At 38.8% G+C, this 576,716-nt stretch overlaps 4 protein-coding genes, 1 long non-coding RNA gene and 2 pseudogenes across 9 annotated transcripts in view; 1 reads left to right on the forward strand and 6 right to left on the reverse strand.

Moving 5' to 3' along the window:
- The first annotated feature begins 75,840 nt into the window (after positions 1 to 75,840).
- On the forward strand, positions 75,841 to 326,081 carry Pde8b (phosphodiesterase 8B). 4 transcript variants are annotated; one of them, XM_047556861.1, is made up of 22 exons: positions 75,841 to 75,913; positions 234,977 to 235,036; positions 246,346 to 246,536; positions 249,759 to 249,818; positions 252,166 to 252,223; positions 258,072 to 258,160; positions 265,119 to 265,197; positions 268,914 to 269,054; positions 270,613 to 270,701; positions 272,743 to 272,803; positions 303,338 to 303,380; positions 304,717 to 304,794; positions 307,040 to 307,116; positions 308,436 to 308,600; positions 310,980 to 311,025; positions 311,431 to 311,566; positions 312,478 to 312,676; positions 317,209 to 317,426; positions 318,700 to 318,820; positions 321,252 to 321,419; positions 323,619 to 323,748; positions 324,322 to 326,081. In XM_047556861.1, exons 1-22 carry the CDS (start codon positions 75,878 to 75,880, stop codon positions 324,429 to 324,431), a joined length of 2,355 nt encoding a protein of 784 aa, XP_047412817.1. In that variant the 5' UTR covers positions 75,841 to 75,877; the 3' UTR covers positions 324,432 to 326,081. The 4 variants fall into 4 exon arrangements, with proteins under 4 accessions (XP_047412817.1, XP_047412816.1, XP_047412814.1 ...); XM_047556860.1 differs by lacking the exon at positions 75,841 to 75,913 and adding an exon at positions 116,459 to 117,165; XM_047556858.1 differs by lacking the exon at positions 75,841 to 75,913 and adding an exon at positions 116,623 to 117,165 and having other exon boundaries at positions 234,980 to 235,036.
- Positions 99,953 to 100,593, reverse strand: LOC124987578 (high mobility group protein B1-like; annotated as a pseudogene).
- On the reverse strand, positions 179,195 to 180,861 carry LOC124987579 (PRELI domain-containing protein 1, mitochondrial-like; annotated as a pseudogene).
- On the reverse strand, positions 271,793 to 274,579 carry LOC124987580 (uncharacterized). The gene is made up of 2 exons (XR_007109208.1): positions 274,298 to 274,579; positions 271,793 to 273,757 (listed from the first exon to the last, which is right to left on the reverse strand). It is a non-coding gene; the product is annotated as an uncharacterized LOC124987580 (long non-coding RNA).
- Positions 326,082 to 329,098: 3,017 nt separating the features above from the next.
- On the reverse strand, positions 329,099 to 374,037 carry Wdr41 (WD repeat domain 41). Of its 2 annotated transcripts, none has more exons than XM_047556863.1 (13): positions 373,714 to 374,037; positions 371,510 to 371,625; positions 358,682 to 358,730; positions 355,743 to 355,874; positions 353,075 to 353,137; positions 348,515 to 348,626; positions 346,463 to 346,525; positions 341,700 to 341,810; positions 336,998 to 337,182; positions 334,248 to 334,369; positions 333,034 to 333,122; positions 331,930 to 332,063; positions 329,099 to 329,365 (listed from the first exon to the last, which is right to left on the reverse strand). In XM_047556863.1, exons 1-13 carry the CDS (start codon positions 373,762 to 373,764, stop codon positions 329,213 to 329,215), a joined length of 1,380 nt encoding a protein of 459 aa, XP_047412819.1. In that variant the 5' UTR covers positions 373,765 to 374,037; the 3' UTR covers positions 329,099 to 329,212. The 2 variants fall into 2 exon arrangements, with proteins under 2 accessions (XP_047412819.1, XP_047412818.1); XM_047556862.1 differs by having other exon boundaries at positions 331,918 to 332,063.
- Positions 374,038 to 510,798: 136,761 nt separating this feature from the next.
- Positions 510,799 to 518,624, reverse strand: Otp (orthopedia homeobox). Its single transcript, XM_047554910.1, has 3 exons — positions 518,588 to 518,624; positions 516,916 to 517,325; positions 510,799 to 511,329 (listed from the first exon to the last, which is right to left on the reverse strand). The coding sequence occupies exons 1-3, from the start codon at positions 518,622 to 518,624 to the stop codon at positions 510,799 to 510,801; spliced, it is 978 nt and encodes a 325-aa protein (XP_047410866.1).
- Positions 518,625 to 559,846: 41,222 nt separating this feature from the next.
- The window catches only part of Tbca (tubulin folding cofactor A), an 80,882-nt gene continuing 64,012 nt past the window's right edge, over positions 559,847 to 576,716 (reverse strand). The window contains exons 3-4 of the mRNA XM_047555945.1: positions 562,433 to 562,519; positions 559,847 to 560,118 (exon numbers count right to left, since the gene is read on the reverse strand). Coding sequence (XP_047411901.1) covers positions 560,038 to 560,118; positions 562,433 to 562,519 — 168 coding nt within the window. The 3' untranslated portion in view covers positions 559,847 to 560,037. The remainder of the gene's footprint in view (positions 560,119 to 562,432; positions 562,520 to 576,716) is intronic.

Genomic DNA, 576,716 nt, shown 5'->3' on the forward strand with positions numbered 1-576,716 from the left:
CACCTCTTGTCCAAACTACAGTAGGTGTGAAATAGTGTTTAACTTGCATTTTCCTTACTGATGTTCTAAGGTTCTAACAAGTGCTTATTAATCATTCATATTCATCATCGTCCTTTATGGAGTGTCTTCAAATATTTTGGCTCTGTTTAATTGATTTCTCTCTTCATGGTTGAATTATGTTAGTATTTTACATATTCTACATATAAGTTATTTGTCAGATATATACATTGCAAATATTTTTCTGTGACTTTCTTTTAATTTTCCTAATAGTGTTTTTGGGTGAGCAAAAGATTAATTTTGTAAGAGACAAATTTATAAATTATGTCTTTACTAGTTTGTGGGTTTTACCAGGCATTTGCCTGTAATTCTGGGGACTTGGGAGGCTGAAGCAGAAGGGTTGCAAGTTTGAGACCCGCCTGGGCAAATTAGTGAGACCCTGTCTCAAAATAAAAGTGAAAAGAGCTGCGGATGTAGCTCAGTGGTAGAGTACCCTGGGGTTCAATGCTCAATACAGAAAAAAAGAGTGTGAGTTTTATGTCCTATGTATAAAATATTTGTCTATATCAAAGTTGCAAATACTTTCTTCTAAGACTTTAATAGTTTCACTTTTACATGTTGTCTGTTACCATTTTTAATTAATTATTGAATATGCTATAAGATAAGGGTCATACTTACATTTTTTTACATAGATAACCAATTGTACCAGGACCATTTACTGAAGTATCACTTCTCCCCATTGACATATCTTGACACCTTTTTCTTTTATTTTTTTCAGTTGTCAATGGACCTTAATTTTACTTATTTATATGCGGTGCTGAAAATTGAACCCAGTGCCTCACACATGCTAAGCAAGCACTCTTCCACCGAACCACACCCCAGCCCATTTGACACCTTCTTTGATAATTACCATATATACATACCCCCCCCCACACATATATATGTAAGCCAAAATGTATATACACACACATATACATACATATATATATACACACACATATTCACACACACACATTTCTGGACAGTCTCTATTTTATTAATCCTCTTGACTATCACTTTGAAGTTATCTCACATTATCTCTCTCTCTCTCTCTCTCTCTCTCTTTTGATTTGCAATCTCATCATCTTACCCAGGCTAGTCTCAAACTCACACTGTTTATATAAAACTGTAGTTTTATATAAAGTCTTAAAATTGTTATGGTTATATTAGTTTTTTTTCATTTTCTAATAAAGTTTAGAATCAACTTGTCAAGTTCTAAAAAAATCTGCTGGAATTTTGATTGGGATTGTGTTCCATCTTTGAATCAATTTAGGGAGAATTGCCAGCTTAACAATATTGAATCTTCAGATTCATGAACATGATATATGTCTCTATTTAGGTCTTATTTAATTTTTTAGCAATGTTTTATAGTTTTCAGTGTACAGGTCTTACAAAAATGTGTTAAATTTACCCCAAAGTATGTCATGTTTTTTATGGCATTTTAAACGGAATTGTACTTTGAATTTTATTTAATAAGTGTTCATTACTGGTATATAGTAATACAATTGAGTTTATATATTGACCTTGTATCTTATGACCTTTCTAAATTCAACTTATTTGTTCTGGTAGTTTTTTTTTTCTTTTTGTAGATTCCTTTGGATTTTCTAACACAATAGTGTTATCTGTGAAAAAGATTGTTTTATTATTTTCCTGTCCAATATCTATGCCTTTTCTTTCCTTTTCATACCATTTTTGCAATGGTTAGAACTTCCAGTGAAATATTGAGTAGAATTGACGAGAGCTGGTATCCATGCCTGTTCACCACCTGAAGGAGAAGTATTCCGTCTTTCACCATTAAATGTGATAATTACCTGTAGATTCTTCACAGATGTCATAAAATATAGTTTGCTTTTAAATATTACAGTACTCTGCCAATTTTAAACAAAGTCAATGATAAAATATCTTTGGTTGGTTTAAGTTCCAAACAATTGCTAAAGTTACTATTGAGTTTAGTTTATATATGTAAACTTCAAATGTATAAGCATCTATCGATTACTCTTTAGTAATTGCATTATATGCAGAAGTTAATTAAGAGAATTCCCAGTTATATAGTTGTCCTGTTTCCTCCCCCTCCCTGGTACTTCCCAAACTAACCCAGCTGCATTCTTTCTTTGGAGAAGAAATTTGTAAGAGATTGAAATCACTCCAGCTTGCTTCGGGTGCAGTTTGTGACTCCCTCCCCTGAAGTACCTATGTTCCTGCATTTATACTGTGGAGTCCAAATAAACAATTACAGCACAATGATTCCAAAGATGAAGGAACAGAGCTTCAATTCATCACTACATGACCAGGGAGTTTTGTGTTTATAATTCAAAACAGTAAAACTGTTAGTTGTAATATTTTTGTTTGGTAAGTGCAAATTTTCATTCTTACATGAAACATTTTACTGATTTGAATCATATCCTTAAAAGTTTACTCACTTTAATTGCTATCCTTGTTGTTATTTAATTGTAATATTATTCATTTCTATAGCAGACAAATATGTTGATCCAGGGTGTTTAAAATTAATGGACTGAAAATGATCACTCATTACTTTTACATGTTTATACTATAGTATCTTCATTTTTTAACTTTTTGTTTTATTAGCATACATATATGCACAACATTTAATAAAAGAAGGCTTTTATTGTCAGCATTTGTATGTGTGTGTGCTGGGGATTTAACCCAGAGGTACTCTACCATGGAGCTTTGCCCCTAGTCCTCCTTTTATTTTTCTTTTGAAACAGGGTCTTACTGGGTTGCAGAGGCTGGCCTTGAACTTGGAATCCTCCTGCCTCAGCCTCCAGAGTAGCTGGTATCAGAGATATGTGTCACTCCCAGGTTCAGTATTTCTTTCCTGGTCATTGTTATTATTCATCTTAGGTTCCATTATTGCAAGGATAATTTTAGCGTAGAGAAGGGGGAGGTGCTTCATGGGTCAACTTCTGGGTCAGGGGGTGGAGCCTATGCAAGACCAGCCTCTGCCTATGAGTCTAAGAGTGTACTTGCTTGTGATGGAACATTTTGGTGTTTTTTCTGAGGCAGGGACACAAGTAAGACAGATGTATTAATGATGAATAGCCATGAGACAATTTTGTAAACTTCTAGACTGAAGACCCTGGACTGAGAATCAAGACTTCCCTGTCACCATATCTTCTACTTTTCACTTCTTAGGGGTGAGTGAGGCAACCTCAGTGATTTGAGGTTCTGGTTCTGAGATTCAGTGAGTCTCTTACTGCAAGAGATATAAGAGGTTAGTATTACTGCTGTTGTCGTTTGTATTAATGAACCAAGGAAAGGCGCTGGAGCAGGAAGGACAGTAAGGCAGTTAAATATTTAAACATTGTTAAATGGCAAACTAATGAGTCTTGTCTTCAACTATTTTACTTGTGCTCAGCCCCATCACAGACTGTGATCTAACTTTTTTTCAGGTAGAGGGTAGACTCCACTGTTGTTAATCCATGATATGTTGGGCCTGGAGACTTCTCCTGGATGCTCAGCTCAAACCCACCTCTGTGTGAGCTGAGGTAGCAGAGACAGAGATCCATGCCTGATACTGTCCTGTTGCTGGCAGAGGCATGTTCCTTATCAGAGATCAGAGCTTGCCAAAGGTGTTCATGGATCACCTACTTCAGAATCACTTGGAGGACTTCCAGAACTACTGAAACAAATCTAAGGACTCAGGAATCTGCCCTCAGTCAAGTTTGCCAGTTGATGTAATGTATCCTGAAGTTTGAGCACCATGCGCATAGAAGGATGGCCAAGGCAGTGAGGATTTGAAAATGCTGATAAAATAGAAATGAATTACTAAGACATATTTTAGTGCCTTTGTTATCACAATGTCTTTAATTATTAGATGACTGATGCTTTGTCCTCTAAACATCCTTCTGCAAAATCAGAGGCTATTTTAAGTAAGCTATCAGATAAAAGATATATAACTGATATGACAAATTGTAAGGTGATATTCATTGCATGGACTCCATGGCCTGAATGAAAGCTTAGGGAAACTGTGGGTTGTTGTCTGAGCAGATTTGCATTGGGGGCTTGGCAACCGAAGCTAATTACATGGACTGCCAGGGAACAGTGGGTAATCTGCATCCCAGTTTCATGTTGGTTATGTCATAATTGCTACTTGTCACAGGACAGCAAGGCATCAGAAATGGATGCAAGTTGTGGCCTTCTAGAGAAATTCCAAAATGCTGCTCTGCACATGGGAGAATGGGTGCCAGTGTCAACCATGGATGGAGATTGACTCAGTAGTTTCAAGGGCTGCACAGTATTGTCTTTGTCTCATGGAGATAGCAGGAATGGCCTCTAGCTGATCCCTTTTACTGGACCATAATGCACTCAATTATTTCAGACAGCCATCACCTTCTCTGACCCTATCTCCCATTCAACTGATTTCCTTCGGTAGTTAGGTATCACACAGAGTTCCTGTAATTCCCTATGTCAAAACATTTACAAGATTCAACACCCATTCAAGACAAAAGTTCTTAGCAATCTTGGATTAGGAGGAACTCTCTTAACCTAATAAGGGGCATGTGAAAATTCTGCAGGTGGCATCATACTTAATGGTGCAAGACTGAGTGCTGTGATTGCTGCAATTGCTCATGCTCCACCACTGGTTGTAGGACTATCGATAGATGCCCCAGGGAATCTCCTGTGTTCCAGACATAGTCATCCCTGCACACATTACATACAGTAGCCTCAGCTGCTTATGATAATCAGAGTCAGTTACTCTTTTCAGTCTGGTAACATCTTTCTTTACTTGCCAGTCTGAAACCATGAGCGGCTCAATGTTTACTGATGGTAACCAGAGCCTTAATTTGTGTGGAAGCTCTGACATTTCCCCTAGTGAACATGTTGCTACCTCAAAGTAGGGCAATTAATTCAGCAGAATCTAAGGTTGTGGGAATGGGAAACAAATTGTTAAGTGGATCATGAGAAGTAATGGTGAGAGAGTTCAATTCTGTTTCTACCTCATGTTTCCTGGACTAATATTCTAGACATTGGGGTCATAGCACCATATGTCAGCTGTAGTTTTAGCACATATATACAACATTCTGCAGGGCAGTGTCAAAACCAACAGGATGCTGTTTCTGAGATGACAAGAAAAGGTCTTTTCAAGAATGTCTGCTTTCAGTCATGAGAGAGTAAGCCAGTCTTGAATTATATTTTAAATGTAAACAAGTAGAAAACTTAATGAAATGTAGGAAATAATTATTTTCAGACATTAGACAAGAGGCAAACAAGATGGTAACCCTGTGATGAGGAAAATGAAAGGAGCAAACATACCATGGCACCGTCTTTCTGCCTGTGGGGGGCTCCAAGGCAGTGATTCAGGGAGAGCAAATCATATAAAGTGTAGCAGTTCTCACCAAGTTAAATGGACAAAGATCATTGTTTGAGAAAACCAAGGTACCTATGATGTATAAGGCAGTGTATTTGAGAAGGAGAATTAACAAAAACAGAGCAGGAGGCACTTTTATAGCAATTCCCTTGAGTCTTGTCTGGACACCAAACTACTCAGGAATTAGGTGCATGCCTGTAACCCCAGAAACATGCAAGATAGAGGCAGGAGGATTGCAAGTTCAAGGCCAGCCTGGACAATTTAGTGAGAACCTGTCTCTAAATAAAAAAATAAAAAGGGCTGGGGATGTGGCTCAGTAGTAGAGTGTTCTGGGCTCAATCCACAGTATTCTCTAAAAAAATAAACAGACAAAAATAAAAGAAAATAAGATAAAGGAAAAAAAGAAAGAAAAAGAAATTAAAACTTTCTGAATTGAAATACAGAAAGACTGAGAAAACAGCATCAATGAGTGTAGAATAGTATTGAATCATCTGTGCATTTGATCTATCAGAAGAAAAGGAAAGAGAAGAAAAATGTCTTAAAGAGTAATAGAAATTTTCTAAATTCTTCATGTCTGTTAGGATGCTATGGTTTCCTAAAAAAGAGAAATAACTAGTTTTGGCAAGGATGTAGATAAGTTGGAAATGTTGTGCATTGCCAATGGGAATGTAAATTTGTGCAACTGCTATGGTAAACAATTTAATGTTTCTCAAAAAGTTAGACATAGAATTACCGTGTGATCCAGAAATTTCACCTCTAAGTATATAACCTAAAGAATTAAAGTAGGGACCCAAAATGGTGTTTGTACATCTATGCCCATAGAAGCATTTATTTGCAAAAGCCACAATGCAGAAACAACCCAATTGTCAAAACAGATGAATGGATGAACAAAATACGGTATACATGTGCAAGAGACTTATTCATTTTTTTAAAAAATGAAATTCCAAAACATGCTATAGCATAGATGAATGCTGAAAACATGCCAAGTGAAATAAACCAAACACTAAAGGAAAAATATTGTCTAAGGAAAGATATTGTATGATTTCACTAATGTGAATTTCATAAAGACAAAGTAAAATAAAGGTTGTGAGGAACTGGAGGAAGAGGAGAGTGGGGAGTTGCTACTTAATGGGCACAGAGTTTCAATTTGGGATGATGAAAAATCTCTGGAGGTGGAGGGTGCTGATGGCTGAATGACAGTTTGAACATACTTAATGATGTTGAACTGTAAGCTTAAAATGGATAAAATTTTATGCTCTTTTACTACAATAAAGTTCTTAAAAGTTAGTCACTGTTGTTCAAGAATAAATTGTGTATTATTTGCAAGTATAGGTTATTTGGTGATGATGTTAAAAATCAAAGTCCTTGATGGAGTTCAGTTCTGTAAAATGGCATCTGTGGGACTACTATAATCTTTTTTTTTTTTTAAAAATTAGTTGTATATGGACACAAAACCTTTGTTTTATTTATTTATTTTTTTATGTAATGCTAAGGGTTGAACCCAGTGCCTCACATGTGCTAGGCAAGTTCTCCACCACTGAACTACAATCCCAGCCCTCCTATAATCTTTTAAAAACATAAATGCTTATAGAAATTTAAATTACAATTGCCCCTATGAATTCCTGATGAATACTTTCTGAGATCTGTCATAAATGAATAATCAAAAGAAGAAAAAATAAAATTGACTCTGATATTTCCATGTCCTTGAGTTTCTGGCTCCTCCCTCAGTGCTTTGCTAGGCTCCAGCATCTGGACTTCATTTATTTCTGGCCATTGATTTGTTGAACCCTTAAGAAACTCTGCTTGGCAGTAGATTTTTCCAGGTACTCTTTCCATGACCTTGAGTATAAAGCAAGGAAAAGTGCCCCATGCCAGTAAATTCAATAATAACTCTGAAGGTTAATGGCCTAAACTCATTAATCAAAAGACACAGACTGGCAGATTGGATTAAAAAGAAATTCCCAACAATATTCTGTCTTCAAGAGACTCATCTCACAGAAAGACTAAAGGTGAAAGGATGGGGAAAAGCACACCACACACACAAACTCAGTAAAAAAGCAGGGGTCTCCATCCTCATACCAGATAAAGTAGACTTCAAGCCCAAGTTAGTCAGAAGGGATAAAGAAGGACATTTCATACTGCTGAAGGGAACCATAAACCAGCAAGACATAATGATTGTAAATATTTATGCTCTAAACAATGGTGCATCCATGTACATCAAACAAATCATTCTCAATTCTAGTGAAAAAATAGGTCACAACACAATAATACTGGGTGACTTTAACACACCACTCTCACCACTGGATAGATTCTCCAAACAAAAATGAACAAAGAAACTATAGAATTAAATGATACAATCAATGATTTAGATTTAACAGACATATGTAGAGTATTTCATCCATCATTGAGTGAATACACTTTCTTTTCAGCAGCTCTTGGATCCTTCTCTAAAATAGACCATATGCTATGCCATAAAGCAGTCATTAGTAAATACCAAAAAATAGATATACTACCTTGTATTCTATCAGATCATAATGGAATGCAATTAGAAATCAAAGATAAAATAAAAAACAAACTACTCCAATACCTGGAGACTAAATAATATGCTACTGAATGATGCAATGATGACAGAGGACATCAGGGAGGAAATAAAAAAATTCTTAGAGGTAAACAAGAACAACAATACAACATATCAAAATCTCTGGAAGCAGTACTCTGAAAGCAGTACTAAGAGGAAAGTTCATTGCATTGAACTCATTCATTAAAAGAATAAAAAGTCAACAATTAAATGACCTAACATTACATCTCAAAGTCCTAGGAAAAGAATAACAGATCAACACCAAAAGTAGTAGAAGACAGGAAATAATTAAAATCAGAGCTGAAATCAATGAAATTGAAACAAAAGAAACAATTCAAAAAATTGATAAAACAAAAAGTTGGTTCTTTGAAAAAGTAAACAAAATTGATAAGCCCTTAGCCACACTAACGAAGAGGAGAGAGAAAACTCAAATTATTAGAATTCATGATGAAAAAGGAAAGATCACAACAGGCACCATTGAAATATATCACATAATTAGAAGCTATTTTGAAAATCTATACTTCAACAAATCAGAAAATATCGAAGACATTGACAAATTTTTAGAGACATACAATCCTCCCAAACTGAATCAGGAGTACATACACAACTTAAACAGATGAATTTCAAGCACTGAAATAGAAGAAGCCATCAAAAGCCTACCAACTAAGAAAAGTCCAAGACCAGATGGATTCTTAGCTGAGTTCTACAAGACCTTTAAAGAAGAACTAATACCAATACTCCTCAAAGTATTCCATGAAATAGAAAATGAGGGAATCCTTCCAAACTCATTCTATGAAGCTAGTATCACTCTGATACCAAAACCAGTTTTTCTATTTCTATTCTGGTCCAACATCCTCAAGATCCACTCCTACAAGTCTATACAGATTCCTCCCTGTATGCATTAGCCAAGACCTTCAGTTTCTTCAATAAACTATTTCCTAATGGAGCAGGGGTGCATTTCCCCAACTACTTGAGCCAAAACCCAATTCTAATTTTCATTCTGGAGTCAGTGAGTAGAGATGGGAGAGGACCTTGAGAAAGACAAGCATCACTTTGGAGGGCAAGATTCAGGTGAGGCATTGTCAGGGTCTCTTGGTAGGATGAGGTCTACAAGGGGCAGAGGTACAATTCTGTTCTCATAGATGATTAAAATAAATCTAGTGACTGAATATTCTCAGACTTTTCTATCCTATGCCAGATCTTAAGCTTTTCCTACCAGGTCCCTATGTTTGGAATAGGAGATCTGTTGGGGATTTGCATTGTCTTTTATGACTGTCACCTGATAACTAAATCTTTGGTTTAACATTGAAGACAGTATTCCTTGCACCTGCATAAGATGAAGTTTCTTTCAACATTGCCCTGGAATCCTTCTAAGGGTCATACTATTCTTGAGTTGAAGTTGGCTAACCCGACTCTGTCATTTTCTCTTCTCAAGACTTCCAAAGTAGTTAACAAAAGTCAATGAATCCCCCATTTCTTACACTGTGATTCTCACTGCTTTCATATTGTACAAGTACCACAGCCACCATGTGACCCAGAGTTGCTTCTTCCGCCTGTAGCTCATCCCAATTTCTCCACAAGTAAGAGCTTTAATTGTGTTGCTACTGCATCTGCACTTACTACCAAAAGTGGGGTCCTTAGAAGCTGGGGATATAGCTCAGTTGGTAGAGTGCTTGCCTAGAATGCACAAGGCCCTGGGTTCAATCCTAGCGCCACACACACACACACACACACGGGGTCATTATTTTTGTCCCCCTGCAACATCCCAGGCAAAGGAAGCTCAGAAGTGGTAATTGCCCAGTACTGGTGGATTATCCATGTGTGACTGCCGCTTTCCACAGCATCACAGATATTGGTGTCAGAGAAATCCTGGAGTGAAACCTAATGTCCAGTGTCTGGACTGGACACTTTCAGGTTACACATATGTGAAGTTGGCCAATGCCCACATGAAACTGGTTCCTGTGGCTGGAGTGAATGTCTGGGCCAACAGCATGCGAAGTAGTACTCAAGATTCTGGTACCGTGGAGGCTCTGCCTGTAGTTGGGTGTTACATACAAAATATTGTCAGCTCATTGCTGAGCATTTACTTGAATACATGTAAATTGGACATCAATTCCTAGATGCATTTGACCAGAATGGCATCAAAGTCTACTTGCCTGAGCAATATCCCCTTTTACCTGAGTGATTCTGATACTGGATTTGATCTGAGTCTCAGGACCATGATCATAAATCCATGTCTCAGTGAACGAAAGGAGAAACCAAGCTACTGAGTTCCAGATTTAACATCCTTGGCCTTCATCAGACATTAACTTGATAGTGATTTTATTTACAGGGAGTTTTGAACAGCATAGTGTCACACTGTTTGAATAGTTTATTCCAGTTTTGTTATTAGATCTGAAATCTATTTTATAATCTATGATATCCTGATAAAAATTCACCAATATTTCTCCAACTAGTTTATTACTGGAAGTACCTTCAGATTTTTTTTAAAAACATCATATGTATGAGAAGGATCGATGTAATTATTAGGCTGTCATCATGAGTATTTACTAGTTTTAGAAAGTTATAATTACATCAGGATTTTTAAAGATTTTTTTTATGGAAAATTTCAAACATACACAAAGTTGAAAGAATAAAATAATAAATTCCTGTGCTCCTGTCAGCCAGTCCTTAGGTGTCCTTTTCCAAGACACCAAAGGAATCCAGAATTCTAGGCATACTTTGCAGGTAGCCAAGATGGTTGTTGTTGTAAGAGAAGAACATTTTTCTCACCATTCTTGTCACAGCTTGAAAGAGTGAGCGCATCACCCACCTCGTAAATGGATTTTTACCTCTCTGGTGGGTTTATTTGCTCAGGTTCCCTTTAACCAGAGGGGGTCAGGGTCAGGGCCAGGCATGAGGCAGGGTCTAACTGTGCCCACTGGAGGGAGCCGTGTCCTCCTGTTTCTCAGTAATTTGCTGTAAATCGGTGCTGATACTTGTCAGAGTTTTATTTAACTTTGTTCTTCTTCTCCTTCTGCCAGAATATCATTTGTTTTTCTTGGACTGTGGGATACGGTCCGTGACCTTCACACTGGCTTTGGCATTACCCACTATAGTATTTCACAGTAAATGAATTGGTATAACGTCACTGACCTTCTGCATTGTTTGACTTTTGCATTTCGATCAGCCCAGGTTGCTCACTGTTTTCCATCTTAGTTCATGGAAACCAGAAAAAAATTGTTTTGAAATTGATTTTTTTTTTAGTATGTTTTTCTAATGAAACTCCTCAATAGCCTCAATTGTGTTTTCCAAATCTCCTCCCATCTCTCTTCTGTTTTCATACTGAGACACAGTTGTTTTTCACAGTCTGGAGCACAGAAAAAGTGTGGACTGTATTCTATGGTGATCAGAACCCATACGAACCTCTGAGTTTTATTTTGGGCACTGCATTTGGAAGGATATATTGGCAAACTGAAGTGCACCCGGAGGAAAGCTAGCAGGTAGGTCTGAGCAATGTATGATGAACAATCCGACACCGAGAAAAGAAGGCTCAGGGGAGACAAAGTAGCTATCTGCAAAAGCTGTATTAAAATGTAACTGTGACCAGTGTGGGAAAGATAGCAAGAGACAAATTTCAGCTTCTGATGTAGGATTAGAAATACCTAATATTTAAACTGGATTGACTCATAAAAACGTGCATTCCCACCCTACGTGTCAGATAAATACCAGATAACATCTCTCATAAATACACTTCTAAAGTGTTTTTAGATAATATGGGTCCCCATAACAGCAAACCCATCTAGGGTGGTGTGGGGGCACCTTTCCTATATTAGTAATTTAATCCTCACAGCAAGCTTATAAGAGAGGCACTTCAGATTTTTAATCTAAAAACCTTAGGACCAGACATGTTTCAAAATCCTTAATTTTCTGGATTTTAAAAATTTGTATGGCACATGCATACATTACATTGGAAAACATTCCCACAGGACTGTATTCTATAATCAACTGTATTTATGTGGTAAATCATATGGATTTTTTACATAGATAGAATAAATACTCTGAAATGAGTTAGGATAGATTTTGTTGCTATTATTTTGAAGTAGTTTTTGTTTTTTGGATTCTCATTCCAGATAAGGGAATCTGGACTCGTGTCGTCGTCCCTCTTTTATACTTGAAGAAACCAAGGCACAGAGATTAAATAACTTGCTCAAAGTTGTACAACTGCCACACAGATCAAAGCCTGGCTCAAGCTGTGTCCTTAACTGCTCCTTGGAGTGTTGCCTCAGTACACTGGACTCCACTTCTGGAGTCGCTGGCCTGAACCTCGTTATGGGTGTCTTAGCGCTCTTTGAATCCCTGGCCTCTAACTTAAACTGGCTTTGGGCTGTTCCTAGACATCAGGCTGCAGTGAGAAATATCTGGAGAAAGGCGACCTCTTGGCCTGCCCCAACTTGCTTCTTGTGTCTCACAGGAGTCATTTTAGTCTAATGCTTTCCTACCACTCAGCAGAGGCAGCCAAAGAGAAACTGATGTGTCATTGTCATTTATCTAAGGTGACGTTTCCTTTTGATTCTTTTGTCACTATTTGTTCCCCAGAACATCACGTGACCCTGATAGTTCAGGCTTGCTCCTTTTTTTTTTTTTTATTGTAAACAAATGGGATACATGTTGTTTCTCTGTTTGTACATGGCGTAAAGGCATACCATTTGTGTAATCATAAATTTACATAGAGTAATGCTGTTTGATTCATTTTGTTATTTTTTCCCTTCCCCCCACCCCTCCCAACCCTCCCACCCTCTCCTCCCTCTATACAGTCCTTCCTTCCTCCATTCTTGCCCCCCTCCCTAACCCTAACTCTAACCCTAACACTAACCCCTCCCACCCCCCATTATGTGTCATCATCCACTTATTAGCGATATCATTCGACCTTTGGTTTTTTGAGATTGGCTTATCTCACTTAGCATGATATTCTTCAGTATCATCCATTTGCCTGCAAATGCCATAATTTTATCATTCTTTATGGTGGAGTAATATTCCATTGTATATATATACCACAGTTTCTTTATCCATTCATCAATTGAAGGATATCTAGGTTGGTTCCACAATATGGCTATTGTGAACTGAGCAGCTATGAACATTGATCTGGCTGTATCTCTGTAATATGCTGATTTTAAGTCCTTTGGGTATAGACCAAGGAGTGGGATAGCTGGGTCAAATGGTGGTTCCATTCCAAGTTTTCTAAGGAATCTCCACACTGCTTTCCAGAGTGGCTGCACTAATTTGCAGCCCCACCAGCAATGTATGAGTGTACCTTTCTCCCCACATCCTCGCCAACACCTGTTGTTGCTTGTATTCTTGATAATTGCCATTCTAATTGGGGTGAGATGGAATCTTAGGGTGGTTTTGATTTGCATTTCTCTTATTACTAGAGATGTTGAACATTTTTCCATATGTTTGTTGATTGCTTGTAGATCTTCTTCTGTGAAGTGTCTATTCATTTCCTTAGCCCATTTGTCAATTGGATTATTTGCATTCTTGGTGTAGAGTTTTTTGAGTTCTTTATAGATTCTGGAGATTAGCGCTCTATCTGAAGTATGATTGGCAAAGATTTTCTCCCACTCTGTAGGCTCTTTCTTTGCATTGCTGATAGTTTCCTTTGCTGAGAGAAAGCTTTTTAGTTTGAATCTATCCCAGTTATTGATTCTTGCTTTTATTTCTTGTGCTATGGGAGTCCTGTTGAGGAAGTCTGGTCCTAAGCCGACATGTTGAAGATCTGGACCTACTTTTTCTTCTATAAGATGCATGTTCTCTGGTCTGATTCCGAGATCCTTAATCCATTTTGAGTTTAGTTTCGTGCATGGTGAGAGATATGGGTTTAGTTTCATTCTGTTGCATATGGATTTCCAATTCTCCCAGCACCATTTGTTGAAGAGGCTATCTTTTCTCCATTGCATATTTTTGGCCCCTTTGTCTAGTATGAGAAAATTGTATTTATTTGGGTTTGTGTCCATGTCCTCTATTCTGTACCATTGATCCACCTTTCTATTTTGGTACCAATACCATGCCGTTTTTGTTACTATTGCTTTGTAGTAGAGTTGAAGATCTGGTATTGCGATACCCCCTGCTTCACTCTTTCTGCTAAGGATTGCTTTAGATATTCTGGGTTTTTTATTCTTCCAGATGAATTTCATGATTTCTTGCTCTATTTCTGTAAGGTACATCATTGGGATTTTAATTGTAATTGCATTGAATCTGTAGAGCACTTTTGGTAGTATGGCCATTTTGACAATATTAATTCTTCCTATCCAAGAACATGGGAGATCTTTCCATCTTCTGAGGTTTTCTTGAATTTCTTTCTTTAGTGTTCTGTAGTTCTCACTGTAGAGGTCTTTCACCTCTTTTGTTAGATTGATTCCCAAGTATTTTATTTTTTTCGATGCTATTGTGAATGGGGTAGTTTTCCTGATTTCTCTTTCTGAAGATTCATCACTTATGTATAAAAATGCCTTAGATTTATGTGCAGTGATCTTATATCCCGCTACTTTACTGAATTCACTTATGAGATCTAAAAGTTTTCTGGTGGAATTTTCTGGTTCCTCTAAGTATATAATCATATCATCAGCAAATAGGGATAGTTGGAGTTCTTCTTTTCCTATTCGTATCCCTTTAATTTCTTTGGTCTGTCTAATTGCTCTGGCTAGAGTTTCAAGGATGATATTGAATAGAAGTGGTGAAAGAGGGCATCCCTGCCTTGTTCCAGTTTTTAGAGGGAATGCTTTCAGTTTTTCACCATGTAGAATGATATTAGCCATGGGCTTAGCATAGATGGCCTTTACAATGTTAAGGAATGTTCCCACTATCCCTATTTTTTCTAGTGTTTTGAGCATGAAGGGGTGCTGTATTTTATCAAATGCTTTTTCTGCATCTATTGAAATAATCATGTGATTCTTGACTTTAAGTCTATTGATATGGTGAATTACATTTATTGATTTCCTGATGTTGAACCAACCTTGCATCCCTGGGATGAAACCCACTTGATCATGGTGCACTATCTTTTTAATATGTTTTTGTATGCGATTTGCTAAAATTTTGTTGAGAATTTTTGCGTCGATGTTCAGTAAGGATATTGGTCTGAAATTTTCTTTCCTCGATGTGTCTCTGTCTGTTTTATGTATCAGGGTGATATTGGCTTCATAGAACGAGTTTGGGAGGGTTCCCTCCTCTTCTATTCTATGGAATACTTTGAGAAGTATTGGAATGAGCTCTTCTTTAAAGGTTTTGTAGAACTCGGCTGAAAACCCATCTGGTCCTGGACTTTTCTTTGTTGGTAGGCTTTTGATGACTTCATCTATTTCATTACTTGAAATTGGTCTATTTAAATTGTGTGTGTGTCCTCCTCGTTCAGTTTAGGCAATTCATATGTCTCTAGAAACCTGTTGATGTCTTCGAAATTTTCTATTTTGTTGGAGTATAGATTTTCAAAATAGCTTCTAATTATGTTTTGTATTTCAGTCGTGTCTGTTGTGATATTTCCTTGTTCATTCCGAATTTTAGTAATTTGGGTTTTCTCTCATCTTCTCTTTGTTAGTGTGGCTAAAGGTTTATCAATTTTGTTTATTTTTTCGAAGAACCAACTATTTATTTTGTCAATTTTTTGTATTGTTTCTTTTGTTTCGATTTCGTTGATTTCAGCTCTGAGTTTAACTATTTCCTGTCTTCTACTACTTTTGGTCTTGGTCTGTTCTTCTTTTTCTAGGGCTTTGAGCTGTAGTGTTAGGTTGTTTATTTGTTGAGTTTTACTTCTTTTATTAAATGCGCTCCATGAAATAAATTTTCCTCTAAGTACTGCTTTCATAGTGTCCCAGAGATTTTGATATGATGTTTCTTTGTTCTCATTTACCTCTAAGAATTTTTTAATTTCCTTCCTAATATCTTCTGTTATCCATTCATCATATAATAGCATATTGTTTAATCTCCAGGTGTTGGAGTAGTTTCTGTTTTTTACTCTTTCATTTATTTCTAACTTCAATCCATTATGATCTGATAGAATACAAGGTAGTGTCTCTATCTTCTTGTATTTGCTGACATTAGCTTTGTGGCATAATATATGGTCTATTTTAGAGAAGGATCCATGTGCTGCTGAGAAGAAAGTGTATTCACTCTTGGTTGGATGGTATATTCTATAAATGTCTATTAAGTCTAAATTATTGATTGTGTTATTGAGATCTATGGTTTCTTTGTTCAATTTTTGTTTGGAAGATCTATCCAGTGGTGAGAGAGGCGTGTTAAAATCACCTAGTATTATTGTGTTATGGTCTATTTGGTTTCTAAAATTGAGAAGGATTTGTTTGACATACATGGATGAGCCACTGTTTGGGGCATAGATGTTTATGATTGTTATATCTTGCTGATTTATGCTTCCCTTAAGCAGTATGAAATGTCCTTCTTTATCCCTTCTGACTAACTTTGGCTTGAAGTCCACATTATCTGAAATGAGGATGGATACTCCAGCTTTTTTGCTGAGTCCATGTGCATGGTATGTTTTTCCCCATCCTTTCACCTTTAGTCTATGGGTATCTCTTTCTATGAGGTGAGTCTCTTGCAGGCAACATATTGTTGGATCTTTCTTTTTAATCCAATCTGCCAGTCTATGTCTTTTGATTGATGAATTCAGGCCATTAACATTCAGGGTTATTATTGAGATATGATTTGTATTCCCAGTCATTTGGTTCATTTTTAAAATTTTATTTATTTATTTATTTTTTTGACACAACTTGGTTCCTCCTTTATTTGACAGTTCCTTTAGGATAATTCCTCCCTTTGCTGATTTGCATCTTTGTGTTTTGTCTCTTCCTCATGGAATATTTTGCTGAGAATGTTCTGTAGTGCTGGCTTTCTTTTTGTAAATTCTTTTAGCTTTTGTTTATCATGGAATGATTTTATTTCATCATCAAATTTGAAGGTAAGTTTTGCTGGGTGTAAGATTCTTGGTTGGCATCCATTTTCTTTCAGAGCTTGAAAAATGTTGTTCCAGGCCCTTCTAGCTTTTAGGGTCTGGATTGAAAAATCTGCTGATATCCGTATTGGTTTCCCCCTGAATGTAATTTGGTTCTTTTCTCTCACAGCCTTGAAAATTCTGTCTTTATTTTGTATGTTAGGTATTTTCATTATAATGTCCCTTGGTGTGGGCCTGTTGTAATTTTGTGTATTTGGAGTCCTATAAGCCTCTTGAACTTGATTTTCCATTTCATTCTTCAGATTTGGGAAATTTTCTGATATTATTTCATTGAATAGATTGTTCATTCCTTTGGTTTGTTTCTCTAAGCTTTCCTCAATCCCAATAATTCTCAAATTTGGCCTTTTCATGATATCCCATAGTTCTTGGAGATTCTGTTCATGATTTCTTACCATCTTCTCTGTTTGTTCAACTTTGTTTTCAAGGTTAAATATTTTGTCTTCAATATCTGAGGTTCTGTCTTCCAGGTGTTCTATCCTATTGGTTGTGCTTTCTATGGAGTTCTTAATTTGGTTTATTGTTTCCTTCATTTCAAGGATTTCTCTTTGTTTTTTTTTCAATATCTCTAACTCTTTATTGAAATGATCTTTTGCTTCCTGTATTTGCTCTTTTAACTGTCGATTGGTGCTATCATTCAATGCCTGCATTTGCTCTTTCATCTCATCATTCAGTGCCTGCATTTGCTCTTTCATCTCATTGTTTGCTTCCCTGATCATTTTAATTATGTACATTCTGAACTCCCTTTCTGTCATTTCTTCTGCCATGCTGTCGTTGGATTTATTGATGTAACATCTAGATTTGTTTGGGGCATTTTCTTCCCTTGTTTTCTCATATTGTTCAGGAATCAGTGGGTCATTAAGATATTGCAGATTTCCTCTATTGACTTATAATGTCCCTGAGGATTGCTAGTATATCCCCTCTTATCCTTCAGTAGCCTGAAGTCTTGGAGGAAGTTGATAATGCGGTGCTCCACAAGGAAGCTGCCTCTCTAGGGATGGTGACCCTCAGGTGGGGTATATTCCCTGCTAGTGGGCAGAGGTGCCTCCACTTGTTGACCAATGGTCATCCAAAGGGGAACTAGGCTGCGGGCTGAGGCAAGGCCTGTTTGTGCCTGTGTCTCTGGTTTTTACCATCCTTGTGGGAAAACCTCACCCGGCAGGGAAGACTCACCCAGTGGGGAGGTCTCGCTGGTCAGTTCCCCTCCTAGAGGTTCCCCTCAATCTACAACTACCGCCTGGGCTGGGCTGTCTTCCTCTGCAACGTTCCCAGGGGCCCGGCCTACCTCCTGGGCCTGGGAGCCTCACCCTTCGCAGGCGAGTCTCCTTAGCTGCCTCTCCCAGAGAATCTGCCCGCAGTCCTGGAAACTTTGCTCCGCCCCTAGGCGTGTCTCTGTGCGGCTCTTCCAGCAAGAAGCCACCTAGCTCCTGGGACCCTGCTCTGCACCTAATCACCTGGCTATGCGGCCCCTCCTCTGAGCTGCCACCTGGAGCCCCGTACAATAGCTCCGAGACCCAGAGACCCACCACACACCTCCTCCTCCGGACAGCCGCCCGGTTTCCGACGCAGTCACTAGGAGTTCAAGCAACTCACTTCGCGTCTCCTCCTCCCGCCAACCGCCCGTAGCCCTAGGCAGTCACTCCAAGTCCAAGTGGCCCACCCTGTTCCTCCTCCTCCTCGGGGTAGCCCCCCGGGTGTTCAGGAGTGGTCGCTTTGAGTCCAAACAACTCACCACTCGCCTCCTCCTCTGGCAACCGCCTGTGGCTCTGATGCAGTCACTCCCAGACCAAGCGACCCGCTGTGCCTCTCCTCCTCCTCCGGGCAACCCCCCGGTGTTCAGAAGCGGTCGTTCTGAGTCCAAACAGCTCCCCACGCAGCTCCTCCTCAGGCAGCCGCCCGGAGCCCCAGTGGTTGCTCTGAGTCCAAGCGCTGTGCTGAGCCGCCTCCTCTACGATGATCCCAGTTGTCTGTGTTTACTGCTCCAGCGGGGGGAAGGGCGTCTCGCCGAGCAACTCTATTTCACAAAGTTCCCTGCATTCCGGGGCTACCGCCCCATCCGGGATGCCTCCCCAACGGGAGAGACTCACCCAGCGGCTTTGAGTTGGTCCCCAGTCTCTCACTATCTCCTCTTTTGAATCCTGCATCCTGGAGCAACATGAAATGCAGCCGCCCTCTAGGCCGCCATCTTGAAAAACCCCCTCAGGCTTGCTCCTTTCCACCCATGTTTTAAAACACATTTTTCCAGGAAAGGACATTTAACCCTTCTTCTGCCATCTAGGGATGGGCAAGATGGCAGACTCCGGCAAAGCCATTGAGCCTCTCCATCCATTTGTAAAACAGGATAGGTAATAATTACCCAGGTTTTGTGGAGGTTTCTTTTATTTTGAGGCACCCCCTTTAAACAAAAGAATATAAATGCATAAATATGAATCAGGTACAAATGTGCATTTGTTTAGAAATAATACCTGTGACTACCCAAGGAGAAGTGATGCCCATAACTACCAAGGAGGCAAAAAATTTGCTCTGATACCCTAGAAGTTGGAATGATCTTAACAAAAGGCCATTTTGGGTATAATTTACAAAAATATGTGAGTAAACATATGGCTAGGTCCCCATACTGGAGTTAGGAGTCCACTCAGCAAGGAGTCCTAAAGCTTAAGATTCATCAGCCTCACATGAGATGTGACAAGTAAATCACAAGAATAAATACATGCAAATCTGTTTCATAATCATTAACTACTGTTCAATATTAATAGTTTGGGGGGGTTTTGTTTGTTTTTTTGTTTTTGTGTTTTGTTGTTGTTTTGCTTTGTTCTTGGTCTCACTGTGTTGCCCAAGCTGGCCTCAAACTCCTGGGCTTGATGAAGCAGTCCTCCTTCTTCAGTATCCTGATTAGCTGGGACTATAAGCATGTGCCACTGTGCCCAGCTGGATAATTATTTTGATACCTAGAACGAAGCATAAATATTTATTTGATAAGTGATAAAACAGATGAAAATTTTCTCCCCAAGTTATTATTTAGATTTATGGTACAATCCTTACCCAAGCCTTAAAAATTTATCAGAGCACCATAATCCTATATTTTTTGCAAAAGAGTCAAATAACAACTCCATGTTCCAGTTTGCATATTTTCTAACTCCACTTTCCAGAGTTGATACATTTCTTCCATATTGCTAAATAATACGTATTATATCTATTTCTTTTTAAATTTTTTTTAAATTTACATGAACACAATACTTTGTTTTTATGTGGTGCTGAGGGTCAAACCCAGTGCCTCACATGTGGTAGGTAGGCACTCTACCACTGAGCCACAACCCCAGCCCATATTTCTTTCTTTGATTATCCGTTGACCTCAGATATTATCTAGTGACTTTCTATGATGGTAGATAAAGATTTCTCTGTCTTCTTCCCATTCTCTCAATTTTTAAAACCATCACAACATGAAATACTGATTATAGCCAAACAAAATAGTAGACTATGATTATATTTCCTTTAATAAATATCTTATCATTTTTTTTGAGTTAATAATTGTGCTTATTTTATATTTGTTTAGGTTTTCATTGTACCTATGCTTGAGTTTTCCCACTTCAGTTTTTTTAAAAAAATTTTAAATTTGTTCTTTTTAATTATACATGCCAGTAGAGTTTATTTTTACATATTTATACAAACCTGGAATATATCTTATTCTAATTAGGATCCCAGTCTTGTGGAAGTACAAAATATTGAAATTCACTGTGGTATATTCATATATGTACATAGGAAAGTTATATCAGATTCATTCTACTACCTTTCCTATCCCTATCCTCCCTTCTTTCCCTTTGTTCTTCTTTGTCTAATTCACTGGACTTCTATTCTCCTACCTCCCATCCCCACTTGTTGTGTGTTAGTATCCTCATGCAGAGAGACCATTTGACCTTTGGTATTTTGGGGATTGACTTTTTTCACTTAACATGATGGTCTCCAGATTCTTCCATTTACCAGCAAGTGTCATAAAGTCATTCTTCTTAACAGCTGAGTAATATTCCTTGTATATATATATAATATATATATTTATATCACATTTTCTTTATCCATTCATCTGTTGAAGGGCACCTAGGTTGGTTCCATAGCTTAGCTATTATGAAATGAGCTGCTATAAACATTGATGGGGCTGTGTCACTGTAGTATGCTGATTTTGGAATGTTCCACTTTCTACAAGAACATTTTATGTATTTTTTTTTCACACAATTAAACTCCTCACATTGCTGAGAACATGGAGTCCTCCTCCACCTCTGTGTTCAAGCTGGGCTTTAAGCTGTCTGGGCAACAATATGGACCTTCCATGTGCTAGCCTACTGAAAAATTTCTTCATCTCTCTCCTGTGTTGGATTTCCTAGTTCCTATCTTTTTCTTTCCTGGTGTGTTCTTTCTGTTCAAATGATCTTATTCTGCAGTAGCTTCTTGAGGAAAGGTATATGGGCAGTAAATTAACTGAGGCTCTGCATGTCTCAGCTGTCTTTATTCTAGTCTTACAACTGACTGATAGTTTGAACAGCCATGAAAGTCTAAGTATAAAACCACTTCACTTAGAATTTGGAAGGCTTTTAATGACCTCGAAGCTTCTGATATTGCTCATGAGAAGTTCTGCCATCTTGGTTCCTACTCCTTCGCATGCGATAACTTTTCCTCTTTGGAGGTGATCTAAAATTCCACAATAAAATGTGATAGATTAGATTATTGCTAAATATTATTTGCTCTCCTCCTTTCCCCTCCCACTTTTATTTACTCTTCTCCTTTTCCCTCCCACTTACGTGAGTGGGGTGACTTCCCTGCTTCTGATTCTAAGCTTGACCATGTGACTCACTTTGGCTAATGGGATATTAGCAGATATGCAGCAAGGAGAGTCTTAAAAAGCATTTGTGTGGCAGGGATTGTTTCTCTCTCTCTCTCTCTCTCTCTCTCTCTTCTGATCCCAGTCCTCATTCTTTATTTTGAGATAGGGTCTTGCTAAGGCTGAGTATCTCACTATGATACCAAGGTTGCCTTGAACTTACAATCCTCTTGCCTCAGCTTACTGAATTGCTGGGATTACAGGCATGGACCTCCATGCTTGGCTGGACTTATTCTCTTATGCTTGTGCCAAGAGAAACAGCAGAATACACTGATGGTTAGCCCCCTGGAACCAGGAGGAAGAGGAATAACACATGGAACCAAGCCAGTCAGTCCTGGCCAAACTCTACCTGAATCAGTGGAGCTGCCCAGGCTGGGCCCAGCCGAGATCTGCCAACACTCAACACACTCACAGATCAATGGTAAACATATTCTTGCTATTTTAATTCACTGAATTTTTGGATGTTTGCTGTGTAGCATTTTGGGGCAATAGCTTTTGCTATAAGACATTGGTATCTAATTGTGTGATGTAGACATAAGAAAAACAAAAAATAAATGGCTTTGGTTTAGAGACTGTCTAGTGTGCACAGGAAAACTGTGATAGGAGCTGGAAAGAAAATGGTTATCCATGTTATGTAGGGATGGAATTATTTTATAAAAGTGTCACTTTGGCAATTTGGAAGTTAGAATCTGATCTAAAAAAATCCTTGGATTTGTGCTGAGAGATCTCCAGGCAAAATGATGAAAATGTGAGCTAGCTGTTTCAGCTGCATATAATAGGTACTGTACTACCAGGGAGGATTCAGAAAAGAACCAGTGGCTTTCAAGTAAACGTAGATGGACTAGAGATAGCCCAGGAATTCTGGGACTTGCTGAGTTGGCAAATAAAATCTTTTCATCTACAACTTGCTACTTTGTGGTAAGTAAACCACACCGGGCTTCTCTCCCAAAAGGTTCTGCGGTCCATCCTCTCAGGATTAGATGCCTGTACTGGCTGTAGTTTGTCTCTCCTGCCCTGGGCTTCAGCAAGCGTCACTACCTGGTGTTCATGAATGCCTGATCTAGTCATGGAATCACACACAACATGATATCCACCAGGGGACCCAGTTCATGGCAAACTAAGGATGGCCGTAGACCCATGGCCATGGGATCCAGTGGTTGCTAATGCATAGCTGAAGCTCTGGCTTGAAGGCGATACTCTGCAAGGCTAGGGCGCTGCCCTCAGGAAGCCCTCTGTAACCCTCAGTACATCCCCTTTGCTCTGAACGAGACTTTATTGAAATCATGCTGGTGTCTGAAATTTTTCCTATTGCGGTCTCCCTTTCCTTGCTCCTTTCTTAGGTACCAGACCTGCATTATGATCTGAAGACCCTCTCCATCTGCCCCTGCTCTCTCAGGATCCTCTATCAACTTCTTTGTCCTCAGCAGAAAGACTACATGGGCTTGGGAACCAAGAGGTGGAAGCAAGAGCGACTCCACTTATCATTCCCAATGACCCCCTGGGGAACTTTGTGTTTCTTATCTCCATAACTGTGGGTTCTGCAGGGTTAGAGGTTGTGGTCCACAAATGAGGTACACTCCTCACAGGAGATTCAGTGAGGATTCTGGTGAACTATATCCTACGGCCGCCACCAGGGCATTTTGGATGCTTTATCCAAAGAACAGCCAGTGAAAAGAGGAGTCATAACTGTGACAGAGTTTATCAGCCTTGATCAACCGGGAGGTGGGGCTGCTTGCATAATGGGGGCGAAGAGGAATGTGTGTGGATTCTGAGTGACCCTCATGAGCATCTCTTTCCACACTCTCATCCTCCAACTCTGAAGGGACATGAGCAATAAATTCTTCCTGAAAAGCGTGTGATTATCAATGGCTAAGACTTTTCTGAATCGCTTGCACCACCAGGTAAGCCAGCAAGAGCTGCAGAGCTCAGAACTGAGAGGGAGGGGAATTTACGTTGGATAGTGCACGTGGGTGAAGATGACTCTCTCTTGTGACTTCAAGACAAACAGCAGCCCCGGGGTCTTTAGTTCCTCCCCTAACTTCCTTCTTCCAATTTTTTCCTCAAGAAGAGAGGACCACAGGAATCATGGAGACTTAGATCTTTGCAGGACAAGACTCCTTTGTGACAGTCATGGAGGCACACTACTTAGATGTGCCTTTAAGTTGACCTGCCATGGAGGGCATGGTTGACTGACAGCAGCAGCCTCCACCCGTTTGGATCCACTACCATGTGAAGAGAGGCTACATTCTCCTAGGCGGCAGAGTAAGGCGAGGGGTTAGAGCCAGGCTCTGCTACTTGATGTGGAGCTCCTCTAACAAACAACCTTCGCCTCAGAGACTTCATTCTGGCTGAGACTGTCTCCCAATCCTGCTGGTGCCTGAAGCTTTTCCTCTACTCTTTCCTTGCTCCTTTCACAGGTACCAGACCTGCACAGTGATCTGAAGGCTCTCCCCGTGCTCCTGCTCTCTATCCCTTTATCCTTCACGGGTATTTTCCCCTAAATCTCTTGTACATCTAAACCCATCTCCATCTCTTCTCAGAGGATCCAACACTATATGAAAGTACAACAGCACTGGGGGGCAATGACTCAGTGGTGTGACATCACTCCGAGTGGTTTTCATCCGTTGTGCTGCGCTCTTCAGGACTCCTTCAATAGGGGGACTAGAGACTCTCAGAGGAGATTTGGTTTCTTATTTGAAAATTTTTGTTAATTTCTCTTTCTGGATCTCCTCGGAGTTGGAGACTTGATCATGGGGGTCAAGTCTGCCATTTTTAAAAATCATTTCTTATTTCCATATCTTTGTCTTTTAGTTCTATTTTCTAGGAGACTTTCTCAACTTAATCATTCAACTGTTCTATTTTCTTCTTAAACTTTCTCATTTTCTTCTTAATTTTCAACAGCTCTTTCTTATTTTCTAGTTGTTTGTTTACTTTGGTATTTTGTTTTTATTTCATGAATATACTTTCTCTTCCTGTATATTTAAGGTTGTTCTTTCTTTCTTTCTGTCTTCCTCCCTCCCTCCCTCTTCTCTTCCCCTCCTTCCCTTTCCCTCCCTTCCTTCCCTTCCTTCTCTTCCTTCCCTTTCCCTCCCTTCCTTCCCTTCCTTCTCTTCCTTCCCTTTCCCTCCCTTCCTTTTCTTTCCTTTTCTCTTCTTTTCTCTTCTCTCTTTTCTACCAGGGATTGAACTCAGAGACACTGGACCACTGAGCCACATCCCCAGTGTTATTTTACATTTGATTTAGAGACAGGGTCTCACTGACTTGTTTAGTGCCTTGGCGTTGCTGAGGCTGGCTTCGAACTCATAATCCTCCTGCCTCAGCCTCCTGAGCCACTGGGATTACAGGCGTGGACCACCGCACCCAGCTAGATTTGTTTCTGAAGTGTTCTTTTATTCCCTACATTGTCTACACTTCCTCTAATAGCTTTTCTGTTTGTTGGGTTTTGATTTTGGTTTAACTTGGTTTTTGTTTCTGTCTTTTTTTGCTGAAATTTTTTTAATGGTTAATGTTTCTTGGCTATATGTTCTTATTGAAAAGTGAATTGTTAACTGACTAAATAGAAAATTTAAGGGCATGTTACCACCTTGGCTCCACTGCAGGTACACTGCAGTAAGCTGGCTTTTTCAGTGGGAGAAATGCGGATGTCAATGTCTATTGGACTTCTTCCAGGGATTTCTGAGTCTGGAGAGAAGAATCTTCCAATTTCCTTTTGAAGGGTGTAAGCCTAGCAGCTGGCATTTCTGCAGCTGAGACAAGGGGGGCATATTTCTTATTCAGTATCTTTACTCTGGAGTCTTATTCCCTCCATATATTAGAAACTTTCCAGTTAACTTTTCTAAAAAACATGTGTAGGGAAAGATTTTTATCACATTGGGGCATGGGTGAGAACCATTTTCTCATTAAATCAATTTTTGAACAAATCTCCCTGATATGGTTGAATGTTTCCCCACTTAAGTTAGAAGCTTGGTCCCCAGTGTGGTGATGTTAGCAGATGGTGGAACCTTTAACACATGGGGCCTTACAGGAAGTAATTGGATCATTGAGAGCTTTGCCCTTGAAAGAAATTCCTGGTTAGTTCTCTTCAGAGGGTTGTTATAAAAGGACATATCTGTCCCCTCTCCTAGCTTTGGCTCCTTGTCTCACCATTGAATCTCCCTCTCTTTCTCTCTCACACTTGTTTCCACCATGATGCCATCTACCAGGAGGCACTTGGCAGAGCCAGAACCATGCTGTTTGGACTTTCAGTCTTCAAAACTGTGAGCTAACTAGACCTCTTTTCTTTATATGGTATCCTGTCTCAGATAATGTGTTATAGTAATAGAAAACACCCCCAATGTTTATGTTCATCAGTTGCCTCATCATACCTAGTGCTCAAAACCTGAACATTTCTGGGGTAGTATAGGGAAAAATCAATTTGCTTCTTGGTGATTTCATTCTCTGCAGGCTCCTAAATTTCACCTTTGTCTACTCTGCTAAGGTCGGAATCCTCCAGTTAAGGCCAGAATCCCACAGTTACTTTCCGTCTTTACATTGTGATTTGAGAGAGATGGGTCTCCTGTTTCACCAGTGCTGCTTGTGAGTTTTTGTTTCTCATGTTATTTGTCGCTGGAAGAGAAAAGGAGAAGAATGGTCTTTTCTTCCTCATTTTAGATAGGAAGTCCTTCCAGGTTATTTTATGTTAAAATAGTAAATACCTAACTCATAACTAGTATGCACAGATGATTCCAGGAGAGCCTGGTCCAGGAGGGCTGGGGAAACCATCAGTGAGGGGTGTGCACAGGTGCAGCTAGTAGAATGTCAAGAGCAGAAAGCACGACTGAACTGGGAAAAAGCGTTTCCAAATGGTCTATTCCAAGAGGATGGGAACTGCAACCAGTGTGAGAGTGGATTCATTCAGATATGGAAGAGGGACCGGTATGAGGTGCTCTGCTGTCAATGGACGAGCCAAGGCAAAGGCAAGGTGAAAGCATCTTATTTAAATTTCTATCCAAGTTTCTCTAGTGGCCAAGCCAGTTCTGCCTGACGCCACCACCAGAGGCAAGATTGCTTCCTGGCTCTCACTGTCCTCACACAAAGGAGTAGCTGGTCAAATTCCAGTGTTCAGAAGTGGCCTTCTGTGTACCTGGGGAAAGGGCCTCTTTAATGAAATGCCCACGTACTGGGCCCCCCCATGTTGTGGGTCTTGTCTAGTTGGGGTATTTTCCACCTACAGGAGTAAAATAGACATGGTGGACGTGGGGCGAGATGGCTAGAGACTGGTCATTGTTAAAGCAAAAGGGGCAACTTCAAAGTCTGAGAAGGCTAGTGAGGACACCAAATCTACACCTGACAGAGCTAAGGTACAGACACTTGTGCCCACCTCAGAAGCCATTAAAAATAAGAATGTTTGCTCAATGGGCTGAAAAGCCCACTAGTGCTCTACCCATTCTTGTTTCCCAGGTTGATAGTAATTTCCAAATTTTCAAACCGAGTATCTGAAATTCTGAGACAATTATCTGAGGGCATTTGTGAAGACAAGGAAATTGAATACTTGAAATCAATATCATCCGTGGGAGTTTGGAGCCTGGGGTGTCATCTCCTTGGGTCCAACTCCTCCTAAAGCCACCTCAGTGGTTTGTAACCATGCTTCCTGCTCTGGCACAGCTTTAGGGTCTAAAATGGCTTAGGAGTTTCCTAGGGCAGGTGGCACTTTACCCCTTGCCCCTCAGGTTTTTTACCCCCTTATATAACTTGTTATTTTTAATAGAACAATTGTGCAAGGGTTATCTGCCTGAGAGTCCTTTCTAGAATGAGGTATTTCCAGAACAGAGGTGAATGGGCTGCTCTGATTTTAAAGTCTGCTGTGATTATTAACCAAACATCCTTATTTCCTATCAGTTTGTTTATCAACAACTCTATGTGAAGTTTACAGAAAGCAAATGGTTTTCTAGCTACCACTTATTGTCTGAGAAAAACTCATATTTTAGGAGAACTCATTTTCTCCTTTTTACTGATCCATATTTTCATTTTTTTCTTACCTGCTTTTATTTCGTTCAGTCCAGACTGATCTCTCCTACTTTCTTCATCCCCCTAATCGAATATACTGTGTAAAGATAAAGAAAATTCTGATTGAATCTTTTAAACATAACCATAATTCAAACAAGCAAAGAAGACGTCTTAGTTTTACAGTCCTGGCAGCACAAATTTTAACATCGACCAAAGTGATTTTTTTTTTTAAACGTAGATACTTGGAGCTGAATCTGGAGGGTGAAGTGGTCATAAGTAAAACTAATAATTAGTTACCCCAGGCATGTAAAAGCAGCAAAGAAATGTCAAGCCATTAATTAAAATGACTCCAATTTCCCTCTTGGAACCAAGTTGTTCCCAGATAGCCAACATCTGTCACAATCTGTGTAAAAGGGCAGAACATGCTACACAACAGGACATTTGAAATCCCAGCTGCAACACATTAAACATCAGAACACAGAGGCCTTCGGTCACTGTGAGGCTAACTTGCTGGAGCCATGATAGTTGCCAAGTGAAACAGAGAGTGCTCTCTGCAGGGAGCCCTCAGGGACTCCGGTTCCTTCTTTTCCCCCTTTGATTCTTAGTGGGCTGATGTGAGCGAGACCACTGTGCACTGACCACATCTGCCAGCTGGCCATAAACGTGTGAGTGAACCCACCAAGACAACGTTGCTGACCCGAAAAACTGTGGGCTAAAGAAATGGAGGCTATTTTAATCCATGAAATTCTGGGGTAGTTTGTTACATGGTATTAGATATCAATATTAGTATGTTTTACGATCTAAAAATTTGTCTTGTCGATTCTGAAAAGATTCTCAATTGTCATCACTTCAAATATAACTTCTTCCTCAACTTCAATTCATCCCTTCCATGACTCTGATTGGCTATCTGTTCTGTCACTTGCAAATCCTTTTTTCCCTCCATTTTTATCTCAGTGCTTCACTCTGAGTCATTTCTTTGTTTCCTTTTTTTGATTTGCCATGAAGTCCATCTATTTAGTTTTGAGTTTAAATGACTGTTTCATTTATGAAAAATACCCTTTGGCTCTTTTGGATATATATCTGTTGTTTTTGTTTGTTTGTTTGTTTAAATGGCATCTTGCATTGTTGCCTTTGGCTCTTTTGGATATATATCTGTTGTTTTTGTTTGTTTGTTTGTTTAAATGGCATCTTGCATTGTTGCTCCTGGGATCCGGCCATCCTTCTGCTTCAGCCTCCTGAGTAGCTGGGCCTACACGTGTCTACCATCATATGCTGCTGCCTTCTCTTTTTCCATGCTTTCCTATTTTAAAAAAAATATAAGTTTTTTTGAACTGTTTCAAAATACGTTTTGATTGATCTGTTTCTCTACCTCTTGAGGCATTAATTTTCCTGTTAATTTCATGATCTGACTCTTAAAGTGGTCTCCTGTCGTTTGGCATTTGGGATGTTCCCCTGGTGAAGATCTGTGTGTCCTGGGCTGTGAGATGTGCTTTCACTGTCTCCGGGTTTTCTTCAGCTGGGGTCCTACAGACATCGCCGGCCCTCAGCCAGTTTTAACATGTTTTCTCAGCTTAATATTTTAATCTTGCTGTGGGAATCAGAGCTCACGGCATATAGAGCATGGACTGGGTTTCAAGTTTTTGCTTGACATTTTCACATATACATATACCCTGAGAACAAAGGAGCTTGTCTGATCCTGTTTTGGCCTTAGGAGCTCAGATTTTGCGAAGTGCTCAATTCTGGTCGCCTTCCTTGCTTACATCAGAGACAACATCTTATTGGCTTACAAGGGTGTTAAAATTCCAGAAACCCTCAGGGCCCACAGCATCCAAATCTGGCAAAGGCTGGAGTGGCATTAACCCTTACTTATTGCTCTGGTATTCTCTCTCCTCAAGAGTGCCTTTGGTGTCTCTCTCTCTCTCTCTCTCTCTCTCTCTCTCTCTCTCGTTTTATATATAAACACACATACACACGTATACACATGCACTTGCAAAACTTTTTCCACTTAGCCTTTCTCTGTAAGAGTAGCCAAAGGGAATTCTTCTGTATCATCTTAGTTCACTATATTGCTGAAAATTCTCTCCTCTATGCTTTTGAGATGATGATGATGATGTGTGTGTTTGCGGGGTGATGGGGGAACTCTACCAGCGAGCTATGTTCCCAGACCTTTTTTTCTTTTCAGACTGTTGCCAACTCTGGTCTTGAACTTGTGATCCTTGTGTCTTAACCTCTTGAGTCTTTACAGTTGTGTACCACCATTCCCATCTTGAGATATAATTTTATAATAAAAGGTAAAAATCACGACAAAGGTAACATTTGAGAATCTAATATATACTTATTGTTAGAAAAATTGTTAGAAAGACAACAGTAAAGGGATGCTTCAACATGTTACACTGAGTCTTTACCAAATAAAGTGACAATTAACCACAATAAAGTTACCTGAAAAATACCAGAAACAAGGTAGTTTTAATACCTATATTTCAAATTTGTAACTGACATGCAGTGAATACACATTTTCTGATGCTTGCTTGACCCTAACAGTTCCCAGGGCTCAAACAGCCTTTGAACAGCCCTGGATGGAGTTGAATTGCCATGGCCTGCTGCCTGAGGCATCTGTCCCACCTGCTTCATGGGTTTCTAGGGTATCCAAGTCCATCTCAACCCTGGAGCCACTGAATCAACTCTGGCTATGCAGCATGCATAGGAGAGCTGATTTGTTATGTTGAAATTTAGAGAAGAGTCATATTTTTTAAAAAAATTTTGTTCCTTTTAGTTATATATGCCAGTAGAGAATATTTTGACAATATTTATACAATATTTATACAAACATGGAGTATATCTTATTCTAATTAGGATCCCAGTCTTGTGGTTGTACATGATGGTGAGATTCCCTGTGGTGTATTCATATATGGACATAGGAAATTTATGTCGAAATCATTCCACTGTCTTTCCTATTCCTTTCCCTTTTATTTTTCTTTGAGAAAGGGTTATATTTGATCTTGGATATTTTTATGCAGTTCATTGATCCTTGAAACAGCACTTTACATCTAACTCACTGAAGACCCATCTATACACCTACCTTGTTTTCTAGCCAGTGAATCCTATTGCCCATACCATGAAATTTGTTTTGAAATTCTTGTAATTACAATATTGTTATAATTATGAAATTTTGAAAATACCCGAATATCCCTCAAAGGGAGAATGGATAAAAATGTAATATATTCACATTATATTCTGAAATGAATGTTTACAATATTCCTTTATATTAGCATAGGAATTATTACAACAGCTATAAATGGATTGCATGTGTATGTAGTAATATATATAAAATAACTATATAACATCAACACATAATAATAAAAACAAAATTAATAGAATAAAATAATCATGTCACAAATACAGATTTAAAAATACACATGTATAATATATATTGTTAAAAGACACATATCTATGTATGTAAAATTATTACCGATGGACTGGTTGGTTGAGTTATATACTAAATTCATGATACACTTCACTTTTATCTGTTTTATTTAATTTCTTTTTACATATGAGTATGCTACAATACTTGAGGCAAATACGATAAACTGTCAATAAATGTCAATTAATCTTGCATCTAATGTTTTGCATTTCTCACTTTATTGAGGTATAATTGATATACAATAAATCACACATATTAAAATGTACAGTGTGATGAGTTTTGGCAAATGTATTGTGCTATTCAGTTTTCCTTTATTGTAACAAAATATCTGAGACGATCAACCTAAAAAGGGAATAGGATCTGGGTATCATGGCACATGCCTATAATCCTAGAGACTTGGGAGGTTGAGGGAAGAGAATCACTAAGTTTGAGACCAGTCTCAGCAACTTAGTGAGACCCTGTCTCAAAATGAAAAAATAAAAAGGACTGAGGATGTAGCTCAGTGGAGCTTTCCTCTGGGTCCATTCCCCAGTACTGCAAACAAATAACATAAAATAAAATATAAAAGACAAAAAAAAAAAAAAAAAAAAAAGAAACACAAAAGAGGACAGGTTTATTTTTCAGTTCATGGTCATTTGGCCCCATTCCTCTGGACCCATGGTGAAGCAGTATATCATGGCCGGAGTGGGTGGTGGAGCAAACTGTTCAACTTATGATAGCTGGGAAGTAAAAAGGGAGGAGGTGGAGGGGCCAGGGTCCAAACATCCCTTTAAAGATTCACCCTCATACGACTAGAAGAAACTAGAAGAATTTTCTTTTCTTTTCTTTCTTTCTTTTTTTTTTTTTTTTTTTTGCAGTGTTGGGTATTGAACCCAGGGCCTTGTGCTTGTGAAGCAAGCACTCTACCTACTGAGCTATATCCCCAGTCTTTAGGAGACTTTCAATGATGTCCCACTTCCTAATGGTTCCACTACCTCTTGGTAGCTCCATGGGCTGGGCACTAAGCCTTTAAGACATAGGCTTTTGGGGATCACTATTCAAACATCACTATTCATAAAAGCTTTACTACAATCAAGACAAAGGGCATGTCTGTCACCCCAATAGTACCCTCAGGTCCGTTGGTAAACCACTTCTCCCTCCTCCCTGACCTTGGAAACCACTAATCTGCTTTATATCACTATATATGAGTTTGCTTTCTAAAATTTTTATGTAAATGGAATTCTACAGTATGTACTCTTTGAAGGAGGAGGTGTCTGGTTGCTTTCATTCATCAATTTCTCAAAATAAAGACAATTTTTTAAAACTTGGGACTACTGAGAAGTAAACTGGAGCACATAATCTGTGATTCAGAAATGGAGGAAGGAAGGAATCTATGGAAAGCAGGTGCCATTTAAGATAGATTCTCAAGCAAACACATAAGCAATGTACTATAATGGTTTCCATTATGGTGGTTTGGATTCTGGGACAGAGGAACTAAGCCATATTGAAACGGGTACTGGAGTCTGTAGGGAAATCAGAGTGAGGCAGTACCTGGGAGACTTCGGGCATCTCTAGAATACAGGGAACTAGGATGCTGGTAAAAGGACCCAAAGGGCTAGAAATGAATGTGGGAAGACACCCAAGGTTAAACATTACCTATTTCATAATGTACCCCTTGGGCAGCCTCTGTTGAGAAACTTGCAGAAGAAATTCCCATTCCATTTTCCTGCATCTCTTATTCTCCCTATCCCAGAATTCTTATTTTCTAAATCCAATCTGATATCGTTATGGCTATGTGGATTAAATTGACTCTTATTGGCTGGGATGGGAACCCAACTACCAGATATAGCATTGTTTCTGTGGAAAAAAATGTGCCCAAATATAAAATACCTGATCTACAAAGAAAGTTTTGAAACATAACTTGTTATACTCCAGGGACTCCTTATATATATAAATCTTTGTAACAATGAGTTATGCTGTAGTGGAAATATTTTCACAGATATAACTCTTAATCCATAGCCAATATCAGTCATTAAAACATACTGTTCAGTCTTGGGGCCCATAAGTGGAAGATGTTATGGAAAGATTGGAAAGGAGCCAGGGGAGGCAAAGTAAATGATGAAAGGTTTTGAAAAATAGCCCTTCAGGGAGAAGTCTACATTAGCTCAGAGAAGAGAGGTGTGAGTGGATTGAATATTAGTCTTCAAACTACTGAGGGATGCTACATTATTGACATCAAGTCTTTTTTCTTTGAGTCCACGGAGGGCAATATTAGAGGAAATGAATTTCAACTACAGCAGAAGGGATTTAGGCTGGTCATCTGCTCCCAACACGAACATCAGAGACCCCTTCTCGAGTTCCCCAGCTTCCATCTCACCAGAGCAGGTCATTCCTGAGGGTTTTTTGAGCTCTCTGATCACGGATAGGCTACGTTCACACAGATCTGGAGACTGCTTGCAATCGTTTGCATATATTATGTGTACTTGGGAAACTAATGAGTTCTGCCCAAGAACAGAAAATGTTTCAGAGCTACAGAGAGGGTAAAATAAGGCAAGTGTGATGTTGCCTGAAATGGGAAAAATTCAGAAACATCTCAGCCTTCCGTCCATCATTTTACAAAGCTGCTCCCAAGAGCATGGGTACTGGCAGTTGAGGGTTTGGCCTGTGAGTGGTACCAGCTCCATCACACTCTGGGACAGTTGGGCTACATCTCAGGGGATCTTGGAAGTTAGTGTGACTTCAGGAGCTGTTGACAAATCAGAGGAGAGCAACCGGGATGGAGAGAAGAATCTGGAAACTAATTCAAATAAAGAACAGTTGAAGGAACTCTGTGTGTTGGCCTGGAGAAGACAGACACGCCTCAGGGGGGCAAGAAACTGGTTTCAAATATTTGAAGTGCTGTCAGGTGGAAGGCAAATTAAAACTGTGCTGTGCAGCTCCAGAGGGCAAATGTGGAGCCAGTGAGTTCAGGTGACAAGGACAGAGTGTCAGCTGAAAAGACGGGAGCACTTAATGATTATTAAAGATGTTCAAAGGCGATTGTGGTGCTAGTGACACAGGAGTATTTGTGTGCAGACACTAGATAAGTATCTCCTAGGAACAATGGAGGAAGAATTTCTGGGGTTTTGTTTGTTCGTTTTTGGTCTCATTAATCAAATGAAACTGTAGAGAGAGACACTAACAAACGTGCTTTTCACTTGGTGCTCAAGAAAGGTGAACTTTGTAGTCTTGACCACTAGAGGGACTCGGGACAGCCGCGTTCCAGTGCCACCATCTGCTTTCTTCAGTCACTTGACAACTCACACCAGTCCTGGCTTTTGTCTCCTTAACGCTGCAGCTTCTAATATCATCCTCATGAATCTTTCTGGAATGCTTACTCTTATTAAATTGATCCGTGTCTGAAGGCCCTCTATGTAGAGAGGGTCCATCATTGCTATTGGTAATGTTTAATGCTTGATTTATTAATTACATAAACAGAAATAAAGGGGTTTCTTCTAAAAATTAAAGAACTCCTTAAATATCTAAATAACAAAGTTACCAATTTTATAAACTTTTCCAAACATTTAAACAATTTTTAATGAACGAATTGAATTCTCATTATATACATATTCTTCTTAAAGCACAACTATATCTGAGTGTCTTAAATGCTTCAACTGTCCTAAAAACAGAAATACACAAATGAATCATCCCAGTGATACATATACAAAGTAAGTGATGAATTTGTTTATGCAGCTGAGCTTTCCCAGCAAAATATTGAAGGTGCCACCTGGTTTCTTCTTGGTGCTTATAGTAAAATGTGAGAGGAGGGAGATGAGGAAATCTTCCCTGTTAACCAAAGAGGAACCAGGACTTGGTGATTTTCACAATTCTCAATCTCTCCTGATGGCAAAAGATATCAAAATGAAGAAATTGCTTTTGAGCATGTGGCATAAGAGGTAAATCCTGGCCCCCCAAAAAGAGTCAAGCAGTGATTATAAAGGCTTTTGTTAAAACCTCAGGAAGGTCAAAGGATCAGGATAGTCTTCTGTCACACCTGGGACCTCTCCAGAGATGAAGGATGTAGCTCATAGAATCTCTCAAATAACAGGGCTTTAGGGAATCTTAATTGTCTTTTAACCATCTCATCAGGACCCCAGGTAGATTAGGGCCTATTAAAAACCAAACAAACAAACTGGGGATGCAGTTTTTGTGTAAAGGGGAGTTTATAGGGGAGCCACAAAGTATTTGAGAAAAATATTTCCGCAAAAACAGTGGCGACTTAAGATGAAAAGGACAGGAAGAGTCTAAAATGAAAGGAAGTTGATAGATCTCAAAATTCTACTGGCAGGAAGCAGGATGATAGAACCTCTCAGCTGCACACATGTGCTATCTTCATGAAAAAAGAAAATGACTCAGAGGATGGAACCAGCAGCTATGCGGAGTCATTCCCACTCCCTGAAATTGAAATAAGAGATTCTGGGTGGAGTTTTCAAGTTGGTAACTCCTTTTTACTTTCTATTGCCCACCCCTTTTTAAACGGGGATGTCTGTGTTATGGTTTGGATGTGAGGTGTACCCCAGAAGCTCAAGTGTGAGACAATGCAAGAAGGTTGAGAGCCTTAACCCAGTCAGTGAATTAATCCCCTGATAGGGATTAACTGAGTGGTAACTGAAGTGGTAGGGTGTGGCAGGAGGAGGTGGGAATCGGGGGCGAGGCTGTGGGTATATATTTGTATCTGGCAGGGGAGTGTCACTCTGCTTTCTGATCACCATGTGAACTGCTTCCCTCTGCCACATTCTTCTGCCAGGAAGTTCTGCCTCACCTCAAGCCCTGAGGAATGGAGCTGGCCTTCTATGGATTGAGACCTCTGAAACTGTGAGCCCCTAAATAAACTTTTTTCCCCCTAAAATTGTTCTTTTAGTCACAGTGGCAAAAATAGGTGACTAAAACAGTCTATTTTCTTATACCTGTTCCTCTCTTGTGTGTTAGGAGTCAGATAACTTGTTTTTAGTTTTGTAGATTGGACTACAGCGAAAGGGACTCATCTTATGACTGGACCAGATTTAGATGAAGAGATTTTGGATTTTGAGGAGATCTGTCACAGTATGAGGTTCTTGAGGACCTTGGGAGGGAGGAAATGTATTTTGTATGTGGGAGGGACAGAGATCATTGAGGGCCATAGGATGAGCTGTGGAGGACAGACTCTAGGGTGTCCCCAGGATCCCAGCTTCTGGTTTTACCCTTTGTGTTTTGTGATTGCCTCCTCTTGACTATGAGCAGGACCTGTGACTGGTTTTTAGCTGGTCCAATTTGGCAAAAGTGGTGGGACAAATGTGATTACGTGTGCATCACATTAATCCGTCTTTCTAGGAGGCTCTGTCCCTTGCTGGCTTGGAAGGAGCAGGTTGCCATGTCGTTAACTGTTATCTGATCAGGGCCATACGGCAAGACGCTTATGGAAGACTCCAACTGACAGCACGAAAATGAAGTCCTCAAACTGACGACCTGCAAGAAGCTGAATGCTCAAATCGCCACCTGAGCTTGGAAACAGGTGATCTCAGTGAAACATGACTAGAGTCCTAGGAGTGGTAAATGGATGTTTAACTTAAAAAAAAAATTGTTAAACTATTTCCCAATTTTACATTCCTATCGGCTGAGATCAGGAGGCAGGAATGGAAGATCACAGAAGGCAGGTATCCCTTGACTATGACCCAGAGCCTCATAAGGACGGATTAAAACCTGTGCTCATTTTGTTACCTTTGACCTTGTTACAGGGGTATTCCACAGAGGCTGTGGCCCCTCATTGTGGATCTAAATACATACACCTGGCAAAAAACGGAGCCAGAAAACTGAAGGCAAATCCAGGAAAGCAGAGCAATCGCAAGCCCAGGTGCTGCTTCACGCCAACAAGGTGAGTCAGCAGATCAGCAACAGTGTTCGACAACTCCAAAGTGACTCATGCAGGTGCCAAAACATAATACCCTATAAGCTTACATAGTCAAATGTTTTAAAACTATTGACATACTTGGTATGATTATCTCATACATCTAACTTTGAAATCACAAGTTAAATTTTAACTTTCGAAAGTTCACTGTGGCTACTATGTGAATTCTTGTTATTCTATGTTGTGGTTTCTCCATCCATCACCAAATGGAAATTTGGGTTGTTCCAATTCTTGACAATTATGAATAATGCTGCTATAAATATTCATGTACAAGTCTTAGGGTGAACATGTTTTTATTTCTCTTGGGTAGATTCCTAGAAGTGGAATCACTAGATTGTATGGTTACCAAATGTCCAACTTAACAAAAACTATTTAACTGTTTTCCAATTTTACATTCCTGTCAACCCAAACCTGCAATCCACTCATTTATTGATTTTCCCCCCTTCCCCTTTCCCTTATTTCTGTTTTCAAAAAAACTTCCCCCCAAATTATTTGCACTTAAGTTCTTGTCTCAGGGTCTACATTTCAGATAAACCCAAACTAAAGCGGTTCGTCAAGGCATTTCTTACAACAGGAAGACATCCTAGGAACAGCCACCAGGAGAGTGAGGGGGCTGGCAAATGAGAAAACAGATGTGGTACATACCTCATTCATTCATTCATTCATTCATTCATTCACTTGCCTTCTCTTTCTGCTGGCTGAAAGCAGAGAACCCAGCAGAGGAGTCTGGAAAGACCTAGGAGATGGCCCAGCCCCAGATGCAGGGTGCATTGATCCATGGACCTTGGGTAAAACACAGCACCTGTCGACCACACTGGACTGGGAAGTGAACAGTAATTGAACACACATTGTATTAAGCCAATGAGATGAGGGTTGATCTACAGCTGGCATTCTCTCAGGAAGCAGTGGTTGAATGTTCAACTGTCAAGGATGCTGTAAAAGTGATTCTTGGGAACCCAGAGCAGATGGCTTGTAAAAATAATAGCTGACATATTGAGTTATTATGGGTCAGGCATATATACACATCTTCTCATTTAAGTCTACAATATGCTTTATCATGCTCATTTTACACATGAGGAAAGCAAGGCACAGAAAGGTTAGATAACTTGCCCAAGGTCACACAGCAAGCAAAGGGGTTAGACCAGACTCCTTTCTCACCCCTTCCTGGCACCTCACTCTTAATCACTGTGCCTCACTGTCTCTAAAGCAGAAGTTATGGTTTGAACGTTTACAGACTGGGTTGGTTTTGTTCATGCACAGCTTTTTGTTTTGTTCTTTTAAAATTTTAGCCTGTGCTTAAAATTTAAAGATTGCACATAAAATTCCTGTTTTCCAGTTTCTTTTGAAAAGTTGAAAAATATGGCAAAAAAAAAAAAAAAAAAAAAAATCTGGGCTTGCAGACCATTATGGCAACACTAAGACTTGGGACCCTCAGGGCGAGCATTCCCATAGCCCTGTCTTTTAGGTTCTTGTCAGGCTTTGGAAGCTTTCCAACTTGTGAACCCTGAAAAGCTCCAGCTACAGCCAAGTGTCCCGCTAGAGCACAGTTCTGGACCTACCACAAGGACTCGATTAATATCTGTCCATAAATTTAAACAGAACCTGGATCTTCTTACTCTTCCTTTTCTCCCAATTCTCTTTTCTGTGACCAGGAACCACTGAATCTGAGTGCTTTAGGGGTAACACCCCAAATAAATTTTTCTTCTATTCCAAGCAGCCAGGACCCAGGTTACAGGTATCTACAAAGGCTGTGCCTGACCTGGGTTCCATTGGCATTTTTTATCAACTGAAAATATTTGCTTCCAATACATAAAGTGTTTGTTACCGAATAACCGTTCCCAGCCAGGTGCGCTGGTTCTTAGATTAGGTTGTACACAATAGATTCTTTGTAAGGTCCTCGTGGCAGGGAGTGGCCGTCCCCTGCCCCCAGCTTTGGAGACCTGCTGTAACAGTGCTCAAGATGAACAGAGTACATTTTTAATCTGTCTGGTTTAGAGGAGGCGCACACGGCTGAACTCACAGGTGGGTGGATAAGCCTGCGCGAGGAGCTTTCTCCAGCCTTGTTAGCAGAGCTCATTTGCAGGAGTGCAGGTCTGGGGCACAGCCAGGATGGCAGCCGTGACGCACGCAGTAAAGCCCAGAGGCTCCTCCTGATCTGCCAGAGCCGGGCCTGCTCCTCCCATAACCCGGCCCAGCCCCACCTGACCTAAGCCGGCACTGCTTGTGTCTGGAGGGCTGCTGTCTGTGCCAGGAATGGAGGGGATATGCCTGGCCTTCTAGAAGGGGTCTCCTGTTTGTACGTGGAGTGAAAAGAGCCGCTCCGCGGGCTTGCATTTCAGAGCCCCAGTTGGAGAGAAAAGTGAATTGCTTAAAGCTACAGTTCTCAAACTCGGTGATTGCCCCCAGGGAGCATTCGTAATACCTGGAGGGATTTCTGTAGGGAGTGAATTGAGAGGTGAGTTTGTGGAGTTACCTGCACTGCTGGGTAGAGACCAACATACTGATAACATCCGGCAGTGCAGAAGATAATTGGTGACAATTATCCAGCCCCTTGTCAGCAGTGCTGAGACTTAAGAGAAATTGGCTTAAAGAAAGACTTCCATTACTTTTTAAAACTTAAAAATTATGAGGGCTGGGGTGTAGCTGGGTGTTGGTGTACTTGCTGGTTCTGGTTTGTGCGCATGCTGGTTAGATCCCCAGCATGAGGGGTGAGGTGGGGGATATACACAATACGCACATACATATATATGTATACACATATATAAATTACCATTATTTCATAATCATAGAATAAAATAAGGGTGATTTAAATATAGATAAATATGCTGGAATCCCAAGTATTATCTATATTTATGGGTTGGGGTCTCTGCACATAGTAGTTCTCAATACCTATCTGTGCAATGAATGAATGACACGTGGTTAAAAAGTCCTTACTAAACTTGTTATAATGTGACCGTTTCCTTCCTGGGGGCAATCTACTCCTTTTGCGGGTAGCTGGGAGGAGGTTTTGGAAATTTATTTATTTACTTTTCTGCTTTGGGTTTTAGCACATGGAGCCCTGTCTCCAGCTGCACTTTGTTTAATAAAACGTTGTCAGCTTTATTAATACGCTCAGCCTCCCTCTTTTCTCAACCTTGTGCTATTGTTTGGGTGAATTGGACTTCATAAATTTCAATTCACCTGTGAAAAAACCAGACTTGACATTGGTATGGATTGCAGTCATAAAGCTGTTTTTCACCAAGGAAGAAATATTTCCTAATTGAAAAATGAAATTGTTGCTAAGTATGCCCCTTGAGTCAAACCCTCAAAGCCACGTGTTTCGCCGTGTTCGACCTGGGAGGTCAGGTGAAATCTTGACTCGTTTCCGGCACTTCTTGGCATCCACCCAAATTGCTGATGGCCGTGTAGACTCCTCTCCTCACAGAGACACAATCTATGTGTTCTTTGTGGCATTGTCACCACGTGAAATTCTGTATGGTTTTTGTTTTTGTTTCATTTAGTGCTGGAGATTGAACCCAGGGCCTTGAACACAGTAGGTCAGTGCTCCAGCGCGGAGCTGCAGGCCCCGCTAGAGAAGATAGTGCTGACATGCTTTATATCTCTTTCCTCCCCTAGATGAGTTTTCCAAGGGCAAGGGTGTTTTCACCTGTTCCTTACTGTGTCCTCAGTGCCCAGGATGATGGCTGGCACATGGAAGGCATTTACCAAGTATTTGTTGAATGAGGCCCAGGGACTGAATGACCACTTTTAAAAGGCCATACAGAGCCCCATTAGGAGAAATGGTTACATAACTAGTAACCAGATCCAGGTTCTTCAGTTGTGGTGATCTCCTCCACCTCCTCCCATACCTACACCTGGCAGGGGAGGGATGCTAGTCTTCTTCTATTTGTGCTGCAGGAATCGCCCATCAGACTTGGGGGAACTAGGATGTATTATGGCACCATCGCTTCCCAAGCTGGAGGGGCCACCTTAGGGGGTGATCCTGTGATGTGACACATAGGAAGACCAACCTGGTTTGCCTATGACATAAGAATTTCCTGGGATGCAGGACTTTCAGTCTGAAAAGTCAAACTGTGATGAATTGGTCACACTATGTGACAGTTTCGTGCTGTAAAAATCTATGATGCCCTACAGTGGATTCTTTCTCTGGAGAATTCTGTCAAGTTGTCAGGGAATCTTGGACTCATTGGTTCAGGGGAGAAAGAACTTAGTGATCAGTGAGTCTGAAAGCTGTAGTCTCATGTCTGCATGAGGAATGGGACAAGGGCAATTGGTACATATTTGCCCCTTGTGATAGCAGGTGACCTTTGCTGAATTTAAGGTGAATGTTGTCCTGTGGAAATGAGATCCCATGTAGCCAGAAGGGCTCATTTTCAAGAGAAGTCTGAAGTCTGTGTGTGTGTGTGTGTGTGTGACAAAGAGGGAGATCTACTGATTTTTGATATTGACAACTACTTTTTCAAAATGTAAACATTATACAGTGCAACAAAATGTCACTGCAGGCTAGTCTGGTTCAATGGCTGCTGATTGACAACTGCTGATAGTCTAACACTGTTCATAGAGGGAGACTGAAACACCAAGAACCGTGAGGGCAGAGCAGGGCTGAAGGATCCAGGCCTTTTGCCCACGCAGCTTTAATAAAAATACTAGTTTCTATAAAGACTAGTTAATATTTTTATGATGGAAGAACTTGTAAAAGAAAAAGCAGCTGAGCATCTATCGTGTTTCAAACCATTGCTTCCTAATTTCAACGTAATCACGTCCAATTTTCATAATACACCTTTGAGCAACTTTAGCTATGCCTCTTTTCTCAGGTGCAGATAATATATAATTTAGGAGGTCACGGTAAAGATTAAAGGAATTAATTCATATCAAGTGCTCACAACTACAAAGTAAGCAGGTGTTTGATATAGTCGTTGCCATCTTCATTGTGCATGTGAAGAAACTGATTTCTCAGAGGTTACCTAACATGTCCATGATTGCCCAGCAATAAATCGGAACCAAAAATTGAATACTGTTGTCTAAGTCTTTGCCTACTTGCTTTAGCGGTAGGCTGGTGTTTTAAATTCAAGATAAGAAAAACAAAAAAATTAAATTTTTATCAATGGCAACCATTGTTTAGACAATCAAAATCAGAAGTTAAGTTTGGTGGTATTTCCGTCTGCTGTAAACCCAGCATCATCTGGAAGGGAAAATGTTACACAGATAATAAAAATGGTGGACAATAAAAATAATTTCTGCTTGGGCATTCATTATGCAATTTGGGGGAGCAGATAATTTATCTTCCTAATTATGTTTTGCTTAAGCTGATTTTAAAATTGGCTTGTTTATCCTGAGCACACACTGATTAACAGCTGGGAGAGGTGGCCTAGAAGCACCTTGGGTTGTAGAAGCTGAAGATATTTTGAGATCTGAGGGAATTTCCATGGATAATTCTCATGTAGCTGTGGGAAGGTAGAAGGCTGATATACTGACGATACTCTGGGAATAATAACTATTGTGATTTGTTGTTGGGAGTATTTAAATATAAGCTTACAAGTTGCAGACTGGGAGAGGTGAATGAACCCCATGCTTCTTGTTTATTCTTAAGTGCTAAGCAGAGTTCAGACAGTCAAGGTGGATGGATTAAAAAACAAACAAACAAAAAAAAAAAACAGAGGAGCGCCAGCTGGAGGTGACCCCAACAGTTTCCTTTCAATTGCTATCCATAGACGATTAAATGTCTATTACTGTGAATTTTGCTGGTTGCTGAGGATACCAAGATGAATAAGGCCATTGTCTGCCTCTGTGGAACTCCACAATCTAGTAAGGAAAACAGATATTGCAGCCTAGTTGAATCACTTCTATAAAAAAAAGACAGGATCGCTGGGTGCAGTGGCACACACCTGTAACCCCAGTGGCTCGGGAGGCTGAGGCAGGAGGATCACAAGTTCAAAGCCAGCCTCAGCAATAGCGAGGTGCTAAGCAACTCAATGAGACCCTGTCTCTAAAGAAAATATAAAATAGGGCTGGGGATGTGGCTCAGTGGTCAAGTGCCCCGAGTTCAATCCCTGGTACCTGTCCCTCACCCCCAAAACAAAAAGGATCAGAGTGGAAAGAGTAGAGAAGAGAGGGATCTCTTTGTCTTAGGGAGGTGGGAAATGAGGCAGTTCCTCCCTCACTCCTCTGCTCCTTCAATTTCCAGGATGTGGGAATGTGGCTTTTCTCATGCCCGACTAACTCATACACAGGGCAAGCGGTGCCGAGTCAAGACCCAGACTCCAGGAGTTGGGTGGAAGCAAGCTTGTAAACTCGTTTATTGTGGGAACAACTATACATTTTATAGGTTTCTTGCCCAATCACAATGCACCATGGGGCATCAGACCACCAGGTTCCTAAACGGGTTCCCTTGGTAACACTGAGTCAATTTGGGGGAGTTGAGTACTTTCCTAGGTGGCCAGAGCAGAGCACTCCTCCCTGTGGGTTTTCCTGTCCAGTCTGAATATTCGAAGGTTTTCCTTACACACGAGAGGTTCACTGCTGCCAGCCAAGAACTAGGATTTCTCCCAACAGGGGAGGGGAGAAGTAGAGTGGGAGGGCTGGGGTCCCTGCAGGCTCGGGGTCAGCTGGCCCTTGGCTGTTTCAGCCTGGGGGACACTGGCAACAGACATGGGTCTGGGAAAGGGGAGTCGGGGCAGCTCTCCAGTTCCTCTGCAGTTGTCATCCTGAATACTAAGCAGCTGCCCTCCAGCTCAGCGGAGTGACCATGGCTCCTGGTCTCTGATAACTTTCTTTGATGGTCCCTCCAACTTCAGGAAGTTACCAGCTGCTCCACTGTCCCCTGGTTGGGGGCTCAGTTTTCCTAGCACCTATAAAACCAATGCCTGTGTTAAATTCATGCTATTTAGATAAAGAAAGAGGTTTCTGCATTTCTGAGTGGGCTCCACTGAATATCAGCAGAGCTGATATTTGAGTTGGTTCTTAATGAGAAGGTGTTTGCTAGGTAGATATCCTGGGAAGTTTGTGTCCTAAATATACTTTCAAGTATGAGACTTGGGAGTATGGGGTTCCAGCAGGGACAGACAACCCCATCAGTGGGGAGCCACCAGAAGACTTTCCAAAAGGAAACACGGTGTTCAGGTATTGGAGAAAACTCATGTAACCAGTTCTGCTCAGTGCAGATTGGTAAAGAAAAGAGCAGATGGGCATGTAGACTAGTAAAGAGACAGGCACGGTGATTCAGGGCAGAAGTCACTGAGCCTTAGACTGTGCATAACAGCTTGATGGCTAGGGAGGAGAGGACACACCCTAGCTATTATTGTCTTATTTCCAAGAAAAGTAATTTCTTATTTTCCTGGCACATAATAGGTGCTCAATTAATATCTGTTGAGTGCTTTAATAATATTTGAGTAACTTATTTGTGTTACAAAACCTTAGTTGTGCCCTTTCTTCCCCACATTGCTTCCCCTTAGCCAGAATTCTGGTTGGCCTGTCCTGTGGAGTTCATTGCACACTGTGTTCAGGTTTCTTCTTCCCCTTGCAGGTCAGCCTGGAATTTACACTCCTGGTACTTTGGTTTCCAGGTCCTTCTATTTACTTAATTTAGCTCCTTGATTAGAGCTATTCAACAAGCAGATATTTATAAATACTTTTATACTCAAGCACCTGCTAAACACATACCACACCTTTGTCTCAACCCTTCTAATGACTCAGTGAAATAGGTATCTTTCTTCATAAAGAAGACAGAGACTGAGGAACTTGTGGCAGGTCACACAGCTAATAAGTGGCAGTGCTGAAATTCATACTCAGGTACCTTACTCTAAAGACCAGTTTCTGAGCACTAGGATAGACTGCCTAACACTGTGCACTATATGTAGCTGGGAATATAAAGGGAATATTACTCAGCTTTAAAGAAGAATGAAATTATGGCATTCGTTGGTAAATGGATGGAATTGGAGAATATCATGCTAAGTGAAATAGGTCAATCCCCCCAAAATCAAAGGTTAAATGTTTTCTCTGATATGAAGATGCTAATTCACAATAAGGTGGGGTGTGGGGTACTAGGGAAGAATGGAATTACTTCAGGTTAGGTAGAGGGGAGTGAAGGGAGGGGAAGGGGTATGGGAGTAGGAAGGATAGTAGAGTGAAACAGACATTATTACCTCATGTTCATCTATGACCGCATGACCCATGTGATCCTACAATATGTACAATCAGAAAAATAAGATCATACTCCATTTATGTATGATTTATCAAAATGCATAAATGCATTCTACTGTCATGTGTAACTAATTAGAACAAATAAAAAAATTAAAAAAATAAAAAGTACAGAACTCTGGGGGGAAAAAATGTTAAAACAAACCCATTGGGGAAAAAGGTATGAATACACAAAGAGTAAACTTGATGCGAAAAATGTATGGTAATTCAAAGCAACAAAAGAAGAGCTGCCACAGACCAGAATGGCATTACTGCCCGTCTGAATGGTAGGAATAAGGAGAGAGGGAGATAGATCATCCCAGACTCAAGTAATCAAGGAGGCTCAAGGAAGGAGGTCAGATTTAACTTGTGGCTTTCCTGCTATTTAAGGAGACAGAATAAATTCCTTGGAAACAATGCAGAAGCAATTAGGAGGTCACTAGTGGACTGATGCAAATTGCAGTGGGAAGTTAAGAAGGCAGAAATCAGAATGAACTGGAGAAGAGCATCTGCCTGATTCCTGGGCTCTGGACTCCTGGGGATGGAGCCTGGATGAGTTCCTGAGTGGATTACCTTTGGCACCCCACTGAAGACCCATTTTGTATATGTACATTCCTATGTTGAAATAGACTTTTTCTGGGGCTCCATCTTTTCCTTTAAGGGTGGCCTCTCCCCACATCGCCTGGGATCATAGCAGGGAAGACTAATTCCACTGTAGCTAAGAAAAAGGCACCATCTCTCCCAGCCCAAAGGGTGACAAGTAACAAAAGAGACTTGAGTAATACAGGAAAATGTCGCCAAGGATTCCAAGAAGAAGTTGGAGAGGCTGGTGGTGAGGTAAGAGAATGCCTGTGCACACAGTAATATCTCTATCTTCTTAACACGGCCACCATTTTTTCTGCTTGGGGCACTCTCTTCCTGTTTACCAGCTGAAAGGGTGTTTAAATTGCCAGAGGTGATTTGAGGAGGGAAAACGGTCATGGCCTCACAGGCCTTGCTTTTTGACATTCTATTAAAGCAGAAAGACATTGTAAATAGGTTGACAATTTCTTTTCCAGAAGGATTAGACCAGCTTCCGTTTCCACTAAAGATCTGGAAGTATCTTTTTCTCCCTGGCTTCACCAAACCCAGTTATCTAAATTTAAAAAAAAAAATCAATTTGATAGATAAAAAGTTATATTGTTGTTATTCTGGTTCTTATTTTTTATTTCTAAAGAGTTAGAGTCATTTTCATATTTATTATCCATTTATATTTCTTTTGTGAATTATTCCTTTAGGTAATTTTGCAATTTTCTATTGGTGTGTATATCACTTTCTTGTTGACTTTTTAGTGTTCTTTGTATAATAAGGATCTCTCAAACTTATCTACCTTAGAGGTGGCAATTATTCTCAGCCTGTCATTTTCTTTGAATGTTTATTATGATTTTAAAAACTATAATTGCAGTATAATTTATATGCAGCAAAATACATACATTTCAAATGTACAATTCACTGAATTCTGATGTGTATATACCCAAGTGACTATGACCACAATAAAGATAGAACATTTCTGTCACACCAAAAAGTTTTCTTGGAGTTTCAAGATGGCGGATTAGAGGGCGGCTGCATTTCATGTTGCTCCAGGACGCAGGATTCAAAAGAGGAGATAGTGAGAGACTTGGGACCAACTCAAAGCCGCTGGGTGAGTCTCTCCCATTGGGGAGGCATCCCGGATGGGAACTTTGTGAAGTAGAGTTGTTCGGCGAGACGCCCCTCCCCCCACAGGAGCGGTAAACACGGACAACTGGGATCATCGTAGAGGAGGCGGCTCAGCACAGCACTTGGACTCGGAGCAACCACTGGGGCTCCGGGTGGCTGCCTGAGGAGGAGCTGCGTGGCGAGCTGTGTGGACGCAGAACCACCGCTTCTGAACACCGGGGGGTTGCCCGGAGGAAGAGGAGAAGCCCGGCGGGTCGCTTGGTCTAGGAGTGACTGCATCAGAGCCACAGGCGGTTGCCAGAGGAGGAGGCGGGCGAGTGGTGAGTTGATTGGACTAAAAGCGACCACTCCTGAACACCGGTGGCCCGCCTGGAGTAGGAGCGTGATGGGTCACTTGGTCTCGGAGCCACCGCTCCTGAACACCCGGGGGGCTACCCCGAGGAGGAGGAGGAGGAACAGGGCGGGTCACTTGGACTCGGAGTGACTGCCTAGGGCTACAGGCGGTTGGCGGGAGGAGGAGACGCGAAGTGAATTGCTTGGGCTCCTAGTGACTGCATCGGAAACCCGGCCGCTGTCCGGAGGAGGAGGGGTGTGGCGGGCCTCTGGGTCTCGGAGCTATTGTACGGGGCTCCAGGTGGCAGCTCAGAGGAGGGGTCGCATAGCCAGGCGATTAGGTGCAGAACAGGGTCCCAGGAGCTAGGTGGCTTCTTGCTGGAAGAGCCGCACAGAGACACGCCTAGGGGCGGAGCAAAGTTTCCAGGACTGCGGGCAGATTCTCTGGGAGAGGCAGCCTAAGGAGACTCGCCTGCAAAGGGTGAGGCTCCCAGGCCCAGGAGGTAGGTCCGGGCCCCTGGGAACGTTGCAGAGGAAGACAGCTCAGCCCAGGCGGTAGTTGTAGATTGAGGGGAACCTCTAGGAGGGGAACTGACCAGCGAGACCTCCCCACTGGGTGAGTCTTCCCTGCCGGGTGAGGTTTTCCCACAGGGACGGTAAAACCAGAGACACAGGCACAAACAGGACTTGCCTCAGCCCGCAGCCTAGTTCCCCATTGGATGACCATTGGTCAACAAGTGGAGGCACCTCTGCCACTAGCAGGGAATATACGCCACCTGAGGGTCACCACCCCTAAAGAGGCAGCTTCTTCGTGGAGCTCCGCATTATCAACTTCCTCCAAGACTTCAGGCTACTGAAGGATAAGAGGGGATATACTAGCAATCTTCAGGGACATTATAAGTCGATAGAGGAAATCTGCAATATCTTAATGACCCACCAATTCCTGAACAATATGAGAAAACAAGGGAAGAAAATGCCCCAAACAAATCTAGATGTTACATCAATAAAATCCAACGACAGCATGGCAGAAGAAATGACAGAAAGGGAGTTCAGAATGTACATAATTAAAATGATTAGGGAAGCAAACGATGAGATGAAAGAGCGAATGCACGCATTGAATGATGAGATGAAAGAGCAAATGCAGGCATTGAATGATGAGATGAAAGAGCAAATGCAGGCATTGAATGATAGCACCAATCGACAGTTAAAAGAGCAAATACAGGAAGCAAAAGATCATTTCAATAGAGAGTTAGAGATATTGAAAAAAAAACAAACAGAAATCCTTCAAATGAAGGAAACAATAAACCAAATTAAGAACTCCATAGAAAGCATAACCAATAGGATAGAACACCTGGAAGATAGAACTTCAGATATTGAAGACAAAATATTTAACCTCGAAAGCATAGTTGAACAAACAGAGAAGATGGTAAGAAATCATGAACAGAATCTGCAAGAACTATGGGATATCATGAAAAGGCCAAATTTGAGAATTATTGGGATTGAGGAAGGCTTAGAGAAACAAACCAAAGGAATGAATAATCTATTCAATGACATAGTATCAGAAAATTTCCCAAATCTGAAGAATGAAATGGAAAATCAAGTCCAAGAGGCTTATAGGACTCCAAATACACAAAATTACAACAGGCCCACACCAAGGCACATTATAATGAAAATACCTAACATACAAAATAAAGACAGAATTTTAAAGGCTGTGAGAGAAAAGAACCAAATTACATTCAGGGAGAAACCAATATGGATATCAGCAGATTATTCAATCCAGACCCTAAAAGGTAGAAGGGCCTGGAACAACATTTTTCAAGCTCTGAAAGAAAATGGATGCCAACCAAGAATCTTATACCCAGCAAAACTTACCTTCAAATTTGACGATGAAATAAAATCATTCCATGATAAACAAAAGCTAAAAGAATTTACAAAAAGAAAGCCAGCATTACAGAACATTCTCAGCAAAATATTTCATGAGGAAGAGATAAAAAACAAAGAAGCATATCAGCAAAGGGAGGAATTACCCTAAAGGAACTGTCAAATAAAGGAGGAACCAAGATGTGTCAAAAAATAAATAAATAAATAAATAAAATTTTAAAAATGAACCAAATGACCGGGAATACAAATCATATCTCAATAAAAACCCTGAATGTTAATGGCTTGAATTCATCGATCAAAAGACATAGACTGGCAGATTGGATTAAAAAGAAAGATCCAACATTATGTTGCCTGCAAGAGACTCACCTCATAGAAAGAGATACCCATAGACTAAAGGTGAAAGGATGGGGAAAAACATATCATGCACATGGACTCTGCAAAAAAGCTGGAGTATCTATCCTCATTTCAGATAATGTGGACTTCAAGCCAAAGTTAGTCAGAAGGGATAAAGAAGGACATTTCATACTGCTTAAGGGAAGCATAAATCAGCAAGATATAACAATCATAAACATCTATGCCCCAAACAGTGGCTCATCCATGTATGTTAAACAAATCCTTCTCAATTTTAGAAACCAAATAGACCATAACACAATAATACTAGGTGATTTTAACACGCCTCTCTCACCACTGGATAGATCTTCCAAACAAAAATTGAACAAAGAAACCATAGATCTCAATAACACAATCAATAATTTAGACTTAACAGACATTTATAGAATATACCATCCAACGAAGAGTGAATACACTTTCTTCTCAGCAGCACATGGATCCTTCTCTAAAATAGACCATATATTATGCCACAAAGCTAATGTCAGCAAATACAAGAAGATAGAGACACTACCTTGTATTCTATCAGATCATAATGGATTGAAGTTAGAAATAAATGAAAGAGTAAAAAACAGAAACTACTCCAACACCTGGAGATTAAACAATATGCTATTATATGATGAATGGATAACAGAAGATATTAGGAAGGAAATTAAAAAATTCTTAAAGGTAAATGAGAACAAAGAAACATCATATCAAAATCTCTGGGACACTATGAAAGCAGTACTTAGAGGAAAATTTATTTCATGGAGCGCATTTAATAAAAGAAGTAAAACTCAACAAATAAACGACCTAACACTACAGCTCAAAGCCCTAGAAAAAGAAGAACAGACCAAGACCAAAAGTAGTAGAAGACAGGAAATAGTTAAACTGAGAGCTGAAATCAACGAAATTGAAACGAAAGAAACAATACAAAAAATTGACAAAATAAATAGTTGGTTCTTCGAAAAAATAAACAAAATTGATAAACCTTTAGCCACACTAACAAAGAGAAGATGAGAGAAAACCCAAATTACTAAAATTCGGAATGAACAAGGAAATATCACAACAGACACGACTGAAATACAAAACATAATTAGAAGCTATTTTGAAAATCTATACTCCAACAAAATAGAAAATTTTGAAGACATCAACAGGTTTCTAGAGTCATATGAATTGCCTAAACTGAACGAGGAGGACATACACAATTTAAATAGACCAATTTCAAGTAATGAAATAGAAGAAGTCATCAATAGCCTACCAACAAAGAAAAGTCCAGGACCAGATGGGTTCTCAGCCGAGTTCTACAAAACCTTTAAAGAAGAGCTCATTCCAATACTTCTCAAAGTATTCCATAAAATAGAAGAGGAGGGAATCCTCCCAAACTCATTCTATGAAGCCAATATTACCCTGATACCTAAACCAGACAGAGACACATCGAGGAAAGAAAATTTCAGACCAATATCCTTAATGAACATCGATGCAAAAATTCTCAACAAAATTTTAGCAAATCGCATACAAAAACATATTAAAAAGATAGTGCACCATGATCAAGTGGGTTTCATCCCAGGGATGCAAGGTTGGTTCAACATCAGGAAATCAATAAATGTCATTCACCATATCAATAGACTTAAAGTCAAGAATCACATGATTATTTCAATAGATGCAGAAAAAGCATTTGATAAAATACAGCACCCCTTCATGCTCAAAACACTAGAAAAAATAGGGATCGTGGGAACATTCCTTAACATTGTAAAGGCCATCTATGCTAAGCCCATGGCTAATATCATTCTACATGGTGAAAAACTGAAAGCATTCCCCCTTAAAACTGGAACAAGGCAGGGATGCCCTCTTTCACCACTTCTATTCAATATTGTCCTTGAAACTCTAGCCAGAGCAATTAGACAGACCAAAGAAATTAAAGGGATACGAATAGGAAAAGAAGAACTCAAACTATCCCTATTTGCTGATGATATGATTGTATACTTAGAGGAACCAGGAAATTCCACCAGAAAACTTTTAGATCTCATAAGTGAATTCAGTAAAGTAGCAGGATATAAGATCAATGCACATAAATCTAAGGCATTTTTATACATAAGCAATTTATCTTCAGAAAGAGAAATCAGGAAAACTACCCCATTCACAATAGCTTCAAAAAAAATAAAATACTTGGGAATCAATCTCACAAAAGAGGTGAAAGACCTCTACAAGGAGAACTACAGAACACTAAAGAAAGAAATTCAAGAAAACCTTAGAAGATGGAAAGATCTCCCATGTTCTTGGATAGGAAGAATTAATATTGTCAAAATGGCCATACTACCAAAAGTGCTATACAGATTCAATGCAATTCCAATTAAAATCCCAATGATGTACCTTACAGAAATAGAGCAAGAAATTATGAAATTCATCTGGAAAAACAAGAAACCCAGAATAGCTAAAGCAATCCTTGGCAGAAAGAGTGAAGCAGGGGGTATCGCAATACCAGATCTTCAACTCTACTACAAAGCAATAGTAACAAAAACGGCATGGTATTGGTACCAAAATAGAAAGGTGGATCAATGGTACAGAATAGAGGACATGGACACAAACCCAAATAAATACAATTTTCTCATACTAGACAAAGGGGCCAAAAATATGCAATGGAGAAAAGATAGCCTCTTCAACAAATGGTGCTGGGAGAATTGGAAATCCATATGCAACAGAATGAAACTAAACCCATATCTCTCACCATGCACGAAACTAAACTCAAAATGGATTAAGGATCTCGGAATCAGACCAGAGACCGTGCATCTTATAGAAGAAAAAGTAGGTCCAGATCTTCAACATGTCGGCTTAGGACCAGACTTCCTCAACAGGACTCCCATAGCACAAGAAATAAAAGCAAGAATCAATAACTGGGATAGATTCAAACTAAAAAGCTTTCTCTCAGCAAAGGAAACTATCAGCAATGCAAAGAAAGAGCCTACAGAGTGGGAGAAAATCTTTGCCAATCATACTTCAGATAGAGCGCTAATCTCCAGAATCTATAAAGAACTCAAAAAACTCTACACCAAGAATGTAAATAATCCAACTGACAAATGGGCTAAGGAAATGAATAGACACTTCACAGAAGAAGATCTACAAGCAATCAACAAACATATGGAAAAATGTTCAACATCTCTAGTAATAAGAGAAATGCAAATCAAAACCACCCTAAGATTCCATCTCACCCCAATTAGAATGGCGATTATCAAGAATACAAGCAACAACAGGTGTTGGCGAGGATGTGGGAAGAAAGGTACACTCATACATTGCTGGTGGGGCTGCAAATTAGTGCAGCCACTCTGGAAAGCAGTGTTGAGATTCCTTAGAAAGCTTGGAATGGACCCACCATTTGACCCAGCTATCCCATTCTTTGGCCTATACCCAAAGGACTTAAAATCAGCATATTACAGAGATACAGCCACATCAATGTTCATAGCTGCTCAGTTCACAATAGCCAGATTGTGGAACCAACCTAGATGTCCTTCAATTGATGAATGGATAAAGAAACTGTGGTATATATATACAATGGAATATCACTCTGCCATAAAGAATGATAAAATTATGGCATTTGCAGGCAAATGAATGAAACTGGAGAATATCATGCTAAGTGAGATAAGCCAATCTCAAAAAACCAAAGGTCAAATGATATCGCTAATAAGTGGATGATGACACATAATGGGGGGTGGGAGGGGTTAGTGTTAGGGTTAGAGTTAGGGTTAGGGAGGGGGGCAAGAATGGAGGAAGGAAGGACTGTATAGAGGGAAAAGAGGGGTGGGAGGGGTGGGGGGGAAGGGGAAAAAATAACAATCAAACAACATTACCCTATGTAAATTTATGATTACACAAATGGTATGCCTTTACGCCATGTACAAACAGAGAAACAACATGTATCCCATTTGTTTACAATGATTAAAAAAAAAAGTTTTCTTGTGCCATTTTATATAGATCAGATTTCCAGATTGATGAGTTTGTTCCCATTCTAGAATTTTCTATTCATGGAATGACATAATATGTACTTTATTCACAAAGTGTAATGATTTTTAAGTTTATTTATGGCTGTAGTGTATATCAGTATTTTGCTCTTTTTTCTTGTTGTGTTGTATTCTATTATGTCACCTTGACACAATTTGCTTATCTATTTACCTGTTGGTGAACATAGTTTTTTTTTTTTTTTTCCAGTTTCAATCTATTATTGAATAAGGCTGATATGGACATTTGAGTACAGATCTTTTTGTGGATTTGTTTTCATTTCTCTTGAGCATATATCTGGAAGCAGAATTGCTAGATCATATAACATTTAACTTTATAAGACACAAGCAAACTCATTTTACACTCCCACCAAAGTTGATGAGAGTTTCAGTTGCTGCAAGTGTTTATCAACATTTAGTACAGTTAGTATTGTAGTCTGCTTAATTTAGCCATTCTAGTAGACATTTTGGGGTATCTTGTTGTTCACTTGTGCTTCCCTGATTATGAAGGCTGTAAACATTGTTTTATGTGCTCATAGGATATTTATATATCTTCTTTTGTTATTGTTTTAAATATTTTGTCATTCTTATTAGGTTGTCTTATTTTTGAGTTGCTAAGAGATTTTTCTCTGAGGGTAACATAATCACACATGTAACCAATTCTCGGGAGTATACCTCCAGAAACTGTCCTAGAACTAATAACTGAATTTAGCAAGGTTGTAGGATACAAGGCCAATATCCAAGAATCAACTGTATTTTTATATGTCAGCAACAAAAAATTGGAACCTGAAATTTAAAAAATTATGATTCATACTGTCATCAAAAACCTAAACTACTAGGGATAAATTTAAATAAAATATTTCAAAGCCTATATGTGTAAAAACTATAAAATACTGCTGAGAGAAATGAAAAGATTTGCTTTAGTGAAGGAGCATGCCATGTTTATATAGATTTGATCAACCCCCATCAAATCCCTTGGGCTGTTTTATAGAAATGGACAAGTTGCCTCTAAAATTTATATTGAAGCACCTAGAAATGTTGAACATTTTGTAACAAAGAACAAAGTAGGAGGACTTGTGCTGATTTCAAGACAGAAATAAAACCATGGTAATCAAATCAATGTGTTTATTAGTGAAAAAATAGGCCAATCAAACAGAAGAGTCCAGCAATAGGCCCATAAATACACGAACGGTGGATGTGTTAGAAAGATCACTTTAATGAGCGAAAGAATCTCTTCAACAAATGATCAGGGAACACCTGTTTATCTGTGTGAAAGAAAAATATTCCTCAACCTGTATTTCAGCCACTGCAAAGATTAAATTAAAAGGGGCCAGAGACTTAAACATAAAAGTTGGAACTTTAGGGGTCTGGGGAGATAGCTCAGTCGGTAGAGTGCTTGCCTTGTAAGCATCAAGGCTCTGGGTTCGATCCCCAGCACCCAAAAAAAAAAAAAAAAAAAAGTTGGAACTTTAAAATTCTGGCAGGAAACGTTAGAGAAATATCTCTGTGACATTGGGGGTAGGCAAAGTTTTCTTAGGACACAAAAATTACTAAACATAAAAAATGAAAATTAATAAGTTGAATATCATCATAATTTTTTGCTCTCAGTCATTAAGGGCTGGGGTTGTAGCTCAGCACTTGTCTAGCACATGTGAGGCACTGGACTGGGTTTGATCCTCAGCACTACAAAAAAATAAATAAAGGAATTGGTCCATCTACAACTAAAAATATTTTTAAAAAATTAATGAGATAAAAAGATGAGCAATGGTGTGGGAGAACATGCAAAATACATATATTCGACAAAGGTCTTATATTACAGATGTTTTTGGTATATAAAGGTTTAAAATTTGTGTAAATTCAAATTTATCAGTCTTTTTCTTTATGACTTATACCTTTGGTATTGTTCTTAGAAAGATTCTATTAATCTTGACTTTATAAAAATATTCATTTACAAATTTCTGACATTTTAAAAAATGTTAAAATTATAATCTAAAATTAAAACATCTAAAATTTTAATATTTCTGAATTAACTTTCAAAATGTTTCCAAACTGGGCTTGGGAGTGTAGCTATGTGGTAGAGTGCTTACCTAGCATATGCAAGACCCTGGATTTGATCCTTAGCACAGCAAAAAAACAAAAAACAAGCTAAAACAAAAGTGAGCAAATTATCCTAATACTATTTATTGACCTTCTGTCTGCCCTCCCAATTTAAAACTTCATGTTTATTAAATCTTAATTATTTATGGACTCTTGGGTCTGCTCTGGGTCTTTCATTCTGCTTTCCAGTCATGGAAACAGTTGAAGATTCTTCTTAGTATAGTTTTTTTGTACCCTGTGAATGTTGATGCTTTTTCTTTCTTTTTCTTTTCTTCCTCCCATTCTTTCTCCCAGCTTCTTCTTTCTACCTCCCTTCCTCCCTCCCTCTCTTTTCCCCAATATTATGTTGAATTCTAATTGTTCTCCATGCCAACTATCTTTTCCCCATAAATCATCTTGATGTTATGTTTGGGTTTAGTGAGAATATTCTTGATTTTAATACCTAAGCTGTATTTACATGGTGAGAGAATGCAGAAATGGGGGTGTTAAAGCAAATGGCGAGCTAGCCTGTCATTACCCAATAATTCCAATGTGTAGGGGGGAAATTTGTCACATTTTCCAATCATGGGGGTCTAATTTATAACTTGCCTTTCCCAGGATCCAGGTCTGTCAGTGACCCAAGGAATTATTAACTATTCAAAATAGTTCTTAGTGGTATTTGACTTATTTGCACAGAGAATTGGTTCATTATTTACTTTAACAAGACCTAAGTACTAAATAGATTTGACCTCAAATAAAGAAGACAGGTTAAAAGAGCATTAATTTTACTCATGGGAGAGGTACATTAAAATGATTTTCATTTTACTTTTCAAAGTAGCCATTTGCTATTGATTTTACCCATGAGGCAGGCATGTAAATAAACACCCAGAGAGAGAGCAAGCAGAGTACCTTTGGAACTCAATTTCAGGGTAGAAATGAGGGTCAGAAATAGAATTAAAAGGACCAGAGGGGAGCACAGCAATTTGGGATGAGAGAAGACAGGGAAAATGGCTTGCATAGCAATTCCTGCCCTCTTAAAATAGTCTCTCTCCACATTTCTTTGGTCTTTGGGGAGATTTTACTTCAATTTATTTAGAGATAGGATTCTTATATAGGGTGTTCACATGACTCGGTTGAAGTAATAGACAAGAACACTTTGTAGGGGTTGACATGCCTTATAAATTTAAGGAGGTATTCTCGTGCTTCTGAAAGTATAAGGAAGACTGGAAAAAAAAAAGTGGCTACTTACCGAAAATTGTTAATAGTGAGACTTTTAAAAAAAAATCTTCATTTCCCCCCTCAAATAACCACTATTAACAGTTTGGTACCAATTTTTCCAGTCATTGCTTATAAAACAAAATGGGCCACTTCCATGACAAGGATATGATAAGTAGTTTCTTTCCCCAGTTCAAGGACTGACTGAGCAGCTGTTTTACAAAAGTTGGCCACTCTCCTCCTCCCTATCACAGTCTCTGCCCAACTGGCCAGTAAATTAATGAGACTTAATGTCATCCGGTCTTTTATTCAGAAATTAATAAGCCAAAATCTCATAAAACTGTTTAGGAGTTTATGGTATGAGGAGTCACATTTTAAGAACTCCATGTTCTTTGCAAGTAGAGCTTCCTCACGATTTGTAGCTTTCCCCATGGATCAGTTAAATGTGGCCTTGTGATCCCATGACCTTGTTGTCTTCTTTGTATTCTGCTGTCATCTGTTAAGGACATTGAAGGCCAACCTCTAATCTTACTTTCTAGTAAATAAATGGTGCACATGGCCAGGACCAAGCTCTAAATAGCTTAGTGCTGTGAATCAGGTGCAAGAGAGTCCTGCAGGAGGAGGAGGAAGAGAATAGCATATGGGGTGACTTGGTTGGCTTCGGGATGAAATAACCAGCACAGCATGCTTCCTTGCTGTGGAAGGTAGTCACTGTGGAACCTAGTCCAGCTCTTTTGTAAGTGAGCCAAGTGGGCAGTGGTCAATTAGGCTGCTTCTGAATTTGGGGCCACTTTTGTTCATAATGGCATTAGCAATACACGTGTTGTGCCTATCTCATGGTGTTGTTATAAAAATTGTGCATAGGAATAAATGTGATATGGCTTTATAAAGCACAAAATGATGTGAATTCTTTTAGGGATGATACCCTTTGACCCATTCACTCTGAGGAAAATAAGAAAACCCAAATGTTTTGAAAACCATAGGTCGAAGCTGTAAGTTTACTTTTCCTGGCTCAGTCCTCCCAACTTGTTTAATTTGTGCCTGCCAAGACAATGTCTCGGGTGGAGAACTGAGAAGAATTACTCATCTCTCAACTCAGAACTAAATGGCGATAAGAAATAGTGTTAACAGTAACCCCACGGTCAGAGCACGCCATTTGCTCTCCTTCTTTCCTCTTACAATGCTCCCTCCACTACCCACCACCCCAACTTGCAGTGGTGTTGACAGGATTCTCTGGAAGCAGAGAATGGTGGTTATGAGAGTGGTGGTGGTCGGGGGAGTGACACGTCTCTGTGGCAGGGAAGGGACATAGCAGGAGCACTCGAGGGTGTCAGAAATTACCTAGGCAAAGTGACTTGAAGAAGGCACAGGCACAGCTTTCGGAAGTTCTTTTTTGTTTTTGGTACCGGGGATTGAACCCAGGGTGCTTAACCACTGAGCCACATCCCCAGTCCTTTTTAATATTTTATTTAGAGACAGAGTCTCCATGAGTTGCTTAGGGTCTGGCTAAGTTGCTGAAGCTGACTTTGAACTCATGATCCTCCCGCCTCAGTCTTCTGTACTGCTGGGATTACGGGTGTGCACCACTGTGCCCAGCCCAGGAAGTTCTGCATCTCTCTCTGCATATCGATGAACCTGGATATTGGCGGCTGTAGCTGACCACAAGCCTGATTCCTGAGCCCACGGAGGTCTTAACAGTGGTATGCTGACAAATACTTAACCAACTGGCTTGGTGGGAGAAGGTACAGTAAATAAGGTCCTGATTCATAGTGTGCACCAAATTCTTTGGTGTAAATGCTTCTGCCATGGCTGGGTAGTAGTTCCACCATGAAGATTCGATAGACATAAGTAACTTCAGATGCCATGGATAAGAGGAAGTATAATGAACTAATTAGGATATGACAAGGTTTAAGTATTGATTATTTTTGTTTGTAATATAATTTAATTGTATGTCTATATAATTTAATATCATTATATTTATTAATTTAATAAAGGCAATAATGACAACTATCTTACAGAATTCTTGAAATTTTGACAATCAGCTCCCATGAGCCAGAACAAACCAGTTCCAGCATGCCATTGGGTCCAAAGGAAAAGACAAAAATCTGAATGTGTGAGTATAATATCATATCCAACCTCTACAGAGAGTACAAGACTTCTGACTCCAGTTCATCCCTCCTCCTGGCAGAAGAGCCCTAATGGCGCTAATGACAAACAACAGGGCTTTTTTTTTTTTTGGTACTGAGGATTTAACCCAGGGGTGTTCTACCCCTGAGTGTGAGCTATGCCCCCAGGTATTTAAAATTTTTATTTTGAGACAAGGTCTCAAAGTTGCTGAGGCTGACCTCAAACTTGCAATTCTCCTGCCTCAGCCTCCGAGATATGGGGATTACTGGTATGTGCCACCACACCTGGCACAATAGGGCTTCTTTAATAAACTACTACAACAACAAAAACCTATAGCCTTCCCTCTGCTGTCATAAATTTTCCATCTGACCTTGTGGGTTCAACTATACCTGTTGGTGTCCTCTCTGCCATGTCCCGCGTGGAGGAGGAAAGAGTTAACTGCCATAGGAGGATGTTGGCGGTTTTTCTCTATCTATTACCCAAAAAACTTATCCACTCAATGAAAACCCAAGAGTCAATACTCTTTATGAGAGACGGGGTGTGACGGGTCGGGCCATCAGCTCTGGCCTCTTACACAACAACATGGAGTCGCCCAACTCTCCTTTATTTATCATATGCAGGTAAAGGGGGCAAGAACCGGGAGGAACTTCTTCTATGATGGGCAGCATAGGGTGGAGTTAGGGGAGCCATCCTCTTAGGGGGAAAATTCCAGAAGGAGACAGGGAACCACTCCCATGCGGTGCCACTTGCTTCCGGGCAGTTCCTAGAAGCCAGGCCTCTGCATCACATGGCTCAACCTAGTCTAATTCTGCTAAATAAGGATGGCTTCCCACACATATCCATCTATCAGAGAGTCAGCTTGGGGGCCAGGAAGGGGGAGTTATGAGATATAAGGAAGGTGGGAGCTTGGTCTGGACATGTAGCTCAGTGGTAGAGAATGTGCTTTGCATGCATGAGTCCCTGGGTTCAGTCCCCAGAACTGGGGGGGAAAATGATGCAAGATGGGACCTGAACAGAGTCAAACAAGATAGGACACTTCCAGAAAGTTCTGGAAGCTAACTATGGAATTTGAATGCCAGATGCACAAATTGGGAAGGAAGCACCAAAAATGATGGGGGGAACCAACTCCCTGCATTTCCTGATTCTGCCCTGGGCTGGTCCTGGCAGTTCTTGAAGCGCTATGTTCCCTTATGAGATTCTTTCAGTGAAGACAACAAGTATTCCTGTGGTCACACAAACACATCTTATAAAATAGGGCTCCCGGAATTCAGGTCTCAGAATTGTCCTCCATGCCATAATAGGACATAAAATGAGAAGGACCTGAGGTATAGGTCCTACTCGATCCTTCCCCGTGGGGTACCCACAGAAAGAAAATTGGCCTAGTGCCATTTCAGTCCATTATCAATCCAATCTACTTCTTCTTGAGTGGGAGCAGTGTGAGAAATGTAATTCTAAAAATAACACTGAAAGATGTGGCCTAGAATAATCACACCTATGTAAAAGCCAGGTTAAAGTTTTCAGGTGTGCATGCATAGGGTAGAATGAGAGAATGAATGATACCTGGTGTGTAATGGTAATTTTCTCTCCTATTTGTATATTTTCTTTTTAGGCAGGAGATGCACCTTGAGCAGGGAAAGTGATGGAAGGAGCCCATGCCGCTGAGGACCTATAGGGACCTATCAGGAGCCAGGTTACTGTGCATAGCACCTTTTATCGATTATCTCATACAATGCTTGCAAACTTCGGAGGCAGGCAGTTTTATCATAGAGGAAGGATGAGTAACAAACCCAAAGTCAAACAGCTAGGGAGAGATAGAACTCTGCTTTAAACTTACCTAGTAGACACCAAAAGCCACTGTCTTTTCCCTATGCTGTGCTGCTGTTAAGCATTTTCTTCATTAGACCAGAGATTGCCAGGGGAGTTGGGTCATTGCCATCTTGGCATAACCAGCACCAGAACAGTACATAGCACAGAGTAGAGTTCACAAACTTCCGCTGAATGTAGTGATCTCAAAGCAAAAAACTTAGCATTTGAATGTTTGACTGGCAGCATGTGAATTGGGAAGACTCTGGGACTCTCCTAGGTACAGTGAGTTGAAGTGATACTGTCCCAAGAGTCAAGACATAAAACTGGTTAATGGTAGACACTACTTCTGTTGCCTGTATTAATGGTTTGTTCATAAGTGTGGTACTGTTTGTTGGCATTCCTTGGAATAGTTTGAAATCAGATGACATTTGATGATAAAGATGTGTTGGATTTTATACCAGATCATGTATATTTTGACTTCTGAGCACAAGGATACTTGACATTATTTGAGAAAACCCAATACAAGAATAGCTAGATTTAAAAAGAACTTGCAGTTGATGTTTGCGCTACAAAGTTGCTTACCATGGGCTTCCTTCAGTTGGTCATATTCTAGAGTATGTTTAAAATATGATCCCAGGCTGATTTGAACACCACTTTCCAGCTGCACGCTGAAGTTGAGGGAGAAGCAGAGACCACCATGCACACCCAACCCTTCTGGAGCAAGGAGACCCTCAGGTCTCCCCTTCTCCTTTCTCTCCAGGAAGATAAATGTGTCCTCAATATATTCCTAGGAAGTCTGATGAAGGGGCAAGCTGGCTTCTTTTGCAAAAGGACATTTGAATGGAAGAACATAAACTGGGGAAAGCTGAGAAGATGAGTAGAAGAAATTGTGACATTTTTAGGAATGTTACCTCCAACCCAAGAAATACCCAGCTTAGGGATTGAGGCCTACCCCATGGGACTGTGAGAAAAACATGGTCCCCACTGACAGAGCCCCCACCTGTTTACGCTAACAGCTTCCACCACCCAGAAGGGTAAATTGAGCTGAATATTTGATGATGAGGAAGTTAAGTGGAATGTGAGAATCCTCACTGCTGACGTCAAGCTTGCCTTTCATTTTATTTATACCCATGACATTGTGACACAGGATCTTATTTTCCATTGTATTTTTTCCTCTGTTAGGAATCAAGTGATGACAAGTGAATTTGTGTCTGAGACTGGAAAAAAACTATTTTAAATTCAAAATCAGGGACCATACAGGAATCTGTGCCTGTCTCTTTCTTCCTACAGCCCCCTCTTCCCTTTAATGGCTAAACTAGCCATCCAGAAACCCAAGGGATCACACTTCTGCAGGGCATGGCTGCCTGAGAAGTCAGAGCTGCAAATATCCATTTGCCCACTCTTTACCCATGACAGGCTGTTCCTTCCTGGCATGGGTGCTGGTGATGGGCCAGAGCCAGTGAGGCCACACAACAGCTTTGGCACAGAGTCTCAGCTGCTGTCGGGGCATGCAGCAGGGCTCTGGTTCCTTAAGTGTGATTCCAGCTTCCTGACCCAGAACTGCCCATGCAAGGGCTGCCCAGCTGCCTAAACTCTGCTGGAGTCTGCTTCTGCCCCTTCAAGGTGATAGGACAAATAAAGGAGCAGAGGTGAATCTGGAAGGATTGCCTGGGACAATTAGTGGTCACCGGAGCAAAGACAAGTTATATCCCAAGTGTGGAAACAGCCTTTAGGGATATCCCATGGTGGAGAGAATGGCATATATGTCTAGTAAGTGGAGAGAGGGGTCTTATCCCAAATCCTTGTTCTATTGCTGAAAGAGGGGCCTTGGCCCTTACCAACAGCCTCCCTCTATTATTACCTAGGGCCTTGGACCCATAGACAACATCTCTAACATGGATTTCTCTTCCTGCCCTGAAATAAAAACTTCCCCTGGGTCCCCATGGACCTGCTGGTTCAGTGGGACCTCCTGTCACCAGCTTTGCAACCATGTTTTCAGCCTCTGACCCCAGAGAAATCAGACTTCCTTGTACTCAGTCCAGAAGATGTTTGTTATTCAAGATTCTGATGCAGAGATAAGGGAGGCCTCAGGCCTTCCCAGTTAGTAAACCAGCAGGGTCTGAGGATTTAAAGACACCAAGAAGCACAAAGACAGAGACACCCTGCCAGGGGACACAGGGTCAGCTCCTCTCACCTGAAATCCTTCAGGATATTAGAAATGAGTGTTGGTGAATTTTTACTACATTTACCTTGGTTGTTGTGTTTGGTTTTGTATTGCTTGTGTTTGTTTGGAAACAAAGGTTTCCAGGAGCACCGGCAAAATGGGATGTGTATTTTATTGAATCTGTTGTAGTTCATACACTTGACTCAGTGCTACCTCCTACTTCTCTGTCACTTTTCTCTGGAAATTGAGGTAAAATGGCATGGGATTGGCTGTTATCCAAAGGGAACACCTTTCAGGATGACTTGGTATCCTAGCTCTCGCTGGCCTGCAAGTTCAGGACTTGCTGGGAGGGGACTGTCTTCTTGCAAAATAGCTCAGTGCAGAGACTTTGGAATTCCATTGGCAATGGCCCACATTAGACCAAATTCTGAGTCCTGTCTGTTCCATCAACCTGTGTCAAATGTTTCCTCCAGACAGGACTACCATGAGCTTCCTACTAGGTGCTGGGGCAGAGATAGGGGCCAATAGAGAGGAGGTATGAAGGAGACTTGGACCATTCCCTAAGGCCAGAAGTATAGGAGTAGGACAAGTTTGCAGAGAATAGTGATGGTGGCAAAAAAGGCTGAGGGTGGACTCAGCAAGTAACTGAAAACTCTAGGTGGTATTCTGGGATTCTGGTGTCACCCAGCAATCCTTTCCCAAAGGCTCCTTGGAGGCCTATTCGTGACAAGTGCACAAAATTTATAGTCAGACAGTTCTGGAATCAAGTATGACAATGAGAATTTGTACTTCCGGCAAGATCTTGAAAAATGTTGAAGCCCCTAGTTTGGAGACCATAGGTGGAGGCTCATTGGACTAGAGGTCCAGGGTGATTAGCCAGGTGAAGAGAGTGTGGTGGTTTCAGGGAATGGAAAGGGGGTCGTATGTCTGTTTGGGTTCGGATGTGAGGTGTCCCCCAAAATTTCATGTGTGAGACAATACAAGGTTTAGAGGTGAAATGATTAGGTTATGAGAGCCTCGACCCAATCGGTAAATTAATGCCCTAATGGGATTAACTGTGTGGCAACTGAAGGTGGGTACAGTGTGGCTGGAGGAGCTGGATCCATGGGGGCATGGCTTTGGGGGATATATTTGTATTTGGCAAGTAGAGCCTCACTCTCTACTTCCTGATCATCATGTGAACCACTTCCCTCCACCACACTCCTGCCATGATGTTCAGCCTCACCTTGAGCCCTGAGAAATGGAGCCAGCTGTTCATGGACTGAGACCTCTGAAACCATGAGCCCCAAATAAACTTCTTCTTCACTAAAATTGTTCTTGTTTGGTCTTTTAGTCACAGCAGTGAAAAAGTTGAAGAAAACACAGTGGCCCTGTGGCTTTGCAGAACTGGACCCTGTCCCCATCCTGAAACTCACTGGAACAGAGCTATCTCCAGTTGTAGTGTGTTTAAGAATGTACTATTGACCCCGTGGAGATGTCCTGCTGCAACATGGGATAATACAACTGTATGATCCTGCAGTTTCTGTGAGGGCTTAAAGCGTTGTGGTACACACAGGGCTGAGCACAGGGTAAATTCTCAGTCCATTTAATTTTTTCTTCTCCTCCATTCTATGACTTGAAATTTGGCCCTATCTCATGTTACCTATTTTAGCTCTAAGAGAACATATTCCTACGTTGATGCTGAGGTGCAATTCTATACCTGGATCATAAAGAGTAGATGTGGAGGTAATTCATGATACCTAAACTGGGATCTGGTCAAGCAGGTGTCTATAGATAAGGAATTTGGATACCACTTCTTAAGAGCAGCTTGTGTGTATGTGTGTGTGTTTCCTCAATTACACCCAATTCATAAATGTCACAGGATTTAAACCAAAGAAAGTATGGGTTAGTTTTGGGAGCACAACTGACATTTGACCAATTCAATTACAACTACATTTATTGAGTGCTCTCTCTGTGCTGAGTGCTATGATAGGTTTTAGGGACATCGAGATGAAGAAGTCTGGCTCCCTACTCTTGAGGAGTACACAGTCTCACTGGGAGATGGACATATAAATTTCCACAGGGCAGTGGGATAAAAGCCACAACCAAAGTCCTGTACAAAGGGCAATAAAAACTTGGGAGAATAGTTCTGTCTGAGGAAGTCAGAGAAGGTCACAGATAACCAGTGATGTCAGCCAAGCCTGGAAAGGAAATTTCTAGAGAATTAACAGAACTGGAGGATAAATGAACAACTCTCCTTTAAGAAATTTTTCATTATTGTTTTAAGCTCTGACCTAAATCATTGTTATCAGCTTCTAGAAGATATGTGGCCACGTGGTATTGAGTTTGATTTAAAATATTACATAAACCATTATATATAGAAACACATATGGAAACAATCTGAAAATATTTCTCCTTAAATATAGTGCCATTTGCTTTTGTGAATTTTCTATTTCTGGATGAATGTGTGAAATATGGTTTGGTCTTCTGAAACTCAGAAGAAATTACATCACCATCCCAAGCAAAAATGATTTCAGTTGCTGATTTGTCCATTCATTTATTTTGTCAGTCAGTCAACAAACATTTAGTTAGAAATTTCAACTTGTGAAGTACTATAGTCAGTCAGTCAGGGACACAAAAACATAGAAGATACTATCCTGCCCTCAAGACCCTTCAAAGCCTTGGAGTGAGAAAAATACCTGACCACAAATAATTCTGACCCAAGTGGGTGGCAAGTGATGTGAAAGGGCAACCACAGTGATCCAAGGATCAAAAGGAAAATGATCTGTTATGGTTTGGTTGACCAAAGAAAGTTTGACCATTTATGGAGGAGAAGCTGTTTGCATTGGCTGTGCAGTGTGGGAAGGGACTGGATGTACAGAAACAAGAGTGGGGGTAGCTATCCTAGGCAGAGGGAGATCTGCAAACAACATAGGTGGAAAATTGAGACTGGTTGGAAATGGCACTTGGTTGTGTTTGGGAATGTGACTTGGTGAAAGAGCTGGCATAGGTAGATGCCAGCCTCACAGTAAAGTCTGAACATGATTCCCCCTGCTGTGACGACTTGGAATTCGAAATGCCAAGTATTTGTCACATGGTTCTTGTACATTTGTTTCACTTGGCATCTCAGGCTTGACCTTAGTCTTGGCAAAATTTTGTCTAAACTACCATGTGTTTTTTTCAAAAATATCACAATATAGTAGTAGTAAAATCACAATGTGGCTCCAAATAGTTCTAAAGGTCACAGATTGAAAGTAGAGCCTTTTCTTCAGGAATTTTTGTTTCCACATCTGGAGGTTGAAGGACAATGGTTTTGAAGCAGAGTCCACTCAGAAAAAGAATGAGTGCTTATTTACACAGATGTGGGCAGAGTAAAGGGATGGTGCAGTACCTGTGGGCTAGTGAGAGCCAGGAAGCTCTTCCTACCCCTGAGCAGATGGTAATGTGGCACAAGAAGAAGCAGATATTGGAACTGGAAGGGGGTCTGGGTTGTCATGGGGATACAACTACTTCCCATGCTCCCAGTCCTGTGCTGATGCTACCATTTGTCTGCACCTGGCTGGAAGTGAGAGGGTGGGGACCCATTGATAGACCCTACAGATCAGCTTCCTGGGGCACCGGGAGGGGAAAGGAAGGACAGCGAGCCAATTGGGAGGGACAATCAGATGTAGAATAAAAAAAAAATCCTAGCACAAGCTAGGTAGGCTAGCTCATACCTGTAGTCCCAGATGCTTAGAAGTCTGAGGCAGGAGGACTGCAAGTTCAAGGCCAGCCTCAGCAATTTAGTGAGACCCTGTCTGAAAACAAAAAAATAGAAAGGGCTGGGAATGTAGCTCAGGAACCCACTTCTCCCAAATTTCCCAGCAAAATCCTTTCTAGTATTAATGTTATTTTGAGGGAAAGAGGGATACCAGGGATTGAACTCAGGGGCAGTGGACCACTGAGCCACATCCCCAGCACTATTTTGTATTTTATTTAGAGACAGGGTCTCGCTGAGTTGCTTAGCACCTCGCTTTTGCTGAGACTGGCTTTTAACTCACAATTCTCCTGCCTCAGCCTCCTGAGCTATTGGGATTACAGGTGAGAACCACTGCGCCTGGTTCTAGTTTTAATGTTATTCAAAAGAACCCAAGATACAGTATGCCTTCATTTGATATATATATGTCCCAAATATCCATTTTGTTCTCAGGAATTTATATAAAATAATGAACACAGGGAACAAATTGGATAGATAGATGGTGAATGAGTATCTGACTGAGACATTTCACTAAGTAGTAGCTCAATCAAATGGTCAGGTTGGTGAACACAGGGACTGGGCCAAGTTGGTCATCGTTATATCCTCAGTGCCTAGTACTGTGCCTGGAGCTTAGTAGACCCTCAATAAACATTGCTCTGTACACTTGATTAATGAAGTACCAGGAGCACCCAGCAATATAAAATGTGCATTTGTAGTTTTAGGACAAGGGAACTCAAAATTAGGGTTGGGGCTAATGTTTTTGGACCCAGGAGAAGCAGATGGTGACAGTGTTTGCTTTTCTGCTTCTAGTAACTTTTGCTTTTTATTTTCTCACATATTTTATTGGTGCATTATAGTTGTATATAATGATGGGATTTATTGTTACTTATTTGTACATGCACACAATATAACAATATAATTTGGCTTCTAGTAACTTTTAGACCAAAAGCTTCTATTACCTCCTAGGGAAAAAAGGAACATTTGATGATGGGGGAAAGATAAAGAATTGTCCTTCTCCCAATCTTTTCTAGTCCTTTAAAAGAGTAACTTTATAACCCCTGCATCCTAACACGAATTAATTCATCCATTTATTCATTTAATAAAAACGTATTGAGCCAGGCATGACGGTGCATGCCTGTAGTCTCAGCAACTCGGGAAGCTGAGGCAGTAGGATCGTGAATTCAAAGCTAGCCTCAGCAGAATAGCGAGGCACTTAGCAATTTAGTGAGACCCTGACTCTAAATAAATTATAAAAAAAAAAGACTAGGGATATGGCTCAGTGGTTAAACACCCCTGGATTCAATCCCTGGTTCAAAAAAAAAAAAAAAAAAAAAAAGTATTGAGCACTTATTTTACGTCTGGGAATCCAAAATTAAGGCAGATATAACCTCAGCTCTCAAGGTGCATAGTCCAGTAGTAGGAGGAGATAGGACATTAGGAAATTGCAGTACTAGTGCTGGCTAGGAGAAATGCAGGCTGTGTGGTAGGCATAGAGGGACACTTAATACAGTTCGTGGTGTCAGAGCAGGTAAGGTGAATACTGAAGAACTTTCCAGTGTTTACCTCTTTCTGGCATCCATCTTACCCCTTCATCACCACAACCTACCCATCCCTCTACCATTTCACCCCATGAAATACTTCACTAAGTAAATGGCTTGTGATGCAAATTCCCTACTGAGGTAGCATTTTAATGTAGATGCATTTACACCAAAGTGCCATAAATCAACCAATGAATACGTGAAGAGATTGTTTCATCAGCTAATCGGCAAACATCTGAAGAGAATACAGTCCTTCTCCCTAGTTTTATTAGTCTGTTTTCCATTACTATAATGAAATACCTAAAACTGAGAACTTATAAGTAAAATGGGTTTATTTACCTTACTGTTTTGGAGGCTGAAAACCGTGCAGCATGGTCCTGGCTCTGGTGAAGGCCTCACAGTTGATGGCATCATGGTGGAAGCACGTATGCCTGGGAAAAATCACATGGTAAGATGGAAGCCAAAGAAGCTGGAGAATGGCCGACCCTCTCTCAAGAACTAATAGGGTTCTGTGAGAACTATATTAGTTCCTTTTTCCCCCCCTTTTTGCAGTGCTGGGGATTGACCCAAGGCCTTGTGCTTGCAAGGCAAACACTCTACCAACTGAGCTATATCCGCATACCTATATTAGTTCCTTCTGAGGTCAATATCCTTAATGACCTAACCAACTCCCTCTAAGCCCCGCTTCTTTGAGGTCCCACCCCCTCTCAACATCGACATACTGGGGACCCATGCTTCCAACAATGAACCCATTTTGGGGATATCTAAATCACAGTGTCAGTTCTTGGTAGAGAAGGGTACAAGAGGTCAGGAGGGTACAAAGTAGATATCTGGATTGGAAAGAGCAAAAAAGAGATACAGGAAGGGAGTCAGGGAACTCTGGAGACAAACCTCTCAAACTATAAATTTTGTTGGAGAATCAGTAATATTTACCTCCAATTCTTTAAAAACATAGAAAGTATGTGAGGAGGGTTGTTTGTGTTTATTTGTTGGTTTGATTTTTTTATTTCTAGCAACTGAAGGTAGGATACGAGTTCTCAGATTTGTTGTTACTGGCCTGTATAATCCATATTAACATTGGTTCATCTGATTTCTAATGGTGGCTGGCTAGTTTTAAAATATGGGTAATTTTGTTATAAAATTGCTTCTTTCTCAGAGGGTTTTTTTAAATGAGATATTTGTGTATTTGAGGATTATGGGTAGTAATGGCAGGAAAAAAAAATCTGGGGAAGAAGAGCAGAGAGGGAAAAATTAAAAAATACAGTGTAAGTCAAAATCCAAGGACCAAAAATTTCCCAGTTTGCATTTATTACCCTCTCTAAAAAGCCTATTGGTAGTTATGAAAATTTGGTGAAAATGCACTTAGTTAAGTTTGGGAAATGCAGATGTTTAAAAATCTGCTCCCCACCCACCCACATATACCTCAATTTTTAATGGAGTAAAAAGCCCCTTCTGGATCTAGAAAGTGTTGCTTAAGAGTGTGTGTGTGTGTGTGTGTGTGTGTGTGTGTGTGTGTGTGTGTGTTGTGTGTGTGTGGGGGGCAGGGGTACTTCATTTTCTATAAACATTATTTTGGTTAGGATTACACTCTCCACATTTGTAATCTTTAGGGCATTTAGCATTTTGGTGACATTTCTTTAGTATTAGCGTACTTAGTCCTTGACTAGGAAGAAGTTATCCTGGGGCCAACCACTGGCCTATGAGATGATTCTTGTACTTCCCTTCCCACTGCTCAAGTCTGACTTTTCCCATCCTTTTTTCTCTGTTCACCCTGGAAAGTTGGTAGCATTTTTGAGGCTGGTCCCTTAGGTCTCCTGCTCAGAGCTTCCACTCTGACCTATATATTGATGCTGCCTGCCTTTTTGGCTAACCCAAACATTTCCCTTCACCTGCAGACCTGTTTCCTCTTATCTACCAGACATCTTTCCTGGTGAAACGTGGGTACCTTGAGTCCAACATGCTCTGAACTTCTCTGAGTCAGTGCTTGGTCTTGCCCCACCTGACCTGGGAGGTACAGTATCACAGAGTCACCCACACATAGCCCATAGGTCCTATTCTACCCCTGCATTTCTTTCCTCTTCTTCCTTCCTTCTCCATGTCTTTTTCATGTAAAGTCTTCCAGGAGTTCCCCATTTTCTAGCTCTTCCCATCAGTGGAAAAGTCATTTAAATAGTTCTACTCTCTTTGTTCAGATTTGCCTCATCTCACAGTCCCAGTTCTTAGTGTCTGCTGACATCTCCACTGCTCACCTTTAAAAAGCTGGTAGCTCAGTGTGGTTTTTCACACTCTTCTTCTTTATGGAGACATGCCCCCCTGTAGGTCACCTCTAGAGTCCCACAGCTCCCAGTAGCATCTATACATGGATGACTCCCAAATTTATGGCTTCAATGCAGACTTTTCTACTGAGCTCCAGACACATAGATCCAACTGCCTCCTTAACACCTTCCCTTGCATGTCTAATAGGGCACACTTAACAAGGCCAACGAAGACCTCTTGGTTTCCTATCCCATCTTTTCCTGCTCCTTTCTGGTTCTTCTCCATCTCAGTGAATGGTACTTCTATCCACCCAAATGCTCAGGCCAAAAGTCTACAGTTATTTTCTTTCTTACCTCTCCTTATACTCCCTATATCCAGTTCATCACAAATCCTGTCAAATGACTGCACTCGAAACACATGCATCCCAAACCTGCCTGTTTCTGTCGATCTCCATTGCTTTCTCCCTAGTCACCACCATCTCTCACGTGGATTATAGCAACATCCTCCTACAATTCTTTCTACCAACCTCTATCCATGATCCCCTGCAATCGATTCTCCATACAGTGGCCAGAGTGCTCTTTTCAAAAAGCAAATCATATCATGTTTCTTTTCTGCTTAAAACCCTTCCAAGGCTGCCTGTTGCACTGTAGCCACAATGGCATTCTCTTACTTCCTTGAACTTGTAGAGCAGGTTCCTACATTACAGATCTTGCATTTACTCTTCCCTCCTCTGGGATCCTCTTCTTCCAGATCTTTGCATTCCCAGCCACTTTGGATAATGCATTTGCCAATTCAAAGATCCCTTCAAAGAGAAGGCTTCTCTGCCCTCCTAAACTACAGTGGCCTCCCTCTCAGTTTCTTTCTATTACAGCAATTTATTTTATTATCTTCAGATCAGGACACAATTACCTTTGTCTTTCTTCTTTTTCTGCAAATTGTCTTTGTTCCCTTTGCTAGAATATAAACATCACTATATTTGTAAGTAAAGAGTCATCTTGTTTACAATCTATCCTCAGTACCTACAGTGATTTCTGGCACACAGTAGTTGCTCAAAAATATTTGTTGAGAGCTGGAGATGTAGCTCAGTGGTAGAGTTTTTGCCTAGCACGTGCAAGGCCCTGGGATCAATTCCAACATCGTAAGAGAAGAAACTTTGCTGAGCAAATGAATGAATACATAATTGAACAAATTTGTCTTTGTGGGAAATACCTTTCTAACAAACATATACCACAGATGTAATATATACATATATATGTGTATACATACACATACACAGAGGAGGGTAGAGAGGGAGAAAGTTTTGTTAATTTTCCATCACTATGAAAAAATGTCAGATGATTAACTTATAAAGAGAAAATGTTTATTTTGGCTCACAGTTTGGGAGGTTCTATAAGTTCAATTGGTATTTTACTTTGGGCTTGTGGCAAGGCAGCACATTATGGCAGAGGACATCTACTCACCTCATGGCCAAGAAGCAAAGGAAAGAAAGAGAAAGAGGCCATGTACTTCTATCCTCAATGACCTAAGGACCTCTGACCGCACATCCTAAATCTTCCACCACCTCTCTAGTGCTGCACTGGGGATCAAGTCTTTAACACATGGAGCTTTGTGGGGACCTACAACATCTAAGTTAAAGTAATGGTGTAAGTATCAATGAAGAAAAAGAGGGATTGAAATGTGTGGCAGCTTCTTGACACTGTGGCCTCTCTTCAGGTACAAGTACAAGCACCATAAGTGCGCCTGCTGATAAGTAATGAGAGATATTTTAGTGATCATGCTGAACTAACTGGTATGCATTTAATCTTGGCAAATTTGCAACTCTAAGCCACAGAGCCAATGCTCATCTCTGGAACAACTTTCAATTTTTCTTTCCTTTTGACTTGAGCCATCCTGAGGGCAAGCATTCAGTTGGAAAAATGTCTGGTCTGGAATTCTATGGAAGTAATTTTTTGTTTTCTTTGAGTATCTTTGGTTGATTCTGTCTGAGATTTGAATATGATTAATACAAATTGGGTCTGGGATCCCAAATTTGCTCACAGATTTAGAGTGAGGGAGACCACAGATGAACCAGGTGGCTCCTCACAGTCTGTTCTTCTGTTACCGTTTGTGTAATTCTTTGGCTTGGGGGTAGGGATGGTGATGATGGGATGATGCTCTGCCAACTGGATGAAGGATGAATGAATTACAAGGGGAGAGTTTAATGTATGTGTTACTAGTGACTTTGTAATCGTGGAAGGTAAACTGTGGACTTAGTTTCTCCAGAAACTGTCAAACAACATTAGCACTCAACAGCGTGGGTCTTTCACACTGTGGCAAACATCAATTTATCAGCACCATCAACATTTTCAATCTCTGAGGAAGAATGGTCAATGACATGTTCAAAGGAACCTAAATGGTACATCCCATTTGATTTAACCTTCTTAATGGAACAAGAATTGTGTTGTCAATAGATAATTGTTGATCTTGTACCCTTGAGTGGTTTGGTTTCCGTTTGTTTTCTGTAAGGAAACCACTTTTTTTTTCCTTCCCAGTGTCTACTTGTTGAGTAATTGTAGACCTGAAACATGAGATGAAACTGCACATCTGGAATCACCAGAAAGCCAAGAAGTCAACAGTGTATTAGAAGTCACCTCACTCCTGTGCATATTCCAAACAGTAGATACACAGAGTCATTAGCAAAGCTACCCCAGCACTGCCTACTTCCATAAGTAAGCGGCAGGGGGAGGAAGGAGAATCTGATAAATGATCTCAGGAAGACTTCAGAGATACACAGTTACCACAAATACAAATATTTACAATATTTAGGTAAAGCAAGCTGAAACAATTAGGAAAAACAAAAGAAAAAGGAAAACACATAAAGGAAATTTCAAGGCCTGTCAAATATGAGAGGGGAAGATATTTCTGGGTATGAGCAGGGGAGAGGTAGATTCTCTGCTGCATCTCTGTTAAATCATGCCATGTTGGTTATTGCCTATGTACTTAGCTTGGTTCAGAGAGAGATGGCAGGGGTTGGGGCAGGCTTTGGTTCATTCCTAGTGTTAAGGGTGCAAAGGAAGGATGATAGACCAGTGATAACATCATTGAAGTGGTGACTGTTTGGTACAGAAAGCAAGAAAGGAGGAAGACCAGATGGCTGTGGTTTGACTTTGGAGTGGTTAGTAGTTTGAATCAGAAAGGAAGCTTTGACTATGAGCTATGGGTAGGACTCACATTTAGACACATCCAGTGTCTAATGGGAAGTGTGATAGCAGAGCTTCATTATGTAATTTTAGATCCCACAGTCCTATACCAGTTAGCCTGGGAACTCTGTATTCTTGGTTTCTTTTTTTCTTTTCCTTCTTTCTTCCCCTTGCTTCAGATCCCTTTCCTTCTCTCTCTTCCTTCTGTCCCTTCCCTTTCCTTCTTCTTTTCTATCCTTTGGCTTTGCGATTCTGCTTCTCCTTGTCTGTACAGGCCTAAAGCTATAAAGCTATAAGTATGAAATAATGATAGACATGCTGCTAATTTTAATGACCTTGGCCCTTCAACCTCCCCCCCCAACTGCTACCCGTTTCCATTTCTGGAAAGTAGAAGTGTGTTAGTTTTCTCTTGTTAGATGATAACACACACACACACACACACACACACACACACTTAGTGGTTTAAAACAACACATTTCTTATCAGTTTCTTTGGGCATGGCTTTTTGCATTCCATTTTAGAAGTTCTTTTGAAAGTTGCACTCAATGGGTCAGCTGGGACTGCAGCCTCATCCCAAGTCTGGGGCTAGGGAATGACTCACTTTCAGGCACTCTTGCTTGTTAGATTCAGCTCCATTCAGTTGGTTGATCTGAGGGCTCACTTTCTTATAGACTCTTGGCCATTTCCTGGCCATATGGGTCTTCCTACCATGACTGCTTGCTCTATCAAAGTGTGCAAGAGAAAGAGTCTCCTAGCAAATCTATATAACTTAATCCATGCTGGTTATCTATATTCCATTGCCATATTCCATTGGTAGGCAGCAAGTCACAGGTTCTACCCACATCCAAGGTTGACCCGGGGCATGAACACAGGAGGTGAGGACAGTTGGGGGCCGTCTTAGAATCTGTTCACACAAGAAGGAATGCTTTTGTGGAAAAATACCTTTGAATTTCCAGAAAAAGACCATAAAGTCTATATTAATCCTGCTGTCATGCATTATGGTAGTACTTTATAGATTATGGCTGACACCAAAATAATTTTTCCTCTGTCTCCATGTCCTTATGAACTAGGTTTTACTTCTAAAAATGACTTGCTTTGCTTTTCTGCCATTATAAATCTCTCCAGCTTCTCTGGATGAGAAAGTCAGCAGGAACAGATTGTTTGGTCTTGGTTTTGGCTGGACTGACTCAGCTCTGTGGGTAGATGAGAAAGGAAAAGCCCTTGTCAATTCTCTCTAGGTCTTTGTTAGAAATCCCTCCACCTTAGAGGAGCCACCTTATGGGCAGTCATGGGATAATCTGGACAAGCAAGATGCCAGGCCTATTTACAATTGAGGCATTTAATTAAGGACAATTTGTTACTTTTTGAAAGTGTCTGCTTAGACCTCTAATGATTCCAGCTCCCTAACAGATTGGTGGCGGGGGTGGGGTGGGGGAAGAGCCCTGGGAGGATAACTGCACCTTTGCTTTGGCTTGATCCTTGTGTGACTCATGTTTGCAAATTGCGTAATTAAGACTAGGGGATAATCGCCATACACATACAACACATACAACAGTATGTTCTTTACATATTTGTTTGCATGTACTTTGAGGAAGAGTGATCTTTATTTTATTTGCTATTTTATGTATATATATATGATCTATGCAATATGCATATATAAGATACATATGTATATGTATATATGTGTATGTATATATGTGTGTGTATATATACACATATATATCTCCATCCAATATCGCTCACTTTAAAAACTGCTTTAAACTCATGCACACAAATTTGAGCTGAGATGTGCAGGCAAACCTGTTTCAACGTTTTCTTGGGGGTAGAGGTCAATGAGGGGAGAGTGGAGAACCGTGGGCATAGTAAAGCGGACACTTGGAACACGAATCCCGAGTCTCAAGAAAGGTGCCAGGATCAGCAACTCCAGCGAGACTCCACTTCCTCCAGGGGACAGGGAGGAGTTGCCGGAGAAGAGCAGGTAGGGCATCGCTTAGTGGACTCAAAGTCGGGGCTCCACGTTCTGGGAGGGGCGCTAGGACCCAGGCACCCGCCGGCCTCGGGAGGTGTCTGGGGAGTGAAGGCGCGTAGAGACTCAGGCTTGCAGCCAGAGTCCCTCGGAAGGACCATTCCCTTCACTTGGGCACAAGGCCCAGGGTTCGGGTTGCGGGGCGCGCCTCGGTGCAGGGGCTGCGACACCAGGACCCGTACCTGCCGTACTCTAGCCACCGCTCACCGCAGGCATGGACCAGCAGCGCTGTCCGCCAAGAGCACGCCAGGTGAGCCCCCAGCATGGGGTCCAGGGTGGACCCTGACACCTGGGTACCTGGGAGCCGGAAGGAGCAGGGCTTAGGCACGCAGGGTGCGCACGCACCAACGCAGAGCGGTCCCTCCGTACCCGCCTGGCTTCAAACACCTCGCTGCTGGCCCCGCGCCCCGCGCCCCTGGTCTCTGCGTGTTCTGTGCCGGCTCTCTTTCCCCTTCCCAGGCGGGAAGCACTTGGAGAGTCTGGTGTACGGGACTGATTTATAATTCCCAGTAATAATAACCTCCTACAAACAGCCTCTGTTCCGATCAACCGGGCGCCTCACCGTGAGCACTGCGCTTCCCTGTCTTAGATCTACATCGGGCCGGCTCCACTGCCTCCTGTTACGTCCCTCGTTTCCAAAGCTCCCAATGCATGGTCTCAGAGCCCTGGCCCCTGCTATCCCCAAGTGTTTTCAATGGCTGCATAGCTACCTCCTTTCCTGGGAAGCGAAGCACTGTAACCCTAGCCTGGGCGCGGATGCGGGTGCTTGTGTGTGCACTCGCTCTGGCGGCTTGCGGTGCTCCAAACACCCGGATCCCAATCCGAGGACCCACTCGCGCCTTCGCCTTCGCACTCACTTCCCCAGAAGGCATTTGCTGGGCGGATAGAATGAGGCGCCACCTTCCGCCTCAACCCGGTTGGAAAGGGATGTGTGGAGGGGGAGGCAAGCAGAGGGGGCTTGAGAGAGAAGGAACATGCATGTAAAGAAAGGTCTCTACGTGGGGTCTCAGGAAAGTGCCTATGACTAAGGTCTGCGCTGGCACTGTGAATTTGAGGGCGTTCTACTAGGGGTGTCACCTGAAGTGCGTTTAGTTACCAGGGTCTTGTAAATTCGGTCCCTCCGGTGTTGGGGGAGGCGAGGCTTGCACCAGGCTTTACAAAGTCTTGGCTGGAGAGCTTTGTACTTCAACAGGCTGCTTGTCCCCTCAAGATTAGCATGCCCATCTATTCAGCTTCTGGCACAATCTTGACACTAGTTTACCGTCTCCAGGTTGCTAGCCCTAGAAAAATACCGCTGATGGGTGAACTGCGAATTGGTAACACCCTAAAACCACTGTAGTTGAGGGTTGGGTATGGGCCCCAGCAACCTTCACACAGCCGCCAGGTCAGGGGCTTGGGGGGTGTGCCTGATTAGGATTAAGGACTCAGCTGTCAGAACCTGAAGTTTAAATGTGCAGTGCTAACCTAGAAGAGAATCTTCCTCTAAACTGTGTGTTGGGAGACAATCAACAAAAACATTTGCACAAGGCTCCCGGGGTAGGTGAGGGCCAGAAAACCCGCCCTCTAGGATTTTATAATCGCTGGTTTCACATTGCCAGTTCTTGCCTGACTGCCCTTCCGACCTCGAATGAGCTATTTTAACTTTGCAGAGGCTCAGTTTTCCAAACTGAGAAAGGGACGCATGATCATTCACCAGCAGTGGGAATTGCTGGGGAATGGGAAGCAGGGAATGGGTTCCAGCCTTAGCTGTACCACCAACCAGCTGTGAAACCGTCAAGCCAAACAACTTGTTTTTTGATAACAGCTGTTTCAAGGACTCAAACGGAACCTTCAGTTGGGTGGTTCAGTGGACCTGGTAGGGATCTGCCAACTTTAGATAGTGAGCCTGCTAGTACCCACTAATGCTTTGCAGTCTTGCCACAGAATGTACTGAGTTCAAAAGAGCATTCATGGATTGAAGAGGTATGGATCAGGACTGTGGATGAATTGAATTTTAATTCCAATCTGTAGAGACATACAATTTTTTGAGGCTTTGTTTGTGGAAATAAGCCTGACTGGTTTAGTTAATTCTTAGAATGAACTGGGAAGGGTCTACTTAGAAAGTCCTGGTTGAGGTAGAGTTTGGTTGTATAACTCTGAAATTATGAGCTCTATTCCATGTATTTGTAAGACCCTATCCCTAATCACCCTCCTAAAGGCATGAGTAGAAAAGCCCCCAGTTGACCACTTACTAGAAGAGGGCCAGTGTGCTGCCTATCTCATGGAGACCCCTTAATTTATACCTGACCAACAATTTATTTACTGTGGAATGACTGGGTGAATTTTAACATATCAGAAAAGTAGTTTACCAGTTTGGTAATGAAACTATGAAATTGTCTTTAGAAGCTACCTTACACATTGGGATGCCTTATATTGCCAGAGCATTTTGGAATAAGCACTGCTTAAGAACAAAAAATAATGCAACTTTTTAATTTAGTTTCAGGAAGGAAAATAAGCAGGATGTTTTTTTTTTTAACTAGGTAAGTTTTTAAAAGATAAAAGTACACAAGTAAATACAACACAAGTCATAAGAACTCAGTGTAATGGTGAACGTTAAGTACTTACCATGTGCTAGGGATTGTACTATGCACTTTATGTACACAGTCTTGTGTAGTCCTATCAGTACCTTCTGAAAGAAGTACTATGACTGTTTCTTTCAATTTTACAGATGAGGGAACTGAAGCTTCTTGCTTGAGATCACACAGCTAGTAGGTGGTGGAGCTGGGCCAGCTAGCTGGGTTTATTACAAAGATCTGAGCAATATGAAAGAGGGAATAAGGAGGACAAAAATTAGTGATACTTTATTCACCTCAGTGCATTTAAATTAAAGAATCTTTTGTGAGAGGTAATTTCCTTTTTTTTTTAACTTATATTTCCTTGTTTTTATCAATATAACTTGGGTTTTTTTCTGGACAACACAGAGACTGACCTCTTTCTTTTTTAACTATATAGATTTCAGTGCAGAGGAATAAACCATGATTTACTAACCAATCCCCTGTGAATGGGCATTTGGATTATTTCCAAATGTTCACAATCATGTATATTGTGAGCATAGTGAATCTTTATATATGTACATATATATACTTCTACATATTTGTATATTTCTGTACACCTGTTCAGATATATCTGGTGGGTAGATTCCTAGGGATGGCATTGCTATGTGAAAAAGTGTAATTACTATTAGATACATAGTTTTTACTATGTACTGCCAACTTGTCTTTCAAAAAAAAAAAAAAAACAAAAACAGTTTTTTTGGTCTAGTTCATCTACTGACCTGTTTTTGGACTTTGGTAAATCCTTTAATCTAAAGTAGTCTCAGGTATATTATCTGTAAACCAGAGGTGACTTGTTGGTTGTCAAGATCTCTTCAAATTTAAGATTCTATTAACATGTTCAATTAGAGGTTGAAGAGAGAATTTTTTTCCTTTACCTTCCAAAACAACCTAATAGCACATGAACTCCAGGGTTTTTTCTGGTGCCATAACTTTTGTGAGGTAAAGCTTTAATAGTGCAAATATTTCTCACTCACATTTTATATCCAAAGCAGATTAGCAGAGTGCCTGCTCTGCACAGTCACTCAGGAAGCCAGGCTGACAGAAGTTCTGCTGTCTTTTAACTACACTATTTAGAACTTGTGATCTTGGTGGTCTTCTGGCAGGGGAGAGACAGAGGAAAGAATTAGTACCCGCTCTCAAATGCCACATCCCATGTTTCTTTTATTTACAGTCCTTTGTTAGAACTACTCATATGAACCTCATTGTGAAGAGCAAAGATAGGGAAATGTTTTCCTGGGTGAACAGGAAGAGGAAGTGGTAAATACATAGTCCCATTAGTGTTAGGGCTGTCATAACAAAGTACCAATGACTAGTGGTTTACATAATACAGATTTACTCCCTCATAGTTCTGGAGGCTAGAAGTTCAATATCAAGGTACCAGCAGGATTGGTTTCTTCTGAGGATCACTCTTCTTGACTTGTAGACAGTGATCTTCTCTCTGTGTCTTTACATGGTCTTCCCTCTGTGGTTTATGTCCTGCTCTTTTCTTATAAAGATAATATAATGCTTAATTCTTCTTTATGAACTCTATCTCCAAATATAATCACATTCTGAAGTTTAGAATTCAACACTAGAATTTTGGGGAACACAGTTCAGCCTATAATGCATTGTCACTGTCAGCCAGTACATACTGAGGTATGATCACAATTTTTATTGGAGGAGGCTGGTTAAGTTCAGGAAGTTGTACTATGGAATCATTTTCCTCTTTACATCACATTCATCTTCCTCAGACCCTGGTCCCGTATTTCCCAATGAAAGGTGTTATTTTCCCAATTTCTTTTGTGTTAATAAAGGAGCCCAAAATTACTATGACTTGCATTGGGTAACTTTTTTTTTTTTTTTTTATTTTTTTGCAGTGCTCGGGATTGAATCCAGGGCCTTGTGCTTGCAAGGCAAGCACTCTGCCAACTGAGCTACATCCCCAGTCCATCAAGTAACTTTTTATTGATGGCATTGACTAAGGAGGGTGACCATAAATGAGAGCGAGCCAACATCATGCTTAATAGCATGAACCTTAAAGCAGACTGCCTGTGCTCTAACCCCAGCTCTAGTACTTATCAGCAATGTTTCCTCATCTGTAAAATGGGGAGAATAATACTTTCTTTCAGGGTCATCGTTCTCATTAAATGAGATAATATATGTAAAGGGGTTAGCATATAGTAGGGAATCAAAAAATGGTTGACTACTATCATTTGCAAGTTCAGAAGCTCATGGAGCCCTTTAGTCCAGTGTGCTGTGTCCCAGACTGTGCGTGTGGGTCACAGATAGCCCAGAGGCCCTGCTACATGAGCTCCTCAGTGTTTCCATGGCATTCCCAGGAGGCATGTATTTCTCAGAATGAAAGCAATTACATTACCATTTTAATAGATAGCTTATACACATTAAAGTCATAGGTTCCAGTTAGAATTTAGACCCAAAAAAGAAAAAAGGAACACAAGAAAAATACTGGCTTGGGAGGCTGAGGCAGGAGGATGGCAAGTTCAAAAACCAGCCTCAGTGAAAAAAAGCGAGACGCTAAGCAACTCAGTGAGACCCTGTCTCCAAATAAAATACAAAATAGGGGCTGGGGAGATAGCTCAGTTGGTAGAGTGCTTGCCTTATAAGCACAAGGCCCTGGGTTCAATTCCCCAGCACTGCAAAAAAAAAAACAAAAAACAAAAAACAAAAAACAAAAAGAAAACAAAATAGGACTTGAGGAGTGACTCCAGTGGTCAGGTGCCCCTGAATTCCATCCCTGGTACCAAAAAAAAAAAAAAAAAAAAAAGGAAGGAAGGAAAGAAAGACTGTCTCTTTAAATATCTCTGAGGCAACTAGGGTTGGCAGTTACAGTGATTGGTAACAGCAAAATTATAGTTTTTCTGCCCTTTATCTCTCTTTCTTTAATGGCACTGGAATCACAATGTGTTTTATAGCCAAAAATATTGGAAAGTTAGGTATAGAACCTTCTCCCAATGGCCTACCTGGAAAAGCGATTTCAGACTTACCTTCTCATACCACCATATCCTTGTTCAAATATAAGGAGTTGGGGTGTTCTGTGCCTGAGGGGGATTATCTGTCTTGATTATTGTGAAACTGTTGATTCCTGGAGCTGATCTGGGACTGGGAGAGCTATGAATTGCCATGTGACCCTCGGCCTTCAGGACTGGAGCAATGTACTGTCCAGCAGGAACCAAAACAGTGACTTCTGGTTGGGGTGAACTGTGCACTTCATCCCTGGCAACTGTGTGCATCCCCCATGTGGGTGAAGTGAGGCCAAGACTCTGCAATTGTGGGTGGTTGCTGGGCCTTCCTTTGAGACTGCAGATTGTGCACACTGTTTCCTGACCTGGTTCCTGCTATAGAACTATGTTAATGCAGTGATAGAATAAAGCCCACTGTGCCTGGTGAATTGATTATCAGGCCACTTCTAGGGCTACTGTTGCTGGTCAAGCAGCATCTTCAAAATTGCTGTTAGCCAGGCAGTAGTTGTAATGGATTTGTCACTTTCTGTGAATATATGTACATAGTTTTAGCTTTTTGTGTTTTTAAATTTTCAGTCGAGGTGGGTACATTGTTGGTAATACATGAGTTGAGTTTAATTGCTGATTAAGATGATTTCAAAAGGTCACACTGTGATTCAGCATCGAAATGAAGTTATTGTTTACACAGGAGTCAAAGAAATAGAGCATAAGGTATAAATTTGATATTGATGAAGCAAATATTTGTCATTGGAGAAATGATGCATTTAAGTTTTGTTTTGTTTGTCTGTTTTGCAAAACAAAAGTCAGGTGATTTTTAAGAAAGAAAAGATACCCCCAAGTACTTGAGGCTAGATTTATGTTTTGTTACTGAGATGTGTGCAAAGGATTATCAAGTACTTGTTGATTAACTAAACTGATGGCAGGAGAAATTGCCTAATGCCTTGGTATAGAGGGAAAAAAATGAAACCAGTGAGACCAGCAGGACCAATTTTTATATCCTGTAGGACTGTCCCCAAGTCATAAAGTCATTGATTAATGAGCAGCATTTTTTCATTAGTAATACAAAACATGATGGTGTTTCATATAATCAGTGTTATCTTAGATGTGATAGAATCCAGTAGAGCCCAAAGACTGGAACCTAGAGCTCCTGTCCTCAGGCAGTCTACTTTTTTCTCCCTATACCAAGGTCCACATTCCCTAATGTGGTGTCATCTGACCCCAGTTTCTAGGTTGGTAGCATAGTCACTTGCATGACCCAGAGAGTGAGCACCTCTTAGGAGTGAAGCCACCTATTGTTTTAGTTTATTTGTGCTGCTTTAACAAAATGCCTGAGACTGAGTAACTTATAAACAATAGAAATGTATTTTCTCTTGGTTCTGTAGGTTGGAAAGTACAAGGACAAGGATCCAGCAGGTTTGGTTTCCCAGTGAAGGCTGCTGTCTGTTCCCAAGACAGTGCCTTATTGATGCAACCTCCAAAGGGAAGGAACACTGTGTCCTCTCAAGGTGGAAGGCACAGAAGGGTAGAAAGGAGAAAACCCCCGTATGTAAAGTCCTTTGATAGCCCATTAATCCGATCTTTAGGGTTGAGCCTCCCCAAAGGTGGTAGGGATTAGGGATTAAATTTTTAACATGTGTTTTGCATCAGGGATTAAGTTTTAAACACATCTGTGTTGGGGGACACATTTAGATCATAACATTTTGCCTCAGCTCCTCAAATTCCATGTCCTTCTCACATGTAAATGCATTCATTCCATTCTAATAGCCCCAAAGTCTAAACTCATTCCAGCACCAACTCAAATGTCTAAAGTCCAAAGTCTTATCTAAATCAGAAATGGGTGAGACTCAAAGCACAATTAATCCTAAGGCAAATTATTCTCCAGACATGAGCCTGTGAAATCAAACAAGTTATAGGATAGACATTTCCATTATGTCTTAGTCTGTTTTCTATTGCTGTAACTGAATAGCAAAAACTGGTAATTATAAAGAAATTTATTTCTTATCATTCTAAAAGTCTTGGTGGCAGTCCCACCCCTGGTTCTTCATTAATCATTTCCCTGGTGGGGACTCTCTGCAGCAGCTCTTATCCCACATTTCTACTCAGCATTGCCCTATAGGGACTGTCTTAATGCATCTTTGAAATCTAGGTGGAGGAAGCCATGATTCCATAACTCTTACGTTTTGCATGCCTGCAGAGTCAGCACTACATGGACATCATCGAGCTTTATTGCTTGTGCCTTCTAGAGTAGTGACCCTAGCTATACCTGGGCTTGAGTTATAGTCAGAGCAGCCAAGGAACATTGTGCTGAATGCACAGAGTAGCAACCTGAGGTGGTTCCTGGGCAGTGGCCTTTCCCCTGAAATTATTCTGCCTCTGGTCTCCTGTGATGGGATAAGTGGCTTTATAAAGTGAGGAAGAGAGACCTGAGTGGGCATGCTTGCTCTGTCTCATCATGTGATGCTCTCTGCAATGTTATGATGCAGCAAGAAATCCCCCCCGCCAGAAGCTGAGAAGGTGCCTGCACCATGCTCTTGGGCTTCCCAGCCTCCAGAACCATGAACTACAATAATAAAACTTGGCCATGTCCACATGGTGCTAACTCTGCAGGTGCACAGAAGTATAAAGCAACTATCTAACACACATGGTCTGCAAATATCTCCCATTGTAAATATCACTTCTTCTGAGGGAGATCAATGGAGAGCATTACTAAGGTTGGGACATAATGAGAAGTTAAGTAACCTAATAAATGTATTTACAGTCCATGTGTTTTTTACCACATACACGTGTTAGAAGGTCAGACTGTTACATAATAGGAAAACAAATGATTTCTCTATGTTTTTAGCATCTGTTTTCTACTTTCATTTAGAATTTTATAAAAGAAAATTCAAGACCAGCTTTGTTATATCATAATGGAATAAAAAGAGGAATATTAACTTGTTCAGGGAGCTGCACCAAAACGGTACAAGAGAGCTCTTAGTAACCTAAAAGTGCTTTATAAAGTTGAGGAGGAGTTCTGGGTCCTTTCCTGGCTGGTGATGAAGTGACATTAGGAAGACTGAGATTAATAACATTAATATAGGGTTTACTATGAGCCTCTTTGTCATATAGTCCATTGACCAGGGTTTCTGCTCAGAGAGTACCATTTTGTGACATTCATTTTCATGTGTTAAAGAGGAAAAATTTATTTTATTCCAGAATAGCACTTTGAGAGGGACAGTGGCCACTGAAGTATTTTTGCCATCTGTCTTTTATTGAACAGGATTTTCCATTTAAGGAAGGGCATTTTGGATTCTGTAATACGGCACGCACTCAGCGTTCTCAGTGCGCTGTTACTTGTGCTGTAGGAATAATTTCCTCAGGAAGACCACGGCTTACCCACTGATCTCCACAGCAACAAGAGATCCCACGGCTGCAAGGATTGTGCAACAGGAAAATTGGTAGGGAGGTGGAAGCTGGAGAAGATAGTGGAAGGAACAGAAGGGAATTCTGCCTGGAGGAAGGGCTGGGAAGTGTGTTCCACCCTTTTACATCACACACAGGGGACCATGGTGATATTGCCTGGGATATGGGAGTCCACGGGTAAGGATGCGTCTGCTCTAGGCCCTGCACAAGTGACCAGAGGACTGGAGAATCAATATCTTGTCACTTCTGTACCAGTTCACTCAGTGCATTTGTGAGAAAGCTCTATGGTAGAGCAAGAAAGGGGGAGGAGGGGGAAGAGGCCAGGGACAATCTGTCGTCTGCTCCTGCCTTCCTCAAATACACAGGTGGCCTCTTATATAGGTGCAGGTATAGCTGCCCTTCCTGGTTCTCCCCCAGCTCCTTTCCTCTGTCTTTAGAGGTTCTCACTCAGACTTCTGGAATCTTAACCGCCACCCCATTGTCCATGTGGCTTGAAATCTGGAGGGTGAAGGTAGTTATGAGCACAGAGGAGGACAAAGGCAACATGGGATAGTTGCTTCCTCACCCTGACTTCTCACTGGTAAAATAAGCAGGTTTCTACTACTCATGTGACAATCGTGGAGCTTCTAATGTGGACCTTTCCTCCCCTCTTGGATTTTCCCTTTTAGTGTGGAGAGAAAGTTGAGAAGGAAAGGAGGGGAAGAAGGAGAAAAAAAAATTATAGTAAGTGACAGGGAGAGAGAGAACATGGGAAAGATTGATCAGAACTGCCCGGATGGAGTAGGGAATGTTGGCTCTATTATAAAGATAGTCAGAAAAAGCTTCCTTGGTAAGGTAACATTTGAGATGAGGCCTGAAGGAATTGGGGAGTGAGCCATGTGGATATTTAGGGAAAAGCATTCCAAGTAGGAGGAAGCAGGTGCAAAGGCCCTAAAGGAGCCCGTCCTTGTGTTTGAGGCACAAGGAAGGAGGCCAGGGTAACAGGAGGGAGGAAGGGTAGTAAGAACTGAGGGTGGAGAGGTCATAGAGAGCCCACAAGGCCATGCTTGGGGCCTTGTGGTATACTGTAAAGACTGGGTCAGATGGGAAGAGATGGAGTCTGGCTGAAGTTATAGGAGATTCACCCAAGTTGCTTATGGAAACTAACCACAGGGGAGCAAGGTGAAGCTGGGAGCTGTGCTTGGAGGCTATCATCATAACCTGGATAAGAGATGATGATGGTTTAGACCAGGATGGAAGCAGTAGATGTGGTAGAAAGTGGTCAGATTCTAAATTGATTTTCTAAGTGGAGCTAACAAGATTTGCTGGCAGATGGAACATGGGGCAAGAGAAAGATCTAGAATGACAGAATCTCTCCAAGTCCCCTTCCAGCACTAGCATGGGATGATATTTGCTCCTCAGTGGGTTGGGCAGTCTTGCCACCTGTACTCTGTCCTTTGCCTATATCCTCATGAGTTCTTCATGAGTTATCTCAGATGGCATGGGTTGATACCAAGAGTGGCCATGGTCTGGCCTGGTTATTTTTTTTTTAATTTATTTTTATTGTAAACAAATGGGATACAAGTTGTTTCTGTTTGTACGTGGAGTAACAGCATACCATTTGCGTAATCATACATTCATACAAGGTAATGATGTTTGATTCATTCTGTTATTTTTTCTTACCCCCTACCCCTCCCACCCCTCTTTTCCCTCTATACAGTCCCTCCTTCCTCCATTCTTGCCCCCCTCCCACCCACCATTATGTGTCATCATCCGCTTATCAGTGAGATCATTCGTCCTTTGGATTTTTGAGATTGGCTTATCTCACTTAGCATGATATTCTCCAATTTCATCCATTTGCCTGCAAATGCCATAATTTTATTATTCTTTATAGTTGAGTAATATTCCATTGTATATTTATATACCACAGTTTCTTTATCCATTCATCAATTGAAGGACATCTAGGTTGGTTCCACGATCTGGCTACTGTGAATTGAGCAGCTATGAACATTGATGTGGCTGTATCTCTATAGTATGCTGATTTTAAGTCCTTTGGGTATAGGCCAAGGAGTGGGATAGCTGGGTCAAATGGTGGTTCCATTCCAAGTTTTCTAAGGAATCTCCACACTGCTTTCCAGAGTGGCTGCACTAATTTGCAACCCCACCAGCAATGTATGAGTGTACCTTTTTCCCCACATCCTCTCCAACACCTATTGTTGCTTGTATTCTTGATAATCGCCATTCTAATTGGGGTGAGATGGAATCTTATGTGGTTTTGATTTGCATTTCTCTTATTACTAAAGATGGTGAACATTTTTTCATGTTTGTTGATTGCTTGTATATCTTTTGTGAAGCATCTGTTCATATCCTTAGCCCATTTGTTGATTGGGTTATTTGTATTCTTCGTATAGAGTTTTTTGAGGTCTTTATATATTCTGGAACTTAGTGCTGTATCTGAAGTACGAGTGGCAAAGATACTCTCCCACTCTGTAGGCTCTCTCTTCACATTGCTGATAGTTTCCTTTGCTGAGAGAAAGCTATTTAGCTTGAATCTATCCCAGTTATTGATTCTTGCTTTTATTTCTTGTGCTATGGGAGTTCTGTTAAGGAAGTCTGATCCTAAGCCAACAAGTTGAAGATTTGGACCTACTTTTTCTTCTATAAGATGCAGGGTCTCTGGTCTGATTCCGAGGTACTTAATCCATTTTGAGTTTAGTTTCATGCATAGTGAGAGATAGGGGTTTAGTTTCATTCTGTTGCATATGGATTTCCAATTCTCCCAGCACCATTTGTTGAAGAGGCTATCTTTTCTCCATTGCATATTTTTGGCCCCTTTGTCTAGTATGAGAAAATTGTTTTTATTTGGGTTTGTGTCTGTGTCCTCTATTCTGTACCATTGATCTACCTTTCTATTTTGGTGCCAATACCATGCCGTTTTTGTTACTATTGCTTTGTAGTATACTTGAAGTTCTGGTATTGCAATACCCCCTGTTTCATTCTTCCTGCTAAGGATTGCTTTAGCTATTCTGGGTTTTATATTCTTCCAGATGAATTTCATGATTGCTTGCTCTATATCTGTAAGGTACGTCATTGGGATTTTAATTGGAATTGCATTGAATCTGTATAGCACTTTTGGTAGTATGGCCATTTTGACAATATTAATTCTTCCTATCCAAGAACATGGGAGATCTTTCCATTTTCTAAGGTCTTCCTCATTTTCTTTCTTCAATGTTTTGTCGTTTTCATTGTAGAAATCTTTTACCTCTTTGGTTAGATTGATTCCCAAGTAGTTTATTTTTTTTTGAGGCTATTGCAAATGGAGTTGTTTTCCTCATTTCCCTTTCAACTGTTTCGTCGCTTGTGTATAAAAATGCTTTAGATTTATGCCTGTTGATTTTTATAGCCTGCTATTTTGCTGAATTCATTGATGAGGTCTAGAAGTTTTCTGGAGGAGGTTTTTGGATCCTCTAAATATAGAATCATGTCATCAGCAAATAGTGACAGCTTAAGTTCCTCTTTTCCTATTTGTATCCCTTTAATTTCTTTAGTCTATCTAATTGCTCTGGTTAGAGTTTTGAGGACAATGTTGAATAGAAGTGGTGAAAGAGGACATCCCTGTCTTGTTCCCGATTTTAAAGGGAATGGTTTTAGTTTTTCTCCATTAAGAATGATGTTGGCCATGGGCTTAGCATAAATTGCCTTTACAATGTTCAGGTATGTTCCTACTGTCCCTATTTTTTCTAGTGTTTTGAGCATGAAGGGGTGTTGTATTTTGTTGAACGCTTTTTCTGTGTCAATTGAAATAACCATATGATTCTTATCCTTAAGTCTATTGACATGATGGATTACGTTTATTGATTTATGGATGTTAAACTATCCTTGCATTCCAGGGATGAACCCCACTTGATCGTGGTGCACGATTTTCTTAATATGTTTTTGGATACGGTTTGCCAATATTTTGTTAAGGATCTTTGCATCTATATTCATCAAGGATATTGGTCTAACATTTTCTTTCCTTGATGTGTCTTTTCCTGGTTTGGGTATGAGGGTGATATTAGCTTCATAGAATGAGTTTGGTAGGGTACCCTCCCTTTCTATTTCCTGGAATACTTTGAGAAGTATTGGAATGAGTTCTTCTTTGAAGGTCTTGTAGAACTTGGCTGAGAATCCATCTGGTCCTGGGCTTTTCTTGGATGGTAGATTTTTAATGGTTTCTTCTATTTCATTGCTTGATATTGATCTGTTTAAATTGTGTATGTCCTCCTGGTTCAGTTTGGGAGGAGCATATGTCTCTAGAAATTTGTCAATGTCCATTTTGTTGGAATACAGATTTTCAAAGTAGCTTCTCATTATGTTCTGCATCTCAGTGGTGTCTGTCGTGATATTTCCTTTCTCATCACAAATTTTAGTAATTTGAGTCTTCACTCTCCTTCTCTTTGTTAATGTGGCTAAAGGTTTGTCTATTTTGTTTACTTTTTCAAAGAACCAACTTTTTCTTTTGTCAATTTTTTGAATTGTTTCTTTTTCTTTTGTTTCAATTTCATTGATTTCAGCTCTGATTTTAATTATTTCCTGTCTTCTACTACTTTTGCTGTTATTCTGTTCTTCTTTTTCTAGGGCTTTGAGCTGTAATGTTAGGTCATTTAGCTGTTGACTTTTCATTCTTTTCTGGAATGCGCTCCATGCAATGAATTTTCCTCCTAGTACCGCTTTCATAGTGTCCCAGAGATTTTGATATGTTGCATCATTGTTCTCATTGACCTTTAAGAATTTTTTTAACTCCTCCTTGATGTTTTCTGTTATCCATTTTTCATTCAATAGCATATTATTTAGTCTCCAGGTGTTGGAGTAATTTCTGTTCTTTATTTTGTCATTGATTTCTATTCTCAGTCCATTATGATATGATAGAACACAAGGCAGTATCTCTATTTTTTTGCATTTCCTAAGGGCTGCTTTGTGGCATAACATATGATCTATTTTTGAGAAGGTTCCATGTGATGCTGAGAAGAAAGTGAATCCGCTAGTTGATGGATGGAATATTCTATATATGTCTATTAAGTCTAGGTTATTGATTGTGTTATTGAGTTCTATGGTTTCTTTGGTTGGTTTTTGTTTGGAAGATCTATCTAGTGGTGACAGTGGTGCATTAAAGTCACCCAGAATTGTTGTGTTGTGGTCTATGTGATTCCTGAAATTGAGAAGCATTTGTTTGATGTAGAGGGATGCACCATTGTTTGGGGCATAAATATTTACTGTCGTTATGTCTTCCTGATTTATGGTTCCCTGAAGTAGTATGAAATGTCCTTCTTTATCCCTTCTGACTAACTTTGGCTTGAAGTTCACTTTATCTGATATAAGGATGGAAACCCCCACTTTTTTACTGAGTCCATGTGCGTGGTAGGTTTTTTCCCAACCTTTCACCTTTAGTCTCTGGATGTCTTTTTCTATGAGATGAGTCTCTTGCAGGCAACATATTGTGGGGTCTTTTTTTTCAATCCATTCTGCCAGTCTGTGTCTTTTGATTGATGAGTTTAGGCCATTAACATTCAGGGTTATTATTGAGATATGATTTGTATTCCCAGTCATTTGGCTTATTTTTGGTTTTTAAGTTGGCTTGGTTTCTCCTTTGAGTGGTTTTTCTCTAAGGTAGTTCCTCCCTTTGCTGACCTCCATTGTTGTTTTTCATTTCCTCCTCATGGAATATTTTGTTGATAACATTCTGTAGCTCAGGCTTTCTATTTGTAAATTCTTTTAACTTTTGTTTATCATGGAAGGATTTTATTTCATCTTCAAATCTGAAGATTAGTTTTGCTGAGTATAGGATTCTTGGTTGGCAACCATGTTCTTTCAGAGCTTGAAATACGTTGTTTCAGGCCCTTCTAGCTTTTAGAGTCTGGGTTGAGAAGTTGGCTGCTATCCATGTTGGTCTCCCCTATATGTAATCTGATGCTTTTCTCTTGTGACCTTCAAAATCCTATCTTTATTTTGAATGTTAGGCATTTTCATTATAGTGTGCCTTGATGTGAATCTGTTGTGATTTTGTGCATTTGGTGTTCTGTAAGCCTCTTGTATTTGATTTTCCATTTCATTCTTCAGGTTTGGGAAATTTTCTGATATTATTTCATTGAATAGGTTGTTCATTCCTTTGGTTTGTATCTCTGTGCCTTCCTCAATCCCAATAATTCTTAAATTTGGTCTTTTCATGATGTCCCATAGTTCTTGGATATTCTGTTCATGATTTCTTACCATCTTCTCTGTTGGGCAACTTTATTTTCAAGATTAAATATTTATTAAATATTATTTAAAGATTAAATATTAAATATTCATTGTCTGAGGTTCTGTCTTCCAAGTGGTCTAGTCTTTTGGTGAGGCTTTCCATTGAGTTTTTTATTTGGTTTATTGTTTCCTTCATTCCAAGGATTTCCATTTGGTTTTTTTGAGAATCTCTCTCTTTGTTGAAATGATCTTTTATTTCCTGTACTTGCTCTTTCAGCTTATTGGTATTATCATTCATTGCCAGCATTTGCTCTCTTATCTCATCCTTTGCTTCGCGAATCATCTTAATCATGTATAATCTGAAGTCCTTTTCTGACATTTCTTCTAACATACTGTCATTGGATTCTATTAATATAGAATCTAGATTTGTTTGGATCATTTTCTTCCCTTGTTTTTTCATGTTGTTCATGTATCTTCCCCTCTAGCAGTGCAGATCTGGGGTACTGCAGATTTCCCCCTATAGGCTTATAGTGGCCCTATAGGTTTCCAAAACCCTTTCTTTAAGGGGAGATCAATATTAGCAGTGCCCAATTCAGACACTATGCAATCCTAGACCAAATAGCCCCTATGAGGACAATAACAAAATTGTCATAATAAACAGAATGAGGGCGTTTCAAGATGGCGGACTAGAGGGTGGCTGCATTTCATGTTGCTCCAGGACTCAGAATTCAAAAGAGGAGATAGTGAGAGACTTGGGACCAACTCAAAGCCGCTGGGTGAGTCTCTCCCATTGGGGAGGCGTCCTGGATGGTGTGGTAGTCCCGGAATGCAGGGAACTTTGTGAAGTAGAGTTGCCCAATGAGACACCCCTCCCCCCGCTGGAGCAGTGAACACAGACAACTGGGAGCATCGTAGAGGAGGCTGCTCAGCACAGCGCTTGGACTCGGAGCAACCACTGGGGCCCCGGGTGGCTGCCTAGAGGAGGAGCTGTGTGGCGAGCTGTTTGGACTCAGAGCGACCGCTCCTGAACACCGGGGCCTGCCCGGAGGAAGAGGAGGAGCGCGGCAGGTCGCTTGGTCTAGGAGGGACTGCATCAGAACTCCCAGTGGCTGCTCAGAGGAGGAGGTGAGTGGTGAGTTGTTTGGACTCAAAGTGACTGCTCCTGAACACCGGGGGACTGCCTGGAGGAGGAGCGCGGCCGGTCGCTTGGTCTCGGAGCGACCGCTCCTGAACACCCGGGGGGTTACCCAGAGGAGGAGGAGGAATGGGGTGGGTAACTTGGACTCAGAGTGACTGCCTAGGGCTACGGGCGGTTGGTGGGAGGAGGAGACGCGAAGTGAGTTGCTTGGACTCCTAGTGACTGCATTGGAACACCGGGTGGCTGTCTGGAGGAAGAGGCGTGTGGTGTGTTGCTGGGACTCGGAGCAACTGTACCGGGCTCCAGGTGGCTGCTCAGAGGAGGGGCCGCATAGCCAGGTGATTAGGTGCAGAGCAGGGTCCTAGGACCTAGGCGGCTTCTTGGTGGAAGAGCCGCACAGAGACACGCTTAGGGCGGAGTGAAGTTTCCAGGACTGCGGGCAGATTCTCTGAGGAGAGGCAGCCTAAGGAGACTCGCCTGCGAAGGGTGAGGCTCCCAGGCCCAGGAGGTAGGTTCGGGCCCCTGGGAATGTTGCAGAGGAAGGCAGCCCAGCCCAGGCGGTAGTTGTAGATTGAGGGGAACCTCTAGGAGGGGAACTGACCAGTGAGACCTCCCCACCGGGTAAGTCTTCCCTGCCGGGTGAGGTTTTCCCACAAGGATGGAAAAACCAGAGACACAGGCACAAACAGGCCTTGCCTCAGCCCGCAGCCTAGTTCCCCTTTGGATGACCATTGGTCAACAAGTGGAGGCACCTCTGCCCACTAGCAGGGAATATACCCCACCTGAGGGTCACCATCCCTAGAGAGGCAGCTTCCTTGTGGAGCACCGCATTATCAACTTCCTCCAAGACTTCAGGCTACTGAAGGATAAGAGGGGATATACTAGCAATCCTCAGGGACATTATAAGTCAATAGAGGAAATCTGCAATATCTTAATGACCCACTGATTCCTGAACAATATGAGAAAACAAGGGAAGAAAATGCCCTAAACAAATCTAGATGTTACATCAATAAATCCAACGACAGCATGGCAGAAGAAATGACAGAAAGGGAGTTCAGAATGTACATAATTAAAATGATCAGGGAAGCAAACAATGAGATGAAAGAGCAAATGCAGGCACTGAATGATGAGATGAAAGAGCAAATGCAGGCATTGAATGATAGCACCAATCGACAGTTAAAAGAGCAAATACAGGAAGCAAAAGATCATTTCAATAAAGAGTTAGAGATATTGAAAAAAAAACAAAGAGAAATCCTTGAAATGAAGGAAACAATAAACCAAATTAAGAACTCCATAGAAAGCACAACCAATAGGATAGAATACCTGGAAGACAGAACCTCAGATATTGAAGACAAAATATTTAACCTTGAAAACAAAGTTGAACAAACAGAGAAGATGGTAAGAAATCATGAACAGAATCTCCAAGAACTATGGGATATCATGAAAAGGCCAAATTTGAGAATTATTGGGATTGAGGAAAGCTTAGAGAAACAAACCAAAGGAATGAACAATCTATTCAATGAAATAATATCAGAAAATTTCCCAAATCTGAAGAACGAAATGGAAAATCAAGTCCAAGAGGCTTATAGGACTCCAAATACACAAAATTACAACAGGCCCACACCAAGGGACATTATAATGAAAATACCTAACATACAAAATGAAGACACAATTTTAAAGGCTGTGAGAGGAAAGAACCAAATTATATTCAGGAGGAAACCAATACGGATATCAGCAGATTTTTCAATCCAGACCCTAAAAGCTAGAAGGGCCTGGAACAACATTTTTCAAACTCTGAAAGAAAATGGATGCCAACCAAGAAGCTTATACCCAGCAAAACTTACCTTCAAATTTGACGATGAAATAAAATCATTCCATGATAAACAAAAGCTAAAAGAATTTACAAAAAGAAAGCCAAAATTACAGAACATTCTCAGCAAAATATTCCATGAGGAAGAGATAAAAAACAAAGAAGCAAATCAGCAAACGGAGGAATTCTCCTAAAGGAACTGTCAAATAAAGGAGGAACCAAGTTGTGTCAAAAAAAAAAATAAATAAATAAAATTTTAAAAATGAACCAAATGACTGGGAATACAAATCATATCTCAATAATAACCCTGAATGTTAATGGCCTGAATTCATCAATCAAAAGACATAGACTGGCAGATTGGATTAAAAAGAAAGATCCAACAATATGTTGCCTGCAAGAGACTCACCTCATAGAAAGAGATACCCATAGACTAAAGGTGAAAGGATGGGGAAAAACATACCATGCACATGGACTCTGCAAAAAAGCTGGAGTATCCATCCTCATTTCAGATAATGTGGACTTCAAGCCAAAGTTAGTCAGAAGGGATAAAAAAGGACATTTCATACTGCTTAAGGGAAGCAATAAATCAGCAAGATATAACAATCATAAACATCTATGCCCCAAACAGTGGCTCATCCATGTACATCAAACAAATCCTTCTCAGTTTTAGAAACCAAATAGACCGTAACACAATAATACTAGGTGATTTTAACATGCCTCTCTCACCACTGGACAGATCTTCCAAACAAAAATTGAACAAAGAAACCATAGATCTCAATAACACAATCAATAATTTAGACTTAACAGACATTTATAGAATATACCATCCAACGAAGAGTGAATACACTTTCTTCTCAGCAGCACATGGATCCTTCTCTAAAATAGACCATATGTTATGCCACAAAGCTAATGTTAACAAATACAAGAAGATAGAGACACTTCCTTGTATTCTATCAGATCATAATGGATTGAAGTTAGAAATAAATGAAAGAGTAAAAAACAGAAACTACTCCAACACCTGGAGATTAAACAATATGCTATTATATGATGAATGGATAACAGAAGATATTAGGAAGGACATTAAAAAATTCTTAGAGGTAAACAAGAACAAAGAAACATCATATCAAAATCTCTGGGACACTATGAAAGCAGTACTTAGAGGAAAATTTATTTCATGGAGCGCATTTAATGAAAGAAGTAAAACTCAACAAATAAACGACCTAACACTACAGCTCAAAGCCCTAGAAAAAGAAGAACAGACCAACACCAAAAGTAGTAGAAGACAGGAAATAGTTAAACTGAGAGCTGAAATCAACGAAATTGAAACAAAAGAAACAATACAAAAAATTGACAAAATAAATAGTTGGTTCTTCAAAAAAATAAACAAAATTGATAAACCTTTAGCCACACTAACAAAGAGAAGATGAGAGAAAACCCAAATCACTAAAATTCGGAATGAACAGGAAATATCACAACAGACACAATTGAAATACAAAACATAATTAGAAGCTATTTTGAAAATCTATACTCCAACAAAATAGAAAATTTCGAAGACATCAACAGGTTTCTAGAGACATATGAATTGCCTAAACTGAATGAGGAGGAAATACACAATTTAAATAGACCAATTTCAAGAAACGAATTAGAAGAAGTCATCAAAAGCCTACCAACAAAGAAAAGTCCAGGACGAGATGGGTTCTCAGCCGAATTCTACAAAACCTTTAAAGAAGAGCTCATCCCAATACTTCTCAAAGTATTCCATAAAATAGAAGAGGAGGGAACCCTCCCAAACTCATTCTATGAAGCCAATATTACCATGATACCTAAACCAGACAGAGACACATCGAGGAAAGAAAATTTCAGACCAATATCCTTAATGAACATCGACGCAAAAATTCTCAACAAAATTTTAGCAAATCGCATACAAAAACATATTAAAAAGATAGTGCACCATGATCAAGTGGGTTTCATCCCAGGGATGCAAGGTTGGTTCAACATCAGGAAATCAATAAATGTAATTCACCATATCAACAGACTTAAAGTCAAGAATCACATGATTATTTCAATAGATGCAGAAAAAGCATTTGATAAAATACAGCACCCCTTCATGCTCAAAACACTAGAAAAAATAGGGATAATGGGAACATTCCTTAACATTGTAAAGGCCATCTATGGTAAGCCCATGGCTAATATCATTCTAAATGGTGAAAAACTGAAAGCATTTCCCCTAAAAACTGGAACAAGGCAGGGATGCCCTCTTTCACCACTTCTATTCAATATCATCCTTGAAACTCTAGCCAGAGCAATTAGACAGACCAAAGAAATTAAAGGGATACGAATAGGAAAAGAAGAACTCAAACTATCCCTATTTGCTGATGATATGATTATATACTTAGAGGAACTAGGAAATTCCACCAGAAAACTTTTAGAACTCATAAGTGAATTCAGTAAAGTAGCGGGATATAAGATCAATGCACATAAATCTAAGGCATTTTTATACATAAGTGATGAATCTTCAGAAAGAGAAATTAGGAAAACTACCCCATTCACAATAGCTTCGAAAAAAATAAAATACTTGGGAATCAATCTCACAAAAGAGGTGAAAGACCTCTATAATGAGAACTACAGAACACTAAAGAAAGAAATTAAAGAAAACCTTAGAAGATGGAAAGATCTCCCATGTTCTTGGATAGGCAGAATTAATATTGTCAAAATGGCCATACTACCAAAATTCTATACAGATTCAATGCAATTTCAATTAAAATCCCAATGATGTACCTTACAGAAATAGAGCAAGCAATTATGAAATTCATCTGGAAGAATAAGAAACCCAGAATAGCTAAAGCAATCCTTAGCAGAAAGAGTGAAGCAGGGGGTATCGCAATACCAGATCTTCAACTCTACTACAAAGCAATAGTAACAAAAATGGCATGGTATTGATACCAAAATAGAAAGGTAGATCAATGGTACAGAATAGAAGACACGGACACAAACCCAAATAAAAACAATTTTCTCATACTAGACAAAGGGGCCAAAAATATGCAATGGAGAAAAGATAGCCTCTTCAACAAATGGTGCTGGGAGAATTGGAAATCCATATGCAACAGAATGAAACTAAACCCCTATCTCTCACTATGCATGAAACTAAACTCAAAATGGATTAAGTACCTCGGAATCAAACCAGAGACCTTGCATCTCATAGAAGAAAAAGTAGGTCCAGATCTTCAACATGTTGGCTTAGGACCAGACTTCCTCAACAGGACTCCCATAGCACAAGAAATAAAAGCAAGAATCAATAACTGGGATAGATTCAAACTAAAAAGCTTTCTCTCAGCAAAGGAAACTATCAGCAATGCGAAGAAAGAGCCTACAGAGTGGGAGAAAATCTTTGCCAATCATACTTCAGATAGAGCACTAATCTCCAGAATCTATAAAGAACTCAAAAAACTCTACACCAAGAATGCAAATAATCCAATTGACAAATGGGCTAAGGAAATGAATAGACACTTCACAGAAGAAGATCTACAAGCAATCAACAAACATATGGAAAAATGTTCAACATCTCTAGTAATAAGAGAAATGCAAATCAAAACCACCCTAAGATTCCATCTCACCCCAATTAGAATGGCGATTATCAAGAATACAAGCAACAACAGGTGTTGGCGAGGATGTGGGGAGAAAGGTACACTCTTACATTGCTGGTGGGGCTGCAAATTAGTGCAGCCACTCTGGAAAGCAGTGTGGAGACTCCTTAGAAAACTTGGAATGGAACTACCATTTGACCCAGCTATCCCACTCCTTGGCCTATACCCAAAGGACTTAAAATCAGCATATTACAGAGATACAGCCAGATCAATGTTCATAGCTGCTCAGTTCGCAATAGCCAGATTGTGGAACCAACCTAGATGCCCTTCAGTTGATGAATGGATAAAGAAAATGTGGTATAAATATACAATGGAATATTACTTAGCTATAAAGAATGATAAAATTATGGCATTTGCAGGCAAATGGATGAAATTGGAGAATATCATGCTAAGTGAGATAAGCCAATCTCAAAAAACCAAAGGTCGAATGATATCGCTAATAAGTGGATGATGACACATAATGGGGGGTGGGAGGGGTTAGTGTTAGGGTTAGAGTTAGGGTTAGGGAGGGGGGCAAGAATGGAGGAAGGAAGGACTGTATAGAGGGAAAAGGGGGGGGGAAGGAAAAAAATAACAGAATGAATCAAACAACATTACCCTATGTAAATTTATGATTACACAAATGGTATGCCTTTACGCCATGTACAAACAGAGAAACAACATGTATCCCTTTTGTTTACAATAAAAAAAATAAACAGAATGAGTTCATATATTATCTTCAGTAAAACAAACAGATTTGCAATAAGGTCTGCAGTTTCAAATGGAGGACAAAGAGGATGCAGAGGGATGTAGAATGTGGCTGTTAATGAGATAAGGAAAGAGTATACAGAAGTTCTAGATAATAGAAAGGGTGAGAGTGTAATCAAAATAAATTGGATGTTAGCATGAAAAAAAGGGAGAAAAAAACTCTGAGGGAACAGGTAAACAAAAGGAAAAGAGAGCAAGAAAAGTAAAGAAATAAAAACTTAATTTTTTTCAATAAGGAGAAAAAAGAAAATCTACAATATAACAGTCATATAGTAATGAAACCTCCCAGAGTTCAGTAGCCTGATGCATAAGAGGTACCTGACAATGAGCTTCAAGCCTCCAGCAGGCGTCTCAGGATGGGATTTGCCCCACCTAAAGATCGGAGCTATGGCTTCCAGGATTATCCAAGATGGCCACTCTGGCTTCAAAACGTGTTGGCAAATGGGGAGCTGCAGCTCAGGGTGTGGCCATGGTCAGCTGGAGGTCCTGGAGGCAGGATGCAGTTGGTCAGGCAGGGTTCCTGGAGGCGGGTGTGTCTGGTGTGGTTGTGGGATCCTGGAGGTCGGGTGCAATCAGTCATTCTGGGGTCCCAATGATAGGGTGCAGTCAGTTGGCCTGGGGGTCCTGGCGGCAGGGAGCAGTCGGTCGATGTGAGGGCCCCAGAGGCAGGGAGTGATTGGTCGGGCTGAGGGATCCTGGAGATGGGGCTCAGTCAGTTCGGCCAGGGGTCCTACGGGGCCTGGCTGTTGTCTCAAAATGGCGGCAGCCACGTGTAATCAAACCTGCAGGTACTGTAACAGTGAACTTGCAGGCAACAGCAGGCAGCTGGTGCTCCACTGGCGGTCGGCGATTGGTTTGCTGACTGTTGTCGGACGATTGGGAGGTGAACCTCATGCGTTGGGTGATGGATAGGAGTAAGGCAGGCGATAGATAGGCGAGAGGCAGGCAAATGGCGGATGATGGGCGCCTGACAGTGAGCAATCTGCACTCAAAAAATGTGTGGATATGCTGGCAGACTACAGGTGATCACAGCAGACAAATGTGGTAAACAGCAGGGGATCAACAAGCAGCAAAAACTGCCTTACCAAGAAACAGATATCCTCTGCTTGAAACCAGAGTTACGGAGCAACAAGGAGTGCAGCCTCCCTCTAGTCCACCATCTTGGATCCCATGGCCTGGTTCTTGAAGTCTGCTATTCCCTCCTAGGGAGAGCTAAGGCCAGGCTTTGCAACTACTCAACATGCCATGGTCAAAATAAAGGAGTGTCCATAAATGCCATAGTTTTTTGGCTGAAGAATATTATTCTTAGTAAATGAATCATAGCCAGCGAAAAGACGAGAATCAATGAAATCATTGGTTATTGGTTAGAAGCATTCAGAATGTTAATAAAAGAGCTGCAACTCTTTTTTTTTTTTTGCTATTACACAGTGGTATTCAGTTAACAGAACAATTATTTCATATAAGCTGCATCAGAGACAACTGAAGATGAAAAAGTACCATTTCCCCATATATAACTAATTTGTGCTGTGCACCAACAAGAACCTGCTTTAAATTTCCATGCCAATTTACAACCCCCATACTGTACCAGGCAAGGTTAGTGGCTATTGAAAATACCACCAGGACAGGGCTATCTAAAGACACATTCGGTAGTGTGTTAACTATACAAAAAAAGACACTGTACAGTTTAAAAACAAATCTTACACAGCCTTAAATTTCAATTTTTTTCTTTAAAAGGAGTGAGTTGTATACAGGGGGGTTAAATGCTTTATAGACAGGAGAAAAACTGCTCTAGAACCAACTTATTCATCATCATCATCATCATCATCTTTATCCTCTTCATTTTCCTCTTCCTCATCCTCTTCGTCTTCCTCATCTTCCTCCTCTTCCTTCTTTTTCTTGCTTTTTTTAGCTTTGACAACTCCCTTTTTTGCTGCATCAGGTTCCCTTTAGCTCAGTAGGCAACAATATCCTTTTCGTACTTTTCCTTCAGCTTAGCAGCTTTCTTTTCATAAGGCTGCTTGTCACCTGCCACAGTGTGATTCCACATCTCTCCCAGTTTCTTTGCAACGTCACCAATGGACAGGCCAGGATGTTCTCCTTTGATTTTTGGGCGATACTCAGAACAGAACAAGAAGAAGGCTGACGGAGGCCTCTTGGGTGCATTGGGATCCTTGAACTTCTTTTTTGTGTCCCCTTTAGGAGGGATATAGGTTTTCATTTCTCTTTCATAATGGGCCTTGTTCGCCTTTGCCACATCTTCAAATTTTCCTTTCTCTTCAGCAGACATGGTCTTCCACCTCTCTGGGCACTTCTTAGAAAACTCTGAGAAGGCGATCGAAGCATCTGGGTGCTGCTTCTTGTGCTCCTCCCGGCGAGTTTGCACAAAGAACGCACATGATGATATTTTGCCTCTCGGCTTCTTAGGATCTCCTTTGCCCATGTTTAGTTGTTCTTCCTCAGTGAGGCCCAGAGGCGCCCAGTGCGGGTCCCACTCTCACTTGCCCCGGTCCTGTCTCTATGGCGCTCAATGCACTGCAATGGCTGTTGACATTTTGTTTTTGATATATGGGATGAGAGAGAGAGAGGAGAACAACCCACATCTCTGGGGGTGGTTGGGGGAGAGAAGAGAGGGCAGGGGTGGGAGGGAGGAAGAGAGAGAGAGAGAGAGAGAGAGAGAGAGAGAGAGAGGAAGAAAGGAAAGAACAAACCAACCCACATCTCTAGTTTAGGGAACAGTGCCAAGTGAGGTTCAGTCAAAAGCCGAGAGGAAGCAATTGTTGGCGTGTGACACAGGTGCTCCTGTGATCTCCTTTAAAATTTTTTTCTTTTATTTTTTAGTTGTAGATGGACGCAATGCCTTTATTCTATTTATTTTTATGTGGTGCTGAGAATTGAACCCAGTGCCCACATGTGCTAGGCAGGCACTCTGCCACTGAGCCACAGCTCCAGCTCCTGTGATCTCCTTTTGACTTGGCCCTAGTGGGTCTGTCTGGAATCAATGGTTGCTTCTAGAAGCCTAAAAGTTGTATTCCCAGCACTGCTTTGGTGCTAAAACAGTTATGAGCTGTCTGATCTGTTGGCCAAGTCCTCCTGCAGAATTAAAACAACTTCTGGTCTCTAAAGACATACTTTGGAAAACATCATTTGACTAAAGATCAAAGAGTCACAGAAATGCTATGATGAGCAAGGAATGGTAAATCCATTGTTTTCTTATACTTGGAGCTTAGAGGTATTAGTCTTCTCAGGCGGCCATAACAAAATATCACATGCTGGATGGCCTAAACAACAGAAGATTCTTTCCTCTCCATTCTGAGTCTGGAAGATCAAGATGCTGTCAGGGTTGTTTCTGGTGAGTCCTATCTGCCTAACTTGTACATAGTTGCCTTCTCGTCGTGTCTTCACATGAATTTTCCCCTGGGCGTGCGTGGATAGGGAGCTTATGATGTCTCTTCCTCTTTGTATAAGGACACCAGTTGTATTCAATTATGGCCCAACTTTATCCTCATTTAACCTAATTACCTCCCTGAAGGCCCTGTCTCCAAGTATAGTCACACTGGGGGTTATGGCTCCAACCTAGGAATTTTGTGAGGCATGCTTCAGTGCAAAACATGAAGTAAATGCTGTAAGTTTAAAAAAATGTTATTGAGGTCTAATACATGTAAGATAAAATATATGCCTTTTAAAGTGTGCAGCTTGATGAGTTTTGACAAAATCATCATCACGTGACCTGCCCGTGCCATCACCACAATCTAGATCTAGGCCAGCTCCTTCAGCCTGCACATCTGCTTCTTCTAGTCCATTCCCAACACCTCCCACCAACCCCACTAGTAGCCACAATCTTTCTTCTATTCCTGTAGAGTTGTCTGTTATAGTTTAATGCCCATGAAATCATATACGTAGCTTTTTGTGTCTGTATTCTTTCATCCAGTATGAAGAATTTGAGATTCTTGTATGTTGTGTGTATTAGCAGTTTGTCACTCTTTTAGTGTTTCATTTTATGAATATACCACAACATATTTACTTATTCACCTGCCAATAAACATTTGGTTTGTTTCCAGTTTAGGACTACTATTTAAAAACTGCTATGAACATCAATAGACAAACTTTTTGACATGTGTTTTCATTGCTCTTTGGTAAAAAACTAGAAGTGAAATTATGGTTCTATGTAAGTGTACTGTATGTTTGATAAGGAACTGTTTAAGATTGTGTTTCAAAAGTGGTTGTATCCATGTACATAGCAACATGAGAATTCTAGTTGTTCTGTGTCCTTACTAAGGATGTTGTTATCAATCTTTTGCATTTTAGTCCCATTAATGGTTACATGGTGATATTTCATTGTGGTTTTATTTGCATTTCACTGCTGACTAATTGATACTGAATATTTTTTCATGTGTTTACTGGTCATTTTTCATTTCATGTATTGTGAAGTATTTGTTTCAAATATTTCATCCAGTCTTTAATTGGGTTGTCCACCAGCTTTTGGATTCATTGAGTTTGTCTATTATTTACCTGTTTTCTATTTATTAATATTGCCTTTGTTTATTTGAGATGTAATAGTTGTACATACTTATGGGATACAGTGTAATAATTCAGTACATGTATATAATGTGTAATGATCAAATCACAGTGGTTAGTTTTCCTTCTTAAATATTTGGTTTTTTTGTAGTTGTTTAACTTTTTTATTTTCTTTTTTTCCTCTGATTTCTGTTTGAATGGTTTTAATTAGCATGTCTTCTAATTCACCGATATTTTCTTCTACACTGTCTAATGTGCTTTTAGTTTCATTCAGTGACAGTTTCATTTCAGAACTTGTATTTTTCATTGTTAAAAATTCCATTTGGTTCCTTTTTGATCTTCCATTTCTCCTTTCACAATGCTTGTTTTCTTTCAATATTCGAACAATAATTATAATAGCTGTTCTAATGTTCTTGTCTGATAGTTCCAATATTTCTGTTTCTGTATACTGATTTATTTTGATTAATGGTCACCTTTTCCTGCTTCATGGTATATCTAGTAATTTTAACTATACACTAGACATTTTGAATCTTATATTGTTCAGTGTTTAGGTTTTGTCATCTTCCTTTAGTAATGTTTGGAGTTTGAGTAGAAAATTAAGTTAAGGGCTGAGGTTGTGGCTCAGTGGTAGAGTGCTTACTTAGCATGTGTGAGGCACTGGGATCGAAATCAGTACCACATACAAAAATAAATAAATAAAATAAAGTTTAAAAAAAGAAAATTGTTAATTTGGCTCAGTTTGATTTTTTCAAGTTTTAGTTTTTTAAAAAAAAAGCATGTTTGGGGTTTTTCTCTGTTATCTTATTGTTAAGGCAAGACCCAGCCAGGGTCTCTGCTGATTGCTCTGAGTGTTAACAGTGACTCTCCACACACACACATACACATGCATGCATGTCTGTGCACAGACAAGCACACACACACACACACACACACACAAACTATGGGTATGACAAACAAATTTGGAAGAATTGTACTCATTGTTTTAATTTGTCACTTCACAACTGTTTATTTTCCCATAGTGGTTCCTATGACATATTCTCCTTTTCCTACCCACCCACTCTAAATTGGGGTGATGTGACATTTTAAAGAATACTTAGGTTCTTAAATGGTTCTTCAACCTTTTCAGGGGAATATATATATATATATATACATATATATATGTATATATATATATACACACACACACACACACACACACACACACATACAATACATATTATATGTATATGTATATATGTGATGGTTTTTAGTAGCACTTTATAGTTATATATACTATTGGGCTTCATTTTGACATAATCATACATGCATAGGATATAATTTGCTCTGCTTCAGTTCCTAGTACTTCCCCCTTTCCTCCCCTCTTACCTTTCCCTGTTCTCCTTCCTCTACTGTACTGATTTTTCTTTTATTTATTTATAGTTTTAAAAAATTAGTGCTTTATAGATATGCATAAAGGTGAAATTCACTGTGGTATATTTGTATATGTATAGTGAATAATTTGGTCAATTCCATTCCTCTCTTTCCCCATCCCTTCCCTTAATCCCCTTTTTCTGCCCCACTGATCTCCCTTCTATTTTCATGGGATTCCTCCCACATTTCCTCCCTTAGTTTGGTCTAGCTTCCACATATGAGAGAAAAACATTCAACCCTTGACTTTCCAAGTCTGGTTTATTTCATTTAGCATGATATTCTCTAGTTCTACTCATTTACCAGAAATGCCATAATTCCATTCTTCTTTATGACTGAGTAAAAGTCCATTGTGCATGTATATCACCTTTTCTTTATCCATTCACCTGCTGATGAGCACTTGTTTGTTCCATAATTTGGCTATAGTAAATTGTGCTGCTGTAAACATTGATGTGTCTGTATCACTATTGTATACTGAATTTAGTTCTTTTGGATAAATATCCAGGAGTGGGATAGCTGGTAATTCCATTCCTAGTTTTTTGAGGAATTTCAATACTGCTTTCCAAAGTGTTGTACCAATTTGCAATTCCACCAATAATGTATGAGTGTACCTTTTCCCCCATATCCTTGCCAGCATTTAGTATTCTTGATGATTGCCATTCTAATGGAATGAGATGAAATCTCAGTGTAGTTTTGATTTGAATTTCCCTGATTGCTAGGGATATTTGAACATTTTTCAAATATTTGTTGATCATTTTTATTTCTTCTTTTGAGTAGCATCTATTTATTTTGCCCATTAATTGTTTTTTTTTTGTGTGTGTGTGTGTTAAGTTTTTTTGAGTTCTTTATATATTCTGGATTTAACATCTAGAGCAATTTCTAAGTTCCTCATAGAAGAAATTCTATGAATGGCCAATAGTCTTGTTTCCTACATTTCTCAAAACTGTAGGTTTTACTTTTAGATGCAACATCTCTAACTCATTATTATATGTTTTATAAAAACTTGTATATACAAAGAGAAACAGGATATAAAAAATGCAATTAATGTAAAAATTCATGCTATCTGAATTGTAGTGAGCCATGAGCTTCTTACAGAGTTTCCAGCAACTTGCTGCTTAAAACGTCTTACAAAGGTATAGACTTTGTGGCTTAGCTCCATCTCCAAATCAAGCTGGAAGATTTGATTTCTTATTTATTATGATATGAATCTTGAATGTCCCCCCAAAAGTTTATGTGCTGAAAACATTGGTCACAATGCAGCAAGGTCCAGAGGTGGTGCTTTTAGGCAATATTTGGATCTTGAGGGCTCTAACCTCTTGAGTGGGTTAATCTATTTGATGGATTAATAATTTGAATTGACTACCAGGTGGTAACTGTAGGTAAGTGGAGGAAGTAGGTCACTGGGGGCATGCCCTTGGGGACTTTATTTTGTCATTGGTTTCTCCTTCTCTCTCTGCTTTCTAGTTGCTGTGAGCTGACAGCTTTCCTCTATCACACCATTCTACCATGATGTTTCTGCCTTGGAGCTAGCTGTCCATGGATGGAAACTCTGAAACTATGGGATGAAATAAACTTTCCTTTTCTAAGTTGTTCTTGTCAGGTATTTTGGTCACAGTGATGCAAAGCTAACACATTAATTTAACAATGAAAGACGATTCTCATATACATGTCTCCCAACATGTTGCTGTCACTTCAAAAGTCTAAAAAGTTGGTTTCTTTTTCTTAAGCTGATGCTGGTGACTTAAGATCAGAAGGATCTGGTGAAGGATGTTATGAAGGATCTGAATCTTATCTTTCAGATTTCAGTGAAAAAGAAATGAATTTGGCATTAGCCATTTTTCTTCTTTAAAGGCCTATGTAAGATTTTTATAACCTATGAAAGTTTGATGACTCCATGCTCAGCAGAAAGAAATTACTTAACCAAGGCAGGTGGGAATTCAGGTTAAAGGTAAACAGAAAGGAGATATTGCAAAATTTTATATCTAAAGGGTAAAATCACAAGAGAAGCATGCATAAATAAAGCATGCAAAGTACAAGATTGTAACACAGGAAGTTATTCGCAGAATGATGTAATTATTACTATTATTCAATTTTGTCTGCTTTGTATACATATATTGTATTGAATTTACACTGTCTTTCCCCATTTGCCCCCTCATCCCCATCTCTGCTTTCTAGAACTTCATTATTCCCAAAGGATAGTGGACTTTTGTCTTCCCAGGTTCAAACCCTTATATTAAGAGAAAGAAAACCAAATACTCTAATGGAAATGTATATAGTTCTGTTGGTGTATATGTAAACCTATCCCTCCCCCACCCCAATCCTCTGTTTTCAGAAAGGACCAAGAGTATTAAAACATCTGTCCTTTGAAGTTCCTGGTTTGGGGAAGCAAATTCCTGAAATCCATCACCTTCCATTCCTTATAAATTGCCAGATAATAGTGATCTGTGGTGGTCCTTTGTGTAATGAAGCTTCAGGTATAAGTACATTTTATTTTATGTTTCAGAAAATAAAACATTGTAAGTGAGGGGTTGTGTTTGTTTGCATCATTGCTTTTGTTTTGTATTATCTTACTTTGTGTATAGCAGTGGTTTTCAAAATGCGATCCCTGGATGAGTGGCATTAGCATCACTTGGGAACAAGTTAGAAACTCAAATTCTCAGACCTTGCAGTTCTGTGTTTTGGATAACCCATGTTTGCTAAAATTTGTTAGCCATTGGTGTGGAGAACCTGGACTCCACGTGACTCAATCTATTTTCGTGCATGATATTATAAGCCCCGTAATATGAGGTATGAAGAAGTAATCACTTGTGCCCCCAGCTACTGTTGCCTTGGAGATGTTTAATGGAGTATCATGGGAAGTGCCACGCTGCAGAGCAAATGTCAAACTCCAAGAAGGAAGAGACATTCTGCCAGAAGGCTTCTAGAATACCTCCTTTCACAGTCCCAGCAGCCAAAGTGAGAAGATTAAAACACAAGATGCACAGAAGGTGCTAATGCTGGGCCCTCAGGCAAAGCTGCAGCCTGGAGGCACCTGGAGCTAGTGAGGAAGTCAAATCCCAGGGCTCAAAATCTTTTCTTGAGGCTGAAGCATCAAAGGCTGACATGAAGCAAGAAACCAACATCCATGTGTGGGCCTGACCATAGGGAAGCCCAAGAGAGTCTTGGCAAAGAGATAGTTTTCTTAGCCACGTGGGGAAAGGGTGGGCCATATGCTTGTTGGTGAGGAGGACCTGGAGGTTAACAAATTGATGTCTTTGTGATTCTTTCAACAAATGTTGAACATGTATTATTTCTGATTGTAAGTTCTAGAGACCCACCGGTGGACTCAAAAGCAATTCTTGGCCTCATGTCTCTAGTACTGTAGTCATGTCCAGGAGATAGTTAAGTGAACACTTTCTGAATTCTAGACTCAAGCTTCTGGACCCCAAAAGTGCAAATCCAGGGGAAGAATCTCTTTTATAGACAAGGATCATTTCTCCTGAAAGTACTCCCCATTCTCACACATTATCCTAACTATCGAAGGTGGGAATTTTGCAATCACTTTTGATATCACCAGCTTCCTGTCCCCTCACCAAATCAGGCATCAGATCCCAGGATTCATTCTTGGTAAGGTCTTTATAATTCCCTCCCCTTCCCCTCAATTTCCACACATTTCATCTCCTTGATATCCCCTAGGGGTTCCATAACAATATAACACAGACTGGGTGGTTAGACAATAGAAATTTATGTTCTCACAAATCCGTAGCCTGGAAATGCAAGATCAAAGTGCCAGCAGGGTAGGCAAGGCCTTCCTCCCAGGATTGAAGATAGTGCCATCTCTCTCTGAGTTCATGTGACCCTTTATCTGTGTGTACATGCAGCTCTGGTGTCTCTTCCTTTTCTTGTAAAGATAGAGTCCTATGGGACAAGGGCCCCACCTATATGATTTCATTTAACCTTAATTATCTCCTTCAAGGTAATTAATCCAAACATAGTCACTTTTAACATTAGGGTTCCAGAATACAGATTTTGATAGGACAAAATTCAGTCCTATTTCTGAATTATTTTTGGTTAATTTTTTTGTTTTTGTTGGTTTTTTGGTGTTGAAGATTGAACCTAGGGATGCTTTACTACTGAGCTATATGCCTAGCTCTTTTGATTTTTATTTCATAAAATAAAAATGTTTAATTTTTGTAAAATAAAAATGTTTTATTTTAGGGTCTCACCAAATTGCTGAGGCTGGCCTTGAATCTGCAATCCTACTGCCTTAGCCTCCCAAGAAGCTAGGATTACAGGTGCCATTTCTGGATGATGGTAGCTCCTTCTTGGTCCTCATTACTGACTTCCTTCACAGCCCTGGAGTGTGCAGCCAGATGCATCACAGTGAAATAGAACTTTCAAGTTACAGTCTTCTTAAAAACTAGAGTGATTCTCAGTTGACTAGTTCAGCCAAACTCCATAGTCTGACATTTGCTTCCCTGGTAACAGCATACCTTGTCAGCCAAAATAATGCTATTCTTACACACCACACAGTGTTTTGAATCATCTCCTTCATTGTTCTCCAAGCACACAGTCAGTGTTCCTACTTATAGGCTTTCCTGTGCATTATTCTCCCTGGCCTGTCCTCTCTTTTGCGTATTCCTTTCTGCCTTTCTTCCAGCAGCCACACGCTGTCTCTTCAGTGACATCTTCCAGATCACTTCCACCCACAGTGATCTTTCTTTCTGGGCTTGGATTTTCTATTTCAAAGCAAATGTTAACACACTTCTTTTGTGTGTGTGTCTGTGTTCCTGACCAGACTCTCTGAGGGTGAGTACTGAGTATTTTACTTCTTTGTATCCTTCCCGGTGCCTGGCACAGTGGTGGTACTCAGTGTTCTCATTGAATGGATGGCTGGATGGATAGGTGAAAAAGGAATGAATGAAAATTCTCTTTGAAAAAGTTTTCTGAGAATCTTAACCTGTCATCTCCTCTAAGAAAACTTTCATAACTCTGCCCTAGTCTCGGTCATATCAACATTTTTAAATCTCTCTATAACCTTCATGACTATCAGAGGATTTTGTTGTTTGTCCTTTCAATTCGCCAAAGTCGAAACTGGGATATTTCTGTCTTGTTCCCTGGTGCTTATTTAGTATCTGATACATGGTAGGCATTCAGTAAATATTTGATGAATGAATGAATGAATGAACTTAGCATCACATAGTATGATGTGACATTTTAGAATGAATGGTATGCCTAGCAAGGTGTGCATGAAGGCAGGGAAGGGCCTACTTAGAAATCTGGACTTCTAAAAATTAGGATGTGGCTCAGTGGTACTGTACTTATTTAACATGTGCAAGGCACTGAAAAAAATTTTGGTCCTCCTCAGCACTGAAAAAAAATTACCCCTGAGGCATTTAGGAAATCTCAAACTAATTTAGAAACAAATATGCCTCATGCCTTGTTTTATACATTGTATATATTTTTAAAAATTGGTGTGAATTTGTAATTTGTATCCTGACTAAGCATACCTAAAAAACTAGAAATGCTGTATAAGAGTATTAAAGGAGCCATGGAGTCTACTATTTAAAAGAAAGCCAACATTTAATCATTTGGCAAACAAAACTTTTTTTCCCCTAGACAATGGTTTGTATTCTAAATTGGATTTTCACATAGGAAGTTTCCTGAAGGGTAGCAAAAATACTACAGTGACTTGTACATATAGAAGTTTCAGGGTCTTCCATTTTTCAGTTTTATCATCCTTACTTCAGAAGTCACTGTCCAGTTGTCTGATCTGCTCACTGATTCTGGTTCCACTGAGGTTAGTTCTGCCTCTGTGTCTTTGCTCACATTGATTCCTTTGACTAAAAGGTTATCCTGGTTAAGGAGGATGACAAGCCTCCTTCTCCAGCAAGCCTTCATCCAAGTATCATAACTACCACAAAAGAATTGACAGTGCCACTCATTTTTGCTCTTGCACTTTGACATCCATGTATTATGTTCTGTTATTTTCTTGTAAGTTCATCTCCTTGATTTCTCTATAAGCTTCTTTCTAGTTGGACTGTAACTTGTGTTTGATTTGTATGTCCTTTCATGACTCATTTTGTGAAACGTACTTATAAAACTCTTGGAAATGAATGTTCCATCCCTTATAACCTGATTGTCTGGTCCAGGAGAATTCTGGTTGAGGAGCAAGGACCTTCTGGAGTCCCTCTTAGGGCCGATCCAGCCCCTGGTGTTCTTGTAAATGGGAAGAACAGATGGACCAGCACTGAGTGCATTCCATGTTTGATGATGTTGACCTAAGGGAATCAGATGTTGGCTGAATCTCTTCTTACATCTTCTCTATTTGCATTTTCTACATCTGCCAAGAGAAAATTGTCCTATGGGCCAAATCCTCCCCTTAATTTCATTTGGTCTTTGGCAGAAGAACCAAGAAGTGATGCGACTATATTTAAAAATACAACTTACTTTTACTCTCTTCAAAGAACTGCATCTATAAACTCACTTGGTTTGAATATTTTACCATGAAAATGGCTGTGTTTTTTTTCTAAGTCTTTCATTTTCTCTTTGCCTCTCTGTCTCTGTGAGTCTGATTCTGTATTTTCTTTGTGAATGTGTGCGCATTAATTTCTCTGTCTTCATCTATCTCTGATTCTCTACTTTCTACAATTTTTTCCATCTTCTACCTTGTTTAAGGGAAAACAGATCTCTGAAGTCCACAAAATAAACCATAATTAGCAAAAATATTTTAAGGAGAGAATCAGGAACCTTACACTCATTCATTTATGTTGTTTTTCTGCATATTATGTTCACTTTTGAACCTCAACAAACATATATGCATTTTCCATATTTGTAATCAATCTATATAAACTGTTATTTTAACCTAACATTATTTCATCCAAACATATTTAAGCAGTGATATTATGACATGTTAGTATAGTTTGTTAAGCCATTTCCTAAGTGATGTTTGAGTCATCTTTCTTCATTATTGTAAATAGTGTTGCTACCCACATTTCTACAAAATATTATTTTATTAGTAAAAGGAGTATTTTCAGGTCAAAGACATTAACTGACTTTAAAAACTAAAAACACAGAGCATAGAACTCTACTCAATTAAAAAATAGCCCCTTCAATTTTGTTTTATAATGGTTAAGAGATGAGAAAGACAAAAGGGAGAAAATCATTCATTCCTTCATTCAATAAATAAATGAGCACCTACCTTTTGGTAGGCAGGGTTCTAAAAGTATAGGATCCATCAGTAAATAAGAGGCCAAAAATTTCCTGCCCTGTAGAGTCTATATTCTAATGGGAGAAGATAGACAATAAAATAATAAAAAGTGAGCTAATTATATGGAAAGTTGGAAGATGATGAGTGCTACAAAACAAGAAAAATTGCTGGTTAATGGGAATCAGGAGCCATAGCAGGACAATGGAGGAATGTGGATTGTAATTTTAAATTGAGGTTGGGGATAGGCTGCTTTGAGTAGTGGACGTCTGAGCAGAGATTTAAAGAAAGTGAGAAAGCTAGTCTTGCAAGTATGGGTGTAACTGCATAACTGGCAGAGGGGACAACTCCTGGGGAATACTGAATCTCCTGGAGAAATAGCAGGGAGCAGAGCGAGAGCCCAGAAAGAGATTGGCAGATGCCCAATTGTATAGAGGCTCCTAGGCACTTATAAGGACTTTAACCTTTACTCTTATCCTCAAAGGAGACTGGAAAGGCCATGATGGATTCACTTTCTTCAAAAGGGCACCTGCTGCATCCAGTCCCTAACACCCAAATCCAAGTCTTTAGGACAGGACTAGGGAACTGTTGTATTTCTAACAATTTCCGCAGGGCAATTCTGATGTACTATTTGGTTTGAGACTGTTCTCTCAGTTAAAAAAAAAAGAAAAAGAAAAAAGAAAAAAGTCCACAGTTTTAACTTAAAAATAACTTGATAAAAAGACAAAAACTTTCATGGCATCCTGAATATTAGTGATTTAGAAACTTTGGTGATTATCTAGAAAATCTAGAGGTTAAGTGACTTGCCCAAGGTTATTCAGCTCTAAATGCAAAACCAGATTTCATATTCACCTTTCTAACTCAGAGTTCAATGCACCTTCTACCACACTGGTTTGCTTAATAAACGGTATCATTTCACTTATCAGCTGGTTAGATTCCCAATAAATTCCACCATTAGGAATATGGTCTGAACTCAGAAGCTTGGTAAGGTTGATTGGTTGCTTAAATGTTTGGTTAGTCAAAGATCAATCAGATAGCTGCTATTGTTTTAACCTTTGTGGTTAAAAATCACTAAAAATGTAGTAATCACATTTTCTGTTTCTTTAGAGGAATTTTGGAAGATTCTTACTATTTTAGAATTGGAATGGATCTTAATTGTTCAGTCTTGCAGTGCCTCTGGGTCATAATTTTGAAGTAAGCTCTTATTTAATATCATTATAAAACATAAAAGCCATTCAGCTGACCTTGGATATATCCAAGGTTTAGTTTTTAAAATACATTTCTGATTTGGTTTGCTTTCCTTTCTTCTGATTGGTTTCTTGGACATGTCACTTACTTTTTCCCACTTAATTAAATTTTTTTAAATATAATGTTGGGTTTCTTGGCCTTGTTCTGTAACTTGGGTCTAAATTTTATCTGCAGTGTCTGAGATTGTAGACTTTGCTGTCATTCTGGGAAGCACTGAAGTAGTTATGTGCGAATCAGTTCAGAAATCACTTATATGGGCAAGAACTCAGGACTCAGAACGAAGCTGGGGAAATGATTTTAGTGAAATCATTTCTCCTACACTTGCACAGTTGTGCAAGTTTCAGAGATCAGATCTGTTCTAGCAATGGGGGCAGGTTGCATATTCCCACTGAGAACACTTGGTGGAGATTAGAGAGATACATTATTTTTTCCTATCACTAAGCCAGAATTGGCAGTGGAAAGTGCCTGAGCTATTGCTGTTTTGGAAATGGGAGGAAAAATGTATATCTAGTGCATTTCTCCTTTTATCTTCTTTTCCTTCGGAGAACTTACATTCAGCAAAAGACACTGGTCCCAAAATGAAGTGTGCAATTAACCTACTGTTTTAGTCAGCTTATTTTGTTGCTGCAAAAAAAGACCTAAGAAGAACAATTTTGGAGGGGAAAAAGTTTATTAGGTGCTCATGGTTTCAGAGGCCTCAGTCCATCAGTGGTCAATGTCATTCTTTGGGGCCTGAGGTGAGGCAGAACATCATGGCACAAGTGTGTGATGGAGGGAAGCAGTTGGCAGTATGGCATCAGGAAGCGGGGAGAGAGAGAGAGAGACTCCCCTCACTACTGATAAAGCACATGCCCCAAGGGCATGCCCTAACAACCCACCTCCTCTATCCTACCCTACCTGCTTACAGTTATCACCTAGTTAATCCCAGTCAGTAGATTAACGCACTGATTAGGTTGAGGCTTTTATAACCCAATTGTTTCACCTCTAAACTTTCATTGTCTCACACATGAGCTTTTGGGGGACACCCAATATCAAAACCATAACACCCACTGAAGCAGCTCAGTCCTATTCACTATCTTGATGTTATTTGCTATCCCAAGGCTTAATTTTTTTTTTTTTTAACCTGCTGCAGATCAAACCCATGGCCTCATGTGTATGCTAGGCAAACACTCTACCACTGAGCTACATTCCCAGCCCTATTTATTTTATTTTATTTTATTTTATTTTTCGGTACTGGAGATTTAACCCAGGAGTGCTTTACCACTGAAGTACATCCCTCAGCCCTTTTTATTTTTTTGAAATTTTGAGACAGTTCTCACTAAGTTGCTTAGGGCCTTGCTGAATTGCAGAGTCTGGCCTTGAACTTGCGATCCTCCTGTCTTAGCCTCCTTAGTCACTGGGATTACAGGCCTGTGCCACCATGCTTGGCTCCTCCATTTATTTTTAAAGTGGTAAGTTCAACCTAAATTTGTTCCTGAATGACTTGAATATTCATGATTCAGCTCCTAATATTCTCTACCAAAAGATTGGTTATAAGTTCTATTTTATCTCAGTCTTGCCTTCAAAGACCTCAGTGAGTGACTTTTCTTTTTTCTGGGTTTTTTTCTTGAGTAATTCCTCAAGGAAACTCTGAAAATGTAGACATGTAGCATGAGAATTATAGCTCTAAATTTCAGTATGTTAAATCTGTCACCAGCAGCTCCATGAAGGCTAGTGACTGCAATGGGTGTATAGGAGACAATCACAGATGAATTTTAGGAATGATTAACTCCTGACTTTTAACATTACACTAGGGATTAGAATGGAGACCAGTGTTTTTATAATCTAACTCTTATGTTGTTTGCTCAGGTCCTAAATGGTCCCTTGGAAGTAGGACAGATGGTAGCTATCAGGCTTCGTTTTAAATGAGTGATTGTCCCATGTCTGTCTGGACCATTTAATGTGGTGTCCTTATAGGCATGGCCCCTAGGCAGCCAGCAAGGGAACCGTGGGGGAAGCTGAGATGCTGGGAAAGGAGGACTGCCTTACTCTTCCAGCTACTGGGAGTGCTGCCAGCAGAAAACCCTTGGCTCAGGTGCTGATTTGTAAGGGAAGTGCCTCAGTTGAAGAGAGCCAGCTTGCCCAAGGTCACTGAGGTGCTCTGCTCTTAACAACTGATCCATGATCCACGTGGGTGTGGGCCTATACAGGCCTATTCTCCCAGTCCAGGACACTCCAAATCATCAGCTTATTTTCAGAAGCCTCCCTGCAGGGATGCCTGAGGCTAGGTCCCTTCCTCTCTCTGCTTAAACTCTCCCCTCCCTCCTCTTGCTTTCTGTCCTTTCACAAAAGTTGATTTCAAGAGCACTTTCTAATAAACACTCTGCCTGCGAAATACCATCTCTGAATCTGCTTCTTGGGGAACCCAATCTGTGCAGCAATATTATGAACCATTTGCTTGTATATTAAAAAATGTAGCATAGACTTTTTCCGGATTAACTGGAAATGGACTTTTTCCTGTCATTAAAAGAAAAAGAAAAAAGAGCTGAATAAAGATGAGAAGCAAAACAGAATAAAGTTAGACTAACTTTTCCCCTTCCCTATCTGATTTTGAGACTGGAAGTAATATCTTGCTTTTTCTATGAAGGTTAGAAGTCACTTGAAGTCTTCAATGGGTCATCTCAAGAGTTGATGGTATGGGAAAAGAGAAAAATGAAGGAGACTATTTCTAATTGAATACTTATTATCTTGTGCTTTGCATCAAGACTTTGGGGTTTTGCTTTTGTCCTTATGAGCAACTCTAGGTGAAGTTCTTTCATAGACCATCTCGGTATCTCCCTTGCGTCATTGTAGCTGTGGCAGGAACTACTGAAGAAGCCCATGAGTAAGTAGGCAGTGGTGCCTGGCAGCTGTAACCCAGAATTCACATCAGGGAAAGAATGAACAGCAGCCTTGCTTCTAAAGGCATTCTCAGTGTCCTGCAATGAAGCTTAGTCTTCCCATGCATCATTAAGGGAGTGAAGGAAGGCATTTTTGACTGTTTAACCTAGGGTGTGACAAAGAACAGTTCACAACTGGAGGCCCCATGGGATAGAAGTCAGGGTGAAAATTTAGTGACATCCAGTGAAGAGGTCAAAACTCTGGGAGAGAAAGCCAAGAAGCATGCAGACAGCTTCCTTCTGCTCTTCCCTTGAATCTTCTGGGGAAATTTATATGTTGAAGGATTCATTCCTCTGCAGGGCCTCCCATCCCTTGGCATGAACTTCCAAATGATGAGTAGACAGGGAATGGGCTTCTAAAGGCTGGGCCACCGTCCAACTAAACCTTCAGAGTATGTGGGAAGGTGAGGTGCTGGTGGGGGTTTGAGCAAAAAAGGATTGTATTGTGGAAGTGTGAGGTCTCTTCTTAACCACCTGAGTGTGTTGAAAGGCAAGCAAATCCGTTGGGTGGGCCTGGGCTGTGGGGTCCCTATCATTTCCGGAGGGACATCCTGGTATTTTGCCCCGGAAAGTGTTAAAGAAGTGAGGACTTATTGAGGTTCTACCTAGGCTACCCAGCCTTTCAGGGCTTGGCCAGGGGTGTGTGCCTGCAGGGGACTAGGGACTGAGGCACTAGGGGGCGGCGTCGGGATGGGTGCAGAAGGGACAGGCATCTGGACAGCAGAGGAGGAGGGGAGGGCGCTGAGGCGTGGTGCCAGTTGCTGCGCCCTGGGGCCCGGGGCCGAGACGAGAGGCGGGCACGCTCTGCCCAGTCCGGGAGAGCTCGGGGAGAGGCGGGCGGGGCGGAGGGGCGCACTGGGGCCCGGGCGGCGGCGGGGGCACCTGAGGAGGGCGGAGGGAGGGAGCGAGAAGGGAGGGAGACGGACGCAGACTGAAAGTGTGAAAGACTGTGCAGGCAGGCGGGCGGGCAGGCGGGCAGGCGGGCGCCCTGGCCCGGGGCCGCAGGCGCGAGAGCCCGGCGAGGTCGAGCTGGGCGGCGGCGCGGGCCGAGCCGAGGGAGGAGGGGAAGGCGGAGGCGCGGGGAGCGTGTTTGGGGCGCCGCGGCGGGGAGGGTGGCGGCCGCCGGTGCGCGCGGGGCGCTGTGTGTGCACGCTCTCCCGCTCGGGGAGGAAGATGGCCCAGAAGGGAAAGTTGGGGTGACGCGCGCTGCTCCCGGAGGCTCGGCGGGGGGCACCGCGGCGAGCCCGACGGAGCGGCGGCCACACAAGCCCGGGGGCGCGCAGTCCAGGCGCCGCCGCCGCCGCCGCCGCGCCCGCCCCCTCACTGCAGGTGGCAGCGGGTGCGCTGGGTCCGGGCGGCCCTGGGCTCGGGCGGGCGCGCGGGGAGACCCGGCCGAGGGATGGGCTGCGCCCCTAGCATCCATGTCTCGCAGAGCGGCGTGATCTACTGCCGGGACTCGGACGAGTCCAACTCGCCCCGCCAGACCACCAGTGTGTCGCAGGGCCCCGCGGCGCCCCTGCACGGCCTCTTCGTCCAGACCGACGCCGCCGACGCCATCCCCCCGAGCCGTGCGTCGGGACCCCTGGGCGCTGTCCGCGTCCGCAGGGCCCGCGCGGAGCTGGGCAGCGGTAGCAGCGCGGGCTCCGCAACCCCGGCGGCGACCACCTGCAGGGGCCGGAGGCGTCATTGCTGCAGCAGCGCCGAGGCGGAGACCCAGACCAGCTACACCAGCGTCAAGGTAAATGCTAAGCGCTGGCACCTGGTGGGGGTCTGCCCGCCCCGTCCGGGCAGGGTTCTCACGGGCAAGGGTCTCCCGTGGAGTTGAGGGGTCGTGACGCGGCTGACTTGGGGAGAGTGTCACTAAGGAGTTTACTTTTCATTTGAGGGGGTGATGAGGGCCCAGGAAATGTGAACAGAAAAAGACCCCCGGAGGGATTCAGGAAGAGACCTAAGCTGATCTTGGGGACCAGATGGAGAAAGGAGCGCAGTGGGAAGCAGCTGGGGTGGCCTGTTTCTCAACGGGGGAGGGAGGGAGGCTGTGGCTCGGAGTATGCAGCAGCACGGTTGGGTGTCTATCATTGACAGCATTCAGGGCAAGTCCAGCTGAATGAAATCTGAGCTCCGAGCCGGATTTGCATGCCTTGTAGGTAACTGGTGCAGACCCAGTACCAGGATGCGATAGTGCCTCCTATTCAGATTTTTACCTGGGAAAGCCAGTCAGGCTGGCTGGAATCTCAGCACAGGGTTTCAGCGCAGGGATTTGTGAATGAAGAGAGTGTTTGTGTTTTCAGAGAGATATAGGAAGACGCCAGAGGAAGAGGAGCAGTTTGGAACCTGTTTGTAGAGTTCGCATTTCTCTGGGTTGGCGGTATTCTGGACGTGATTGAGAGAACCCAGCCATGAGTTTGGATTGCCAGCAGAGCTACAGTGAGGGGACTTGGTTTCCAGGGTAGTGCAGCTGAAGATGAAGATTTTGCACATACATTTGATCTTTGGGAAGAATAGAATTGTGAGGAAGTTGAAAAAACACTTTAATGATTAGTTAGTAGATATTTCTTAATATCAGATGCAAATGATTAATAGCGCACTCCTGTATGTTTTCAAACTACTGTTATATCCAAGAGTATTTTCATTGTGTCAATTTGGACATTGGGCCTTTTTCCTTACAGCAAACAATGACAGTGGCACAATGTACAGAGGAAAAAAAAATACATCTCTATGACCTTTTTTTTTTTTTTTTTTTTGTACGAGGGATTGAATACAGGGCTGCTTAAGCCCTGAGCTTCATCCCCAGCACACCACGACCTTTATGTTTAATTTTAGACAGGGTCTTTTTAAGTTACCTAAGGCTTGGCTAAGTTGCTGAGGTTGGCTTTGAACTTGCGATCCTCCTACCTCAGCCTCCTGAGTTACTGGGATTACAGGTGAGCACCATAGCACCCAGCCAAGTCTGTGACTCAAAGTTAGATAAACATAGCTTTACATGACCGGCAGATTACCAGGAACCATTCCATGATTCTTTGGCCAACACATAATTGTATATTTACTAGTAAAAACCTTGTTCAATAGTTGACCTGGTGTGAGGAGGCTCCTGGTCTTCATTGGATGAAGTCAGTCCACAGTAGAGGAGTGAAGAGAAGGGGTAGCGTGTGCTGACTTCAGTCTGAAAGACCAAAAGCTTCTTTTAATGAACTTAATCTTTTAAAAACAGCATTTGATATCACAACATAAAACTTAACTGATGTTTATTTGTAGGTGCAGTGTTTCTCTGGTGGTAATCATGATCACCATCAGACTAAAAATACCATTTATTGAGTACCTACTATATGCCAGGAATAACTTCTTATTGTTGTGTTAACAGTGTCATGTTGGCAGAGAATAATCAAAGACTAGCGACCTGTATTCATGACAGTATTATCTCTCAATTATATGTTTGTTACAGAGGCATATGCAATGCTGAACTCTATAACTTTTGTTGATCCCTGCCCCATTTCCTGAAACTCGTTCACATAAAGTGAGCTTTAGGAGTCATTTGAAGGGATTAAAATGTTATTTTTGGTGATAGCATTAAATTGGGATGTTACCAAGAAGGAAAATCCTTTTACGTTTTTGCTGGAAAGGGAATTTGAAGACCTGAGGCAGTAGTTCAGAATGGTGACAGCTCTTGAACTCTGTGGTACTTTTTTCTGGTTTCTCAAGAGAAATTGTGCATTTTTGCTTTCAAAGTAGCAAGGACCTCATTTTAGTGCCTGGCAACTCTGGCTACTCTGTTTGTTTAGTGAGAGAAGGAATAATGAATACACCCATCCTATGTGTTTTAATGTTTCCCTCAAGAAGCTACTTAAAGATCAAATGGAGTAAAAACTAGAGGAAAAATTAGTCCCAATAATTAGTAGCTAAAAGAAACTTATATAAATCTCATTGCTACTTGGCTTAAGTGTTGAAAGGCTTGACCTGGAAAGGAATGTAACTCATTTTGTTTCACCAACAAGATTGTCAAATAAGAACTTAATTCATTCCAACCCATTACTAAAAATGTTGGAAATGAAACTGCTACCTCAGTGATTCAACACTAATTTGCATTGTGTAGATCTCAGAAATTATATATTTGAAATTAAATTTGAGACCAGAGTTATTTATGCAAGTCATATAGCATTTTATCACATAATTGCCCTAAAATATTTAATAGTATTCTTTTAAGCCTGTGACTCAGTGTTGTATGTCTTTTTCAGTCTTAAAGTTCACATGTTCTGTACCCTTTTGTGGATGAGATAATTTTATAAAAAGTTTACTTCTTTTGCCTTAAGAATTTGAGATAGTTAAACAAAAAGAGTTGGAGATAGTTTTTCGAGTAGCTAGCCATGTTTGTCTTCACCCCTTTCTCAAATATTCAGGTAGAAAAATAAAATCTTTGCTCTTTGGTTCTATTTATAGTGGTGGTGGGTTTCAATAGTTTTTCCTCCCTCTTTGTACATCAATTATAAACAATATCCTCATTATCTACTTGGGCTCTGGTGTTCCCCAGAGTGCAAATTTGTGTGCTTGATCTCTTTTTCTTTTTCTAGCAATAATTCATTTCATTATGCTTTTAGAATGATAAAGCATTATGATGTCAAACATGATGTCAACAGGAACCTTCTTGAATACATAATTGGCAAAAAAAGATTATAAACATTAATAATTCATATGCAGCACAATGATATCGAATGGGTTTCCATTTCTGGTAAGAAGTTAGATTTGTCTCCCAATTGCTGTAAAACTGCAGCTTCCTAGCAATTTATCTCCCTCTTGCTTGCCTTTTTAAAAATAGTACTCCAACAGGAGAATCCTGCAGGATGCTCACTCCTGATATTGTGCCAGTTTTGTAATTCATGTTCGGAAATCCTTAGAGGAGATGGTTGAACCTCTCTCTGGGAGGAACCAGGGATTCTTACAAATCTTTTCTCATACCAGCTGTTGCTATTTGGGAGTATCCAGGACTAAGCAGCCAGTTGTAGTATAGTTTTCATTAATGATATCATCAATTTGCAGAAACTGCTGTAGAGGTTAAATGTTTTGTGGATGAGGCTTAAGAGGTTGTTAGTTTCCAAGTGACTGCTGATAGCCAGCATCTCCAACACCCTTTTTCCTCCATTCATTCTACTAATTTATTTATTGAGCCAGTATTTGTTCCAGACACTGTTGTAGTAGTAGGAATTCAGAAAATATCCATAAAATTTGGTAAGCAAAGCTAAGAGGAGGATAAAACTCCTGCAAAAGGGTGTGCCTAAACCAGCTATTAGTCACTTCTACAATATGTTCCATGGCATCCAAGAATCAATGAGGATAATCTCATGTCAAATCTGTTTAAAAGGAAAGTAAAATAAATATTTTTCTGATCTTATAGTAATATAATATCATTGAGATATTATTTGAGGGAATGGTGGAGATATTTTTTAAAAGTCATTTTTGTTTGTTTCGTAAGTCAGTATTCTCAAACTTCAATGTTCACCAGAATCATCTGGAGGGCTTGTTGAATAATACAGATTGCTCACCTCATTCCCAGAACTTCTGAGTTAGTAGGTCTCCGGTGGGGTCTGAGAATTTGAATTTCTAGTGAGTTTTCAGGAGATGCTAATGTTGCTGATCTGGGGCCACACTTTGAGAACCACTGCTTTTAAGTGAACTAAATGATTTTATTGACCAGATGAATTAGGTGGGACTGCCTATACCAGAGAGTATAGTGCCACACGGCCTATATTTGGGGCACTAATCATAGCCCTTCATCTTAGTTTGCTTTTTTTGTATGGGAAACCTGCCATCTCCATTCATGATGTCAAATTCTGAGCCCTCAAGTTTGTCTGAAAAGTCTGCAAGTGGGCAGAGCACTGGGACCATGTAGCCCATTTGGGTTTATGAGGGTCTGTTCTCCATCAAGTCCTCTTGGGTTTGCACAGGTCCTGATGCCTTGCTTTCCCTTCACAGTGCCTCTGCTCTGGAGGGGCCATGTCTACATGATGGGAATTGCAAGGCAAGGGAGGAGCCCAAGAAGGGGCTGGCTGTCTCATGCCTCAAGCCCATTTTCTGCTCTCAACTCTTGGAGTTCTTGATAGTCCTACTATCATCATTTTTCACTTTAAAATGGAGCAAAAAGTTTGGTTATCCCAAATGAGTTCTGCAAGTTGCTTTAGTGAAACCCCAATTTACCTTGCACATTTTATCATAGTTTCACCCCTGCTCCTGTCAGCACAGTAATTTAGAGCCAGCAATCACATTTTCTTAATTTTTCACTGCTTTCATTAATAGTTACATTAGTTTTTAAGGACAATCAAGTACCACTTTCTTTTGACACCATTAAAAAAGACCTCCAACCAGAAAGTAACTACATAGTGCAAGCTTCCAACTTTTTAGAGGTAAGATGGTTTTGTATTGAAATCCCACACTGGTGACCATCAGGCAGGGCTTGGGCTTCAGCAAGACTGAGAAAATGGGAAAGGGCAGGGTGGGTTCTAGGGCATCAGACTGGAGATGGTTTTAAGGTTAGGAATCCAAATAGGAAGGAGAATCCCATAGAATCAGTTAGGAAGATAACGTGCTGAGTTTGGAAAACCTTCAGAGTTGGAGAGGAGCAAATGAGAATTTTAGGGACAGGTGGGCAAGTAAAATCTAGAATTGATGGGTTCCCCAAAGGTGAGGTCTACTGAATCAGACTGACTTCAGATTGGGAAATAGAAGCTATTTGCTTTCCATTCTTTTGGGTGCTCTCTGTTGAGGATGAAGAACTCAAAGTCACAGGAGGCAGTAGTGACTAATCAGAGGGCTATAGATAAAACCTGCACCTGGATGAGGCAAGATCAACCAGTTATACCTTCCTTGTTCCCTGATCAGACAGTTTCTGGGAAGGAAACAGATTATAAGTGCAAATACGTTTTTTTGAAAACAGTCTCATGAAGGACTGTTTCAGATGTGTTGGCAGGATGAAGGAAGACCAACAAATGATGTTGCAGCACCCTTAAACTAGAAAAAGAGAGAGCTGTTACCATTCTAGAAGGTCAAGGGGAAGCAGTTGTTATAGGAACCCAAGAAACCAAGTCTGTAGGACAGGGAAGGCCCCAGAAGTTGTGATCTTAAGGAGGACCAGTAGTGTGTGGAGGGAGGGAGGTGGGTAGGGAGGGAATCAAGGGTGTAAATACCTTCATATCATTGTCCTCCCTTTCCTTCTTCCTATTTTTCCCTTTTTATATTGCCCTCCCTTTCATGGATCTTCTGCCTGTACCTTATTTTGGCCAAGCACATCTGAAAATCAGCCTGTTGATTTTGACTGAAAAGGGTCCTATTGATCAAGGTTTCTAGGGTACAGGGCAGGGTGGAGAGTGGGTCTGGAGGGGCAAATCCTGAGCATTTCCCATTGGTTCTCTGTGAAAAGTGTTAAGAGTTTTTCAACATCATTCGAGATACCTAGGTATAGAGGAACTCAAATTTTAGGATGGGCAGTGTTGATGATTGTCTAAAATAATGGCATTAAAATTTTTTGTTGCTTACATTTCTTGTTTAATGACTTAGGATATTAAAATATGTTCAGTGGTCTTTGTTGGAGATCTCTAAGTTGCTGTAGACATATCCTCCTCCTGAGTTTATATTCGCCCTGACTCTGCTGAGATGTGTATATAGCACTTTCTCTGTGCCTTGCCTGCGGCCCTTCTCTCCTGACTCAACTCAAAACCCAGTGGTTGATGTGGAGAGAGAAAGCACTATTCCTCATGAGGGGCTGGTTCATCAGTTTAATCCATTTGTTCCTCAATTTGTACTTTCCCACTGTGTACAACCTTCTCCCCACAAAGGCTAAAACAAAAAGGCAAAAAAAAAAAAAAGAATTTCACAATATGTTTATGAACTGATATTTCCAATAAAGTATATATTTTAGTACATATATGCTTAAATATATATTATTTAATATATATTTAAATTTATTATAATATATATTGTATTTATCATATATAAATATATTTATAAATATATAATACTTATATATTATATAATATTTAAAAATATTAAAATGTGCACTGAAATTTTTACTTATTTCTTTAGCAGGGGCTAGGGATTGAACCTAGGGTATCTATCCTGCATGATGGTTGAGCACTCTACCTCTGAGTTGTACCCACTGTTGCTGGAGTTTGTTTTTAGGTGGGGTTACCTTTATCTAATAATGAAAGTCTTGGTAGTTAATTGTGTTTTAATAGAGAACATTTACTGTTTAACAAGTTGTACCATAGATTAATTTAGAATTGGCTACTGACTCCTCCTCCCCCCTTTTCTCTCATCTCCCATTGGCAGATAAAACCAGCTTTTATTTAGAATTTCCTTCTTTACTCTATACCATTGACTTCTTTCACCTCCCCCTTTCCGCCTCCTTAGGCAAAATCCACAGAAAAACAGTTCCTGACATGGAGTTATCTTACTCTGACAGTTTGCTTTAAGAAGCTTGTGATTGCTGTAATAAAAACCAGGAAACTATTTTACTTTTGGATAATTCATCAATGAAAGAAAATAATATGTTGCAGTTATCTTTTGTTTCCAAGGTGATTCAAGTTTTCATGCATGGTTCATAGATTTTACAAGGTAAATAGGGTAGATATAATAACATTAGTTATTATTTAAGTCCTTGCTATTTGCTGAGCACTTTACATCAGTTCATCTAATCTACTTTATTTCACCTAATGTACAGAGAGCTACAAATTATTATTTTCATTTTAAAAATGAGTAAAATGAGACTGCAAGAGGTGGAATAAATTGCCCAAGGTGAGAGATGAAATTTGAATGCAAACTTATTTGAAGCCAATCCCAAGGTTCTTAATCACTGAGCTTTATGATCTCTTACCACATGACCCCTTCCTTAGGTGAGGTGTCTTCTGGAACCTGAGGACAGCTAGGCCCAAGGTTGACCTATGGCTGGTGCCAAATGCAGAGTTATTTGGAGCAAAGAGGTGATAGCAGGTAGAGGCAGGGAAGCAGGGTCCTTGGGAATGGGTTTTTTCCTCATACATTCCTGTGTCACCCCTCCTATGAGCTTAAACTGGAGTATTGTTTTGAGATTAGTGGAGAATGTCTGATGTCCTCAAAATTTGAGAAGTTTTGGTACAACATGCCCTTATTTTCACTGAACTCCATGCTTGGCACTTTGTAAGTGCTGTGCTGTACAAATAGTAGCTGCTAATACTCATGTGTTGCTATTATTACTATTTTGGTAATTAAAATGAGCTTTTGGCTAGTTAAATATTTTTGAAACAAGGTATTGGAAAATATATCCCACACTTTCAAGTAGATTGATTTAGGCTAACAAACTGGGCTTATTTAGAGACGTGTTATTTGGAAACTTTGAAAACCACCACCATGAACCAGGATTTGGTCTGCTTCAACTGGATTTCCAAAGGAGAAGCCCCAGTGGAGTTCTGCCAGTTGACAGCCTATGCTGTGGTTTGGTGGGCCTGCACAGGCAGAATTTAAAGGTCAGGGTCTTTGGTGTTATCTTGAGATGGTTCCTCGGGGAATTCTGTTGTAAACCTGTAACCTGGAGCCTAGGTTTGTGATTGTGCTTAAAATCATTTTGTATGGGTGCTGCCAGTTTTCATACTGCTGTATTTCAGGTGCTGTCAGATGTCGTATGTTGTTGGGAAAGTGACACACTGTAAATCTAAAGCCTGTTTTCTCAAATAGGAAAGTATAATGATTAGCTCCAGGGACCCAGTTGCCTCTGTGAGTCATGAACCTGAGAGAAGACCCTGAATTCTGGAAATTTTTATAGGAAGACACATGAGAGACTTTTAAGCAACCTATCATGCAGGGGAACATAAAAAAAAGGTGCATTTTTTTGACGTCAGAACTACAAATAACATTAAAGCTCTGGAACTGGAAGATGACAGAATTTAGGATGGATAGGACTTTTGTCTGCTCCAGGGTTCTTGCTGAGGGAGCTTCAAGCAAGAGCAGTGGCTGAATGGAGGACACAGTCCATTTATGAAGGTCAGCAATGGTCCAGCCATCTAGGCCTTGCCCACTGGTGGTCTCTGGGCCATGTGGGAAATGTTCTTTTTTAGTTTAAAAAACTGATAGTCTTGCCTGAGAAACTGGGTGACGGTGAAGTGACCAAAAGCCACCAATAATGTCTTGTACTGAACTTTAATTGGAACTAGGAGTCTCTCTTTCCTCAAAATCAAGAAAACATGATATTCAGAGAAAAACGATGACCAAGTAAAGACAGAATGAAGCAAAGTATCAACTTAGTCAGTGACGGTACCAATAAATTCATAAGCATTTGAAATGATATTAAGCGGGAAGGTAGCTCAGCTGGTAGAGTGCTTGCCTGGAAAGCACAAGACCCTGAGTTCGATCCCCAGTACCACAAAAAAAAAAAAAAAAAGGGACAAGATTTGAAATGATATTAAGCATGCAAACAAATAAGCAAAAACCTCCCTGTCACTTTAGAAGCATGCTAGGGATTCAACTCATTATTTTTAAAACTAGAAAGAACAGGAAAGGTATATACATTTAATCTGCTTTTCCCATAGAAACTGTTGGTGAGAAGAAGTTTCTCTTTCTAGAGCTAGTCCAGCTAATAAATTAAGACCAAATAACAGAACAAGAATATTACCATTTACAACTCATAATAACTAATGGTCATAAGCCATGATCACTGACAAGGGTTAGCATCATAGAAAAGACAACCACTGTTTCCTGATGTAAGAATACAATGTCATCTTAAATGTATTTTACCTAATAACAACTGACAAAGATGCATAGGAAAAGGGATACATGCATTATTGGTTGGACTGCAAATTAATGCAACCACTATAGAAATCAGTATGGAGATTCTTCAGAAGACCAGGAATGGGGCTGGGGCTATAGCTCAGTTGGTAGAGTGCTTGCGTTCAATCCTCAGCACCACAAAAAAACAAAAACAAAAACAAACAAAAACAAAAAAAAAACAAAACAACAACAACAACAAAAAAACTAGGAGTGGAACCACCCCATGATCCAAATATACCAGTCCTTGATATTTTACCCAAAAGAACTAAAGTCAGAATACTGTAGTGATACATGGATACTCATATTTATAGCAGTGCAATTCACAATAGCCAAGTTAGGGAAGCAACCTAGATTTCTATCACCAGATGAATGAATTTTTTAAAATGTGGTATATATACACAATGGAGTTTTACTCAGCCAAAATAAAGAATGAAATTATGTCATTTGGTGGCAAATTGATGGAACTAGAGACTATCAGGCTAAGTAAAATAAGCCATATTTGGAAAGTCAAGAGTCATATGTTTTCTTTCATATATGGAAGTTAGTAAAAAGGAATGAAAAGGCATCTGACAAAAACAGAAGGGAGACCAAGAGAGTAGAGGAAGGGAAGTGTGGTGAAGGAGGAGGGGAAGGAAAGGCAAGGGACTGGGGAATGAAATAGACCAAATTATGTTCTGTGCAGGTATGAGTCTATCACAATGAATTCCATTTTTATATGCACTAATAAAAAATACAATGTGTTTACCCCACCCTCACCCTCTGAAATTGCATATCATCTGACTAAATTTCTAAATCTAAGTGCTAGTTTCTGGCAAACACAGAAGGTGGGGAAGCATGTTAGATGTACTACAGGAATGCATCATGAAGACTGGGGGAAATCTACATAACACACAACTCAAATTTCTCAACAAATAAATTGCAAGTGGAAAAAAAGAAAGGGAAACTGATAAATTAAAAGACACTTAAGAGACATACCAAATAATTGTGATGAATGGACTTTATTTGAATACTAGTGAACATGAAGGAATAATTAACATAACAATTAGGGAAATGGGATCGATATTTAGTCATTACATTTTTTCGTATTTTTTGTGACTTTTTTTAAAAGAGTGGTTATAATTAAAATATACATAGTGAAATATTTTTGGGTGGAACAGAAAGTTAGTGCTTTAATGAAATTAGATGCACCCCTATTTGCCAGGAGGTAAAATAGCAGGATGGAAAGAGGACAGTAGGGCAGGTGAAACGCTGAATCCCTAGCTTGGGATCTTGATCATGATCAAGCTACTTGAGCCTCTGTGCTTCAACTTTTTCCCTAGAGTTGTGGGGTTAATAACACCACCTGAGCCCCTCACCTCCTCAGAACAGCAAGGATCACTTCCCGTAACTACTCCCTGATAACTACTCCCTGAAGGGACTGCCCAGGTTCTCCCTCACCTGCTTTATCACCCTCTCATTAAACCCACTTCTCCCAAGGGACACACACATGAAAGAAACCATTTCTTAATTCAATTTTATGTTTCTCTCACGGCAGTATTATTTCAACACTGTAAATACATCCCAGCAACATAATGGGTTAAATACTTTTTTGGATTAACCTAGAAACCTAAATGCCACATAGAGAATTGTTTCTATATGAAAATCCTTTCCTAACATCAACTGGGTGCCTTTAAACTTTTTGTATGTCATATAATCTGCATGTAAAAATGAGAGTTTCCTTTTACACTAATCCAAAGCATTTCCTGATTGATTTTCAGGGTTCAAAGTTCTCACTTTTGACACACAGAAGTTCTGGCCTTTGGTCACACCTTCTTCCTTCATGAAAAATCTCAACAAACAAGGGGAAGAGAAGAATATGTCTGTGGCTTTCTTCCCTAACACCCCCCTTAGGGAGGTCAGGCTAAATGAACCACACGCCCCTTCATTTCCTCCAGAGAAATGAAGGCTGTGGTCTGAGTTGGCTACTCTCAGTCCTAGTGGACCAGATCAATGCAGAGAAAGGCTTAGTATCATTTCAAATACTTGTTATATTAGTTGCCCATTTTAGACTGGGGGGAGCCGATTCAAGTTGGTGAAGCATTTTTTTTTAAGAAATAGTTCCAGCTAAGTTGATTAAGTTTTGTTATTTTTTTTTTTTTTTGGCAGTGCTGGAGATTGAACCCAGGACCTTGTGCTTCCAAAGCAAGCACTCTACCAACTGAGCTATATCTCCAGCCCTGTTATTATTCTTAATACCTTCTTCCGAGATCAGACGAGATCGGGCATGTTCAGGGTGGTATGGCCGTAGACTCTTAATACCTTCTTTGTAGTCAAGGACTCACTGATATCCTGGAACTGGAGGCACATCTTGGTGTCCACTTGGTCATCTTGAGTCATTCCAAGGCCCCAAACTCCACAGAACCTTTAAGAGAAGGCGTTTCACAAGACCTTTCTACAACTCCTTTCCTGAAATTGTTGTGGCTACCAAAGGGCAACCAGTGATGGTGGAAAGGTACTCAGTGAACCAGGCTTGAGTTCCAGCTTCATCCCATACAAATTTTGCAACCTTGGAGAATCTAAATAATTCCTTTTCATAGGTTGGTGATAATGCACTGCCAAAAGAATTGATACAAATGTGAAGGGGGACGGTTCCTGTAAACCTTATAGGTTCTTGTGTGTGTGTGTGTGTGTGTGTGTGTGTGTGCGCGTGCACATTCCCTGCTTTATATTAGACATTACTCTGGGTTTGGGGATAAGAAAATGAATCAGTTTGACCTTTCAGGAGTGTTCATCCTTTGTACTCGATGTTGCCATCTGTTGTAGGAAAGCAGCTGAGTGTTGGCAGGAGTTAGGGGTTAGGGTCTGAGTTCTTTGAGAGGAAGTACTACTACTGGGGAAAAATGAATGCTGAGCCTGAGGGGCAAGTCACCACGGAGCAGACAACTGTGTGATTACAGATACTTTCACATGTAGAGGCTGTAGGCAAAATTAAGGTCAGGCTTTTTAAGCCTGGAGCTTAAAGCTGCCAGATCAGATAGGATCCAAGAGAACTGATTAAGAATGAACTTGAAGTTTGGTGAAGTTGATGTCTGACCCTTGCGTGATGTGATTTGCAAGATGCCAGATATGGCTTGCCTTGGGTTGAAGTTCTAGAGCAGCACTGTCCACAGAAATGTAATGTGAACCACAGATAATTTTCTATTATTCACATTTTTTGGAAAGTAAAAAATAACAACAACAAAAAATCCAAAAAAACCAGGTAGAATTATTTTAATAAGTAATTGTTTAACCAATATATTAAGAGCATTATCATTTTAACATGTACTCAGTATAAAATATTTGATGAGATAGTGTGCATCCTTTTAAAAATTTTTTTGTAACTGCCTTTGAAATCTGGAACATGTGTCATAGTTACCGTATATGTCAATATAGACAAGCCACACTGTAAGTTCGTAGTGGCCACAAAAGTAACTACATAATGGAAAAGGGGGAAGAAGGTGAAAATTCACATCAAAGCTATAAATCAAGCAATTATAATTTGACATTGCAACTTGTCAAAAAATGTAGCATGGAAGTTTTGTTGATTATTTGTCTCTTGGTTTTGTTTTTCTCTGCCCTTCTTTGAATTATAATGGAGCTAGAAGTCTACAAACTGCATCTTCCAGACTCTGCTGCCAGATGGTCTCCTCTTAGATTTTGTAAGGAGGAGATACTGGCAGGAAATTGGAGTGTGGGAGAAAGGAAGAGGCAACAGCAGCGACTGCTGCCCCATGGCAGTGGTGGTGACTGAGGTGATCAGTGCCAGCCCCGCAGCTGGTCAGCCTGAGTATGGGCTGTGGGCTCCGGCCAGGGTGTTAGCAGCTTCTTATCTCTGAAGACTGCTCCACTTCTACTTCTGTCTTTTCTTTTGCTCTTTCATACTTTCCAACACCTTGATGAACAGTTCTCTGTGCCTATTTCTCCCTTAATATATGTGGAGTGGTTTCTGATGTTTTTAACACACTTGGGACCTGAAGTCAGAGAGAACTAGGCTATAATCTCATATGCACTACCCACTTAGTTCTGTGACTCAACTTGTCTAATTTTCACTTTCTTTCTCTGCTGAAGGTGGATAGTAAAAGCACCAAACTCATAGAGTTGCTATGAATATGATATAATTAATATATGTGCCATTGTTAGCTCTGAATAGAACTCTCAGTGTTGCTTGCTGTGGATAACAGTATACAATATACAAGCTTTGAAGGCTCATCATTTAACATTTTGTATTAGGGAAAAGTCCAAATATATACAGCAGTGGAGAGAAGATACAATAAAACTTCATGTACACACCACCCAGCTTCAACAGTTTCAAAATTAAGCCTACTCTTCATCTATACCACCTACTCTCCCCCCTATTCTGGGATTATTTTAAAGCAAATCTAAAACATCCTATTATTTCAGCTGTAAGTATTTCGGCATGTAACTCTAAAGGATGAGGTCTGTTTAAAAACACATAACCATAGTACACTTAGCATGCTTCCAGATTAAAATAATTTCTTAATATCAAATAACAAGACAGTGTTCACATTTTCCTGGTTACCTCATAAATGTTTTCATTAAAAATATTGTTGTTTGAATTATCTTGAGAATCATGTCTACCCATTGCAGTTAGTTGGTATGTTTCTTAAGCATCTTTTAAGCGGCAGCAACCCCCCTCCTTTTCCTCACAGTTTATTTGTTGAAGAAACAGGGTCATTTGTCCAGCAGAGTTTCCCACAGTCTGGATTTTGCTGATTACATTCCTGTGGTGTCATTTATCACGTTCTCCTGGCTCCGTATTCCCTGGATATTGGTAGTTAGACCTATAGATGATCAGATTCAAGTTTACTTATTTATTTTCTTTTTGGGAAGACTGCATTATAGGTAGTGTTGTGTACCTGTGTTAGGAGGCACAATGTCTGCCTGACTCCTTTTGTGATGTTCGTAGGCATTGCCAGTTGTTACCTAATTCCATTAAATCCTCTGGAGTTATGAAGCCCCTTGCTCAGTCTACAGTGCTTCTGGACTCATTCTATAAAGAGAACTTCCCCCTCATCAACTATTTGGTTATCCTTAAGTACAGTTCATGTGGAAAAGGCTGAGTAAATGCTTACTTCTTTCTTCTACCTTCCAGTTTCATAGCATTCTCCAAAGGTGACCAGTGCTGTCTTTAGTATTGTCATAAGCTTCTGTTTAGCTGGGCCTGGCAGTGCACACCTGTAATCCCAGTGGCTCTGGAGGTTGAGACAGGAGGATTGCAAGTTCAAGGCCAACCTTAGCAATTTAATGAGGCCCTAAGTAATTTAGTGAGACCCTGTCTCAAAATAAAAAAAATAAAATAAAAAGGAATGGGGATGTGGCTCAGTGGTTAAGTACCCCTGGGTTCAATCTCTGGTACCAAAAAACAAAAGTCCCCAAATAAAAAAAACAAACCTTCTCAGATTATACATATTAGATGTGTCTGAGTCCATTGCAGTTACTGGGTTATTGTTTGTACTGATGCTCAGTTGTCCTATCTTTGTCCACATTGGCTCCTGTGTCCCTTTCATTGTGCTCTGTTCATGTCCAGGAGAGTTTTTGCTTTTTGGCCTGATAAGATGTTCCAGGCCTATTGTGTTCGTTGCCTGCCCCTGATGACCAGTCGTTCCTCCCTGGAACCTACTTCTTTTTATTATAAAAGTGGGATTTAGAGGCATGGTCTGGGCAGTGAGGTGCTCATTGCTAATGAACTGGCCATTATTTCTGAACTTTTTAGGTAGACATAGCCAGGAAATAAATACTTTTTAAAGATAAAAATGTACCTTGAGTTTATACTTCTAACTCAAATTTCAGACTGTATAGAGGACACGGAAACAAACTCAAATAAATATAATTTTCTTATACTAGACAAAGGTGCCAAAAATATGCAATGGAGAAAAGATAGCCTCTTCAACAAATAGTGCTGGGAAAACTGGAAAACCATATGCAACAGAATGAAACTAAACCCCTATCTCTCACCATGCACAAAAATCAACTCAAAATGGATCAAGGACCTTGAAATCAGACCAGAGACCCTGCATCTTATAGAAGAAAAAGTAGGTCCAAATCTTCACCTTGTTGGCTTAGGATCAGACTTCCTTAACAGGACTCCCATAGCACAAGAAATAACAGCAAGAATCAACAACTGGGATAGATTCAAACTAAATAGCTTTCTCTCAGCAAAGGAAACTATCAGCAATGTGAAGAGAGAGCCTACAGAGTGGGAGAAAATCTTTGCCAATCATACTTCAGATAGAGCATTAATTTCCAGAATATATAAAGAACTCAAAAAACTCTACACCAAGAATGCAAATAATCCAATTGACAAATGGGCTAAGGAAATAAACAGACACTTCACAGAAGAAGATCTACAAGCAATCAACAGATATATGAAAAAATGTTCAACATCTCTAGTAATAAGAGAAATGCAAATCAAAACTACCCTAAGATTCCATCTCACCCCAATTAGAATGGCGATTATCAAGAACACAAGCAACTATGGGTGTTGGCGAGGATGTGGGGAAAAAGGTACACTCATACATTGCTGGTGGGGTTGCAAATTAGTGCAGCCACTCTGGAAAGCAGTGTGGAGATTCCTCAGAAAGCTTGGAATGGAACCAGCATTTGACCCAGCTATCCCACTCCTTGGCCTATACCCAAAGGACTTAAAATCAGCATACTATAGAGATACAGCCACATCAATGTTCATAGCTGCTCAATTCACAGTAGCCAGATCGTGGAACCAACCTAGATGTCCTTCAATTGATGAATGGATAAAGAAACTGTGGCATATATATATACAATGGAATATTACTCAGCCCTAAAGAATAATAAAATTATGGCATTTGCAGGCAAATGGATGAAATTGGAGAATATCATGCTAAGTGAGATAAGCCAATCTCAAAAATCCAAAAGGCGAATGATTTCACTGTTAAGTGGATGATGACACATAATGAGGGGTGGGAGGGGGGCAAGAATGGAGGAAGGAGGGACTGTATAGAGGGAAAAGAGGGGTGGTAGGGGTGGGGGGGAAGGAAAAATAACAGAATGAATCAAACATCATTACCCTATGTAAATGTATGATTACACAAATGGTATGCTGTTACTCCATGTACAAACAGAAACAACATGCATCCCATTCGCTTACAATAAAAATAAATTAAAAAATTTCAGACTGTAAGGTTTTTCTTTAAATTTCATCAGCATTACATTTCTTTTTTTTTTCTCTTCCCCATGAACACGAGTCCTGGTTCTTAACAGCATCATGATAATTCATCATTTGTTCTGTATTATAAAACAGACGTCTCAAAGTAAGAGTGATTAACACTACTTCATGAAAACAATTTAATTTTTTCTAGTCATTTTTGATGTTAGGTTATATCCCACTAGGGATGAACGGGCAAATTACTGTTTTTAAGTAATTTGAATCAGTTTCTTTTTGAGTAGCTCTTCTAACAGTGGAATAGTTATTACTTAATTCAAGACAGGTTAATTTGTTTCATTTTACTTTTGATTGGCTTTAAAGCTTAATTTTATGTTATAAAAATGTAAATTATTTACATGTTCCAAATATGTAACATATATTCAGAGATGTTCAGATGTTCAGAGATGTTTCTTACATTCTGTGCTTTCTGTCCTACAGGTAACTATATTTAAAATTTTTATACATTTCATACCATTGTTTGAAATATATACAGACATATGTTTTGATCCTCCATGTGTTAAATGCATGGTAGTGTACTAATTCACTGTTCTGCATTTTCCTTTTTTTCACTTAATATATTCTGGAGATCACTTCATTATAATTCATAAAAATGCTCTGGACTGGGTATGTGGTACATGCCTATAATCCCAGCAGCTTGGGAGACTGAGGCAGGAGGATCACAAGTTCCAGGCCAGCCTCAGCAATAAGTGAGGCCCTAAGCAACTTAGTAAGATCCTGTGTCAAAATACAGAATAAAAAGGGATAGAAATATGACTCAGTGTTTAAGTGCCCCTGGGTTCAATCTCTAGAATAAGAAAAAAAAAGATTCTGAATTTCTTTTATAGAAGCATTATACCATTGTATGGCTATACTATGGTTTATTCAACCAGTTCACTATTGATTGTTTAAGACTATTTCATATAATTGTAAAATAAATGTTTTTCAGAAAGGACATATTCACACATACTCACCTATCCAGAGCTCTTACTTCTGCCCGTCCCATAGATTCTTTCATGGGCCCTTTGGTTCTTTGGGAATTATAAAACAATAATACAGTTTTAGTCCAAGCTTAAGCTTACCATCTCTATGAGAGGGTTCTCTGTGAGTCAAACCTGTACTTGTCTGCTTTTCGCCTGGTTGTACTTTGGTTTTCATGGAGGTAGGAGGTCTCTGAGACAGATTTTCCAGAGCAGTTGTTCTTCAATAGCATGCATGTTGGACACTAATTCTCCTCCCTTATTGTGCAGCACGTGGACTGGGAAGAATAGTGACTGCCTGTTTCTCTGCACTTCTGCCTGCCCACTAACCTGAAACTTAGTTTACAGGGGCATGAGCTGTTAGCCCTCGTAGAATGCCACAGGGGCTCAGCATCACTATTTGAAAGGACTTTCTTGAGCATTCCTGAGAGCTTAGAGCACAACTGATAACCTTTCCTTGAGGTTAATTATCAAGACCCAAAGTCAGGCTCTTTCTTCCACCTTAGAAGTGGATTTATATTCTTGTGTGTGCTTGAAAAATCTGATTTTGTCTTTGTGATAGACTCACATTGCTGATCTATGATGACACTTTTCCCAAAGGGGTTTCTTTTCTTTTTAAATTTAATGACTACTTGCTTGCTTATTACTGATAGGAATGTTTCTTATTTGTCAGTATTATTTGTAAATATATCATTTTTCCCCTTTTACAGATGTATTAACCTTATCAGCCAGCAGTGCTCAAGGCAGTTTCTTGGCTCATGGCTGAGTGTATGAGTGAGGGAGATACTGTGAAAATTTGGGATGGAAGACAGGGAGAAGCAGAGACACCAATAAAAGAGAGAAGATGTGAATTATAGAGAAATTCAAGGTTACAGATGGGAACCGAGAGATGGAGAAAGTGCTTCAAAGAGTAGATGTGTGCATGTCGAATAGAGATACCCCTGGAGGTGGATTAGCATAGTTACATGTCACTAAAGATGGAACAGATCTCAAACTGTCTCAGTTTAGGAGGGGTAAACAAGTTTGGGGTCAAACATGCAGGAACTTTGGGGCAGACCAGTTCAATCCAGAAAACATGTATTTGAGGGTCTGAGCATCAAGCACCTGCATTAGACTTAGGAATACAAACATAAATAATTGCTTCTCTAGGAAAGTTTACATTCTAGTTTACCTTCTGCAAACAGGCTTTTATCTATTACTATAAACCTAAACCATGGACTTAGAGTTTAACACACACTTTTTTTTTTTTTTTAATTGGTTTCTGTAAAGCAGGAACTCAGCTCACATGGGTTCTCTACTTTGAATGTCTTACCAGGCTGCTGCAGTCAAGGTGTTGGCAAGGGCTGGGTCTTATCCAAAGGCTTGAGTGATGCAGATCTTCTCAGCTTCTTTAAATGGTTGCTGGTCCTTTGACAGATGGTAGACTGAGGGCTTCAGTTCCTTGCTGACTATTGACTGGAAGCCATCCTTTATTCCTTGCCACACTGGCCTACCTACATGACAACATGCTTTGTCAAAGCCAGAAAGAAACAGTCTGTCTTTAAGATGGGGGTCATAATCTTATGTAGCCCATTACAGATATGGAGTAGGGGACTCCACAAGGGCATGAATCCCAGGAGGTAAAATCACTCTGGTAGAGCCTGCTCACCATACAGGTGTTTACTACAGTTCTGTAATGTCTGAGAGAGATTAAGGAAGGAACATTCATCCCAGCCTGGCACAAAAATGGCTTCTCAAATACTACAGTGATAATATGTCTGAGTATAACCATAAGGACAAATAAAGATTAACTTTGTGCATAAATGCTTTTGGGGGGTGCAGGTGATGATGGGGGAGTCCCACGCGGAGGGTGCAACATGAGCAACATTGGGGAGGTGGAATAAGGTGGTCTGACTGAGGACCACCACCCACGTAGGTCAGTATAACTGTATGTGGAAGATATACAGGAAGTCAGAAAGGAAAGAAATTCAGGGCAAGGACCAGATTTTGGTGTTTTCTCCTTTGCCAGGCTAAAGAACAAGGACTTTATCAAGGGGATGCAGGGAGAATTGGGAGAATTTTAAGCAGGGGAGTGACAGAGTTGTGATTTCATTGGTGTAGAAGATTGATGTTAGCAACCTTTGTGATGATTCAGATGCCAGATGATGAGGACCTGGATTAAAGTAGTAGCAATAAGGAGGAAATAATTCCCTTTTATTTTTTAAGTTAGGAAGTTATGTGATGTTTGGACAAGGCAGAGAGGGTGATAGGATAACTTGGAAGGATGTCCAGGCTTTGGCTTAGTTTTGGCAGAACTCCTTGTTGGGGATCAGGGCAAAGGGAAGGGGACAATGAGAGGAAGGTGCAGAGGGGAGAGAGATATCTGTGTTTATCTAAGTTTATAAATTAAGTGACTGGCTACAGTAGAGTTTAACTCAAAATATTTTTTACAGCACTTATGTTCTCAATTTAATCAATGTAACTATGTCTATTTACTTTCTAGTTAAACCATATGCTCCACTGTTAGGAGGTAGAGTAAAATACTGAAATCACTTTTCTTTCAAGCAGTTTGATATAAGAAATTTGGTATCAGAATTTTAGTAAACTGAGACCAGACATGGGGAACCCATCTACCAGTTCTATCTAGTGCTTGGAATATTGCAATCTGGCAGTCGCATGCAGGTAATACTACAAAATGCCGTTACTAGATATAAAGTGTTACGTAACTGACTTTTTCTTGAACACTTTGAGATATAACTTGCAAAACATGAAATTCATCATTTTGAAATATATAATTCAGTGGTTTTTTTAGTGCAGATGCTCCTCAAATTAAGATGGTGTTGCATCCCTAATAAACCCTTTGAGAGTTGAAAATTTCACTAAGTAAAAAATGCATTTAATACGCCTGACCTATTAAACATCATAGCTTAGCCTTGCTTACCTTAAATGTACTCAGAATGCTTACGTTAGCCTACAGTGGATAAAATCATTTAACACAAAGTCTATTTTACAAAAACGTGTTGAATAGCTCATGTACACACACAGATGGACATTTTGCAGACATGATGGCATATAAAGACATAAAACACAGAAACCAGAAAACTCGGGCATCCTCATATGTCGCAGAGCATCAGTTGTTTCCTCTCGTGGTTGAGGATCACTGCCGCTGCCCAGCATTGTGAGACAGTATGGTACTGCATATCATTAGTCCAGGAAGCAAAGCTGAAAGTTCATTTTCTATTGAATGTGTACTTCTTCCACACAAGAACCACTGGCACTCACTAATTTACATTCTGTCTCTATAGCTTTGCTTATTCTGGAATTTCATAAAAATGAACTAATAAAACATGTAGTCTTTTGTGTCTGCCTTTTTTCACTTAGCATCTTTTTGAGGCTCATCGATGTTGAAGCATGTAATAGTACTGCATTCCTCTTTACTCTGAATAGTATTCCTTCCTGTGCATTTTATTTATCCATTTATCTATTGACAGACATTTGCATTGTTTCCACTTTTTTGCCTATTGTGAGAAATACTACTATGAACATTCTTGGGTGCCTACAAGGAGTGAAACTTCTGACTCATAAGATAACACTATGTTGAACTATTGGAGGAACCACCAAACTGCGCTCCAGAGCAGCTGCACAATTTTTTCTTCACACCAGCATGTATGAGATCTCTAGTTTTCTATGTTCTTGCCAACACTTGCTATTGCTTATCTTTTTTCTTATAACCATTCTAGTGGGTGTGCAGTGGTGTATCATGTGGTTTGATTTGCATTTCCCTGATGGCTAATTCAGGGTTGTTCTTAAGAATTAACAGGATACCATATGTGAAGTCTCAACATGATTTTGGGTCTCAGTTCTCTACTAGATTTGTGGGACCTCCAGAATAGCTGTATTAGTATTTCATGTCTGTTTTATTTACACTCCAACTTTTTAGCTCAGGAAGGCAGAGTACAGGTATAGCTCCGACACTTTAAAGTGCTCAAATTCCCCTCGAAACCCTCTCCCAGAGTTCTGGAATCACAGTCTCTGGGGCCTGCTAGTTTGTGTATTTTTAAAAGGCTAGAAGTTCAATGTGGATTTAAAGTAGAGAGTTGAGAATCCTTGCCTGGCTCCAGTCTGGGAGAAATAATTAGTGGACCCTTGAGAAAACACAAGAGACTTGGTTTAAGCATCACCTTTATTCGTTACCACAGGAGGTGCTGCTGAGCAAATGCATTTGACAGGAGCTGGGAGAACAGGTCATCATGTTTTTTTTTTTTTTTTTTTGTTTTTGTTTTTGTTTTTTGTTTTTTTTTTTTGGTAGGGAGTGGGGTGGGGTGGGGTGGGGGTAACCAGGGATTGGACTTGGGGCACTCGACCACTGAGCCATATCCCCAGCCCTATTTTGTATTTTATTTAGAAAGGGTCTCACTGAGTTTCTTAGTACCTTGCTTTTGCTGAAGCTGGTTTTGAACTTGTGGTCCTCCTGCCTCAGCCTCCGGAGCTGCTGGATTTACAGGCATGTGCATGGTGCCTGGTCACCACTGTTGTAAGTGTAGCAGCAAAAGTTTAAATTGGGTTCAAAGCTTAACATTAACACGAAATAATGGAAAGCACTACAGTTGAATGCACTGGTTGGGGCAGAGGGGGGTAACACAGATTTGTTGGTTCTTGATATTTCATTTGGTAATATAGAGGAAATGGTAACTTATGCGAAATTCATGTGTTGTTGTTTTGGAATGTGTTTTCTACATGTATGTTTAAAGGCAACTACAGCTGATGGTTTGGAAATTAGCAGTATAGCAAACAAAACTAAGAAGCCAGGCTATAGAGACCAAGTTTAAAAGGAATCAGGCAAAGTCTGTGGGAATGTCTTCTTTTCACATTTTGATTCTTCCTGCTTATTGCTTGGATTAAATGGTGTTGCATTTTTGATTGACACAGTACCTAAGTAAACACTGTTTATCCACAGGCTTTTCTCCCCTGGTTATAGTGGAAAGAATTGGATGTAGTCTTAAGAGGAGGGAATTTCAAATAAAATTCTTTGCTTTGTATGATAATAAGAGCAAGTAGGAATGATAATAATGGCAAACAATGTCAAAAGGGAACTTTGTGACAAAAGGTTTTGCTACATGTTAATTCGGAATTGATTGCAGTTGTCAAAGTTGCATCAGTCCCTGTCCCAGGGGAAACAATTTACCCTGATTGGTTCTAATCAGGACTTTAGTGTGTCATTCTGCATACAGAGTTGTGAACAGAGATGAAGCAAGACAAGAGATGCAAGCCCTCACGAGGTCTGGCATTGCTGGAAGAGGGGGCTCTGGCAGAAACTGTACTCTTGAAGGCACATGCTATTACCAAAACACAGAACTGATACAAGGAGTGGGAAGAAATGACTTGACCTCTCTCTCTTCTCCAGTGCCTTCCCAGTGCCTCCCTTTGGCTGTACCTAGTGTGAAACCAGTCTCAAGGGAGGCTGGTGCAGGCTGCAGAAACCAACCTCCCAGAGCACTGATCAGGGCAGGACAGTGAATGTGAATAGGCGTGGTAGTTTGCATTTGGAAGCTAACTTGCACAATAATTAACTACTTTACTATGATTTTTTTGTCATTAATTCTAGATCTATTCTATTTTTTGTTAGTTTTAGAATGTGTTATTCTGGAAAACTCCAAAAAATATTGTGAGATAGAAAATCATCTATTTATTATTTTTTAAAACCTTCTGCATTTCACCTTTATTTTCACAAAACTTCTTGTCTTTTATGTGACAAACTTTGTCATGAGATCTCTTAAACTTGTTTTGTACCTTTTTATTATTTTTCCTCCATGTTGCTGCATGTTCTTATACTGTGATAAATCTGAAACAGAACAGGCTGTCTTTCAGATTGGCAGAGGTGTTTTTATCTTCCACTTTTCTAGATTAATGTGTATTTGTGAATTATTCAAAGGTAGTTATTTGTCTTTGGTAATTAGTCAAAATGGAATTTAATGTCTTTTGTAGCTCATAGCTGAGGGAGAAGATGCAGTGTGTTAGAGACATCCGCATGACTGCATATATCACCTTATATAGCTGCATATATCTTCTTGCAGACAGAGCTGGGAATTATTTTGCTCCACACATGAATGAAATATACTAACTGGAAATGTTTGTGCTAACCAAGTGACCTGTTTTCTCTCTGTCATGTGTGTATTCTCTTAGGTCTGAATAAAGGGCTGAGATGAAGGTCTGTGTCTCTGGATGCCTATGGGGTTGCTAGGAAATGATTTCAAAGTGCTCTGTGGTGATGCAGCAGGTTGAACTTTTTTTTTTTTTGAAGCGTTGTCGTGGAAACCATGTGCATCATTGCCTTGTCTGACTAATTCATCTTTTAATGATAAAAAAATTGCAATCCAGGGTTAATGCATTTAAATAATAATAAATGTAATACAAACACCAATAACTTTAAAGAGAACACTTTTTAAGTAGAAATCTTTTGAAATGGAAGATTTCCCTGTGCTAATGGCAAGAATATTTTTTGTGAATGTCATGTTGGTAAGGGCTTGGCTGTGTGAGGTGACAGGAGCTAATCAGTTTGTTTTCCTTTTTGTCTTTGGAGGAGGAAAACCACATTTGCCTTGTGGCTTATTGCCATGGGGTTTTATTACTGGCCCCAACTCTTGAGCACATAAGTGAAGTGGGAGACAGCATGTTGGTCACTGTGAGGCTCAGTGAAATTGCCAGGGTTTTGTCCTTCAGTTGGTTTTACTTGTCCCTTACTCCCTCTGGCTATCTTCCCTGCTGGTGACATTGCCAGTTCTACCATCCATAAAGGTCTATGACATGGAAATGGTGCCCAGAACTTGTTCTCTCTGCTAAGCACCCCTTCACCACACTGCTGTGACTTCCTCGTGCTGGTTTTAAGGACCCTCAAGTAAGAGAAAACCTCTTTAGTGCATTGGGGACAAAACCTTCTAGTACTTCAGATGTTGATGGATGCTGCTTGTATCTTGATCAGTGGGTTACTGGAATAAACTTTCAAATGAAAGTACTTAATTGGTATAGGAGAACTGAACTGAAAGGAGATGTAACACTGTATTCAGCTATTCATTTGTTTCCATGGAAGTTAACTTCTAGGGTTTTATCCCTCATCCCCACCAGCTATGGATATTTGTTACAGTGGATTAAATCAACTCATTTGTTTGGACCTTCTCAAAATACCTTTTATTAATATACAATATTAATACTTTAATATTTAAAAATTTAATGAATATTTGTCTTTTGCATTTAAGGGGGAAAACTTTGACTCCAGGCATGAATCCTAAGATGGATAATGGAAGCAAATCAAATTAAATCAGTATGTCACTGAATGATATTGAGGCCCCAAATCTCTTATTAATTTTCTCATTTAGCATATATTTTCTCAGCAGCTGATTTGTGTCCTATTATGTACACCTGTTGTGTACAAAAGAATTGCCAGGAGCCAGGAGGTACCTACCTTTAAGGTACTGAAGGCAAAGGCCAGCCAGAACCTGAGGCCTGTCCAGAGCAGCTGCAGACTGGAAGGATGCCATCTGGCAGCCATATTGAGATCTCTGAACCGAGGTTTCTGTGTTCCTGTGACTTACTTCCTATAACTGACTGTTTCTCCAGTTCCAGAGTTTTGGCTGAAGCTCCCGATGACAATGTGGTGTAAAAGCCCAGTATTTCCATATGACCTTCCAGTATTGACCTTCTGTAGGAGTGTTATTTTTGTTGATGAAATGGTGCCCAGAACCTAGCACTGGAAAGACAGTGACTCTCGACTGTGACCCAATGTGTTTTCCTTCTGCTTTGATCTCTACTGCTTTCCATCCCCACATGGGCCTCAGGGTGAGAGTGAGAGGCCCTACTCCCCATATTCATAGTCTGGCCAGCTTATGTACCTAAGATTCTGTCTGTACTTTCAGACCACAGATGAGGCAAGACTGTGCTGTTCAAGAGGACTTCACTAAAGACCCAAAGATGGCAGACCAAGCTGAGTGAGCACTCAGCAATCAAATCGTTGGTCACTCTTCACTATAGGAAGATAATCCCCAGTCCACCAGATGCTCTAGTCTGGCTTTCCCTCCCCAGTGCCTTTCCATCAACTTTTGACCTTTATCATCTCTCTTTCAGAGTCTTCTCCAAGATTCTTAGACCCCTAAATCCAGACCAGTTGAGGCTGAGACTCTTCCAGGATAGATATCATCTTTGAGAACAAGAGTTTGAGAGCTTTGGGTCTGGAATTTCATCTCCTGATCTTTCTAGATGAATATTATTTAAGCTGTTTCCCTATTCTTGAAATGGGGGTAAGAGTAATGCCTATCTCTTGTAGAATTAGGATTAGATGAGAACATGTAACATGCAAAGCACTCAGAGAACTGCCTGACACTCAGTAAATGCTTGTCATCCTACTATTATTGGGAAGGCCTCCTTCTCCATTGGTCTTTCACTCCCATGAGGACTGTCTTTAGCTCTCCTGGCTGCAGCATTAAACTTCACCTGACAGAGTGTCTCCAGAGGTCTGTCATCTGTGATTTTTCTTATACGTGGGCTTCCCCAGGGCCCCTCTTGATCACAATAACTCATGTCCCTACCTTCCTTCCATTATTTACCTGTAGATTGTGTTTGTGTATGTGCTCTTGCATATGTGAACTCCCAAGTTGGGAAACATAGAAGTGGGGGCATAGGCTAAATATCGCGTTCCCTCTGCCCGCAGAGAGAGACACGACAAACGCCTGAAGCTTTGGAAGTTTATTGCGCACAGTCTTCCTTTCTTTCCCTCTTTTCTATCCCTTTCTCTCTTTTCTTTCTCTCGCTCTCTTTTCCTCTGCTTAATTCTCGCCTGCTCCGCTCGCTCCGCTTCTCCCGCTCGGCTCACGCCTGCTTCGGCCGCTCCGCTTCTCCCACTCGGCTCTCGCCCTTGCTCGCACTCTTCTTCCTCGCTTCTACTCCTACTCTCAGCTTTTTTTTCCTACTCCCCCACCCATCAAGCTTATATACACTTCAACCAATCAGGGGAGAGCACACGAGGTAAACACGCAGACAGCTGCAGGCATAGAATAGGTACACGAGGGGGGCATGCTCTAATCACATCATTAACTAGCCAATCATTGGAATTCGCTGGTTGTTCACTGTATAGCTGGCCGCTTTTGGCTCAGCGCCAGGCGCCATCTTGACCATGCCCAAGGCTGGGGGTCCCGGAAACCCCGACAGCTAAACATTTGTTACATCTTTTAATCTTTTAACATACCATTCAATGGATGAGAATTCAGAATAGGCTTTGCTGCTTATTTCATATTTATATTACATCACTTAGTCTTCCTTCATGAGAACAAGATTCTCTGGGCTATGCTGGTGCCTCTACCTGTAAGGGTGTAACTATTTTCCAGTTCAAGAACCAGAAGATGGCAGACAAGGCATTCATTCATTCAGTCATGCAGAAGGTATATGTTGAACGCCTACTGTGTCCTTGATTCAGGAGACACAAACAAGATGCTTGCTCTCATGGAGATTATGTTGCAATTCATTCACCATTTTCATTCATTCATTCAACACATCTTGAAATTTTGTATATTCTTCTTATGATCAATAAGGAGTACTTCTTTCATATCCTTTTCTTTCTTCACTTTCATTCACTTATTTGTTCAGCAAATAATGATTAGGGGCCAAATATGTGTCTGGCAATTTTTGAGACACTGGGTTACAACAGTGAAAAAAAGCAAAAGTTCCTGTGTTCTTGGACCATACATTCTAGTTGGATGAGACTATCAAAAATGTAAATAACTAAAATAAAAATATGATAGTTAATGATAAGCGTTATGAGGAAACCATTTCAGGGAAGGTGAAAAGAAGTGATCCCATATAGCTCACACATATTAAATTTCATTGATTTTTAAGGTGTACTTCATCAAAAAATATTTTTACAACTCTAAAATTAGGATGCACCTTAAAATTGATAGTATTTCTACTTTAATTGGCCGTATTTCTTTAAGTGTTAAATAAAATAATGGCGTGTCTTATAATGCATAGCATCTTAGATGTAATAAATATGGCAGCTCTTGCTATGTGCCAGGCACCACTCTTAGGAATTAAATTAATTCACTGAATTCTCACAACAAACTTCTCAAGATGGTACTTGCTAAGGTTTAAATATGTCCTCCAAAGTTCATGTGTTGGACACTTAATCCCCAATGCAACAGTGCTGGAATGTGGGGCCTAATGAGAGGTGATTAGGTCATGAAGATTTTGTCTTCATGAATGGATTAATGCTGTTATTGTAGGAGTAGGTGTTGGAAGAGTGAATTGTTGTAAAAGCAAGTTTGGTTCCCTTTTACTCTGCACTCATGTACTTCCTTACCATGTAATACTTTCTGCCATATTGTAACATAGCAAGAAGACCTTCACCAGATGCAGCTTCTTGATTGTGGATTTCCCAGTCTCCAGAATTATGCCAAATAAATTTATTTTAAATATCCAGTCTGTGGTATTCTGTTTAGCAGCAGAATGGAATGAAACAGTACTATTATTATCCTCCTTTAAAAGATAAAGAAATGGAAGTCTAGAGAGATCAAGTAATTTGCTCAAGGTCATACCACTAGGCAGTAGCAGAGATAGGATTAGAACCTAGACTGACTGGTCTCTTAACTGCTGTATTATATTGCCAGAGAGGATGTCAGAACAGGCTTTGCTGTAAAATGTTCTTTTCAGATGAGACTTGAAGTAGGTAAAGGAGGAAACCAAGTGACTACCTGCCCATGGCACATATTAATATAATATTCTTTCTTTATTTTGTTTAATGTTTACATGATATATCTTTTCCTATTCTTTTACTTTTAGCCAACTATAAATTTGAGGTGAGTTTCTTATAGACAGCATATAGTTGGGTCATGTGTTTTAAATCTATTTTAACAATTTTGGCTTTTTCATTGATTTTCTTAGGCCATTAACATTTAATATAGTTATATGCTTTAGGTCTGTAATTTTAAATTTGTTTCCTGTTTACTTCTTCTATTTGAATTTCTCCTTTTTTTCTGCTTTATTTGAGTTATTTGAGCATTTTTGCAATTCAATTTTAATTTATTGTGTTTTTGATTGTATCTCATTGTGTAATTGTTTCTAGTCATTGATGTAGGGAGATTTTGTGTGCATACACATACACATGTACACACACAATTTTCTTGGACATGATTAGCTGTACACTTTATTTTTACCACATTTTTTTTTCTTTCTTTCTTTTCTTTTTTTTTTTTTTTAGTGCTAGGGATTGAACCCAGGGCCTTGTGCTTGCAAGGCAAACACTCTACCAACTGAGCTATATCCCCAGCCCTTTTTCCACATTTTTATTGGTGCATTATAGTCATATGTAATGATGGGATTTGTTCTTACACAATATAACTTGGCTAATATCACTCCCTAACACTTCCTCCCTCTCTCCTCATCTCTCACTTTTGATTCCTTTCCTCTGCTGATCTCCCTTTGCTTTTCATGAGATCCCCCTGCAACTTTTCTTTTCCTTTTTTCTCTCTAGCTTCTGCATATTGACCTTCTCAGCTTGACTTATTTCACATAACATGATGGTCTCTAGTTGCATCTATTTTCTGGCAAATGACATAATTTCATTTTTCTTTATGGTTGAATAAAACTCCATTGACACACAATTTTTCTCAGACTGCTTGGAAATAATGTTCTACTTCAAGTGGTATGAAGAAATTTCCGTAGAGGTTCTTTTATAGTATGCTCTCTGTGTTATTGTTGTTTTATGTACTAGATCCACACATATGAAAAACTTCATTAGGCAATGTTATAAATGTTTCTTTTAGCTGTGCACAGTAGTACACGCCTGTAATCCCAGTGACTCAGGAGGATAGCATGTTCAAAGCCAGCTTCAGCAACTTAGTAAGGCCCTAAGTAACCAGTGAGACCCTGTCTCTAAATAAATACAAAAAAGGACTGGGGATCTATGGGTAAGCACCCCTGGGTTCAATCCCTGGTACCAAAAAAGAAAAAAAAAAAAAAAAAAAAAAGCCAAAAACCAAAAAACAAAACAACAACAACAATTTCTTTCAACTGTCAAGGTCAAACATGCTCTAAAAAAATTCAATAGGAGAATGGTCTGCTTTAGTTATTTAGATAGTTACAATTTCTGTTGTCCTTTCTTCATTCTTGATCTTTCAGTATTTCCTTCTAGTATTAATTCCCATCCATCTTAAGGGAATTATTTTAGAATTCTTTGAGAAAAGATCTTTGGACAACCAATTCCTTTAATTTTCCAATTTTTGAAGAATTTCTTTATTTCACTTTTTTTCCTTATGAATATTTTCACTAAATATAAAATCCTGAAATGACAGGGTTTTTTTCTTCCATACTTTGAAGATGTCACTTCATTTCCTTTTATTCTCTACAGGTTCTGATGAGAAATCTTCAGTTGTTCAAGTCATTTACTCTATATGTAAATATCTCTGGCTGCTTTAAAGAATTTTTAATTCTCTTTAGCTTTCTGTAGTTTGATGATAATGTTTTTGTACCTTTTTTTTTTTTTAATTTATCCTGTGTGGAGTTTGCTACTCTTGTTGAATATGTAGGTTTATAACTTTCACCACAATTGGAGTGCTTTCAGCCATTATTTATTCAAATATTTCCTTTATCCTCTTTTGGAATCCTTGTGACATGATCTTGGACATTTAAAAGTTTTCCATAGTCCTTAATGTTCTGTTCATTTTTTATTCAGTCTTTTCTCTCCATGGTTTAGAATGGAAAATTTTATTGATCCATCATCAATTTCATTCCCTTTTATCTCTATCCTAACTTTGAGCCTATCCTGTTAGTTTTTCCTTTTGATTATTCTTATAGTCTTAAAATTTACATTTGATTCTTCTTTACATATTCTGTTCTTTCACTTATTTCAAGTATTGTTCCTTACATATCAGACTATTTTATAATAATTGATTAAAAGTCTTTGTTGGATAATTCTGGCATCTTTGTCATCCTTATGTCATATCTACGTTAGTCAGGGTTCTACAGAGAAGGAGAACCAATAGGATATACATACTTAACAAGAGATTTATTATGGGAATTAGTTTATGCAAATATGGAGGCTGAGATTTTTGATCTGCCATTTAGAAAGTAGAGACTGAGAATTCTAAGTCTGCTGTGTATGAATTGGAATCCCAGTTCTAGTTCAAATCTGAAAGCAGTGGTGTAAGTCCTTGCCTGAATACAAGGCCCAAGAATGAGAAGCACTGATATCCAAGGACAGGAGAAGATGGATATCTCAACTCAAGAAGAGAGAGTAAATTTACCCTTCCAGGGCTATTTGTTCTAATCAGGCCCTCAATGAATTGGATGATGTCCCCCCACATTGGTGAGGATGGATCTTCTTTACTGTCTACCCATTTAAATGCTAATTTCTTCCAGAAACCTCCTCACAAATATACACAGGAAACATGTTTTACAAGCTATGTAGGCATCCCTTAGCTCAGTCAAGACGACATATAAAATTAACATCATAGCATTTGTTGTCTTTTCCCAGGTGAGTTGTAATTTCTTGGTTCTTATGTCCAGGAATTTTGGATTTCGTTATATTATGAGACTGTGTACCTTCATGAAGTCTAAGATGAATGTTGATATTGTTGTTTTAGTAGAGAATCAACCCACTTGAGTTTAGATTGGGATTTCCAATCAGCCTTCTGAATGTTGGGGTTTCATTAATAGTTCCTTTGTCCAATTCTTCATGGTGCTTTTTGCATTTGTCGAGTTTTTTTACAATTTAGCAGCCAGACTGTGACCTAGAAAGTGATCCATCTCATAATTTTGTTCTCAAAGTCTATAATGTGCTGTATAGCATGTTATCTCCATATGTGCAACCTGTATGTGATCCCAAGCACATGTAAACAACTTAAGGTTTTGCTTTTCCAAGCTCTTTCTTCTTCTCAATCCTGGTATTTTCTAGTTTCCTGGATCTCCCCTATTGGGTTCTCTGACCAACAATCTAGGACTTTTCTTTACCGTATTCTGCACACAGGACAGTGGCCACATTCAGGGTCAAGCAATGAGAGCACAGAGAGAGACCCAAAGAGTACCAGGAATTCACCCTTCCCTCTTGGGACCACAACTTCTCTAATCAGGAAGTTTACTTCTCTTCAACTTGTAGTCTCCCATGAGTTGTTGCTGCTGCCACCGCAGGATAGCATGAGAGCTGGGAAGAGAGAGATAGAGAAAGAAGAAAAGCAAATGGGGAGTCTCCTCCACCAATTGCTGGGGACGTCTTTCTTCATCAGACCTAAAGACATTTGGGAATTTACTTTGAGAACACTGACGATTTTCAGGCTGGACTGAATACAGACAGAATACCTCTGTGTGTGTGGCGGGGGTGGGCAGGTGGCAAACTCAACACTAGTTTGGTGATACTTTAAATTCTGGCTCTCTTCCCAATATACATGCTACTGTTTGCTTTTCAACATTCTCAAATAACTGTTCCATGCATTCTCTCCTGGTTTTATAATTGCTTCAGTTTGATGAGGCAGAGCAGAGTGTACTTCCTCCATCTTACCCAAAACTGGAACCTCTGGATGTTTCATCAAAAGCTCATTGGCATGTACCATACATGATTTTGTTATTGAGCAAGTTAAGGAAGGATTTGAACTACAGAAAGTTTTTCATTGCGTAGAAAGTGTTGGTGGTGAGCAAGGTGGCTGGCATCTTTTCCAGAGGCACTTTAGCATCAACAGCAGCTCTTTTTATAATGATAACTTTGGAACTTTAAAGCAAAGTTTGAAATGCAAGTTGGCCAGACACTTGTGGTTTCTTTAGCAAATTAAAGTAGGTTTGCCACTTCTCCAGAGAAATCATCCTAAGCTAATGTGAATTTTGCCTTAAAAGCACATTATCTCATGAGAGGGGCAGCAAAGGGGTCTGGGAGCTGGCCTGGACTCTCAACAGAGATGTGGACTCAGTCTTGGCCTTGTCACTTAGTAACGCAGTAACCTTGGTCAAGCTACTGAGCTTCTCTAACCTCTGTTCCTTCATGAGTAAAATGCAGACAATTTTCACCTGCTTAGAGGACAGGATTGCTGAAAGTCCATGAGGAAGTGCAGGCGGTACTCTTCACATGCTACTCAATAAACATGAGTGATTCTTACCGTGATTGTCTTGGTGTCAGAAGTAAAATGTGCCTCTGTATCCCCTCAGATTCCTTTTAATCTGTTGAAATACATAGTGTCTAATCACTCTTTCCCTCTCAATATTTCAGTTCATATTAAACATTAAGATTCTTTTCTAACACTCAAGAACAATATGCTTTGAACTGTGATATTCTTTTTTTAAAAAAAATATTTTTAGTTGTTGATAGACCTTTATTTCATTCATTTATTTATATGTGGTGCTAAGAATTGAACCCAGTGCCTCACACATGCTAGGCAAGCACTCTACCACTGAGCCACAACCCCAGCCCTGAACTATGATATTCTTTAATGAAATACTTGAACAGATATTTGATTACAATGCTGAGGTACTCTTAGTACTTACCAAAGAAAAACCATAATGTGTATTTGTTGAAGTCACAGTGAGCATGTCAACCAATCCCAGATGTTTTCTCTAAGAGCTGCCCCTTGAGAGATGCTCCACTGGAGAATACCTGGAAAAACTCTTTTCAGGCTGTCCCCTCTGTAAATGTAATTTCTGTTTGCAACTGTCCCACCGTTTTTCATCCTTCATTTTTATATTAAAAACACACCTCATTTTGTGTTTACTGAAATGAACTACAATCTGGTCACTTCTTAGGAAGTTTTGTAAACAACGCTTACTTACCAACATGCTGTTTGGTTGTAAGTACATATTATTTGAATGGCTTCTTGAATATTTTATCCCTCCACATTTGAAAATCTGTACTTGAAAGGCAAAATAATTTTATTTTGTGGAAATGCAAATCAGGTAGCTTCTTGGAGGTAAGAATTATGTATTTTTCTTTTAAAATTCCCTTTCAAAACCCCTATTGCATAAAATAGGTGTTGAATAATTGTGGGCTTGGTTAATTTAAATTTGAATGCTTTTGAATAATTAGTGTGGGTATAACATTTTATATTGAATATTTTTTGCTGGAAATATTTTAATAATTAGTCTCCTGTGATGGAGAAGATGGTGGCATAGGGTTATTTGCCCAGTGACAAGACATGAGTATACTAGACTATGTTGTGGGTTATACTTATTATCTTTCTACATGAGTAGAATCCCATCTGCAGGACCTCCTAGGAGCCCTGAGTTTTAATTAAAATTTAAATTGCTCTTCTGAAAAACTCTCAGTTGAATGACTAAGACAAAATAAAAAAAATGGTTTTATTTTAATTTCTGTCCTGTGCTATCACTGGAGAGCTTTGAAATGGAAGCATCACAGATAAAGTACTGATGAAGGAAGCAAAGCACTTAAACTTGGATGCGCTTGAAGAGAGTGGCATACAAGCGCTTCCTTGTATTCCCCGACTTGAGGACCCCCTACAAAACATTGTGTCCCAGGGGATAATGGGCCAGTAACAGTGATAAACAAACATGCTTTAAAAACCACCCAAGCAGAAGAGTATTCTGGAGAGACCAGCCTGGGTTATGACAAAGAAAGCTCTGAAGAGGACCGTGTTTTCAACCTCATCCTGGATCTTCAAAACCAAGTGGAGGAGCCATGTTTGTTAGGGAGATGCGAAAAATAAGAGATCTGACTATTTTCATTGAAAGTGTTGATTTTAATTTGAGAGAGCTTGGACATTATTTTCCATACTGAAGTGATCAGTAAAGGAGAGCAAAGATTGATGTTGTTAATTGTACAGAGAATTAGAGAAAAGAAAGGTAACCAGAGATCAGCAGCAAAAGTGCTAACCTGGTTAGCACAGTTATTAGCTAACCTGGTTCATTGCTATTGGCATGTTTTAAAGTGTGTTTCAAAGATCACTAGTCATGCAGGATATTAGACACATTCAAACAGAATAGTGCAAGTCCATAGTTGTGTGGAATTAAGCCATTTGTAAACCATTAAAAGGAACTAGATAATTTTGGGTGGAGGGTCCTGGGGATTGAACCTAGGAGTGTTTTACTGCTGAGCTACACCTTCAGACATTTTTGTTTTTTATTTTGAGACAGGGTCTCACTAAGTTGCTTAGGAACTCTTAAGTTGCTGAGGCTGACTTCAAACTTTGCTGTCTTCCTGCCTCAGCCTTCTGAGTTGCTGGGATTATAGTCATGGGCCACTGAGCTATGTTTAGAAACTAGGTAAATTTCTAATTTGGCAAAATAATAAGTATTATTTGGAGATCCAGTTTATCATGGTTAGATTTTATTAATGAGACTTCTGGTAAGATATCAACCACTTCTGTTAGAAGTTTTCTAATAAAATAGCAGTCAAATTAGTTTTTCTCATTAGATTTAGCATTCTGAACAAAGAATCAATTTTCCTTTTTTTTTTTTTTTTTTTGGTACCGGGGATTGAACTCAGGGCACTCAATCACTGAGCCACATCCCTAGTCCTTTTTAATATTTTATTTAGAGACAGGGTCTCCATGAGTTGCTTACTGCCTTGCTTTTGCTGAGGCTGGCTTTGAACTCATGATCCTCCTGCCTCAGCTTCCTGAGCCACTGGGATTACAGGTGCACCACTGTACCTGGCAATTTTACTTTTTAGTATCATCTACAACAACATGTTTCTTCTGTTTTTAAAAAGTGGTCTCAGGGCTGGGGAGATAGCTCAGTCGGTAGAGTGCTTGCCTTGCAAGCACAACGCCCTGGGTTCGATCCCCAGTACTGCAAAAAAAAAGATAAAAAGTGGTCTCTTTTGATTAATATTTGCAATAAAGTTGGTGAAAAAAGTTTATGGTGAACTTTGTAGTTACAATTCAATAGCTGGAGTCTAACTTTTTGGGGGGCCAATGGGGAGCTTCTCAGAAGATGCCTTCTGTGGTATAGCTGTAATAAAAAAATGCAATGACTTTGTGTAAAACCATCTATTCTACCAAAAAAGATACTCTGTATTTATAGTAAGCATTTTAGGAGTTATCATTACATCTTTATATTTTTAAAAGAACAGCTTTATTAATTTACATATCATGAAGCTCATCCATTTTAAGTGTTACAGTTTTATGAATTTTAGTCGATTTTTACAGGTTTGTAAAAATTCCCAAAAATCAGTTTTAGAAAATTTTCATCATTCCCAGAAGAACCCCAGTACCTAAATATAGTTGAGCCCCCTCCTGCCCCCAGACCTAAGCAGCCATTGATCTTCTTTCTGTTGATTTTACTTTTTCTGGAAATGTATAAGCGAAATCATACAATATATAAACTTTTTTGTCCAGTTTCTTTCACTTACTGTTTTCAAGGTTTGTGTTGTGGTATGCTAGAGTATTTTATTCCTTTTTATCACTGAGTAGTAGTCTATTATATGGATATACTATTTTTTATTTACCCATTCATTAGCTGATGGACATTTGGGCTCTTCCTAAATTTTAATATTATAAAGAATGTTGCTATGAACATTTGAATACAAGTTTTTGTGTGAAATAATGAAATGTTTTCATTATTTCTGTTAAGTAGATTAATATGAGTGCAGTCAGGATTGTATGGTAACTTGAATGGTGAAATTGTTTTCCAAAGTACTAATGACATGCTATAGTCCCACTGCCACCATTGCATCATTTTCTTTTTGATTACATGGTTAATATTTGGTCTGAATTTAAGAGCAGGAAGCAGAGTGTAGAGAAGGCCCTCTATCATTACCACTCCTGTGGTAGGATGAGTGCCAGGGAATTGGCTTGGACTACACAAGCAGAGGTGAGGAAAGGATTATGGGACATCCAAGCTTGAAGGCAGTAGTAGCAGATGCAGAGACTATTCGAATGGGAGTTAGAATGATTTAGACTGGTGGCAACTGTCCTGTGAAGTGGGACTCTGGAGCACAGTAGAACCCTGGATGTGAGCTCAGCTCCAGATTGGAAGATTGAAAACAGTAAGGGCTCTTTGCCTGGGGCTCATGGCAGGACTACAGCTCTGGACATCTAAATTTAGACAGAGACACAGGATCAGATACAGGAATGGGAGCAGGTCAGAGAGGAAGTTCAAAAGAGCTGTGCCTAGGAAACCACACTGGCCCCTGGCTGGCAGTGAAGAGCATAAAAGCAAACTTCTTACCACAAGTCCACTGATGTGAGTGGCCCAGCAGGCTTCAGCTATGCTGTAAGAAAGCAGGGACTGTGACTACTGGAAGAAAAAGTAGGCCCAAATCTTCACTGTGTCGACCTAGGACCTGACTTCCTTAACAAGACCCCTAAAACACAAGAGGTCAAATCAAGAGTCAATAAATGGGATGGACTCAAACTGAAAAGCTTCTTCTCGGCAAAAGAAACAATTGATAATATGAAGAGAGAGCCTACAGATTGGGAGAAAATCTTTACCACATGCACCTCAGATAAAGCATTAATCTCTATGATATATAAAGAACTCAAAAAGTGTAACACCAAAAATACAAATAACCCAATAAATGAATGGGCTAAGGAGCTGAACAGACACTTCATAGAAAATATACAATTGAGAAATAAATATATGAAAAAATGTTCAACATCTCTAGCAATTAGAGAACTGCAAATCAAAAGATTTTAAGTCACTCCAGTCAGAATGGCATTTATCAAGAATCCAAGCAACGATAAATGTTGGTGAGGATGTGGGGAAAAAGACACTCATACATTGCAGGTGGGAATGCAAATTGGTGCAACCATTATGGAAAGCAGTATGGAGATTCCTCAGAAAACTTGGAATGGAATCACCATTTGACCCAGCTATCCCACTCCTTGGTTTATATGCAAAGGACTTAAAATCAGCATACTACAGTGACACAGCCACATCAATGTTTATAGCAGCTCAATTCACAATAGCTAAACTATGGACCAACCTAGATGCCCTTCAACAGATGAATGGATAAAGAAAATGAGATATATATATATTATATATATATATATGTATGTATGTATGTATCATTTTCATCATATATATATATGATGGAATATTACTCAGCTTTAAAGAAGAAGGAAATTCTGGCATTTGCTGGTAAATGGATGGAGTTAGAGAATATCATGCTAAGTGAAATAAGTCAAACTCATAAATCAAAGGCTGAATAAATTTCTCTGATGTGGGGAAGCTAATTCACAATAAGGGGGGAGGGATAGGGAGGAATAGAGTTACTTTATATTAGGTAGAGGGGAGTGAAGGGAGAGGAAGGGGTATGGGGGAAGGAGTGATAGTAGAGTAAAACAGACATTATTATCTCATGTACATGTATGATTGCATGACCGATGTGAACCTGCAATATGTATAATCAGAAAAATGAGAGATTACATTCTATTTATATATGATCTATCAAAATGTATAAATGTATTCAACTGTCATGTACGACAAATTATAACAAATAAAATAATTTAAAAATAAATAAAGTAAGAAAGCAGGGACTTTGATATGACAGTGATCATAGCAACCAACATTTTATGGTACTCATTTCTTACTAAGTACTATTTAAAATGCTTTATGTGTATATTAATTTATCATTGCAACCCTGTTAGATAGATACTTTTGTCCCATTTGCTTATCAAGATCTTAAAGCATTAAAAAAAATAGTTGAACTGCCCAAGGTCACAAGACTACTTAGTGGCTAAGAGATAATTCTAACAGCCTGACTGGCTCCAGTGGTCATCCTCTTGACCACTGAGCTCCTTGCCCCTTCTTGTCACCCTTGGCACAGCTGCCTGCATCAAGTCTGCAACTTGTCAACCAGAATAAGTGGCTGGGAAGTCAAGGAGGGGCAAAACCCTAGTTGAAAGTTTAATGCAAAAGAAAAAAGTCATACAGACAGACTACAGATTCCAATGAGAGGACATGTAAGCATAGACAGAGAAAAAATACCATGTGTAAAACGAAGATGTGAAACATTCCTTAAATTGCTTAAAATAATAAAAAATTCTTCTCTCCACCTCTACAGCTACTCTTTGAGATGTGTCTAAGATAGGTCCAGTTGCAATGAACTATAATATTATTTTACAGACTTTACACAATTGTGTTCATTCCATTGATTTGAGTATGCTATCTTCTGTTCTTCAAATCAGCAAGATAATCTATATAATAATGAGGTTTAAAAATGAACAATATTTTAAATAAAATACCTTTTTGGTTTTTTTGGAATAACATAAAAAATTGTTTTGAAATCAAAGCATCAATACTTTGTAACTTTTCAGTGAGTTTATTTGCAAGAGATGAGATTTTCTTAGGAGACGTGGATTATATCATCATCAACAAGTATTTATTGAGCTAGTTTCCTGATCATAAAGAATACAAGTCCTAGTCCTGTAGGAACTTAGAGTTCAGAAGATCAAGTGAGATGATTACCCTGGGGCCTCCTATGCCTGTCTCATTTCCTCTTTCTCTTTGGTCTTCATTTCATGGGGGAGACTGTGCATGTGTGTGTGTGTGTGTGTGTGTGTGTGTGTGTGTGTGTGTGTGTTTACTGAGTGCCATGCATTTTGCTAGCATTTATCTGCATTATCTCATTTGATTTTCACAGCAGACCTATGAGATAGATATGCTATTCTTTTTATTTTACAGAAAAGGAAAGTTGTTTAGAGTTTAAGTAACTTATCCAAGGCCATTCTGTCCAGAATCTGTGTTCTTACCACTGTGAATTTTGGATCTTTCCTTCTCTCTACCATCACATTTTAGCTTTCCTTCTTAATTGATCATAATATTTAATGGGCTAATAGAAAGTGCTCATCAAACTTTGGTTGAAATTGTGGAGATTCTTGTTATGGCTGGGTGCAGATGGACTAGGAGCTTCCTGTTGGGACAGGGAGCAAAGGAGAGTGTGACTGCGTACCAGGTGCTGTACTTCCTGTCCTTAAGAATTAAGAACCCCAAGTTTAATTTGGGTTGTTGTTGCTTACTTTGCTGATATGTTCCTAGGTCATTGGATGGATTCGTCATGGCATGCTGCATCCACTTGTTAATCTACAAATGACTGTGTGTGTCAGTGGGGCCTGTGACATGGAGCCTCTCTCAGGAGGCAGGGACTCAGGACAGTTAGGTTGTTTACGGGGACTCCCAGCAATCTGAGGTCAGGGTAACAGAGGCAGAGCCTTGCTTACTTACCATCTATTGAAGGGATCAGCAAACTTTGATCCAAGGACCAAATTTGGCTCATTACCTATTTTTAAACAACTCATGACTTATGTGAAAGACTTCAGCAAAAGATTTTGTGACAGGTGAAAATTATATGAAATTCCAACTTCAATGAATATAAATAGTGTGTTTTGAAACACCACACCCATTTATTTGCTTATTTGCCTATGACAGCTTCCACACTATACTGGCAGAGTTGAGTAGCTGTGAAAATAGCCTGCAAAACCAAAAAATATTTATTATCTGCCCTTTACAGAGACTGTAGTCTATTGGAGCAGATTGGAGAGATGGAGTTTGCTAAGGAAAGTGCCTGAACTTTACAAGGAGAAGGAGGTAGTGAGCAGCACAGAGTTCTCTCTGAGTAAGAGCTCCTTAGACCCCAGACTTGATCTCAAATCCACCTGTGTGACTTTGGGCAAGTTACTTAATCTGTGTCTCAATTTCCAAATCTATAAAATGGGGATAATAATAGTTCCTAACTTGTAGGTTGTTATAAGGATTATAGGTATATACAAGTCATTCAAACAATGATTTTTTCAATGTAGAAGGAAGATGATTCTTGTTTATCTTCATGTCATGGTGAGCTATCTAGGCCAGGAACAGCAAGGCCATAATAGTCTTCCAAACTTAGTCTATCTGGACAGCACCCTGCTCTTAGAATTATGAGACCCCTGGTCTTCTGAGACCTTCCTGTCCCTAGCATAGGCCCTGGTGGCCTGTAATATTCTTTTTCCTCTTTCTCCTGGGTCAGAAGCTCCCTATCCACCCCTTTCCCGAGGCTCCTACTCTTCCAAGACTCCACTGAAGGAGGCCTGATGTGATACTAGTACTCTTGCGATGTGCTTTGTTCCTCAAGGCCCTGAGCTTCACCATAGTTATTGAAAGTTTATGGATTAAATAATGATGTCTAGAATTTTCATTTTCATGTGGGTCTCCCTTCATGTCATGTCAAGTCACGATGAATGCATCCTTGAACTTTAGCTCAGAGTGGAGATGGAGCCATGCTCTGTGATGACCCCATGACCTGCTAAGGCCTGGCCTTCCTGCAGATTCATCAGCCTCACCTATACAGACCTTGGGCCAAGTGGGTGCACACATCATTCTTCATCCTCATAAAACCTCTGTAGGCAAGAACTATACTCATCTTGTGGTTGGGGTGTGTTGCTGCAGTGCTTGGGATGGATGTCCCTTGTTGTTCTTCTTGTGCTGGACTAGCTCAGATGCGGGGTAAGCAGTGCGGAGTCAAGACCCAGACTTCGGGAGTTGGGTGGAAGCAAGCTTGTGGTGGGCAGCTTGCAAACTCGTTTATTGCGGGAACAGCTATACATTTTATAGGTTTCTTGCCCCATCACAATGTGCTATGGGGGATCAGACCACCAGGTTCCTATACAGGTTCCCTTGGTAACACTGAGTCAATTTGGGGCAGTTGTGTACTTTCCTAGGTGGCCGAAGCAGAATGCTCCTCCCTGCAAGTTTTCCTTACACACTTGAGACGTTCACTGCTGCCAGTCAAGGAGTAGGATTTCTCCCAACATTTCCCCCATTTTTATTAATGAGGACAAGGGATCCCTTCAGGAGGACATGATTGACCTGAACCCTTGTGATTCTTTTGTTGAAAATGGACCACAAACATTTAAGAACTGCAAGTGTTATAAGGAAGAGTATACAGGCTAATCCTAACATTATAGTAGGATTTAGCACATTAAGCAGGTTTTATTTAAAGGTAATAATATAGACTTCTCCCGGGAGGGAGAATAGGGCCATGATTGATGTTCTAAAGTCCCAAGAAGTGAGTGCACCCTACATCTTTTATAGGTTAAGATCTCTTTTGTTCTTCAGTTCTCTCCCACCTTATCTCTCTTTCCTGCCTATATGACCAGGCCTGGTTTTGCAGGTGAGATGCAAAAGTAAGAAGCAAATGGGCAGGGGGAGGGCCAAAGTGATTCAGTCAGGTAAGAGCCCAGGGAGCATTAATTAGCAGCTCCTTGTCTGCAGTCCTTGATAAGGGCAGGTAAATTGAATAGTCAATGGGCTCTAGAGATCCTTGACATTCCATTCTCCCAAGGGTAGTCTCCAACTTCCAAAGGCAGATGGCTCCATTTCCTCCATTTGACCAAATCCCCTATTTCTATACTAACTGACTGTCCCCAATTCTGACTTCATTCCCCACTTTTGCTTTAGGAACTCTACTCTTGTAAGGAAAGGGGGTGACGACCACTCTGGCTGCTTTGAGCTGGAAGCGGGCAGCGTGGGGCAAGCAGTTTGGAGTTCCCATTTAGAAATTGGGTCAATTGAGGGGTCCATGGTAGAAGTCTAGTTGGGGAAGAGCAGGTTGTAAAGTCATCTGGGGGGTGGGTGCTTCTATGAAAGAGAAACAAAAAGACATGAGTATTGAAATGAGATTAATACAAAATAAATATTGCACCATCTGGAACATGTCAATGAATATCATGAAGATGACAGAAGTTGCTGGGGATATAGCTCAGTTGGTAGAGTGCTTGCCTCGCAAGCACAAGGTCCTGGGTTCAATCCCCAGCACCACAAAAAAAAAAAAAAAAAAAAAAAAAGACAGAAGTCAATAATCTATCACCAGGTGGTGGAAGAACTGAGAAGTTTTTCCCATAGCAAGGCCTGACAAAGGCTGGAGAGGACAAGGCCTTTATTTGGGAACCTTAATATTGTCCAAGTTATCAGGAATGTAAACACAACATTTAACTCTTAGTGTCATTGATGTCCCCAGAAAATACAGCTAAGCTATTTAATGTCATCTGAGTTTTGTAAAATATCCTTTTATTGGTATGACTTGTGTTTAGTAGAGATCTCTATATTTCTGTTACTTAGGGCTATATAATCATACTAGCATAGATTTAAGCCTATCTGTGTAGCTTAGGAAGATCTGTAGACCTTAAACCGACTACAAATTTCTGACTCTGGCAGTTTCTCTTGATAGTTATTAGGCACATTTGCCTAAGAATCTCACTTTTGTAGCTTCCAATCTTTATTCTAGTGGGCTAACACAAGTGTATATTTTAACTTACATTTAACTATTGTTTCTTTTAAATGCCCAAGAATGACTATGTTTTGGTTTTAACTGTTTTGCTAGATGTTTAAGATCAAGCTGGTCAAATTGACTTGTTCCAGTCTTATTAAGAGTCAGCTGAGTTCCCACAGGGGTCACTTGTGGAGAACTTGAGAGCAGCTTCTTAGCTCCTTTAGTGCCATTTGCTAAGTAGGGTCTCCTTGATGAGATGGCTTCTCTTGGAAGCATCAGGGATGTCTCCCTTTTCCAATGACCCTCCTCTGCAGCAGGTGCACTGATTGGCTTTTCATCCTCCAGTGGTCTAATCAATCTCCCTGATCAGGAGATTATGTGACCCAGAGTTGCAAAGTTCCTTAGAGAAGTCCTCTTGTTCCCTGGATTCAGGCTGACTTTGAGGGTAAGAGCCAAATACTGGTTTTTCTTGGTCTCTGTATTTAATCTCAATCTCTAAATTTGATCTTAACCATCCAGCAAGCTAGTCTCACCAGTTATAAAGTAAGAGTACTGGGCTTTAAATTCAGTGTCTATAACTTTACAGTTATTTACCCTTTTCTTTAAGTGGAGTCTGTATTAGTACTGGAAGTTACCATTATATATTATCTGTTCTGTAGGAGATGGCTTATTATCACAAATTACCTAGGTTGTGTGTTCTTGAAGTACCTCTGAAAACTAACAGGTAACAGTTTTGCAAAATGAAATTAGCAAGAGTAAAAATATATTCAGCTTGTATAATAGCTATCTTGAATTTTGGCTGAGCATTTTGGTTCTACATTATATCCCCTGTTTGAGATCACAGCAACTTTACAACAAGAACCAATCTTTTGACCATAACTTTAAATAAGCTGAAGTTTGGCTTATTTGGGAGCCACTCTAACATGCAGTGAGGTGGGAGGCAGAGCCTTATCTGAGGTAAGGCTGGGCTCTTCATAACTCTTAAGTGTTCTAATTCTGGTGCTGATCATTGACTTCCTTAAATATCATTTTAAGTTTACATATTTTGTTTCCTGAGTCTATATGAACATTAGTTAGTTAACACAATTTAACATTATATCTAAAACACGAATCAAAGAAAGACTGAGAGAGCTTTTAACTTTCCTTTTGTGTGGCAAAGTGGCAAAATGTTTTTTATGTTTCACAATATTAACCTTTAAACAAACTAGATTCTCACTAATTTTTAGAAATACATTTCATTAAAAAATTTTTATCAGTGTAAAAAGTAACAAATTTTACATATAGCCTACTGATAATGGGTCCTGTAATAGAGCATTAAATGATAGAAACAAATCCCCAATAAAATTTACTCTTTATAAGTTTAAAATTACCATTACAGATAAGTTTAATTTGGAGAATAGCAGCTTGATAAATTTCCTGCTTTAAAGACTTGTATACCTGGAAGAAATGAACACATTTAATATGCAAGTAATGACCATTCCAATGACCTTGATACTTTTATATTAACCAAATTTAGTTTTTAAAGAAAACTTTAGACTCTGTAGCATAGTAAACGATACTCTAACAGTTGTTGTTTAACTATAATTGTATAAGCCCCAATTTTTAAGACTAATTGTTCTAAAGAATAAAACTTAACAGACATAATGTTAAGAGTAAATTTGTGCTTCTAAGAAATCCTTGTCATTTTAACATATAGATTAAACTTTGGTTTATCTCAATACATTAGTATTTGACCTTAGGAAAAACCTTAAGTAGTTTTAACTGATTGTCTCACATACATATACCAAATGAGTCACATGCAAACTTGTTGAAATTTACCCTTTACTTACACACAGACTTCCTTAGCACTTACTTAGACCCTCACGTTTACCACATAAGCATTTTCTTACCCAGAAACATTTTGTTCTTCACTAAATATATTTCCATATCTAGAACCTTTTATTTTCTCTTTGCTATCTGTTGACCCCTTGTTTGCATCCTGAAACAACTCATGAAATTTCTGAATTTGGATATATTACTCCATTTTAATAAGATCAAATATTTTGTCATTTATAGTACTCTAATTGAAACACAGTTGAAACTTTTGGAGCCCCTTGTATATAGAATTGTACCTGTTCGTACTTAACTCTTAGTTACTTTGTTTTTAGTTTAGTGATGACACAAAGCAATTTTAAATCCTTTTTATTCACCAATATGTGAAAACACCAATAACGTTTAAGAAAGTTACCCCATGAAATTTAAGGAGTTAAGAGTACTCAATGTTGTTTAATAATTAGCATTTTAACTTTGCAAAGTAATCAGATGTCTCTAACAAACACATTTGAGTAATCTTATATATGTTAAGTCTATTTATTTTACTGTAAAAACCAAGATATCAGACAAGTGTATTGAACAGTACCTGCCAACTCTTTTCCTGTTGAAGAAAAGTCCTAGAAACAATTGATATTAGACATTTTATAAACATCAACATTTTATTAGTTTGACCACCTAGGACTTGTAAGTTAATTTTAAAGACATTTTACTTTTATTAGTTTACCCAATTTAAATTGAACCTTTTTAAGTCATGTGAATTAAAAGTATTTGGATCCATTTTTTTTAAATTTTAATTTTATGAGTGCTTGTTATTCATGTCAGGTTTGTCATCAGGTACATACATAGAGAACATGACATTAGACAACACGATATACACATAATATAAAAGTGAAGGTCTTGTAGCTTTTATCTCCATTGCAATGTAATAGATGTTCAAAAATAACTCTAGAGTTGAATAAAAAAATTAGAACTGATCAAAAAAAGGCATGAGCACAAAAAAATACAGAATTTAAGGAAAAAACAAGAGTCCTGGAAAAAATAAATGGCCGTTAATTATTATAGTAAAGCACTGTACAATTTACTTTTGCTGGAGTTCAGGAAAGACTCTTTTTGCCTTTTGGGGGGGGGGGTGAGACTGGTCTCCCACTGGGCCCTCTGGCTTCCTCTATTTACATTTCAATGTAAGCCTTGACTGAGATCTGAAAGGAGCTGAGATAACAGGCTCTAGCAGAAACTTTATGCCTAGGGCATTTTAGTCATTTCTATCAGGACAGGTTTGAATGTCAAATAAAATTATGAGACCTTATTTTCCATTACTTTTGAGAATGAAGTTACTATGGTAAGCTCCTCACTGAGATATGCCATTGGCTATTGAGCTGCCCATGGCTGCCTACCCAGGATTTATTTTCCTCTCAGTGACAAACAGTTTAAATCTTGCTTCATAGGTAAGCTGAGGACAGGAGCTTGAAGTAAGGCCCCTTTTTGATATTCCTGGGGCAGAGGATATTGTCATATGGTGGTTATTTTCCTGCCCTAGTTTGTGGGTTCCTTGAGACAGTTGCAATCCTAATTATTGAACCTGTTGGCATAATTAAGCTTTATTCTTTGAGATCTTGTAATTCCTATCAGCTAAGAAGTTTAGGGACTCTCTAATGGCCTTGGGTATTTCTCCTTCATAGCCAAATCTTTGACTTGGTCAAAAAAAAATAAGGTTACCAATTTGCGATTGAGCTTGTGGGCTAACATAAGCATCACACCCTGTAAGCATGTCCAACGTTAAGGGGATATTTTATGCCAAATTATTACATGCTGTCCATTCTACTTCTTCCTTGTAGGAGGCTTTCCATTGAAAAATTGTGGGCAAGTTAAGCAGGTTTTAAGAACATTAAGCCCATCGAAGGGAGTTTGAAGATTAGCAGACCATTGGTTAAGTACTTCTTCAAAGTAAGGGGAGTCAGGACCAGAATCCTCTAATGCCTTCCTAAGGAGGGCTAGGTCTGGGAGTGGGTTGGGGACCCAAGGCCTTTCACCCCCATCAGGGCCAAAATTGATGGGGTATACTGCAGATAGATTCTTGGGAGATAAAGAAGACCCTTTTAAAGCTCCTGGCTTCACAGAGTTAACTCTGGAGGAAGTGGGCGATGGCAATTCATTCCAAGTGTATAGAGGGGGAGGAGTAGATGGCGGGAGGCCTTTGTTATTATTGGTTTCTTCCTCCTTGTCCTCACAAGTTATAATGCTTGAGGTGGAGGCTTGGAGGGTCATTTCCTTGTCAGTAAAGAACCCTCATCCAAATTTGGGGGGGTCCCAAATGTTTTCAGGGTTGATCCATGGGGCAGTGATTACCGATTTGTCCCCAAAACAGTTGAGATCTTTTGGTTTCACTTTAAGCCCACCCTTCGAGAGAATTGCCTTTGAGGTGGCGAGTCATGGTGCTCGCTGTGGGTGGGGGCAGATTTCCCATTATTTTGGAGTGGAGTTCCATGAAAGGGTGGTATTGAGTTGTGGATTGGAGTAAACGAATTTCTCAAGGACAAAGAGAAGGACTGTAAGGTAATCTGCAATGAGTATCCCTAAGCCTAAGATAGGGGACCAGCGGGAGGACACAGGGAGTTTATCTTCCAACATAAAAAGAGGTGTTTGGGATCCAATGTCTCATGCCTAGTAGGGGACTTCCGTGAGTTGTTAGGTCATGGCTGTATACCCACAAGGTGTCTCCGGTAGAAATCTCCACAGAGGGAGGTATGGTTCCAAATTCTGGGAGAATCAATCCCTTATGTAAATTCGCCGGGAGAACCAAAAGTGAAAGTAGAGCCACTGCCAAAAAAGGCACCCGATACAAGTGGCGGTGTGTGCCTGTTTTCGGGGATCAGGACAATCAAGGCGGACAGGTAAGAAAGGGGGAAGAGGAGTCCTGTGCTCACCCTCACAGGACCGTCAGCACACCAAATATAAAGAGGCCCTCACCAAATCATGGGGGACTCACCAATCCCAAGGTGCATGAGTAGTCGAGGCATGTTGGGCGCCAGATGTTGTTGTTCTTGTGCCGGACTAACTCAGACGCAGTGTAAGCGGTGCGGAGTCAAGACCCAGACTCCGGGAGTTGGGTGGAAGCAAGCTTGTGGTGGGCAGCTTGCAAACTCGTTTATTGCGGGAACAGCTATACATTTTATAGGTTTCTTGCCCCATCACAATGTACCATGGGGGATCAGACCACCAGGCTCCTATACAGGTTCCCTTGGTAACACTGAGTCAATTTGGGGGAGTTGTGTACTTTCCTAGGTGGCTGAAGCGGAACACTCCTCCCCACAAGACTTCCTTACACACTTGAGGCATTCACTGCTGCCAGCTAAGAACTAGGATTTCTCCCAACAGTCCCTGTGTAGATAGGGTTCATTGTGCCCTTTCCTCTCCCCAGGGTCAGTGTTCCATAGAGATGTGGTCTCCCTCTATAAAAGGGGAAGTCCTATCCCCAGTCAGATAATTTTGGGTCCTTCCTGCCCTTGGCTACCTCATTCCCTCATCCCTGGCCACATTTATTTCTCCAAAGCATCACATGAAGTGGTTGTTTGGTATATATACTTTTTGTTCTGGGATCCATGCAGGAAAGTCTGAGGTTAGAAGCAAGTAAACAGAAAAATCCAAGGTACTTAAACAACTTGGTGATGTTTGGATTTAATAGTACATCTTAGTCAGGCCTGCTCATTCCCCCATGGGACAGCTGAGAAAAAAGAGGTTCAGAGTCTCAAAGTTCCAGTCTGAAGCCTCACTCTGACTCTGAAACTACAGTGACAAGTGAAGGGCAGTGAGCATTAGCTAGACCCTCAAGGAGGGCAGGGATTATTGCCTGTTTCCCTCACTGTTGGATCTCAAGGACTCAGGGCAGTAACGAACTTATAGAAAGCACTCACCATACACTGGCTGAGGTCATTAAGCGTCTTCATGGTTCTGGGTGCAGAATAATTAGGAGCTTCCTGTTGGGACAGGGAGCAAAAGAGAGTAACTCTGCACTGGGTGGGACACTTTCTATCTTTAGGAATTAAAACCCCCCAAATTAATTAGTGTATGTTGTTGTTGCTTAATGGGCTTCAGTTTCTTCCCCATTCACTACATGGATCACTGACCTTCAGTGACAAAAAATTCCTCAGCTCAGGACACATCATCTTTACAGGAAAAGTTCCATATGCACCTTCAGTGAAGAAGCATGGGCCTTACCACACAGGAAGCACATTAGGTACCTTTCAGAATCCTGCTTGTCTGTGGGGAGAGGGAAAATCTACCCATGTGTTTTAGTCAGTTTTTTCACTGCTGTGACTAAATGATCTGACCAGTACAAATATAGAGGAGGAAAGGTTTTATTTGAGGGCTCACGGTTTCAGAGGTCTTAGTCCATAGAAGGCTGGCTCCATTCCTTGGGACTCGAGGTGAGGCAGAACATCGTGACAGAGGGAAGCAGCTTGTATTATCAGGAAGCAGAGAGAGAAAAAGAGAGAGAGAGAGAGAGAGAGAGAGAGAGAGAGACTGCACTCTCCAGATACAAAATATTTACCCCAAAGCCATGTCCCACTTCCAATCTCCTCCAGTCATACCCTACCACTTCAATTAATCTCATCAGGGATTAATTCATTAATTGGGCTAAGACTCTTACAACCCAATCATTTCTCCTCTGAACCTTCCTGCATTGTTTCACATGTGAGCTTTCCAAGGACACCTCACATCCAAACCATATCACCATGCCAAAGAATTTCTGGAAATTTACACATCAAATGCGATGTGTGCACTGAATTGTGTTCTTCTCCATTTATATGTTGAAGCCTTAACTCCTCATGTGTCCGTAGATTGGACATAGGGCCTTTAAGAGGTGATTGAGGTTAAGTGAGGTCACAGGATCAGAGACCTCATCCAATAGGATTAGTACCTTTATAAGAAGAAACACAAGAGCTTGCTTTCTCTCCACCATGTAGAAAATGACAAGAAGGCAGCCCTCTGCAAACCAGTCAGAGAGCTTTCACTAGGACCCAAGGCTACTGGACCTTGATCTTGGACTTTCCAGATTCAGAAGTGAGAGAAAATGAGTTTCTGTTGCTGAAGACATACAGTCTGATATTTTGTTATGATGCCCTAAGTGGACTAATACACATTTTCTCAATATGAATGGGTGTATATATCTAGGATCTGGCTGGAAAGTTCTTTAAATTTTCAACAACAGAAGTAGAATTCTTCAAATGATGTTTTTAGTAGTTAAAAACTTGTAAATCATAATAAGTAGCAGGCACATTGATCTATATTTTCACAACAGTAAAAGCTGTGTTTTAATTTTTTTTTGTTTGTTTGTTTAAAAAGGAGTACCACAAACATTGTCCACTTGGATTCCCATATTAGCATTGCAAGGTAAGGAAATTCAGGCTCAGAGAGGTTGAATGTGTTATCTAAGCCTCCACTGTTTTTAAGTGGCAAAGTCGAACCCTAGCCAGGTTTTTGTCTCTTGGACAACGCTATGTAGACTCTGGGATACAGTTCATATACTCTGATCTTTAAAGACAATATCTACCAGGTGTGGGGAGGGGGAGAGAGAGAGAGTTTTTTTTTTAAAGCTCAAAATAAAAGCACTGTAACTCAAGGAGAAATCAGGAAAATTAGAATGAAGGTTTTGTCTTTGTCCTTAATTTACCTGACAGCATTTTCTAAAGTAATGGATGTCTCAGAAATGTGTGGGATGCAATATGCCACATTTGCAACAATTACTAGGCAGGAGAAGAAGAATTGGGGAAGGCATCAGCAGCATCCAGGCTTATCAGCTGTCAAGGCCACTTGCTCCTGTTCGCCTGAAGCATGCCACTTTAGAAGCACTTCATTTTCCACTGATGAAAATTAGAGGGATTAAGTTTCTTGGACAAGCATTCCCACACAAAAGAAACCATTTGACTGAAGTGTCTGCAGGGTTAGATTTGATTCTTCAGAAATCAGACAGGCTTGTGAAAACAAAAACAATTACAAGTCAGTGCTGGGCCGTGTATGAAATGTGTGCTGAAGTCCTTCTGTTGGCAGGCTATCTGTACATGTGCCTGTTGCTCTGTTCCCATATGCTGTGGGTCTAATGATGTTTCCCTCCAAAACTTGTGTTGAAGTTCAATCGCCATGAAGAGGTTGGACTTTTCTAGGTGGCCAGGCCAAGAGGGCTCTACTTCGTGGGATTGTTGCCAGTATAAAGGGGCAAGTTTGACCCTTTTTCTCTGTTCCATGCCCTTCTGCCTTCTGCCATAAGATGATGGTGCACAAAGGCTCTTATCAGATACTGTCCCTTGATCTTGGACTTCTAAGTCTCTAGGACTATCAGAAGTATATCTCTGTTCTTCATAAATTACTCAGTCTCACCTGTGTAAACTCTACATCATATACAACCAGATGAATGAGAAGTTGTATTCCATTTTTGTGTGATGTGTCAAAAGGCATTCTTCTGTCATGTATAATTAATTAGAACAAATAAAAAATATATTAAAAAAAAGAATGGAGTAATAAAGATCCAAAAGATGTAAGATTTACCAAGGTCACATGGAGTCTCCAGAGAGTGCTAATAGTACACTGGTCCCCTGGGGCGGGGGAAATTACCCAGTATCAGGGATTCTGTTACAGCTGCACAAATTGGACTAAGGCACTACATTACTACTTTTCTCAATTACCTCAATTTTCAAAAGAAAAATAGCATAAGACTAGCATCTACAGGGAAAGACATGCACCTATGGATGGCTTCTATCTCATCTTACCTGGAGGAGGGATAGGAGGGTGTCATTTATTGTCTGCCTGTCCTGTATCAAACTCTGTGCTAGGCTTTTCAAACAGGTTTGTCGATTTTTATCTTCAAAGCAGTTCTATGAGGTAGATAGCATCATTCACATTTTACAAATTAGCAAATAGACTTGCTAACTAACTCAGGCAAGGATTTTCTCTTTTATGACTGAAAATCAAAGCAAGGTCCTATGATTCAGAGATCCTTGTTCTTAATCTTTGTGGGGCTCAGTTGCTACCTTTCCTTTTCTCTCTCTACCATGGTTCTAGGGAGAGGTGAGGCTTTCCTGCCTCTGAACTGGGCCAGAGCAGGTTAGTTTGAATTTCCTAGGAGGCAGACTAGGAAATAGAAATAGAAGTCCCCTCTCTGGACTTTGATACAAAATTGGTGAATTTCTTGTGTTTCTTGTTTGTTTGAGGAAGATACTTTGGTGACATCTTTTCCTGCCTATTTCCCCTTTTGAGAAAGAGTAGAAAGGAGTAGGTATATATTTATTAATTTGGAAAGGGCTAGGTAGAGTTACGTCATCTCTCCTCCTAGAAGAAGTAGCCTTTGCGGAGTGAAAATTTTGAATGGTAGGATACTGGTGCTTTGATAGAAAAGAAGAGTACTTCTGATTAACGTTTTCTATCGGTTTTCATGTTACCATCTTCAAAACATCAGAGATTGAACAGACAATTCTCTGTTTCAACCCTTCTGTGGAGATCCCTTTCTGCCAAGTCTAGTGCTTCCACTTATGACATCACATCCTATCTAGAGGAAAACATTGTATTGTTAGAGGGCAAGTGCTCATTTATGTGATAGAATTGTTTTTTCCCCCAAATAAACACAGCTCAAGGAGAAGCAGCAAGAAAATTAATCAGTGTTCAAGGAGCGGGAGCTGATCTTCTGGTTCACTGAGTTAATATGTTTTCAGGGCAATATCAGGTATTCCTCTGAGGGCAGTTTGTATTTTCATACATGAATATATTGACTCAAAGTAATTATGAAGAAAACAATGTTCTAAGTGTGTTGCAATCTTATTTTAAGCAAGTATAAAATTTGAAGAATAAATGATTGCAGAAATCAGGTAGTACTTGACATCCGTGTTCTTCACCTGCAGATAGGTGAACATAGAGAGGAAAATAGCTGACTGTGAGAGATGTTCGTTGTTGGTAATGATATATATATATATATTTTTTCTAGCAGCTTTCCTCCTTAATGTCTTCAGATTCTAAACTCCTGTCCAAAGTATCATTTTAAAATGATTAGCAAAAGGCATTCAAACATTTTTATCCCATTTCTTAGAAGAAACCCTCCAAGTATAAAAGAAAGAGAAATTGAAGATTTCTCCATATAAGTTTATTTTATTTGTTTGAAATTCTGTTGGCATGAACACAACTTAACAGTAAAGATAGTTCTTGGTTAGCCTTCTTTATTTGACATTATCTTCCAAAGATGGCCTAAAATACTGGTACAAAAGTTTTGCAGTGCAAATGTGGGATACTGGAAGTTTTCAGTTGTATATCCCTGATTCTTTATGTAAAATTGAATCCCAGCAAAGAGGAAACTCTTAGGTGATATCATGGGTTATAAATGTATTATAGAAAATGAAATGCTTTTCTATTATTAAATTGATATATACCCAGTTCCTAAGTGGATGGACTTCATATGAGTATAGATTGGACTATGGTAAAGTTTGAATATTCTGCTGGGTGTGATAGCACAGGCCTCAAATTCCAGTGACACTCAAGAGGCTAAAAGCAGTAGGATTGCAAGTTCAAGGCCAGCCTCAGCAACTTAGTGAGACTCTGTCTCAAAATAGAAAATAAAAAAGGTTTGGGGATGTAGCTCAGTGGTGAAGGACTCAGTACCAAAAAAGTTTGAATACTCTGAATTTTATGTTTTAGTTACAGTTCATATGAAGTATGCTTTCACTGCTCTTCATTAACATGGACTAAAGGGCCAAATTAAGTAAGGCATTCATGGGAAATCAGCAAGTAGGATGATCTTTATCATTATATTCTTACTTGAAAAATTTAACTGTGTTCCTTTCAGATCCATTTTTTTTAATCCATTGAGGGTCATAGCATCTGGTTGCTTAGCAACTGGATCACATATGATGAAACTTCTTGAAAGAACTTTAAGTGCAAATTTCTAAGAAAACTGAGAAATATCTTGGATATCATGAATCTCTTTAAAGGAGACTTGAATCGTGCCCAGGAAAGAACTGTAGTAACAAACTGTCCCAAAAGGAGATGGAAAAGATCTCAGAACTATTTGAATAAATGTTTTCTAATTTGGAGAATTTGATTATTTAAAAAATTCAGACAATTGCATAGAAGAATGGTAGGTTGACTCTATTAAGATTCTCATCTCCAATTTTTTTTTTTCTTTTTTGAGCTGCCTCTTTTCTGTAGTCACTGTTACACCAAGCCCCTAGCCAGGTGTGTAATAACACACTTTGTCCTGCTTTCTTACAAAGGGGCTGATCTTCTACTCTGTTTGATTTTTTTTCTTGTTTTGTTTATTGGTTTTTTTCCTATCAAATTTCCACTTCTTTTTTTTTTTTTTTTTATTGTGAACAAATGGGATACATGTTCTTTCTCTGTTTGTACATAGAGTAAAGGCATACCATTTGTGTAATCATACGTTTACATAGGGTGATGTTGGTTGATTCATTGTTATTTTTTCCCCTTCCCCCCACCCCTCCCATCCCTCTTTTCCCTCTATACAGTCCTTCCTTCCCCCATTCTTGCCCCCCTCCCTAACCCTCACTCTAACCCTAAAACTAACCCCTCCCACGCCCCATTATGTATCATCATCCACTTATCAGCGAGATCATTCTTCCTTTGGTTTTTTGAGATTGGCTTATCTCACTTAGCATGATATTCTCCAATTTCGTCCATTTGCTTGCAAATGCCATAATTTTATCATTCTTTATGGCTGAGTAATATTCCATTGTATATATATATGCCACAGTTTCTTTATCCATTCATCAACTGAAGGGCATCTAGGTTGGTTCCACAATCTGGCTATGGTGAATTGAGCAGCAATGAACATTGATGTGGCTGTATCTCTGTAGTATGCTGATTTTAAGTCCTTTGGGTATAGGCCAAGGAGTGGGATAGCTGGGTCAAATGGTAGTTCCATTCCAAGTTTTTTAAGGAATCTCCATACTGCCTTCCAGAGTGGTTGCACTAATTTGCAACCCCACCAGCAATGTATGAGTGTACCTTTTTCCCCACATCCTCGCCAACACCTGTTGTTGCTTGTGTTCTTGATAATCGCCATTCTGATTGGGGTGAGATGGAATCTTAGGGTGGTTTTGATTTGCATTTCTTTTATTACTAGAGATGTTGAACATTTTTCCATATGTTTGTTGATTGTTTGTAGGTCTTCTTCTGTGAAGTGTCTGTTCATTTCCTTAGACCATTTGTCAATTGGATTATTTGTAGTCTTGGTGTTGAGTTTTTTGAGTTCTTTATAGATTCTGGAGATTAGTGCTCTATCTGAAGTATGATTGGCAAAGATTTTCTCCCACTCTGTAGGCTCTTTCTTCACATTGCTGATAGTTTCCTTTGCTGAGAGAAAGCTTTTTAGTTTGAATCTATCCCAGTTGTTGATTCTTGCTTTTATTTCTTGTGCTATGGGAGTCCTGTTGAGAAAGTCTGGTCCTAAGCCGACATGTTGAAGATCTGGACCTACTTTTTCTTCTATAAGATGCAGGGTCTCTGGTCTGATTCCGAGGTCCTTAATCCATTTTGAGTTTAGTTTTGTGCACGGTGAGAGATATGGGTTTATTTTCATTTTGTTGCATATGGATTTCCAATTTTCCCAGCACCATTTATTGAAGAGGCTATCTTTGGCCCCTTTGTCTAGTATGAGGAAATTATATTTGTTTGGGTTTGTGTCCGTGTCCTCTATTCTGTACCATTGATCTACCTGTCTATTTTGGTACCAATACCATGCCGTTTTTGTTACTATTGCTTTGTAGTACAGTTGAAGTTCAGGTATTGCAATACCCCCTGCTTCATTTTTCCTGCGAAGGATTGCTTTAGCAATTCTGGGTTTCTTTTTCTTCCAGATGAATTTCATGATTGCTTGTTCTACTTCTGTAAGGTACATCGTTGGGATTTTAATTGGAATTGCATTGAATCTGTATAGCACTTTTGTAGTATGGCCATTTTGACAATATTAATTCTGCCTATCCAGGAACATGGGAGATCTTTCCATCTTCTAAGGTGTTCCTTAATTTCTTTCTTTAGTGTTCTGTAGTTCTCATTGTAGAGGTCTTTCACCTCTTTTGTGAGATTGATTCCCAAGTATTTTATTTTTTTCGAGGCTATTGTGAATGGAGTAGTTTTCCTAACTTCTCTTTCTGAAGATTCATCACTTATGTATAAAAATGCATTGGATTTATGAGCATTGATCTTGTATCCTGCTACTTTACTGAATTCACTTATGAGTTCTAAGAGTTTTCTGGTGGAATTTCCTGGTTCCTCTAAGTATATAATCATATCATCAGCAAATAGGGATAGTTTGAGTTCTTCTTTTCCAATTCGTATCCCTTTAATTTCTTTGGTCTGTCTAATTGCTCTGGCTAGAGTTTCAAGGACGATATTGAATAGGAGTGGTGAAAGAGGGCATCCCTGCCTTGTTCCAGATTTTAGGGGGAATGCTTTCAGTTTTTCACCATTAAGAATAATATTAGCCATGGGCTTAGCATAGATGGCCTTTACAATGTTAAGGAACGTTCCCACTATCCCTATTTTTTCTAGTGTTTTGAGCATGAAGGGGTGCTGTATTTTATCAAATGCTTTTTCTGCATCTATTGAAATAATCATGTGATTCTTGACTTTAAGTCTGTTGATATGGTGAATTACATTTATTGATTTCCTGATGTTGAACCAACCTTGCATCCCTGGGATGAAACCCACTTGATCATGGTGCACTATCTTTTTAATACATTTTTGTATGCGATTTGCTAAAATTTTGTTGAGAATTTTTGCGTCGATGTTCATTAAGGATATTGGTCTGAAATTTTCTTTCCTCGATGTGTCTCTGTCTGGTTTAGGTATCAGGGTGATATTGGCTTCGTAGAATGAGTTTGGGAGGGTTCCCTCCTCTTCTATTTCATGGAATACTTTGAAAAGTATTGGAATGAGCTCTTCTTTAAAGGTTTTGTAGAACTCGGCTGAGAAACCATCTGGTCCTGGACTTTTCTTTGTTGCTAGGCTTTTGATGACTTCTTCTATTTCATTACTTGAAATTGGTCTATTTAAATTGTGTATGTCCTCCTCGTTTAGTTTAGGCAATTCATAGGTCTCTAGAAACTTGTTGATATCTTTGAAATTTTCTATTTTGTTGGAATATAGATTTTCAAAATAGCTTCTAATTATGTTTTGTATTTCAGTCGTGTCTGTTGTGATATTTCCTTGTTCATTCCGAATTTTGGTGATTTGGGTTTTCTCTCGTCTTCTCTTTGTTAGTGTGGCTAAAGGTTTATCAATTTTGTTTATTTTTTCGAAGAACCAACTATTTATTTTGTCAATATTTTGTACTGTTTCTTTCGTTTCAATTTCGTTGATTTCAGCTCTGAGTTTAACTATTTCCTGTCTTCTACTACTTTTGGTGTTGGTCTGTTCTTCTTTTTCTAGGGCTTTGAGCTGTAGTGTTAGGTCATTTATTTTTTGAGTTTTACTTCTTTTATTAAATGCGCTCCATGAAATAAATCTTCCTCTAAGTACCGCTTTCATAGTGTCCCAGAGATTTTGATACGATGTTTCTTTGTTCTCGTTTACCTCTAAGAATTTTTTTATTTCCTTCCTAATATCTTCTGTTATCCATTCCTCATATAATAGCATATTGTTTAATCTCCAGGTGTTGGAGTAATTTCTGTTTTTTGCTCTTTCATTTATTTCTAGTTTCATTCCATTATGGTCTGATAAAATACAAGGAAGTGTCTCTATCTTCTTGTATTTGCTAACATTAGCTTTGTGGCATAATATATGGTCTATTTTAGAGAAGGATCCATGTGCTGCTGAGAAGAAAGTGTATTCACTCTTCGTTGGATGGTATATTCTATAAATGTCTGTTAAGTCTAAATTATTGATTGTGTTATTGAGATCTATGGTTTCTTTGTTCAATTTTTGTTTGGAAGATCTGTCCAGTGGTGAGAGAGGCGTGTTAAAATCACCTAGTATTATTGTATTGTGGTCTATTTGGTTTCTGAGATTGAGAAGGATTTGTTTGACATACATGGATGAGCCACTGTTTGGGGCATAGATATTTATGATTGTTATGTCTTGCTGATTTATGGTTCCCTTAAGCATTATGAAATGTCCTTCTTTATCCCTTCTGATTAACTTTGGCTTGAAGTCCACTTTATCTGAAGTGAGGATGGATACCCCAGCTTTTTTGCTGGGTCCATGTGCATGGTAAGTTTTTTCCCATCCTTTCACCTTTAGTCTATGGGTATCTCTTTCTAAGAGATGAGTCTCTTGCAGGCAACATATTGTTGGATCTTTTTTATCCAATCTGCCAGTCTATGTCTTTTGATTGATGAATTCAGGCCATTAATATTCAGGGTTATTATTGAGATATGATTTGTATTCCTGGTCATTTGACTCATTTTATTCATTTATTTGCTTATTTTTGACACAACTTGGTTCCTCTTTATTTGAGAGTTCCTTTAGGATATCTCCTCCCTTTGCTGATTTGCTTCTTTGTTTTTCATATCTTCTTCATGGAATATTTTGCTGAGAATGTTCTGTAATGCTGGCTTTCTTTTTGTATATTCTTTTAGCTTTTGTTTATCATGGAAGGATTTTATTTCGTCGTCAAATCTGAAGGTAAGTTTTGCTGGGTATAAGATTCTTGGTTGGCATCCATTTTCTTTTAGGGCTTGAAAAATGTTATTCCAGGCCCTTCTAGCTTTTAGGGTCTAGATTGAAAAATCTGCTGATATCCGTATTGGCTTCCCCCTGAATGTAATTTGGTTCTTTTCTCTCACAGCCTTTAAGATTTTGTCTTTATTTTGTATGTTAGGTATTTTCATTATAATGTGCCTTGGTGTGGGTCTGTTGTAATTTTGTGTATTTGGAGTCCTGTAAGCCTCTTGAACTTGATTTTCCATTTCGTTCTTCAGATTTGGGAAATTTTCTGAAATTATCTCATTGAATAGATTGTTCATTCCTTTGGTTTGTTTCTCTAAGCCTTCCTCAATCCCAATAATTCTCAAATTTGGCCTTTTCATGATATCCCATAGTTCTTGGAGATTCTGTTCATGATTTCTTACCATCTTCTCTGTTTGTTCGACTTTGTTTTCGAGGTTAAATATTTTGTCTTCAATATCTGAGGTTCTGTCTTCCAGGTGTTCTATCCTATTGGTTGTGCTTTCTATGGAGTTCTTAATTTGGTTTATTGTTTCCTTCATTTCAAGGATTTCTGTTTGGTTTTTTTTCAATATCTCTAACTCTTTATTGAAATGGTCTTTTGCTTCCTGTATTTGCTCTTTTAACTGTCTATTGGTGCGTTCATTCAATGCCTGCATTTGCTCTTTCATTTCATCGTTTGCTTCCCTTATCATGTTGATTATGTACATTCTGAACTCCCTTTCTGACATTTCTTCTGCCATGCTGTCATTGGATTTTATTGATATAACATCCAGATTTGTTTGAGGCATTTTCTTCCCTTGTTTTCTCATATTGTTCAGGTATCAGTGGACTGCAGAGATGTTGCAGATTTCCTCTATTGACTTATAATGTCCCTGAAGATTGCTAGTGTATCCCCTCTTATCCTTCAGTAGCCTGAAGTCTTAGAGGAAGTTGATACTTCGGTGTTCCCCTAGGTAGCTGCCTCTCTAGGGGTGGTGGTCTTCAGGTGGGGTATATTCCCTGCTAGAGGGCAGAGGTGCCTCTACTTGTTGACCAATGGTCATTCAAAGGGGAACTAGACTGCGGGCTGAGGCAATGCCTGTTTGGACCTGTGTCTCTGGTTTTACCGTCTTTGTGGGAAAACCTCACTCGGCGGGGAAGACCCACCCGGTGGGGAGGTCTCGCTAGTCAGTTCCCCTCCTAGAGGTTCTCCTCAGTCCACAACTACCGCCTGGGCAGGGCAGCCTTCCCAAGCAACGTTTCCAGGGGCCTGGACCTACCTCCTGGGCTTGGGAGCCCTGCCCTTTGCAGACGAGTCTCCTTAGGTGGCCCCTCCTCAGAGAAGCTGCCCAAAGTCCTGGAACCTTCGCTCCACCCCTCAGCTGGTCTCTGTGTAGCTCTCCTGGGCCTGGGAGCCTCACCCTTTGTAGACGAGTCTCCTTAGGTTGTCCCTTCTTAGAGAAGCTGCCCGAAGTCCTGGAAACTTCACTTCGCCCCTCAGGTTGTCTCTGTGTAGTTCATTCAAGAAAAGGTGCCTAGGTCCCTGGACCGGACCTTGCTATGCACCTAATCGCCTGGCTATGCGACCCGCCGTCTGACCAGTCACTTGGAGCCTCGTACATATGTTCCAAGCCCCAGTGACCCGTCGCTCGTCTCTTCCTCCAGACAGCCACCCGGTGCTCTGTGTGGGCGCTTGGAGACCAAGCCACTCACTGCGTACCTCCACCTCCTCTGGGCAGTCCTCCGTTGCTCAGGCGGTTGCTGGATCCAAACAACTCACCGCCTGGGCAGGGCAGCCTTTCGCAGGCAACGTTCTCTTTCTTTGGCAGCCACTCTTTCTCTGGCAGCCGCTGGAGCCCTGGCAGATCGCTTCAAAACCAAGCGGTGTGTCGCACAACCTCCTTTGCAAAGTTCCCCGCTTTCTGAGTTCACTGCTCCAGCGGGGGAGGTGTGTCTTGCTGCCTGGGCAGGGCAGCCTTCGCAGGCAACGTTCCCAGGGGCCCGGACCTCCCTCCTGGGCTTGTGAGCCTCACCCTTCGCAGACGAGTCTCCTTAGGTTAGAGAATCTGCCCGCGGTCCTGGAAACTTCAATCCGCCATTTTTCGCTCCGCTTCGCGTCCCTGTTTACCGCTCCGGCGGGGGAGGGGCGACCCGCCTAGTCACTCTACTTCACAAAGTTCTCTGCGTTCCGGGGCTACTGCCCCATCAGGGACGCCTCCCCTATGGGAGAAACTCACCCGGCGGCTTTGAGTTGGTCCCAAGTCACTATCTCCTCTTTTGAATCTTGAGTCCTGGAGCAACATGAAATGCAGCTGCCCTCTAGTCCGCCATCTTCAAATTTCCACTTCTGAAATACAGTTGATTAATAGTTGGAACATTGATTGTAATTTGAAATGAAAAGAATCATAATTGGAATAAATTTCTTTTGATTGTTTTATCAATTCTTCAACATTAACTGATTTCTTTTGTGCCGCTGTTTTCTGTTCTTGAAATGTCTTACATCTTTGTGAATGAACCAGCAGTAACAGATGATTCTGAGCCTGCTATATGTGTCTTAGTTTGTGTGTGCTTTTTGTGGGGTATTGGGAGGTGCAGCATTTGAAGTAAATGATACCTTTTGAGACGAAAGGGTGGGTTAAATAGTCGCTTGATTTAAATCTTTTGTTTCTAATGGAGCCTCAGTTTCTGTTGCTTGCTTTTTTTTTTTTTTTTACCATCAAGCATCTAGGGAATGTGACCCTCCAAACTGCTTCCCACCCACAAGTGTTTTGCCCTCTCAAGACTGCCCTCTTGGGTCCTGCAAATCTTCCAACACTTCATTTCCTCTGTGATCAAGGATCAGACTTATTCTCTGTATTTCCACACTCAAGGTGGAATGCTTACTGGGGTCACCTTCATCTATTCCACTACCAGGCTCTGCCATCTGACTCGCTTTCCTGGCAAGGTTTCTGCTGGTTTCAGGTGTTTATTTCCCTCCTTATGCATTAATTGAAGCTTGGAGTGTGCTCCATCTCCTGTTGTGCTGTGGGCGGGGCTGGCCTCATAGGCATGCCGCCAATGCAGTTGCACAGAGCCTCATTCCCAGAAGGGTCTCAAGCTTGGGGTTTAATGCTCTTCAGTCAGGGTCCTGAACTTCTTGATAATTTGATTTTAGAATATGTGTTTTTGAAGTGATGTCTGGTGGGACAATGAAGCATGTGCCAGGACCTTGAAGCCTTGGCTCCCGTAAGTCCTGCCTCCCCTTCCCCTGCAGCCTTTCATCTTAGCTCCCCTGGAGGAGTTCCCAGTCATTTGCCCCCAGCCTGGCCCAGCCATTACTGTGGTCCTCTGGCTGGAGTGGTGTCTGGTTGCACTGTGGATGGAGGTCCAAGTTCTGTCCTAGTCCTCTATGCTCACGAGGGCCTGGAAGCATGTAAGGGAAGGGTTGGGGGTCTCAGCTTGGCACTGACACTGCATTCAGCAGGTGGCTCAGTGCGGTCCTCTTGTCTACGACTGACCCAGGTACACAGCATGTCCTAGAAGTTACAGTTTCTTAGGGTGCTAGGCCCCTAGGAAGGAAAGATTGACTTCTCTGTCCCCAGCTGGGGTCCCTCATTTTAATTTTGGATTGGGTTCTGCCAATTTCATGGCAGGCCCTGGCTATAGAGTTATTGGGGAGTTCTGGGTTGTTTGTTCTCCTGGTTGATTTCCAAAGTTTTTGGAAAGATTCAAATATAGGTGGCTGTCATTATCTCATGGGAAGTTGGAAGTTCCTGATTTTCCTTTAATTTGCTTTATTGATTTTCTTCCCCTATTATAGAAGCAATTCATGCTTTTTGCAATAAAACAAATAACATATATGTGTGTGTGTGAGTGATCTTTCTCTCTTCCAAAGTGACCAGCGTTCACATTGTGTGTGTATGTGTGATCTTCCCAAACTGTTGTTCATGCTCATGTAACACACACAACATACATGCACACATACATACCTACATGTTTATATTTGCAATATACAAATACTCAAGCCATATGGAGTTATTAGGGATATGGCAAAAATTCTTATATTTTGACAACCTGAAAGTCTCTATTTCAAATCTTATGAATCCAATTCATTCTTTTGTTTTAAATATATCTTTTTAAAATATATATATATATATATATATATATTTATTTTTAGTTGTAGATGGACACTATCTTTGTTTTTTTTTTTTTTTTTTGAATTCAACAAATATTTATTGAGTGTCTATTATGTGCTAGATATTCTTCCAGGTATTTGGGACACATCAAAACAAAACAAAGAATCCTGCCCTCTTGGAGCTTACAGTCTATTGTTTATCAACACTTCACCTGCATACTGCTGGTGACCTTAAACAAGTCCCCACACCTTTGTACCACTTTGTGCCTGTCATCAGCTGCCCAATGGGAGAATAAACCAGCTGGGCTCAGACATGTGTCTGGTGTACTGCAGTGCTGAACAGGACACCTGCCCCCAACCCACCACCCAGACAGCAGAGAGGGCTAGAAGTTGATTTTTAATAATAAAGTACAATGAAAGAGGGGGCAGAGGGAGCCCACGGGTGTCTAGTGGGCTGTGGCAGTGGCAGGGGCCCAGGTTGGCTACACAAATTGCTGCTGCTGCTGCTGCTTTGTGGCAGCCTTGCTGGCAAGGTCCTTGGCCTTCTCTGTAGCTGCCAGTGCTGTCTCCTTTGCCTTCTCCTTGGCTTCCTTGGCTGTCTCAACAAGTGTTTTGGAAGGGGCCTCACCTGGACAGCTCTAGAGACACCAAATAAACTAGAGGAGACCCAGGCTTCCCGAGGGATTTCGGTCCAGCCACTGTTGTCAGAGTTCACACGGTAAACACATCGTTCCTCCACCACCATCAGCCGGGCGTGGTTGATGTTCCAGGTGAAGGTGGTCATGGTCTGATTTTGTGGGTCCACAACAGAGTCCTCCAGGATGTACACCGAGTGAGCAAAACGGTGGCAGGAAACAGTCGCTCTGCCCAGCGGGGCATCCTGTTGGTCTTGGTCAGGAGTCTCCGGGATAGGAGCTTCTGGTCAGGGGTCACCTCCCGGTGTACTATGTCTTCCGTTAAGACATGTTTGCTGCAGGTGTTAGTGATGCAGACCCTTAGAAAACTACCCCTGACAGACCATCTATCAGGGTTCCTGTTGGGAGCCTCTCTGCCTTATCTTCCTGCAATCCTGCAGAATGATCTGTACTGTAGTTCAGAACTAAGAGTACCTTGAACCTATCCCAGGGCAAATTCCAACTCCTACCTCCTCCCTGACCTGAATTCCTGGGCTTTCCAGCGGGGCTGGCTTCAGGTTTGGCAAATGCCCGGATTTCCAACCCCAAGCTCCCTCCCAATTACTGTGCTGCCGCCTCTTCCTTGTCTCAACACTCTGAGAAGAGAACCTTAGACTAGGGCTTCAAGTAAATCACCACCCAGGACCAGTCTTCTTCCAGGATCTTGCAGGCCTGGCCTGGCCGCTTCCCCGATAAGATCTCCGTACCCTAAAAACAGCCACGGTTCCGGGGATCCCTCACGTCAGACTCGAAGTAGTCTTTCTTGGTCCCATTACTGAGGGGCTGCCCACACTCTGATCTCCAAATAGCGAGGTGAGAAGGAGGTCTGCTTTTCCCTGGGCCACGTACCTATAGGGATTCGGGTACCGCTGCCAGAAGGCAGCGAACACTTGGTCCCAGGAACTTCGGAGCACGCTCTGGCCCAGGAAATACTTCACCATCGTCCCGGCCGGGGCGGGCTCAGCACCCGCGCAGCATCAGGGGTGCAGAGCCCGGGGGGCACGCGGAGGCCGGGCCGGGGCTCGGCGCACGCCCGCCAGGATCACAACTCAGTCACCACTGCGCCGCACCCAAGTCTGCTGCCGCCATGAGGGATTGTCAGTATCTTTGTTTTATTTATTTATTTTTATGTGGTGCTGAAGATCGAACCCAATGCCTCACACATACAAGTGGAGTGCTCTACCACTGAGCCACAACCCAATTCATTCTTTTTAGTAACAATATTCTCTATCCGTAGATTTGCCATCATTTATTTGCTAGTCTTGTATTGATGAATATTTAAGTTGTTTCCACTATTTAAATGCTATCAAAGGCAGCAAATAAGTCCCTATTATTTGTATACTTATATCTAGTAATTTTAGTTTGCAATACTGAATTCCTTAAAATCAAAGTTCAAGACTTAAGGGCATATTACTTTCTAAAAAGATTGGAGGGATTCACACTCCCACCAGTAGTGTATAAATGCCCATTTCCCCATATTGTTGTCAAGCCCTAGAAATTATCAGTCTTGTAAATTCTTACTTATATGAATGGTGGTCTTGATTTGCATTTTCCTAATTATTGTGAGGTCAAGTTCCTTGCCACATATTTATTAACATTTCCTTTTCTGTGAATTTCTTGTTCATCCATTTTATATATTTTGCTATCAGAACACTTGTATTTTTCTTACCAGTTCTAAAAGAATTTTATTTTTAAGAACTATTAACTTCTTTCATCTATGTGGCAAGAGTTTTTTCAATTACCATTTGTCATTTGACTTAATGGTGTCTTTGCCATAAAAATCACTAAAATTAAATGTCTGTTTCTTTTTATTTTGGTGGGTTTTTTTGTTTGTATTTTTTTTAGTATTTTGTTTTAGTTAGACGTGTACACAATACCTTTATTTTATTTTTATATGGTGCTGAGGATTGAACTGAGGGCCTCATGCATGCTAGTTGAGTGCTCTGCCACTGAACCACGACCCCAGCCTATTTCCGTGTTTCTTGACTTGCTAAAGAAATTCTGATGCTGAGGTTACAAAATAGTCTTCTAAATTTCTTATATATAGAACTTTTAAATACATATTAACTTTATTTTTGTATCTCACATACTTTAGTTTCTTTTCAAAAGGAAATTATTGTAGCCAATATCATTATAAAAAAAGTTCTTCCTTTCTGTAATTCATCCTATATTATGTTTCTTTTTATATACTTGGATATATTTCTGGATTTTTTATCCTGTTCTGCTAATAAATTTGTGCATTCCCCTGCCAATGGCATATTGTTTTAGTTCAGGGCTTCATTATTTTATGTGGTGGAACAAATATTGTCTCATTATTTTCTGTTTTGCAAAATCTTGGCAATTCTAAGGTACTCTTCCACATGAACTTTAAAATAGTTGCTTCCATTTCCTTCAAAAACTCTTTTGAGACTTGGATGGAATTTTATGTATTGAAGTCAAAATATTAGTGTAAGATATATGTATAATTTTCTTAATATTTATCAGTTTCCTTTCTATATTATACCTGTTGTTGCTATTATGGATGGAATTAATTTTCCTAAAGAGGAAAACTATTAGTTTTCGTTTGTTTATCTGTTTCTATCCATCTCATTAAAATTATTTTATTTAGGAGCTTTTAATGTTGATGCTGAGAAGTCTAACATGTACTAATTCTCTTTTCTAGGTAAACTTTTCTTAATGAAAATTTATAAAATTTTCTCTTTATTCTGGTAATCCATGTATTTTGGAAGAATATGTCTTGTTAAGCCTAAGGGTTTAAGTATTTCTGAAGAAAGTTTTCATTTATTATTTCTTCAATTATGTGTTCTCCATCTGTTCCTTTTTCTCCTTTAGGGTTAGTAATTTGGCAATTTTTTTGTCTCCTAGATCTAGTCTCATTTTTTTTCTCATGTATTTCAATAGATTTTTTATGTGATTTAGACCACGCATCTATAACTTCAGGCCCCTTGCCAAAGCCATCTTGATGTCTATTTCTGTAAATAAAATTGTATTGGAACATAGTCAGTCTCATTTGTATATGTGTTATCTGTTGTTGCTTTCATGTTACAGTGACAGAGTTGAGCAAGTTCCACAGGGACCGTATGACCACAGAGTAAAAGATATTTACTAACTGAACCTTTAAAGAAAAGGTTTGTTAGCCCCTCTTCCAGACAATATATTTTGTTCTTGGGAGTGAATACTTACTTTCAGTTAGGTTATTGAATTTAAAATATTTCCAATATCTTTTTAGTTCAGAAAATATATATATGTAATTTTGGGGTACCAGGGATTGAGCTCAGGGACACTTGACCATTAAACCACATCCCCAGCCCTATTTTGTATTTGATTTAGAGACAGGGTCTCACTGGGTTGCTTAGCACCTCACTTTTGCTGAGACTGACTTTGACCTCGCTATCCTCCTGCCTCAGCCTCCGAAGTACCTGCGCTTACAGGGGTGCGCCACTGTGTCTGGCCAGAAAATACTTTTTAATATTCTACTTACATCACTTTAGGGATTTGCATTCCTTTGTCCTTTAATGTTTCCTGTAGCCTCTTGATATCAGTGAGGCCTATCTGATTTCAGTTCTTTTTTTCTTAGAGATTAAGTCTCTTCTCGTAGACTGTAGGTTTTATTCACCAATCTCTATTTCGATGCCCTTAGCACCAATGCATTAAGGGTACAGTCTTTGCCACGGGTAGTCCCTGGTTAGAGAGGGAAGAAGGAAGGGAGGGAGATAGATAGATAGATAGATAGACAGACATATACATACATATATACATACATAGAGATATCTGTTTAATGATGATTGAGGAACATCCTTATTTTTCAACCTTACAAGTACAATGGGTGGGTAAATTAACCTATATGAATGTCCATCCATATAGGTGCACATCTTCTGCTTTTTTTGGGAAGACAGTTATTGGCCCTACATGTCATGTATCACAGATTGCAAAGGCAGGACCCACTCTGGCCTCTTAAGAACTCCAGGCCTAAAATGAAACAAAACAAAACACAGACCAACAAACAAAAACCTCCAGGCCTTATCTGACCCATGATTTCTAGGCCTCAACAAATTGTTTTCCAGATTTTAGAGTCATTTAGTGAGTTCAGAGATAGGGAATTGAGAAATCCTATTGTTTTTTTAACTTGGGTGCTTACTATTTTCTTTTGTCTATTTGACTCTGCTGGGAAGTAGTAGGTGATAGGGACATAGATAGTAATAGATGATAGGGGCTTGGCACACTTTGAGTGAGAAGTTTAGCAGTTCATAAAGGAATTCTATACTCCCATTAACAAATGGGAGTTTATTTTCTTTGTGTGTGTGTATGTGTGTACATGTGCATGCATACACATGCAAATATATACCCTCTTACACATGCATATATAGGCTCGATATTGATCATTAAATAAATACTACCACACAAATACTGCATATAGCAACACCAACACAGCCCAATCATGAAGAAGAAATAAACTCAAAAAGATGCATGCTCAAGGCCCCTGGTTTGATAATCCTCTATCCCATCTTCTAGAAATTCCATAAGAGTACCTACTGGCTAATGGATGTTTGTCATTGTTGTGGTTTACAGAGAAAATGCTAGTTTGGTTGATCTTCAAATCTTGCAGTTTTTAGAGGATTCTCTTTGAATCAAGGATTTTCAGATTTAGAAGGTGATTTGTATTTGTTGTTAATCACTGTTTAATACCTGTACTTCAGAGAGTGCTATTTAAATTCATGGGTGTTCTTTATCTCTTCCATTTTTATTTACAACTATTAGCTATTCATCATCACCTAATTATTATAGTGATAAAATTATTTTCATATCTTCAGAATAGCTTTTTCCCTAGAGGAATGTAAACTGTAGGTAATACATGAAAGCAAAGGTCGGTCATATTTTATGTACCACAAAAGGAGTACAACCCTGTGGGAGCTTTTCTAATGCATAATTTGGTTTACGTATGCCTTGACTAAGTGTAAGTGTGTGGGCAAATTCATTATGCATTCAACTTTTACTACTGCATCATTATTCTTATCATAATCTCATCTGATTCAGTTTTATTTCTAAAATTCCATAGTGGTTTCTCTGAGTCTAACACCAAAACAGTTTTTTACTCTTATTCTATTTCACCATACAGTAAATATTCTACTTTATTGGAAACAAGTAGTCTTTAGTACATGAAGAATATTCCCCTCCTTGTTTTAAGAACAAAGGCAGGTTACAGAGATTTTATGATAATCTTTCTGGTACTGGGGATTGAACCCAGGGGATCTCTACCCTTGAGCTTCATCCACAGCCCTTTTTATTTTTTCTTTTGAGACAGGGTCTCCCTAAGTTGCTTAGGGTCTGGCTAATTTGCTGGGGCTGACCTTGAACTGGTGACCCTTTTGCCTCAGAGTCCTAAGTTGTTGGGATTACAGGCATGCATGGCTGATCCTGGAAAGATTTTCTTTCTTTTCTTTTCTTTTACCTGCCTTCCTTTCTTCCTTCCTTCTTTTCATTAAAATTATTCACAATAGTGGGAAGATTTTCTTTAAAAAAATAAAATAACTAACTCGTATAAGTATATCCTGTGTTCTGTACAGATTTGTTCATTTTATACCTTTACCTCCTGTTCTGTGTTTGGACATCAGTATTGCTATTTAGAATGCTGCGAATGAGGTACAGTGAAGTTATTTCCTGTATACCAAACTTATAAGGCATGAGGAGCCAACTATTACTTTTTAGAAAAAAAGCTCAATCCAAAAAAGGACTGAAGAATATAGTTTTCTGAATAACCTTGATTTGATTGGAAATTTAGTTAACTGGAATGCTGCCTTTTTTCAGAATTTTAATTGGTATTTTTCTTGGCTCAGCTTTTCAATTGATTTAACAATAATTTATTGAAACCCCTTTAGGTTTAAGGCATTTATCCTGGTGACAGAGTAATAGCAGTGAATTGAATGATAGCATAGATAGATTGTGATAAGTTAAATTAGGCATTAAAAATTAGATATGCCTAATAACCTAACATAGAAGATAAAATGCATTAAGCATTTTAAAAACAGGTGATAACTCGAAAGAAGGCAGAAAAAGAAGGAAAAGGGAAATCAAGAACAGAAGAGACAAGTAGAAAACAGTGAACAAGATGATAGATTTATACCCAACCATTTCAATGATTACTTTAAATGTGAATGGTCTAAGTATCTCAATTAAAGGGCAAAGACTACCACATAGGATAAGAGAAAGGGCAAGAGCCAACTATATGCTCTCAAGACACTCATCTTAAATAAAAAGACACAAATAAGCTAAAAGTAAAAGCATAGAAAAAGGTATATCATGCTAACATGAATCAAAAGAAAGCTGAAATGGCTATATTAATATCAAATAGAATGTATTTCAGAATTAGGAATCTTGCCAGTGATAAATATTATAATTCTTCGTTAAAAAGAGTCAGTGAATCAAAAGGACATAACAATACTAAAAGATTATACATCTAATAATAATCCTTCAAAACATGTGAACTAAAAAATGTACAGAACTGAAAGAAGAAATAGATATATTTGCATTTAAAGTCAGAGACCTCAAAATCCTTTCCTTAAAAATAATTTGGGGAAGAATATTCTGGACAAAAGAAAAGGTGCAAAGATCCCAAGGTCAAAAAGAGTTTTAGTGTTAGAAGAACCCAAAGTAGTCAATGTGTTTGGAGCAGAGCAAGTTGATAGAGCTTTATCTGTGATATACCAGGAAGATAGGCAGGTTCTGGATTTTGTAAGACTTTATGTATACTTGTAAGGAGTTTTGAAAAAGCACAAAATAGGGTTGAAGAGCAAAAATGTTTGCTTCATAGCCTTTTCAACAAATGGTACTGGGAAAACTGGAAGTCCACATGCAGAAGAATGCAACGTGATCTCTGTCTCTCACCCTGCACGAAAGTCAACTCAAAGTAGACCAAAGACCTAGGAATTAGACTGGAAACTCTGCGACTGCTAGAAGAAAATGTTGGCCCAACACTCCAACATGTTGCCATAGGAACTGACTTCCTTTCTAAGAATTCTAAAGTGCAAGAAATAAAACCAGAAATCAATAAGTGGGATGGCATTATATTAAAAAGTTTCTGCATAGCAAATGAAACAATTAAGAATGTGAGGAGAGAACCTACAGAATGGGAGAAGATCTTTGCCACCTGCTCCTTAGATAAGGCATTAATATCCAGAATATATAAAGAACTCAAAAAACTTAACACCCAAAAAACCAAATAACCCAATTAATAAATGGGCAAAGGAACTGAACAGACATTTCTCAGAAGAAATACAAATGACCAGTAACTATATGAAAAAAATGTTCAACACCTCTAGAAATCAGAGAAATACAAATTAAAACTTGTTATTGGAGACAGGGTCCTGCTGAGATGATGCCTCCCATTGAACAGACATCAGAGACTGGGCTCGGAAGGCACAGATCTAATTTTACTTAGGATTGTACAAGGCATAGATAGGCACATTACTAATCAGGTTAAGATGCTTGTTGAAATAAATAATAAATAATAAATAAATAATAAATAATAAATAAATAAATAAATAATAAATAATAAATAAATAATAAATAATAATAATATTATTAAATAATTAAATAATAATATTATTTATTACCTATAGGTTGTTTCTGTTATTTATATTATCATATAAATGTAAACAAACCAAGTGTCCCTAAGTGATTCTGCCTAGCAACAAGTCTGAGACAAAGGATTGGGGGAAGGGCAAGCTCCAGCACACAGCATGAGGCGAGGCAGCGGGCAAGCTCGCCACAGCTTGCTGTGATGCTTGCTGAGCGAGGCTTCCCCTCAGCTTGTAGCTCAGCCTCAGTAACGGCAAAAAGCCTACAATCCATGGCGAGTCTTTACCATTTCCTCAGTTTCTCTGTCCAGACTGTTTAATTTATTTAAACCATGGTGTTAGTGACTGCTATCAGATAAGCTTGAGGAATGTTCTCTACACAAAACTACAGATTTCTTCTCCAGTCAGAATGACAGTTTTCAAGAATGTAAATAATAAGCGTTGGTGACAGTGTTGTTGGTGGGACTGCAAATTAATGCAACCATTCTGTAAATTCCTCAAAAAACTAGGAATGGAACCACCATATGATCTAGCTGTTCAACTCCTCAGTATATATCCAGAAGATCTAAAATCAGCTTACTATAGGGGTACAGGCATATCAATGTTATTGGCAATTTACAATGGCCAAGTTATGTAACCAACCTAGGTGCCCTTCAGCAGATGAATGGATAAAGAAAATGTGGTGTGTATGCACAATGGAGGATTACTCAGCCATAAGAAGAATGAAATTATGGCATTTGCTGGTAAATGGATGGAACTGGATACTATCATGCTAAGTGAAATAAGCCAGACTGAGAAAATCAAGGCTCAAATGTTTTCTCTTATATGTGGAAGCTGAGTCCAAAATAAGGGGGAGAGGAAAGGGGGATGGGAGGGAGAGAGGAAGAGGGAGGGAGGAAGAGGGAGCAAGAAAGGAAAGGGAATATGGGATGGATTTCATCAAAATAGAACCAAGATCAGTGGACTAGATGAAGGGAATTAAGGGGAAGGGAGAAGGGATGGGATAGTAGAAGAATAGTGGAATGAATCTAACCTAACTTTCCTATGTACATTTATGAATATACCACAGTGAATCTCACTGTCACTAAGTAAGTTACTAACAAACAAACAAACAAACAAACAAACAAACAAAAAACCTAGAAGTAAATAGCAGAAAGATCAGTAGAGTAAGTAGAATAGACAGAAGGGAATAGTGAAAGGAGCAGGGGAAGGGAGGAAGGCAAAGAACAGGGAAATACTGAGGACTGAATCAGAGGAAATTGTATCCCATGCCTTTTTAATGAGTCAAAATGAATCTCAATGATATGTATAACTAATAAGAACTAATAAAAAGAAAAAAAAAGTTAACTTCATGCTTAACTTTGGTTTAATATTATACATTAGGGGGCTTTTAGAATTTCTCCACAGCCTAAAAGTGAAAACAGTAGGTGACAAAAAGTCCCATACTTTGAAGAACAGCCTGAACCTGGCAGGATACCATCAAGAAACAGATTTTTTCTTTCCCACCACTTTTGCAACCTGCTCTGCTAAATCTTCCTTCTACATTTCTGGATTGTATCTCAGAGATACAATCTACAACTTTTGAATCTTATTTTTAGTTATGAAAAAGTTTAGTCTGATCTGAATCAACCCCACCCACCCACCATTATCCAAGACACTGCTTCCGCCCTTTTCAGCCCCGGGCTTGCTTTATCCTAGAGACCTGCAGAGCAGCTTGGCCCTTTGTCTCAGCTTTGCTTTCTCCTCCACAAATTTCTGCCCAGGATTTTGGTCTCTCAGGATCTTAGCAGGGTTAGTGAGAAGCAAAAGGGTGGAAATGGAATCCTTCTGAATCTTTTAACACTTTCTTCTTGTTAGTGAGTACCTTCTCTTGTGGAACATTTTGGTGATTCTTTGTGTATCTACTGACCCAAAACACACGCACGCACGCGCGCACACACACACACACATGCATGCATGCACATACACTTCTATTCCTTTACCAGGGGAATGTGCTCTCCAGCTGACCTCTTGTTTTATCCTTTTATCTTGGCTCCTGCTTTTAGGGGTACAACCCCAGCCTCTTTCTGCAAGTGTCACCTGCCACTATGGGTAGGCCTTTCTGGGTAGGGTTCCTTCAAAGTAGTTTCCGTCCTTTGAAGCCTTCTGCGTTGTCTGCCTGGTGTTCAGGGAGGGTTATGATTTGACTCTACCAAGCATTAGAATCGTGGGCTTCTCTCACTTCTCCCTCTCCCTCTCCCTTCAGGGGTAGTTCTAGGCAGCTGTTATTTATTAACCATGCCTTCAACTCTCTTAAGAACTCTTGTATACCTTCTTTAGTGGTAGCTTGGGGAGGTCTATTTATTTATATGAGGTATTGAGGATTGGACCCAGGGCCTCACACATGCCAGGCAAGTGCTCTAACACTGAGCCACAAGTCCAGCCCAAGGCCTATACATTTTTTGTTCCGCATCTCAACAAAGATTCTCTCCTGGAGGCAAGTACATCCTCTCTCTGAGGGAAATTCTCTTGCTGCTTCCCTTGAAGGGAAAAGGTTTTCACTTCTCCCTACTCTAAGAAGGAGGGGGAGCTCTGCAGCAGTCCCTACTGAGCCGGCAACTCTGTGCAAACCTTGCCATGTGTGCATGTTTTCTTTGGTACTGGGAATTGAACCCAGTGCCCTGGAGGTGAGATATGTGTCTGTGGTATGAATCCAAATTTCAGCCTTTAGCCATTTAATGTCCAGTTTTGTGTGGGAAAAAGTTTGAGTATAGAAACATAGCTATCATTCACACTTAATTGCTCTAATGCAATTTAGGAGACGACCTCATTTGGTTGCTCAAGATTTCTTTGAAAAACCCAATATGACAATAGAATTTAAGATCTTGCTCAATTAAAAGTATTTCTGAGAAATCAGCTCATCAGTTTACCATCTGATTTGAAAAGGAAGAGGACTTTTCCTATGAGGAGTATTTTTAAAAGTGACATTTAAAAATTAAGACTGGCACAGTGGCACACACCTTTAATCCCAGTGACTCAGGAGGCTGAGGCAGGAGGATTGCAAGTTCAAGGCCAGTCTGGGCAACTTAGGGAGACCCTATCTCAAAATAAAAGAAAGAAAAACGTGCTTGGGGTGGTAGAGTATAACTTGATTAAATCCCCAGGACCACAAAAAATAGATAAGTTTTTAGATAAAATAATTTTTTGTAATTGTATGTGGAAAGAATGCCTTTATATTATGTTTATTTTTATGCAGTGCTAAGATGGAGAACCCAGTGCCTCATACATGCTAGCTAAGTGCTCTGCCACTGAGCTACAGCCCCAGTCCTAGATAAAATAATTTTTATCTAAAAATTAGCCACCATTTATGTAAATGCTTCTGGCAAGTTTATATATAACATTACTATTTGATAAATGAGGAAAAATAAGTACTTTCATAGACATCAGTTTTATAGAAATTGAATATTAATTTCATAATAAAAAATAAATATATCCTCAGGCATTGTAGTGATGATTTTCACTGAAACTTACTTTTTTTTTTTTTTTTTTTTGCCGTGCTGGGGATCAAACCCAGGGACTTGTGCTTGCAACGCAAGCACTCTACTGACTGAGCTATCTCTCCAGCCCAGTACCTTGTTTCTTTATTAGAAAAGTGATTTAAAAACAAGTCATGACTGTTCTAATACTGAAGATGGAGAAACAAATTAGTACCTATTGATCAAGATCACCTTTCAGTTCTGTGGGATGTGGAAAGACTGTAGCATAAAATCTGTTTGAAAGCTATTTGTATTGTTGCTTTTAAATGTCCAGAAATAAAAATGCTAACCTTTAATAAGTTGGAAGAGTTCAGTGGCTTTAAAAATGTCAGAAGCAATCCTGTTGGAATTCTCCCACGGAGGTAATAAAACCAACCTGTCCAGTCCTCACTAAAGGGTCTCACAGAAGGTTGCATCGATATGTGATCATGAGGAATGTGTCCTTTGTGGGAGGGGAAAGACAACAGGAAGGAATAGTTCTAATCACTTAGGATATGTGTGAAGACCAAGCCCTTTTTTTTTTGTTTTATTTATTTGTTTATTTATTATTTATTTATTTGGCACTAGGGATTGAACTAGGTGTGCTTTACCACTGGGCTACATCCTCAGCCCTTATTACTTTTTATTTTGTGACAAGGTCTTGCCAGAGTGGCCCAGTCTGGCTTTGAACTTGGTAATATTTCTGCCTCAGCCTCCCTAGTAGCTGGGATTACAGGCATGTGCCACCCTACCCATCAAGCCCTTGCCTTTTGACAGTTGGAAGTGACAGAATTGCTAAATATTTCTCTTTAATGTAGATCAAGATGTAACATCAACCAAGATGAAATGGAGTCCTAATGGATAACTCTTGAAGATTGGCAAGACTTGGAAAAAAACTCACTTAGTTCTCTACATTTTGTTCTCAGTGCCATTTTGTTTCTAATTAATCATAGCTGCTAGCTATCAGTGCCCTCCCATCCCCATATCCAAGGAATCCAGTGGTTTCTCCACCCATTGCCATAAATATATGATTATAGAAGTAGAAAGTAACAGGGCTGACTATATATGCCCATTACACAAAAATTGATTTCTATACTTTATACTTACAACTTATTATCAAGTGTGTACATTGCATGTCTTATCCAGTATTTGTGCACAAAATAAGTTTAATTCTACACTATGGATACAATTTTTATTGCATATGTGAATTGATTGTACATTGTCTTTACTGCACATATTGTACCATGAAGCCCATAATGATAGGGCCTCCCATGGAGGCCTACTGGACTCAAGGGAGACTCTCGATTTCTCTCCTGGTGTCTTTATGAACCACATGACCTAAGAATCTACTTTGTTTAGCAGGGGGAGCCTGCCCCTTCCACTTAGGCATACTCTGCTGATTTCACAAGAGCGAGTACACATTGGTTTTTCACTTTCATTTCACCTATGTTATAATATCCTTTCTTCTTTTTTTGATATAATAGTAATTTTTAGTAATTTTAAAAGGCTCTTTTGGAACCCAAAATGAGCATGATTATCACTTCATATAAATAGGTCATGTTGACTCTAAGATATATATCTTGTAGATGGTGTTGTAAGCTTTTGCTGAAATAGAAAATGGAGGAGACAAAGTGGTTAGCGGATCCTACAGTAGCCACCAGGGAGAATATTTGAGCGATCAGCAGCAACTAGAAGAGTGCTACTGAAGACAAAGTGACAGTTTAGGGCTGGATCCTTTTTTGTTATTGAATAGGAAAGGCTCTGTTATTAATAAGTCAAGATCAATGTAAAATTCTGTTCCAATGCTGATCTTGCAGTAGTTTAAATAATATATCCTAATGTCTTGGTGTGCCTTCTTGGAACGTAGCTAAGTAAATAAAAGCCTTTGTTCTTGGATCATATATTTAAGTGAATAAAGGTTTTTACTGTTTAGTACTAAGAGCTATAAAGCTATGTTAGAACTTTTTTTATGATGTGCTATTATAGATTCTGGTAAGTGTTTTTTTTACAGGGAACAAATTTGATTTTTCTCCACTGAAAGACTAAATTACAGGAACTCATCATCCTGCTTCCCTCTGTGCCCATCAACATAGGGTGATTTAAAAATATGATTATTAGCTCATGTGATTTGATTTATTAAAGTTGAAGAGATTTCATCATATCATTTCTAAGGTTTTCATTTGGTCTGAGTACTTGGTATTTGCACAGTGTATTGTGGCCATATAACTAATTTACTGATGAAAATTATTATTGTTGCTATTTTTATAGAAACTTTTTATTGAGATTTAATTTGCCTATACAGTTATCCCATTTAAAGTGCACATGGTGATGGTATTTATTCTCAGTTGTTCGACTGTCCACCACAATCAATTTTAGAACATTTTTAATCTTTCTCAAAATAAACCCTGTTATGCATTAACAATCATTACCCATTTTCTCTTTATCTTCCAACCACAGGAAAACATAAATTTACTTTCTGTCTCTATAATTTGCTTATTCTGGACATTTCATGTAATTGGGTTCATACAGTATGTAGCCTTTTTATGTATGGCTTCTGCAGTTTAGCATGTTTTCATGGCTCCTTCCTCTTGTAGCATATATCAGTTCTTCATTCCTTCATATTGCTGAAGTACATTCCCTTGCGTGGATATACCACACTCTATTTGTTCATTCATTTGTTAATGAACATTTGGAATATTTTCACATTTTGACTATTACGAGAAATGTTGATATAAACATCCATGTATATGTTTATGTGGACATATGTTTTCATTTCTTTTGGGTGTATTTGTAGAAAGGAGTGGAATTTATGGGTCATATGACAATTTTGTGCTTGACCTTTTGACCTTTTGAGACACTGCTAGACTGTTTTGCACAGCAGCTATACCATTTTATATTCCCATCAATAGTATATGACAGTTCCATTACCTCCACATTTTTGCTAACACTTGTTATTGTTTGTCTTGATATTATATTATAAATTTGAGAATGAAAGTGAGCACTTATACCAGCTGTGAGCCAGGTCTGAACATTTTTGATTGCTCTGCAGTCTGAGCAATGATGCCTACTCAGAATAGCTAAAAGAGGGGCACGTAGGGAGAAGTTTGGGAGGAGTGGAGAAGAGTGCCAGGAACTAGTAGCAGTTGAATCTAGTCAACAAGGAGAACACTCTGTCCAGGTTTATCATAATATCTGGTGGGTAATTATTACTGTTTCCAAGGATCAAACATACATTTATTTTGAAAGGGATCAGGCCCTTTAAAATCATTTTTAGGGCTGAGGATTAGCTTAGTAGTGGAGCACTTGCCTAGCATGGTGAAGCACTGGGTTGGATTCCCAGTACTGCACAAGTTTAAAAAACAGGATCATTTTTGCATTGGTCAATTATATTTTTACTCTTAATAAGAAGATGCAGTAATAGATTGTCTATGCTCAATGGGTAAAATAACTTTACCCAGTGAACAATAGCCATTTCATCCAAAATTGGCTCCAGGGACAAATATGTAACAGATAATCCAGTCAGATCTTTAATTACTTTTACTGTTATTTGTTCCCGGGGACATCTTTTTGACACCAAAGTGCATCCTTGTTCTAGACTTCTCCTGACTGCTATACATGTCATTGGATTTCCAGGCTTTGCAAATATTTGTCATCTTATTTCTTTTTTATATTGTTAGTGATCAGCTGGTTTTGTCTTGGAAGATGTCTTGTGTGGAATTCTCCAGCCCTCTGCCCTATCAGTGGGGCAGTTGATTCATGGGCCTAGTGATAGTTCACAGTGCTCCTATGGAATGATTAGGTGATACCATAGGAACATTGTGAACATGAGCTGACCCAGAAACCAAAACATCATACATAATCAATGGTGCTGACACAATAAATACCTGTTGAACTTTAATACCCACAATGTATTTTCTCTAGATTAGCTGATCTAGTGTGTTGCCTTTTATCTACTGGTAAAAACTTATATCTAAATGATTCCCTTTTGCTAACAGAAAGCTTAGGATTATTATTATTTTTTGGTTCAACCAGAGTAACTAATTTATCAATATTTTGAATATAGAAAAGTCTGTGTTCCTTCCAGTGTTTTTAATCATATTTTAATTGTCCTAATCTTATGAAGTTTTTAAAAGCATTAGCCACCTTCAAATTTATTTTGAAATTTGGAGTTTAAATAATTTTTCTAAATTCCCACCCATAAAATATAACTGTTTTTTCTTGCCAGTATTGTAGGCCTCTTGAAAATCTCATGATTTGATTTAGTTAATTGGCTCTCTTAGGGGTGCCGCCCCTCTCTAGGCTGGACAGTATCTGGGGTTATCCTTTGTCAAGCTAGGGAAGCACAAAAATGTTCTTTGGATGTTCTTACAGAATTTAATTAGAAAAGGCAAAATGCTTGATAAAGAGACATTTATCTCAATATTAAGTCTCCTGCAGGAAAATGGCCTCAAGTCTAAATTGCAGGCTCTTCTGAGATCACCAAAGCTGTCCTTAACTAAGGTGTGTAGATGCAGAATGCTCTTACTATTGTCCACCTTTTAGGGGAACAGGTAGGAGTACTTCCCTGAGAACTGAAGAGGTAACTACCTTGGTTCTAAGGTCTTTCGAGACTTAGTTTAAATCGCCTGACTGTGCTGCTTAGGGAATGGGGCACTCAGCCTAAGCATGGTGGTTTGCCTTGGAGGGACCTAATGCCCTTGTGCACCCAGCTGTGTAGCAGCATTGTCCCCAAAGTAGAAGGGAAGTATAGTACAGTCGATCTTCTTTTTCTGTGCATTCTGTATTTGAGAATGTACCTATTTGCCAGAATCTATTTATAATTCTAACATCAATATCCTCAGCACTTGTGCAGTCATTTGTGGACATGTGCAGAGTGGTGAAAAATTTAGTCATCTGGTGTGAATGTTCCCAGATGAGGTTGAACAAGGGATGCTCTGCTTCTTGTTTCAGCTCTCGTACTGTATAAAGCATTTTTTTTTCCCCTTGGTACCAGAGATTGAACTCAGGGGCACTCAACCACTGAGCCACATCCTCAGCCCTATTTTGTATTTTATTTAGAGACAGGTCTCACTGAGACTGGCTTTGAACTCCTGATCCTCCTGTCTCAGCCTCCTGAGCGGCTGGGATTATAGGTGTGCACCACTGCATTTTCAAGTGTCTATTTAGTGCCATGTTTTTCAGCTTTTTTGTGCTTCTCATTGGTGATTTTACTATTTACAATGTGCCCCCCCCATGCAGGGCTGTCTATTGTTCCTGAATGCTGGTCACGAGTTAATAAATCAAAAATATGTATTCAATGACCTGTCTTTAAATGGAAACAAACATAAAACAAAGTTATGAATTGATTGGCTGAAGAAAATGTGACCAGAGGCTTGCAAGAACCTAAGCCTGTTTTCCCCCAGGTACCTTTAGTATAGGGTTAATCACTTAGCTGATTTGACATGTAAATACATGCTGATCTGTATGGAAATCTCATCAAGAATCTACTTGTTGTTTATGTTTCAGAAAACATCTTAATCTAATCTTGAACTAAACAAATTCCTCAGTCTATAGACAACTTGTTGGCTCAGTGAAGACACAGGTTGTTGCCTGAATTCTTTCATCTGACCTGATGACTTTATGGAATGTAACTGCCTTGATAATGAGAATCTTCTCTTTTCCTGCCTTTAGGAGTCTTCATGTTTGTGGGAAGCATGCCCGCCAGGATGAAGGGCATTTTGTTTGTTGGATCTGTTCTCTCTGGAGAATTTTCCTTGACAAGTTAAGAATATTATGTGGTGTTGAACTGAGCTTTGAAAAAATAGTCCAAGTTATCTCCATGATTTTTATTCTACACAACAAAATTTATGTGCTCATCATGAGTCTTTGAAAGTTGACAGTGGGATTTGATTCATTCTATATCTTTAAGCCCACCTGATGCATTATCCTGTATTCAGATTTACTTGCTGATCAATTGAGTGAGTGATTCATTCACTGTTTCCCACTTCCTGGAGGTTTAGCACCACTATTAAAAATAGCAGAAAAGCATTACACAGTGGGTTCAGTGGCAAGGTTTACCTTATTCCTGAGCTTGTGGCTCTCTCCCTGAGCCAGAAGAAGGCTGCTGTGAATGCCCACCCTCTCTGGTCACAGTAGCAGAGGCAGAGACAGGTGTCTCTTCTAGAGGCTGAAGCTCCAGGGTGCCACCCACTTTGAAGTCACTGCCTTCTGTTGCATCACTCAGTGACTGTTGATCCTAATCTGTGCTTGTTTCTCACAAGCCTCGTCAGTCATCATGTTGAGCCAATCCTCAGACAATGGGTAGTAATTAAGTCAACTTTCATAAGGCTTCTTATATTATGTGAAATGATTACACAGAGATCATTTACAAGAGCGGTCAGAAAGGCGAGTTCAGGTGAGGCTGGTGTCTTTATTGAGCCAATGAGTTGTCTATAGGATGATTGGGAAATTGTTTAGGTTGAGATTAAAATACAATTTCTTCTGAAACACACAACCAATTCCTTGAAGAGATTTCCTTATACAACAGTACATACTTTCATATTGAATTAGCTTAGTGATTATCTTTATTTCCTAGGTTTAAAAACCCCAGTGGAAGAGTGGTTGGTTCTTAGGAATGGGAGAGGTAGTTCAGGAAGGAAATAGCAACTACCAATGACCATATGATACCTTCATTAGCTTTTATGATTTCAGTGTCTCATTCCCTCCCATGTTACCTCTTAACCCTTAACTCTAACCTCTACTTTGTGTCCTTAGCACCAGAGCTACTGCCTCCTAAGAGACAGTGTAACATGATGGTGGCATTTGGATGAGGGACCCTGCAGCTTCTGAATCTTTTGACCCTCCTGCTCTGTGAGGCACCAAGGGAACATATATGCACAGAAGATAGTGAGTTTTCATGATGCTTGTGTTAGACTCGGCCCTGTATTCCAAATACAGAGGAGTCCTTTGGCAAGTGGAAGGGCCAACCAGACATAACTCTTCTCTGTCTTGCAAGAAGTGCTGGTGTGGTTCAGGCCCAGGCTTTCTCTAGAAACCTGGCCAGGCTCACCTTACCAGCCAAATGGGAGTTAAGAGGAATCCAGAGCTACATAGGAAACCAAATCTCCTGAAATCATACCCTTTCTAGAATAGATCATAGGCTTGCCCCTTACCATTTGCTCAGGAATCAAGCCAGCACTAGAGGGATAACTCTATTCATGGAATCCAGGAGGTGATGGCATTGTGGGGAGCATTGTCCAACTCCAGTAGAGGGGAGTCCATACTCCAAGGGAATGTGCTCTATGCATTTTAATGTCCAAGCCCTTCCTTTATCATGCTTCTTCCCAAGTCATTCTGGTGATGGGTCATCAATTTAAAAAATAAAGGAGAATGGCAATTCATAAGACCATAGGGTTTCCCTGTTCTAGGATCAGTGGTCAATGGTGAACTGTTGAGAGTGTAGTTTTTATAGATTGGTGGCAGTGGAATCCAGATGATAAAGGCTTAAGGCATTGGGGATAGGAGTTTTGAGGCAGCAGCCAAAGTATGTATATTTCATATTTCAGGTTGAACTGTGAGATAAGGAAGGTAGTACCTGAAGGTCACACAGAGAGTTTACTTCTTAGGATGTGAAAGGTAAACACTTTTGAAGGTAGGGAAGAGGATGTTGAAAATATAAGTAAATGGGGGAATAATTCAGAGGTCATGATCCAGGAACAGGCCAGAAGGAGAGTAATCAAGAACAGGTTTGGAAGAGGTGAAAGGAGAGACACCAAAGGGACTCTGGATGATATCTGTAAAGGTGTTCACTATGACCAATAGCAGCCACCATTTCCAGGTGCTAGATGGTTCTTATACATCTTTACCTGTTTTTCATAGCATATTCTATGGGTAAGAAAATTGGGACTTAAGGTAAGTTCTTCAGGTGAAAAATGGGGAGGAGGGATGGGGGTCCAGTCAATGTGACTGGCAGAGTCTGCTCTACTAAAGCTTTCAAGTCAAGGGTGGTTCATGGAAATGCAGCATGGGTACCACTTGGAGCTATTAGAAATGCAGACTCTTGCCTCTGTCCTCAGACTGACTGAATTAGACCTGCAATTTGATAAGATCCCCAGATGATATGTGCACATGTCCAAGGCTGAGAACCCTGGTGTAAATCTCTGCCCCTGCTAACTTCGAAGTTGAGGAAGTTGACCTGGTTCTTTGCTGAGTGTGAGGTCAGGGAGCAGGATGAGGGCAGAGACTGGAGGGCGAATTGGAACAACAGTCATAAGAATAGGATGGTTGTATAATGAGAAAGCTTCTAGAAGGTTATGATATCTGCTAATTCACTGGTTATGACTAAACTGGGTAATGTTTTCAGATAAGTTGATGTAATTGTACTTTCCAGTGTGAATATCCACATAACCTGAGTTTGTTCTATATTTTCCTGATTTTCTCAGCGATTTATTCTTGTCGGAGTGTCAAACCACTGTTGGTTGTTATATTACCAAGGGATTTTCAGTGCCTTAAACATGCCCTGCTATTTCACAGTCTGTCGGTGCTCTTTGTATATGCAATTCCTTCTCTTTTTTCTTTGATTTGACTTATTATTATTACTTGTTTTTTAGTTATATATGACAGTAGGGAGTATTTTGACATATACATACATGAAGTGCAACCCATTACAATTTTGATTCCATTCTTGTGGTTGAACATGATGTGGAGTTACACTGGTCATGTATTCATATATGTACAAAGGAAAGTAATGTCTCATTCATTCTACTATCCTTCCCATTCCCATCCTCCTCCCTTCCCTTCATTCCCCTTTGTCTAATCCAGTGAACTTCTATACTTCCCTTCCCTACCCTCCCTTGTTGTGGGTTAGCATCCACATATCAGAGAGAACATTTGGCCTTTGGTTTTTTGGGACTGGCTTATTTCACTTAGCATGATATTCTCCAGTTTCCATTTGCTGATAAATGTCATAATTTTGTTCTTTTTGGCTGAGTAATATTCCGTAGTATATACAATGGTACATTTTACCATATTTCCTTTATCCATTCATCTGTTAAAAGGTACCTAGGTTGGTTCTATAACTTGGCTATTGTGAATTGAGCTGCTCTAAACATTGGTGTGGCTGTGTCTCTGCAATGTGCTGATTTTAAGTCCTTTGAGTATAAGCCAAGGAGTGGGATAGCTGGGTCAAATGGTGGTTCCATTCCAAGTTTTCTAAAGAATCTCCATACTGCTTTTCATAGTGGTTGCACCAGTTTGCAGTCCCACCAACAAAGTATGAGTGAACCTTTCCCCACATCCTTGCCAACATGTATTGTTACTTGTATTCCTGATCATTGCCATTCTGACTGGAGTGAGATGGAATCCTGGCACCTGGCTCTGACCCACTGGCACAGACCAGCTCAACCCCCGATATGGCCAGGCCTCAACTTGACTTGACTTTTAAAACCTCCATTTGAGAGTTATCTTTTCTGGAAAGCCATCCTTGGCCACCCATAGCCCTGGTCTGGTTTGGGCCACTTGCTATTCTGTAAGACTATGGCTGGGACATGATCTTTGGAGAAATTGGTATGGTGCCTGGTACATAGTAACTGCTCAATAAACACTAGCTCCTATTGTTAGCCTAGGAGTAAAACCAAACAGAGCTGAAAGTTAGAAGAACACATGGTTAAGAGGGAGTAGCATAATATAAAAGGAGGAAAAAAGAAAAACCAAAGGTCTAGCAAAAGCCGCACTGAAATGGTTGACTAAGGGTTTTCTGTGTTGGAATGAGAAAGTGAGAAGATAAGATAGAGTCAGTAGAATGTTGGATTTTTTTAAATTTATTTTTTATTGTTTATTTTTGAGGTGTGAGATATGACATGATATTTTGATATACATATATGTGGAATGGTTTTGAATGGCTGTGTTTGCTACAAGATCAGTTGTAAAATGGGGTAGAAAGAGGCACTGATTTAAAAAAAAACTAGGTCTTCCAAATAATTCTACTTTTAAGAAAGCTTTGTACCAGATTGTAAGAGTTAGGACAAATTATGACACGGCAGTTTTGTTTTTAATTTGTAGATATATTTTTGTGCTGTTAAAGCCTTGTGATCAATATGCTACGTATCTCTTCCATTTATGTGTTTTGTGAAATCTGAAGCCTTACTTTATCATTTGCAGAGTTTTATAGCTTGATTCTTTGTGTCTTTCCTGTTAATTCCATCTGTAATCTAGTTCAAGTCATTTTCTTAAACAGGCATGTAATCACCTATTATGTTATTCTTCCTGTGGGAAAATATAATCAAGTTTAGTAATTTGATTTTTTAAAATTCATAAAGTATCTATTACCTGGAAAGCACTATGGAAAATGCTTTTGAGGGATGCAGTTATGAACCAGAAATTACCATTGTCTTCCAGGAAGCTGACAGCCTAGAAGGGGAGATATTGCAGATGGAGAAACTTAACCATGTAAGACATGCTGTAAGAGAGGCAGGATAGTGTGCTTGCTGAGGGAGAATAATCTGCTTTTGGCCATGAATGGGGCTAGGGGATAATGTTTTGGGGCAAAGCTCATGGTTCATTTCGACCTTGAGGTTGGGTTTGGGTTTGACAGGAATAGGACAAAAATATGTGGACAAAATAGTATATAATGGTGAACTTTGATTTTCATGAACACATTGTGATAAAAAAATAGAGAACTTCTAGATGATTCATATTTAAAATTTAAGTATGTTTCTTTCCACAAGAAGGAAAATCTACCATTTAATGAATACTGATGTTCAAGCACACACATGTGCTCGGGTGTGCGCACACACACACACATATATAGTATTAATTCTCACAAAATCCCTTTGAGGTAGAGAAGTGTTATTATACTCATTATACAGGTAAAGAAACTGAGCTTCAGAAAATCAGTCATTTCACTCAAGGTCTAGTACATGGCATGGTTGGGATCCGAACAGATATATCTGATTCCAAAACTCATGCTTTTTCCTACCACTTCTGCTGCCTTCCTGTGACAGTGACAATCACTCATGCATTCATTCCACAAACACTGAGTACTGGGGATGCGACCATGAACCATGTATGTTTCCCCAGTAACACGGCTCAGCTGTGCCGTGTTCCCTGCTGAATGTGTGTCACACATGGAGGTGCCACAGTTAGATTCAGTTCTTCTGGGATAAAGGTTTCCAATTAAGTGTCAATTAGAGGATTAATGGGCCTTATTGGTCTCATTCAATGACTTAATTGATTAGCCCATCAATACTTAGAAAAGGCACAGTGCTCACTGAGAAATCATAGATGGAAAAATAGAGATTATGTAGATGCCATAGTTGTAAAACCTATAGCTTAAATACTTTATTAAAATATCAGGAATTTAGAATTTTAGCAGATGTAGACCCGAGTGCCCAAGAGGGTGCTGTGTCTAGGCCATGCAGATTGTAAAAGTCCTTGTAAATGTGTCAGAGAGGGAGAGAGAGGGAGAAGGAGATGGAGAGAGATTGTGTTGACAACCAGATAAAATTTTATGGTAAGAAATTTTATCTACTTGTGTACTTAAAAAATATTTTTTTGACAAAAATCAGAAACAAAAAATAATGTAAAAATCAACCATGATATCACCATTTAAAAAATATATATATGTATGAAAGTACCTCCCCTCATAACCTTCTCTTCCAGCCCCACCCGGGAGGTAATCACTGTCAACAATGTGGAGTTTTTCTTTTTTGAATTTGTTATGTTGACAATTCCTGTTACTTAAGTTTGTACACAAAATCTCTATTTTCTTTTTTATAAGAAGAGGATATTTTTCTGCCATTTGCCCTTTCTAAATGTCTTTGGTCACATTAATTAATTTATCTTCGGTTCTTACAGTGCTACCGTGAGGGTGCAAGCAGTAGTGTTATCAGCCACTGTAGGTGAGGCTGTGAGTGTGGGTCTTCTGCTCAGTTCGGAACAACATTCTACAGTATGTGAAACCTGGGTGAAGAATAGAAATATCTGTGAGTCAACTAAAATACTACCAAAGATCCAGAGAAGTTATGGATTTGCTCTTAATTGCTTTAATTGCTGCACAGTTCTCCGGAGTCACTCAGTGAACTTGTAAGAATCCACCCACAGTTAAAGGCAGACTTGACAAGTTGTGAGAAATTGTTATGAGGATTACAATTCTTTGTATCCCAAGTGAAAAGAGCTTCTAAGATGTTTCTTAAAATGTTGAATTTCATTTAAATAACTCAACAAGGAAAAAAAATCTAACCACATGAAACTGGAAAGCTTCAAAGTAACTATTATTTTATCCTGTGAAAACACCAAAGGGTACTTAAAAATGATAGAACTTAGGATATAATATCTATAAATTATCCTATGAATGGAAGCAAGTAGCATGTATTTATTATCCTTTATGCTGGATTACTTACATAACAAGTAAAGTTCAAAATACGAGTGGAGTTCCTGTGTGATGAATTGCCCAAATTACTCTACTGATTGTCATTTGTCATGTTCAGCAATTATTTGTAAAGTTCTGAAGATTTTAGTAAAATTATCTGAAAGCCGTCTCTAGGCTATGGCATTTCTGTGTGCTTTACTTCACTTAGCCTGGAAAATGTGACCAGTCTCCGTTCTGTTCCTTAAAATAAGTCAAGTTTGTTCTTCCTTAGGACCTTTGTACCTGCTGTCCCTCTGCTTACTGCTTACACCAGACTAACTCCTCTTAGGACTTCAGGCCTCCATCTCAGAGAGCTTGCCAGGAACACCTTATCCAGAGCATCTTCTTCCTCTAATTACTGTCATTTTATCTGATTCATGGCACTTGCCATAATCTGTCATTATCTTATTTGTTTATTCCTCAAGGTAGGCCTCTACCTGGTCACACAATGAACTGTGGACTCCTTGATAAATACCCATCTAATGACTAAAGGGCTTCCCCAGTTGCTCTTTCCTCTCCCTCATTGCTTCATTTATCTGCTCAGCCTCAGCCATGTATTGAGCGTTTACTGTGGGTAAGTTACTGTGCAGGGCTTTGCTCAACAATAATGATCTCAGTGAGATTTTCAGATGATTAATGCTGAGCCCCTCAGATACTCAGACTTATTTGAAAGAAAATATTGGATATAAATACATAAATAAAGGGTATTTGGTAAAATATGAATACAAATCTTCCTTGATACATATGAACATCTCTCTTAAATAGAAATGCCCTGCCATAATATGGCCTGACCCTCATGGTAAAGGGGCCTCATGATATGGTTTTTCATTCACATTTTGATTTTTCTCTGTGCCCACAGAGATGCCATTTCTGCCATAATTCTGACCAGTTCTTCCAACAGTAGCTCCTCCCCTAGCTGTGGATTCAGAAGTCTGAGTCACTGACCTCCCAGGTCTAATGCACCGTATCGAGGGTGGAGGTTTTCACCTTGTCCTCTGCCATTCTGGGCTTCCTGCATGTGTGAGAACCTGAAGTTATCCAAATATGTTCCCGATTCTCCAAGGGGTGACAGAGTAGAAAACAGAAGGAGACTTTTTGAAAATTATACTTAATGAGTTTAATATTATGAATATATTTTATCTTGTCATGAAAGCACCAATGTATATTCCTTTCATAAAGTCACCATTTTAGAAAACAGCTATCATCAAGTTTGAATTGTCAGATGCAAAAATTTGAACCATCTTCTGCACAAAAAAATCTTTTCTTTGTTCTTTGTTTCTTCATATTATTTCTATGTTTCCATTTAATGTTCTTCAGAAGGTGTATTAGTCTGTTTTCTGGTACTGAAACAAAAGACCTGAGATTGGGTACTTTATAAAGAAATGTTTATTTAGCTCACAGTTTTGGAAACTGAAAGTCCAAGATTCAGTGTCCACATCTGTTTGCCCTCAGATGAGGCTCCCTCTTGGTGGCATCACATCGCAGTGGATGGCTTCATGGCAGGATGGCATGTGAGAGGGAAGGTTCGTGTGGTAAGATAGTAAGCCGGAGGCCAGGAAGAGGCCAGGTCTGCTCTTTTTCTAACAACCTCCTCTTTCTAAACTACTAACTCACTCCAGGAGACCAGCATTAATCCATTCCAAGACAATCATCTCCTATTAGACCCCCTTCTTAAAAGTCTACCACCCAGCAACATTGCCATCTTGGAAATAAGCTTCGAATTCGTGAACCTTTGAAAATTATACTTAATGAGTTTAATATTATGAATATATTTTATCTTGTCACTACAGCAGGAGACATCTTCCAATGGTGGCAATGTCAAACTGAAAAATTTTATATGTTTATTCAGTGGGGATTTCACATCTAGATTTGTTCTTGATGTGAAAAACAATGTTCTTTGCCTCATATTTAAAATTTAGATCTACTTTTAAGATAGATAGATAGATATATTGGGGGTACTGGGGATCAAACCAGGGGTGCTTTACAGCGCCACATCCCCAATGCTTTTTGTTCTTTAAGACTGCATCATGCTAAGTTGCTGAGGCTAACCTTGAATTTGTGCTCCTCCTGCCTCAGCCTCCTGAGTTTCTGGGATTAGGAGCATGTGCTGCTATACCATCAAGTAGCTATAGTTTTGAAAGCTGTGTCCTGTTTTTGATCCAGATTTTACTATCTTTTATATTTTGCATGCTATTTCTCTTTATTCTTTTTCTTCCATTTTACAGGAAATGGAAGACAGAGACGCTGAGTCTTATCAGTGCATTGCTTCTCGCACATCACAGTGTGCCATGTTTTCCACGCTGGTGAGACTTATTCCATTAACTGCTACAACTTTAGAAGAGTTTTGTATTTTAATCACCTTGAAAATACACTTCATAGTTTCTTAAATAGATTCTGTAGAACATTCAGCTGCCCTGATTGAGTGAAGGCCAGCCTTGTGAGCCTCCTGTCTTGTCTGAGGCTGGAAAGGGATGATTTGGAGGCTGCTGAGCTCATTAGAACTGTTTTCCTAGGCATCAGATGCTCTTACCTTTCTCTCAGTTGCTGCTTACCTGTCTCAGCTGCTATTTCCTGCAACCATCACTAGGTCTTTGCGGTTTTCTGATTATTCTTCATTGTAAACACTACTGGCTGAGGTAAGGCCCAAGTTTTCCTCTACTTTTTCTATAGACAAAAGTCCCACAGGCTCGGTATTCTTGGACCATTGTCTTGCACTCCATGCTCTGCTTAGGTTATGGTAGGTAGGAACCTGATCTCTGGCTAAAAGGAGAGGGGGATTTCTCATAAATTGTCGTAAATGTCTTAGCCCTTAATGATGGCCTTGCTCAGGACTGTTCATTGTGGTTTTTCAACTACTGTGTTCCCATGAGATGGATAACCTGAGCCAAGTGTCTCTGAAGAATTCTAAGAATCTACTCAAGGTCATAGCAAGATTCCATGTTAAATTTTTAAAGAGAGATAAGTTTTTCACATTTTCGAGTGGACAGTTTTGCATATTAATGCCAACACTGAAAACATGGTATGAAATCAACCTTCATCTTTTCTGTTTCTTTTCCTGATAAATGCTATTTTAATTTAAGTTGGTATCTCAAAAAATCCCCCAAAAATCCCCCAAGTTCTTTCAGGATATAAAATATACAGTGGGGAAGCTTTGTGGCTCATATTATTACTTATTATTACAGTGCTTGGCTTAGTACTTTAATTACTATAAATTTCTGAAATAAAATGAATACACACCACCTTGAGAAATCATTTTAGTTGCTATCTTAAACTGTTTGTTCTATCCATAATTATATTTTTATGACATATTTTGCTAAATACTGGTAATTATGTGGAGATATAATGAATGTGTATATAAGAAAAGGGAACTTAGATTCAATGGGGGCACCACCTAAAAAATAAACTTGGCTTAATTTCCAGATTTCCAATTCTTTAATGATTTATATTATAAACAGTCATATTGTTATTTCATTACAAAATACAGTATATGACTTGAACGGGAGTTATATTCTCAAGTCAGTTACTCTTACTTTGCGCTCTCTTGCCTTCACGTTGGTCTTGATGCTATGTTTTTTGGATCCCACCAGAGTCTGTGTTGCTACCCTAGTTCCCAGCTTCCCAGCTCTCATATGTGGTGGTGTTGTGAGCACTGGAAAGAGCTCCGCCTTTAGAGCCAGGGGCACTGGTTCCCTCACTCTTTAGCACTTTGATCCAGGAGCTCTCTCAAGCGTTTCTCAGGCAGTGCTTTCTTTAGTGATCGCAGAACACTCTGGTGCAGGTATTAGTATTCACAGTTTACAAATATGCAAACTGGGGCCAAGAGAGCTTAAATAACCCTAAGGTTATCCAGCTAGTTAGTGATAGAAATGGGATTTGAACACAGGTCTTAACTTCCAAAGCCTGCTCATTGCCCTGGGCCACCTCCATTGCTGTCTGAGCCAACTTTGGGATTTCTTTAAAGCAAGAGTGACAGTCTCTCCTGAGGCTCTCCAGAGGCACAAGTGAAAAAAGGATGCAGAACATCCTTGCACTATTACTGTACTCAAGCAATATGGGTAGTACAGCATGGATAGTGATTTTCTCTCCTCTGCACAAATTTTCCTCTTTCTGGATTGTAGGTAGCAATGTCTCCCACCTGAGCAGGCTTATCCTGCCGTCCCAGCTCTGGGTGGGGGTACACCAAGAAAGGGCAAGTAACTGCAATATGCCTAATTAAGCAGGACAATCATCATGAGGACAGGCATGCACTTGAGAGCTGTCCCTGTGTTCTTTATCAGCTGATAGATGGGATCATTCCCCAGGGTATGGGAGAGCAGGGGACCAGGTGTTAACCAGGACACTGAAGAGCTCATGGAGTTTTTGCCTCGTGTTGCCCTTGAGGCACTTCACCCTTTATATTTGAGGTGGTTGTATTTGAGCCCTCTTCTGGAAGGGTTGGCAGATCACCCTTGCGCTGTCACTGCTGTCTCCTCTCTGCTCACCTGCAGGTGTCGTCTCCATGATTGCCAAGAGTCTTTTGGTGGTAAAAGACCAGCATTATATGTGTATGTGTGTGTTTTAAATTTCTAACATATTCAGACTGATATTCATGAAATACGATGAATACAAGTTACTAAAAAATGACTGTTTTTCAAAAAGGCATATAAAATGTGAGCCATAATATTTTATTAGACAATTCAAGAGCAATACAATTACATTTCCAAAAATGTCATTTCAGTGCCACACTGCTGAAAGTTTCTAAGTGCTTATTCTCAATTGCTGTCCTAATCCTGCTGTTGGACAACAGTTCTCAGAGCAGCACCATACACAGAGTACTCTTTGAGAGCTGGCCAAGAGCCCACCCTGACTGAGGCAGTTTTAGATTATTAGTTCCTTTTGCCATATAAGGTAAAATTCACAGGTTCTAGCGTTTAGGACCTACATCTCTTTGGAGGACATTATTCAATCTACCAGTACAGGTTTGGGAATTCATGTCATTGTCATCTGTCCCACTGTAAATTTTGCTTCTGTTGTGCCATACCGCACCCACCCCCCACTAGACCAGTTGGGAGGTGGAAGTTTTTGTGAGGTGGTCTGATTTGACAGAGTCTGGGGGCTCAGGTGTGATAGCTAATGGCAATTTTCAGGTCTACCCGCAGTGGGCCTGGAGTTGCGCTTGCTGCTGTAAACTACTGTGCAGATATTTGCAGATCACAGTGTCTGCTGCAGTGCCAGTTCCCTGCTGCCTCCATGATAGTTCTCTCCTTGGAACATGGCCTCCATCCCAGCTCCCAGTTTCATTCTGGTTTCTCCTGGGTCTAGAACCCAGCCCTGTCCCTGGCTTGTGTGGCTGTAGCACTAAGAAGGTCTTTCCAGCATCTTGCCTTAGACTCTGCTGTTTGGATGCTTGATTGTTAGCCAGGATTCAAATCCAATGTATTAGTTGCTAATTGCTGCTGTAACAAACTACCACATATTTAGTGAATTAAAACAATAGAACTTAATTTTCTTATACTTTTAGAGACAAAAATTTGAGTTGAGTCTTACAGAGTAAAATCTAGGTGTTAGTAGAACTGGTCCTTCTAGAGGCTCAAGGGGAGAATTCCTTCTTGCCTCTTGTATCATCTAGTAGCTTCCAGCACACTTCATCTCCTGATCACATTACTCCAACCTCTACTTCCATTGTCATGTCATCTTTTCCCTTTCTGTTGTCAAATCTCCCTTTATTTCTTTCTCATTGTAATACTTCCCACCCTAACAATCTAAAATATGTTTTTCTTCTCAAGATCCTTAACTTAGTTACATCTGCAAAGTTCCTCTTGCCATGTAAGGTAAAATGCACAGGTTCCAGGGATTAGGCCCCAACTATCTCTGGAGGATATTATTCAGCTTACCAACACCACGTTTGGGAAATCATGTCATTGTCATCTGACTCACTGTAAGCTTTGCTTCAGCCACCCCCGCCCCCACATACACACGCAATACACTAGGCTAGCTAGTGGAGTCATTGTGGGGGAGTCATTGTGGGGTGGTCTGAGTTGTCAAGAATCAGGAGCATTGATGCGGCAGTTAATACTTTGTGAGTAATTTGCATTTCAGATGCTCTGCTAAGGACTTTATAGATTACCCCATTGAATACTCAAAACAACCCAGGTAGTGTGACTTCCAACAAGAGATGCTGAAGGTAAACCTTAAAGAAGTCAGATTTAATAGCCCAAAGTTCCATGAAAAATTAATGGGGGAGCTGCAAGCAATCGTGGGCTGTCTGACTTTAGAGCCAGAGTTGTTACGCTCTATACCAGAGGCAGACCCTGAGATTAGAGCAATAACGTCTTTCTAACTTCTTTCTCCCCAGGAACTGTCACATGGCAGGGCTAGGGCTTCAGCTTGGCCCTGTGGTCCCAGCTTCTTTCCCTTTCCTGCCAGCTTGCAGAATGTGCCTTCCCAAGATGGGTCCAGCAGGATGAGCTTTTTGACTCTCTACTATCAGGATGCACAGAGTTTTGGAGCCTAAGTGTGACATGTCATGAAACTTTCCTGGCAGGACATCAAACATTAGGGCATTCACACCCTGTTCTGCAAGGAGACCTTTCCTTCTTTCTGACTGCTTTGGTATCCTCTAGAGCCTTCTGTTTGCATTTAGAAGGCAATACTGGCAACAGATACAGGGTTACTGCTGGTATAGAAGCAGCTGGAGTTTTGGAAAAGGCTGTTAGACCATGAGTCATCCTCCTGACAGTGCATTCTAAGTCCTGGTGCATCAATGTCCAGCAGACTCAGGGAAGTTGAAAATCTAGAGCTCTCTGCCTGGTAGCCCCAGGTAGGAGCCATGTGTGGCTGGTAGAGCTGAGCTTCCTTGGAAGGCTTCCCAGATAATTCTGTCTTGAATACTCCTTGGTGGAACCATAAGATGCCAAGCAGAAGGACATGTAATGAGAATTAGCACTTAAATCCTACCTTGACCTTGAGTAGTGCTCCCTGAAGCTTCCTGTGCTGGGAGGTTCCTGGCTCAGAATCCTCCAGCCAGGCCTATAGCACCAGAAACATTCTCTCAGAGTGGGCATCTTATTAAATTCCGTGTAATTTAAATACATTTAAGTAACCAAAGTATGGATATATGATTGATGCGAGCACAATTTTTTTTGCATGTTTTAAGTTATGTAAATAAGCACTGAAGTGGTTTTCTTTTAGTAGACTATTTTTAAAAATTTATTTATTTTCATTCATTGTATACAAATGGGGTACAACTGTTGTTTCTCCAGTTGTACATGAAGCAGAGTTGCACCATTTGTGTAATCATACATGTACATAGGGCAACCGTGTCTGTCTCATTCTATTTTTACTTCCCCCACCCCCTCCCCACCACTCTTTTTCCTCTATATAATCCATCCTTCATCCATTCTTGCCTCCCTCCCACTCCCTGTTGTGTATCATTGTCCACTTATCAGAGAGATCATTAAACCTTTGTTTTTTTGGGATTGGCTTATCTCACTTAGCATGATATTCTCCAACTGCATCCATTTACCTGCAAATGCCATAATTTTATTCTTCTTTATGGCTGAGTGATATTCCATTGTGTATATACACCACATTAATATTGTCAAAATGACCATACTACCAAAAGTGCTGCACAAAATTCAATGCAATTCCAATTAAAATCCCAATGACATACCTCATAGACAAAGAGCAAGCAATCATGAACTTTATTTGGAAGAATAAGAGACCCAGAATAGCTAAAGCAATCCTTAGCAGGAAGAGTGAAGCAGGGGGTATCACAATACCAGACCTTCAACTATATTACAAAGCAATAGTAACAAAAACGGCATGGTATTGGCATCAAAATAGACAGGTGGATCAATGGTATAGAATAGAGGACACAGAGACAAACCCAAATAAATACAGTTTTCTCATACTAGACAAAGGTACCAAAAACATACAATGGAGAAAAGATAGCCTCTTCAACAAATGGTGCTGGGAAAACTGGAAATCCACATGCAGCAGAATGAAACTAAACCCCTATCTCTCACCCTGCACAAAACTCAACTCAAAATGGATCAAGGACCTCAGAATTAGAGCAGAGACCCTGCACCTAATAGAAGAAAAAGTAGGTCCAAATCTTCATCATGTCAGCATAGGACCAGACTTCCTTAATATGACTCCCAAAGCACAAGAAATAAAAGTAAGAATCAATAATTGGGATAGATTCAAACTAAAAAGCTTTTTCTCAGCAAAGGAAATAATCAACAATATGAAGAGAGAACCTACAGAGTGGAAGAAAATCTGCCACACACAGTTCAGATAGAGCACTAATTTCCAGAATCTATAAAGAACTCAAAAAACTCTACACCAAGAATACAAATAACCCGGGGCTGGGGAGATAGCTCAGTCGGTAGAGTGCTTGCCTTGTAAGCACAAGGCGCTGGGTTCGATCCCCAGCACCCAAAAAAAAAAAAAAAGAATACAAATAACCCAATCAATAAATGGGCTAAGGAAATGAGCAGACACTTCACAGATCTACATGCAATCAACAGATATATGAAAAAATGTTCACCATCTCTAGTAGTAAGAGAAATGCAAATCAAAACTACCCTAAGATTCCATCTCCCCTGAATTAGAATGGCTACTATCAAGAATACAAGCAACAATAGGTGTTGGCAAGGATGTGGTTGGGGGGGAGGTACACTCATACATTGCTGGTGGGGTTGCAAATTAGTGCAGCCACTCTGGAAGGCAGTGTGGAGCTTCCTTAGAAAACTTGGAATGGAACCACCATTTGACCTAGCTATCCCACTCCTTGGTTTACACTCCAAGGACTTAAAATCAGCATACTACAGTGACACAGTCCCATCAATGTTCATAGCTGCTCAATTCACAACTAGATTGTGGAACCAACCGAGATACCCTTTCAGGTATTAGACTACTTTTTAGAGCAGTTTTATTCATAGCAAAACTGCAGAAAGTACAGGGTTCCCATATACCCCCTGCCTCCACATACAGACTCACAACCTCCTCTGTTATCAACATCCCCAGCAGAGCAGCATATTTGTTATGATTGATGACCCTACACTGGCATATCATTATCACCTAAAATTCACAATCTACATTAAGGTTTGCTCTTACTGTAAGATATAATACATCCTGTGATTTTTGACAAATGTATGATGGCATATACCCACCATTACAGTACCATACAGAAGAGTTTTACTGCCCTAAGGATCATCTGTTCTTCACCTAGTCATCCCTCCCTTCCCCCTAATCCCTGGTGACCACTGATCCTTTTAACATCTCCATTCTTCTGCCTTTTTCAGAATGTCAGATAATTGGAATCTATATATGTAGCTTTTTTTCCATTGACTTCTCTCATTTAGTAATATACACTTAAGGTTCCTCTGTGTCTTTTCATGCCTTGATAACTCATTTTTTCTTAGCTCTGAATAATATTCCATTGTCTGGACATACCTAGCTTATCCATTTGCCTACTGAGGGACATCTTAGTTGCTTCCAAGTTTTGACAATTATAAATAAAAGCTATCATACGCATCTGTGTGCAGGTTTTTGTGTGGATATCAATTTTCAGCTCATTTGGGTAAATGTCAAGGAATGCAATTGATGGATCATGTAATAAGAATCTGTTTAGTTTTGTAAGGAACTGCCAAACTGTCTTCCAAAGTGACTGTATCATATATTGTATTTTCATGAGCAATATATGAGAGTTCCTGTTGTTCCACATCCTTGTCTGCATTTGATGTTGTCAGCATTGGGGACTTGCCATTCTTATAGATGTGTTGTTGTATCTCATCGTTGAAATTTGCATTTCCATCATGACATGATTTTGAGCATATTTTCATATGCTTACTTGCCATCTGTATATCTTCTTTGGTGAAGTATCTGTTCAGATCTTTTGCCTGTTTTAAAATCAGGTTGTTCATTTTCTAACTGTTGAGTTTTAAGAGTTTTAAAATGTTTTTTGGATAGTAATCCTTTCTCAACATGTATTTTGAAAATATCTTCTCCTAATCTGTGGCATGTCTTCTCGTTCCCTTTGACAATATTGTTTGCAAAGCAGAAGTTTTGAATTTGAAGTCAGCTGATCAATTTTTTTCTCTTGTATGTCAGGTTTTTGGAGTCATATGTAGAATGTCATCACCAAACCCAAGGTCACCTAGATGTCCCCTCTGTTCTTCTAAGAGTTTTATAGCTTGGGGTATTATATTTAGGTCTAGGTTTCTTTTATATTAATTTTTAGTTGAAGGACAATATTCTCACAGAAAAAAATAGAATATCATTAATAAATGATCTGATGAGTAAACACAAAAAGAAGGCGTTCATAACTTACTCAGGTAAGTTAGGAAGTAGATCCAGGACCGCAGAAGCCTCTTACACTCCTGATCATTACTCTCTCCCTTCCTATTCTGACTTGTAAAACTGTAGCACCACCTGTTTTTTAACCTTATGTAAATGAAATCACATAACATGTATCATTTTATGTTTGACCTCTTTTGCTTAATGTTACATTTCAGAGCTGGATCCATATTGTCAAGTGTTGCAGTGTTTAATGGTTTCATTGCTGTATAATATTCTGTTAAACCACAATTTATTTATTTATTTATTCTCATGTTAATGGATATTTGAAATGTCCATTTAGGACTTTTTAGAATAATGCAGTTTGAACATTCCTGTACACATCCTTTGATACACATGTAGGCATATTCCTGTTGAGTACTTACCTTAGAGTGAATAGGTAGCATTGTGTATTTCTAGTTTGTCCCAGTTTATGCCTAGTTTTCCAGAATAATAATGAATCTTCATTCTCAGAAATGTCTCTTCTGAGCCATTAAAAAATGTCTCAGAAAAATGGGCTGTGGTTGTAGCTCAGTGGTAGAGTGCTCGCCTAGCATGTGTGAGGCACTGGGTTCAATTCTCAGTACCACATATAAATAAATAAAGGTTCACTGACAACTAAAACAAAAAATTTTAAAAAGTCACAGAAAAAAATGACATCTAGACATTAACAAAATGTCTCTTGATAAATAGACATTTAATGTAGTCCAAGAAATCTTTCCCTACCCCATGGCATGAAGATACTATCCTATGTTATCTTTTAGAAGCAGTATTATTTTACTTTAATCATTTTTTTCATGGTAACTCAGATAAAATAACCTTTTATATGTACCATATCTGATGTTCTTTATTCTCTCCTCAGCAGTCATGTTTCCTTCTGATATCATTTCCTTAAACCTGAAATAATTATTTTAGTATTTCTTGTACTGCAGGTTAGTGGGCAATGAATTGTCTTAGCTTTACTTTGTTCAGAAATGTCTTAACTTTAACGTTGTTGATTCTCTGTCTTCTGGCTCCACATTTCCTCATAAAAATTCAGTGGTCCTTTGAATCATTGTCCCACCATGTATAATGTGTAGTTTTTCTTTGGCTGCTTTGTATCATTGATTTTTATCAGGTTAATTATAAGGTACCTGGATGTGGTTTTCTTCAAATCTATTTTGTTTGTAATTTGTTGATTTCTTAAATATGTAAACATATATCTTTCTGCCAGTTTAGATATTTTTCAGTCTGTGTCTTCCCAGATATTTTTCTCTCCCATTTTTTTTCTTCTTTTCAGCTATGGTAGGCCCTGGTGCGTTTGTGATTCTGCGGTTAGCCAGGGACTTGAGCAGAGCCTGTACACATAATTTAGATTTCTCCTTCTCTAGTTACCTTCTTGCTGGAATTCTTCCCTTGGTCTTGGGCAGCCCTGGTTGCCCCAGCCTCTGTCCTCCGAGGCAACATCAATGTTGAATTCTTTCTGGGTTTGATCATCCCATGCCCACTGTGACCATGTCCTCTCCTCATGGCAAAAGTGAAAAACTGGGGAACTCTAAGGGACTGGAGAGTAGCTCAGATAGTGTGGATACTTGCCTAGCATATGCAGGGACCTGGGTTTAATTCTCAGCTTTGAAAAAAAAACACAAAAACTTGTGGAACTGTTAGATTTTTCACTACTGTGACCCAAAGACCTGATAAAAACTGTTAGAGGAAAAGTTAATTTTGGGGCTTACAGTTTCAGAGGTCTCAGTTCATAGATATCCAATTCCATTGCTTTGGGCCTGAGTTGAGGCAGAACATTATGGTGGAGGAAAGTGGCATGGGATCAGACAGCAGAAAGCAGGACTCCAGTCACCATGGACAAAATACAAATCCCAAAGACATGCCCCCATCAACCCACCTCCTCCAGCCACACCCTACCAGCCAACAGTTAATCCCTGTCAGAGGATGATTGCCCTGATTAGGTTAAGGCTCTCATTACCCAATCATGTCAGCTCTAAGCTTTCTAGCCCTGTCTCACACATGAGCTATGGAGGACACCTCATATCTAAACCATAACAAGGACTTAACAGGTACTGAGTTTTTTCTCCAAGTTCACTTCCAAAGTCTGCTTGCTTTTGTTCACTCTCCAGATCCCTTAGGTTGTTGTTTTACATATTTTTCTAGAATTTGTCATTGCTACTGGAGACAGGGTTGGTGGCTTTGGAATTTACTATTTCTTACTGGAAGAGGAACCTAGTTCATTTATAGTAAATATAATTTGCAATATATTTGCATTTAATGCTGTTTTCCTACTGCTTGCTTTCTATTTTTCCTACCTGTTCTAGGTTTAATGTTTCTTTTCCTATTTTGGTTTCTATCAGTTTAAATATTTTATTCTATTTCTCCTTCTATTAGCTTGCTATAAACAGTTATACTGTTTATATGCTTTTTGTAATTAGTAAAAATTACAAAATTACTATTAATCTATTAGCCTAATGTTAATACCTCTACTCTTCCCCCAGACAATAAAGGGACTTTGAACACTTAAATTTCAGTTATTTCCCTCCTGATTTTATGTTCTGATTTTCATGCACTTTAATTCTATGTATTTTTAAATTCCAGAAGATATTATTATTGTTTTCTACATTCAATGTTCATTTGGATTTACTCACAAATTTGCCTTTTTCCAGGGACGTTCATGATATTTTCCATCTCTGAGCCTCCAGCTGAGATTATTTGCCTTCTGACTGAAGATCTCCCTTTAGTATTTTCTTTAATGCCAGTCTCCTAGTGATAAGTCTCAGTTTTTGTTTGTCTGGAAATTTTATCCTACTATTAGTTTCGAAGTATATTCTTATTAAGTATGGAGTTCCAGGTTGGAATGTATTTTATTTTCCTATTTCAGAGTGTTCTCATTGTGTTTTGCCTCCCATTATTTCTGTTAAGAAATAAGCTGTTAGTCTTGTTATTATTGCTCCTTTAAGCTACTTTTGTTTTTGTCTTTGGCTATTTTAAAATATTTTTTACTTGTATTTTGCTTTCAGGGGTTGTTCTATCATGCACTTGGGTGATATTTTCTTTTTATTCCTTCTTCTTAGGATTAATAGTGCTTCCTGGCTTTGTGACTTGATTTATTTCTTTAGCATTGGAATATTCTTAGTCGTTTTCTCTTCAGATGTTGTTTCTGTCCCATAGTCTCTTTGTACTCCTCCTGGGAGTGCATTTATATGTATGTGACCCTTTTCTGTGTCCCAGATGTCTCTGACACTCCTTAAGTTTGTCATCCTTTTGATTCTCTAGATCTTCCTTTTCTGACATATATTCCAGTCTCCCAGTTCTCTGTTTACTGTGCTGAATATCTTTATAAACCCAACTATTTAGTGACTAAATTTATTGTGTTTTTAAGTACTAAAATTTCCATTTAATTTTTAATAGTATTCTTAGGGGTTTTTTTTTGGGGGGGTTGAGGGTTACCGGGAATTGAACTCAGGGGCACTCAACCACTGAACCACATCCCCCACCCTGTTTTGCATTTGATTTAGAGACATGGTTTTACTGAGTTGCTTAGCACCTTGTTTTGCTGAGGCTGGCTTTGAATTCAGATCCTCCTGTGTCAGCCTCCCAAGTCATTGGGATTAAAGGTGTGTACCTGGCAGTATTCTTAGTTTTTTCCAAACATTTTATCTTCTCTTCTAATTATTTGAGCATGTTAACCACAGTTATTTTAAAGTCTACGTATGATAACTCCAGTATCTAAATCTTCTATGTTTCTATTTTTTTTTCTTTTGACTTTTGATCAATTATTTCCTCTTGTAATCCTAGGTATTTTTTGCTGACTGTTGAACATTAAATTAGAGCAGTTTTAGAAAAAAATTAAATGTTCAAGATGGCATATTTCCCTAGACAGATTTTACTTTTGCTTCTTGTTGGCAGCAAGGCAAGGAGTAGGTGATTAAATTCAACAAGTAAGATGATTTATAGAAGGGTTTCATCCATAAGAAGGATGGTCAGTTTCCCGGTCAGTCCTGTTCCTGGGTTACAGCCGTCTGGCGTCCCACTGGAAACCTTTCACGTTTCCCCGAGCCCAGAACACCAGTTTTGTCCTTCTGTATCTGTGAAGTGGATGAAAGCTCTGTTCGTCATCTCAACTGCTGCTTTCAGAATTGTCAGTGGCCTTGAAGACCATGGGCAGCCAAAACCACATTTTTTGTCAGGCCTGAAAATGTGCTATTTCATGCTTCTCTTTTTGGAAGGAAGGCATTTTGGTGGTGACCAGGAAAAAATGGTGGAACAGGGTGGAAGAACCACGGGGCCAGCAGCCCAAAGACCTCAGTGTTGTCCCAGCAGGATATCCCACTTGTGTGCTGCCTTGGACATACCATTTACCCTCTTAGGCATTATTGGACAACCTATAAAACAAAAGGTTGGACAAGATGACCCCTTGGAAGCCTTCCAGTTTTCAGAGTCTTGGAAGCCCTCCTTTACTATGAGGTTAGCATCTGAAGGACATTTTGAAATAATAAAAGTGAGGTCACAAAGCAACTCTTTTCTGTAATATCGGGGTATGAGTGGGTAAAGTTAGCTAATCTAGAAGTTAACATCTGTGTTTATAAATGAGCAAGTCAAATGTTCTAGGATTTTATTTTGCTGTGAACTAAAGAAAGAGCTTATGCTGTGATGACCCAGCTTATTAAAAGAGATAACGAATGTCAGGCACTTATTTCATTTCTGTCTCACTATGGGGCTCAGTAAGGATTTTCCAGAAGAATGAGTGAGAGATCATCATCATAATATCTATCATTTATTACCTGCCTGCTGTGCCAAGATACATCCATGAGTAATACAGATTCAACATCTGCCCTCTCCAAGGGGCAAGTATTATTATCCCTTAGCTACACATGGGAGAAAGGAATTCCAGTCTGGTCTTATATTAAAAACTTTTTACCAAATAGCTTTAGTTCTCCAGCAGCCTGCATTTTATGCCAAGGAGCAAAGTAATCTTCCATTTACCAAGGGCTTTTTCAGCTTTTTAATGATGTATTAAATCAAACACCCACTCATCAGATATCTGTGAGTGTTGGTTATAGCAGATGGATCTGGGCGTTGGGTGCTGATATGCATCCTGTCACAGCTGATCATTTATTGGTTCCCTGACTGTGGTGGATAGAGCTGGCATCTTTCTCCTAGGGTCCTCCTGTGCCCAACAGTTTATGGTTATGGTGACCAAATTATTGCATGATAAATATAATGGCAGATGTATAAACAGAGAAAAGGAGACAAAGATTGAAAGAGTCTCAGATACAGTTTAGGATTTTAGCTCTTTGTTACCATGGCCCAGAAGGGCATGTGGGTTGTGTGTGTGTTTGTCTGTATGTGTGTGTGAAGGTATCCAGAATCCCAGGGAGAACTTTCTTCTCCCCTAGGCAAGGTGTGAAAACACTGATTCACCTCAGACCCTCATCAGCATCAACGACCATCATTGTGAAATCTTTGGAATTTGTTGAGCAAAAAAGTGGAATCTAGTTGTTTTAATTTGCATTTTTGGATTGCCAGAGAGAGTGAGCATTGTTGCATAATTTTTACAGCCTGTCTGTGTGTTTGTTTTGTGAATTGCTTGTTCTTTTCTTGACCTATTTTTAATTGGGGTGCTTGCCTTTTTAATTAATGTCTTATTAGAGCCTTAAAAATTCTAAGAGGTTGTCAATGCCTTTCTCATATACATTACTAATATTTTTTCTTGATTTGTTTTGTATTTTAATATTTATTATGTTTTTAAATATTTTTATTAGTAAAAATCTAATAATCTTTTCTTTCATGGTTTATGTCTTTGATGTTATTTTTAGCAAAAGTCTTCAGGACCCTTGCATGATATAAGTATGTGTTTACATTTTTCAATATTGTTTTTGAGTTTTTTCCCTCTGAAATTTTAAATCTATCTGGAAGTAATTGGTATATTCCTGACACATGGAGTTGACTTCATATTTTTAAACATAGTTAACCAGTTATCACAATATTATTATTGAAGTATCCACTTCTTCCCCACCGATAGGAAATGACACTTATCATATACTGAAATCATATCTATAAATCTCTAGAGATTATATATACATACACATATTGGGTCAGATATAGGTTCTGTTATCTTTCATTGATATCTTTATCTGTTATCTTTCATTTATCTCTGGCAGAATCACATCGTTTTGATAATTGTATCTTTGCAGTACATTTTTACATCTGGCAGAGCAAAAGAATCATAATTCTTCTTTGTAGTTTTCTGGCATTTATTCTTCTACAAGGATTTCAGAATCATTTCAGAAGGTGAAAATGTTGTGCTGGAATGTGGATGGAATTACAGGACATTATGTTAAGTGAAGTAAGTCAGGCACAGAAAGATAAATACTACCTGTTCTCATATATGAACAATTAAAAAAAGTTGATGTTATAGAAATAGAGAATAGAATGGTGGTTCTGAGACTGGGAAGGATGTGAGGGAAGATGAGATGGACAGAGGATGGTTAGTAGGCACAGCGGTGCAGTTGGAGAAGAGGAATAATTTCCCACGTTCTATAGCACAGTAGGATGCTATGGTTGACAACAATTGCATATGCATTCAAAATAGCTAACAAAGAGGTTTTTGAGTCCTCCTAGGACAAAAAGGGATAGTGTTCACAGTGATGGATATAACAATTACCCTAATCTGATCGTAATGCATGGCGTTCATGTATTGAACTATCCCACTGTACCCTATAAATATGTACAATTATGTGTCGGTTAAAATTTAAAAAATAGAAAAATAATTGTTCCAGGATATTTATAGTACTTACTATGTAGATTAATTTAGGAGAGACTTGACATCTTTTCAGTATTGATTCCCCTCTCCCCCAGAAAGACAATGGATACTTTCCTTTACTTCCCCACTAATATACAGGCTATCTGGGGGGTGTTGTAGCAGGTGCAAGCACAGGAACTGGAGGCAGAGACTTTTGAGTTCAGTTCAAATCAAGTCATTAATCAACTTGTGCAGCAGTGAGCAAATGTTAATTTCCCCAGTGACTGCACCATAGAGGATGCTCAGTAAACATTTGTTGGGACTGGGGTTGTGGCTCAGTGGTAGAGTGCTTACCTAACATGTGAGAGGCACTGGGTTTGATTCTCAGCACCACATAAAAATAAAGGAATAAAATAAGGGTCCACCAATAACTAAAAAATTTTTTTTAAAATTTGTTAAATGTTTGAATGAAACAATTGTTTCTTAAGGTTTTGTTTTTGCTGTTGACACTAAGTGTAGTCTGCATCCTCAATTAACTAAAACTGGCATTGCCATAAACTTTCTGTGTATCTACTTTGGTGAGTTCATTTAGATCTTTTGCCTGTTTTTTTTTTTTTTTTTTTTCCCCTCTGGTTGTTTTCTTCATGTTGAGTTTTAAGGGTCCTTTGTATATTTTGTGTATAAGATATCCTTTATCAAATATGTTTTAAAAACATTCCCTACCCCATCTGTGGTTTGTCTTTTCATTCTTTTCACAGTGTCTTTTATTATAGAAGCAGTTTTTAATTTTAATAAAATCTTAACTAGCAATTTTTTTCTTATATGGATACTACTTTTATGGTATAATTTAAAAATCTTCTCATATCACCTCATAAAACAGAAATAATATAGATGAAGTGTACAATACACAAGCAATATCTTTTATAAAAATAATTTTCTGAGTATTACACACAGAAGTGTAAGCAACTAGGGCCAAACCACTGATAACAACAGGCAACTCTGCAGGAAAAAATGACTGAAAAATGATGACTTCCACTGACCCTGATGGGTGGGGACCCTAGACATTGCCCCTAACACTCATCCTAGGAAGTGAGCAGTCACCCTGGGAGTGGAGAGCTTGGTGTTGATTTGAGAGCAATAGTTGAGAGGGGAGGTGGCTTCACAGCCCAACAGACAGGTATGAAGGTGCATAAGAAAAATATGCCTACAAAACAGGAAAAAATGGCAACTTAATATCTCAGACTGATCTGGAGGGTTAAGAAAATGATTAAAAATTTTGAAAGAAAATTTTTGAAATAAAAATTAGAAAAACAGATTAGAGTGTAGAAAGATATGAAAGAATTGGTGACTGAGAAAAATAGAAATAAAAGCAAAAAAATCTAAGAAATTCAAATCCAACTGGAAATAATATAAAGATGAACATACTCTGCTGAAAGCACTGTAAGGGGAATAGAAATTGGAACAGAAGAAGAAACAAAATAAAAAAGACAAAAATATTTGAGAGAAAGCTAAAAATATGGAAGATAGGCAAGGGAAATCCACATAGTACACATAATGAACCATTATATATGTGATCACAAATGGAATAGCTACATACACATGTATATGTATGTAATATATGCTATATACATGTATATTATATAGAAGTTGCTGAAAACAAAACCAAATCACATTGTGTACTGACAAAATTGATCCAGAATGGACAATGCTAATACATATTCTAGTAAAATCATCTCACCATAAAGAAAATAAATCTTTTGGGGGTCAGGCCAAAAGACCAAGTCATTTATAAGGAAAAGAAAGTCGGACTGGCACTGGAGCTTGACAGCAGTGCTTTAAGCCAGAAGACAATGGAGAAACATGAAGATAATCTAGAAAAGAAAAACTTCTCTCTCTAGCCAAAGTGACCTTCAAGTATAAAATCCACCACAAGCCATTTGAACGTGCCAGACCTCAGGGATTGAGTTTCCTGTGAGTCCGTCTTGAGGAATCGTCTGTCAGCCTCTGTGACTGGCAACTTGGCATGGGGACTGCTGATTGGCACCTGAGGCATGGGGGCGCATGAGACCCCTGGCTTTCCTGGATTCCTGATCCAAAGACAGCTGTGAAAGTGGTCTCTTACCACTCAGTTGGAATGCCTTTTCTCCTCTGCTCAGCTCTTGGCCTTGCCTTCAGTCCTGTGGGTTGTGACTGTTTCATATCCTTCCTTTTGGGAAGCCACACACCAATTCAGCTGTAGTTTGTATGGCTGGTTCTCCACTCAGAGGATACATATTATCAGATCTCTTTCAAATATCAACAAAGGGAAGTGATTTGTCTTCATTGGATGCTTTCTGCTTTAAGCACAGAAAACCTCATTCGACCTTGTTGAATAAGAAGAAAGGGGCAATTTGTTGGCTCACATAACTGAAAAGTCCAGAGGTAGACATGGCTTCAAGGAAGGCTGGTAATTTGGGAGTGTTACAAAGGGTCTGGGTTTCTTTTCATTTCTCTATTGCATGGTGTTGCTTTCATTTTCAGCAGTTAGGATTGTGTGTGCACGCGCACGTGCACACACACACACACACACACACACACACACACATATATATGTATAAAATGGTTTTTTCCTAGCATCGTTGGTAGAATCCTGAGATAAACTTATATTGGACAACTGAAGTCACATGACAAGTCCTCACCCATGGCTGTAGCCAGGGAAGTGAAAAGCTTAACTGTGTTCACACATAATCATATGTCCTCTAAGAACCACTTAGATCCCAAATAGAAATCAGTGACCCCTAAAGAGAAAAGAAGGGATGGATATTGGAGACATTATCATTAAAAGAATTTTATAATGAATGTTGACTTTTATGAAAATGTTATCTTGCCATCTCCTAAGATGATTATATATTGACTTATTGATTGTGGTGCATTATATAAATAGATAACTCTAAGGAGACAAAACCTACCTATGTCCTGAGGAAATAACTGAGGTTCTGGAAGAATCAGCCTGATTTTCTTTTCTTCTCTTATTTTCCCTTCTTCCTGCTCTTACGTGGACTTCTCTCCTGTCCTTGGCCCTCTGATACTGTTATTCCCCAGAGCTGTCTGGGAAACAGAGCTCGGTCTGCTCTGAGTGATGGCAGGGTTTTACATGGCTCTCCTTATACTCCTGTCTCTCTCTGACCACCATACTCATTGCCTTGTGGGTGACCCAGAGGCATTTCAAACTCAGTGTGTCCAGCATGTTCAGCACTTAACTCATTATCCCCTGTAAGCCTAATTCACCTCCCGTATTATGATCATTTTTTTTGTACCAGGGATTGAATCTAGGGGCACTTATTCCCAGCTGTTTTTATTTTTTATTTTGAGACAGAGTCTCACTAGGTTTTAAGGGCCTCACTAAGTTGCTGAGGCTGACTTTCAACTCACGATCCTCCTGCCTCAGCCTCCGGGAGTATAGCCGTGTGCCTCTGCACCCAACTTACCTCCTGTATTCTTGATTACCCACCCAGTCACTGAAGCCAGAATCCATGAACTTCACTTTCTTTCTCCTCCTTTGCCCACACATGTCTCCGTTGATTTTATGAGCCCAATCTACCTCTAATTCATCTCCTTCTTCTGTTCCTCCACTATACCTAGTGTAAACACCCAACATCTCTTGTCTACCCTGGTGGTGGTTCTCAAACTTCAGCAAGTGTGACAGTCACCTGGAAGGCCAGTCAGGGAACACATTGAGCTTTATGTCCAGTTTCTGATTCGGTCCATCTGGGACTGAGAACGTCCACTTGTCTAAGTCCCCGGTGATGCTGACACTGTGGGTTCAGGACTACACTCAAGGAGCACTGGGTTGGGTCACTGCAGCAACTCCTTTCTGATCTCTGGTTTTCCAGTCTTGACTCTCTCAGTTTACCTACACTTTCACTAGAATTATCCAGCTAACCACTCATCCATCAGTGCTGCACCTTAGTCTACCTGGCAAAGTCCCAGATTCTTACTACAGTAACTTTTCATGACCTGCTTATTGTGTTGTAGAGAGATTGGGGGTGCAAGACCTGAGAGTGCATGGCTTGTGAGGTAGTCTCCTTTGATCAGGATCCTCACATGCTGGTTGGAGTGGGCCAGAATGCTCTCAGCCTTTTCCTGAGGGGCGTGAAGCCTCATTCCTGGATGCTGCAGAGCCTGGTCAGGGCACAGAACCCATAGTTGCTCCGATGAAAGCATGTTATTTCCTTGAGTACAGGAAGGTGAGAACCTGGGGCCTCTCAGAACAAGCAAGTGGTCAGGGATTCAGAGCAGGAACAGAGGGAGTCCCTGGCCCTCCAGCCCATTCTCCAGCCAACAGGTCAGTGAATCCAAGCATGACAGGCTATGAATTGGAACCATTTTTAAAAAAGAAATGTACTTTGGTTGGACATGGAATGGTCTTTTGAGACTTACTTAACCCTTTGCTGTGCTGGGGAAATTTTCTGCCCCCCGCCATGAACATGCTCATTCCATACCCCTTTCTACCTAAGTAGTTTCTAGGAGGAAGAGGGGTACTGCCATGGGAACCCTACCTCAGCTTAAGTGCCTATTTGTAAGCAGTCTGCTTCTGTCAATGCTGCTTGCCTGCCTGTTTCTCTACATCTTAAAAATAATGTAAGGAAGAAGTAACGTCAGGGTGTTGTCTTATGGGCCTTGGAGGTTCAAAGTGCAGTGAGGTCTGCTTTCCATGTGGGTTGGCTGAAGTGGGGGGACTACAGATGGGTCTGAGTCCTTGGGGACCTTCGCAGGAGAAGCCCTGCAGATCTGGGGGCATCTGTCATCTTTGCTAACCTTCTAAAAGTGTTGAGGTGTTAATCATGTAGTATTTTACTCAGAGTTTATATCTTTTGGATGTGAAAGGTACTTTTTATGAGCAACTACTTGAAATGATGACCATTTTTACCAAGTAAATAAAATGCCTTTCCAAAAAGTGGGCATTTGTATTTTGCATGTGACCTCACATGGGTTACTTTTAAATGGGATTTATTCTGGTGAGAGTACTTGAAGAAGCAACGGGAGACAGTGCCCAACGTACATTCATTACCCCTGAGGACCATGTGACCTGTGGGCTCGGTGCCTGGAGGTCAAGGTGCATCCCGGTGTAAGTGGCCCTGACGCACCAGTCAGGATAGCTAGTGTGACTGAATTCTTGGTGGGGTACCTGAAATGACCGGGAGTCCAGAGTTGCTTCAGGGTCATGGAAGACCTAGTGTGAAGTCCGAGTGGAGCCAAGCAAGGAAGACATTTCACTCTTGGTTCTCTGAGGCAGCTCTGCTTTATCAATGGTAAAATTGAGGGCAGAGGCAAAATGGGTAATTGAAATCCACAGGAAATCTCTAAAACTCATTTTTAGCAGATGGTTTGTTTCCTTGCCCATCCAATGTGTTTACCAGAACTGCTGACCGTGGAGCAAAATTGACTGATTTGAATATCATCCCTCCCTACTTTCTCCCTTCTTCCTTTATTGCTCAGGAGAAGAGGCATCAGCAGACTTAGGGTTGTTCAGATGAGGATCAGAAATGAAAGCTTGGGTTTTTCCACAGCCTGGGTAATTGCCTCCCAAGTAGTCGGAAGTAACTGTCTCGCTTATACTCTGTTATACAGTGCAATTGTACATGCTTGAAGTCATCGACAGTGTCTATTAGCAGTAGTGTCCCTGAGCAAAGGAAGGAACTTAGAGATGTCACATTTTTACCATTGCCTTTAAGTTCCTCTACTCCCCTGTCAGACCTTGGGTTTGATCTTTGGAATCTGGGAATTGTGCTTTGTTTAGACACTCAGTTGAGTGCACTTGGTGAAGTCGTTTTATTTATGAAAACTCAGGGCCTTGATCCTTGCACTGTGCGTGTGATGAAAACCTTTTGTTATAATCCTACATCAAAGTACAGTTGGGCTGGGGTTGTGGCTCAGTGGTAGAGCACTTGCCTAACGTGTGTGGTACTGGGTTTGATTCTCAGTATATAAATAAATTAATAAAATAAAGGTCTATCAACATCTAAAAGAATATTTTTTAAAAAAGTCCAGTTGGGTCTTTCTTCCCCCTCTGAAGGTAACGCTCTCTACGCCTTCCTTGTGTTGGCCTCCTTGGGTACTTGTCATTTCATGGGTGATAGTCTAGACCATTTTTTTCCTTTCCATTTTAATACATAATCGATATCAGGCTGTGTTATTTTTTCATGGCTGCAGATGACATGACTCTATTGTACAAATCATTTCTCTCTTTCTAATATTTATAGGGGAAGTGGCTTTTTCATTAGGCTGTGCCGGCCAAGTTTTCTGGGTTTGGACGTGATGACAGCTGCATGACTTCTGTGTTTATTTATTTTTTAAAATGACTGCTTCCGAGCTGCATGAGGATGGCCTTTTTTATCTTTTCTCACTGACATATTTTCCAGGCAGGGTGAGATCCAGCGTCCTCTCCTCCTCTCAGCCAGTCAGGCTCGCAGCGAGCAGCGACAGCAGCTGTTCTCCTCTCCTCCCACTCCTTCCTCCGCCCTCCCCTCTCCCTCTGGCTCCTTTTCCTCCTCCTCCTTCATACTGGGGTTCCACCCAGTGGCACTGTCCCACTGAGCTACATCCCCATCGCCCCACTAAATGGCCAAGGCTGCCCTTGGACTCGTGTGATCCTTCTGCCTCGGCCTCCCAACTAGCTGGGATTGCAGACCTGTGCCACCGTGCCCAGTTAGTGACAGCACTTCTTAAAAAAGATCAGCTCTGTTCACAGTTGTGACCGTGGAGAGGGGAGAGGGCCCGTGGGGCCCGTGTGAGCTGAGCTGCTGGAGGCCTGTCCCTGGGTCCCGTGAGTGCTGTGGCCCAGTGGGGGCTGAGGGTGGGGTCGTCTCCCTCTGCCCCAGCAGTGCAGCCTCGCGGATTCAGAGCCCATGTCTACAGGAGTGTGTGTTTGGTGGCAAATGCTGTGGACACTTACCTCCCCGCTCACTTCATCTCTTCCAAGATTGTTATTTCTCAGCCAGATTATTTAAATCTTATTTATAAGTCATTAAAGACACTCTTATGTATTTAAAGTCATTTTGTACATCATTCAGGGACCTTTCTGGAACAAACTGAGGCATGAGTGAAAACAGGGCTTAGAGCACGGTTTTCCCAGTGAGGCAGACCTGGGCCTCAGCCTCAGCCCCAGCCCCTTGGGAAAGTTGCTTACGCTCTCTGTGACTTTAACTCCTTCAGTATGAAAAGGGCCCACGAGTCCCTGTGAGATTGTGGTGACCCATCCATGAGACGATGTGAGTGGGGGACTCATCAATTGCCTCTCGTCTTATAGGGGCACAGAGCTGTCATCTTGAACAAGGTCTCTGGAGTCTTAGCTCAATTTTCTATGATTTTAATTTACCAAGTTCCAGAGGGACTCTATCTGTATTCTGAGGAATCTTAAGTATCTCATATTTCACCAAATAGAGGCTTCCCTGGAAAATAAAATAGTAAATGTAGAATACTTATATAGTTAGATACTGTTTAATTAATATTAAGCCCAAAATAAAAGACGAACTTTTCAATAAAATTTAATATATTTTGTTTATTTTACAATTCTTAAGATATAAAATCAGGGAGTATAATTTAATAAACACCTGAGTACTCACTACTCACTGCTCACTGATTAAAAAACCAAATCATTAACAATATAATTGAAGTGCCTGGTATTTCTGTCCCTGAATACATCCCCCTTTTCACTTGCAGGAACACCTCCCTCAACTGAGAACTTGTCAGTATTTCTTTGTACTGTTACCAAATAAATATTCCTACACTATATTTAGTATTGTTTTTAATATTTCAGAATATTTTATCTAAGTGGTATTTTAAGGTATGTGTTCTCCTAAAACTTATATTTTTGTTGTCATTTTTAACTCTGCATTTGTTTGAGAGATTTGTCCATTTTGAATGGGTAGCTCTAGTTGACTCATTTTCATAGCTGTATAGTATTCCACTTGTATGGCTCTTCCTTGGTATATTTACCTACTTTACATGATGAAAGATGTTAGTGGATTGTGAATTAGGCTATTTATAAACTTTGCTTTTACAAATAATGCTGATCCTTGTACTGCATCTTTATATTCAGAGAGAGAGCTGAATTATAGGATGTACTCTTCTTCACCTTTAGTAGAAATTTCTGAATATCTTCAAAGAGACTGAACCAGTTTATACACCCACCAGCAAGGTGTAAACATTCTTGCATATCTGCCTCCTTGCCCTTGCTAGATGGAGTTTGCTTTCTTTGCTATTTTTCTGATTAAAATGGTTGGGTGTAATATAGTATCCCATTGTAATTTGAAATTTTTATTTTTCCTGATTACTAATGAGGTTGAACTCCTCTTTCTACTTGTATTTCCTTTCTTGTGAATTTTTTAAAAAACTTTTTGTCCAACTTTCTTCTTGTTTGTTTTTTAAATTCCTATTTTAAATTTTCTTATTATACATTTTGGGATTTTCAATATTTTAGATTTCACCTCTCTGGATGTGGGATATATCTTTTTTTGTTATAATGGTCTTTGTTTTTATTTATGGTGAATAGAAGTTATAATTGTAAAGTCAAATTAATAAATCTCTTCTTTAACAGTTATATCTCTTAATAAGTAGATATTTATATATTTATGTGATTAAACATCATGCTGCCAAATTAAGGTATATTCAAAACTGCAGGCCATAAAACACCAAGTAGTTAGATATGTCACCTACTGTCAGTGTTTAGTGACTATTAGTAATCTTCTAACTATCTCTTCACAACAAAAATAGACTACAAATAAATTTTTATTGATTTTGATTATAATTAAGGGATATTATTTTGCATTGGTCTGTTCAAGAGAATAGCGGTTCAGAACCCCTGGTGCATCTGAGATTTTAAAAATGCTGATTCCTGGGTCCCCTCTTTGGAGATTCTTATTCTCTTGGTGTGGAGCTGAATCCAGACTTGGGGGTATTTTAACAGTTCCCCAGACGCAGGTAGAGAATGTCCAGCCAGAGGTGTAAGCAGCAGGAGGAGGGAAGATCCTGAGCCACCCAGTGACCTCTTGGACTCTGAAGGGCCCACGGTGTCAGAAATGCTGGGAGGTCCTGAGATCAGCCAGATCAAAGGCAGAGGAGGGCTGGAGGCTGGTGTGAGGGCAGAGGCAGCCAGTGGCCATGACACAGAGGACAGAAGGCAGTAGAGAGTTCTGGGGGTGCGAGGCACAGTTCTGGAGTGCTGGGATCGGGAACAGGGTTCTCAGCTTGGAGCAGAGATGCCCAGCCTCACAGTGGGGTCACCCAGATGCTGCAGGGCCTGGGCCTGTCTGACTGGCAGCCAGAGAGTGGATGTGGCCCATTCAGAAGGCAAAAGGCAAAAACAACCTTTGTTTGCCTACAGCTCAAAAGAATAAAGAACCAAGTTGGCCTGAGAATGGAGGATGGACAGGGGGCATCATGAGGTAATTAAGTGCTGTTCTAAAATCAGAACCAAAAGTGGATTCAGAGCATTTGAAAATGCACATTCCATGCCCACACGGTCCGGGTAATGAGTGAGCAGTGATTGGCACCGTGCATCCCTCTCTGGAAGCGGTCAGTTTGCCCTGAGCTGTGTGAACACTCGGTCCTGCAGACTGTGGGGAGGATGGGAATCCACGAGAGAAGGCGTTCTGAAGTGGGGAAGATTAGATGCGCGGCTGGGAAGGCAGAAGTGATGAAAATCCCAGCCCCACCCTGACACACACACGCGTGTGCACACACACTCACACCCCTTCCTTCTCGGTGCCGTGGCAGCTCTGCTAACAGACTGCCAGGGCGTGAGCAGAGATCGCCAGGTACTGGATCATCTCACAAGCACAATCATAACGCAGTCCAGCAAACCTTAATACAAAGGCGGGTGATGAAGTGTTGGAGTGTAATGGAAGAACAGTGACCGGGCTTAGGAAGAAGGAAGTCTCATTCCTGAAACTACTTAAAATCTGTGTGATCTCAAGGGGTGAACTCCAATTCCACGAGACGTTTACTGAGCACCTTTTAGAGGCGGGGGATAAAATGGTGAAAAAGACCATCTATGTTCTCAAGAAACTTGCAGGCATGCTAAGGAGCACAGTCAGTAAATGACTGATAAAATATGTGCTTTGAAGTGCAGAAGAAGAGTAGGAGTTACTCATTCTGGGGGCTGGGCGTGGCTCAGTGGTAGAGGCCTTGCCTAGCATGTGCGAGGTACTGGGTTCGATTCTCAGCACCACATATAAATAAATAAATAAAATAAAGATCTATCAATATCTGAAAAAAAAAAAAAAAGCTTAACACTTAAAAAAAAAAAAAGTTACTCATTCTGTCTGGATAAAGCTTGGCTTGAGCATCTTCGGATTGCAGAGGGCACCGGAGCAGACACTCAAAGGATGAGAAAGCTGCTGAGCCCCTAAGCTGGGCAAGGGTTTTCTAGGTCAGTCGCTTTCCCTTCTGAATTCTTAGCTGCCATCTGGTCTAAGGACAGCTCTAAAACTTGGTATCAAGTTACTCAACAAGATGCTCAGTGCTGAAACTGTCAAGAGTTGTGGCAATCACCTCTAGAGAATGTGGTGTCATAACCGGAGAATTAACCGACCCAAACGATACAGTGTCTCTCATATGCCTGTCCCACAGCAGCTGGCTGCATCTTGGAGTTCCCTCTCTGTTGAAGTGAAGCCAAGATGTGCTTTTTGTTCCTGTAATTCTTTTTCTTGATCATTGCAATATAATTTCCCACTTGTTTTTCATTGCTATTGTTCCTACTCAAAGGAGTTTTTTGTTTGTTTGTGCTAAATCTCTGTTCTTGTTTATTTGGAAAGCAGGCAAACCAAATGTTTTCTTTTCTCAAGTTAAAGATCTGATTCTGTGAGTCCTCTGCTCAAAAATGTACAATGCAATGATTGGTGCTTTCAGAATGAAGAGGGAGATGCACTCTAGTGACCCCTGAAGGTCTGACTCCACCCACTCAATCTCTTGATTACACTCTATACTCCAGCCTCCGTAGATACCTCTTTTCTTCCTCATGGACAACTTTACTTTTCTGCCTGTGTGACTTTGCTTAAACTGTCCTATAATGCCTAGAATTTCTTACCCCAACCCAGTCTCTCTTTCTTCCTATTCTTCACAACCTTTCTCCCTTCACGAAGTCTTGCTTGATCTCCCCACCTCCCAAAGCAGAATTACCTCCTCTCTCTCAACTTCAAAGACTGAGGGAGAATGTCTTGCAATTAGAATTCTATATCCAGCTAAACTATCAATCAAAAGTGGGCAACAGACATTTGCAGGTCAACCAAGACTGAAGGAGTTTGCCACTCAGACACTCTGAATGAAAAGATACATTCCCAATCCCACAGCCAAGGAATCTTTTTTTTCAACATAGCCAAGCTGTATTGCTAGACTGAAATTGGCTATGGCAAATGTATTTAAACCATGGAAATCAGCAAATGCTATAAAATAGGACTCTTTCCCCCACTGGAAAGGCAACTCATCTGAGCTGGGCACAGTGGTGTACACCTGTAAATCTCAGTGACTCAGGAGGTTGAGGCAGGAGGATCACTAGTTCAAAGCCAGCCTTAGTAACTTAGTGAGACCCTAAGCAACTCATAAAAAAAAGGAGCTGGAGATGTGGATTAAACAGGAGTGTTTAATCCCTGATACCAAAATAAGTAATTAGATAAATAAATAGAGAAAGCCCATTCATCTGAAGGGAAATTGGTGATCTTTCATATACACACTCATACACACACACTACAAATGGTGTACAGTATGGTTAAAACTACACTGTTTTCAACAGTCCTTCCTTATTAGGGAATCCCTGTGGTTGGAGTTGCTGGGAAGTGTGTCTCTGGCCCCATCCTCCCCTCTTCTCAAACAGTAGAACTTTGCTTCCTGTGACTTCACCCCCACATCTGTTTCAACATGGTTGCCTCCTGGAAGTAGAGCTAATATACTAATTGAGGATCTGTGCATCCTGAGTTGTTCAGAGTTCACTCTGAAGTTGAGAACGGTGGCGAGGCCACACGGGTGTCTGCACAATTGCTGAATGATAACTTGGTGAAATGTAGGCGGCAGAACTCCTCTTCAGAAACAGCAAACTGCTGTGTGCAAATCTACCTGCTGCAAGTTTCCTCTGCTGGCCACTGTCTGGGGCCATATCCACCAAGGACAGGTGCCAGGGTTCTTTTGGGACACAGAAGTCAAGGTCAGATGACCTGGAGCACAGCTCAAGAAGGAACAGACAAACCAAGAGACCAGAAAATAGGACCAGAGGAGCTGGTAAACTGGAATTGGTGGTAGTAACAACACTGGGAAAGGTTGCAGTGAAGTGGGACTGAGAGGAGACAGGCGGTGGACAGGTGGAGGTGGAGGTGGAGCAACGTGGGCTGGGAGAGGGCCCTGGCTCTGTGTTCCTTCCAGAAGGCTCACAGCTTGGCTTCCTGCTAGGTCGGATCAAAGGTTTAAATGGGCAGGGGACGGACTATGGGAGAAAATGGTAGGTCCTTTTTGTTTTTAGGTAGGAAAATGGTGTGTTCTAGGTAGAATGTCCCTTTTTAAAATTCTACACTCCCCTGTGGTGGCTTTGCCTGTCTCCTGCTAAGATCATACATGTGAAAGTGCCTCGCACAATGCCCAGGACAGAGGGGTGAAGGGAATGTTCATCATTACCAGACATTCTACTGGTGAGGTTGAAACTAGCTGCCTCCTGACACAGAGGAAAGTTAGCTGTATCACTGCTGCATGTGCAGAATTGTCACTTACAAAAATGTACAGGCAACACATCTGTTTGGGGTAAATTACCTTTATTTTTTGGATATTTTGGCTTTTTTGTAAATTACCTTTATTTTTAGTGCCCTTCTCCCCTCAGTCTCTTAGTCTTCCAAAGCAAGTGGTTTTTTATTTTATTCTGAATTTTTATTATTTTATCAATTTATTTTCTGTTCCTGGACAACCCGCTTAGCAGTCCACTTTTGCTGGAACAGCCACTAACAGGTGGCCTTGTTAGAGGGGGCTCCTGTGTACAATGGATGCCTTGAACTCTTCAGAGCTCACAGGGAGAGTGAGAAGATATCCCAGATGGTTACACTTATCTGAGCCAAATTAGTTTCACTTATTAATCATCATTTTTTTTTTTTTAGCGAAGTCCTGGCTGTTGAGCTGTGAGGGAGGGTATGTGTTTCCAATAGCATTGACCTTGGGAGTGGAGCTGGGTGGGACCCAGCAGCTCAGGGAGGCAGGAGACCCCAGGACATGCCTCTCAATGCAGTCATTTTGGGGGCCATGCATGAGGCTGCTTATGTCAGTGTGCACACCTTGCAAAATGCTGATTTGCTCAGGGAAAAGAAGTGTAAGAGAGGCACACACACAATTCAAGCATCTCGCTTTTACCTGAATACTGCAGAAAAATGCTGAAGGAACTCTGGCTCATAGGCTCAGGGACCGGAGTGCCTGACCCATAGTCAGGGAGGACACCTCTCCAGAGGAGAAGGAGGGGCAGTTTTGCCTGCTTGAGAACCACTGTAGAGGGCCAGCAGCCTCAGGTGAACTGTCATGAGAGTTCTTTTCAAGTTTCCTGCTGGCCAGTTTGGTGAGAAGCCAAAGCACTCCACCTCATTTCTTTACACATTGATGTCAGGGATATGGTGGGAGAATCCTGCCTACAGAGGAAAAGAATGTTGAAACTTTGGAGAGGATTCACAGCAAGAGTGACTGGAGTTAAACATGGGAAAAGAGGGAGCTAGGAAGAAGGGAAATTTTTAATCCTCTGAAATAGAATTTCTAGAAAGTTCTGCACTTCTTGTTTTGTTTTGTTTTGTTTTTTAATGGATAAGGCCTCATTTGGTTTCGGGTTGTTGCAATGGTCGTACGAATTCTGATGCTTGCTGACAGTGCTCCTTAGACTGACAAGGAGCCAATACACTGTGTTGCTTGCAGGATAAGCTTCCAAGTAGTGCCAAGTGACTGCGACCTTTAGAGAAAGACAAAATTCAATCCATGGAGGTGAGGCCAAGACCTTCAACCAAATAAGTCTAGAGAAAAGTAATTTTAGAAGTCCAAGTAATTAAAAATAAAGACAAATATCTGCTCTCTGCCTGCAACCAAAGAGGGTTAGGTGGTATAGACCAGTTACACCTGAGAGCCCAGGTTCACTGCAGGAGCAACAGGGCAGAGTTCAGCTCTTGTGGTCACAGTGTGCTGTTAATTCAACGAGATGAATAAGATGTTCATGGTAAATGTGGGTGAGAGCTGTTTATACCAAAACATGAAGATAAGAAAACTAAGACTCAAATATAGGAATAGCTTTTAAACCATAGATATACTTTAGCATCAAAGGTCAAGAGGAACTTTTATTCTCTTTTTCAAATTTTAACCATAACTATAATAATAGTTGTGCCTAGCATACATACTATGTGCTCAGTGAATAATTAGTGAACTGAATTGTTTTCTCCACAAAATAGTACATGTTTTGTGAAAATCCAGGCCCTAAAGGTGAAATTAACCCAAAGCTACCACTTAGTAGTGGTATATATTCTGTTCTAGAATCAGGATTATACTGTCCATGATATTCTGTAACCTCTCTGTAGGTCAATAAGTTAGATTCTTCCATTTAAAGTCTACAGAGTGGCATAATATGCTGTGTAGGGAAGGATTTGTTAACTTGCGTAGTTTAAGGCTTGACCCTTCTCATGCGCTCTCCTTTATTTAGCAGGTGTCTTCTGCGGAGGTACGCATTGGGCCCATGAGACTGACCCAGGACCCTATTCAGGTACGCCTCCATTCCTCAGCAGGAGCTTTATCATCAGGGTACATGGTTACCTGAAGGGGGGTTCAGACAGCTGTCCTTGCCCCACATACATCCACATACATACAGAGCGTATATATATGTGTGTTTGTAAATGTTTGCTTTAATAAATGTCATAATGGAGAAATCATTATTTTCTTTTTTAAATGTTTATTTATTTGTGGGGGAGGTACTGGGAATTGAACCCAGAATTGCTTTACCACTGATCTACTTCCAGCCCTTTTTCTTTTTCATTTTAAGACCAGGTCTCACTAAGTTGCTGAGGCTGACCTTGAACTTGAAATCCTCCTGCCTCAGCCTCCCTAGCAGCTGGGATACAAGCATGTGCCTCTGAGGTCAGCTCAGATTATTTTCTTGAAGACTTAAACATTGTCCCATATTGAGTATAAATATAATGAGTAAATTCCCCAGTGAAGAGTGAGGAAGAACAAGTTTTCTACCTAAAAACTGCTGCAGCCAGAATAGGAAGAAGCAGTGCGGTGGTGAAGGCAGACCTGGGGTGTGAGTCCTGGCGCTGCCTTTCACCAGCGGTGAGCTCACACGTGTTGTTTCACTCCTGTGGCCCAGTGCCCTTTCTGCAGAGTGGAGATGAAGATGCTTTTCTCATAGGGAGCTGCAAGTGAACCGAAATAGCCTGGAGTGCCTAGGATGTAGAAATGAGAGCTGTTATTGTTGCTTGGGAATAAAAGAGGACAAAAATCTTCCCTTTCAAGTCCATGTGACTTAAGCCAAGCAGCCTACTGGGCTCTGTGACAACACAGAGGAAACCAGGGTCCCAGGAGAGAAGGCTCAGCCACCCACAGGGCTGACCTGGCTCTATCAGTGTCTGAGAGAGTGTGTCTTCCTGTCAGTTTCCTATCCCCAAATGAGAAACATGTACAATGGAAATTTGTACCTGTTTAAATCATTTAAAAATCCTCATCAGCATGTAAATCAGCCTGTTAGTCCTAAGTAAATGAGCCTCCACCTTGTAACAGCTGTAGCTTGTTAGCACCTGGAAGCTTATCCTCTGCTTGGGATGCCTACAAGATGTAGACAAATCAGCCAACTTATAGATGACAGTGAAAACAAACTAAGGAAATGCACTATTTGAGTTAAAAGCAAATGGAAAAAGAAAATAATGCTTTATACATGCTTGGAAAAGGAAATGCAAATCTCGGGAAGGGGGAAAAAACCAAAAGGAAGAGTTTTTAGCTTGGGAAAATCTGTTGAAAACAAATTTAGGAGCACAGAGAGAGAGAGAGAAAAAAAAATAAACAGAAGCCACAACTATTTGTGTAGAATACAAACAAGTGGAAAATTCCAGTAGTTGTTCTGAGGACATGTACTTTGTACTCCAGTTTTGAATAAAGGCAATGTCAAATAAAGGAGCTGGTATCGGGGATTTATTCCCAAAGCAATTTCTGCAATACTTCTTGGAGGACTACTAAAGGCAGATCAATCTCAGTTATCTTCGTTTTGTTCTGTGCTGCCCTGGCATTGAATGCTCATGCTAAGGATGTTTCATTCTTTTAAAACTTTAATTTGTTTAAAGATATTTCAAATATCCATAAAGGTACGTGTCCATGCCCACTTCTATCACATATTGACGTTTGTTTCAGAGAGGTTCCCCACCTGCCCAGAAACAATGGATTGCAGATATTATTTAGCCCTTCATCTATTCCTGCCTTTCCTCTCTGAAAATAACCATTATACATATCTGGATACTCACTTTTCATATGTATATATCCGTTCATAATATTCACTCTTGTTTGGCATGTTTTAAAACTTTTTTTGAAAGGTGTTACATTCTAAGCATCATTCTGAAATTTGTTTTCCTCATTCAGTATCATTTGATGTCATATCTAAGAATTCATTGTCTTCTTCTAAATGCTTTATATTTTTAGTTTTTACATTTGACTTTATGATCCATTTAAAATTAATTTTTGTCTATAGTGTGAGGTAGGGATCCATCTTCATTTTCTTACATGGGATACCTAGTTGTCCCAGCAGCATTTGTTAAAAACACCCCTCTTTCTGCATTGAATTATCTTGGCACCTTTGTTAAAAATCAGCTTACCATAAATGTGAGGGTTTATTTCTATGTGCAAGATCATGTCATCATATCTTCCTTTCAAAATCTGGATGAATTTTTTTCTTACCTAAGACTAGTTTTAAAATAATGGTATGTTTAGTTTTTAAAGATACTTCCAAACCTTTTCCCAAAGTGGTTGTACCATTTTATATTCCTACAGTTAATATGAGACTTCTGGTTACTTCAGAGCCTTGGTAATGTTCAATGTTGTCGATTTTTAAAATTTAGTTACTTTAATGGATGAATAGTATTCTTATTGTGATTTAAATTTGCCTTTTTCCTTGACTGGTGATGAGCTCTTTTTCATTTGCTTATTGGCCATTCTTCTGTTCTTTGCAGTGTTTGGTCAAATCTTCTGTTCATTTTTTTTTTAAGTCTTTTTTTTTTTTAATGTCTGCTTTTGGAACTGGGGGTGGAACCCAGGGCTTTGTGAATGCAAGGCACATCCCAGTCCTCTGTGACTTTTTTTTTTTTTTTTTTTTTTTTTTTTTGTGGCAGGGATTGAACACAGAGGTTAAGTAACCACTGAGCCACATTCTCAGCTTGCTTTTTAGTTTTTTATTTTGAGACAGGGTCCCACTAAGTTTCTGAGGCTGGCCTCAAACTTGCAGTCCTCCTGCCCCAGCCTCTCCAGGCACTGGGATTGTGGAAGTGTGCCACCACACCTGGTTATACAGTGACTCTTTTATTAATTCTTATAACTCTGGCTTTTGCTGAGGAAGTTTTTTATTTTTATTTAATTTAATATTATATAATACATGCTAAGCAGTCAAATCTTACAACAAAGTCTCAAGCTGTACTGTATTTCTGTCCTTTCAAACATGATATAGTCATTTGCAGGATTTAAATATCCCTTGACAGCTCTACTCCCCCATAACTGAAAAACAGTTGTCTGCAATTTTGAGTTTATTATATTTGATATATTAAAACATTTAAAAATATTTTTTATTTATACTCAGTATTTGAAACATAATGATAAAATGAATACTGTGAGCCCACCACCCAAAGTAAGGGCTGAAATATAACCAGTGCTACTACATATCCCACCTGGTTCCTGTTGCATGAATTTGGCTTTAAATGACTGCAGACTCAAACAGTTAAGTGTCCCTCTTTGAGTGCGGGACAGGATAATTGAGACTCTTTGAAAAAAGGTAAGATGTTCAATTTAGGACCAAGGATGCCTCTGTCTTATTGAAACACAGTTTGACTCATTGATTCATCCAATAAGAATCTACTGAGTACCCACTATATGCAAGGCTGCATGCTAGGTACTACAGGAGGCAGAGGTGGCCTGATGCTCCCCCACCACATGCAGATGTCTGGAAAGGAGTTTTATTATTCATAACCCTTTAATATTGGGGGCTTTTTCAGCTAGTCACACATTGAGCTTCTGCTACTGAATTTGCAACTGTCTTAGAAAAATCAAGTTGTATCTTAGTGCTATCATTTTTGTTTTAGTTTTTTTCTCCTTGGAGAAAAAATATCTTATTTTGTTACTTCACTGGAATGCCAAAAATATTAATTAGCTACATCAGCCAAGAGCCCTCAGGGCTTGGGAGGAAATAGCTTGAAAGAATATTTCAGGATGTGGTTGCTTTTGAGGGTGCATTTCTGAGTTCACCAGGGGAAATTGGGACCTGGAACATGGGGCTGTGAATGCCCCACACAGCACTGGTAGGAGCGGGTAGGAGTGGAATGGATTGGAAGCACAGTGTGGTGCGATACAGCACATCTCTCCCGGGTGAGTGGATGTGAGTCACTGAGAAAGTCATATTTTCCAATCTTGGCATGAAAATAAAAAGTAAGGGAAATATTATGAGACAGTAAATTCATATCAACATGATACTGTCTGAAAATCTAGTGGTCTTTTCTTCATCAATGTCTGGAGCACGTTTATTTCCCCAGTGTGTTGAATTGATGCGTTTCTGCTTAGAGAGGCCCATCCTCACTCCCTCATGCTAGGCTTCCCAATGAAGCTGGGATCAGACCCCCTTGGCTGTGGTCGAAGTTTTTTCCTAGCAAGGCAGCACTGCCTTTTAAAACTTATTCTTCCATGTTGCATGGGCATGGATTTCTCTAGAACATTGTGTACAGGGGACTTTACACAAGGAGATCCCGTGCCTCACGGGGAGCTGACTACCACACATTAAGTGAAAAGAGTGATGCAGATGACTAGTGGAGATGTGCAACCAGGATGTTCCTTCCTGTCTGTCCTTACTACTGCCACCATGTTGGGCCTTCTACCTACTCTAACCAGTCTCACGGAACCACAGAGCTCTTAGAAATTTTGGTCCAATATTTTAGGATATTAAAAATAAAAGAGAAAGAGAGAGAGAGTAAGTTACTCAAATAGTGATTTCAAAACCTCTGTGGGCAGACAGCCTCCGTTCCCATCCTGCTACTGTGTGGCTATTGACAAGTCTCTTAACCATCCAAGCATTAGTTTCTGTTTGTAAGATCAGGACGGTGTCCACCTCCATGGAGTTACTAAAGTTTGTGAAGTGAGAGGATATTTCAAGTACTTTGAGTATAATACAAAAGTCTTATCAAGCTATAGTTCACATCAGTACCACTTCCTAGGAACATTTAAGGAAAATTTCCAGGACCATTTTATTTTCATTGATCTGTCCTCTCCTCTGAAGGAACTAGACAACTGTTTAATGTTATATTTCTATGGAAGCGACTTACATGATCTAGTCTAGAGGGTCCTTGTTATCAGGGTTTGGCTTAAGGCCAACCAGAGGATTCTGAAAATTGGATGTTTGGTAGAAGATACTGAGAATCCATTTGGAGGTAGGCAGACACAACCTAAGAAAGAACACTAGTAACAACTAACTCTTATACCATCTTCTTCAACTTAAGGAAAAGTTAGTTTTATTTTCATCTTTTGCTTTATTAGCCTTTACCCGAAAAAGATAATTTCATTCTAACTTAACTTATTGCTATCCTCAAAAAGATTTTTTTTCTGTTCTTTCTTGATAAAATTTATACAAAACATGGTTGTAAGGATTTCCAGAAGAGTAGGGGGACGTGGACTGGAGCTGGGAAAAGATTGCTGAAGGGGCGGGGAGATGTGGGCTCCAGCTCTGCTGCTGCTTTACTGGAGAGGTCGCTGTCCTCAGCTGTGGGATGGGGGTTGGACAGATCATACCCAGAATCTGCTCTGAATGCCTGTGAGCCGTGGCCTCTCCTGCTGTCATTGCCATCACCTGCAATCCCTATGCATTCCCTCTGCTCCACAGCCTCCCGTAGCAGACCCCTCCACCTCCTTCTCTCCCCAGGTCAGTCCTTATTTCATCATAAGCTTGGGGTGAAGATGAATTAAACTTTGTGGTGCCAAGAAAGGTTAGGCAATGTTCTTTTGGAGAAAGAGGGGTAGTTTGAGGTCTTTGGGGTTAAATTTGCAAAGCAGTGCAGGTAGCCTTCCCTTTACGTAGCTCTAAGGTGTGCAAAATGTGTTTCAGATTGCAGTTGCATTGGTGTTTTAACTGTGAATAATTGCATAAAGTACAAACAGCACTGCAAGCTCTTCAGTCTACTAATCGCTAGGTAAATCACAAATGCGCAGCATGACCAGTGACCATCCACATCAATATTTCAAAGTCTCTGAAATTAGTCCATGCCTATCTGTTATTCAGCTTATGCACAGACAGCGAAGGGTGTAGTTGTGTTTCCTTCTGTCTCACAGTGATAAACCCACATGACTTTATGAAAAAGTAAACCATTGAGAGAGGATATGAGCCAACACAGATGAAAGTACATCAAAGAAATGCAAAGTGATGATTCTGTAAGTGAAATTTGAATTTAATGTAAATGGAGTTAGAGGAGAAGCAGCTGACCATGGCAACGCTGATGGGACTACCTGGGAGAATCTGGACATGTAACCAGTAGAAGTTAGTGAATACAAGCTCATTGATGTAAATCAGAACAGTGTTTGTGACAAGAAGAATGAAGATGTCCCACAGGAAGTGAGGTGACAAAACACATCACATTCATTAAAGGAACTCTGAGGGTATCACATGACACTAGAAGCACAGAGGATAAAATATTGGAAGCCGATCCAAACTTAGAAGAATGACAGTTCATCAAACCTTAGGGAAGATGCTTATTAGTTCCTATAATAATTTATATGACTAGGAGGTGACAAGCATTATTCAAACTACTCTTGATAATTTTTTAAAGGAAATAAAACATTTCAAATCTCAGTGCTTTAAATCACAACATACTGAATAAATATACATTTTACATTTTAAAAATTTCCCTATACATTTGTGATCCAGGCATTGAAGAAAAGACCACTTGATTTTCAGACAGTAAAATTTACCTATACATTTGTAATCATTAATCTACGCTTGTAGCTTAATGATGTTTTGACAAAATCTTCAAAGGTCATCACAGAACAATCATGTATTTTTACCTTTGTTTATTAAGATCATGCTGCATTCAGGTCATTTTTATGAGGTCATTTTTCTCCCATGCAAAGTGAGCATGCCAATTCTGACCCTGGAGAGAGCCCACGTTGGCTGAGGTCTGCTCCAGAAAGAAGATGGTTCCTCATTGTTCAGGGTTCAGCCCAGATCCTTTCTCATCTTCTGCTGTTTTGCTGGGTTTACTGTTGTTGGAGTGAGATCACTATAGACAAACTGCTTCCTTCTGCTCATCCTCCTGTGCCTGGTTTCTTGTCCATGCATGATATTTGGTCACCACTTATTAGTATATTTATTTCAATCATCTGCTTCCCTCTCTCCCCTGCTGGTGACCTAAGGGGAGAGACTGGCCTATGACTGTTTTTATCATTTTTTTTAGTCCTGCTTCTTAACATTTTGTATAATAGATCATCAATAAATATTTTTGAATGGATGCTGAGCTTATTATTTATGTCATGCACAAGGGTCAATTTTCCTTCTTACAATCAAGTTCAGTTTTATGCCTTTAATGACTTTTTTAGAAATATATTTTGCCAAGTCATTTTATGAGATTTGTTTTAGTAAAGGGTCAGTAAATATTAACAAATGACTACATCTGACAAAGAAACTATAAATATTGACACATGGAACGTTAAAGCTGAAGAGTGACTATATTACTTAAGATTTTTTTTTTATTTTTTGGTGGCAAGTAACAGCCACTTTGTGTAAAAAATTAAATGAGTAAGTGTATTAGAAAGATAATGCAAATATTTTCAGAATCCAAGGAAGACTTGTAAAGTCATGGATTGGGAGAGTGGCTATTTACAACAGGAGTTAAAGGTTCTTTCTGCAGTATCTCTACCATTAGTGGGCCATGGGTCCTGTTCTATGGCTCTCTATTTTTCCGCTCAAATTCTAAACTCCTGGAAACACAATATCCTTAGTCTAATTGTAACCTGGGGGATGGAAACAGCCCAACCCTGGTCCCTTGGATCCACCATCTTGAGGAAGACAGTTTTCTAGAGCTAGGCAACATTAAAAAAGGCAATTACTACAGTGTTTTTATTTTAACTTACATTTTTATTTCTGTAGATTTTCACTTTGCTTAAAAGTTGAAAAATTGGAAACCAGTCTTTCTAAGATAATATTTTAGTAAATGGGAAGAATTTTAAATACTACTTAAATTCTCTAGTAAGGGCCTTTATTATAGGAATACTCCTATTTTAAAATATGGACTCTAAGTATGGCAAGGCCAACAGCTTAGGGGACAGTTGCCATTCAAAAAATTGTCACTCATTGGTCCCAAGCGGGAGGCATACCACACCACTCAGGGCCACCCAGGGAAACATAAGGATCAGTCTAGAGGCCAGGGAGCAGCGAACACATGGGCAAGGGCCTTTACTATGGTTTCCATGGAAAGGAATGGACAGCACATCAGCTGGTTTAGAATTAGCTAGTTTGGATAATTTTAGGGGGTCTAGAACATTTGCATTGTTTCTAGTTGTCTAGTACCTGATCCTGGGATGAAAAGGGCAGGGGAGTAGTGGCCCCCTGGGGGAAAGTCCTGTGACAGCCTATAGATAAAGGAGATGGTTGGAGTGTGGGCTCTGAATGCATCGGTTTGCATATGAAAGCAGAGCTAACAGGAGAGATGTTTTCTTTTGCTTTTCCTTTAGTAGGGATTGAAATTAGGGACACTCTACAACTGAACTATACCCCTAACCTTTTTTATTTTTCATTTGAGACAACTTAGTCTCACTGAGTTACCAAGACTGACCTGGAGATTGCAGTTCTCCTGCCTCAGCCTCCCAAGTTGTTGGGATTACAGGCATGCTTTTTCTATATCTAGGAATTAGTTAGCCCTGGGAGAGGCTGTCCCTCTAATGTCAGCAAAGCCCTAAATGTCAAAACATCAGAAACACAGAAAATAAAAAGGTATGATTACTACAACTCCCTCCCATCAATCTGTCTTGAAAGTTTCCATGTGACTTTTTTTTAAGTCTTTTCAATGACCTAGACTTAAAATATGATCCAGCTCCGCGGTGAACTTGACCTCCTCCCACACTTCCACTCTCTCACGTTCTCCTCCATGATACTGTATCCCCATGGTCCGTCAGACATCTCAGGCCCAGTCATGGCCCCGTGGGCTTCTGGAACTTCCACCTGGCCTGCTTTTCCTTTCAGCTCCTTTCCCAGCCACTCACTTCACACCTCTGCCTTCACTCACTCTTGCCCCCTCATCCTGCTGCACTGCATTTTGTATAGCACTTTTCACTTTTTAACATTCCACACAATCTCCTTTTTTAATGGACAACTGTTTATTTTTCACCCCTCTACTATGACAATCAAAGAATCTTTGTTTTGTTCATCAACTAAAAACAGTGCCTGCCACATAGCAGATGTTCAGGAATCCTAGGTGTTCAGGGGTTGTCCAATAAAGTGCTTATTAGTCTTCCCAAAGAGGAACACTTGGTCTTAAAAAGACACAAGACAAATGAGATTAGTGGTAGCTGGAGAAATGCCCAACAAGGGAATGGAATTGTATTCTTATTGTGTTAGTTAAATATTGAGGCATAATTATATCCAGAAAATAGAAGTTGTTGAAATCCATGTTTAAAAGTCCATCATTCAGCCAGATCAATGAGAAGCAAGAAGTTGTGTCACTTTTTGGCTCCACAGCTCTGCGTGTTGGGTTTCTCGGGTTAATACCACAGCTACACCAAGTAAAGGGCTACTGACTTTTTACACCAACCAGTTTATTCTACCTGATTTTTCTCATTGTGGCTCCCTTGTTAGTAGTTTGGTTTGAAGGCTTTCTTTTCACTATCAAAGTACATAGGGTTGTGCCCTTCAGTCTTCTTGGGAGATGCATCTTTCATTTTTTCCCTTGTAGGAGCTCTGTGTCTAAAGACATTAGGAGTAGCCTGGGCTGAGCACTGGCAGGCTCTGGCCAGAGAGAGGCTTTAGTAAGTAGGACCACCCCAACTGCTATTGGTGTGTGGTTTTAAGCCACATACTAAGAAAATAATGTCAAAATCATGCTAAAAAATACATTATTTCTCTTCTGGAAACATGGCAGTCAGAAAACAGAAAATGCTTCAATATGTCTCTAATATAAGACAAACAACATGTATTTGGATATCTAGTGATATAAGGGAGTTATTGTGGAGGTTTAGGCATGAAATAATTTTGTTTTTTTTTAAAGTGTTTAACAGATGTGCATGGATGAAATGATACGGTATCTGATATGATGCAAACTAATAGGAGTGCTAGGAAAGGGGGAGGGATAGAGATGAACTCACATTGGTTGGTAGCTGTCTGTTGATAAAACTGGATGATGGGTGCCTGCAGTTTATGATATTATTGTATCTACTCTCCTAGATAGTTCTGATTTTTCAAATAATAAAATACTGTTTAAACGTAATGGTAATTATTGGACAGTTTGGCTTATTTCAAACTTTTTTCAAATACATTGTTGCTATTTTTATTTTTAGTTATTGATGGACACAATAACTTTATTTTATTTATTTATTTTTATGTGGTGCTGAGGATTGAACCCAGTGCCTCACATGTGCTAGGCAAGCGCTCTACCACTGAGCCACAACCCCAGCCCAATTTGGCTTATTTCTGATTGTAAATAAAACACATTGGGTGAATGATATTGGTTATTGACTTAAAAGCCCTTCATGCTGAGAAACTATCATTCAGTTCCTACTTGTTTAAACCAGAAGTGACTGCTGAAGAATATTAAGTGCCTTACCAATAACGAGATATTTAATGTGTTTCTTATTGGTCCTTACTCGTATTAATAAGCCCTCACTGGGCACAGTGGCACATACCTATAATCCCAGATACTCAGGAGACTGATACAGGAGGATCATGAGTTTGAGAACAGCCCGGGCAACCTAGGGAGACCCTGTCTCAATAAAGTAATTAATTAGTTAATTAATTAATCAAAAAGTAAAGCCCTCTTGCATTTCTCTCTTTTACTTGCCAAGTATTTATTGAGCAGCTAGTCAATGCCAGCAGGTCCTTGATTTCCTGATACTTTATTCTCTAGCAGGGGAGATAGACCATACGTCAATAACTTCAGATGCTGGTCAGGCTGTCTCTGGCTTCCTGGTTGGCAGAGAATCTGTGTTCCTGTGTCCAGGGGATGAGGAGGGAAAATTGTGTAAAGCCCCACTACCTTCTTTTCAGTGGGTGGGGCTGCACTTTGCAGGGAGGCAAATAGAAGCAAATTTTCCTCAATTTAGTTCCATCAGCTTCACATTTCATGATCATTCTTCGCATATTTTGGCAAGGATTGAGTGTTCAAATTAGTTTCTGAGGTTGTTTTGAGTTCTCTTGAGTTCCTATGTCTTTATAGGTATTTTAGTTGTAAGTTCACAGAGGGCCTCCAGGGACTTGGAGGCAAATATCTCTTGCACTGGAGCCAAATATATTCATATGCGACTCATCACCTAATCTGCATGAATTTCCCTGTTAATAATTTTACTGCTTATCTAAAAACGAAGCTAGTTAGGAAATTAAGAACAATTGTAATTGCAGCAAGTAACCCCACCAGAGTGATTAAGCCCCTGTGTCTAATCATTCAAGTCTTAGAACTAAGCCTATAGGGTGCTATTCTGATCACATCTCACAGCAATAGACAGACTATAGGCCAAGGAGATGAATTAACTTGTTTCAAGACCCCTAGAAGTCAGATACTCTCCTTCAGCGCTCCATGTTTTACCAGTGTAGTTTCTGAGGACAAGATTTCTGTCAAGATGTTGTGTTCTCTTGTGTTTCAGGTTTTGCTAATCTTTGCAAAGGAAGATAGCCAGAGTGATGGCTTCTGGTGGGCCTGTGACAGAGCCGGTTACAGATGCAACATTGCTCGGACTCCAGAGTCGGCCCTTGAATGCTTTCTAGATAAGCACCATGAAATTATTGTGATTGATCACAGACAAACTCGGAACTTTGATGCAGAATCAGTGTGCAGGTACCTTCATTCTTCTAAGGCACTTAGTATCTAACTGCCCACTGAACAGCTCAAGGTTGAAATTATAGATATCTTTAGTTCTATCCCAAATATTTCTACAAACTGTGTTGATCTTGCTGAGCAGTATACACAGGTTTCTGTGATAAAAGTAATAGCTTTTCCCATAGATGGTTCGCCTTCCTGTTTTTCCACATTTGAGTTGGACTGAATTCCAAGATTTGAGCAGGGCTCAGGGGTATTCCCCTTCCCACCTCATCTATTGCTCATAAAAAAAATAAAAATTCACACAGTTTGCATTGCACAGATATGGTTTGAATTTAAAGCAGATATTTTAAACTTCATTATTCTGTCCCAAAATGAACATCAGAAATGTGTGAAATATAATTTTTTCCATGCGTGACACAGATGGGTAGATCCTGCTGTAGATTTCCCAGACATGGAGGGAAGGCAGCCACTTTGCAGCAGCAGAAAGTCTTGCAGGGCCCAAGTCCTTGCTTGTTTACAGAAATGCTTGCACTCTGGGGAGCAAACACATGTCTGTTCATAAATAAATGCACAGTCATAGGAGTTTGCTTGTGATGAACTGAACCATTTATCAGAAGTGGAATGCTTTGAAGCTAGATGGGAAGGGGTCACTAATTAAATGCTAGACCAGGACCAAGTCCAGTTACATATGGAGCTGGAGTTCTCTTGCATATTACTTAGAGAAAAGGTGGAGAAATTGCTTCCTAGAACTTTTGGTATGCTCACAAGAAATTAATGTATTAGGAAGTTTCTTGCTATTCATTGATGATTTTCATTTTCCCAAAGAAGTTTTCTTAAGTAACCGATTTAAAAATGTTTTAATGGTCTTAAATTGTATCTTTCTGAAAAGAAATATTTCCCTATTTAATGACATCTAAATTCACATTTAGCATATTTGGATGCTATTTTTAGGATTAATAAGTATATTTTCAGGCAACTCATTGGTTTCCCTCTGACCCTGAGAGAGCTCTGTATGTTTTCTTCCCATTTGAATAAATCCCACTCTTAAAAAAAAAAAAAAAAAAAGAAATATATTTTCCTTCTAAATGATTTGCAGGCTAGAATTGGGTCCTTTGTAACTATGTCAACTTTTTCCTGGCTTTCACTTAGTCTTCTTATGTGTTTATAATAGAAAATTCATAGTCCTTATACATACATAGAATGATTTAAGTCAAGCTTCCATTGTAAAGTAAAAAAAGAATAGGAAGCAAAATCCTCATTGAGCAGATCAGCTTTACATTCTTCATTTAATATAACCAGTGTGCTTCGTCTGTCTCAGCTGCACAGAAGAGTAATGGGGACATCTGTACAGTTCAGAAGGCAGGTATACAAACCTAACTGTGTGTTTATGAACCAGTAGTGGTATTGTTGAGGGTGGCAATAGATTTCCAAATGCTTAACTATCAGCAAAGGAGATGAGGGGGGACACACTCCTGGCAGATGGGCCTTCTTTATTGTCATAGATGACTCTAGATCTCTGGCTTTTGATTTAGACTGCACCTTGGCCTAGCATGCATGCTTGGACCTCATATCCACCTGCAGTCTCTCAACCAGGAGGAGGTCTGGGTCCCTCTTACCATACTAACTCCTTTGGAGGATGAAAGAGAGAGGTAGGCAGCAAGAATCAACCGGAAAAACAGAAGACAAAGGAAGCCAAGAGTGCATGCTCCAGCCCAGTTAGGTTTAGTACATGCTTTAACTCTTGCCTAAGACCCACCTCTTAAAATGTGACCTAATAGTGTGCCCATGCCACCACACTGCGACTGAATGAAGGTTAGAATTGTGTGATGTTTCCTTAGGGATCAGAGTATGTCTCTGAAACAGTGTTGTTTTAATTTGGTGCTTCTGCTGAATATCCGGTACACTCCCAAGTATACAATACAAGCAGCTTCACCTGGGCAGCATCTGTTCTGCAGGGTGGCTAAATGGCAAGTAATCTGCACCAGCACCTAAGAGATGCTCACCTGGTCCCCTGCCCTGCCTCTTCAAAGGAGCTCACTCAAATACCATTTACCCACAAGGGAAACTTGACTTCTCAAGAATAGGCAGCCGATCGTTTTCCTGATTCTGCATTCAAGTAGAATGAGCTGTCAAGGAGCAAGACAAGGAGAAGGTAAAAATTTTAAGACAGGTCAGGAAATTTTGGAGTTGAAGAGGATAAAGCAGTAGGAGCCACTGTCCCTGGGAGGTGGTAGCACAGACACATTAATATGGAGAGGAGCAGAAATGCCGGTACCTAGAGAGAAAAATAAATATTCATTATTTTTCACAAATTACTCAGGAGGATTCTGTCCCTGGTAGTTCCTTTTTGAAGGATCTCAAAACAAGCAGAGGCCAGACCAAGGACATAGGTCAAAACAAGCATGCTGATTTGCACTAGTATTTAAGAATGTGGTCCTTTATTAACAGTGTGACCTATTCACAATCCCTTGATCAGAATAGTCCAGAATCCAGAACTTCAGCAGAGCATATCTTCTAAGAAGACTCATGGACCTCAGAATTCTATATTCTTATATAGTTTCATCCTATGAAATTTCTAGGGAGTAAACTAACTGTATATAGGTGGTCCTACTACAACAAATATCATTATGCAGTGACTCTTACCATGTTGCAACATTTCTCAGCCCCAGCAGATAACCAAATTGATTAACATATTTAAGCACAAACAACAGTATGACTGAAAATTTGGGGCAACCTTTTGAACCATCTTTAATAGGCTTTAAATTTCCATTTGTGTATCTGTCTGCCAGCAAGTGCTCTAATTTGTATTACAGGGTCGGTTTTCTGAACTATCTTCTGTTTTAAAAGGAAAAAGATTCAACCCAATTAGTCCCCACCCCAAGTACAAAATTATACCTAAAGGATTGTAGAACTGCCATTTCTTTCTTTTTTTTAGAGTGGGACTTCAATTTTAAAAAACATGAGATTTAAGTGGAATTTGCCAATTTTTTGAAGTGGAAAATTGGCAGGTCTGACCTTGTTGGATAATTGCCCAGAAGTTAAAACAATTCTTTTAAAAAACGAAGAGATGTCCTAATCTGCAAGGGCATCTTTCTTTGTCGTCTTTCATGTGTTCTAAGACTTTTCCTTTAGAGAAAAATTTGATCTGGGGCCACTTTGAATGTGAAGACGTTCCATATCTGTTTAATATAACAAAGGCCAGATCACCTTGTTTGACTTGGAGCCTTCTCGTTGCAGGTCGATCCGGGCCACAAATCCCTCCGAGCACACAGTGATCCTCGCGGTGGTTTCACAAGCGTAAGCCTACCTCCCGCCCCCAGCTGGAAGCTGTACTGTTCACGCTGAAGCGTTTGTCTGATGTAATCCCGCTTTTGCTCTAGCAATGCAAAGGGCATGTCTTGGGCCCTAAAATACCAGTTTTAGAATTTGCTTTGGGGGTTTTGTTTATTTCACAAGTTTCTGGAAATCTTTTGGTTTTCCTCTCTTACATAATTACTGTGAACACATTTTCATATGCTTTAGAAAAAAAAGTTTACTTATCATCATTATATGCTAAAAATGAATAGAAAATCTGAGGAGGAGGTCTAGAGAGAACATTGTTCCTGTTAATCTTTTTTCTTTGAAGAAAAGAAATGGGAAAGAGCTTGATTTTTCACTTCAGAAGGAAAAAAATATTGTAACAGGAGAACAAAGAGGCATCCATGGCAAGTAAAGGCTTGTGAAGTTTATATGGTGAGGACTATCATATAACTGGAAGCAGGAGAGTAGGGTTTATGTTGATACTGGACCATGAGGAAGGGGACTGGGCTATACCTATAACAAGATTATGGGGTGAGAAACTGCTCTGCTGGGTTTATTATCTGAAATGGCCAGCACTCAAAATGAAAGAAAAGATTGAAAGAAGAAAAAAGCAAAACAAAACAAAACAAGTGTTTGTACAAGTTATAAGCTACAATGGTTGGATCCTTTGCAAGTGACAAAATTTGCAGTCAATTAATGGCTGTCATTAGCTTCAGAGAAAATAAGATCTTAATTAGGGACTAAGACCTGTTAGACTGGCCCCATTGTGGCACTTGGCACAGATTCTGCCATAAAGGAATTGACAAGCCAGCAACTCTAACAAGAAAGTGTAGTGCTCCTGCAGGCAAGCTGGCCCAGGGGACAGTTCAAACACTACATTCCAAAGTCATATTGGTGTAGTAGGAAATCATGTCTGCAAAGTCCTACCCTGACCAAGGTCCCCAATTTATATGCTAGTCCTTGAGTCTTTTCATTTGATATCTACTATAGTCTGTGGTCCAAAGAAGGTTAAGAATTGTCTCTGTTGGTTCCTTACACCTTTCTTGTGGGAGATGAGATCCCAAGGGGAATGAGTGAGGGAAACTGAGACATGAGGCCAGCGTCCTTTGGACCTCTTCCTTACATTTGTCTTCTGGACACTGAGATTATAACAGAGTCCCAGACTCTTGCACGTGGGTATTAGAAATGCACCAGGCTACACAGGCTTTCCTCCAACCTGGCTTATTCCATGGGCCCAAGAATGAAATGCCTTTTTCCCTACACTAGAGCAAAAATGTTTACTAGTCCTTGACACATTAAAGTTTACCGTAGCTTATTTGTTGTGATATTGCACCTGTTTTATGTTTTTATTATAAAATATTCCATCTAGAGAAAGTGTTCATTAAATGAATGCCTGGGTCTATGCCACCCAACTTAAGGAATAGAATATTATTAATATCTTTGGAACCTTTTTTATGTCCCTCCTGGTTTGTCATTTGATGAAGTTAGAACTTCAAGTTCCTGAGGTAAAGAGGGAGGAAGGAAGGTAGAATTCCTGTAGGGCAGGAATTGACTCTGGGCAGTGCCACAAATGAACACTGGGGTTTCTCCTTCTGTTTTCTATCAACATTTCCACCCAATCCTTGTGTTTGATTTTCCTTCCCTTATTTTCAGGGTGTATACCCCCATGCTACTTACTAACTGCCCAGGGACACTGCTTCTTCCTTGGCAGCAGCAGCCCAGATTTAGGTTATCTTCATGACTCAAGTCAGCCCCATACTCCTACCTTGTACTCAAGACCCAATTGTTGTGGGCTCAATATAGGAAACCACCTCATAAAATTGGTAAAAAGGATTAATTTTGGTTTCCTTCCTTTCCAACTTCGTGTTTTTGCTGACACTTCTTTCCCACTTGCTGTGGAGTCTTGCAGCCATTAATACCAGGTGTCTACCTCACATTGAGAGTTGGACCTTGCCAGACTTTGGGGTGGGAGTGATTTCTTCCAGAAGGTTGGGGGACAGCAGTCTCAGAATGACTAGTATAACCGATGTATCCCATTATGGTACTGTTTCCATACATTTACTCCAACTACAAAGGGCAGTCCACAGTTGGATCAGGCTACTCATGTGTATCAGGTGGCACTTTTAGGCACACTACTGGACTTTACTGCCTATATTCTGTTTGCACTTGAAAGGCAGATGTGGGGTCTGTGTTCCTGATGACCAGTGCACCCTATAGGCACATGCTGGTCAGGAAGCCACTCTTAGAGCTAATGCCCATGGTCTCATTGCTCTCTCTCCATGTTTCAGTGTGAGGAATCCTGGTTTGTATCTGCTGAGTGACCACATTTTCTGCTTTGCTGCAGATCTGATGACCATGAAGAGGCCTCGGTTCTTCCTCTTCTCCATGCGGGCTTCAACCGGGTATGTACATGGTGAAGCAGGACTTCCCCCGGACTCTCCTATAATAGCAAAGCAAATAGCCAGGGGAACTTTTAAGTGACATGAGCCCTAGAAATGAGAGGGAAAGGAAGTAGCTGTGTTTTCATTGGATTGTAATGAGCAACTGCTAGTCAAGCTTTTTGATTTATTTCCTCAACCACATATATCTTAGCAATAGATATGTAATGATAAAAAAGTACATCTTATTATATCAGATCAATATTCTATAGTTCCAAGGTAGTCTTGTGTAAATCAGTCCAGTTAATTAGATTTAATGTGTATGTGATTATATAAAGATGAGTCCACCAAATTGGCACTTGGGGTTCTGTGTTTCCCAGGACCTGGTCAGACAGAGCTTATGCTTATGGTAGCTGCAGCATCCTATGAACTTCTGGTTTACACCAGCAACATCTGCAAAAGAAAATTCTTTGAGTGACGACAGCTATGTGTTTTTACACTGATACTCAACTTGGAGATTAAAACTGGTGATTCCAAGGAGACTTATCCACAAACTAAATAACTAAATAACTAGACTTGCCAGGTTTTTGATTGGAGGTGAAGATCGGTACATGTATATAGAAGGAAAATAATGGAGTTAATTTAAAACTAAAAAAGAAGAGAAAAGGAGTGGGGAAAGATAATTAAAACATGAATGTTTAAAATAAGTATATTTCATAATATTTACAGAGAGCAAGTTATTACAGAGAAGCTATAGGGGATCTTACTTTATATGTTTGACTTTTTTTTAATAACAAACATAATTAGTATTCCAATTAAAAATTCCTTTTGCTTAAAAATAGGGTAGAGATCCATAGTTGACTGATGTGAGTTTTGCTGATAATCTAAACTCAAGTAAATGACGTGTACCATGCTGTGAAATTCAGGGTTTAAACTATAAATATCAGCAAAGAAAAATTCTTCAAGTGATAACTATATGAATAATGCTGATATTCAATTTTAAGATTGAGATTAATTACTCCATGTGGACTTAACAACAGCTAAATAACTGGGCTTACCCTGAATCTCAATGAGATGGTATAATATATCCCTTCAAAAATAGGATAGGGCCTGTGCCTTGTAGATTAAGAAAACTGCTTTAGGTTAAGTAGTCGTGCTTTTGCTCTCCTGGGCTTAAAAGAAAAATCCCTCTTGGTTATAGACCATGGAGAAGCAGAAACTGCCTTTGTGAAGCTGCTGCTTTGTGCTTTGGTGTGCTTCAAGTGGAAGCAGCAGTGCTGCGAAAGATTCAAGGCAGCATAGTGACTCAGTGTATAACAGAAACACTCGTGTCTAGTCACCAATACTCTGCATTCTCCTGGCACCTCTCAGGTCTGTCATCTCACGATGGCTGGTACTTGGTTTGGAAAGCTACCCTTATGTGCAGAGGTTTAATGAGGATACATAAGAGTGTTCTGAGTTTTGGAATGGAGAGTTGCCAGAGAAAAATCAACAGAGAAGCCATGCGGCTGTGATTTATTTTCTTTACTTGTTTTTATTTATTTTCTTTCTTTATTTATTTTCTTTTCTTTCATTTTCTGAGAAATAACTCTAAAACTATTTTCAGGTTTCATAGATCAGTGTCATATTGACCATCCTACTCCACCTGCTTCCAATGCTGACCTTTTCAAGTCTGAGTCAGGACCCTTGAGTGTGAGGTCTTCAGTTTTCTTCATTATCTGGGGGATGATTAGAGATCAGCGTGGACACATCGTGGGTTTTTTTCAGTTAGGACTCACCTTGGTCCGTTCAATGATCCTTTGGAATTCTGCTTTTAGTTCAGTGATCCTTCTTGCTCCAGCTGGTTTTGAGATTGGTTTTATTTGGAGCCATAGCATCTTGACTGGAGAACTGAGGCTGTATATTTGCTCAAAGAAAAGCTTGGGAGAAACAATTGTCATTCTTTAGGTGTAAATGCTCTTAGGAAAATTTAACAAAAGTTCACCATTTCCTCTTTACATGTTTTATAACCTGTCTGTGCTATTCTGGAAGGATCTGTTTCCCTGGGTCTGGATGGGTGGCTGATTTTTGCAGTCAGCCAAGATGAGTAAACCCTTGGGGGTGGGGGCGGTCATGAAAGCCAAATCCTGTCAGGGACACCAGGTGTTCTTAAATGCTGGGTCAGATCTGATCAAGGTCATTTACCAGGTCTGCATGCAACTGGGCAACAGGGCAACTGGACTCTCTTTAAGGAAAGCATACAGTACTTGCGTGGCTCCCCAGAGTTACTGTGGCTCAAGATCAGCTGAGGTGGATTTCTAGGTAGCTGTTAATCTTTTTTGGCATCTCTATCCGAGCACCTTCCAAATAGGCCGTCTATTTTGACTTCTGTGAAGTTGTTTCCCTTCTCTGAGTTGTTTTGATTGTATTAAATCGTTTGCTGAAACTCAGCTTTGTGTTGTTAGCTAGATGGCCAGCACTTCAGTCTATGGTCCTTGAGTGAAGATCCAGGAACAAATTGTGTCATCAAATATCCCCCAACAACTCCCTGTGAAACCTTTGGAGCCCTGTGTAGATGGCCCACTGAATTGATGCTCAGTCTACACTGTACCTTTTAGAAACTAGCTTATTTTGGGTGGGGGGCGGCTACTGGGGATTGAACTCAGGGGCACTCAACCACTGAGCCACATCTCCAGCCCTATTTTGCATTTTATTTAGAAACAGGGACTCACTGAGTTGCTTAGTGCCTTGCTTTTGCTGAGGCTGGCTTTGAACTTGGGATCCCCCTACCTCTGCCTTCAAGCCGCTGAGATTACAGGCGTGTGCTTTGGTGCCAGGCCTAAAAACTAGCTTCTTAACAAAGATGAAGCTGTTCTTACATTAAACTTTGCCTGTTTTTCTATTCAAAATGATGCTTATTCATCTCAACAAGTACTTATAGAGCTCTGACTATGTGCAATGCAGTGTGCTAGGCATTCTGGGGGCACAGCTGCAGGATATGGTTCTCCCTGGAGGGGATCTCTGTGCAATAAGAAGAGGGCGCTACAAATTATTATTTGTCAGGCTTAGTTCCAGTGATTTACTGAATCCTCCTTGACATATGAGGGACTTAATATTTTCTCAATTTTTACAGAGGAAGAAAACTGTTTCAAAACAACTAAATAGTTTGCCAGAACTCACGTTCATGACAAAATCAAAGATGCAACTGGGTCCATTAAAGTAGTATTTCCCAAACTGTTCCACAAAACACTGGTATTCCAAAAGCTCTCAATAGGTGTTTCATGGAAATAGCCTTCAGTGGTCAAACGAATTTGGGAAATCAGTGGAGACTTGATTTCTCCTTCTCTCCCTGGAGAATTCACGGTGCACATTAGCATATTGATCCTCTGAGGGCTCCTGCTAAGTCCATTCATCCCAACATTATCCAAACTTACTTTATCACAGAGTTATCTTAATATTTCTTCAAAACATCAGAGCTCTTCTGTAGGCTGAGATATAGTTTTCATCCATTTTCTTGAGTTGAACCTAACCATTTTTAACTTTGCTTTGTTAAAAAGAGAGAAATTATTTCCCTTCTGTGTGTGTTTATGGCTCTTCCCATAGCCCTTCTTAGCTTCCCTATGGAGTAGTGGGGGACCAGAGGCCTAGGCAAAGTTGGAGAGTCTTTGAAGGTATTCGCCAGGAAGAAGGCATTTGCTCCAGATGTGTGGAAATGTGTGTGTGTGTGTGTGTGTGTGTGTGTGTGTGTGTGTGTGAGATTGAACAGGGGGGCTGGGGCTGTAGCTCTCAGTGTTAGAGCTCTTGCCTGGAACCAATGGGTTCGATCCTCAGCACCACATAAAAATAAAGATATTGTGTCCATCTACAACTAAAAGATATTTAAAAAAAAAAAAAAAAGACAGAACAGGGAGATTGATCGTTTCTTTCTTTGACCAACTTGGTTGAAGGAAATTAAAGAAATGTGTCTTTCAGCAGGGCCTGCTATTCTCCCTTTCTACCTATGTAGCTGAGAGGTAAATATGTGATGGGGAAGTTTGGAATACTTTGGAAGTCTGATTTTCTTTTCACTTAATAATTTGTTACTCATATGTTTAGAAAGATTTGCATGGTGTATATTTTTTATACATTAAAATGCAATATATTTTCAAGTCAGGCACAGCGATGCACACCTATAATCCCAGTTACTAAGAAGACTGAGGCCTGAGGATCTGAGTTCAAGGGCAATCTGGGCAACTTAGCAAGATCCTATCTCAAAATAAAAAAAATGAAAAACCCAGGGGTAGAGTGCCCTTGATCAATCCCCAGTACCACTCACACACACATACCAAAGAAGGAAAAAAAAAAAAGGTAAAGAAAAACGCTAGTCATATTCCCCATTCCTAAGTAGAATTGTCCTTAAGTCTGTTTCCTTGACATTTTTGTTATTTTTTTCTGAATTAATCATTTCTCATTATCAATGTATTCATATGAGAAGTACTCATTTTCTTGTATTTGCTACAAGTAATGTGATATATATAAAGAATTTTTTTACAAATTACTTGGGATTGTTAAGTAAAAAGACCCTACTCTCCTCGGAGTGCTGGGCTTTAGCATCTCATGCCTACCGTGAGTGGGTGCTTAATGCTTCTTTGATGAATGCCTGTGTATTGCATTTCCTTTGGCTCTAGCATTTGTCTATCTATTCACTCATCCACTATTTTTTTTTATAAATACATGGAAGTCTTCTGTTTTAAAAATTACAATGAAACTAAAATTAAGTATTTGAAAGTGAGCAGTTCATGGCATTTAGCTTATTGACAAGGTTGTGCAACCACCACCTCTTCCATGAGCCCCAAATAGAAACTCTTTTCCCATTAAGTAGTAACTCCCAGTCTTCCTCTCTGCAACCCTGGTAACCACCAGTCTACATTCTTTCTCTGTGTATTGACCTATTCTAGATATTTTGTGTAAATGAAATAAATAAATAAATTCATACAATATATGAATTTTTGTGATTGTTTTCCTTCACTTAATTTTTTTGAGGTTCATGTATGTCGTAGCATGTATCAATATTTCCCATTTTATGGCTTGAATAATATTTCATTTTATGTACATGCCACAAATTTTTTTTCCTGTGGCAATGGGGTTTGACCTCAGGGTCTCACGCACTTTACCCCTGAACTACATCCCATCTCTTTATTTTATTTTATTTAACAGTCTTGTTAAGTTGCCCAGGCTGGTTTTGAACTTGTGATTCTCCTGAGTAATTGGAATCACAGCATGCACTGCTGTGCCCAACTTTCATTGTGCTTTAAAAAAAAAAAATTAATATTTTTAGTTGTAGATGGACATAATTATTTTATTTATTTCATGTGTGTGGTGCTGAGGATCAAACCCAGTGCCTCACACGTGCTAGGCAAGCTCTGAGCCACAACCCCAGCTCCTGATCTCACTGATTTTTAAAGGAGCTCTGCATTAGGCACTTGGAAGATTAGGAAAGAAGCATAGAACAGCCTCTCCCCTTGAAAGAGATCATTGATAGTGTGGTACATACTGAATATGTTGTTTGGGGTTTTAGCTGATTTTCTTTAGTGCAAATGAAGCAAAGAAATTTCAGTATTTTTAATGTTTTGGGAGAGGCATTTGAAGCCCTTGTGTGTTTATTTTCCTGTAACTATTTTATACCACTTTTGTTATAAAGGGAACTAAATGTAAGCATTACCTTCTATGTTTCTCATACATTTAAATAAGCATTTCAAACTCCTTGACAGATTTTCTATTTCATCTCATCCTACCTACTAGGTGGCTTACATAACAGTTACCTAGGGGGTAGGAACTACTGTTAAATTTTTCTATTTGACTCTCTAAGAAATAATTGAAGATGTCTTATGTATTATCTTTGCTTTATTTTCAGAGATTTATGGAGAATAGCAGCATAATTGCTTGCTATAATGAACTGATTCAAATAGAACATGGGGAAGTTCGCTCACAGTTCAAATTACGGTAAGTAGCAAAACAAGGCTGTAGGTACCACGAAGTTAGTCATTCTTTAGAAAATCTTATCTGTCAACAGGCTGATGTTCATAGGTTCATAGCCAAATCCCAGGGATTTTGAAACTGTTAAATGACTAATGGCAGCTGGCCAAAAGCAGTATCTAAACTGGAGGCCCACTGATACAATGAAATAAATTAAAAGCATTTCTTCTTTTGATAATATTTTCCACTATTTACAGTAGTTTTAAAATTATAACTAGAAAATTTTCTATTTAATTTTCACATAGTTAGACCAAGATTAAGAATAGCCTTTGAGGGTTACTTTCTATTTTCTACTTAGAACATTTATAAATCCTGCTTAAATTCTCTACTAGAGGCAAACCAATGGGAACATTATTATGCTAGCTTTAATAATTGCTGTGTTGCCACAATAGTAATGTCAGGAACTCTCTTTCCATCCTCAGTATGCACAAAGTATCTTTGAGAAATTGAGCCAGGTGCAGTGGCGCATGCCTGTAATCCCAGTGGCTCAGGAGGCTGAGGCAGGAGAATTGCAAGTTCAAAGCCAGCCTCAGCAAAAGGGAGCATGTAAGCAACTCAGTGAGACCCTGTTTCTAAATAAAATACAAAATAGGGCTGGAGATGTGGCTCACTGGTTGAGTGCCCCTAAGTTCAATTCCCAGTACCAAAAAAAAAAAAAAAAAAAAAAAAAGAAAAGAAAAGAAAAGAAATAGATGTGAGTTCTCTTTATAGTTTTAATTTAATGTGCTTTAAGAGGAGGCCTCTCACTGGTGCTTAGTTCCAAGATGGGATTCTGTTCTGTCTGCTGCTGGCCACATGCTGGGTGGTGGCATATTTTGCTTCTGGGCTCTCTTGGACTATCAGAATCTAAGTGCCTGTCTGGTTTCTGCTTTAGCTTACTCTCAGGACCCTCATTTCTTCAACCTGCCCTCCTCAAGCTAGAGGGAAAAGGCAGGAAGTTCTTTTCTACCCAATTCCCCCGTCCTTGGAGGACCAATCCTTCATAGCTTCCTGGCATCTCAGGAAAGCCCTGCAGAGCTTCTCTTTCTGGCCAACTGAGAGGTCACTGGTAGCTTCATGCCCAGTGCAAAATTAGCAAGATAGCATCTCCCTGTAATGATAATTACGTGTGTGGTGGGGGGGTCATACCCAGGGCCTCATGCAAGCTAGGCAAGTGTTCTATCTCTGAGCTACATCCCCAGCCCTTCCAATGATTTTACTTTTTATCTTGATTACTTAATTTGTGTTCAAAGATTACAATCCCTCCCTGCTTTTTTCTCCAGTACTGGGTATTGACCAAGGACACTCTATCCCCAACTCTTTTTTATTCAAGGCCAGGCTGGCATTGAATTTATGATCCTCCTGCCTCAGCCTCCTAAGTAGCTGAGATTACAGCCATGCCTTACCAAGCTCAGCAACAAAAACCTTTTTAAACCTAACTCTCTTCTGTCCCTGGGAAGCAAAATTGATTGGCATAAACTTCCAGAAGCAGGTCCCCCTGCTGGGTGCACCCTGATCTGAGAAGTTGCTTTTTGGTGAATAAAGAGCTTTAAGAAATAAAGTGTTAAGATAAATATTGTTTTTGAATGGAAAAGTATTTTAAAAGAATGTCAAACCAGTGGGGATTCACATATTTGAGGAATTCTGATATTTCAAAGCCTTTGGTGAGGAATATTGCCAAAGACTTTTTGAATGTTTAAGTGAGTTAAATCCTTTGATTTCTTTTCATGTGTATGTTTTTTGGCTTCACAGGACTTCTTAGAATTTTTCTAAAAAACCACATTGTCTTTACTTCAGTGATTTATGCTTTTTAATAATGTACATTAATTGTTTATATTCCTAGTGGTCTCCGTTGCTTTAGTTGAGGGTAGGAAGTCTTAGTATTTTTATCTGAGATGTTTTTACAATAAATAAACTTAGAAAAAGAGATTTCATTGTTGCTTAATTCTTTGTGTATTATCTCCAATAAAGAATGAACAGCCCAACACTCTATAGCTTTGGCAAACGGTTCCGTCATTTTATTTTAGATAGGTGTTTAAATGCCAAGAGGGACCCTGGTACAGATTTTGCACTACACACTGGCATTGGGGGCTATCTCAGAAATTTTAGGGGTACCTTGTCCATAGCAGGCAGGACACAGCAGGCCTACCTATTGGAAATGAACATACCCAGCCAACACAAAGGTGTAAAGAAAAGGCTTCAGGTTGCTGTGCTTATGAAATCTTCTTAGACCCACAATGCTGAAAACTTCTCAGGGGGACTTATCAGATTCAAACACTTGAAGTTTCTACCACTGTGTTAGTACCATGACTTCTCAGCCCTCACTGCCTGGAATTGGTTGGAGGAGTTGAACCCATTGCTGAGATCATAATGAAAAGATGTAAGTTCTAAATACAAATCAGTATGAAGCTGGTGAGTGGACTTGCCACAAGGAGGCATGGCCCCAGGAAGGAGAGCTTGCCTAACTCTCAGATCCTCTTACTTTCTACACTATTGATTTTTTAAGCTATTTCTGTCTGTCTGCCTTACTTGAGTTCTCGCCCTTTGTGGGTATGTGTGTGTACATACATGTAAATCTCCTGGGTCTACCAAAACCAGGGCCCAGCAGATAAGTGAACAGTGACCCAGACTGTGACCTCCCTCCAGCTCTTTGGAGTGTTCAAGGACATCAAGAGCATCTACCTGCACCCTGAGGCAGGCAAATGACTATGTCATTTGTTAGAATGGGAAATGAGCTCTTTATTATACAATGCCAGAATAATTATAGTCTAATTATGTAATACTTTTCCCTACAATTCCGCCCCCAGCTGTAGCTAAATATGTAACATGACTGTCATTCTTCAAGGACATAGTGTGTACAGCAGTATGATGTCTGTTATAGATACAACTGTCCAGAACATCATGTATGGTGAGCATATTTACTTCACCAAGAAAAAATAAAAGATCATGCATGTCTGATCAGATCAAACACAGTATGTGGTCTGATTTTAAGATTCTTTTATGTAGAATAACTTTTTAAAGGTATAAGATCTAAATAACATTTCTGTGTACATTTGATGAATTACTCTGCTGAACAGAAGAATTCATGAAAGGCAGTGTCTAGGATAATCTGGGCTAAATGAGGACCATTTGTCTCTTCTAATGTTCTTATGCCTCTTTATCATGAAAAGACCTATTTCGTCTAAAATAAAGATAATGATTTAGTTAATCATCAGGAGTTTCAGCTGATCCATTTATATTAATGCAGTTCCAGTTATTCTTCCATCATTAGTCAGTATAGGTTTACACCCAAATCATCATGTTTATTGTCCTCCAAATCATAGGATGGTAGTAGTCCTCAGTTTTCAAAAGAATCAAAGTTTCTGATGGGCAACACTCTGTATCCCATGGAATCCTTCCTTGCTCGGTATTAACAGACATTTGTAGAGCACTTTATCCTCACTTGGGCTCTGTGACAGCCATTGAGGTCCAGGAGTGAAGCAGAGTTGTGAACACTTAAGATAACCAGCTCCTTCTGCATCGTTGTTTAGGAACAAGAAGCAAGTCTATGATCCCTTCCTTTGCCACTTTCCCCCTCCACTCAATTCCAAACCCTTGCTTGAATGTGAACTAGAATGTGTCTAGAATTTTCTCCTTTCCAACAACCGCCTTTCCCAGACCAACCCTTGTTCTGGGAGGCTTCAGTATGTGTGGTGTGTGTATGTTTTGGTAGTATGCAGATAGAGCACATTCCAAAGGGACGCAGGAGATCACATATTTACCCAGCTACAATGGACAGAACCAGGGACCTCTTGCCACCCTACCTGTTGATGGCTGAGCTGGAGTAGGATCAGGCATCCTGCTTTTCAATCTTGAGTTCTTGCAATCTATCATAGCACTACATTCTTTATAGACTTTCTCCCTGCCCCCCTGTTATTTACCTTTTCCCTTAAACCTTTAAGGCCTTTAAGAAGGTACAGGGGAAGCCAGGCACAGTGACACATGCCTTAACCCCAGGTACTCAGGAGGCTGTGGATGGCAAGTTCGAGGTTAGCCTGGGAAACTTAGAGAGACCCTGTCTCAACATTAAAGAAATAATTAAATAAAAATGGCCAGGGATGTATCTCATGGTAAAAGGCTCCTAGGTTTAATCCCCAATACCAGGGGCAGCAGGTGAAAATGCATAGGAAATAGTTATGTTACCCATACTATCTCGATTTCTGCACTTAGGGTACCTTCCTTTCCCTTGTTTCTTTTTCCAGTTTTCCAACTTCTTAACCTGAAGGATAAAAATAAAGACATTTGAGAAGCAGTTATATGGTTCCCAAGAACAGAAAATTAATAAAGCTAAGGTTCTTCTGCTTGAAGAGTATGAATAATTAATACAGGCAATTAAGTTCTCAAACTCTAGGAACATGACTCAAATTGATTACCCCATTTTGCTGCAGGTTTATTTAAATAGAGCCATCAACCAAAGGAGGTTAAAAGTCCATATAAATTTTGCAGCCCAGTCGTGTTTGTCATGGTGAAGGTAAGAGGGAGAATAATATGCTGCTCCCTTCAGTAGTATCCTTTCACATCGACTGTCAGTATAAGACTTTGCTGTGTCCTCTTGAGCATCAATACCTGTGGAAGATTTTATGCTTTGCAGATAATCATAAGATGAATGTTTAATAGATCAGTTCTGGGGCTTGATCTAAGATCCTACATAAAGGCCACTGCTTATATTGACAAGATGATAATAGTTTCAAGTACCTGTTTATATACTTAGTTGAAACATACAGGCACCTTAGGGAAAATACTTTAGCAAGAGAGGGATTTCTATCATTTGATAAAATGTGTTAATTAGAACTTAATTATCTAGCTCTCCAAGTTGACAAATTAGCCCACACAGAGTGTGTTTCTCCATGTGTAACTTCTGAGAGGCAGTTACTGCCCGGAAATGCTTTCCTGTGGTGCTGAGCTCTGTTCTAGACCAGGTGCCTGGAAAGTCCTTTTGTTAAGGCTGACTTTTCTTGCCCCTCAAGAGGCAATGCCGCACTGATGTTGGTGATAGCCTTGAGCTTCCTTTTTTTTTTTTTTCCTTACTTAAAATGACTGTTTACAAATGCAATGACGGTAATAGAACAGCAAGCAGTTTAAATTAGGTAGACTGGCGCATTGAAATAAGGATACGGTCTGCATCCCTCAGGAATTTCTGTCGCGTTAGGCAGTTCCTCCCCTCTGCTCTGCTCACCCATATCATGGTTCATTGTTTTGCTTCCCATCATACACTGATAAACCTCGTCTCTGCAACCATAGAAACTCACTCCGTCAGCAGACTAAAATTCTTCACTCTGCACGCGTGTTACCTTACTCTTCTTGAATGCAGTTTTTGGTTTGACATTTTAGCTATACTCATGAGAAAAGATAGGTTATGATTCATTTTTGTTTTCACCAAAGGTTTTTGAAAGCCTTAGAGAACAAAGAAATATTACTCTGTGATCTTACAAATAATAACAGTGACCATGTATTGAATTCTTATACAGTATAGTTCCATATCAGAGATATGCCTCACATAAATCATCCTTTCTGATCCCAACAAAAACCTGTGAAATACATCATCATACTCATTTTATAGATGAGGAAACCAAGGACCAAAAAAGATGAAATTTGTATAAGATTCTGTAACTGGAAAAATACAGAGCCAGATTTCACTCAGAGCTTTTTGTCTTTTTCCTTGTAAACAGATCAAAACAGGGTGGCAAAGTAAGACTGCCTTGATGAGTGGAAAACATGATAAGAGTTTGTTTTATAAGAAAAAGAAGTATCAATCCAGTAAATCAACACTTTTTGTTTTATTTTTATGAAGTATAAGAAAGACTGCTGAGTTTGTGATAGTCAATATAAATAACAGAGCTCTAGCTACAAAATTGCTGTGTATGACAGTAAATAATTTACTGTATTTGGAATTGCCCTATATTGGGAAGTTAGTTAAAATTATAACCACAAGTCAAGCTCCTGGTTTCCCACATATAAAGGGAAGGTCATCAAGAAAAGTGCCACCTGCAGGGTGCATAGGTATAATGAACTGGGCAAGGGGACGCTGCCCTGTCTGCATTTCCTCATACCAGTGGGTATGGTTGGAAGCAAGGTAACATCACAAAAGTAAAAAAGGAGAAAAAAATATTTTTGTGTCTGTTCCAAAAGGCCAGAATGCTTCAGATCCAATTTGGGCCTAATTAGATTTTCCTAACTGATGGGGACTTGACTTCTCCATGACCACAATTGTGAAGGAAATGGAATATCACTGATGTAGAACACACGAGACTTACAAGACAGTTTCATCTGCATCCTTATTCTCTTGGGTCAGTGTCTAAGTTTCATTCAGCACATGAATAGTCCATTCAAATTTTGCTGAATTGCAGTTCTTCTTTTTGAATCATAAATACAGATATATATTCTTTTGTTTATGCATTTATTTTGAAAAACTACTCTTTTTTTTAAAGAACATTAATAAATGTTTTCATCTCTGGGCTGCTATAACAATATACTTGAAACTGATTAATTCATAAATAACAAAAGTTTATTGCTCACAGTTCTGGAGGTTGGGAAGTCTAAGATCAAGGGGTCAGTAGATTCAGTGTCTGGGGAGGACTGGTTCCTCGTAGATGCCACTTTCCATGTTCCCAAGTGTTAGAAAGAACAAGTGAGTGCACTGGAACCTCCTTTATAAGGGCACTACTCCATTCATGTGGGCGGAGCCCCCACGGCATAATCACTTCCCAAAGTCCCACCTTTTAGCACCCTCGTAAAGGTCATTAGATTCCAACATGAATTTTGAGGGGACACTTAACATTCAGACCGTAACAAAAAGTACATGGTTCTAATGAATCCAGGATCTGTTTACTCTGTTAAATTAACAGATAAAATGTGAATGGTTTTTACAGAGGGACTAATATTAATCTTTTGCATGAATCTTTTTCAGGGCCTGTAATTCAGTGTTTACAGCTTTAGACCACTGTCATGAAGCCATAGAAATAACAAGCGATGACCACGTGATTCAGGTATGGAAAGAATGGTCAAATAGAACCGTTCGAGTTTGAACCACCCTTTTCCAAATACTTTCCCATAATTCTCACATATTAGCACATTTTCCTTGAATAAAGGAAAATCAAAGTATGCAAATAACACTAATAAACTTAAGCTAAGATTTAGATATTCAATAAAGAACAAAAATGGTTAATTCATGTCAGAACCTGTGATTTCTTTGACAGTGACAGGGTAAATTCTTTGGGCCATCTGTTAAGATAGTATTTACATAGAAATAAATCAGAATTATAGAATAAATGCAGGTGTGTGTGTGTGTGCGCGCGTGTATACACATGCTTATAGGAACAGATTTGTTTTCAAAGATATTTATTTGCCAGCAATTGGTATTCTAATTATAAAGCACTCTTATACTAATGTCATCTTCCTAAAAAAATGTGTATAGTAGACAAAGCTTTGTTGAAATGAGATGTTCTTACTGTAATTATTGGAGAGTAAAACATCTACACTTAAAAAATTCTCTGAAAGGTAGACAGACATTCCACTAATTGGCGCTGGCCTGTCTGCAGCAGGTTTGCAGTGTCACTGTGTGTGAGGAGCACTTGCTATCATTAGTGGAGCATCAAAAACAGTGGTCAGCACATGGTGGCCCTCGTGGCAGGAACTTCACCTTTGCCTCCTCTGAAGCCTGCTGTGCACACATAGACACACCTGGCTTCATCCCAGATCAGTTACATCAGTGACCACCATGCCATCCGCACTTTCATTAAGTTATCCAATCTCCATTGAGTAACCATGAAAAAGACAAATTTCCCTGTAGCACAGATGAAAATACTGAGGCCTAGGCCCAGCAAGGTCAAGAAACTTGTCCAAGGAAAGCCCCAGTAATAAGCATTAAAACCAAAATATGTAGCCATGTCTTTCTGACTCCAAATCCTTCCTACCTGGTTCTCTGACTGTGTTTTCAGAATTTTTCTTGCTGCCCCTGAAACTGAGCTGATGGCTTCCTCATATCACTGGCTGTTAGTGGCCCTCCAGTCCACAACTCTGTCTCCAGGACCACAGAGAAGGCCAGGCATATTTCCATTATAGGCCAAGCACAAGTCCCTTATTTCCCTCTATTTACATCCAGACCAGGACACTCAAGGCTATTCATGGGGGGCCACTAGGCTGTGATTTTGATAATGAGGAGAAGGGACTCCCTGCCCTCTACACACCTTCCCCACTTGTAATCTAACTGATGACTACTTGAGTTGGAAACTGAGTCCTTCATTCCACGGGTAGCAGATGGTGGGTAGTAAAGCCCGGGAGAGATAATATGGTGATGGTGTTACTGTTGGGGTAGAAATCATCTCCCAGCCTCTACCAGAAACAGAAGGAAACAGGAGATGCAGGGAGAGTTTCTGCACTGAAAAGGAGATTCAGGTTCTGAAATAAGACTACAGTTTTTTTCCCTCAGGAAGTCTCTCCATCTTACTTTTAAAGAGGTACCAGCAATCTGAAATATACAACTCAAAGCAAGATGAAGGGAGAAGTTGGATGGAGAGTGTTACATGGAAGGGGGATACTAAAATAACGCTTGTGCTGTAGAATTCGAGAATGAGTCATCCTGCACAGGATGTCTCCTGTATGTCCTCGCTTGGCACCAGCATCCTTCTTAGGGCACTCCAGCCACATGGTTAGGTGCCTTTTTGTGATTACAGCTCTTTAGCAGTTAGATGGTAGTACTTAAAATGTAGGAACAATATCTGTTATACCTGTCTTTCCATCCATCCATCCCTTTCTTCTTGCCTCACTCTTATTAAAGTATCTATACTTTCTTTAAAACATTTATATGACACAGTTCTAAGCATTTTACACGTATTTATTTATTCCTTTAAACAATCCTCTGAATCAGATACTGTTGTTGTTCCCATTTTATAGATGAGGAAACAAAAGCCCAGAGAGGTTAAGTCATTTCCCTATGGTTATGTAGCTGGTAATTGGCAGAGCCAGGATTTGAACTTGCCTGCCTTTCCAGAATCATGTCCTGGTATACCTCCTTTCTTCTGAGGTTATAGGAACCCAAGTGTGAAAAAAGGGGCCATGACTTCTACCCATATTAACAGGCCAATGGGGAAAGCATACACACACACTTGAAAATGTACAGGACTATAGCCAGTAAACAAGAAAAAGAATACGTTCTCCAATAGTATCGATTTACTCATCAAATATTTACCAGATAGCCCTGCGTATCCAAAGGTTACTCCCACAATAGCCCTTTCCTTGAGGATTTTAATGCTCAGTGGGAGAGAGAAATCAACAACAGTTTAAATTCAGCATAATTCAGACATTAGAAGTCGCTCAGGAGTTGGTGAGAGCTCTTAGGAGTGGCACCACCTGAGGTTGGTCAGAGGTCAAGGAAGGATGTCTGAGGAGGAGAGGGACGCGTCAGAGGTGATGAGGCAGAGATGAGGAAGGGCATTCTAAGCAGACAGCATGTGGGGAAAGGTCCAGAGGAGAGGAACACATGAAGGGGTGGGCTGGGAGTCCTGGGGCCAGCCTGCAAGCAGGAACCATGCTGGGAACAATGACCTGCCCTGCACAGGGAGGACAGTGCTGCCCTGTGCAAGTGACAGGCCCAGAGAGAGTCTGGAGATCTAGGGAGATAATGTCATGGACTCCTCCCCTTGAGCCACCCCCACAGGGCCTGATGTCCAGAGCATCCTCCCCACCCCTTCAACTCCTGGTATTAATTGTGTTAATAGAAGCACTGTTCCCAAGGGAGTAGCTCCCCAAATGTCCCCTTGTCACCCGGTTCATGACTGCTCTTATCCCTGTAGAGGGCAAGAGTAATCACAGTTGGCAAGACTGTTTCTAAAGCAGTAAACAGATGGAAATTGTGCCCAAAGAAATCTGTGGCCCAGGTGCCCAAAGAAATCTGTGTGCTCACATTTTCCCCATGTTCTGCATTGCTTGTTCCCTCCACTGGGCCTCTCCCCTGGTGACTGCGCTCCTTAAAAAGAAATTGGTAGATGGGGGCAGGAGCCAGGAGTTAGCTAAGGCAATAGTTCTAAGATCCTGAACCCCCTGCAGAATTTGGAAAGAAACTTTGGTCTGCTGACCCCGGAGTGTGTTGTAGGGATGCTCTTTTCTCGCCTGCCTCAAACCTAGTACCCAAAGGGTGGATTCCTGTGCCATTTAACTGCATTTACTTTTCAGATTAGACTAGAAATGGCTCCAGCCATAGCATTGATTAATAGATTGTGACAAGTGGAAAGGAGATGTGATATCTAATTGCTGCCTTGCTGAGATGACTAACATAGGCCACGGACCATTGAACTGAGATATTATGTACTTATTTATTTTGCAGTGCTGGGAATCGAACCCAGGGCCTCACACATGCTAGGCAAGTGCTTTAAAACTGAGCCACAGCCCTGGCCCTGTTCGTATTTCTATGTTCTTCTTTTTCCTTATTTCATGGAGTGGTTGATGATGAAGAGAGGCCCACCACAGGCCAGGACTGCTAGATTGGGGCTTCCTGCTAAAGAGTTTCTTCTGATTTCCCACAGGGGACCAGGACAGCACTTGAATGAATAAATTATGCCCAGGAGGAAAGCCACCACTCCAGGGCGGTCAAGGAATGAGAGACCTAGTTGTACCTTCATCAGAGAGCAGTTGTCTTGCTTGCTACTCCTGTGTCCCTGAAGCGTCCCCCGGGTACACTGATAATGTATCCTCCTCCCATTAACAGTACGTCAACCCAGCCTTTGAACGAATGATGGGCTATCACAAAGGGGAGCTCCTGGGGAAAGAACTCGCCGACCTGCCTAAGAGCGATAAGAACCGCGCAGACCTTCTGGACACCATCAATACCTGCATCAAGAAGGGAAAGGTGGGTGGCGCTGACAAGACCACAACACCAGCCCCGCCCAGTGCTTTTTTCTCCCCCTTGGGAGAGTTTTTTTGTCCCATCCTTAATGTTGGTTTCCTTAATAGTATCGTAATTAAGAGAAAATCTTTGATATTTGCAAAAGGAACCAAGGGCTAATTTGGGGTCTCAAGTGAATAAGGTGCTTGTCATGGTTATCCATCAGCTGGTTTTGTGCAAGGACAGTTATTCGTTGCATGCATATACACCATCTGTCCCACCTGCCATTGCTAGATGACCCTGCCTGTCTTTGAACCTACTCAGAGAGCTGTTGTGTTTTTCAGTTTATCAGTGTCTGGGGACTGGAAGGACTTCATATCAGTCTTGATGGGTTGGCTCAGTTTTTTGGGTCAGTTATTGTTTTTCTTTATTCATCACTATTCAATATCCATTGTGTAGCTTGCTTCTCCCTGCCCCACCTGTTCCCAGTGGCTTCCAGTTCATCCAGGTCGATGAAGGCGTGGTAGAAATGTGGGAGGAATTTCCCCTCTAGTCCCTTCCTCCTGAGGAGTTCTGGCCCTCAGAGTCAGAACTGCCTGTGCGCTTTCTTGTAAGCATTCCAAATGCCTCCTCGCTTATTATTTCTTTCATCTTCCTTTCTCTACTGTGCAGCAGTTCAGTAAACACTGTCTTCATTGAGTAGTGAGGGCACTTTATAAGAGTAAAATGAGTTTGGATTATGCGAGGGCCAAAATTACTTTTTTTTAAAAAGTTGAGCTACAAGACTCAAAAAGGAAATGGAACATTATAAAGTACTCCAGAGATTTTTTTGCCCAAAGAATCCAGCCACAAGTCTGGTGACCCTAATGTGTGTACTCATTAGCCACATCATATGTGAGGGGGGAAAAGAAATGGCTGCAGAGAATCTCAGTTTCTGATTTAACCACTGCGTCCTAGAATTAGTGGAGGTGCCCTAGGGTTCTCTCTGAGGTCACTTGGCTCTTTATCCAAGCCAGATCCACAGGGTCCAGAGACAGCAGGAATCTTCTTGCTCCCCTTGGCATCACCCGTGGAAACTGTGAGGAGCCAGCCTTGCCTCAGAGAAGTCTTGGCTGGGAGACTGTTGGAATGTTAGAAAGGTGGGGGCTTCAAGGAGGGCTAAAAAAATGAAAATTATAACCAGATCCTTCACTTTCTGATGTGCAAGCCAGTGAGAATCTCTGTATCTCAGTGTGTCCATCTGTAAATAAGGATGATAATATCAAGCTCACAGGTGATTGTGAAGAGTTCGAGAGGGACTTCTCAAACCTGGTGCCATGGAACCCCTAGGACTGATAGTACAAATTCCACCCACTGATCAAGTGTCCTGGGACACTGGACAAACAGCATAGCAGGGGACATATTGGTCTTGTGGTCTTGTCTTTATGCATTGTGACCAGGACAGCATTGCAGCAGGTGCAAAAATGTAGTAGTTTTGTAAAACAAAACCATGTGGGAGCTTTCTCACAGCCCTCTAAGAACCTCTGTAGTAGGAGCTATGTGCCTCGACTGAAGGATTTAAGAGTTCTCTTTGTTCATGTAGGAGTGGCAGGGGGTTTACTATGCCAGACGGAAATCCGGGGACAGCATCCAACAGCATGTGAAGATCACCCCAGTGATTGGCCAAGGAGGGTGAGAGCAAACTCTTCAACTCTTTCAGCTGAAGATAAGGACTTAGGGCCTTTGTGGGCATTGGGTTTGTGCATTGAAATGCCAGTGTAAGCCTTAGGTCCACAATGCAGCAGGGTTATGCAAGATGTAGTATATATCAAGGTTACCTCCACAGGGCCAGCTACAACTTCTGGATGTAGTTTCCCTATGCTCTGTCCTGCTAATGGTCTTTCATGAAGCGCTGCCCCCACTCCCCAACTATCCACACCCACCTGATCATATGTGGTCCCATTATTCCTAGTACCCTCTGAGTGGACTCAAGAGGTGAAAGAACCATGGAGCCTGCTGACCTGGGAGAGAAAGGTGTCTGATTAAGGAACCGGGGGCTTCAATTACAGGGAACCTCAGATTACTAGGGAATCCTGTGGAGAGATAGGAAAATAGGCAACTCCTTCTCCTTCTCCCAATCAGATTTTGTGAGGAGGTTCACAAAGCTAAATAAAACCACTAAATAGGATGAGTCTTTGTAAATTAGCTTGAAGGTCAAGACCAGCACAAGAGTTTGAACTTATAAGGGACACCTGACATGTGACATATTGGAAGGAATCATGATAGCTGTTGTTATGCCAATAACTGGAACCAGAAAGCCCCACGTGTGACTCCCAGACTACCTGAGTTCCTTGCAAATCATTATATGATTAGAAAACTAGATATTCCATAAACTCAACAGTGTTTATGGATTATTTCCCCTCCAATTTTACTTGTTTGGTTAGTTTGAAAATTGTTCTCCTATCTGTTCAGAGACCACCACCACCTGGTATTTCATGCCATTTTGTAATTTGTGTCTCCCCTCTGGCATGACTGGAGGTTGTGGGTACTGACAGGCCCCTGACCAAGGGTTCCCAGCCGTGGGGAAGAGGCTGCCCCCAGGCCTTCCTCCTGATAGGCACCACCTCAGTGTGGCCATTCTCACCAGCTATCAGTGCACAGAGCCATGGGAGATAATACCTGTGGCTGTCCTGTCACTTCTGTCCTCATCCTTAGACCATCTTCTCAGAACATGGAAGCTAAAATCACTCTGTATGTGTGGCCAGAATCATTGGGTAACCAAAGCAGAGGAGACATTTTATTGCTTGGTAATTGCTGTCAGAATAATTTTTTTTCTGATTTGACAGATGAGAGAAAGAAATTCTTTTATCCAGACATAATTTCTAGTATTATTTTCCCTAATTGTAGACAGTGAGCTATCAGAGGCTATTCTGATTAAAAGTAGGGAAATTTGACCCTGCCCTATTTGTGCAAAATTCATTACAGAATAACCAGTATTTTTAAAGCTCTCTTCAGAATCATCTAGAGAAAAGTAAACCAGAGAGAGTAAAAGAAAGAGACAGAGACAGAGAGAGACAGATTTGGGTGCATCCTTTGATATAAATTCTCAGATATAAATTATAACATACTCTCTGGATTTCATGGCTTTACTCTTGACAGAAAAATCCATCCTGAGCTGATTTTTTTGCACAAGGCTGGGGTGCCTGTCATGTCCTACTTGGTGTCTCTTGTGTTGGTGAGCAAGAACACAGGTTGAGTTTCAGGATTCTGTTCATGACCTCGAAATTGGAGGATTTTTCTCTGCCTGAAAAATGCCATTATTATGACAACTATAGTATGAAACAATAGGGAATATTTCATGTAAAAACAGCAACCATGAAATCTGGTCATTGTCCAAATGAGTCTTTAGATTCTTTTTTGTAATAAGCGATAAAATTATTCTTGTCAGCTGAATTAAAACCAATTTAGTGCAGTAGCACTTCATTCTATCACTGAAGATAACTAGGCACCAAACTTCAGGAGGCCATTGCAAAATGAAATACCCACTAGGAAAGTTTCCAAACCAGCTAGAATGACCAGGGAAGCTCATATGGGCTCAGGGTAGAAAGTGTGTTTCCTAAGACGGGTTTTGTTTGAATTCTAAACCTGCTTAGAAGATTCTGTTGATGTTTTCATTTGTTGACTTGTTGAATCCTCTCCTATCTGACTAATAACTGATTATTTATATTATTAGGAAAATTAGGCATTTTGTCTCCCTCAAGAAGCTGTGTTGTACCACTGACAATAACAAGCAGGTACAGTATTCAGCTTCCTCCGTTTGCTTTGTCAGCTCGGCCATGCGTTACATCTCAACCAGTGTTCTCTGCTTGTCTTTCTCCATATCTTACTGTAGTTGCCAGTGAAGAAGGTTTATGAGAAAATTAGATACCTCTGACAGATTTTTCCCCGCAAATTCCTCTACAAGTTTGTCTTGCTTCATTGGTAGTGCACATTGGTTACCCTGTGCCTTATGCCTAACTCTCCAGGCTGATATATTTTATGATATAAAGTTCTTCTTCCAAACAAAAGATGTTCTATTTCCTGTCTTAATCTTATAAACAAATATAATGCATATCTTCACTGGAGCATTTCACCACTACAAATGATCAGAAGTAATTTCAAAATAGTACTTCACATTCTTACCATTACATGGTGTAGAGCAATACATTTGAATGCTGTCTTACTAAAATAACAATTTTAGTATATTGTTATACTCAGGAACTTTTTAAGGTAGTTTTATCATAGGGAGCATCCTGCATAGAGGTATTTTTTCCCACTTGATTTATACTTTTCCTGTTGGATCATGTAGGTTTTTTACCTTATGCTTTATAATTCATTGATTAAAAAGTATACAATAAACATACTTGCCTATCTATTTTTGAAAACTTATATGACCTTTGATGAAGAATTTTCAAGAAGGGACAGTGTCTTTAAGGGACTTTAAGAGCACCCAGGGAAGAATTCACTGTATTTATGTGTGGTGGAGACTTGTGAAGTGCAGGATGAGGTGAAGCCTGGTCAGACGAGGAGGTGGACCTGCGCTGGGAGGACTGCAGCCACCTGGGCTCCTTACAGTGAGGAGAGGCTCCAGAGGGAGGGTGGCACCGGGTCAGTCGGTGCCTCAGGGCATCGAAGGTGTCCATGGCCATGGACTTGTTCATAATGTTTAGTTCAGCCCAAAATGCTTTCTTCAGCTCTGAGAATTTAATCTGGAAGCAGGAAATTTTCAGTTAATACCATAAAGTCACATAGAGGCAAATCCTTGGAGACCTCTGGGAAAGAAAGGGAATGACTTTCAAAGGGAAAAAAAAAAGTCTTCAAAGAGCCACTCTGAAGCATGCTGGGAGGAGGAATGAGGTCTGCATAAGAGGTGACCCAGGTGGAGGGAGGGAGAGGGACAGGCAATCCTGGTGTGTCTTTTATTGAACATAAGCAGTACAAACCACTGGGCTCTGGATCCACAGTAGAGGACACAGACCCACTTGGCCCACCAATTTGACCTCACTACCCCTCCTCTTCCCTTTCTCATATGTATGAGGCCTCCACTCTCCTTGTCCCAGTACCCCTTCAATTCCACATGTCCAAATCATAGCAGTCCTCCATGGTCCAGCCTCAGAAGTGTTAAGAACCACCTTGCTCCCCAAGGCATTTTCCTGGCTTTGAATTATTCCCCCACCATGTTCCCAGCTGTTTTTGTGCTAACCTCCCCTCCCCGTCTCTAGGAAGGCCTTTAGTATTTGTGTGCCCACCTTCCTGGCACATAGTAGGTCCTCAACCTGTTGGTCAGCTTCAATGAAATGGAGTCTCAGTCCTGGCTTCCTGCCAGCTCTGAACGCTTCTTGCTGCACAGAGAGAGCAGACAATCTGTTAGCACAGGACTTCAGGATGCAGAAGCAAGGGACCACCTCTTCTTTTCTGCAGCTCTAAATAGAAACGCCTTTACTGTCATGAATCAGCCGCTGTTCTGAGAAGAGTAGAAACACAGAGCTCGGATACCCTGAGCCATTGACGTCACCTAATGGTGCTGCACAGGCCTAGAGAGACTCTTAGATTTTCCAATAATAAAGCATTTTTATCCCCCTGGCTGGCTGCAGTGCTTTTCCTCCTCATGGAAGGAGGCTGGCCACGGGCTCTGTGCCGGGGAGGGCTCCTTGGATGCGGACCAACCTGTCTGCAGGCGTTCCGGTGGTACTGCTTTCTGGGGTTTAGCCCTGACGTCAAAATCGACCCATGGGTTTGAATTTTAACAAGGAACGGAATTGTAAGCCAGGCAGGCTGACTACTGGTCGTGTTTGTCATCAGTAAATATTCCTTTTCCTCTGTGAGCCCTGTAGCTTTTTGCCAGGAGACTGGAAATGCTCAGTAAGGTTTGTCTGCTATAAACATTTTCTCCCCCTCCACCACACACACCTTCTCCCCAGATGTGTACAAAACACCTGCTCTGTGCTGGCAGAGCAGGGACATGGAGTCCTGGCCTTAGATGTCATGAGGTTCACGGACAAGCAAACGGATTGAACAGAACAAAATATAACACAGCGGAGTAACCAGCTGACCACTGAGAAGGCACAGAACTCAGGGCCTAGGGAGGCTGACAAAGAGTTCTTGAGGCCTTGTCTAGGACAAGGGCAACACACTGCAGCCTCCAGGCCAGGATGGCCTGCTTTGTGAATACGGCTCTGTTGGAACACAGCCATGCTCTCTGTCGCTGCTGTCATACCACAACAGCAGAGTGGAGCAGTTACAACAGACCACAGGGCCTGCAAAGCCTAGAACGTTAACTATATGGCTTTTTACAGAAAAAGTTTGCTGACCTCTGTTTCTAGAAGATGATTTTCTTTCTTGAATTTCCCACTTTCTTAGGCCAGTAATATCCCAGAATCCCAAAAATCCCTGCCCGCCTCCCCCACCCCCAGCCACATACACACACCCTGGGGCACCCTTTGTCGTTTCTGTTAACCCCGTGTCCTATCTCAGAACCCATCTCAGCCCCTTTACCCTGGCATCCTAAGGATGTGAGGACACAGTCACTGGAGGCCTTTGTCTTTTCCCCAGGTCAAAATCAAAATTCAAATATATGACTAAAACTATGAAATTTCATGGATTTATAGCCATGACCCAAGAGTGAGACTGCACAGGGAAAAGGAGGTATCCAGAACCCCTACATTACATCAGATCCTCCTAAGCCAGACCAGAACCTAGCCTGGGAAAGGGGAGCCTCTCAAAGCTGAGGGACCTCCTTGCTGCCACCCTACAGTACCCATCTGCAGCATGATTGCACAAGCATCCCCTGTTCTCACTTACACCTCCAAACCTTGGCCATGAGAATATCAGGGGCACAGCAGCCCTGAAAGCCAGTGTGCTAGTGGTAACTTAGCACCCGTGGGAAAGAACATGGGAAGTCAGTAGGCAGTGTCTGTCAGGTGGCCTGATACCTCTTCTCAAGGAAGGATGACACCTAGGGCCATGGAGAATCCCTCAGGGAGGAAGGAGTCTCCTGTCCTAAAAGGGGAAGCAGTTCTTCTGCCAAGTCAGAGAGCATAGGCCTCACAATGAGCAGCTCTAGGAAAGATGCCCCCATTCCATTCCACGGTGGGGGGTATACACAGGGCAAGGACATGGCCAGACTCAGAGGGAGCGTTCTGCTTTCTGGCTAATCAAGGATCCAAACAACAGCTGAATGAGAGCAAAATGAGACCAGTCTGACCTGGTTTTGTACAGGACTTTACAGAGCTAGAAAGTGGGGGCCCCAATTTTAGAACTCCGTTGACCCCTTTCTCACCTCATTTCATGAAGATTATTTCAACCATGAAAAATAGAAAGGGCATAATCTCTGAATGGAAAGCAGCTATTTAACTAGAATGAATTAGGCTTCATGGAAAAACTGGTTTCTTCCACTGCAAACTGATGTACGTGTTGTTACAGCCTAACATTCACCTGGGGCCTGACGTTGGGAAGTCAGCTTCAAAAGCACTTTCATTTATGTAACTTATATGAGAACAGAAAGGGCTAAACTGGTCAAGTTTACAATGTTGATGTCTCACTTTGGGTTACAACGTTTTGGGGTTCATGCATATTTTGTTTTATAATAAGCTGTTTAATCTTGAAGTTGTACAGATTAGGAAAAAATAGAACTTTCCTGTCATAGCAATCCACAAGGTTAAGACAGAAATGTCTAAAGCAAGATCTGAAGGATATGAGGTGTGAAGGAGCAGGAAAGAAAGAAAACGGAATCTTCAGTTTCATGACGGCTTCATGGAAAGAAGGAAGGTCCAGACCCTGGAGGCAAAAGCAGGGGAAAGTTTTAAGGGATTGTTCATATTTGGCTTAACATGGGGAAGAAATATCATCTAATGGAACTGACCAAAGTTCATAGTCTTAGTGAATGGTAAGTTCCCCAGAGTATGGGGGCGGGTCAGAACTAGACTGAGCACTCAGTGGGAAAAACTGAGGAATTCACTGGAGAACCAACTGCATCAGTGATTCCCAAAGTATGATTCCCTGGAGCAGTAGTAGCACCAGCATTATTGGAAATTTGTTAGAACTGCAAAATCAGAATTTCAGAATCAGAGACTGGGGGGGGGGGTGTCAGCACTGTTTTAACAAGCCTTCAAACATGCCAAAATTTGAGAGCTATGGGCCAAGATTATTGGCTTTGAGACTGGGATGGTGTGAACTCTGATCATTAGTCCATGAGCAGAGTCTGTTCTGAGATTAAAATAGTCAGAAAAAAAATTGTTTTCAGTATTCTTCAGCCCTCCAGGTCTCCCCTTCCCCCAAATTATTATGTATGTAATCAATATATGTCTCATGTGGAAAGACAAAGAATATTTGCTCATTCTTCAAGGCACACATCCAAGTGTGACTTCTTAAAACAAATTAGAGACGAGGTTACTATAACTGCAAACATGACCTCAGCTGCCTCTAAATGTGGCCATTCACATTTAGAAGTACATTTTGTGTCATTGACATATTACCATAATATAGAGCTTGTACATGTGTACCTTACTCACAGCAGGTGTCCTGAAATATTTATTGGTATATGTGGTGAAGCCACTAAGTAAACAAAATTATCCAAATTTTTCCATTTAGCTTTAGTACATATTTACAAGAAGCTATTTAAAGAAAGACCTCTGATGTCGCAAAACCCCACATTTTTTTCCCCTGAGAAACCACATTTTGAATAACCAAGCCTTGAACAGATATGAATGGCGTGCCTGCTGCGAGTCAGGGACTATTGGAGCCTGAGGCTACAAGACTGCAGGAGCTTATGGGAGGGACATTGAGAGTTCAGTGATAGGATTGTGTGCATGAGAAGTCTTGGTTCAGAGGAGGGAGAGACAATTTCATGTCAGGCATTGGTGGAGGATGCTGAGACTGGTCAGGACACATTTTGTGAGTACCAGAGGTCTAAAGTTGAGAGGGATTGGTTAGTGATGGAGAGAGTAAACCAAGGACATTCTAAGCCTTTGTACCTACACTGAGCACAGTGTGGGAGGAGGCTGCACAGGTTCTGGTAGACTAGGGTGTTTTCACCCTGGCAGAGAATCACCAGCCTCTTGTGACCAGCAGAGCAGCAGGCCTGGGGTTGTCTGCTCTGTACAGCAATATGGGGTTTCTTTGCCTTCTCTGTCCTTGCATCTTGTCCTCTGTGCCACATCACTAGATGTTTACAAGACACTTGGCCTATAGTGTCGGATGGGAAGAAGAGAGGGGAGGGAATGATAAGTCTGAACTGTAAATAAAGTTTCCCTCTGCTGAAACCTTAATGCCCCCTCACCAATAATATCCTGCTCCAACAGGGAGGTCCTGCTCAATTTAGCCTCAAAACTGGAGGCCTAAACATAGAGAAAAATTAGTTTGATTTAAGACAAGTAACATAGGGTTGGAAATGAATGAGAAACAGACATAACTGAGCTCTTTCTTAAAAACCAATGTTATTTATTGATATCTATACATTTACAATAACTAGGACTTAAATAGGTGATACAGTGTTGGCCTTTGAAGAGAAGAATTTTGCCTCTATAATTAATTTAAATTTTAGAGGTCCCAGTTTTACAGTTTGTATCATTGAGACTATTTCAAGATTCTGCTCATTCTGGAAACTTGCCCATTACATTACCTAAGATCTGACTTTTGTTAACAGTTTCCTCATTTACTAATTTTTTGTGTGTAATTTTCTCTGGAAAATTTTCTTTTCAATAGCTGGTGTCTGACTCTTCAGAAGGGATTCATTCAGTTCACATTAAGGAGAAAGGCTGAGGTTCTGACATTTGGCTCAGCCTAAGCAGTCATTTATTCAGGAAGTGAGAGGCAGTAATCTCCTGGCACTTCAGTCCAGTGGAAGACACAAAGGTAGATGTAGACAAGGGAAGTCACCGTGTCTCTCCCCACATCTGTGTCTGCTATCCTGTTGTCCCTGACTTGGCTACTAGGACGCCATCCAGTCAATTCCCTAAACTAGAGAACCACCTTTAGCATCCTTGCCTTCCTAAGACCCAGCATCCTGGAAGCCACTAAGTTCTGAAGATTGTGCCTTCATCACAGCGCTTGACCCCATCTCCTTTCCTCTACTCACTGGCCTTGCATTTGAGCCATTAGGACCTCTGGTTGTGCCTGCTTGCTCTGCCTCTGTATAGTGTGTGCTGGAGCCAGACCACACCCACTAATGAAAACTGATGATTTCATTTTCTAGAATTTTGTGAGTCATTTGTTAAATTGACTGTTATCAAAAATTAAATTGTAGAGCTGGGTGTAATGGTGCACACCTGTAGTCCCTGCTACTCAGGAGTCTGAGGCAGGAAGATCGCTTGAGACCAGGAGTTTAAGCCCAGGGTGGGTAAGATGGTCAGACCCCATCTTATTAAAAAAATTAAATTGTGTAAGCATGCAATTAAACAAATTTTACTTTTAGGAGCATAAGTATCCAAAACCCATTAGTTCCTGAGCATGTTACTATATGTGTTATCTGTACTCCAGAGATTTTGTATATTTATTTTATCTTTATTGTGGAAATGCCTCATAAAGGTAGACCACTTTGTATGTCTTCCCAACTCCACATTCAGTGACATGTTTACAGAGTCAAACAGCCATGGCAGAAGGAAATTAGCAAATACTACAAATAGGGATTTTTTTAGGCATTGGTTCTCTAGACTTAAGAAAAAAATATTTAAAGACTAACATTTGATTCAAGAAATTGCTCTAACAAATGAATGAAATTCCTACATAATCTTTATTTTACTTTTATCTTCTTGATATAAATGAAAATATTAACTAACATTTACCTTGAAACTCCACTCATTCATCTGTCACAACTGTCAATTGGCTACAGGCACAAGAGGTCAGCAAAATCAACAAAAACATTCGTGAGACTCAATTGGCCATGTAAAATTTACAATAAAGAATATTTGATGTTTTACTATTATCTAGGAATTCTGAGTTACATATTTTTTAAATCAGGTCCTGGAAAATTTTTTCTTAGGAACAGATTATAAATATTTTAGGTCTTATAGTCTCAGCTGCAATTTCAACTCAACTCTTAGTGGGTAAGCAGCCACAGAATGGGTGTCAAGGAATGGCTAAGGCTATGTCACAAAATTATGTTTACAAAAGCGGGTGCCATTCCCTGGGCCAGAATTTACTGACTCTTTTAGGTCAGCTCTGAATCACTGTGATCAGAAGACCTGACAAGAACAACTTAGGGAGGAATAGTTTATTTTGGCTCATGGTTCAGTCCATGGTCAGCAACGCCATTGCTCTGGACCCAAGGTGAAGCAGAACATCATGGCAGAAGGGCATGGCAGAGGAAAGCAGCTCTGGACATGACAGCAGGAAGCGGACAGAGCTCTGCTCACCAGGGACAAAATATAAACCTCCAGCCACACCCTTTCTGCCTATAGTTACCATCCAGTTGATCCATTAATCCACTGATTTGGTTATATCTTTCATAATCTAATCATTTCTCCTCTGAAAATTGTTTTATTGTCTCACACATGAGGTTTTGGGGGTCATCTCATATCTAAATCATAACACCGGCCTCTGCTTTTTATCAATAAAATTTATGGTAAGCTCATATGCAGGTACGTACGAGGGTTTTTGTTTGTTTGTTTTGTTTTGTTTGAGTACTGGAGATTTAACCCCAGGCTAACACAGATTTTGCCAATGAGCTATATCACCAGCCCTTTTAATTTTTTATTTTAAGACAGAGTCTCACTAAGTTGCTGAAAGACTCACTAATTTGCTGAGGCTGGCCTCAAACTTGCCATCCTTCTGCTTGAACCTCCAGTCACTGGGATTACAGGCATGCACCATCATGCTGGGCTACCTATGTACTTTTGCAGCAAGTCAGTGGTTAAATCTTTACTCAAACATCTTTGATTATCATCCCATCCAGTCCCCAGTCCTCACTCTAAAGGGTTCACCAATGATTCTTCATCATCTGGGAAACAATCATCAGACATTGTTAAGGGGCACTCACTCTCCTTCTTACTCTCCCTCCTTTCCTGCCATTCTGAAGTTCTCTAAACATACCTGGTTTGCTCATACAGGGGTGTTGCTCCCACTGTTCTCTCTCTCTAGCCTGCTCATCCTTTCTCTTGTCCTCCTAGAAATCTCTTGCTCACCTGTCCTAGGTTCTCTCCTCTGGAAGTGTTCTAGCCACTTTTCTTCCCTACAGAGTGGACTCAGCACTTACTCTTGCTGCCCCATGAGACCAGATCATCAAGGGCATTGTCCTGTCTTGGACTCTGCCCCCCCCCCCATCTCCTGCTGCTGCTGCTAAACTTCCTCAGTAAATGTCGGATCATTGGAGCTTATCAAGGATCTTCTGTTTATGTGTCATAATAAGATATATTGTGTCCTGACACATTGTACCCCTTACTGTGCCAGTGCTTGACATATGTAACTCCTGTAGCCCTCACCACAACCCCATGAGGTGATCCTAGGATCCTCTTTTTAGACATGAGGAGACTGAGGCTTAGAATAGTGAAGAAACCTGTCCAAGTGTCACATAGGATAAATGTGTCAGAGCCAGGATTCAAATCTGAAAGTAGTTAGCAACATGGTTATAAAAGAAATTCAAGTGTGTATTTGGAGACTTTGTAGAGAATGGTTGCCCTTACTTAGAAAGCCAGTGTGCGATTTCACAAAGGAGGTGTTGGCTGAGATGGGTTCAAACTGTAGTTGAAATATGTTCTTGAGGAAGGAATCCCTGCAGAAGCCAAAAGGTAGCTAGAAAGAGGAAAGGAGAGCATGACCAGGCTTGGACGGATCCCCTGGTGTGGTGAGGCTAGAGCTAGGGCTGCAGGTGCACTTGGGGGTCAGCCTCAGCCACCCACCTACCTCTGTCCAGCTCCTCAGCATAGTGGGCCTCTAGGGGCTTCAGGGCCCACAGCCATTGCTGCTAGCTGTTTGCACTAAAGGAAATCATACCACATGAATGGGTGTGTTCATGTGATGTACATGAAAGCAGGTCACAGTAGGCAGCTCGGAGGTAGGTGTGGAAGGCTAAGACAGTGAGGTGCCTAACTGTCCACAGAAGAGCCTAGCACCTTTCTAGGAAAAGTTGGAGCCTGGGACCACCACTGCTTTTGAAGGTCATCAGAGTGCTTGCCCCAAGACCAGGTGTCATCAGTAATGTGTGTTGAGCATTGTCACTTCTCACTGCAGCACTTCAGAATTTATTCCCCATTATACTTGGCAGCGTGGAACCAATGCAAACCTAAAAACTAACCATAGTGCCACCTGTCCCTTTGCCCAAAGAATCTTTTGTCTCAACTGTAGAGCAGTGTTCGTTGCCAAGGATTTGTACTCACACGTCTAAGCCTCATTCACACTTGTGTGGTGCCTCCTTCAATTTCTAAGAGCAAAAAAGTATGGCCTTCTCCATTGCCATGGATAGAAAAAGAAGTGAGGAGCAGGAAGAATTTGGAATGTTCCTCATTGAATTTGCTCTGCTACATTTTGGAGAAATATGACTTGCATCAGTCTCTCACCCTGGTTTTCTGAAGGCTAAGTTTCAGGTGTGGGACTTCAGACTCCAGCTCCAGGAAACCAATGAAAACTGCATTTGCTTATCTTCATGACCAGCATATCCCTAAACCCAGAATCACAACGTAAGGAGTGGGTTAAGTAATACTTATCCTTATTGTTTGTTAGTCAACAACAGATGCTGTGGGCTGGTGGCTACGCAGGTGTGACATATATACTTGGGGTAAGTGGGAGTAGGAAGGGCCAGGTCCCAGGGGTGCCATTCATTCCACAAGTGCTTATGGAGTACTTCATACCAAGCAGGAATCAGAACTGTGAAGAAAAACCACAGGCAGGGCCAACACAAATCTGCTTTGAGTCTCATGCAAGATTATTGAGAAGGTTTCCATCTGTAGAACTGTTAAAAAGATGTTAAGTGCTTAGAGAACTTTGACCCAGGCATTACAAAGAAAGCCCAAGGCAGAGTCATAGGAAGCAGGTTGTGATCATAAGGAACTCGGGACAGGTTTACAGTGGAAATGTCTCCAGGGAGAATGCCCATACTGCCCTTCAGCCCTGGGGGCGGCACTGCTAAGTGGTGAGGAATGCGAGAAGGTCGTTACCTTGGCTGCTCACTGCAGTTACCTGGAAAATTAAAAATAAAGTACAAAACAGTGATGCTGCATCCCAGGGGCTCCAAGAGAACCGGTCTAGGGTGCAGGCTGGGCATGAGGGTTTCTGAGACCTTCCCCCAAGGGATTCCAGTGTTCTGCCAAGGTAGAAACCTCCAGACTGAAAGCGAGGACTCTGAGGGATTTGGTCTGGTGTGATCAGGTTATGTTAGCCTGGGGACTTTTCCTGCTGGACACGTTGGAGGAAGACTAGTGTGTGGTTTGATCAAAAAGCCACGGGAGGGCAGGCTGCTGGAAGGATGGCCTGCGTGTCACTCATCCAGGGAGGACCAGGCACTGTGGAACTGCCAGGAGCAAGAACCAGGTCTTCCTCTTCTTCGAACCTCCCTTTTGCGCCCTGGCCCAGAAAACGTCTGCTGAATGAATGTTTGTATCCAGGGAACTGAAGATTGGGAAGCAGGAGTGGTTTTCAGGAGCCAGGAGCCCTCGGTCTGCTCCACAGGCCTGGGGAGCATGGAGTGCAGCCTGGGCTTCTGGAGCAGCCTTGGACCCACAGGGCAACCTGGGAAGTGCCGCTGGCTGGACTTGATGAGTGCCTGCCTGTCTTCCCAGTTCTGTCTTCCGCACCTAGCACACTGCCTGGCACGTGGAGGGGAGGCATTTCCAAAAGGACAGACGACACTGGGGACAGTCGTCCTCCCTGGGCTGGTTCTGGGCACCAGAGCCGCTCTATCCTCAGGGCCTGACTGACCGCCCTGTAGTTACCGATCACAGTGAGATTGGGGACCCGTGCAGCAATGCATCCCTTGGTCTGCCTCCCAGGTCTTGCTACCTGATTCAGCTGACAGGTTTTTGTTCATGTTGTTTTTCATTTCTCTCCCACATTAATGTTTCATGGCTGCGAGATCTAGAAGGAGAAATAATGGTGTAGACAGGATTTATTGAGGTTTTGGTTTCAATTTAAATTTGAAAAATTCACCCGATTCCCTTTAGGATATGAGAACTATTTTTTAAAAAAACATCTTCAATAAATCCACATCTTTGTGACCCTACAGAGCTGAAACTCCAAGTCTTGTTTCTTTGCCTGTCATTGCTGGGTCCCCAGGTGACATAGCAAATTGGCAGACCTGTTAGTCACAGAAGCACAATGTTCTGGGTAAGTGACCATGCGCTGCCTGATGACGTGACAAGTTCTGAGAGCTGCATTGTTAGCTGATTGTGTCTTTGTATGTACATCGTAGAGTATACTTGCAGGAAGATGGCTATGATGTCACTTGGTGATGTGAACTTTGGGACCGCCATCATGTATGTTGACAGATATGTTATCAAGAGACATGACTATAGAGGAGTAATAAGCAATTATGTCCCTAAACAGCACTGTGTCAGTGAAGGGATGTTGTGGCCCCCACAAGGAAGGAGCCCTCAGGAGTGACTGTCCCAGGAGTGGTGAGCTGTGCCAATTGGGTCAGTCTCAAGCAGAGGGCAGATCACCACCCCTCCATGTTCCCAGTGGCTCTTCTGCACCTGAGAACCTCAGCACCTACTTGTGCATGGGAATTCTACCATGGTGGCATGCAACCTCCTGGGGCTGCAGCAGCTCTGTGGGGCCAGAGCGGCACCTTTACGTGATCCCCTCACCTTTTATCAATCAGTACTCAGATGGAGTTATTTAAGCAGTGGCCTCTGAGTTGATTCCTGGATTAGTAAATTTAAGTGGCATTAAAACTGAAATCTCTTTAAGACATCTAACCAAAAGTGTTGGGACTCTGGGGTTCCAGGCCTTGCTCCTGACTGGCAGCCTCCTGGTGGCCAGCAAAGGCAAATCAGTTCAGGGACCACTGGGGTGACTGTGCAAAGGACAATGTGAAGTTGGGCCTGAGAGGCCTTCAGGGCAGAAGCCAGTAATGACCCCTGGGCAGGCTGCCTAGGGCTTCCAGACTCATCAACTTCTATTGGAGCAGGAGGGAACACTGGAAGAATAAAAGACTTTATATGAATTTGTCTGAGATGTACCCAGCTACTGTGTGTGACTCTAATGCTCTAATAAAAAAGTTCTTTTCATACAACATTTGTAAATTTACAAAGATGAGAGAATGTTGAAACATTGGTCTCCCCAAAACACACGAAACAAGTGTCTTTAAATAAAAAGGAAAGGGGAAAAACTTGCCTCCTTTTGCTCAGAATTGCTTTCCTCCCTGTGCAGCTGCTAAAGGTGACCCAGCGTTTGGATTAATTTCTGCATTCCTCTTGGTTGAGTGGCGGAGAGCAGAGAAGCGGATGCTGCAGCCCAGTGAGTGCTGTGCCTATGGAGTGGGCCATGCCTCTTATGATTGAACTTATCTCAGGCCCACAGCACAATTTCTAGCTGGTCTTTCTGGCCATGACCTTGCCTTTTGATTCTGGAAATACCAGCTGGTAGCCTGGGGAGTTTTACGTTTTCCTAAGGCTCCAAACAACACTGAGTCACAGAGCTGGAGTGAGTCATGGCAGTGGACAGCTTTGTCCAAGCAGCCCACCAGTTGTTCTTGGGCCAGCTCCTCTGGCCACCTCTCTGGAGTGTGATTCTCAGCTCCAATGCTGACTGGGGCCAGTGAGTCCAGGATGGCCTTCCTGACTCCTGTTTTCTCCCAGGAGAGAGATCCTCAGGTTTGAAAATAATTTGATTGCCTGGACAAATCTTGACCTTTAGCATCCCATTTTTGGTAACAGCATTTAGAGAATAAAAGTATGGTTTCCTGTTTGGTCTTCCAACTCCATCTCTCCTCTTTTCCCTAAGAACTCTGACTTTTTCCAAAACCACTGAGCTAAAATCATCTTTCTCTCTAGTACATTCCACATTCCTGCCAGCGTTGTCTCCCCCAACTTGGCAGTAGGATCATTTCTTTCTCTCTTTGAATGAATCTAACATGATTTTCCTATGTACACAAATGAAATTACCTAAGTGAACATCACCACGCCCAAGAACGGGGTCCTAATTAGAATAAGATATATCATATGCTTATGTAATTTTATCAAAATGGATTCTACCATCAATTATAACTAAGAAGAACCAATAAAATAAAACAAAATAAAAAAATATACTGGCTGTCTGTTGCCTGTAAGGTCTGCCCAGGTGACTTAGGTCCCTTCACAAAGGCTCAACTATTTAGCATCCTATTAGTCCGCTCATACTGGCTCCCAATTCCCATGTGTGCATTCAGAAGGAAATTTAGAAATCCAGTTCCTCCCATGGGGTGTCTGTCCCCTTAATGGTAGCTATCCTTTGGGGGGTTCTGCTACTCTTGCCTGCTGTGTCACAGCCCAGTCCTGGGTCAAGTTTTGTCCCACCACACAAGTTATCCTAAGTGATTTTCAGTGTCTTCCTCATCCTGACTACTTCTGCCACCAGCTGAGGGCCTTGCATGGTGCTAGGCAGGTGACTAATAAATTCAGATGAAATTGAATTACATGAAATTGTTATTAATTAGGTTACCAACATCATGTCTTATAAGACAATCCCTGGAAGATACTTGATGAATGACAGGGAAGGAATAAGACAGCTCCCGTCCCAGTCTTATTAAGTCAAGTTAACAATACTCAGATAGATGAAAACAGAAGGAAAAGCACAGTTGTGGTCAGACAACGTAAACACAAATGAAAAAGAAGAGATGTGCATGAGAAATGTTTTGACTAAACCATGAGCCAGATTTCTGCCATGGGATGTATTGAGGTGCGAGACAGAAAGGGGATTAAATAGTGCTCCTCCAGGAATGGCCAGGGCACTGACTGGACAAGAATCTCATGGGCACCAATGGAGGTCCCTGTGGCAGAGGAGACCCACCCATGGAGCCCGAGCAGCTGTGGGTGTTCCTAACCACCAGTTCTGGCAATCCAACAGGAATAATTTCAAGCCAGTTGCATGGAATATAGACAGGAGCTGATTGGAAAAGTGAGAAGTAAGGATAATGTACGGTGCAGGCCCTGCGTGGACGGCCTCTGAGGAGAACAGCCTGGCTCGCCCAGTCTGGGGTTGTCAAGGGTGTGGGTTCCTTTGTTCCTGCCTTAGTTTCATAGCCCACTTAGGGAGTTCATTTCTCTTTGAATAGCCCTCTGCAAATTTCCTTTGTGAGGGTCGTGATGACCTAGTCCCAAGGGAGGGTCATGAGGACCTGGTCACAAGGGGTGGGTGTGACATTCTCTTGAAACAATAGTTCCCTGCAGGTGTCGTAATAAACTATAGCTGGAGGCGGTTTGGCATACCAGTTCCCGTTTCCCAGATGTTTATTTTCATCAGTTTTCCTGTGATTCCCTGATTTCTTCCCTGTGAGTTATCACCCTTCATTGTCCTTCCCCACCCACTCGCTCATGGCTGACTAGCTACCTAACAATCTCCACTGGACAGGAGAAGCAGGGAGGCTAAGGAACTCTAACCCGGTGTGCTGGGCTGAAGCCACACGGGATCCCGTGACTGGTTAGATGTGCAGAGAGGAAGCCAAGGAGATTCCAAAGTGACACCCTCTATCTGAATACAATGAAGCCTAATAGTTATAATTTACTGCATGTTTATTTTATGACAGGCCCTTGGCTTTTAAAAGGCATCATCTCAATTAATCATCAAGTCCATAAAATAGTATTGTCTTCATCCAACAGATGAAGAAACTGATACTGAGAGAGCTTGGCGGCAGACCTCACAACCACTTCCCAGCCCTGCCCAGCCCTGTTTTCACTGGCACCGTCCAGTTACAGTCTAAAGCACACTTAGCCACTTGTCATAAACCATGGGGAAGGCAGACATGGTGAAAAAGACACCCAGAGCTCATCCTCACTTCACATTCCAGCCAAGCTTTTTCTCTAGCATTTTGTTTTGAAAATTATCCAGTAAAATTGAAAGACTTTTTATAATAAATACCTGAATACTCCTATCTAGATTGCACCTTTAACATCTTACTACATTTACATTATCACATCTCTCCAAATATATATATTCTTCTCTGCATACTTCAATCTACTTTGCTTTTAAAATAATTTTCTTATATTAGTACTTCCCCCAAAATGCTTAGCATGCATTTCATTCATTAAGTACAAGTCTATATTTGCTTACCCTTTATGTAAGATTAACATATAATGAAATGCATGCATCGTAAATAAACTTTTGCATGATCTTTGACAAATGCCTGCACCTGTGTGACCTAAACCCCTACCTAGGCATATAACATATTACCATTCCAAAAGTTCCTTCATTTCTCTTCCCAATTGATCTCTGTCCCTCAACCCCCAAAAGCAAACATTGATTTTTTTTTCACCATAGATTAGTTTGGGCTATTCAAGAATTTCACCTAAATGGAGTCATGCAATATATACAGATTTGTGCAAGACTTCTTTCAGTAGTATATTTTAGAAACTTGTATTTTTGAGTGTATCAGTGTGGTACTTTTTATTGATGAGTAGTATTCCATTGGATTGGTACACTGTGGTATGTTCGTCCTTTTTCCAATTGATCAATGCCTAGGTTGGTTCCAATTTGGGGATATTATGAATAAGCTGCTATGAACATTCTCATAAAAGCATTTTCATAAATGCGTATTTTTATTTTTCTTGGGAAAACACCTAGGAGTATACTTGCTAAGTTATAGATTAAGTATATGTTTACTTTTGTAAGAAACTGCCAGTTTCTTTCCCAAAGTAGTTTTATCATTTGACATTCCCAAGAACAACATATGAGATCCTTGCCGCACATCTTTGCCCACAGTTGGTGTTGCCAGTCTTTACAATTTTAGCTGTTCTGTTAGGTGCATAGCTTTTGCACTTCTCTGATGACTAATGTTGAAAATTTTTCATGTGTTAGTGACCTTTCACAAAGGTTAATTCAAAGTATCATTCAAAGTCTGCCATTTTTAATTGGACTATTTTTATTATTGAGTTGTAGAAGTACTTTATACATCAGTCTATTGCAAGATATATGTTTTGCTAACATTTTCTTCCAGTCTGTCTTTCCTATTCATTTAACAGTATTTTCATGAACAGAGGTTTTTGATTTGACAATTTATAATAATTTATTTAATTTACCAATATCTTTTAGTTATTGCTTTCAGTGACTCATTTCAGAAAACTTTGTCTATCCACACACCCTAAAGATATTTTATATTTTCCTTTAAAGACTTTGTGGTTTTCTCTTACATGTAGATCTGTAATCCATCTAGAATTATTTTTTATTTGTAGTGTCAAATAGGATCAAGCTTAATATTTGTCCATCTAGATACTCAGTTATTGAAATTCAATCATTTGTTGAAATGACTTTCCTTTCTTCATTGGATTGCTTTGACACCTTTATCAAAAGTCAAATGATTGTACACTCTATTTCTGGACTCTATTCTATTGCATTGATATATTCGTTAATCCATATGTCAATTGCATACATACCCCGTTTTAGTCAACTTTTTATCACTGTGACCAAAATGCCTGACCAGAACAACTTAGAGGAGAAGTTCTTTTGGGGCTCATAGTTTCTGAGGTCTCTGTCCATAGAAAACTGAGCCTGTTGTTCTGGGCCTAAGGTGAGGCAGCACATCATGATGGAAGGACATGGTGGAGGAGTACTGCTTCATTTATGGCATTCGGTAAACAGAGAGAGTGGCAGGGAAGATGCCCCTAGTTACCTACCTCCTCCAACAATTCCTCACCTGCCTAACACCCAGTCCATTCAAACTAGGATGGGCTGATTGGTTACAGCACTTGCAATCCAATCATTTTACCTGCATTAACACAGAAGCTTTGGGGGCACACATCATATTAAACCCATAACACCCTCTTAATTACCTCATAGTAAGTCTCATTGGTAATGTAAGTTCTCTAACTGATTATTCTATGTTCTTTGCACTTCTATAGAACTTATAATTAGCTTGATAATATTTACCTCAAAGCCTGCTAAGTGTATTATTAGGACTGCCTTGAAGCTATAGATCAGTTGGAGAGAATTAATATTTAATGATAGTGAGTCTTCCAATTCATGAAAATAGTATACTTTTACATTGGTTTAGATCTATAATTTCTCTCTGGAGAGTTATATAGTTTTCAGTATAGAGGTTTTTGTGTGCCTCCCAAAAATCTTGATATGTTGTTTGAGAGGTCCCAAGACCACCCATCTGTTTGGTGATTCACTAAAAAGACAAGGATTCAAAGGCAGTAGTACTTGTGTGTATAGTTTATTATAGCAGTCAGAAAGAAGAAAAGATATATCAGGCAGAGTCTGGAGGAAACCATATATAGGCTTCCAATGTTCTTTCCCTCCCTTCCACAGCAGTGGAATGTAACATGGGTGCATTGTTTTCACCCAGGGACTCAAAGTCCAAGATTGTTTTGGTCATTCAGTTCAAAATGTGTTACAATTTCCCTTTAATTTCTTCTTGGTTCATGGGCTATTCAGAAATTGTTTGTTGGTTTTGGTTCCTAAATATTTGGAGATTTTACAGATTTTTTCTGTTAATAGTTTCAAATTTTATCTGTTGTGTGATTTGAGTCTACATTCAAATTTATTGAAATATGATATGTGGGCCAGACAGACAATATTTCCAGTTTATTTGAAAAGAGTGTGAATATTTCCCTTATTAGGTGGAGTGTTCTATAAATCTCAAATAGATCAAATTGATTGATAATTCTCTTCATATTATCTGTTTTTGTTAATTTTTTTTCAAGTTCTAGAAAATGCTGAGAGAGAAATTCTAAGACCTTCAATTATGATTGTGAACTTATTTCTTCCTTTAATTTGTCAATTTTTTCCATGTGTTTTGAAGCTTTATTGTAAAGTAGCACACATACATGCACCCATATATTTACTATGTGTTTATGATGAATCAATCCTTTTGTTCATTCTAAAATGTTCCTTTTTTAATGTCTAGTGATACTCTTATAATCTATTTTATTTGATATTAATATAGCCACTGCAGCCTTTTTATTTGTATCATATATCTTTTCTCATCCATATACTTTCAATCTGTGTCTATTTAAATTGTATTTCTTATGGAGAGCATATCAAGGTTTGATCTTTTCATCAGTTCTGACAATCTGTTTTTTAATTGTAGCATTTAATTCATTAACATTTAATGTAGTTATCAATAAGTTTGGACTCAATTCTGCCATTTTATCATTTGTTTGCTGTTTGCTCCTGTGCTCTTCATTTATTTCTCTATACCTTTATATGGGCCTTCTTTTAGATTATTTGAACAAGTTTTTTAAATTCCACTTTATCCATTGACTTTGTAGTTAAATCTCTGCATTTTTAAATGGTTTCCCTAAGGATTACCATACACCTTTAGCTTTGCACAGTCTACTTAACCTAATATTATACCAATTCATGTGAAACATTGAAACCCTTGCAATTTTAGGGTCCACTTACCACTTCTCCTCCTATCTTTTATGCTGTAGTTTACTTGTACATTGCATCTACATACATGGTAAAACCCACAAAACAATGTTATTATATCTATACACATATTCATAGTATATTACAAAAATTTAGGGAAAAATTTCTCAAATATTTGCCCCTCCTAAGCATGGAAGATTGATAAGGCAGAAGGTATATTCGTTCTGTCCTTCCCTCCCTCTGGAAAGTTCTGTGCCTTTAGGCAAATGCCCTGACCCCTTGGCGTCAGCTGCCTCCCTCTGTGGCATGTCGTAGGTGCCGTCACTGCCTGCAGACTGTAAAGGGAATCACATGGTTTCAAACATACTTCTCTAAACTCAAAGGCCTCTAATTCTTGAGAAATTAAATTGTTAAAGTGGCATTTTTGACACTGAAAAACACTCCCCAGCTGTTTTTCCCCGGAAACTTTCAAAATAGTTGCTATGTATGTGATGTTTAGATGCTATGCTTTGGCCCCACTTGCACAGTGATATGGCCACTAGCGAAGTTCGCGGCTGTGTTTCTAGGACCCTGTACCAACAGTTGTTTTTGTAGGGTGATGAGCAACCACCCAAGCTCATTCTGCACAGTTTTCTCTCCTGTAACAGAGCCTGTAGTGTCATAAGGGGTAGTTCTGCCTCTTGAGGCAGCCTGAGGACCCAGGTAAGGGACCATGGGGACCTCTGGTATGAAAGCTTAGGTGCACAACTCCAACAGGAGTGATCGGGTAGATGCAGGCCGTCTAAATATCCCAAGTAAAACTGTTGCCTGGACAACTTTAACAAAAAGCATTCAAATTCCTGCTTTCAGACAAGAATTTCAGGTGTGTTTTTCTGGCAAATCTTCAGCATAATGGTACCAGAGTCTGCAAAATAGAAAAGCTAAGATAAAGGAGAGAAAACTCATATTTGTATAAAGTGAGAATATTTCCTGACTGCACTGGTCAGATTCACTGGTCACCCCAGAGAACTAAATCTCCCTGTAATAACCACCTGGAAGTAGCCTTTCATCACAACACTCATAGTCCAGTGCATTTGGCTCCAAGAAAAAGTTACAGCATACTAGTAACCATGCTTCTGCTTGACTTTGGGTGACATTTTTTATTGTATCTAGCATGGGAAAAAAATCTGTGCATGCATACTTTTTAAAAATTACAAATGCTATTTGACTTATTCATTTTGCTAGGCTTTTTCAGAGTACAGGAGTGTTGTTTAATACCCCTCTTCTGCCTTCATTTCTAATGGCGCATTTCCAGACAAATTGGGTGAGTGGTCTCATGTCCTAGGATTTCTCCATGGGTAGCATCTGCCTTCAGACTGGTGGCCCTGTGCTAGGAATGGCAGCCGCATTCCCAAGGAGCAATGGTTTATATGTGTGGATTGAGTTTATTTAGTGTCAAGTTTGAGAATGCCCTCAACTTAACCTTTGAACTCTTCAACTTCCCACCCTTTGAGAAATGCTATCTTTGGCCATTCTCCAACTAGGTCCTTGAGAGAGGAAGCTTTCTCTCTTGTTCTCTGCCACGCCCCCAGTATCTAGTACATCACCTGGCACATAGTATGTGCTTAACAATGAATGAACTCATTTGTGACACCACCGGTCTTTGTCCCCTATTGACAGTAAATCCCTTGAGGATAGGGATGTGATCTAATTATTTTTGTCTCACAGACCCAATAAACATTTCTTGATTTGCTTTAGCAGATGAGGGATCAATTAGAGATGCCCTTTTATTCCTGGGGGTGATTCTTTACAAAATGTAAACAAAGATTCTAATGAACAACATTTTTAGGACCTTGGGACACAGAATGATAAAACTGTTTTATGTTCCTGTCCTCCTGTTATTACTAATTTTTCCTTTGTGCTGTGCCCGCCTCTGCAGTAGCTCTTGGTAGCTCTCTGGAGACCTGATTTATTAAGCATTGGTCCTGGGGAGCGCTTCTATCTTATGCTAATCAGAGTGCAAATGAAGCCCTGGTGTCATTAAGTAGTTTAATGACTCTCTGTTGAGGGCTGAAGTAACAGGAGTGGGAAAATGTTAGATCTTTGTAATTTCCTCATTTTCTTGACAAAATCCAGCAGGCATTTGGGTTTGTACTTTGTGTAGCAAAAGTGCCATCCATCATTAACAATTCTTTAAGAACAAGAAACGTTAAGCAAAGTAAAATTTCTTCCTGAAGCTGTTTATAGTTAAGTTTTTCTTATCACTGTGCACCGAGGGGACACAGGATGGAAATGACGGCATGCACTTGAGGAACACAAGCGTGCTGCTTACGTGTAAACCGCTCAGTAGAACATGCCACATGTGTTCACATCTAAGCTTGGGAGGAAATTAAACTAAAATCGGTCCTGAAATGGCAAGCATTAAGCATCACTGAATCCAGATTCTCAACCAACAGATCTATGACAGAATAGCAGAGGGGGCAGGCATTACCTGGGCCACCATCTGGGCCAGGCCAATGGTTCTCAAAACATGACCACTGGACCTACAGCCTCAGCATCACCTGAGGACTTGTTAGAAGTGCAGTTTCACTGTGTGCAGTGGCATGGGCCTATAATCCCAGCCACTTGGGAGACAGAGGAAGAGGATCACAAATTTGAGGCCAGCCTGGGCAAGTGAATAAGACCCTGTCTCCAAATAAAATTCAGAAAAGATCTAGGTTTGATCCCCAGTATCCCCACCTACCCACACACATGAAAGCAATGCAAAGCAAAGAAAGGAATGCAAAGTCTTAGACCCTCACGCAAACTGCTGAACCAGAGTCTACAAGGGTTGAGCCCTGAAGAGTTTTAACAAGCCTTTCAGAGATCAGCTTGAAGCTTACAGGCCAGGCACTTTGCACACATTATCTTATTTGAATGTCTTAGATCCTCAAAAGTAAGTATAATGCTTTACTTCAAGTGTCAGCTTGCCAGGGTTACAGGATACCTAAATAGTTGGTAAAAACTTCTTTCTGGCTATGTCTGGGAGGGTGTTTCTCAAAGAGGTTGTCATCTGAATAGGTGAACTGAGAGTCCATCTTCACCAAGGCAGCCGGCCTCATCCAATAGCTGAGGGCAGGTAGAAGAAAAAGAAGATAGAATTTCTGGCTGGTGCGTGGTGGCCCACGCCTGTGGTCAGGGAGGCTGAGGCAGGAGGATCGTGAGTTTAAAGTCAGCCTCCCCAAAAGTGAGGTGCTAAACAATTCAGGGAGACCTGTCTCTAAATAAAATATAAAATAGAGCTGGGAATGTGGTCAAGGTACCCCCCAAGTTCAACCCCTGGCAACTCCCACCCCCAAAAAAAGAAGATGGAATTCCTCCCTGGAGCTGGGATGTCTGTCTTTGCTCTCCTTAGATATTGGTGTTCCAGATCTTAGGGTTTTGGACTCTGGAACTTAGACCACTAGCCTCCCTGGTTCTCCAGCTTGCAGATGGAACTTTGTAGCCTCCGTAAATTGTGAGCCAGTTTGCATCACACTCTCCCCTACCTTGTATGTTTCTCCATGTGCCCTGAATGTTCTGTTTCTCTGAACAACCCTACAATAGGTAGGTATTGGTCACCATTTACCCCTAAAGAAACTGAGAGTAGGTGAAGCTCCTAAGTGCCTCAGGTCTGTACAACTAGAAATGGAGGCATAAAAGATCTGTTTCCAAAAACCTAGGATCTTTCCACTTTCCCAGTGTTTCTCAAACTATAAGGTATAATTGAATCACCTAGAGATGAAGTGTTAAAATGTAGATTCTGATTCCCCACGTCTTGAGAGAGACTAAGAGTCAGTAGTTTTAACAAAAACTCCCAGGAGTCTCCAACACCTCTCGTGTACCAACCATACCTTGAGCACAAAGGTGTCACATGTTACCACATGGTCCCTACCTGAGACCTGAGCCTTACCTGGGATTTTAGAGACCCAAATGCTTGGTCTAGCTGAGACTCAGCAGTTCTTGGGATATGTGTGGTGGGGGGCGGGGGTGGAGGTGGGCCTGAGATCTGTTTTAACAGGGCTCCAGGTAATTATGATTCAAAATTCAATATTTGTCAGGTTATCAAACACAGTGGCACTTATATCATAGGCATTTGAAAATCAATAAAAGAGAAATTGAACAAGGGAAGAAAGAAAACACTGAAGCCTGAATGGGAGTTAGCATTAGTGTTTTTCCATGAGACAAGGATATGAAAATGATAATCACTGAGCTAAACCATGAGAGTGCTTCTCTGTAAAGGCTCTTATAAATGCTTGCTGAATCTAGAGCCAGTGGGCACAGACAAGCCCTGGGGAATTGGATACATTCCATCAAGGGATACCTGAACATGTACCTGGCATTGTACAGGAGAGGGATGCTTAAACTTTTCCAAGAAAACATCTGCAGCAAAGGAAAGGAAACCTATGTTTGTCTGGCATATGGAAAATGATCTGATAAAACAGCTTGGAATTTTTTCTTTTTAATTTTGTGAAATCTTAAAAAATTCATATGCCCTTTCATCCATATCAAACCAATCCAAGTTGCTTTGATGTAAGTAACATTTTTAATTACCATTGAGATTAAAGAGGAGGGACGCTATTGTGCTGAGCCTATTAGAATCATAAAATTTACTGACGTGAAGAGAACTTACCCCAAATATTAGGCTCAGCATCTGTGCAAACTCTTTTGTCTTGATGCTCCAGGATTTTGAGAACGGAAGCTCAGAATATATGAACACAAGTGGCCACAGCTTGTCTGGAGCTGTGCAAAAATATCATGGAGGACAGGGACCCAGGATGTCGCATGAGGTTGTTTGTTCCTGTGTTTGGGGACTGCATGGGTGTGAGTGTTGAGAAGTGTATTTCGAAGTGGTTTTTGAAAACAGAAGACAGAAAAGATCTTTGATCTATGCATCAGATTTTTTTACTTTTTAAGAAAATAGTCATCAAAGTACTTTCAGTAAAGAAAGATGATCAAAGACGATCTATATTACACCACTCACACTGCCATTTCATTACATGTAAATGAATGGAGAGTCTCAAATGACCGTTTCTGTGCTCAGATCAATTCTTTCAGCACTAGAACTTCACCTCATCAGAGGGGTCTTGTCACATACATGAAAGCATTCGGTTTTGTTGTGAAGCTTTAGATCAAGAATATTCAGCCTTAAAAAAATGAATTTCTTAATGAGCCAACTTTGTAAGTTACCCTGATTATTTAAGTAAATAGTATTTTTGTGCATCTTAATCAACTTGTTACCCCTTTTCATAACATTTTGGGGGGGGGCACACAAAAATAGCAATAAAATTTGAGTTTGAAAACACTGATCCAGATCTTTTATCAAAGTCAACATTCTTCTATAAGATAAGAAATATTTTAATCACTTCCAATTTCATTACAAATATATGGATGGATATGAACAATATTTAAAAAAATTTTAATTCTAATTAGTTGTACATGACAGAAGGCATTTATACATTTTGATAGATCATTCTAAATGGAGTATAATCTCTCATTTTTCTGATTATACATATTGTAGAATCATATCGGCATTTTTGTTTGTTAAATATCAACCATTTTTACTATTAAATACAATGAGAAATGTTAACAAAGAATCTCTCAGGTTCAGTGGAACCCAGTCAGGGATGAGGGTCATTCAGTATTTGATAACTTCGATTTCTCACCCACAAAACTCTGCCTGTCTATTTGTGTATCAGGATTATGTATATCAGAGCACAGGGATGTATTTTTAAAGTTAATATTGTCTTTGCTTTCTGAAAAAGCACCTTTTATGGTAAAATTTCATGTGTTTTACCATGAAACACTTTACAAATTAATGTCTTTAGAGACATAAATATTAAGCATAATCAACAAAGACAATATGATAGTCAAATCATTAATAACAGTATTTTCCTCACAGCTATAAAAAGAGTCTGGTTAATCTCAGTATCTTATGGATTCATTTTATATTTGTTAGCTCTACGTACTAGGTATGTAGCACTGGGTATATGAAGGTAATCAAATTAGAAATAACCCCTGTCCGTAGAACTTACAGTTTGGCAGGGGAACAGATATTAGTCAAAAAATACAAAGTTATGAACTATGAAAAATCCAATAGGAGAAAAGTTCATTGAGAACATGTGACAGTAGGGCTTGACCTTGTAAAACTGGGCAGGAAATATCCGGGAAGGCTTTCTTGTGCAAATCACATCTGAGCTAAAATCTGGAGGACAAAGACTGATCTGGGAAGCTTCCAGAGCAGAGGAGGCACACGTGCAAAGTTCATGGGGTAGTAAAGGGCATGGGAGAGTTAGAGGAATGGAAGCCTGTGGCTGAGACCTATGGGAAGAGCCCCAGGGGTCAGTGATACAGCTGGAGACCTGGCAGGGGCCAGGCCACATGGCAGAGCTTCCTAGCCAGATTGCTATCCAGAGTTGTCCCTAAGACCAGTGAGAAGTGGGAGTTTTAAGCAGAAGAGTGACAGGATTACGTGAGCTTGTACTGCTTGTGGAGTTGAGAATGGAGTGGGTGGGGGTATTGCCAAGTCCAGAAGAGTGCTGATGGTAGAGAGATGCAGGTGATCCCCGGGGGTATTTTGAAAGAGAATTGACAGGACTGGATGATGGACTGGATACAGGGTAAGGGAGGAAAAGAAAGCAGAAAGGAGGATTCCACACTCGAAGGCTGGGATAGCCATTGATTTAATTGTGATTCTGATACCTTTGACCTTGTCATTCAGTAAGGACAAAATCACACTCAAACTTTGCTACCAAATGCTAGTCACCTTCCCAAGGTGATTCTAAAATGAATGTTGAAGGAGGCATCTAATATTTATTTGCTGACGTGTTTGTTTATTGATCCTGGCCTTGACTCATTTTAGATATTGTTATTTATTTAGTCTTCTATCAAATTCTACATTACTTCTTTTGGGTTTAAAATTTATAGTCAGTAAGGGGTTTTCTTTTTCTTTTGGGTTGACTCATTTTAATTGCTAAAAAATCTTGTTTTTTTTAAAGGTTGATTGAACACATCATCATTAAGAGTGTTGTTTTCATTTCATTATATCTCAGGGCTTTTCTCCAAGAATTTCTCCACAATTTATAAAATCAATCAAATTAATAAAATTAGTGTTTTAAATGGTTATCTAAGTAAACATGACACTTCTTAGATTGGCAGCTGCTGTTTATAATTCCTTAGTTATGTTTTTTTTCCTCCTAGTTATGGTTTGAAGTAGCGCATCATCTCATGCCCAGGCTCATGATAGGGAGTCCCAGAGACCGTGACATGTCATTCACCTTGCTTGGTTCCAGGCTTTTCTCAATTTCCTTTATCTTGTTCATTTCATGGATTTTAAGATTGTACTTCAGACTTCTGATTTTTAACCATCAATCCTTATACTCAGTTGAACACACAATTTTCCCAACACATTCTTATGAAAAGTCTTGAACATATAGAAAAGTTGGAAGAACTTTAAGTGAATAACTGTGTACCTACCACTTCAGTTCTATAATTAGCATTTTGTTCAATCATATATCCATCTGTGTCCCTCTACTCATCCCCAAGTTCATCCTATTTTTTGATAAATTTCCAGCTCTCAAAAGTTGTAAATGTCAGTACATTTTCAGATCAACATGCATATTACTAACTGAAGTTTAATGTTGATTTTTCTAAGGTAGAAATTATTTACAGAGAAATGTACAAATCTTAAGTACAGTCTACTTTGAGTTTTGACAAATGCAGATAACTCTGCAAACCCAATGCTATCAAGAGAGCAGACCTCACTGTCCTCCAAATTCCCTCATGACCTTTTGCACCCTCCACCATCCCACCCACCCTAGATGGAACTGCTGTTTTGAATTGTTTAATCATAGGTTGGTTAGAGCTTCTTCCAGTGTGCATTCTGTTGTGTTTGGCTTCTTTTCCTTATGATCATGTTTTTTAGACTCATCTATTTTGTATGTATCAGTCATTTTTTTCCCCCTTTTTATTACTAACTATTCTTTTGTCTCAATCCTCTGCAGTGTACTTCTCCTATTCTTAGACTTCTGGGCTGTTTCCAGCTCTGGGCTGCTTTGAACATTCTTACACAAGTCTTTCTGTGAATAAAAGATCTTGTTTTTCTTGGGAAATACTTAGGGGTAGAACTGTTGGGTCATAGGAGATACACACACACACAATTAGTGTATATATATGTGTGTGTGTGTGTGTGTGTATTTATATGTGTGTGTGTGTGTGTGTGTGTGTGTGTGTAGATATATATATATATTTTTTTTTTTGAAAGAAGCTGCCAGACCTTTTCTCAAAGTGGTTACCATTTTATATTTCCTCCAATATCATGTTAAGTTTCAGTAGTTCTTTATCCTTGATAAAATTCCTTTAGTTTTAGACATTCTGGTGGGTGTGGAGAGAAAATATAATTTTTAAGTGATTATTTAAGAAACAATGACCCTGAAATTATCTATGAGCCTGTGCATACACAAATCCAGAGTTCATTGTGCTTTTTAGAGTTAAGCATAACCAGGTGTTTGTAAATACAGCATTTAGCGCAGCAGCAAAATTTGCAGCAACCCGTGGTATTTTAAATAATTAAAGGTTTAAAATTGTGAGTCCCCCCCTAAGCTGTAAGCCTCCAAGGACATGCTGACAGATTTTCATAGGCCAGGAATGGTGGAATTCATGCCACATAAACCATAGTGCCAAAGCCTCTAGTTCTCCAGTAATGCACAGTATCACTATTCCAGGCCAGTTCTGCACATGAAAATAGTCTATATTTTAAGATTTTACAAGAGGAAAAACAGATACCACACTGTGGAGAGAGTGACTGGCATGAGTACATTGAATTCTGACCTCTTTGCTTTAGCAAACAAGGGACAAAACCTTTTGATAGGAGAAATTTAAACCATCCCCAAAATTTCAAGGAGAATTATATTTCACATAGATGTCCTGCATTGATCCAAGAGATATTCCTTACACCTCAGCTTAATAAGCCAGGGCCTGAGAATTCCCTTCTGGAGCCTTTCTGTAGGAAGCAGTGGTACAGAGCAGTTGGGTTTAGAACTAAATGGACTGTTTTAATCAGCTATTTCGCTGCTGTGACTAAATGACCCAACCAGCCCAACTGTAAAGGAGGAAAAGTTTATTTGAGGGCTCATGGTTTCAAAGGTCTTAGTCAATAGAAGACTGGCTCCATTCCTCGGGTCTCAAGATGAGGCTGAACATCATGGTGGGAGAGGGTGGTGGAGGGAAGCAGCTCACATCACAGTGATCAGGAAGCAGAGAGAGAGAGCGCGACTCCACTCTCCAGATACAAAATATACAACCCAAAGCCATGCCCCAATTCCAATACCCTCCAACCACACCCTACCACTTCAATTAATCCTATCAGGGATTAAACCATTGATTGGGTCAAGACTCTTACAACCCAATCATTTCTCCTGCATTGTCTCACATGTGAGCTTTTGGGGGACATCTCACATCCAAACCATAACAGGGACCATGTCTTGATGTTGGGCTCTCTGTACTAGTTATGTGTCTTAAGGAATTTACTTACCCTCTTAAAACCTCACTTCCTTATTTGTCCAAAGGAATGGTGCTACTTCCTCCCTTGCAAGGGTGTTGTAATGATTAGATCGCAAATGGACAGCTGCCAGCCCTGGGAAACATGTAAGAGATGTGTGTTGTCACAAGGTGAAGCTTAACCCGCTTCCTGCCCACAGTCCCCAAGCCTGTGAGCCTCACGTAGCTGCCCACCACAGAGAACATGGATCTACAGAATCACTCATCCCCTATTTATATTCTCAGCTCAACTGTTAAGAGGAAAATAATTTTGATGGAATAATTCCTACCAGGTTATAAATGACTGGTGGGTAGAAGAAATTCTCATTCTAAGAGAATTTGTCATCCAAGTGAACTTGAGTTAGAAAATGGGGTATTCAGGAGAGGCACATAGATCATCAGCCAGAGAGCTTTGATTAAAAACCTGGCACTGCTGGGGTGTGAAAGGTTGTCCAGTGCTGCCACTGATCCAAAGCATCACAAAGCGAATCACAGCAAAGGATCCTTGATGCCGCCCTGAAGGATCTCTGCTTTCAAAGCAAGGAGTACCTCTGGGCTCTGCTGCTGGCAGTAGGCGCAAAGAGAGAGAGAGCAGATCAGAGGCCCAGGAGCCAATCTGGGGGCAGTGTGTTCAGCGCAGAAAGTGCCACATGCAGCATCTCGAGAAAGATGCGGCAATGCCACCCAGAAAGTGGAACTGGTACCTGTGGTCTGCATCCTTCCCTAGCCACTCTTCTTCACCTCAGTGGAGGGGGTGCATTCCCACCCCGCAAAACAGGATTGATTTGCGAATCTGCTGGACCTTATGCTTCTTTTGGCTCCACTCCAGACAGCACAAACCCTCATGTTGAGGTCGGCTGGCCTGTGGGCCCACAAAATATGAGGAAAAGGGTTTTTGTTCTTTGTTAATACTGGAAGTTGTGGGCCCTTGCTCCAGAAGAGAAGATGTATTTTGATTCAGAGAGAAAAACTACATATTTAAAAATCACTTGCTTTTGAGCTAGAGCTGATGGAGAAAACAAAACAAGGCAAAAGTTTTATTCTTTCAGCTAGCATAAAAATTCACACTGAGCTTACTAGCTTTATATTAAGTAGACTTTATTCCTAAAGGAAAATATGAAATAATTGTTCACAGAAGAAATGAAAGGACCCATAATTATGGGATAACGGAGTCAAAGCTCTTAGTGATATTATAATGACCAAGGTAGCACAGAGGTGGGTCATGTAATTGTTTCTATAATTGTGTGGAATAGACTGAGCTGAATAGTTCATAGGAAACCTCATTTTAACACTTACATTTTACATGATTATGTTTCAGTGGTTCCATGAGGGCTGGAACATTTTGCCTATGTCTAATACCTGTGTGATTTCTAGCCATAACAGTGGATGTTGCTAAGCCATACTAATCTTCCTTCACCGATGGTCCCACACCCTCTGATTTTCCAAGTTAACCTCGTCCCTTCATTGAGTGGCTGCAAAGGTTTGATGGTCTGAGCCATGGATGGAAGCAAGTGGAATTGGCAGTGAAGCAGCACAATTATAAGTGTGATAGAACAAAATGTGCCCCACCAATAGCGCCTTGGTCAGTTATAAATGCGAGAGATGCACAGCCCTCAAGGAAGCATATTTATTTCTTGTGCTAATGGCTTCATTTTGTCATTTGACTGGTATTTATTGAGCATTAGCACAAAATCATTAGCACACAAAAAATCTGAAAATGAGAAAGAAATAGGTGCAAAACAGCATCTCAAGTTCAGATCTCACTGTGAAGAAACATTTTATAAATTGGCTCTGTAATTGAGGAGCATTTGAAGAAGTTTTGGAAGATCTGAAAAAAATTTCCTGAACTAAAATTTAGATTACTTTTATATTACAGAAAATTTTTTATAAAATATCTGAAACAAACAGGTTGTAATTAGATGGATAAGTACAAATACTACACTTGGCCTAAGTCAGAAGGCTGAGAAGCAATTACAGGTTATATTTGTTACTTCAAATTTAGGTATGACTTTTTGTCATTCTGCATTTCTGCAGACTGTCAACATTAGAACAGCTGACTGGAGAACAGCTTAGAAAGTAGGTCCTCGGGTGTTTGCCTGCTCTTAGGCTCAGCTGTTCTGAGCGTCTGATAGTGATAGAACATTTGTAGTCTTGTCACGTGGTATACATCTTTCATCTATTCATCCTGTCTGCAACTTTTTGCTTTCTTGAAATCTTTGGAGTTTTTTTTTTTTATATATATATACATATATATTGAGAAATATAGCAAATGCTCTATTTAAAATCTCTCTTGTTTCTTCCAAACTTCTGAATGACTTTAGATTCACAAGATTCATCGTGATTCAGGAGACAATTCTCAGACAGGTAAGAATACTTTGATTTGACTCTAATATGTGTAGAATAATATGTGCAGAAGGCAATTGTGGGTTCAAGTTTAATTGCTCTGAAGAAATTTAGGTTGACATTTGCCATGCCAAAACATGGATTGCTAAAATCCAAGTGCTAATATTGGAAGGTTGGAGAGCCAGAGAGAAAATAGGACCCTTTAAAAATTCCTTGAATCTTCATCCATGCTTCCCCCATCTTGGTGTTCTTTTTTCTTGGTTAGAGACTACTAAGAACAGATAAATTCAAAATAGAGTGGCTCAAAAGTCTAGAGGAGACTGGTTGGATTGGAAGCAGATGAGACTATGGTGGTGATTCAACTATGTCCATTCTTTCCTTTCTTTGCAATAAGTGGTGACTGACCTTCCAATGAGAAAATGTGGCTGGGCTCTGGCCTGGTAAGAAGGTGCCCTGAGATCCTATTTCAACTGGGCAAGACTCTGATCCTTGGTTTCCTATCAAAAAAATGAATAGCAGGCAAAGGACAAGTAAATATTTTAAGTAGGTCACTTAAGACACAGGTTTCTATGACTGTAGTGTTCAGATTAACTTTATTGTACTTCTGCTTTACTTTATGCTGTATAAATACAATTCAGGTTTGTTCTTATTTTTACCATTTTTTAGTTGAATCAGATTTCTTTGGATAGTAAAGTGGTTTTAAAAATTGACATAGAGTGGAGTGAAGTGGCCACACACCTGTAATCCCAGCAGCTCTGGAAGCTGAGGCAGGAGGATTGCAAGTTCAAAGCCACCATCAGCAACTTAGCAAGCCTTATCTCAACATAAAAAATAGAAAGGACTTGGGATGTAGCTCCATGGTACAGTGTGGCTGGGTTCAATCCCCAGTCCTCCTCCCTCAAAAAAATTTTATGTAGAAAAGTGCCTATGACATTATGAAGTGGAAACAGCAAGTAGTGAAATTATATGATAAAATCTATGCATATCTAAAGAGATTCATATGCAAATGAACAGATGTAGTGTGTGTTGATGAATCTCCCCAAACTTCCCTAAGTTTTAATGGTTATTTTCAAAATGATATTTTACTCATGTAACTCAATAACCCTTTATGATAATCTTCATGCCCATGTTGTAACAAAGCATCAAAAGACAAAGACATCATTTTACTACTGGTAATACAAATAATTTTGTGTGTCTTGATGAATTGAAGAGAAAGTGGTTTATTATTTGTTAAATTATTTTCTAGAGTTAAAAAGCAACCTTGCTTTCTTTAAAGAATAAGAAGAAAACATGTAAACATTACCTATGAATGTGCTGAAAACTAATCATTTCTTCTCTTCTGATCTGAAATCCTCAGAACCTCACTCATTCAGGTATAAGAACAGGAGGAAAGAGTCCATTGATGTGAAATCCATATCATCTCGAGGCAGTGATGGTAAGAAGTTTTGAAGATTTTTTTGACCTTTTTAAAATGTAGAAAATGATAGAGGAACATGGTCAAGAATTCATCAACATACAAATTCCAAGAAGAAATATTTCAACTAAACTGTCTTCCACCCCCCAAATAAGCTGAAAATTTTTCGGAGTTTGTTAACTTTTTTTTATGCCTTTTGTGGTTTTTGTCTTCTCTTTGAAGGCTCTGTATACTTTTTCCTTCATGGACTAAGTTGTGTCAGGCCACATAACCACCTAAGCAGCTCAGTTTCCATAGCTTGCCAAGGTCATTCTTGGTACTAGAGGCTAAGGTGGGGCCAACATCCTGGCTTCCCGACTCCGACACACCCGTTTTTCCATGTACCTGCTACATACACTTACTTCCCCTTAATAAAATGTCACATAAACTGTGAGTCAGAATTTAGCAAAACATTTCTGTCCTGCAAGGCAGAATTTAGCAAAATACTTTTTGAGTTCAATGAATCAGGCTAACAAACCAATTGGATTTGTGGAGAGATGGAAAAGTCAAGGGCAATTCTGAAATGTCATTCCTAGGTACTTGGGAAATTAGAAGTAATAGTTACAGAAATAGGAGAGTCCCTAGGTGTGGCCAGGTTGGGGTTGAGAGAAGATGAGGCATTTTATTTCAGTGGAGATGCTTGGGAAGCTGAAATGCAAGACTGGGGCTGGGGCTAGAGATGTGGGTTTGGGAATCCTAGAGGTACAAATGAGGCCATGAGCAGAAGAACTTCTCCAAGGATTGTGTGTGTGGTAAAAAAACAGAGGGTCTAAGCCTAAGCCTGAAGGCCCACCTTCAGTGGTGAAAAGGCACAGGAATAGGGAAATTGAAGAGAACAGAGAGGCTGGGGGTGAGCCTTGTGAGCAGTGTCACGAGTCAAGAACATGGAGGCGGCAAGAAACAGGGTGGCCAGCAGTGTTAAATGCTAGAGAGCAGAGCTCAAGAACCAAGAATGGATTAATAGATTTCACTCATTTTTTTGTTTTGTTTTGTTTTTGTTCATGGTAGTGGGGATCCCATGCTAAGTCAGTGCTGTACCACTGAGCCACATACCTACCCCTCATTTGGTTTTTATTTGGCAACTGTAAATGCATGAGGAGGAGGTGGCTGTTGCCTGTCATGGAAAAGAGAGTTGTATGAGTTGTGATTTAAAGGAATAAATAGAAAGGTCAAGTAGGAAGCCCAGATATGAGGGAAGTAGCTGAAATAGCGAGAAATGAAGAATCTAGAGATGATTTGTGGAACAAGATGAACTGGCTGACATGGAACGAAAGTGATTGAGACCAAGGATGTGCTGTGGAGAATATAGATTGAAATATTTTGAGATAGGTTGATGATACAATTAGATAGAACATATAGATGGAAAAATCACGGATGAGGAACTTGAACTGGGTTAGTTCAGTTTGAGGAGATTTTGGGGGGTGGGTATCATCATGTCTCCAACATGGGAAAAATTGAGGTGGAAGAGCACAGGCAGGGTCCGCAGCGGCTGCCACCTGGACCCTGGAGCAGGCAACTCTGCTGATGTTGGTTGGATTGATTGTCTCATCTAGGAAATGGAGACCCAACCCCTCCTGCCTACCTCACAAAGGAAGGTGAGAAGGTCTGATGAAAACAGTGCTTTTAAAGTGAAGTTCTATCTTTTGAATTTTAAACCACATCAATAGCTATTCAAAAAATAAAGTCATTTTAAAATGTAGGTTTCTACAGATAACGGCTGGATCCACCATGGGCTCTGGGTGTTATGAACCTAAAGGCTCAGGAACAAAGTTTGAGTGGCCCCAACTTATACCGAGAGTGAGCTTGGTCTGGTGCCCATACCTTGCCTTGACCTGTACCTTCCCTCCAGGCTGCACAGTTAATCAGTCATGTGGCCAGCAGCTCAAGACTGAAAGTGATGGAATTGCCCCAGGGCTTAGTGACTTGTGGAAAAGGGAGTTCTGGGGATCATTAGGCTGCTGGAATCAGCCGTCTCTGAACTTCCCTGTGTGGACCAGGAACTTGTCAAGCCTTCCTTCTGCCAAAGCCCCAAGCCAGATCATCGTTCCTGGCTTGGGCTAGTCATGGTTGAGCTGTCAACCTTTTGGGAAAAAGAGATGGGTGAATTCCTTATTTCTTTGGTGGGAAGGTGGTCCCAGGAGAGTCAGGCTCCAGGTTCAGAATTTCTTATCTACACTTGGCCATGCTGAGCCTGAACCAGATCACAACTTACTTTCCTTCTCACCAGCACCAAGCTTGCAGAATCGTCGCTATCCATCCATGGCAAGGATTCACTCCATGACCATTGAAGCTCCCATCACAAAGGTGAGTGGCAGGTGCTGCCTTCCCTCTGCAGTCAGGGTCTCCTATTCCTGGGCTGTATTCTGGAGATACATTCTACAAATGACATGGAGTTCATGGTCTAGTGGGAGAAACAGATATTAAGCAAGCAAACATAATAAATAAATGTACAGTTATAAAATACAGTAAGTGCTAGGAAGGAAAACCACAGGACTCTGAGAGAAAATGAGAGTAGGGTTCGAATGTAGGCTGGGTGAAAAGGTGGTCAAGGAAGGTCTCTCTGTAGAGACAGTAATGTTAGAAGCAAAACTTGAAGCATGTTGGTCCAGAAGAGAAGACTGCAGGGAGCAGAAATGGCAAGGAAGAAAGTACTAAGTTATTTTTCCAGATGAAAGGAAGTCAGGGAAGCAGGAGCTTGGTGAGTAGAGGGGAAAAGATGATGGTGTGGTTTGTGTGGGGCTTGGCTCATTCTGGTCAATTGGGCCATAAGAAGGCTGTAATAGTTCATATGCAACAGAAATCATTGAGCATAGTGTAGGTGTGGCATGATCAGGTTTGTAATTGAGAAGCACACTCAGCTGCCATGTAGACAAAAGACCAATTTGGGGCCTTTCTCAAATTCTAGGTAAGAAATGGGGTAGCAGGACTAGAATTCAGGCAGTGGAGGTAAAGAGAAATGAATAGCTCCAGAAATGTTTAGGGTTACAATCAACCAGAGTTGTCAGAATGGGGAGAGGAATGAGGGAAAGTGACCTGCCAAGCAGGGTCTCCAAGGTTTCTGGCTAGAGCATGAGGTGGATAGAAGTGCTCTCTGCTGCAGTTTAGGAACCAGAGAGGGAGCACAACTTTTGTCTTTGATTTTTTTAAAAATGTTTATTTGCTTGCTTTGGGGGAAGGGAAACAAGATCATGAGTTTAGTTTCAGACATGTACAATATTCCAGTAGATATGTTAGATAGGCATATCTGGAGGCTGGAGGTATGTTTCAGAGTTCTTAGTTATGGACCATTTGTGTCCAGAGTCATGGAAATAAAATATCATTCCTGGAAGGTCCACAGAATGAGAGAGAGGACCAGAACCAGTACCTGAGGAACTCTAGCCTGGAGAAGAAAGCTAGAGAATGGTCTACAAAGGAGCCTGGTTCAGAGGTGGGAGGACATAGGACAGCATGATCATAAGCAAAGTATGCTTTAGCAAGTTGGAGAGGGTGACTTTTGAACAGTAAGATATATCATGCACTAATTTTTTTTTCTAGATTCCAGGCCTACATAAGACTTTTGGGAAGTAGCATCTTTATATTTATAATTTATAATTCATTTTATTTATTCTTGCTTTCTTCCTTAGGTTATAAATATAATCAATGCAGCCCAAGAAAACAGTCCCGTCACAGTAGCAGAAGCCTTGGACAGAGTTCTAGAAATTTTACGGACCACAGAATTATATTCCCCTCAGCTGGGTACCAAAGATGAAGATCCTCATACCAGTGATCTTGTTGGAGGCCTAATGACTGTGAGTGATGAGGAAAAGCCAGAATGCAGAGGGACCACATCAAGTACCTTCTAGTATACATCTAACATGTAAACTGTTACCTGTAGTTGCAGAAATACCTGTTGTGTAGAATAATATCAGTATAACCAAGAAGCGACTGCATTAATTTATGTATTATGTGTGATAATTCTAAAGTGATTCTTGCATTTATTTTTTCATAAGGCTAATTGACCACAGCAATGGGAGATAGCTCTTCCAAATTCCTACTATAGTAAGGAGTGAATCAGCAAGTGATTGAGGGCTAAACATGCAAGATGGGAATGACATAGGCCTTGTGTGCTGCTTATTCCTCTTGGTCTAGATTATAGTATTGGATAAGGGTCACAGCTGTATTTCCTTGAATCTCTGAATTTATTACACAGTTGGCCCTCTGTATCCATGGCGTTCTGCTCTGCAGGTTCAGCCAACCACAGAAGGACAACCAGCAAAAGGAAAGGAAAAAAACTCCACACATAAGACAGTAGAACATGTGCAGACTTTTTTGGTCATTATTCCCTAAACAATGTAATAACTCTTTGCATTGTATTAGGTGTTACCAGTCTGGAGATGATTTAAAGTACATGGAGGATGTATACTGGCTGTATGCAAATATCATGCCATTTTATATATAATGTTAGCATCCTCAGATTTTATATCCCGGGGTGGCCCTGCAACTAATCCCCTGAAGATACCAAGGAATGATTGTGTAATGAAAGGGTTTGTATTTAGACAACAGCAGTTTCCAGAATCTTAGCTTTAGAATCCTTTTCTTTAGATAGAATCCTTTTCTTTAGTTTATATAAAGTTCCATTTATAATTAGATAAAAGCAGTGGGGGCAAGAGGAGGAACCACCCCTGTCGACACGCCAAGAAACAGCCCTGGTGTGTAAACACCAAGAGCAGCTGAAGTTTAAGGACTCAGCCTGCTCTAGTGTTTTGCTGTGATCTCTTTGTTTTAATCATCTATTAGCAAATGAAGAAAAAGAAGAAAATTAAAATTATTTGTTTGGGCTCTTCATCAGATGCTAAAACTAGCCTAAGAGTCATGTAGAAGTTTAATTTTTAAGGTTTCTCTCTAGCCCTGCCTCCAAATACTGAGTGTTGCTTGACTTTCCAGGCTATTCTCTGCCTATATTTTGAGTGACCTCCTGTTCCTTCCTTGGTCCTGGACTGGTCTTGGCTGCCCCATTACAATGAAAGCATAGACTTAAACTTCTAGAGAACACCATCAAGGGACTGGTAAGAGGGTAGCCACTGCAGGAGCAGCAGCTGGAGAATGCTTGTTCCAGGAATAAGCTTCCTGCCTCCCTCTCCCATTGCTCTACCTTCTTGGGCTTCCTGCCCATATAATGCTGTGAGGACCCATGCCGATGTCCACCTCATTTTTGTTTGCCTTTTAAAATTGGAGAAAGAAAGGCAAAGAAGAAAAAACAAACAAACAAACAAACAGAGAATCACCATCCCTGACTTAGCGGAAGGACAGGTGTAGCTGTGGTTACTTATCTGCTCATCTATAGTTTAATATTAAGCTATCGACCTAAAGATCCAGGTTGTGACTTCAGGGGAGCCCTTCGTAACTATTACCACTTTAAAACTTAATACACATTTTCTCCAGATAACAAGCAATTTTAAATGATCCTTAAGCAAAGATCTAAATAGTGAAGTACTTAGGATTGGAAGGTGGAAGCAAGGATTTCAGATTCAAGAAGCTTTACAGGATCTGGATCAAGTTTAAGAGCCAATAAATGGCAGAATACTGAAATTCTGTCCACTCTTATTTTGCCTCTCCTCAAACCCAGAATTTTTTTTTTTTAAAGGTTAGCAGCAATGCCCACATAAAATGTGGCTAGAAAAAAGTAGTTTAGTTTCTAGTAAAAAAAATTGGCCCAACTCCTTGGAGATTTTATGTTAGAAGGTGATCCCAAAATGTGGCCCATGGTTCTGGTTCCTCCAAATGCAAATCTGAGAACATAAAGTAACACAGTCCCTATGAGGGACTTTGGACATGTCAAAAATAATGTGTATCCAAAGCAAAATCTCTTCTATGATTTCAGTTATGGGGCTTCGAAATGCCAGAAGAGAAAGATGCCATGGTAACTGAGCCAACCTGCAGCTTGGGTGTGAGGCCTGCACAAAGTCATGCCCACTTAAGACCCAGTTCACCTCTTGGGACAATAGCCCTGGAAGAGAGGGTATCATCTGTCTGACAGCTATGGTTCTGATTTAATTTTGAGCTCTGCCTCTATGTGGGGTTGCAGATTGAGTGGTTATTCAGGATTCAGAGCTCTGGCTAATGAAGGAAATGAGAGAACGATGATGAGACGTAAACGTGCTTCTAACGGCATCTCATTTTTATTCCAGGATGGCTTGAGAAGATTGTCAGGAAATGAGTACGTGTTTACAAAGAGTAAGTTCTCATCCCTTCACCTTTATAATAAGCCATTGTTAGCCTATGCCATCCCCAGTGTTGAAATTATCGTTTCAGCGGGAATGGGGCTTGGTGTTACTTCCAGTTGATCTCACTTGAGTTTGTACCTCTTTATGGCCCATATTTGAAATTAGGTCTCCTAATTAAAAGGTCTTCTAATTATTCAGCACTGCAAGATTAAGAATTGCAAACCTGTATGCATTTAGACAGTCATACTGAATGATTTTCTGTCTGGGGTTCTCAAGGTTTCGCAGTGTTAGAGCAGGACTTTGATGTGAACAATCTTTCTACCTTTGGAAGTTCAAGACTTTCTTTCTAGTGGCAATCATCTGGGGCACTCAGGATCCACAGCTAACCAGCCTCCCGTTCCATCTGTTTGCTCAGATGTGCACCAGAGTCACAGTCACCTCGCAATGCCAATAACCATCAACGACGTTCCCCCTAGTATTGCCCAATTACTCGATAATGAGGAAAGTTGGGACTTCAACATCTTTGAATTGGAAGCGGTTACACACAAAAGGTATGTGACATCTCTTGCTGCAGTCTAGGTGGGATTGATGGCCATGTTCAAGGCCTTCAGGTCTGGAAACTTACAGGGAGGTGTATGTCCTGAGTCAGCTCCTTTACAGAGTGGGAAAGATCTGGGAACAGCCCAGGTGCCCTCTGATCTCAGGGCACTCCTTTGTGCTAGTGAGCCAGGAGTTCTAAGTGTTTTCATTCCCAAACTTGTTGAAGCTCCACCCTATAAAATGAATTTGAGGCAGGGCTCAGTGGCACACACTTGTAGTCCCAGCTGATTGGGAGGCTTACACCAGAGGATTGCTTGAGCCCAGAAGTTTGGGGACAGCCTGGGCAACATATTGAGACTCTGTCCTCAACACCCCCACAAACACCCCAAAATGAATTCAAAAGCTCTCTAGCTTTTTCTTTGAATCCAGGCTGTTGGCAGGGAGAAGACTGGAGAACTAGAATAATCTCATTTATACTCAGAGAAGGCTGTTTCTTCCCAGCAGTGCTGGTCTATGGGATATGAATGACTTTCAATAAGTAACATGACTCTAAATGATGTGACTTTGCCATTCCTTTTGTCCTCAGGCTCAGTAGCTTCTGCAGGGAACACAAAGCAGGTGCAGCGCTTATATGGAGACAAGAAGGCACTACCAGGGATTTCTCTTGGTTGTCAGAGCCACCAAAGGGCCTTTGACTTACAGATAATCTAGATGTAGTTTGGATTGACACTCAGGAGGCACCTAGTTGAAGAAGTGGCTGGGGAGATGTACCTCCTACTAATTTGGGGAGATGTTGTTATGCCTCTGTTCAAGTAAACTAAGAAGAAAAGGAAAAAATGCCTCCATTCCCCAATATCATCAAAGAAAACAGTTTCTGGGCTAGTGAATTCAATGAAACAGGGTTTGTCTTCCTATTTTGCAGGCCGTTGGTTTACCTGGGCTTAAAGGTCTTCTCGCGGTTTGGAGTATGTGAATTTTTAAACTGTTCTGAAACCACTCTTCGGGCCTGGCTCCAAGTGATCGAAGCCAACTACCACTCCTCCAATGCCTACCATAACTCCACCCATGCTGCAGACGTCCTGCATGCCACGGCTTTCTTCCTGGGAAAGGAAAGAGTCAAGGTAGGATTTTGATGTCTTGATCCAAATGTCTGCCTGGATCAGAGGTTCAAGAACCCAGGCTTAGTAAATATATTAGGTAAAGAGTTATTTTGCAGTCATCTTGACAGAGGATTTTTTGGGGGTGGGGCAACTACCAAATTGCTCATTTCAGTGTCATGAAGATATATACCTTTTTCCTAGCCCTCCCTTCCCCCAAAATGGTAATTTATGCCACTGTAGAGACTCCTTTACATGTGTGACTGATCCACGAGCCTGTGCTCCAAATATTTATCAGGAGTGGTGTGAAACTGGGTTGCAGGACAGAATTGAATTATTATAGAAAATGATTGCTAGTTCTGGAGGTTAAGTTATAGTGTCAGGATTTGGCCATTGGTAATGTTATGATCCAGATAATAATGAGCTAAGGACTTAACACACATATGTGTAGGTTTTGTGTAGGTTGTAGATATGAATTTGTATATCTGTATATAAATGACTCGAGAAAGAGTTCCACATCCCTTAGTCTTACTGAGAGTTCAATGCTGTCATGCAATAGTGCTGATTTGTAGGGTGGCCTTATGTACTCCCCATGGAAAGTTGGCAGATCACCCATTGCCCCACTCTCTCAACTACCATTGATCGCACAATGAAGCTTGTAATCTCTTTGCTACAATTAGAACTAAAACTTAAAATTTGGATCCTTTGGGAGAAGGGTTATATACAGACAATTCTCCGTGAATGCTTGACATTAGATTGTTTTCTCAAAACAAGTGTTGATGGGGTATTAAGATCCTGGATGCTTAAGAAGATACTGTAGGACAATTAAAAGTAGAAATGACATCCAAACTGGTGTCATTAGTTTTGCCAGTGACTTATACTATTATTCTGCCTCATCAGTAAGAAAGCAAAGAATGTGGTCCAAGAATGCTTTTGAAGAATTTTGTCTTCTACTTGAAAAAAAAAAAAAAGTAGTTGTGATATCAGCCTGTGTTTGTAACACCTCCCTCTGAGGAGTCACAGCACCTCTGCGTCCCTGCTGTGTGTTCTGCTCCTCCATTTTACTGCTCGATGTTACACAGCTGAGGTCTCACCACAGCTGAGAACAGCACCCAGGTCATTAACACCAAGATGGCAGTGATCCTCGGCAGCTACAGTCTTGGGTGAGAAGTGAACCTCACCTAAACAGCCCTTCTAGGAAAACAGGAGCATGTGATGTGATAAATTAGGAGATGCTTAGTCACTTCATCATCTCCCTGCCCACCCTTCCTCCAAAATAGGTATTTTTTTTCAACTTTAAGTTCTGCTAGTGCATTCAAAGTCTGATTGAGTTTCTTAAACTACAGCTGCAGGAACAAGGCTAACACTGGATATAATTTGCTTACAATTCAAGACATTTTCTAACTTGGGCAGCCCCTGCCAAAGATTCAGAAAATGTAGAGTTGCAAAGAACCTTGGTGACTTGGGATATTAGAGGCTCTTGAGCTCAGGGGTTTAGTCGCCAGCTCAAGATTACCAGGTAGTCCACCACGAGGCACTTGCAGTGGGATTTACTCCTAAGGCCTCTTCCATCAGACCTGTTGCCACTGAAGAAGAAGGTTAGGAAAATGCATTACCTCTTCTTTGATTCATTTGTCCCTCTAATTTCTTAGGGACAGTAAAGCTACAATCTTCTTTTTTGTGTGCTGGGGATTGAACTGGAGGCCTTGTGCATGCTAATAAGCACATGGTCTACCACTGAGTTATACTCCCAGCCCCAAAGGTCAAATACTTTTTTTTTAAAGCATTCTTTTTTTCCTAACCTTTATTTTGTATTTATTTGTATGTGGTGCTGAGGATCGAACCTAGTGCCTCACATGTGCTAGGCAAGTGCTCTACCACTGAGCCACAACTCCAGCCCCCGAAAGCTCAAATTCTTAATGTCACTATTACAAAGTATTCTCTGTCCAGCCATAGACACATTGATCCCAGGGCCGCAGGCCCCTTCAGTTTGTTATGGACCCTATTATTTCCCCCTCTTAACTGATTCATGGGAACCACTGCCAGTAGAGGCCAGGACAGCCAGCATTCCTTTTTAATTCTCTGGACCTAAATGACTATCATGAAAAGGAACTATTTAAAAGGCTGACCCAGAATGGAACCCACTCGGCCAGTCTTTCTCATGGGATCCAAAGCTACTTCTGGTTAAAGAAGTAAAACACACATAGGGTTATCTGCATGTCCAGAGATCTGGAATTTCACCAGCTGAGGGATTGGGAGTTTCTTCCACAAATGCCCTTCCACCAGCACCACCTCAGCAGGGCCTTGCTTCTCCTCTCTCTTTGATGGTGATCTAGCCTGGTTTTCTGTTGCCACCTCTCAGCCATTTCTTATAAGATAGTGCATTGTTAGTCCTCACCAAATGGCAGGACACAGCCTATTATTGGTACCTTTGTAAAAGTATCATTGGCATTGTGTTTTTGGTTTAAATCAGTGTAAACTGGATGGAAAGGCAGGTCTTCTCTGGTACTACTTGTGTTTTCTACTCTAGTTACTTGAATCTATCTCAATGAATAGTTTAAAATTAAATTAAAATTAAATTGAGGGGGTTGGGATTGTAGCTCAGTGGTAGAACACTTGTAGGGCACTGGGTTCGAACCTCAGCACCACACACAAAAATAAACAAATAAAGATATTGTGTCCATCTACAACTAAAAATTAAAAAATAATGCTAACCAAATAAGTTGGCCCCCGGTTCCACGCAGGATTAGATATATTACAGGAGCGCTAGCTGGAGACCCAGAGCTCGGCCCCAGGGGTCCTCACTGTATAGGTAGAATCACTGAAGATTGAGCCCAAGGTGAGGCAGTTCTGAGTCCTGAGCTTGGAGATAGCTGACCACCCCTGCAGGTTACAGTGGCCTCTCCTGATAGGACTGAAAGGGGGTCAGTCATGCTTGCTTGACCTGGTTACCACCACAGACTGTACCCTGAGAAGAGTCAAAAAGAATAACATCACTGCCGCTTGGGAAACCTGGTCAGGTTGCCTGGGACCAATCCAGGATTGCTTACCAGCTCCATAAGGTAGGATTCAAAATGGAAATGGCTCCTTTTCAGGGGAACAGAGCTTTCAGCAAAGCACACAACAGCCTTAAACCAACACAAGCACCAGCAGCCTGTGTCAGGTATCTGTACTTCAGGTTCAGCCTTCCTCACCTGAGCAGTAGTTTCCCTCCCACAAGCCTGTCAGCAAGTTGGGCACACCAAAAATTATGGCCACACCTTCAGCTTCATCCTGGGGACCACAATCCCCCTTTCTCCCTGTCCTTTAGCCATGGTGATGCTCTCTAGTTTTCCTGAATAACCCTTTTGCTTATTTGCTCTCAGGAGCTTCATCTAGGCTATTCTTATCACTTGTTGCCTGATTAATTCCTATTTATTTTTCAGGCCTAAGCATAAAAGAGAATCACTTCCTTAGAAAAGCCATCCCTGGCCACCCTCAGTACCTGTGTCATCCAGTTTGGTAGCCATTAACCACACATGGCTATTAAAATTAAATAAAGTTAAAAGTTTAGTTCCTCCATTACAGGGACCACATTGCAAGTTTCCAGTAGCTACACATGACCAAGGTTTACTGTATTAAGTAGAATAGATGGAAAACATTTTCATCATCATAGAATGCTTATTGGATGGTGTTGCCTGAAATTAGACCAGGTCCCGTGGATATTGTCTCAAAGCATTTGTACATTCTCTCTTAGTACCACTCACAGTTACTTCTATTTGTGTGTTTTTAAAACTTATTTCTGTTTCTCCCTCTAGATTATAAACTCCATTAGTGCAGAGACTGTCAGTATAAATCATTGCTGTAACTATGATACTATGCCTGATAACTGGCATCCAGTAGGCATCTAATAAATAATTACTGAATGAATTAACTCCAAGAATGACATCTCTTCCATAACAGGAACCTGTCTGATAACTTCCTCCTAAAGCTTCAAGTTAAGAACATACTTGTATCCCCAGATGCTCTGGTTTGGGTTCTTAATTTGCATAATGAAAGCTTTAGAGTTTCTCTTCTTGCCTTTGCTGCCTGTTGGTCCAGAGCTGAATTTCATTCTTAGCTGCAAGTGCCCCCTTCACTTTGGGGTCCTGGTAAAATTATACTCCTCCAAGATCTTCTACTGCTGGGCCCTAAAAACTCTACCATTATATGAATAGTGCTGTCACATCTGTGCTCTTTACTACTAGTACTCTCAAGGTATTTTCAGAAGTGGGCAAACAAAATAAGTAATATTTGTCACATTAGGCTACTCTGCTGTATCTGTCATTGAAGAGAGTCACTGCGATACCACACAGCATGCAATTCACAGGGCCTTTGACTTCTTCCTGTAGAACTGGAGTTTATGGGTTTTAGGTTAGGGTTTAGGTGTCAACTACAACTGCAACTTGGGGTTCCATTTCCCTCCAGCTAACACAGCATCATAAGGTGACATGATGTGTCCAAGGCCACTGCTCAGCTAAGGCTAGGTCTCCAGAATCCAATGGGTAATGTTCAACATCATTTCCCCCTTATCCCAGGGAAGCCTGGATCAGCTGGATGAGGTGGCAGCCCTGATTGCTGCCACAGTTCATGACGTGGATCACCCAGGAAGGACCAACTCTTTCCTGTGCAATGCGGGCAGTGAACTCGCTGTGCTCTACAATGACACTGCAGTCTTGGAGAGTCACCATACAGCCCTGGCCTTCCAGCTCACAGTCAAGGACACCAAGTGCAACATTTTCAAGAACATTGACAGGTTTGTTATGCTTGGACTTCTGTGCTCAGGTTTGCAAAGCTAAAATCAGCTTTCCCTGATTTCTCTGAATATTCTGCTTCCTCTTAGGGGAAAGTGGAAATTAGAATAGTCGTAGCGTTGTATCTGATAACAAAATAATAACCTTAGCCTTGTAAACTTAATTTTCCTTTTCAGACTGCCTTTGTTTTTAAATCTCAATGTTGTTCAGTTAGTTCATGAAAATGTTTTATATACTATGAAGACTGCTTAAATATTGATTGTATTACTAATTAGACTAGCAGATATTTTTACCCTCTCAGGAGGACATCTTATCTTTTGTGTAATGCGAAGAAATGTGTCCTCTACTGTTTCTTCACAGCTCAGTTTTTGGCCACTTAAAATCCTATCTCAGGAGGTTTCAGTAGAAGTGCTGGAGCCCAAAGGGTTGGGAAGGATTTCCTCACTGTGAGTTCTCTTCTGCTGAAAGCTGGTGAGATGTGACCAGACAGGAATAATTCTTCTTGCCTATGAGCAGCCCTGAGGTCATGCTGTGGGTATTTCTTGTGCAGTGGTTGGGCAGACTCCTAGGAGAGGGCACAGAGCTCACTTGGGCCTCAAGACTGCTTGTCTATCTGAGCTTATCACTTTGGTCTCTAGAAATCTGGGGAAATTAGTTTCAAGTATTAAGGACTTGTTTGTAAACTTTTACAGTAAGTATTTTTCTAATAGATAATTTTATTCAGCCCCTCCATTTTTGGCTTTTAAAGTTAGAAAGTGATAGAAATTAGATAGTAATTTGGGGTTGATGTCCTATCCATTATGACTTCTAGTAGTTGCAAGCTAGGAATTGCTTATTAGCAGGAAAACCTCTTCCAATTTCATCAGAAGAAATCATGACAGTTTTCTGCATAGGAGTCTGTTTGCACAGAATGTAGAGGGACAGCTTAGCAGGGTGCTATCCCAGCCTATCACTTCCTCCTCCCTGCTCCTCCCTGTTTGCAAGGAAAGGGAGAAGGGACTCACATTGTAAAATAAGTGTACAACACACAACAGTTACCTTCTTTTCTTTTAATATTCATGATTCATATGAGGGTCACCTGTCACTGGGGACAATGAATAGTGTCCACAATCCTGGCTTATTGGAAGGATGAACAGGCAAACGTTTCTGTGATCTGTACCCTTTTACCTCTGGCTAGCTTTCTCCCAGGCTGTGGGAAGCATGGTGAAAGGCAGCAGAACAGTTCTAATTTGGGATATGATGTGAACAAGGCTCTTTGTCTTCTGGTTATTTTAGGAACCATTATCGAACACTGCGCCAGGCTATTATTGACATGGTTTTGGCAACAGAGATGACAAAACACTTTGAACATGTGAACAAATTTGTGAACAGCATCAACAAGCCAATGGCGGCTGAGGTAAGCATTTCCCATGTGATGAGACACATCAAACTGCACTTTGATATGTGAGCACCTACTCTGGCATGAAAGCATTTTCTCCCTCTTGAATACAAGATGGTTATTTGCTTAGAGTTGGTAAAAGGTTGAAAGTCCTGGCTACTTCTTTTCTTGGGGATGAGAATAGATTGACAGTGTTCATAGCAACTCTGAGTTCTTTTTTAAAAAAAGGTTCTGAGATAAAGCCAGTGGTGATGAAAGTATGGTAGGCCCAGAGAATTTGCTGGAAGGAGCCCATAGACCAGCACAGACTAGCATGAACAGTGGCATTTTTGGGGAGCCAGGGTCTTTCTAATTCTGCTCTCGGAGCTCTTAGGAGAGCTCACAGTTGGAGAATATTTTAAAAAACCGTATTCCTGTGACTCATCTTAAAAGCATGCTAGTATCCAAAGACTATAATGAAAATGGGAAGGATTAGAGAACAAAAGGACAGTTATTTTTCTTTTTTAAGCTTATTTTTGTACCTTGGACCTGCCTTAAGGTCCTTACAAATATGGGTTTTAGGAATGAGGGACAGAGAGTTCACATTTCTATTGTTTAAGATTAAATAAACTGTCCTCTGAAACCATGAAGCTGTTTGTAGCCCTGCAAAGGTAGAAAAGCATTCTGCTCAACTTCTGGAGCAGAAGAGGTTGGAGAAATGGATGGATGATGAATGGCTATCTTAAAGGTAACATGATGATCAGTAAGAAGACTGTGTAGAACACATCAGATGACCAACTGAGGGGGAAGGACAGTGTCCATCTCACCAGTATTGAGCCCCTTCCAACAGGAACTCCACAGTACAATGCCACGACTCTCCCCTTCCACCAAGGTCTTGTGGGAGCAAGTATCTAGGGATTTTGAGGGTAAAAACTACACAAAAATCATAGAATTTAGAATTGGAAAGGTCATCTATCCAAGTAAGATACCCAACTTTATGTTGAGATTTATGTTTTACTGTGGGGGTCTAATAGTAAGCAGTATCTTCCCATTGCTCAGTAATTGGAACAATCTTTTGAAAATATTCTGTCTATCAATGCTTTAATAAATAAGTCCAGTCTCAAAACAAAATGAAAACTCCCTAAATGTCCTACAGTCTCTCAGTTTGGCAGAGTCCTAGAAAACTAATTAACTGTTTCCACATGATTAAATCAATGGTGCCTTTGAGAGTAGAGAATAGCTTCCCAGGCTCTGTAACTGGCCTGTGACTGCATGTATGTCCACCTACTCTCAGACCTGGCTGTGGGGCTCAGAACCACTGATATCCTCCCATTAAGTATGTATCAGTGCATGACCATTGTTTTAGTCAGATTTTTTTTTTTTACTGCTGTGACCAAAAGACCTAACAAGAACAATTAGAGGAGAAAAAGTTTATTTGTGGGTTCACAGTTTCAGAGGTCTCAGTCCATAAAAGGCTGGCTCCATTCCTTAGGGCTCAAGGCCAGGCAGAACATCAAGGTGGAAGAGTGTAGTAGAGAAAAGCAGCTCAGGACATGATGATCAGAAAGCAGAGAGAGAGAGAGAGAGACAGAGAGAGACAGAGAGACAGACAGACACTGAGACTCTTCTCAATAAGGACAAAATATGTACCCCAAAGGCACACCCCCAGGGACCCACCTTCTCTAGTCACACACTACCCACTTACAGTTACCATCCAGTTAATCCCTGTTAGGGGATTAACACACTGTTTGGGTTAAGGCTCTCATAATGCAATTGTTTCACCTCTAAACCCACCTACTTTGTCTCACACATTTGCTTTTTGGGACACCTCACATTCAAACCATATCAACCATCTCTTCAAATGTCACTGAACACATGTACTCCTGCTCTGGCTCACTCTTGCTCCAACTACCCTAAATTTACATGGCTTACACTCCCTACCACCCAGTTAGATCAGCCAAGAAAACAAAAGTATTCACTTGCCTTTTGAGAATGAAACAAATGGGAGGGGTAGGACAGAAGGTACAGGAGAGGAGGAGCTGGTGAGTGGGAACTAGGAAAATAAATGAAGAAATAGTCACCTGTGTGTGCCATTTTCCCACCTTTAACATATTAAAGAACTGAAAACTATGCTTTTACACATTTTCTGAAAAACTGGGGGTAAGGGAACCCTCCTTCTTTAAGATTACATACTGAATTGGTCAGACACAAAAATTGCCAGTAGTCTTTACCTCTGGTTAAAAGACTGGAAATAAGGGGTGGATGGGTGAGGACAGGGACTTTTCACTTTTTAAATACTAGATCATATCACTTGAGTATTTAAGACTATATCAGCATGTTATATATGGAATTAAGGAAAGAAAAATTCTTGACTGCTGAGTCCTAGTCATGCCAAAGTAGCCTTGGTGAGTTGGGCACCTGTGACTTCACCATCATTGTGAATCAGCCCTAATCTGATCATGTGTTCCAGGTTGAGGGCAGCGACTGTGAATGCAACCCTACTGGGAAGAACTTTCCAGAAAATCAAATCCTGATCAAGCGCATGATGATTAAGTGTGCTGATGTGGCCAACCCATGCCGCCCCTTGGACTTGTGCATTGAATGGGCCGGGAGGATCTCCGAGGAATATTTTGCACAGGTGCGCTGCCTCAAGGGAGGCTGCACTTACTTTCTAGGAATGGGTCCAAGGCCATAGAACTCTGTGGATCCTCCAGCTGAGTAACTTTTTATCAATTACTGAACTCTTCCCTGGAAGGAAGCAGTTCTCCTCTCCCTGATATAGACTTCTGGTTCTGAAGGGGCTAACTAATGTCCAAAGAGAAGTCCCTCTGGGGGAAGGGGGATAGACTGAGCCCATGGAAGTAAATTTTATCCTCAAATTGTCAGATCCTGAATTTCCATAAGAACTAGGAAATCCCCCATTCATTTACCAGATTATTAGTGTCTCCATGGTGCATTCTGGGAACACAGACATGAGTAAGACATATCCTGCTATGGGTCACTCACAGTCCAGTCAGGGAGGGATGTGCACATATATAGGCCCACATGGGGGGGAAAAAAAAGAACATCTAAAGGAAGTGTATATATAATAAGTGCTACAGAAATTCACTATTTTTTCCAGATAAAAGGTGAGTTTTGTGGAAGTAATATTAGAGCTGCTTTTCCCCCTGAAGGGTATAGAAATGTGTACATATGGAAATAGAAAAAGACTTTCTGGAAAAACAAAGAATTCTATGCAAAATTCATAGGAAATGCAGAATTTTTTATATAAGGAGAGCAGCCATATGTAATTCACCTTCACTGTGGGAGTAAAAAGAGGAATTAAGAAAAATTCAGAAAAGAGGAGACTCTCATGTGCCATTTGAACCACAGCCCTACTTCCAGAGAAAAGCTTCTAAGGATTGGTGTGTACGTGTATGATAGAAGATAAGTAGCCACAATGATGCATTTTGGGGCATCTGTTTGGCTGGAATATACTACTGAAGGATAATGAATTGCCGACAATGTCTAGCAGGGCTGGGAAGGAGGATGGCCAACAGAGAACCCGGTAAGGTAACTGTAGCTTGCAAGATTGGGTAGGAGCTGCTCAATTGAAGAAAAGTAGGACAGGCAGTTCCGAGCTTGCCAGAAGAGAGGGGGGAAAAAAAACAAATTACTCCTTGAACACCAGTTGGATATTTTAAGGCTACTTGATCAACTGTTCTGAAACCAGTGAGCAGAGCCAAACTCTGGTAGGAGGTCATTAATGGGCTTCCTAGAACCCACACAGAGAGGACTTGAAGTCCTACTCCAAGTTATTCTCAGTGTGTGAATGGGGAATGGGAGAGAATCACTGTTAAGTTCACTGATGTAAGCTTCCTACTTAGGCATCATTTTCCCTGAGTCAACGTGACCTAAAAATCAAAAAAGTTACAAACACAGCCTCTGATCAGCTGGCTTCTGGCTTAATATAGCACCAGGAAATGTGGATCTTACTATGCAGCTTAGTGAAGTATGGCTTTACACACATTACACCATAATGTGCATAGTACCCAGATTTCCATGTACCTTGAGAGAACTGCATAGCTAATACCCAAATCATAACAATCACAGTTTGTCTGTCAGTCATTCTTCTGTAAAAATAGTGCTTCATGGAAAAAAGTAGCTAGTTCAGCTCACAACTCAATTGCATAAGTGCCTTTCCTGGAGATAACCATCAAAACAGGCTGGTATGTAGCATATGGGCTTTCTGTGTACTTCCCATTTCATTCATGTAGAGTATTAAAAAAGACATATACTCAAAAGGGTGAGATTTAATAAAATTAGTAGTTGTTAATGCTTTCAAGAGGTCATTTCTTCAGTGAAAAAAAATTTTTTTTTAAAAATCGTAAGCACGTGACGGTTAAAATACAATGACTGTTGCTGTTGATACCATTTGGTGCCAGTTCCTCAATTTATGTCAAGTTGTCAGAATGATTTATCCACTGTTGCTTCTGTTCTCTTGGTACAAATGTCAATTAGTAGTAGTGGTATGGTTAGCAGTATTGGTCAGACTTTGAAAATAGTTGTGACTTCCAAATAATGAAAACAGATCACACAAAGGGGCTAAGCCCTAAAATGCTTTAGGAGGAAATGTGGTATAGCATAAAAATAAGAGACTTCTGAGTGTTAGAACCCTGAGTGCAGTCACTTCAGCTTCTGTGGTGGCCGACTTACCTAGGGTCAGGACCTTGCTGAGTTTGTTTCTTTATGTATGAAAGTGGATGATCACCACATTCACAGAGTTGTTTGGAGAAACATGCTGTTGTGAAGTCTCCTCATGTGCCCATGGCCCTGTGTGGTGGTGTTTTTCTTACAGACTGATGAAGAGAAGAGACAGGGGCTGCCAGTGGTGATGCCAGTGTTTGACCGGAACACCTGCAGCATCCCCAAGTCCCAGATCTCCTTCATCGACTACTTCATAACAGACATGTTTGATGCGTGGGATGGTAAGTTAGTGACTGCTTCGTCACCTACAGAGAACACTTTGTTATACTTTATGAAGATTATCTTTAGTGACATAGGCTGGTCCTAGAGGCAGATTAAAAAAATTTTTTTTCAGAAGTTAGTTGTCAGCTGTTTCTGGCCAGGGAGGTGTGCACCTTGTGTCCCCAGCACCTGGTCCAAAGCCTTGAGTACAGAAGACTCAATGAATGTGACAACTGGATAAACAAGCCTTCATCTCCTCAAAGGATAGGTTTCCAAAGCATGTAGCAGTTTTATTCTTTCATTGGAGGAAACTCCAGAAAGAATGCAAAAAAAAAAAAAATTATATCCACACTGCATTACAGGTTAATGTCATTGATGAACAGCTCTCCAAGAAGGATCTGTCTGTATTTCAGAAACTAGTGCTTAATGGCTTATCCTCCTGATGCTTGTGTTTATCTGCAGCCTAAGGCCTGACCTTGGGTATGGCTCCAATTCTAATCCCAAACTTCCCTCAGAGAGCCCCAGCCTAATAAATGCTCCAGTAATCCAACTTAATGTAACAGATTTCTTTTGATTCTTTTATGTTCTTGCAGCCTTTGCACATCTGCCGGCCCTGATGCAGCACTTGGCGGATAACTACAAACACTGGAAGACATTAGATGACCTAAAGTGCAAAAGTCTGAGGCTTCCCTCTGACAGCTAAAGCCAAGCCAGAGTAGGGGACCTCTTGATCTACAAAGGGCACTGTGAATCACAGTAGTATAAACAAGAGGCTCTCCTTTACAATTATAATGACAGGTATTGGTTAAAGAGCAAATGTTTAATATTTGACCCTGAATCACGCAAGTCCCAAAATTTCATTTTTAGAAAATTATGTTCCATGAAAATAATATATATGTTCTTTTGAATGATCACTTAGTGACAGAACAAATATTTGGCAAACTTCTTTGCTGTGCCATCATCCTGTGAAGCCTTGTGGAGCTGATTCACGGTAACTAGCAGGACACGAGAAGCAAAGACCCTGGCACCTATGAGCCCATCCCCTGGATGGTGGCCAAGTAGCTTAGCTAGTGTTCAGCTCATCTCTTGACTACAAAAGTCACCAACATTCGTTAGCTTGACCATTTTCCTCAAGAAAAGGATTCATAAGAAGCTTATCTGAATAGGTATCTAAGAAAAAAGCTGCATAAAATGAGCAAAACAACTAGGACCAAATTATTGATAAAGCTTCACAGCTTTTATGGCTAGGTGGATCTTCTGGGTTGATGGTATGACACCCCAGTTAGGATGCTGCCTTGGCCTGGTGTGTGCCCCTCTGGATGAGGATCGGCAGCCTGTGTCACCCTCCTTCCTGTGAAAGGAATTCATCTTAACAGAAAGCCATCCATGATTGGGGAGGAAGTGGCACTGTACTTGGGGGGAATCCATGAGCTTCCCTTACTTACGGCTCACAGGGGCAGCCACACGGCACTACACTGAGTATTAATATAAAAGCCATTAAATCTGAATGCCCTTGGACAAGCTTTTTTTAAAAAAGAAAAATTTATATACATTTGCTGTTAAAAATTTTTATTAAAACAAACTAAATTTTCTGGGTCTAGGCCCATGGCATTTGTCGTGCCGTGCACCACCTACACATATATATTTGGGGAGGGGATGGGGAAGTTTCAAGGTTCAGATATTTTTAACTTATCTATATTTGAGATCATGCCATTTGCTTTAATGATATAAAAAAGGGATTGCAAGATGTGTAAATATACCACAAAATAGGCATATGGAGAGGCAGTAAATACTATTTTAAGCTATTAACTGTACGCTAAAAGCTTCTAAAGCACAAGTGCATATTTTTATACAGCTCTTTTCACATGAAGTCAGACTTGAGATTTTCCTTTCTTTACCAGCCAACACTTCTCTGTGTATATGAACATTAGAAGCTCAGCAAAATGTCTTAGTTTTTCTTTCTTTGTACTCCATGCTGCATTCTAAGAGGTATAAACACAGACTGAATTAATTGAATCACTAATTACTTTGAACACTCAAAACTGGTACATGGGAAGAAAAAAAATGACTTATCACTACTTAATGTGCCAATGTTTTTTTCTATGTTTTGTACCAAAAATGGAAACATATACGACAATTCCATGTGACAAAATGTATCTAAATTATTTTTGTTAGATGATAAGAGAACTTGCTTGGTCAGGATGGCAGCCAGCTTTGTATTGTAATGCTGCATTATGTAAATGTGATGAAATGTTTTTGTGAAGTACTTGTAACTAAATTCCTACAGCCATTTTTCATTCCCAACAGCTGTTCTTATTTTACCTCTTTGGCCTAAATTTTTCATAATTTCAAATTTTGGGTTTAGTGTCCTTTATTTCATGAGTCACACGCTTTGTTTTCAGAACACATTAAAATCAGGATGCCAGAATCCCATATTAAGGATCTAAGTAATTTGACTAGGCTTCAGAAGCTTGTTTGAGGCAAGGACAATCTTTTCCTGACCACCTCACTGTCAGCTCCACTTGGTAAGTAACATTTATCAGGTCTCTGACATCTTCTATATGAAACATTACAGTTTACTCAGTGTTGTGTCAAATCAACTTCGTATTCAAACCTTAGTGTGGATGGTAAATGCTTTAAGACAGCCAGGTACTAAAGCTTCAGGGCAGCTCTGCTCCTTATCAGAATTACTCTAGAGTGTAATTTTCTGAGTTACTAGTTAACAAGTACATTCTTTCATGAAGTCAGTTTATTAGAAATAGTCCTTTAGGTAATATATATATATATATATTTATATATGTTTCCACATAATGTAAAACCTATCTTACAATTTCCTCTTATATTCAGTTGCTTACTAATACATGTAGTACCAGGTAGTTTTTTTAAAAAAACTAATTAAAGTCACATTATTACTACTACTAGTGAGAAGAAGGAAAAGTTATCATATATTGTTACTTGACCCAGAATGATCCCATAGCTTTGCTGGCATTCTTTACTTCTAACTTAAGGTTTTCAAATTTGCTTGCCCTCAGAGTTCAGGACTGGTTAGCCTTCTGGGCAAAGAACAATCATAATCAGCACTGATTCCACTTGAGACAAATGGAAAAGATGATGTGAAACTTTTGGTATGTGAATACAGCCAGAGATTGAGGTAAAAGTATTTTAAAAAACAAATGACAAGGGCCAGGGTTGTAGCTCAGCAGTAGAGTGCTTGTCTAGCATGTGTGAGGTACTGGGTTTGATCCTCAGCACCACATAAAAATAAATAAATAAAATAAAGGTATTGTGTCCATCTACAATTAAAAAAATATTTTAAAAACAACAAGGTATAATACATAGTGTTAGTTTTAGTTGTCAGGTGTTAAAAGCTAAGCTTGGGAAATAGAAAAACAATGCACATTATATACTGACCTGAATTATCATTTTATTCTCAACTGAAAGTTCAAAGTTTAGCAATAGTCTACATGTAATTACTGAGTAGCAATTGAGTTTAAATCCCCACCAGAATCATGCTGCTGCCCTCCAGCTCTGACCTCAGGGCTCTCATGATAAAAGCCATCAAGTCCTCCCACTGGGCTGGAGGCTGCATTCTGAACATGCGAGTTTCTCACGGTGGAAAAGTAGTTAACTGGAGAATAATCACAGATGGGATTCACTTCTTCATGGTACCGTTTGATCCCCGAACTCATGTATGGTTTCAACCACTCCATTTAAACAGATCACTCTCTCAAGATTCCCAGAACAGTTTAAGAAATAAAAGTTAAAAATCTTTGAATTCCATATGTCTTACATAATTTAAGAAAAGATCTTTACTCTCATGATCCAATGTAAAATTTGCAAACAGTAAGTTAGTAAAGTGGGGAAAGTCTATAGAGGAAAATTAACAGCTTTCAATGAGTCTGAAGAAACCTAACCAAAGTGATCCCAATCTGATGCACATCTGCCTGGTTTAGGGATGCTACCGTGTTCCACCATCAGGATGAAGTCCCCTAAAACTGCCTATGTGTGACTCCTCAAATATGCCTTGCTAACAACACTTTGTTGGTTAAAAGGCAGCATTGATTTTCACATTTATATTCTTCCACGGAATAAGAGAAGTAGCTTAAGTTTTAGTGTATTTTTCTATAAAGTTGTTTTTCTTGTGAATTCAAGCAGCGATAATGACTGTAAACACTAACTGGCTTTCCTCAAGTGGTAGTCATATAGTCATCTAAGCCTTTATTCACTCCATCCTCCTCAATTACTGTTTTTAAAGTTGCTCAGTGGTGACAACAGGCACAGCTAGTTATCCCAAGGCCTTACCTTCTTAGTAAAGATCTTTTCTTAAATTATGTAAGACATATGGAATTCAAATGAGGTGTCCTCATTTATGATGTTATGTATGCCATTGGTCTACCTAGATGACCTTAACTCTGCCAGTCTTTGCGGGTGGTTGGGAATATTCAGACCAGTAAAAACAAGAATTTATAAAGATTCCATTTAGGAAGTATGTCTGTAATGAGCACACAAACATGCAGACGTGTTCTTTGAGAAGGATCAGCTACCTATCATCAGTCACCTTGCCCTTTCTTTGGATTCTTTAATCAGCATATTAAGAATAATTTCATAATTAAACCCACCACATTTTTACTGTGGAAAATTCTTTTAACTTTTATTTTTCGGCACCAAAAGTGAGAGTGTATTCTGTCACAAGGCTAGTGGGGCGATGAAGATGATCCAATCTCAATGCACATAGAAGGAGCATTTCATATTAAGACGGAGGTCAGGTCGATCAGGCACTTTCAGCTGCAGTCCTGATTCTGGAAACACTGTGCTTCTTTGCTAGTCTAGCACTGATCCTTGGCACACCTGAGGGGCAACTGCTATTCTAGTACTAATCTGGTCAACAATATTCAGGGTCAACTCACACTGGGAAAGAAGTACACCTTCATAAGACACCTATGGATTTTAGTATGTAAGAGTTTTAGTTGCCACAACTAACTGTTTAATAATTTAAGCAAATCAGTTGGTACCAAAAAAAAAAAAAAAACCACTACTTGAACAGTGTAGTTCCTGTTTTGGTTAAGGAACAGAACACTGATAGTTATTAAAGGCCAGGGAAATTTGTAGAGAAGGACATATTTATCATGAGAATTCTTAAACAAACTGTAAAAGGAACCCCAAAATAAAACTACTACTTACTCTTACCTCTATTTCCACCATTTCACAAGGTTCACGTTAAGCAACTCAAAACATAGCACTCACCACCTTGACAGCAGTAAAAGGCCAATGGAGAACTTGTGGTATGTTCTTTGGTGGGTGTCCTAATACCTGAGAAGCAAATTTTTGCTGGTTTGTAGGTGTGTAAAAACTCAAACATGCAGAATTTTGTGGATCAACAGGGAAAAAAATACAAATTTATGTAATCAATACATTAATATTTTTCAGAGTATTACTCTGTATTTGATGTTCAAGTTCATGCACAGGTATCCCCAGATCCTTAGACTAGACAGCGAGGTATAAGTCACCATTCTCCTCTAATTTCTGAAATAATTTTAAACTGCGCAATCCAGATTCTCGCTCTCCATTTTTCCACAAAATAATGAGATGATCAGCAGAGCAAGTCACAAGTCCATGATCTTCAAAGTACAGAAACATCTGTAAAGAAAATTCAAACAACTGATTAAAGGAACTAAGAAGAAAAGAGGCTGATACAAGAATAGCATGTGCAAAATATACCTTAAGACTTCCTTGGATTTGAATGTAAAGTGCTTTGATTTTCATGAGAAATTTCATTTATAAATGTTGGTAACAGTTATATACAATTACAATCACTAATATTTTAATAGTCAGAATTTTATTAATATTGCTCAACTACAGAACTATGAGTAACAGCTATTTTTCTAAAGTGAATTCCCAAAGTATCTTCTAACTTTATCATAATCTAATTCTTCAAGTATTGATTTTAAGATTCTCTCAGGTCCAGGTCCTGCTGTATCTGCTTTACTTAATCATTATTTATGTACCAACGGCTGCTGATAAAGTGTCTGAATTCCAAATTTCCCATGGTAAACACTGACTTCAACTCTATGACAGTAGATAGACTCAATCTATCCACAAGCATTTATTAAGTGTCTTTGGTATGTTTATGGTTCCTACCCTCAAGAAAGTTCTAATTCACTTGGGAAAACCAAACCTTAGCTGAAACAATTAGGGCACAAAAGAAAAACTCTGTAATGGGATACTAAATAATGTAGTACAGACTATAACATGCCACAGAAACTTTAAAAAAAAGGGGAGATTCAAAATAAAACTGAAGTTACAGAAAGCTTCAGGGAGAAAACTCTGCAAGGAAAGGGAAGAGGTGTGTCCAGGGAAGGAAAAGGCTGGAGGCTAAAAACAGGACGGTGGAATGTGGATGAAAAGGCAGTATGAACACTGTGGATGGAGGTGGGTAAAGTGAACCCATGAAAAGGATGAGGTCCTTGAAGGCAAGAATGAAACACAGGAGAGGAACAAACGTTAAGGAACCAGAGAATGAGAGTGTTCTCTAAAGTAACATACATTTCTGAAGACAGCAGGACGAGGCCACAGGTGAGAACTCACAGACATATAGGAGTGAGGAGGGAAATATATAGGCACAAAATTCATTAAGAGACTGGAAAAGACAGAATTGAGTACACAGGTAAAAGGGGTGGCCCAGAAAGCAAGGATCAAAACATAAAAGTGATGAGGAAATTCAGGAGACAGCACCTACACTGAATTTAGAGCACTACATTTTTATCAATGAAGCCAGGGATGCTTTTTAAAAGTACTGAAGTATGAACACTTTCAGGAAAATTCCTAAGAATCTGACTGACTTATATTATGACAGATGTGCCATTTTCAAGGTCTCCTCACCACTTAAAATCTTTAACAGGTCCCTACTACTTTAAAAAACAAAATCTACACTATTCAGCCTGACCCAGAACTTCTTTCTCAATCTTCCTCTCACACTAGTGTCTGTTTGTGGGAACTCAATGCTCCTGCACGGTCAGTCTGCTCCTGCACAGACAGTCTGCTCCTTGCCACCAAGTAAATGCTATCTTTGCCCTTGTCTACCACATGCCACGTGCACCACCCCAGGCTACAAATGGATGCCCAAGCAAAAATAAAGTAAAACAAACAAAAAACCCCAAAATGCAAAAAAACTAAAAACGGAGCTACCTGGTAGAGAAGAGCAGAGGGAGCACACAGTAATAAGGTTAAACCTACCTAACCTTCAGAGTTCAGCTCAAGTGTCAACATTTACAGGATTCAGCAAGAAATGTTCTAATTCCTGAGTATTCACTGTCCACTACTCATCTGGGTCCATCATAAGCAGTCTAGATAAGACAAAGCCTTCCTGTCTACTAGAATATAAGATCCATGAGGGCAAGGACTATATTTTACATTTCTCTGCAAACTCTAGTGTTTAGATAAAGTATTGATTTCTGATAAGCAGGAAATGCTCAATAGCCAGTGTGCTGCTATTGCTACTCCTAAGTATGAATGTCCATTTGGATGAAAACTAATTTGTTCCTCCCTAGCTATTAAAAAAAAATTAAGAAATTCATTACTTAGGGTTCTGCTTACGTAGTTATGGTTACAAGTTCCAATTACCTCCTTATCTTGACTGATCTTATTCCTCCATTACAGGCAATTGTGCCTGTAGTAAACAGTAATGTGTTTGGATTTCCATAAGTTAGAATTTCATTTTTTATAATTTTCAACTATTTTCATATATGCACAATGATTATCAAGGTATAAGGTTTTATAAAGCTAACAAATCACTATCCATCAGAGAGGTGAAAGCAGTGCTTTGCTCTTGAATTTGATAGGTCCCTGAAATTAGATTCTACTAAGTCCTTAACTCCAGACATTTAACCATAAACCCTATACCCACTGTGTTAACTACTATTACACATCTATATTCAACATTATTCACATTGCCCTCATTAGTCAACCATCTCTATCTCACAAATGGTGAGCAAGCTCATTCTAAAAAGCAATACTTGTTTGTTCAAATCCTCTCTCTGTAAAGGAAGAGGATTAACTACCCATACCTATCCTATTCCATGTTCAGATATAACAAAAACCTACAGAAGGAAGTACAGGTCTTTCTGAGACAAAGTGAATGTAAAGAGCGGTGCAAGGCAGAACCAAGGAACCAAGTGGACACTGCACCCTACCGAAAGCAGTACCTCCACAGAGGATGAGTGTCCAATCAAATCGCCAATGAGCTCCAGTGAACACAAAGTGGCATTTTCTTGTTGCTTTTTAACAGGTTGGCTGGCTTGTTTGTTCACTCTTCCAAATCCCCACATATTAAAAAAACCTAAAAAAAAAAAAGAAGAAATTCAATCAGTTGTCATTTCTAAAAACTACTGAGCTTTACTTACAATAATAATATTAGACCAGAAAAACAGAGACTATTTAAATGCAAAGATGTTCCACACTTACATTACCAAGCAGATAAAAGCACTACACTAGGGTCTTTAAAATTCATTATTTTATTTCATCTTTTTTAACTGACAAGGTTTGTTCCTAATTTCTTTTTATTGCCCCCACTCACCCATTGATGAAGGTATATTAATATATACACACAAACACAGGTTAGGAAAGAGAAATAAAAGGCCTGAATGGCAAAGTCTAGTTAAAAGAGGACACAATTCAGACCAATCAATAACATGCAAGGAAAAGCAGTGTGTGTGTGTGTGTGTGTGTGTGTGTGTGTGTGTGTGAGTATGTGTTAAACACAATACTCTGGGACCTCAGGTAAGTCAAAAGAACCAGAGGAAACTACAGGAACCAGTATCTGATTTCTAATCAGGTGTTGGTAACTAATTCATTCAAACATCTAGCGTTTAATTTTTCAAACTGAACACCAAAAAGTCAAGAGCTCATGAGGTGATCACAAAGAAAAGTGTTTTTTCCGTAAGTGAAGTCTGAAGTTAATGATAATGCTTCAAGACTAAAGAACACTTTAGTTTGACAACTGATGGTAAAAATTTTGTTTGTGCACCAATCAGAATTACAGACAATATAAATTAACTACTAGAAAATAACAGTTTGCCCACAAAACATTAAAATCCCAGTTGAATTAAAATAAAGATGGAGTTCTACTGTAGGGTAATATTAAGAAGTGGCTCCTTGATCCCAATTAGCATATACTTCCTGTAAACATGTAATGCCTGTTTAGAGTACATTCTATTATTTCTGTGGCTTTGCACAATCACCTTTCTTCTGCCTGCCATATGAGAAAGGAGAGACAGAGGAAGATTATCTTTTCAGGAAAAGACACACACCTGTTGGTACAGGTTCAGCTGTGAGCTGCTGTTTTTCTCTTAACTCCCAAATGCGTACACTGCCATCTTCTGAGCATGAGATTAACTGCCTGTCAGAACAGAAAATCAGTAATAGAGAGAAAGCACCATGGAAGACCAAATGCTGAATCTACAATGGAAAAAAATCACTGGAGCCCTCAACTGTTTTGGTGGGGGATTTGTTTGTTCCAGCTCTTGGCAGGAGTTCATAAAAATACCAGGAAAGGCACACATACTATGTGACATCCACTCAATGCTATAAATTTATTATGTCCATTTAAAAAATGCATTCAGGAGGGCTGGGGATGTAGTTCAGTGATAGAGCACTTGCTTATTAGCATGTGCAAGACTCTGGGTTTGATCCCCAGAATGGGTGAAAAAGACATTCAGGGAAACTATGTATTACATTTTCACAATATCCTGAGCATCTGTATTCAGGGTGCCTCTTACTTTAAATATATCCTGCATAGAAAATTATGCTATTGCCTTCCCATAATTTCATCCCTAGAAACTCAGCAGCCATAGCTACCCTGAAAGGAAAACCCTCACTTCAAAGCCTTAGACAATGAGAAGCCTACCACTTAATTCTCTTTTAAAATGTTTTTTGTTTTTTTTTTAGTTGTAGATGGACACAAAATCATTATTTATTTTACTTTTATGTGGCGCTGAGGATGGAACCCAGTGCCTCACATGTGCTAGGCAAGTGCTCAACCACTCCCTACCATTTAATTCTGATCATAAACACATAACAACAAGGTGGGATTATAGAAAATGTAAAAAGGAAAATTAGTATGTTGTTAAATGCCACAGTCTTTAAACTTGTTTAAAAAAAAAAAAAAAAGAACCAGGAGCTGGAACTGTAGCTCAGTGGCAGAGCACTTGCCTAGCATGTGTGAGGCACTGGATTTGATCCTTAGCAATGCATAAAAATAAATAAATAAAACAATTATTAAGAAAAAAAAGAACCAAATTTTAAATCATCTCTTTTTAGGATGAAACACAATGTAATTCACTTGAACCTTGGTTCCTGTAAATAAACTCTTCTTTAGAGACAGCCATAGGGCATTCTCCATTACCAAAAGAACACAGCAGGTTAAGCCACAGAGCCAGGTAACTTGGTCAGTTGAGAAATTACACTGGCAGCCTTGGGAACCGTGACTTACTTTCATCTACTGCAGAACAGATGGCACTTGTACCTGTTTGGAAGTTTGGCAATGTGCAGGACATTGGAGTCATGTGCAGTTTTCTGGCAGGCAATCACACGCTTCATTTGAAGGTTATACACATATAAACCTCTTCCAACTGCAGCAAATACATTCTAGGGGGGAAAAGTTTAAAAAAAAAATGGGCATAAAACTAATGCTTACGATTCACAGTCCTCGTGTGACAGCAGAAAACCATGGTTACCTTCCTTGTTCCCAGCCTTCAGTCCAAATTACTGTTCTGCCCTCTGAAGTTCAAAAGTGTCAAAGCACAAAGCTTTCCTTGGTGCTTGGTACTTTGACGCAACTAATACAGAAAAGCCTTTGCGTAACATTACTTTCTTCCTCGCTGAAATGTGAGCTCAAGGAAGGAGCTGTGGCCGGCAGCCTGGCCTACCAGTAGCCTGGGTTTTTATCTATGTAACACTTTATCCTTGGGAAAATTACTTAGCTTCTTTTGCCCGGAAAATGTGAGCAAAATTACTTGCACCCCACATCTTAAGCAACAAGAGACCTATAAATGATTGAAAAAGCATATGCTATACTTTTTCTAAGTATAAGATCTTCTGAAGGCTTCACAAAAAACATTTTTCTATGTAATATTAGAAATACCTTTCTACTAAATAATTTTAATTTTTTGAAAGCATTTTTGCCAATGTTCACCTCACTTCAGCCTCACACCATACTGTTAAGATAGGAAAAGCATGCATTATTGCCATTTTCTTTTTTTTTTTTTCATTATTGCCATTTTTAATGAGCAAGTTAAATTTTTAAAAAGTTTAAAATCACACAAGAAATCAAAGACACAGACTCAATATCAAAACCAAGGTCATGTTATTCCAGTTTCTTGCTCTTTCCTCACACCACACCACCTAGCTTCTGAAATTATTTTTAAGTTACTAGACATCAGGTAGCACTTGTCTTGGAATCATTCATTCTTACTCACTGGATACCTCAAGAGGCAGACCTATCAAAAATTCCTACAGATTTCCTCCCTGTTTTCGACCAGAGACCTTGAGCCCTCCAATCCTACTTGTACAAACCCAACTCAGACCTACACTAGCTTTACCGAAGCATGTCCCTAGGCTTCCCAGAGTCTAAATGTCTAAATGTTGAATGATCCCCTTGACTCTCAGGACCAAGTACTCTGCTCTCAGTAATGCAAGCTGAGACATGGTGCCAAGAGCACACCAAAGGGAATAGCTAGCCAAAGTGCTAATATCTAGAGCCCTAAGGATTGCATTCAATGCTAAACCCCCAGAGACTCATTCTATAGATCAGGATGTCCATGGAGTTTAAGTGATTTATGTAAGGTCATGAAGAAAATTATAAACATAACTAGAGAACTCATGAACTTTGGGGCAGCATCTACTCAAGAGAGACACACTATCAATCATACATCATCAACAGCTAATAGGAGATAAAAAGAACCCCCAACAAACGAAGGAAAATTGGGCAAAACTGAGTAAGGCTTTCTCAAGCATTTATAGCAGTAATAAAGATCAATCAAAAAATTTTAAAAGGAATACAAAATGAAAAAAACTTTTAAGTACTAAACTTTACAAGTGAGAAAAAATACAAAATTATATATAATTTTAGGGCTATAACTCTAAGAAATCTTTTCTGAGACTTTACTGTTTTATCACATAAATGTTTTTTTTTTTTCAAAATAAAATTGGGATACATAGAAACTTAATCTTTAGTGTACATTTTTTTTTTTTTTTTTTTTTTTGTGGTGCTGGGGATTAAACCAACTGAGCTATCTCCCAGGCCCTGTACATGTATTTTTTAACCCACTTTTATCCTATTCTTTTGTTTTTGTTTTTAAAGTAAGAGAGATGCAAAGAAAATAAAAGTCCTTCCGCAACTACTGAACTTTTAAAATAACAACATGTATGCAATCAGAAATAAAGAGACAAAATAAAGTGAAAGAAAAGCTTCCTCCAGTCCCTCTCCTCAATGTTTACATCTTTTTGTGATTATGTTTAGACAAGTAACTCTCCCTTTTCTGAGTTCCTAAGGCTAATAGATCCCCACATCCTCTCCCCCAGTACTAGGGAATGGCAAAAAGCTATCACGAACTATATTCCTGGCCCTTTTTATTTTGAGATAGGTACTTGATAAATTGCCCAGACTGGACTTGAATTTGTGATCTTTCTGAGTAGCTGGAATTACAGCATGGGTCACCACAGACAAGTGTTTGTTTATTTTTGTCAGATCAGACAGAGCTAAGATTCAGAAATCCACTGGTACTAATCTTTTATAGCACAAGTGCTTCAAGAACATCAAGGTGTAATGTACGGACAGCAGCAATTACTCAATTACCTTGCCCAGATGTCAGCAAACTAAAAGAAACATTGCTAGAATTTTTAATTTTTACTTTTTTACCCCTCTAGGAAATGTACCAGAATCTTCAAAAGGATTTTTAGTGTCCTGAAAACAATTTTAAGCATTAACCTCAAATCCTATGGGATTATTTACTCCAACACAAAATTTTAATAGGGTTTCTAAATCTGTAGTCATCTAATGACTTCTTTGCCTGAATATTAGGAGCAAAGATTTAAAAATGTTTTTTTAATGTAAGTGGTACAATCCTTGTAAAATATTAGACCATTTGAAGGGTACAAATTGAAACCATAGGGAATGATATTTTTATGTTCATTATGAGACTAAAATTTAAAAATCAGAAATTGGGCTTATTAAAAAAGTTTATAGATAAAGTACAGAATTTTTTTTTTTTTTACCTCTTCATCACATGTGAAATGATGAATAGAAATGTCATTTTGTTTTTGACAGAGTTTTATTTCTTGCTGGGTGTCCAGTTGTGGAGATGGGTCCCAGAAGTTGCGTTCATAAGCCTGCATGGTCCAGTCAAGGACATCCCAGATGATCAGCTCTCCAACATGGGAGCCTGTGACAAAACTCTTATCTAGGCAAAGTTCACATATACCTAATTATTAATCATTTTCTCTAGGCTAAAGGTAAAAATTAATAGAATACTTAGTAATAACAGTCTATAAAACCACAATAATATGAACAGTGAGATACCTAGACAAGCCAAACAGAAAGGTTACTAAAATAGAATAAAAAGACCAAATTGACTTAAGTTTAATTACTTAGTATGTGATAATGATTATATTACACACTGGAATGTTTAGTCAAGTTTGGGAATAAAAATAAAAGAATCTTACCTTGGAATGTATACCAAAATAAGTTTTGAATAGATTAAATATTACAGGAACTTGAAGGATTGAAGAAAATTAAGATGAATAGTTTTATGAATATGGAGTGGTAAAGGGCTCTAAAGGAAGAAGGGTGGGAATGGGGGGAGGAGATCTAAGTAAATATCTTCTTGATAAGAGGAAAAAAAATGAACACTTGGATGGCAAAAGCTGGAGAAAATCTGAAACTTACATGTCAGAATAGGCTTACTATATTTGATACACAAGGAGTTCTCAGAAATCACTAAGAACATGATAGATACCCCAGCAGAAAAACGTGTAAAGGAAGGAAACAGGAAAACAAGTGATCAGTAAATATGTATGAAAAATTTTAAACTCCTTTAGTAATCAAAGAAATCTAAATGCAACAAGAAACCACTTATTGACTTGCAAACTGGAAAAGTTAATAGATTTATAAATTGAAATTAATAAATTCCTTATTATAAGACAGAAAAATGCCCAATATTGGCAAAATCATAGGAAATCAGCATGTTCATATACTGCTAATGCTGTAGTACATATTGGTGTAAATCTGAAATAATCTTTTCAAAGATTAATTTGGTAATGTATGTCAAAACCATAAACAATGCAAGCCATCAATTCCACATTTCTAGGAATTTACATTGAGGGAAATGTATTAAAGCCATATACAAGGTTGCTAGATACAGTCTTAAAAATCTGAAGTCAACTTAAACATCTGATTGGAGATCAAATATATCAGACATCCACAAAATGAAATAGTAATGCTGTTATTGAAAATTAAGTTTTAAAAGTATGTTTTCACACTGGCAAGGAAATATATTCATGAGATACTGTTACAAAACAGCATATTATATATATATCATATAAATATAATACACACACATATATTTATGCCCAGAAAAACACCTAGAAACACCTAGAAGGATGTGGACTGGTGTTTAATACTGAATGATGAGATGATTTTAATTTTAATTCTTTTTTTTTTTAAGTGCTTCTCACTATTTTCTTCTATGATTGTCTAACTGGTATAATAATAAGTTTTTAATATGTTTAAATAAAATGAAATCAAGGGGTCAAGACACTTTACACACTATACATTTATTAGAAAATGTAAAACTGCTATACTTAAAATTACCTTTAAAAATGTAATTTGCTTTGATTCTTTACATTTTTGATGTAAGACAGAACAGAACAATACACTGAGTCTGGAAACCAAAGTTTAGTCTAACTTTGGCTTTGCCTATTATTAGTCAGGCATTCTTTAGGAAATCATTAACCTTTCTTTATCTTAGATTTCTCATGCATTTAATGAGAAAGATTGTAAATATCAAGTGAAATAATACATGTCTAGCCATTTTAAAAAGATATAAAACGTTACTTTCGAGTCTCTGGTATTATTTTGAGCCCCTATTATTATTCCACATCAATAGTATTAAAACATCCAGTGACATGTGATTTAAGAAGGCACAGATGAGTACTTGTGATTTAATTATTCCATTTATCCAGTAAACCAGAAAGACGGAAATCTCTAATAACCAGATGTCTCTTAGATATAAAAATTACCAGAAATCATACATGTAAACATTTTGTCTTGTTTCCAAGGCCATAATAGGTAACTTTATTAACAGATTATAGAGTTTTTTGTGTGAAAATTAAGTTCAATTTTCATCTCAAGACAGAAACAAAAAAAGTTAAAGCAGTACAAATCTTTCTATGACCTTCTCTTTCATCCTTTATCTTCCTCTTTTCAATTTCACTCAAATTGTAAAAGAACCAGAGAACTGACAGTATAGATGTCTCCTGACTTTGGTTCTGCATCTTAGTCATAACACAGAGCTAACTCACTGAGGTCATGCAGCTGTCTGCTGACTTAATCCTCCAAGTACCTGTGATTCCCCTATGCAACAGAAACACAGTATTAATGACCACCTGGAATTTTTCACCAAAAACAAAATTCTGGCATTCATCTGAATCGGCACATAGTCTATGACTGTGTAAATTATTTATATTCCTATACAAGTCACCCAAAATGTTTCACACCAAGCAGTCTCAATGGTGTAATATTAGTGGGTGGACTTTCATCCTTTAAGTATCAAGATACTTAGTATGAAAATCTGACCTGGCATCTGTCTATCCATACCTTGCTAATACCAATGCTTAGTGATCACCAGACCATTCTGTCAGTACAAAGCAAGAAAAGGAATGAAATGGAGAAGCACTCAGAGTCTTTGGCCAGAAGGTATTGCAAGGTCATCTTGTTTGTCTGTCTTAAAGGAAATCTCTTCCTGGGCATGCAAATCTCCTGGTATATATATTATTCACATTTGTGGGAGTTCCAGTATACCATTCTAAAGTTGTCCTGGGTCTACCTCACTGAACGTGTACTCCCCCAACTCCTTGAGGTAGAAACCTAGTAACTGGCCACATCTTTCAGTGTTTGTAGGTGAGGACAAAGAAGCAGGACAGAAATTGGAGGAGGAAATTGAACAACATAATTATTTCAGGATCACCAAAATCTGCAACATCACTGACATGCCCATGCACAAGATCAGATGGTTAGCAATCCTTTTCAAACATTACCAAACTTCCTGGCCACATATGATTGCTAAATATTCTTTTTGCCTTATTTATCATCTGCAGTGTAATTTTATAGTCATGGAGTTTATAAAGCAGAAAGTACCACAGGTTTTTGGTAACTTTTGTTAACAATTTTTTTTTTTTTTTTTTTGCATTAGCTTTCCATTTTCCTTCCTTTAAGAATCTGGCAAAGAAATAACTTGAAAGAGCTTTCTTAGAATGTTATAAGCCTTGGGCTGGGGACATAGCTAGTGGTAGAACATTTTTGCCTAGCAATTCCCAGGACTACCAGGAAAAATAAATAAAAAAAAAGGTATAAGCCTCTTTGCATACCACACACAACTATAGAAAGACCATGAAGTTAAGGCTATCTCAGGAACATCCCATCATCTTCGTTTAAGGAACCATACTGGTTCAATGGAATCACTACTTCAACACTAAAACAAGACAATTAGACATGACCAGCATAACAGGCCAGAACATTGCCAGGCTTTTCTCAGCAGCTCTGGGGCTTATGGTTCAGTGTTATCAGGGAGGCTTCAAAAGGTCTTTTGGGCTACTATCCATGACTAGAGAAAAAGTTCCCAGAGACAATGAAAGGTGCACTACTGATCATTCTTATTTCTATCCCTGTAGACAATTTGGGTCTTAGGAAAACATACAGCTGAGTTTTACAAGATGGCTATTGGGTGAAAGATTTTGGAGCTGGAAGGGACAATCTCACTAATGTACCTGAAAATGTAACTGAATGGCACACAAAGAGAGACTACCTTGGTACTCTTGGTGCCCTTCTTTCCCCTGATCTCATGTTTACACAAAATATTGTTCACAAAATATTGAGCCAGTCCAGGCTTCAGATCAATATGAGGCTGGGGTCTAGTCCCCTTCTACTATCTCATATCCACAGGAGACTTACAGGACCCACTTGCAGTCTCTACCAGAAGAATTCTCTCACATGATTCATACACACATCACCCAGTAGAATTCTGATGACATAATCAGTCACTTATTTGCAAGTGAACTAGCTAAATACCAAGATCTGTGGTTTGTGAGCCTGTCCTACCATGTGGTGTCAGCTTCAGCTCATAGATACTAACATCATATATGGAGCCAAATAGGATATCTGGCAAGTCAAAATTCATAACTATAGGAAGGGCAGACATGACTCATTTTCTGCTGACCTCTTAATCTCTGAGATTCTTCAATCATGACTGCAATTGGCTTAAATTGTGTGCATTCCATTTTAAATATATAACTTGCTAGTGATATTGTACAATATGGTCAGCTACTTCCAATCTTCTCTATGAAAGAAGAACTGGCCAAAACCATTTGCCAAGAATGCTGCAATGCTAGGAGCACTAGTCATCATACGTTATGATGATCATCTCACAGCTACCGAGTGGCATTTGAGATAATTATGCTTTCCTCTATGTTGTTGTTGCTGCCTGACTCTATTTTCCTTATGCCTAACTCTTAGACCTGACAACATTTGAGACATCTTGTTCAGCTCCACTGGCATAAGCTTAGAGTAAAAAAGAACTATAATCCCTAATAATCTATTACTTTAATAACAGTTATTTAAGAATCCTGGAACAAAACACTGAAGTTCAGAATAGGTTAACAAGTACAAAATTGTACATAATATAAATGTGCATAATGAGCTTACCATTGACATTAACCAATGAGAGAATATTATCCTGGTGGTCAAGGAGGCGCTTAACTTCAATAATTTCCCATTCCAGTGATCCTTCTGTGGGTGCTACTAACCTGAAAATTACTAAACGGAAAAAAAAAAAAAAAAAACAAAAACAGATATTGTTCTATTAAAATGTTCAAAAAAGATGAAGTACCATTTTCTACTCAAAAAGCAAGCATTTCTTAGACGGGTAGACCAATGATACAAAAAAGAAGACACAGAGACAAATCCACATAAATACAGTTATCTCATACTAGACAAAGGTGCCAAAAATGTACATTGGAGAAAAAATAGCCTATTCAACAAATGGTGCTTGGAAAAATGGAAAGTCACATGTAACAAAATGAAATTAAACCTCTATCTCTCACTCTGCACAAAAAAAATCAACTCAAAGTGGATCAAAGACTTAGGCACTGGAACAGAGACCCTGCGCCTAACAGAAGAAAAAGTAGGCCCAAATCTTCACCATGTCAGGCTAGAACCTGACTTCCTGAACAAGACTCCTAAAGTTCAAGAAGTAAAATTAAGAATCAATAAATGGGATGAATTCAAACTAAAAGGCATCTTCTCAGCAAAGGAAACAATAACATGAAGACAGAGCCTGCAGAATGGGAGAAAATCTTTGCCACACCCACCTCAGATAGAGCACTAATCTCCAGGATATGTAAAGAACTCAAAAAACTTAACACCGAAAAACGAATAACCCAATCAGTCAATGGGCCAAGGAACTGAACAGACACTTCACAGAAGAAATACAATTGATCAACAAACATATGAAAAATGTTCATCATCTCTAGTAATTAGAGAAAAACAAACCAAAACTAAGATCTCATCTCATTCCAGTCAGAATGGCAATTATCAAGAATACAAGCAATAATAAGTGTTGGCGAGGACATAGGGAAAGGTACACTCATTCATTTCTGGTGGGACTGCAAATTGGTACAATCATTATGGAAAATAGTATGGAGATTCCTTAGAGAACTTGGAATGGAACCACCATTTGACCCAGCTGTCCCACTCCTTGGTTTATACCCAAAGGACTTAAAATCAGTATACTACAGTGATGTACACATCAATATTTGTAGCAGCTCAAGTCACAATAGCTAAACTATGGAACCAACCTAGGCCCTTCAACAGATGAATGGATAAAGAAAATGTGATACATATACACAGTGGAATATTACTCAGCCTTAAAGAAGAATGAAATTATGGCATTTTTAGGTAAATGGATGGAACTAGAGAATATCGTGCTAAGTGATATAAGCCCACCCAAAAAACCAAAGGCCAAAAATGTTTTCTCTGATAGGTGGGTGCTGATCCATAAGGTGTTGAGAGGGTAGGGAAGAATGAAGGAACTTTGGATTGTGCAGAGGGGAGGGGATGGGAAGGACAATAGAATGTGACAGATATTATTACTGTATATACATGTATGATTACACTACTGGTGTGACAGTGTACCATGTACAGCTAGAGGAATGAGAAGTTATGCTCCATTTGTGTACAATGTGTCAAAATGCATTCTGTCATACATAACCGATTAGAACAAATTTTAAAATTAAAAAAATTTTAAAAAATGCAAGCATTTCATGAAGTGAAAAATACCTACCATATTAGAAAATCCATCTCCAAAGATAGCCTTATTTATACTAATTTAACCGATCTCTTTCAAATGCTTGAGAGGTTTGAAATGATCTACTCAAAACCCAAGTCAGGGTTTCCTTAGAACTTGCTTCCTTTATTGACTCTTCCAAACCAACCAGCAAACACAGAAGTCCCCACTCTCTCTAGGGCTTCAGCTCTTGCCCAGCTGTCCCATCCTACTCTTTACCTGGCTGGTGAATGGCCCACACCCTTCAAACAACTCCTATTACCAGCTTTCTCTACTCACATTCCCAGGCCAGTAAGCATTGCTATGAACTAGGCTACAATTCATGCTTAACTTTAACTCAGTGACAAAAAACCAAAAACACAACTTTTCTTGATACCTAGGCACACAATATCGTATTATAAATTCTCTGAGAATAAGCCTTATAATTTTTGTATATCAAACAGTTCTTTTGGCTACAGTGGATGTTCAATGTTTTGCCTGACTCCTCTGACTTTTTTTTTTAGGCCTTAATTCCCTTATATGTATTTATTTTTTTTTAATTTTCCAATTATTTATCTCACAAAGTATTAAAATCTACAAGATAACAAGGAACTAAAAACTTAACAACAAACCCCAAGTAATACAATTAAAAATAGGTAAAGGACCTTAATACTCACTTCTCAAAAGAAGAAATCAAATGACCAATAAGTATGTATGTGTGTATATAGATATATATATGCATATACTTTTTTTTTTGGCAGGGCACTGTGCTTTAATATTTACCCAAAGTGCTTTGTCTGCCCTGTTTTTTGCATTTTCAAAATTTTCTTCAAATAAAATAACAATCATTGATATTAAATTTCCTTTGAAAACAAAAGTTCAAGTATTGGAATATAGACTATTTTTTGTTTTAAGATTACAAAATAAACTGTGATGAAAATTCTTAAATAGTCATTAATAGAGATTTTAAAAAAAAACTTGCCTTCAACCATTTCTCAAATTTCCATAACCCACAGGGATTTGACAGGAAGAAACTTAACAATGCATTCATATCTCTCTTTTTTGGGGGGACAATACAACTTTTCGTTTCTGTGGTTGTGCACGATATATATTCACACCATTCATGTAATCATACATGAACATAGTGAAATGATGTCTGTCTCATTCCACTATCTTTCCTCCTCCTACCCCCTTCTACACAATCCCTCATTTCCCTCTACCTAATCCAAAGTTCCTCCATTCTTCTCTTACCCCTGTAGGGCCCCCCTTCCCCCACCCCATTATTTATCATCATTCACTCATCAAAGAAAACATTCGGCCTTTTGTTTTTTAGGATTGGTTTATTTCACTTAGCATGTTATTCTCCAAATCCATCTATTTACCTGAAAATGCCATAATTTTATTCTTCCATATGGGCTGAATACTATTCTGCTGGGTATATATACCACAGTTTCTTTATCCATTCATCTACTGAAGGGCATCTAGGTCAGTTCCATAGTTTAGCTATTGTGAATTGAGCTGGTAATACATTTATATACATGTTTACAAATGGAAAATCATTGTTGTAAGATTCTGAGACCTCTGGAAGACACTGACTATTAAGGGTAGGACAAGCTCTTTGAAAACTTTTACTGTTGTGGTAAAGCTGTATATTCAGCCATTCCAACCTCCTTATGATAATCTCCATCACACATCACACATCACACATCACTGTAGTATGCCGATTTTAAGTCCTGTGGGTATAAATCGAGGAGTATGGGATAACTGGGTCAAATGGTGGGTCCATTCCAAGTTTTCTGAGGAATCTCCATACTGCTTTCCAGAATGGCTGCACCAATTTGCAACTCCAGCAGGAATGTATGAGTGTGCCTTTTCCCCCACAACCATGCCAATACCTATTATTGCTTATGTTCTTGATAATAGCCATTCTAATAGGGGTGAGATGAAATCTTAGGGTGGATTTGCATTTTTATAATTACTAGAGATGATGAACACTTTTTCATATATTTGTTGATTGCCTGTATATCTTCTCCTGTGAAGTGTCTGCCCAGGTCGTTAGCCCATTTGTTGACTGGGTTCTTTGTATTTTTGGTGTGAAGTTTTGTGAGTTCTTTATAAATTTTTGGAGATTAGTGCTCTATCTGAAGTGTGTGTGGAAAAGATTTTCTCCCACTCTGTAGGCTCTCTTTTCACATTATTGATTGTTTCCTTTGCTGAGAAAAAGCTTTTTAGCTTGAATCCACCCCTTTTATTTCATTATCTGACTTTAACAAATAGTTTTATTTAAACTAGTATAAATACTAATTTTAATTAATACAGAAAATGCAAAATCAAATCAAGTAAAGTGATTCTATCAACAAAGACTTAACTAAACTTCTACTATGTACTAGGAGCTTTAGCTATCAAATGTGAATAAGGTACAGGTGCTGCCCTGAAATGCTCAGTCCATATCAAGAATGAGATTCTTACACAAACTTAGCATCAGTGAATTAAGTGCTATGATAAGCCATGGGTGCAAGTGTTGTCGATCTCAAAGATTAGGATGCCTAATATCTGAGAAGGAGATAGGTCTCATATCCGTTCCAAGTAGAGGTAATTACCCAAGTCTCTCTTCTTTCTCATATTCCTCTCTGGAAAACAGGTCATACCACATTTTTTTCTTCTTCTTTTGTATTTCTGACAATATCTCACCAACTTATAAATCTCTAGCAAGGTTATTATATTCTGATAGCCATTCATGTTCAAACTGTGGTTGTCAAGAAAAGGTCTTTTAGTCAATAGAAAAGAGAACTCTTTCCAACATCTATCAAAGTTGTGTGAAAATGCTGCTTTAAGTGAAATACTACCAAATAACACTGAGATTGGGATTTCAGAAAAAGCAGCAATGTATCGTTAAAACTAACAGAGTCAATAATAATCTAAAATACTGACAAGAAACCTGACCAACATCTTGAAAATGTTTCATTTTCTGTATCACTTTCAACAATCCCAGGAAGCCAAGGCTCGGCAAATATCTCTGAAATAAAAACTACTTTGTCTTACCAGCACATATATACTAGTCTACTTTAAAATACATACACATATACACATATGCACACACATGTATATAAATAAAAAAAGAAATAAAAGAAAAAATCATACTCACTCAGTTCTTTGCCAACTGCTGCTATGACACAGTTCTTAGGTATTTCTACCAAAGCACTGATACCTTCAGAAATATATAAAAGTCAAATCATTTTTTATGGATTCCAACAAAAACATTCTCAGTTTTACGTCAATAATTTCCTATCAGGAGATGGTAACAACAAGTACACAAAACTTGCCACATACACATTTATATACATGTTTACAAATGGAAAATGATTGTTATAAGGAAGATTCTAAGCCCTCTGGAAGACACTGACTTATTAAGGGTAGGACAAGCTCTTTGAAAACTTTTACTGTTGTGGTAAAGCTGTACATTCAGCCATTCCAACCTCCTTATGATAATCTCTATCACACATTTTACAAGGTGGCTAATTCAAATGAGATAAAATTGGTGATTTTCCTCAATGTACTTAAACCTGAGCATGTTCCCTGGCACTAAATGAGCAATCAGGAAATTGTGAAATACATATTTGATCTTCATCCTGTTTCCTGTCACCTGACTTCTAAAATACTTTGAATCTTCAAAGCTATAGTGGGTTTTATATGCTAATGAGATGACTGGCAGCCACTAGGTCACTTCAGGATGAGGACTAGTTACCAGAAAGACCAAGGTAGGATTGAGGATTAGGGCTTTCAGCTCCATCTCCCTACCTCCAGGGAGAAGATAGGGACTGAAGGTGAAGTGGGTCACCAGTGGCCAGTGATTTAATCAACCATGCTTATGTAATGAAGTTTCCACAAAAACAAAAGGACAGGGTTCAGAGATTCCATGTAGCTCGACACATAGGGGTTATGGAGGTTGGCACTCTTGGACACAGGAGCTCCATATCCCTTCCCTCCTGCCTTGCCTCATGTAGCTCTTCATCTGCATCCTTTGTAGTACCCTCCCTGAGTTCTAAGAGCTGCTCTAGTAATTAACTGAATCCAAGAAGGGGGTTGTGGGAATCCTGATTTATAGCCAGTGGGTCAAAAAACAGTTATGAATGAAAACTGCCCCACCCCATTGCAAATGGGAATGGGGCAGTCTTGGGGACTGAGCCTTTAACCTGTGGGATTTGACACTGTCCTCAGACTGAAGTGAATTAGAGGATACCCAGCTGCTGTCTATTACTGCAGCACTGCATGTTAGAAGCATACTTTTTGAATGAAAATATAGGAAAAACTGAATTTGGCTAGTCAGAGTTAGCCAATAATTAATAGCTAAGTAGTAGCCTTCATAGCATGCTTATGGTCAATTAATACATTTACAAAATTCCTTAGACTATTGAAATAATCAGATATTATACTTTACCATATTTCATATAGAGTTTTCTGTAGGATTTGTTTATCTGTTTATTGTTTTAAGAAACAGGGTCTCACTATGTTGCCAAGACTGGCCCAAGTGATCCTCTAGACAAACCCACCATACCCAGCCTTAAATATAGATTTCTGAATATCTTTTCATAATTGAATCATGAAATGATTTGAAGCTAACCACAACTTCTGTGAGAAATGTTACAATTATTACTTTTGTTGGAAAGAATTATAAAGTTGATGTATTAGAACCAGCATATATACTGGCAAAAATCTATGTATTAAAGTTAATTTTCCAATGTGACATGTAACATATAGATGTAATTAATAGTATATAGGTAAATCTGGAAAATATTTTACTCATTTGTTTATCCTTCCCATCCATCGAGTCTAGGAGCACTATTGTGATCTGAAAAGTATTTCTGGCCTAATTTCTCCTCCACATGATCTTTTTTACCTCTGTTTTGTATCTTCCCATATGTGAGGTAGTGCTAGAGGAGAAGGAAGTAAAAGTATAGTGGGAGGTAAGAGCAGGGACATGGGAGTATGAGAAGAATTCTAAATGCAGAAAACGTTCTGTTTTTAAAATGTTCATTAGATTATTTGTGAAGTGAAAATACTAACTGAATTCGGCTACTTGTAATCTTTGGAACTAAAACAAAACAAAGCAAAACCCAAATCCCCCATAAAGACCTTTGTGTTCATAAAGTCTCTTTGAAGATTTGTCAATCACGATTTAGCATTATATTTTGTTTACCTGTATCAGAAAGGTGGCTGGTCTTACACAGGAGATCTAATTTTCGGTTCCACACACATAAGTCATTCCCACCAGAGAGCCAAATATCTAGTCTCTTAAGAACGGTCAAACACTGCAAAATTGATTTGAAATGTCTATCACTTTAGAAACTCAAGCAGTTTATTGTTCAGTGGTTTTAAATTATGCCCACAAGTTCAGATCCTGAGCCAGAACCATTGAGCTAAGATGTTCTCTGTTCCTGACCACAAAAACTACCAGATAATAAAGGTTTATTGCTTTAAGCCACTAAATTGTGAGGTAATTTCCTACTCAGTAATAGAAAACACACAACGTTTAAACTCCTTTTTAAATAAAACAGAAAACGCAACCTTAGTTTTTAGATTTTAAATTAGTTATCTCCTAATTCTTCCCAATAATTGTTTCATAGGCTCAGGACAGTTAGTTTTTCAAAGACTGACCTTTACCTCTAATGGCACCCTAAAGGGCCTGTTAATAGTCCTCTTGTCACCCACTGACTGGGAGTGAGAACAAGGACAAGAGCGAGAAACAATTAAAAGAAAAGAAGGAGGTTCTGATGATCTTGGCCAGGTTGAGAGTAAGGCTGTTTTTAAAACTGATGGAAAAAAAAGAGTTGAAAGTAATCAATGCAGTTTCTATTTCAAGAGGTCCTATGCTGTCTGATCTCTATTTTAATATCAGTACTTTATTCATTTTACTACCTAATAATATTCCTCTGTATGGATATGCACCATTTTATTTATCCATTCACTGGTTACTGAACATGTAGGTTGTTTCCCTCTTTTGTCTATTATAAATAATACTGCTCTGAACATTCGTGTACATTTTTATGTGGACACTTTTTTTTATTTCTCTTGGGAATATATCTAGGAGGACAGCTGGGTCAAATAATTCTGTTTAATATTTTGATGAACTGCTAAACTTTTATCCAAGGTGATGGTACCATTTTACAATCCCACCAGCAATGAATGAAAGTTACAGTTTTTTCACATTCTTAACTCTTGTTTGGTCTTTTTAGATGTGAGTAATTCTGGTATGTATGAAATCCCCTTTCATTGTATGTATATGTGGGGTTTGTTGCTGGTTTTTTTGTTTGTTTGTTTGTCTGTCTGTTTGTTTTACATAGGGTCTAAGTTACTGAGGCTGGTCTCAAACATTCAATCTTAACCATCCCAGTCTCTGGAGTTGCTGAGATTATCAATGTGGTTTTTGACTTGCATTTCTCTAAAGACTAATGATGTTGAACATCTTTTCATGAGTTTACTGGTTACTTGTTTCATTTAGAGAAATTTGTTTCAAATCCTTTGTCTATTTTTAATTGGTCTATTTATCTTTTAATTGTTGAGAATTCTTTGCATATTCTGGATATGAGTACACTGGATTTGCAAATACTTTTTACATTCATGGATTATTTTTTCACTTCCTCAGTGGTGTTCCTTTGAAGTACAAAAACTTAATTTTGATGAGGTCCAATTCAATTCATCTTTTTTAGTAAATGAAATTTATTCAATTTCATTATTTTGTAAGTGGATTTCCTGTTGCCTCAGCCTTTTTTTTGAGACAGGAGTCTCCTTAAGTTGCCCAGGCTGGTCTCAAACTTCTGGACTCAAATGATCCTCCTCAGCTTGCAGAGTAGCTGAGACTATGGCACCTGGCTCAGCATCATTTTTGAAGTCTTGTCTTTCTTTTATTGAAGGGTGTTGGCACCATGTCAAAAGTTACATATATTGTCTATCTATGTGAGATTTTATTTCTGGACTCTCGATTCTATTCCTTTGATCTGTATGTCTATCATTATGACATGATTACTATATTGTTATTTAAGTTTTTAAATGGGGAAGTGAGAGTCTCACAACTTTGTTCTTCCTTTTCAGGACTGTTTTAGCTATTCTATTATTTTTTCTTTTTTCTTAAATTAAAAAAAGTCAGCTATAATTTTGATAATGATTTTGTTCCATCTGTAGATCAATGAGTAGTGTTGTCATCTTAATGATATTAACTCTGATCCATGAACATGGGATGTTCTCTTCAGTTATTTAGATCTTCTTTAGTTTCTTTCAACAACATTTTGAAATTTTTAATGTACAAATCTTAACATCTTTAAATTTATTCCTACGTGTTTTATTTTTTTGGATTACTATAATTTTTAGGGTGTTAAATACTAGTATATAACAAATCAATTAACTTTTGTATATTGATTGTGTATCCTGAAACCTTGCTAAATTAATTTATTAGCCCTAACAGTTTTATTGTGAATTTGGGATTTTCTATATACAAGATCATATCATTTATAAATATACAGTTTCATACCTTTCTTTCCAAATGGATGTCATTTATTTCTTTTTTATTGCTAATTGCCTTGGTCAGAACTTCAAGTACTATACCAAACAGAAATGCTCAGAGTAGGCATTCTTATTTTGTTCCTGATCTTGGGAGGAAGAGTATTCAGTCTTTTGTCCTTGACATGATCCTAGTTCACAGAGTATTTTTATCATTAGAGAGCACTGGTGTTTACTGAATACTTTTTTTGCATCTATTGAGATGATCATGTGATTTTTACCCTGTATTCTTACTATGATGTATTTCATTGACTGATGTTCTTATGTATAATTAAGCTCATATTAATGGGATAAATCTGCCTTGATCTTGGTGCATAATCTTTTTTTATATGTTACTAGATTTGGTTTGCTAATATGGAGGATAATATATTGCTTTTGTTACATAACATTATCATTAGCATATTACAAACTCAATATTCTTCTGAAATGACATATAAAAAATGTTTTTAGTTGTAGGTGGACACAATAACTTTATTTATATTTTTATGTGGTGCTGAGGATCCAGTCCAGTGCCTCACACATGCTAGGAAAGTGCTCTACCACTGAGCCACAACCCCAGTTCCTGAAATGCCATTTTAATGTGTGTGCATATGTGTGTGTGTGTATGCACATAATTTTTTTTATTCATTAGTAAAGCCAAACCACCTTCCAGGAAGAGCTTATGAATTTGTTCTCTCAAAAAGCAATAAAAATGTCAATTTCACTGTCTCCTTGCTAACACTTACCCTTAAAAGAAAAATTTACTAGTTCAAAAGATAAATAACAGCATTTCTCATGTTATGAATATGAATTTCTTAAATTATCTCTTTAAGAACAACTGATTCAATAAACTAAAGTGAACACATTACTTTTTAACAATTTTTTTATGTAAAGCAGGATCACAGTCAGAGTAAACAAATACATTTATCTAGCTAACATTCCAATAAAATCCCTTTAGAAGGTATTTTTACCATACTGAAATATACTTTATTATTGACTAGTTCCTATGACTAGTTCATGAAATAATTCTCAAAAGGAACTTCCCCCAAAGACACTAATTTTTTTTTCTCCTTTATTCCTTCAGCTCAGGTATTTTCATTTGAACCCTAATGACTGTGGTTTTTCAGATAGTAGGGAATTATTTTTAAGGAATATAAAAGTAACATCTTTTCAGATCATATAGAGATTTTGATCAAGTCAATATTTTAATGACTTCTTCAGAGAAAGTTCATTGTTAAATTAAATATGAGCATAGAGGACACAGTACTTCCTTCCCCAGAATCTTTATATCTTTACTGTTACTCTAACAGCACAGTGCCATGAGGTGGCTACCAGAGATGTTGTCTTTTAGGAAAATAAGTCTTTTCATATTAAAAATAAAAAAAATGTTAACTCCAACCTGAAGCTCAGCTATCTTTAAAGCAAATGAAGAAACAACTCCTTTTACAGTATCTTTTCCCAAACTGGCTAAAGTTAAAAAGCAGTGTTACTTTCTTAGAACATTTAGGGTAATTTCTTCTGTATGAATCACAAGTAACCAAGTCTTATCCATGTTTGTTTCTCCAACATGTAGCAGAGTTCCTGTCATATAAGCAGCAATAACTAATGTTTGTAAAATTAATGAACCTAACAGTGGAAGTCAATTAATTATATAATATTTTCAGTTTTAAAACTAATTAACATGTATTTATGACCTTAAAGGCAGCAGAAGTCAGGGCTAGGGTTGGGGCTCAATGGTAGAGTGCTTGCCTAGCACATGTGAGGCACTGGGTTCAATCCTCAGCACCAAATAAAAATAAATAAATAAAATAAAGGTGTTGTGTCCATCTTCAATTTTAAAAAAATTGTTTTTAAAAGGCAGAAGTCAAGGGACAAATAACTCCATATTTTTAGTTCAAAGTATTAAAAAACTCACTAGTTATTGTTAGTCATCCTGTAAGTAGTGTCTCTTCCTAGGATTACCTACTAAAAATATGCTAGGTTCTACCTTTTTTTTTTCCTTATCCTGCAGTAACAATTAGCCTCTACTCTAATTTCCATTTGAAAATTAGAATCAATACATACGATCACAAAAATCTAGTCTTAGAATCAAATGACTGCAGGTGTATGTGGAAGAAATAATTTTTTAAATCTCCCAAAGTAATTTTATGTACTCTATTTAATCATTTTTTTTTCTGAGACAAAAAACGGATTAACTTTAAAAACTCTTACTTAAGATTTTTACCTTTACAGTAGACTGGAAACATGATACTCTCTGAACTTGTCTGCCAGTATCACAATCCCATACCTAAATTTATGTTAAGAAACAACTTCTAAGTAGAATTTTAAAAATCTTAATTATGAGATAACTTTTTCTAATTAGAATGAAATCACAAACATTAAACATTCAGTTAGAAGATCTTTAAATAAAACATAAAATATTTAATACTTATACTACCACAAAAATTAATTCATGTAGTAAGTTATCAACTTAGCAGAGCAGGCTTATGAATGATCTAAAATAAGCTTGAGGCAAATTTTACTACCAAACTATTTGCAAATGGAATGAGTGGGCCTGATGTACTGAATCTTTACATGCATTAAATACTGAAATTATTTAAAGTTTATTCACCAAAATGGTCTGCCATAATCTAATAAACATGAACATAAAGAATTTATACTAAAAACCTTCACATCTATTAATTGCTATTTCCTGAAAGTTCCCTGCAATGTGGATAGCATAATTTACTACTAAGAAGACACTAACAATGTACTACTGTTACCTGTATACATATTTAAAATAATTAGAGGACCTCTAAAAAATAATAATAATTAGAGGGCCTCCTATAAAATACTCAGGATTAGTTTGACTTAAGAAGTTAAGATAATTTTCAAATTTTTATAGTATTTCCTTTGGTAATACATCTTACATCATATCTGACTTTCATACATATATACTATATATTTAAAAATTGAAATTAATTTCACAACTAATCTTATTTTGTCCAAAGACTTTTTTTATATTTCAGTCTTTAAATGTGGCTAATTATTACAAGAATTTGATTTATAGTCATAAAAAGATATTTAGATATACATGTGTGTACATACCACACTAAACAAACTGCCAGCACATAAAAATACGTAATGTTTTCAGGCCTTAAATTAAACAATTGTAATACGGTCTCACAGTCTTTTCATTTATCTCACCATCTGATATTTGAATGTGCAATACTGAGTAACTTGAGCTCTTAAGGCTATTAACAAAAAATATAAAAATCTACCTTTAGCATTTAATTAAGGGAGTTAATTAATAGTGAAGGCCCAAGCAGAGAAAATTTAGAATTTATTTGGTAAAAGGAACTGTCAGCTAAGAAGCATGGATTTTTTTTTTTTTTAAAGAAAAGGCATTCAGCAAAGGGAATGACTCTATATTATAATTTATAGGTAAAATTTATAGTGATACTGTCCAAGTTACTTTCCTTTGTATTGTGATACTAATTTTAGTGATCACCTTGAAGTACTATTACAGTATCTTAGGAACAGTCTAATGAAGAGAAAGTATTTTAAATTCTATTTTTGCAGCTTATACGGATACTGAAAAAGAAAAAATACAGGAGTTTTATTCCATAAAATAACGTTTGCCTCAATGCAGCAGTAGTATTAAAGCAGCTCTGGCTAGACATCTGAGCAAATTTTTTGTCCTTGCCTATGTCATATATAATCACACAGACACGTGTGCTCATACACACACACACACACACACACACACACACACACATATGGTCTATAGTCATTTAAACCTTTTCTTAAACCTTTTCTTGCAATTTTTCTCACCTATAGGCAATCTGTTTGGAAAACACTTCAGTTGAAGAATTCCTTTAACGTGTGTTATTAGTCTGTCTTAGTTCTATAGAAGACTATGAAATAGTGTCACTAATTCTTGAAACTGTTTAAATAGAACTTCAGATAATCATAAACTTTTTAAAGTCAATCTGACACCTTAAAAAAAAAAGAGTAATGAAAGACTATAGTTATCACTAGCACTTGGCTATGAATTTCACAGATTCAATTCCTCATGTAGATATTAAAGGGCTGAACTTGTTTATAGAAAATATTTTATAAAGACAGTGTCACAGAGTTCTGACTTTGCAGCCAGACTGCTCATCAGTTCTACCCTACACTGGCTCTGTGCTTTGGGGAAGTTATTTAAGATCTCTATGCCTCTACTTTCTCATCTGTCAATGAGAATAGCTAAAAATAGCTTTCAAAGGGCTATTTCAAGGATTCAATGGAAAGACTTACAACACATAGGACACAAAAGCACTTAATAAAATTTTATCACTGCAGTTACATCTAAATTTTTGCCTAAAATTATGAGGAAAGGAAAGTAACTTTATCTTTTAAAATTTGTTTTTAAACACTGAATGTTAATACTGAGCAGATGGTAATTCACTTTTCTGTAGACGCAGAAACTCCAAAGGTTCTCATGGGTTAGGGTCATTACATTTCTTTTTATATAAATCAAAAGGGGGAAATGTGAATTATTCTGCAGTTCAACTCATCTTTGTTTCCCTAAATTGAAAAGCAAAATGAGATAATTTAAAAAAAAACATTTTTAAGCCCACATTCTCCCATTTCTTCCATTTTACACAACTTGATACAGCAGTAACTCTGGAAAGAACAGCTTTAGTCATGGGGTTTCTACCAATACAAGCTTTAACCTGCTATTCCTAGTCTAATACTTTTCAGATGCCTAATACTTTTAAGAAGTGTCTTATGAAGACTAGAATAAAATCATTTTTGCTACAAGATTGCACAGACAGGCCCCTGGAGTCTAAAGACTGATAATGCATGTAGTTGCCCCTTAGGCCACTGTGGGTGGCTATTTCACTTTCTTCTAGATTTAAGGATATAATAACTGTTCGATCAGCAGAGGCTGTCAAGATGAGTTGATTTTTTTCTTCACAAGATTCCAAGGAAGGAAATGTAATAATAGCTGTTATCTTTTGAGTGTGCCCACTGAGTTCCAAAAGCTTTTCTCCTGTCTGAAATATAAAAAAAAAAAAAAAAAAAAAAAGATGTCAATAGGCTCATCTTTCACAATTTAAATAATCTTAAATGAAATTAAGAATCACCATGAAGAGGGCTAGGGCTGTAGCTCAGTGGTAGAGCACTTGCATATAGCATGTGTGAGGCACTGGGTTCAATTCTCAGTACCACATATAAATAAGTAAAATAAAGGTCCATCAACAACAACAACAACAAAAGACTCACCATGAATAAAATACACATATATTCTGTTTAAAATTACTTATTCAAGACAAAATTTTAGGGCTGAGGATGTGACTCAGTGGTAGAGCGCTTGCCTAGCATGCACATGGCCCCAGGTTCAATCCCCAGCAACACAAAAATAAATAAATGAATAAATAAATATATCACAGTAAAAAAAAAAAAAAAGACATAACTTGAGTTAAATAATTTAATAGAATTTAAACAAGTGCTGAAAGAACAGCCATAAATAATTTTAATGATTTTCTAATGGAAAATGCCAATCATAGCATATTTTATAGAGAATTTAAAGGAATATCCTTTCCTATGGCTTTATGAATTATGTCAACTAAGCAAAAACAATAAGCAATTTAATCAGCAGAAAAACAATAAGAAGTTGTTCATTATTCATGTATTTGTTATCTAACTAACTCTCTACAGTTGTTAAGTTGTGGAAATAATGTGTGTGTGTGTGTGTGTGTGTGTGTGTGTGTGTGCCCTAACTGACCAACCACTTACTCCACTCCATTTAATACCAACATCTATCCCCACCCATTCAATGTCTACTTCCACTAGTCTACCACTGATTACCCAAGAAGTAAACACACAAAAATAAAATGTGAATGTAACATAAATTGCAAATCTTTCCAAGGTTGCAGGATTTCCTGAATGTGGTGAAAGTACAATAGGCCCTCTGTATCCACCGGTTCTGTATTCATGAATTCCCCAAATAAAAAAATGGAGAAATTAGTGCACACACCCAAAAAATATTTTGGATTGAAAATATTTTTTAAAATTGTGTCTGAGCAATGAACATGTATAACCCTTTTTTCTTGTCCTTATTACTTAAATACAATGTAATTAGTATTTACATAGTTTTTAATACAACCTAGAGATGATTTAAAGAGCAACCTAGAGATAATTTAAAAAGCATGCTCTTTAAATATGTTTTGTTCTATTAAAGTCAAACATGAGAAGAATGCTATATTATGCTCTCATGCAATGCTGAAAGAAAATCTATGCCTCTCACCAAAATCAATACTTAATTCATTCTGGAAGTTAGTATGTAGTTGTTGATGATCTAAATTTTGTTCAACAAGATTAAATAAAACTTTTTTATAATTGCCTTTCTGATAGAAGTGAGATGGAATCTCAGTGTAGTTTTAATTTGCATTTCTCTAATTTCAAGAGATGTTAAACATTTTTTCATATGTTTTTTGACCATTTGTATTTCTTCTCCTATGAAGTGCTTGTTCAGTTCCTTTGCCCATTTACTGATTGGGTTATTTGTTTTTTTGGTGTTAAGTTTTTTGAATGTTCTGTATAACCTGGAGGGGTTAATGCTGTATCTGAGGTGCAGGTGGCAAAGATTGTATCCCCATTCTATATTCTCTCTGTTCACATTCTTGATTGTTTCCTTTGCAGTAGAGAAGCTTTTTAGTTTGATACCATCCTTTTTATTGATTCTCGATTGTACTTCTTGTGCTTTAATAGTCTTCTTGAAGAAGTCAGTTCCTAAGCCAGCATGATGTAGGGCTGGGCCTACTTTTTCTTCTAGTAAGCACAGGGTCTCTGGTCTAACTCTAGTCAGAAAGGCAATTATCAAGAATACAAGTAAATGTTGGTGAGGATGTGAAGAGAAAGGTACTCTCATATTGCAGGTGGGAATGCAAATTGGTACAACCACTATGGAAAGCAGTATAGAGATTCCTTAGAAAATTTGGAATGGAACCACCATTTGACCCAGTTATCTCCCTCCTTGGTCTATATCCAAAAAATTTAAAATAAGCATATTACAGTAACACCGCCTCACCAATGTTTACAGCAGCTCAATGCACAATAGCCAAGCTATGGAACCAACCTAGATGACTTTCAACAGATGAATGGATAAAGAAAATGTGGTATATAAACACAATGAAATATTATCAGCCATTAAAAATGAAATTATGGCATTTGCTGGTAAATGGATGGAGCTGGAGAATATCATGCTAAGTGAAATAAGCTAGTCCCTAAAAAACAAAGGTTAAATATTCTCTCTGATATGTGGATGATAACCCACAACAACAGAGGGGATGGATGGGAAGAATAGAAGTCCATTGAATTAGACAAAAGGAAATGAAGGGAAGGAACAGGGAGGAGAATAACAGCAGCAGAATTAATCAGACATAACTTTCCTAGCCTTGTATTTGAATACACAAACAGGGTAACTCCGCATCATGTACAACCACAAGAATGGGATCCTAGTTAGAATAAGTCATATTCCATGTATATATAATATGCCAAAATACATTTTACTATAATGTAAAACTAAAAAGGACAAATGAAAAATAAATTAATTTTAAAAAGATTAAAACTTTTATTATTATAAAATAGCATTTATTTCATGAAAAAAAATCTTAAAACTTGCCCTCTTTATTATGAAATATTCACCCTGTTTTAAATGAAATTGAGGCAGCCCTTTTCAAGTATTAACTAGTCTCAAATGACAATGATATGCAAATATACCCAATGTAATATTTATATGTGAATATGCAACTATATTGTCATATATTTATTACATGATTCATACATAATCAATACAAACCTGGGCATTCCAAATGACTACAATTCCATCATCACCAGCAGATGCAAATCTGGTTAGAGAAAAAAGGTCAAGAAAACAAAAATCACTGATTATATTTAATTGCCAAATTAGGAACTATCAGGTTTTATCAATGGTATTTAACTTTCTAACATTAATGAAGAATAGGTTCTTTAAGCTAATTTAACAAATTAAATATCTATAAAATACCTTCAAAGTTCTGTGCCAAGTAGTAAGGATCCAAAGATAAAATACATTTACAGGGTTACAAAAAATAACCTTCTAGAAATGTAAACATGAAGTCATACATAGATGACCTATGAAGTTCTTCCTTGCTTTAAAAGTCTATGATTTTAAGAAATTTCTGACTAATGAAATGAAACCAAGAGGAGGAACAGCTTCATTGATAGGAAGTAACAGTCCAGGGATAGAAGAGAATCATGTCCTTAGTTTCAGTATTTCTATTATTTTCTCTGTAAAGGTATTTTAATCTTTTACTTAAAGTCAAGACTGTTCCTTTGTTCATCTTGGCTCCTTGGTCTTTCCACAAAAGTTGTGTTCTTGGTTTGGAAAGCCTGGGGATTTTTGTTGTTGGTAGTTTTTAGTGAAGACGCTTGAAATTCAAAGAGGTAAAAGAAAGTTGTCTCAGCATGAAAAAAGAGTTGTGATAAACTGTTTCAGATTATCTCTCCACTTTATCTCCCATTCTCTCTATATAAATACAAGAACAATAATCTACATTCTATAGAGTAAAAGACATCCTTTACACAAATTGTCAAGAAAAAAATCTGTCAAACAGGATTATTCATCATAGAAACTATTATAACAAAACCAAGAAATCAAGCATTAACCTAACATAGTAGTATAACAAAAATCAAACTGTAAGCATGTCAAACAATGTTATTAATTACGTAGAACACAAGTTTATAAATGAATTTTAATGACTCAGAATCAGTTCAAAGTTGTCCCCAAATATCACTTTCATCCACTTGAATTCAGATTTGATTTTCTGAATAAGAGAAAGAAGTGGTAGTATGTATGACAACCAGCTATGAACTGCATATACCTGGCCCCTTATAGTTAATAACCATTAGCAAACAATATTTCAGCAATAACTTTGGCATTTAGAAAATTTGTTGTGCTTCCCTGCAAGATCATTAGTGGGTTTCACAAATCTGGGTATGCCTTAGATGTTTCCAGTTAAGTGAACATTGTTGGTTGAACACATATCATTAAGAGAAAAGTAGGGAACTAAAATAGTTGGACACAGAAATCACTTTGTTTCTACAAGAACATCAATTCTAATTGTTACCCCCACATGAAATACATAAACTCTAATGATTTCAGTCATGTAATACATTCATTAATACTCCAAACTGAGTTTCAATTTGAAATTTCTCATACTGTTTTTTTAATATATTTTTAATTGTCAATGGACCTTTACTTTATTTGTAAATATGTAGTGCTGAGAATCGAACCCAGTGCTTCACACACTCTAGACAAGTGCTCTACCACTGAGTTACAATCCCAGCCCCTCTCATACTGCTCCTAACTATTGTCTTCACTGGCTCAGTTAAGTTCCATACTCATTTCAAAACTCTATGATTAGATCTCCTACTGTTAGAGTTAAGAGGTTACCCTGGAAATAGATTTGTCAAACACAGTTACATGGAAGCTATCAATAATTTTTAATACTCCACTATTTTTAATGGCAGGGACCTTAAGTTTTTTTCTTTAGCTACAAACCACACAAAGGGTTCATTTTAAATTCATACCTATCATTCATTTTTATTTCAAAAAGTAAGAGATAAAAGATCTGGAGGTTAAAAAGAAAAATTATCATTTTAAGTTAAAAATATAATTTCCTATGCTTAATGACATACATTTTCTGAATCCAAATACTAACCAGTGCCTTGTGTATCAAAAGTAGTTGCTGGAAGTAAATCTTTAATAGCTTATGTTTTGGGGTCTATTGATTTCTTTTTATTTGTATAGTAACCACAGGGAGCACAGGACTCAAGGTCTTGAGTTTTCTTTGGTATAAAACATCAATTTCTATTGATTCTTTAAACTCTCATAATTGCTTTTCTCCCGTTTAGAAGGCTGTCGGTTTAAAATACACACTTTTTTCTAACCCTGCTTTTTAACTTCTCATTATTGTTTTATCATGTTTGAATCTCACAATGAGAAATGAGTTCACAATGAGAGATGATTGAACTACCAAGAGTTTAGAAATGAGTTACACAGCATTTCACCTCAAATTTTAATTCAATCAGTAGGGAACAAAAGTTAAATCTAAACAATGCTCCATAGTAATGCATGAAATCACAGCCAACTTTTTATTGCTCAGATGTCAATTACCCAGCTGGCAGATTATTTAGGCCTTTCAATTCTCATATATACATATATACACAAACACATATATATACATATACATATACATATATATATATATATTTCCCCCCCTATGGTTGCCTTTTTTTATTTTTTGGTCCTTTCAGTATTTATTGATATCTCTTCTAAAGAAGAAACATAAAGCTTTAAAATGAAAACCAGTATGACTCTTTGCTACATATTAGTATCTCTCATTAAAAAACCTCATAAATGATTAGGAGATCATTCATGGATTACAATTAGCCATCTTACAATGAAGGATAACTAAAAACTGGATGCATTATATCAGCTATGTAAAACCAGATCCTAGTCAGTCAAGCACATTCCAAACATCTCCATATCAAAAATGAAAATTCAACTCAAGAATTCCTAATAAGATACACTGTAACTACTGAAAGAAAGTAATGAAATATAAAAAAGAAATTAAAATATCAGTAAGGTATAAGCTATTCAGTGAAAGGAAGAATGGTGACTATATATTTGCCATAATATTTTATACACTGATTTTTTCAAAAAAAATTCTAGTGGAACCCAAAGACTTAAAGCCTCAATCTAAGATTTTGAGGAAAATGTTTCCTTACTGTTTAGCATAAACTGTATTCAGTGAAATAAATAAATAAATAAAACATATTGAGTGAAATCTGAACTGGGTTTAGGGAAATGATAAAATGAATAACGTGACCCTTGCCTTGAGCTCTCAAATGTACTATAGTCAACAAATCTAAGACATCAATTGTAAAACATCTGCTATTTTATGTACCCTTAAGGAAAAAATGCTGCCAATTATACTGAAAGATACCATCAATGAGGCAACATGTTAAAATTTCAGAAATATTAAAAATTAAGAAAAATGTGCTTCTTGGAATAAAACAGTAATTACCATATTTATTAATCTTTATGACTTTTTCTAGTCTAACAAATTTCTGATTATCTTTGGTAGGTTTAAAGTGCTAAAGAAATGCTTGTTGAATGAATAAAGGCAAGAATAACCAAACGTTTAAGTGTTAACAGAGCTCTACAAAATAGAACCATTAATGGCATTAATATAACATCACCTTTTCCTTTTATCATTATTAATGGATCCATATATGATCACAACAAAAACACAAATTAAAACCTTAAAATTCAGAATCCCACCACACAAAAATAAGATCTTTTTATTTTTTCCATATTCCTATGTCTATCCTTTAAGTTTTAACTTGAAACCAAGTTTTAAAAAATACTTTTGAGTTTGTACAATTAAATGACAAAACAAAAATTACATGCATGAAAAACAAGTTCAACAAGGAGAAGCATAATTTAACAAAAACCTATAGTAGACCTAGAATGTTCTGCGTTTTCTTCCACTAATTATAAGTGGAAGAATTTATGAGAAGAATTATGAGAAGAGAATTTACTGAGTCACTTAGCAAATCTATTGACTCATTCATTAAAGAAATACTTATTGAGCGCTAACTGTATATATGCTATATCCTGAAAATAAGGATCAATAAAAAATGGTTCTTTCCTAGTGATCTGACCAGATTGAGATCATGAATTCACTGAGAATTTTCACAATAATTTCAATTTACAGAAATCATTTCCCTAAACACCTTTTTGAACATGTAAGAGTACTCCTATTCTTGCCAACTGTGTGCTGAAAGAACAGCAGTTTCACAAAGATTTGTATAAAATAAAATGGTTTCACAAATAATTTCTGTCCATTACTTAAATGTTCATTTAATAGTTATTACTCATGTGAAGTCATTTCAATTAAGTCAAAGGTCCTACAAATTCAAATATAATCTTAAAGGATAAAATAAAAAGTATAGCACATAAACCTGAACATAAGTCTTCCTCTACTCAATATCTGCATAACTCCAAAAAACTGGAAAAATCATAATAGAACATGATTATGGCAAACACAGTGGTTAATTTTCCAGCTAATCCCCAAGTACTAATGCATTACAAAATTAAAATATTACATTTAACAATAAAATAAATTGAAAAAAATGCTACTGTTACCAAAAAAGAGACAAAACTGAAAAACAACACAATTTCCACTTAAAATTTGTTTTTGTTTGTATGCTAGAACTACTTGAAGTTAGACATAGAAATATGCAGCTAGAGACTTGTAAGAGAAGTTGAAGGGAACTTTAAAGCATTCTCAGGAGTCATAGATATTAATGCCACTGATTCTTTCATTAGAACTACTTGAATTTAAACTTTGTTTCCATGAGTAAGAAAAATATATTATGTGGGCTGGGGATGTAGATCAGTGGTAGCACATTTGTTTAGCGTGTTCAAGGTCCTGGATTTGATCTCCAGAATTGCAAAATAGAAAAAATGCATTATGTTAAACAAGTCTCATATCTAAAAATGCAAGGCCTATTTTTGTTCACAAATAGAATGAAGGTAGAAGAATTTCATAGATCCATGGTCACTTGCAAAGGTCAAGTCTTTTGTAAATTCTCTCCACCCCCAAATTACAAAAAGAAAGCTAAAGGACACACTAAGTTTACAGGTATAAGAATACACAAAAAAGTCACTAAGACTACTTTCAGGGGAAACCTCCATTCCTCTGAGCTCATGTTTTGTGAAGGAACTTCTACTACTAAAGAAAAGTGCTGAGTTCTCTGCCCCATTATGTAGGTAAGAGACAGAATGAATTGGACATGCTCAGTTCAGCCTCTTCTGGGTATTCTCTGAGGATTTGTCTGTGAATAGAGAGAGAATACTGTGGTCTGTTCTTATTTTTGACAAGAGCCTACATCTGAGTAGGAGGCTTCCAACTGTCCAGCTGTACCAGTGATTCAGTGAATGAGTCTACCTACCTCAGGGTGAGGCAAAAGGAAACCCACTGTGATTGTTTATCAAAGTCAGGTCCTTTAATTCAACTTTTTATTAGATACTTTTTTTTTAGCTATTACTTTATTAAGTTGATGTTACGCCTAGTTGTGTGATTCCTGTGTCTGTTCCCAATCAATTCTGTTCTCAAAAGGAAACAAGTCTTTCACCATTGAATACTTGGAATATTAGTAACAAATTTTTTTTTATTTCATACTGAAACAAAATACCTTTTAAGTTAGCATTTTAATTTCCTCTATACCAAATAAAGTTTTTTAACTTTTCTTTATGGAGAATTTAATATTTACAAAGGTGGACAGACTATTATACTGTATAATAAAAATAATAATATAATATCTATGTATATGATATAGTATAATTATAATAACAATCTTCCATATACTCATCACCTGTCTTTAATATTTATCAAGTGATGGCTAATACTGTTTCCTTTGTCCCCAATCCAAGTCTTCCTCAGCAGATTATTCTGAAGCAAATCACAGCCACTGTTATCTTGTTTCATCAGTAAACATTTCAGGATACAAATATTCATAAAGACTCTAATATCACCTTTAACATTTACTTCATTAATGTTACTACCCAGTGGTGAAATTTCCCTGTTTCATAATTTTTTAAACTAGCTTATTAGAAATAGGATCCAAATAAGATCTATACATTGCAATTGACTGATGTATCTCTACAGTCTATTTCCATTAATATGTTTCCATATATTTTTTCCTTGCAATTTATTTATTGGAAAAAGGTTATCTGTCATATAGAGTTCTTATAGTCTGTCCTTGATCTGTGTTAAGTTCTTATGCTCGCTAGTTTCCCCATTTAACATTGTCACTTAACATGCACCTCTGTCCCCTGTGTTTTTAGTAGATTGATAGTTACATCTAAAAACGTAATCTGATTCAAATTTAACTGTTTGGTAAAACCACATAATAGGCAGTTTGTAAACTCCTTCAGAAAATATAATTGCTGTCAGTCTTTGTGTGTGTGATATTAATATCCAACAAAACCACTGCTTAAATTTGTTATTTCATTTGAAAGGATTCAGAGTATGCAATCTCCAAATGTGGCACTCTAACATAAGAATTACTTTCAACAGAAGGCAGCTGAGAGAAAGACATAGACCAAGTTCTCTGCCCGCCCCCTATTCCTATTCACCTGAAAATAGAACATAATCACCCTTGTGAACATGCTTTACTCCCAGCCCACTTCCCATAGCAGGAAGAACATAACAGCCTCATCACTGGAGATGAGATGGCACTGAGAAAAAGTCTGCACAAACACACCTTACTAACCAGCCCTTATCTACTTTAGTTTTCCCCATAAAAATTTGTCTTCTCACAATATGCCACTGCAAGAAACTCAAAAGACCCTTCCTTCATCTGATTACTTCTCAAGTTGACTGCTCTCTTGTTAAGATGCTACCTAAACCCAAGTTTTAACCATGCCTCTGAGTTAAAGGAGTACTCATTTACTCGTCACTGAGTACTCTGGTGTGTATGCTCAATGCATACATTAACACACTCGTTTTTTTCTTATCTAACTTTCAGGGCCCCAGCCAATGAAGCTAAGATAGGTACAGGAAAAACATTATTTTCCTCTCCTACCTGTCAGAGGTTGCAAACTCCCAATATTCCAATTCTATCATTCTTTTTAGCTTGAATTATTCTAAAAAGATAAATTTCTCCTTACAAATTATTATTGATCCCAAGATAGTTTATATAAAAATGGCAGTATAGGATTTGACTTTACTCCTTTATCACAATTTTCAAAATAATGAATTAGTTCCATAGTATTCTCCAAAAGTAACCAGTGAGTTCTCCTTCTAAAGTATCACTATGAACACAGAACTCCAATAACTGCAAACTATAATACTAAAAATTTAACACTATTGCAGTTATTACCCTTATCCATACTCAAATTGTCAGATGGATTTTTAAAACTATATTTTAAAGATGGTCAAGGTAATAATTTAAAAATGCTTAGTAAGGGTTTTTGTAACTGAATAAGGCCAATTTTACCTAGTAATTATAGAATTGTACTGCTAGGGGGACAGAATTTGAAATGGAAATACTATTACACACTTGCTGTCCTCAACCCAAAATATAATTATATGTTACTTCCTGAAGCAGCAATTACCTTTCCATTCACTCCTGTCATCCTCTCAAACCTTACAACATCTTTGCCAACTTAAATAAGATACATTTGTAGAATATGGCCAAAAGGACAAAATAAATAGAAATAAGAGAAAGGAAAGGAGGAAGGATTGCATATACACATACAAGATGACAATGCCATTCTTCCTTTACTTGACTCAAAGCACTATCCAAAAGCAACAGAAACTGAATAAACAAATTCATCATAAAGGCATGCCAAAGAGTCTTAGAAACAGAATAGGGTTTTTGATTTGGTTTGGGGTTTTTGGTAATAGATTTTAACAAAATCAGATGTCTAAATTTAATGTGTTACTAGATAATATAAGCACTTAAAAATTACCAGTACAAAATGTGTTAAATTTTTAGTATTATAGTTGCTAGAATTCATGGTGAAATGAATTCATTCTGTTTACTCCTTTTTCCAGGTACAAGTACCTTAAGATCTCTGAAAACTATGTTAACTTTTTCAAATCATCAAAGAACTATTAACCAATGTCACACTTAGATTTTTCTTAGCTGTTCAAAGGCATGGCCCATATAAGTATGTTCTTGCAATTTAAAAATTAAATAAGCTGAGTGCAGTGGTGCCCATCTATAATATAATCCTAGCAACTCAGGAGTCTGAGGCGAGGGGATTATAAATTCAAAGTCAGCTGTGGCAACTTAGACCCTGTCTCAAAATAAAAAAGTCTGGAGATGTAGCTCAGTGGCAAAGCACCCCTGGGTTCAATCCCCAGTACCAAAAAAGAAAAAAAAATTAAATAGCACAGTTCACACCTATGGAAGTATAGCAGACCCAAAGATGTACCTTCCAAATTCCCTTTCAAGACAGGAGTAGCTGCCAAGCTGGGAAGAACGTAGTTATCTGACTGCCTCTAGTTGTTGACTTCAGGATCTCTTTCAGCTTTCAAGTCAAAAATTATACTAGCTCACTGGAGTTCCAGACACTGAGAGTTAAGTAAGATGAGAGAAGCCAGGGGCATATTCTTCCTAAACAATCTTCAGCAAATGTACAATGTCCTAATTATTTCCATTCAGAGAAGAACTTCACTCAGGGGTAATTCTTCCTCCAGAGCCATCCCTGGGGCTGGCAGACTGTCACATCTGCATCAGAGTCTGACACAGCTCCCTCATCCCATCCTGCTTCCTTCCTTCTCCTTTCATTGTCACTTATCTCTAATCAATCTTTTGCACATTTAATTCCATTTTACTGTCTGCTTCCCAAAGAACCCAGGAATTAGAAGTATCTAAGCCATCTTGACTACTGATCTCTATTTTCTAAAGGTTAGCATATGAGAAAGAATACTCTCAAAAATATCTTCGTGAAGATGAAGCACACTATTTTCAATAGATTATTAAACTACACTGTGTTTACTGTCTTGTGTATGTACAGCCTCACCACTAGAGACATGTTTTGTTCTCCAGTCTGGCACTTCATGGGTCATCTGATTCTTTTCCAGTCATGATCACCATCCTACATAACCTTGTCTGTTTCCTGGAGGAGCAAGGAATGGTCAAATAAGCAACAGAGAAAACTATTCTTAAAATGTGTTATGAACTCAGTTTAGTTTAATGTGTCAAATGCTAGAGTATTACATGCAATTTTAGCACAGTCCATTTTTTGGAAGACTCTTGCTGAGGCTTAGCCTTCTTTAGTGATCTCCCAATCAATATGACCCTCACTTCATGTTCAAAAAATACTAAAGAAGAAAAGAAAAGGCAGCTGTCTGTTAGGTTATACAGGATTTATTTGGTATCTTCAAAAACCAATCTGAGAAAATTTTCCACTCACTGATTTTAGCTGAGCCACCAAGAAAACAAGAAAATCCTTCTGCAAAATTTTCAATAAGATGATATTATCTAAAGCCCTGAAGCGTGAAACCTGGATTACAACAGCTGACCAAAAAAAAAAAAAAAAAGCCAGAATTTAATGCCTACAAAACTAAATGAAAACATAAAAGCATAATGATATAAACTTTTTTATACTTTTTTAAAACAAGAAAGGTAGTTCTGTAATTTGATAATGTATTGACAATGTACGTGTATAATACTCAAGATAATTCCAAACTATCTAAACATCCATCAACATGCAAAATTATTATGTTAATTTAAAAATTTAAGAGTGAAAACATCAAGCTTTTAATTCTCTTCATAATAAATATTTATTATATATAGATTTTCTTATGTCTGCCTTGTATTTTATGTTCAAGAATGACTCTTTTAGTTATTTTTTTTACTATAGAATTAAATTTTTTAAAGCAAAACATGGAGTGAAAGTTCTTTATAGGTCTGCAACTAAAATATTTCATACCTAGTTATATGTAAATTTTGATACAGTAGTGACATGTACAAAGAATTAAACACCATTCATGAAGTCATATCACCACTGTAATGTAAAAGCCCAAAGGCTTTTTCATCTATTGTAGACATTTAAATTCAATGTAGTAGACAGCAAAAATGGTCACAAATTATTTCCTCTTCCTATATCCACCACTTAAATAGGACTTAGTTGCTCCTCCCATCAAAAGGAAGAATTTATTTATCTCCTCAGTGAATTTGTGTCAACTCCAGACTTTCTTCAGTCAATGAAATGGTAGCAAGCAGGCACATAAGTGTCTTACTTCAGAGCTTTCCTTCCTGCTGACATTAGAACTCCATGAACACTAGATGAACAAGCATATGATGGGAGAAGCCAGTCTCTCTAGCTAGGACCACTGTGAACCAGCTAGCCCCAGTCAATCTACCAGCTGACCATGGATGGGCAAGTAAACCTGGCCAAGATCAGCTGATTCTGGCACATGAAGAGACTCACCCAGCTGAGCCTAACCCAAACTGCCATCCTGCAGAATAATTAGCTAAATATGGTGGTTGTTTTAAGTCACTATATTTAGTGTAATATTCCAGGGCAATTGGTAATTGATATGCTCATCAAGAGTTTTTTCTTGTTTATAGAATATTTACTATATTGCTGAATACCTGACGTATATGAGCACTACTATGGGGTAAATGTAATCAACTATGTTGTCAGTATTTGTTCAATGATATTATTTCACAAGATGGCCTTTCCTAAAAATTATTCTTCTAACTATGCAATAAGAATAGCAAGAGGGTATTTCACAGAGGACAGACAGACATGAACATGGTATCTTAACAATCTATATAAAATTTAAATATCTAAATAAAATACAAAATGGGCTGGGGATGTGGCTCAGTGATCAAGTGCCCCTGAGTTCAATCCTGGTACCAAAAAAAAAAAAAAAATTTAAAGATCACATCCTGGACATATACATTTATTACTTAACTCTCCTAGACAAGATGATTTTAGGATTCCTTATGGCCTAAATATTAGTGATTTTTAAGAAATTATCTAGATTTTTTTAACTGAGCAACTTTTTAGAGTAAAATATAGTAGAAGAAAACTTTAGGTACCCCAAATGCTACCTTTGCAGAGATGTTTAGTTTCCTGCAGAAATAACCATTTAAATAAATAAATGGAACATCTCTAAAGATATAGAAAAAATAAATATTACCAAAAAAATCCTGAAAAGTTGTCATACTATATTTAATACACTGTGATTTGGTTGGCTTGCATCACAACAAGAAAAGAGTGTTGACAGGTTACTAGTAAATATATGAAGTAAACCTTTTCAAGCAAAAGTTGAGAAACATAGTGTATAATAATTTCACTGGCCTCTGGTTCCTATAAGGGTGCCTCTAAACCCTTGAAATTTCCTAAGTGATAGGAGTTTCTTCATTATTCAGGATGGGTCCCTTGAATCACATCTTAATTTGTGCTTATGGGATGACTCACTGTGGGCTCTTAGATAATTTGAGAATGGGGGCTGGCCACATTAGAAAGATGAACCTTCAGTTTGGAAACCTTGTTTTGGGCTTTGTGCTTCCACCACATAATATCAGACTGACTTCCCAACCTCCAATGTGGGTGTCTAAGATGGGAGAAGAATCTGAGATTAAGTTCAAATCATGTAACCAGTGATTCCCATAATCATGTCTATGCAAAGAAGCCCCCCCCCAAAAAAAAAAAAAAAAAAAACTCTGGACACTCGAAGCTCAGGTAAACTTTCTCATTGGTGATACACACTAATGTGCCAGGACAGCAACAGATCCTGAGGACACTGAGGCTTTGCATTTGGGAAGCTCCTAGGCCTCACCCTATACATCTCTTTATTTGGCTAGGCCTGATTTGTACTCTTTATAACAAAAGTGTAATCATAAACATAGTGCTTTTCTGAGTTCAGCTCCAGTGAATTATCAAACCAGGGACAGCAGGAACTTGTAGACAGCTGGTCAGAAGTGTGGGTGGCCTGGGAACCCAGATTACGGCTAATGTCTAAAGTGAGGGGAAGGTTACAGAGGACAATGCCCTCTACCTGTAGGATCTGACCTAACTCCACATACAAACAGAACTGTACTGCAAATGGTCAAAGTAACTAAATACCAAAGACATTAAAAAAAAAAAAAAAAAAAAAAAGCACAGAAGATAAGGTCAACAGATAGCAGAAATATAAGTCAGAACTAGGAATAATTACAATAGCAGTCACTCATGGAATCAAAAAGAAAAAAAGGAGCAAAGTCATAGAAAAAATAAAAATGATAGTGGAAGAAGTGATAGAGACATCTGAAGTGGGATTAGGATGAGATGCAATATCTATGCTTAATAGTGTGAAGAGTCATTCACTAGCTCCATTAATGATCTGCTCCATGTAAGGCTAGGTACTAGAATACTGTGGTAAATAAGAAAAACACACACCCCACTCTCATAAAGCTTACATTTTAGAGGGGAAGACAAACATTTAAAAGTTAAACCAATAATGTAATTGTAGCTGAATAAAGGCTTACTAAACAGAAATATAGAACAATAATAAGCTAAGTATACAGTGCAAAGCCTGTACACCTTTATTTCTATTTGCAAATACATTAAACACAATATTATGTTACCAAGTACAGAATAATGTGCATTTTAAAGGGGTTTCATCAACAACAAAAAATTCAAATTAAATCCTTACTTTACCTTCTACTAAAAATAGCACATTCCTATTAGTAATTGTTATTTCTCAAACTGAGGTTCACCTTAATGTGCAGTTGTAATTCCTATCCAAATTTTAAAGTCATTCATTTCTTACAAATTAACATGAATATTTCTAAAAAATAAAACAAATACAACCTCCAAATCACCAGATGTGACAAGATGACATTGGGAAAAAAGACTTTAGATACATAATTCCACTAAGATGCAAAGGTCAATTTCTACTTTTATATATTTTTAAAACTAACTATTTCTCCAATTACTAGTGATCAGAGTTTTGAAATTTTAGGAAAGATGGATTAATTTAATAGTTGTTATAGTTGTTTTTAATATAACATGTCCTTAAACCTCTTTCTAAAACAGTTTTTCAATTAGACAACTAGAGTCTCTTACCTGTAGTCATCTAACTGTACGAGAAATCGTACAATATCATGATGAGCTTTCAGTACAAGCAGCTCAGTGTAGGGGTTCTGGGTTTGTTCTTCACCTATTGTCTGTAATGGAGATTTCTTATAATGGGAAAAACATAAGCAAAAACAAAAGAGAAAGAGATAAAATGATTTATAACTGCATGGTATATACTTAAGAATACAAGATTTTTAAAGCCACAAATATTATGTTCTTATATCAAGTGTAAGTTTCCCTATTATCAATTCCACATAAAACATTTATCACAAATTAATAAATTTTAGTATTTTCAAGTCACAAATTTACAAAAAAGGTGAATTTTATTTTATGTATATTGAATCTCAATGAACCTGACTAAAAACTAATGGGCCAATCCAACTCAATTATTTTAGAATGAGTGTTTTCTCAATTAAAACTTGTCAGAAATAAAACTGTAGTTCAAGAGTAAAATAGACTGAAACAGTCCATTGCAAGCACTCAACACATTTGCTAAATGAATAAAGGAAGGAATGAAATCATTCAGACTCATGAATTCAACTCAATACAGATAAAAGATAATTGCTATATTTACAGAGTACTATATGATAGGTCATATGTCAGACATTATGCTAAGCACATATGCATGTAACAATAATTCTTTAAGGGTGGTCTCAATGCCATTTCTGGAGTCAAACTCAGTACTAAGTTCATGATAAAACCCTTGTTTTTAACTTCTAAATCAAGGTTAGACAAACTTGACATTACTGACACTTTGAACAGATTATTCTGTTGCTGAGGGCTATCCTATCCATTTTAGGATACTTAGCAGCATCCTTGGTCTCTACACTTTAGATGCCAACAGGAAACAACTGACACTCCACCTTGTTTTCCTTCCCTTACCCTTTAAGATGTGACCATCAGAAATAACTCCAGACATTGCCAAATGTATGGGGGGGGGGTGCAAAATCACCCCAGGATTGAGAAGCATTGCTTAATCTAGAAGCCTGGATACAAAGTTCTCACATAATATTAGGGAAATTATTAGGTTCTGATAATGTACAAATTCAAAGCAGTTACACAACTGAAAGTTCTTTTACAAGAAGAAACGTGTAAATTAACATGCATCAATGTTTTCTGCAAAATCCAACCCACCGCAGCAATTTTATCCAATTGTTATTTATCCTGTCTTCCTTTTAGTAAATGTTCAGATGCGAAATATGAAAATGGTGTAAACTGCTTCCTCCAAATGAAAGCTTGCCAGGAATGGCAGAATTGTTTAATCAAATTATATAAATATATATCAAATATGACATATTTGACATATATATCAAATATGGTTCAAGCACGCACCTGAAAGACTTGAGTTCTGAAACAAGTGTTTTCTTAAAAAAAAAAAAAAAAAGGCAAAAACTTCAACTGCAAAGATTTGAGGAAGTTACACTGAGAAGTTAGGCTGCTTACTCACAACAACCAATTTTTTTACTTTGGATAAATATTTCCTATGGGAAATTAAAGAGAATTAAACAAATTCTGTTCTTGTGTGAAAGATTCCAGACCTCAACATTTTTAAGGCGGCAAAATCATTCTACATATATTTCAAATTAAATGTCATCATATGGTCTATTCCATCCTCCAAGTCCGTGAAGAAAGTGTGACTATGGAACCAAAAATAGCAGGTAAATTAGGAAATCATATTTTTGGCTTTGAAGCAAATTATTATATTTTTTTAAATGGCATCCCTTAATCGGCTCTTAGGTAACCATATTGATTTCACACCCCCTCAGCAAACGTCAGCTGACGGTGGGAAGAGGTATCCGTTCAAACGCACCACGGGGAGCCTTCCCGCCGCCCCTCGCCCGCGTCCAGTGAAGGCGGACACGCCGGACCCTGAAGCGGGATTGGGGCGGCCAGACCTAAGTTTAGGTTCCTCAGGTCCCACGCGAAGTGACGACCAGCTGAGCGCCCAGGGCCAGTCCTGACCGACCCCCGCTAGGGTCAGGGGTGGGTACCTCGCGGGATCGCGCAGGGCCAGCGCGGCACGAGGGCCCCCGGCTGCCGCCCGGCGCCCCCACCCGCGGCCTCGGCAGCGCCGCGCGCGCGCCGCCCGCAGGCCCCGCCCCGCCCGGGCCGCCCCGCCGGGACCCAGAGCCCCGGCCACTGCTCCGACTAGTGCGGCCTCTCGGGCGCAGGGAAAGTCGCCCAGGGTTTACCTCGGCCAGTCCCTGAGGTTCGCGGCCTCCCCCGATCAGCCATCGCAACATCCGGCCAACGGCGGCGTCTCGCCCGGTCCAGGCCCCAGTCAGCCCGAAAACCACCGGGCAGTGACGCAAAGGAAACGCTAGTATTTGCCGCCCTAGATTTGCCTACGGGTCGTAGGAATGCAGGGCGGAGAGCACAGAAGGCGGAGCAGTTTTGTCCCTAAGTGCTCCTGCACCCGACCACGAAGGATTAGTTTGGGAAGCCGCCACCAAAGCCTGGGGTTTCGCCGGCAGAGGTCCCGAGGCGCGCTCCTCCGAGTGAGCAGGCGCTGGGGCGCCGCCCGTCGGCCCCAGAGCGTGGGCAGTTCGAGCGTCCCCTGGTGGACGTGAGCGGCGAGACGCCCGAGAGCCCGGCGAGGCGGCGAGGCGGCGGGGCGCACGGAGTGGTGCCCTCCCGGTGGATGGCTTTTGTATCCTTCAGTTGACAGGGACCAGGAGACATCCCCAGGTTTCCCAAGAACTGACTGGAGAAAGTGTACTGTGACAGGCTTCTGTATCTGCACGAATCTAGTGGCGCGTGTGTACACCAGAATAAATCTGGCCAACGTTTATGTGTTAGAGCACAGGTGCTGTGCCAAGGCTTTACGTAGATCCTCATAATAACCCTAAAGTTCCTATTTTATAGATCAAGAAATGGAAACTCTGAACGACAAGAAAATTTGTTCAAAGATAACAGGACGTAGCTGCAGTGGAATTGGAACCTCATCTCCAAGCTCCCAAAACAGTTCTTGCCCATATGGTTCTTCACTATATGGAACGCTAACACAGAATCTCTAAAACTAGAAGCCATTTCTCTCTCCTTCCTTCCCTCCCTCCCTCCCTCCCTTCCTTTCTCTCTCTCTCTCTCTCTCTCTCTCTCTCTCTCTCTCTCTCTCTCTCTCTCTCTTTCTTTGCTAAGTATCAATTTCAGGACCTCATACATACTAAGCAACCGCTCACCACTGAGCTACATCCCCAGCCCAAAACATTTGACACTAAAATTTTCTTAGGTAGCCAAAGGGTAGTGGTTCTCCCCCATGGTTGCATATCAGAATTTCCTGGTTTGCTTTTCAGGTTGCTGTCTTCCACCCCAGACTTACAAAAAACAATCCCTATGGCTACAGCATAGGAATTAGGGTCAGGAGAACGTTCATTACATGGTTTTGATGAGTAATAAGATTTGATAAAACTGATCCAGGGACTACTTATACATCTAATATAGTTTTAAAAGTTTATATATATATATATATTTGTGTACCTATTCTTAGATTCAAGTAAGGCTCCTAGCAGTAAGTTCCTATAAAGAACCTATGCAAATGTCCCACCCAGTGCATTAGTACCGCGAACATATGTTTGGCACAGGTGTACTACAGATGCCAAAAATAGTCACCAGGGCTCTCTAGGAACAAGGCAAAGGTAATACACACTCATAAGAGAGGGCTATACATTCTAATTTAAGGTGTACTAGTTGTGGGACACTACACAAACTGACAGTTCCTGGAGGACTGGGATCTCCATGATTCATCTTTGTGTTCCTTGGGAACACTTCCAAGTATCAGGAGAAGGTTGCCTTCTGTATGGTAGTCCCAAATTGCAATATGCATGCAAATGAAGACAGACCAAAAGAAAGACTAGCTCCTAGAAAAATAAGTCTTACTTTTACAGAAATACAAGGAATTCATTTCTGGAAGGAATACCTTCAAGTAAGGCAACATGGTTGCCCATGACCTAAATTTTATACTGAGTTTCCATATTCTGTAGGGGTTTATCCTCTATCAGGATACACAGAGCTAAGGAACAGTCTTCTGGTATTAAAACACTAGTTCAGAGATAAACACTTCCTTTCTTGATTCCTTTACCACCACTTAGAAAGAACATTATGAAAGATTATACTACAGTGAGCAGGGCATAGTGGTGCATGACAGTAATCCCAGATACTTGGAAGGCTGAGGCAGGAGGATTGCAAGTTTGAGGCCAGCCTCAACAACTGAAACCCTATCTCAAACAAATAAAAAAGGACTGGGGATGTAGCTCAGTGGTAGAGTATTCCTGGGTTCAATATTTCCAAGAGAAATCCTGACTAGCACAGAGACTGACCACCATTGTTCCAACCCTCACCAACTGAAGTGAAGAAACTTTCAGGGAACTTAAAGCAACAACCTGACTCTCTCTCTCACTCTCTCTCTCTGCCTGTTTTTCCCTTTTTTTGGAGGGTGTGGGAGCACCTCACCGTTGCTGAGGCTGGCTTTGAACTCAAGATCCTCCTGTCTCAGCCACCAGAGCCATTGGGAATACAGGTGTGCACTACCGCACTGGGTCTGTTTTTCCCTTTTGAGAATCAGACATTTAATGATTAGGACATGTAAAAGTAACCGTGTACATGAGGGATCTTGGAAAAAAGTTATTTCACACATCCAGGGAAAAATGCAGATTCAGAAAAGACCCAAGAAGACCTTGAGATTTCACCTCAGGTGAATCTCTGGCATAGAAACACCTTTAAACAATCAAAAAATAGTGACCACGTTATATGATTCAAATGTCCAGTTTTCAACAAAAGTAGAGAAAAGAAGAGATAGAGAAAAAGAAAAAATAAAAATTACATGATATACAAAGAAACAGGAAAGTACGGTCTACTAAAAAGAACAAAATCAACAGAAACTATCCCTGAAGAAGTTTAGGCTTACTAGACAGACATTAGAATATGTGACATAAGGATGCTGAAAGAACTGAAGGAAGATGTGTACCAACGGTACATGGGCAAACTAAGAATATGAATAAATAAAACAAAATTATAAAAAAGAAAGAAAATCCTAGAGCAAAAAAAGAAAATAGTAGCTGAAATGAAAAATTCACTGGAAGAGTTCAAAAGGAGATTTGAGCAGACAGAAGAGTCAGTGAAGATAATTGAAGTAGGACAATTGAAATATTAAGTCTTGGGAAGTAGAAGAAAAAAAGAATGAAGGAGAGTTAATAGAGCCTAAGGGGCCTGTGGAACCCACCAAGTAGATCAGCATATGAATTATGGGAGTCTCAGAGGAGAGGGGAAGAAATAATATTTGAAAACAAGCATGACTGGAAAGTCCCAAATTTGATTAAAGATATTAACCTGTAAATTCAAGAAGCTGAATTAACTCTAAGTAAAATAAAGACATCCACACTGAGACACATTATAATCCATGTGTTATAAGATAAAGACAAAAAGAGAAACATGAGAGCTGCAAAAGAAGCAACTCTTTACATACAAGAAATCTTCAACAGAGCTATTGTTAAGGTTTAGATATGAGGTGGCCCCAAAAGCTTATGTATAAGACAATGCAAGAAAGTTTAGAGGTTAAATAATTGAGTTATGAGAACCTTAACCAATCAGTGCATAGGGATTAACTGGGTGGTAACTGTAGGCAGATAGAATGTTTGGAGGAGGTGGGTCCCTGGGGGCTTGCCTTTGGGGGTTGATATTTTGTCCTTTATGAGCAGAGCTCTCTCTCTGCTTCTTGGTGGCCATGTCCCCAGTTGCTTTCCTCTGCCGCACCCTTCTGCCATGAGGGTCTGCCTCACTTTGAGCCTCAAGGAATGGAGCCAGCTATCTGTGAACTGAATTATGAGTGCCAAATGAACTTTTTCTCCTCTAATTGTTCTTGTGATGTCTTTTGGCCACAGCAGCAAAAAAGCTGACTAAAACAGTTATCGACTATGTTATCATCAAAAACCTTGGAGGCCTTAAAGTCACATGAAGAAATGAAAAGCTATCCCACTCCTTGGACTATATCCTAAGGACTTAAAATCAGCATACTACAGTGACACAGCCACATCAATGTTTATAGCAGCTCAATTCACAATAACTAGATTGTGGAACCAACCTAGATGCCCTTCAATAGATGAATGGATAAAGACACTGTGGTATATATACATAATGGAATATTATTCAGCCATAAAGAAGAATAAAATTATGTCATTTGCAGGCAGATGGATGGAGTTGGAGAATATCATGCTAAGTGAGATAAGTCAGTCCCCCACAACCAAAGGTCAAATACTTTTTCTGATAAGTGGGTGATGATACATAATGGGGGCAGGGGAGGGGGTAAGGGAAGAATGGAGAAACTTTGGATTGTGTAGAGGGAAATGGGTGGGTAGGGGGGTGGGGGAAGGAAAGATAATGGAATGAGACAAACATCATTACCCTAGGTACATATATGATTACACAAACGGTGTGACTCTATTTCATGTACAACCAGAGAAATGAAAAGTTGTATCCTATTTGTGTACAATGAATCAAAAAATAATAAAAAAAAGAAATATTCCCTCCTCTGTTGATTGAATAAACTGTATGTTGTTTTCAAACTTGAAAAAGAAAAAAAGAAAATCTGTGGTAAAGGTAAATGCATGAGCAATTAAAAAAGATCACATAGTTGTAATTTTTATTTTTAACCACTTTTGTTTATGGTTTAAAAGACAAATGCATAAAAATTATTAACTGATGTTATTGGATGCAAATGTATTGAGATGTGATCTGTGCTGCCAATAGGAAAAGAAGGATGGAAGTATAAAGGAGCAGAGTTTTTATATGCTATTGAAGTTAAGTTGGTATAAATTAAGATTAGATTGTTATAATTTTAGAATATTAAATGTAATCCTCACAGTAACCACCAAAAAATGCATATAGACTATATGCAAAAGGAAATGAGCAGGGAGTCAAAACATTCACTACAATAATAAACACAAAAGAAGGCAGTAATAGAGAAACTGAGAGACACAAAGTTTATAAGGCATTTAGAAAACGAATTGGAAAATGGCAGAAGTAAATCCTTTCTTATCAGTAATTATGTGACATGTAAATGGATTTAATGCTCTAAACAAAAGAAAAATTTGCAAAACAGAGAAGGGGGAAGAATCTACGATCCAACTATATACTGTCTACAAAAGACTCAAATAGATCTCTACAGAGACACAAATAGATCAAGAGAAAGGATGGAAAACAATATTCCACGAAAGTAGTGATCAAAAGAGAGCTGGGGTGGCAAATTTCAGTCAAAATAGACTTCAAAACAAAGAAGCATACAAGAGACAAAGACATTATATTACATATTTTAAAAGGTTCAGTACAACAAGAATATATAAAAATATATTAAAAATATTTACACACCTAATAATAAACTCCCCAAATATATAAAGCAAGCATTAACAGAATTAGAAGAACAATAGTTCTATGATAATAGTTGCAGACTTCAGTAACGTATAGAACAAGACAGAAGATAAGTAAGGAAATAGAGTATTTGAGCAACACAATAAACTAGAAGTAATGTACATATACAGAACACTCTATACAACAACAAAATACATATTTTTTTCTCAAGCACTCAAAAGACATTATCTTAGACTATATATTAAAAGACCAAAACACAAATCTCACTAGATTTAAATATAAAGATAGCATACACAGTATCTTCTCTGACCATAACAGAATGAAGTTAGCAATCAATAACAGAAATACAACTGGAAAATTCACAAATATGTTGAAATTAAACAAAGTACTCTACCAACCAATGTGTCAAGGAGGGAAGCACAAGAGAGTTATCAAATATCTACAGATAAATGAAAATACAACATACCCAAAATTATGGGCTCAAAGGGAAATATGTAGTTGTAAATATCTATATCAATAAAAGAAGGTATGAAATTAATAACTTAATAGTCTGCCTTAAAGAACTAGGAAAAGAAAAGCACACTAAACACAAAACTATAAAATAATAAAGAAGAAAATAACAAAAGAGCAGAGATCAACAAAATTGAGGATAGGAAAAAATAGAATAAATGAAATTGAAATTTGAAAAAAATTAGGTAGATTCACAAAGAACAAGAGAAAGTACAGAAAATGAAAATAAAAAATGAAAGTGGAAACATTACTGTTGATTTTATAGAGAAAAATGGGATTATGAGGAAAATATGCACAACTATATGTGAACAAATTAGATTACCTGGAAGAAATGGACAAATGCCTTGAAACACACAAATTATCTAAAGAGTTATCTAAAAGAAGAAATGGAAAGTAACAACAAACCTATGATAATTTAAAAGATTGAAACAGTAATAATAATTTTTAAAAACTCCCAACAAAGAAAAGTCCTCTACCAGATGGTTTTCATGGTGAATCCACCAAACATTTAAAGAAGAATTAACACAAAACCTTCTCAAACTCTTCTAAAAAATTGTAGAAGAGGAAGTATTTTCTAACTCATTGTACAAGGCTAGCATTTCTTTATAGCAGAGCAGGAAAAAAATCACAAGAAAAGACAATTGCAGACAAATAACGCTTGTAAATATAAATGCAAAAATATCCTCAAGAAAATATTAACAACTCAAATCCAGCAGCATATTAGTAAGTATTACTCACCATGACCAAGTGGGATTTATCCCAGGGATGCAAGTGTGGTTCAACATAAGAAAATCAACCAATGTAGTATGCAGTAATGGCACTTCATAAAAAATAACATGTCCATTCTTTTAAAAATACTATTAGGAGCTGGACATGGTGGCGCACGCCTGTAATCCCAGTGACTTGGGAGGTTGAGGCAGGAGGATCATAGGTTCAAAACCAGCCTCAGCAACTTAATAAGGCCCTATGCAACTTAGTGATACCCTGTCTCAAATTAAAAAATAAAATGGGCTGGGGATGTGGTTCAGTGGTTGAGCACTCCTTGGTTCAATCCCTGGTACCAAAACAAAACAAAACAAAACAAAAAAACTACTGTTAAGAAAACAAAAATAAGCCATAAATGGAGAAAATATTTGCAAATCATGTATCTGATAAAAGACTTGTGCCCAGAATATATATATAAGTGTGTAGTTTTTAGAGTTATATATAACTTAACAAAGATTCAGTTTGGGATAAGATGGAATAAAACACATATTACTTTTTCCCTCCAACTGAGCACAACTGTCAAGCCTGAACAGAATAGATGATACTGCTGTTTGAGTATCCTGAAAAAGGTGGACTGAGGAAGAATACCAGAAATCACAACACCATCAAGTCAGCATTTCTTTTTCCTCCAGTAACTTCCTCAACCTGAATCTAATGCACTTCAAAATCTAGAAGTGAGCACAGTGGTGCAGACCAAGAAATTTTCAGGAGAAGCTTCTAGTTGTAAGTGGGGATGCTGAAAAAGTAACTCCTAAATCTCAGAATGGGGGAGATCCTTTAGGATTATTTTCACCTCAAATATTTACTCCATTTGGTCATGCACCTGACTCCAAGCTATCCCACAGTGGTGGCAGCAGTGACAATGGCTACTAGTAGTAGACTTTAGGAGCCAAAACCCTAAGGGAAGAAGAGATCCTCTCTATTTGGTGAATATGAGTCTGCAACAAGGTGAGCCCAAAACCCAGATCTGTTTGTTCCTCCCTTTCCACCAGCTGGCACCAGTGGTGGAGGAGGAACCCCAAAGAACCAGAAAGTACCAGAGTGTAGTGAAAAGGAAATTCAGAATAAACTGCTTATAGTTTTATGTTGATTCCTAGGCCTACCTCCCTCAGCTGTGTATGCGTGGATCTTACCCTAATTAGAGTACCAAAGACTTTGAGAACTGAACTAAGAGAATACTACCCAGATTCAAGACTAATTATTAGGTCAGGCAAACCCAAATGGCACTACAAAGACTTTAAAACTGAACTGACACTGCAACTACAGCTCCCAGAAAGCAGGTTAGAACTTGTTTCTAAGCCTAGCCAGGATAATTGCTCGCTTAAAAAAATTCTCCCATTCTCCACAGGACTTCAATAAAACCGTTTCACAGTGTCATATTCCAAAGGTCTAGAATATAAACCAAAATCATTTGGCATAAGAAGAAACCCCCCCCAAAAAATTTCAACTCACATGGGAAAACTCAATCAACAGATGTCAATTACAAAATTATACTGTTGTTGGAATTATCTAACAGACTTTAAAACAACTATTATAAAAATGCTCAAATAACAATTGTGAGTACTCTTGATACAAATGTTACAATGGAATATATCAAGGACATAGAACAGAAAATAAAAGAACCAAATGGAAAAAATGTTCAATTAAAAATACAATAACCAAAATTTAAAATTCACTGGATGGACTCAACAGCATAATGGAAATGATACATGGAAGAGTCAGTGAACATGAATTAGAAAAATCAATAAAACACAAATTTGGTCTTTGAAAAAAAGACCACAAAGATTGATTAACCTCTATTGAGACTAACACAGAAAGAAAAGATGCCAATTTTTGGTATAAGGAATAAAAAAAGAAGGGCCATCGCTATAGAATTTGCAGACATTAAAAGGATAAAAGAGAATACTATAAACAACTCCACACACATAATTTAATAACTTCATTGAAATGCAATTCCTCAAATATCATAAACTAGCAAAACCTATCCAAGCTCAAATAGAAAACCTAAGTAGTGTTATAACCATTCATAAAGTTATCTTCATAGCTTAAAATGTTCTGAAAAACAAATTTTCAGGCCCAGCTGGCAAATACTAATGAAAAATCCCAACAGGATTTCTCATAGACAAGCTGCTTCTAACATGTATAAAGAGGGTCAAAGGCACTAGAATATGCTGTGGGACATTATGCTAGGAACAAAGAAGGATACTTAAAACTTAAAAATTTGAACCTTACATCCCTGGTCTCAAGAAACTTATAGTAGATATTAGAATAACATTGAGTGGATAGTTCCATTTTAAGAAGAAAAAATGAAAGTAATAGATGATCACATATAAATTAGTACTGAAGGAATAAGTTCTAAGTGATTTTAAAATAATCATCATTGTTCTAGAGATCGCACAACAATGAGCATATTTTAAACCTCTGAACTTTACATTTAAAAATTGCTCAAATGGGAAGATGATGGCTGAGTAAGATCCTCTGGTGATCTCTCCCCATAAACACACCAAGTTGAACAACTAGCTATTCATACACCAAATCACCTGCACAAGAACTAAGGAAATTGGGTGAGATACCATAGAGGGAACTATTAGAATAATGAAATAAAAGATGCATTGAAGAAAGCAAAAATGAAAGAGTTGTCCATGTCTTTCCTTACCCAACTCCAAACAACTCAACATCAAGAGAGGAACATCCTGCTTGAAGGAGGGAGAAAGAATTAAGTCCAGGCCTTAGACTTAAAACCCAGCACCAGGTTCACCATGGGGAAATACAGTGCTGGGCAAAGCTCTATTTGCCTAGCACCAAGTTGATATCTGTGGACTCAGCCACTGGAACTGTGTTAGACCATGCCACTGACTTCCTACATCCCACCCCTGCAACCTCAGGCAGCAGAGTAGGAAGCAGGACTACACTCAATGGGGAGCAGGTCACAAAACTAGCACAAGGTTTTTGTCTTATATGCCAGTGCCAGGCCTACTGTGGTGAGATCCAGCACCTAGCAGAAACTGAAGACCTTGTACACATGCCAGAGCTCACAGACAGAGCCACTAGACTGGCTCAAGCATCACATGTAGATTTATATACTGGAAGGACAAAAATGAGTTGCTGTGCATCAGTTCTAGTCTTGGAATGGGCCTGAAGAACATCCACCCTCCTCCCTAGACTGTGTGGTCCACTGTGGCTGTGATACTCAGGAGCAACCCAACTTAGCACCAGCTTTGATGGCCAAGGAACTGTTTGACATCCTGTTCCTGGACCTGGGGCAGCATAACTATCACCAGGCCAATATTCACAGATAGGATTCTAAATTAGCCATAACACCAGGCAAAGACCTGCACATAGCAGTTCAGATTCATGTTTTAGCTTACATCATGGTAAGGTGCAGCATGGGCCTTGGTACACCTGAGACTGAAGGTCCTCATGGCTGTGAGACTTAGGCACAATCCAACCTGCTACCAGACCAGGTGGCAATGGATCTGCCTTCACCAACACTACCTCAACCTTGGGCAGCAGAGCATGGAGCAAGACCCCATTCACTGTGGGTAGAACAGGGTAGTAAGAATAGACTTTGTCCAGAGCTCAGTACTGGCCTGGCGAAATCTAACACTGGGCAGATACTAATGACTCCCATCCCCAGGTCTGCCTGGATGGAGTCTCTGGACTCCAGTGCCAAGGGAAAATATGCAGCCCAGTCTATCAGACTTCTATTCCAGCTAATATCATGCTGTCTGGTTGCAGCAATCTTGGGTCATAAGTCCACTTTAGCAGTAGGCAGCTATAGAAGTGTAAACCTTGGTCCTAACCCACTAGTGTGCTGGTTTTGGTGGACTGCAGGCTTAGGGTATGACAGTGTGTCAACTTTCATGGCCACAGGTCTGACATAGGAGCCTAGGGCTGGGTCTACCCATGGTGACTCTGACAAGAACCAGGTAGAATCCTGCAGTGTCTGACCACAGTTAGTTAGCTGTGGATGAGGCAGTGGGGCCTACCTTGACCCTGAGAAAGGCTTGTGGGTGCAGGCTACTGTCTCCAGGTATTTCCTATTTCTTTATGAGTAATACACCAAAAGAGTATTTGGGATAAACTGGGCTTAAATTGTCCTCTAATACTGAAACAGGGACAATACACCAACAACAGACTCCTGGAAAATCTAGACCTGGTTATCTAGTGCTGAAATAATGAAAGTGACTATAAGCTCAGAGAAAACAAGCAACCTGCTTAGAATTTCTGGGAAAACCAGTACAAACAAAGTCAGATTTGGAAGACTAAACTGAATCCCTGTTCCTTTGATGCCCAGATGACATTACATGCCAACAAGCATCAAGGGCTCTCAAGTACTCAAAATAAGGTGCCAGAACTGACCAAGCAGTAACCAATATGGGAGAACTCTCAGAAAATTTAAAACAGTTGTTTTAAGAAAAATCAATGAACTTGAAGAAAATACAAAAAAATGTTTCAAAACTCTAACAGAAATTTACAAAGATAGACACAGTTTTAAAAGTTTTAAAAGTCAAATAGTCAGGTGCAGTGGTGCATGTCTGTACTCTCAATGGCTGGGAGGCTGAGGCAGGAGGATCAGAAAGAAGTTCAAAGCCAACCTCAGCAACTTAGCAAGGCCCTAAACAACTTAGCAAGACCCTGTCTTAAAATAAGATATAAACAGGCTGGGGATGTGGCTCAGTGGTTAAGTGCCTCTGGGGGGTTCAATCCCCAGTAACCCTCCCCAAAATCAAACAGAAAATCTGGAGTTGAAACATACACTCAGCAAAATTTAAAATGCGATAGAAGGCATCAATAGCAGCACAGATGAAACAGAAGAAAAAATTCGTGAGCTCAAAGATAGATTATTAGAAAATACACAGTTGGAAGAGAAAAAAAAGTATGAGGAGGAATGAGAATTGCTTACAGGAACTTTGGGACAGTGAAAAAAGCAAATACCCAGGTTATTTGGATTCGGGAAGGATTCAAAAAGACAAAGGGAGAGAAAGTTATCCAAAGAAATATTAACAGAAACTTCCTAAACCTGGAGAATGATATAAATATCCAGGTATAGGAAGGTCAAAGTAAACCAGTAAAATTTAACTCAACCCCAGGGCATCACATCATCAACGTGAAAGATCTTAAGATTCTCAAGCCTGCAAAAGAAAAGAAATAATACATTGGGGTGCCCAATTTACCTGACAGCTGACTTCTCAGCAGAAATCTAACAGGCAAGGAAAGAGTGGCATGAAATTTTCACAGTACTGAAGAGAAAGAAGAAAAAAACAAACTGTAAACCGAGAATATTATACACAGCAAAGTTACCCTTTAGAAATAAAGAAGGGCTAATGAATGAAATTATGGCATTTGCTGATAAATGGATAGAAATGGAAACTATCATGCTAAGTGAAATAAGCCAGACTCAGAAAGCCAAAGTCTGAATGTTTTCTCTGATTTACAAAAGCTAGTCCAAAATGGGGGTGGGGGGAGAGGAAGAGAGAAAGGGAATGGGGTGGGAACTCCTTTGAAATAGAAGAAAGATGAGTAGACTGGATAAAGGGGACTGAGTGGGAGAGAGAAGGAATGGGATAAGGGAAGAAGAGCAGAATGAATCTGACCTAACTTTATTATGTACATATATGAATATACCACAGTGAATCTCATCATTATGTATATTCAAAGGCACCAATTTAAAAATATTATAAGTAAATAAATCAGTAGAGGGAAGAGAACAGAGGGAGGGAGGAGGGGAAGGAGAACAGAAATATCGGGAGCTGAATTAGAGTAAATTATATTCCATCCATGTCAAAATGAATCCTAAAATTATGTATAACTAAAAGAATACTACTAATAATAAAAAAGAAATAAAGGAGAGCTAAAGACATTCCCAGGCAATATAAAGCTAATGGAATTATCTCCATCAGACCTGTTCTATAAGCAATGCTAAAGGAAGGTCTTTAAACTGAAAGAAAGAGATGTTAGGGAGTAAGAAGAAAACATAAGAAGGTATAAAACTTGTTTTATAAGATTAATGGTACAAACAAATTCAGAATTCTCTAATATTGTAAGCATGGTATGAAACCATTCATGTCTTTAGTAGGAAGACTAAAAAACAAAACAACTAAAATTAATAACAACATTAATATGTTAAGCATTAGACAATGCAGAAAGATGTAAAATAGGATATTAAAAATTCAAAATGTGGGGAAGAATGAAACAACTAGAGAGTTTTCTATGAATATGTTTTCTCTTGTTCTTTTGTTTGTTCTTATCCTTTTTGTCATGTTAATTGCTATCATTTCCAAATAGCTTGTTATAATCAAAAGATGTTTTTGTAAGTCTCCTGGTAACCACAAAGCAATAAGCTTTAATAAATTAACCAAAAATTATAAACAAGTGTTATAGGTAATTTATTGCATGTTACTGGATCCTGAGCTTTCTTTCTGCTTCTTTCCCTGATTTCTCTTTTAAGCCCCCTTCTACATTCATTAGTTGCCACTAATTACTGGTGAATGTTTTGACAATGCCCTTGGATCACAATCTGACCCAATAAAATTAGGAATAGTTTTTAGGTTCAAATTTAAGGTTTGTTCTGCCTCCAGTAGTGCTCCTCTTGACCATCTCTTCCCCTAGTTCTCCCTGGTGATTTAGCAGGCCTATCATTTAGCTTTTTTCTCTTAATATAATTTTCCAGTCAATCAAATCTGTAATAGATAATATTTCCATTTTTTCCTGGAAACCTCCTCATCAGACCTCCTGACTCTCTTTCTGCTTCAATCTGGATCTGTTGTTCTCTAGACCTGATATACAGTTATCACCCTGGGGTTTCCCTTGCTATATTCCTGGGACTTCCCTTCATTTCAGGAATCCTAGAAATTCTAGGTGTAGAAGGAAGAGATATGAACACATATGTCCATACATCAATTTATATGTATATAGAAGCATTATTGTTGATAGTCAAAAGGGGAAATTCAAATGTCCAGCAATGGATAAATGGATAAACAGAATGCAGTTGTCCACACAACAGAATACTATACCATAAAAATAAATGCAATACTGGTACATACTACTGTGTGGATGGACCTTGGGAACATTATGCTAAGTGAAATAAACCAGATACAAAAGACCACAAGTTGTAATTCCATTCATATAGAAGTCCAAAATGGGGAAATTTATGGACACAAAAAAGTAGATCTGTGATTATTGAGGGTAGGGCAAGAAGGGACAGGAAAATGATAGCTAAAGGATATAAGATTTCTTCTTAAGGTAATGAAAGCATACTAAAGTTGACTGTAGTAATAGTTGCACAGGTCGGGCACAGTGGTGCACACCTGTAATCCCAGCTGCTCAGGAGCTAGAGTAGGAGGATCGAAAGTTCAAATTTAGCCTCAGCACCTTGTGAGGCCCTAACCAACTAAGCAAGACCCTGTCTCTAAATAAAATTTTTAAAAAGGGTTGGGGATGTGACTCAGTGGTTTAGTGCTCCTAGTCCCTGTTACTAAAACCAAAACCAAAACCAAAAACAAACCCCAAAAATGAAAAAAAAAAAGCACAGATTTGTAGGTATATTTAAAAAACATTGAATTGTACACTTTAAATAGGTAGATTGTGTGATATGTGATTTATATTTATCTCAAAAAAACTGCTTTGAAATTCAGACATTAAGATATGTATTAGAAATTCAAAGTTGTTGAATCTTGCTACTGTGCCAGCATATGGAAATAACTGTTTCGTAGAACATCCTGAGAAACCTCCCTTCACATCTCATTAGTCAGGACTGGATCCCCTTCCTTTTCCTAAACCAAAAGCTAAGATGCAACCAGGGTCACCAGGATCAAGTCAGATTAATCATGACTTAACTAATAGGAATTGAATGAATACCTAAATAGAAGGAAGGTTCTGCCCTGCAAGAACAAAGGAGACAGTGCTCTTGGGTGGGCTATCAGTGGTGTCTGCTACATGCTTACTTACTTACTATTATCAGGTTCAATCCCTTTCCACTATTTTAATTTTTCTTCATAACCACCTAATGAGGTTGACAGGAGAAAGGTACATTTTACAGATTACGAAACTGAACCTCAAATAGGTGAAGTAATTTAACCATATTCACACTGCCTGTTATGTGATGGAAGCAGAATTTGAATCAAGGTTTTTCTGACTCCAAGTACATGTTTTTAAATTAAAATTTTTAAAAATGCTCCTACTCAATAGAATTTTTATTAAACAGTGTTACTTGTTAAGATTTTAAGACTTCACACCAAGAGATCCTCCAGCTCACGACTCTTGCTCTCTCTTGTCTCCTCGAACAAGCACAACCAGTTCATTCTCTCCAGCTGACCTCTTTTCAGCACACTCCATGCCACCAATAAATCCTGAGTTCTCTTTCAAAAGAGGAATTGTTCGGCTAAGGATTTTTGCACTCCTACTAAAGAGCTTCTTGTATACTCTGTGGAATTAAGCAGAATGCTGTAGAGTCTTAAATTGAGTTCTTTGTCTCTATCTCTAATGGCTTTTCATTCATAATTACAATTTTTGTAATGAGTGCATTGGTCATGACAGAAATCCACCATAACATATTCCATTGTCAGAATTAACTTCAGACTCTTATTTAATGACTTATTAATCAACCACAATCAGTCAATAGTGAATCACATTAAATCTTTGAACAACAAGCAAAGAATTTTTATTTTCTCCCTATGTAACCTATGGAGCAATCTTTAACAATATGAATCGGTTCAAACATCCATCCTCAGTCTATTACATCTGCAGTTCTATTAGTAAGGGTCAGCTTAGGTTAGTTCACTGTCAGCAGCTAGAAAGTTGCAAGAATAGATGAGCTTAATTGCTTTATTGTTATTATCACTGTGCCTATTTGGAATTCTGGTACATAAAACTTCCAAGATACTAAATCTCTATTTAGTTTACCAAGAAGCATTAGTTAAGTTTGGGTTCTTACCCAGAAGTCACCCTAATTATTAATACTGCAGATTTAAGATACTTTATAAATCAATAATAGATAATGTGTATTATAATTACTTTACCACCATTCTTAGAGCTTTAAGCAGTTAATAAATCAATGAATACAATATTCTACTGAGCATTCACAGCTGATAACTATAGATACCAAACAACAGTAGTATGCTTGAAATAAACTGAAATGAATTTATAACTTTTTTAGTTTAGTCATTTATCAAGAGCACTGATTCTCACCCTTGCTCACAGTGGAATATCAACTGGAAGAGCTATCCTCATTTCACCCAGAATCTAATGTAATTTGTGTAGGGAGCAGCTTGGAAATGAGATTTTTTTTTAGGTTCCTCATTTGACTGTAATGTGCTTCTGAAATGAAGAAAAACATGGTCTGTAATTGAATGGTGTTTGTATGTGTGTTTGTTTATGCATGTTGCAGACAATCAAGAAGAAACGACAATTAGAAGTCTTTGAAAGATAAATAGGGGAGGGGACATCAAATTCCTGGTAGGAAAGTGACATTTAAACTTATATAAATAGAAGTTAATAATCCATATATAAATGTATTCTTTTATTTGATATTCACTCATTACATTCTTACTACACACCTAGCTCCCTTTCAAGTGCTATGGATTCAAGGAAGCCTTAGTCCTTACAGAGATTTAAGTAGCAATAGAAAATTTCTGATTAAGACAGAATAAAAGGCTTATGAATTTTTCCTATATCACTGAAATCTGAAGTCAGAATTTAAATAATGATTATTTTTATCCCAGAGATGGTAACAAAAACACACGCAAGTGACTGGCATATTTTCAACATACCGGCGTTTCTTCTTCCATATTTTGGGGGTGAAATGTATGGCATGTATGCTTTTCAATTCTTGTACTTTTTCTACAGTTTCTTCTGCTAATTCTGTTTATTGAAATTTTGTAAAGATTCGTGGGCCTAATTCGTGTATTCCAGTGTCTTATCACTGGTTGTCACTTGTAATTCTATCTATGCACCTGCCAGTGAAATTTTGAATTTTTCTATGGCATTACAGTTCTCCTTGCGGCCAATGGTCAGCATTCACTAGATAGGTAAATTAGCTCTTAGACTAAAAAATAATCCATAATGCAACTTCTTCCCTCTTTCAAGATTAGAAAGTAATAGTTTAATAATTCACAACTGTCTAATATACATCATTGTAGCTATAGAACTTGAAACTGCTTTTTTTTTTTTTCCAATTGGCAAAGCATTTCCTTGGGAGCTAAATTATTGTTTCTTATTCATTAATCTTCCTCCTTCCTCCTTGCATTCAGTGTAGATATAAAAGTTATTCACACACAGTACCAGAGATAACATGAAGAAATCATCTGGTTTTTTTTCTAAATTAGTCCTTTAAAAGGGTTATGTATTACTATTTCCTTCATAAAATTTTAAATATAATTTAACAATGTCCAAAATATACTAATCATTTACAAGATAGTATTAATCACATTCTAAGTACACTTCTTAAATTTTCAGAAGCACAATTTATTTATTTATTTTTTAGCTCTTTCAGTTACAGCAGATGTTCTGAATGGCAATGTATATACATATTTTTTCCCTCTCCATTCAAACCAGGAGTAGCTGAATTCTTATACCTCCCAGTGCCACAGAAGTCATTTTTTTCTTTCTCAGTGATTGCTTAAGCGTTTATTTTCCTTCTTATGCTTTACAAAAACTTTATTTTTTTCTTTGTACTTTAAGAGTTAGAGCTTTCCTGTGTGCACTTTGCTGATAGTTTTATGTTACTCTAATAGAAAAACAGTATTTCTTTAAAAAATTTTTCATAAAATCATTATAGCACATTAAAGAACATTGGGGAAATATGTAAGGGAAAAATCACCTATAATTCTCCTACCTTTTAAAGCATTCTTAGCATTTTGATGTATTCCTGATGGTCTTTTCTTGTACACCTATTTTCACCCATAATCATTTTGCAGATTCATTTATGCACTCTGTGCTCTCCAGTTACTGTGGCTTAAGCTTTCTTCATGTCAACATATGGTTTTCACATCCATTCTCCCCATGAAAATCTTTCCATTCTTCATATCTTAGTTCAAAGGCCACATCTTTAATTAGCAATGCTTATCTTAACATCTCAGTCTAGAGATGTTATTTGCTTTTATAGAACTATGTTCCCTTCCCAGACAGCACTAAGCATACATGTAATTATTTCATCATCTATCTCCCCACACAAGGCTATAAGCTCCATGAGAACCAAGATCATGTCAATCTACTTTTACTCATAATTATATAATGAACAAACACTGAGCATAGTAGACACTCATATTTGGTAAGTATTTGTATGAGCCAATAAATATAAGTTTTTAACAAGCTGGGGAACATTTCATCTTCAATATCCAATTGAAAATAGGTACAGTATATATTACCATACATTTCTTAACTGATCCCTGTGTTGGACATTTAGATCATTGTGAATTTGTCACCATTACTATTTCAGTGACAATTACTGCTTCAGTGAGTATCTGAGCACATAACATTTCAGTGTTTACAATTCTTTCCTTAAAACTGTTTTCCAGAAACAGAATTTCTGGATCAAAAGGCAAATAAATTATTATGGTTCTGAATATGTTTCTTGTATTTCTGAAATATTTTCCAATTTATATTGCCACATGCAATGGCACGCTATGTTAATTTCCTTTTTTGAATCTGTTTTCAGAATTCAAAAATTTTTGTAGTTACTTATTGATAAGGGATGATTCATTGTTTTAACTTGCATTTTAGTTATAGGTTGAATTTTTGTAATGTTTATTATTTTCTTCTTATCAACTATGGTAGCAGTGCCTTTTCTAATAGTATAGTAATGCTTCTAAGCTGAGAGAATGCACAAAGATAACGTGGTAGATAATATATGAATATGTTTCATATAAAAATGTTTTTTAGTAACTGCATTTCCTCTGGTAATTATTATTATGTATGCAACTTTTTTTAGTAACTGCATTTCCTATGGTAATTATATTAGTCAACATTAGATTCACTTGTAAGTTGTAAATAATCCAAAATAGTAGTACCCTAATAGAAGCTGATTTCTCTCCCAAGAAAGTAGTGTAGGTCTGTTACAGCATTCCACAATGTTAAGGGCCCTGGTTCCTCCCATATCCCTTTCTCCTTGTGACCTTTATATTTTGCCCCAAGATAGTAGCATGTTTATTCAGACAGCAGGATAGATGAGGGAATGAGAAGATGAGGTAGATGGTGCATACTACACTTCTGTCAAGAATGCTTTCCAAAAGTTGCCCCAGGGTATTTTCACTTATAACCCATCGCTAGAACTTAGTTATATGAACGTGAGCAGCTGCAAAGAGGAACTGAGAAACGCAAGCTCTACTCTGAGTAAACACCCAGATAAAAATTCTATTGCTGACAATAAAGATAGATATTGAGGAACTGCTATTAGTTACTTGCACAATATTATTAGTGTTAGTTCTAATAATCTGCAGATAATTTACACATCTTCATCTTTAAACATTCCTAATATCATCAACTTGTAACCAGAAATTCAAGCAGATGCTATAGTGACAAGTTGACCATAAAAACAGATCAGACTGAGTTGCAAAATTTATTCTTCTTGTTTACAGACACCCACAACAGTTCAACCTCTCTTAGTCCTCCAAACATGTGTGCAGATTAGCTATATAATCAGGCTGCAAACAATGGACCAAATCCTTCATTCCCCAGATCTATCTGCTGTTTAATTTTATTTTTCTCTTCCTTTATATTATATATTTCCTGTTTGGACAACTAGAAAACTCCAAAATGTTGATTTATGTATTCACATCTATATAACATCTACTACATATCAGCCTAATAAGTAGTTAACATAAAGAAAAAATATATGAATGAGTTGATGAATAGAACTCTGAGTTTTTCATTAAATAAAACATTGCTTACAACAAAAGAGATTTGGAAAATGCCCAAAAAGGAAAGATACAATTAAAGAATAAAATGGCCAAAATGTCTCTCAGAATGATTAAAAAATAAACATTTTGTTATAAAATAAAACAAATGAGGGAGATGGAAGATGCTGGAATAGAGAAAGGGTGCACATTCCAATTGCTCCTCGGCTTGAGATTCAAACAGCATGAGTATTGCTGAGAGAATTCACTGAAATTCAACATTGGATAGTAAAATAATCATAGAGACACAGAAATTCAGAAGATTTGGATATAAGACAAATATGTTAGAGATACTCCAGCTTGGCTGGTAGTGGCTGTGGTAGCATGGGTTCCTCCAGATCACTGAAGAAGGTAGGGCTAACACAGGCAGAAAGAGAGGAAAGTATGGGAAATAAATTTGATTTAGGGGAACCTGTGAAACAGAGAGAAAGGCTGTTCTTAACTGATGCAGAATTTGTGGCTCAAGATGATGATTGAAAAGTGATCAGAATCTCTCTGCTGGCAAGTGGAGATTAGAGGCAATAATCATCTGCAAGTGGCCTCGCAGCAGCTTACAGAAGTGGGAGTTCAGAAAAGGGGCTGTCACATTGACACACAGTTACCTCTTATGGGGTCCATATCTTGCCTGCACTACTGAAACAGGCACAGAGAAGATTGTGCCCAGGGTGATCCAGGATGGTGATACAAGAGGAAAGAGGCTTGAGTTCCCTTTGTTGCTGGCAAACCATGCAGGCAAGGTAGGAAGTGACCAGAAACTGGTCAGATAGACATGTCTGCACTCCAGGTCTGATCCTGGGAAATGCATATCCATGGTGGTAGGATGTGTAAGATCTGTGGAGGACTAGATCTTCACTCAAAGAGTGGAATTTTCAGGAGGTTCCTGAGACCCATACATCTAACAGAGTTTGACCTCTACCCAGCAACAGGTAGTGTGTATCTAATTTCAAATATCTTCATACAAAGTTCCAAAGGACAGTGAGAACTAAACTCCAGTTGCTGGAGCTTCACATTAGATGTCTGCATCCGCCCCACGGTGGAAGTACATCAACCAAGTCGGTCTGACAAAACTCCAATTGTCAATACTCCCCAATCTATCCTAGACTACACTGTGAAGCAGGAGACTGAGAGCTACTGCAGCCAGTTTTGGTTCCAGGCCACAATAGCTGACTAAGGAAATGCAAAGAATGGCACAACAGCATAAGCAGTGAGCATCCATCCTTGCCAACAGCAGAAACGAACTTTCCATTTTTCAATAAGAATATTTTTCCTTTTTAAATATATATATTATATAATATAATATATTTTAAATATATATATTATATTATATATTATATATATATATATAAATATATATATATATATATTTTTTTTATTTTAGTTTTTCCATTCTGAGTCTGTATGCATGCTATGTTTTTCCCCATCCTTTCACCTTTAGTCTATGGGTATCTCTTTCTATGAGATGAGTCTCTCGAAGGCAGCATATTGTTGGGTCTTTTTTTAAAATCCAGTCTTCCAGTCTGTCTTTTGATTGATGAGTTTAAGTCATTAACATTCAGGGTTATTACTGAGATATGATTTGTATTCCTGGTCATTTGGCTTATTTTTGGTTTTTAACTTGACTTGGTTTCTCCTTTGATTGACTTTTCCTTTAAGGTAGTCCCTCCCTTTGCTGACTTACATTGTTGTTCCTTTCCTCCTCATGGAATATTTTGCTGAGATTTGTACTGTAGTGCAGGCTTTCTATTTGAAAATTCTTTTAACTTTTGTTTATTGTGGAAGGATTTTATTTTGTCATCAAATCTGAAAGTAAGTTTTGCTGGATATAAGATTCTTGGTTGGCAACCATGTTCTTTCAGAGTTTGAAAGATGTTTTTCCAGGTTCTTCTAGCTTTTAGGGTCTGGACTGAGAAACCTGCTGATCTCCTTATTGGTTTCCCCCTAAATGTAATCTGATGCTACTCTCTTGCAGTCTTTAAAATTCTATCTTTATTTTGTATGTTAGGCATTTTCATTATAATGTGCTTTAGTGTGGATCTGTTGTAATTTTGTACACTTAGTATTCTATAAGCCTCTTGTATTTAATTTTCCATTTCATTCTTCAGGTTTGGGAAATTTTCTGATATTATTTGATTGCATAGATTGTTAGTTCCTTTGGTTTGTATCTCTGTGCCTTTCTCAATCCCAATAATTCTTAAATTTGGTCTTTTCAGCATATCCCATAATTCTGTTATGGGAGGTTCTGTTCATGATTTCTTACCATCTTCTCTCTGTGGTCAACTTTGTTCTCAAGATTAAATATTTTGTCTTCATTGTCTGAGGTTCTGTCCTCCAAGTGATCTATTCTGTTGGTGATGTTTTCTATTGAGTTTTTAATTTGGTTCATTGGTTCCTTTATTTCAAGAATTTCTATTTTTTTTTTTAGACTATCTCCTTACTGAAATGATCTTTTGCTTCCTGCATTTGCTTTTTGAACTGTTCATTGTAGCAATCATTCATTGCCTGCATTTGCTCTCTTATCTCATCCTTTACTTCGTGGATCATTTTTTTTTTTTTTTTTTACAGTGGTGCAGGTTCAGTATCCCCTGGAAAAAACGGGTGGTACTAAAAGTGCTCCTGATTTGTAATCTTTTCAGATTTTGGAATATGTGCCTATGCATGACATCTCTTCGAGATGGAACTGAAGGTAAGCATGAGATTCATTTTTCTTTGATGTATACCTTATACACCAGCCTGAATGCAGTTTTATCCAGTACTTTTACCATTCCTTCTCACTGATGGTGACACTACACTATGTCATGTGCAGTTTTCTACTTGTGATGTGTCAGTGCTCAAAACCTTTCTGATTTCAAAGCATTTGGGACTTGGGGTTTCAGGGTTAGGGAAGCTCATCCTGCATTTCTATTTTAAAGGATGGAGGAAATGAAGATCCTGAAGTGTGTTATCTCTGAGGATAACAAAACCAGGAATGTGAAATTTCCTACTTTGAGTCCTATATTGTTACCTGTAATATTATAAATGTACACCTAAGTTTTAGGTCTTAAATACTCTCTATGTAAAGCTCATTTGATCTGTCCTTTTAGAGGCTTAAAACCCCTCACCAATGTTTTTATTATTATGCAGCGCTTCTGGGCTCTCAGGAAACGATTGAGGAATACCATAAAGGACTGATATTAGAGTACATTCTATAGGCAACCACTGGGATTTTTACATTGCTTTCTTTAAAAAAAAAAAAAACAGTAAATATACACAAGCCAATAAAAAACTGAATGTGAACTAGGGGGTTGGCTTAATGCTATACTTACGTTTCCTAATACTTAATTTTGGTTAGAAGTCCAATCTACAACAGTGAGGACTCAATTTTTACTTTCTTTTCACCACCATCAATTATATCTTTTATAGTACAACTACTATGGTCATTTCTTTTAATTTTAAAATCAGCATACTACAGAGATACAACCACATCAATGTTCACACCTGCTCAATTCACAATAGCCAGACTGTGGAACCAAACTAGATGCCCTTCAATTGATGAATGGATAAAGAAACTGTGGTATATATATATACAGTGGAATATTACTCAGCTATAAAGAATAATAAAATTATGGCATTTGCAGGCAAATGGATGAAATTGGAGAATATCACGTTAAGTGAGATAAGTCAATCTCAAAAATCCAAAAGATGAATGATCTCACTGATAAGCAGATGATGACACATAATGGGAGGTGGGGGGGGCAAAAATGGAGGAAGGAGGGACTGTATAGAGGGAAAAGAGAGGTGGGAGGAGTGGGGGGAAGGAAAAAAATAACGGAATGAATCAAACATCATTACTCTATGTAAATGTATGAATATGCAAATGGTATGCTGTTATTCCATGTACAAACAGAAGCAACATGTATCCCATTTGCCTACAATAAAAATAAATTTAAAAAAAAGGAAAAAAAAAACATAAAAAAACCCAAAAGCATAGAATAGTAAATACATTGAATAATGTGAGGAGGAAGAAAAGGTTAATCTTTTAGTGATGAGCTTATTGGGCATTTATTAAGCCCTTACTTTATCTGACTATAATAAACACTAGAATTACAACAGCAATAATAGAAGAAGAAAGAAGAGATGGAGAAGTAGGAAAAGAGAAGGAGGAAGAAAAGTTCCTGTTAGGTATGGAGTTGACACTGTTGGTTAGTCACTCCTTAAAACACTCTTCTCTAAGAAACTGTTAAAACATCAAGATGCTAATACACCAGTTGAGATAGTAAGTTCTATGCAAGCAGTAACCCTAGTTTTAATATGCCTAATTTGTTGAAAGTATGAAATAGTTAACTACCATTCTTTGAGAGCTACACTTAAATGCTCAAATTTCTTTGAAAGTTATTGAAAGCAGAGTTCAAGAGAAGGACAGTTCTCTTGGGGGATCTGAAATCCGTGCCATATTTGTTAAGGTAATCATAATACAGGACCTCAAACATAACAAGACTCACTGTGCACTTCTTGGATGACTAGAGAATAGGTAGACATAGATGAACTGACAGAAGGAAAAACACGTGGATCATTTTAATTATGTGTATTCTGAAATCCTTTCTGACATTTCTTCTACAATGCTGTCATTGGATTCTATTAATATAGCATCTTGATTTGTTTGGGACACTGTCTTCCCTTTTTTTGTTATATGTTGTTTGTGTATCTTCCCCTCTAGCAGTGTGGACCTGAGGTATTGCAGTTTCCCCCCTATAGGCTTATAATGTCCCTGCAGGCTTCCAATACCTCACCTTAAAGGGGGAGATTGATATTAGCAGCACACAATACAGACAATATGCAGCCTTCAACAAAATAGTCCCTATTAAGATATTAACAGTATTGTTGTAATAAACAGAGATGATTAGTTTGATTATTATCTATAGCATAAACAATAGGTTTGCAATAAGATCCACAATTTTTAATGGTGGACAAAGAGGATAGGGAATGGTGTAGGATGTAATGTTAATGAGATAAGAAGTGAGTTTATGGAGGTACTACATCATAGGAAGAGTGAAAGCGGAATCAAAAGAAGTTCATTGTTTTTTTTCTTTTGTTTTTTTTTTTTATTATTATAAACAAATGGGATACATGTTGTTTCTCTGTACATGGCGTAAAGGCATACCATTTGTGTAATCATAAATTTACATAGGGTAATGTTGTTTGATTCATTCTGTTATTATTTTTCCCCTTCCCCCCACCCCTCCCACCCCTCTTTTCCCTCTATACAGTCCTTCCTTCCTCCATTCTTGCCCCCCTCCCAAACCCTAACTCTAACCCTAACACTAACCCCTCCCACCCCCCATTATGTGTCATCATCCACTTATTAGCGATATCATTCGTCCATTGGTTTTTTGAGATTGGCTTATCTCACTTAGCATGATATTCTCCAGTTTCATCCATTTGACTGCAAATGCCATAATTTTATCATTCTTTATGGCTGAGTAATATTCCATTGTGTATATATATATATATATATATATATATATATATATATATATACCACAGTTTCTTTATCCATTCATCAATTGAAGGACATCTAGGTTGGTTCCACAATCTGGCTATTGTGAACTGAGCAGCTATGAACATTGATGTGGCTGTATCTCTGTAATATGCTGATTTTAAGTCCTTTGGGTATAGGCCAAGGAGTGGGATAGCTGGGTCAAATGGTGGTTCCATTCCAAGTTTTCTAAGGAGTCTCCACACTGCTTTCCAGAGTGGCTGCACTAATTTGCAGCCCCACCAGCAATGTATGAGTGTACCTTTCTCCCCACATCCTCGCCAACACCTGTTGTTGCTTGTATTCTTGATAATCGCCATTCTAATTGGGGTGAGATGGAATCTTAGGGTGGTTTTGATTTGCATTTCTCTTATTACTAGAGATGTTGAACATTTTTCCATATGTTTGTTGATTGCTTGTAGATTTTCTTCTGTGAAGTGTCTATTCATTTCCTTAGCCCATTTGTCAATTGGATTATTTGCATTCTTGGTGTAGAGTTTTTTGAGTTCTTTATAGATTCTGGAGATTAGTGCTCTATCTGAAGTATGATTGGCAAAGATTTTCTCCCACTCTGTAGGCTCTTTCTTCGCATTGCTGATAGTTTCCTTTGCTGAGAGAAAGCTTTTTAGTTTGAATCTATCCCAGTTGTTGATTCTTGCTTTTATTTCTTGTGCTATGGGAGTCCTGTTGAGGAAGTCTGGTCCTAAGCCGACATGTTGAAGCTCTGGACCTACTTTTTCTTCTATAAGATGCAAGGTCTCTGGGTCTGATTCCGAGATCCTTAATCCATTTTGAGTTTAGTTTCGTGCATGGTGAGAGATATGGGTTTAGTTTCATTCTGTTGCATATGGATTTCCAATTCTCCCAGCACCATTTGTTGAAGAGGCTATCTTTTCTCCATTGCATATTTTTGGCCCCTTTGTCTAGTATGAGAAAACTGTATTTATTTGGGTTTGTGTCCGTGTCCTCTATTCTGTACCATTGATCCACCTTTCTATTTTGGTACCAATACCATGCCATTTTTGTTACTATTGCTTTGTAGTAGAGTTGAAGATCTGGTATTGCGATACCCCCTGCTTCACTCTTTCTGCCAAGGATTGCCTTAGCTATTCTGGGTTTTTTATTCTTCCAGATGAATTTCATAATTGCTTGCTCTATTTCTGTAAGGTACATCATTGGGATTTTAATTGGAATTGCATTGAATCTGTATAGCACTTTTGGTAGTATGGCCATTTTGACAATATTAATTCTTCCTATCCAAGAACATGGGAGATCTTTCCATCTTCTAAGGTTTTCTTGAATTTCTTTCTTTAGTGTTCTGTAGTTCTCATTGTAGAGGGCTTTCACCTCTTTTGTGAGATTGATTCCCAAGTATTTTATTTTTTTCGAAGCTATTGTGAATGGGGTAGTTTTCCTGATTTCTCTTTCTGAAGATTCATCGCTTATGTATAAAAATGCCTTAGATTTATGTGCATTGATCTTATATCCCGCTACTTTACTGAATTCACTTATGAGATCTAAAAGTTTTCTGGTGGAATTTCCTGGTTCCTCTAAGTATACAATCATATCATCGGCAAATAGGGATAGTTTGAGTTTTTCTTTTCCTATTCGTATCCCTTTAATTTCTTTGGTCTGTCTAATTGCTCTGGCTAGAGTTTCAAGGACGATATTGAATAGAAGTGGTGAAAGAGGGCATCCCTGCCTTGTTCCAGTTTTTAGAGGGAATGCTTTCAGTTTTTCACCATTTAGAATGATATTAGCCATGGGCTTAGCATAGATGGCCTTTACAATGTTAAGGAATGTTCCCACTATCCCTATTTTTTCTAGTGTTTTGAGCATGAAGGGGTGCTGTATTTTATCAAATGCTTTCTCTGCATCTATCGAAATAATCATGTGATTCTTGACTTTAAGTCTATTAATATGGTGAATGACATTTATTGATTTCCTGATGTTGAACCAACCTTGTATCCCTGGGATGAAACCCACTTGATCATGGTGCACTATCTTTTTAATATGTTTTTGTATGCGATTTGCTAAAATTTTGTTGAGAATTTTTGCGTCGATGTTCAGTAAGGATATTGGTCTGAAATTTTCTTTCCTTGATGTGTCTCTGTCTGGTTTAGGTAGCAGGGTAATATTGGCTTCATAGAATGAGTTTGGGAGGGTTCCCTCCTCTTCTATTTTATGGAACACTTTGAGAAGTATTGGAATGAGCTCTTCTTTAAAGGTTTTGTAGAACTCGGCTGAGAACCCATCTGGTCCTGGACTTTTCTTTGTTGGTAGGCTTTTGATGACTTCTTCTATTTCATTACTTGAAATTGGTCTATTTAAATTGTGTATGTCCTCCTCGTTCAGTTTAGGCAATTCATATGTCTCTAGAAACCTGTTGATGTCTTCGAAATTTTCTATTTTGTTGGAGTATAGATTTTCAAAATAGCTTCTAATTATGTTTTGTATTTCAGTCGTGTCTGTTGTGATATTTCCTTGTTCATTCCGAATTTTAGTGATTTGGGTTTTCTCTCATCTTCTCTTTGTTAGTGTGGCTAAAGGTTTATCAATTTTGTTTATTTTTTCGAAGAACCAACTATTTATTTTGTCAATTTTTTGTATTGTTTCTTTTGTTTCAATTTCGTTGATTTCTGCTCTGAGTTTAACTATTTCCTGTCTTCTACTACTTTTGGTCTTGGTCTGTTCTTCTTTTTCTAGGGCTTTGAGCTGTAGTGTTAGGTCGTTTATTTTTTGAGTTTTACTTCTTTTATTAAATGCGCTCCATGAAATAAATCTTCCTCTAAGTACTGCTTTCATAGTGTCCCAGAGACTTTGATATGATGTTTCTTTGTTCTTGTTTACCTCTAAGAATTTTTTAATTTCCTTCCTAATATCTTCTGTTATCCATTCATCATATAAAAGCATATTGTTTAATCTCCAGGTGTTAGAGTAGTTTCTGTTTTTTACTCTTTCATTTATTTCTAACTTCAATCCATTATGATCTGATAGAATACAAGGTAGTGTCTCTAACTTCTTGTATTTGCTGACATTAGCTTTGTGGCATAATATATGGTCTATTTTAGAGAAGGATCCATGTGCTGCTGAGAAGAAAGTGTATTCGCTCTTGGTTGGATGGTATATTCTATAAATGTCTGTTAGTCTAAATTATTGATTGTGTTATTGAGATCTATGGTTTCTTTGTTCAATTTTTGTTTGGAAGATCTGTCCAGTGGTGAGAGAGGCGTGTTAAAATCACCTAGTATTATTGTGTTATGGTCTATTTGGTTTCTAAAATTGAGAAGGATTTGTTTAACATACATGGATGAGCCACTGTTTGGGGCATAGATGTTTATGATTGTTATATCTTGCTGATTTATGCTTCCCTTAAGCAGCATGTAATGTCCTTCTTTATCCCTTCTGACTAGTTTTGGTTTGAAGTCCACATTATCTGAGATGAGGATGGATACTCCAGCTTTTTTGCTGTGTCCGTGTGCATGGTATGTTTTTCCCCATCCTTTCACCTTTAGTCTATGGGTGTCTCTTTCTATGAGATGAGTCTCTTGCAGGCAGCATATTGTTGGATTTTTCTTTTTAATCCAATCTGCCAGTCTGTGTCTTTTGATTGATGAATTCAGGCCATTAACATTCAGGGTTATTATTGAGATATGATTTGTATTCCCGGTCATTTGGTTCATATTTAAAATTTTATTTATTTATTTTTTTATTTTTTGACACATCTTGGTTCCTCCTTTATTTGACAGTTCCTTTAGGGTAATTCCTCCCTTTGCTGATATGCTTCTTTGTTTTTTATCTCTTCTTCATGGAATATTTTGCTGAGAATGTTCTGTAATGCTGGCTTTCTTTTTGTAAATTCTTTTAGCTTTTGTTTATCATGGAATGATTTTATTTCATCGTCAAATTTGAAGGTAAGTTTTGCTAGGTATAAGATTCTTGGTTGGCATCCATTTTCTTTCAGAGCTTGAAAAATGTTGTTCCAGGCCCTTCTAGCTTTTAGGGTCTGGATTGAAAAATCTGCTGATATCCGTATTGGCTTCCCCCTGAATGTAATTTGGTTCTTTTCTCTCACAGCCTTTAAAATTCTGTCTTTATTTTGTATGTTAGGTATTTTCATTATAATGTGCCTTGGTGTGGATCTGTTGTAATTTTGTGTATTTGGAGTCCTATAAGCCTCTTGGACTTGATTTTCCATTTCATTCTTCAGATTTGGGAAATTTTCTGATATTATATCTTCAAATAGATTGTTCATTCCTTTGGTTTGTTTCTCTAAGCCTTCCTCAATCCCAATAATTCTCAAATTTGGCCTTTTCATGATATCCCAGAGTTCTTGCAGATTCTGTTCATGATTTCTTACCATCTTCTCTGTTTGTTCAACTTTGCTTTCGAGATTAAATATTTTGTCTTCAATATCTGAAGTTCTGTCTTCCAGGTGTTCTATCCTATTGGTTATGCTTTCTATGGAGTTCTTAATTTGGTTTATTGTTTCCTTCATTTCAAGGATTTCTGTTTGGTTTTTTTTTCAATATCTCTAACTCTTTATTGAAATGATCTTTTGCTTCCTGTATTTGCTCTTTCAACTGTCGATTGGTGCTATCATTCAATGCCTGCATTTGCTCTTTCATCTCATCATTCAATGCCTGCATTTGCTCTTTCATCTCATCATTTGCTTCCCTAATCATTTTAATTATGTACATTCTGAACTCCCTTTCTGTCATTTCTTCTGCCATGCTGTTGTTGGATTTTATTGATGTAACATCTAGATTTGTTTAGGGCATTTTCTTCCCTTTTTTTCTCATAATGTTCAGGAATCAGTAGGTCATTAAGATATTGCAGATTTCCTCTATCGACTTATACTGTCCCTGAAGATTGCTAGTATATCCCCTCTTATCCTTCAGTAGCCTGCAGTCTTGGAGGAAGTTGATAATGTGGAGCTCCACGAAGCAGCTGCCTCTCTAGGGGTGGTGACCCTCAGGTGGCATATATTCCCTGCTAGTGGGCAGAAGTGCCTCCACCTGTTGACCAATGGTCATCCAACAGGGAACTAGGCTGCGGGCTGAGGCAAGTCCTGTTTGTGCCTGTGTCTCTGGTTTTACCATCCCTGTGGGAAAACCTCACCCGGCAGGGAAGACTCACTCAGTGGGGACGTCTTGCTGATCAGTTCCCCTCCTAGAGGTTCCCCTCAATCTACAACTACCGCCTGGGCTGGGCTGTCTTCCTCTGCAACATTCCCAGGGGCCCAGACCTACCTCCTGGGCCTGGGAGCCTCACCCTTCGCAGGTGAGTTTCCTTAGGCTGCCTCTCCCAGAGAATCTGCCCGCAGTCCTGGAAACTTTGCTCCGCCCCTAGGTGTGTCTCTGTGGGGCTCTTCCAGCAAGAAGCCACCTAGCTCCTGGGACCCTACTCTGCACCTAATCACCTGGCTATGCGGCCCCTCCTCTGAACCGCCACCTGGAGCCCCATACAATAGCTCCGAGACCCAGAGACCCGCCACACACCTCCTCCTCCGGACAGCCGCCTGACTTCCGATGCAGTCAGTAGGAGTCCAAACAACTCACTTCGGGTCTCCTCGTCCTGCCAACCACCCGTAGCCCTAGGCAGTCACTCCAAGTCCAAGTGACCCGCCCTGTTCCTCCTCCTCCTCCTCGGGGTAGCCCCCCGGGTGTTCAGGAGCGGTGGCTCCGAGACCAAGTAACCCACCACGCTCCTCCTCCAGGTGGGCCACCGGTGTTCAGGAGCGGTCGCTTTTAGTCCAATCAACTCACCACTCGCCTCCTCCTCTGACAACCGCCTGTGGCTCTGATGCAGTCACTCCTAGACCAAGCGACCCACTGTACTTCTCCTCTTCCTCCGGGCAACCCCCCGGTGTTCAGGAGTGGTCGTTCTGAGTTCAAACAGCTCGCCACGCAGCTCCTCCTCTGGCAACTGCCTGTGGCTCTGATGCAGTCACTCCTAGACCAAGCGACCTGCTGTACTTCTCCTCTTCCTCCGGGCAACCCCCCGGTGTTCAGGAGTGGTCGTTCTGAGTTCAAACAGCTCGCCACGCAGCTCCTCCTCTGGCAACTGCCTGTGGCTCTGATGCAGTCACTCCTAGACCAAGTGACCCGCCGCGCTCCTCCTCCAGGCAGGCCACCGGTGTTCAGGAACGGTCGTTCTGAGTTCAAACAGCTCGCCACACAGCTCCTCCTCTGGCAACCGCCTGTGGCTCTGATGCAGTCACTCCTAGACCAAGCGACCCGCCGCGCTCCTCCTCTTCCTCCGGGCACCCCCCCGGTGTTCAGAAGCGGTCGTTCTGGGTCTAAACAGCTGGCCACGCAGCTCCTTCTCAGGCAGCCGCCCGGAGCCCCAGTGGTTGCTCCGAGTCCAAGTGCTGTGCTGAGCCGCCTCCTCTACAATGATCCCAGTTGTCCGTGTTTACCGTTCCAGTGGGGGGAGGGGCGTCTCACCGAGCAACTCTACTTCACAAAGTTTCCTGCATTCCGGGGCTACCGCCCCATCTGGGACGCCTCCCCAATGGGAGAGACTCACCCAGTGGCTTTGAGTTGGTCCCAAGTCTCTCACTATCTCCTCTTTTGAATCTTGCGTCCTGGAGCAACGTGAAATGCAGCCGTCCCCTAGTCCGCCATCTTGAAACCCCAAGAAGTTATTGTTAGCATGAGAAAAAGAGAAAGAGACTCCAGGGAAACAGATAAGATGAAAATAGAAAGAGTGAGAAAAATAATAAAAAAAAAATAGAAAAGTTGGAATGATAGTAATAATACTAAAAAAGAAAAATCTACAACAAAATTATAATATACTATTCAAACCTCCCAGTCTTCCGTAGCCTGATGTATGAAAGGTACTTGATAATGTGGGGTCCCAGGATGGGAGCTGCCCCAAGTAAAGATGGCGGCATCAGGGTTGAGAAAATCCATGATGATAGGCAGAGGTGTCCCCAAGTGTTGGGAGATGGGGAGTCACAGTGTGGCCCTGGAAATTCACGAAGTGGGCTGGGGTGGCACTGGAATTCCACCAGGGCAGTGCCTGGACCTGGGTGGCACAGCACTGGAGTGTAGTTTTTTCCATTCTGTGTGTTTGTGTATGTGTGTGTGTAGGTTCTTGCTGCACTGATAGTTTAAAATATGTATAAATATAAATATAAATATATATACATATATATACACACACACAAACATATTATGATATATATTTATATAATTTTTCTTTTTAATTGTTTTTTTCCTCCATTCTTTTGTTATTTAGCCTTGTTTTGTCTTTGGAGGGTTAAAATGTATGTGGGTTTGCACATAAATACAGTTACCTCATGCTAGACAAAGGCACCAAAAACATACACTGGAGAAAAGATAGCCTCTCCAACAAATGGTGCTGGGAAAACTGGAAATCCATACTTAATAGAATGAATATTATCCCCTATCTCTCACCCTACATGAACATCAACTCAAAGTGGATCAAAGATCTAGGAATTAGACCAGAAACTCTGCACATACTAGAAGAAAATGCAGGCTCAACACTTCAACATATTGGCTCAGGAACTTACTTGCTTAACAAAACACCTAAAGCATAAGATATAAAATCGATAATGAATAAATGGAATGTATTCAAACTAAAAAGTTTCTTCACAGCAAAGGAAACAATTAAGAATGTGAACAGAGAGCCTATAGAATGGGAGAAAATCTTAACCACCTGCACCTCAAATAGAGCATTAATCTTCAGGATATACAAAAAATTTTTTAAAAACTCAATGCCAAAAACCCAAATATACCAATCAATCAATAAATAAAAAACCAAATATACCAATCAATCAGTAAATAAAAAACCAAATAACCCAATCAATAAATGAGCTAAGAAACTGAACAGGCAATTCTCAAAAGAAGAAATATGAGTAGCTAACAAATAAATAAATGTTATATATATATATATATATATGATAAAAATGTTCAACATCTCCAGCAATTAAAGAAATGCAAATCAAAACTACACTGAGATTTTATCTTACTCCAGTCATAAGGGCAATTATCAAGAATACAATAGCAAGGTTTCAAGATGGCAGACTAGAGGGTGACTGCATTTCATGTTGCTCCAGAACTCAGGATTCAGAAGAGGAGGTATTGAGAGACTTGGGACCAACTCAGAGCTGCCGGGTGAGTCTCTCCCACTGGGTGAGGTTCCCCAGCCTGGGCGGTAGGTCCGGGCCATGGGCAGCTTCTCAGAGGAGGGCTGCCCAGCGAGAGACTTCCCACGCAGAGTGAGACTACCTGGCCCAGGTGGTAGGTCCAGACCCCAGGGAACGTCGCAGAGAAGGGCTGCCCAGTGAGAGACTTCCCCACCAGGTGAGTCTTCCCCGCTGGGTGAGGCTTTCCCCCTGGGGCAATAGAACCAGTGACCCAGGCCCAGACCAGCTGTGCCCCAGCCCACAGTCTAGTCCCCCTTTGGCTGACCATCCATCAACAAGTAGAGACACCTCTGCCCACTCACAGGGAATATATCCCACCTGAAGGCCACCACCCCTAGAGGGGTAGCTTCCTTGTGGATCACTGCATTATTAAGTTCCTGCAAGACTTCAGGCTACTGAAGGCTAGGAGGTGAGTTATTGAAAATCTACAGGACACTATAAGTCAATAGGGGAAATCTGCAATATCTCAGAGTTTCACTACTAGAGGGGAAGATACCTGAGCAATATGGGAAAACAAGGGAAGAAAATGTCCTAAACAAACCTAGATGCTACATCACTAAAATCCAATGACGGCATGGCAGAAGAAATGTCAGAAAGGGAGTTTAGAATGTACATAAATGATCAGAGAAGCAAACAATGAGATGAAAGAGTAAATGCAGACTTTGAATGATTGAACCAATCAACAGTTAAAAGAGCAAATGTGGGAAGCAAAAGATCATTTCAATAAATAGTTAGAGATACTGATAAAACAAACAAACAAACAGAAATCCTAGAAATGAAGGAAATAATAAACCAAATTAAAAACTCCATAGAAAGCATAACCAATAGGATAGTACACTTGGAAGACAGAACCTCAGACATTGAAGACAAAATATTTAATCTTGAAAACAAAGTTGACCAAACAGAGAAGATGGTAAGAAATCATGAACAGAATCTACAAGAATTATGGGATATCATGAAAAGGCCAAATTTAAAAAGTATTGGGATTGAGGAAGGCACAGAGAAGCAAATCAAAGGAATGAACAATCTATTCAATGAAATAATATCAGAAAATTTTTCACATCTGAAGAATGAAATGGAAAATCATTATAGGACTCCAAATATACAAAATTAAAACAGACCCACACCAAGGCACTTGGTGAAAATACCTAACATACAAAATAAAGAAAGAATTTTAAAGGCTGTGAGAGAAAAGAATTAAATTACATTCAGGGGGATACCAATGCGGATATCAGCAGATTTTTCAATCCAGACCCTAAAAGCTAGAAGGGTCTGGAACAACATTTTTCAAGTCCTGAAAGAAAATGGATGCCAACCAAGAATCTTATACCCATAAAAACTTACCTTCAGATTTGACAATGAAATAAAATCCTTCCATGATAAACAAAAGCTAAAATAATTTACAAAAAGAAAGCCAGTACTACAGAACATTCTCAGCAAATATTCCATGAGGAAGAGATGAAAAACAATGATGTAAATCAGCAAAGGGAAGAACTATCCTAAAGGAATAACCAAATAAAGGAGAAACCAAGTCGTGTTAAAAAACAAAAATGAGCCAAATGACCAGAAATACAAATCATATCTCAATAATAACCCTGAATGTTAATGACCTGAACTCATCAATCAAAAGACATAGACTGGCAGATTGGATTAAAAAGAAAGATTCAACAATATGCTGCCTTCAAGAGACTCATCTCATACAAAGAGATACCCACAGACTAAAGGTGAAAGGATGGGAAAAAACATACCATGCACATGGACTCAGCAAAAAAGCCAGAGTATCCATCCTCATTTCAGATAATGTGGACTTCAAGCCAAAGTTAGTCAGAAGGGATAAAGAAGGACATTTCACACTGCTTAAGGGAAGCATAAATCAGCAAGACATAACAATCATAAATATCTATGCCCCAAACAGTGGCTCATTCATGTACATCAAACAAATCCTTCTCAATTCCAGGAATCAAATAGACCACAACACAATAATACTAGGTGAGTTTAACACGCCTCTCTCACCACTGGACAGATCTTCCAAACAAAAATTGAACAAGGAAACCATAGATCTCAATAACACAATCAATAATTTAGACTTAACAGACATATATAGAAATATACCATCCAACAAAGAGTAAAAACACTTTCTTCTCAGCAGCACATGGATCCTTCTCTAAGACAGACCATATATTATGCCACAAAGCCACTGTTAGCAAATACAAGAAGATACAGATACTACCATGTATTCTATCAGATTATAATGGATTGAAATTAGAAATAAATGACAGAATAAAAAAACAGAAACTACTCCAACAGCTGGAGATTAAATAATATGCTATTGAATGATGAATGGATAACAGAAGACATCAGGGGGGAAGTAAAAAAATTCTTAGAGGTAAATGGGAACAATGATACATCTTATCAAAATCTCTGGGACACTATGAAAGCAGTACTTAGAGGAAAATTTATTTCATGGAGCACATTCAATAAAAGAAGAAAAAAATCAACAAATAAATGACCTAACACTCCAGCTCAAAGTCCCAGAAAAAGAACAGAGCAACATCAAAGTAGTAGAAGACAGGAAATAGTTAAAATCAGAGCTGAAACCAATGAAACAAACAAAAGAAACAATCAAAAAAATTGACAAAATAAAAAGTTGGTTCTTTGAAAAAATAAACAAAATTGATAAACCCTTAGCCACACTAACAAAGAGAAAGAGCGAGAAAACTCAAATTACTAAAATTCAGAATGAAAAAGGAAATATCACAACAGACATGAGTGAAATACAAAACATAATCAGAAGCTATTTTGAAAATCTATACTCCAACAAAATAGAAAATCTCAAAGACATCAACAGGTTTCTAGAGACATATGAATTACTTAAACTGAACCAGGAGGACATACACAATTTAAATAGATCAATTTCAAGTAATGAAATAGAAGAAGTCATCAAAAGCCTACCAACAAAGAAAAGTCTGGGACCAGATGGGTTCTCAGTCAAGTTCTACAAAACCTTTAAAGAAGAGCTCATTCCAATACTTCTCAAAGTATTCCATGAAATAGAAGAGGAGGGAACCCTCCCCAACTCATTCTATGAAGCCAATATCACCCGATACCTAAACCAGATAGAGACACATGGAAGAAAGAAAATTTCAGACCAATATCCTTAATGAACATTGATACAAAAATTTTCAACAAAATCTTAGCAAATTGCACACAAAAATATATTAAAAAGATAGTGCACTATGATCAAGTGGGCTTCATCCCAGGGATGCAAGGTTGGTTCAACATCTGGAAATCAATAAATGTAATTCACCATTTCAACAGACTTAAAGTCAAGAATCACATGATTATTTCAATAGATGCAGAGAAAGCATTTGATAAAATACAGCACCCCTTCATGCTCAAAACACTAGAAAAAATAGGAATAATAGGAACATTCCTTAACATTGTAAAGGCTATCTATGCTAAGCCTATGGCCAATATCGTTATAAATGGTGAAAAACTGAAAGCATTCCCCCTAAAAACTGGAACAAAGCAGGGACGCCCTCTTTCACCACTTCTATTCAATATCATCCTTGAAACTCTAGCCAGAGCAATTAGACCAAAGAAATTAAAGGATACAAATAGGAAAAGAAGAACTCAAAATATCCCTATTTGCTGATGACATGATTATATATTTAGAGGAACCAGGAAATTTCACCAGAAAACTTTTAGAACTCATAAGTGAATTCAGTAAAGTAGCAGGATATAAGATCAATGCTTATAAATCTAATGCATTTTTATATATAAGTGATGAATTCTCAAAAAGAGAAGTTAGGAAAACTACCCCATTCACAATAGCCTCAAAAAAATAAATTACTTGGGAATTAATCTAACAAAAGAGGTGAAAGACCTCTACAATGAGAACTACATAACACTAAAGAAAGAAATTAAAGGAAATCTTAGAAGATGGAAAGATCTCCCATGTTCTTGGATAGGAAGAATTAATATTGTCAAAATGGCCATACTACCAAAAGTGCTATACAGATTCAATGCAATTCCAATTAAAATCCCAAAGATGTACCTTACCAAAATAGAGCAAGCAATCATTAAAAATTCATCCGGAAGAATGAGAAACCCAGAATAGCTAAAGCAATCCTTAGCAGGAAGAGTGAAGCAGGGGGTATCACAATACCAGAACTTCAATTATACTACAAAGCAATAGCAACAAAAACGGTATGGTATTGGCACCAAAATCAGTAGATCAATGGTACAGAACAGAGGACACAGACACAAACCCAAATAAATACAGTTTTCTCATAGTAGACAAAGGTGCCAAAAACATGCAATGGAGAAAAGACAGCCTGTTCAACAAATGGTGCTGGGAAAACTGGAAATCCATATGCAACAGAATGAAACTAAACCCCTATCTCTCACCCTGCACAAAACTCAAATCAAAATGGATCAATGACCTTGGAATTGGACCAGAGACCCTGCACCTTATAGAAGAAAAAGTAGGTCCAAATCTTCAACATGTCAGCTTAGGATTAGACTTCCTTAACAGGACTCCCATAGCACAAGAAATGAAAGCAAGAATCAATAACTGGGATAGATTCAAACTAAAAACTTTCTCTCAGCAAAGGAAACTATCAGCAATGTGAAGAAAGAGCCTACAGAGTGGGCGAAAACCTTTGCCACTCATACTACAGATAGATCACTAATTTCCAGAATCTATAAAGAACTCAAAAAACTCTACACCAAGAATGCAAATAATCCAATCAACAAATGGGCTAAGGAAATGAACAGACACTTCACAGAAGAAGATATAAGCAATCAACAGATATATGAAAAATGTTCAACATCTCTAGTAATAAGAGAAATGCAAATCAAAACTACCCTAAGATTCCATCTCACCCCAATTAGAATGGCTATTATCAAGAATACTAGCAACAATAGGTATTGGAGAGGATGTGGGGGAAAAGGTACACTCATACACAGCTAGTGGGGTTGCAAATTAGTGCCACCACTCTGGAAAGCAGTGTGGAGATTCCTTAGAAAACTTGGAATGGAACCACCATTTGACCCAGCTATCCCACTCCTTGGCCTATACTCAAAGGACTTAAAATCAGCATAGTACAGTGATGCAGTCACATCAATGTTCATAGCTGCTCAGTTCACAATAGCCAGATTGTGAAACCAACCTAGATGCCCTTCAATTGATGAATGGATAAAGAAACTGTGGTATGTAGATACAATGGAATATTACTCAGCCACAAAGAATAATAAAATTATGGCATTTGCAGGCAAATGGGATGAAATTGGAGAATATCATGCTAAGTGAGATAAGTCAAACTCAAAAAACCAAAGGACGAATGATCTTGTATATAAGCGGATGATGATACATAATGCAGGATGGGAGGGAGGCAAGAATGGAGGGGGGAGGGACTGTAAAGAGGGAAAAGAGGGGTGGGAAGATGGGGGGAAGGAAAAAATAACGATGAGTCAAACACCATTACCCTATGTAAATGTATAATTACATAAATGGTATGCCTCTACTTCATGTACAAACAGAGAAACAAGTTGTACCCCATTTGTTTACAATAAAAAAATACAATAACACTAAATGCTGGTGAGGATGTGGGGAAAAGGGTACACTCATACGTTTTGATGGGACTACAAATTGGTGCAACCATTATGGAAAGCAGTACAGAAATTCCACAAAAACCTAGGAATGGAATCACCATTTGACTCTGTAAACCTACTCCTCAGTATATACCCAAAGAATATACCTGCACTATAGTGATGCAGCCACATCAATTTTATAGCAACACAATTCACAATAGCTAAATTATAGAGCCAATCTAGATACCCTTCAACAGATGAATGAATAAAGGAAATGTGGTATATACACACAATGGAATATTAGGCATAAAGAAGAATGACTTTATGACAATTACTAGTAAATGGATGGATCTGGAGACTATCATGCTAAGTGAAATAAGCCAATTCTCCAAAATCAAAGGTTGAATGTTTTTGTTTATATGTGGAGGCTAAACCACAATAAGGAGTGGGGATTAAACAAATGGGAATGAAGGGAAGGAAGGGAAGGGAGGGGAAATAGGAATAGGAAAGATAGTAGAATGAATCTGACATGATTTTCCTCTGTACATATATGAAAAAACCTAAGTAAATCCAACCATTGTACATCCACACACAATGGACGGGGTCCTAATTAGAATAAGATATAATCTATGCATGTATAATTTTATTAAAACGAATTCTACTGTCTTGTATAGATAAAAATAATCAGTAAAATAATTAATTAATTTAAAAAGTATGTGGGTTTGTTTTGGTTTGATTTTTTGTTGGTTGGTTCTTTTGTTTTTTTCTCTTATTATTCCTTCTTCACTTTCCCCTCTAATAGCCAAATTTTCTTGTTCCCATTTCCTTTCTATCTTTATTTTATTACTTTTATTTGTTTTTTTACTCCTCCTCTTCGTACTGATCACCTGCTACGTCTCTGTTCACTTTTTAAATATTTCAAACTTTCTCTTGACTTCCTACTTCATTTTCTCTTCACTTAAGGAACTTAATTTCACTATATGATAGATCTGTTTAGTTTATACAAGTCCTACTTCCCACATTCATGTTGTTGTAGTTATTAATACAGTGGATGATGTAGTTGACACTTGCTGCTTAATATTAGATATAGTTCATAGTCATTTATTATTCATACTAATGTTAAATTCTGACCCATGTCTTCTCATGTGGCAATTAGTGTTATAAATGTCACTGGACACTCATTTTAAGGCTTTACCTTGGTTGCTACTATTATTGCTATTCCTTACTCCCCCTTTCTCTAACTGGGTCTGGGATGTGATTGGGACACTACAGGTTCACAGAGTAAAGATGCTGCTGCTGAGCTACATTCCCAACTCAGCCAAGTAACAGCGAACCTCTCTCCATTCATAAACTAGCCCCATCACCCTGTGATCTCCAACAATACTTTAATACACAGAATAGGGGAGGTAAAAACCCCAAACCAACGACCAGGTTCCAAGTATGAACAACTGAAGGGGGACATCAGGTCCCACTCCTGGACATCAACTCATACAGCAAGAACAGAGTGCCATCCTAAGAACAAAAATGGCAACCATACTGCAAAGGACACATTCATAAAAGAGGAAGAGGAATCCATCTCAACAAATGCACAAGTTCAAAACCTGTGAAAACATGAGGAAACAAACAAGTCTACCTTCAAACTTTATAATCTCCCAACAAAGGAATCCACAGATATGGAAGAAGATGAAATTCCAGAGAAAGACTATAGAAAACTGATTATTAAAATGTTCAATGAACTAAAAGAAGCCATAAGGAATGAATTAGAAGAGTAAATACAGGAGGGTGAAAGACCATTTCAATGAAGAAATAGAGATACTTAGGAGAAATCAATCAGAACTCCTGAAAATGAAAAACACAATGCATCATGTTAAAAATTAACTTGAAAGTATTACTAACAGATTAAATAACATAGAAAATAGAACTTCAGGCCTTGAAAACAGACATGAACTTGAATACTCAGTGTGCAACAAAGAAATAAGACCATGTTCAGGATATACAAGAACTCTGGGACAATAACAAGAGAACAAAGTTGACAGAACATGGAGATATAGGCTAATGGCATTAATAATATTTTCAGCAAAGTAATAGCATACAATTTTCCTAAACTTAGAAATGAGATGTAAAACCATATACAGGATGCATAAAAGAACCCAAACAGACAAGATCACAAAAGAACTTCTCCAACACACACCATAATCAAAAAGCCTTATATAGAAAATAAGGAAAGAATATTAAAAGCTGCAAGAGAAAAACATAAAGCCACATTTAGATGTAAACCAATAAGGTCACTTCTGATGTTTTAATTCAGACCCCCAAATCAAGGAGGGCTTGAAATGAGATATTCAAAGCTCTAAAATGGCCAGTCAAGATTACTATATCCAGCTTAGGTGTGCACCTAAGCTATCCTTTTTTATTACATTATATATTTTTAATTTTATCTGTTCTTTTTAGATATATATGACAGTACGTTTTGACATATTTATACAAACATGGAGTTTATCTTATTCTAATAGTTTCCCAGTCTTCAGGTTGTGAACCTTCACATCATGCGCAACCACTTAAGCTATCTTTCAGAACTAAAGAAGTAAAAACTTTCCACAATAAGGATAAACTAAAAGAATTCATGACCATGAAACCAGCACTACAAAAAAATACTGAAAGATATACCACACACAGGAGAACTCAAAAACAAACCCCAAAGCTCCCAAAGTGAATGAAGTTCTCTAGAATAGCAACTAACTAAATGAAAATTACAACCAAATTGAATATAGAAAACAAACCAAACTGGCAGGAAATAACAAATATATATCTATATTAACCTTGAATGTAAACAGTCTCAACTCCCCAATTAAAAGAAATAGATTGGAAAAATGGATTTTAAAACAGGATCCAAGTATATGTTGTTTGCAAAAGACTCATCTCGTAGGCAAAGATATTCACAGACTGAATGTAAAAGGATGGGAAAAAATATTCAATGCAAATGGAGTTCCAAAACAAGCAAGAGTAGTTATTGCATATATGACAAAGCAGATTTCAAGCAAAAATTAATCAGAAGAAACAAAGAAGACCACCACAAATTGGTAAAGGAAACAATGCAATAAGAAGATAACAATAGTAAATGTTTATGCCCAAATGTTGGTGTACTTAATTACATAAAAGACAAAACAATGACAACAACAATAAAAAAAAAAACTTTTTGACATTAAATACCAGATAGACCCACAATAGAGTAATACTAGATAATTTTGATAAAACCTTCCACCAATATCCAGTTCATCCAGATATAAAAACAAACTAATTCCAAAATTAGTAGAAGACAGGAGATAATTAAGATCAGAACCAAAATTAATATAATTAAAAATAAAAATAAATAATACAAGTGATCAATGCAACTAAGAGTTGGTTCTTGGAAAGATAAACAAGATTGATAAACCTTTAGCCAAACTAACCAGAGAGAGAGGGGGGAGACCAATTCAACAAAATTAGAGATGAAAAAGGAAATATCACCACAGACACTTCTGAAATTCAGAGGATCATTAGAAACTATTTTGAAAATGTATACTCCAGTAACTGGAAAATGTAGAAGACATAGACAAATTTCTAGTCACCCATAACCTGCCAAATTGAGGAAGGTCAGGAAGTTATAAAAAATATAAACAGACCAATATAAAGCAATGAGATTGAAGCAGCAATTAAAAGAATTCCAACAAAGCCAAGCCAAGGACTAGATGGATTCAGTGAAGTTTTATCAGACATTTAAAGGACTAATGCCAGTCTTCCCCAATTTATTCCAAGAAATAGAAAGGGAGAAAACACTCTCAAATACATTCTATGAAACCAGTATAACCCTGATATCAAAACCAAAGACTCATCAAGGAAAGAAAACTACAGGCCAATATCCCTCATGAACATAGATGCACAAATCCTTAATAAAATGTTAGCAAACTGCATTCAGAAAATGTCAAGAAGATAATATACCATGATCAAGTAGGTTTCATTCCAGGGATGCAGGTTTGGTTCAACATATACAATCAATAATAAATGTAATTCACTATATAAAGAGAATGAAGGACAAGAACCATGATCAACTCAATAGATGCAGAAAGGGCCTTTGACAGATACCAGTACCCATTCATGTTAAGAACACAAGAGAAACTAGGGATGGAAGGAATGTACCTCAACATTATAAATGCTATATAATATGACAAACCAAAAGATAACATCATACTGAATGGAGAAAACTGGAAGCATTTACTCTAAAAACAAGAACAAGACAAGAATGCCCACTCTCACTACTCCTATTCAACATGGTTCTAGCAACCAGGCAAGAGAAATACATTAAATAGGAAATTAAAATAGGAATTAAAATAGGAAAAAAAGTCAAATTATCTCTGCTGATGACATGATCCTGTATCTGAAAGATCCAGAAAACTCCATAAGAAGGTTTCTAGAGTTTATAAATGAATTCAGCAAAGTAGCAGGATACAAGATCAATATTCATAAATCAGTATCTTTCCTATATTCCAATAGTGAACCTGCTGAGAAAGAAATCAGAAAAACTATCCTGTTCACAATAATCTCAAAAAATAAAACAGTTGGGAATAAATCGAACAAAGGAGTTAAAAGACCTCTACAATGAAGGTTATAGAACACTGAAGAAAGAAATTGAAGAAGACCTAAAAGATGGAAACACTTCCTATGTTCTTGAATAGGCTGAATTATTATTGTCGAAATGACCATTTTGCCAAAAGTATTATACAGTCCCCATCAAAATACCAATGACGTTATCAACAAAACTGGAAAAGAACAGTCCTAATATTCATTTGGAAGAATAAAAGACTCAGAATGGCCAAAGAAATCTTGAGCAAGAAGAATGATGATGAAAGATCATAACTGGTCTCAAATTATACTACAGAGTTATAGTAACAAAAACAGCATGATATTGGCATCAAATGGATGATAAACCAATGAACTAGCATGGAAGACACAGAGACAAACCCACATAGTTATAGTAATCTGATACTTGACAAAGATGCCAAAAATATATCTTGGAGAAAAGATAACTTTTTCAATGAATGGTGTCAGGAAAATTGGATATTGAAATTTAGAAGAATGAAACTAGATTCCTACCTCTCACTCTGTTCAAAAGTCAAAATTAAAATGGATCAAAGACTTACACCTGAAGCTTTACAACTGCTAGAGGAAAATATAAGGTCAAAACTCCAACATTGGTGCAGGCACTGACATCCTTAACAAGACCCCTAAAGTTCAAGAAATAAAACCAAGAATCAATAAGTGGAGCAGCATCAGATTAAAAAGCTTTTGCACAGCAAAGCAAACAGTTAAAATCATGAAGAGAGAGCCTATAGAATGGGAGAAAATCTTTGCCAGCTACTCCTCCATGAGATTAATGTCCAGAATAAATAAAGAACTCAAAATACTTAACAGCAATAAAATAAATAACCCAATAAATAAATGGGCTAAAGAAATAAACAGACATTTCTCAAAAGAAGAAATACAGATATATGAAAAAACGTTCAACATACCTGGCTATCAGAGAAATGCACATCAAAACTACACTGAGATTTCATCTCATTGCAGTTAGAATGGCAATCAGCAAGAATGCAAATAATAATAAATGTTGGCAAGGATGTGGGGAAAAATAAGCTCATATACTGTTGTGGGACTGCAAATTAGTACAACCATTCTGGAAATTAATAGGGAGATTCCTCAAAAGACTGGGAATAGAACCACCATATGATCCAGCAATCCCATTCCTCTATATTTATCCAAAAGAACTAAAATCAGCATACCATGGTGATACAGGCACATCAATGTTTATAGCAGTGCAATTCACAAAAGGCAAGTAATGAAACCAGCCCAAGTGCCCAACAACAGATGACTGGATTAAGAAAATATGGTACATATACCACAATGGAGTTGTACTCAGTCATAAAAATGAATGAAATTATGGCATTTGTTGGTAAATGGATGGAACTGGAGAACATCATACTAAGTGAAAAAATCCAGAATCAGAAAGGCAAGGGTAAAATGTTTTCTCTCATGTGTGGAAGCTAGAGCAAAGTAAGGGAAGAGGGGAATCTCACAAACATAGAGGGAAGATTCAGCGGAGTAGAAGAAGGAGATTTGGGGAGGAGAGACTGGAAAAGAGAAGAAATGAGGAATAAATTCGAGAAAATTATGCTGTATACATAAATGACTATCCATAGTGAATTTCACCTTAAAGTATATTTATAAAGCACCAATTTAGGAAAATGATTGATTGATTGATTGATAGAAGGAAAACCAGTAGACTAGAGGAAGTGAAAAAGGAAGAGGGAGAAGGGGAGGAAAAGAGGAAACACTGGTAATTGAAATGAAGCAAATTAGATTTCATGCAGGTATAATGAGGTCAAAATGAACCCCACTATTATATATAACTATAATGCACTAATAAAATAATTTTAAGAAACAAAAAAAATGCTGTAGTTAAGGACGTTATCATGTAATATATTTTTATCTTGTGTGTTATGTACTCTCTCTCTGACAGCACAGAGGGTCTTTCTTTTTTTCTGAGCAATAGTCAGCAAAAAATAAGCATTCAGTAAATGCTACAAAATACTGAATGCAAATGAGCTCCCTCAAAAAAGTGTGTTGCACTATAACCACTTCTCAAATGCCACCTCCCTAATGTGATCCTGCTGGTTTGGATAACTCTCCTATGGATTTTTTCTACTTGTTCTAATTAGTTATACATGACAGTAGAATGCATTTTGACATATCATATGTAAATGGAGTATAACTTCTAGTTATTCTGGTTGTACATGTTGTAGAATCACACTGGACGTGTAGTCATATATGTACATATGGTAATAATGTCCAATTTATTCTACCATCCTTCTTACCCCTTTACCCCTCCCCTCCCTTCACTCCCTCTGCCTAATCCAAAGTACCTCTATTTTTCCCTAGTTGCCCCCCACTTGTTGTGAATCAGCATCCACATATTAGAGAAAACATTGGGTCTTTGGTTTTTTGGGAATGACTTATTTCACTTAGCATGATATTCTCCAGCTCCATCCATTTACCTCCAAATGCCATAATTTCATTCTTCTTCAAGGTTGAGTAATATTCCATTGTGTATATATACTACATTTTCTTTATCCATTTATCTGTTGGCTGTTGTGAATTGAGCTGCTATAAACGATGTGGCTGTGACACTGTAGTATGCTGATTTTAAGTCCTTTGGGCATAAGGCCAAGGAGCGGGATAGCTGGGTCAAATGGTGGTTTCGTTCCAAGTTTTCTAAGGAATCTCCATGCTGCTTTCCTTAGTGGTTGCATCAATTTTCAGTCCCACCAGCAATGTATGAGTGTATGTTTTCCCCTACATCCTCACCAACATTTATTGTTCCTTGTATTCTTGTAAGTGCCATTCTGATTGGAGTGAGATGAAATATTAGACTAGTTTTGATTTGCATTTCTCTAATTGTTAAAGATGTTGAACATTTTTTTCATATATTTGTTGATCGATTGTGTATCTTCTTCTGTGAAGTGTCTGTTCAGTTCCTTAGCCCATTTATTGATTGGGTGTTGAGTTTTTTTGAATTCTTTGTATATCCTGGAGATTAATGCTCTATCTGATGTGCATGTGTGGCTCTCTGTAGGCTCTCTCTTCACGTTATTGTTTCCTTTGCTGAGAAGAAGCTTTTTAGTTTGAATTCATCCCATTTGTTGATTCTTAATTTTACTTCTTGCACTTTAGGGGTCTGGTTAAGGAAGTCAGATCCTAGGCCAACATGGTGAAGATTTGGGCCTACTTTTTCTTCTGTTAGGTGCAGGGTCTCTGTTCTAGTGCTTAAGTCTTTGATCCACTTTGAGTTTTGTGCAGACTGAGAGATAGCAGATGAATTTCATTTTGTTACATATGAATTTCCAGTTTTCCCACCACTTGTTGAAGAAGCTATCTTTTCTCCAATGTACGTTTTTGGCACCTTTGTCTAGTATGAGATAACTGTATTTATGTGGATTTGTCTCTGTGTCTTCTATTGTACCATTGGTCTTTGTGCCAATACCATGATGTTTTTGCTACTATGGCTTTAGTATAGTTTATGGTCTGGTATTGTGGTGCCTCCTGCCTCATTCTTCTTGCTAAAGATTGCTTTGGCTATTCTGGGTCTCTTATTTTTCCAAATGAATTTTATGATTGCTTTTTCTAGTTCTATGAAGAATGTCATTGAGATTTTAATAGGAATTGCATTAAATCTGTATAACACTTTTGGTAGTATGGCCATTTTTTTTAAATCAACAAACTTAGAAAATATTTAACTCAAAAGCACATTCTTAATTATATATTAGATATTTTTACTCCTATTGGTTATTTTTAATTTTAATTTTAATTTTTACAGAATGCATTTTGATTCATTGTACATAAAGAGGGTACAACATTTCATTTCTATGGTTGTACATGCTGGAGATTCACACCATTTGTGTAATTATATATGTACATAGGGTAATGATATTTTCTCATTAGTATAGCCAGTTTGACAATATTAATTCTGCCTGTCCAGGAGCATGGGAGATCTTTCCATTTTGTAAGGTATTCTTCATTTCTTTCTTTAGTGTTCTGTAGTTTTTATTGCAGAGATCTTTCACCTCTTTTGTTAGATTGATGCCTAAGTATTTTTTTTTTTTAGGTTATTGTGAATGGAGTAATTTTCCTAATTTCTTTTTCAGTGGATTCATCACTGATATATAGGAACATGTTTGATTTGTGGGTGTTGATTTTATATTCTGCTACTTTGCTGAATTCATTTATTTGTTCTAGAGTTTTCTGGTTGAATTTTTTGGATCTTCTAATTACAGAATCGTATCATTGGCAAATAGTGATAATTTATAGCCCTTTAATTTCTTTCATCTCTCTAATTGCTCTGGTTAGAGTTTTTGTTTTGGGGTTTTTGGGGGGGTCTGGGGGATTGAATTCAGGGGCACTTGACCCTGAGCCACATCCCCAGTCCTATTTTGTATTTGATTTAGAGACAGGGTGTCTCACTGAGTTGCTTAGTGCCTCTTTTACTGAGGCTGGCTTTGAACTCATGATCCTCCTGCCTCAGCATCCAGAGATGCCAGAATTACAGATGTGGGTCACACCGTGCCTGACTTGGCTAGAGTTTTTTTAAAGTGAGCAGAAAGTGGGTGGGGGGCATTTTCACTATCATAGATGCACATTATTTATCTTTTTGTTTGCTCATGCTCTTTTGGGGCTGGACTCTGTGATCCTATTTCATCTCATAACATAATGTAAAGTTTTAGACATATTAAATTACTCATACCTTGTGTCTTAAGAGGAAAAATACTGTTTGGTTACAGGAAAGACAATTCTCCATTATGTAGATTGTAGAAAATAGAGTAATCTTTTAAAACATGTTTCTTCTGTGTAATCAATATAAACATTTTCAGAAAGGGAAAAGTAAATGGTAATTATTGTTCTGAAAGACAAATGGAGGTAACAAATTACCCTATAGAATTATTAGTGTAAGTGAACTGTGATGTCCCTAAAAGCCCCCAGGTGGCATTATAGCCTTGTTTTTCCTAAGTTATTTGTTTTGATATGGCACAGATCAGAATCCACTTTAATAAGAAATTCCTCTTACTCCAATGATGAATGTCAATATGAAAAATATTTCCTTAATTTGTTTATTCATTTTGAACAAGTTCTCTTAATTCTTACATAGCTACAAATTTGAAATGTTTTGATTAAAGTAAAATAAATGAGTTTCCAAATAAAATAGCTCAAAAACAAAATTTCCCAGAAGAACAAAATGCGAATTTTTTCAGGAATTCTTTAAGAATTCAATAATATATGTTTTTAAAAATATGTGCGGAGCATATACAGTGTAAATTTAGTGCCAAATACATATGTTCAGGGAGAAGTAGATGTTTCTTTACAAGTTACTAGTTTTATTTGTGACTTCTGCAAAACCCATTAAGTTTCTAAGACTTGGATTCTCTGACTTTCAAAGCAAGAATACTACATTTATTAAACTGAAAAACACTTTTGAGATATTTAGCTCAATGCCAGGAGTACGTTTGAGAGCATATTTTTCAGCTAATATCAAATAGTGGAATTTATATATTCAATAAATATAATTTCAGGCACTTGATAAAAATAATTCAACAGTGAATCAGCATAATGAATACTAAAATAAAAATATTTATTACAATATGCTGCTGGTTATTGATTTTCAGTTAAATATACTTGTTTTAATTACTGTCTTATGTACTTGCATATATAATTACTATTTTATACCTAAACCTCCTACAAATTATTTTGAAAGTTTATCTTAGCAAACTTATCAAACTGTATTTGAGTTGTAGGCACCATAATCAATTACACTGGATGATTTTCTAAGAACATTAATTTTTATTCACTTTATTTACTAAATAATCAGCATGATAATTAAATTGAAAGTTCAGATGATTATTTAACTCCAAGTATTTAGTCTTTGTTCTTTCCAAATTTAATCTACCCACAGCTCTATCAAATTATTTCTAGCATAGCCTACTAAAAGATTCAAACAAAATTATATTTGTTGAGAAGTAATTATTTAAGATGAAAGTTGAAAATAGCTTCTAATGAAGATTCGTAGCAGGTTTAAATTTTTTTTTTCTAAAACTATATTGATAGAACCTGTCTAGTTTGCATTTAAATTGAGCAATTAAAATTATTTTTAATTTTTAGATGTTTCAAATTTATTAAAGGAGTTTATATGTTAATGCTAAATGTGAAGTTCATTTCAAAATTATTCCAATTAATGGCATGCATTTAATGTTTTTCACGAGTTTTCACTACTAATTTTGTTTTTTCTTTTGGTGTTACAGTTTGAATGCAGGGCCTTACACCTGCCAGCCATGGTAACAAAAACTTTGGCATTTTTTTAAAAAGTAATTTTATTTTATTTAGCTTTGTATGTGGTGCTGAGGATGGAACTCAGTGCCTCACGCATGCTAGGCAAGCACTCCACCACTGAGCCACTATCTCAGCCCAAGATATGACATCTTGTATTTGTACAAACATATTCAAGAAACCAGTATATTCAAAGCTCCAGAAGATTAAATAATCTAAGCCCCTAGATTACTCATTGAAAATATTAAGAGAAATTATTCTCAACATACTATTTCCATATGTTTTTCCAGTGCCTCAAAATTTTGTATTTTTTACTAAGTGGAAAAAAAAACTTTAAAAATTGAGAACTCTAAATTACTTTTCCTTTTAAGTCAGTTAGAGTGTTATTTTCAGAGGGGCCATGGTCTCACTGGGAAAAGCTGTATAATCAGAGAATAGTCAGTTGAGAAAATAAGTAAAATTACCTATCTTGCTCTTTTGGTGTAAGATTACTCTTTGATGGAGTTCCAGGCTCATTTAGAATGGATTGATTAAATAAAATTAGATTGGTTAAATTAGAAACCACAGCTATAACTTGAAAAAGTATCTACTCTAATAAATGTGCATGGACAGTATTATAGTAATCTCTTTAGACCATTATTCCAGAGTCCAAATGTTTCTATGCTATGATTGATAATGGTACTTTCATCAAAAGATCTTTAAGCTCTTTTCCAGCATTAATCCATTAACTTTCACATGTTCTTTGTGAGGCAGTCAGATTTAAGTATGGTTAGTTTAATTTTCCACATGAGAAAACCAAATCACCAAGAAATGAACTTGCCAAAAGTCACACAAGCATTATCTGCACAGCTCAAAGACTCAAAGTCCAACTCAATGCGGAGGCTCTTTACTCAAAGATATACAAAGAAGTACTGTCTCTGTCACTAAATTTACTCTGTATTCCCATATAATTGAGCCTTATCTCATATTTCTTCTTCATGTTCTTTCCCTCGTGCTGATTCACCCTAGAAATGAACTTGCTTTCAAACAGGAACCCTACATGAAGCTGCAAGTCACTTTGCTTTCTATTTCCAATCATTATGAAGTGTGCTGTTCCTGTAAGAAAGAGCTACTTGTAGGTAAGTGAGTTCAGATTATGCTTGTGCAACTTACACTTGGCATTATTTAATCAGTCAAGGCCTAAATTAGACTAAAGTAGACAAATAGTATAATACACCCTCAGAATACCTGTTAATCATATTTGATTGCTTTTAATATTTGACACACTTGTTTTCTCCCTTTTTAATCTTTCTTTCTCTTTGTTACCCCAATATTTTAAAGTTATTTTCTGACATTATTTCATTTTAACCTTAAGTAGTTCTATGTGTATCTCTATAAGGATTATAGATAGATATATTATATATGTACATAATATATATGTGGAGATATGTATACATATAGATTATAAGGAGATATATATAGAGATAGATAGATAGATAGATAGATAGAGATAGGTAGGACCAGGTAGTGAACCCAGGGTACATCACCACATTCCCAGTCCATCCCTAGACCTTTTTAAAATATTTTATTTGGAGACAGGGTCTCACTGAGTTGCTTAGGACCTTGTTAAGTTGCTGAGGCTGGCTTTGAACTTGCAATCCTCCTGCCTCAGTCTCCTGAGCTGCTGGGATTACAAGCATGTGCCACTGTGCTGGAACATAAGGATAATATTTTATATTATCACAATATGATACCCCCTACAAAATTATTATTATCATCCAATAATCAGTATTTAAATTTCCTTATTTGTCTCAAAAATACCTTTTTACTATTATTCTAGTCCTTTTATTTTATTTATTTCATAGTTTGGGGGATGTAACCCAGGGCCTTGACCATGCTAGAGCAAGTACTTTACCACTGAGATACACCATATTCTAGTAATTTTTAATATTTACTTCTATTTCACTCTGAGACAATATTCTATGTTTGAATTCGACAAGCCTGTTTTTCTTGAATTTTTTTATAAATGTCTCTTCTGATCTGGTACTTTAGTTACAAGGACCTTATATATAAGTCATTAACTTCAGGCACACCTCCCCAATCCTGATCCCGGCCTCAATATATTTTTAATTCTTCAGTGATGATTTCAGATATCCTTCCTGCTTTTTCACACCAATACACTTAATCTATGACTTCTTTATTACTTTCTCCAGTCTATTAAAATTTTAGTAAAACCTCATTAAAAATGCCCTTTTTATGTCACAGATAAAATCACATTTGCTATGTATATAGTGGTGTATGATTCATATAGCTGTAATTATAATTCAATAAGCCTAGATATTTTCTTGCTTCATCAATGACAAAGTGAAGATTAGGTTTGGCTGGCTTTGAAACTTGATATGGCTCTTTTGTTGGCTTGTGCTTCTAATAGCTATCCCATATGAAATCTAATTGCTTTATATTTCAGCTTGAAACCACATCTACTGTCTTATTCTTTTTACACAGTATTTTAAAACCAAAATGGAAATTTTCTCAATAATTGTGACACACCCAAAAAATGTACACCCACAATAAATATTTCAGGAAGAATTTCCTATTATCCTCAGTTTAACAAAAACCTAATTTCAAGTCCCACTAGAAGAGAAAAGATGCCCATAATTGTGGTCACTAAATATTAGTGAATGAAACACTCTATTAAACAGACAGATTATCATATAAATTTAAAAAATAATTTGTGATTTTCAAAAAAGACATATTAAGAAGTATATACAGGGGCTGGGGAGATAGCTCAGTCGGTAAAGTGCTTGCCTTGCAAGCACAAGGCCCTGGGTTCGATCCCCAGCATGGCCAAAAAAAAAAAAAAAAAAGAAGTATATACAACAACTAAAAGTGAAATCAAAGACAAACATATACCATGCAAACACCTACAAAAAAGAAGCTGGCATATCTGTAGTAACATCAGGCAAAGTAGTATATAAGGCAAAATATCTACATTAGAAGAAAGTGATACTTAACAACAAAGAGTCCAATTTGTAGGGAATATATAACAATTCTAAATTTATATGCACCTAATAATGTAATCTCAAATATATAAAACAAATGTTATAGAACTAGAGGTAAAAACAGACAAATCCATAAATCATGATTAGAAATGAATTGAATATACGAGATATATAATTTAAACAACAAGAAGAAACTTGACAAATTGATATAACCCTACACCCAATGACTTAAATGTATATAGAACACTTCAAAAAATTAAGCATGTGCTGCAAAGTGAGTCTCAAAAAAATTTTAAATAACTGATGTCATACAGAGTATGTTCTCCAACTACAATGCATCTATGCTAAAGCATCAATCTTTTAAAAAACTTTAAAATTTCCATATATTTGGAAAATAAGAAATCTACCTCTGAGTGATGCAAGGGCCAAAGAAGAAATCATAGAAATATTTTTAAAGTTTTATTTTATTTATAATTAACATGTAATGTTCATATTTTGGGGGTTGTGTGTGATGTTTAAATACACATATCTACTGAATAATAATCATATTAGGGTAATTAACATATCCATTACCTCAAACATTTATCCTTTCTTTGTGGTGAGCACATTCAAAATCCTCTATTCTATTTTTAAATATATATGATTAGCAACAGTCACTGTACCATGTAATAATGACCACCATAATTTATTGCTCCTGTTTAACAAAAAATATTTTGAACTGAAAATTTAAAATACCAAACTTTGTGTGATTTAAAGGAATGCTTCAAGAGAAATTCATAGCATTAAATGCAAGTTTGAAAAGAAGAGACTGAAAGTGAATGAGGTAAGTTTTATTCAAAAGAAGGTAGGAAAAGAATACCAAATTAAAGTCAAAAGTAGGAACAATTAAAATTATATCAAAATAAAACTGTAAAAATCTTACAAAAGAGGTTTAATAAAGCAAAAATGAATTTATTGAGAACACTATTAAAATTTATGATCTAGGCAGAGATAGAAATCATAGATATACAACATAGAAATGGAAAAGATAAAATGACTACAGATGCCAGTCATTTAAAAAATATTAAGAGAGGATTATGAGCAAGCTTATGAAAGTATAATTCACAAAGGAAACTTCAGATTCAAGCTCTTTAACAAGCCAATTCCAACAAACATGCAATAAATGTCAATCTTATTGCAAAATCTAACAGGAACATTTTGAGAAAGAAAAATTACTGGCCAATCTCATGCATGGACATAATTTAGAAATCTAAAACAAAACATATTAGCAAACAAAATTCAGCAGCACATAGAGAGGATAATGCATCATGACCAAGATATATTTATTAGAAATGCAATATTGGAGTAACACTCTGAGGCCAATAAAATTTAGAACATTAATGCAATAAAAGAGAAAAACCATATGATTGTGTTCGAAGGTTCAGAACATATACCTGATAAAATCTGATACCTTGTCAATACATTTAAAGACCTTTTGGCAAACCAGTAACACAAGTGAACTTCTTTAATTCAATAAAGATGAACTATTTAAAATCCTGCAGCACCATCATACTTAATGAAATGTTGATATATTCTTTTTGAAATGTGGAATAAGACTGCCCATTCTCATTACTTCCATTCACCTTTGTATATGCTTACATTTATTTGTATACATAGATAATGCAAATAGTTTGTACTATTTAAAATAATAAACAATTTAATAAAGTTGCCAAATACAAAGTCAATAAACTAAAATCAATTTACTTCTATATACCAACAACAGATAGACATTTAAAAATGTCATTTATAAAGAACATAACTAAAACCAAACAAAATTAAATATAACAAAAGATTTGTAAGACGTCTACACAGAAAAATTAAAAACCATTACAAAGATAAAATTTAGAAGATCTAAATAAATTGAGAGTTATCCCATGTTCATGAATTTGCAGACTCAATATTATAAAGATGTCAATTCTCCCCCAAATTGATCTAAAGATTCAATATTTACAAAAGAATCTGTGAGAGTTGTTGTTACTCTCTTAGGATAATATAAAATTAAATAACAGAGAATGTGTGTTGAGAGGCTCTGTATGTCCCTATAGTTAAAGATAGTGGTGTGATGGTAAATGGTGAACAACCAGCTATACAGAAGAGGAGAAATTTCTGACTTGCAGGAGTCAACTTGTAGTTTGCCAATTTCTGTGGTGTAAATTCTCCCACCTTGACCATTTTTCCAGTTACCAATTTGGTACTATAGAACAAACATAGTTAACTTTTAGTAGTACAAATAATGATGTATATCCCCGTGCAAAAATAAATAAATAAATTTGGACCCCTATCTTACTCCATATACAAAATTAACTCAAATGTATCAATAACTTAAAGACAACAGCTAATACTCTAAAATTCTTAGATTAGAACAAAGATAAGTCTTTATGACCTTGGATTTGCAATGGATTCTTAACTATAACACTAAAAGCAAGAACAATGACAAAAGTAGGTAAGTTGGGATTCATCAAAATTATAATGTTTATACATCAAAGGTTATTATCAAGAAAGTAAAAAGACAACCTACAGATGGGAAATATTTTCAAATCATATATCTGATAATCATATATCTAATATTCAGAATATATAAAGAACTCTTGAAATTCAACAATGATTTTTAAGTGGACAAGGGATTTGAATAAGTACTTTGCCAAAGAAGACATATAAAAGACCAAAATGAGCATAAAAAGATGTTCAACATCGGGGCTGGTGTTGTGGCTCAGTGGTAGAGTGCTTGCCTAGGATGTGTGAGGCACTGGGTTTGATTCTCAGCATCACGTAAATATAAATGAATAAAATAAAGATGCTCAACATCATTAGTCACTAAGGAAATACAAATCGAAACCACAATAAATACCACTTCACACCCACTAGGATGGTGATAATCAAAAAAGATGAACAAATGCTAGTAAAAATGTGGAGAAATAGAATGCTGGTTCAGCTGCTGTGGAAAACTGGTGGTTCCTTAGAAAGTTAAACAGAATTACCATATGTTCCAGCAATTCCTCACTCCTAGAAATAGACTCAAAAGAATGAAAATGTAAGCCAGGCACTGTGTTGCATACCCCTAACCCCAGCTACTCCAGAGGCTGAGGTAAGAGGATCACAAGTTTGAGGTCAGCCTAGGACATTTAGTGAGATCATATCTCAAAATACAGCAAAAAGGAGGGAGGGACAGGTACTTGTACAAATGTTTGTACATAGCAGCATTATTCACAATAACCAAAATGTGGAAACAACCGAGTTGTCCCTCAATGGATGAAGACATTAACAAACTGATGATGACATTAACAAACTGATGAAGACATTAACAAATTATCATCTACATATACAATAAATATCTTCAGTCAGAAAATGGAATGAAATACTGGTACGTCCTGCAATGTGAATGAATCTTGAAAGCAATCAGAAAAACAGATTAGAGATTGTCAGAGACTGGCAAAAGAAAGGAATGGGGTTAATTGAATAATGGGTAAGCAGCTTTTTGGGAGCATGATAAATGTTTTGAACTAGTGGTGGTTGTCCAACATTGTGAATGAGTAATTATGAATGTCACTTGATTATGCACTTTAGAATGATCACTTTTACATTATGTGAATTTCACCCCAGTTAAAATATTTAAAAACAGAACACGAAGAGAGGGTTTGATGCTAAAAAAAATGTTAATGGTAGAGTTTAGGCCACGGATATACAGGTGTTCATTGAAAAGTATTCCAATTTTGCCATTTGTTTAAGATCTTTCATGCTAAAAGATTAGAGAAAGAATTGAACATGCTAAGTGTAATACAATTTTAAATAACAGAAACTCTCAGGTGCTGCTGGTGGGAAATGGAAATTTATACAACCATTTTAGAAAACTGTTAGGCATTATCGTTGAAGCTGAATATGCTTATGCCATGTGATCCAGCGATCCTATTCACAGGGTGTATATCCAACATAAATGAGTACACTTAGCCCTAAGAGTCATGTATAAAAATGTCCATAACAACCTTATTTATAATAACTGAAAGCTTTTGTAACCCAAATATCTGTCAATATAGAATTGATACATGAATTGTGGTGTATTAGATGTATGATCACAAGGTGGAATATTATACAACAGAAGAAATACATTAACTCTAGCAGTATACAACAATATGGTTGAATTTCCTAAACATAATATCAAGTGAAAGACTCCAGAGTCCAAAGAATATTTACATAATTCAAAATTGGCAAAGCTACATATTAAGTGAGTATGGATGAATACTTGGGTAAAGGTAAAAAGAAAGACAAGGAAATGATTACCTGAAAAATAAGAGCAGTGGAATATAACCGAGAAGCGACCTTCAGGAGTTTGAGGATGTTGGCAATGTTTTTTACCTTTACCTGGGTGTCTAAATTTTATTTTTCAATAGTTGAGTAAGCTGTACATTTACATTATGTGCTCTTTCAAATGTGTTTTACATTTTGAAGTTTTAAAACATTTTTAAAAATTCATACAAGTTGACAAGGATATCAAGAAATGGGATCCCTCATGCATTGCTAGTGGCAGTAAGCAGCACAGTCATCCTGAAGAGCTAAGTGTTAGCAGTGAAACCCAGTAGGCAGACTCCTCATCACCCAGCAATACCACTGCTGGCTGCCTACTCCAGAGAAGTTCACTCCCAGGTATGAGGCTATTCTTTGCAACATTCATCTGTTTATTTGCTTTACTTAGTGTGTAGTTGGAAGCAACTTAGGTATGCTGCAGACAAGAAACATAAGTAAAATCTGATGGATGTATGTTAAGGAGAGATAGGCAGCAGTAAGAAGCAATGAACTAAAAGGGGCATAGAATAACACGAATTGATTTGATTTGACTATTTTTTTTTTTTTTGGTACCAGGGATTGAACCCAGAGGCGCTTAACCACTGAGTCACATCCTCAGCCCTTTTTATATTTTATTTAGAGACAGGGTCTCTCTGAGTTGCTCAGGGCCTTGCTAAGTTGCTAAGGCTGGCTCTGAATTCACAATCCCCTTGCCTCAGCCTCCTGAGCTTCTGGGATTACAGGTGTGTGCCACCATGCCCAGTTTGATTTGATTTTTAAATTTTTTTTTTATTTTTACAGACTACATTTTGATTTTTAAAATAGTATTGAGGAGAAATGGTAACATGCAACATAATATCTTTGCCCTTTACATAAATGTAAAAGGCAGCCCCAAAGATACATTTTTTGGAGATTCATACTTACCAGTGCATACAATATGTACATACATACATACATACACGTACCAAATACTTACTTTAGAGTGGGGGATGCATGTGGGAGGGAAAGAAGTAGAAATGGGGCTAGAGATGGGAGGATAAAAAGAATAAATTAAGAGAGCAACCATTTATGTATGATGTATCAAAGTGCATTCTACTATCACATATAACTAATTAGAACAAATTTTAAAAACTGAAGAAAAACAAAGAAAATAGCCTTGAGTAGATAATGGAAGGGTGCTATGAACAAGAATATTAATTGTCTCTTCACTCCTAATTTCCAAAGAAGAAACAAGAGTAAGTGTGTTACTCAGCTTTTCATCTCTGTGACCAAAATACCTCACAAGAACAACTTGAAGAGAAGTTTGTTTTGGGTTCTTGGTTCTAGAAGTTCAGTCCACCATCAGGTGACTTCATTGCTCTGGGCCTAAGATGAGGCAAAATATCAGGGCACAAAGGCATGGAAGGAAAAAACTGCAAAGCTTCTGGCAGATGAAGTAGAGAAAGTGAAAGAGGAAGGGGCCTGGCAGGGACAGAAGAGTCCAAGGCTACACCTTCAGTGACCTACTTCCTCCAGTCATGCCCCACCTGCCTATAGGTACCACCCAAAGTTCATTCAAATAATTAATCCATTCAGTGGATCAGTACACTCATGAGGTTACAGTTCTCATAAACCAATCTTTTCTTCTCTGAACATTGCTACATTGCCTAACACTTGAGCTCTTTAAGGGACATTTTTTAAAATCCAAACCCTAACAGTAAGGTAATACATTAACAGTAGTATTGTTACTAATCTATGGAACCCTGGGGTCAGTGTGGGAGCTTCTTCCACATCTTTAAATCCTACCATGGGCTGGGGATATAGCTCAGTTGGTAGAGTGCTTGCCTTGCATGCACAAGGCCCTAAGTTCAATCCCCAGCACCACAAAAAAAAAAAAAAAAAAAAAATCCTACCAGATTTATTTCTTGCTGGGGTTACTTCCTTGTATTATGCCTGTACTTTCTGAAACATTAAAGAACTGGTTTCACTTTTCATCTTTCATTGTAAGACCTACAAAATCACATCCTGGAGCTGTTAAACTGCATCAAAGAAATGAGCTCTATAAACATCATCCGTGTGTGTGCTTTTAAAAAAATCTTAGTTGTAGAAGGACACAATACATTTATTATCTTATTTATTTATTTTTATGTGGCTGAGGATCGAATGGAGTGCCTCACACATACTAAGCAAGTGCTCTACCACTGAGCTACAACTCCGGCCCCCATGTGTGCTTTTGAAAAGCATACTACTATTAAAGCTATCATGAAATTAACCTCCAAAATACAATGTAACATTTTTGGTGAAAATTTAAACAATTACAATTGAATCTAAAGATTCATCCCAAGAATATAAGTTTTAAGTAGAGGTTTTTAAACTCATTTTTTGCTTTTAAAATTAAATAACATAAAACAGAAGGGAGAACAGAAGAATAGGGAAAGAAGATGAGAGGACAGGAAAGGGGAGGAACAGGGGAAAGAAATTAACCAAACTATGTTATGTGTATGTATGAATATATCACAATGAATTCCACTTTTATGTATAAATATAAAGCACCAATTCAAAAAATTAAATCTAAAAAATTATGAAAAAATTAAATATCATATTCTTTGCTTTTAAAAACTCTCTTACAAACTAGTAGAATAGTGTTTAAGGACAGAATCTTTAAATTTATACAGGTTTTATGTGAAAATTATTCAAAACATAAAATTCCAGATAATATCCTACAACAAATTTGTAGTTATAACATATGGGTGAACGGAATCTTACATAGACAAAAATAAATAAAATGAAAAGTAAGCAGAAACTGTGAAAAACAGTTTTAAATTAAGAACCTATAAAATTTCAATTTAACCAAACATTTGGTAGGCATTTAATATGGGGATAACATAGGATAAGGACTGGGCATACCAACATGATATGGGGCGTAGATCCTAACCCTACAGTCTAAAGCCTAAGAGCAATAAATAGCTTGTGGTGGTGGTTTTAATGTCTATTCCAGAAAAAGAATGTTCTGATTGCATGTATAAAATGTGCACTTTTGTAGTACGTTTTCTATTGCTAATAACACAATACCACATACTGGTTAAGTTATAAAGTAAAGGGTATATTGTGGCTCAAGGTTCTGGTCCAAGGTCAAGGGGCCATTTCTGATGATGGCCTTCTTGCTGGCAGAGTCCTCAGACAGCACACAGCATCACATGGCAAGAGACAAGGATCACGTAAGAGACGTAGTCAAAATGGCTTTTATAGCAAAACCACTCTTAACACATTAATCGATTAATCTCATGAATGAACTAACCCACTCATGAAGGCACAAACCTAATCAACTCTTAAAGGTCCCACCTGGTCCCACCTCTTAATATCTCATAAAAGAGATTAAGTTTCAGTGGGGACAAATAATATTCAAACCAAAGCATGCATAAATTAAGACAAAATAGTTTTGCGATTAGGTAAATTTATGAACCTAATAAATGCATTTAAATATTATCTGACAAGTTAACTCTTATGGGTAAATACCAAAGATGTTCATGGTCTTTTTTAAGAGTCATAGTTAAATTTAGCTGGACAAATTCTGAGTCAGGTCATTAGTGTCTTGCTAGAGTCCCCTTATAGCCTCAGCTGGACCTGGTATTCTTCATTTCCTGTCCTAAATTGTCTCCCTGATGCTCCATGCTTGCTGTGAAGTACTGCAGCTCTTAATTGTCTGGGGCCAGATTCTCTCACACCATATCCCCCTTTTGCATATGAAGACCTCAGATCCTGAGGAGAAAGGTGCTATTACCCATGAAAAGGGTGGTTATAATTGTGGATGCTTCTCATAAACACGGAGAATATGTTTGACTTTAGAATGTCAGAAGTAATGGCAAACTCATGAGTAACAACAAAGCCTTCTCTTGGAAAGTTACTCCATTACGTTCACTTTGATGTCAGTTTTATCTGTATTGTGCACAATAGCTCCATGTAGGTACAGCTCAGAGTCAGGGATAACTTGTTAGAGGGATAATAACAAAGACTTTATTTTCTACCACATTCCAACAGTTAAGTAGTTCCCATAATAGTTACCTGAGTCACAAAAACACTGGGATCTTCAACTCCATAATGACAGAAAAAGGAACAGTTGGCCTAGCTTAAATCCTTTATCCTGGACTCACAAAAACTTTTTTTAATTCATTTTCCAAGTCTTTCTCTGTCACCAGTAGTAATGAATAGCTGCCAGATGACAACAACAAATTGCCTCTGCCCATGGTTTAGAGTATAATGTTACAGGACGGTGGCAGAAGTTTAAGGTGTGAAAATAAGAACAAGTGAACCCACTTGCTTGGATGTGCTTACCTAGCTCATGTAAGACTGACTGTCTTAGTTCTACTGAGAAATTTTCAGAGAGTAATTTTTTCTTTCAGTTGCCCTCATAAGGATGGATAATTTTGCAGTCGATATTTTTGCTCAAGGATTTTGCTACCCCATTGAACCTGGGTCATTAAGGTCTGAGCTAGGGAAAGTTGAAGATAATTGGTCTAATTGGTGTCACATTCCTTGAAATTCACTAAAGAATGCTACCCTCTGTTTCGTTGATGCAATGCAAATATCCTCATTACTATATATACATGTAGCTTTATGCTAGTCTATCAGGAAAATTATATTTAGGCCTTAGATTCTAAGAAGTGATCTCTTCTCCAAGTCTCTTGATGGTTCATTAGTCATTTCATTTCAATGTTTGCTGAGATCCTACTGTGTACAATGGGGATAACAAATATAAATATCTTGTTTAATTTCAAAGAGTTTAGAGTGTAATAAAGGAGACAGATATGAAAACTACCTATAAATGAAACAAGAATTATAACAGGTACATAAGCAAAGCTGAAGAGTAAAAGCAATAAAATTTACCTGGGGAGATCAGAGAATCTCCAGTGAATATATAACAATTAAGCTGGAAACAAGATTTCTAAAGTCAGAGAAGGAACAAAAATGGGACATGATAAAAAAAAATCAAAAGGACTTAAGAATTAAGTAATTCAGAATTGCATTTAAAGAGAAAGGAAACTGAACAAAGTCCCAATACTAAGGTTTTATTTCCTGGTGCATCTCTTACTCTCTATGGAAGCTTGATTGATAAGAAGAAAGGATTAGGGTTACATCCAGAGGTGCTACTCAAAAATTTGACATGCGGTATGATATGGACACAGACCATTACCATATGGTGGTAATAACATGCACAGGCACGTGGTGCATCCCAAATGAATACTGATTGACCTTACCAAGGTTCCATGAGAGCAACTACTATTGTGTTCTTAAAAAATGAAATGGGATTTATGGGGTATGGTTAGACATGCAGACATGAAAATGAATGCTACAAAGGAAAAAGTTAACACTCATATGTCCTTAGAAATAGAAGGTGTGGTTGGCCACTCTTAAATTTTGAGAAGCACTATGCTAAAAGATAACATTTAAGAGGCAGATTAGCTTTATCAGGAAGACTGTCTGAAAAATGAAATCTTTGTAGAGGATAATATCAACTTTTGTTTACAGATAGTGCTATGGACTGAATGATTGTGTCTCCCCAAATTCATGTGTTGAAACCCTTATCTCCAATGTGATGTTACTTGGTGTGTGTGTGTGGGGGGGAGTGATTCATTTATAGGTCATTTTCATATCTGTCCCCTTTATTATACTCTAAACTTCTTGAGATTAAAGAAGATATTTGTATTTGTTATCCCCAGCACCTAGCACAGCATTGCACACAGTAAGATCTCAGCAAACATAGATACGAATTGACTAACAAACCATCAAGAGACTTGCAGAAGGGATTGTTCCTTGGAATCTAAGTCCTAAATATAAAATTCCTTATAGACTAGCATAAAGTCATTTCCAGGTAATGACTGGAAAACTAAAGAGAATTTTTTTTCTTTCTCTCAGAAGTCTTTTTCTATATTACTGCACATCATCTGTCTTTGGGTGGCTATGCCAAAGACCATAGGCTAGGTGGCTTAAATAACACACATTTATTTCTCACAATTCTGGAGACTGGGGAGTCTAAGATCAAGATGCCAGTCAATTTACTTCCTGGTGGGAGCTCTCCTCCTGATTTGCAAATGGCTACCTTCTTACTGTGACCCCACAGGGACTAGAGAGATCATCTTTCCAGTATCTCTTCTTATAAAGGCATTAATCATAGCATGAGGGTTTCATCCTCATTACCTATTTATTTCCCAAAGATATCCACCCCGACACACACCAAGTAACATCACATTGGGGATAAGGGTTTCAACATCTGGATTTGGGGAGATCCAGTCCATAACACCTTTGTAGACAAAGGCGATATTAGGGGAGCAGGGGGAGGCAAGAATGGAGGAAGGACGGATTGTATAGAGACATATGAAGGGTGGGGGGGAAGGAAAAATAATAGAATGAGACAAATATCATTACCCTGTGTACATGTATTATTACGCAAAATGGTGTGACTCTACTTCATGTACACCCAGAGAAATGGAAGTTATACCCCACTTGTGTACAATGAATCAGAATAAAAAAGGGAGATATTATCCTCTACAAAGATTTCATTTTTCAGACCATCTTCCTGATCAAGCTAATCTGTCTCTTTAATGTTCTGTTTTAGCGTAGTGCCTCTCAAAATTTTATAAGAATCACCTGACCATCTTGTTAAACTGAAGATTCTGATTCACTGGGTTTAGAGTGGGTGGGGCTGATTCCTCCTTTCTAATAAACTCCACAGAGATTCCAGTGCTATTGGGAAGGGCTGCACAAGGTTTTAGAAGGAGGATTCTTTTCTATTAGACAGGCAATCTAGTACACAGAACTGCTTAAGAGTAAGTCTTTTTGAGACCTGGCTCTGCTGCATGTTATGCAAAAGGAGAACAATAAATAATACCCATTTCAAATGATTGCTCTAAAAGGTTTAGCATAATACTTTGTTTATAGTAACAACAAAAACTCCACCCAAATAATAATAAGAAGAAGAAGAACAACATGAATAATAAAAATTATAATATCCAAGGTAGAAGGATAATCACATAAATCCAGTTTGGATCCAGTGAGACTTTCTGACAACTTAGTGATCAGGATTTCCCTCTCCCCTGAAAGAAAATTTGAGTTAGTGTGATTAAGGTGAATCTTCTCATCCCAGTAGTGGATATAAAATAGGTTCTTTTTCTTCTGCATAACTAGGCTTTTACACAAAGAATGGATTCATAAGATAAAATTAGGTAAAGTATAAACAATCTTAAGAGGATAAGAAGATCTCCTAACCTTCCTCCATCCAGCAAGTAAGAAAAAGGAAAGAAAATAAGCTAGGAAGGAAATGATGGGTTACAGCACGCCATCGCTCCTGATAGAGTCCTATATACACTATAAGGATGGCCTAATGTCACATAGCTGGCAAGACCCTATGGAATGAGTCTTGCCTTGGTGATTTTGTAAACATATGGAAGCAGGTATAATAGCAATAGCAACACAAATTTCATCTGATTTTTACCTCAAGCTGCCTGAGGAAATGGACACAGAAAAGTTAATTTTTAAATCTCAACCGTTAGAACTTTTCAAGAGTGGCTAGATGTTTAGGGACCATGCTGCCAGGCCCAAGTGATCCAATAATCCTTTAAAGTACACAGCTAAAAGCTAATGACGCTCTTACATTTCAAACACAATTTCAATCTGCTGTATTACAACCAAGTGGTATAAACCTGATTCACATTTAAGGACTAGAGGTTTCAACTAATGAAGGAGATAATTGGAGGACTAAAGGGAAAGTCTTGTTATGATCAGCAGATGCAAGGGGAGCTGAAGCCATGGAAAAAGAATTTTTTTCTAAGACTTCCTCCAGTACAGAACCTGAGGCTACTGCTAAAACCACAGTCTTTACAGAGCTTTTGATGACTTGCTAAAAGTTATTTTATTAAACTTGAGAGATGCATCATCTCTAGTCAACATACATAAATGAGGTTTTTAATCATTAAAATATTTGATACACTATTACCACAAAATACTATTTTAAGAATGTTTTTGTTAGAAACAAAATAAGTGCCAAAAACTCATGTCAAAAAATGTTCATGACAGTAATATGTATAACAAATAACAACCACCACCAACCCCGCCCCCCACTGTAACTTACTTAAATGCCAGTAAAAGGGGAAGAAAACTATGTCAATTTATTGGAATGTAATGCAGCTGTTACTACCCTCAGCCACTATCGGCCTCAACTCTTAGGGTAGTCTGATTACACAATAAAAATAGCAACTTCAAAGGATTTTTGCAAGAAATATCTTGCAAGGAAATTGTGCAAAAATGGAAAAGAAGAAATAACAATACAAATCTTCCCATTTAGTTTAACATTACTTTTTTGGATCTATCTATAGAGGTGTGTTCTCCCCTCCCTATATCTATATGAGATAAAACATTTATTTAGTTACATGACCTTTGTTAACTTTGAGCCACAATATCTGTCTTTGTACAAGAAATTATTTCAAGTCATTGTGATTACCGGCAATGATAACTATAGCTTTCACTTTAATTGCTTTCAAAAGAAAAATGAACTTTGTTTAGAATTATGGTGGACCACCTTCCTGACCTCCTAATGAAAGCATGCTAGAAAAAGTATGAAAACTTCATTTTTAAAGGCATCAATGATGAAGTAAGCTATTAAGAAATATTCAGAAATCAAGTTACTATCAGAACCTATAAAGGTAAATACAGCCCTGAAATCTACTTTTTCTGGGAAGGTATATACCTAATTTGAGTTTTGATTTCCATAGCCTCTCAGAAGTAGAGAGGAAGGAGGCAGGGAAAAAAGAAAAACAAAAATCAAAACAGGGGCTAGGGATATAGCTCTGTTGGTAGAGTGCTTGCCTTGCATGCACAAGGTCCTGGGTTCAATGACCAGCACCACAAAAAAATAAAATAAAATAAAAATCAAAACAAAAACAAGCCGCTCAGCTTAGAAAGTGTAAGAATGTAACAAGTGATTTCTCCACTTACAGTAGGACCTGTGTAATGATGCACTAAAAACAACTCCAATTCCCTCCCCAACCCACCAAAGACACCTTTTCAGGGAAAACTGCTTTAGCCTGACACTGAATAAATGGAGAGAAGGGGGAAATCCCAAGCATTAATAACCACAACAGCTTCCTTGTGGTCTGCATCCAGAATTCATACTACATAGGTGGTCTGAGAAACCTCAAACTTAGAGTTCAATTTAAAGATGGCCCCAGACACACAATAGAGTCAAATATCAATCTTTGGAGTACTTCATCTCTCAGTCAGGTCTCAAAGAGTCCCCATTATTCTAAGAAATATCAACTCTGCTAGTAGAAATAAAGAGAACACAACCAAATATATAAAATCTTTAAACATTAGACTATCAATGACAGAATATAAAATAAATATTTTAGTATCTTTAATGAAATAAAAGCATTGTAATATGACTAAAAATAAGAGAAAACAAATCACAAGTTAAAATTTGAAAAAGAACCAGATACATAATAAGTGAAACAAATTCTGAAGATTAAGAACAATAAAATGAAAAAAACTAGTGAACTGAAAGATAGGGTTTGGTAGTTGACCCAGAATGAAGCAAAGAGAGACAAACAGAAAAAATATAAAAGAAATAATAAGAGACATGAAGCACCAACTAAGAAGATCTAAGATAGATGTGATCAGATGACAGAGGGAGAGAAGAGGGAGGATGGATGGGACAATTGTTGAAATAATGGCTGAGAACTTTGAATTCTGAAAAGTTCCCAGATGATGAGACAATTGTTGAAATAATGGCTGAGATGCTATTGAATTTATGATAGACAATAATCCACAGATTTATGAAGCCCAACAAGTTTCCAAACAGGATAAATTAAAAGAAATCCATACCTAGACATATCATATTAATAGCAAGATACCAAAGACAAAGTGATCTTAAATGCAACTAGAGAGAAAAGTCTTACTACCTTTTAAAAGAAAACAGTGAATTGATGGTTCAATTTTCAACAATAGTGGGAGTAGAGAATATATTCACGTTGCTGAAAAAATTAATCATCAACCTAGAGTTGTATGCACAAGAAAAATACCTTCAGAGACCAAAGAGAAAAAAATCAATTTAATTTTAGGAAAATAAAAAGGGAAATTGAAAAAGTTTGCTACCAATAAAACCTCATTAAAGAAAATTCTGAAGCATCCACTTTGGGCAGAAGTTAAATAGTATCTTTTTTTCTTTTCTTTTTTTCTTTTCTTTTTTTTTTGGGTGGGGGGGAGTACCACAGGTTGAATCCAGGGTTGCTTAACTACTGAGCCACATCTCCAGCCCTTTTTAATATTTTTTTTTATTTAGAGATAGTCTTGCTAAGTTGCTTAGGGCCTTGCTAAGTTGCTGAGGCTGGTTTTGAACTCACATTCCTCCTCTCTCAGCCTTTGGAGCTACTGGAATTACAGGTGTGCACCACTGTACCTGACAAGCCACTGATTCTTATAAAGTAAAAATTGTAAGTTTTGTAAAGTCAAACAAAATTATGTTACATGACAATAATAACATAGTAGCAGGTAAGACAGAGTGTGCCAGGAGAGGTGTTCAGATAAAAGTTCAAAATGTTCTAAGGATTTCATATGTTTCAGAAGGGAATAAAGATCATGATTAGTATTAAATTTTGATGACTTACAGTCAAAAGATAATTATAAAATGACAAGAATAAAAATAACAGTGTAATTGGGGGATAAGAAAAAATACAATCAATATAGAGAACAAGAAATAAATTTTTAAAATGCAAGGCAAATTGAAATCACTAAATAAAATGGTCACATCTAAGCATGTTAGTCATTTAAATATGAAAGATGCAAAAATTGACTATAGTAATGATGACTATACAAAAACTGATTTTTAAAATTAACAAGTCATGATCAATTCAAGGAAAATAAAATGTGTATACACTTAATATGTACAAGGTTCAAAAAAATGCTGATTTTAAGAAGGTCAAGAAGTCAAGAAAGCCTTAAGATGGATGTGGTGGTGTACACCTGATTTTTTAAAATTCAAGGAAACCTTAAATTGGACGTGGTGGTGCCTCCTCCCCGTGGCAAAATCCTAGAAATCCCAACTTAAAAAAAAAAAAAAGAAAAAGTAAAAAAAAAAGAAAGAAAAAAAGGAAGAGGATAAGAGGAAGAAGATAAGAAAGATAAGGAAGACTTAAATAAATAGACGTATCATGTTCATAGATTGGAAGATTCCATATTGTAAAGTTGTCAATTCTCTCCCTAATTGGTGTATAGTTTTTGTTGTTGTTGTTAGTGGTGGTACTGGGGATTGAATTCAGGGACACTCAACCACGGAGTCACATCTCCAGTCCTATTTTGTATTTTATTTGGAGACAGGGTCGGTATTAATCAGGGTTCTCTAGAGGAACATAATCAATAGGAAGTATGATTACAAAAGAGGATTTATTAGATTGGTTTACATGACCAGAAGCTGGATAATCCACAATGGTCATCTGCAGCTGGAGAGCTGGAAGAACCAGCAACTGCACAGTCCAAGGCAGAAGCACCAGAACAAGAAGGATCAACAGTGCTACCCTAGTCTGAGACCAAGGCTTCTAGAAAAGTGAAGAAGCAAGATTCCGATATCCTCAGAGGATCAAAGTAGCAATCAAGAACCCGTTCAAGAAGAGTCAAGCTTGCATCTGCATCTGATTCCTTGTTCTTCCAACTTTTATTCCATCCAAGCCACCAACCTAGTAGGCAGTGCTACCCATGCTTAGGGAGGGTCTCCACTTCAGTTCACCATCCCATATTCCAGTCATTCCTAGACACGCCCTTATGTACACACCCAGAAGCCTCTTAATTATTGGCATCTCTTAATCCAATCAAGTTGGTAATTCAAATTAACCATTACTGGGTCTCACTGAGTTGCTTAGCACCTCACTTTTACTGAGGCTGGCTTTGAACTCTCAATTCTCCTACTTCAGCCTCCTGAGCCACTGGGATTACAGGCGTGTGCCACTGTGCATGGCTGGTGCAGTTTAATGCAATTCATAAATTCATATCAAAATCCTTGCAATATGTTTTTTGTAGGCCTAGGCAAGCCTATGCTAAAATCCATATAATAAGGCAAAGGACTTAAAATACCTAAAACAATCATGACAAAGTGAGAGAAATTACCCATATTAAACCTTCCCATATACTTATAGTAAACAAGAGAGTTTGGTATAGATAAACGGACACAAAAACTAATGGAACAGAAGACCCAGAAACAGATCCACACAAATATAATAAACTAACTTTAAACAAAGGAATAAGTCTAATTCAATGAAGGAAGCATAACTTTTTCAATAAATCATGCTGGAACAATTATACATTCATAGGGGTAAAAAACCTAGACCTAAACTTTGTGTCTTTTACAAAACTTACCTCAAAACTGATTGCAAATATAAATGTAAAACATAAATCTATAAAACCTTTAGAAAAACACATAAAATTGTCAGGATGTGGGGCTAAACCAAAGTTTAGACTTAAAACCAAATACATGATCCAGACAAGAAAAAATTAATAAGTCATTAAAATTAAAAACCATTGCTCTGTGAAAGCCTACATGAAAAAGATGAAAAGATAGATTTCACACCAGGAGGAAATGTTTGCAAGTCACATGTCTTAGTCTATTTGTGATGTTATAGCAAAATACCCAATACTAAAGAATAGAAATTTATTTCTCACATTTCTGGGAGATGAGAAGTCCCAAATCAAGGCACTGGCATTTGGTGTCTGGTAAAGGCTCAATCTCTGCTTCCAAAATGGAGACTAGTTGCTTCATCTTCCAGAGGGGACCCATGTTGTGTCCTCATGTGGGAGAAGGGAAGGAAGGGCAAAATGCCCTAACTTAGTTTTATCCAGCTAGGCACTAGTTCATTTATGTGGGTAGAGACCTCATTGTAAGGGAACTTCCAGGAAACCACGCCAGACATGGGAAATCACATAAGGGAGTTTATTAAGCAAACAGAGTGTCTCCCTGCAGAGTAAGAGAGAAAATGAGAGGAAAAGAGAAAGGAAAAGAAAGGGCCGCGCTAGAGAGAGTGGAAAGCCAGGAGGATAGAAAAAAGTGAGGAGGACAGACAGAAGAAGAATGGGAAAAGATAGCGGGGAAGCTATAGTAAACAGTTGAATTCCGCAGGGCTAACAGGGGACCAATAATGGAGAAGGATACTTGCAAGCTGACTGATGAACCAATAGCTAGCTAGGATGTTCACAGATTGACAAGTGGTTGGGAGGCAGGGCAATGACTGCACCTGATGGGCAGGGGAGCAGCTTTACATTACACTCATGATTTAATCACTTCCCAAAAGGCACCATCTCTCAATACCACTACAAGGGAGATTAAGCTTTGACACATGAATTTTGGAGGGGAAGATATCATTCAAACCATAGCACCACATACATGGGCTGGGGACGTAGCTCAGTAGGCTCAGTGATAGACTGCTTACCTACCAAGTGCAAGGGGCCGTGGCTTCAATGCCCAGTATCAGCAGGGAAAATAAAACAAAACAGAACAAAACAAAACAAAACAAAACAAAAAAAAACAGATCCTAGCATAGCACCACACATCTAACAAAGGACTAATCCCTAGAATATGTAAAGAACTCTAAAACTCAACAGTTTAAAACAAACACCCCAAATTATAAGATGAACAAAAAAGATGACATTTTACTGAAGAGGACAGGCAGATGAGAAACACATGAAAAGTTGTTCAATATCAGTAGTCATTGAAGAACTTTAAATTAAAACCACGATGAGACACCATTACACACATACCAAAATGACTAAAACTAAAAATAATAGCAATGCCAAATTCTGGCAAACATGCTGGCTTGCTTGCGTACTATTGATAGAAACACAAAATGGTATAGCCACATTGGGAACAGTCTGACAGTAGTTTAAAAAACTAAGCGTGCCATTACCAATATAACCCAGTAATTGCGCTCCTGGACATGTATATCAGAGAAATGAAAATTACTTTTACACAAAAACCTAAACATAAATGTTTATATCACTTTTATTTGTAATTACAGTAGTTAATCAAAGCCAGTAGTTAAATGGTTAAGGAAAGTGTGGTATATACACACCACAGAACACTCCCAAGCAGTAGTAACAAACAGACTATTGATACATACATACAACTTGGACAAATCTGTAGGGAATTACATTGAATGAAAAAAAAAATCCAATCCAAAAAGGTATATTCTATGTGATTCATTTATACAAGCATTTTAGAATGACAATATTTTAGAAATAGAGGGCAAATCAGTGGTTGTCAAATGGTAGAGGTGGTGGGATCGGGGGAGAGTGTCTGCTCTGGTTTGGATGTTTGTCCTCCCCAAATTCTTATGCTGAAGCCTAATCACCAATGTTATGGTATTAAGAGGTGAGGCTTTGGGAGGAGATTAGGGGGAAGAAAACGGCTGTGAAGATCAAGCTCACCCCTCTTTTTTTTAAATTTATTTTTATTGTAGGCAAATGGGATACATACTGTTTCTCTGTACATGAAGTAAAGGCATACCATTTGTGTAGTCATACTTTTACATAGGATAATAGTGTTTGATTCATTCCGTTATTTTTTCCCTTCCCCCCACCCCTCCCACCCTTCTTTTCCTTCTATACAGTTCCTCTTTCCTCCATTCTTACCTCCTTCCCACCCCCCAATATGTGTCATCACCCACTGATCAGGGAGATCATACGTCCTTTGCATTTTTGAGATTGGCTTATCTCACTTAGCATGATATTCTCCAATTTCATCCACTTGCCTGCAAATGCCATAATTTTATTATTCTTTATGGCTGAGTAATATTCCATTGTATATATATACCACAGTTTCTTTATCCATTCATCAATTGAAGGGCATCTAGGTTGGTTTCACAATCTGGCTATTGTGAATTGAGCAGCTATGAACATTGATGTGGCTGTATCTCTGTAATATGCTGATTTTAAGTCCTTTGGGTATAGGCCAAGGAGTGGGATAGCTGGGTCAAATGGTGGTTCCATTCCAAGTTTTCTAAGGAATCTCCACACTGCTTTCCAGAATGGCTGCACTAATTTGCAGCCTCACCAGTAATGTATGAGTGTACCTTTTCCCCCACATCCTCACCAACACCTATTGTTGCTAGTATTCTTGATAATCGCCATTCTAATTGGGGAAGCTGACCCCTCTTTCTACATGAGGACACAGCAAGATGCTACCTATGAACCAGTAAATGAACCCTCTCAAGACATGGAATCTGCTGGCACCTTGATCTTGGACTTGCTAGCCTCCAGAACTGTTAGAAATAAATTTGTTGTTTATTAATATATAGTATTTATAATATGTAGTTTTACTTATAACATGTAGTAAATTATAAGCTTATAGTATTTTGTTATAGCAGCCCAAAGGGACTAAGAAAGTGGTGTCATTGTAAAAGGCAACCAGAAGGAGTCTCATGATATTGGAATTGTTCAGTATCTTCAACGGCAGTAGTGGTACAAGAACTTACATAGATGATAAAATTGAATAGAACTCAATATAGTCAAGTATATAATTAAAATGGAATTTGAATATGATCAATGAGTTATATTAACTTCCTGTATAATGTTAACCTTATACTATAGTTTTGCAAAATATTAACATTGGAGGAAATTAAGCAAAGAGTACAAGAGTCCTTTCTGCATTATGTCTTCCAACTTCCAACAATTATCTTTTTAAAAAGTCTTTTTAAATCGCAATAGCTTCAAAAAATATAAAGTGCCTAGTAATTCATCTGTTGAACAATGGGTAAGAAATTACCCATGGAGTAAATTATGGAGAAATTATAAAGTTTTTTTTGAAAGACATTAAAGAAGAGCTAAATAAATGGACTATAAATCTTATACTTATGAACAGGAAGAGTTAAGTTTGCAACGATAGAAACTTGAACTAAGTCTTAACAAGATTTGTTTGTAATTACAGTAATTAACAAGTTGATTCACATTGAAAAAAAGTTATGTGGAAAGAAAAAGATCAAGAATAGCCTAGATACTTTTAAAGAAGAAAAACACAATGAGGAGACCTGCCTTACTGGATAGTAGATGCAATTAAGACAGCCAAACTGGCATGGAAACAGACCAAACAACCAAGAGGGTAAATTAGAATCCAGAATCAGACTCGATTTGTAACAAAGGTGCATTGTGAATGGTGGGAAGAGACTGACGTCTTAATGTCACTGGGAGAGCTGGGTCTCTATATGAGAAAAAAATGGAATTTGATCTTATTTTGGGGGTTGCAGAAGTGGCCAAAAGCATAAAAAGATATAAGATACTAAACAATAAGATTTCACATCTGCCCAATTTGCAAACATATAAAATTCTGACAATATTGTTAATGTAAACCACCAGAACACTTATACACTGCTGATAGCCATAGAGATTAGTGTAGTCATGTTGGAATTTGCCATTAGTTAACAGATTTGAAGGCATGTAATTGCACTCTTATGAATACACTTAAAGACACTCTTGAACATATGCACCAAAACTCATGCACAAGTATATTCCTAGCATGGTGACACTATTGTAATAGAAAAATTGGAAGGAGTCTAAATGTTTACCAAGAATAGAATGAGTAAATAAATTGTGGCACAGTCATACAATGAAGTGTTTTATGACAGTGAAAAGTAATGAGTTATGATAGAACCAATAAAGTTATAAAATAAATATATACAGTATGATTCTTTCATACAAAGACAAAAACATTGAAAATTATCAATATAGTATTTAGAAGAAAAATGTGGTAACACAGTGAGTAAAATCTAAGCAAATGAAAACCCCAAATCAGTATTATGGTTACCTCTAAGTAGAGAGTGAAGAGATGGGCACGCAGGAGACTGCCAATATTCTTTGTAAGAGTAGGAGGAGGTATACAGGTAGTCATCAAAATGCCATCCTTTGGACCTTAACACATTTCAAATATTTAACTTAAAAAATAATTTTATATGGAAAAATCATAAATCTTGTGTAGAAGAAGAAAATTTACAATGGTGATATTTTTAATGGATTCTAAGTTTTTCCTTATACATAAGTATAAATCCAAGAAAACCAGAAATAGAAATTGGAAGTAGAAAATTCTTACATAAGTGCTAGGCAACCGCACTTGTCCACCTTTCCCAGGGAGTCTGGTGACCAAGGATCTATGAAAGAAGAGCAAACAGATGCATTCACCAGGAGAGCCCTTCCAACTGCACCGTGTTCCTGGGAGGACTGAGCCCTACTTGGTTTTACATCATTAGCACCCTTAGGATAGGCTGAAGTCGTTTCCAATTTGAAATGACCTTGGATCACAAGCTGAGGATTTTAGTCTGCTTATACTATGAAGCATCCTAAGTATGATTAGTTCCTCTACATAGAGAAATAAGTTTATTTTTAACAAAGATGATGCTTGGTATGATTCTACCATTTCTATTGTTGTAGTGAGTTTATTCCACAAACTATTTTTTTAGTACATCCTAATCTAAGCATTGTTTGGCAGTCCCTTAAACCCAGCAATCAATATTGGTTTAACCTGTTAAACCAATATGCAAGATACAAATTGCTATAGTAAGCTATGAATATGTGATGGTTTTCCTCCTTTTGAAATAATGAAGTAATTGAAAAAATAATTTTTCTGTACTTTCCAAATTGTCTATTGCATTAGGGGAGAAAAAAAACCTTAATTTTCAAAGTTTAGCAAGAGATTTTGGTCTAAGCTTCCCTAGGGAGCCAAATATATACATTACATTTTTGTAAGAGGATCTGTGAGAGCTACTGTTACTCTATTAGGACAGTCCAAGAACAAATGACAGAGAATATGTGTTGTGTGGCTATGTGTGTACTATGGTTAAAGACAGTGGTATGTTGGTCAATGGTTAACAACCAGCTGCACAGAAAGAAAAATTCTTGATTTCTTCATTTGCCAGTTTCTATAGTGTACTATTCCCACCAATGGCCAATTTCCACCTACCAAACTGATACTGCTAAATGTGGAGGCAGGAAGAAATGTACAGCAGCACACCATTATTTAGTATTTTTACCATATAGATACAATAGATAGGTGCAAATTATTCTTAAGAGCATAGATAACATTAAAATGTAGCAAAATAATTATAAAGTGACAAGTTTTGAGGATTGCATTACCTTTTATTATAATTTATTTAACTATAAGTTTAAATGATTTGATCATTAATAATGACTGAGTTTAACAATAGGCTGGCATAATTTCTGAAACTTTGCTTTAGCATACCACTGATTAGACTGCACTGTAGTAATGTACCCACATTGGTACAATGAATAGATAACAGAATTCTGTGTAAAAATGATTATATGTGTATTCCTGCATTTTATGCCCAGAACTCCAAAATCTTCCTTTAAGGATTTCACAATTCAGTGGCAGCCATCCAAGAGAAATCATTTTTGCAGATAACAGACCTCGTTTCCAGAATTTACCCATTAGTTCAGGCAGATTGGAAGGAATAACACAACACACAATTTCTGGATTCCTAACAAAGTCATCCGGCAGGCCTAAGAACTTCAGTATCATTCCCAATCTATCCAGTCTGCATATGAAGCACAAGGTAGAAAAAGGAAAAGGGGGAAAAGGGAGACTCCCAAAGGATGCCTTCCACAATTAATTATGCAAATCACAAGTAAATTAGACACTAAAAATTTAAGATTGATTGAAAGGCTTGCCCAAATTACTTTAACTGTGATTCATAAACCAATCACGCAAATTCATATGTTAGGTTGTGTTAAAAAAAATTAGAAAGATGTAGAATGGAATAAGATTACCTTAATTTAAATGTAAAAGACATGGTTGCTGAAGTATGAGTCTCTTACACTGTTAGCACTAGCCCATCAGATGTTAACAAAATCTGATATGCAACAGTTTTACATATCCCCTTGTGGGAGAAAGATCAACTTGTGATCTGCTTTATAAATCAGCTACAGTGTTAGAGTTAGGCTACTGTAGCTAAATGGCTTTTAGATATGCTTCCTGTTTTAAGCTACCATATTTACAAATGAAAGCTTTTTCAAACCATGGCTTTTAATATAATTTGCATATTTAGTAATACATTGATTAAAATTAAACACGGATTATTGCAATTTATTTCAGAAACAGATGGGATGCATTAAGTGAAAAGCCAGAGCTTTTAAATAGAACAGACTCACTGGCTGACTACTGATGAATGATGAATACAAAAACTTTGTAAATTTGCAAAAAAGGGAAAGAATAAAAAAGTCCTTTGAGCCCATTTCCTTGCAAGGCTTTTCTGACTAGTGATTCCATGAAATTAGTAATGAAGTTAATTTAACATGAATAATGCATATCAAAGGTATGCATCAGCTTAATGAGAGTAGATTTCTTAGAAGAAGAAAATGCTTCCACAAACTGAATTTGTAGGATGCGATGTCCTTATGTTTTCTGAATTATGGGTTTGATAGGGTTCACCAGCAGATGGCATTCTTCCATTACATACACTCCTGCTGGACTACTGTGGTTTTCAGTTTCGTGAAACTTCACCAGCTAGTGTAAATTAACCATGAATTTACTCAATGGTACAGATAGTTGAACCCAAGCATTTGTTTCTAAAATGACATATTTTCAAAACAGCCTTGATTGCTCTGAATCTGACGAAACTGCAAACAATATTTCATTTTTTGCTGGTCCCTGTATCTGTTGCTTTGCCAAATGTCATTTCAAAGCTAATATTAGTAAGAATCCTGTATAAATATCCTGCTCTAGCCCCTTGTCAGTTGCTTCATCAAAGTTAGAAGAACTAAGTTTTTGCTCATCACCCCTGCAGTAGTATAATTCAATCAGATCACATTATTATGTTATTTATGAAAATAATTTTCCATATATGTATTTCACTTTGTAAAGCTCAAGCATTTTCCCTGTTAATTTGGTAAAATACAGCCTAGGGTACTCAGCTATCAAACACTTTCTATTAATCTAAACAATTCTCAGGATGACATAAAAAATCCATGAAGTAAGTAGAGAATTTATTTAATTTTGATACATTTTTTTCCTTCTTAATTTTTTTAAGTTAGGAGAATTGGGGAGCTGCATCTATAGCATTTAAATGATACTTATATTAGTCAAAACCTTTATTAGTACAGAACTTCTATTAGTAGAAACTCACCAACTTCAACTGAAGTGAGTTGCTAAAGGTGAACTTGTACTAAAGTCAGACTAAGTTCTACTATTTACTATATAAGATAAATGCTAATAATAAATTCTCATAATAAACAAAACTCTTCTAAAGCACAAATTGTTCATTTTGTGATAAATCACATTTTTCAAAATGAGATCAAATGAAGCTATTTTTATATAAAGTTTTTCATGATTTTGTTTTTAAAACATGAAATTTAAAAAAGAACTGTTTCACCGAAATCCTCATTACAGTAACACCATTTTGTAGAGGTTTTATTTTCTTATGTTTTGTTTTTAAACATGAAATATCACCAAAAATCTGCCTCCAGCTTTTTCAAAGTTTGATTAAATACTCAAAAGTACTTAAAAGGTCAGTTCCCAGTTTCAGTGCTATGGATTACTCTAACATGAAATGTTTGTCACCTATTGTGAGTTGTGAAAATCCCCCTGTATCCAATGTGTTTTGTTTGGATTGAGATGGCATGCAGTTGATGGCTGTGACCTTCATGGTGGCTTAGATCCCTGGCTGGCACTGATTTTTGATTTAGTGCCGATCTGCTGCGCTTGTCACAGGCTGCAAGGTGCTTTCCATGCACTAATGGAACAGCTCAAGGGCAGAGGGGCCCTGTAAATGTCTATCTCTCACCAACCATGGGCTAAATAGAGAGGTGAGTTTTCTACATGTGAATGACAAGAGTCTGAGATTACATGCAGACGGTAATGCAAAGTTTTAAAAGCTACACAGACTTGGTGAAAATAACAAGCATTTGCAAAGTGCATACTCTAAGGTTATTCTGCCTGCTAATGAATATGTATCTGCACTGTTAAAATGGAATATTTAATACAAATACTGATAATATATCTTCATTTGGTGGCAGGGAACTAACAATCAGTTGATGTGTCCTTTGGTTCAATTGTAGTTGTTAATAAATTCTGCTACTTAATGATCTCTTCAACAGAAAATTGCATGTGTCCAAATTTTTTCCTTCTAAGAAAACACAAAATAATATAATAATTGTTATAGAAAGTTACAACTGTAGAGAAAAAAAATGTAACAATTTGGCTTATGTCTCATCTTGGCTAGGCATCTTGACCACTGAAGAATATTCTAGATATGCAGTAAAAGATAAACACAAGTGAACTTTGTCTTATAACCTCACTCTGGTTTAGGTGAAAGCAAGCCATACCAAGAGGTTAGTAAATACATTATTAGCACACCTATAAGTGAACAAAGTCTGTTCATTCTTGAAGTCTCAGCTCAAATGCTGCCTCTTTCTAAAGCAATCCCATTCTCCTAAGAAATAATCTCTCCTTTCTCAAACCTCTACACTATTTGGCTTGTGCATTTCTTACCATTATTATTGCTCTTTATCTTGTATGATAGACATGCTTTATCACAGTTTTTGAAAAAGAATGTAAACTCCTTAGAAACCAAGCACCACATCTCTTCCATCTTTATAACCATCACTTTATCTAGCTCTTTGCTCGATACATGCTTAATAAATGCATGGTGAATGAGTGAATGATAAATACATGACTAAGACATGGCAGCAGTCTCCAGGTTGCTGAAAATTTAAAGTTATAAGTATGTAGGGTGATTATAGCATTAACAATCAATATCTGACTGAATTCCTAAATCTCCACTTCTTCACTCACCACAGACCAGGGATGCCCCTCTTACATTCATAAGTCTCACTTAGAGTTTCTGATGTTTCTCTGAATCTGCCTTCCAACAGCAAGAGCACATGCTCACCTAAGACAAGTTCACCAAAAAAAAAAAAAAAAAAAAAATACACGCAATACACATACTATTCAAATGTTTTCAGAATCTAATACTGTTAATGCACCTCATCTAAGCGCAGAGTAATTCACAGAATGTAAGTGTCATTCGTTTCTTAGAAACCTTGAAATTATTCTGTGGGAAATCACCTTCTCACTACATTCAGCTACATTTTATGACCTTTTGATCCATACATTATTTCTCCAACTCTTTTTTGAGAGCCTACTGTGCACCAGGCAATAAAAGAAAATTATGATATAGTGTTGTGTACTTCCAGAGAATAGCTGAAACCACCAAAGAAATATGGTACATCTTCTTAAATGGGCAAGTTAAGTAATTTAAAATACTATTTTACATGTAGGAAATATCACCTGGTATCCCATAAACATGTACAATTTTTGGTGTCAGTTTAAAATATTTTAATATCATGAAAAAACTATTTTTACATTAAAACAAAGTAAGGAATAGAAAGCAAAATTTACATGAATTTTTAAAATATAAGAATTCAGAAAATTCTTACTTTCATAGACTGCTTTGAGTATTCCTGAGAGAATTCATTCTCTTCTACTAAAGTGAGTCAGCTGAAAACTATTGCTAAGCTTCTGAAAGAATACATGATTTGGACAAGGAAATTTTGATTAGAATCCCAATTACTTGGGGGTGGGAGGGGGGCAAGAATGGAGGAAGGAGGGACTGTATAGAGGGAAAAGAGGGGTGGGAGGGGTTGGGGGAAGGAAAAAAAATTAACAGAATGAATCAAAAACTATTACCCTAGGTAAATGTATGATTACACAAATGGTATGCCTCTACTTCATGTACAAACAAAGAAACAAGATATATCCCATTTGTTTACAATAAAAATAAATTTAAAAAAAGAATCCCAATTACTCTTCTTCTTAATTATGTATCTTTGGCTGAATTATTTAATCACTACATGCCTGAATGTTCTCCTCTATACAATATGCAAAATAATATATACTTTTTAGGATAATCGCAAAGATTGAATAAGTGACTAACATAAAGTGCAAAGACTGCTCCTAATACATAGTGGGTGGTCTTTTAGGAACTCTATCCACCCACTAGAAGAAACCAATCAGTTCCCAGTGTTATTACCTCACACCGCCACCACTTCAATTCTGTTCACCTAAGTCACTGAATTACTGAAGTAATAATTTAACCATCAAGTTGCTTTATTTCACAATAAATTTAAATTCTGCATGTACAAGACTTCATGGACACCATTCAGATGATCTACATGTTTTCTTTTTAATTTATTTGTATTGTAAACAAATGGGATTCATCTTGTTTCTCTGTACATGAAGTAGAGGCATACCATTTGTGTAATCATACATTTACCTAGGGTAATATTTTTTGATTCGTTCTGTTAATTTTTTTCCTTCCCCCCCACCCAGTTTTGTCATGACTTTTGGAACTCTATTTCAATCACCTCACATTCTAAGTGGCCTAACTCCTTTGTCTCCATTGCTGCTGAAATCCTTTCACTTCCCAGTAGCCCGATATCATTAAGGTTATACTCATCTTTTCTCTCACTACACCTATTCCCCTTGGTGAATCCACTCTATTGGCTTCAACTCTCAGCTCTACCCCAGGGACCCCCAAATCCTTTTCTCCTTCCTTGACTTTTTGATTTGTGCTCCATTATTCAGATTTCACCCGCCCACAGGATATGTGCTGTTAAATGAACTGCCATTTACTCAAATCCAACAGGTCCACAATATATCTCAAACTACTTTTCCTTCTATCAGAGTAGAAACAGTGAAGCAATTTTTGACCTTTTGTCTTTTTAAATCCCCTACAATCAATCACCAATTCTTCCTCCCCCCACTTCTTCCTTCCTTCCTAATGTCATTCAAATTCCAATAGTCATTTCCACGGCCTTTGCCAGGACTTCATTCAAGCACCTCATGACCTCAAGCCTAGTATGATGCAATAGAATCAGTGCTTCACAAATCCTGGATGCAATCACAATAACTGGAGGGAACTTTGCAAAACTATAGGTTTTCAGGCCACCTCTGGCATCTGAGTCAGAAATAGGTTCTAATGCTATCCAGGTGATTTTCACATACAACTAGACTTGGAACCGCTGTTACAGTTGATTCCATGTTTCTTCTAGTCCTCAAATATCAACACCAAAGTGTATTTAAATACCATTCTCATCATGGCACATCATTTTAAAACTTTCTACTGGTTTCCTATTGCCATGTACATTAAGTGAAAATTCTTCTGTCAGTTTCTAAAAGTCTCCATAACCTAACCTAAACCTTCTCAATCTTATTCCCATCCCAATTCCTTGATTTGTTGCTTAAAACCATTCCTTCTCCATCCACTTACCAACCTAAACACTCTTCATCCTTCATTGATGAGCTGCATCCAACCTTCTTACCCAGTGTCCTCTGCTCTTACTATACCTTTATATTTTCTCCCTCTTCTGTATCCTATTGTGACTTAAGTCAGTACCATGCTGTTTTATAATTTTGCATAAATTAAACTCATAATCTTTCTTTCCATAGATAGATTGTAAATGTCATGTAGAAAAGAACTAGGTCAAAAGTGTTTTTCATATTTTGCTTCATAATATCCCAAAACACAACACAGGTGCTCAATATTGAAAAAGAAGTACTTTTCACGTGTTGTAATTAATACCCATTGCATTCTTCCTGCATAGTAGACATCCGTATTCATTCAATTCTCACAACAACCCTACAATGGCTTTAACATAAAACTCATTTTCCATTTGAAGTATTAAAAATAAAAAGGTGAAATAACTTACCAAGCTTACACAGTTTACAAGTAGAAGAATTGAAACTCAAACCTGGGCAGTCTTCCCAAAGCTTTTGTCAACCAACATACCATAGAGTCTTAGAATATTAGTACCAGATGGGTTTCCTTGCCACCTGTTCATCTGCCTAATACTAAGAAGTTATTTTTCTATTTGCTAATCTTTATGTGTTTATTTATTTAAAGATTCCTGCTGTCTTAGGTCTCTTTGTATCTTTATATTGATTCTACATAACTTTTAAATGACTCAATATGTGCATATTAGTTATAAATGATAACCAATGATAAACACCTAACACAATAATAGGACAAAAAAATACACATAAAAGTTCCCTCTGAACCAAATTGTCCATTTTGAAGGATATTAAAGCAGGCCAAGACACATATTCCATTTGAGGATTTCCTTTTCAATATTTCTGGGTCTTTGCTGCCATATTTTTAAAGAAAGGATTTATTAATTCAGTGAGTTGGGGGTGTGTGCATGCATGTTCTTACTTGAAAGTCTTGGAAGATTATAGGGGTTAAAAGAATATGCTTTTTTTGAAAATAGAGTAGACATCAAAATTTGTTTATGTCAGGGCAATAAGTGACTTGTTTTCTACCCTGTTTCTATGTTGTATACTTCTTCTGACACACAGAACTGCTGTACCTCAGGGCGAGTGAATTGACTGCAATCAAAGTCTGTGCACGTGTCTAGGCCTGGGGAGTCTGGTTTTCCTGACAGTCAGCATGATCTGAGGGGCACCAGAAGTCACTAGAGTTAAATGGCACTCCATGTGATGGAATAAGACACTTCTATCAGCTCATGTCAATGGGAAAAAATAAGTTCCAGCATGCAGAGGAGAGTCCAATATGGTAGTACATGAACCAGATTTCATATCTTGGACTAGACACTGAAAATTTGAGGCCTATTAAAATGCTAAAAACAAATGAGGTAGAGCGACAGAGTCCATTGCTCTATTTACACTGATATTGGCTTCCACATACTATTTGGTGGCTCTACTAGAACAGGTAATAAGCAGGTCTGGATTTTTCATGCTTTGGAATTTTGGAATAGCATGAATAATTGAAAATCCACAGATAATACCAAAATTTAATTTTAGTCAAGATATTAAGCCATCTCCTCCTCAATGAAGCTTTTATTATATTAGCTAACAAACAGTATTACTGGCTGGCATGCATTTCAGTTTTTCATTTTTTTTCTGTGCACTTCTAGGGTTCTTGGGTAGGTGTTATTGAGCCACTGGAAAATAAGGGATCTGCACTCTTGCCTTGTCCACTGTGATCAACTGCTGTGTATTTGCAGGATTAGTTGGCTGATGCTGGGGTTGAAACAGGAGTACTATTTTCCATCCTTGTGGAACTACGTGGTTCATTCAGTGTAACAGCAATATTACAGGGTCAGTGCAAACCCCTATTTCCCAAACAGTAGTACAAATATTTCATGAACAGAATGATTTTTAATCACTAGTAAGTGCTATCTTACATACTGAAGTGAATATATTATAGATACCCAAAATGAGCTATCAAAAAAAATTTTTTTTCAAGACAAGAAAACTACTACTGTTATGAATTTTCCAAGTATCCTATTGAAAATAAAGATTCCCAAAATACCACTCTAGAAAGTCTGAGTTAATAGATTTGGGCTCCAAATTCTTCATTTTAATAAGTACCTATCTTTCTCCCTTTATTCATCCCCTATCCTTCCCCTCTTACCCCAATTTCCCACCTGACCCACACAGGTGATTTAGGTATGGAGGACAGATGGAACACATTTTGAAAATTACTGCCTAGAGTATAAAAAAGAGTTTGATGTCCCTGTAACTGGTTTCCTAAACAAGATATCATTTTATTTTCTGGTTCTAAAACCCCCTCTAAATCAGTTATAGTGACTAAAGACCCTGTTAAAGATCCCATGCACACTTCCTCTAAAGCAAAAGGTGATAAGAATGTTCACATACAGGGTATATGGAGCTTTAAGGAGCCCTTGAGGGCTGCTTAAGGGCAGGATCGGGCTTATAGATAATGAAATGTACAAGAGAGTAATACTGTCCAGCCAGAATACGATTCTGCTATGCTCTGATCCAGGCAGAACAAACAGCTGCTGAGGCCAAACCATGACAAGGGCTATTTTTGCCCGTGACATTGGAGAATTTATTCAAGAACAGTCTCCCTTTGAGCCAGGATTTCCACTGTGCAGCTGCAAAGGTTGCTTAGTCCTTGGATCATCTGTTGTTTAAATTTTCTCAAATGCCTACAGTAAAGCTTACCATTTTCCCTAAGATTATAAACCCATATGAGCTCTTCTAGCTAGGGATGACACCCCCTTATCCCTATGTCCTCTGATCTATATACTTTGAGGAGTGGTCACTTTGCAGCACCTCTAAATTATCCAAATAGCAACCCGTTGTACAGTGCTATGATTGTGGGGGGTGTGATTTTCCTAAAGGTCACATAGCTCAGAAGCGTCTTTGTGAAAATTTAAATAGTATAATGCCCATTAAGGTATTCTGCATACCATAAGACACAATGAAAAATGCTATAATTATTAAGTAGTATGTAGTAGTAAAGATTAAAACCATAAAAATTCAACTAGGATGGTTACTTCTTTTTTTTTTTTTTTTTCTTTGCAGTGCTTGGGACTGAACCCAGCGCTTTGCACATGCTAGGTAAGCAAGGGTTTTGAGACATAGCTGTCCCCACAGGCCTCATGACAGTTACTTCAATATGGAAGTCAATCAACAGACTGCAAAAGCTCCTCTGTGTATGTTTGACCTCCCCATTTCCAGTCTGGAAATAAACAGTCTGTATTTTGTGTGCTGGATTTCTGTGGATTGTAGCAGAAAAGCCCTGAGAAAGAACATAGATTATCATCTTCATTTCAGTGACAACAGACTGTACTGCCACAGAGTGCTCCCAGAGCAGGACACCTCCGCAGCCCTCCCCATCACCCAGGCCTGCCTCTTTCTGGTTCTTGCACACCATTCAAGCTCTTTGACACTGTGGGTTATGCTTTCAGGTTCTTTCATCAATTTAAGATTAGAAGTCCTGTGAAATATTAATGAAATAATGTTTTAAAAAGAAAGAAAGAAAAATGTTCCTACAATACTGCAACATTTTAATGCCTCATTAAAATCATTAGCAATGCTAATACTAAAGAACTTACTTCATCTTTCAAGGAGTCAAAAAATAAATCATAATAAAATGTTTGTTAATGTTACAACCAGAAAAATAAATTATACAATGCCTTTCTATATGGGCTTTAGGTAGTTTAAAGATGACTCTTTAAGGTCACACCATTAAGTACTAGCAACTAGGTTTTTCCCATTGAAACTCATATTGTATTATTTTATAATATTCATTAAATGCTGTGAATATTGTTTGTGTTTTTCATTTATGAGAAAAATATATGGTGTGCCTATCAAACAGCCAGGGCTCTCATGGAACTCAGGTTGCAAACAATGACATGCTTCACTGACCTGGATGACTTACAAAAGCCATTTATATTCAGTACTCTCATTTATGCTATCTTTAAAAATGAGTAAGAGACATATATTAATAGAAGAAACTGGTAGGATGATTGCATCACTACCCATCCCCAGACTTATTGCAACCCTTCATTTTCCATCAACTGAACTGACATGGGAATGTAAATGTCGTATATAACAGTCATATAAAATTTTACTACAGAAGTAACGAAGGCAAGTGTGACAGTTTCCTTCTCTTTGTTGACCAACTTTCAATTGGAAAGCAAAGGAGTTTAATGATATGGCAAAGTTGTAGCTAGCTTGTTGTCAAAGGAAACCTCTCTCCATTGACTGGGGTAAGTGGCAGAGGAGTGTGCTCCAATACAGATCAACAACTCAAGTGGCAATTGCAGAGTATGCTATAAACTCAGCATATGGGCACATCTAGATCATCTTGGGAACTTCTTTTGTAAAAAAAAAAAATCCAATCTTTAGTCATGTAGGTTGACAAAAAGTATAAGACTGGGGGTATAACTCAGTGGTAGAGTGCTTACCTAGCATGTTCAAGGACCTGTGTTTGATCCCCAGCATGGCAAAAGTTAAAATGATACATAAATATGGAAAACAAAAATTTCACCCATAAAAATGTTCCCATATGTTCCTGGATAAAAATAAGCATCAGGAGAATGGAGGAACTTTGGATTGGAAGAGGGGAGTGAGGGGAGGGGAGAGGGCATGGGGCTGGGAAAGATGGTGGAATGAGATGGACATTGCTACCCTATGTACATGTATAATACACAAATGGTATGGATTCTATATCATGTACAACTAGAGAAATGAAAAGTTGTGCTCCATTCATGTACAATGAATTTAAATGCATTCTGCTGTCATGTGTAACTAGAACAAAATTTTTAAAAACTAAAAAAATAAATAAATAAGCATCAGGAACCTAGCCACATCCAATCTCTCAGCTATAGCTATATGATACTTCACTCTGTTGAAAACTACTACATTCTATGATTTTCACCAGGGTTTGATGTCTCAGGATCTCTATCATGGGTTGTACTAATTGGATGCTTCTTTAGAGGTCAATATATATTAACTGCAGATTTACTTATTTTCTTATTAAAATATATCATACAAATGCTTACTGCTATTTGCTATTAATAATTATCTTTAATCACTTTATGACTAAAAGATGATTGCTCTCATTCAGTGGGGACAGTTGCCAGAGTTAGGGAAAGTTGCTTACAAATGAAGCCAGAATAATTGTGAAAGTTATCAACAAGGAAGATGGGGAAGATTATAACTTACTATTGTATGTCATGAAGTATGTAAAACATCTCAGATGTTGCTAATTTTCACATTAGCATTCTAAGCTATAGTGTTGAAATTTTAGATTAGCATAGTTAAAACATTTTTTTTTAAATGTAATCCTAAATTCTCAAAACTCAAGAATTTAAAGGTATGAGTTCCAAATTAGGTAACTTCATTTGGCACTTTCAATTTAAATTATCATTAGGTCTAGATAGATGGTTAATTAAGGGTTTTTAAAAATAACATATTGAAAACATAGGCAAACTCTAAAGATGATAAAAATCATTTGTTAAAAAACTTCAGTTACATCTTCCTCAGTCATCTGTCTCTCCAGAGAGCAAATTAATTGTTCCAATCTAGTAAGCAATGAAAGAAATAGTCGACAAAGGGTGAAATATGAACATCAATGGTAAGTTTTGAATTTACCCTATTTATCTTGAATGTAAGATCTCATGACCCACTAAAACTCAGTTCACAGTGTTTTATGAAAAATAATGGCCGAAATTGAATGTCTTAATTTACATTTAATGCAATTAAGAATGGTTTAAATGATGACTGATGAACAGCACACACAGATGTCAGTCAGCTTCATCAGAATAAATTGAAGTCAGTGTCAATGAATGCTCCACTGACAAATCCCACTTTACATTAAATTAATAAAAATAAAGAAATATAATCCTTAACTAATTGCAGAATGGTCTGGAATTCCCCTGAATTTTGGTGGGGGAAATTCATGTAACTGAGAAAAATCACGTTATTTGGAAAATGTTGGGTCTTTTTTAAAAAGTTAGATAATACCCAAAGTGACTCCATCAGCAAATAGCTCTAAAGAGTTAAAGGATACAAACTTCTACGTTGAGTTACTGCAGATATTCATAGTGGGGGACAAAAGAGAAAAAGAGAATAAAAACAGAAGAGGAAGAAGACAAGGAGGAGGGAGGAGGAGGACAAAAAGAGGAGTCGGGGAGGGAAAGGGAAGTGGAGAAGGAAGAGGAAGAAAAAGAAAGAGAAAGGGTGCAGGGGACTGGAATAGTATTTGCAGAATGGAAGTATTTGTCAGAACCCTTTCCAGGATACCGCACTCCAAAGTTTCCTCAACAAGCATAACACACAGTTCACATCTTGCTTTATAAGACTGCTTTGAACCTTTTCTGAAAATGATGTGCTCCTTCAGTGCTTCCATGCCAATCTGCGAAGACTGCGTATTGCTGGCTGGCTTCTTAGCTTACAGAGAGCACTCTCTTCTTCATGGTAGACCCTGAAGCTTTGTGGATTGGAGCAGATGTTGCTGCTTTTGAAGTTAATAGAAACTTTATGGACCATTTTTCACTCTCTCGTCTAGGAGCAAATGTCAACTGTAGTTTTATTCAAAATCTGAATACTTGGCTCAAGTACTAATTGCTGTTAATGTGTTTAAATCCCAATTCTCAGGGAAAGGGGGAAAGTGTTTTTCCAATGGAAGAAACTGGGTTAATATTTGCATTCTCAGTGCCTGGATAAGCAAGAAAAACGCTAGGCTTCTGAGCCACACAATTCTGCAAGCAACCTTGGAAGGCTTAAAAACAAGTTTCTGCAGGCTTAGTGGGTTAGTATATTTGAGATACAGTGGATATTGAAACTCCAAAGAATGTGGAAAACTTGAGAGAAAGGAGAAAAGGGAGAAAGAGGTTCAACTTTATAAACCCTGTTTTAATAATTTCAACCATTATTGCTATTACTACTTGTACAGTAATTTAGAACTAACGGTGCCCTTCCATTGTGAGATATGCTGCCTTTTAATGTTATTCTACCCAATTCACAGATGAGTGAAGTAATGAGAAATCAAGAGACATAACTAGGAAGCAGCAATGCTGAAACTTGAATCTAGTTCTTTGGACTCCAAATCTTGTGTTCAAAAAATTTTTTTACATGTATTTGCTCTAGCTATGGGAGTTAGCAACAATTTAAAAATCTTAAGAGTATTCAGTAATTGTTGCTGCTTTACAAGGGTTATAAATGTTAGCTTTTTTAAAAGGTTAGTTCAAAGGGATTTTGTTTTCATTTCATGTTGTAAACTTCTAACTCAATTAAAACTCTAATAAATAGTAACGAGTAATTATAGACTTTTCTCCATGACCATTTTTACCTAACCATTTCCTACTTTTCTTCTTTTAAAAATATTTTTAGTTGTAGATACCTTTATTTTATTTATTTATTTACATGTGGTGTTGAGGATTGAACCCAGTGCCTTCCATGTGTGAGGCAAATACTTTAACACTGAACAATAACCCTGGTCCCTTTATCTACTTTTCCAACATGAGTTGAGAGTAAATGAAGACAAGACCAGTCAGGGAGAGTGGATTAATAGGTTGGTAGTCATTGAGAGTATTAAAGATTTTGCCTAGAAAGAAACATCTCCCCACTATCATGAAGTTTTATCTATCTATCATTTCAGAAACATTTATTTGCATCAAGGAAAGTTTCTTAAAGCAGTAATTCATTAAGGAATTCTCCAAGTTAGTTGTTTGACATTTATTTGTTCAAAATATCAGTTAGCAATTGAGTTTTTCAATAACTTTATTAGATTTTCATTGGATATCTTCCATTAATTAGCTCAATTCAACCCCAAAAGTGGTGTATAAAACAGGGTCTCTGGAGTTCCTGTTTGTTCCTATGTATTTACTATGCTTTCCATTCCATCCTACTAGTCTTCCAATTATACCAAAGAAAGAAAGCATTTACTTATAATTGTACAGGGTGCTGCAGAGCCACTATTCAGACATGTCCCTACCTTCAAAGAATTTACTATCAAAGACTCCTTTCTAATCAGGTCAGAGCTACCTTAGCCCAGCTTCCTGCAAAGCTTAGGGGGCCCAAACTCTCCACCATGTCAGTTTAGGAACCAACTTCCTTTCTAAGACTCCTAAAGAGCAAGAAGTAAAATCAATAATCAATAAATGAAATGGTATCAAACTAAAAAGCTTCTTCACAACAAAAGAAACAAGAACATGAACAGAGAGCCTACAGAATGGAAGAAAATCTTTGCCACCTGCACCTCAGACAGAACATTAATCTCCAGGATATATAAAAAAACTCAAAAAAATTACACACACACAAAAAAAACCCACAGATAACCCAATCAATAAATGGACTAAGGAATTGAACAGGCACTTCACAGAAGAAGAAATACAAATGGTCAATAAATGAAAAAATGTTCAACATCTCTAGCAATTAGAGAAATCCACATGTAAAGGTACACTGAGACTCTATTTTACTCTAGTCTGAATAGCACTTATCAAGAATACAAGTAACAATAAATGTCGGTGATGATGTGTGGGAAAAGGTTCATTTATACATTGCTGGTGGTACTGCAAATTGGTGCAACCACTTTGGAAAGCAGTATGGAGTTTCCTTTGAAAACTTGAAATGGAACCACCATTTGACCCAGTTATCCCACTCTTCAGTTTATACCCAAAAGACTTAAAACCAGCATACTGCAGTGATGCAGCCACATCAATTTTACAGCAGCTCAATTACATAATAACTAAGCTATGGAACCAACCTAGATGCCCTTCAACAGATAAATGGTAAAGAAATTGTGGGTCTGGGTCTGGGGCTCAGTGATAGAGTGCTCATTTAGCACGTGTGAGGCACTGGGTTCAATCCTTGACACCACATAAAAATAAATAAATAAATAAAGGTCCATCAACAATCAAAAAGATATTTAAAAAAAGAAATCGTGGTATATATATACACAGGGAATATTACTCAGTTGTTGAGAAAAATGAAATTATGGCATTTGCCAGTAAATTGATGGGACTAGAGAATATTGGGCTAAGTGAAATAAGTTAATCTCAAAAAAACCAAAGGCAGAATGTTCTGACATGTGGAAGCTAACACACAATACAGGTGGAGGACAAAAGAATAGAAGTTAATTGGGATTAGATAAAGGGGAATAAAGGGAAGGTAGCAGGATGGGAATAGGAAAGACAGTAGAATGAATGAATCAGACATAACTTTCCTAACCTTGTATGAATATGTGTATGAATACACAACTAGCGTAACTCCACATCATGTACAACCACAAGAACGGAATCCTGATTAGAATAAGTTCATTCCATATATATATAATATGTTAAAATACACTCTACTGTCATGTATATAAAAATAACAAATTAAAAAAAGGAAAAAACCTCAGGGGTTCCCCCAAAATAATGGGATCTTAAGAGACTAAACCAGGTGCACATCAAGTGCTGCACTTGGATCTAATCTGTAATATTCTCTTAATATGATGAGTTTCTCAGTACATTGCCAGAACATACAGAGACTCCATTCAGCACAGAAAGTACAGGTTATTTAACTTTACCTCTTATCCTCTAAACTTGCAGAAGAGACTCATAGCACAATCAAATATGCAGCTTATCCCAAGTTGCTAGACCTTCTACCCACTAACTTCCTCCTTCCCACAGGCTGAGGAACTGTTCAGCTTGCAGGTACAGAATTTCCAACTGTAAACACCATTGCCTGCACAATATTGATCCAAAGCTCAGAAGTGCATCACAGAAGTTTCAAAAGAACAGGGAGAGATCAGAAGTGGGAAGAAGACTAAAGAGATTTAATTCAGAAATTTCCATCAGAACTCAATATGGTCTGGACAGCATTAAACCCAGTACCCTTCTTCTTTCCTATAACTCTGCCTTTTACTTTTCTGAGCAGCATTTGAGCAAGTTTATGGGAAGGCATTAAAACCTCTGCTAAATGACCAGATTTTCATGCTCCCACCACAGGCAACTTTTCTAAAAGAGAGAACCATAGTGCTGTTATTGCTTACTTCCTCCCAGCTACTCCCAATTCCTTTCTGGATAATATGATATTTTGCAACACAGTCCCTTTTCAGTTAAAATTCTATGTGGATAGTGATTGTGTTTAGCAAACTGGTTTCTGATCTCACCTCTTCCTCCACCCCACACTTCTGGAGACACATCAGGTGTGGAGTCATAATCTAGAAGGAGGGTGCCAGATTTTGTAAGTACTCAGTGTGAGTGATGCATAAGCCAATAAACACTGTGTAGATTTTTTATGTACATTTTTTTCATTTAACTTTAAGGGATCATTACTCAATGTTATTTCTCATATTGAAGAAGCTAAGGCTAATGCTTTGACTTGATTTTAAAGACTGAATTTTTTCTGCTGGTATAAATAGTATGGACACAGTAAAAGTACTTGAGAGAGCCTAATGAACCATTTCTTACACCCCATTACCTTCAGTCTGATATGACTGAGAGTGCAGGCGCTAATTATCCTCTCTTTCACAGACAGCAACATAGATCTACAGTAGGTCTTAAAACACAACTTCCCATATACCTCAACACTTCCTAGAGTGTTAGTTCTGTATTTTTCTCCTTATTGCAATTTTAATGAGAAAGGCCAGGTTCTTATCTTCTTACAACCTTTTCTAAATACAAAGGATGTATCATTAATGATACTTCGTAACCTCCAGAGACCAAACATCAAATTTACATATAACAGGAAATGATGATTTAAAAAAATTACAGAAGTTACATTTCATTAAAGCTTCCCATCCATAGGAAAGGGGCCTATATATATATATTTATATATATATATATATATATATAATTAGGAAATATATATGCATATATATGACATTTCTTACTGGAATTTATCAATGATTTATTGCACTGTACTTTATTTATGATTTATTAAGTACATACTGCAGTATAATACCTGTCATAAAGAACATGCTTTCTCCTAGCATTTTACCACTCTAACTTGTAAAAGAAATATCTTTGTAGTTTTGGGAAGAAAAGGAGTCTAAGAATAAGCTACAACACAAATCAGATTTGAAAGTGTGAAAAAGGAAAGAACTTCACAGTGAGGTAATGTAGTAGTAAACTGTAACATTCAGTTGAATGTAAATGATTCTTTAAGATCATATACACAGTCACGAAGGAGAGATGTAAGGGCACAGCAAGCCATCTGCTTCTTATTATGTAAGTTGCCTCCTATATAACATGGTAAATAGTTTTGGTAAGGACTTCAATAGTAGGAAGGAAATTTCTTTATCGTACAGCAGAAACAGAAGAGAGATCAGAGTTGGGAAACACACCTTAGGGCAGGGATCCCATTCAGAATGCCATGGCACACAAAATGAGTCACAGGCTGCTCAGCTGCACCCAAGCTATTGACACTCTCCCGAACTCAGGTCAGAGTCCCTGATACTGGTCACAATCAGTCTGTTCACCCCAGCGTGCAGGGTAAATACTATTTTTTTTTTTTTTTTTTACTGGTACCATGATGTAAAAACACATTAGGAAGTGGTGCAAGAGAAGTTTCTCGATCCAAAGGTCATCTGAATGAAGAGGTGAGAATTTCCTCACTAAATATATGTATGATGAGATGGACAAAGTGTAAAGTTAGCAAGATTTATTTTCTGCACTACTCACAATATTTGAATATAGTTTGGGGGAAACAACCTAAGAAATGCATCATCTACAAAACCCAAAGGATCCTAAGGTACCTGCAAAGACAAAGCTCAGGTCTGTGGTCCCCTGAGGATGCAGGCTCTACTGGAATGCAGGCAGGCAGGCAGGCAGGCAGAATCTCTTCCTGATGTCAGGACAGAGATGCAATAACTCTCTACTGGATTACCCTCTGTACTGTGCATACTTCAAGGCATGACTTATACTGTCATTATTTCCATGTGACAAAACACATCCTAATTCTCTTTACTTCTTAGGAAAAAAGTGCCTGTGCTCTAGCCATTCCCTCCTGTTTCCTGGAAGTCGTGTTCTTTTTTGCCTGCCTTTCTTGCTTCTCCTCTGGTCCCTTTCCCTCATGTAACAACACAAGTCTCACACATCTCTAACCACCCAACTCAACACCACTTCCAGACATCTTTCACATCAAATTCCTCAAAATAAAAGCTCTGTACTCACTCTCTACTTCCTAACATCCCATTTATTCCTTGTCTTTCTGTGATCTGGTTTCTAACCCCAAACACTGACCAAGCCAACATCATCTATGGCTCCTCATTGCCAAATCTTACTTGAGCTGATATTAACTACTCTCTTCTTGAAACTTATTCATTCATCTGTTTACTCTTCCCTCCTTCTTGAATCTTTCTGCACTCCTTCATGAGCTGTGGGTACCTCATCTCAGATCTCTTAACTGCTTCCTTTCCTTTTCTTATCCTTTAAGTCTAAAAATTAAACACTGTTCTGTTGTTACTTCTTTTTTCTTTATCACATCTCACACTCTCACTGGACGGCTCTACTTGGATTCTCCACAGGTAGGACAACTCAATATGTCTCTTCAAACATTATTCCATCTCTCCTATAATCCCTATTTTGGTTAATGACCCTACCATCAGACCAATAACCCAAGCCAGAACTTTTAGACACATATTAGAGCTACTTTTAAAATTAGTTTTTGTGATTAGAAACTACAAGAAATTGACTCTAGATAATAATATTTTTGATAGGTGGGTATTGAAATATACTGAAATATTTCACAGAATTGAAGGAAGAATTGATGTTAGAAGTGAAGAAACCAGGATATCATGGGGGACTTCATAGGGGGACCACAACTTTTTTTCCAGAACCCAGCTACAAACATAACTCCCAGTCTCTGTCTCTGTGCTCTAAGTGTTTTTCATACCTCCAGAGAAAGAACCATATTGCCCAGCTTGCATCATGTGTCACTTGTAGTTCAGTCGGCTATGACCCCAACACTGGAAGAATAAAGTGCAACTCATACAACCAACAAAGAATTGGTACCAAAATGTAAAAAGATACCCTACAAATTAACGCCCTGCCACCTCACTCCCTTAACTCCTCCCTTCCACAACAATAACAACAACAATAAAAAGATAATAAGCAATTGAAATAGATAGTTTTTTAAAAAGGAAACATATGCTACTAATAAAATATGAGAAACCATCCAATCTTAGTAGTTAGAAATGCAAATTAATAAAACAAAGAATAATTTTACACATATGACTCGCATACATTATTAGGTCTGATAATACAAACTATTGCTGAGGTTGGAGGGAGTATAAATTCTTCTAAATACTGTAGAGCGTACTTTGTCAATAGTAGACAAAGTTGGCTATGATGCTGCACAATAATAGAAAATTTTCTTCTAGGTATATACCCTAGAGAAAGGGAAATACATACATGAATAAATGTTGCAACACTGTTTCTAATGAAAGAGTGGAAGCAACATAATTATCCTTCAGTAGAGAAATAGCTAAATAAAATAAACTGTATTCATGGAATAAATCAGGATACCAGAGTTATAGAATAATACGCAGTAGTGAAAGTGAATAAACTAGAACTATATGCACCAACAAGGATAATTTTTTTAGCGTTGGGAAATAAAAGGATTCCTGAGGCTTCCACCCTGACAGCATGAGTTGCTCCTGACTCCCCAGTGAAACTGGCAAAAATTATTAAAAAGAAACCACTTATTAGAGCCTCTGAAATGGTCCTAAGGGAAAACAACAAATGAAGATATATCTATTAAGGAAAAATCTGTGAATTCACTAAGAAAGACCAGAGTTACTCTATGAACTAAGATGGTACCTCACCTCCTGCTCCCAGCTCAGGGAGGCAGAGACTTCCCTCAACACTGATGCAGCCAGAACCAGATCTCCCTCTGCCCTCCTCTCCACTGTGTAATAATAATGCCACAAACACGGAGAAAAGGGACCAGAGTAACATTTGTACATATCAGTGGTATTAAACTAATAAATCTAAAGTTGATTCTGACAAAGATGAATATGGTAAATACTAAAGTAACCACTAAAAAGCTACAAAAAAATGCAGTGAAAAAAAATCACCAAAGAAATTTATATATATATATATATATATATATATATATATATATATATATGCACAATGGCAGATGTAAATGAAATAATGATACTAATTATAAGTGGATTAAGCAATCTAATCCAAAGGCAGAAATCATAAGATTGGATAAAAATATGATCCACAAGAGATACAATTCAAATTCAAAGACACAAGTATTTTGAAATTAGAAAGATAAAAATAAATATTATGCAAATAGCTACCACTTGAAACTTGGAATAGCTATACTAATATATTAGAAGAACTTTAAGGCAAAAAAATATTATTAGAGATAAAAGGGGCATTTATAATGAAAGGGCCAATTCATAAGATATAATAATGATGAACATATATGCCTCTAATAAAAAAGCATCATCTGGGCACCATGGTGCACACCTATAGTCCAAACTATTCTTGAGTCCGAGTTAGGAGGATCATTTGAGCCCAAATAGTTCAGGGCCAACCTGGGCAACATAATGGGACCCTGCCTCAAAAAAAAAAAAAAAAAAAAAAAAAAAGACACTAAAATACATGAAACAAAAACTGACAGAAAAAGGATTAGACAATAAAACATTATACTAGGAGGCTTTAACACCCCACTTTTTATAATACATAGAACAATTAAATAGAAAAACAATAAGGAAACAGAAGACTTGAGCAATACTATTAACCAACCAGACCTAAAAGACACCTAGAGAACACCCATCTGTTATGGTTTGGATATGTGATATCCCCCAAAAGCTCATGTGTTAGACAATGCAAGAATTTTCAGAGGTGAAATGATTGTTATGAGAGCCTTAACCTAATTAGTGGATTGATCCACTGATAGGGATTAACTGGATAGTGACTATAGGTAGATAGGGTGTGGCTAGGGGGAGGTAGGGTCATTGGGGGGTGTGGCTTTGGGGTTGATATGTTGTCCCCTGTGAGAAGAGCTCTCTCTGCTTCCTGATTGCCATATACTAAGCTGCTTTTCCTCTGCCACACCCATCTGCCTCAACTTAGGTCCAAAGCAAGATGGAGTTGGTCATCTATGGACTGAGAACTCTGCAACCACAGGCCTCAAATAAACTTTGCCTCCTCTCTGTGTTGTTCTTTTCAGCTCTTTTGGTCACAGCAACAAAAAACCTGACAAAAACACAACCTAATAATATTAATAATAACAGAATATATGTTCCTCTGAAATGCAAGGGCTCTCCAGGATCTTATGCTGGGCTATAAAACAAACCTCAATAAATTTAAAAGGACAGAAATAATACCAAGTATGTTCTCTCATCACAATGACATTAGGAAAAAAATTACAAAATTCACAGGAAAAAAATTGGAAAACTTGCTACCACATGAAAATTAAACAATTTATTCCTAAATAACCATGGTTTAAAGAAGAAATCAAAGGGGAAACCATAAAATAATATGAGATGAATGAAAATACTCATCATACCAACATTTAAGACTGTAGCTAATGTGGATGTTAGAAGTAAATATAGAACTTTAAAATTCTATCTTAAACAAGACCTCAATCAGTAATATGACCTCTCACACTATAAGAAACTAGAAAATAAAGAGCAAACTGCACTAAAGCAAGCAAGAAGAAATAAATAATAAAAACTAGATACAAATAAAACAATAGAAAAACCACAAAGTCAATAAAACCCCAAATCGGTTGTTTGAAAATGTCCACAGAATTGACCAGTCTTTAGTTAGATATGGTTTGGATTGTGAATAGCCCTGTTATGAACATTCATATACAGGTATTTGTTTGAGTCCCTGTTTCAATTTCAATTCAGTTCTCTTGAATATATAAGTAGGAGTGGAATTGCTGATTCTTACATTTGTCATTTTGAGGAACTGCTAAATTAAATTATTTTCCATAGAAGCTGAACCATTTTACACTCCCATCTGAAGACTGACGACATTGTTGGGCATGCACGAGTATCTTGTCATGTGTCTGTTGGCTGCTTTCTTTAGGGAAATGTTTATTCAAGTTGTTTGGAGTTTTAAACTGGATTGTCTTTTTGTTATTGAGTTGTAAGGGTTCTTCATATGATCTGGATACCTGATTATTGTAATTTATTTGGTTTGCAAATATTCCCATTCTGTGTGTTTGTCTTTCACACTCTTAATATCCTTTGATTTGCAAAAGTTATTAATTTGAAGTCCAATATATCTTCCTTCCACTATGACCATTTTTGGTGCCATATCTAAGACTCATTTGCCAAATCCAAGATTTACCCCTAGGCTTTCTTCCTAGAGAAAGAACTAAACAAAATGTATCTGAATGTTCATTGGCAGCACTATTCACAATCCCAAATATTTCCATATGTATAAACTTTGCAAATATTGGGCTAAATGAAATAAGACAAGCACAAAAGGCCACATAGTAAATGATTCCGCTTATCTGGAAGATCCAAAATTGGGAAATCTAAAGAGACAGAAAGTAAGATTAGTAATTTCTTAGGAGTGAGGGTGGTAAAAAAGATGGTACTAGCTAAAGGGTATGAGATTTCTTTTTGAGGTAATGAAAACATTCTTAAAATCGTGGCGATAGTTGCACATATCTGGGGTATACTAAAGATAATTACATTTTACACTTTATGTGAATGAATTATATGATATGCAGATTATATGTTAATAAAACTGTATTTTGAAAGTCGAGGGGAAATGAGTACATGCAAAGCAGTTTAATTTATGTGATATTTTGAAACGCACAGAACAACAGTAAGTATTTTTATTTCTTACAATTACTGAAAGTTTTTAATGTAAAATTTTCGGTTGAAATACCACTTACAGAGACTGGAGTGGTGATAAAGCACATGCTTCATGTGTGCAAGGGTTCAATCTGGGTTCAATCTCTCCCACTAAAGAAGGAAGTGATGGGGGGAGGGGCCCTGTGCAGTGGCACATGTCCCTAATCCTAGCTACTCTGGACACGGAGGCAGGAGGATTGAAAATTCCAGGCCAGCCTCCCTCAGCGACTTAACAAAACCCCATCTCTAAAATAAAAAAAATGAATAGTGTGGAGATGTAGCTCAGTGGGTGCTTTAGCAGCACCCTTAGTTCAATCCCCAGTGTCACATGAAAAGAGGGAGGAAAATGGGAGAATGGAAGGAAGGGAGAGAAAAAGGGAAGGAAAGACAGGAGAGAAAGAAACAGGGATAGAGAAAAAATGAAAAAAAGTTCCATTTACATAAGGAAAAGTGCACAATCTTCAATTTTTTATAAAATGGACATACCAATTACTCAGATCAAGATATTGAATATTACCAGCATCTCCCAAAGCACCCGTGTTGCCCTTTCCCAGGAATTGTTCCCAAAGATAATCCCTATCCTACATTTTATCAATTATGCCCATTTCTGTAGTTTACAAATAAAATATACTTCTTTGCGCTATAGTTTGTTCACTCAATACTGTGAGACCTACCTGTGATGCTGCATGCAGCAATAGTTAGCTTCTATATAGAAATTTATGGCATGAAACTATACTACAATATATTTACCCACTTTTACTGTAATATGGACATTTAGGGTGTGTTCCAGTTTTAGGCTATTACTAATAATGCTTCTATGAAGAGTCTAGTTCATTTTTTTTGGTATATATATCTATATCTGTATCTCCATTCACTTCTTTTGGACATGTTTCTGGGAATAAAATGGCTGAATTTCTATCTCAATTCCACAATGGTCAGAAAACATGCTGTATGATTTCAATTCTTTGATACTTGCTGAAACTTGCTTTATGCCCCACATTATGATCATTGTTAGTAAGTGCTCTCTGTACAATTAAAAATATGTGCATTATTCAGTTGTTAAATGCTAATTTTAATTATGCTTATTGAGTTCCAACTGTTCAAACTTCTATTTCTACTTACTTTCCCTGCTTCTTCTATTGGTGACTACAAGATATATTATTCTCCTACTAAGATTGTAGGATTACCTATTTGTCTTTATATATGCTTTTCATTTTATATGTATGCAGGCCATACACAATTAGGACACATTTAAAGACATTTATCTTCATGTTACTCAGCCATGTTGACCTTTCTATCATCATGAAATTTCACCTCATCTTAGAATCTCCTTCATCTGATACCACTATGGCTATACTGGGTTTCTTGCAAATTGTGTTTACTGGGAATATCTTTTCTTCTTCTTTAATTTTCAGTCTTTCATGCCCTTAAACTTAAGACATGGCAATGTAAATGGCACATGGTTGGATTTTTTAAAATTGAGCTGACAGTCTTCTAATTATTTATTCCATGAAATATAACTATAATAATAACATCTGGGTCTAAGTCTCTGAACTTAATTCACATTTTTCTACTTATCTCACTTGTTCTTTATTCCTTATTTTTTTCTTTATTGCCTCATTTTAGATTAATCAAGAATTTATTATTATCCCATTTCAGCCCTCTATTGCCTTAGCAGATCCCCTCAGGCTTGATGATACTTTAGAAGGACTCAGAACTCAGAAAAGCTGTTCTATTCACCTGTACAACAAAAGTATGTGTTCCCAATTAGAATAAGTTATAGTCCGTGTATGTACAATATGTCAAAATACACTCTACTGCCCCATATATCTAAAAAGAACAAAATTTTTAAAAGTCTACATATTGAAATAAGCAAAGGAAAAGGTATATAGAGTTGTCCAGGAGAAACCACCTGTAAGTTGTCTCCTCCCAATAGTCACCGCAACAGCACTTAATTTTCCCAGAAATGATGCTCACAACAAATGTTAAATATGCCCAACAAGAAAAAGACCAGGGGAGCTCACCCAGAGCTTGGAGTTCAGGGTTTTATTGAAGGGTCAGTCACATAGTCATGGAGAACCGTTGTGACTGACCTTAGCTAAACAGTCTCCAGTCCCTCTCCCCCAGAGGAAAAACTGATACAGCATGACCCAGGGACAGAGGTGAATGAAAATAGGTGTTTGCCATAAATTACACTGTTAACAATCAACTAGCTGGCATGGCCCATGTCCCAGACAGACACTCAGCAGACAGAATGTGCCAAGCAAGGGCTCACAGGTTATCTCCCAGGAGCTGGTCAAAGGACTCGGGAGGTGGAAGGGTTTGATCAGCCCAGGGCTGATGAGATTAACCCTTTGCTGCACATTAGTTACACATCAACTTATTATTCTCTTATCATTTTCCCTAGAGATTACAACATGCATCTTTAATAATCTATTATGAATTAATACTTTTACCATTTCCCAGACTGCTATCAACTGAATATTTGTGTCCTCTCAAAATTTCCATGTTGAAATCCTGACGTCTCATGTAATGGTGTTAGGAAGTAGAGGCTTTGGAGGTCAGTATGTCATGAGGGACTGCCTCATAGAATCAGTGCCATTATAAAAGAGGCACCAGGAGCTGCCTGACCCTTCTATTTTGTGAGGTTTTAGTGAAAACACAGGCAACTATGAACCAGGAAGCAGACCCTGCCCAGACACCAGATCTGCCTGTGCTTTGATCTTGGACTTCCTAGCCTTCAAAACTATGAGAAATAAAATTCTGTTGTTTACCAACAACCAGATTTATGGCATTTTGTTATAGTAGCATGAAGGACTAACACACAGGTCAAGGACTTTATAACATTTAAACACCATGCATCCCCTCATAATTTTGTGTAAGTTTGTGTATTTTAATCACACATATATTTTAATCTATATAATATATTATTTTGGATAATGAAAAGTCACTTAGCTTATTACCTTCTCCTGGTTTCTTCATTCCTTTCTGGAAAACTGAGCTTCCATCCAGTGCTCACTTGCTTCTGCATAGGTAATTCCCTTTAGTGTATGTCTACTGATGACAAATTCAATTTTTGGCAGAAAATATCTTTATTTTGCCAACATTTCTGGAAAGTTTCCATTGTGCATAGATTTTATGTTGGTAGTTATTACCTTCCAGCATTTTAAAGATGTTGTCTGTATAGTTTCCATCATCTAGCTTTATGACTCACAAAGGGTAGCCTTCACTAGCCAGCAGCCTCTGCCCTGCACTTTGTAAAATCAAGGTATCATGTGACAGAGAAAATAGTTTAGCTTTCTTTAACCATACCCTAATAGTTATTTTGTAATTCTTCCATTTATTTTTAAGTTTTATTGAGATACAATTCACATATCATATAATTAACCTATTTAAAGTGTATGTCAATTTTTTTAAGGAGTTATGGGACCATCACCATGATCTACTTTTAGAACACTTTACCTCAGTTGAAGCACTGTCACTTTCCATCCCATAAGCACTAGCTGTCACTTTCCATCCTCCTTTTACCCAGTCCTAAGCAATCGCTAATCTATTTTCTATCTCTGTCGGCATGCATCATACAATATGTAGGCTTTTGTGACTGCCTTCTTTAATTTGGTTAATGTTTTCAAGGTTCATTCATGTTATAACATGTATCAATACTTCATTTATTTTTACTCCCAAATACTATTCCATTGTAAGAATATGCCACATTTTATTTAGCAGTTCTTCAGTTAATATAGTACATTTGGAATATTTACACTTGGGCACTACTATAAATAATACTGCTGTGAACATTTGTATACAAGTTTTTATGTAGACATATGTTTTTACTTCTCTTGGGTATATGCCTTTGAGTTGGATTGTTGGAGTCATATGATAACTCTCTGTTTAACCTTTTGAGCAACTGCCAAACCATTTTTCAAAGCAGCTATACCATATTACATTCTCATCTGTGTATATGAGGGTCCCTGATGCTATTTATATTTGCCAACATTTTCTACCATTTTTTATTTTAGCAGTGTAGTACATCTTTTTATTTAAATAATTTGTAGAATGTCTCAGATATTAAATTGGTACCATTTTTTATGGAAGGTAATATGATAACACACCAAAAACCTTAAAATGCCAATACACTTTAATCTAGCAGTTCCACTTTTAATTTTACCCTAAATAGATCACAGATATTGTATAAAGATGTTGGCTGCTGTGTTATTTCTGTATCTCAGGGTTTAGCAGTAGCTAGGATCTACTTATTTCTCCTTCCTACACCTAGTGAGCAATCTAGTGACTTCCATTCACTTGTTTCATTTCTGATTTCTGTTGAACTCTCATTCTCATGTACACATCACCCCTTTACCACCACTTGGGTCCTGGGTTCTGACACAAACATAAGACCTGGCTCCTCTTGATCTTCCCCAACAAACACAGTTATTAGGCAGCTATGCATTGGAGAGATCCAGGAAGTCTATTAGTTCAGTTGGTGCTGCTCTAACAGAATACCATTGGATAATTTATTTTAAAAAAATGTAGGGCCCATAGCTGTGGAGGTCAGGGAATCCGAGGTCAAGGGGCCGGCATCTGGCGAAGGCCTTAATGCTGCACTATGCCATGGTAGATGGCAGAAGGGCAAGAGCTAGCTAGCAAGAGGGAGCCAAAATAACTTTTTTGAAAAACCCATTCCTGTGATAACTAACCCTCTCATTTGAGAATCACATTAATCCATGTCATATGATAGTGGAGCTCTAATCACCTCTTATTAGGTCCCCTTTCCAACACTGTTGCACTGGGGATCAAGTTTCCAACACATGAACTTTGGGGGACACATTCAACCACAGCAGGGAGAAATGAGAAAATGTTTATATTGTAGTGCAATTTAAAAATAAGTATGAAAAAACTATTCTTTAATAATTTCCTCATGCTGAGAAAACTGGAAATACATACATAGGCAAAACAAAATCAAAGCCCTATCTCTCACCCTGCACAAAACTCAACTCAAAATGGATCAAAGACTTAGGCACTGGAACAGAGAACCTATGCCTGCTAGAAGAAAAAGTAGACCCAAATCTTCACCATGTGGGTTTAGTAACTGACTTCCTTAACAAGACTCCTAAAGCGCAAGAAGTCAAATCAATAATCGATAAATCAGATGGATTCAAACTAAAAAGCTTCTTCACAGCAAAAGAAGCAATCAAGAACATGAACAGAGAGCCTACGGAATGGGAGAAAATCTTTGCCACCTGCACTTCAGATAAAGCATTAATCTCCAGGATATACAAGGAACTAAAAAAAAACTTAACACCAAAACAACAAATAACCCAATCAATAAATGGGTTAAGGAACCGAACAGACACTTCACAGAAGAAGAAATACAAATGGTCAATAAATTTATGAAGAAATGTTCAACATCTCTAGTAATTAGAGAAATGCAAATCGAAACTAAGATTTCATCTCACTCTAGTCAGAATGGCAATTATCAAGAATACAAGCAACAAGAAATGTTAGTGAGGATTTAGGGATAAATATACACTCATACATCGATAGTGGGACTGCAAATTGGTGCAACCACTGAGGAAAGCAGTATGGAGATTCCTCAGAAAACTTGGAATGAAACCACCATTTGATCCAGCTATCCAATTCCTAGGTTTATACCCAAAAGACAAAATCAGCATACTACAGTGATGCAGCCACATCAATGTTTATAGCAGCTCAATTCAAAATAGCTAAACTTTGGAACCAACCTAGGTACCCTTCAACAGATGAATGCATAAAGAAAATGTGGTATATATACATAATGGAATATTACTCAGCCTTAAAGAAGAATGAAATTATGGTATTTGGAAGTAAGTGAATGAACTGGAGAATATCATGCTAAGTGAAATAAGCCAATTCCAAAAAACCAAAGGACGAATGTTTTTTCTGATATGTGGATGCTAATTCTCAATGGGTGGGGTGGGATAGGGAAGAATAGAGGTACTTTGAGTTAGGCAGAGGGGAATGAAGGGAGGGGAGGGGTATGGGAGAAGGAAGGATAGTAGAATGAATCAAACATTATTATCCTAGGTACATATATGATTACATGACCTGTGTAATTCTACATCATGAACAACCAGAAGAATGAGAAGATATACTTAATATATGTATGATGTGTCAAAATGCATTCTACTGTCATGTGTAATTAGAATTAATTAGAATGAATTTTTAAAAAAGAAAACAAATAATAATAATTTCCTCAGCCATTTCTGTGTAGCCAGGCTTTAGCCTTCCGCCCTATAGTCCTACCTTCCCTCTCCACACTCATTCCCCCACCCTTTTCATTCTCCTCTCTTCTACTCCCAAATTATTATTCATTTCTTTTTCAAGGTACTTCAGCTATCTCTTTGTTATTTTTATCCAACTCATTTCCTTAGGGCCACACAGTCCAACTGCAGAGACTAATCAGGCTATTTTTCTAAACAGAGACAACTAACAAAGCAACTTTTTTCACCCTTCAACATTTATAACAGAAAAATATTGACTCAAACCTTGAGTCCTTGAATAAATATTTTTCCAGCACCTTCCATGAGCCAGGCATAGGTTCTTGTGCTAGGGATTTAGTGATAAACAAAACAGATTTAGTTCTGCCCTCAGGAAATTTACATACCAATGACAGATTTTTAAAAAGAAATACATTAAATGTCAGGTAGTACTTAGTGATAAGAAGAAAAAAACCATAAAGAGAATGATGGAGGAATGATATTTTAGGAAGATACTCAGGGAAGAATTATTGAAGGAGATGTCATTTAAGCAGAGACCTTAATGAAGTAATAGAAGGAATCATGCAAATATCAGAATGACTAGTGTCTCCCACGGGCTGGGATGTAGCTCAATAGTAGTGCACCTGCCTAGCATGTGTGAGGCCCTGGGTTCAATTCTCAGCACTACATGAATAAAAAAATAAGAGTGTTCCAGGCAGAAAAAACATCAGGATCAAAGATTCCAAGATGGAGACATGCTTAAAAATAGTGGGTGGAATGCTGTCCACACAATGCTTTTGAATTTTATTCTAAGTCATTAAAGAGCTTTGATCAGGGCAATGCTGTATCTGATTGCTATGAGACAGATGATAGATAGATAGATGGGGGGAGGCCAGTCGCTTATATAGATTATAAGCTATAAGTGGCAAAAGTAGATGAAAAAGGGGAGAATGGTTAGTAATCTATGGCAACATTACAAGAGAAATATTACTGTCATTTTGTGCCCAGCAGCACAGCAACAGAGAGGTGGTTAAAAGAATTACAGTAAAACCATCTAATGGAATATGATACAGCCATTATAAATAATATAAAAGAATGCATAAGGACATAAGAAAATGTTATTGTATATTAAGTGCAAACACAAAGCAGGTTATCAAAGATGATTGAGTCATAAAGTTTATTCATCCATCTATAATATGATGCTGTTTTGGAAAAACATTATATGCATAGAATATTAAGGTAGAAGGGACTTAGAGCTCATCTAGTCCACCACGAGAAAGGTTACATGACTTAAGAACTGAGCAAGAACTAGAATTCACATCTGATTCTCAATCTAACACTCATTCCATTCACCCATGGCCTCTTTATTATACTGGATCTCATTAGTACTTATACTACAGCTAATTTGGCATTCAAATAGGAAAGAGAGATAATGGAATATTTTATGTTATTCATAATATATTACCAATCTGCTGAATTCTATATTTTTAAATTAATTTATGGTAGATGAAATTCCTGTCCAAATAAAAAAAGGGGTGGCAGGATTATTTCAAAATAAGATATAGGGTAAGTAGATAGATAGTAAATTTGCAGGACTGTTTACAAGAATCAAGTAATTGAATATAAATAGTTAAATATACTACTTGTCAATGTATGTTACAAAAGAAAGAGTCTGTGGTACATGATTCTTTAAAATGCTAACAATGGGGCACAGAATTTATCAAGCAAATAACATTCTTGGACAGCAGAACACTGTTTCTGTGATACCCGGAGCCATTTCTCCTTTGCAGGTTTCCCTGGCTGTGATTTTAGCCCAAGAGAACCAGAAGGCTCCGTAAGCAACCAAACTGCCCAACCTCCTCCTTCCTATGGTAGCAGATTCCTTCACTGTCTGATCCATGGGGAAAAAACCTGCTTTTCAGTAAACATTAATTACCTGAATGCAGTCTGTATTATGTGGGAAAGTGTGTTACTTTCATCTTAATTTAAACAATAATATCCCAAGTTCTAAATGACAAGACGATACCCTTTATAAACACATTTATATCATTATTCTCTTTTAGATTTTAGAAAAGAGATTCATGGCCTTGGAGGAGGCAGACTTCTATGGTTCTTCAGGACTTGGCAAGAAAGGTGAGACCTGAGGAAATGGAGTTTTCTTTCTGAGGCTTTTCGCAGGGCAGAAAAAATATTATTTTTTAATTTGAGAGATTTTTTTAATTACTCTAAGCAGCTATCTACATGTTGAAAAGTAAAATTCAAATGAGGTCTTATGGAAGCTAATAATATATATTTAAAATATAAGGTGCTTGTGCTTTATATGCTCTAAATACTCTAAAGGCATTTGAATTTGTGTCCTAAATTAGATCAAATAGAAAATAGAAAAGATTTGTCACAGGTATAGAGTGCATGACCAATAAAATCAAGTTCAGCTATAAGAAGGAATGTTTATAAATATGGGGGAGAGTTACCTCAATATTTTTATAATTTTATGTGCATTATTTTTCACATCTTAAAGCTGCCCAAGTATAGAAAAACACGGGACTTCAATAACAGTTACCAGCATGATTTGCTTTTATTACCTTTCTGTTCAAGACCCTTGTTTCCCCTTGTAGCATGTCAAATTGCCCCCAAAACCATATTATACAGCAGAGAAATGTTGTTCACACTTCACTGGCTATTGATTTACTTTATTTATTGGCACAAAATCAGCTTGAGATAAACATTTTGTCCCCCATTTCCACTATTGTAAGCGGTCTACTTCATTGCAAGATAGGTAAACCCAAATGTGCAGGGTCACAATTCGACATGGCTTTCTAATCAATGTGTGAAAAATTATCTAATGAATAATGGGTTGCACATTTCCACAAACAAATTAACCAGGGTGAGACTGAAACTAATGATTATATTTATCTAATGTAATTTCACATCTGTTACTAGTGGTAGTCATTTTTTTCTCTTTCATCCATGGTGTCCTCAAAATTACAACTTGGCTTTTCAGATACAGTGATAGGACATCAGTTTAACTAGAAAATAGACAATTTTGTGGAATATTTTTTTCTTTGAATGCCAGCAGCCCCGAGAAATATGATGCTATTTTATAAAATTTGGGAATCCAGACATTTCTTGATCTTTAACTTTGTTGTGTTTCAAAGTACTGCCTGTGGGCTTAATTTCATAGCTCGCATATCAAATTCCATCATTCAGTTTCATAAAGAGCAAAATAACCCCATTTTATTGCTGTAAGAACATCCTTAATTTTACCTGTTCTTATAATAATAATAATATTTAACCCTAATTAAAAATGTAGAATTTTTCAAAGTAGAAGCAGGTCCCAACTTTAAAACAAAGTTAAATTTTAACCTTTTTTTTAACCCTTAGGACACCTCAGCTCTTGGACAAGCCCTGAGGAGCCCATTCCATTGCAATGTACCTGGCTCAGCACAGAAGCCAACCACCACCGGAAGGAAACCCATATCAATGGGAAAGAGTACTCACAATTTAAACCAAGAACATGTGTCTTTCATTCATGGTCTCCCACACTTCTACCACTTGCCAGGGAGTTTGGGGAGTCTCCTACTTTATGGCACCGAGGGTTGGCACCAATGGCCTAAAAGGCAGAGGCTTGGTTAAAAAGGAAATTTCATGCTGTAAAGAAATGAGGAGTGACAGAGGCAGGAATCATTTTTGAAGTATGCATCAGAACTTTCTTGTTCTGCTTCCTTGTCCAGACAGTCTAGAGCCTATTTCCAAAACCAGATCCTCTATTTTAACAAAAAGCTCCATGACTTAATTAAAAAACTCCAATAGTTCAATGATGAAAGGTCAGGTTCTTTGGGGGCAGAGGGTGTTGTAGTGGTGTGCACCTGTAATTCCAGTGATTCAGGAGGCTGAGGCAAGAGAATCACAAGTTCAGAAACAACTTCAACAGTTTAGTGAGGCCCTAAGCAACTTAGCAAGATCATGTCTCAAAATAAAAAATAAAAAAGGGATGGGAATGTGGTTCAGTGGTTAAGAATCCTGGTTTCAATCCCCCCCAAAAAAAGAAAAAAAATATTAGGTTCTGATAATCACAGTGGGACCAATAAATCTACCACTTGACTGCTGAAAAGTTTCCTAAAAGGATTTTATTTTGGGGCTGGGGAGATAGCTCAGTCGGTAGAGTGCTTGCCTTGTAAGCAAAAGGCCCTGGGTTCGATCCCCAGCACCGCAAAAAAAAAAAAAAAAAAAGTAACAAAAATTATTGAGGATCCCATGCAAATCAAAACTAAACTGAGATTTCATTTCACTCCTGTCAGAATGGTAAGGATGTGAAGAAAAAGGTACATTTCTTACATTGCTGGTGATTGCAAATTAGTACAACCACTTTGGAAAGCAGTGTAGAGATTCCCTGCCTCCCATATTAGGAATGGAACCACCATATGACCCAGCTCTCAAACTCTTCAGTATGTATCCAAAAGAATTAAAATCAGTATACTATTGTGATACAGCTACTTCATCGTTTATAGCATCACAATTCACACTAACCAAATTATGGAATCAACACAAATGCCCATCAATAGATGAATGGATTAAGAAAAAATATATATATACATACATACACATATACACACATGCACACACATACACAATGGAGTTTTACTCAGCCATTAATGAGAATGAAATAATGGTATTTCCTGGTAAATGATGGAAATAGAGAAAATAATGCTAAGTGAAATAAGTCAGACTCAAAAAATCAAAGGTTGAATGTTTTCTCTCATATGTAGAAGCTGGAACAAAATAGGGGAAAGAAGGCAATGGGGGAGGGGAAGATCAGTGGAGTAGCTGTATGAGAATGAGAGGCAGGAAGGAAGAGAAGGGGGAATTGAATGAATTTAACAAAATCATATTATATTCATATATAAAGATACCAAAAGGAATTTTACTTTTTTTGGTACTGGGGATTTGACCTAGGAGCACTTAACTACTGAGTCACATCTGCAGTCTTTTTTATATTTTATTTTGAGAAAGGGTCTCACTGAGTTTCTTAAGGCCTCACAAGGTTTCTGAGGCTGGCTTTGAACTCGCCATCCTCCTGCCTCAGCCTCCAGAGCTGCTGGGGTTATAGGCTTGCACCACCGCACCCAGTGGGGATTTCACTTATATATTTAAGCAGAAGAAAGGAAGTCTAATAGAGTAAAGGAAAGATAATAGGGGGAGGAAGGAAAATGGGGATGGGGCTTGAAATCAAATTCTTTGCATGTGTGATTTTGTCAAAATGAACCCAATTACTAAGTAAAATCATGATGCTCTAATAAAAAAAAATTATTGAGGATTCCAAAGCACTTTGGTTTATAGGTTATATCAACATTCATAGTATCATGAATTAAAACTGGTCATTCTCAAGTATTTTTGCTAATTCATTTAAAAATAATAAAACAAACCTATTACATATTAATAAATAACATTATTAAAAATAACTGTATTCACCTCCCCCCCAAAAAAACCTTAGAAGTCTGTCTTGATAGAGATAGTGGGTTTTCTCATAAACGAGTCTGCCTTTAATTTATTATAATATGTTGTTTAGTTAAATTATGTAAAGAAAATCCAACACCATACAGATAAGTAGTTGGAAGAGAGGGTATTTTAAAAGTCATTTTGGATGATTGTGGATATTCTGCTTTGATAATACATCAAAATGTATCAAGAGTCTTACAAGTTAGTTTCAATATAGAATTTGAACTCATATCATTAAAATTTCATACTTTCTTATACTTGTGCATGTGTGTGTGCATGCATGTGTGTAGGTGGGTGTGCACACGCATGCTGCTGGGAATCAAACCCAGGGACTCAAACATGCTAGTCAAGCACTCTACCACTGAGCTACAAATGTCCTCAGCCCTTATCTTTTACTTTGAGTGTATCTTCTAGCTATGAATGATGCTGTACAATAATGTATTGGTGGATTTGGGAAATAGTTCAGTGACTTAGATCTTTCAAATGTTCACATTTCACTACATAATATTTTAAAAATCACGTATTGGTATGACTGGCAATCCAAAAAGTCTTAAATACTGGAATATCAGCAGGCTCACAGCTGCTCATACAAGTTTTCCAAATTTCTAGTTTTTCCGAAGAGCTTGAATTTTATCATTAGCAACAAACACTGTTGGTTGTTTTCCTTGAACTTTTCTGCAAAGATCACGTAGTTCAATTTTGAAAGATGTCCACCAGATATCCAGCTCCAAATAACCATTGTCTGCTCTCTCAAGTAAAAACAGCATCCCATCACCAAGGCATCTCAGTCATCTCACGACTTGGACAATCACACAAGGGCTGGTCCTAAGAAGCTATCATAGCTTGGTATACAGGCAAGGGAACTTTATGCATACTTCCTTTTTCATTACCCAGTATCTTATAAAGATGTTTTCATAAAAGTTGAGATTTTTAAAATTATTTCTTATTGCTTCATCAAAAATAGTCTTAAATGAAATATTTTTTCTTTTTCTCTTAACTGTGAGTGGGAATACAACAACTACTAGCATAGTTTGGTAGCATCATGCTGATTCACTCTAAAACATGAGTAGTTTTACCCACCATTGCTTTTGCACCATCAGAACAAATGTTAATTCAGTAAAAAAAAAATAACATTTTGTTTTATGAAAATGATTTTATCTTCCCAGACCTCCTGAAAGGGGACCACAGGTATCTGCAGACCATTGTTTGAGAACCATTGTTCTAAAGAGTCTACACATCTGTCTGTATGGAGGGAAGGTAGTAATTGGCAAGGACGGAGAGAAACTCTTTCTAAAAGCAATCCATAAAATTGAGAAAAAGGTGTTTTGAACATTAATGAATATTTAATGCATTTGGCCTCAATGAGCAGTGTTATCAGAGTCAATACTAGGCAAATTGAGAATGAAATTTCATGGTTCTGCCTAGACCAGCAAATACCTAGAAGGGATTGAGCTCACTCAATATCTAAATTAAAAGGGAAGCCTCACAATCATCTGATTGTATACTTCTTCAAGTATTTTCTCTACACTAGTATGTTAGCTTCTTGAGAGAGGGATTTTTTTTCACTGCTTTATCCTCAGTTCATAGAACAGTACCCAGCTCACAATAAACACTCAACAAATATTTTTGAATGAATAAATACATCCCATGTGAGCCTGTACAAGGAATAAGTTTAAAGTAATGTAACTCATAATTTTACAAGCACATCCAGATGAGTACCTCAATCTTCAAAATAATTAGACTATGATCATTTTCCAGTGATGCCACAGCTACTGACCAGGATGGTTTTTGAACATTAAAGAGGAGATGGTGGGAAATGTACTGCACTTGGATTCAGAAATACTTTATCTAGAATTCTGGTTCCAGTGATTACAATGGGCTAGGATGAAGTTAAGCAATGACTTAAACTCTCTGAAATTATCTCTTTGAGTGTAAAACAAAGAGAAATAACTATTCACAGAGATATTGAGAGAATAAAATTAAATAAAGCTCTGTTAAATTGTCTAGCCCCAGTGCCTTGCAAATAGGAAACAACAGCACAGGTCAAATGCCAGTGTATAGATACTTGGTCTTGAGCTATTGTACATCTATTTCTCCTTCGTTTAATAGATATCCCAATTGGGCTGGGAATGTACTCAGTGCTAGAGCACTTGCCTAGCATGGGCAAAGACTTGGGTTCCATTCTCAGTACTACAAAATATACATATATGTTTTTAAAATACATATTTATATCTCAAGTTGTCCCTGTACAGTGTCCCTTTTCAGTTCTCAATCCATAAGATTCTAATGGAAATTTAGACCTAGGTTTATTGACCCGAGACTAAACAATTAGTGCATAATTTCCCTGGGCAAAGTCACTTGCAAAAGATGACCATGCATCTCAGTAAAGTCAATGAGATCAGTAAAATTCTTGCTAAAAATCCTGGAGTAATAGTCTCTCTTTTCCAGTGAACTGAAATGGAGGCTACTAAAGTCATCCTAGAACTATAGGGAGAAACCTGCCTGTGAATGGAACCCAAACAGCTGAAATCAGAGCTGAAAGATTTGGGAAGGAAAAACTAGGTTTTATGAACAATGCTTGGGCTCCAATCAAGTAATGTCTGAAGCTAACCTGGCCTTGTGAGTTACGTGAATCATCAAAATTTCCCTTTCCTTTGTTAGCTTGTGTTGAGTGTCCTGACATTAACCATAGGAAGAATTCAGTCTGGTGAAGTAATCTTTTCTTTTCATATAGCTCAACCTAGATTTGCAGAGTTATGGTTCAATGTTAAAGCTGCTGATGAGGGCTGAAATATAATGCTACAGTCTGTCCTTACATTTTTGGAATTCCTCTGGCCTTATGTAAGCCATAAGTCTAGTTCTTAAAGCATTGAGATAACTAGATAAGGCATTCCTGAAAAAAGAAACCACTTAGTAATCCCAAACCTGGAATCTCTAAACTTTTAGGGATGTGCTAATGTAGTAATACGTCCCTTAAAACTATTAGTAACATTTCTAAAAGGCCTAAATTCAGTTGCATATGTTCCCTTAGTGAGGCTAACTCAAACCCAAGTTTATTTATTATTGATAGAATTATGTCTACTCCATGCAGTTACTAATCAGAAGCTCTTAATATCAAATACATAGATAGCTAGAGATAGACTTAATTGATTTCCAAAGAAGAAAATTATTTATTTAATAAGTGCTATATAAGAAGATAAACTCTTTCAAAATGTAAGGTTCCATGGTGAGAAAGGGATGAAGAATAAAAAGGGTTTTTGGCATTTGGTGAAGGAAAGAACAAAAAACACTCATATATGAGAGTGTTAAAAGGCTAGCCCTCTTTCTTGACAGCCATTTGTGGGAAACAGCAAGAGAAAATCACAAGTAAACAAAGTGCACAATAGTTTTTAAGGCATTATGCTTTAAGGTTAAGACATTAATGTTTATAGCAGTTCAATTCACCATAGCTAAAATATGGAACTAACCTAGATGCCCTTCTACAGATGAATGGATAAAGAAAATGTGGTTTATATACACAATGGAATATTACTTGGCTTTAAGGAAGAATGAAATTATGGCATTTGTTGGTAAATGGATGGAGTTAAGAGAATATCTTACTAAGCGAAATAAGCCAAACCCAAAAAGCCAAAGGCTGAATGTTTTCTCTGATATGAGGATGCTAGTTCATAAGGGGACGGGGGGGGGGGATAGGAAACAATAGAATTACTTTATATTAGGTAGAGGGGAGTGAAGGGAGGGGTAGGGACATGGGGGAAGGAATGACAGTGGAATGAAACAGACATTATCACCTCATGTACATATATGACTGCATGACTGATGTGATCCTATAATATGTATAATCAGAAAAATGAGAAATTATACTCCATTTATGTATGATCTATCAAAATGTATAAATGTGTTCTACTGTCATGTATAACAAATTAAAACAAATAAAAAAATTTTAAAAAACTGAAAAAAGAAGAAATATTAAAGTCACAGGCAGATAGCATTTTGGTATGACTTCTGCTTTTTCAACAAATAGCTGTTGAGGGCTTACAGTGATGCTGGAGGGTGGAAGGTAATATAGAAAAGAACAAGACCAGATCCTCAGAAACTCAGAGCTTAGTGGCTATTCTCACTTATTGTTCTGCAACATTCTCCTGTGGATCATGACATACTTCTTCCTCATGCCTCCAGATATAACTCAAGGGATGCCTTCTACATGATTCCTGTGCCAGAATGTACTACTGAATTTTCACAGGGTAACTTGGGTCTGACCAAGAATGAATGAATTGAAATCACTGATCTATGTACTCAAACCTTACCAATATGCTCAAATGACTCTTAGAATCATGCACTAAAAGTAATGGTCCTTGATAACTCCATACAATGGAATCCTACTTAGCACTAAAAAGCAAGAATATATTAATACTGATTAAAAGGTGGATGAAATTCAAAACCTTCCTGTTAAGTGAAAAAAGCCAAAGTCAAAGACTATATAAACTCCATGATCCTACTTATCTGGCATTCTGGAAAAGATAGAATCTTTAGAGACAATAAACAAAACGGGGTTTAGGGATGTGGGATGAGTGACTACAAAGGGGTAAGAGGAGACTTCTGGAAATGATGGAAATATTCTATATTTTGATCATGTTCTGTATGTTTGTCAAAACCCAGAATCGTACATTTTAAAGAGTGAATTTTACCATGTTCATTTTTCTCAACATTTTATCTAACTACTATATACTCATATATTTATATATATGTGTGTGTGTATGTGTGTGTGTGTATATCTGTTGTGCTGGGTTTTTGTTGTTGTTTTTAAGAGACAGGGTCTTGCTATGCTACCTAGGCTAGTCTCAAAATCCTGGGCTCAAGTAATCCTCCAGTACTAGCCTCCTGAGCACTGGACCACAGGCACATGATCCCATGCTTTGTATGCATGTATGTGTGTGTGCACATATATATTATAATATGAAAATCTATATGAATATCTGTAATTCATATAAATACATATTTTAAAGACCTTACGCAATGTTTATGTGGTATTCATGTAAGTCAAGGTAAGCTTAAAAAGGACATTCAGAAAAGGAGTTCAAACAAAACTCAAATGCCAGAGTTCTAAAAGTTCCTAAGAATAGCCAGGGAATATGCTCCTTTTAAAACTAAAGGAATTATACATGAAGGATAAGATGGAGGTGTGAAACTGATAACAGGGTGGGAAAAGTTCCACTACCTAAAATATGTTTTTAAATTAACAGAAAGAAATGTTCGAGTAATAACTTGTCCCTTCATTAAATTTTTATTTCTTCAAGACATACTACCTAAGGTGAGATGAACCCCAAACTAAAGTGGATCTGAAAGTTGAAAATCATTTTATTTTGCCTGCCGGGATTCAGTCAGTTGCTTTTGACTTTCCAGGAAGAAAAATAACACAATGCTATAGTACTTTCTCCAAATCCTCATAAGAAAGAGCTGCAAGGATGTCACTAGGGCAGAAAACTGCATCATATTAACTTCAAATTAACTTTTCATGAGTGAAACATTGAGATAGCAAGGAGTTTAGGAGAATGGAGGGAAAGCAATCCAAAGACATTTCCTGAATCTTTACTACAATGTGCTAAGGGTTCAGCACTTAAAGATTCAGGGGAAGCTGGGCGAGATGATGCATGTCTGTAATCCCAGCAGCTCTGGAGGCTGAGGCAGAAGGATTGAGAGTTCAAAGCCAGACTCAGTAACAGTGAGGTGCTGAACAACTTAGTGAGGCCCTGACTCAAAATAAATTGCCAACAAAAAAAAAAGGCCTGGGGCTGTTGCTCATCAGTGGTTCAGTGCCCCTGAGCTCAAACCCCAGTAACCCCCTACCAAAAAAAAAAAAAAAAAAGATTCAGGGGACGTCTGCTGCTTCAACATGAAACTACTTCTCTAAATGTAGCTAAACCTTCATCTCAAGTTCATTGCCCAATGTCTCATCTCCCCTTGCCCCTAATGTCCTTCTCAGAGACTTAGAATGGAAACAAAATAAAAATAATTCCTCTTCAACTTATTTTCCTATTTATACACCTCAAGTCTGGATCTTGAAGAATCATCCTCAGAGGCAAGCTGAAATTCTTATAAATTACTGTTGAGACTGTAAGTTGTTAAACCTTTGTAGAGGCCAATTTGGTATCATCCATAAAATTAAAAATGCAGACCTCTGACCTAACAATTCTACTTTCACAAATTATTCATTGGATATACTTAGATATATGAAATGATAAATATTCAAGATTGTTCACTACAGAATAATTATAATAGGAAAAGACCAAAACAACATAAATTTCCATCAATCGTGGACTTAAATAATTACATTACATCCATTGGATGAAATACTATGCAACTATAAAAAAGATTGAGATAGTTCTTTATGACTGCCAAAGAAATTTTTCCAATATAACTTATATGAGAAGAAGGAATATACAGAACAGTGAAAAAGAATGTTACTATTTCTACAGGAACAAAGGTGGGAAGAATTTATAATCCCATTTGTTTACAGAGCACTTTTAAGAAAATGAGGGTGCACAGTCAATAATAACAACTACATGTTAAGAAGGAGAATTTTGGTCTGCAACGACAGAGGTAGAAGAAAGTCTTCTTAAGACTCCTTTATGTTTTAATTCTTAACCATTTTGACATATTTCCTGTTTAAAAAGAATTAAACTTTTTAAAAGAGAAACTAACCTCTCCAACTTGTTGAGTCAGCTCTGGAGAAGCCACCAAAGACATGGTACCGACTAGAACCAGTTTACTCTGCTGTGCAATTTATAAAGAAAAGTGGTTTGGGCTCATGATCTGGAGGCTGGGAAGTCCAGGAGCATGGTACTGGCACCTTCTCAAGCTTCTGGGAAAGCCTTCTCGCTGCATCGCAACGTGGCAGAGGGCATCACATGTGGAAACAGAACAGGCTAGCCCAAGAGAGCCTGCTTTTATAACAAAGCCACCCTCCCAGTGACCCACTGATCCACAAGTTCATTAATCCGTGAATGGATTAGTCCATTCTTGAGGACAGAGTCTTCCTGACCCAATCACCTCCTAAAGGTTCCACCTTCTCAAACAACATTAACATGACTTTGGTGATTAAGTTTCTAGCACGCAAAACTCATGGGACACATTTAAACCATGGCACAGCTCTAAGGAAAATGATGAGGATTGTCTTTGGAATCCTCATCCTACATGTCCAGTTTTCTGCTTTGCCCATGTTAAGTACATGCCGCTCCTTTCTGTTATCTTCCCTAAATCTCCCTACCACCCTCCATGCCCCAGGAGCCTTACTATAGATCTCTTCTCTGCCATACCCTGTCTCCAGATTTCCAAAGTAAATGTTACACACATCTTCATTCATTAGTAGTGGGGAGATGGGGGACCCAGCATCAAAGTCTCCTCCTTCAGGAATAGTCTTGTAAGAGGCTTTGCTCTGAGGGTCCCCAGGGAACAGATCCTTCCTTTCCCTACTCCCTGAAAGGCAGAGCTGCTTAGAACTCTGCAGTTTGAGATAATGACCCAAGGCAAAGGCTCAGATGGAATTGATGTATGGAGGAATGCAGTGAAGAGGACAGTATCCAGAGATGAGAGCTGGCCATACCTGTAAGGCTGCCTGGGTCCTCTTCCTGACCATTTTCCAAACCTGCTCCATAGGCCTCCTGTCATCTGTGAACTTCCATGATCTTTCCAAAAAAAACTTTGCTTAAAACAGCAAGATGGCTTTCTGATTGTTATTTTAAAAAATCTTGACTTCTATAATTTAAACAAAAATGTGAGTACCTATTATGAGAAGGGAAAGGTAGACATGCATGAAATACAAATATGATTGCTATTCTTGGGGAGGTCATCGTTTTGTTTTGGAGGTGTAAAGAACTAAAAGGAAGAATGTTAGGAAATGCTGTGGTCAAAGGACAAAGAATAAAACCAGTGATTTGTAGTGATAAAGGAAAGCAAGAAGTTGTGACCCTCACAGGCACAGTTCATCATTCTCGTCCTCATAAGCAGAACTCATCACTCTTTACAAGTGTTCTTTTAAAATTTACTATTAAAAGTATCAGTTTACATACCCATCTCCCCGATAGCTTATGAGTTCCTTGAAGATAGATTTTATGAGCCCATCCAGTGCCAGAAAAACTTATTCATCCATTTATTTCACACATAGTGCCAGAAACTGATCTTAAGCATGAGATTAGTTTATTTTCCTGGTATTTGGATAAGAATAAGAGAGAAGAAAAGGAGAAACAGGGTAACAAAATAGACAAAGCTTAACTATGGAGGAGGAGTAGGAAATAAAGTTGAGAAAACGGAGTGCAGGCATTATCCAGAACATTGACTATCAGGCTAATGTCAAAAAAGGTGGCAAATTCAAATGGCTAAATGAACAAGCAGGAAATGTAAATGAGTAGAGTGAGTGAGATGGATAAAAACAATAGAAAGTCATCCAAGCTGGGGTGAGGCCATACCTTGCCTCAAAGTAGTCAAATTTAAAACAAAAAACAGAAACAAACAAAAAAGCACTTTGCTAAAATAAGCTTGCAAGTCACAGATTACCAAATTGCAACTTCTGTGTGGTCATGGAGAAGTTTTTGATCAAGACAGAAAAAAGTTGGGCATGGTGGCATATGGCTGTGATCACCATGACTCTGGAGGCTGAGGCAGGAGGATCTCAAATTCAAAGCCTGCCTCAGCAACTTAGCAAGACGCTGTCTCAACAAATAAAAAAGGAGGGCTGAGGATGTGGCCCAATGATTAATTGACCCTGGGTTAAATCCCCATTGCCAAAACTAAATAAATAAATAAATAAATAAACCAGAAAGAAGATTGAAAGAACATATTAAGAAGACAAACCACCTGGCCCACCATGAGCTGAACTGAGTAACTTTGCTCCACCACATGCTCCCCCTCCCATGATATTCTGCCTTGCCACTGGCAATGGAGCCAGCCAACCATGGACAGGAATCTCTGAAACCATGAAACAAAATAAGTCTTTCCTCCTTTACAGGAGAAGAAAAGGAAAAGAGGAGAAGGAAGAAGGGGAAGAGGAGGCAGCAACAAACCAAACAGTCGTGTACCTACAGAAAAAAAAAAAAAAAAAACTCAAGGGTATAAGCAAGAAGGAATAAGGATCTGAACTAGGATTACAGCCATGTTCAACAGTGGATGAAACTGTGAGATTAAAAAGGCGATAGGGACCTGGACAATGAAAGCAAGGGGGTTAATGCTGGAAGCCAATTATCAAACCCGACAGCACAAAGGTGAGGAAATGGGAAAAGATGTGAATGAATGCTACAACAAAAAATCCCACAAGATTTAAATTCTTAGATATCAGGCAGAAGGAAAGGAGAGAACAGGTACTATTACTTCCCCATCATAAGCCTTGTACCTAGAGCAGTAATGATGTCAATGAAAAAGACAAGTAAATAAAGAGGGAGAACTTGTTTTCAAGATTGATGCTAGAAGTAACCGCGTGCAGTGAGAAGAGCATCAGTCTGGAGAGGTAATCTGCCTACCATCTCCACCACTGTTTACCTTCAGCAACCACAAAGTCCTGGACCCCATGTCTCCTTTCCAAAACTTAGACCAATCTAATCATATAGATGTTCTATCCTTCCAGATCAGATATTTCAAGATATATGGTTCAACCATGTTTAAATTACTGGAAGGGCTGGGGTTGTGGCTCAGTGGTAGAGTGCTTGTCTAGCATATGTGAGGCACTGGGTTCGATTCTCAACACTGCATATGAATAAATAAAATAAAGGTCCATTGACAACTAAAAAATAAAAAATAAAAAAGTACCACAGGATAATGAAGGGGGAAAAAAGATCCCTGTGATTTTTTTCCCCCCAGTGGTACTGGTGATTGAACCCAGGGTCTCACACATGCTATGCTAGCACTTTACCACTGAGCTACATTCCCCCCAGTCACTTATGGATTTTTTTAAGGATACAAATTTATTTAATAATATATTCATACATGAGGAAAATTAAAATTTACTATATTTTAAAGTGGCATATAATGAATTTTTAAATACTTTGTCAATTTTGTATGTATTTTAAGATTTCAAATAATTGCCTTTATTTAGATCCTCCAATTCTACTACTTCTAGTTTCACTTAAATGCACTCTAATACGGCCTTTGCACACATGAAACTACTTTTTTTTTTTTAAAAAAAAAGTGGTAAAATACACATAAAACAAAATATTACTTTACCATTTTTAAGTGTCTTCTTCAGTGGCATTGATCCACAGAACTCTTTTCATCTTGCAAAACTGAATTTCAAATACCCATTAAAAAATAATTCCCCATCCTCCCATTAATCTCTGCTAATCACCATTCTGCTTTCTGTCTCTATGAATTTGGCTACTCTAGGTACCCAACATAAGAATAATCTAGTATTTGTCCTTTGTGACTGGCTTATTTCATTGAGCACAATGTTTTCAAGGTTCATTCTGTTGTAGCATATATCAGAATTTCCTTCTTAGCCACACTAATATTCCAGTGTGTGTGTATGTGTGTGTGTGTGTGTGTGTGTTTGTTGGTTTATCTTTTCATCTATTGATGGACACTTGAGTTGCTTTCTGCCTTTTGTCTATTATGAATAATGTTGCTATAAACTTGGGTATACAAATATTTCATCAAGACCTTGTTTTCAATCTCTTTGAGTATATATGCAGAAGCAGAATTGCTGGATCATACGGTAGTTCTATTTTTAACTTTTTTTCAGAAACCACCTACTTTTAAACACAGTGGCTGTACTATTTTATATTCCCACCAAGAGTATACAAGGGTTCCAGTTCCTCCATATCCTTATCAACACTAGTTATTTTCCTTTTTTTTTTTTTCATACTTACTATTCTAATGTGTATGAGGTGGCATCTCATTGTGGTTTTGGTTTGCATTTTCCCAATGTGTAGTGTTCCTGATGGTTTTATAAGAACATACGAGCAAAATAATGAGCTCCTACTGACCAAATATAGGATATATTGAGCATCAAAAAGAAAAATAAACCTGGTGTGGTGGCACATGCCTATAATCCCAATGGCTCGGGAGGCTGAGGCAGGAAGATTGTGAGTTCAAAGTCAGCCTCAGCAATTTAGTGAGGCTCTGAGCAACTCAGTGAGACCCTGTCTCTAAATAAAATATAAAAAGGGCTGGGATATGACTCAGCAGTTAAGTGCCCCTTGTCCAATCCCCAGTACCAAGAAAGAAAGGAAAAACAAATGAAACTGATTAAAGTATACTTAATATGTAAACTCTCTGAGTTCATAATAGTACTAGAAATGAAACATCTTCTCACTGAACACTATTGGAAATAACACCATTGGAAATAACACATTACTCTGAAAAGAACAATTAAAAGACAAAAATTAGATATTTATCCTAACTTTGCTACAACAATAAGTATTTTAAGATAGGCAAAATAACTAGTTGATGAAGAAAGGTTTTTTTTTTTTTTTTGTTTTTTTTGTTTTTTTTTCAGTGCTGGGGATTGAACCCAGGGCCTTATGCTTGTGAGGCAAGCACTCTACCAACTGAGCTATCTCCCCAGCCCAAGGAAAGTTCTTAACCAAACAATATCAGCTAAAAAAAGAGGGAGGTAATGATATAGGTAGGAAATCACTACTTTGCAAGCCCTAGTGAAATAATTGCTTCAGGCAATATTCATAAATGGATGAACCATTAGATAAAATATTGGTAGGGAATTGTTCCAATGGAGATCAAGCTATCATCACCAGAACCTACTGGTCAATTATTACATCTCTGAAAGTAGGACAAGCAAACACTATATGCTTCCTGAGGTAATACAGTATAAAGGATATAGCACTATTGAGGAAATATTCATGGACAATAACACTGGACCTAGACCTGAATAAGCTCTAGTACCACTGCCACAAACAGCTATTTAAATTTTAAAAACGTACCCTCCCCCAAAAAAGTGTACTTCAGATTTTCCCTCACAATAGCTACTTTTCAAGGGCTCAAAAGCCACATGCAGTCACTAGACAATGCAGATACAGAACATTTCCATCACTGCAGAAGTAATTGGATTGTGCTGCTCTGTAGCTAAATTCATTTACAAGAAATGTGGAGGGGGCAAGGGATAAAGCAACATGTTAAAGGACACCAGAAAGAAACAATTGGGTAAGTACAGAACACAGGGCATTCTACAGAAGAATAAGTAAACAACAGTGAGGTAAAGGAAGGAATAGGCAACCACTCTAGATTTTAAAGACTTAAGACATGAAATGCACAGAAAAGGAAAATTTATACAAATAGCCCCTTAGTGATTGCTTAGATCTTGAGGTGGGAGCAGAGATTGACTGTAAATAGGCTAGTGTGAGTTTCAGGGAGTAACGATGTTCTAAAGCTGAATTGTTAATGGTTGCCCAACTTTACAAGTTTACTAAATATATGGGCCCTGTTTGGACCTGACTCTGGTAAACTGACTCTTTTAAAAAGACCTTTCTGAGACAGACAAAATTGAATATGGGTTACATGATATTTTAAAAATTGTTACTTTTTTATTGGGAATAAATGGCATATTTATTCATTTTTTAAAAATGTTTATTGAAATGTGTAATGTTTGTGACATGTTTTAATACACTATAGCAGATAAAAGGATGGAAAAATGAATAAAGCAAATGAAATAAAATTCTAACAATTATTGTAGCTGGGCGAGAGTTCATTGTATTCTTTGTATTTGTATATGCTTGAAATTTTTATAAAATAATTAATAAGTACTATAATATGCTCTCACGGTCAATGCCATGAACCAAGGCAATGATATGTTTGTGTGATTCCCTAATATTGCCAACAAATAAGACAACCAGGTCATCATTTTAAGTCAGTTTCAGTTTTAAAATTAGTTTACATCTCCAAAGTAACAACCAATTGCTTGCCTTTAAGTCACCAATTGAAACGTCAAAGAATTTTACATATTTCTCCATATTTTCTCAGTTTAGTGTCTGTTCATTACATTCTTCACACCACACAAGTCATGAAATAAATCCATCAGCATTTTCAGTAACTACCCCATGATAATGCCAGGTAGCAGTGCAATGTATCCAAGTTGTTTCTTTGTGCACATATGCAGGCTTTTTGTACACATCTGCATAAAGAATCCACAACTATGACCTGCAGTATAGTTAGTGCAGTTGCACATCTGACTGGGTCCACAGGTTCTGATGTATAACCCGTTTTGAGATCTGTAGGGAAGTAAGGATGCCCTGGGGAGAAAGTGAGGCTTATTTCAGATCAGACTTGAGCAAGTTGAAAGTGACAGGACAGTTGTTTTCCTAAAACGGCTAAAACATTGTTGGAGGAAAATCTTGGTATGAATGTGTGTGTGTGTGTGTTACAAACACACATTTATCTCAAATCATGGTTGCTTTCCTATTGCACTCCTCACTACATCTCTCATACGCCCATTCTAAATGACGAAGGTATAACCCCAACATTTTTGTACAGATACATGTAAAACCTTGTATTAAAAGGTTCTTTAGTTACTACCAACAGAAAATCATTGAAGTGTGGATTTGGGCAATGTATAGCAAGTACAGAAATACTAGACCTTGAATTGCACATTCCTCTCCTTCTACACCCTTGGTAGTTAAAACGTTCTTCTTTAGGTCCCCCTATGCCCACTAAAATATTTTTACATTAAAATCTAGATAGAAATCTTATGGCTAGATAAGTTTGTACTATGTACATTTATTTAAAGGACCCCTGGGACCCTCAGTGTCCCCTTACATTATCTGATTCCATAATGAAAGCGAATGAGGTCCTGTAAAACTCAGCAAGAAGCAAAGCAACTTGATTCTCTATCTTTCTAGCCTAGATTGCTCTGAGTCAGCATTGTTCAACAGAACTTTCCGCAATGCTATCCAAATATAGCAACTAGCCATATGTAGGTTTCAAGCACTTAAAATGTGACTATTCGTGACTGAGGAAATGAACTTTTAATTTTATGTAACTTTATTTATTGAAATCTTGAAATCTTATTTCATTTTTTTCCATGTTTTTAAATTTTTTTTTAATTTTTACAGACTGCATTTTGATTCATTGTACACAAATAGGGTACGTCTTTTTGTTTCTATTGTTGTGCACAATGTAGATTCACACCATTCATGTAATCATACATGTAATAGGGTAATGATGTCTGTCTCATTCCACCATTTTTCATAACCCCCCTCATTTCCCTCTACATAATCTAAAGTTCTCCATTTTTCTCTTGGTGCCTTATAATTATACTTAATGGTGGGATTGTTACATATTTGTTCATGCACATGATATTACAATATAATTTGGCTAATGTCATTCCCCAGAACTTCCCCTTTCCCTCCCCTCCACCCTCCCCTTGGTTATTAAACTTAAATTTAAATAGTCGCACATAGCTAATGGCTACCATGTTGAACAGTATAGCCAATAAGTGAAAGTCTTTCATTATATTTTCACTCAGGAGACTTATTATTCACAAAGATTCTTTAAAATAATTTTCTCTCTCATACATAAACACACACACACACACACACACACACACTAAATCTCAATAGTATTTAACTCTGGATAAGTGGGCAATGGAATCAGAAATATTTTGAATGAATGAATACAGATTTATATTTAACAATTTTTACAATAAACAAGTAACATTCCATAATCAGAAAAAGCTATTAATAAATACTATCGTCATTAAAACTATGCATTTGAAGATATAAATCACTACGAAAAATGTACAGAAGCAAAATACAAAATAGTATTTATATTTTGAACACAAACATTAAAAATTAGGTACATGGATAAGGACTGGAAGGGAACGTAATCAATAAAAATAATCAGATGGAGGAACAGATTTTAAATAGTTTTAGTAGTGTTAGTTGCATTAACATTTGAATACAAAGTAAGTTGTAGAACAAATAAAATAAAGAATAAGGAGATCTAAAGGATTGAGCACAGAAAAGTCCTCATAAAAAGTGAATGTTGAGAGTGGGTAACTATCCCACAGAGGAGAGCAACCTGGGAGAGCTGAGGATATGATGACTGAAAAGAATTCAAGTTGTAATGTTGCAGGGGGAAGGTGTAACTGCAGTTGAGAAAAAGGAAGGAAAGAAGGAGCTTGTAAATGAGAATAATAGAATGTGTTTGTGCTAATATTCAGTCAGTAACAGACTCAGGGTTGTCCCAAGGCTGTTAGCTCAAAGGTCAGAAAGTCTCAACATTGCCTTCTAGGTGGCCCATTTCCGATATTAGCATCAATTTTACTTGGACAACTGAACAATTTGTGCAATTGAAATAGTGATTCTCAGGCTTTAAAATAAGATTCCTAAGCCCCATTCTCTGGGAATGAGAAATCTTGATTCAAAAGAAGAGCTTGCATTAAAAATCTGGGATAGGAAGAAAGGTCCAGACACCCTGATGTTACTTACAGATAAAATGTCTTCTATTTAATAAAGATGACTACATGAGTGTTTTGATGATTTGAGGAAACTTAGCACGTCATCCTTATCTCTTCATTGATTTTAAGGAAGTCAAACAGAAAATCAGTCTGTAAACACATGAGAATTCATCAAGCAATAGAAAATGCCAACTCATTTTCTAGGACATCAAGCCAGAAGGAAGAGGGATCTAGTTTGATATAAGAATGTTTTAATTGAAGTGGGATCCCTTAGAAGGTCAGAAGCTTTCTGTCTTTTGAAGACATCTAAACTGTGTTAAATGATCACTTAGTCTATAATTTGTGTGAATAATTTAACCAGCAAAAATAAGGTTAGATGATCAGATATCTCCCTTTCTACCTTGATACATCCTACTTAACACCTAGCTGAATTTACTACTGTTACGAAATAGAACTCAAAGCTCATTTGAAAAAGTATTTTATTTTATGTATAATTAATTCAGTGCCTGATGGTAATTAGATAAGCAGCTCACATCAATATGAATTTTTACTTTTACACAGCAAATCATTTAATTCTTCTCTCACTTTTCTGGTATCTAAAATCAAAGTCAATGTTACATTTCTCTTTTAACCCCACAGTATAATTTATTCAACAAATTATTTCTTACCACCTAGTCAGTATCAGATAGTATACATTCAGGTCAGGAAGTAGCTAACCTGAATAATCAGTCCACACAAGTTGAGACAAAAGTCCTGGATCTAATTCTTTGAAAACTTGGGTGGGGCTGAAAATTAGCACAGCCACTCTGGAAAGCAGTGTGGAGATTCCTTAGAAAACTTGAAATGGAACCACCATTTGACCCAGCTATCACACTCCTTGGCCTATACCCAAAGAACTTAAAATCAGCATACTACAGTGATGCAGTCACATCAATGTTCATAGTTGCTCAATTCACAATAGCCAGATTGTGGAACCAACCTAGATGCCCTGCAATTGATGAATGGATAAAGAAACTGTGGTATATATATACAATGGAATATTACTCAGCCATAAAAAATGATAAAATTATGGCCTTTGCAGGCAAATGGATGAAATTGGAGAATATCATGCTAAGTGAGATAAACCAATCTCAAAAAACCAAAGGACGAATGATCTCGCTGATAAGTGGATGATGACACATAATGGGGGGTGGGAGGGGTTAGTGTTAGGGTTAGAGTTAGGGTTAGGGAGGGGGGCAAGAATGGAGGAAGCAAGGATTGTATAGAGGGAAAAGAGGGGTGGGAGGGGTGGGGGAAAGGAAAAAATAACAGAACAAATCAAACAATATTACCCTATATAAATTTATGATTACACAAATGGTATGCCTTTACTCCATGTACAAACAGAGAAACAACATGTATCCCATTTGTTTACAATAAAAAACAAAACAAAACAACAACAACAAAAAAACTACATACCACAAAAAAAAAAAAAAGAAAACTCGGGTTTCATTGTTTCAACCTAACCCTATGCTCCAGGGCAGACCTTTCTGCGCTACATCCCATTTCCCCTCACCCCCTCACTCCAGTTACCTGAGGAGTACTTGAGCAACATGACCAGCTGCTTCTTCTTCCCAGTCCTGACCCCAGCTCCAGGTGTCTCTGATGCAGTAGAAATTGGGGGTCAGGAAGATGAGGATTGCCTGTCTAGAGGGAACAAAAATATTACCATAGGGAAGGAAAAAGGAAACGCAGAGCAGGATATTATGAAGTTGGAATGTATCCTGGACATTTCATAACAGGAATAGAGAGTGACAGAAAAACAGTGAGAGTTATTTGTTTGTGATAGGAAGAGGACTTAGGGAAAGCCAGAGTACCTGGAGGCAACTCTGGAATCCTGGGATTCACCTAGAAGTCAGCAATGCCAAAAGGTACCTCTGTATACTAGTATTCTGCATTTAGTAACTTTGAGGCAATCAACTCTTAAGGGAATCTAAAGTCTTCTTACTCTAGAAAAGCTGATGTTTGAAGATGGAAGACTAAAGGAAGGAGGAAATTACCACTGGTAATACGCCCAACAAACAAAGAGTATATGTAATTTATAATTTAAAGAATAATAAAACAAATACCTATGTTTCCACTTCCAAAATAAAGATTTTTTTTTTGCTTCTTTTTCTCCAGTTCCTTGAATATCCCCAAATAACTAAGGAGGATTCATCTCAGGTGTACAGCATTTCCTTGAACTGCAGAATGGTCCTGTGCACTCTACTCCCAACATCACCCTTATTTGCTTCCTTATGCTTAAAGTTTCTTTATATGAATTAAGAGAAAGGCATTCTTTCTACACTAAAAGGGTTTAAAATGGGTAAGAAAGCACGTGGTTATAAGTCTATTCAGTCAGAATGTAAATTATCATAGCTAATTTCCTGTTTTGATTGGGGAAAATAATTTGAAAGATAAGTTCCTATGACCAGACAGCAAAGAGAGCTGAAGGCTCCCAAAAACCTTCACATACTTTACCAGTTTGCTCTGGACTTGAACTATTAGCCTTCATGCTCACATAAGGAGAGGGTATCAGCAGAGGTGCTTCCTGGCCTGTGTACTGTGCTCACCTCAACAGTCACCAGTTGCCCATTCTTTTCATTCTCCCATGTGGTCACAAACACTTAGCATTGCCTTGGCAACTGAATAAATATGCTGGAACTCTCCTACTCCAGCTTCTAAGTGGTCAGCCAATTGCTAAGGCAACTATATAGAAGGAACTGGTACTATTTAAATTTAACTATCTAACCAAAATTTACTAAATGCTTCCCATATGAGATTATGTCTAGGTTGTCTTTTCACTGTAATTTCTCCTTTTCAGTTAACTCCATGAAGCATGCAATTTATTGGATGAAGTACTGACCCCATGGCACTAATTGTTTAAGGATAGAGTTGAGGATTCATTGCATGGTGATATTTATCTATGAAAAGTTATATTCTTGTATGTTCCCAATCTTCAGTTCCAACTCTGGAAAATAATGCCTACATAGTCCCAACCCCTTCTCTGGATCCTATCACAAGGAGGATAGAGCAACAACTTTTCATCAGGGCATTAATGTCGTGTGCTCACTTTTTTTATCGCCTTAACACAGGGTCTACCAGACTCAGAATCAGATCTCCTCTCCACAGACAGAAAGGACAATGCCTTTAAAAGAAAAGGATTAGCGCTGAAGGTGTAATTCAGTGGTAGAGTACATGCCTGGTGTGCTGGAGTTCCTGCATTTGAAACCCAGAACCACAAAAATATTTTTTTAAGCAACCAACAACAGATTGTGTAAGGACCAACACAGATAGCTGACCGACAGGCATTTTAAAACTGAATTGCCTTACACTAGTCAGCAATGTAGAGTTCTATCATTATTAGATATAGTTTACAGTAGGAAAGAACTTCAGATGTTGTTGGAGACATGGAAGCTCATGACTGGACCAGGATCATGCAGTCAGGTAATGGCTGATGAAGGGCTACAACTGTGTTTGCCAAACCATGCTACATTTTTTCTGGGTCCCCAGTTTTGCAGAGTAGTGACAGGGCAGGGTTGTTCTATAACGAAAAGACAGATCTAAATCTCTGAAATTTCCTAACCTTGTACCCAGAGTAACCCTACCAGAACCTTAAGGTCATCATTTTTGAGTTCTTCTGCCTAAAGAGAAAATTCTCATCATGACTCTTCAAATCTGAAATGCCTCACAGCATGCAACAAGTTCTCAGAGAAGTCAGTAGGTTTAAAATGAAAATGAAGCTCTTAAGTCTTCCAACTGGGAAATCTAAGATAGCTGGTTTCCTGGCAAGTGTGTGCTCCTCCCTCTATTGTGGGAAACAATCTAGTCACTGGAGTTTCTAAGAGTGGCATATTAACTCTTCCAAGATACCAGGGCATCATTTACTAAATTACCTTTTTGAAGATACTACATGGTCCCCCAGTTCTTTGGAAAAGGTAATTAACCTCCCTTGTGTAACTATTATACTCCAAGTGAGCACTGTGCTCACCACAGGAAGGGGATGGTCTCTTTTTGTGTGAATGAAAACATTATCTTTGTTGTTATCAGGAGCGATTTGTTTATTTTCCACCTTAATAATCATATATGCTCTTTAATATATACATATATTTAATTGGTAACTACCTCCTCTAGAGATTATAACAGATCTGTAGCAAGTGCAATATGCTAGGATCTCTAACACCAACAATTAAGGATACTATACATGACACTGTATCAGAATATGAAGCACTATTAAAGGAAGTCTAAAAAATGGACAAACATGCCATGTCTTAGTCAGTAGACCTGAATCCAATTGATTGTTCCACATTTAAGAAGATAGTGAAGAATTTAGTAATGACTACCCAAACACACAAAACATACTTCACAGTTCTAAAAGTAGGACCCAGAAGGAAAGGTACCAAAGAATTTCAACAAAGTAGAAAAGAGATTCTAAAGAGTGACCTTGCTATTCTATAAGGACTGGCTCCTCCAGGAGGCCTTGCCTAGGAATTCTGTCCCCAATATTTCCTGTTTCTTTGAGTTCCCATTACATTTATGATTTGTATCAGAGTATTTAGCACTTGATCAATCCATTACAAACTGCCTTGTATGATTTTCTTTTTAAAATGCACTTGTTGGACACTGGTGCATACCTATAATCCCAGCTACTCAAGAGTCTGAGGCAGGAGGATTACAATTTCAAGACCAACCTTAGGAAACTTAGCGAGACCCTATCTCAAAATAAAAATTTTTAGGACTCAGTGGTAGAGCATTTGCCTAGCATGTGCAAGGCCCTGGATTCAATCCCAGTACTGCAATAAGTAAATTAAATATATTTGTCTTATCTCCCCAACTAAATAGTAAACTCCTGAAGAGCTTGAAGGTCATATTTTCTCTGGTACCTCTGTGCTTGCTAACACACACACACACACACACACACACACACAAAGTTACTGACCTAAAAGAATGCAAAACGTGTTAAATGGGAGAACTCAAGGTGAATATCACAGAGAAAATAAGATAATGGCAAAGATATTTTCTACTCACTATCCATGTGCTCCCTGACATTCATCAGCTGTCTTTCAACTAGGAGAATCCATGTAATTAGTTCTTATTTATTCCACCAGGAGCAGAAATTTCCTGCTCAAAAGCATTAAGAGCTAGTTTATAACCTTCCAGCTTTCTCCTCCTACCACAAAGACTGCTGAAACCCTAACAGAGTGGATAAGTCACAAAATGAAACCAACTTGGGCCACTGAGTCAGCACATGAAGGGGAGCTGTCCTGGAGAATTACCTCACCCACAGTGGAATTTGTGGGAGCAAGAAATAAACGTTGGCTGTGTTAAGTCTTAGGTGTGAAGTTTATCTGGTACCACAGTACAGTCAAGTGTTATACTGACTGATAAAAATGTTAATAAAAGAAGACTAGAAAGAAAAACCATTCAGTATTAAAAGATGTGACAGAAAGTTCTTAATGAGGCAGTACTATCAAAGGAATAACTGGGAGGGAAGCTAAACTTAATAAAAGGAAGGATATCGTTGCAGTTGGGCAAAAAATAGAGATCTACCTTGTATTCAACCAGAGTCTGGAAGACCACTTTTAAAATTGTAAAAAAGAATAACCATTGTCAGGAAATTTCAATTAGATGATTTCAAACATTCCTTCAAATGCTAAGATTTTAAGATTTATGCTTGACAATGGATCTTGAATATGTATAAGAGATAAAAAAGAAGATGCAGCTTATCTTGAATTGTGACTGTTTAATATTACATAGAAACAATATCAAAAAATCCCTCTATGAAATCTTGCAGGAATGAACAAGAAACACATCCGAAATGCCAACAGATTCAGGGATCCTTCCCTCTCCATCTACAATGTCACCTTTCTCAAAGCACTCAAAGAGATATCTCACAAATTCTTGCCACCTCAATCATAAGGAGACAACTTGATAAAGACTTTTCATGCAATAAGGAGGCTAGTTGGTGGCAAATTTGAACTGTATTGAATTAACTTCCAGGTTAGGTTCAGGAGGAAAGAAGTGCTTCCAGACACTTAAAAGTAGGTTTAATTTTTTTTTTTTTTTTTTTTTGCAGTTTTCCATCAAAGCATCCCTTGTTTAAATTACAAGGATTAATTCCTCAACTTCAAAGTAAGGGGGTTACCTAATTTCTTCCCTAAAAATATTTTAAGAAGAGCATTGTTTACATGTCATATACACAATGGTATTGCTGAACAATCTGAAGGCCTGACTTCAAGAATGATCTCTGTTATTTACAAGGTATGTGACCTTTGGCAAGTTACTTAGCCTGGATGAGTCAATTTTTTCATTTGCAAGATACGGATTATAATACCTACTTCATAAAGATTCCATGACTTAATGAGATATGTGCTCTGTAAATTGAAAATGAGGTTCAAATATTAGAAACTGGAGGGAAAGTAATGAAACCAACACCCTCTGAAAATGCAGTTTCTGAAATTTGTGTTGAAATACCTACTAGGCAGACTACCCATATGATAATTAATAAAGTAAGAATAGCAAGAGAGAGACCAGTTCAGCTTTATTGAACTCATTCAGAATTTTAAAATTAGAAAATCTACAAAAAAACTTACTTTAATTCCAGTATAACTATGTTTTGTGTTTTATAATTAATTTTAATTTCATAAGAACCACATATAATCTTTTTTTGTGCTAAGGGTTGCTACAGTTCTTTATCTGACTTTGAGTTCATCTTAAATAGATTCAATAAGTACTGTGAACAAAACCATCAAGCTCTGTGACATTTCAGTGAAAGCTGTAAAGAACATACATATGTCACGTGGGTTAAGTATACATTTCCTGGTACTGATCAGTTATTCTGACACTGAGAACTGAGAGAGATTGTGGCAACATAAGTAACTGCAACAAGTGTATCTCAATTCAACATGACCTTCAAGATGGAAATTTGGAAATGTGGAATATTTGATCATGGACATGGAAGCTGCATTCAGTTGCACACACAACTAATTGTGAGTCCTTGAAGACTGATTTTGGCATAACATCAAAATCAAAAGTGGGCTCTCTGTGTAGCTCATACCTAAAATTCCTTAATATTATTTTCTAGTAAATCTCATAAATCCATGTCTTGTTTTGATAGAGAATGCATGAGAAAAAGCCAAAGGCATTGTTCTATTTCTCTCTGTAATGGCCACATGCTAAATAGGCCATGGTGCCTGTACTGAAAGCTCTGCACTGATGAGAGTTAGCAGAGAGCCAGGCAGGAGGTGCCCCCCTTTGTTGCTGCTTTCATTTTTAAAATGAATCATAATTTCTGCATTGGATACGAAGATGGGTTTACAGCTATTAGCCATCATATTAATAATTTAGAAAATACATGCCCAATCACTTGTGTTCCTTGAGTTCCCTATGAACACAGCTGCAACCCACATTAGAAGCGAGGGTGAATGGATATTTTTCAGATGAGATATTTGGGCTGAATTATTAGGGTAGCCTGTACTACAAAATTACTAATAAACATTGCTTCTGGCTCAATTTAGCCTGAACTCAGTGAACCCAGCCAATGGTGACAAATCAAAAACTCTGAAATACCCAATGAATGAATCTAACTAATAAAGGAACCCTGTAGGAAGTAGATGCCAGGATTAATGAGCCAGTAGTTTCACCATGCCATGCTGTTATTTCTTCACATAAATGCCCTCAGATGAGATTATCTTTATGTCATGAAAGGGAGAAAAGGAAGGTTACATTCTTTCAACTGACAGGTTAACTACTGCCATTACTAGAATACACGTCTTTGTAGACAAAGTTTTTTTCTTTATTCCCCAATTAAAATGTACAGTCTGCAATACAAATTAAAAACACAGTTTCACTTTCATGGAACAAGATTATTGGGGGCATCAAACATAAGTTGCCCCAAAGTTAGAATTTCATCTGTATTTCCTCTGTGTACTGATACCTTGATTTACCCAAATTGCTCTGCATCCTCTTTAGTATTCAATATCTAACATCATCTTTAGCAGTTTCCATTTCTATATTATATTTCTTCCACCATCAACAAAAGGTAAAATAAGTACATCATTACTATACCATCACTTGCATGCCATGTATGATATTTAGTAACAATATTGAGAAGAAAATAAAGACACCAGGATAAACGTGTGTATTAAAATAAACCAATCACATAGCTATAACCTAATGGACTTTGACTTTTTCTGGCTAATATGTGATGAGAGTACTCAATGCCAAAAGGACTACTCTGCAAAAAGTGCAATTCCTCAGAAGCAGGACATACAGCATGTTGTACTTACGTACCTTGCATTCAGATATTACTCATCATAATTTATTCGATATTAAATTTAATTAACTATTATTATAACTTTAACAGTTTTAATAATAAGTAAAAAAATAACATGAAACAGTATTCTGTTATTAGATTTTTTTCCTCCCTCAAAAAGCAGAACTAGCTCAGACTTGTGATTCATGTTCACATTCCCTGCTTTTTAGCTTCACTAAACTGTCAACCTTAACTATTTAGACCAGGTTGCCTTCCTTTATCCTATTGGCATATAGGACTTTAAAATGTTAGAGATTCTTAATACAAAAATCTATTGCCATAGAAACAAATGTTATTCTAGAATCAGGTCAACTGAAAAACTCTGTACACTTTCATTTTAATATTGAAAAATAACCACTATATCATGAAATATAAGCAACTTTGAAAGCATCTATCACTTTAGTTGATTTGTAACTTCTCATCAGTGTTCTGAGTTGGCCCATTTTTTTTGAAATGAAAGATCCCATTTCCCTTGCCTTTGAGAAATACAATTTTTAAAGATTCCATTTAGCATCCTTTATTGCATTCCTACATCATAAAGTTATGCTTTATAGCAGCATAAAAAAGCTGTAAAATTAGCATCCTTGTAAACAACCTTCCATGCTCATTGGTGAAGCAATCTGTGATTTGTACTGATCTCTTAAATGTGACTTGAGATTACAGTATCCACGATTTCAAAGTTTAAAAAAAGGCACTAACATAAGACAAGGGAGAAAATTAAGTAATGTAAAAACAGGGGAAAATAATATTCGTTTGGAGATTGTGCTGCTAAGTTCTAGGATGCATTTTAAAATTACAGAAATGTCCCATTTTATATGAAATCCCAAATTAGTATATTGTCCTCTTCTTTAATACGTTAATGTTATACCAATAAGTATTCTTTAGAAAATGTAGAATTGAAATATTCTGTAAACTCACTCACCAACTGACTTCTAATTAAAATCCCTAGGGTAGCATGAGCATATTCTTTATCATAGAAAATCCTGCCTTTTTGTGCTCAACTTTGAAGAGATCCCATTGTGTTCTCTTAGTTGAGTAATGATTACATATCGTTCCTAAAATGCACATGTAGCCCAGCGATACAAAACTGCGTTCTAGGACAAGAGTGTTTTTAGGGTTTACACTCCGTGGCAACCAAATGAGAAATCTTCCCATGGGAAAAGGGGGTGCCTTTCTCAATGCCTAGAAAGACCATTAACTTTCAAACCAGGAGATTGATCTTGGTTAGTTTTCCAAAGCAAGCCTGTGTTATCGATTTGACTCCAAGTTTAAAACACACTGGCAACCTTTCCCATCAGACTACCAAAGAAACTGCAATTTTTACTAGTAGTTGGAGGAAATCCCCTGGGCACGTGGCTAACTTCAAGCTTAGCTGGTTCCAAGCCTAGACCCTGAGAGAAAACCGGAGAAGCCCAACGGGGGAAGCCTGGCAGGTGCGACCTGCGCCGGTGGTCCTGCACACTCCTCTTGTAAGGTCCGGGGTGTTTGAAGCCTGGGTCCGGGAACGCGGCTGCCTCTTTGGGAAGGCCCCGACGAGGCGCAGGCCCTGCGTGGAGGAAAGAACCTCGGCCCCTCACGCACGCTGGGTCCCCGGGACCATCGCGGCTGTGGGCGGCGCCGGAGGACAGAACACCCGGCTCTGAAGGCCCAGGGTTCCAACCTCCGTTTCCTCCCGCCCACAAACCCTGCGCGGAGACCGCGAGGGGCGCCTTCCGCTCCATGGTCCCAGAGAAACCCGAGAAGGTTATCCACCCTCGAGCTCCGCGTGGGCGCCGGCAGCTGCGGGATACTAAGCCGGCGGTGGCCGGGGAGCCTCGGGAGTCTTGAGCTCGCGTGGGGCGCCTCCCGTCTGGCCTCCGCCCTTCTGGCCTAGGAGCCGCGACTGGAGGCCTGTGGCCTTCCCGGCCCAACGCTGTTCCCCAACACACCACCTCCCTGTGGAGGCCTCACGGTGCTGGCCATAAACTGAGCCTAAGTCTAGAGAAGGTCCCAGGGCCCACGCGTCCCAAACGCCGCATCGCGCCAATTGACCACGAACGTGAGAATCCCCCAAACTCTTCTTTTCTCCCCAGGAATTTCCTCCCCTTTTCAATGTCACACCAAAGCCCATCATTCTCCATATCACATACTGAAAATGATTTTATTTTATCCATTTACATTTAACTTGATATAAACTTGTCCGGAAAAGTCAAATAATATGCTTTATATTAGCTCAAACATTTATTAAGAAAACCAAATTCCATAAATAAGCACAGACAATAAGTTAAAACATATCACAAATTGACCAGTATGTAACAAGAATGCTTTATCTACACAAAACATCCTATTTCACATGTTTGTTCATTCTTAGAAAGCGCTTCTGTTCTCTGGGTTTGGATTTGACCAGCACATGCAGAAAGAGCTGATTGTGTTTCTCTGTACAAAGTTGCAGGGTTGTAGATGTCCGAGTGCACGCATCGGCGGCCGGCAGGTGGCCGAGGGGCACAAGGGACGACAGGACGACCACAAAACAACCAAGGGCACAGAGCAGCGAGAAGAGAGAAACTGAAAAGGAAGCAAACAAACCCCAGTCCTGAAGGATCCAGAAAAGAGATGTGGCTTTTGCTCTTACAAAAGGAAATTTTGCTTACATGTTTATTTTATTCTTCCTTATAAAGACTTATCAAAATGGGTAAGATCACCTCTTCTTCATCACATAACTGCTTTAGTCTACTCCAGCCACCCGATCCACTGGCATGTTCCTCCTGAGAAGCCTTCCCTCTGTACCCTCACACAGTTGTGCTTAAGAAAATAGAAGATAAAATGAAAGCGTTCTTTTGCAAGCCAGTAGAGGGTTGCATGACTGTGACTAGATAGGGCATGGACAGGGTGGCGGGAGAGGAAAGAAAGGAGTTCAGAGAAAGAACACAAGCATAAATCAAATTATATCAGTTTGGGCCCTCAGATGAGACGGTTGGTAGCAGATGCTTGTCCTCCTTTAAGACCAAAATCCCTAACATTGTGCTGTCCCTTGAACACGTCCGTGTGTGACCTAGGTACACTGGTGTGTTTGTGTGTGTATGTGTGTGTGTGCACGCGCGTGTGTGTAGTGTCTGAGCGTGAGCGAGAGTACGAGTGTGTGTGTTTCTGCCCACAAACCAGTCCATTGGTGTCTGATTTCAGATCCTGAGTCGACTCCCTGGTAAGTAAAATGGCGGGAAGGATGCTTTCTGCCGGGCGCGGGAGGGGCGTGAGGCGTGGGGAGAGAAGGAGCCAGAGGGGAGGCGCCGGGGAGGGGGGTCGTAGGCGTCGTGTCCAAGGTGTGGCTGGGAACGCCGCCGGTCCGAAGGCCGGGAGGAGGGCGCGAGCACGGCCGGTGCGAGGCGGGAGGCCGGGGGTAGCGGGAAGTGTGGGGTGAGGTGCAGGAGACCCGGCCGAGGGAGGCGTGGGGTGGGAAGGGAAGGGGGCTCTGGGAGGCGGGGGGCCGCGGGCGAGCAAAATCAGGTGGAGGGGAGGCCTCGCAGGCTGGGGCTTGGGGAGAGCCCGAGCGAGTGGAGGAGAGAGGCAAGGGCTTAACAGACCTGGTGGAGGCCAGGGCGAGACGGGACGGGATAGGGCGCCGGGCAGAGACCCGGACAGGGAGCTGGGGTCCGGCGCGCGCCGAAGGGGTCTCGGGACGGCCCCGGGGGCGGCGCTGGGGCGGAGCGGGCCGGGGCGCGGCTGCATTAAGTGAAGCTCATGGAGACTGTGTGCTCTAGCGCCTTGCGGCGGAGGGAGGCGATGCTCGTGCCCCGCCACACATCGCTGCTGTCCGGGGAGCTGCAGAGCTGGGGCGAACCGGAGACATTGCTGGGGCCGGGGAGGGAGGCGGGCACCATGCCGGGGAAGGCGGGCTGGTAGAGGTGCGACTGCAGCCCAGCGCCGTTGGAGCCCGCCAGGCTGTTGGACAGGCCCATGGAGTTGGGCGGCGGCCCGGCCGCCAGGCTGCACTGGGACAGCGACTGCGCCATGGCCTGCTGCCTACCCAGCGCCGGCGGCAGCGGCAGCTGTGACACTCCCGGCATGGCGGCCGCCGCCCAGCGGGTGTCGTTGGCATGGAAAGAGCACAGGCTGTCGCCCATGGCAGCTGCAGCGGCGGCGGCGGCTGACGGGAACTGAGGCAGGCCTGGGGTGGGCAACAGGGTGCCCGGTGCGCGGAACACGTTGGTTGTCTTCTTGCGCTTCTTCCACTTGGCGCGCCGATTCTGGAACCAGACCTGAAGCAGGCGAGGAGGGAGACAGACAGGGAACTGTTAGCAAGTCCCGCGGCCATGGGGTTGATGGAGGGTGGGGGCAGGGGCTTAAGTCCCAGAGTTCGCGTCAATACAACCACTTAGCCACAGGCCGAACAACTGCCATCGGCTCAACACACCCCATACCTAGCCAAAGATCCCAGTTTTCCACCAGTTCGTGGCAACTGGCGCCCCGTGTACCCACCAAGCGCAGACTCACGCGTTCTCCAGTGATTATGCCCCAGAGCGCTTACGCACAGTGCAAACACACCACAGTGTGCAGTGTTCACCACGCCCCTGCACGCTGATACATTCTGTGCATTGCACAGGTTTGCAGGCAGACATGTGTCAAGGCGCGACCCACAGGTGTACAAATGAAGATAAACATGTGTACCCATGTGGCTTAATAGCATGTCTTATAACTCTGATGGGGTATAGAATTTTCAGAAATGCTGGAAATTTGGAAATTGATGAAGGGCCATGGATGACATAGACAGTTTCAAAATCGAAAGACAAAGGAAACCCCTAACACCACGGTTGACAGAGCAGAGAGGTTAATATAGTGATCGGTGTGGGAAAGTGAGTGCCACTGAGCTACAGTGTTGTTTGGGTTGCCACAGTGACTGTTTCCTCCCACAGCTCTCCCTACCGCATTCCCAAACCACTTTTAAGGACACGTTTGTCTGGCAGTCCTGAGTTGTACCTGCTGCCCCAGCGCTTTCAAGTCTATTCTTTCTTTTTTAAGTAACTTGCTGAGGATCCCAAGTAACAAGGCCTCTCATACCCTCAAGTTGCCCTCCTTTAATTTATAACTGGAAGCAAATTTTCTGACCAATGCAAGTGAAAGGAAGTTAGGTTTAAAACCCACACTAGTTATGAACAAATTTAATTTTGCTAAGGCAAACACAGATGTCTTTTTTTCAGAGATGAGTTTGATAAAATAAATTCCAAATGAAAATGAGCTTCCTACTTTTTCTTAACAGTAGCCCAGGAAAATCACTGTACCAGCCAGATTTGTCCACAGATGTCCAATTCACTACCACAGGAAAAGAGTTTTGTCTGGAACATATTAAATAAGCTGCCGTGCCAACATAACCAGAATTTGGTCTTTAAGAAAAAAAAAAAAAAAACTGCCAGCATGCCTACATGGCAGATTTGGAGTCTAAAATCTAGTCAACTGGAGATTTGCTGTGCCTAAATGTAAATGATGTGGGACACAGCTTAGGTACTGAGTTTCCTTTTAGAATTTAGCCAGCGGAGTGTGACCACCACACTTGTGGTCTAAAAGGAGGTACAACCCGTTCATACAATCTATGTGGTGTTTACTCTTCAAGCTCTAATATCAGGAGTACCAAGACATACCTACCCTCAGTAAGCCAGCCAGGCATAGCCTTGTATTCACACCCGTGCAAGCAAAGACACGCTCTCTCCGCTTACCAGTGTGAACCACATAGCAATCTAGAATTATCTTTGAGTGGGCCTTGGCCTTCCTACCCTAACCCCATCATGGCCTACGGCTATCTTTCTCTGGTTTCTATCGCATTTTCTTCATTGTTGCCTATTTGAGTGTCAGCAATGGGCAAACAACCGCTTCCCTTCCTCCTTGCATCTCCTGAGCTGTGGCGCAGTGGATTAATGAGGCAGCAGGACCCTTGATGGTGAATGGGATCAATGTGGTTGGATTGAGCTGTTAGAGGCCTTAGGTGGAGAGCAACCCCTCAGACAACTAGGACAGACTTGTAGTGGCAAATCCCTTTTCAGCACCCACCCAGCACAGGACTGGGGTGAATTGAACAGGACGGAGCTCTTAACAGAGACAGTATCTCTGTCCAAATGGTTATCACATCCCACACACAGCACCCAACTATATTTTGAAAGAATCTTACAAAGTCAAGACTAGTTCCTAACACCCTACAAGTGCCAGTAAATTCTGAAATGTTTGGTTGTTTGAAGGGTGTGAGGTAGACTAAGGAGTGGAGAGAGAAGCAGAAGAAAGAAGGTGGGGGCGGAATTGCCCAGTAGAATTTTAATAGCAAACATCACTGCCAGGAAGGTTTCTGAATCTAGGATCTACTCAGGCACAAGCGGAAAAGAGCAGCTGTTAAAGAACTAAATATTGTAGGAATAATCGAAAAATCGTGCTCAATTATGTTTGAGGGTTAGTAGTCAAATGATGGCTACAAATTTTTTAATGTTTCATGGCTTACTGGGGTTGAGAAAAAAATCTGCATGGGATCTGAGCACCTCCGTTCCAAGCTATGATGCATATGTTTTTAAAATGTGAATGTTTCCACTTGAAAACTAGAGCATGACGGATTAAAATGCAGGCAAAACCTGAGGGAGATTTTCAAAATGCACAGATGACAACTGCAGGAAATATATTAACCGCAACCATGGGCCAACTTTGTACTCAGTTTGAAATGCAGCTCTTCTCAGAAAATGCTTAATACAACAGTGAGAATCTAATGGAGGTTGGAATCTAAAAATCCACTTTCATGATATCTGCTGTTACAGTAATATAGACATACTGTAAATGTATTTTAAAATATATAGCCCGTTTAATTCCCCAGCTATAAATGGCTTAGAAATAGAGAAAGAGTGGGAGAAAGAAAGAATATTACTTTTTTCCCCCTCGAAGCAAACGCTTTATGAAGATCTCATTGGAATCCAGCAAGTGATTAATGTGAAGATTTGGGAGGAAATCTGGGGAGCTGTATTAAAGCCTAGATCTCAGGTTCATTTCGATCAGCCAGCCGTGAACTCTGGGCCGAATTCATTACACTTTAATAGTGCTGGGAGAGGAAGAAAATGCAATTTCTCATTCCATTAGAAAACTAGAAAATACTCTCAGCTTGTCCTCCTATTAAGATGTGGCAGGTGACAGGGCCATTCTGGGGGACACGGTCAATGGAATTACAGCACATTATTTTTGTTCATATAAAATATTGAAAGGCAAGCCTGACTGTGCAGAAGTTATTTCACTGATTTGGTTTTTATGTAAATAAAATATTGAAAGTTAATTAATCCGTGCTAGAGACTAATGATTATGCTTATTATATTGCATTTGATCGCGTAATTTGCATGATTCTCGCATTGCTGCTTAATAAGCCATTCCAGGTTATAAATAATTCTGAAATTGGTTTCTAATAATGGCATGCTATAAAAGGAATGGTTTTATTACACTAGCCAGAAAAGGGGAGCAATATCAGACATGGAATTGGCCTCCATGTGAGTAGAGGTGCTTTAATAAATACTTAGAAGTGTGATATATACCAAATATAGATAAAAATATGTATATTGGATAATTTAGCTTAGAATAAAAAAGCATCTCTGAAAACATACAATTGCAATAAATTAAATGTTTAGATCATTTTTAATCAGTGCAGTGGCCCACATACTGAAAAGAATGTGTGGCAATCTGTTAACTATAAAGAAAACTATGAAGTACTCATCATATAAGAACATAAACCAATTACTATTTAATTTGAATTTGGTCAAGGAGCAATGGTACAGTGAGTTGTGAAGTAAATACATTTTCCATAAATTATTTTGCATTACATTACATAATGTTAATCATTTTGAAATGTTAATTAAGAAGGTTATGTTGATCTGATTACTTTTTAAACTATGAAACATTATTTTTAAAAATATTGAAATTGCCATTCTATTAAATTGTTTCTATCAACAGCCTCAAGCTATTATCTTTGGTTGAACATTATGCTAAAACAATTAAAGTACTTTGTCTCTTTCTTCTTGCATATTCTTTTGTGTACTTTAAAAAAATAACTTTCTATCACATAGTTTATATTTTATTTCATTTACAACTTTTTCTATTAAAAGAATCGCTGTCATTAACCTTTGGAAGACCTAATAAAGTTTAATAGACCTCGTTTTCTTTTTTCATAAAATCAGTTGTCCAATTATATTTTACTTGTGATTCTAAGTTCCATTTTAATTTGAACTAATTACCAGTATATCTAGATTAAAACACAGCATTTTTCTCTTTTAAACAACAATGAATAGCTAACATTTCTCTTTAGTAACAAAAAGCAAGTTATGAATTTTGAACCTCCAAAATGAACCTACAATCAAGAATTATCACTAGCATAATATTGAAATTTTGTATTTCTCAAAGATTGAACTCAGCTTCAGATTTTTAAAAAGGTGAAAGTAAAAGATTTAAGGGACTAGTGATATATATATCTGCACAATGTAATTAGCACTCTTTTGATGTGTAATTTTAGTGGCCCATAATTCAGGCCTTTCAAAGTTCATTAACAAAAACACTCAGACCTATATTTAATAAAATTTGTAATTATTATGTTGCATCCTGAATATTACTTTATTAATTTGACCATTTAAATCCCCGGTGACATTAATTTACTACTAGAACAGAAACATGTACTACTCTTCCCGTTTAGACTCTTAAAAATGCCAGATGAAAACAAATATTTAACACTGTGAATAGGAACACCTTCATCGTCCATTTCTTGGATGATATGTAAATTATCTGAGATATTGTAAAGTTAATTTGTAAAAGCAGGTAGCACTGCTTTAACAAATTAGACTAACACCCAGGACACCGAGAAAGCAAGGGATGATTTTCAGCACCCTGGATAGCTCAAGACTAAGTGCCGTCTTGAAATTTCACCTCCTGGCACCTGCCATAAAATATTTGATGTTATTTTCATGCTTTAAAAAAAGTGGGAAAGAAATTTGGGATTCGTTAGGCTTGTGCTTTTATACCCCAATTTTCAAAACAGTATAGCTGTGATTTCTAGATAACATAATTTACAACTTGGGTGGTTGAATGAGAAGCAGGGGTCAACAATGATTGCGTTTACTACCGATCAACCTTTCCCACCCTACATGTGCTTTCTTCTGTGCCTTCTTCGGATCCGATATCTACAATGGAAAGCCTTCATTTCTCACCCGCTCCCCAGTTTCCTTAGGGGAATGTTGAAAAACAAACAAAAACCCCAGGTCCCATGGGTTGTGGAGGGTCCTGGCTACTTCCAGAGAAATGGTAGAACCTCTTGAAAACATCAAAAGTAAGGATGTTTTGCCTCAGAGCTGCAAGCGTGTGATTTTTAAGAGAATAAAGCCACACCCTGAAATCCGAGGGTGTCTCTTTTTAAAAAGCTTTATTTCTTCTCTTTTTAAAAATCTATTCTGTATAATTGTTGCATTCCCCGTTTTATCCAAAAGCTTAACACAAACTCATTAGGGGGTAATGAAATACTTGTCAGTAAAGGGAGCTGGAGTTAAGGTGCGCGCTGGGAGACACGGAGCTTGCCTTCTCAGAAGAAAGAGTCGAACCCGGCCTCCCAACAACATGGGACTTTTCAGCCGGGATGCGGCCGTACTGTTGGGAGATGGGCCTTGCGTGTCCATTGGGGAATGGCGATCCCGGCCAGTTTGGGGCGAGAAATGGCTAACTCAACCCAGGAACGTTTAGGCAGCTGGAGCGAAGCCCAGGAACTCGACAGGGAAAGGAAAGACCCGGCTCCCTTTGCCCAAATCCTCCCGCTCTCTCCTTGCCTCCTGTCCAAGCACCCAAACTCCGCATACCTGCACTCGGGATTCAGTCAACCCGATACGCAGCGCCAGCTCCTCACGCATGAAGATGTCAGGATAGTGAGTCTTGGCGAAGCTCCTCTCCAACTCGTTGAGCTGTGCAGGAGTGAAGCGCGTCCGGTGGCGCTTCTGCTTCTGTTGGCCCTGCTGCTGGCCGGCTTGGCTGGGGTTCGGGCCGCCCTGGGGCCCGGGCTGTTTGTCGGGGTCTTTGGCGCTCACCGCCAGCGAAGCCGGGGTAGAGCCCACTGTGGTGATATCCTCCCCAGGTAGCAGAGTGGCTCCCTCCACTGGGTCGGAGTTGGGCGCCAGGTCCCCTGGATGGCCCCCGGGGTCAGAGCCTCCCACGCCCAGCCTACACTTCACCGCCTCCCGGTGGCCCAGCAGCTCGGCGGCATCTTTCATACCTGAGAAGGCAAGGGGATCGCGGTCACTACTCTCCTGGCGATGCCATGAAGGACTATCTTCCCTGTGCGGTGCTTCCGCAGCCCCAACCGCGTCTAAGCTTGCCCTGAGGACAAAACTCCTAGGGCGCTCAGCTGAATTCCCCAGGATTTGGACAATCATGTTGGAATAACATCTGGCCCTTTCCCCTCTCTCTGCGGCTGACACCGGTAGCAAACAGCACATGTTTTCGTTTCTCCCACAATAAAACTGCTCCCAGGCCTGGCAATAAAACTTGCCTCCTAGTCCCTTTCATAAACCTTACCCCTGCCGCCCCAAGAAATCGAGAGCAAATCCTTGGACATTGGGGGTAAAGGGGAAAAATAAAGAAAATTAAACGATTCTTGATTCTTAGGTTGCTGTCTCACCTGAGCTAAGGCAAACTGACAACTCTACCTTCCAGATTCCCTCTCACTTTCGAAAGATGAATAAGTCTCCAAGACTTCCACCCCCCGAAATCAACCCAAATCAGCTCCGCCTCCCCCCTCAAATCAGAGAAAGTGTTTGGAAAATGGAGTCACATCCATCACTAAAGATTCCCAAACCGGAAACCCAGAGCCCAACAACCCAGACTTAAAAGAAACTCGAGTAAACTCTATAGACATAGCATTGAATCAAACTTTAGAGAATTCAACTTTTCTTTCTGGAGAAATAAAAAGCTCTTTTCTCTCAGTCATTGGCAACGCTGAGTCCCTTGTAGAAGGTAGGGATGCCTGAGAGGATGAATCTGGCTTCTCTCCTTCTCAACCAGAACACTTAGCAAATCCACCTCGATGACAGCAATTTCTCCTTCAGGGCAGATATTTTAAAAAAGAAAACAAATTCAACTATACTTGGAGGAAGGAGGAGGGAAAGAGGTGGTGGGGAGAGAGAAAGGGAAAAGGAGAGAGAAATCCCAAGTCAAAGCTATCAGGAAAGAAAAAGAGAAAAACACCTCCAAACAAATTATCACGGGATAGACCGCCTTTGAAAAAAATAAAGGGGTGGGGGTAAGCAAAAATAAGAAAAACAAAAAGTAACAACATTCCCCAACTCCTTTTCTAGATCTACATATTCCATAGATTTTTTTAAAAAGACGATGTTAAATCAAATTAAACTTTAATACAGCACAATTACTTTTAAAGAAATTAGTCCATTTAGGGCGCATTAAGGTAAAATAAGGAACAAATTGACAATTTCCTGCCCCGGCTTCTCCTGGCTGCCGGGGCCAGAGGCGCACACTCACCTAGCCTGGCGTCCAGGAGGTCGGCGTGAGACAGCATCGCGCACCGCTCCAGGGCGAAAGCTGTTCCCCCCCAAATTTTAGCGGCTTTAAGTTATTTAAAATAGATATAAGCTATAAGCTATACGATATAGATATATATAGATCACCTAAATGAAAGAAAATTCGGTTTGTGGTTAAAAAGGGGGCTTCTTGCATTATAATGTCCTTTAGAGAGACGGGGAGGTGCTTAACAGTTGAATGAACCCGTGAGCAGCTTGGCGAGGGGACCAATCAGGAGGGCAGCCTGCAAATGTCAGCACCCGGAGAGTCCCCCACTCCGCCCGCCCGCCCGCCCGCGCCTGCCCGGAGGAGGCGGCGGCGGCGGCAGCCCTGGCAGCTCCAGCCCGACCAGCAGTTAAGGCAGCGGCGGATGTCTCGGTCTCATCCCGGGCTTCTGGGCCCGGCCTCCGTTAGTTCTTTCCTGGGATTTTCTCCCAGGCACATCTTTCTTTCCCCGTGTCCTGACCTGCTTGCTTCACAGGCGCAGCTCGGTGTCTCAGAGCTAGTAACTTCCTGGAGCAAGGGCAGGGAAGAGACCAGAGCAGGGCATGACCCCCGCGTGACCCAAGAGTCGCCCCCGCCCGCGCGTTCTAGGCGACACTGGCCTGTTCTGGTCAAGCCCAAGGTACCACCAGGGCACGCGGCGGCCTCCAGACAGTGCCTACACTTCGCAGCTGCTCAGCCGGCCTGCACCAGAGATCCAGGCACCCTGCCTGAACCACGGGGCCTACCGAACACCAGCCCTACCGCCGGCCTAGAGCGCAAAGAAGAGTCGGCTCTCCCGGCGCTGCCGGTGCCCGCTGTCTGCTTCGGAGACCTGAGCTCAGGGTGCATTGGTGCGCTTAACACTCTTCCCACGAGGTTCTATCCTAGGTTCCACTCTGCCCAATCCCGCTAGCTGGCCCCCGACCCACTCTTTTGGTCAAAGTTTCTAAGTTCAGCTCGACTCCCAACTCCACTTAAGGCTGTAAATAAAGTTAAATGCTCTTTATTTTCCTCTTGAATATGTTAAACTACGTGAACAATTTAAAGTGCTTTGCACAAGTGAAGCGAACCATTTCTAATGTTCTGATTTTTCAGAGCCAGCCAACAACAAAGTTTAGATTAGTAATATATTTCTAACCAGAGTAATTTTCAAGATCATTAGGCATTTATGTAATTAGTGCCAAATCTATAAGCTTTTATTACGATTATTAGAGTAAAATCAGTATAAATTTGTACTAATTTACTACTGTTTAGACTTGGCTGTCAAGCCCAGAGGTTCTTATTGTAAATGATAACTGAGGAAATTAAGTGCAAAATTCTGTACCATTTCTGATCTGCTCCTAAACAATCCGTTTCAATTGTATTTGTAGCAGAACATAATGCCCTTTTTAAAGTTATTTGACTTGTATTTTTATTTGCAACACAAGAAAAATGCCCTCTACCCAGTCACAATGAAAACTGATATTTACTACTCCCAACTTGATTAACATTGATTTTTAATTCGAGAGTGATGCAATTAAGATTATTCATTTAGTGCAAATAAAGCTTCCACAAAAGGGTAGCCCTATGAAGTCTGTTTTAAATAATACAGAGCAAATGGCTTTTTTTGTTCGCCGTCCAATTGACTTACACAAAACACTGGAAATGCTGCCTGAGAGCAGATGCGAGAGAGGAATTGTGTGTGTGTGTGTGTGTGTGTGTGTGTGTGTGTGTCCTCAGCTGTGTGACAGGGACCAAGCAAGGAGACAAAGGAGGCGGCAAACGCGAAGTCTGGGGCAGTTTTGTTTCCTCCTTCTCTCCTGCAGCCGGTTCAACCTCCTCCCGTGCACACAAGTGTGTACGTGCGCACACACGTGTGAATGCAGGGCATAAGCTATACTCTGTCCTTCCGAACTGTGGAGATGGCTCACCCGGAAATTCCGGGCCTGACTGGGCTTCAGGGGCCGCTGCAACTGCTGCCAACGCGGCCTAGGTGGAGCTGGGGCGCCGGGGTTGTGGATTTGGGCTTGGCGGAGCCTGGTGGCTGCCGCGGATCTGCCAGCCTCAAGGGCACCCGGCAGGCGCGCGGTGCCCTTTCCAGAAAGGTTTTGCCTGTGAGGAGAATTTGAGACCTAAAGTAAACACAGTCCCTCCAATAAAAGCTCCCTTTCCTCAAACAACCCCCCGAGCCTAAAAGCTATAACGCAGGGTGGGAGCAGCAGCCGCAGACCCGACTGCAGACCAGGACCGGGCGGCGTTTGCTCAGCACGCGGCTGGCAGTGCGCACCCGGCTGTGCACGTCCAGGGACTCGCAAGGGGTTTGTGCCCATCGTGTGGCTCTCGGAGTATCCTGGCCAGAATGCAAAGGCAGGGGTGAGGAGAAGTGCTAAGGAAGGAACTGGGAAGCCGAGCAGCGGCACCCCGCTCCCGCAAATAGGCAGGTCTGGCAAGGGCCTCACTGCAGGGGCTCTCCACCCTGCCGCGAGGGAGGGAGGGAGGAAAGGTCGCGACCTGGGAAAAGAAGAAGGGCACAGAGGCTTGAGTCTACACGTGTGTGCACACCAGCGCTCACGTCCCCCTTCCACAGCCGCCCCAGATCACCCTCCAGCCGTGCCGCGTCCTCCCACACGCACTCGCTCGTATATTCTGTTTTGTTGTATCTTTCAGGTCGATAAATAAATGTGTAATAGTTAATGTGAAGACACATCAGAGTAATAACAATGGGACGAAATCAAAGGATTATCCATCTCTGTTAGTAACCGCTGAATAACAATGTTGCGGCGTGATTGATAGCCCGCTTCATTTTATGACTTTTCTATTGGTCTTGATTTTTATAGCAGTATAAACAAACTAAATCATTTCTTCCAAGACTTCAGAGCATAAGTACCTCGGGGTGGGGGGAGGAAAGGAGGGCTGAAAGAAAGGGAAATCTGAGAGTGGGTGGGGGTGACCCGGGTGGTGTGGGGGCGTCGAGGTGGGGAGGGCGCTAGTCGGCGCGGGAGCTGGAGCCCAGAATCAGCAGCCAGCAGGCGAGGAAAACGACAATAGTCTGGGTGTAAAATGCCCCCGCGCCTGGTTTCCTCTCAGCAGCTCGTTTTGGCCAATGTCTGAATCCACCTGGGCAGCGCCTGAGATGTATTTACCAGAGTTTTATCCCCGTCATCTTCCCACGTTCCTGGGGCAGCCGGGAAAGTGCCGGTCAGGCCCATTGCTGTTGATAATTTAAGGCATTTCCCACATGATCATGGGAACTGAAGTCCCTAACAAGGCGAGGCTTTAGCGCAATGGCCCCCAAATCTTCGGAATGACAAGAATGTCTTCAGAAATCACTTCAAAGCAAAGTAAAAGGATTTTCTATGACGGATCCAGTGATTTTTCCTCAATAAATAGGTTTTAGATTGTTACACACACGTAGAAGTGGAACAAAGGGAACTACCAGAAAATATATTGGTTGCCCCTAATAAAATTTATTTAGACAGTTTACTTCTCATAAAAAATAGAGATTGAATTTTGTACAAGAGCCTGCCAAGGGGCGATGCACAGGGAAATCATTTTTTTCTTTCTCCTTTTCCCCCTTCTCCTTTTTAACGAAGCACAAAGAGCGTTTAAAGGCCAGGGAACCTTCTCCTGCCACCCGAGAGCCTAGACCTAGCAGAACTCAATAGTTTTGGGAGAGATCAGCTTAGGGGGGGAAAGATATATATTTTAAAACCAAAATCTTAATGGCCAATTAGGTAAATTACAAACACAACAACCACACAATAGGTATTTTTTCTTCTGCTTTGCCATCCCATTCCAGAGCAGGACTTAGAAATAAAGTGTGGCTGGATTAGGAGGTGGGATGGGGTGGGAGATGGGGCAGTAAGTACTTTAAAGATGAATTTATGCTGATTAGGTCTGCAATTCTGATTTTCTCTCTAATTGCATTTCTGCATTCATTGTGAATCCTTTATAGAGAAACAGAAAGAATGAAAATATATACCGGGTGCTCTGGGAAGAATTGGGTAGTGCGCCCAGAACCCTAATTGCTTTTTCCATTTACAGAAATCTCGGGTGTTTATTAAATGTAACTTTCGGCTGCTTGGGTTGCTTGTAAACTGCTCTCTTTTCTTTGCAGACAGTGGGCTGAAATATGGCGCGTTATTATTCACATTCCTGCTATTAAATGCTGAATTGTAACATTGTTCCCTTTAATGAGGAGCGCCTCCCTCAATAATTAACGATCTCACATTTTCCTATTTTCTTGCCTGATGAAAAGAATCAATTTTAATTCGTGGTAAATTACAGCCATGCTTTTGGGTATTATTTGCTTACAGAAAACAAATCAAGTGACTTGAACACTCCTGTTTACTTTTCCAGATATGCAATAACCCAAACGCAATGGCAAATCAGATCGTGTTCTTCAGGCCTACCTTAGAACCGGAAAATGATTAAAGGGTGGGAGGCAAACACAGGAAAGTAAAGGACGTTCCCAATTCTACTACATTTGGAAAAACACACATCCTGCCTCTGGTGCCAGAACCGGCTTTCCTCTAGTCCCTACCAGAGTCGCCCACCCCTCTTCTCGGATTGGGGTCGGTAGATCACATCTAGCCACCCCAGGGTTCGGTACTGCTCCATGGATGGCTTATTGCTGGGGTCGATCTGAGGCTGGGGTGAATGCAAGGAAGGAGATCTGGGAGGTCGGCCAAGTCTCTGTGAAGGGGTGCCGGGTGCTTCCACAGTTCTCTACACAAAAGAACTCTCTCTCCTTCGAGGTTCCCAGCCAAAGCGACCACAATTAAAGAGGCTTCCGCTGAGTGCCCTTGCACGTTCACAGCGAAATCGCCCTCAACTCGCATTGGGGCGGAGTCTCTCCCGGACACCAACGTCTAGCCAAACAGGCCTGGACTCAGCCCAAATATGCGTCCTCTAGGCTTGCCTGGGTGGGGAGCGCAGGGACTCCAGGCCGCTCTTAGCTAGAGTGGTCGACTTGATAATAGCCGGCCTGAGCCTGTGGCCACAAGGACCCAAGTGCCTTGCCTCGGAGTGAAATGCCAAGAACCCACACTCCAAGCTTTCTCCCCCAGCCCCCTTTGGCGTAAGAAGCAGGCCTGCGTGTGCATGACATGTGTACTTGTGTGTGCGCTTGAGTGAACAGTGCGTGTCTACTGCCTGCTCACCCCATGGCGGGGCGTGCCAGGGGCTGCTGAGGAACAAAAAACCTGCCCCAAACTCTGATTTCATACCTACCACCCAAAATCTTTGGCAATATAGGAGATGAACGTATTTATTTATTTTTTTCCTGGAATGAACGCTTTCCCAGACATTTGAGTTTGCAAATACAACCAGACAGTCCACCTGCGTGACTCTGCGGGCTCAAGGGCCAGACCCTTGCTTATTTATTTTTCCTCTTAACTTTCTTTTCTGACAAATAGCATAGCCCTCAATGCAGAAACCTCGACACAAAACAATGAGGGATTACCCGCTCTCTGACTGTGTATCTTGCTTTTTCTCCCCTTTTGCCCAGTAGTTTTAACAGCCCTAATTAACCACACGGAATACACTAAGTTACATAGAAATTTTGTTTGCATGTATTAAGTTCGTTGCTTTTTCTGATTTCTATTTACTCAGGATAAATAATCATATATCAGTTATTCAGTTAGGTGACAAGGCTAGTAATTGGAATAAAAGAAAAAAATCTCATCCTTATCTCTTTCTGTAACTAGATATAGTGCTAATAAGACTGCATCAATCTTATCTAGCAAATAAATAAAATAGACAAACAAACAAATTCGCCTCCAACAAGTTAATGCGGTGTATCTGAGTGGAAAGTAGATATTTTCACGCATTCTGGAGATGAGGAGTGACTTTTAATAAAATCACAAGAAAAACAAATGTAATTCTGTAAGCCATTTCGTGGAGCCGCCAGCCTTCCCCCTCCCCCTCTCTTCCCTCCAGGCTCCACCGTCCCAGCCGTTGTCTTTCATCAGCAGTTGGTACCAGGTTGAAGACTGACACGGCTCGGCTTCTCAGCTACTTTCCACTTGTGGTGTGGGGTAGGGGAGAGTAAGTAATACGATTCTGTAGGTCATGAACCTTCCTCGAGTAGGATTTTCTCTTTCCCTGTCTTTCCCTCCATTCTCCACCTTCCTGCCCGTGCGCTGCCTCTTGCCTCCTTTCCCTCCTTTGCTTTCACTCCTTTTTCTTCTTCCCTTTATTCTCTTTCCAGCCTTTTCGTCCTGCCCTTTCCTCTCTTTCCACTCTCCCTCTTTCTCTACTCTCGCGTCTCCCCTTCTCTCTCTCTCCTGTTCTCTTTATTGTCTTCCCTTCTTTCTTCTCCCTCCTCCCCCTTTTCTCTCTGCCCCCCTTCCTTGTCCCTTGCCCCCTCCCTGCAGCCCGAGTGCGGCTAATTCCGGGCGTCTATATTCACTCAATTAGAGAAATCTACAGAGAAGATCGATCTTCCATCTGCAGACATGCCAGCTTAACAAATTAGATTCTTGTTTCGTGCAGGTGATTTGGTGACAGTTGGGGAATTAGAAGTAATAAGTTGTTGTGTTTGAGCCCGGGCCCCCGCCCCCCGCCGGCGCCCCTCCCCGCCCGCGGGCCCCTCGGCCGCGCCCGCCGCCCGGGCACCCCCTACCGCCCCCCCAGCCGGCCCGCGCCCGCCGCCGCCGCCGCCGCATCCCCCGCCGTAATTAGTGCTGCTGCCCTCCATGTGGGCTCGATTAAACCGTGATTTAGCCGAAAGAAATATAATTATGGCTGCAAATAAAATAATCAGCATTGAAGAGCGATTTCCTTAATGAGATGGAGCGGTTGCACGTCACGGAGTAAAGGGGTCTCATTAAGAGGTGGTAATGAGGCTTGGGTGGATGGTGCAGTTACAAAATAGTCCAACTCCTCTGCAGGCCCGACCCGCCCTCCCGAAGTGCAGGCAGTATCTCCGTCCCGAGGTCCGGAGATGCGGCAGTCCTGGAGGGGCACCTGGACCCTCCCAGCTGGGACCCCAGGGGGCGCAGCGCCAGCGGTGCGGCCTCCTCCCTCCGGCCTGTCGCGCCTTGGCGCCTGGAGGGGCGGACCCAGGTGAAGACCCAAGGTGAGAGTAGGACCGGCCTCATCAGGCTTTCACCTGCAGGTCTACTTCGCGTCGCAGCCAAGTTTGCACAAACTTAAAGGACGCGGACACTAGCGGACCTGGTGGGAGGGGCCGCTGCTCGGTGCTGAGAGACAGTTCAAGGAACTTCTGCGAGCAGGTGGAAGCTCTACAGGCAGACCCGAGTTCAAACCAGAAAATGTCACAAAACAAGTGCTCAGAGTAGGCGTAGGCTACCCTTTAAGACACCTGGCCTGGAAGAGCTTTGGGGGTTTTCAAGATCCCCAAGGCATTTTCCAAACTTTATTCAGGTATTGAAAAAACCACAACTGTTCATTTTAACTCTCATTAATAAAATCAAATTATTACAAAACTTTCTTAAGTAGGTTCCTCTGACCTTTCTGGTTTATTAGCTCAGGAGAGCCCATGAATTCCTTCTTTACATCAAGGTGCATTCACACACATACTCCCAAAGTCCGGATGTGGTGATACCTCTGTATTTATATCTTATTAGATTGTTAGCCTTTTCCTCGCTCCAGTTTCATCATTTGAAACCATTCCCAATTGGACAAAGGAATTCACAGTATCCACACAATGTGACTAAGAGAAGCTGACGCACTTTCCCTTATTCATCCAACCAATATTTACTGGCCTACTGTGTGCTAGGCACTATGCCGGCCGGGTAGGCACTGGAGAATGAGAGGTGAATGGATGGACAGATCCTTGGCCTGGTAGAGCTAATGGTCCAGTGTGCTTGGTTTTAGTCAGTTTTTTGGCCACTGCAACCAAAAGATTTAACAAAAACAATTTTAGAGGAGGAAAAGTTTATTTGACACAGTTTAAGAGGTCTCAGTCCATAGAGAGCCAGTTCCAATGCTCTGAGCCCTACATAAGGCAGAACATCATGGGGGAAGAGTATAGTGGAGGAAAGCAACTTGGAACATGGCACCAGGAAGAGGAGGGGAGGGGAGGGAGTGGGAGAGAGGGGGCGGGGGGGGGGGGGGGGGGGGGGGAGAGAAAATATATACCTCAAAGGCACACCCCCAATGACCTATCTCCTTTAGCCACCTTCCTGCCTACAGTTACCACCCAGTTAATTCATTGAAGTGGATTAATGCATGGATTAGGTTAAGGTTCTCATAAGTCAATCATTCACCTCTAAATTTTCTTGCATTATCTCACACATGAGCTCACACATCACCTCATATCTAAACCGTAAAAGGCCTGCACTGAATTTTTCATCCATGGTAAACTGTGGACATTAGGCATTTGTACCCTGTGGCAGGCAGAGATAACCCAAGAAATTGTTATGGGGCGCAACTTAAGAACAGACCAATCACCACTGAGAAGTCCAAATTTGAGAGTCTTTATTAAGCTGGCCAGCTGACCATCTCACACAATGCCCCAAAAAATGGCTATTGGGAGAACAGCCCTGACCACAGGGTTGTAGGGGTGCTTATACCAAAAATCACATTAATCATAAGTGTCTGTTGCTATGATTCGAAATTACACATTAACATCATGAGATCATCGACAGAGGGGGAAGTGGGTCAGAATGACCCTTACCTAGGTACAAACTAAAGAATGGTTACTAAGATCCACACAATCACTGTTCACATGGTACATTGTTTAGGAGCAATAGGAATCAAAAGAGAGCAATTCTTTACTACATAGGAGTTGCCATTGTATATTATTAAACATGTCACACCAAGTAACTGATGATGGGCACAGAGGTGGGGTGTTCCCATGGGAGAAGCTTATTTCCTACATAACATGGAGTCTCAGAGCAAAATGGAGTCTGTTTAGTTATTTCCCTGGCCTATAACATTCTCATGGAGTCAGATCTGTCAGCCCATCACAGAAATAACTTAGTCTTTTGTTTGTGTGTGTGTGGTGCTGAGGATCTGTGTTAGCTTTTCATCACTGTGACAAAATACCTGAAATAAACAACTTAAAAGGAGCAAAGATTTGTTTTGGTTCATGTTTTTAGTCCCTGTTTGGGACTTGTGGCACGCCAGAACATCATCCTGGGGCATCTAGGGAGGAGTAATCCTACTCAACTCATGGTGGCCTGGAAACAAGAAGGGAGATAGGAGGGGCTGGGGTTCCAATAGCTCCTCAAGGGTACTACCCCACATGACCTAGCTACCTTCCACTAGGCCCCACTTCCTAACTGCACCACAGGCTGGTGACCAAGTCTTCAACACATAGCTTTTGGGGTATATTTAAGATCCAAAGTATAACAGGATCAAACTGAGATGTCATACATGATCAACACATACTCTATCACTGAGCTAAGTCCCTGCCCCTCAGTTTATGTCAGTGTGCTCTGACGCCCTTTCATCTTCTCCATCAGTATTTACTTGCTGTTATGGTTTAGATGTGGTGTCCCCCAAGAGCTCACATGTGAGACAATGCAAGAAGGCTTGGAGGAGAAATGATTTGGGTATAGCCTTAAACTAATCAGTGGATTAACCCCTGATGGGATTAACTGAGTGGTAACTGGAGGCAGGTGGGGTGTAACTGGAGGAAGTGGTTCATTGGGAGTGTGACTTGGGGGCATATATTTGTATCTGGCCAGTGGAGTCTCCTCTCTGCTCTCTGATCATCATGTGGGCTGCATCCCTCCACCACACTCTTCTACCTTGTTGTTCTGCCTCACCTGGAGCACTGAGCAATGGAGACGGCTGTTAATGGATAGAGAACTCTGAAATGGTGAGCCCTTAAATAAACTTTTCCTCCTTACAACTGTGTTGATCAGGTCTTTGAGTCACAGCGGCAAAAAAGGTGACTAAAAACACTTGCCATTCGGAAACCTCGTATCCTGAACTCTTGGATATTTTAAGAAACAATTTTTGGTGAGGGGTCATAGGTTCCTTTGAAAATCCGTTGAAAGCTACAGATCTTTTCCTACTAAAGTGTCTATACTTGCAAACAACTTTAGGGGATTCAGGCTCGTTATGAGCCCATCTATGGGCCCCAGATTATGGAAGAGTGGTATCTGGGTAAACCTTTAATATTTATGATCGTGACCTTCAGAGAAGAAACAACGCAAATCTCTAGAAGGGATTCTATCAGAAAGTCTGAATCTATGGAAAAGCCAGTTGATAATCAAAGAAATGGTTAAACCAGTAAGTTCCAAGAAAATAACTGGTTGGAAGATGCATACAGGTTAATAAATTCATCTTTCATCTGACTTAAATGTAGGTTGATATTAATCTAAATCTCCATTAAAATTTTCCACATTGCAGAGAATTATCAGGAAACCTACTTTGATAGTGGGCAACTCTTGCCCCAAATGCAGGCCTGGGCAGCTGGGGAAAGCAGCTCACACAATGGTGGATTTTAAATAAGCAGAACTTTCCCTGAGTGGAGGTGAAAGTGAATGTGATTAACATTCACAAACTGGGACCACAGGGAGTGAAGGGTGATTGAAAGCCTGTCTTAAGCCCCCTAAAGTCCCCAAATCCAGAGTTTAGGCTAATTCTCTCATTGACTCCCCAAAGGCATTTTACACTTTAGGACCCAAAAGCCTGCTACAGAGCTGCCTTTGCCATCCTCCCACACTTTCCCAAGTTGTCAGCATATGGAATTGGAGAGTGTTTTCTGCACAGGAGAGTGTTCTTTCCTGGATGCTTTACAACAAGGATTTATTCCCCATTCCCTTAATTTTTGAGAGGTCCCCAAGTTACCCATTAGGAACGATGTTGACTTTCCCATATACATTCTCCTGGCACAATCTCTTTTCACTCCCGTGGAGTGGCTGCTGTAGATATGGAAATGTATATTAGCTAGGAAGCATGTTTAGGCTACTGGAACAGAGACCCTAAATTAGAGAGGCTTAGAACAGAATTTTTTTACTCTCTCACATAACAGCTCATATAAAAACATTCTAAGACTACGGATGTGACAGTTTTAAAATGTTGGGAACCCAGACTTCTTCGTTGTTTCTCTGCCTTCCTTAACACTTGCCTTACATCTTATAGCCTAAGGTGGCTGCTCCAGCTCCTGCCATCACCTCTGCATTTTGGGCAGCTGGAAAGGGAGATGAAGAGGAAAGCTCATTTCTTTTTTTTTAAAGGCATAGCTCAAAAATGCTTTTATTACTTCCTCTCATGATGCATTGATTAGAATTTAGGCAGAGGGCCATACCTACCTCAATAGAAACTGAGAACTATAATCGTTGCACTAGTTAAAACAAGAGAAAGGAGGCTCCCAGCTCTCCAGCTGTGGGATGGATGAAGTTATTATCTTCAGCATGACCTTCTCTTATGACTTGGCCCCATCCTTACTCTTTGGTAGTATTTGTACTGAAATATTCATGTGTGTTGAGTAGAGAAAGAGTGAGGGCAGAAAATAGAAGTAGAGAGGCCAATTAGGAGCCTAACACAATAATCAAAGGGAGAATTGATAGTTGCTTGGACCAGTATAAGAGCAGGGCAGGAAGTGGTAAGTGGTTAGAAACCAGAAGTATTTAAGAAGTCTAGGATTAATCCTGCTTCTAAAATGTGGAGTGTGAGAGGAGTCATGCTTAATGCCATCCATTGCTGATTTATTGACCATTCATTCACCAAGTGGTTACTGAGCACTGACTATGAGTCAGCACCAGACAGGAACAGATGGATACAATGGGTGTAGCCATACCAAAGAGTTAACAAAGGTAGACAGCAGAGAGAGAAATACAAATATGGTGTGTAGTATAAAAAGTGAGTACAAGAGGCTTTGCCATAATAACTTTGAGGAAACTATCTAGTCTGGGGCCTGGGAAGTGATGTCATAGCTGAGCTAGGAAGGATGCATAGAAAATGACAGGACATTGAGACCAGACGGGGTCAAAGGGGAATGGCATTCCTGTAAAGGAATTGCTGCAATCCAAATTCCTTCCATGGTTTAATGTTGTCTACTGGGGATAATAGATGAAAACTTGGGCCATGAAGTCAAGAACCCTGGACTTAATTCATGCTATCTCTGAAGAGAAAATACCTTTTGAAGTTCAAGTTAATTCAATTCTACCATTTGTAAGTTCTGAGCCAGGTTTCCAGCCCCAAAATCATAGTCCATGGTACAATTTGACTGAGATCAGAAATAAAATTGAAGTTGCTGAGTTTTAGGATATACAAAGACATTCTCCATGAGGACAGTCTAAAACTCAGAGGATTTCAACAGAAAAGGACAGATGCTGAGAAGTGATGTGATCAAAATCTGTACAATTCAAGGAAGTGACAAGAGAGTTAATAGGGATTAGGATAAAAATTGCAATCTTCACTGAAGACAAAAAGTTCTTTCTACAAGATAAAGTAAACCCATGTAATCCATTCCCTCTAAGAAGTGCCAAAAGTACAACAGTTGTTGGGATAAGGGTTCAATGTCTATTAAAAAACTAGCAATGAAATCAACCATGACTTAAATAAGGTAGAGGTTTATTTTTGTCTCATTTAATGGTCCATAAGTAAGAAATCCAGAACTGTTAACAATAATCTTATGGTGTCAGGGCTCTAGCCCCTTCTATCTTGTTATTCTGTCTGCCAGGGTGTCCCCCTTGCTTGTGCTATTCAGGAAGGATCACCACCACGTCACATTCCAATCAGCACAAAGGAAAAAGGGGTGGAGAAGTGTCCATCTTCCTTTAAAACTTCAACCCAGAGGATTCACATATCACTTCTGCTAGTCCCATGGACCAGAGCTTGGTCAAATGATCACCAAACAAACAAAGAAGGTTGGGAAATAGCCCCTGTCCTGGATGGTTGTATTCTAGGGAGGTAACAATAGAGGGTTTTAGTATTAAGAGAGAGAAGGGGGAAACAGGTTACCAAGGGTTCCTTTTCTTACTCAGAACTGCCAAGGTTAGTTCTTGAAAGGAAATTTTCAGGAGTGTGTGTGGACGTGGAGGTTTGGTAGACACATCTGAATCACGAGCTTCCCTTCCGACGTTGCGTTCTTTCACTTTAGTTCCTGCTGGTGTCCAGTTGCCCTTACCTCTTAAATATTCTGGCTGGACAAAGATCAACATCTTTCCCTGGGATTCCCTTAGCCAAGGCTGAACAGTGCTTTCAAGGAGTTCACTATAGATGTGAAGAGATCAACACAGGAGATATAAGTCACTCAGGAGCTTCCCAGGTCACAAAACCCCCAGACATCTATTGACTCTTCCTTCTTCTTCTCCAGCAGGTTTAATCCAACTTCTTCAGCATTTTGACCACAGCTTTCATTCCTGGTTCCCAGTGTGTCTCTGCAGGGAGGGTGCTTGTTTTAATATCCATCCTCTAGGAACTTACTGCAGTATGGTCTTCATCACTAGGTAGGAAGCCCCTGGTTTTAGATGGTAACATTTAGAGTTTCTCCAGCTGCAACCTGCTCAGAGACTGTTCTTGCCCCTTCAGAACACCTGGAGCTCCAGAATTTCTAACCCAACAGTTCTGTTCCTGCTTCCTGAGCTTCTTTGGGTATTTCCTACATTTGTCCTCTTGCATACCTTTAGCTCTAAGAGGTAGCTGTTTGTGGTGGGATGTGGATAGATCCCAGACAAGCAGGCAAGGGGGATCACTTGTGCATGTGGTAGGTCCCTTGCTAGACTTGATAACAACTGGTGGGCAAGTCTGAAGCTGGAGTCTGGGACTCCCAAAATAATAAATTTAAACTTGAACTTCCAGATTATTATAAAAATATATTTGTCAAGGTAAAATTATAGGACGTATTTCATTTAGCAGTCTGTCAGCTTGATTTATAATTTGAAAGTAGTTAGATACATAGTATGCTGACTTCTATTTGTACTCTTGCTTCCGGTCCTGCAAACATTGAGGGTAGGCCTGGCTGACTGGCCACATGTTGTATTGTCTTCGAAGTCACATTATGTGAGATTCCTCCTCCACAGCCCACACTTGTCCTTCCCAACCTGTGGCCAGTGAGATTGTGAAGGAAGTTCGCGACCAATATGCACAGTTACCAGCCTTGTGCTTTTCCTCAGACTCACCCTCCTTGTTCTCATCTCACTCTGGACCGTTGTTTCTTAATATTTGTTTCTTCTTCCTGAAATACTCTGCACTTTTACGTGGTTACTTCTCTCCCTACAGGTCTCTGCTCCAATGTTACTTGCCATAGAGAGTCTCTCCTTCATGTCCTCTCTCAAACCTAAAAGAGCATCTGAAAGAAAGTGTCATATATCCCTGATTCTCCATCCCTTACCTTGCTATTCTTCAGCATAGCGCTTACTGCTATCTGAAAATGTGCTTATTTGTTTATGGCTTCTTTCCCTGAGGAGAATGCAAACTCCACAAGGCTGAAACTGTCTTTGTGTCTCATTATCCCTAGAGCCCTGTACAGTGGCTCATGTATAATCATGTTCAAAAGTGTTTGCTGAAGGAAAGGAAGAATGAAGTGACGGTCTAGTTGTGTAACAGCCGATGGAGATCAGATTTCTTGATTCAAATTGAGTGTGGTAAGCAATCTGAATTATAAAGAAGAGGTCATTATCACTGGAATTTACACCACCCACTCAGGATGGGGTGATCCTGGCCTGCTCACATGTGCAGGAGTTCGTATGAGAGTGGACACTTGCCTGGTTGTGGGGCTAAAATGGCCCTATTGTTAAAGAGTCCAGTGTAACATTTATGAACAAAGTTGAGTTTTCTTTCTCTGTCTCTCCAACTCTGTTTAAACTCAAGTTTAAGCCCTGTAAGGGTAGCCAAATGCAGAGACTGTCTTGTGACTCATTGGTGGTGAGAGACTCAGTGTTTGAACAGAAGACTCAGCTGAAATTTGATATAGACAAAATCAAGGATGCTAAGTGAAGGATCCTCTACTGTCAGAGCTGGAAGAGTCCTTAGGGATTATTACCTAATGTCTCCATTTTTCAAGATGAGAACCTGAGTTCCAGAGGGGCCAAGGTGCCATAATAGCATATGGAAATTAGGGCTGGGACTGAGGTTCCCCAACCCCCAGGTCTGTTTCATGCAGATTAACCCTGATTGACTTCATAGAGACCTACATGATTGGTATGAAATTTCCGTTGGACATTAAGTATAGTAACAGTTATTTTAAAAGTTCCAACTTGCAGATCTTCTCTAAATATTCTGTAAAATGGGGATAATTGTAGTACTAACCTCGTAATGTGAGGTGAGATTTAACAGCTTTGTGTGCATCAACCATATGGTAAGGGTGACAGTCACTGCTACATTTGTTATTTATTCTTTTAATTCCCCTCCATTCCTGTTAAAATTTTCCATGTCCTTGCCAAGAAGTTGTTTTCCTGGTTATAGTTATTTTAGTAACAAGAGAATTAGCCCCTGAAGCCTGTTCTAACCCATGGTCCACAGGGGTTATATTCCAAACAGACCTGATGCCCTTGGCCCCAAAACTAGCTCCCACAAATCTGTAAGTGACCAAGCAGTAGGAGCAGCCTGCTCTTCTAGGCAGGTGCGAGGAAGCCTCTGAGGTGCTATTGGCATGAAGCAGCTGCTCCTCAGTGGGCAGGGACGTGTCATGGCCCTGAGATTCTCACAGTCCTGTTTTCAATTTGGGCCTTGTAGCTAAAGAGGTAAATTAAGAATATTGATCACCTCATCAGTTGATAATTAAGTTGTTCTTCTGAAATTTGGTGCAGTGCCTGAAATAGAGGGAGGTGCAGTCACCCCACATGACAACTGCTCTTGGACTCTCACTCTTGGTCAAGTCATTGGTGGGAACTCTTGATTTTAGTATTTTTGTTGTCATCCTTTTTTGAATAGTTCACACGAGGAGACGGTCAAAGTGGGCAAAGCTGCAAATGAGAAGGAACAAGTGTACTGACTGAGAGAGGGTGGCCCACAAACACTCGTGGATCTGAACTGTCTAAAAACTCCAAGTTCTCTGTCTTCCTGGGAAGCCACAGGACTTGGAGGAAACAAAGCCGTGTTCATGTCAGGAAAAGACGGAGAGTGTGATTTCAGAAAGGGGTAGCAGGAGGGAAGCAGGTGGAATATATAAAAGCAAGCAATGCCAAAATGTTAAGGCCACATCTTGGCAGAACATTAAATTTGTCCCTTTGTTTGCAGAATTTTGAGACTAGGCAACATAATGCAAAACTTTAAATCCTGCTACTGTTAAGTAATAAGCACACACACTAGAACTCCTCCTATGAGCACCAGCATTGCCTGACCACTCTCCAGCTCTGCTTGGTGGACTATTGGCCAGTCACAGCCTCTTGAAAACTCACAAAATAATTACTCTGCTTCAAGGCCCTTACAGGTGCTGTTCTCTTCCAAGTGCTCCTCCCCCACTCTTCACATAGCAGGGTTCTTCCCAGCTTTCAGAGCCCAGTTTCCATCTGGCAAGGCCCATCTCTCGCCTTTCCCTTTCCAGTCTGCCATCCCCTTCCATACTATTACTCTGCTATTGCCCACACAACCCCTTCCCAGAGTTAGTGTTAACCGAGGGCTTATTTACTGTCTCCTATTACTTGGTGAGTTCCCCCAGGGCAGGACATGTGTGTTTTGTGCTTTTACAATAGGTGCTTAATAAGTATTCACCCAGTTGTTCAAAAGAATTGAAGTCATCCTTAGAGCATCCCTTGTCACCGCACCAATATCCAAAACAGAGGCAAGCTTACTTGGTTTTATTTTTTAAATATATGCCAAGATCTGCCCACTTTTCACTTCCCTCACTGCTGCACATTTAATGTGTTTAGTTATAAAAACATTTATGGTTTATTTTTGCTACAACTGAAAGTTTAATTTTGTGAATAATGATATTGTTCAGATTTCTCAAATTAGACAAAGGCATACAATAAAAATTTCTCCTTTTGCTCCTGTTACAAAGCATCCAGTTCCTCTTTTAACAGGCAACAACAATTACTCCTTTTTGTATATGTTCCCTGATATAGTTTAAGCATATGCAAATAAGTATGTATATGTATGTTTTTTAAAAATCTTTTTACACACTCTTAACGATTTACTTTATTGTCAAATATTAATATACTTATATACACTCTCACCTTTTTTTTTTTAATTTAACATACTCAGCATAACTTCGATATCTTTCTACACCAGTTTATAATTTTCTCATTCTTTTTTGCAGTTGTAAAATATTTCCTTGCATCCCCTACTGATGAACGTGTAGGTTGTTTCCAATCTTTTGCTATTAAAAACAATGCTATGGGCTGGGAGTATAACTCAGTGGTGTTATGCTTGCTTAGCAGGCACAAGTCCCTGGGTTTGATGCCCAGCATGGAAAACAAATGCAGCATCCTTTCACACATATACACTAACCAAGTGTACTATCAAACTTCTGGATCTTTGCCCATTGAATGAGTGAAAAATGTTGCAGTATAGTTTTAGTATATAGGGTTTTTTGTTGTTGTTGTTGTTGTTGTTCATTTGTTTGGGGTTTTTGTACTGGGGATTGAACCCAGGGGCACTTAAACATTGAGCCACATCCCCAGCCCTTTTTTTTAAATAATTTTTTTTAGTTGTAGATGAACACAATATCTTTATTTTATTTATTTTTGTGATGCTGAGGATTGAACCTAGTGCCTCACATGTGCTAGGCAAGCACTCTACCACTGAGCTACAACCTCAGTCCCTACCCTAGTTTTTTAAAAAAAATTTAAATTTAGAGACAGGGTCTCACTAAGTTGCTTAGGGCTTTGCTAAGTTGCTGAGGTGGCTTTGAACTTGTGATCCTCCTGCCTCAGCCTCCCGAGTCATGGGGATTATAGGTGTGAGCCACCACACACCTATATATATATATAGTTTTAATGTGTGAGATTGAGCATTTTTTTCTTATGTTAAAGAATCACTAATATTTCCTTCTTCTGTAAGCTATGTATTCATTTTTCTATTTTGTTGTTGACCTTATTCTTATTGGTTTGCTGAAATCAATAAGAAACTGAGGCGTATGGAAAGTGGAATTACACCACACTGTGTTTACAAAGAATGAAAAAGCAGAAATTGAGGTGCTACTCAGTTATTGAAATGTGTTGGGGTCTTAAGACCCCTTGCCCTTCTCGACCAGCGACAAGGGAAGGGGACACTCCCCAACAAGGTCAGATCAGGATAGGTAAGGCCGACTGACCACCCGCTCCCAGCCCTCCAGGCGGAGGACAATCAGACCTGTCAGGGAGACCCGTCACAGCAGGAACTCGTTTATTGAGGAAGTCACAAAGTTTTTATGTAGGGTGGGGGCTAGGCGGGAACCAATCAGCTTAAAGGTCAGCAAGGCACAGGGGGTTCATGCAGGCGAGAGTCCCATAGGACTATATGGCAAGCACTAGCTGATCACGTTCACGGAACTGTTGTTAACCAATCCCTGACGGTGGTCCGATTCATCGTCATTAACTATTGAAACCGCCTTTGAGGCCTTGATCTAGCTCACTCGCCAGGGAATAAGGAGTCAGCCTGAGTTAGTTAACGTGTCATTAGTCCCAACAGAAATGTAAGAAGTTAAACTATAGAATTCAGGTTCCAAAGTGTAGTGTTCAGTTTACAAGTTATACTACAGCAGTTCATGTCATGGAGAGGAGGGAATTCCCTGTCAAATGATTCAAAGACCCTAAATATTAAGGACTTACAGAAGGTTCATATCAGAATAATACATACTAAGAAGGAAATTGGCATTTTCTTGTTAGGTTATTTGCTATTTTTAGGAGGATCCTGTAGAGCTGGACTAAGGTCATCTAATGCTGTGTCAAATTTTCCTTCTTAGGAGAAGCAGAAGGAAAGAAATTTATGATTGGTTGTTACCCAAGAGTCATAATTTCTGTTTCAAGGAATGTAAGGAATCAGAACTCTTCTCCTCTCCATTGAAAGTTACTTGGTTGTCCCATAGGGTCTTGGCCAAGCTCTGGAATCCAATATTCCAAGGCAGGGTAGATCTAACAGGACATGGCTTGACATTGTTGGGTATGAAGAAAGATTGAGAGAAATCCTTTGGCCACTCTTTCTTAGGAGTCCTGCAGCCTTCTCTTTGGGATCAGAAGAAGCAAAGTGCTGTCTAACCCAGAGGAGTCATTTCTAATCATAGTACATTTTAAAATAACTGTATGTTTTGAGTGGCATCTAGCACTCAACAAGCACTTAATAAATATTCACTAATAACATTAGGCCACTCAGCACCAAGCAGGAAGATAAGGCCATTTCTTTGTTGTTTTATACTTCAGTAATTGATAAAAATAATTACAAAGCTTTAAATGTTTAGCGGTGATTAGCTAAAACCATCACCTCCAAGCCCTTCCCACTTTGATAAACTCATTCCCATGAAAATACTAAGGACCTGAGGAACAGCAGGGAAAGAAGCCAATAAACTGCTGCTCAAAGAGTTTTACATTATCTCCATAAGCTATCTAATCTAGCCGTTTTGAATGATCTATGTAAATTAATTACACTTTTTAATTAGGTGGTCTTTTAGCTTGCATATTGAAGTTTACCACTAATTACAGCAAGGCAAGAGGTCACTTGATTGGTATGGGGAACAAGAGGCCTTTATTTCATTGAACTGAAACACTGAACAGTTAATGCTTAGGGAAAAAAAAAAACCTGTAAAATTTATGCCTGTTCTCAAAATTCAAACTGCACAGCTCTTGTTCAGTTTTTTGTTTGTTTGTTTGTTTGTTTTCTGACATTGTCTTTCAATGACCCACTGGGGTTTTTTTCTTTATAAATATCAGAATGACTTCTAAACACGTAGTGACTCAAAACTATTATAACAGAGCAACTCGCAAGGTTGAATTTTGCATTCCTAATGCTAGGGGGAGAAAAACCCACCCTTTTGATATTAGTCACATTAAATGCCATTTAATTGCTACTGCAGCTGTTTCCAGATGTGACTTTAGTTTGTTTCTGTTAGTCAGACCGTCTGTGATTTTCACTAACTTCATCATTTAAAAAAAAAAAAAAAAAAAGCTGGCACCATACTTTATTCCAAGCAGAATATTTTTTAATTAAAAAAATTAGAGTGGTCATTGTTGTGAACAGGCTGCATTTTAAATCTTTAAAATATTTCTGAATAACATTTTATGGCTATTTCCCTCATCTAATATTGTGTCATGCACCAGTATCCCAAATTTCCATTCTTTTCCCACCTTTAAGTGACTCATGTGGCCCAATGGTGGATCAGTGGGGTGGAAGGAAGTTATGCAAGAAACATTTGCTGATTTAATGCAATCCTTAGAAAATTCAGGACTACTAATTAAAAACCACAGAGTGAATAAAAGCCCTGACACAGAGGAATTCTCTTATCTGTCATTTGGAGGGGCCCTCATTTTCACATGGGTACAGTTGCATCATCCTGATCCTAGAAGTTCAATGAATCCACTGCTGGTTGAGTTTCTTCCTGGGCTAAAGGATATGCTTCTGCAAGATGGCCTGCACACCTCCCCAAAGTGTAAAGGTGTATTATTCCATTCTATTGGTCTAGCTTCAAAAGCAGCACTTTCAAATTGCATCAAGCAGGGTGGTGTAATGGACAGGACCCCGACCTGGGCACTGGAAGCCTTGCTCCAAGCCTGGTTCTCTATGCCAGTAACTGGGAGGCTGTGGCCAGCCTCTTCACTTTCTTAGTGGTTCCAACATGACTTGGATGTGAAATGAGGGATTCATTTTACATGTTCTCTCAAGTTCCTCCCATTTCTGATACTTCCAAGACTGGCTCTGCTGAAGCCTGTGTCACATTCAGCTTATTGTGTAGTTGTCTACATGGACATTAAGCCCTTAGGAGGCAAAGGTCTGATTTTATTCCTTTTCTTGCTCCTTCAACACCTAAAGACTGAACATGGAAAAGGTGCCATAAATATTTGTTGAATTAAGTCAGGGGTGGTGGTGCACACCTGTAATCTCAGTGACTCAGAAGGATCACAAGTCTCAGCAACTTGCCAAGACCCTGTCTCAAAATAAAAAGGGTTCAGTGGTAGAGGACCCCATGTTCAATCCCCAGTACTGCAAAAAAAAAAGTTTTGTTGTTGATTTAATGGAACTGTGAAAAATCAAGACTATGAATCAATACATTTCATGAACAATACTGGTAGTTGTACTAGCAGCAACAAACTTTTTTGGAGCCCACACTATAAGCTAGGCATTGTGTTGAATACTACATATGGTTTGTCTCATTTAATCAAAGGAGATCAGCTTATATTTCCTTTTTCCTTCTGTGGTAAACACTACTATATGTAATTCATTCACATCTTCGTCCATACTAGTAGAACCTTGGGTTTTGCGGGGACAGAAATATCAATATTAGAAATAATGACCTCCCCCAGATACTCTTAATTCTTGGGATAAACCATGTGGGTCAGTTTTAGTTAATGAGATGCCAGCAGAAATCTTTTGTGTGACTTTTCCAGGAAAGTCATTATTGCCCTGATAAAAGGAGAAATTCTCAGTCGGTATTTGATTTTCACCATTTCACTTTCTGTTACTTCCTGTCTGGAACTTGGACCCAATGTTGGCAGGCAGGTAATTGGCCATCTTGTTTCATGGACAAAAGCCTGGTGGAGCAGGATGTGGTGAGGAACATGAATCCTTGGTGACTTCATCCAGTGGTGGTATCTATCCTCCACTCTACCCCCAGACTCCTGGTTATGTGAGAAAGCAAGACCTCCTAAATAATATATTCTACCAATGGCACACTCCATCCCTGATGACACAATGAGTGTTTTCCCAAACACACAAGTACCTGGCCTTTGCTTTCTTAAGCTCTTTCTTATTCACACTACTACCAAGAGATACCTCATGACTGCCTTAACACCTGCTTCTTCAAGACTTTCTACCTCTCCAGTTCAGGCTTTGTTTAACCATTTCTGTAGAAACGATTTTCTTCTTTCCTATATTCTTGATGCTCTGGCATCCGAGACTAACAAACTGGGGCGAGATGACTTCTTCCAGAGATAGCCATTCCTTAGAGATGGCAAACAATGCTTTTGAAAGTGGACCTTTCATGTGTGAGCTAATCAATCCAGAGCCCCTACTCTGAACTGCTTCCTCTATCAGCTTTTATACTCTAGGAGGAGCTGTGCCCCTGCATGAATCACCTCAGGCACAAGCACTAGACAACTAGAGACCACCCCAATAGCCCAGAGCCTACCAAGATTATTCAAATGGTTCCACCCTTAATCTGCTTGGTTGCTTACCCTCCTTGCCTGTTCCTTCTGGTGAAACCACACCAAAGTTTTTGTTCGTCTTAGTCTAAAGACTCCTGACCAACCCTGATGCTTCTCCACATGGGCCTAACTGGTGTGGCATTCCCTCTCTTGGCAACTGTAAGTAACACACTTCAATGGCAACAGTTTCCTGATCTCTTGGCCTCATCATACTGGATAAAATCTACATTTCAAAACAATTTCCAGTAGCTTTACCTTACCTACCTTTCTCAGTTTCACACCACATATCAAAATTTATGCAGCAAGACAAGATGTGGCAGATTTTTTTGTACTTTTTATTCTTTTTCTATCTTCACCATTGCTCTTAGTCCCTGTTATTGAATATGAATTATAAATACCTTAACTGGGAGTGATTATTGTCTCTCTTGATTGATTTTTTTTCTTTTGCAAAAAATCTCTATAAAGTTAGATGCCTATGACAACATAATACACACTAGCAAAGAGTCCAAACTAATAAAGAAACTGGATATATAGATTCTTGAAATATTAAAGGTGAATGAATGGGGCTTTACGAACCATCTAGAGACCAGACTATAGTCTCCCTCCTATGTTTTATCCCCAGGGAACCAATAAGAAACAAAAGTATAGATAATTTGCATGAGTTAACTTCTCAGTTGAGCACTTAGTATATATATAGCCATATGTAGATGTTATAAAAGGGGTATGTGGGATGTGAACTCACAAAGCAGACCTTAACCACACTCTGAAGGAATCTACTATCTCTTAAAAGAGAAAATAAGCAGTAAATAACTAGAGCTCAGGGGGAAAAAGGACTTCTAGGAATAGATGAGGAAACTGACCACGTGTTGAGCTTCTCCCTTTACTAAGACTGCACTGAGAAAATACTGAATAAGTTAAATGACTCACAAGGACAAGAACAGTAAAGGGGATCACCTGAGATGAAGGATTTAAATGTGCCAGGTGCAGTAGTGCACACTTGGGATCTCAGCTACTCAGGAGGCTAAGATGAAAGAATTGCAAGTTCGAGGCCAGCCTGGGCAATTCAGTGAGACTCTGTCTTAAAAAGAAAAGAACTGGTGGTATAACTCAGTGATAGAGCATGCACAAGGTCCTGGGTTTAGTTCCTATTAACAGGCACACACATTCACACACAAATTAAACAGTTTTTAAAAAATGGAAAGTAGAAAGAGCAGAGCTAACTGATTTAGCAGAAGTGAGGAAGGTATAATCTAGGTGTTCACAGGAAACTGAGAGGAAGAGGTGAGCCCATTTGCCCTACAGCTTGCTGGAGGAGCTCCAAGCAGGAAGACTTACACTCCCTTTCCCACCAGAACTCCTAGACAGGTGATTACCTCCAATTTGCCAGGAAGCAGGTTTATTCTCTAGAAAGACTGAACCTGAGGTGTTCTATCTATGTTTGGAAATGCAGAGAGGCCATATAAGATGACAGGTGTGTTTTGGTCCCTTCCTTTGTGTTCCCATAGTATCTTCAATGACCTTTATCGCAGTACTCAGTTCAACACAGGGTTACTTATTGGGTCACGAGCTTCTCAATCTTGTCTCCCCAGAGCCTGACAGACAGTGGGTGCTGAACCAATGGTCGTGTCATGAACAGATGTAAAATAGGTTCTAACACCATGTTCATTGTGCACCTACTGCTCCTCTTTTCTTGTCTACAGGCCCAGCTATTTTCTCACCCAAGAGTTTGTTAGCTTTCTGATTTATAGGCAATTTAACAATTTCGTTTACAATGTAGACTTTCCCCATATCAGAAACATGCAGCTTTTGCTCTTAATCATAATTTTTCCAACTGCCTGTGGGATGTCTATATCTCTTATTTGTGGAGCAAGTACACATGAAGGGTAGATGTTCAGAAGATAACAGCCCCTAACTGGAATTTCTTGCAAACTAAACTGTGTTCTGTCAAGGGCCTGGAGGGCCTGGGGTTGGAGGGAATGGAGAGTAGGGGAATCAGAATAGTGGAGATAGTTCTCCTGCCAGACTGAGCAGACTCTGGTAAAGAGGCCACAAGACAACCCCCAGGGTCAACCCAAGACTAGTTGCAGTGTCTAGCCTTCTTTAAAAGAAGGCCGCCCTATCATAGTACTCAGAGAAGTTTCTACTTTGCATTTACCTGGGGCTTCTGTTCAGGAAGAGAGGCTGTGGGTTAATAGCTGCATTCCTTAGAGAAGTGGAGAGGAAGATACCACCACATCAGCCCTTCTTTCCTCCCTGGGAATCCTGCCTGGTTGCAGGGCATGAGGAAGGTGGGTTCTTAGCAATATACTTTGAAAGTCAGGAGAACAGATCCTGGTTTGGGGATCCCTGCTTTGTAGGAAGAAAAGCTTCCAAAACAGGGGTTTGAGGCAGGCAAAACTCTGCCAGGTTACATTCCTCAGTTTTACTTTGTGTCCACTTTACTTCTGGGACTCAGGATAACTCATCAGAAAATTGTTTGCTTTTACAAGGAACAGAGATATCAAATGCTGTCTTTCTCCCTGAGATAACCTAACATGTCAATTTTCTATAATGTCAAATTTTCCAGCCTAGTCTTATCACTTTCATGATGGACTCCCATTCTTTTTCCCAGCACCCTGGAAACAGGCCCAGAGCAGGAGACTTGCTCCAGTTCTCCCATGCAGACTGCAGCATAGTTAGCTCCTGCAGGCAATCTTGGATTCTGGGTTCCAGACAACCTCTTCTTCCCTTTGTTCCTCCAGCTTGGGGTGGTGGCAATTGCTAAATTCTCCTTGCTTCACCTTCTCCTGTTTGTTTGACAACCAAATCCCTGCCTAAATTCTGTGCCTTGGAAATTCTTGGTTTGTTTTCCTGATGGCATCTTGACTGATAAAAACACTTGTGTGTGTGACTCCACATTAAGTATGTATGTGCGTTATAATGCAAGACTGGTCTTGCTGTTGTCCTGTTTGCACATCTGTAGAAATTTGCACATCTGTAGAAATGCCAGCATCACTGCCATTGAAAGCACTGCATCACCCTCTTCACTCTGCAGCACCAGCTCCCATTTTAAAGTCTAGGATGAGTGTGTTTGATGGGTGGAGCTGAAGATACGGGCTCAAGCTCTAATTTGGCAAAGGAGGCTGGAAAAGCAAGTGTTAGAGATTTTTTCAGCTTTCTATCATCTAAGACAAGTTCTGCCTCTGTTTTAGTCAGTTTTGCATCGCTGTGACAAAAGACCTGACGAGAGCAACCAAGAGGAGGAAATGTTTTTGACTCACAGTTTCAGAGGTCTAATCATTGTTGACTGACTCCATAGTTCTGAACCCTAGGTGATGCAGAACATCTTGGTGGAGTGGTATGGTAGAGAAAAGCAGCTCAGGACTTTATAACCAGGAAGGAGAGAGAGAGAGAGAGAGAGAGAGAGAGAGAGAGAGAGAGAGAGAGAGAGAGAGAGAGAACGAGCTCCCTTCACCAAGGACAAAATATGAACCCAAAAGGCACACCCCCAGTGATGTCCCTCCTCCAGCCCCATCCTACCTGCCTACAGTTACAACTCAGTTGATTCATATCAGTAGATTAATTCCCTGATTAAGTTTAAACCCTCATAACCCAATTATTTCACCTCTGAAAGTTCTTGCATTATCTTGCACACGAACTTTTGAGGGATACCTCATAGCCAAACCATAACAACCTCTAGGGCAGTTCTGTGGACATGGTGGGTGGTATTCAGATGCTGAAAATAACAATGAAAAGGCATGGATGATAACAGTATTTGGATGGAAACAGTTGCCTAGAAGAGGGAGCAGCAGAGCCTTGAAGGACAGTGGAATATGAGTAGGGAAGGTAAGGAGTTCCAACAGCACCAGAGAAGTACTGTGCCTCTGGGAAGGGGTAGAGGGAAGTAGCAGTTACTTGCCAGGTTTGGGAGCCAATTGGACAGTTGTTAAGACTGGGTTTTGAAGGCTCTTGAAAACCAAGCAAGAGTTTGGGCTTCAAAATGACACAGGTAACACGGAGACTCAAACCTTCTTAAGGAGGGAAGTAGAGACTCAAATCTTGAGCACAGAAGTTATACTGTGTCCCTAGTGTCTGAGTGATTCAGTCCTTTAATCATCAAGTCTTTGTTCTGCAAAGCTGTGGGAATAAAACTGAATAAGAGAGGTACAGTCCCTGCCCTCAGGTAACTTCCAATCTAGCAGGAAAAACAAACAACAGACAAGTAAATACAATATAGCAGGGAAACGGAAGTCCTGAGGGGCACAGCAATGGGGGCATTTGATGTCAGCTACCAGTGAGGGGTTATGGTGAGAGGAAATTTTCCTAAGGAAAGTGAGATTTAAATGAAGAACAGAAAATTCCAGTGGAGGAAACAACTCCCTTAGATCTCCATAGGGGTTGGGACCAGTGTAGGTTAAAAATGCCACAATGCTTCCTGTTCTTACTGTGACTCGATCAGTGCTTTCTTGTTTGCTGTAAGGTTAGTTTCCAGAGTTCTAAAAAAGAAAATTGATTCTGACAGTTTTTTTGTCAATTACTTTATTGCTTTTGGGTACTTCACTCTACTATTTTACTGATGTCACTTCCATATATATATTTAAAATTTTGTTTTTTGCCCCCACTTTTTTAGCCATGTTTGTTTCTGTTGCTGGCAACTAACAGTGCTGATTTAGTGATGACTATAATCAGAACTAAGTGGATTATTCCTTAATTATTTACAAGTTGCACATGCTTGAGATAGGAATTTAGGCATACAGAGAGAACATTGATTCTTAAAAGAGGAAGCCTTAAATGGTTGGAAAGCAGAACAAACAACTCCTGAGCAACCCAGCCCATGTCCTTGCCTACAGTATGCCAACTGACTGATGAAAAAGCAACATAACTGCAAGATAACCAACCACAAGGCATCTTGAGGAGGCACTCCTTTAGGGAGTATGTACATTAAAGACCTTGGTGATGGGGAAATAACTCTAGCCTTATTTTAATAGTAAGATGCACATTCCTGTGTGGAGATTTAAGATGCTGATGAGACATGCAATGTAGGGAGTAGTATGATTAAAACATGCAAGGGCAGTGCTCACGTGCAAGGAAAACTGGGGTACAGTTGTATAATACCCTGACTTCACCTCCAGTTCAGCCCTCTAGTTACTATCCCTCTATAAAAGATAAAACCCCAGAACAAGATGTTGCCACTCACTTTCTCTGATGGTCCACATTCCATTTGAGATTGCACTTTCCCATTTATGATCACTTGCATGTCCTTAAATTCTGGTCTGCAATGTGGTCAATAACCTGGAAGTTCTGAGGTTGCTACTCCTGGAGACCTCAGGCTCCAAATGGTGACCTGCTCTGTTTTGAAAAGTACCTCAAAAGACAGGGCTCTGTCTTACATTGTCCAATCTGAGGTCCAGTAATTTGGGTATGGCAAAGGGTGGATATTTGTTAGTTGCTACCCCGGCTTTCACTTGTCTCTTCTGCCAACAGTTCCTGTTTAAGTATGGGGAACCCATCTCTGCCATCTTAACCATCCCTAGGGTTGGGGGTAGCCCTTTGATTATTTTAAGTTCTTTATTGTATCTCTTCCCTTTATCCACAGTGATTGGCTCAAGAATCAGCTATAACCCATTCCCAGGCTAACCAGTGTATGTATTACTCCAGCCACAGGAATTAGTTCAAGTATGGACATAAGATCTACACAGGTCCAACCAGGGTGAACCTCAGGTTAACATTTGGTGATGACATACATAGTCCAAAGGCAAATGTTTGTAATAAAGGAAAAGTCAATCTTGTTCTTTAGAGATAGGTGAAGAAGGGTATAGTATATCAGCCAAGAAACTAGGTTATGCCTCAGTAACAACTACAAAATTTCAGGAGCTCGGAGCAATACGTGTTCATTTCTTTTTTAAAATTTATTTATTTATTTTGATTCATTGTACACAAATGGGGTACAACTGTTGTTTCTCTGGTAGTACAGGAAGTAGAGTCGCACCATTTGTGTAATCATACATTTACATAGGGTAATGATGTTTGTCTCATTCTGTTATTTTTCCTTCCCCCCATCCCCTCCCTACCCCTCTTTTTCCTCTATACAACCATCTGTCCTCCATTCTTGCCTCCCTCCCATCCCCCATTATGTATCATCCTCAGCTTATCAGAGAGATCATTCGGTCTTTGGTGTTTTAGTATTGGCTTATCTCACTTAGCATGATATTCTTACTCAAGTAACATATCCATTACTCTGTTATAAGCTATCTTTGTAGGAGCCTCAGCTAATGGAGTGAACTTTCTGAAACATTGCCATGTTTCAGTATGAAAAAGCATGGAGTGCTACATAGTAATTCCTAAGTTTTCCATTCAGAAATGCCTTGTGGCCGCCACACATTTCATTGGCCAGTAAGCCACATGGTCACAACTGACTCCCAAAAGATGGGAGTATATAATTCTCCTTCTGCTGGAAGGAGCACCAAATATGTATGAATATATATAAAGGACTCAAAAAACTTAACACCAAAGAAACAAATAACCTAATCAATGCATGGGCAGAAGAACTAAACAGACATTTTTCTTCAAAAGAAGAAATACAAATGACCAATAAATATAAGAAAATGTTCAATATCTCTATAATCTGGGAAATGCAAATGAAAACCACATTTGGATTTCATCTCACTCCAGTTAGAACATAAAAAATAGCCGGGTATGATGGCACTCACCTGTAATCCCAGTGACTTGGGAGGCTGAGACAGGAGAATCGTGAGTTCAAAACCAGCCTCAGCAATTTAGTGAGGCCCTAAGCAACTCACCAAGCCCCTGTCTCTAAAGAAAATACAAAAAGTTTTGGGGATGTGGCTCAGTGGTTAAGGACCCGAGTTCAATCCCTGGTACAAAAAAAAAAAAAAAAAAAAAAAAAAAAAAAAAAAAAAAAATTACAAATAATGATAAGTGCTGGAGAGGATGTGGGGGAAAAGGTAAGCTCATACATTGTTGGTGTAACTGCAAATTAGAACAACTTTGTAAAGCAGTATGAAGATTCCTCAGAGTACTAGGAGTGGAACCACCATATGACCCAGCTATTCCCCACTCCTTGGTATTTACCCCAAAGAACCAAAGTCAGCATACTATAGTGATACTGGCACATCAATGTTTATAGCAGAGCAATTCACAATAGCTAAGTTATGGAACCAGCCCAGGTGCCCTTCAACAAATGAATGGATTAAGGAAACATGGTATAGGTACACAATGGAGTTTTGCTCAGCCACAAAGAAGAATGAATTATGTCATTTACTGGTGAGGGAGGAGCAGACAAAAAGAGGAAATTACACTCTGGGGAATGAAAGGGAGCAATGTATCATTATCCATGTGCATGTAGGAATATGACAATGGACCCCACTATTATGTATAACTATACTGCACTAATAAAGACATTTGAAAAGATTTCTGAATATCCCTCTCTGTCAGAGAAGGTGTCATCTCAATTGTATAGCCTAAAGAAATAGATACCTGTAATTTAAATGGGGGTTGACTCACATAAGAAGGAGCTAATCTGAATAGGCCTATATTTATTAAATAAATTGAATCCATATTTAATATACTTCCAAAATACAGAGCATTGGGTCTAGATGAGTTTACTGAACAATTCAACCAAAACAATTCTTTATAATTTCTTTGAGAGTACAGAAGCAGAAGGAATACTTCTTAATTCATTTTATGTGACCAGCACCACCATAAAAATGTCCAAAGACATTCTTAAAATACCACAACATCTCTCATGAACATAGGTGCAACAGTTCTCAAAACAATATTAGTAAGTTTCATCAAACAATATATAAAAATATGTACATGACCAAGTGGGAATTATCCTAGACATACAGGGGTGGTTTTATATTAAAAAATCAATTAATTTAGCTAGGCACAGTGGAGCACTCCTATAATCCCAGTGTCTCCGGAGGCTGAGACGAGAGGACTGTGAATTCAAAGCCAGCCTCAGCAAAAGTGAGGCACTGAGCAACTCAGTGAGACCCTGTCTCCAAATAAATATAAAATAGGACTGGGGACATGGTTCAGTGGTCAAGTGCCCATGAGTTCAATCCCTGATACAAAAAAAAAAAAAAAAAAAAAAAAAATCAATTAATGTGATTTACTACAATAGGTTAAACATAGAAAAAATCCCACATGATTCATGGATGCATAAGAAGTTTTTGACAAAATTCAACACCTATTCATGATAAGAACTCTGTAAACTGAGAATTTCAACTTGGTAAAAATATCTACAAAAACCCTATAATGAAATTATATTTAATAGTAAAAAACTAGAAGCTTTCTTATTAAAATAAACAAGTCAAGAATGTTTTATTACTGCTTTTCAATATCATACTAGAAATTCCAGCTAATTCAATAAGGCAAGAAAAGGAAATAAAAGGGGAAGAGAGAAGTAAATGGTCTTCATGCAGAGATAACATGATTGTCCATGTAGACAAGATGTAGAAAGTTCAAAATTATCAACAAAAAACTTCCTGAAACTAGTAAGAGATTATAGGAAACTTGCAGTATACATGTTAATATACAAAAAAATCAATTGATTTATTTTATTTTATTTTTATTTTTTTGGGTGCTGGGGATCAAACCCAGGGCCTTGTGCTTGCAAGGTAAGCACTCTACCGGCTGAGCTATCTCCCTAGCCCCAATTGATTTCTTTTAAATTGGTAATAAACAATTAGAGTTTGAAACTAAAAACACAAAATCTTTTATGCAAGCTTTTCTAGAAAATGAAATACATAGGTATAAAGCCAACAAAATATGTACAGGATCTATATGAGGAAAACAACAGAACTTCAATGAACAAAATCAAAGAACTACTAAATAAATGAGATATTCCCTGTTTATAGCTAGGAAGACTCAGTATTGTTAAACTTCTTCCCAATTTTATTTACAAATTCAATGCAATCATAAAATCTCAGCAGGTTTTTGGCTATCAACAAATTGATTCTCAAGTTTAGGTGGAGACACAAAAGACCAGAATAACCAACATTTTGTTGAAGGGGAAAAACAAAGTTGAAGGAATGCCACTACCCAACCTAAGACTTACTACAAACCTATGATAATCAAGATAGTTTGCGGGGCTGGGGTTATGGCTCAGTGATAGAGTACCTACCTAGTACGTGTGAGGCCCTAGGTTCGCTCCTCAGCATCACATAAAAATAAAATAAGAGTGTTATAAAAAGATGATACAACAAGGAGAGAATAAAAAAATTTTTAAAAAGATAGTTTGGTATTGGTGAAAGGAAAATGGGCCAACAAAACAGCACAGAGAACCCAGAAATAGACTCACATAAATTTGGTCAATTAATCTTTAACAAAAGAGCAAAGATAGTTTGCTCAATAAATAGTATGAGACCATCTCCATATGCCACAGACTGGGAAAAATATTTGCAAAAGACTCATCTGATAAAGGATTGTTATCCAATATATATGAAGACCTCTTAAAAATCTCATCAATATGTAAACAAAAGCCTAATTAAAAATGAAAGTTTGCTTCATCTATGACTTCCCTGCTCCACTCTTGGTTATTTTAAAGAAAAACTCAACTATCTTATAATTTAGTGTCGGGGTTTCCGGGACCCCCAGCCTTGAGCACGGTCAAGATGGCGCTTGGCACTGAGCCAAAAGTGGCCAGCTATACAGTAAACAACCAGCGAATTCCAATGATTGGCTAGTTAACGATGTGATTAGAGCATGCCCCCCTCGTTTACCTATTCTATACCTGCAGCTGTCCGCGGGTTTACCTCGTGTGCTCTCCCCTGATTGGTTAAGGTGTATATAAGCTTGATGGGCGGGGGAGTAGCAGAAGAAGCTGGGAGTAGGAGCAGAAGCTGAGGGCAGAAGCTGAGGGCAGAAGCTGAGGGCGGAAGCTGGGAGTAAGAAGAAGCTGAGAGAGGAAGAAGCTGGGAGTAGGAGCAGAAGCTAAGAGCAGAAGCTGAGGGAAGAAGCTGAGAGAAGAAGCTGAGAGCAGAGGCTGAGAGTAGGGGTAGAAGCGGAGAAGCGGGACGACCGGAGCAGGCGAGAGTTAAGCGGAGGGAAAGAGAGCAAGAGAAAGAAAAGAGAGAAGAAACTGAGAGTGGGAGTAGAAGCTGGGAGTAGAGGCGTGCAAGCGGGCGTGAGCCGAGCGGGGGAAACGAAGCGGCCGGAGCAGGCGAGAGCCGAGCGGGAGAAGAGTGAAGTGCAGGAGAGGGAAAGAGAGCGAGAGAAAGGGATAGATAAGAAGGAAAGAAAGGAAGACTGTATGCAATATACTTCCAAAGCTTCAGACGTTTGTCGTGTCTCTCTCTGCGGGCAGAGGGAACGCGATAATTTAGTTCATAAATACTTCAGTAGAATGTCTAAAATATATGAACCACCTCTTTTCTATAAACATAACCACAATAACCATCACAACTAACATTAAAATTAATTAACATTATCAATTATTCAATAATTGTTCATACTTTTTTAAAAAAGTATTTGACCAAATTGCAATTCCAAACAATATCCACATATTTGAGTGTATTAAAGAAAACATGTCCTTTGTGCTGGGCACATGCTTGCAATCACAGTGACTCCGGATGCTGAGGCAGGAGGATAGCAAGTTCAAGGACAGCTTGGGCATCTTAGTGAGATCCTGCCTCAAAATAAAAAAACATAAAAGGTTGGGGATATAGCTCAGTGCCTCTGGGTTCAATCCTCAGTACCAAAAGATTAAGAGGGTTTCCTAATTATTTGTCCTGAATTATTTCCACATTGGGTTTTCTGATTGCATCCCTACTGTGTCATCTAACCTGTTCTTCCATTCCCAGCATTTCTGTATACTAACTGGTTTGATTTCAAGTCTTGCCAAGTTTTAGGTTTGATACCTGGGTAAAAGTATTTCAAAGATAGTGCTATGTTCTTTCTATTGTATTCAGTTAGGAGTCATGTGATATTTGCTTATCCCTTTTTCATTGATGTTAAATCAATCAGTGGGTTTAATTTTTATCAACCCAAACCATTCAGAACTATAGTTTGTCAAGTCTTTCACCTAATGTTTTAGAAAATGCACACTTTTAAGGCATTCTAAAATTATTGCCTATTTATTTTTGTTTCTATCATAGTATATTGGAATGTCTATTATCTCCAAATTTGCCATCTTTATATAAGAATTTCTTAAAATTCCTAGTCAAATTAATTGGGGGGAGGAATCTCATTGTTCAAATTTGAATTTCTTTATTCATGAGATTGACCATAAATATTCACAAACTTCTTAGACATTTGTACTTCTCATTTTATGTATTTACTATTCATGTTATTTGCACATTCCTACTGATCTGTAAGATTATTTTTGTTAGGAGCTATTTTTTAAAAAAATAAGCAGACTCAAATTACTTCTAAAATTACCCTAAATTTTTGCCTCAGATTCTTCAATCCACCCTCTAGCAGATATCACATGCCTTCAGAATATATTTCACTTGCACAATAATTAAAGCAGTTCCAAATTTCATCTCAAACTAGGCACGGTGGTGCACATCTGTAGCCCCAGCCCCAGCTACTTAGGAGATTGAGGTAGGAGGATCACTTGAGCCCAAGAAGTTTAAGGTCACTCTGAAAACATAATTAAAGCCCTCTCTTCAAAACGTAAAAAAAATAAAATAAAATAAAAAATCCATCTCAAGCACTACTCTCTTCTTCTGGGTATATCCCCACAGCCTGGGAGATTTAATTGGAATTGGTTGCCAGTGAGAGGAACAGGAGCTGTTTTCTGCCTTCTTGGTTCAGGCAAACATCCATCTTCTCTTGGTTTTTGTTTCAGTTTTACTTTATCAGGTTTTATTTTTGAAATTAAAAAATTGCTGAATGTCATATGACTGGTAAGTGGTAGACTTAGGATCTGAACTCTGTTTGGCTCCAGAATCGGGGTTCTTAATCACTCTCTTTTCAACTGTCCTCAGATACATGCAGGCACATGAAGCAGCATGTAATATTAGCTGATGTGCTTTTTTACTTGTAGCCAATTAACCAAACAACATTATACTCGTCAATCTACAAAATAGCAACCAACAATACTCTAAGTTGATAAGGGCAGGTATAGATGGAGCATGTGGGTGACAGAGGATAAAGACGGAGGATTTATTTTTTTAATGGGGGTTTAGGAAGAACTTGGTGAACCTTTCCTTCTTCACAATTCCCAATAAAAAGAACTAGATACAAACTTAGAGAAGGGATGATAACATATTAAAAGTGACCTACCCTTTTCCATTTCCTCTCTCTTCTCTCTCCTGTTCCATTTTGTGCTGGGGATAGAACTGAGTCTTGTACATGCTACGTAAGCCTTCTACCACTGAGCTACATATCCAGACATATCCTTTATATATATATTAAGAACACTAACCTACTAAATTATTAATCTTCTATTCTACTCTGATGCTTGTTATGTGATTAGTTTCATTTTTTTTATTTAGCAAAAGAATTTTTTTTGTTTAGCAAAGTCTAGTAATCTTTATAGTTTTAAAAATTGATTTTCCACTTAAAGATTAAATAGTAAAATATTCTAAGTGTGTGTGTGTGTGTGTGTGTGTGTGTGTGTATACACATGTATTTCCCGGTATTAGGAATTGAACCTAGGGTATCTCTGCTACTGAGCTACATCCCCAGCCCCTTTAATTTTTTTATTTTAAGACAGTGTCCCATTATATTGTCCAGGCTGGCTTCCAGCCTACGATCTTGCTGCTTCAGCTTCCTGAGTACATGGGATAACAGGCATGCACTGCCACACCTGGCTTGTGTGTTCTATTTTTTTACATCTAATTGCAGCTGCTTGTCTTTCCTTTTACTTTTGCTTTCTATGACTCAGTCTCTTTAAACAATGCTAATTAAGTCATGCCACTTTCCTGCTTAAAATCTTTGTGGCACCTCATTAGAATAAGACCTCAATTCCATGGCTTACAAAGTCCCACAAATTATTCTATTAATTCCCCTACCACTCACTCCAGTCTCACTGGTCTCTCTTTTTTTTTTTTTTTTTTTCTTGGATCTCACCTTCCTCCTTTTCTTAGGCTTTACACTTGCTATGCTTTTGTTTGGAATGTGCATCTCTATTGAGATTCTGATTCAGAGCTCAGCTTAAATGTCATCTCTTTAGAAAAGCCTTCCCTAACCATCTAGTTCTTCTCTAGCACACAATCTTCATTCTATGCACAGAAAACGCTGATATTTTCTTGTTTATTTATTGTCAACCTCTATTAGTTGTATGCTAAAAGCAGAGATTTTTGTGTTGCTCAGTGGTCTAGCACTAGAATAGTGCCTGGCTAATAGAGACTAAAGTATTTGTTGCATAAATTTAATTCTTTATTTCATTTAAGCCTTATTTTGTTGTATGGGATAAGACAAATCTATTTTTATTTTTCTCAGACAGTAACCTACTTTCCTAATTCCATTTATCGGAATAAAAATTATCCATCCTTTTACCACTAACTTGAGATGCCACGTTATGTATTGATATATACCTGGGTATGGCTTGGGTTTCTCCAGTCTATTCTGCTGACAGTCAATCTAATGCCAGTTTACTGTTTTCAATGTGGTGTTTTAAATTTCAATATCCAACTACAATGCCTCCTATATTTATCTCTTTTATCTTTCACCCATTTTCTGTTTTCAAGATTTTCTTGAGTAGTCTCATATTTATTCCTCTTTATCTTCTAGTTTTGATTCTTGCTGCATTACATTTATAGTTTATGAAGAATTATCTTTAAAATATTCTTACAGTGTATTAGATTTTTCCCTTATTTCTCTATATCCTTACTGCAGAGTATCGATTGAAAAATTCTTTGTTAATCTATTAGTTTCACCAATGGTTTCTTCTTTTTCCTTTTTATATTGAAGTCTTTGACTAATTTGAAATTTATTTTGGTGTGAGAGGTGACAGACAGTTGTAATCCTTCCCCTCAAACAATTAGTCAATTATTGCATGACCTCTGCCTTTTCCCCAGGAATCTGAAATAGCCTTTTATATACAGAATTTATAATTACACACATAAACTTTAGTATATAATGATAAGTATTTCCAATTATTTTTCTTTAAATGTGTATGTTTGGGCTCCATTTTATCTATTCTTTTACATTTAATTACAGTAATTTAACAAGTTTTGATACTGGGCAGAGAAATTTCCTTCTATCACTACTCTTTTTCCTATTCCCTCCCAGATATCCTTGCCTGTTTAAAAACATTTAAAATTGGTTTTTAGAGTCATTTCCAAAAACTCTTCTCTGTCCCAACCCTGTTATACTTTCCTTCAATTTACAGATTGACATAGGAAGAAGCAACATTTTGACAATATTATTTCTTTATATGTAGTACAAGTCATTTTTTAAAATGTTACCTTTGGCTCTCAGTGTAGCTCTTTTTTCCCCCCAAATGTCTAGCTGGTTCTGTTTGGTTATTCCCTGCATACAGGAAAGCTTTTGGGTTCTATGTACTTGTTTTCTAACTGTAACAAAATTCCACAAAGTGAGTGACTGAAAACAATATAAACTTAAATGTTATACTTCTGGAGACTGGAAGTTCAAAATCAAGGTGTCAGCATGGTCATACCTTCTCAAGGCTCTGAGGAGAATCTGTTCCATGCCTTTCTCTTAGCTTCTGGTACCCTGTTAGTGTTCCTTGGCTTGCAGTTACATAACTCCAATCTATGTTGTCATATGCTTTTTTTCCTGTATCTTCATGTTTTCTTTTTATTAGGACATCAGTCACATTGGGTGAAGAGTTAACCCTACCCTAGTATGACTTCTTTCAGAATCATTTCAGGAAAGACCCTCTTTCCTAATACAGTACCATTATGAGGTACTGGAGGTTAGGATTTCAACATATCTTTCTGGGTGACATAATTCGATTCCTAAGTTTTATATGTCTTAGAAGTACTCAAGTTAATTTCCTAATTGCTTTTAATTATTTCACAGATGATTCTCTTGTGTTTTCCTGATACTTACCATTGCATAGAATGAAAATTATGTTTTTTTCCAATATATATTCCTCGTTTCTTCCTCTTACCTAATTTCACTCATTGATCTATCTTTATACCCAGTCAACAGATATATTTATTATCTTTAAAAAATTCTGCTTCACTGTTTTTAAAATTTGGATCTGAGTAGAATGTGTTTAAATGATCTATTTGCATATCTGTTGTGAACTATTTTTTATCCTTTGTCTACTTTTTTACACTGGAGACTTTCTTATAAATTTGAAAGAGCTCTTTGTGCATTAAAATTCAACCTCTTGTGACATATTGAGAATGTATCCCCTCAATACTTTGAAAGCACCTTGTCAACTATCAAACAGCCAACAGAAAGCACAAAACAAAATATAAGAAAGGTGTAGATCTACTGTAACATAAATTAATTATACCTTTCTGTGCAACAGACTAATACCTCAACAAATACTTCTCATATTGTAAGAGCTGTAAGACGAGTACTGGAGTGCATGTAGATTTTTATGAAGCACTCTTGAAAATTTCAAGTACACTAATACTTATAATTTGTTTCATAGTACACCATTTCTAAACCATTCAATTTCTTTCCAGCTAAAGCACTCAAAGGAACTCAAGGACTAAATGATCTGATTAACCCTTTAATATCAAATGCTTCACAGCTTTTGCTCTCACATACATGTCAAGTTTCCACTGACATTTAAAGGTCCTAATTCGCCATCAAAGAAGGGATTAATCTGTCCTTGGTTTATCTAAATGACCAAATAATAAGATTTAAGTGATAACCAGCTGCAAGATATGTCCTTATTAAATTTGATAGGATTTTTAAAAAGCCAAGTAAAGTAATGAAGTTTGCAAAGTGATTTAGATTAAACAGATTTGACTGCTCAATTTGGAAGAGATTCAGTGCACAGGTATAGGCATAAAGACAATTTTTAAATATTAGGCTTTGAATATTGCTGACCAGAAAAATTGAGAAATATTAAAGGAACATTACAATATATTGCTCTGACCAGTTTTCATTACTCATAAAATAAACATGTGCTTATTTTAGCAGTATGCTTTTTTTTCTCCCTCCCCATGAGTTCCATTTCTTCCCAAGAGCTGTTCACATGACTTATCCACATGCAACAAAATAGGGTAAAGGACAATCTAGTTTGGGGGATATTAATACTCATTCAGAAATGTAAATGTACCAAGAGCTCAGTCAGAAAGCATCTGTCCAGGACCACTGAGGGAACAATAATTTGATGTACTAGGACTAATCTCATAAACCAAAAATGTATAGTGAAGATGCGAGAACTTGGGAATGCTTTCAATGACATTAAAACCAGCCTGGATTTGGTAACTTAACTCATTCTGCACCTAATTATCTTTATTTCTTTGTCCTATGTATATTTTTTAGTAGAAATGATGTACCATTTTCTGTCCATAAACAAACAGGTTTATTATGTGTATCTGTCACTTGTATAACTTTATTTTCCCTGTCTTCCTATGGAAGCCATTGTATTTGTGCAAGAATTGAGGGCACAGGCTGGACGTGTAGCTCAGTGATAGGGCACTTGTCTAGCATGTGTGAGGCCTTGGATTTGATGCTGGCGCCGTATGAAAATAAAGGTATTGTGGCCATCTACAACTAAAAAAATTTAAAAAGAAGGAACTGAGGGCATATTACACATGCTAAGTGAATACACTTAACCATGATACTTTGTATCTACAGTGTGTTTAACTCTGTATTCACAGAGTCAACTTCTCGGATACCTGAAAGTTGGTATGTATATAGATAATTTTTATAACTACAGTAATTATTGTTTTAGAGTAGTATTTTTCACAGGTGGTAAGATCAACTAGTGGTCATAATTACTATTTTAAGAAATGAAACAACAGATAAAAGTGGAACAATTTTTCATAGTGGAGAACACACACACACACACACACACCTATGTATGTACTGGGTCACAATGGAAAATGTGTTTCTTATTGTGGTTTGTGGTCAAAATAGTTTGATAGTGTGTTTGTGATGTGATGGAATCCTTCTTGGCATTCTTTATCTCATTTTAGAGGTTAGAGATGGTCTTCCTTTTCACTCATCTATTAAATGTTAATTGAGTGATTACCATAAGTTGGTTGGGGAATCAGGTGTTGGGGCAGGAATAAAAAGGCAAACTCAATATAGGCAATTTCTACCAAATGCTACACAGTGGTAAAATTTTAAATAAAAACTTACAAACAATTTAATACTGACTCAATTACAACTGTTCTTAATGTGCCTCTTGATGGCCATGAAGTATAAATAAAATGTGTCAAAAATTCCCAGAAATAACACCTTCACAGAATGTTAACCTTCTTGTGCTTCTCAATACCTGGAAAGAAATCCAGCATAAAAGTCTGTAGTTGAGACATGAATTCTCTAAAGATATATTTCTTTTCATCTACCTGTTCATTGATTTCTTCTTTCCTAGGTTTTTTGGTAAGAAAGTAATTTTTTCAGCAATCAAGACTCAGGTGCTGGCTCCAAAATTCCTCTTCAGAATTTCTTTTCTCCAGGAGGACAGATACATTTTCTTTTTAATGTTCTGTTTTCATAAAGCTTTAATCAGTCAAGCAACCATTTGCTATAAAATATATATGTATAAATTAGGTAAAGGGATGAAATGAGGTGTTACACATTTAAAAAAATACTTTCTTTGACAGACATCATTACCCCATGTACATGTATGATTACACGAATGGTATCAATCTACATCATGTACAACCATAGAAATGAAATGATGTACCCCATTTGTGTACAATGAATCAAATGCAGTCTGTAAAAAAATAAATAATTTTTAAAAATTCTGGAAATAAAGAATTCACACATTTAAAAAAATATTTTTTAGATGAAATTCTATTTGAAAAACTAAATATACCCTCCTCTTCCCATCCCCTAAAGTCAACTAGTTCTGCTGCTTGATATAAACTGCAAAATAATCTATAGTTTCAAGTCTCTTGACTTGAATCTCTCATTTAGAGTTCCAGTATCAAATTTTATACTGTATTATTAGTTTTCATTTTCTCAACTCTTCTTCTCCCCACCCCAAATACTTTTAAAATAGCATGTGATTTTTTGAGATGACATTTGAATTTAGAAATGTATCTGACATGTTACTCTCCAATTAAGTAATTTTTGAAATATATAAATTTTATTTTTAAAGTGATACATTCAGTGCTTTATAACAGGCACCTTTATAAATAATACTCAGAAAGGATATTATTTTTTCTCTGGTGAACAGATTCAACAAACATATGTTATGGTTTCTAGTAACCATTTATAACTTCCAAAATCAGACCAACTATGCTACTACCATTAAGTATTTTATAGTAGAAGAAGTCCAAGTTTTTTTTCAATTATGAGTTTTAAAATTTAAATGTTATTAATACTATTTTGGTTCATCATATCAATGCTTATGTTAGGCTGGTGACAAAAGGTTCATATGCATGTTCTAGGTATACCAGAGAACTAAATGAGTTGTCATATATTTTTGAAAAGAAAACCCAAATGATTAGGTAATGGGTTTACAAATGTAATGGAAAAATATTTTGTGACAAAACAATACTTCTTTTCCAATCAAGATAATCAATGTTTGGCTAAAGCCAGCAAATGTTGCAGTTGGCTTTTATATCTTGCCAACTCTGTCCAGAAAGGTAATGTCAGTATCTTGAAATCAATTATGGTGGGAATATTTACAATGTAGAAACCAGCAAAAGTTACAGAGATTCCCCACCCTTTTGAAGAATATTTAATCACTTTCTAGCACATCACTGGTAACAGTTATTATTTCCTTAAACTATAATTCAATTCCTCATTGTTCATAGGGATATAAATTTTTTCAATTTTCTCATTAGTTTATAGTAATGGATATGTTACACTTTCATTGTGAAGGAATAAATATGTGAGGCCTTATACACAGAGAATTCTTCCTTTCTTATTAGGGAATTGTGGTTTATTAAAAATAAACTGTTTAAAAGTTGGATTTTATCTAAAAGACAGTATCCTACTTATTACTCAATCCATGTTTATGAAGCCAAATATTTAAACTTCAGGTAGAAACTCATAGGTTTTAATTATCTATCAAAAATGTCTGATTTAATGACAAAAAGTTAATTTTGGAAAGTATGAAATAAACAATTTTATTAGATGAATGCATTTATTTGACACATTAAAATATGCAAATAAAAATGTATGCAACTTAATAAAAAGAATCACATTCTCATATTACTTGAACACAGCAGTGGTCAAAAATAATGAATTGTAGAATGGACCCTAAAGATTTAAAGTAAAAACACCCTATACAGAAAAGTTTCAGGCTTCCAACTTTACTGAATCCAGTACTAAACGTGCTTCTTTATATTCCTCAGCTTCTTCCAAGTCTTTTTCAGTTTCCTGAAATGGAATATAGTAAAAATTAGGCTTATTCTTCTCAAGTTTCAGTACTTTGTTATTTATTCAAATATTACAAACTGTTTGTAAAAAGCTCAAGAATTGAAAGAAAAAGAATCCCAAGCCTCTTCTAAATATGCCACAGTTCTGTTCTTTTTATAATAGGGAAAGAAAAGAAATAAAGGTTTGGTGTTATTCCACTGTATATTCTCATACCACATATTCTCATATTTAATATTTATTCTCTAAAGCTATCATAATTAAATAAAACCTCAGAAAAATTTTTTTAAAATTTTACTTTCATTTTGTCATTACATCATTGTGCAAAAGAGATTATTATTAAAAATTGATTAAAAGCCAAAAAGGAGGGGCTGGGGAGATAGCTCAGTTGGTAGAGTGCTTGCCTTGCAAGCACAAGGCCCTGGGTTCGATCCCCAACACTGCAAAAAAAAAAAAAAAAAAAAAAAAAAAAAAGGAGAGCTTATTAATGTGCTATAAATAGGACAACACTGAGGCCAAAACAATTCTCCAACTGCTCACAAGGGTAAAGACAGTTACTGGTGTCACAGCAGAGTTAAATACAATCTTTGAATTAGAAAAGTGATTGCTTGTTAATGAAGATTACACCCTTCACGTTAAAGGAAACAAAATACATCTTTTCATTTAAAGACTCAGTTTTTCCAAGAAACTGACATATAGGACACTTTTACTAATATATTATAATGGTAACAGATAAATGAAACAATGTTATCTAAATTTCACATGGAAAATTTTTTTATTTTAAAATGAAACCATGGTTAACAATTCATGTCAGGCCAATAAAAGATGGAGATTTTGGTTATTATATAAAAGAGGGGCTATGTATTTAATATGAAAATTTAAATCAAAGGAGTGAGAATCTGCTTACTCAGCCTAGAGGTAAGAATTTCTTAAACTTGTATATTATGCCTTAAAGATGTTTTACCCTCTGTCAGTAAATATAAGCTTGCATAGGATAGAGATACTACTGAACACATCCTCAGATGCAAATACATCATCCAAAAACATTTTTTCCAAGCAACTTTTATATTATTTTCTCAGCTACAGCATTTAATGGTTAGGAATACAAATGGTGCTTCTTATGTAGTATCCTAACACTAATCATTTCCTGCTTTCTTTGTGCTCTATTCCAAAATCACAGATTCTTTTCTGGCTAAGAATTATCCTGCCTTTAAAAAGGTTTATAGATAAATATGGAGTTTTGTGCCCAAATTACTGTAAAATGTAAACATTTTCTTTTTTTTTCTAGAGTTTTTTTTTTCCTAGAGTCCTAATTTTGTGGGAAAATAAATTTCATTCTCTTTCAAATCATACCACAAAGCCTTATCTTTGTCATATAAGGGAACAACTATGAATCAGAAAAAAAGTTTTGTAGCTAGTAATTAATATTAGCTCAAGAAATACAAACATAAAATTAGTAAACAAAATGACAATTCATTCATCATCAAACAGCAACAATGCCTTGTATACAGTATTATGTTTTTACCTCTATTAAGAAATAACTTTTACTTAGAATCATTTATAAACTGAGTTAGCCACTGTGTAACAAAGCATTAAAACTAGTAATATCACAGTGTTATTTACCCCGCCTCCAAATTCAAATGAAGGAACTGCCTGTATTATCATTTTTTTCTCTCTAATTGATTCAGATTTGAATCTGAAGGAATTCCAGATCCTTTAAATAAGGGCCCAAATTTACTTGAAACGCTGGATCTTTCAAAATTTGAAATAGACCAGGCACGGCAAAACACACCCAAAATTCCAATGACTCAGGAGGTGAGGCAGAAGGATTCCAAGTTTGAGGATAGTCTTAGTAACTTACTTAAGACCCTCAGCAACTTACTTAGCAAGATCCTTTCTCAAAAGGAAAAAAAAAAAAAAAAAAATTAAAAGGGCTGGGGATGGAGCTCATTGGTAGAGCACCCGAGTTGAATTCCTACTACCATAGAAGGAAAAACAGGAAATTGAAAATTTTTTTGTGTGAAAATCAATTCAAGATGTTGTTGGACAATATAGGTCTGATGAATACCAGCTATCAAAATGCAATTATTTAATTAAGTTTAAGTAGAATAAACATGCTAGAAAATGACTTTTATTGGAGTCATAATTCAAAAATAATTTAAACTCTACTAATTATTTTAATATATACTGATATGAAGGGCAAGTGAATAAAAAATGTCTTCACCTAGTTCTTAGTATTAAATATTTAAAATTTTGGCCCTCTAGGTATTGAATTGAAAAAAGAATTTAAATACAAGACACAGAAATCTTTACTTACTAAAATCTGCTGAAGATCAGTATATGCAGCTTCTAACCTGCGTTGGCAATCTGGGATCATCATCCGAGACTCTTGAAGGATCTCTGCCTGTAATGAGAATCTCAGTGAGACATGTAGAGATGACAGAATTTATGTGTGTTTAGCTCACACCTCAATAAATAGCTAATGATTTAGAGGAATCAGAAAAAAATTATGATTATGTTAAATGGTTCAATGTTTTAAATTATTAGAAGTTAGATTATACTGTAAAATCTACAAAGCACAAGTTTTAGAACTTGTACTAAACTTGGATTTTTTGTTGTTTTGTTTTGTTTTTTGGTAATCACTTTCTCATGGTAAGTGAAAATTAACTGGAAAAGCTTTTCATAGAGCATTTATTTAAAAAGGCTATTTAAAATAAACTATTTCCCCTGCTGTCTCAAAGCACCTTTATCCAAAATGGGATCAGCTGGTTATATAAATATCTCCTGCATCTTTTGAGTAATAAAGAAAAACAGTGTTCAGATAATATCACATAGAGATAATTACTGCATGAAAAAAGTTATTGAGTTATTGATCACATCGTGTGCACACTGCAGGAGGTTCTCACTGAAAGACAGAGGTAAAGAAAAATGAAAAGCAAAGACCAGCAGGTTCATATTTTTGATGCTTATCATGCATAAAAAGTTATTACTTATCCTCGTGCTTCATTTTAGGAGAAAGATTATTCTCCCCATGCAGTTTGATCCAAATTACCAACGTGGCACCCCTTGAATCTGAACTTGCCTATTCCCCCTGAAGACAAACACTACAGAATTAAATACAGGAATATTTATTCTAGAGGATATTTTCAGACTTAAAAGTCATCATTCAAAGCTGGACTATAACATATTAAATTACAAAAGAAGAAAATCAAATCAATGATAGGGGAAATCCAATGATTAAATTAGTGTCAAATGTTGGGCTTAAAATAAAATATTTTTAAAAAGGTAGTAGGGAGCTCTATTTCCCTAGACTATACCCCAAAAAAGACATAGATATTAACTTAACACTTATTCCCAAAAACTAATGTTTGGTTAAATACATTATTTAAATATAGAGAAATGGGTACAAATCTGAACTTTTAGTTATAATCTAGCTTATATAAAATGAAAAGGAAAGATATAATCTCATGGTACTAATACTGACTAATAAATCGCTGCACCTTCATTATTTCCTAATAGCTCACACTGTAAATAAAAATCAGGATTATAACATACAAGGATGTTCTCTACCCATTCTATTTTTTCAGGTGGAAACTTATTGCTAAACTTTTAACTCTTTTATTAATAAAGCACAGGTTAAAAATTTCAAACACAGGATCATGACTTTACTTTCAGAGCTAATCATGCTATACCTAGACATTTGTAATCACTGACACTAAGTTATTCTGCATATCTGATTAGTTTGAATACATGTGAAAAGTCAGTGGCAAGAACATTTCGTATTACTTTTCCTATGAAATTTCTTCAGAATACCTTATAGAATTAACACAAAGAATTAGGTCAAATCCATAAGTTAAAATATATATTTGTTAAATTTTTGTGAAAACTTTAATGTTACTGAAATGAATTTTAGACAATGTTATCCAAAATAACATATTAATTATTATTACATTTATTATTCCAGTGTAAGAATCTTCAATTAGTTTATCAAAAGAGGACTCTGACTTCAGCAGGGCCTAAGTTCAGTCTTATATATTCCATCCCAATTCATTCAGTAAGTTTACTCTACATTTAGTTCTCTGTATATCAACAGGTACCCAACATGTGCAGACTGAACCAACAGCGGGTTGGAAACATTTATTATTATTACTCTTTTTAAAATTTATCTTTTAATTTTTTACAGACTGCATTTTGACTCATTGTACACAAATGGAGTACATCATTTCATTTCTATGGTTGTACACAATATAGATTCATACCACTCGTGTAATTATACAGGTACAAAGGGTAATGTTTGTCTCATTCCACCATTTTTCATACCCCTTGCACCTGTGCTGAACATGTAGACTTTATTGTCGTTATTCCTTAAAGAGTACAATATAACAACTACTAACATAGCACTTACATTTATTAGGTATTCTAAGTAATTTAGACATGATTTGAAGTATACAGGAGAATGTGTACAGAGTTTATGTAAAATACTAGGACACTGTGCACAAAGGACTTGAGCATACATGAATTTTGGCATCCACAGGAGGGTCCTGGAACCAATCCTTTGATGATACCAACACACTTATGCAAGATGATAGAACAGGGAATACAAAGATGAAAAAGAGAAGGTCTCTGTTCTCTAATTCTTTGCTTCAAAAAGATCAAGCTAAAGAAAGTCAAAAAAATACAGTGATAACTATAATTTGGATATTATGATCACACATCTTCATCAAAGCCCAAAATTTTATGCTTTCCCTTGTAGTTACAACTATCAGAAATAATTTAATTTGTTCTTTTTAGATATATATGAGAGTAGAGTTTACTTTGACATTGTATATGCATGAGTATAATTCTAATTAGAATCCCATTCCTGTGGTTGTACACGATGTGGAGTTTCACTGGTGGTGCATTCATATATGAACGTTGGAAAGTTATATCTGATTCATTCTACTGTCTTTCCTATTCCCAACTTTTCTCCCTTACCTTCATTCCTCTTTATCTGAATAATAAACTTTTATTCTTCCCCCACTCTGCACTACTTATTGTGTACTAGCATTCACATATCAGAGAACATTTGGTCTTCGTTTTCTTGGGGATTGGTTTATTTCACTTAACATAATAATCTTCAGATCCATCCATTTACTGTCAAAAGTTATAAAATCATTCTTTTTTTATGGCTGAGTAATATTCCACTGTGTGTGTGTGTGTGTGTGTGTGTGTGTGTGTACATATACCATATTTTCTTTATTCATTCATTTGTTGAAGGGCACATAGGTTGGTTACATAGCTTAGCTATTGTGAATTGATCTGCTATAAAAGTTGATGTGATTGCATCACTGTAGTATGCTGATTTTTAAGTACTTTGTGTATAAAGTGAGGAATGGGATAAGTGGGTCAAACGGCGGTTCCATTCCAAGATTCCTAAGGAATCTCCATACTACTTTTCAGAGTTCCACCAATTTGCAGTCCCACCAGCAATGTAAGAGTGTACCTTTTTCCCCACATCCTCACTGACATTTATTGTTACTTGTATTCTTGATAATTACCATTCTGACAGGAGTGAGATGGAATCTCAATGTAGTTTTAATTTGCATTTCTTTAATTGCCAGAGATGTTGAACATTTTTTTTTATATGTTTGTTGATCAGCTGTATTTCTTCTGTGAAGTTTCTGTTCAGTTCCTTAATCCACTTATTGATTGGGTTATTTGTTTTTTTGGTGTTAAGTTTTTTGAGTTCTTTGTATATCCTGGAGATTAATGCTGTATCTGAGGTAGAGTTGATAAAGATTTTCTCCCATTTTGTAGGCTCTCTGTTCACATTCTTGATTGTTTCCTTTCTGTGAAGCCTTTTAGTCTGATATCATCCCATTTATTGGTTCTTGATTTTACTTCTTGTGCTTTAGGAGTTTTGTTGAGGAAGTTAGTTCCTAAGCTGACATGATGGAAAGTTGGGCCTACATTTTATCAGAAATAATTTTAAAAGACAGTATCTGAGGTATGATTATCCAGAGAAGACACCCCCCTCCCCCCCAAAAAAAACCACTGAATTTGACCAAATAAATATTATCTTTCAAAGTGTCTCCTTTGGTAGACAGTAATTATCTTTAAAACATCTGAATAAACTGTCAAGTTTATTCTAATGCTGTCTGAGGTAAACTCAGGATCTTGGCACAGATTGGGTGGAACAAGGGAATTTAAGGGAATACAACAGCCTGCAGTTCCACTAATAATTAATTTTTTAAAAAAGGTCTGAATTTTTAAGGTAATTACTCAAGTAAAATGGAAGTTGGGGAGGTTAGGCAAGGATCAGGTTATAACAATAAACAAACTGTTGAACCAAAAATTCAGTTACTTTCCTGTATAGTTAAATGTACATAAATCAGAAAGGAAATGTCATTATTGAAGGCTCTTCATTTTTTCAAAATAAAGAATTCTGTGAAATAATCTGACTAACATCAAACTCTTTGCTGCCTCATTGGGATAAGGTTTCTAACTTTTTTAATGATCTAAATTATTCACCAGGGGCTGAATACACCTATAGCTATGAAAATCTATAGATATTCTTGCAGCATGCAGTTCTAGGTTGATCCTGTGGCTATAAAGGATGATGTAGTGGCAAATGGGAATTTTCAATGGCATCGAGGATTACTTGGTAGCAACGGCTCAGTGTCAGCTGCCTGGCTTCAAGGCTTATATATGGTAAAGTAGAAGAATGCCCTTGTGTACAGACTCAAAAAAAAAAACAACAACAACAACAACTTGGGAATCAATCTAACAAGAGGTGAAAGATCCCTACAATGAAAACTACAGAACACTAAAGAAAGAAATTAAAGAAAACCTTAGAAGATGGAAAGATGCCTATTCATTCTTCAATAGGCAGAATGAATACTGTCAAAATGGCCATACTACCCAAAAGCGCTATACAAATTCAATGCAATTCCAATTAAAATCCCAGTGATGTACCTCATAGAAAGAAAGCAAGCAATCATGAAATTCATTTGGAAAATAAGAGACCCAGAATAGCCAAAGCAATCCTGAGCAGGAAGAGTGAAGCAGGAGGTATCACAACACCAGACCTTCAACTATACTACAGAGCAATAGTAATAAAAAGGGCATGGAATTGGCACCAAAATAAACAAGTAGACCAATGGTACAGAATAGAAGACAGAAACACAAACCCACATAAATACAGTTTTCTCATACTAGACAAAGGTGCCAAAAACACAACGGACAAAAGATAGCCTCTTCAACAAATGGTGCTGGGAAAACTGGAACTCCATATGCAGCAAAATGAAACTAAACCCCTATCTCTCATTCTACACAAAACTCGACTCAAAATGGATCAAGAACCTAGGAATTAGACCAGAGACCCTGCACCTAATAGAAGAAAAAGTAGGTCCAAATCTTTATCATGTCAGTTTAAGACCAGACTTCCTTAACATGACTCCTAAAGCACAAGAAATAAAAGCAGGAATCAATAAATGGGATAGATTCAAACTAAAAAGCTTTTTCTCAGCAAAGGAAACAATCAACAACGTGAAGAGAGAGCCTACAGAGTGGGAGAAAATCTTTTCCACACACATTTCAGATAGATCACTAATCTCCAGAGTCTATAAAGAACTCAAAAAACTTTACACCAAGAATACAAATAACCCAATCAATAAATGGGCTAAGGAAATGAGCAGACACTTCACAGAAGATCTACAAGCAGTCAACAGATATATGAAAAAATGTTCAACATCTCTAGTAATAAGAGAAATGCAAGTCAAAACTACCCTAAGACTTCCCCAATTAGAATGGCTATTATCAAGAATACAAGCAACAATAGATGTTGGCGTGGATGTGGGGAAAAAGGTACACAGATACATTGCTGGTGGGGTTGCAAATTGGTGCAGCCACTCCGGAAAGCAGCATGGGATATTCCTTAGAAAACTTGGAATGGACCACCATTTAACCCAGCTATCCCACTCCTTGGCCTATACCCAAAGGACTTAAAATCAGCATAGTACAGTGACACAGCTACATCAATGTTTATAGAAGCTCAACTCACAATAGCTAGATTGTGGAACCAATCTAGATGCCTTCAATAGATGAATGGATAAAGAAACTGGTATATATACACAATGGAATATTATTCAACCATAAATAATAATAAAATTATGGCATTTGCAGGTAAATGGAGTTGGAGCATATCATGCTAAGTGAAATAAGTCAATCCCAAAAAACCAAAGGTCGAAAGATTTCTCTGATAAGTGGATGATGATACATAATGGGCACGGGGAGGCAAGAATGGAGGAAGGATGAATTGTAAAGAGGAAAATGAGGGGTGGGGAGAGGACAGGGGGAAGGAAAGATAATAGAATGAGACAAACATCACTGCCCTATGTACATGTATGATTACACAAATGGTGTGACTCTACTTAGTGTACAACCAGAGAAATGAAAGTTGTACTCCATTTTTTCAATGAATCAAAAAAAATAAAAATAAAAAGAATGCTCTTGTGTGTAGGGAGCATGCACTACAAACATTTGGAATATTTCTTTGTGGGGAATGAAGTTGAGTATTTTTTTATATGATTATTGTTTGTATTTATTTTATTATAAAGTTCTTACTGAAATTCATGAATCATTTTTCTATTCTTTGGTCTTTTTTCTTACTGATGCATATAAACTCTTTGAAAATTAAGGAAATTAGTCTTTTATTAGTTATATGTATTGCAAATATCCTCACTTAAAATTTACCAATAAATTTATTCATCCTTTTCTAAACAAACAAAAACTATCAGCACTCTAATCCTGGATATCGACTTTCTCCTAGAATGAATGGCAACCATGTTAGTTCACCAGACTGAGCTCTAGAGTCATCCAGAGATTATTTAAACAATAAACCTTGTCTTTTACATGGTGGTAAAATGAGAGTTTTCATTTGATTTGTGTTTTATGTTTATTGCTGAATGGCTACAATTGTAAGAATTCCATTTGTCAAGAATTATTTGGGCTCTTAAGTACTAAAATATCGATAATTACAGGTAAATGGTATGAATATACGAGTTTAAAGACAGAGATTCATTGATTGGAACCAACTCTCTTTGTTATAAAAAACTCACTGCAAACATCAAACTTCAACTCACTTTTAACAGAAAATTTAAAATTAGGAAAAGATATATCAAACATTAAGAAAAGCAGAAGTGGCTATGATAACATTGGATAAAGTAGACTTCAGAGCAAAAACGTTACAAGGACAAAGAGATAATTTGATGATTTGTCAAAATAATATAGTGATTCTGAATGTATAAGCACAGAGTTTAAAAATATATAAAATAAAATCTGATAGAACTAAAAGGAGAAGCAGACAAATCCATATATACATTTGGGGAATCAATATCCCACTTTCAGCAACTGACCAAAATGCTAGACAAAAAATAGCAAAGATTTGGAAGAACTGGATAATACTGTCAACCAAAAAGTTATAATGGACATTTATAAAATACTCCCTCAGGAGAATACAATACCAACCTAAGAAAGAAAACGAATAATTTTAAGCACCCATGAACATTTACTGCAACAGACCATATCTTGGGTGAAACAATAACAATAACAATAAGAATAACAACAACAACAACAAAAACAAAAATCCCAACAAATTTTAAAAAGCTGAAATCGTACATAGTACATTCTCTAACTACAGTGGCGTACAATTAGAAATCAGTAACAGGGGGAGGGGCCAAGATGGCGCACTAGAGGGCGGCTGCATTTCACGCTGCTCCAGGACGCAAGATTCAAAAGAGCAAGATTCAAAAGAGGAGATAGTGAGAGACTTGGGACCAACTCAAAGCCGCCGGGTGAGTCTCTCCTGTTGGGGAGGCGTCACAGATGGGGCGGTAGCCCCGGAACACAGGGAATTTGTGGAGTTGCTCGGTGTGACGCCCCTCCCCCTGCTGGAGCGGTAAACACGGACAACTGGGATCATCGTAGAGGAGGCGGCTCAGCACAACGCTTGGACTCGGAGCAACCACTGGGGCTCCGGGCGGCTGCCTGGGGAGGAGCTGCGTGGTGAGCTGTTTGGACCCAGAGCGACCGCTTCTGAACACTGGGGGGCTGCCCGGAGGAAGAGGAGAAGCGCGGCGGGACGCTTGGTCTAGGAGTGACTGCATCGGAGCCACAGGCGGTTGCCAGAGGAGGAGCTGCGTGGTGAACTGTTTGAACTCAGAGCGAGCGCTCCTGAGTGCCGGGAGGTTGCCCAGAGGAGGAGGAGGAGCGCGGCGTGTTGCTTGACCTGGGAGTGACTGCATCAGAGCCGCGGCAGTTGCCGGAGGAGGAGCTGCGTGACGAGCTGTTTGAACTCGGAGCAGCTGCTCCAGAACACTGGTGGCCTGCCTGGAGGAGGAGAGCGGTGGGACACTTAGTCTGGGAGTGACTGCATCAGAGCCACAGGTGGTTGCCAGAGGAGGAGGCAAGTGGTGAGTTGATTGGACTAAAAGCGACCGCTCCTGAACACCGGTGGCCTGCCTGGAGGAGGAGCGTGGTGAGTCACTTGGTCTCGGAGCCACCACTCCTGAACACCCGGGGGGCTACCCCAAGGAGGAGGAGGAGGAACAGGGCGGGTCACTTGGACTTGGAGTGACTGCCTAGGGCTACGGGTGGTTGGCAGGAGGAGGAGACCCGAAGTGAGTTGTTTGGACTCCTAGTGACTGCGTCGGAAGCCAGGCGGCTGTCCGGAGGAGGAGGTGTGTGGCGGGTCTCTGGGTCTCGGAGCTATTGTACGGGGCTCAAGGTGGTGGCTCAGGGGAGGGGTTGCATAGCCAGGCGATTGGTGCAGAGCAGGGTCCCAGGAGCTAGGTGGCTTCTTGCTGGAAGAGCCGCACAGAGACACGCCTAGGGGCGGAGCGAAATTTCCAAGGCGGCGGGCAGATTCTCTGGGAGAGGCAGCCTAAGGAGACTCGCCTGCGAAGGGTGAGGCTCCCAGGCCCAGGACGTAGGTCCGGGCCCCTGGGATCGTTGCAGAGGAAGACAGCCCAGCCCAGGTGGTAGTTGTAGATTGAGGGGAACCTCTAGGAGGGCAACTGACCAGCGAGACGTCCCCACCGAGTGACTCTTCCCGGCCGGGGGAGGTTTTCCCACAGGGACGGCAAAACCAGAGACATAGGCACAAACAGGCCTTGCCTCAGCCCGCAGTCTAGTTCCCCATTGGATGACCATTGGTCAACAAGTGGAGGCACCTCTGCCCACTAGCAGGGAATATACGCCACCTGAGGGTTACCACCCCTAGAGAGGCAGCTTCTTCGTAGAGCTCTGCATTATCAACCTCCTCCAAGACTTCAGGCTACTGAAGGATAAGAGGGGATATACTAGCAATCTTCAGGGACATTATAAGTTGATAGAGGAAATCTGCAATATCTTAATGACCCACTGATTCCTGAACAATATGAGAAAACAAGGGAAGAAAATGCCCCAAACAAATCTAGATGTTACATCAATAAAATCCAACGACAGCATGGCAGAAGAAATGACAGAAAGGGAGTTCAGAATGTACATAATTAAAATGATTAGGGAAGCAAACGATGAGATGAAAGAGCAAATGCAGGCATTGAACGATCGCACCAATCGACAGTTAACGGAGCAAATTCAGGAAGCAAAAGATCATTTCAATAAAGAATTAGAGATATTGAAAAAAAACCAAACAGAAATCCTTGAAATGAAGGAAATAATAAACCAAATTAAGAACTCCATAGAAAGCATAACCAATAGGATAGAACAGCTGGAAGACAGAACTTCAGATATTGAAGACAAAATATTTAACCTCGAAAACAAAGTTGAACAAACAGAGAAGATGGTGAGAAATCATGAACACAATCTCCAAGAACTATGGGATATCATGAAAAGGCCAAATTTGAGAATTATTGGGATTGAGGAAGGCTTAGAGAAACAAACCAAAGGAATGAACAATCTATTTGAAGAAATAATATCAGAAAATTTCCCAAATCTGAAGAATGAAATGGAAAATCAAGTCCAAGAGGCTTATAGGACTCCAAATACACAAAATTACAACAGACCCACACCAAGGCACATTATAATGAAAATACCTAACATACAAAATAAAGACAGAATTTTAAAGGCTGTGAGAGAAAAGAACCAAATTACATTCAGGGGGAAGCCAATACGGATATCAGCAGATTTTTCAATCCAGACCCTAAAAGCTAGAAGGGCCTGGAACAACATTTTTAAAGCTCTGAAAGAAAATGGATGCCAACCAAGAATCTTATACCCAGCAAAACTTACCTTCAAATTTGACGATGAAATAAGATCATTCCATGATAAACAAAAGCTAAAAGAATTTACAAAAAGAAAGCCAGCATTACAGAACATTCTCAGCAAAATATTTCATGAGGAAGAGATAAAAAACAAAGAAGCAAATCAGCAAAGGGAGGAATTATCCTAAAGGAACTGTCAAATAAAGGAGGAACCAAGATGTGTCAAAAATTTTAAATATGAACCAAATGACTGGGAATACAAATCATATCTCAATAATAACCCTGAATGTTAATGGCCTGAATTCATCAATCAAAAGACATAGACTGGCAGATTGGATTAAAAAGAAAGATCCAACAATACGTTGCCTGCAAGAGACTCACCTCATAGAAAGAGATACCCATAGACTAAAGGTGAAAGGATGGGGAAAAACATACCATGCACATGGGCTCAGCAAAAAAGCTGGAGTATCCATCCTCATTTCAGATAATGTGGACTTCAAGCCAATGTTAGTTAGAAGGGATAAAGAAGGACATTTCATACTGCTTAAGGGAAGCATAAATCAGCAAGATATAACAATCATAAACATCTATGCCCCAAACAGTGGCTCATCCATGTATGTTAAACAAATCCTTCTCAATTTTAGAAACCAAATAGACCATAACACAATAATACTAGGTGATTTTAACATGCCTCTTTCACCACTGGACAGATCTTCCAAACAAAAATTGAACAAAGACACCATAGATCTCAATAACACAATCAATAATTTAGACTTAACAGACATTTATAGAATATACCATCCAACCAAGAGCAAATACACTTTCTTCTCAGCAGCACATGGATCCTTCTCTAAAATAGACCATATATTATGCCACAAAGCTAATGTCAGCAAATACAAGAAGATAGAGACACTACCTTGTATTCTATCAGATCATAATGGATTGAAGTTACAAATTAATGAAAGAGTAAAAAACAGAAACTACTCCAACACCTGGAGATTAAACAATATGCTACTATATGATGAATGGATAACAGAAGATATTAGGAAGGAAATTAAAAAATTCTTAGAGGTAAACGAGAACAAAGAAACAACATATCAAAATCTCTGGGACACTATGAAAGCAGTACTTAGAGGAAGATTTATTTCATGGAGCGCATTTAATAAAAGAAGTAAAACTCAAAAAATAAATGACCTAACACTAAGCTCAAAGCCCTAGAAAAAGAAGAACAGACCAACACCAAAAGTAGTAGAAGACAGGAAATAGTTAAACTGAGAGCTGAAATCAATGAAATTGAAACGAAAGAAACAATACAAAAAATTGACAAAATAAATACTTGGTTCTTCGAAAAAATAAACAAAATTGATAAACCTTTAGCCACACTAACAAAGAGAAGACGAGAGAAAACCCAAATCACTAAAATTCGGAATGAACAAGGAAATATCACAACAGACACAACTGAAATACAAAACATAATTAGAAGCTATTTTGAAAATCTATACTCCAACAAAATAGAAAATTTCGAAGACATCAACAGGTTTCTAGAGACATATGAATTGCCTAAACTGAACGAGGAGGACATACACAATTTAAATAGACCAATTTCAAGTAATGAAATAGAAGAAGTCATCAAAAGCCTACCAACAAAGAAAAGTCCAGGACCAGATGGGTTCTCAGCCGAGTTCTACAAAACTTTTAAAGAAGAACTCATTCCAATACTTCTCAAAGTATTCCAGAAAATAGAAGAGGAGGGAACTCTCCCAAACTCATTCTATGAAGCCAATATTACCCTGATTCCTAAACCAGACAGAGACACATCGAGGAAAGAAAATTTCAGACCAATATCCTTAATGAACATCGACGCAAAAATTCTCAACAAAATTTTAGCAAATCGCATACAAAAACATATTAAAAAGATAGTGCACCATGATCAAGTGGGTTTCATCCCAGGGATGCAAGGTTGGTTCAACATCAGGAAATCAATAAATGTCATTCACCATATCAATAGACTTAAAGTCAAGAATCACATGATTATTTCGATAGATGCAGAAAAAGCATTTGATAAAATACAGCACCCCTTCATGCTCAAAACACTAGAAAAAATAGGGATAGTGGGAACATTCCTTAACATTGTAAAGGCCATCTACGCTAAACCCATGGCTAATATCATTCTAAATGGTGAAAAACTGAAAGCATTCCCTCTAAAAACTGGAACAAGGCAGGGATGCCCTCTTTCACCACTTCTATTCAATATCGTCCTTGAAACTCTAGCCAGAGCAATTAGACAGACCAAAGAAATTAAAGGGATACGAATAGGAAAAGAAGAACTCAAACTATCCCTATTTGCTGATGATATGATGGTATACTTAGAGGAACCAGGAAATTCCACCAGAAAACTTTTAGATCTCATAAGTGAATTCAGTAAAGTAGCGGGATATAAGATCAATGCACATAAATCTAAGGCATTTTTATACATAAGCGATGAATCTTCAGAAAGAGAAATTAGGAAAACTACCCCATTCACAATAGCTTCAAAAAAAATAAAGTATTTGGGAATCAATCTCACAAAAGAGGTGAAAGACCTCTACAATGAGAACCTCAGAACACTAAAGAAAGAAATTAAAGAAAACCTTAGAAGATGGAAAGATCTCCCATGTTCTTGGATAGGAAGAATTAATATTGTCAAAATGGCCATACTACCAAAAGTGCTATACAGATTCAATGCAATTCCAATGAAAATCCCAATGATGTACCTTACAGAAATAGAGCAAGCAATTATGAAATTCATCTGGAAGAATAAAAAACCCAGAATAGCTAAAGCAATCCTTGGCAGAAAGAGTGAAGCAGGGGGTATCGCAATACCAGATCTTCAACTCTACTACAAAGCAATAGTAACAAAAATGGCATGGTATTGGTACCAAAATAGAAAGGTGGATCAATGGTACAGAATAGAGGACACGGACACAAACCCAAATAAATACAATTTTCTCATACTAGACAAAGGGGCCAAAAATATGCAATGGAGAAAAGATAGCCTCTTCAACAAATGGTGCTGGGAGAATTGGAAATCCATATGCAACAGAATGAAAGTAAACCCATATCTCTCACCATGCACGAAACTAAACTCAAAATGGATTAAGGATCTCGGAATCAGACCAGAGACCTTGCATCTTATAGAAGAAAAAGTAGGTCCAGAGCTTCAACATGTCGGCTTAGGACCAGACTTCCTCAACAGGACTCCCATAGCACAAGAAATAAAAGCAAGAATTAATAACTGGGATAGATTCAAACTAAAAAGCTTTCTCTCAGCAAAGGAAACTATCAGCAATGCGAAGAAAGAGCCTACAGAGTGGGAGAAAATCTTTGCCAATCATACTTCAGATAGAGCGCTAATCTCCAGAATCTATAAAGAACTCAAAAAACTCTACACCAAGAATGTAAATAATCCAACTGACAAATGGGCTAAGGAAATGAATAGACACTTCACAGAAGAAGATATACAAGCAATCAACAAACATATGAAAAAATGTTCACCATCTCTAGTAATAAGAGAAATGCAAATCAAAACCACCCTAAGATTCCATCTCACCCCAATTAGAATGGCAATTATCAAGAATACAAGCAACAACAGGTGTTGGCGAGGATGTGGGGAGAAAGGTACACTCTTACATTGCTGGTGGGGCTGCAAATTAGTGCAGCCACTCTGGAAAGCAGTGTGGAGATTCCTTAGACAACTTGGAATGGAAACACCATTTGACCCAGCTATCCCACTCCTTGGCCTATACCCAAACGACTTAAAATCAGCATATTACAGAGATACAGCCACATCAATGTTCATAGCTGCTCAGTTCACAATAGCCAGATTGTGGAACCAACCTAGATGTCCTTCAATTGATGAATGGATAAAGAAAATGTGGTATATATATACAATGGAATATTACTCAGCCATAAAGAATGATAAAATTATGGCATTTGCAGGCAAATGGATGAAACTGGAGAATATCATGCTAAGTGAGATAAGCCAATCTCAAAAAACCAAAGGAAGAATGATATCGCTAATAAGTGGATGATGACACATAATGGGGTGTGGGAAGGGTTAGTGTTGGGGTTGGAGTTGGGTTTAGGGAGGGGGGCAGGAATTGAGGAAGGAAGAACTGTATAGATGGAGGGGAAGGGTGGGAGGGGAGGGGGGGAAGGGTGGGAGGGGAGGGGGGAAAGGGAAAAAATGGCAGAATGAATCAAACAACATTACCCTATGTAAATTTATGATTACACAAATGGTATGCCTTTACGCCATGTACAGACAGAGAAACAACATGTATCCCATTTGTTTACAATAAAAAAAAAAAAAAAAAAAAA

This window comes from Sciurus carolinensis, chromosome 6, assembly GCF_902686445.1.
Source record: "Sciurus carolinensis chromosome 6, mSciCar1.2, whole genome shotgun sequence".
Classification (NCBI taxonomy): domain Eukaryota; kingdom Metazoa; phylum Chordata; class Mammalia; order Rodentia; family Sciuridae; genus Sciurus; species Sciurus carolinensis.

What these genes read in the sequence shown, in the direction of transcription:
- Wdr41 (XM_047556862.1), bottom strand. Translation starts at nt 373,764, where the DNA reads ATGTTGCGATGGCTGATCGGGGGAGGCCGCGAACCTCAGGGACTGGCC. An exon ending in ATTTCACATGTGATGAAGAG is followed by an intron (nt 334,370 to 336,997) that starts GTAAAAAAAAAA and finishes TTTCCCCCCTAG; the next exon opens with AATGTATTTGCTGCAGTTGG. An exon ending in CTGTGGAGGTACTGCTTTCG is followed by an intron (nt 329,366 to 331,917) that starts GTAGGGTGCAGT and finishes TTTTCTTTACAG; the next exon opens with ATGTTTCTGTACTTTGAAGA.
- Otp (XM_047554910.1), bottom strand. Translation starts at nt 518,624, where the DNA reads ATGCTGTCTCACGCCGACCTCCTGGACGCCAGGCTAG. An exon ending in CCTCCTGGACGCCAGGCTAG is followed by an intron (nt 517,326 to 518,587) that starts GTGAGTGTGCGC and finishes TTGCCTTCTCAG; the next exon opens with GTATGAAAGATGCCGCCGAG. An exon ending in TGACTGAATCCCGAGTGCAG is followed by an intron (nt 511,330 to 516,915) that starts GTATGCGGAGTT and finishes CGCCTGCTTCAG; the next exon opens with GTCTGGTTCCAGAATCGGCG.
- Pde8b (XM_047556860.1), top strand. Translation starts at nt 116,827, where the DNA reads ATGGGCTGCGCCCCTAGCATCCATGTCTCGCAGAGCGGCGTGATCTAC. An exon ending in GATGCAGAATCAGTGTGCAG is followed by an intron (nt 246,537 to 249,758) that starts GTACCTTCATTC and finishes TTCTCGTTGCAG; the next exon opens with GTCGATCCGGGCCACAAATC. An exon ending in CCTGCATCAAGAAGGGAAAG is followed by an intron (nt 269,055 to 270,612) that starts GTGGGTGGCGCT and finishes TTGTTCATGTAG; the next exon opens with GAGTGGCAGGGGGTTTACTA.